The following is a 576,716-nucleotide window of genomic DNA, read 5'->3' as shown; positions in this document are numbered from 1 at the left end:
CAGCGAATGCTCAAAGCATCGACTGTAAGAAGAGTCTCTATTCTTGTACTTAAGGTGGCATTGCGCCTTTTGTATTTAATTCCGATGCGATTTCTGTGTTTCATCATCAATGTGAAGGTCCTCGGAATACATTGAACCTGCTGAGGTGTATCGGAAACTAATACTGGTCTCACAGGGAATGCTGAAAGCACCGACTGTAAGAAGAGTCTCTATTCTTGTACTTACGCGGCAGTTTATCTTTTGTATTTCATTGCGATGCGATTTCTGTGTTTCATCGTCAATGTGAAGGTCCATGGAATACATTGAACCTGGAGTGGTGTATCGGAAACTAATACTGGTCTCACATTGAATGCTCAGAGCACCGACTGTAAGAAGAGTCTCTATTCTTGTACTTAAGGCGGCATTGCGCCTTTTGTATTTAATTCCGATGCGATTTCTGTGTTTCATCGTAAATGTGAAGGTCCAAGGAATACATTGAACCGGCAGTGGTGTATCGGAAACTAATACTGGTCCCACAGGGAATGCTCAAAGCACCGACTGTAAGGAGAGTCTCTATTCTTGTACTTAAGGCGACATTGTGCTTTTTGTATTTATTTCCGATGCGATTTCTGTGTTTCATCGTCAATGTGAAGGTCCAAGGAATACATTGAACCTGCTGAGGGGTATCGGAAACTAATACTGGTTTAACAGGGAATGCTCAAAGCACCGACTGTAAGAAGAATCACTATTCTTGTGCTTAAGGCGACATTGTGCCTTTTGTATTTAATTCCGATGCGATATCTGTGTTTCATCGTCAATGTGAAGGTCCTGGGAATACATTGAACCTCCAGAGGTGTATCGGAAACTAATACTGGTCTCACAGGGAATGCTGAAAGCACCGACTGTAAGAAGCGTCTCTATTCTTGTACTTACGCGGCAGTTTGCCTTTTGTATTTCATTCCGATGCGATTTCTGTGTTTCATCGTAAATGTGAAGGTCCAAGGAATACATTGAACCTGGAGTGGTGTATCGGAAACTAATTCTGGTCTCACAGGGAATGCTCAAAGCACCGACTGTAAGAAGAGTTCCTATTCTTGTACTTAATGCGACATTGTGCTTTTTGTATTTAATTCCGATGAGATTTCTGTGTTTCATCGTCAATGTGAAGGTCCTAGGAATACATTGAACCTTCTGAGGTGTATCGGAATCTAATACTGGCCTCACAGGGAAAGCTGAAAGCACCGACTGTAAGAAGAGTCTCAATTCTTGTACTTACGCGACAGTTGTCCTTTTGTATTTCATTCCGATGCGATTTCTGTGTTTCTTCGTCAATGTGAAGGTCCAAGGAATACATTGAACCTGCAGTGGTGTATCGGAAAATAATACTGGTCTCACAGGGAATGCTCAAAACAACGACTGTAAGACGAGTCTCTATTCTTGTAGTTACGCATCAGTTGGCCATTTGTATTTCATTCCGATGCGATTTCTGTGTTTCATCGTCAATGTGAAGGTCCAAGGAATACATTGAACCTGGAGTGGTGTATCGGAAACTAATTCTGGTCTCACAGGGAATGCTCAAATCACCGACTGTAAGAAGTGTCTCTATTCTTGTACTTAAGGCGGCATTGTGCCTTTTGTATTTAATTCCGATGCGATTTCTGTGTTTCATCATCAATGTGAGGGACCAAGGAATACATTGAACCCTCAGTGGTGTATCGGAAACTAATACTGGTCTCACAGAAAAGGATAAAAACACAGACTCTAAGAAGTCTCACTCTTCTTGTACTTAAGGCAGCATTGAGTCTTTTGTATTTAATTCCGATGTAATTCCAGTGTTTCATCGTCAATGTGTATGTCTAAGGAATACATTGAACCTGCAGTTGTGTATCGGAAACTCACACTTGTCTCACAGGGAATGCTCAAAGCACCGTCTGCAAGAAGAGTCTCTATTCTTATACTTATGGTGGCATTGTGCCTTTTGTATTTAATTCCGATGCGATTTCTGTGTTTCATCGTCAATGTGAAGGCCCAAGGAATACACTGAACCTGCAGTGGTGTATCGGAAACTAATACTGGTCTCACAGGGAATGCTCAAAGCACCGACTGTAAGAAAAGTTTCTAATCTTGTACTTAAGGCGGCTTTGTGCCTTTTGTATTTAATTCCGATGTGATTTCTGTGTTTCATCCTCAATGTGAAGGTCCAAGAAATACATTAAACCTGCAGTGGTGTATCGGAAATTAATACTGGTCTCACAGGGAATGCGCAAAGCCCCGACTGTAAGAAGAGTCTGTATTTTTGTACTTAAGGCGGCATTTTGCCTTTGGTATTTAATTCCGATGCGATTTCTGTGTTTCTTCGTCAATGTGAAGGTCCTAGGAATACATTGAACCTGCAGTGGTCTATCAGAAACTAATACTGGTCTCACAGGGAATGCTCAAAGCACCGAGTGTAAGAAGAGTCTCTATTCTTGCACTTAAGGCGGCATTGTGCCTTTTGTATTTAATTCCGATATAATTTCTGTTTTTGATCAGAAATGTGTATGTCCAAGGAATACATTGAACCTGCAGTGGTGTATTGGAAACTAATACTGGTCTCACAGGGAATGCTCGAAGCACCGACTGTACGAAGAGTCTCTATTCTTGTACTTAAGGCGGCATTGTGCCTTTTGTATTTAATTCCGATGTAATTTCAGTGTTTCATCGTAAATGTGTATGTGCAGTCAATTCATTGAACCTGCAGTGGTGTAACGGAAACTAATACTGGTCTCACAGGGAATGCTCAAAGCACGGACTGTAAGAAGAGTCTATATTCTTGTACCTAAGGCGGCATTGTGCCTTTTGTATTTAATTCCGATTCGATTTCTGTATTTCATCGTCAATGGGAAGGACGAAGGAATACATTGAACTTGCAGTGGTGTATCGGAAACTAATACCGGTCTCACAGGAAAGGATAAAAGCACAGACTCTAAGAAGTCTCACTCCTCTTTTACTCAAGGTGGCATTGAGTCATTTGTATTTAAATCCGATGTAATTTCAGTGTTTCATCGTCAATGTGTATGTCCGAGGTATACATTGAACCTGCAGTGGTGTATCGGAAACTAATACTGGTCTCACAGGTAATGCTCAAAACACCGACCGCCAGAAGAGTCTCTATTCTTGTATTTAAGGCGGCATTGTGCCTTTTGTATTTAATTCCGATGCGATTTCTGTTTTTCATCGTCAATGTGAAGGTCCAAGGAATACATTGAACCGGCAGTGGTGTATCGAGAACTAATACTGGTCTTACAGGGAATGCTCAAAACACTGACTGTAAGACGAGTATCTATTCTTGTACTTACGCGGCAGTTTGCCGTTTGTATTTCATTCCGATGCGATTTGTGTGTTTCATGGTCAATGTGAAGTTGCAAGGAATAAATTGTACCTGCAGTGGTGTATCGGAAGCTAATACTGGTCTCACAGGGAATGCTCAAAGCACCGACCGTAAGAAGAGTCTCTATTCTTGTACATAAGGCGGCATTGTGCCTTTTGTACTTAATTTCGATGCGATTTCTGTGTTTCATCGTCAATGTGAAGGTCCTAGGAATACATTGAACCTGCTGAGGTGTATCGGAAACTAATACTGGTTTAACAGGGAATGCTGAAAGCACCGACTGTAAGAAGAGTCTCTATTCTTGTACTGAAGGCGGCATTGTGCCTTTTGTATTTAATTCCGATGCGATTTCTCTGTTCCATCGTCAATATGAAAGTCCGAGGAATACATTGAACCTGCTGAGGAGTATCGGAAACTAAACCTGGTCTCACAGGGAATGCTGAAAGCACCGACTGTAAGAAGAGCCTCTATTCTTGTACTTACGCGGCAGTTTGCCTTTTGTATTTCATTCCGATGCGATTTCTTTGTTTCATCGTCAATGTGAAGGTCCAAGTAATACAATGAACCTGCTGTGGTGTATTGGAAGCTAATTCTGGTCTCACAGGGAATGCTCAAATCACCGACTGTAAGAAGAGTCTCTATTCTTGTACTTAAGGCGACATTGTGCCTTTTGTATTTAATTCCGATGCGATTTCTCTGTTCCATCGTCAATATGAAAGTCCGAGGAATACATTGAACCTGCTGAGGAGTATCGGAAACTAAACCTGGTCTCACAGGGAATGCTGAAAGGACCGACTGTAAGAAGAGCCTCTATTCTTGTACTTACGCGGCAGTTTGCCTTTTGTATTTCATTCCGATGCGATTTCTTTGTTTCATCGTCAATGTGAATGTCCAAGGAATACATTGAACATGGAGTGGTGTATCGGAAACTAATTCTGGTCTCACAGCGAATGCTCAAAGCATCGACTGTAAGAAGAGTCTCTATTCTTGTACTTAAGGTGGCATTGCGCCTTTTGTATTTAATTCCGATGCGATTTCTGTGTTTCATCATCAATGTGAAGGTCCTCGGAATACATTGAACCTGCTGAGGTGTATCGGAAACTAATACTGGTCTCACAGGGAATGCTGAAAGCACCGACTGTAAGAAGAGTCTCTATTCTTGTACTTACGCGGCAGTTTATCTTTTGTATTTCATTGCGATGCGATTTCTGTGTTTCATCGTCAATGTGAAGGTCCATGGAATACATTGAACCTGGAGTGGTGTATCGGAAACTAATACTGGTCTCACATTGAATGCTCAGAGCACCGACTGTAAGAAGAGTCTCTATTCTTGTACTTAAGGCGGCATTGCGCCTTTTGTATTTAATTCCGATGCGATTTCTGTGTTTCATCGTAAATGTGAAGGTCCAAGGAATACATTGAACCCTTAGTGGTGTATCGGAAACTAATACTGGTCTCACAAGGAATGCTCATAGCAGCGACTGTAAGAAGAGTCTCTATTCTTGTACTTAAGACGGCATTGAGCCTTTTGTATTTAATTCCGATGCGATTTCTGTGTTTCGTCGTCAATGTGAAGGTCCAAGGAATACATTGAACCTGCAGTGGTGTATCGGAAACTAATACTGGTCTCACAGGGAATGCTCAAAGCACCGACTGTAAGAAGAGTCTCTATTCTTGTACTTAAGACGGCATTGTGCCTTTTGTATTTAATTCCGATGCGATTTCTGTGTTTCATCGTCAATATGAAGGTCCTAGGAATACATTGAACCTGCTGAGGAGTATCGGAAAATAATACTGGTCTCACAGGGAATGCTGAAAGCACCGACTGTAAGAAGAGTCTCTATTCTTGTACTTAAGGCGGCATTGCGCCTTTTGTATTTAATTTTGATGCGATTTCTGTGTTTCATCGTCAATGTGAAGGTGCAAGGAATACATTGTACCTGCAGTGGTGTATCGGAAAGTAATACTGGTCTCACAGGGAATGCTCAAAGCACCGACTGTAAGAAGAGTCTCTATTCTTGTACTTAAGGCGACATTGTGCCTTTTGTATTTCATTCCGATGCGAGTTCTTTGTTTCATCGTCAATGTGAAGGTCCAAGGAATACATTGAACCTGCAGTGGTGTATCGGATACTAATACTGGTCTCACAGGGAATGCTCAAAGCACCGCCTGTATGAAGAGTCTCTATTCTTGTACTTAAGGCGGCATTGCGCTTTTTGTATTTAATTCCGATGCGATTTCTGTGTTTCGTCGTCAATGTGAAGGTCCAAGGAATACATTGAACCTGCAGTGGTGTATCGGAAACTAATACTGGTCTCACAGGGAATGCTGAAAGCACCGACTGTAAGAAGAGTCTCTATTCTTGTACTTACGCGGCAGTTTGCCTTTTGTATTTCATTCCGATGCGATTTCTGTGTTTCATCGTCAATGTGAAAGTCCAAGGATTTCATTGAACCTGGAGTGGTGTATCGGAAACTAATTCTGGTCTCACAGGGAATGCTCAAAGCACCGACTGTAAGAAGAGTCTGTATGCTTGTACTTAAGGCGGCCTTGCGCCTTTTGTATTTAATTCCGATACGATTTCTGTGTTTCATCGTCAATGTGAAGGTCCTAGGAATACATTGAACCTGCTGAGGTGTATCGGAAACTAATACTGGTCTCACAGGGAATGCAGAAAGCACCGACTGTAAGAAGAGTCTCTATTCTTGTACTTACGCGGCAGTTTGCCTTTTGTATTTCATTGCGATGCGATTTCTGTGTTTCATCGTCAATGTGAATGTCCAAGGAATACATTGAACCTGCAGTGGTGAATCGGAAACTAATACTGGTCTCACACGGAATGCTCCAAGCACCGACTGTAAGAAGAGACTCTATTCTTGTACTTAAGGCGACATTGTGCCTTTTGTATTCAATTCCGATGCGATTTCTGTGTTTCATCGTCAATGTGAAGGTCCTAGGAATACATTGAACCTGCTGAGGTGTATCGGAAAGTAATACTGGTCTCACAGGGAATGCTGAAATCACCGACTGTAGGAAGAGTCTCTATTCTTGTACTTAAGACGGCATTGTGCCTTTTGTATTTAATTCCGATGCGATTTCTGTGTTTCATCGTCAATTTGAAGGTCCAAGGAATACATTGAACCTGCAGTGGTGTATCGGATACTAATACTGGTCTCACAGGGAATGCTCAAAGCACCGCCTGTATGAAGAGTCTCTATTCTTGTACTTAAGGCGGCATTGCGCTTTTTGTATTTAATTCCGATGCGATTTCTGTGTTTCATCGTCAATGTGTTGGTCCAAGGTATACATTGAACCTGCAGTGGTTTATCGGAAACTAATACTGGTCTCACAGGGAATGCTCAAAGCACCGACTGTAAGAAGAGTCTCTATTCTTGTACTTAAGACGGCAGTGAGCCTTTTGTATTTAATTCCGAAGCGAATTCTGTGCTTCATCGTCAATGTGAAGGTCTAAGGAATACATTGAACCTGTAGTGGTGTATCAGAAACAAATACTGGTCTCAAAGGGAATGCTCAAAGCACCGACTGTAAGAAGAGTCTCTATTCTTGTACTTAAGGCGGCATTGCGCCATTTGTATTTAATTCCGATGCGATTTCTGTGTTTCATCGTCAATGTGAAGGTGCAAGGAATACATTGAACCTGCAGTGGTGTATCGGAAACTAATACTGATCTCACAGGGAATGCTAAAAGCACCGACTGTAAGAAGAGTCTCTATTCTTGTACTTAAGGCGGAATTGCGCCTTTTGTATTTAATTCCGATGCGATTTCTGTGTTTCATCGTCAATGTGAAGGTCCAAGGAATACATTGAACCTGCAGTGGTGTATCGGAAACTTATACTGGTCTCACAGGGAATGCTCTAAGCACCGACTGTTAGAATGGTCTCTATTCTTGTACTTAAGGCGGCATTGTGCCTTTTGAATTTAATTCCAATGCGATATCTGTGTTTCATCGTCAATGTGAAGGTCCAAGGGATACATTTAACCTGCAGTGGTGTATCGGAAACTAATACTGGTGTCACAGGGAATGCTTTTAGCACCGACTGTAAGAAGGGTCTCTATTCTTGTACTTAAGGCGGCATTGTGTTTTTTGAATTTAATACCGATGCGATTTCTGTGTTTCATCGTCAATGTGAAGGTCCAAGGAATACATTGTGCCTGCAGTGGTGTATCGGACACTAATACTGGTCTCACAGGGATTGCTCAAAGCACCGTCTGTAAGAAGGGTCTCTATTCTTGTACTTAAGACGGCATTGTGCGTTTTGTATTTATTTCCGATGCGATATCTGTGTTTCATCGTCAATGTGAAGGTCCAAGGAATACATTGAACCTGCAGTGGTGTATCGGAAACTAATACTGGTCTCACAAGGAATGCTCATAGCACCGACTGTAAGAAGAGTCTCTATTCTTGTACTTAAGACGGCATTGAGCCTTTTGTATTTAATTCCGATGCGAATTCTGTGTTTCATAGTCAATGTGAAGGTCCAAGGAATACATTGAACCTGCAGTGGTGTATCGGAAACTAATACTGGTCTCACAAGGAATGCTCAAAGCACCGACTGTAAGAAGAGTCTCTATTCTTGTACTTAAGGCGGCATTGCGCCTTTTGTAAAAATTTCCGATGCGATTTCTGTGTTTCATCGTCAATGTGAAGGTCCTAGGAATACATTGAACCTGCTGAGGTGTATCGGAAACTAATACTGGTCTCACAGGGAATGCTGAAAGCACCGACTGTAGGAAGAGTCTGTATTCTTGTACTTAAGGCGACATCGTGCCTTTTGTATTTAATTCCGATGCGATTTCTGTGTTTCATCGTCAATGTGAAGGTCCTAGGAATACATTGAACCTGCTGAGGTGTATCGGAAACTAATACTGGTCTCACAGGGAATGCTGAAAGCACCGACTGTAGGAAGAGTCTCTATTTTTGTACTTAAGACGGCATTGTGCCTTTTGTATTTAATTCCGATGCGATTTCTGTGTTTCATCGTCAATGTGAAGGTCAAAGGAATACATTGAACCTGCAGTGGTGTATCGGAAACTAATACTGGTCTCACAGGGAATGCTCAAAGCACCGACTGTAAGAAGAGTCTCTATTCTTGTACTTAAGGCGACATTGTGCCTTTTGTATTTCATTCCGATGCGAGTTCTTTGTTTCATCGTCAATGTGAAGGTCCTAGGAATACATTGAACCTGCAGTGGTGCTGGTCTCACAGGGAATGCTCAAAGCCCCGACAGTAAGAAGAGTCTCTATTCTTGTACTTAAGACGACATTGTGCATTTTGTATTAAATTCCGATGCGATTTCTGTGTTTCATCGTCAATATGAAGGTCCTAGGAATACATTGAACCTGCTGAGGAGTATCGGAAACTAATACTGGTCTCGCAGGGAATGCTGAAAGCACCGACTGTAAGAAGAGTCTCTATTCTTGTACTTACGCGGCATTTTGCCTTTTGTATTTCATTCCGATGCGATTTCTGTGTTTCATCGTCAATGTGAAAGTCCAAGGATTACATTGAACCTGGAGTGGTGTATCGGAAACTAATTCTGGTCTCACAGGGAATGCTCAAAGCACCGACTGTAAGAAGAGTCTGTATTCTTGTACTTAAGGCGGCCTTGCGAATTTTGTATTTAATTCCGATACGATTTCTGTGTTTCATCGTCAATGTGAAGGTCCTAGGAATACATTGAACCTGCTGAGGTGTATCGGAAACTAATACTGGTCTCACAGGGAATGCAGAAAGCACCGACTGTAAGAAGAGTCTCTATTCTTGTACTTACGCGGCAGTTTGCCTTTTGTATTTCATTGCGATGCGATTTCTGTGTTTCATCGTCAATGTGAATGTCCAAGGAATACATTGAACCTGCAGTGGTGAATCGGAAACTAATACTGGTCTCACACGGAATGCTCCAAGCACCGACTGTAAGAAGAGACTCTATTCTTGTACTTAAGGCGACATTGTGCCTTTTGTATTCAATTCCGATGCGATTTCTGTGTTTCATCGTCAATGTGAAGGTCCTAGGAATACATTGAACCTGCTGAGGTGTATCGGAAAGTAATACTGGTCTCACAGGGAATGCTGAAAGCTCCGACTGTAGGAAGAGTCTCTATTCTTGTACTTAAGACGGCATTGTGCCTTTTGTATTTAATTCCGATGCGATTTCTGTGTTTCATCGTCAATTTGAAGGTCCAAGGAATACATTGAACCTGCAGTGGTGTATCGGAAACTAATACTGGTCTCACAGGGAATGCTCAAAGCACCGACTGTATGAAGAGTCTCTATTCTTGTACTTAAGGCGGCATTGCGCTTTTTGTATTTAATTCCGATGCGATTTCTGTGTTTCATCGTCAATGTGAAGGTCCAAGGAATACATTGAACCTGCAGTGGTTTATCGGAAACTAAAACTGGTCTCACAGGGAATGCTCAAAGCACCGACTGTAAGAAGAGTCTCTATTCTTGTACTTAAGACGGCAGTGAGCCTTTTGTATTTAATTCCGAAGCGAATTCTGTGCTTCATCGTCAATGTGAAGGTCTAAGGAATACATTGAACCTGTAGTGGTGTATCAGAAACAAACACTGGTCTCAAAGGGAATGCTCAAAGCACCGACTGTAAGAAGAGTCTCTATTCTTGTACTTAAGGCGGCATTGCGCCATTTGTATTTAATTCCGATGCGATTTCTGTGTTTCATCGTCAATGTGAAGGTGCAAGGAATACATTGAACCTGCAGTGGTGTATCGGAAACTAATACTGATCTCACAGGGAATGCTAAAAGCACCGACTGTAAGAAGAGTCTCTATTCTTGTACTTAAGGCGGCATTGCGCCTTTTGTATTTAATTCCGATGCGATTTCTGTGTTTCATCGTCAAATGTGAAGGTCCAAGGAATACATTGAACCTGCAGTGGTGTATCGGAAAGTAATACTGATCTCACAGGGAATGCTCAAAGCACCGACTGTAAGAAGAGTCTCTATTCTTGTACTTAAGGCGGCATTGCGCCTTTTGTATTTAATTCCGATGCGATTTCTGTGTTTCAACGTCAATTTGAAGGTCCAAGGAATACATTGAACCTGCAGTGGTGTATCGGAAAATTATACTGGTCTCACAGGGAATGCTCAAAGCACCGACTGTTAGAATGGTCTCTATTCTTGTACTTAAGGCGGCATTGTGCCTTTTGAATTTAATTCCAATGCGATATCTGTGTTTCATCGTCAATGTGAAGGTCCAAGGGATACATTTAACCTGCAGTGGTGTATCGGAAACTAATTCTGGTGTCACAGGGAATGCTCATAGCACCGACTGTAAGAAGGGTCTCTATTCTTGTACTTAAGGCGGCATTGTGTTTTTTGAATTTAATACCGATGCGATTTCTGTGTCTCATCGTCAATGTGAAGGTCCAAGGAATACATTGTGCCTGCAGTGGTGTATCGGACACTAATACTGGTCTCACAGGGAATGCTCAAAGCACCGTCTGTAAGAAGGGTCTCTATTCTTGTACTTAAGACGGCATTGTGCGTTTTGTATTTATTTCCGATGCGATATCTGTGTTTCATCGTCAATGTGAAGGTCCAAGGAATACATTGAACCTGCAGTGGTGTATCGGAAACTAATACTGGTCTCACAAGGAATGCTCATAGCACCGACTGTAAGAAGAGTCTCTATTCTTGTACTTAAGACGGCATTGAGCCTTTTGTATTTAATTCCGATGCGAATTCTGTGTTTCATAGTCAATGTGAAGGTCCAAGGAATACATTGAACCTGCAGTGGTGTATCGGAAACTAATACTGGTCTCACAAGGAATGCCCAAAGCACCGAGTGTAAGAAGAGTCTCTATTCTTGTACCTAAGGCGGCATTGCGCCTTTTGTAAATATTTCCGATGCGATTTCTGTGTTTCATCGTGAATGTGAGGGTCCTAGGAATACATTGAACCTGCTGAGGTGTATCGGAAACTAATACTGGTCTCACAGGGAATGCTGAAAGCACCGACTGTAGGAAGAGTCTGTATTCTTGTACTTAAGGCGACATTGTGCCTTTTATATTTAATTCCGATGCGATTTCTGTGTTTCATCGTCAATGTGAAGGTCCTAGGAATACATTGAACCTGCTGACGTGTATCGGAAACTAATACTGGTCTCACAGGGAATGCTGAAAGCACCGACTGTAGGAAGAGTCTCTATTCTTGTACTTAAGACGGCATTGTGCCTTTTGTATTTAATTCCGATGCGATTTCTGTGTTTCATCGTCAATGTGAAGGTCCAAGGAATACATTGAACCTGCAGTGGTGTATCGGAAACTAATACTGGTCTCACAGGGAATGCTCAAAGCACCGACTGTAAGAAGAGTCTCTAATCTTGTACTTAAGGCGGCATTGCGCCTTTTGTAAATAATTCCGATGCGATTTCTGTGTTTCATCGTCAATGTGAACGTCCTAGGAATACATTGAACCTGCTGAGGTGTATCAGAAACTAATACTGGTCTCACAGGGAATGCTCAAAGCACCGACTGTAAGAAGAGTCTCTACTCTTGTACTTAAGGCGGCATTGCGCCTTTTGTAAATAATTCCGATGCGATTTCTGTGTTTCATCGTCAATGTGAAGGTCCAAGGGATACATTGAACCTGCAGTGGTGTATCGGATACTAATACTGGTCTCACAAGGAATGCTCATAGCACCGGCTGTAAGAAGAGTCTCTATTCTTGTGCTTAAGACGGCAGTGAGCCTTTTGAATTTAATTCCGATGCGAATTCTTTGTTTCATCGTCAATGTGAAGGTCTAAGGAATACATTGAACCTGTAGTGGTGTATCAGAAACTAATACTGGTCTCAAAGGGAATGCTCAAAGCACCGACTGTAAGAAGAGTCTCTATTCTTCTACTTAAGGCGGCATTGCGCCTTTTGTATTCAATTCCGATGCGATTTCTGCGCTCCATCGCCAATGTGAAGGTGCAAGGAATACATTGAACCGGCAGTGGTGTATCGGAAACTAATACTGATCTCACATGGAATGCTCAAAGCACCGACTGTAAGAAGAGTCTCTATTCTTCTACTTAAGGCGGCATTGCGCCTTTTGTATTCAATTCCGATGCGATTTCTGTGCTTCATCGCCAATGTGAAGGTGCAAGGAATACATTGAACCTGCAGTGGTGTATCGGAAACTAATACTGGTCTCACAGGGAATGTTCATAGCACAGACTGTAGGAAGAGTCTCTATTCGTGTACTTATGACGGCATTGTGCCTTTTGTAATTAATTTCGATGCGATTTCTGTGTTTCATCGTCAATGTGAAGGTCCAAGGAATACATTGAACCTGCAGTGGTGTATCAGAAACTTATACTGGTTTCACAGGGAATGCTCAAAGCACCGACTGTAAGAAGAGTCTCTATTCTTGTACTTAAGGCGGCATTGCGCCTTTTGTATTTAATTCCGATGCGATTTCTGTGTTTCAACGTCAATTTGAAGGTCCAAGGGATACATTGAACCTGCAGTGGTGTATCGGAAACTAATACTGGTATCACAGGGAATGCTCAAAGCAATGACTGTAAGAAGAGTCTCTATTCTTGTACTTAATGCGGCATTGTGCCTATTGTATTTAATTCCGATGCGATTTCTATGTTTCATCGTCAATGTGGAGGTCCAAGGAATACATTGAACCTGCAGTGGTGTATCGGAAACTAATACTGATCTCACAGGGAATGCTCAAAGCACCGACTGTTAGAATGGTCTCTATTCTTGTACTTAAGGCGGCATTGTGCCTCTTGAATTTAATTCCAATGCGATATCTGTGTTTCATCGTCAATGTGAAGGTCCAAGGGATATATTTAACCTGCAGTGGTGTATCTTAAACTAATACTGGTCTCACAGGGAATGCTCATAGCACCGACTGTAAGATGGGTCTCTATTCTTGTACTTAAGACGGCGTTGTGCTTTTTGAATTTAATTCCGATGCGATTTCCGTGTTTCATCGTCAATGTGAAGGTCCAAGGAATACATTGTGCCTGCAGTGGTGTATCGGAAACTAATACTGGTCTCACAGGGAATGCTCAAAGCACCGACTGTCAGAAGAGTCTCTATTCTTGTACTTAAGACGGCATTGTGCGTTCTGTATTTATTTCCGATGCGATTTCTGTGTTTCATCGTCAATCTGAAGGTCCTAGGAATACATTGAACCTGCTGAGGTGTATCGGAAACTAATACTGGTCTCACAGGGAATGCTGAAAGCACCGACTGTAGGAAGAGTCTTTATTCTTGTACTTAAGGCGACATTGCGCCTTTTGTATTTAATTCCGATGCGATTTCTGTGTTTCGTCGTCAATGTGAAGGTCCAAGGAATACATTGAACCTGCAGTGGTGTATCGGAAACTAATTCTGGTCTCACAAGGAATGCACATAGCACCGACTGTAAGAAGAGCCTCTATTCTTGTACTTAAGACGGCATTGAGCCTTTTGCATTTAATTCCAATGCGATTTCTGTGTTTCATCGTCAATGTGAAGGTCCAAGGAATACATTGAACCTGCAGTGGTGTATCGGAAACTAATACTGGTCTCACAGGGAATGCTCAAAGCCCCGACTGTAAGAAGAGTCTCTATTCTTGTACTTATGACGGCATTGTGCCTTTTGTAATTAATTCCGATCCGATTTCTGTGTTTCATCGTCAATGTGAAGGTCCACGGAATACATTGAACCTGCAGTGGTGTATCAGAAACTAATACTGGTCTCACAGGGAATGCTCAAAGCACCGACTGTAAGAAGAGTCTCTGTTCTTGTACTTAAGGCAACATTGCGCCTTTTGTATTTAATTCCGATGCGATTTCTGTGTTTCTACAGCAATTTGAAGGTCCAAGGAATACACTGAACCTGCAGTGGTGTATCGGAAAATAATACTGGCCTCACACGGAATGCTCAAAGCAATGACTGTAAGAAGAGTCTCTATTCTTGTACTTAATGCGGCATTGTGCCTATTGTATTTAATTCCGATGCGATTTCTGTGTTTCATCGTCAATGTGAAGGTCCAAGGAAAACATTGAACCTGCAGTGGTGTATCGGAAACTAATACTGGTCTCTCAGGGGATGCTCAAAGCACCGACTGTAAGAATGGTCTCTATTCTTGTACTTAAGGCGGCATTGCGCCTTTTGTATTTAATTCCGATGCGATTTCTGTGTTTCATCGTCAATGTGAAGGTCCAAGGAATACATTGAACCTGCAGTGGTGTATCGGAAACTAATACTGATCTCACAGGGAATGCTCAAAGCACCGACTGTAAGAAGAGTCTCTATTCTTGTACTTAAGGCGGCATTGCGCCTTTTGTATTTAATTCCGATGCGATTTCTGTGTTTCAACGTCAATTTGAAGGTCCAAGGAATACATTGAACCTGCAGTGGTGTATCGGAAACTTATACTGGTCTCACAGGGAATGCTCAAAGCACCGACTGTTAGAATGGTCTCTATTCTTGTACTTAAGGCGGCATTGTGCCTTTTGAATTTAATTCCAATGCGATATCTGTGTTTCATCGTCAATGTGAAGGTCCAAGGGATACATTTAACCTGCAGTGGTGTATCGGAAACTAATACTGGTGTCACAGGGAATGCTCATAGCACCGACTGTAAGAAGGGTCTCTATTCTTGTACTTAAGGCGGCATTGTGTTTTTTGAATTTAATACCGATGCGATTTCTGTGTTTCATCGTCAATGTGAAGGTCCAAGGAATACATTGTGCCTGCAGTGGTGTATCGGACACTAATACTGGTCTCACAGGGAATGCTCAAAGCACCGTCTGTAAGAAGGGTCTCTATTCTTGTACTTAAGACGGCATTGTGCGTTTTGTATTTATTTCCGATGCGATATCTGTGTTTCATCGTCAATGTGAAGGTCCAAGGAATACATTGAACCTGCAGTGGTGTATCGGAAACTAATACTGGTCTCACAAGGAATGCTCATAGCACCGACTGTAAGAAGAGTCTCTATTCTTGTACTTAAGACGGCATTGAGCATTTTGTATTTAATTCCGATGCGAATTCTGTGTTTCATCGTCAATGTGAAGGTCCTAGGAATACATTGAAAATGCTGAGGTGTATCGGAAACTAATACTGGTCTCACAGGGAATGCTGAAAGCACCGACTGTAGGAAGAGTCTCTATTCTTGTACTTAAGGCGACATTGTGCCTTTTGTATTTAATCCCGATGCGATTTCTGTGTTTCATCGTCAATGTGAAGGTCCTAGGAATACATTGAACCTGCTGAGGTGTATCGGAAACTAATACTGGTCTCACAGGGAATGCTGAAAGCACCGACTGTAGGAAGAGTCTCTATTCTTGTACTTAAGACGGCATTGTGCCTTTTGTATTTAATTCCGATGCGATTTCTGTGTTTCATCGTCAATGTGAAGGTCCAAGGAATACATTGAACCTGCAGTGGTGTATCGGAAACTAATACTGGTCTCACAGGGAATGCTCAAAGCACCAACTGTAAGAAGAGTCTCTATTCTTGTACTTAAGGCGGCATTGCGCCTTTAGTAAATAATTCCGATGCGATTTCTGTGTTTCATCGTCAATGTGAAGGTCCTAGGAATACATTGAACCTGCTGAGGTGTATCAGAAACTAATACTGGTCTCACAGGGAATGCTCAAAGCACCGACTGTAAGAAGAGTCTCTATTCTTGTACTTAAGGCGGCAATGCGCCTTTTGTAAATAATTCCGATGCGATTTCTGTGTTTCATCGTCAATGTGAAGGTCCAAGGGATACATTGAACCTGCAGTGGTGTATCGGAAACTAATACTGGTCTCACAAGGAATGCTCATAGCACCGGCTGTAAGAAGAGTCTCTATTCTTGTACTTAAGACGGCAGTGAGCCTTTTGAATTTAATTCCGATGCGAATTCTTTGTTTCATCGTCAATGTGAAGGTCTAAGGAATACATTGAACCTGTAGTGGTGTATCAGAGACTAATACTGGTCTCAAAGGGAATGCTCTAAGCACCGACTGTAGGAAGAGTCTCTATTCGTGTACTTATGACGGCATTGTGCCTTTTGTAATTAATTTCGATGCGATTTCTGTGTTTCATCGTCAATGTGAAGGTCCAAGGAATACATTGAACCTGCAGTGGTGTATCAGAAACTTATACTGGTCTCACAGGGAATGCTCAAAGCACCGACTGTAAGAAGAGTCTCTATTCTTGTACTTTAGGCGGCATTGCGCCTTTTGTATTTAATTCCGATGCGATTTCTGTGTTTCAACGTCAATTTGAAGATCCAAGGAATACATTGAACCTGCAGTGGTGTATCGGAAACTAATACTGGTATCACAGGGAATGCTCAAAGCAATGACTGTAAGAAGAGTCTCTATTCTTGTACTTAATGCGGCATTGTGCCTATTGTATTTAATTCCGATGCGATTTCTGTGTTTCATCGTCAATGTGGAGGTCCAAGGAATACATTGAACCTGCAATGGTGTATCGGAAACTAATACTGATCTCACAGGGAATGCTCAAAGCACCGACTGTTAGAATGGTCTCTATTCTTGTACTTAAGGCGGCATTGTGCCTTTTGAATTTAATTCCAATGCGATATCTGTGTTTCATCGTCAATGTGAAGGTCCAAGGGATATATTTAACCTGCAGTGGTGTATCTTAAACTAATACTGGTCTCACAGGGAATGCTCATAGCACCGACTGTAAGGAGGGTCTCTATTCTTGTACTTAAGACGGCGTTGTGCTTTTTGAATTTAATTCCGATGCGATTTCCGTGTTTCATCGTCAATGTGAAGGTCCAAGGAATACATTGTGCCTGCAGTGGTGTATCGGAAACTAATACTGGGGTCACAGTGAATGCTCAAAGCACCGACTGTCAGAAGAGTCTCTATTCTTGTACTTAGGACGGCATTGTGCGTTTTGTATTTATTTCCGATGCGATTTCTGTGTTTCATCGTCAATGTGAAGGTCCTAGGAATACATTGAACCTGCTGAGGTGTATCGGAAACTAATACTGATCTCACAGGGAATGCTGAAAGCACCGACTGTAGGAAGAGTCTCTATTCTTGTACTTAAGACGGCATTGTGCCTTTTGTATTTAATTCCGATGCGATTTCTGTGTTTCATCTTCAATGTGAAGGTCCAAGGAATACATTGAACCTGCAGTGGTGTATCGGTAACTAATACTGGTCTCACAGGGAATGTTCAAAGCACCGACTGTAAGAAGAGTCTCTATTCTTGTACTTAAGGCGGCATTGCGCCTTTTGTATTTCATTCCGATGCGATTTCTGTGTTTCAACGTCAATTTGAAGGTCCAAGGAATACATTGAACCTGCAGTGGTGTATCGGAAACTTATACTGGTCTCACAGGGAATGCTCAAAGCACCGACTGTTAGAATGGTCTCTATTCTTGTACTTAAGGCGGCATTGTGCCTTTTGAATTTAATTCCAATGCGATATCTGTGTTTCATCGTCAATGTGAAGGTCCAAGGGATACATTTAACCTGCAGTGGTGTATCGGAAACTAATACTGGTGTCACAGGGAATGCTCATAGCACCGACTGTAAGAAGAGTCTCTATTCTTGTACTTAAGACGGCATTGAGCATTTTGTATTTAATTCCGATGCGAATTCTGTGTTTCATCGTCAATGTGAAGGTCCTAGGAATACATTGTGCCTGCAGTGGTGTATCGGACACTAATACTGGTCTCACAGGGAATGCTCAAAGCACCGTCTGTAAGAAGGGTCTCTATTCTTGTACTTAAGACGGCATTGTGCGTTTTGTATTTATTTCCGATGCGATATCTGTGTTTCATCGTCAATGTGAAGGTCCAAGGAATACATTGAACCTGCAGTGGTGTATCGGAAACTAATACTGGTCTCACAAGGAATGCTCATAGAACCGACTGTAAGAAGAGTCTCTATTCTTGTACTTAAGACGGCATTGAGCATTTTGTATTTAATTCCGATGCGAATTCTGTGTTTCATCGTCAATGTGAAGGTCCTAGGAATACATTGAACCTGCTGAGGTGTATCGGAAACTAATACTGGTCTCACAGGGAATGCTGAAAGCACCGACTGTAGGAAGAGTCTCTATTCTTGTACTTAAGACGGCATTGTGCCTTTTGTATTTAATTCCGATGCGATTTCTGTGTTTCATCGTCAATGTGAAGGTCCAAGGAATACATTGAACCTGCAGTGGTGTATCGGAAACTAATACTGGTCTCACAGGGAATGCTCAAAGCACCGACTGTAAGAAGAGTCTCTATTCTTGTACTTAAGGCGGCATTGCGCCTTTAGTAAATAATTCCGATGCGATTTCTGTGTTTCATCGTCAATGTGAAGGTCCTAGGAATACATTGAACCTGCTGAGGTGTATCAGAAACTAATACTGGTCTCACAGGGAATGCTCAAAGCACCGACTGTAAGAAGAGTCTCTATTCTTGTACTTAAGGCGGCAATGCGCCTTTTGTAAATAATTCCGATGCGATTTCTGTGTTTCATCGTCAATGTGAAGGTCCAAGGGATACATTGAACCTGCAGTGGTGTATCGGAAACTAATACTGGTCTCACAAGGAATGCTCATAGCACCGGCTGTAAGAAGAGTCTCTATTCTTGTACTTAAGACGGCAGTGAGCCTTTTGAATTTAATTCCGATGCGAATTCTTTGTTTCATCGTCAATGTGAAGGTCTAAGGAATACATTGAACCTGTAGTGGTGTATCAGAGACTAATCCTGGTCTCAAAGGGAATGCTCTAAGCACCGACTGTAGGAAGAGTCTCTATTCGTGTACTTATGACGGCATTGTGCCTTTTGTAATTAATTTCGATGCGATTTCTGTGTTTCATCGTCAATGTGAAGGTCCAAGGAATACATTGAACCTGCAGTGGTGTATCAGAAACTTATACTGGTCTCACAGGGAATGCTCAAAGCACCGACTGTAAGAAGAGTCTCTATTCTTGTACTTAAGGCGGCATTGCGCCTTTTGTATTTAATTCCGATGCGATTTCTGTGTTTCAACGTCAATTTGAAGGTCCAAGGAATACATTGAACCTGCAGTGGTGTATCGGAAACTAGTACTGGTATCACAGGGAATGCTCAAAGCAATGACTGTAAGAAGAGTCTCTATTCTTGTACTTAATGCGGCATTGTGCCTATTGTATTTAATTCCGAAGCGATTTCTGTGTTTCATCGTCAATGTGGAGGTCCAAGGAATACATTGAACCTGCAATGGTGTATCGGAAACTAATACTGATCTCACAGGGAATGCTCAAAGCACCGACTGTTAGAATGGTCTCTATTCTTGTACTTAAGGCGGCATTGTGCCTTTTGAATTTAATTCCAATGCGATATCTGTGTTTCATCGTCAATGTGAAGGTCCAAGAGATATATATTAACCTGCAGTGGTGTATCTTAAACTAATACTGGTCTCACAGGGAATGCTCATAGCACCGACTGTAAGGAGGGTCTCTATTCTTGTACTTAAGACGGCGTTGTGCTTTTTGAATTTAATTCCGATGCGATTTCCGTGTTTCATCGTCAATGTGAAGGTCCAAGGAATACATTGTGCCTGCAGTGGTGTATCGGAAACTAATACTGGGGTCACAGGGAATGCTCAAAGCACCGACTGTCAGAAGAGTCTCTATTCTTGTACTTAGGACGGCATTGTGCGTTTTGTATTTATTTCCGATGCGATTTCTGTGTTTCATCGTCAATGTGAAGGTCCTAGGAATACATTGAACCTGCTGAGGTGTATCGGAAACTAATACTGATCTCACAGGGAATGCTGAAAGCACCGACTGTAGGAAGAGTCTCTATTCTTGTACTTAAGACGGCATTGTGCCTTTTGTATTTAATTCCGATGCGATTTCTGTGTTTCATCTTCAATGTGAAGGTCCAAGGAATACATTGAACCTGCAGTGGTGTATCGGTAACTAATACTGGTCTCACAGGGAATGCTCAAAACACCGACTGTAAGAAGAGTCTCTATTCTTGTACTTAACGCGACATTGCGCCTTTTGTATTTAATTCCGATGCGATTTCTGTGTTTCGTCGTCAATGTGAAGATCCAAGGAATACATTGAACCTGCAGTGGTGTATCGGAAACTAATACTGGTCTCACAAGGAATGCACATAGCACCGACTGTAAGAAGAGCCTCTATTCTTGTACTTAAGACGGCATTGAGCCTTTTGTATTTAATTCCGATGCGAATTCTGTGTTTCGTCGTCAATGTGAAGGTCCAAGGAATACATTGAACCTGCAGTGGTGTATCGGAAACTAATTCTGGTCTCACAGGGAATGCACATAGCACCGACTGTAAGAAGAGCCTCAATTCTTGTACTTAAGACGGCATTGAGCCTTTTGTATTTAATTCCGATGCGAATTCTGTGTTTCATCGTCAATGTGAAGGTCTAAGGAATACATTGAACCTTTAGTGGTGTATCAGAAACTAATACTGGTCTCAAAGGGAATGCTCAAAGCACCGACTGTAAGAAGAGTCTCTATTCTTGTACTAAAGGCGGCATTGCGCCTTTTTTTTGAATTCCGATGCGATTTCTGTGTTTCATCGTCAATGTGAAGGAGCAAGGAATACATTGAACCTGCAGTGGTGTATCGGAAACTAGTACTGATCTCACAGGGAATGCTCAAAGCACCGACTGAAAGAAGAGTCTCTATTCTTGTACTTATCGCGGCATTGCACCTTTTGTATTTAATTCCAATGCGATTTCTGTGTTTCATCGTCAATGTGAAGGTCCAAGGAATACATTGAACCTGCAGTGGTGTATCGGAAACTAATACTGGTCTCACAGGGAATGCTCAAAGCCACGACTGTAAGAAGAGTCTCTATTCTTGTACTTATGACGGCATTGTGCCTTTTGTAATTAATTCCGATCCGATTTCTGTGTTTCATCGTCAATGTGAAGGTCCACGGAATACATTGAACCTGCAGTGGTGTATCAGAAACTAATACTGGTCTCACAGGGAATGCTCAAAGCACCGACTGTAAGAAGTGTCTCTATTCTTGTACTTAAGGCAACATTGCGCCTTTTGTATTTACTTCCGAAGCGATTTCTGTGTTTCAACGACAATTTGAAGGTCCAAGGAATACATTGAACCTGCAGTGGTGTATCGGAAAATAATACTGGCCTCACAGGGAATGCTCAAAGCAATGACTGTAAGAAGAGTCTCTATTCTTGTACTTAATGCGGCATTGTGCCTATTGTATTTAATTCCGATGCGATTTCTGTGTTTCATCGTCAATGTGAAGGTCCAAGGAATACATTGAACCTGCAGTGGTGTATCGGAAACTAATACTGGTCTCTCAGGGAATGCTCAAAGCACCGACTGTAAGAATGGTCTCTATTCTTGTACTTAAGGCGGCATTGCGCCTTTTGTATTTAATTCCGATGCGATTTCTGTGTTTCATCGTCAATGAGAAGGTCCAAGGAATACATTGAACCTGCAGTGGTGTATCGGAAACTAATACTGATCTCACAGGGAATGCTCAAAGCACCGACTGTAAGAAGAGTCTCTATTCTTGTACTTAAGGCGGCATTGCGCCTTTTGTATTTAATTCCGATGCGATTTCTGTGTTTCAACGTCAATTTGAAGGTCCAAGGAATACATTGAACCAGCAGTGGTGTATCGGAAACTTATACTGGTCTCACAGGGAATGCTCAAAGCACCGACTGTTAGAATGGTCTCTATTCTTGTACTTAAGGCGGCATTGTGCCTTTTGAATTTAATTCCAATGCGATATCTGTGTTTCATCGTCAATGTGAAGGTCCAAGGGATACATTTAACCTGCAGTGGTGTATCGGAAACTAATACTGGTGTCACAGGGAATGCTCATAGCACCGACTGTAAGAAGGGTCTCTATTCTTGTACTTAAGGCGGCATTGTGTTTTTTGAATTTAATACCGATGCGATTTCTGTGTTTCATCGTCAAAGTGAAGGTCCAAGGAATACATTGTGCCTGCAGTGGTGTATCGGACACTTAAACTGGTCTCACAGGGAATGCTCAAAGCTCCGTCTGTAAGAAGGGTCTCTATTCTTGTACTTAAGACGGCATTGTGCGTTCTGTATTTATTTCCGATGCGATATCTGTGTTTCATCGTCAATGTGAAGGTCCAAGGAATACATTGAACCTGCAGTGGTGTATCGGAAACTAATACTGGTCTCACAAGGAATGCTCATAGCACCGACTGTAAGAAGAGTCTCTATTCTTGTACTTAAGACGGCATTGAGCCTTTTGTATTTAATTCCGATGCGAATTCTGTGTTTCATGGTCAATGTGAAGGTCCAAGGAATACATTGAACCTGCAGTGGTGTATCGGAAATTAATACTGGTCTCACAAGGAATGCTCAAAGCACCGACTGTAAGAAGAGTCTCTATTCTTGTACTTAAGGCGGCATTGCGCCTTTTGTAAATAATTCCGATGCGATTTCTGAGTTTCATCGTCAATGTGAAGGTCCTAGGAATACATTGAACCTGCTGAGGTGTATCGGAAACTAATACTGGTCTCACAGGGATTGCTGAAAGCACCGACTGTAGGAAGAGTCTCTATTCTTGTACTTAAGGCGACATTGTGCCTTTTGTATTTAATTCCGATGCGATTTCTGTGTTTCATCGTCAATGTGAAGGTCCTAGGAATACATTGAACCTGCTGAGGTGTATCGGAAACTAATACTGGTCTCACAGGGAATGCTGAAAGCACCGACTGTAGGAAGAGTCTCTATTCTTGTACTTAAGACGGCATTGTGCCTTTTGTATTTAATTCCGATGCGATTTCTGTGTTTCATCGTCAATGTGAAGGTCCAAGGAATACATTGAACCTGCAGTGGTGTATCGGAAACTAATACTGGTCTCACAGGGAATGCTCAAAGCACCGACTGTAAGAAGAGTCTCTATTCTTGTACTTAAGGCGGCATTGCGCCTTTTGTATTTAATTCCGATGCGATTTCTGTGTTTCAACGTCAATTTGAAGGTCCAAGGAATACATTGAACCTGCAGTGGTGTATCGGAAACTAATACTGGTATCACAGGGAATGCTCAAAGCAATGACTGTAAGAAGAGTCTCTATTCTTGTACTTAATGCGGTATTGTGCCTACTGTATTTAATTCCGATGCGATTTCTGTGTTTCATCGTCAATGTGGAGGTCCAAGGAATACATTGAACCTGCAGTGGTGTATCGGAAACTAATACTGATCTCACAGGGAATGCTCAAAGCACCGACTGTTAGAATGGTCTCTATTCTTGTACTTAAGGCGGCATTGTGCCTTTTGAATTTAATTCCAATGCGATATCTGTGTTTCATCTTCAATGTGAAGGTCCAAGGGATATATTTAACCTGCAGTGGTGTATCTTAAACTAATACTGGTCTCACAGGGAATGCTCATAGCACCGACTGTAAGAAGGGTCTCTATTCTTGTACGTAAGACGGCGTTGTGCTTTTTGAATTTAATTCCGATGCGATTTCCGTGTTTCATCGTCAATGTGAACGTCCAAGGAATACATTGTGCCTGCAGTGGTGTATCGGAAACTAATACTGGTCTCACAGGGAATGCTCAAAGAACCGACTGTCAGAAGAGTCTCTATTCATGTACTTAAGACGGCATTGTGCGTTTTGTATTTATTTCCGATGCGATTTCTGTGTTTCATCGTCAATGTGAAGGTCCTAGGAATACATTGAACCTGCTGAGGTGTATCGGAAACTAATATTGGTCTCACAGGGAATGCTGAAAGCACCGACTGTAGGAAGAGTCTCTATTCTTGTACTTAAGACGGCATTGTGCCTTTTGTATTTAATTCCGATGCGATTTCTGTGTTTCATCTTCAATGTGAAGGTCCAAGGAATACATTGAACCTGCAGTGGTGTATCGGTAACTGATACTGGTCTCACAGGGAATGCTCAAAGCACCGACTGTAAGAAGAGTCTTTATTCTTGTACTTAAGGCGACATTGCGCCTTTTGTATTTAATTCCGATGCGATTTCTGTGTTTCGTCGTCAATGTGAAGGTCCAAGGAATACATTGAACCTGCAGTGGTGTATCGGAAACTAATACTGGTCTCACAAGGAATGCACATAGCACCGACTGTAAGAAGAGCCTCTATTCTTGTACTTAAGGCGGCATTGAGCCTTTTGTATTTAATTCCGATGCGAATTCTGTGTTTCATCGTCAATGTGAAGGTCTAAGGAATACATTGAACCTTTAGTGGTGTATCAGAAACTTATACTGGTCTCAAAGGGAATGCTCAAAGCACCGACTGTAAGAAGAGTCTCTATTCTTGTACTTAAGGCGGCATTGTGCCTTTTTTTTGAATTCCGATGCGATTTCTGTGTTTCATCGTCAATGTGAAGGAGCAAGGAATACATTGAACCTGCAGTGGTGTATCGGAAACTAGTACTGATCTCACAGGGAATGCTCAAAGCACCGACTGTAAGAAGAGTCTCTATTCTTGTACTTATGGCGGCATTGCACCTTTTGTATTTAATTCCAATGCGATTTCTGTGTTTCATCGTCAATGTGAAGGTCCAAGGAATACATTGAACCTGCAGTGGTGTATCGGAAACTAATACTGGTCTCACAGGAGATGCTCAAACCCCCGACTGTAAGAAGAGTCTCTATTCTCGTACTTATGACGGCATTGTGCCTTTTGTAATTAATTCCGATCCGATTTCTGTGTTACATCGTCAATGTGAAGGTCCACGGAATACATTGAACCTGCAGTGGTGTATCAGAAACTAATACTGGTCTCACAGGGAATGCTCAAAGCACCGACTGTAAGAAGATTCTCTATTCTTGTACTTAAGGCAACATTGCGCCTTTTGTATTTAATTCCGATGCGATTTCTGTGTTTCATCGTCAATGTGAAGGTCCAAGGAATACATTGAACCTGCAGTGGTGTATCGGAAACTAATACTGGTCTCTCAGGGAATGCTCAAAGCACCGACTGTAAGAATGGTCTCTATTCTTGTACTTAAGGCGGCATTGTGCCTTTTGAATTTAATTCCAATGCGATATCTGTGTTTCATCGTCAATGTGAAGGTCCAAGGGATACATTTAATCTGCAGTGGTGTATCGGAAACTAATACTGGTCTCACAGGGAATGCTCTCAGCACCGACTGTAAGAAGGGTCTCTATTCTTGTACTTAAGGCGGCATTGTGCTTTTTGAATTTAATTCCGATGCGATTTCTGTGTTTCATCGTCAATGTGAAGGTCCAAGGAATACATTGTGCCTGCAGTGGTGTATCGGATACTAATACTGGTCTCACAGGGAATGCTGAAAGCACCGACTGTAAGAAGAGTCTCTATTCTTGTACTTACGCGGCAGTTTGCCTTTTGTATTTCATTCCGATGCGATATCTGTGTTTCATCGTCAATGTGATTGTCCAAGGAATACATAGAACCTGGAGTGGTGTATCGGAAACTAATACTGGTCTCACAGGGAATGCTCAAAGCACCGATTGTAAGTAAATTCTCTATTCTTGTACTTAAGGCGACATTGTGCTTTTTGTATTTAATTCCGATGCGATTTCTGTGTTTCATCGTCAATGTTAAGGTCCTAGGAATACATTGAACCTGCTGTGGTGTATCGGAAACTAATACTGGTCTCACAGGGAATGCTGAAAGCACCTACTGTAAGAAAAGTCTCTATTCTTGTACTTAAGACGGCATTGTGCCTTTTGTATTTAATTCCGATGCGATTTCTGTGTTTCATCGTCAATGTGAAGGTCCTCGGAATACATTGAACCTGCTGAGGTGTATCGGAAACTAATACTGGTCTCACAGGGAATTCTGAAAGCACCGATTGTAAGAAGAGTCTCAATTCTTGTACTTACGCGGCAGTTTGCCTATTTATTTCATTCCGATGCGATTTCTGTGTATCATCGTCAATGTGAATGACCAAGGAATACATTGAACCTGGAGTGGTGTATCGGAAACTAATACTGGTCTCACAGGGAATGCTCAAAGCACCGACTGTAAGAAGAGTCTCTATTCTTGTACTTAAGGCGACATTGTGCCTTTTGTATTTAATTCCGATGCGATTTCTGTCTTTCATCGTCAATGTGAAGGTCCTAGGATTCCATTGAACCTGCAGTGGTGTATCGGAAACTAATACTGGTCTCACAGGGAATGCTCAAAGCACCGACCGTAAGAAGAGTCTCTATTCTTGTACTTAAGGCGATATTGTGCCTTTTGTATTTAATTCCGATGCGATTTCTGTGTTTCAACGTCAATGTGAAGGTCCTAGGAATACATTGAACCTGCTGAATTGTATCGGAAACTAATACTGGTCTCACAGGGAATGCTGAAAGCACCGACTGTAAGAAGAGTCTCTATTCTTGTACTTACGCGGCAGTTTGCCTTTTGTATTTCATTCCGATGCGAATTCTGTGTTTCATCGTCAATGTGAATGTCCAAGGAATACATTGAACCTGGGGTGGTGTATCGGAAACTAATTCTGGTCACACAGGGAATGCTCAAAGCACCGACTGTAAGAAGAGTCTCTATTCTTGTACATAAGGCGGCATTGCGCCTTTTGTATTTAATTCCGATGCGATTTGTATGTTTCATCGTCAATGTGAAGGTCCTAAGTATACATTGAACCTGCTGAGGTGTATCGGAAACTAATACTGGTCTCACAGGGAATGCTGAAAGCACCGACTGTAAGAAGAGTCTCTATTCTTGTACTTAATGCGGCATTGTGCCTTTTGTATTTAATTCCGATGCGATTTCTGTAATTCATCGTCAATGTGCTGGTCCATGGAGTACATTGAACCTGCAGTGGTGTATCGGAAACTAATACTGGTCTTACAGGGAATGCTCAAAGCACCGAGTGTAAGAAGAGTCTCTATTCTTGTACTTAAGGCGACATTGTGCCTTTTGTATTTAATTCCGATGCGATTTCTGTGTTGCATCGTCAATGTGAAGGTCCTAGGAATACATTGAACCTGCTGAGGAGTATCGGAAACTAATACTGGTCTCACAGGGAATGCTGAAAGCACCGACTGTAAGAAGAGTCTCTATTCTTGTACTTAAGGCGGCATTGTGCCTTTTTTTTGAATTCCGATGCGATTTCTGTGTTTCATCGTCAATGTGAAGGAGCAAGGAATACATTGAACCTGCAGTGGTGTATCGGAAACTAGTACTGATCTCACAGGGAATGCTCAAAGCACCGACTGTAAGAAGAGTCTCTATTCTTGTACTTATGGCGGCATTGCACCTTTTGTATTTAATTCCAATGCGATTTCTGTGTTTCATCGTCAATGTGAAGGTCCAAGGAATACATTGAACCTGCAGTGGTGTATCGGAAACTAATACTGGTCTCACAGGAGATGCTCAAACCCCCGACTGTAAGAAGAGTCTCTATTCTTGTACTTATGACGGCATTGTGCCTTTTGTAATTAATTCCGATCCGATTTCTGTGTTACATCGTCAATGTGAAGGTCCACGGAATACATTGAACCTGCAGTGGTGTATCAGAAACTAATACTGGTCTCACAGGGAATGCTCAAAGCACCGACTGTAAGAAGATTCTCTATTCTTGTACTTAAGGCAACATTGCGCCTTTTGTATTTAATTCCGATGCGATTTCTGTGTTTCAACGACAATTTGAAAGTCCAAGGAATACATTGAACCGGCAGTGGTGTATCGGAAAATAATACTGGCCTCACAGGGAATGCTCAAAGCAATGACTGTAAGAAGAGTCTCTCTTCTTGTACTTAATGCGGCATTGTGCCTATTGTATTTAATTCCGATGCGATTTCTGTGTTTCATCGTCAATGTGAAGGTCCAAGGAATACATTAAACCTGCAGTGGTGTATCGGAAACTAATACTGGTCTCTCAGGGAATGCTCAAAGCACCGACTGTAAGAATGGTCTCTATTCTTGTACTTAAGGCGGCATTGTGCCTTTTGAATTTAATTCCAATGCGATATCTGTGTTTCATCGTCAATGTGAAGGTCCAAGGGATACATTTAATCTGCAGTGGTGTATCGGAAACTAATACTGGTCTCACAGGGAATGCTCTCAGCACCGACTGTAAGAAGGGTCTCTATTCTTGTACTTAAGGCGGCATTGTGCTTTTTGAATTTAATTCCGATGCGATTTCTGTGTTTCATCGTCAATGTGAAGGTCCAAGGAATACATTGTGCCTGCAGTGGTGTATCGGATACTAATACTGGTCTCACAGGGAATGCTGAAAGCACCGACTGTAAGAAGAGTCTCTATTCTTGTACTTACGCGGCAGTTTGCCTTTTGTATTTCATTCCGATGCGATATCTGTGTTTCATCGTCAATGTGATTGTCCAAGGAATACATAGAACCTGGAGTGGTGTATCGGAAACTAATACTGGTCTCACAGGGAATGCTCAAAGCACCGATTGTAAGTAAATTCTCTATTCTTGTACTTAAGGCGACATTGTGCTTTTTGTATTTAATTCCGATGCGATTTCTGTGTTTCATCGTCAATGTTAAGGTCCTAGGAATACATTGAACCTGCTGTGGTGTATCGGAAACTAATACTGGTCTCACAGGGAATGCTGAAAGCACCTACTGTAAGAAAAGTCTCTATTCTTGTACTTAAGACGGCATTGTGCCTTTTGTATTTAATTCCGATGCGATTTCTGTGTTTCATCGTCAATGTGAAGGTCCTCGGAATACATTGAACCTGCTGAGGTGTATCGGAAACTAATACTGGTCTCACAGGGAATTCTGAAAGCACCGATTGTAAGAAGAGTCTCAATTCTTGTACTTACGCGGCAGTTTGCCTATTTATTTCATTCCGATGCGATTTCTGTGTATCATCGTCAATGTGAATGTCCAAGGAATACATTGAACCTGGAGTGGTGTATCGGAAACTAATACTGGTCTCACAGGGAATGCTCAAAGCACCGACTGTAAGAAGAGTCTCTATTCTTGTACTTAAGGCGACATTGTGCCTTTTGTATTTAATTCCGATGCGATTTCTGTCTTTCATCGTCAATGTGAAGGTCCTAGGATTCCATTGAACCTGCAGTGGTGTAGCGGAAACTAATACTGGTCTCACAGGGAATGCTCAAAGCACCGACCGTAAGAAGAGTCTCTATTCTTGTACTTAAGGCGATATTGTGCCTTTTGTATTTAATTCCGATGCGATTTCTGTGTTTCAACGTCAATGTGAAGGTCCTAGGAATACATTGAACCTGCTGAATTGTATCGGAAACTAATACTGGTCTCACAGGGAATGCTGAAAGCACCGACTGTAAGAAGAGTCTCTATTCTTGTACTTACGCGGCAGTTTGCCTTTTGTATTTCATTCCGATGCGAATTCTGTGTTTCATCGTCAATGTGAATGTCCAAGGAATACATTGAACCTGGGGTGGTGTATCGGAAACTAATTCTGGTCACACAGGGAATGCTCAAAGCACCGACTGTAAGAAGAGTCTCTATTCTTGTACATAAGGCGGCATTGCGCCTTTTGTATTTAATTCCGATGCGATTTGTATGTTTCATCGTCAATGTGAAGGTCCTAAGTATACATTGAACCTGCTGAGGTGTATCGGAAACTAATACTGGTCTCACAGGGAATGCTGAAAGCACCGACTGTAAGAAGAGTCTCTATTCTTGTACTTAATGCGGCATTGTGCCTTTTGTATTTAATTCCGATGCGATTTCTGTAATTCATCGTCAATGTGCTGGTCCATGGAGTACATTGAACCTGCAGTGGTGTATCGGAAACTAATACTGGTCTCACAGGGAATGCTGAAAGCACCGACTGTAAGAAGAGTCTCTATTCTTGTACTTAAGACGGCATTGCGCCTTTTGTATTTAATTCCGATGCGATTTCTGTGTTTCATCGTCAATGTGAAGGTCCTAGGAATACATTGAACCTGCTGAGGTGTATCGGAAGCTAATACTGGTCTCACAGGGAATGCTCAAAGCACCGACTGTAAGAAGAGTCTCTATTCTTGAACTTAAGACGGCATTGTGCCTTTTGAATTTAATTCGACGCGATTTCTGTGTTTCATCGTCAATGTGAAGGTCCTAGGAATATATTGAACCTGCTGAGGTGTATCGGAAACTAATACTGGTCTCACAGGGAATGCTGAAAGCACCGACTGTAAGAAGAGTCTCTATTCTTGTACTTACGCGGCAGTTTGCCTTTTGTATTTCATTCCGATGCGATTTCTGTGTTTCATCGGCAATGTGAATGTCCAAGGAATACATTGAACCTGTAGTGGTGTATCGGAAACTAATTCTGGTCTCACAGGGAATGCTCAAAGCACCGATTGTAACAAGAGTCTCTATTCTTGTACTTAAGGCGGCATTGCGCTTTTTGTATTTAATTCCGATGCGATTTCTGTGTTTCATCGACAATGTGAAGGTCCCAGGAATACATTGAACCTGCAGAGGTGTATCGGAAACTAATACTGGTCTCACAGGTAATGCTCAAAGCACCGACTGTAAGAAGAGTCTCTATTCTTGTACTTAAGGCGACATTGTGCCTTTTGTATTTAATTCCGATGCGATTTCTGTGTTTCATCGTCAATGTGAAGGTCCTAGGAATACATTGAACCTGCTGAGGTGTATCGCAAACTAATACTGGTCTCACAGGGAATGCTGAAAGCACCGACTGTAAGAAGTGTCTCTGTTCTTGTACTTACGCGGCAGTTTGCCTTTTGTATTCCATTCCGATGCGATTTCTGTGTTTCATCGTCAATGTGAAGGTCCAAGGAATACATAGAACCTGGAGTGGTGTATCGGAAACTAATTCTGGTCTCACAGGGAATGCCCAAATCACCGACTGTAAGAAGAGTCTCTATTCTTGTACTTAAGGCGACATTGTGCCTTTAGTATTTAATTCCGATGCGATTTCTGTGTTTCATCGTCAATGTGAAGGTCCTAGGAATACATTGAACCTGCTGAGGTGTATCGGAAACTAATACTGGTCTCACAGGGAATGCTGAAAGCACCGACTGTAAGAAGTGTCTCTGTTCTTGTACTTACGCGGCAGTTTGCCTTTTGTATTCCATTCCGATGCGATTTCTGTGTTTCATCGTCAATGTGAAGGTCCAAGGAATACATAGAACCTGGAGTGGTGTATCGGAAACTAATTCTGGTCTCACAGGGAATGCCCAAATCACCGACTGTAAGAAGAGTCTCTATTCTTGTACTTAAGGCGACATTGTGCCTTTAGTATTTAATTCCGATGCGATTTCTGTGTTTCATCGTCAATGTGAAGGTCCTAGGAATACATTGAACCTGCTGAGGTGTATCGGAAACTAATACTGGTCTCACAGGGAATGCTGAAAGCAACGACTGTAAGAAGAGTCTCTACTCTTGTACTTACGCGGCAGTTCGCCTTTTGTATTTCATTCCGATGCGATTTCTGTGTTTCATCGTCAATGTGAATGTCCAAGGATTACATTGAACCTGGAGTGGTGTATCGGAAACTAATACTGGTCTCACAGGGAATGCTCAAAGCACCGACTGTTAGAAGTGTCTCTATTCTTGTACTTAAGGCGTCATTGTGCCTTTTGTATTTAATTTCGACGCGATTTCTGTGTTTCATCGTCAATGTGAAGGTCGTAGGAATACATTGAACCTGCTGAGGTGTATCGGAAAATAATACTGGTCTCACAGGGAATGCTGAAAGCACCGACTGTAAGAAGAGTATCTATTCTTGTACTTACGCGGCAGTTTGCCTTTTGTATTTCATTCCGATGCGATTTCTGCGTTTCATCGTCAATGTGAATGTCCAAGGAATACATTGAACCTGGAGTGGTGTATTGGAAACTAATTCTGGTCTCACAGGGAATGCTCAAAGCACCGACTGAAAGAAGAGTCTCTATTCTTGTACTTAGGGCGGCATTGCGCCATTTGTATTTCATTCCGATGCGATATCTGTGTTTCATCGTCAATGTGAAGGTCCAAGGAATACATTGAACCTGCAGTGGTGTATCGGAAACTAATACTGGTCTCACAAGGAATGCTCAAAGCACCGACTGTAAGAAAAGTCTCTATTCTTGTACTTAAGGCGGCATTGCGCCTTTTGTAAATAATTCCGATGCGATTTCTGTGTTTCATCGTCAATGGGAAGGTCCTAGGAATACATTGAACCTGCTGAGGTGTATCGGAAACTAATACTGGTCTCACAGGGAATGCTGAAAGCACCGACTGTAGGAAGAGTCTCTATTCTTGTACTTAAGGCGACATTGTGCCTTTTGTATTTAATTCCGATGCGATTTCTGTGTTTCATCGTCAATGTGATGGTCCTAGGAATACATTGAACCAGCTGAGGTGTATCGGAAACAAATACTGGTCTCACAGGGAATGCTGAAAGCACCGACTGTAGGAAGAGTCTCTATTCATGTACTTAAGACGGCATTGTGCCTTTTGTATTTAATTCCGATGCGATTTCTGTGTTTCATCGTCAATGTGAAGGTCCAAGGAATACATTGAACCTGCAGTGGTGTATCGGAAACTAATACTGGTCTCACAGGGAATGCACAAAGCACCGACTGTAAGAAGAGTCTCTATTCTTGTACTTAAGGCGGCATTGCGCCTTTTGTACATAATTCCGATGCGATTTCTGTGTTTAATCGTCAATGTGAAGGTCCTAGGAATACATCGAACCTGCTGAGGTGTATCGGAAGCTAATACTGGTCTCACAGGGAATGCTGAAAGCACCGACTGTAGGAAGAGTCTCTATTCTTGTACTTAAGACGGCATTGTGCCTTTTGTATTTAATTCCGATGCGATTTTTGAGTTTCATCGTCAATTTGAAGGTCCAAGGAATACATTGAACCTGCAGTGGTGCATCGGAAACTAATACTGGTCTCACAGGGAATGCTCAAAGCACCGACTGTATGAATAGTCTCTATTCTTGTACTTAAGGCGGCATTGCGCCTTTTGTATTTAATTCCGATGCGATTTCTGTGTTTCATCGTCAATGTGAAGGTCCAAGGAATACATTGAACCTGCAGTGGTTTATCGGAAACTAATACTGGTCTCACAAGTAATGCTCGAAGCACCGACTGTAAGAAGAGTCTCTATTCTTGTACTTAAGACGGCAGTGAGCCTTTTGTATTTAGTTCCGAAGCGAATTCTGTGCTTCATCGTCAATGTGAAGGTCTAAGGAATACATTGAACCTGTAGTGGTCTATCAGAAACAAATACTGGTCTCAAAGGGAATGCTCAAAGCACCGTCTGTAAGAAGAGTCTCTATTCTTGTACTTAGGGCGGCATTGCGCCATTTGTATTTCATTCCGATGCGATATCTGTGTTTCATCGTCCATGTGAAGGTCCAAGGAATACATTGAACCTGCAGTGGTGTATCGGAAACTAATACTGGTCTCACAAGGAATGCTCATAGCACCGACTGTAAGAAGAGTCTCTATTCTTGTACTTAAGACGGCATTGAGCCTTTTGTATTTAATTCCGATGCGAATTCTGTGTTTCATAGTCAATCTGAAGGTCCAAGGAATACATTGAACCTGCAGTGGTGTATCGGAAACTAATACTGGTCTCACAAGGAATGCTCAAAGCACCGACTGTAAGAAGAGTCTCTATTCTTGTACTTAAGGCGGCATTGCGCCTTTTGTAAATAATTCCGATGCGATTTCTGTGTTTCATCGTCAATGTGAAGGTCCTAGGTATACATTGAACCTGCTGAGGTGTATCGGAAACTAATACTGGTCTCACAGGGAATGCTCAAAGCACCGACTGTAGGAAGAGTCTTTATTCTTGTACTTAAGGCGACATTGTGCCTTTTGTATTTAATTCCGATGCGATTTCTGTGTTTCATCGTCAATGTGATGGTCCTAGGAATACATTGAACCTGCTGAGGTGTATCGGAAACAAATACTGGTCTCACAGGGAATGCTGAAAGCACCGACTGTAGGAAGAGTCTCTATTCTTGTACTTAAGACGGCATTGTGCCTTTTGTATTTAATTGCGATGCGATTTCTGTGTTTCATCGTCAATGTGAAGGTCCAAGGAATACATTGAACCTGCAGTGGTGTATCGGAAACTAATACTGGTCTCACAGGGAATGCTCAAAGCACCGACTGTAAGAAGAGTCTCTATTCTTGTACTTAAGGCGGCATTGCGCCTTTTGTAAATAATTCCGATGCGATTTCTGTGTTTCATCGTCAATGTGAAGGTCCTAGGAATACATTGAACCTGCTGAGGTGTATCGGAAACTAATACTGGTCTCACAGGGAATGCTGAAAGCACCGACTGTAGGAAGAGTCTATATTATTGTACTTAAGACGGCATTGTGCCTTTTGTATTTAATTCCGATGCGATTTCTGAGTTTCATCGTCAATTTGAAGTTCCAAGGAATACATTGAAACTGCAGTGGTGTATCGGAAACTAATACTGGTCTCACAGGGAATGCTCAAAGCACCGACTGTATGAATAGTCTCTATTCTTGTACTTAAGGCGGCATTGCGCCTTTTGTATTTAATTCCGATGCGATTTCTGTGTTTCATCGTCAATGTGAAGGTCCAAGGAATACATTGAACCTGCAGTGGTTTATCGGAAACTAATACTGGTCTCACAAGGAATGCTCGAAGCACCGACTGTAAGAAGAGTCTCTATTCTTGTACTTAAGACGGCAGTGAGCCTTTTGTATTTAGTTCCGAAGCGAATTCTGTGCTTCATCGTCAATGTGAAGGTCTAAGGAATACATTGAACCTGTAGTGGTGTATCAGAAACAAATACTGGTCTCAAAGGGAATGCTCAAAGCACCGACTGTAAGATGAGTCTCTATTCTTCTACTTAAGGCGGCATTGCGCCATTTGTATTTAATTCCGATGCGATTTCTGTGTTTCATCGTCAATGTGAAGGTGCAAGGAATACATTGAACCTGCAGTGGTGTATCGGAAACTAATACTGATCTCACAGGGAATGCTCAAAGCACCGACTGTAAGAAGAGTCTCTATTCTTGTACTTAAGGCGGCATTGCACCTTTTGTATTTAATTCCGATGCGATTTCTGTGTTTCATCGTCAATGTGAAGGTCCAAGGAATACATTGAACCTGCAGTGGTGTATCAGAAACTAATACTCGTCTCACAGGGAATGCTCAAAGCACCGACTGTAAGAAGAGTCTCTATTCTTGTACTTAAGGCGGCATTGCGCCTTTTGTAAATAATTCCGATGCGATTTCTGTGTTTCATCGTCAATGTGAAGGTCCAAGGGATACATTGAACCTGCAGTGGTGTATCGGAAACTAATACTGGTCTCACAAGGAATGCTCATATCACCGGCTGTAAGAAGAGTCTCTATTCTTGTACTTAAGATGGCAGTGAGCCTTTTGAATTTAATTCCAATGCGAATTCTTTGTTTCATCGTCAATGTGAAGGTCTAAGGAATACATTGAACCTGTAGTGGTGTATCAGAAACTAATACTGGTCTCAAAGGGAATGCTCAAAGCACCGACTGTAAGAAGAGTCTCTATTCTTCTACTTAAGGCGGCATTGCGCCTTTTGTATTCAATTCCAATGCGATTTCTGTGCTTCATCGCCAATGTGAAGGTGCAAGGAATACATTGAACCTGCAGTGGTGTATCGGAAACTAATACTGATCTCACATGGAATGCTCAAAGCACCGACTCTAAGAAGAGTCTCTATTCTTGTACTTAAGGCGGCATTGCACCTTTTGTATTTAATTCCGATGCAATTTCTGTGTTTCATCGTCAATGTGAAGGTCTAAGGAATACATTGAACCTGCAGTGGTGTATCGGAACTAATACTGGTCTCACAGGGAATGCTCAAAGCACCGACTGTAGGAAGAGTCTCTATTCGTGTACTTATGACGGCATTGTGCCTTTTGTAATTAATTCCGATGCGATTTCTGTGTTTCATCGTCAATGTGAAGGTCCAAGGAATACATTGAACCTGCAGTGGTGTATCAGGAACTTCTACTGGTCTCACAGGGAATGCTCAAAGCACCGACTGTAAGAAGAGTCTCTATTCTTGTACTTAAGGCGGCATTGCGCCTTTTGTATTTAATTCCGATGCGATTTCTGTGTTTCAACGTCAATTTGAAGGTCCAAGGAATACATTGAACCTGCAGTTGTGTATCGGAAACTAATACTGGTATCACAGGGAATGCTCAAAGCAATGACTGTAAGAAGAGTCTCTATTCTTCTACTTAATGCGGCATTGTGCCTATTGTATTTAATTCCGATGCGATTTCTGTGTTTCATCGTCAATGTGGAGGTCCAAGGAATACATTGAACCTGCAGTGGTGTATCGGAAACTAATACTGATCTCACAGGGAATGCTCAAAGCACCGACTGTTAGAATGGTCTCTATTCTTGTACTCAAGGCGGCATTGTGCCTTTTGAATTTAATTCCAATGCGATATCTGTGTTTCATCGTCAATGTGAAGGCCCAAGGGATATATTTAACCCGCAGTGGTGTATCGGAAACTAATACTGGTCTCACAGGGAATGCTGAAAGCACCGACTGTAGGAAGAGGCTCTATTCTTGTACTTAAGACGGCAGTGAGCCTTTTGAATTTAATTCCGATGCGAATTCTTTGTTTCATCGTCAATGTGAAGGTCTAAGGAATACATTGAACCTGTAGTGGTGTATCAGAAACTAATACTGGTCTCAAAGGGAATGCTCAAAGCACCGACTGTAAGAAGAGTCTCTATTCTTCTACTTAAGGCGGCATTGCGCCTTTTGTATTCAATTCCGATGCGATTTCTGTGCTTCATCGCCAATGTGAAGGTGCAAGGAATACATTGAACCTGCAGTGGTGTATCGGAAACTAATATTGATCTCACATGGAATGCTCAAAGCACCGACTGTAAGAAGAGTCTCTATTCTTGTACTTAAGGCGGCATTGCACCTTTTGTATTTAATTCCGATGCGATTTCTGTGTTTCATCGTCAATGTGAAGGTCTAAGGAATACATTGAACCTGCAGTGGTGTATCGGAAACTAATACTGGTCTCACAGGGAATGCTCAAAGCACCGACTGTAGGAAGAGTCTCTATTCGTGTACTTATGACGGCATTGTGCCTTTTGTAATTAATTCCGATGCGATTTCTGTGTTTCATCGTCAATGTGAAGGTCCAAGGAATACATTGAACCTGCAGTGGTGTATCAGGAACTTCTACTCGTCTCACAGGGAATGCTCAAAGCACAGACTGTAAGAAGAGTCTCTATTCTTGTACTTAAGGCGGCATTGCGCCTTTTGTATTTAATTCCGATGCGATTTCTGTGTTTCAACGTCAATTTGAAGGTCCAAGGAATACATTGAACCTGCAGTTGTGTATCGGAAACTAATACTGGTATCACAGGGAATGCTCAAAGCAATGACTGTAAGAAGAGTCTCTATTCTTGTACTTAATGCGGCATTGTGCCTATTGTATTTAATTCCGATGCGATTTCTGTGTTTCATCGTCAATGTGAAGGCCCAAGGGATATATTTAACCCGCAGTGGTGTATCGGAAACTAATACTGGTCTCACAGGGAATGCTCAAAGCACCGACTGTAAGAAGAGTCTCTATTCTTGTACTTAGGGCGACATTGCGCCTTTTGTATTTAATTCCGATGCGATTTCTGTGTTTCATCGTCAATGTGAAGGTCCTAGCAATACACTGAACCAGCTGAGGTGTATCGGAAACTAATAGTGGTCTCACAGGGATTGCTGATAGCACCGACTGTAGGAAGAGTCTCTATTCTTGTACTTAAGACGGCATTGTGCCTTTTGTATTTAATTCCGATGCGATTTCTGTGTTTCATCTTCAATGTGAAGGTCCAAGGAATACATTGAACCTGCAGTGGTGTATCGGTAACTAATACTGGTCTCACAGGGAATGCTCAAAGCACCGACTGTAAGAAGAGTCTCTATTCTTGTACTTAAGGCGACATTGCGCCTTTTGTATTTAATTCCGATACGATTTCTGTGGTTCGTCGTCAATGTGAAGGTCCAAGGAATACATTGAACCTGCAGTGGTGTATCGGAAACTAATACTGGTCTCACAAGGAATGCTCATAGCACCGACTGTAAGAAGAGCCTCTATTCTTGTACTTAAGACGGTATTGAGCTCTTTGTATTTAATTCCGATGCGAATTCTGTGTTTCATCGTCAATGTGAAGGTCTAAGGAATACATTGAACCTTTAGTGGTGTATCAGAAACTAATACTGGTCTCAAAGGGAATGCTCAAAGCACCGACTGTAAGAAGAGTCTCTATTCTTGTACTTAAGGCGGCATTGCGCCTTTTTTTTTAATTCCGATGCGATTTCTGTGTTTCATCGTCAATGTGAAGGTGCAAGGAATACATTGAACCTGCAGTGGTGTATCGGAAACTAATACTGATCTCACAGGGAATGCTCAAAGCACCGACTGTAAGAAGAGTCTCTATTCTTGTACTTATGGCGGCATTGCACCTTTTGTATTTAATTCCAATGCGATTTCTGTGTTTCATCGTCAATGTGAAGGTCCAAGGAATACATTGAACCTGCAGTGGTGTATCGGAAACTAATTCTGGTCTCACAGGGAATGCTCAAAGCCCCGACTGTTAGAAGTGTGGTGTCACCGCCAGACACCACACTTGCTAGGTGGTAGCTTAAATCGGCCGCGGTCCATGTAGTACATGTCGGACCCGCGTGTCGCCACTGTGATCGCAGACCTAGCGCCACCACCAAGGCAGGTCTCGTGATACGAGAGTGGACTCGCCCCAGTTGTACGAGAACCTAGCTACCGCCCAGTTGTACGAGAACCGCGTTACCGACCAGATGTACGAAGCCTTTCTCTCTCATTAGCCGAGAGACAGAATAGCCATCAGCTAAGTTAATGGCTACGAACTAGCAAGGCGCCATTAGTATCAGTGCCTATAGCTTACGAGTATTCAAGAGAGATGTATTCCAAGGACTAATAAAAAGATAAGTAATAAGCATCTACATACTTTTCTTCTTATTCATTTATAAGTTCTCATGTTCCAGACTTCACGCCCGTCTGCTTTAGCCGTGCGTGCCCTATCGGCTACAGCGTTAGTGTAGCTTGCATTTTCAGCCATCTAAACTTCACGGTGTCGGCCCAGCTACCGACACAACATATATTGGCGACGAGCAAAAGAGTTTGTATTAATTCGTTTGCAATATTGGCGACGATTTAAAGTGTTCTGATTGCTTACATTTAATTGTGTCATGGCTTCGCCACATTCTCCAGATGTACTGTCCGAATTTTATCGCTTGCAGAATCAGCAGACGCAGGCGTTACTGGATGCCCTTGGACAGCTCGTCCAGGGTCAACGTACCATTCAAACCGATGCGGCCGCCGCCGCTTCTTCGCTACCGCTGCCACTAAACGCTGTTGCACCTCCCTTTCGACCATACGTGGCAGCCGATGAGACCTGGCACGAGTGGTCGCGCCAGTTCAACTTTCACCTCGCTGCCTACAGAATTCAAGGTAATGAGCGGCAGCCGTTTTTGCTTTCTTGTGTCAGTGTGTCCACATACCGTGTGATAGTGAAATTGTTTCCCCGACGAGACGTAGCAACTCTGTCCTACGAGGAAATTTTGTCTGCATTAGATGCCTATTTCAAAGAAACAGTTAATGTGGTTGCAAAACGGTATACGTTCTTTCGTACAAAACGTACGGCCGGTCAAACTAATAGGGAGTGGGTAGCAACATTGCAAGGACTTACTAGGGACTGTGCCTTTGAATGTGACTGTGGTCTTTCTTATTCAGATACAATGGTGCGTGATGCAATTGCACAGAACGTTTCTGATGTTCGCATACGGGAGCAAATTTTGAAACTAGTTAATCCCTCCCTTCAACAAGTGATAGACATATTGGATAGACAGGACACACTTGACTGTGCTCAGGAATCTTTTGAACCTTCGCCAGCCGTGTGTAACATTAACCGGCCCGCTGGACGCGCTGCGCGGCCCGGTAGCCGGGCCTTGCGCACGTCGACACAGCGACCGCCGCGTGCTAAGCCAGGTGTGCCGCGCCAGCCCACAAATGCAGTGAAATCATGCCCGCGGTGTGCTACTAGACATTCGCGTGAACATTGCCCGTCACGCCAAGCTATTTGCTTTTTCTGCAATAAGAAAGGACATGTTCAAAGTGTTTGCCAGAAAAAGCTCAGATCAGACAATCACAATCATTCCAGGCCCTTTGCTTCGCGCCGGAATCGAACCCAGGACACTCAGGCTCGTGGACCTTCGCCTATGGACATTCATGTCGTTAATTCCGCTTCGTCCAGTGACACTTTCTCTAACAGTAACTGTATTCGTCCCACAAAAACTGTGCGTCGACGTCGCCGGAAATCACGTCAATTAGCAAGTGATTCTGTACCAGTGTCTATTCGAATTGCACAAAACAGTCGCTCGTGTCGTCAGCAGAACGATAAACTTTTTGTGGACTTAGACTTTGACGGCAAAGTGATACCATTCCAGCTCGATACCGGAGCTGCAGTTTCATTGCTCAATCATGACACGTACAAACAACTGGGCAAACCTCCGTTGCGTTCCGCAAATGTTAAGCTAACTACATATTCCGGACAGACAATTCCTGTGTTAGGACAGTGCAGCCTTCTTGCAACATACAAGGGACAAACAAAACTTGTGTCATTTTACGTTCTTCGTTCTTCTTCTGCAGTGAACTTGTTTGGTCTAGACTTGTTTCAGTTGTTTAACATGTCTATTGTAAATCAGGTCCTATCAGTGAATCAGACTGTGCCTACAGACAGTATTTCTCGGCTGTGTGACGAATTTGCAGTCATTTTTGCACCGGGCTTAGGTTGCGCTAAAAACTATGAAGCACATTTGGAACTGGAAGGCAACGCGCAACCGAAATTTTTCAGAGCGCGCAATGTTCCCCACGCATTGCGTCAGGAGGTCGCAAGAACATTGCACAATGTAGATTCACAAGGTGTGAGTGAATGTGCGCACTGCCTCTTTCATTTCAGCTCCGCTTCATCGCTTACGCCGTACAGGTGTTCCGTTTCTCTGGACGACGGAATGCGAACGCGCCTTTCGCCAGTTGAAATCGGTGTTGCTTTCTAATACTTGCCTTACGCCATTCGATCCCCAGAAACCCCTTTTGTTGATGGTCGATGCATCGAATTTCGGGATCGGTGCTGTGCTTGCGCACATAGTTGGCTCGTATGATCGCCCTATTGCCTTTGCGTCCAAATTGCTCTCGTCTGCGCAAAGAAATTATTCACAGATAGAGAAAGAAGCTTTGGCTCTCGTGTTTGGTGTTACTAAGTTCCATGATTTCTTGTATGGTCGTCACTTTACCATCATCCCAGACCACAAACCTTTGACATCGCTTTTTCATCCGACCAAGCCTGTACCTCCACGTACAGCGCAGAAATTCATTCGCTGGTCTATTTTCCTCTCGCAGTACCGCTACGATATCTTGTATCGGTCCACTGCTAAGCACGGAAACGCCGATGCGTTGTCCCGTTTGCCTGTTGCTGAGGATAAAGCATTCGATTCTTCCGAACTTGCTTGCATGTCCATTGATTCGGAAACCGATGAAGTGGTCGAATCGTTTCCGATTGATTTTCGTCGTGTAGCTACAGCTACAGCTGCTGACCCTGTCCTTGCTACTGTTTTGCGTTTTGTTGCTACGCAATGGCCTTTGTCAAAGTCTCGGATCGAGGATCCGTTGGTTCGCCGATTTTTTGCTCACAAGGAGAGACTTTTTGTTCGACGTGGTGTTTTGTTGTTGCGTTCTGATAATGATCAGTCCAGAGTCGTGGTCCCACGTTCGTTACAGTCCTCTGTTTTACGGCTTCTTCACCAAGGACATTGGGGTATAGTGCGAACGAAACAACTTGCTCGTCAGCACTGTACTTGGTTCGGAATCGATGCTGCGATTACGAATATGTGTTCTTCGTGCCCGGCGTGTGCCGAACAACAGTCCGCACCGCCGCGGAAAGTCTTTGCGTGGCCAAAAGCCACTTCCCCTTGGCAACGCTTGCACATTGATTTTGCTGGTCCATTCTGGAATGCTCGATGGTTGGTTCTGGTCGACGCCTTCAGTAATTTTCCTTTTGTTGTCCGGATGTCTTCCACGACGTCCTCCGCCACCGTCCAAGCGTTGTCTGCTATCTTTTGCATTGAGGGTCTTCCGCAGACTATTGTTTCCGACAATGGCCCACAATTCATGTCCGCAGAATTTCAGTCATTCTGCCAGGCCAATGGTATTCAACATCTGACATCCGCGCCGTTTTCGCCTCAGTCCAACGGTGCCGCTGAACGATTGGTCCGGACTTTCAAGTCACAGATGTTGAAATTGAAAGAGTCGCATTCTCGGGAGGACGCATTGTTGCTCTTTTTGTCTTCGTATCGCTCTCAGCCCCGAGATGGTCGCTCGCCGGCTGAGTTGCTCCACGGTCGTCCTCATCGCACCTTGATGTCTTTGCTGCATCCGCCGCATCAGGTTCCTGTGCAGCGGCAGACTCCTGCTTTTGCTCCAGGCGACGTTGTATTTTATCGCAACTATCGAGGTTCACGGCGTTGGCTCGCAGGGCGCATTCTTCGCTGCCTCGGCCGAGCGATGTATTTGGTTTTGGGGGCCTCTGGTGAGGTGCGTCGGCATCTCAATCAGCTGCGCCTCTGTCGTCGCTCGGGTTCTGCCGCTCCCCGTCTGCTTTCAGCGACGGTGCCGTCCGGTCAGCGCCCTGGGGACCCATCTACTGGCTCGCCTCATCCCCAGGTGTTACCGACGATGCATTCCATTTTGCCCCATGGCGACGCGCCGCCGCCGCCGCCGCCGCCGCAGCAGCAGCAGCCGCCGCCGCCGCCGCCGCTTGTTCTCCCGCCGGCGCCGCCCGCATTCGACGCTTCGTTGCAGCCGCCAAGCGCCTCCCAGGGTCACGCGCCGCCGATCGCTTCCCGTGACCAGCTGTCCTCCGCCTTGGAACTCCCGCCCGCTCCGGACAACATGACGTCATCGCGCGTCGGCTACCCCGACGCAATGGAGGTTGATCCTTCGGTCACTCCTGTCTCTTTACGGGCGCATACACCGCATGTTGACGTGCACCCTGGACTAGTTTTTCAGGCGTTTCCTAGCTCCCCTCGGACCGTATGGCCGGGTGCGGGTGGCACAGCCTCGCCTGTTGTTAGGCTCCCCACCTCATCGCATACGTCAACATGTGGTCCTCCCCACGGCGGGCGGAAGCCTTATCTCACGACCGTTCGCCGATTTGCGGGGGAGGAATGTGGTGTCACCGCCAGACACCACACTTGCTAGGTGGTAGCTTAAATCGGCCGCGGTCCATGTAGTACATGTCGGACCCGCGTGTCGCCACTGTGATCGCAGACCTAGCGCCACCACCAAGGCAGGTCTCGTGATACGAGAGTGGACTCGCCCCAGTTGTACGAGAACCTAGCTACCGCCCAGTTGTACGAGAACCTAGCTACCGCCCAGTTGTACGAGAACCGCGTTACCGACCAGATGTACGAAGCCTTTCTCTCTCATTAGCCGAGAGACAGAATAGCCATCAGCTAAGTTAATGGCTACGAACTAGCAAGGCGCCATTTGTATCAGTGCCTATCGCTTACGAGTATTCAAGAGAGATGTATTCCAAGGACTAATAAAAAGATAAGTAATAAGCATCTACATACTTTTCTTCTTATTCATTTATAAGTTCTCATGTTCCAGACTTCACTCCCGTCTGCTTTAGCCGTGCGTGCCCTATCGGCTACAGCGTTAATGTAGCTTGCATTTTCAGCCATCTAAACTTCACGGTGTCGGCCCAACTACCGACACAACAAGAAGAGTCTCTATTCTTGTACTTATGACGGCATTGTGCCTTTTGTAATTAATTCCGATCCGATTTCTGTGTTTCATCGTCAATGTGAAGGTCCACGGAATACATTGAACCTGCAGTGGTGTATCAGAAACTAATACTGGTCTCACAGGGAATGCTCAAAGCACCGACTGTAAGAAGAGTCTCTATTCTTGTACTTAAGGCAGCATTGCGCCTTTTCTATTTAATTCCGATGCGATTTCTGTGTTTCAACGACAATTTGAAGGTCCAAGGAATACATTGAACCTGCAGTGGTGTATCGGAAAATAATACTGGCCTCACAGGGAATGCTCAAAGCAATGACTGTAAGAAGAGTCTCTATTCTTGTACTTAATGCGGCATTGTGCCTATTGTATTTTATTCCGATGCGATTTCTGTGTTTCATCGTCAATGTGAAGGTCCAAGGAATACATTGAAACTGCAGTGGCGTATCGGAAACTAATACTGGTCTCTCAGGGAATGCTGAAAGCACCGACTGTAAGAATGGTCTCTATTCTTGTACTTAAGGCGGCATTGTGCCTTTTGAATTTAATTCCAATGCGATATCTGTGTTTCATCGTCAATGTGAAGGTCCAAGGGATACATTTAATCTGCAGTTGTGTATCGGAAACTAATACTGGTCTCACAGGGAATGCTCACAGCACCGACTGTAAGAAGGGTCTCTATTCTTGTACTTAAGGCGGCATTGTGCTTTTTGAATTTAATTCCGATGCGATTTCTGTGTTTCATCGTCAATGTGAAGGTCCAAGGAATACATTGTGCCTGCAGTGGTGTATCGGAAACTAATACTGGTCTCACAGGGAATGCTGAAAGCACCGACTGTAAGAAGAGTCTCTATTCTTGTACTTACGCGGCAGTTTGCCTTTTGTATTTAATTCCGATGCGATTTCTGTGTTTCATCGTCAATGTGAAGGTCCAAGCACTACATTGAACTTGCAGTGGTGTATCGGAAACTAATACTGGTCTCACAGGGAATGTCAAAGCACCGACTGTAAGAAAATTCTCTATTCTTGTACTTAAGGCGGCATTGCACCTTTTGTATTTAATTCCGATGCGATTTCTGTGTTTCATCGTCAATGTGAAGGTCCAAGGAATACATTGAACCTGCAGTGGTGTATCGGAGACTAATACTGGTCTCACAGGGAATGCTCAAAGCACCGACTGTAAGAAGAGTCTCTATTCTTGTACTTATGACGGCATTGTGCTTTTGGAATTAATTCCGATGCAATTTCTGTGTTTCATCGTCAATGTGAAGGTCCAAGGAATACATTTAACCTGCAGTGGTGTATCAGAAAGTAATACTGGTCTCAAAGGGATTGCTCAAATCACCGACTGTAAGAAGAGTCTCTATTCTTGTACTTAAGGCGGCATTGCGCATTTTGTATTAAATTCCGATGCGATTTGTGTGTTTCATCGTCAATGTGAAGGTGCAAGGAATACATTGAACCTGCAGTGGTGTATCGGAAACTAATACTGGTCTCACAGGGAATGCTCAAAGCACCGACTGTAAGCAGAGTTTCTATTCTTGTACTTATGACGGCATTGTGCCTTTTGTAATTAATTCCGATGCGATATCTGTGTTTCATCGTCAATGTGAAGGTCCAAGGAAAACATTGAACCTACAGTGGTGTATCAGAAACTAATACTGGTCTCACAGGGAATGCCCAAAGCACCGACTGTAAGAAGAGTCTCTATTCTTGTACTTAAGGCGGCATTGCGCCTTTTGTTTTTTATTCCGATGCGATTTCTGTGTTTCAACGTCAATGTGAAGGTCCAAGGAATACATTGAACCTGCAGTGGTGTATCTGAAACTAATACTGGTCTCACAGGGAATGCTCAAAGCACCGACTCTAAGAAGAGTCTCTATTCTTGATCTTAATGCGGCATTGTGCCTTTTGTATTTAATTCCGATGCGATTTCTCTGTTTCATCGTCAATGTGAAGATCCAAGGAATACATTGAACCTGCAGTGGTGTATCGGAAACTAATACTGGTCTCACAGGGAATGCTCAAAGCACCGACTGTAAGAAGAGTCTCTATTCTTGTACTTAAGGCGACATTGTGCCTTTTGTATTTAATTCCGATGCGATTTTTGTGTTTCATCGTCAATGTTAAGGTCCTAGGAATACATTGAACCTGCTGTGGTGTATCGGAAACTAATACTGGTCTCACAGGGAATGCTGAAAGCGCCTACTGTAAGAAAAGTCTCTATTCTTGTACTTAAGACGGCATTGTGCCTTTTGTATTTAATTCCGATGCGATTTCTGTGTTTCATCGTCAATGTGAAGGTCCTCGGAATACATCGAACCTGCTGAGGTGTTTCGGAAACTAATACTGGTCTCACAGGGAATGCTGAAAGCACCGATTGTGAGAAGAGTCACTATTCTTGTCCTTACGCGGCAGTTTGCCTATTTATTTCATTCCGATGCGATTTCTGTGTTTCATCGTCAATGTAAATGTCCAAGGAATACATTGAACCTGGAGTGGTGTATCGGAAACTAATACTGGTCTCACAGGGAATGCTCAAAGCACCGACTGTAAGAAGAGTCTCTATTCTTGTACATAAGGCGACATTGTGCCTTTTGTATTTAATTCCGATGCGATTTCTGTCTTTCATCGTCAATGTGAAGGTCCTAGGATTCCATTGAACCTGCAGTGGTGTATCGGAAACTAATACTGGTCTCACAGGGAATGCTCAAAGCACCGACCGTAAGATGAGTCTCTATTCTTATACTTAAGGCGATATTGTGCCTTTTGTATTTAATTCCGATGCGATTTCTGTGTTTCAACGTCAATGTGAAGGTCCTAGGATTACATTGAACCTGCTGAATTGTATCGGAAACTAATACTGCTCTCACAGGGAATGCTGAAAGCACCGACTGTAAGAAGAGTCTCTATTCTTGTACTTACGCGGCAGTTTGCCTTTTGTATTTCATTCCGATGCGAATTCTGTGTTTCATCGTCAATGTGAAAGTCCAAGGAATACATTGAACCTGGGGTGGTGTATCGGAAACTAATTCTGGTCACACAGGGAATGCTCAAAGCACCGACTGTAAGAAGAGTCTCTATTCTTGTACTTAAGGCGGCATTGCGCCTTTTGTATTTAATTCCGATGCGATTTCTGTGTTTCAACGTCAATTTGAAGGTCCAAGGAATACATTGAACCTGCAGAGGTGTATCGGAAACTAATACTGGTATCACAGGGAATGCTCAAAGCAATGACTGTAAGAAGAGTCTCTATTCTTATACTTAATGCGGCATTGTGCCTATTGTATTTAATTCCGATGCGATTTCTGTGTTTCATCGTCAATGTGGAGGTCCATGGAATACATTGAACTTGCAGTGGTGTATCGGAAACTAATACTGGTCTCACAAGGAATGCTCAAAGCACCGACTGTAAGAAGAGTCTCTATTCTTGTACTTAAGACGGCAGTGAGCCTTTTGTATTTAGTTCCGAAGCGAATTCTGTGCTTCATCGTCAATGTGAAGGTCTAAGGAATACATTGAACCTGTAGTGGTGTATCAGAAACAAATACTGGTCTCAAAGGGAATGCTCAAAGCACCGACTGTAAGAAGAGTCTCTATTCTTGTACTTAAGGCGGCATTGCGCCATTTGTATTTAATTCCGATGCGATTTCTGTGTTTCATCGTCAATGTGAAGGTGCAAGGAATACATTGAACCTGCAGTGGTGTATCGGAAACTAATACGGATCTCACAGGGAATGCTCAAACACCGACTGTAAGAAGAGTCTCTATTCTTGTACTTAAGGCGGCATTGCGCCTTTTGTATTTAATTCCGATGCGATTTCTGTGTTTCATCGTCAATGTGAAGGTCCAAGGAATACATTGACCTGCAGTGGTGTATCAGAAACTAATACTGGTCTCACAGGGAGTGCTCAAAGCACCGACTGTAAGAAGAGTCTCTATTCTTGTACTTAAGGCGGCATTGCGCCTTTTGTAAATAATTCCGATGCGATTTCTGTGTTTCATCGTCAATGTGAAGGTCCAAGGGATACATTGAACCTGCAGTGGTGTATCGGAAACTAATACTGGTCTCACAAGGAATGCTCATATCACCGGCTGTAGGATGAGTCTCTATTCTTGTACTTAAGACGGCAGTGAGCCTTTTGAATTTAATTCCGATGCGAATTCTTTGTTTCATCGTCAATGTGAAGGTCTAAGGAATCCATTGAACCTGTAGTGGTGTATCAGAAACTAATACTGGTCTCAAAGGGAATGCTCAAAGCACCGACTGTAAGAAGAGTCTCTATTCTTCTACTTAAGGCGGCATTGCGCCTTTTTTATTCAATTCCGATGCGATTTCTGTGCTTCATCGCCAATGTGAAGGTGCAAGGAATACATTGAACCTGCAGTGGTGTATCGGAAACTAATACTGATCTCACATGGAATGCTCAAAGCACCGACTGTAAGAAGAGTCTCTGTTCTTGTACTTAAGGAGGCATTGCACCTTTTGTATTTAATTCCGATGCGATTTCTGTGTTTCATCGTCAATGTGAAGGTCTAAGGAATACATTGAACCTGCAGTGGTGTATCGGAAACTAGTACTGGTCTCACAGGGAATGCTCAAAGCACCGACTGTAGGAAGAGTCTCTATTCGTGTACTTATGACGGCATTGTGCCTTTTGTAATTAATTCCGATGCGAATTCTGTGTTTCATCGTCAATGTGAAGGTCCAAGGAATACATTGAACCTGCAGTGGTGTATCAGGAACTTCTACTGGTCTCACAGGGAATGCTCAAAGCACCGACTGTAAGAAGAGTCTCTATTCTTGTACTTAAGGCGGCATTGCGCCTTTTGTATTTAATTCCGATGCGATTTCTGTGTTTCAACGTCAATTTGAAGGTCCAAGGAATACATTGAACCTGCAGTGGTGTATCGGAAACTAATACTGGTATCACAGGGAATGCTCAAAGCTATGACTGTAAGAAGAGTCTCTATTCTTGTACTTAATGCGGCATTGTGCCTATTGTATTTAATTCCGATGCGATTTCTGTGTTTCATCGTCAATGTGGAGGTCCAAGGAATACATTGAACCTGCAGTGGTGTATCGGAAACTAATACTGATCTCACAGGGAATGCTCAAAGCACCGACTGTTAGAATGGTGACTATTCTTGTACTCAATGCGGCATTGTGCCTTTTGAATTTAATTCCAATGCGATATCTGTGTTTCATCGTCAATGTGAAGGTCCAAGGGATATATTTAACCCGCAGTGGTGTATCGGAAACTAATACTGGTCTCACAGGGAATGCTCATAGCACCGACTGTAAGAGGGGTCTCTATTCTTGTACTTAAGACGGCGATGTGCTTTTTGAATTTAATTCCGATGCGATTTCCGTGTTTCATCGTCAATGTGAAGGTCCAAGGAATACATTGTGCCTGCAGTGGTGTATCGGAAACTAATACTGGTCTCACAGGGAATGCTCAAAGCACCGACTGTCAGAAGAGTCTCTATTCTTGTACTTAAGACGGCATTGTGCGTTTTGTATTTATTTCCGATGCGATTTCTGTGTTTCATCGTCAATGTGAAGGTCCTAGGAATACACTGAACCTGCTGAGGTGTATCGGAAACTAATACTGGTCTCACAGGGATTGCTGAAAGCACCGACTGTAGGAAGAGTCTCTATTCTTGTACTTAAGACGGCATTGTGCCTTTTGTATTTAATTCCGATGTGATTTCTGTGTTTCATCTTCAATGTGAAGGTCCAAGGAATACATTGAACCTGCAGTGGTGTATCGGTAACTAATACTGGTCTCACAGGGAATGCTCAATGCATCGACTGTAAGAAGAGTCTCTATTCTTGTACTTAAGGCGACATTGCGCCTTTTGTATTTAATTCCGATGCGATTTCTGTGTTTCGTCGTCAATGTGAAGGTCCAAGGAATACATTGAACCTGCAGTGGTGTATCGGAAACTAATACTGGTCTCACAAGGAATGCTCATAGCACCGACTGTAAGAAGAGCCTCTATTCTTGTACTTAAGACGGTATTGAGCCTTTTGTATTTAATTCCGATGCGAATTCTGAGTTTCATCGTCAATGTGAAGGTCTAAGGAATACATTGAACCTTTAGTGGTGTATCAGAAACTAATACTGGTCTCAAAGGGAATGCTCAAAGCACCGACTGTAAGAAGAGTCTCTATTCTTGTACTTAAGGCGGCATTGCGCCTTTTTTTTTAATTCCGATTCGATTTCTGTGTTTCATCGTCAATGTGAAGGTGCAAGGAATACATTGAACCTGCAGTGGTGTATCAGAAACTAATACTGGTCTCACAGGGAATGCTCAAAGCACCGACTGTAAGAAGAGTCTCTATTCTTGTACTTACGCGGCAGTTTGCCTTTTGTATTTCATTCCGATGCGATTTCTGTGTTTCATCGTCAATGTGATTGTCCAAGGAATACATTGAACCTGGAGTGGTGTATCGGAAACTAATACTGGTCTCACAGGGAATGCTCAAAGCACCAACTGTAAGAAAATTCTCAATTCTTGTACTTAAGGCGACATTTTGCCTTTTGTATTTAATTCCGATGCGATATCTGTGTTTCATCGTCAATGTGAAGGTCCAAGGGATATATTTAACCCGCAGTGGTGTATCGGAAACTAATACTGGTCTCACAGGGAATGCTCATAGCACCGACTGTAAGAGGGGTCTCTATTCTTGTACTTAAGACGGCGATGTGCTTTTTGAATTTAATTCCGATGCGATTTCCGTGTTTCATCGTCAATGTGAAGGTCCAAGGAATACATTGTGCCTGCAGTGGTGTATCGGAAACTAATACTGGTCTCACAGGGAATGCTCAAAGCACCGACTGTCAGAAGAGTCTCTATTCTTGTACTTAAGACGGCATTGTGCGTTTTGTATTTATTTCCGATGCGATTTCTGTGTTTCATCGTCAATGTGAAGGTCCTAGGAATACACTGAACCTGCTGAGGTGTATCGGAAACTAATACTGGTCTCACAGGGATTGCTGAAAGCACCGACTGTAGGAAGAGTCTCTATTCTTGTACTTAAGACGGCATTGTGCCTTTTGTACTTAATTCCGATGTGATTTCTGTGTTTCATCTTCAATGTGAAGGTCCAAGGAATACATTGAACCTGCAGTGGTGTATCGGTAACTAATACTGGTCTCACAGGGAATGCTCAAAGCATCGACTGTAAGAAGAGTCTCTATTCTTGTACTTAAGGCGACATTGCGCCTTTTGTATTTAATTCCGATGCGATTTCTGTGTTTCGTCGTCAATGTGAAGGTCCAAGGAATACATTGAACCTGCAGTGGTGTATCGGAAACTAATACTGGTCTCACAAGGAATGCTCATATCACCGGCTGTAGGATGAGTCTCTATTCTTGTACTTAAGACGGCAGTGAGCCTTTTGAATTTAATTCCGATGCGAATTCTTTGTTTCATCGTCAATGTGAAGGTCTAAGGAATCCATTGAACCTGTAGTGGTGTATCAGAAACTAATACTGGTCTCAAAGGGAATGCTCAAAGCACCGACTGTAAGAAGAGTCTCTATTCTTCTACTTAAGGCGGCATTGCGCCTTTTTTATTCAATTCCGATGCGATTTCTGTGCTTCATCGCCAATGTGAAGGTGCAAGGAATACATTGAACCTGCAGTGGTGTATCGGAAACTAATACTGATCTCACATGGAATGCTCAAAGCACCGACTGTAAGAAGAGTCTCTGTTCTTGTACTTAAGGAGGCATTGCACCTTTTGTATTTAATTCCGATGCGATTTCTGTGTTTCATCGTCAATGTGAAGGTCTAAGGAATACATTGAACCTGCAGTGGTGTATCGGAAACTAGTACTGGTCTCACAGGGAATGCTCAAAGCACCGACTGTAGGAAGAGTCTCTATTCGTGTACTTATGACGGCATTGTGCCTTTTGTAATTAATTCCGATGCGAATTCTGTGTTTCATCGTCAATGTGAAGGTCCAAGGAATACATTGAACCTGCAGTGGTGTATCAGGAACTTCTACTGGTCTCACAGGGAATGCTCAAAGCACCGACTGTAAGAAGAGTCTCTATTCTTGTACTTAAGGCGGCATTGCGCCTTTTGTATTTAATTCCGATGCGATTTCTGTGTTTCAACGTCAATTTGAAGGTCCAAGGAATACATTGAACCTGCAGTGGTGTATCGGAAACTAATACTGGTATCACAGGGAATGCTCAAAGCTATGACTGTAAGAAGAGTCTCTATTCTTGTACTTAATGCGGCATTGTGCCTATTGTATTTAATTCCGATGCGATTTCTGTGTTTCATCGTCAATGTGGAGGTCCAAGGAATACATTGAACCTGCAGTGGTGTATCGGAAACTAATACTGATCTCACAGGGAATGCTCAAAGCACCGACTGTTAGAATGGTGACTATTCTTGTACTCAATGCGGCATTGTGCCTTTTGAATTTAATTCCAATGCGATATCTGTGTTTCATCGTCAATGTGAAGGTCCAAGGGATATATTTAACCCGCAGTGGTGTATCGGAAACTAATACTGGTCTCACAGGGAATGCTCATAGCACCGACTGTAAAAGGGGTCTCTATTCTTGTACTTAAGACGGCGATGTGCTTTTTGAATTTAATTCCGATGCGATTTCCGTGTTTCATCGTCAATGTGAAGGTCCAAGGAATACATTGTGCCTGCAGTGGTGTATCGGAAACTAATACTGGTCTCACAGGGAATGCTCAAAGCACCGACTGTCAGAAGAGTCTCTATTCTTGTACTTAAGACGGCATTGTGCGTTTTGTATTTATTTCCGATGCGATTTCTGTGTTTCATCGTCAATGTGAAGGTCCTAGGAATACACTGAACCTGCTGAGGTGTATCGGAAACTAATACTGGTCTCACAGGGATTGCTGAAAGCACCGACTGTAGGAAGAGTCTCTATTCTTGTACTTAAGACGGCATTGTGCCTTTTGTATTTAATTCCGATGTGATTTCTGTGTTTCATCTTCAATGTGAAGGTCCAAGGAATACATTGAACCTGCAGTGGTGTATCGGTAACTAATACTGGTCTCACAGGGAATGCTCAAAGCATCGACTGTAAGAAGAGTCTCTATTCTTGTACTTAAGGCGACATTGCGCCTTTTGTATTTAATTCCGATGCGATTTCTGTGTTTCGTCGTCAATGTGAAGGTCCAAGGAATACATTGAACCTGCAGTGGTGTATCGGAAACTAATACTGGTCTCACAAGGAATGCTCATAGCACCGACTGTAAGAAGAGCCTCTATTCTTGTACTTAAGACGGTATTGAGCCTTTTGTATTTAATTCCGATGCGAATTCTGAGTTTCATCGTCAATGTGAAGGTCTAAGGAATACATTGAACCTTTAGTGGTGTATCAGAAACTAATACTGGTCTCAAAGGGAATGCTCAAAGCACCGACTGTAAGAAGAGTCTCTATTCTTGTACTTAAGGCGGCATTGCGCCTTTTTTTTTAATTCCGATTCGATTTCTGTGTTTCATCGTCAATGTGAAGGTGCAAGGAATACATTGAACCTGCAGTGGTGTATCAGAAACTAATACTGGTCTCACAGGGAATGCTCAAAGCACCGACTGTAAGAAGAGTCTCTATTCTTGTACTTACGCGGCAGTTTGCCTTTTGTATTTCATTCCGATGCGATTTCTGTGTTTCATCGTCAATGTGATTGTCCAAGGAATACATTGAACCTGGAGTGGTGTATCGGAAACTAATACTGGTCTCACAGGGAATGCTCAAAGCACCAACTGTAAGAAAATTCTCAATTCTTGTACTTATGGCGACATTTTGCCTTTTGTATTTAATTCCGATGCGATTTCTGTGTTTCATCGTCAATGTGAAGGTCCACGGAATACATTGAACCTGCAGTGGTGTATCAGAAACTAATACTGGTCTCACAGGGAATGCTCAAAGCACCGACTGTAAGAAGAGTCTCTATTCTTGTACTTAAGGCAGCATTGCGCCTTTTCTATTTAATTCCGATGCGATTTCTGTGTTTCAACGACAATTAGAAGGTCCAAGGAATACATTGAACCTGCAGTGGTGTATCGGAAAATAATACTGGCCTCACAGGGAATGCTCAAAGCAATGACTGTAAGAAGAGTCTCTAATCTTGTACTTAATGCGGCATTGTGCCTATTGTATTTAATTCCGATGCGATTTCTGTGTTTCATCGTCAATGTGAAGGTCCAAGGAATACATTGAACCTGCAGTGGCGTATCGGAAACTAATACTGGTCTCTCAGGGAATGCTCAAACCACCGACTGTAAGAATGGTCTCTATTCTTGTACTTAAGGCGGCATTGTGCTTTTTGAATTTAATTCCGATGCGATTTCTGTGTTTCATCGTCAATGTGAAGGTCCAAGGAATACATTGTGCCTGCAGTGGTGTATCGGAAACTAATACTGGTCTCACAGGGAATGCTGAAAGCACCGACTGTAAGAAGAGTCTCTATTCTTGTACTTACGCGGCAGTTTGCCTTTTGTATTTCATTCCGATGCGATTTCTGTGTTTCATCGTCAATGTGATTGTCCAAGGAATACATTGAACCTGGAGTGGTGTATCGGAAACTAATACTGGTCTCACAGGGAATGCTCAAAGCACCGACTGTAAGAAAATTCTCAATTCTTGTACTTAAGGCGACTTTTTGCCTTTTGTATTTAATTCCGATGCGATTTCTGTGTTTCATCGTCAATGTGAAGGTCCTAGGAATCCATTGAACCTGCTGAGGAGTATCGGAAACTAATACTGGTCTAACAGGGAATACTGAAAGCACCGACTGTAATAAGAGTCTCTATTCTTGTACTTACGCGGCAGTTTGCCTTTTGTATTTAATTCCGATGCGATTTCTGTGTTTCATCGTCAATGTGAAGGTCCAAGCACTACATTGAACTTGCAGTGGTGTATCGGAAACTAATACTGGTCTCACATGGAATGTCAAAGCACCGACTGTAAGAGAATTCTCTATTCTTGTACTTAAGGCGGCATTGCACCTTTTGTATTTAATTCCGATGCGATTTCTGTGTTTCATCGTCAATGTGAAGGTCCAAGGAATACATTGAACCTGCAGTGGTGTATCGGAGACTAATACTGGTCTCACAGGGAATGCTCAAAGCACCGACTGTAAGAAGAGTCTCTATTCTTGTACTTATGACGGCATTGTGCTTTTGGAATTAATTCCGATGCGATTTCTGTGTTTCATCGTCAATGTGAAGGTCCAAGGAATACATTTAACCTGCAGTGGTGTATCAGAAAGTAATACTGGTCTCAAAGGGATTTCTCAAATCACCGACTGTAAGAAGAGTCTCTATTCTTGTACTTAAGGCGGCATTGCGCATTTTGTATTTAATTCCGATGCGATTTGTGTGTTTCATCGTCAATGTGAAGGTGCAAGGAATACATTGAACCTGCAGTGGTGTATCGGAAACTAATACTGGTCTCACAGGGAATGCTCAAAGCACCGACTGTAAGAAGAGTTTCTATTCTTGTACTTATGACGGCATTGTGCCTTTTGTAATTAATTCCGATGCGATATCTGTGTTTCATCGTCAATGGGAAGGTCCAAGGAAAACATTGAACCTGCAGTGGTGTATCACAAACTAATACTGGTCTCACAGGGAATGCCCAAAGTACCGACTGTAAGAAGAGTCTCTATTCTTGTACTTAAGGCGGCATATCGCCTTTTGTTTTTAATTCCGATGTGATTTCTGTGTTTCAACGTCAATATGAAGGTCCAAGGAATACATTGAACTTGCAGTGGTGTATCTGAAACTAATACTGGTCTCACAGGGAATGCTCAAAGCACCGACTCTAAGAAGAGTCTCTATTCTAGATCTTAATGCGGCATTGTGCCTTTTGTATTTAATTCCGATGCGATTTCTTTGTTTCATCGTCAATGTAAAGGTCCAAGGAATACATTGAACCTGCAGTGGTGTATCGGAAACTAATACTGGTCTCACAGGCAATGCTCAAAGCACCGACTGTAAGAAGAGTCTCTATTCTTGTACTTAAGGCGACATTGTGCCTTTTGTATTTAATTCCGATGCGATTTCTGTGTTTCATCGTCAATGTTAAGGTCCTAGGAATACATTGAACCTGCTGTGGTGTATCGGAAACTAATACTGGTCTCACAGGGAATGCTGAAAGCGCCTACTGTAAGAAAAGTCTCTATTCTTGTACTTAAGACGGCATTGTGCCTTTTGTATTTAATTCCGATGCGATTTCTGTGTTTCATCGTCAATGTGAAGGTCCTCGGAATACATTGAACCTGCTGAGGTGTATCGGAAACTAATACTGGTCTCACAGGGAATGCTGAAAGCACCGATTGTGAGAAGAGTCTCTAATCTTGTACTTACGCGGCAGTTTGCCTATTTATTTCATTCCGATGCGATTTCCGTGTTTCATCGTCAATCTAAATGTCCAAGGAATACATTGAACCTGGAGTGGTGTATCGGAAACTAATACTGGTCTCACAGGGAATGCTCAAAGCACCGACTGTAAGAAGAGTCTCTATTCTTGTACTTAAGGCGACATTGTGCCTTTTGTATTTAATTCCGATGGGATTTCTGTCTTTCATCGTCAATGTGAAGGTCCTAGGATTCCATTGAACCTGCAGTGGTGTATCGGAAACTAATACTGGTCCCACAGGGAATGCTCAAAGCACCGACCGTAAGAAGAGTCTCTATTCTTGTACTTAAGGCGATATTGTGCCTTTTGTATTTAATTCCGATGCGATTTCTGTGTTTCAACGTCAATGTGAAGGTCCTAGGAATACATTGAACCTGCTGAATTGTATCGGAAACTAATACTGGTCTCACAGGGAATGCTGAAAGCACCGACTGTAAGAAGAGTCTCTATTCTTGTACTTACGCGGCAGTTTGCCTTTTGTATTTCATTCCGATGCGAATTCTGTGTTTCATCGTCAATGTGAAAGTCCAAATAATACATTGAACCTGGGGTGGTGTATCGGAAACTAATTCTGGTCACACAGGGAATGCTCAAAGCACCGACTGTAAGAAGAGTCTCTATTCTTGTACTTACGGTGGCATTGCGGCTTTTGTATTTAATTCCGATGCGATTTCTGTGTTTCAACGTCAATTTGAAGGTCCAAGGAATACATTGATCCTGCAGTGGTGTATCGGAAACTAATACTGGTATCACAGGGAATGCTCAAAGCAATGACTGTAAGAAGAGTCTCTATTCTTATACTTAATGCGGCATTGTGCCTATTGTATTTAATTCCGATGCGATTTCTGTGTTTCATCGTCAATGTGGAGGTCCAAGGAATACATTGAACCTGCAGTGGTGTATCGGAAACTAATACTGATCTCACAGGGAATGCTCAAAGCACCGACTGTTAGAATGGTCTCTATTCTTGTACTTCAGGCGGCATTGTGCCTTTTGAATTTAATTCCAATGCGATATCTGTGTTTCATCGTCAATGTGAAGGTCCAAGGGATAAATTTAACCTGCAGTGGTGTATCGGAAACTTATACTGGTCTATCAGGGAATGCTCATAGCACCGACTGTAAGAAGAGTCTCTATTCTTGTACGTAAGGCGACATTGCGCCTTTTGTATTTAATTCCGATGCGATTTCTGTGTTTCGTCGTCAATGTGAAGGTCCAAGGAATACATTGAACCTGCAGTGGTGTATCGGAAACTAATACTGGTCTCACAAAGAATGCTCATAGCACCGACTGTAAGAAGAGCCTCTATTCTTGTACTTAAGACGGCATTGAGCCTTTTGTATTTAATTCCGATGCGAATTCTGTGTTTCATCGTCAATGTGATGGTCTAAGGAATACATTGAACCTTTAGTGGTGTATCAAAAACTAATACTGGTCTCAAAGGGAATGCTCAAAGCACCGACTGTAAGAAGAGTCTCTATTCTTGTACTTAAGGCGGCATTGCGCCTTTTTTTTGAATTCCGATGCGATTTCTGTGTTTCATCGTCAATGTGAAGGTGCAAGGAATACATTGAACCTGCAGTGGTGTATCGGAAACTAATACTGATCTCACAGGGAATGCTCAAAGCACCGACTGTAAGAAGAGTCTCTATTCTTGTACTTATGGCGGCATTGCACCTTTTGTATTTAATTGCAATGCGATTTCTGTGTTTCATCGTCAATGTGAAGGTCCAAGGAATACATTGAACCTGCAGTGGTGTATCGGAAACTAATACTGGTCTCACAGGGAATGCTCAAAGCCCCGACTGTCAGAAGAGTCTCTATTCTTGTACTTATGACGGCATTGTGCCTTTTGTAATTAATTCCGATCCGATTTCTGTGTTTCATCGTCAATGTGAAGGTCCACGGAATACATTGAACCTGCAGTGGTGTATCAGAAACTAATACTGGTCTCACAGGGAATGCTCAAAGCACCGACTGTAAGAAGAGTCTCTATTCTTGTACTTAAGGCAACATTGCGCCTTTTCTATTTAATTCCGATGCGATTTCTGTGTTTCAACGACAATTTGAAGGTCCAAGGAATACATTGAACCTGCAGTGGTGTATCGGAAAATAATACTGGCCTCACAGGGAATGCTCAAAGCAATGACTCTAAGAAGAGTCTCTATTCTTGTACTTAATGCGGCATTGTGCCTATTGTATTTAATTCCGATGCGATTTCTGTGTTTCATCGTCAATGTGAAGGTCCAAGGAATACATTGAACCTGCAGTGGTGTATCGGTAACTAATACTGGTCTCTCAGGGAATGCTCAAAGCACCGACTGTAAGAATGGTCTCTATTCTTGTACTTAAGGCGGCATTGTGCCTTTTGAATTTAATTCCAATGCGATATCTGTGTTTCATCATCAATGTGAAGGTCCAAGGGATACATTTAATCTGCAGTGGTGTATCGGAAACTAATACTGGTCTCACAGGGAATGCTCACAGCACCGACTGTAAGAAGGGTCTCTATTCTTGTACTTAAGGCGGCATTGTGCTTTTTGAATTTAATTCCGATGCGATTTCTGTGTTTCATCGTCAATGTGAAGGTCCAAGGAATACATTGTGGCTGCAGTGGTGTATCGGAAACTAATACTGGTCTCACAGGGAATGCTGAAAGCACCGACTGTAAGAAAATTCTCTATTCTTGTACTTAAGGCGACATTTTGCCTTTTGTATTTAAATCCGATGCGATTTCTGTGTTTCATCGTCAATGTGAAGGTCCTAGGAATCCATTGAACCTGCTGAGGAGTATCGGAAACTAATACTGGTCTCACAGGGAATACTGAAAGCACCGACTGTAATAAGAGTCTCTATTCTTGTACTTACGCGGCAGTTAGCCTTTTGTATTTAATTCCGATGCGATTTCTGTGTTTCATCGTCAATGGGAAGGTCCAAGCACTACATTGAACTTGCAGTGGTGTATCGGAAACTAATACTGGTCTCACAGGGAATGCTCAAAGCACCGACTGTAAGAAAATTCTCTATTCTTGTACTTAAGGCGGCATTGCACCTTTTGTATTTAATTCCGATGCGATTTCTGGGTTTCATCGTCAATGTGAAGGTCCAAGGAATACATTGAACCTGCAGTGGTGTATCGGAGACTAATACTGGTCTCACAGGGAATGCTCAAAGCACCGACTGTAAGAAGAGTCTCTATTCTTGTACTTATGACGGCATTGTGCCTTTTGTAATTAATTCCGATGCGATATCTGTGTTTCATCGTCAATGTGAAGGTCCAAGGAAAACATTGAACCTGCAGTGGTGTATCAGAAACTAATACTGGTCTCACAGGGAATGCCCAAAGCACCGACTGTAAGGAGAGTCTCTATTCTTGTACTTAAGGCGGCATTGCGCCTTTTGTTTTTAATTCCGATGCGAAATCTGTGTTTCAACGTCAATGTGAAGGTCCAAGGAATACATTGAACCTGCAGTGGTGTATCGGAAACTAATACAGGTCTCACAGGGAATGCTCAAAGCACCGACTCTAAGAAGAGTCTCTATTCTTGATCTTAATGCGGCATTGTGCCTTTTGTATTTAATTCCGATGCGATTTCATTGTTTCATCGTCAATGTGAATGTCCAAGGAATACATTGAACCTGCAGTGGTGTATCGGAAACTAATACTGGTCTCACAGGGAATGCTCATAGCACCGACTGTAAGAAGAGTCTCTATTCTTATACTTAAGGCGACATTGTGCCTTTTGTATTTAATTCCGATGCGATTTCTGTGTTTCATCGTCAATGTGAAGGTCCAAGGAAAACATTGAACCTGCAGTGGTGTATCAGAAACTAATACTGGTCTCACAGGGAATGCCCAAAGCACCGACTGTAAGGAGAGTCTCTATTCTTGTACTTAAGGCGGCATTGCGCCTTTTGTTTTTAATTCCTATGCGATTTCTGTGTTTCAACGTCAATGTGAAGGTCCAAGGAATACATTGAACCTGCAGTGGTGTATCGGAAACTAATACAGGTCTCACAGGGAATGCTCAAAGCACCGACTCTAAGAAGAGTCTCTATTCTTGATCTTAATGCGGCATTGTGCCTTTTGTATTTAATTCCGATGCGATTTCATTGTTTCATCGTCAATGTGAAGGTCCACGGAATACATTGAACCTGCAGTGGTGTATCAGAAACTAATACTGGTCTCACAGGGAATGCTCAAAGCACCGACTGTAAGAAGAGTCTCTATTCTTGTACTTAAGGCAACATTGCGCCTTTTCTATTTAATTCCGATGCGATTTCTGTGTTTCAACGACAATTTGAAGGTCCAAGGAATACATTGAACCTGCAGTGGTGTATCGGAAAATAATACTGGCCTCACAGGGAATGCTCAAAGCAATGACTCTAAGAAGAGTCTCTATTCTTGTACTTAATGCGGCATTGTGCCCATTGTATTTAATTCCGATGCGATTTCTGTGTTTCATCGTCAATGTGAAGGTCCAAGGAATACATTGAACCTGCAGTGGTGTATCGGTAACTAATACTGGTCTCTCAGGGAATGCTCAAAGCACCGACTGTAAGAATGGTCTCTATTCTTGTACTTAAGGCGGCATTGTGCCTTTTGAATTTAATTCCAATGCGATATCTGTGTTTCATCATCAATGTGAAGGTCCAAGGGATACATTTAATCTGCAGTGGTGTATCGGAAACTAATACTGGTCTCACAGGGAATGCTCACAGCACCGACTGTAAGAAGGGTCTCTATTCTTGTACTTAAGGCGGCATTGTGCTTTTTGAATTTAATTCCGATGCGATTTCTGTGTTTCATCGTCAATGTGAAGGTCCAAGGAATACATTGTGGCTGCAGTGGTGTATCGGAAACTAATACTGGTCTCACAGGGAATGCTGAAAGCACCGACTGTAAGAAAATTCTCTATTCTTGTACTTAAGGCGACATTTTGCCTTTTGTATTTAAATCCGATGCGATTTCTGTGTTTCATCGTCAATGTGAAGGTCCTAGGAATCCATTGAACCTGCTGAGGAGTATCGGAAACTAATACTGGTCTCACAGGGAATACTGAAAGCACCGACTGTAATAAGAGTCTCTATTCTTGTACTTACGCGGCAGTTAGCCTTTTGTATTTAATTCCGATGCGATTTCTGTGTTTCATCGTCAATGGGAAGGTCCAAGCACTACATTGAACTTGCAGTGGTGTATCGGAAACTAATACTGGTCTCACAGGGAATGCTCAAAGCACCGACTGTAAGAAAATTCTCTATTCTTGTACTTAAGGCGGCATTGCACCTTTTGTATTTAATTCCGATGCGATTTCTGTGTTTCATCGTCAATGTGAAGGTCCAAGGAATACATTGAACCTGCAGTGGTGTATCGGAGACTAATACTGGTCTCACAGGGAATGCTCAAAGCACCGACTGTAAGAAGAGTCTCTATTCTTGTACTTATGACGGCATTGTGCCTTTTGTAATTAATTCCGATGCGATATCTGTGTTTCATCGTCAATGTGAAGGTCCAAGGAAAACATTGAACCTGCAGTGGTGTATCAGAAACTAATACTGGTCTCACAGGGAATGCCCAAAGCACCGACTGTAAGGAGAGTCTCTATTCTTGTACTTAAGGCGGCATTGCGCCTTTTGTTTTTAATTCCGATGCGATTTCTGTGTTTCAACGTCAATGTGAAGGTCCAAGGAATACATTGAACCTGCAGTGGTGTATCGGAAACTAATACAGGTCTCACAGGGAATGCTCAAAGCACCGACTCTAAGAAGAGTCTCTATTCTTGATCTTAATGCGGCATTGTGCCTTTTGTATTTAATTCCGATGCGATTTCATTGTTTCATCGTCAATGTGAATGTCCAAGGAATACATTGAACCTGCAGTGGTGTATCGGAAACTAATACTGGTCTCACAGGGAATGCTCATAGCACCGACTGTAAGAAGAGTCTCTATTCTTGTACTTAAGGCGACATTGTGCCTTTTGTATTTAATTCCGATGCGATTTCTGTGTTTCATCGTCAATGTTAAGGTCCTAGGAATACATTGAACCTGCTGTGGTGTATCGGAAACTAATACTGGTCTCACAGGGAATGCTGAAAGCACCTACTGTAAGAAAAGTCTCTATTCTTGTACTTAAGACGGCGTTGTGCCTTTTGTATTTAATTCCGATGCGATTTCTGTGTTTCATCGTCAATGTGAAGGTCCTCGGAATACATTGAACCTGCTGAGGTGTATCGGAAACTAATACCGGTCTCACTGGGAATGCTGAAAGCACCGATTGTGAGAAGAGTCTCTATTCTTGTACTTACGCGGCAGTTTGCCTATTTATTTCATTCCGATGCGATTTCTGTGTTTCATCGTCAATGTGAATGTCCAAGGAATACATTGAACCTGGAGTGGTGTATCGGAAACTAATACTGGTCTCACAGGGAATGCTCATAGCACCGACTGTAAGAAGAGTCTCTATTCTTGTACTTAAGGCGACATTGTGCCTTTTGTATTTAATTCCGATGCGATTTCTGTCTTTCATCGTCAATGTGAAGGTCCTAGGATTCCATTGAACCTGCAGTGGTGTATCGGAAACTAATACTGGTCTCACAGGGAATGCTCAAAGCACCGACCGTAAGAAGAGTCTCTATTCTTGTACTTAAGGCGATATTGTGCCTTTTGTATTTAATTCCGATGCGATTTCTGTGTTTCAACGTCAATGTGATGGTCCTAGGAATACATTGAACCTGCTGAATTGTATCGGAAACTAATACTGGTCTCACAGGGAATGCTGAAAGCACCGACTGTAAGAAGAGTCTCTATTCTTGTACTTACGCGGCAGTTTGCCTTTTGTATTTCATTCCGATGCGAATTCTGTGTTTCATCGTCAATGTGGAAGTCCAAGGAATACATTGACCCTGGGGTGGTGTATCGGAAACTAATTCAGGTCACACAGGGAATGCTCAAAGCACCGACTGTAAGAAGAGTCTCTATTCTTGTACTTAAGGCGGCATTGCGCCTTTTGTATTTAATTCCGATGCGATTTGTATGTTTCATCGTCAATGTGAAGGTCCTAAGTATACATTGAACATGCTGAGGTGTATCGGAAACTAATACTGGTCTCACAGGGATTGCTGAAAGCACCGACTGTAAGAAGAGTCTCTATTCTTGTACTTAATGCGGCATTGTGCCTTTTGTATTTAATTCCGATGCGATTTCTGTGTTTCATCGTCAATGTGAAGGTCCATGGAATACATTGAACCTGCAGTGGTTTATCGGAAACTAATACTGGTCTCACAGGGAATGCTGAAAGCACCGACTGTAAGAAGAGTCTCTACTCTTGTACTTACGCGGCAGTTCGCCTTTTGTATTTCATTCCGATGCGATTTCTGTGTTTCATCGTCAATGTGAATGTCCAAGGATTACATTGAACCTGGAGTGGTGTATCGGAAACTAATACTGGTCTCACAGGGAATGCTCAAAGCACCGACTGTAAGAAGAGTCTCTATTCTTGTACTTAAGGCGTCATTGTGCCTTTTGTTTTTAATTCCGATGCGATTTCTGTGTTTCATCGTCAATGTGAAGGCCCTAGGAATACATTGAACCTGCTGAGGTGTATCGGAAACTAATACTGGTCTCACAGGGAATGCTGAAAGCACCGACTGTAAGAAGAGTATCTATTCTTGTACTTACGCGGCAGTTTGCCTTTTGTATTTCATTCCGATGCGATTTCTGTGTTTCATCGTCAATGTGATTGTCCAAGGAATACATTGAACCTGGAGTGGTGTATCGGAAACTAATACTGGTCTCACAGGGAATGCTCAAAGCACCGACTGTAAGAAAATTCTCTATTCTTGTACTTAAGGCGACATTTTGCCTTTTGTATTTAATTCCGATGCGATTTCTGTGTTTCATCGTCAATGTGAAGGTCCTAGGAATCCATTGAACCTGCTGAGGAGTATCGGAAACTAATACTGGTCTCACAGGGAATACTGAAAGCACCGACTGTAATAAGAGTCTCTATTCTTGTACTTACGCGGCAGTTTGCCTTTTGTATTTAATTCCGATGCGATTTCTGTGTTTCATCGTCAATGTGAAGGTCCAAGGAATACATTGAACCTGCAGTGGTGTATCGGAAACTAAACTGGTCTCACAGGGAATGCTCAAAGCACCGACTCTAAGAAGAGTCTGTTTTCTTGATCTTAATGCGGCATTGTGCCTTTTGTATTTAATTCCGATGCGATTTCTTTGTTTCATCGTCAATGTGAAGGTCCAAGGAATACATTGAACCTGCAGTGGTGTATCGGAAACTAATACTGGTCTCACAGGGAATGCTCAAAGCACCGACTGTAAGAAGAGCCTCTATTCTTGTACTTAAGGCGACATTGTGTCTTTTGTATTTAATTCCGATGCGATTTCTGTGTTTCATCGTCAATGTTAAGGTCATAGGAATACATTGAACCTGCTGTGGTGTATCGGAAACCAATACTGGTCTCACAGGGAATGCTGAAAGCACCTACTGTAAGAAAAGTCTCTATTCTTGTACTTAAGACTGCATTGTGCCTTTTGTATTTAATTCCGATGCGATTTCTGTGTTTCATCGTCAATGTGAAGGTCCTCGGAATACATTGAACCAGCTGAGGTGTATCGGAAACTAATACTGGACTCACAGGGAATGCTGAAAGCACCGATTGTGAGAAGAGTCTCTATTCTTGTACTTACGCGGCAGTTTGCCTACTTATTTCATTCCGATGCGATTTCTGTGTTTCATCGTCAATGTGAATGTCCAAGGAATACATTGAACCTGGAGTGGTGTATCGGAAACTAATACTGGTCTCACAGGGAATGCTCAAAGCACCGACTGTAAGAAGAGTCTCTATTCTTGTACTTAAGACGGCATTGTGCCTTTTGTATTTAGTTCCGATGCGATTTCAATGTTTCATCGTCAATGTGAAGGTCCTAGGAATACATTGAACCTGCTGAGGTGTATCGGAAACTAATACTGGTCTCACAGGGAATGCTCAAAGCACCGACTGTAAGAAGAGTCTCTATTCTTGAACTTAAGACGGCATTGTGCCTTTTGAATTTAATTCCGATGCGATTTCTCTGTTTCATCGTCAATGTGAAGGTCCAAGGAATACATTGAACCTGCTGAGGTGCATCGGAAACTAATACTGGTCTCACAGGGAATGCTGAAAGCACCGACTGTAAGAAGAGTCTCTATTCTTGTTCTTACGCGGCAGTTTGACTTATTTATTTCATTCCGATGCGATTTCTGTGTTTCATCGACAATGTGAAGGTCCCAGGAATACATTGAACCTGCAGTGGTGTATCGGAAACTAATACTGGTCTCACAGGGAATGCTCAAAGCACCGACTGTAAGAAGAGTCTCTATTCTTGTACTTAAGGCGACATTGTGCCTTTTGTATTTAATTCCGATGCGATTTCTGTGTTTCATCGTCAATGTGAAGGTCCTAGGAATACAATGAACCTGCTGAGGTGTATCGCAAACTAATACTGGTCTCACAGAGAATGCTGAAAGCACCGACTGTAAGAAGAGTCTCTACTCTTGTACTTACGCGGCAGTTCGCCTTTTGTATTTCATTCCGATGCGATTTCTGTGTTTCATCGTCAATGTGAATGTCCAAGGATTACATTGAACCTGGAGTGGTGTATCGGAAACTAATACTGGTCTCACAGGGAATGCTCAAAGCACCGACTGTAAGAAGAGTCTCTATTCTTGTACTTAAGGCGTCATTGTGCCTTTTGTATTTAATTCCGATGCGATTTCTGTGTTTCATCGTCAATGTGAAGGTCCTAGGAATACATTGAACCTGCTGAGGTGTATCGGAAACTAATACTGGTCTCACAGGGAATGCTGAAAGCACCGACTGTAAGAAGAGTATCTATTCTTGTACTTACGCGGCAGTTTGCCTTTTGTATTTCATTCCGATGCGATTTCTGTGTTTCAACGTCAATGTGAAGGTCCTAGGAATACATTGAACCTGCTGAATTGTATCGGAAACTAATACTGGTCTCACAGGGAATGCTGAAAGCACCGACTGTAAGAAGAGTCTCTATTCTTGTACTTACGCGGCAGTTTGCCTTTTGTATTTCATTCCGATGCGAATTCTGTGTTTCATCGTCAATGTGAAAGTCCAAGGAATACATTGAACCTGGGGTGGTGTATCGGAAACTAATTCTGGTAACACAGGGAATGCTCAAAGCACCGACTGTAAGAAGAGTCTCTATTCTTGTACTTAAGGCGGCATTGCGCCTTTTGTATTTAATTCCGATGCGATATCTGTGTTTCAACGTCAATTTGAAGGTCCAAGGAATACATTGAACCTGCAGTGGTGTATCGGAAACTAATACTGGTATCACAGGGAATGCTCAAAGCAATGACTGTAAGAAGAGTCTCTATTCTTATACTTAATGCGGCATTGTGTCTATTGTATTTAATTCCGATGCGATTTCTGTGTTTCATCGTCAATGTGGAGGTCCAAGGAATACATTGAACCTGCAGTGGTGTATCGGAAACTAATACTGATCTCACAGGGAATGCTCAAAGCACCGACTGTTAGAATGGTCTCTATTCTTGTACTTAAGGCGGCATTGTGCCTTTTGAATTTAATTCCAATGCGATATCTGTGTTTCATCGTCAATGTGAAGGTCCAAGGGATATATTTAACCTGCAGTGGTGTATCGGAAACTAATACTGGTCTCACAGGGAATGCTCATAGCACCGACTGTAAGAAGGGTCTCTATTCTTGTATTTAAGACGGCGTTGTGCTTTTTGAATTTAATTCCGATGCGATTTCCGTGTTTCATCGTCAATGTTAAGGTCATAGGAATACATTGAACCTGCTGTGGTGTATCGGAAACTAATACTGGTCTCACAGGGAATGCTGAAAGCACCTACTGTAAGAAAAGTCTCTATTCTTGTACTTAAGACTGCATTGTGCCTTTTGTATTTAATTCCGATGCGATTTCTGTGTTTCATCGTCAATGTGAAGGTCCTCGGAATACATTGAACCTGCTGAGGTGTATCGGAAACTAATACTGGACTCACAGGGAATGCTGAAAGCACCGATTGTGAGAAGAGTCTCTATTCTTGTACTTACGCGGCAGTTTGCCTACTTATTTCATTCCGATGCGATTTCTGTGTTTCATCGTCAATGTGAATGTCCAAGGAATACATTGAACCTGGAGTGGTGTATCGGAAACTAATACTTTTCTCACAGGGAATGCTCAAAGCACCGACTGTAAGAAGAGTCTCTATTCTTGTACTTAAGACGGCATTGTGCCTTTTGTATTTAATTCCGATGCGATTTCTGTGTTTCATCGTCAATGTGAAGGTCCTAGGAATACATTGAACCTGCTGAGGTGTATCGGAAACTAATACTGGTCTCACAGGGAATGCTCAAAACACCGACTGTATGAAAATTCTCTATTCTTGTACTTAAGGCGACATTTTGCCTTTTGTATTTAATTCCGATGCGATTTCTGTGTTTCATCGTCAATGTGAAGGTCCTAGGAATCCATTGAACCTGCTGAGCAGTATCGGAAACTAATACTGGTCTCACAGGGAATACTGAAAGCACCGACTGTAATAAGAGTCTCTATTCTTGTACTTACGCGGCAGTTTGCCTTTTGTATTTAATTCCGATGCGATTTCTGTGTTTCATCGTCAATTTGAAGGTCCAAGCACTACATTGAACTTGCAGTGGTGTATCGGAAACTAATACTGGTCTCACAGGGAATGCTGAAAGCACCGACTGTAAGAAGAGTCACTATTCTTGTACTTACGCGGCAGTTTGCCTTTTGTATTTCATATCGATGCGAATTCTGTGTTTCATCGTCAATGGGAAAGTCCAAGGAATACATTGAACCTGGGGTGGTGTATCGGAAACTAATTCTGGTAACACAGGGAATGCTCAAAGCACCGACTGTAAGAAGAGTCTCTATTCTTGTACTTAAGGCGGCATTGCGCCTTTTGTATTTAATTCCGATGCGATATCTGTGTTTCAACGTCAATTTGAAGGTCCAAGGAATACATTGAACCTGCAGTCGTGTATCGGAAACTAACACTGGTATCACAGGGAATGCTCAAAGCAATGACTGTAAGAAGAGTCTCTATTCTTATACTTAATGCGGCATTGTGCCTATTGTATTTAATTCCGATGCGATTTCTGTGTTTCATCGTCAATGTGGAGGTCCAAGGAATACATTGAACCTGCAGTGGTGTATCGGAAACTAATACTGATCTCACAGGGAATGCTCAAAGCACCGACTGTTAGAATGGTCTCTATTCTTGTACTTAAGGCGGCATTGTGCCTTTTGAATTTAATTCCAATGCGATATCTGTGTTTCATCGTCAATGTGAAGGTCCAAGGGATATATTTAACCTGCAGTGGTGTATCGGAAACTAATACTGGTCTCACAGGGAATGCTGAAAGCACCGACTGTCAGAAGAGTCTCTATTCTTGTACTTAAGACGGCTTTATGCGTTTTGTATTTATTTCCGATGCGATTTCTGTGTTTCATCGTCAATGTGAAGGTCCTAGGAATACATTGAAGCTGCTGAGGTGTATCGGAAACTAAAACTGGTCTCACAGGGATTGCTGAAAGCACCGACTGTAGGAAGAGTCTCTATTCTTGTACTTAAGACGGCATTGTGCCTTTTGTATTTAATTCCGATGCGATTTCTGTGTTTCATCTTCAATGTGAAGGTCCAAGGAATACATTGAACCTGCAGTGGTGTATCGGTAACTAATACTAGTCTCACAGGGAATGCTCAAAGCACCGACTGTAAGAAGAGTCTCTATTCTTGTACTTAAGGCGACATTGCGCCTTTTGTATTTAATTCCGATGCGATTTCTGTGTTTCGTCGTCAATGTGAAGGTCCAAGGAATACATTGAACCTGCAGTGGTGTATCGGAAACTAATACTGGTCTCACAAGGAATGCTCATAGCACCGACTGTAAGAAGAGCCTCTATTCTTGTACTTAAGACGGCATTGAGCCTTTTGTATTTAATTCCGATGCGAATTCTGTGTTTCATCGTCAATGTGATGGTCTAAGGAATACATTGAACCTTTAGTGGTGTATCAGAAACTAATACTGGTCTCAAAGGGAATGCTCAAAGCACCGACTGTAAGAAGAGTCTCTATTCTTGTACTTAAGGCGGCATTGCGCCTTTTTTTGGAATTCCGATGCGATTTCTGTGTTTCATCGTCAATGTGAAGGTGCAAGGAATACATTGAACCTGCAGTGGTGTATCGGAAACTAATACTGGTCTCACAGGGAATGCTCAAAGCACCGACTGTATGAAAATTCTCTATTCTTGTACTTAAGGCGACATTTTGCCTTTTGTATTTAATTCCGATGCGATTTCTGTGTTTCATCGTCAATGTGAAGGTCCTAGGAATCCATTGAACCTGCTGAGCAGTATCGGAAACTAATACTGGTCTCACAGGGAATACTGAAAGCACCGACTGTAATAAGAGTCTCTATTCTTGTACTTACGCGGCAGTTTGCCTTTTGTATTTAATTCCGATGCGATTTCTGTGTTTCATCGTCAATGTGAAGGTCCAAGCACTACATTGAACTTGCAGTGGTGTATCGGAAACTAATACTGGTCTCACAGGGAATGCTCAAAGCACCGACTCTAAGAAGAGTCTCTATTCTTCATCTTAATGCGGCATTGTGCCTTTTGTATTTAATTCCGATGCGATTTCTTTGTTTCATCGTCAATGTGAAGGTCCAAGGAATACATTGAACCTGCAGTGGTGTATCGGAAACTAATACTGGTCTCACAGGGAATGCTCAAAGCACCGACTATAAGAAGAGTCTCTATTCTTGTACTTAAGGCGACATTGTGCCTTTTGTATTTAATTCCGATGCGATTTCTGTGTTTCATCGTCAATGTTAAGGTCCTAGGAATACATTGGACCTGCTGTGGTGTATCGGAAACTAATACTGGTCTCACAGGGAGTGCTGAAAGCACCTACTGTAAGAAAAGTCTCTATTCTTGTACTTAAGACGGCATTGTGCCTTTTGTATTTAATTCCGATGCCACTTCTGTGTTTCATCGTCAATGTGAAGGTCCTCGGAATACATTGAACCTGCTGAGGTGTATCGGAAACTAATACTGGTCTCACAGGGAATGCTGAAAGCACCGATTGTGAGAAGAGTCTCTATTCTTGTACTTACGCGGCAGTTTGCCTATTTATTTCATTCCGATGCGATTTCTGTGTTTCATCGTCAATGTGAATGTCCACGGAATACATTGAACCTGGAGTGGTGTATCGGAAACTAATACTGATCTCACAGGGATTGCTCAAAGCACCGACTGTAAGAAGAGTCTCTATTCTTGTACTTAAGGCGACATTGTGCCTTTTGTATTTAATTCCGATGCGATTTCTGTCTTTCATCGTCAATGTGAAGGTCCTAGGATTCCATTGAACCTGCAGTGGTTTATCGGAAACTAATACTGGTCTCACAGGGAATGCTCAAAGCACCGACCGTAAGAAGAGTCTCTATTCTTGTACTTAAGGCGATATTGTGCCTTTTGTATTTAATTCCGATGCGATTTCTGTGTTTCAACGTCAATGTGAAGGTCCTAGGAATACATTGAACCTGCTGAATTGTATCGGAAACTAATACTGGTCTCACAGGGAATGCTGAAAGCACCGACTGTAAGAAGAGTCTCTTTTCTTGTACTTACGCGGCAGTTTGCCTTTTGTATTTCATTCCGATGCGAATTCTGTGTTTCATCGTCAATGTGAAAGTCCAAGGAATACATTGAACCTGGGGTGGTGTATCGGAAACTAATTCTGGTCACACAGGGAATGCTCAAAGCACCGACTGTAAGAAGAGCCTCTATTCTTGTACTTAAGGCGGCATTGCGCCTTTTGTATTTAATTCCGATGCGATTTGTATGTTTCATCGTCAATGTGAAGGTCCTAAGTATACATTGAACCTGCTGAGGTGTATCGGAAACTAATACTGGTCTCACAGGAATTGCTGAAAGCACCGACTGTAAGAAGAGTCTCTATTCTTGTACTTAATGCGGCATTGTGCCTTTTGTATTTAATTCCGATGCGATTTCTGTGTTTCATCGTCAATGTGAAGGTCCATGGAATACATTGAACCTGCAGTGGTGTATCGGAAACTAATACTGGTCTCACAGGGAATGCTGAAAGCACCGACTGTAAGAAGAGTCTCTATTCTTGTACTTAAGACGGCATTGTGCCTTTTGTATTTAATTCCGATGCGATTTCTGTGTTTCATCGTCAATGTGAAGGTCCTAGGAATACATTGAACCTGCTGAGGTGTATCGGAAACTAATACTGGTCTCACAGGGAATGCTCAAAGCACCGACTGTAAGAAGAGTCTCTATTCTTGAACTTAAGACGGCATTGTGCCTTTTGAATTTAATTCCGATGCGATTTCTGTGTTTCATCGTCAATGTGAAGGTCCTAGGAATATATTGAACCTGCTGAGGTGTATCGGAAACTAATACTGGTCTCACAGGGAATGCTGAAAGCACCGACTGTAAGAAGAGTCTCTATTCTTGTACTTACGCGGCAGTTTGCCTATTGTATTTCATTCCGATGCGATTTCTGTGTTTCATCGGCAATGTGAATGTCCAAGGAATACATTGAACCTGTAGTGGTGTATCGGAAACTAATTCTGGTCTCACAGGGAATGCTCAAAGCACCGATTGTAACAAGAGTCTCTGTTCTTGTACTTAAGGCGGCATTGCGCTTTTTGTATTTAATTCCGATGCGATTTCTGTGTTTCATCGTCAATGTGAAGGTCCAAGGAATACATTGAACCTGCTGAGGTGTATCGGAAACTAATACTGGTCTCACAGGGAATGCTGAAAGCACCGACTGTAAGAAGAGTCTCTATTCTTCTACTTACGCGGCAGTTTGACTCATTTATTTCATTCCGATGCGATTTCTGTGCTTCATCGACAATGTGAAGGTCCCAGGAATACATTGAACCTGCAGTGCTGTATCGGAAACTAATACTGGTCTCACAGGGAATGCTCAAAGCATCGACTGTAAGAAGAGTCTCTATTCTTGTACTTAAGGCGACATTGTGCCTTTTGTATTTAATTCCGATGCGATTTCTGTGTTTCATCGTCAATGTGAAGGTCCTAGGAATACATTGAACCTGCTGAGGTGTATCGCAAACTAATACTGGTCTCACAGGGAATGCTGAAAGCACCGACTGTAAGAAGAGTCTCTACTCTTGTACTTTCGCAGCAGTTCGCCTTTTGTATTTCATTCCGATGCGATTTCTGTGTTTCATCGTCAATGTGAATGTCCAAGGATTACAATGAACCTGGAGTGGTGTATCGGAAACTAATACTGGTCTCACAGGGAATGCTCAAAGCACCGACTGTAAGAAGAGTCTCTATTCTTGTACTTAAGGCGTCATTGTGCCTTTTGTATTTAATTCCGATGCGATTTCTGTGTTTCATCGTCAATGTGAAGGTCCTAGGAATACATTGAACCTGCTGAGGTGTATCGGAAACTAATACTGGTCTAACAGGGAATGCTGAGAGCACAGACTGTAAGAATAGTATCTATTCTTGTACTTACGCGGCAGTTTGCCTTTTGTATTTCATTCCGATGCGATTTCTGCGTTTCATCGTCAATGTGAATGTCCAAGGAATACATTGAACCTGGAGTGGTGTATCGGAAACTAATTCAGGTCTCACAGGGAATGCCCAAAGCACCGACTGTAAGAAGAGTCTCTATTCTTGTACTTAAGGCGACATTGCGCCTTTTGTATTTAATTCCGATGCGATTTCTGTGTTTCGTCGTCAAAGTTAAGGTCCAAGGAATACATTGAACCTGCAGTGGTGTATCGGAAACTAATACTGGTCTCACAAGGAATGCTCATAGCACCGACTGTAAGAAGAGCCTCTATTCTTGTACTTAAGGCGGCATTGCGCCTTTTTTTTGAATTCCGATGCGATTTCTGTGTTTCATCGTCAATGTGAAGGTGCAAGGAATACATTGAACCTACAGTGGTGTATCGGAAACTAATACTGATCTCACAGGGATTGCTCAAAGCACCGACTGTAAGAAGAGTCTCTATTCTTGTACTTATGGCGGCATTGCACCTTTTGTATTTAATTCCAATGCGATTTCTGTGTTTCATCGTCAATGTGAAGGTCCAAGGAATACATTGAACCTGCAGTGGTGTATCGGAAACTAATAGTGGTCTCACAGGGAATGCTCAAAGCCCCGACTGTAAGAAGCGTCTCTATGCTTGTACTTATGACGGAATTGTGCCTTTTGTAATTAATTCCGATGCGATTTCTGTGTTTCATCGTCAATGTGAAGGTCCACGGAATACATTGAACCTGCAGTGGTGTATCAGAAACTAATACTGGTCTCACAGGGAATGCTCAAAGCACCGACTGTAAGAAGAGTCTCTATTCTTGTACTTAAGGCAGCATTGCGCCTTTTCTATTTAATTCCGATGCGATTTCTGTGTTTCAACGACAATTTGAAGGTCCAAGGAATACATTGAACCTGCAGTGGTGTATCGGAAAATAATACTGGCCTCACAGGGAATGCTCAAAGCAATGACTGTAAGAAGAGTCTCTATTCTTGTACTTAATGCGGCATTGTGCCTATTGTATTTAATTCCGATGCGATTTCTGTGTTTCATCGTCAATGTGAATCTCCAAGGAATACATTGAACCTGCAGTGGTGTATCGGAAACTAATACTGGTCTCTCAGGGAATGCTCAAAGCACCGACTGCAAGAATGGTCTCTATTCTTGTACTTAAGGCGGCATTGTGCCTTTTGAATTTAATTCCAATGCGATATCTGTGTTTCATCATCAATGTGAAGGTCCAAGGGATACATTTAATCTGCAGTGGTGTATCGGAAACTGATACTGGTCTCACAGGGAATGCTCACAGCACCGACTGTAAGAAGGGTCCCTATTCTTGTACTTAAGGCGGCATTGTGCTTTTTGAATTTAATTCCGATGCGATTTCTGTGTTTCATCGTCAATGTGAAGGTCCAAGGAATACATTGTGCCTGCAGTGGTGTATCGGAAACTAATACTGGTCTCACAGGGAATGCTGAAAGCACCGACTGTAAGAAGAGTCCTTATTCTTGTACTTACGCGGCAGTTTGCCTTTTGTATTTAATTCCAATGCGATTTCTGTGTTTCATCGTCAATGTGAAGGTCCAAGCACTACATTGAACTTGCAGTGGTGTATCGGAAACTAATACTGGTCTCACAGGGAATGCTCAAAGCACCGACTGTAAGAAAATTCTCTATCCTTGTACTTAAGGCGGCATTGCACCTTTTGTATTTAATTCCGATGCGATTTCTGTGTTTCATCGTCAATGTGAAGGTCCAAGGAATACATTGAACCTGCAGTGGTGTATCGGAGACTAATACTGGTCTCACAGGGAATGCTCAAAGCACCGGCTGTAAGAAGAGTCTCTATTCTTGTACTGATGACGGCATTGTGCTTTTGGAATTAATTCCGATGCGATTTCTGTGTTTCATCGTCAATGTGAAGGTCCAAGGAATACATTTAACCTGCAGTGGTGTATCAGAAAGTAATACTGGTTTCAAAGGGATTGCTCAAATCACCGACTGTTAGAAGAGTCTCTATTCTTGTACTTAAGGCGGCATTGCGCTTTTTGTATTTAATTCCGATGCGATTTCTGTGTTTCATCGTCAATGTGAAGGTAAAAGGAATACATTGAACCTGCTGAGGTGTATCGGAAACTAATACTGGTCTCACAGGGAATGCTGAAAGCACCGACTGTAAGAGGAGTCTCTATTCTTGTACTTACGCGGCAGTTTGACTCATTTATTTCATTCCGATGCGATATCTGTGTTTCATCGACAATGTGAAGGTCCCAGGAATACATTGAACCTGCAGTGGTGTATCGGAAACTAATACTGGTCTCACAGGGAATGCTCAAAGCACCGACTGTAAGAAGAGTCTCTATTCTTGTACTTAAGGCGACATTGTGCCTTTTGTATTTAATTCCGATGCGATTTCTGTGTTTCATCGTCAATGTGAAGGTCCTAGGAATACATTGAACCTGCTGAGGTGTATCGCAAACTAATACTGGTCTCACAGGGAATGCTGAAAGCACCGACTGTAAGAAGAGTCTCTACTCTTGTACTTACGCGGCAGTTCGCCTTTTGTATTTCATTCCGATGCGATTCCTGTGTTTCATCGTCAATGTGAATGTCCAAGGATTACATTGAACCTGGAGTGGTGTATCGGAAACTAATACTGGTCTCACAGGGAATGCTCAAAGCACCGACTGTAATAAGAGTCTCTATTCTTGTACTTAAGGCGTCATTGTGCCTTTTGTATTTAATTCCGATGCGATTTCTGTGTTTCATCGTCAATGTGAAGGTCCTACGAATACATTGAACCTGCTGAGGTGTATCGGAAACTAATACTGGTCTCACAGGGAATGCTGAAAGCACCGACTGTAAGAAGAGTATCTATTCTTGTACTTACGCGGCAGTTTGCCTTTTGTATTTCATTCCGATGCGATTTCTGCGTTTCATCGTCAATGTGAATGTCCAAGGAATACATTGAACCTGGAGTGGTGTATCGGAAACTAATTCTGGTCTCACAGGGAATGCTCAAAGCACCGACTGTAAGAAGAGTCTCTATTCTTGTACTTAAGGCGACATTGCGCCTTTTGTATTTAATTCCGAAGCGATTTCTGTGTTTCGTCGTCAAAGTTAAGGTACAAGGAATACATTGAACCTGCAGTGGTGTATCGGAAACTAATACTGGTCTCACAAGGAATGCTCATAGCACCGACTGTAAGAAGAGCCTCTATTCTTGTACTTAAGACGGCATTGAGCCTTTTGTATTTAATTCCGATGCGAATTCTGTGTTTCATCGTCAATGTGAAGGTCTAAGGAATACATTGAACCTTTAGTGGTGTATCAGAAACTAATACTGGTCTCAAAGGGAATGCTCAAAGCACCGACTGTAAGAAGAGTCTCTATTCTTGTACTTAAGGCGGCATTGCGCCTTTTTTTTGAATTCCGATGCGATTTCTGTGTTTCATCGTCAATGTGAAGGTGCAAGGAATACATTGAACCTGCAGTGGTGTATCGGAAACTAATACTGATCTCACAGGGATTGCTCAAAGCACCGACTGTAAGAAGAGTCTCTATTCTTGTACTTATGGCGGCATTGCACCTTTTGTATTTAATTCCAATGCGATTTCTGTGTTTCATCGTCAATGTGAAGGTCCAAGGAATACATTGAACCTGCAGTGGTGTATCGGAAACTAATACTGGTCTCACAGGGAATGCTCAAAGCCCCGACTGTAAGAAGAGTCTCTATTCTTGTACTTATGACGGCATTGTGCCTTTTGTAATTAATTCCGATCCGATTTCTGTGTTTCATCGTCAATGTGAAGCTCCACGGAATACATTGAACCTGCGGTGGTGTATCAGAAACTAATACTGGTCTCACAGGGAATGCTCATAGCACCGACTGTAAGAAGGGTCTCTATTCTTGTATTTAAAACGGCGTTGTGCTTTTTGAGTTTAATTCCGATGCGATTTCCGTGTTTCATCGTCAATGTGAAGGTCCAAGGAATACATTGTGCCTGCAGTGGTGTATCGGAAACTAATACTGGTCTCACAGGGAATGCTCAAAGCACCGACTGTCAGAAGAGTCTCTATTCTTGTACTTAAGACGGCTTTATGCGTTTTGTATTTATTTCCGATGCGATTTCTGTGTTTCATCGTCAATGTGAAGGTCCTAGGAATACATTGAACCTGCTGAGGTGTATCGGAAACTAATACTGGTCTCACAGGGATTGCTGAAAGCACCGACTGTAGGAAGAGTCTCTATTCTTGTACTTAAGACGGCATTGTGCCTTTTGTATTTAATTCCGATGCGATTTCTGTGTTTCATCTTCAATGTGAAGGTCCAAGGAATACATTGAACCTGCAGTGGTGTATCGGTAACTAATACTAGTCTCACAGGGAATGCTCAAAGCACCGACTGTAAGAAGAGTCTCTATTCTTGTACTTAAGGCGGCATTGCGCCTTTTTTTGGAATTCCGATGCGATTTCGGTGTTTCATCGTCAATGTGAAGGTGCAAGGAATACATTGAACCTGCAGTGGTGTATCGGAAACTAATACTGGTCTCACAGGGAATGCTCAAAGCACCGACTGTATGAAAATTCTCTATTCTTGAACTTAAGGCGACATTTTGCCTTTTGTATTTAATTCCGATGCGATTTCTGTGTTTCATCGTCAATGTGAAGGTCCTAGGAATCCATTGAACCTGCTGAGCAGTATCGGAAACTAATACTGGTCTCACAGGGAATACTGAAAGCACCGACTGTAATAAGAGTCTCTATTCTTGTACTTACGCGGCAGTTTGCCTTTTGTATTTAATTCCGATGCGATTTCTGTGTTTCATCGTCAATGTGAAGGTCCAAGCACTACATTGAACTTGCAGTGGTGTATCGGAAACTAATACTGGTCTCACAGGGAATGCTCAAAGCACCGACTGTAAGAAAAATCTTTATTCTTTTTCTTAAGGCGGCATTGCACCTTTTGTATTTAATTCCGATGCGATTTCTGTGTTTCATCGTCAATGTGAAGGTCCAAGGAATACATTGAACCTGCAGTGGTGTATCGGAGACTAATACTGGTCTCACAGGGAATGCTCAAATCACCGACAGTAAGAAGAGTCTCTATTCTTGTACTTATGACGGCATTGTGCTTTTGGAATTAATTCCGATGCGATTTCTGTGTTTCATCGTCAATGTGAAGGTCCAAGGAATACATTTAACCTGCAGTGGTGTATCAGAAAGTAATACTGGTCTCAAAGGGATTGCTCAAATCACCGACTGTAAGAAGAGTCTCTATTCTTGTACTTAAGGCGGCATTGCGCATTTTGTATTTAATTCCGATGCGATTTGTGTGTTTCATCGTCAATGTGAAGGTGCAAGGAATACATTGAACCTGCAGTGGTGTATCGGAAACTAATACTGGTCTCACAGGGAATGCTCATAGCACCGACTGTAAGAAGAGTTTCTATTCTTGTACTTATGACGGCATTGTGCCTTTTGTAATTAATTCCGATGCGATATCTGTGTTTCATCGTCAATGTGAAGGTCCAAGGAAAACATTGAACCTGCAGTGATGTATCAGAAACTAATACTGGTCTCACAGGGAAATCCCAAAGCACCGACTGTAAGAAGAGTCTCTATTCTTGTACTTAAGGCGGCATTGCGCCTTTTGCTTTTAATTCCGATGCGATTTCTGTGTTTCAACGTCTATGTGAAGGTCCAAGGAATACATTGAACCTGCAGTGGTGTATCGGAAACTAATACTGGTCTCACAGGGAATGCTCAAAGCACCGACTCTAAGAAGAGTCTCTATTCTTCATCTTAATGCGGCATTGTGCCTTTTGTATTTAATTCCGATGCGATTTCTTTGTTTCATCGTCAATGTGAAGGTCCAAGGAATACATTGAACTTGCAGTGGTGTATCGGAAACTAATACTGGTCTCACAGGGAATGCTCAAAGCACCGACTATAAGAAGAGTCTCTATTCTTGTACTTAAGGCGACATTGTGCCTTTTGTATTTAATTCCGATGCGATTTCTGTGTTTCATCGTCAATGTTAAGGTCCTAGGAATACATTGGACCTGCTGTGGTGTATCGGAAACTAATACTGGTCTCACAGGGAGTGCTGAAAGCACCTACTGTAAGAAAAGTCTCTATTCTTGTACTTAAGACGGCATTGTGCCTTTTGTATTTAATTCCGATGCGACTTCTGTGTTTCATCGTCAATGTGAAGGTCCTCGGAATACATTGAACCTGCTGAGGTGTATCGGAAACTAATACTGGTCTCACAGGGAATGCTGAAAGCACCGATTGTGAGAAGAGTCTCTATTCTTGTACTTACGCGGCAGTTTGCCTATTTATTTCATTCCGATGCGATTTCTGTGTTTCATCGTCAATGTGAATGTCCACGGAATACATTGAACCTGGAGTGGTGTATCGGAAACTAATACTGGTCTCACAGGGAATGCTCAAAGCACCGACTGTAAGAAGAGTCTCTATTCTTGTACTTAAGGCGACATTGTGCCTTTTGTATTTAATTCCGATGCGATTTCTGTCTTTCATCGTCAATGTGAAGGTCCTAGGATTCCATTGAACCTGCAGTGGTTTATCGGAAACTAATACTGGTCTCACAGGGAATGCTCAAAGCACCGACCGTAAGAAGAGTCTCTATTCTTGTACTTAAGGCGATATTGTGCCTTTTGTATTTAATTCCGATGCGATTTCTGTGTTTCAACGTCAATGTGAAGGTCCTAGGAATACATTGAACCTGCTGAATTGTATCGGAAACTAATACTGGTCTCACAGGGAATGCTGAAAGCACCGACTGTAAGAAGAGTCTCTTTTCTTGTACTTACGCGGCAGTTTGCCTTTTGTATTTCATTCCGATGCGAATTCTGTGTTTCATCGTCAATGTGAAAGTCCAAGGAATACATTGAACCTGGGGTGGTGTATCGGAAACTAATTCTGGTCACACAGGGAATGCTCAAAGCACCGACTGTAAGAAGAGCCTCTATTCTTGTACTTAAGGCGGCATTGCGCCTTTTGTATTTAATTACGATGCGATTTGTATGTTTCATCGTCAATGTGAAGGTCCTAAGTATACATTGAACCTGCTGAGGTGTATCGGAAACTAATACTGGTCTCACAGGAATTGCTGAAAGCACCGACTGTAAGAAGAGTCTCTATTCTTGTACTTAATGCGGCATTGTGCCTTTTGTATTTAATTCCGATGCGATTTCTGTGTTTCATCGTCAATGTGAAGGTCCATGGAATACATTGAACCTGCAGTGGTGTATCGGAAACTAATACTGGTCTCACAGGGAATGCTGAAAGCACCGACTGTAAGAAGAGTCTCTATTCTTGTACTTAAGACGGCTTTGTGCCTTTTGTATTTAATTCCGATGCGATTTCTGTGTTTCATCGTCAATGTGAAGGTCCTAGGAATACATTGAACCTGCTGAGGTGTATCGGAAACTAATACTGGTCTCACAGGGAATGCTCAAAGCACCGACTGTAAGAAGAGTCTCTATTCTTGAACTTAAGACGGCATTGTGCCTTTTGAATTTAATTCCGATGCGATTTCTGTGTTTCATCGTCAATGTGAAGGTCCTAGGAATATATTGAACCTGCTGAGGTGTATCGGAAACTAATACTGGTCTCACAGGGAATGCTGAAAGCACCGACTGTAAGAAGAGTCTCTATTCTTGTACTTACGCGGCAGTTTGCCTTTTGTATTTCATTCCGATGCGATTTCTGTGTTTCATCGGCAATGTGAATGTCCAAGGAATACATTGAACCTGTAGTGGTGTATCGGAAACTAATTCTGGTCTCACAGGGAATGCTCAAAGCACCGATTGTAACAAGAGTCTCTGTTCTTGTACTTAAGGCGGCATTGCGCTTTTTGTATTTAATTCCGATGCGATTTCTGTGTTTCATCGTCAATGTGAAGGTCCAAGGAATACATTGAACCTGCTGAGGTGTATCGGAAACTAATACTGGTCTCACAGGGAATGCTGAGAGCACCGACTGTAAGAAGAGTCTCTATTCTTCTACTTACGCGGCAGTTTGACTCATTTATTTCATTCCGATGCGATTTCTGTGCTTCATCGACAATGTGAAGGTCCCAGGAATACATTGAACCTGCAGTGCTGTATCGGAAACTAATACTGGTCTCACAGGGAATGCTCAAAGCACCGACTGTAAGAAGAGTCTCTATTCTTGTACTTAAGGCGACATTGTGCCTTTTGTATTTAATTCCGATGCGATTTCTGTGTTTCATCGTCAATGTGAAGGTCCTAGGAATACATTGAACCTGCTGAGGTGTATCGCAAACTAATACTGGTCTCACAGGGAATGCTGAAAGCACCGACTGTAAGAAGAGTCTCTACTCTTGTACTTTCGCAGCAGTTCGCCTTTTGTATTTCATTCCGATGCGATTTCTGTGTTTCATCGTCAATGTGAATGTCCAAGGATTACATTGAACCTGGAGTGGTGTATCGGAAACTAATACTGGTCTCACAGGGAATGCTCAAAGCACCGACTGTAAGAAGAGTCTCTATTCTTGTACTTAAGGCGTCATTGTGCCTTTTGTATTTAATTCCGATGAGATTTCTGTGTTTCATCGTCAATGTGAAGGTCCTAGGAATACATTGAACCTGCTGAGGTGTATCGGAAACTAATACTGGTCTCACAGGGAATGCTGAAAGCACAGACTGTAAGAAGAGTATCTATTCTTGTTCTTACGCGGCAGTTTGCCTTTTGTATTTCATTCCGATGCGATTTCTGCTTTTCATCGTCAATGTGAATGTCCAAGGAATACATTGAACCTGGAGTGGTGTATCGGAAACTAATTCAGGTCTCACAGGGAATGCTCAAAGCACCGACTGTAAGAGGAGTCTCTATTCTTGTACTTAAGGCGACATTGCGCCTTTTGTATTTAATTCCGATGCGATTTCTGTGTTTCGTCGTCAAAGTTAAGGTCCAAGGAATACATTGAACCTGCAGTGGTGTATCGGAAACTAATACTGGTCTCACAAGGAATGCTCATAGCACCGACTGTAAGAAGAGCCTCTATTCTTGTACTTAAGGCGGCATTGCGCCTTTTTTTTGAATTCCGATGCGATTTCTGTGTTTCATCGTCAATGTGAAGGTCCAAGCACTACATTGAACTTGCAGTGGTGTATCGGAAACTAATACTGGTCTCACAGGGAATGCTCAAAGCACCGACTGTAAGAAAATTCTCTATCCTTGTACTTAAGGCGGCATTGCACCTTTTGTATTTAATTCCGATGCGATTTCTGTGTTTCATCGTCAATGTGAAGGTCCAAGGAATACATTGAACCTGCAGTGGTGTATCGGAGACTAATACTGGTCTCACAGGGAATGCTCAAAGCACCGGCTGTAAGAAGAGTCTCTATTCTTGTACTTATGACGGCATTGTGCTTTTGGAATTAATTCCGATGCGATTTCTGTGTTTCATCGTCAATGTGAAGGTCCAAGGAATACATTTAACCTGCAGTGGTGTATCAGAAAGTAATACTGGTTTCAAAGGGATTGCTCAAATCACCGACTGTAAGAAGAGTCTCTATTCTTGTACTTAAGGCGGCATTGCGCTTTTTGTATTTAATTCCGATGCGATTTCTGTGTTTCATCGTCAATGTGAAGGTAAAAGGAATACATTGAACCTGCTGAGGTGTATCGGAAACTAATACTGGTCTCACAGGGAATGCTGAAAGCACCGACTGTAAGAAGAGTCTCTATTCTTGTACTTACGCGGCAGTTTGACTCATTTATTTCATTCCGATGCGATTTCTGTGTTTCATCGACAATGTGAAGGTCCCAGGAATACATTGAACCTGCAGTGGTGTATCGGAAACTAATACTGGTCTCACAGGGAATGCTCAAAGCACCGACTGTAAGAAGAGTCTCTATTCTTGTACTTAAGGCGACATTGTGCCTTTTGTATTTAATTCCGATGCGATTTCTGTGTTTCATCGTCAATGTGAAGGTCCTAGGAATACATTGAACCTGCTGAGGTGTATCGCAAACTAATACTGGTCTCACAGGGAATGCTGAAAGCACCGACTGTAAGAAGAGTCTCTACTCTTGTACTTACGTGGCAGTTCGCCTTTTGTATTTCATTCCGATGCGATTTCTGTGTTTCATCGTCAATGTGAATGTCCAAGGATTACATTGAACCTGGAGTGGTGTATCGGAAACTAATACTGGTCTCACAGGGAATGCTCAAAGCACCGACTGTAATAAGAGTCTCTATTCTTGTACTTAAGGCGTCATTGTGCCTTTTGTATTTAATTCCGATGCGATTTCTGTGTTTCATCGTCAATGTGAAGGTCCTACGAATACATTGAACCTGCTGAGGTGTATCGGAAACTAATACTGGTCTCACAGGGAATGCTGAAAGCACCGACTGTAAGAAGAGTATCTATTCTTGTACTTACGCGGCAGTTTGCCTTTTGTATTTCATTCCGATGCGATTTCTGCGTTTCATCGTCAATGTGAATGTCCAAGGAATACATTGAACCTGGAGTGGTGTATCGGAAACTAATTCTGGTCTCACAGGGAATGCTCAAAGCACCGACTGTAAGAAGAGTCTCTATTCTTGTACTTAAGGCGACATTGCGCCTTTTGTATTTAATTCCGATGCGATTTCTGTGTTTCGTCGTCAAAGTTAAGGTACAAGGAATACATTGAACCTGCAGTGGTGTATCGGAAACTAATACTGGTCTCACAAGGAATGCTCATAGCACCGACTGTAAGAAGAGCCTCTATTCTTGTACTGAAGACGGCATTGAGCCTTTTGTATTTAATTCCGATGCGAATTCTGTGTTTCATCGTCAATGTGAAGGTCTAAGGAATACATTGAACCTTTAGTGGTGTATCAGAAACTAATACTGGTCCCAAAGGGAATGCTCAAAGCACCGACTGTAAGAAGAGTCTCTATTCTTGTACTTAAGGCGGCATTGCGCCTTTTTTTTGAATTCCGATGCGATTTCTGTGTTTCATCGTCAATGTGAAGGTGCAAGGAATACATTGAACCTGCAGTGGTGTATCGGAAACTAATACTGATCTCACAGGGATTGCTCAAAGCACCGACTGTAAGAAGAGTCTCTATTCTTGTACTTATGGCGGCATTGCACCTTTTGTATTTAATTCCAATGCGATTTCTGTGTTTCATCGTCAATGTGAAGGTCCAAGGAATACATTGAACATGCAGTGGTGTATCGGAAACTAATACTGGTCTCACAGGGAATGCTCAAAGCACCGACTGTAAGAAGAGTCTCTATTCTTGTACTTATGACGGCATTGTGCCTTTTGTAATTAATTCCGATCCGATTTCTGTGTTTCATCGTCAATGTGAAGGTCCACGGAATACATTGAACCTGCGGTGGTGTATCAGAAACTAATACTGGTCTCACAGGGAATGCTCAAAGCACCGACTGTAAGAAGAGTCTCTATTCTTGTACTTAAGGCAGCATTGCGCCTTTTCTATTTAATTCCGATGCGATTTCTGTGTTTCAACGACAATTTGAAGGTCCAAGGAATACATTGAACCTGCAGTGGTGTATCGGAAAATAATACTGGCCTCACAGGGAATGCTCAAAGCAATGACTGTAAGAAGAGTCTCTATTCTTGTACTTAATGCGGCATTGTGCCTATTGTATTTAATTCCGATGCGATTTCTGTGTTTCATCGTCAATGTGAATCTCCAAGGAATACATTGAACCTGCAGTGGTGTATCGGAAACTAATACTGGTCTCTCAGGGAATGCTCAAAGCACCGACTGTAAGAATGGTCTCTATTATTGTACTTAAGGCGGCATTGTGCCTTTTGAATTTAATTCCAATGCGATATCTGTGTTTCATCATCAATGTGAAGGTCCAAGGGATACATTTAATCTGCAGTGGTGTATCGGAAACTAATACTGGTCTCACAGGGAATGCTCACAGCACCGACTGTAAGAAGGGTCCCTATTCTTGTACTTAAGGCGGCATTGTGCTTTTTGAATTTAATTCCGATGCGATTTCTGTGTTTCATCGTCAATGTGAAGGTCCAAGGAATACATTGTGCCTGCAGTGGTGTATCGGAAACTAATACTGGTCTCACAGGGAATGCTGAAAGCACCGACTGTAAGAAGAGTCTCTATTCTTGTACTTAAGACGGCATTGTGCCTTTTGTATTTAATTCCGATGCGATTTCTGTGTTTCATCGTCAATGTGAAGGTCCAAGCACTACATTGAACTTGCAGTGGTGTATCGGAAACTAATACTGGTCTCACAGGGAATGCTCAAAGCACCGACTGTAAGAAAATTCTCTATCCTTGTACTTAAGGCGGCATTGCACCTTTTGTATTTAATTCCGATGCTATTTCTGTGTTTCATCGTCAATGTGAAGGTCCAAGGAATACATTGAACCTGCAGTGGTGTATCGGAGACTAATACTGGTCTCACAGGGAATGCTCAAAGCACCGACTGTAAGAAGAGTCTCTATTCTTGTACTTATGACGGCATTGTGCTTTTGGAATTAATTCCGATGCGATTTCTGTGTTTCATCGTCAATGTGAAGGTCCAAGGAATACATTTAACCTGCAGTGGTGTATCAGAAAGTAATACTGGTTTCAAAGGGATTGCTCAAATCACCGACTGTAAGATGAGTCTCTATTCTTGTACTTAAGGCGGCATTGCGCATTTTGTATTTAATTCCGATGCGATTTGTGTGTTTCATCGTCAATGTGAAGGTGCAAGGAATACATTGAACCTGCAGTGGTGTATCGGAAACTAATACTGGTCTCACAGGGAATGCTCAAAGCACCGATTGTAAGAAGAGTTTCTATTCTTGTACTTATGACGCCATTGTGCCTTTTGCAATTAATTCCGATGCGATATCTGTGTTTCATCGTCAATGTGAAGGTCCAACGAAAACATTGAACCTGCAGTGGTGTATCAGAAACTAATACTGGTCTCACAGGGAATGCCCAAAGCACCGACTGTAAGAAGAGTCTCTATTCTTGTACTTAAGGCGGCATTGCGCCTTTTGTTTTTAATTCCGATGCGATTTCTGTGTTTCAACGTCAATGTGAAGGTCCAAGGAATACATTGAACCTGCAGTGGTGTATCGGAAACTAATACTGGTCTCACAGGGAATGCTCAAAGCACCGACTCTAAGAAGAGTCTCTATTCTTGAACTTAATGCGGCATTGTGCCTTTTGTGTTTAATTCCGATGCGATTTCTTTGTTTCATCGTCAATGTGAATGTCCAAGGAATACATTGAACCTGCAGTGGTGTATCGGAAACTAATACTGGCCTCACAGGGAATGCTCAAAGCACCGACTGTAAGATGTGTCTCTATTCTTGTACTTAAGGCGACATTGTGCCTTTTGTATTTAATTCCGATGCGATTTCTGTGTTTCAGCGTCAATGTTAAGGTCCTAGGAATACAATGAACCTGCTGTGGTGTATCAGAAACTAATACTGGTCTCACAGGGAATGCTGAAAGCACCTACTGTAAGAAAAGTCTCTATTCTTGTACTTAAGACGGCATTGTGCCTTTTGTATTTAATTCCGATGCGATTTCTGTGTTTCATCGTCAATGTGAAGGTCCTCGGAATACATTGAACCTGCTGAGGTGTATCGGAAACTAATACTGGTCTCACAGGGAATGCTGAAAGCACCGATTGTGAGAAGAGTCTCTATTCTTGTACTTACGCGGCAGTTTGCCTATTTATTTCATTCCGATGCGATTTCTGTGTTTCATCGTCAATGTGAATGTCCAAGGATTACATTGAACCTGGAGTGGTGTATCGGAAACTAATACTGGTCTCACAGGGAATGCTCAAAGCACCGACTGTAATAAGAGTCTCTATTCTTGTACTTAAGGCGTCATTGTGCCTTTTGTATTTAATTCCGATGCGATTTCTGTGTTTCATCGTCAATGTGAAGGTCCTAGGAATACATTGAACCTGCTGAGGTGTATCGGAAACTAATACTGGTCTCACAGGGAATGCTGAAAGCACCGACTGTAAGAAGAGTATCTATTCTTGTACTTACGCGGCAGTTTGCCTTTTGTATTTCATTCCGATGCGATTTCTGCGTTTCATCGTCAATGTGAATGTCCAAGGAATACATTGAACCTGGAGTGGTGTATCGGAGACTAATTCTGGTCTCACAGGGAATGCTCAAAGCACCGACTGTAAGAAGAGTCTCTATTCTTGTACTTAAGGCGACATTGCGCCTTTTGTATTTAATTCCGATGCGATTTCTGTGTTTCGTCGTCAAAGTTAAGGTACAAGGAATACATTGAACCTGCAGTGGTGTATCGGAAACTATTACTGGTCTCACAAGGAATGGTCATAGCACCGACTGTAAGAAGAGCCTCTATTCTTGTACTTAAGACGGCATTGAGCCTTTTGTATTTAATTCCGATGCGAATTCTGTGTTTCATCGTCAATGTGAAGGTCTAAGGAATACATTGAACCTTTAGTGGTGTATCAGAAACTAATACTGGTCTCAAAGGGAATGCTCAAAGCACCGACTGTAAGAAGAGTCTCTATTCTTGTACTTAAGGCGGCATTGCGCCTTTTTTTTGAATTCCGATGCGATTTCTGTGTTTCATCGTCAATGTGAAGGTGCAAGGAATACATTGAACCTGCAGTGGTGTATCGGAAACTAATACTGATCCCACAGGGATTGCTCAAAGCACCGACTGTAAGAAGAGTCTCTATTCTTGTACTTATGGCGGCATTGCACCCTTTGTATTTAATTCCAATGCGATTTCTGTGTTTCATCGTCAATGTGAAGGTCCAAGGAATACATTGAACCTGCAGTGGTGTATCGGAAACTAATACTGGTCTCACAGGGAATGCTCAAAGCCCCGACTGTAAGAAGAGTCTCTATTCTTGTACTTATGACGGCATTGTGCCTTTTGTAATTAATTCCGATCCGATTTCTGTGTTTCATCGTCAATGTGAAGGTCCACGGAATACATTGAACCTGCGGTGGTGTATCAGAAACTAATACTGGTCTCACAGGGAATGCTCAAAGCACCGACTGTAAGAAGAGTCTCTATTCTTGTACTTAAGGCAGCATTGCGCCTTTTCTATTTAATTCCGATGCAATTTCTGTGTTTCAACGACAATTTGAAGGTCCAAGGAATACATTGAACCTGCAGTGGTGTATCGGAAAATAATACTGGCCTCACAGGGAATGCTCAAAGTAATGACTGTAAGAAGAGTCTCTATTCTTGTACTTAATGCGGCATTGTGCCTATTGTATTTAATTCCGATGCGATTTCTGTGTTTCATCGTCAATGTGAATCTCCAAGGAATACATTGAACCTGCAGTGGTGTATCGGAAACTAATACTGGTCTCTCAGGGAATGCTCAAAGCACCGACTGCAAGAATGGTCTCTATTCTTGTACTTAAGGCGGCATTGTGCCTTTTGAATTTAATTCCAATGCGTTATCTGTGTTTCATCATCAATGTGATGGTCCAAGGGGTACATTTAATCTGCAGTGGTGTATCGGAAACTAATACTGGTCTCACAGGGAATGCTCACAGCACCGACTGTAAGAAGGGTCCCTATTCTTGTACTTACGGCGGCATTGTGCTTTTTGAATTTAATTCCGATGCGATTTCTGTGTTTCATCGTCAATGTGAAGGTCCAAGGAATACATTGTGCCTGCAGTGGTGTATCGGAAACTAATACTGGTCTCACAGGGAACGCTGAAAGCACCGACTGTAAGAAGAGTCTCTATTCTTGTACTTACGCGGCAGTTTGCCTTTTGTATTTAATTCCGATGCGATTTCTGTGTTTCATCGTCAATGTGAAGGTCCAAGCACTACATTGAACTTGCAGTGGTGTATCGGAAACTAATACTAGTCTCACAGGGAATGCTCAAAGCACCGACTGTAAGAAAATTCTCTATCCTTGGACTTAAGGCGGCATTGCACCTTTTGTATTTAATTTCGATGCTACTTCTGTGTTTCATCGTCAATGTGAAGGTCCAAGGAATACATTGAACCTGCAGTGGTGTATCGGAGACTAATACTGGTCTCACAGGGAATGCTCAAAGCACCGACTGTAAGAAGAGTCTCTATTCTTGTACTTATGACGGCATTGTGCTTTTGGAATTAATTCCGATGCGATTTCTGTGTTTCATCGTCAATGTGAAGGTCCAAGGAATACATTTAACTTGCAGTGGTGTATCAGAAAGTAATACTGGTTTCAAAGGGATTGCTCAAATCACCGACTGTAAGATGAGTCTCTATTCTTGTACTTAAGGCGGCATTGCGCATTTTGTATTTAATTCCGATGCGATTTGTGTGTTTCATCGTCAATGTGAAGGTGCAAGGAATACATTGAACCTGCAGTGGTGTATCGGAAACTAATACTGGTCTCACAGGGAATGCTCAAAGCACCGATTGTAAGAAGAGTTTCTATTCTTGTACTTATGACGCCATTGTGCCTTTTGTAATTAATTCCGATGCGATATCTGTGTTTCATCGTCAATGTGAAGGTCCAACGAAAACATTGAACCTGCAGTGGTGTATCAGAAACTAATACTGGTCTCACAGGGAATGCCCAAAGCACCGACTGTAAGAAGAGTCTCTATTCTTGTACTTAAGGCGGCATTGCGCCTTTTGTTTTTAATTCCGATGCGATTTCTGTGTTTCAACGTCAATGTGAAGGTCCAAGGAATACATTGAGCCTGCAGTGGTGTATCGGAAACTAATACTGGTCTCACAGGGAATGCTCAAAGCACCGACTCTAAGAAGAGTCTCTATCCTTGAACTTAATGCGGCATTGTGCCTTTTGTATTTAATTCCGATGCGATTTCTTTGTTTCATCGTCAATGTGAAGGTCCAAGGAATACATTGAACCTGCAGTGGTGTATCGGAAACTAATACTGGTCTCACAGGGAATGCTCAAAGCACCGACTGTAAGAAGAGTCTCTATTCTTGTACTTAAGGCGACATTGTGCCTTTTGTATTTAATTCCGATGCGATTTCTGTGTTTCAGCGACAATGTTAATGTCCTAGGAATACATTGAACCTGCTGTGGTGTATCAGAAACTAATACTGGTCTCACAGGGAATGCTGAAAGCACCTACTGTAAGAAAAGTCTCTATTCTTGTACTTAAGACGGCATTGTGCCTTTTGTATTTAATTCCGATGCGATTTCTGTGTTTCATCGTCAATGTGAAGGTCCTCGGAATACATTCAACCTGCCGAGGTGTATCGGAAACTAATACTGGTCTCACAGGGAATGCTGAAAGCACCGATTGTGAGAAGAGTCTCTATTCTTGTACTTACGCGGCAGTTTGCCTATTTATTTCATTCCGATGCGATTTCTGTGTTTCATCGTCAATGTGAATGTCCAAGGAATACATTGAACGTGGAGTGGTGTATCGGAAACTAATACTGGTCTCACAGGGAATGCTCAAAGCACCGACTGTAAGAAGAGTCTCTATTCTTGTACTTAAGGCGACATTGTGCCTTTTGTATTTAATTCCGATGCGATTTCTGTCTTTCATCGTCAATGTGAAAGTCCTAGGATTCCATTGAACCTGCAGTAGTGTATCGGAAACTAATACTGGTCTCACAGGGAATGCTCAAAGCACCGACCGTAAGAAGAGTCTCTATTCTTGTACTTAAGGCGATATTGTGCCTTTTGTATTTAATTCCGTTGCGATTTCTGTGTTTCAACGTCAATGTGAAGGTCCTAGGAATACATTGAACCTGCTGAACTGTATCGGAAACTAATAGTGGTCTCACAGGGAATGCTGAAAGCACCGACTGTAAGAAGAGTCTCTATTCTTGTACTTACGCGGCAGTTTGCCTTTTGTATTTCATTCCGATGCGAATTCTGTGTTTCATCGTCAATGTGAAAGTCCAAGGAATACATTGAACCTGGGGTGGTGTATCGGAAACTAATTCTGGTCACACAGGGAATGCTCAAAGCACCGACTGTAAGAAGAGTCTCTATTCTTGTACTTACGCGGCAGTTTGCCTTTTGTATTTAATTCCGATGCGATTTCTGTGTTTCATCGTCAATGTGAAGGTCCAAGCACTACATTGAACTTGCACTGGTGTATCGGAAACTAATACTGGTCTCACAGGGAATGCTCAAAGCACCGACTGTAAGAAAATTCTCTATCCTTGTACTTAAGGCGGCATTGCACCTTTTGTATTTAATTCCGATGCTATTTCTGTGTTTCATCGTCAATGTGAAGGTCCAAGGAATACATTGAACCTGCAGTGGTGTATCGGAGACTAATACTGGTCTCACAGGGAATGCTCAAAGCACCGACTGTAAGAAGAGTCTCTATTCTTGAACTTATGACGGCATTGTGCTTTTGGAATTAATTCCGATGCGATTTCTGTGTTTCATCGTCAATGTGAAGGTCCAAGGAATACATTTAACCTGCAGTGGTGTATCAGAAAGTAATACTGGTTTCAAAGGGATTGCTCAAATCACCGACTGTAAGAAGAGTCTCTATTCTTGTACTTAAGGCGGCATTGCGCATTTTGTATTTAATTCCGATGCGATTTGTGTGTTTCATCGTCAATGTGAAGGTGCAAGGAATACATTGAACCTGCAGTGGTGTATCGGAAACTAATACTGGTCTCACAGGGAATGCTCAAAGCACCGATTGTAAGAAGAGTTTCTATTCTTGTACTTATGACGCCATTGTGCCTTTTGTAATTAATTCCGATGCGATATCTGTGTTTCATCGTCAATGTGAAGGTCCAACGAAAACATTGAACCTGCAGTGGTGTATCAGAAACTAATACTGGTCTCACAGGGAATGCCCAAAGCACCGACTGTAAGAAGAGTCTCTATTCTTGTACTTAAGGCGGCATTGCGCCTTTTGTTTTTAATTCCGATGCGATTTCTGTGTTTCAACGTCAATGTGAAGGTCCAAGGAATACATTGAACCTGCAGTGGTGTATCGGAAACTAATACTGGTCTCACAGGGAATGCTCAAAGCACCGACTCTAAGAAGAGTCTCTATTCTTGAACTTAATGCGGCATTGTGCCTTTTGTATTTAATTCCGATGCGATTTCTTTGTTTCATCGTCAATGTGAAGGTCCAAGGAATACATTGAACCTGCAGTGGTGTATCGGAAACTAATACTGGCCTCACAGGGAATGCTCAAAGCACCGACTGTAAGAAGTGTCTCTATTCTTGTACTTAAGGCGACATTGTGCCTTTTGTATTTAATTCCGATGCGATTTCTGTGTTTCAGCGTCAATGTTAAGGTCCTAGGAATACAATGAACCTGCTGTGGTGTATCAGAAACTAATACTGGTCTCACAGGGAATGCTGAAAGCACCTACTGTAAGAAAAGTCTCTATTCTTGTACTTAAGACGGCATTGTGCCTTTTGTATTTAATTCCGATGCGATTTCTGTGTTTCATCGTCAATGTGAAGGTCCTCGGAATACATTGAACCTGCTGAGGTGTATCGGAAACTAATACTGGTCTCACAGGGAATGCTGAAAGCACCGATTGTGAGAAGAGTCTCTATTCTTGTACTTACGCGGCAGTTTGCCTATTTATTTCATTCCGATGCGATTTCTGTGTTTCATCGTCAATGTGAATGTCCAAGGATTACATTGAACCTGGAGTGGTGTATCGGAAACTAATACTGGTCTCACAGGGAATGCTCAAAGCACCGACTGTAATAAGAGTCTCTATTCTTGTACTTAAGGCGTCATTGTGCCTTTTGTATTTAATTCCGATGCGATTTCTGTGTTTCATCGTCAATGTGAAGGTCCTAGGAATACATTGAACCTGCTGAGGTGTATCGGAAACTAATACTGGTCTCACAGGGAATGCTGAAAGCACCGACTGTAAGAAGAGTATCTATTCTTGTACTTACGCGGCAGTTTGCCTTTTGTATTTCATTCCGATGCGATTTCTGCGTTTCATCGTCAATGTGAATGTCCAAGGAATACTTTGAACCTGGAGTGGTGTATCGGAGACTAATTCTGGTCTCACAGGGAATGCTCAAAGCACCGACTGTAAGAAGAGTCTCTATTCTTGTACTTAAGGCGACATTGCGCCTTTTGTATTTAATTCCGATGCGATTTCTGTGTTTCGTCGTCAAAGATAAGGTACAAGGAATACATTGAACCTGCAGTGGTGTATCGGAAACTATTACTGGTCTCACAAGGAATGGTCATAGCACCGACTGTAAGAAGAGCCTCTATTCTTGTACTTAAGACGGCATTGAGCCTTTTGTATTTAATTCCGATGCGAATTCTGTGTTTCATCGTCAATGTGAAGGTCTAAGGAATACATTGAACCTTTAGTGGTGTATCAGAAACTAATACTGGTCTCAAAGGGAATGCTCAAAGCACCGACTGTAAGAAGAGTCTCTATTCTTGTACTTAAGGCGGCATTGCGCCTTTTTTTTGAATTCCGATGCGATTTCTGTGTTTCATCGTCAATGTGAAGGTGCAAGGAATACATTGAACCTGCAGTGGTGTATCGGAAACTAATACTGATCTCACAGGGATTGCTCAAAGCACCGACTGTAAGAAGAGTCTCTATTCTTGTACTTATGGCGGCATTGCACCTTTTGTATTTAATTCCAATGCGATTTCTGTGTTTCATCGTCGATGTGAAGGTCCAAGGAATACATTGAACCTGCAGTGGTGTATCGGAAACTAATACTGGTCTCACAGGGAATGCTCAAAGCCCCGACTGTAAGAAGAGTCTCTATTCTTGTACTTATGACGGCATTGTGCCTTTTGTAATTAATTCCGATCCGATTTCTGTGTTTCATCGTCAATGTGAAGGTCCACGGAATACATTGAACCTGCGGTGGTGTATCAGAAACTAATACTGGTCTCACAGGGAATGCTCAAAGCACCGACTGTAAGAAGAGTCTCTATTCTTGTACTTAAGGCAGCATTGCGTCTTTTCTATTTAATTCCGATGCGATTTCTGTGTTTCAACGACAATTTGAAGGTCCAAGGAATACATTGAACCTGCAGTGGTTTATCGGAAAATAATACTGGCCTCACAGGGAATGCTCAAAGTAATGACTGTAAGAAGAGTCTCTATTCTTGTACTTAATGCGGCATTGTGCCTATTGTATTTAATTCCGATGCGATTTCTGTGTTTCATCGTCAATGTGAATCTCCAAGGAATACATTGAACCTGCAGTGGTGTATCGGAAACTAATACTGGTCTCTCAGGGAATGCTCAAAGCACCGACTGCAAGAATGGTCTCTATTCTTGTACTTAAGGCGGCATTGTGCCTTTTGAATTTAATTCCAATGCGATATCTGTGTTTCATCATCAATGTGATGGTCCAAGGGGTACATTTAATCTGCAGTGGTGTATCGGAAACTAATACTGGTCTCACAGGGAATGCTCACAGCACCGACTGTAAGAAGGGTCCCTATTCTTGTACTTAAGGCGGCATTGTGCTTTTTGAATTTAATTCCGATGCGATTTCTGTGTTTCATCGTCAATGTGAAGGTCCAAGGAATACATTGTGCCTGCAGTGGTGTATCGGAAACTAATACTGGTCTCACAGGGAATGCTGAAAGCACCGACTGTAAGAAGAGTCTCTATTCTTGTACTTACGCGGCAGTTTGCCTTTTGTATTTAATTCCGATGCGATTTCTGTGTTTCATCGTCAATGTGAAGGTCCAAGCACTACATTGAACTTGCAGTGGTGTATCGGAAACTAATACTGGTCTCACAGGGAATGCTCAAAGCACCGACTGTAAGAAAATTCTCTATCCTTGTACTTAAGGCGGCATTGCACCTTTTGTATTTAATTCCGATGCTACTTCTGTGTTTCATCGTCAATGTGAAGGTCCAAGGAATACATTGAACCTGCAGTGGTGTATCGGAGACTAATACTGGTCTCACAGGGAATGCTCAAAGCACCGACTGTAAGAAGAGTCTCTATTCTTGTACTTATGACGGCATTGTGCTTTTGGAATTAATTCCGATGCGATTTCTGTGTTTCATCGTCAATGTGAAGGTCCAAGGAATACATTTAACCTGCAGTGGTGTATCTGAAAGTAATAGTGGTTTCAAAGGGATTGCTCAAATCACCGACTGTAAGATGAGTCTCTATTCTTGTACTTAAGGCGGCATTGCGCATTTTGTATTTAATTCCGATGCGCTTTGTGTGTTTCATCGTCAATGTGAAGGTGCAAGGAATACATTGAACCTGCAGTGGTGTATCGGAAACTAATACTGGTCTCACAGGGAATGCTCAAAGCACCGATTGTAAGAAGAGTTTCTATTCTTGTACTTATGACGCCATTGTGCCTTTTGTAATTAATTCCGATGCGATATCTGTGTTTCATCGTCAATGTAAAGGTCCAACGAAAACATTGAACCTGCAGTGGTGTATCAGAAACTAATACTGGTCTCACAGGGAATGCCCAAAGCACCGACTGTAAGAAGAGTCTCTATCCTTGTACTTAAGGCGGCATTGCGCCTTTTGTTTTTAATTCCGATGCGATTTCTGTGTTTCAACGTCAATGTGAAGGTCCAAGGAATACATTGAACCTGCAGTGGTGTATCGGAAACTAATACTGGTCTCACAGGGAATGCTCAAAGCACCGACTCTAAGAAGAGTCTCTATTCTTGAACATAATGCGGCATTGTGCCTTTTGTATTTAATTCCGATGCGATTTCTTTGTTTCATCGTCAATGTGAAGGTCCAAGGAATACATTGAACCTGCAGTGGTGTATCGGAAACTAATACTGGTCTCACAGGGAATGCTCAAAGCACCGACTGTAAGAAGAGTCTCTATTCTTGTACTTAAGGCGACATTGTGCCTTTTGTATTTAATTCCGATGCGATTTCTGTGTTTCAGCGTCAATGTTAAGGTCCTAGGAATACATTGAACCTGCTGTGGTGTATCAGAAACTAATACTGGTCTCACAGGGAATGCTGAAAGCACCTACTGTAAGAAAAGTCTCTATTCTTGTACATAAGACGGCATTGTGCCTTTTGTATTTAATTCCGATGCGATTTCTGTGTTTCATCGTCAATGTGAAGGTCCTCGGAATACATTGAACCTGCTGAGGTGTATCGGAAACTAATACTGGTCTCACAGGGAATGCTGAAAGCACCGATTGTGAGAAGAGTCTCTATTCTTGTACTTACGCGGCAGTTTGCCTATTTATTTCATTCCGATGCGATTTCTGTGTTTCATCGTCAATGTGAATGCCCAAGGAATACATTGAACGTGGAGTGGTGTATCGGAAACTAATACTGGTCTCACAGGGAATGCTCAAAGCACCGACTGTAAGAAGAGTCTCTATTCTTGTACTTAAGGCGACATTGTGCCTTTTGTATTTAATTCCGATGCGATTTCTGTCTTTCATCGTCAATGTGAAAGTCCTAGGATTCCATTGAACCTGCAGTGGTGTATCGGAAACTAATACTGGTCTCACAGGGAATGCTCAAAGCACCGACCGTAAGAAGAGTCTCTATTCTTGTACTTAAGGCGATATTGTGCCTTTTGTATTTAATTCCGTTGCGATTTCTGTGTTTCAACGTCAATGTGAAGGTCCTAGGAATACATTGAACCTGCTGAACTGTATCGGAAACTAATAGTGGTCTCACAGGGAATGCTGAAAGCACCGACTGTAAGAAGAGTCTCTATTCTTGTACTTACGCGGCAGTTTGCCTTTTGTATTTCATTCCGATGCGAATTCTGTGTTTCATCGTCAATGTGAAAGTCCAAGGAATACATTGAACCTGGGGTGGTGTATCGGAAACTAATTCTGGTCACACAGGGAATGCTCAAAGCACCGACTGTAAGAAGAGTCTCTATTCTTGTACTTACGCGGCAGTTTGCCTTTTGTATTTAATTCCGATGCGATTTCTGTGTTTCATCGTCAATGTGAAGGTCCAAGCACTACATTGAACTTGCACTGGTGTATCGGAAACTAATACTGGTCTCACAGGGAATGCTCAAAGCACCGACTGTAAGAAAATTCTCTATCCCTGTACTTAAGGCGGCATTGCACCTTTTGTATTTAATTCCGATGCTATTTCTGTGTTTCATCGTCAATGTGAAGGTCCAAGGAATACATTGAACCTGCAGTGGTGTATCGGAGACTAATACTGGTCTCACAGGGAATGCTCAAAGCACCGACTGTAAGAAGAGTCTCTATTCTTGTACTTATGACGGCATTGTGCTTTTGGAATTAATTCCGATGCGATTTCTGTGTTTCATCGTCAATGTGAAGGTCCAAGGAATACATTGAACCTGCAGTGGTGTATCGGAAACTAATACTGGTCTCACAGGGAATGCTCAAAGCACCGATTGTAAGAAGAGTTTCTATTCTTGTACTTATGACGCCATTGTGCCTTTTGTAATTAATTCCGATGCGATATCTGTGTTTCATCGTCAATGTGAAGGTCCAACGAAAACATTGAACCTGCAGTGGTGTATCAGAAACTAATACTGGTCTCACAGGGAATGCCCAAAGCACCGACTGTAAGAAGAGTCTCTATTCTTGTACTTAAGGCGGCATTGCGCCTTTTGTTTTTAATTCCGATGCGATTTCTGTGTTTCAACGTCAATGTGAAGGTCCAAGGAATACATTGAACCTGCAGTGGTGTATCATAAACTAATACTGGTCTCACAGGGAATGCTCAAAGCACCGACTCTAAGCAGAGTCTCTATTCTTGAACTTAATGCGGCATTGTGCCTTTTGTATTTAATTCCGATGCGATTTCTTTGTTTCATCGTCAATGTGAAGGTCCAAGGAATACATTGAACCTGCAGTGGTGTATCGGAAACTAATACTGGTCTCACAGGGAATGCTCAAAGCACCGACTGTAAGAAGAGTCTCTATTCTTGTACTTAAGGCGACATTGTGCCTTTTGTATTTAATTCCGATGCGATTTCTGTGTTTCAGCGTCAATGTTAAGGTCCTAGGAATACATTGAACCTGCTGTGGTGTATCAGAAACTATTACTGGTCTCACAGGGAATGCTGAAAGCACCTACTGTAAGAAAAGTCTCTACTCTTGTACTTAAGACGGCATTGTGCCTTTTGTATTTAATTCCGATGCGATTTCTGTGTTTCATCGTCAATGTGAAGGTCCTCGGAATACATTGAACCTGCTGAGGTGTATCGGAAACTAATACTGGTCTCACAGGGAATGCTGAAAGCACCGATTGTGAGAAGAGTCTCTATTCTTGTACTTACGCGGCAGTTTGCCTATTTATTTCATTCCGATGCGATTTCTGTGTTTCATCGTCAATGTGAATGTCCATGGAATACATTGAACGTGGAGTGGTGTATCGGAAACTAATACTGGTCTCACAGGGAATGCTCAAAGCACCGACTGTAAGAAGAGTCTCTATTCTTGTACTTAAGGCGACATTGTGCCTTTTGTATTTAATTCCGATGCGATTTCTGTCTTTCATCGTCAATGTGAAAGTCCTAGGATTCCATTGAACCTGCAGTGGTGTATCGGAAACTAATACTGGTCTCACAGGGAATGCTCAAAGCACCGACCGTAAGAAGAGTCTCTATTCTTGTACTTAAGGCGATATTGTGCCTTTTGTATTTACTTCCGTTGCGATTTCTGTGTTTCAACGTCAATGTGAAGGTCCTAGGAATACATTGAACCTGCTGAACTGTATCGGAAACTAATAGTGGTCTCACAGGGAATGCTGAAAGCACCGACTGTAAGAAGAGTCTCTATTCTTGTACTTACGCGGCAGTTTGCCTTTTGTATTTCATTCCGATGCGAATTCTGTGTTTCATCGTCAATGTGAAAGTCCAAGGAATACATTGAACCTGGGGTGGTGTATCGGAAACTAATTCTGGTCACACAGGGAATGCTCAAAGCACCGACTGTAAGAAGAGTCTCTATTCTTGTACTTACGCGGCAGTTTGCCTTTTGTATTTAATTCCGATGCGATTTCTGTGTTTCATCGTCAATGTGAAGGTCCAAGCACTACATTGAACTTGCACTGGTGTATCGGAAACTAATACTGGTCTCACGGGGAATGCTCAAAGCACCGACTGTAAGAAAATTCTCTATCCTTGTACTTAAGGCGGCATTGCACCTTTTGTATTTAATTCCGATGCTATTTTTGTGTTTCATCGTCAATGTGAAGGTCCAAGGAATACATTGAACCTGCAGTGGTGTATGGGAGACTAATACTGGTCTCACAGGGAATGCTCAAAGCACCGACTGTAAGAAGAGTCTCTATTCTTGTACTTATGACGGCATTGTGCTTTTGGAATTAATTCCGATGCGATTTCTGTGTTTCATCGTCAATGTGAAGGTCCAAGGAATACATTTAACCTGCAGTGGTGTATCAGAAAGTAATACTGGTTTCAAAGGGATTGCTCAAATCACCGACTGTAAGAAGAGTCTCTATTCTTGTACTTAAGGCGGCATTGCGCATTTTGTATTTAATTCCGATGCGATTTGTGTGTTTCATCGTCAATGTGAAGGTGCAAGGAATACATTGAACCTGCAGTGGTGTATCGGAAACTAATACTGGTCTCACAGGGAATGCTCAAAGCACCGATTGTAAGAAGAGTTTCTATTCTTGTACTTATGACGCCATTGTGCCTTTTGTAATTAATTCCGATGCGATATCTGTGTTTCATCGTCAATGTGAAGGTCCAACGAAAACATTGAACCTGCAGTGGTGTATCAGAAACTAATACTGGTCTCACAGGGAATGCCCAAAGCACCGACTGTAAGAAGAGTCTCTATTCTTGTACTTAAGGCGGCATTGCGCCTTTTGTTTTTAATTCCGAGGTGATTTCTGTGTTTCAACGTCAATGTGAAGGTCCAAGGAATACATTGAACCTGCAGTGGTGTATCGGAAACTAATACTGGTCTCACAGGGAATGCTCAAAGCACCGACTCTAAGAAGAGTCTCTAATCTTGAACTTAATGCGGCATTGTGCCTTTTGTATTTAATTCCGATGCGATTTCTTTGTTTCATCGTCAATGTGAAGGTCCAAGGAATACATTGAACCTGCAGTGGTGTATCGGAAACTAATACTGGTCTCACAGGGAATGCTCAAAGCACCGACTGTAAGAAGAGTCTCTATTCTTGTACTTAAGGCGACATGGTGCCTTTTGTATTTAATTCCGATGCGATTTCTGTGTTTCAGCGTCAATGTTAAGGTCCTAGGAATACATTGAACCTGCTGTGGTGTATCAGAAACTAATACTGGTCTCACAGGGAATGCTGAAAGCACCTACTGTAAGAAAAGTCTCTATTCTTGTACTTAAGACGGCATTGTGCCTTTTGTATTTAATTCCGATGCGATTTCTGTGTTTCATCGTCAATGTGAAGGTCCTCGGAATACATTGAACCTGCTGAGGTGTATCGGAAACTAATACTGGTCTCACAGGGAATGCTGAAAGCACCGATTGTGAGAAGAGTCTCTATTCTTGTACTTACGCGGCAGTTTGCCTATTTATTTCATTCCGATGCGATTTCTGTGTTTCATCGTCAATGTGAATGTCCAAGGAATACATTGAACGTGGAGTGGTGTATCGGAAACTAATACTGGTCTCACAGGGAATGCTCAAAGCACCGACTGTAAGAAGAGTCTCTATTCTTGTACTTAAGGCGACATTATGCCTTTTGTATTTAATTCCGATGCGATTTCTATCTTTCATCGTCAATGTGAAGGTCCTAGGATTCCATTGAACCTGCAGTGGTGTATCGGAAACTAATACTGGTCTCACAGGGATTGCTCAAAGCACCGACCGTAGGAAGAGTCTCTATTCTTGTACTTAAGGCGATATTGTGCCTTTTGTATTTAATTCCGATGCGATTTCTGTGTTTCAACGTCAATGTGAAGGTCCTAGGAATACATTGAACCTGCTGAACTGTATCGGAAACTAATAGTGGTCTCACAGGGAATGCTGAAAGCACCGACTGTAAGAAGAGTCTCTATTCTTGTACTTACGCGGCTGTTTGCCTTTTGTATTTCATTCCGATGCGAATTCTGTGTTTCATCGTCAATGTGAAAGTCCAAGGAATACATTGAACCTGGGGTGGTGTATCGGAAACTAATTCTGGTCACACAGGGAATGCTCAAAGCACCGACTGTAAGAAGAGTCTCTATTCTTGTACTTAAGGCGGCATTGCGCCTTTTGTATTTAATTCCGATGCGATTTGTATGTTTCATCGTCAATGTGAAGGTTCTAAGTATACATTGAACCTGCTGAGGTGTATCGGAAACTAATACTGGTCTCACAGGGAATGCTGAAAGCACCGACTGTAAGAAGAGTCTCTATTCATGTTCTTAATGCGGCATTGTGCCTTTTGTATTTAATTCCGATGCGATTTCTGTGTTTCATCGTCAATGTGAAGGTCCATGGAATACATTGAACCTGCAGTGGTGTATCGGAAACTAATACTGGTCTCACAGGGAATGCTGAAAGCACCGACTGTAAGAAGAGTTTCTATTCTTGTACTTAAGACGGCATTGTACCTTTTGTATTTAATTCCGATGCGATTTCTGTGTTTCATCGTCAATGTGAAGGTCCTAGGAATACATTGAACCTGCTGAGGTGTATCGGAAACTAATACTGGTCTCACAGGGAATGCTCAAAGCACCGACTGTAAGAAGAGTCTCTATTCTTGAACTTAAGACGGCATTGTGCCTTTTGAATTTAATTCCGATGCGATTTCTGTGTTTCATCGTCAATGTGAAGGTCCTAGGAATATATTGAACCTGCTGAGGTGTATCGGAAACTAATACTGGTCTCACAGGGAATGCTGAGAGCACCGACTGTAAGAAGAGTCTCTATTCTTGTACTTACGCGGCAGTTTGCCTTTTGTATTTCATTCCGATGCGATTTCTGTGTTTCATCGGCAATGTGAATGTCCAAGGAATACATTGAACCTGTAGTGGTGTATCGGAAACTAATTCAGGTCTCACAGGGAATGCTCAAAGCACCGAATGTAACAAGAGTCTCAATTCTTGTACTTAAGGCGGCATTGCGCTTTTTGTATTTAATTCCGATGCGATTTCTGTGTTTCTTCGTCAATGTGAAGGTCCAAGGGATACCTTGAACCTGCTGAGGTGTATCGGAAACTAATACTGGTCTCACAGGGAATGCTGAAAGCACCGACTGTAAGAAGCGTCTCTATTCTTGTACTTACGCGGCAGTTTGACTTATTTATTTCATTCCGATGCGATTTCTGTGTTTCATCGACAATGTGAAGGTCCCAGGAATACATTGCACCTGCAGTGGTGTATCGGAAACTAATACTGGTCTCACAGGGAATGCTCAAAGCACCGACTGTAAGAAGAGTCTCTATTCTTGTACTTAAGGCGACATTGTGCCTTTTGTATTTAATTCCGATGCGATTTCTGTGTTTCATCGTAAATGTGAGGGTCCTAGGAATACATTGAACCTGCTGAGGTGTATCGCAAACTAATACTGGTCTCACAGGGAATGCTGAAAGCACCGACTGTAAGAAGAGTCTCTACTCTTGTACTTACGCGGCAGTTCGCCTTTTGTATTTCATTCCGATGCGATTTCTGTGTTTCATCGTCAATGTGAATGTCCAAGGATTACATTGAACCTGGAGTGGTGTATCGGAAACTAATACTGGTCTCACAGGGAATGCTCAAAGCACCGACTGTAAGAAGAGTCTCAATTCTTGTACTTAAGGGGTCATTGTGCCTTTTGTATTTAATTCCGATGCGATTTCTGTGTTTCATCGTCAATGTGAAGGTCCTAGGAATACATTGAACCTGCTGAGGTGTATCGGAAACTAATACTGGTCTCACAGGGAATGCTGAAAGCACCGACTGTAAGAACAGTCTCTATTCTTGTACTTACGCGGCAGTTTGCCTTTTGAATTTCATTCCGATGCGATTTCTGTGTTTCATCGTCAATGTGAAGGGCCAAGGAATACATTGAACCTGGAGTGGTGTATCGGAAACTAATTCTGGTCTCACAGGGAAAGCTCAAAGCACCGACTGTAAGAAGAGTCTCTATTCTTGTACTTAAGGCGACATTGTGCCTTTTGTATTTAATTCCGATGCGATTTCTGTGTTTCATCGTCAATGTGAAGGTCCTAGGAATACATTGAACCTGCTGAGGTGTATCGGAAACTAATACTGGTCTCACAAGGAATGCTGAAAGCACCGACTGTAAGAAGGGTCTCTATTCTTGTACTTACGCGGCAGTTCGCCTTTTATATTTCATTCCGATGCGATTTCTGTGTTTCATCGTCAATGTGAATGTCCAAGGATTACATTGAACCTGGAGTGGTGTATCGGAAACTAATTCTGGTCTCACAGGGAATGCTCAAAGCACCGACTGTAAGAAGAGTCTCTATTCTTGTACTTAAGGCGTCATTGTGCCTTTTGTATTTAATTCAGATGCGATTTCTGTGTTTCATCGTCAATGTGAAGGTCCTAGGAATACATTGAACCTGCTGAGGTGTATCGGAAATTAATACTGGTCTCACAGGGAAGGCTGAAAGCACCGACTGTAAGTAGAGTCTCTATTCTTGTTGGTCTCACAGGGAATGCTGAAAGCACCGACTGTAAGAAGAGTCTCTATTATTGTACTTACGCGGCAGTTTGCCTTTTGTATTTCATTCCGATGCGATTTCTGTGTTTCATCGTCATTATGAATGTCCAAGGAATACTTTGAACCTGGAGTGATGTATCGGAAACTAATACTGGTCTCACAGGGAATGCTCAAAGCACCGACTGTAAGAAGAGTCTCTATTCTTGTACTTAAGGCGACATTGTGCTTTTTGTATTTAATTCCGATGCGATTTCTGTGTTTCATCGTCAATGTGAAGGTCCTAGGAATACACTGAACCTGCAGTGGTGTATCGGAAACTAATACCGGTCTCACAGGGAATGCTCAAAGCACTGACTATAAGCAGAGTCTCTATTCTTGTACTTAAGGCGACATTGTGCCTTTTGTATTTAATTCCGATGCGATTTCTGTGTTTCATCGTCAATGTGAAGGTCCTAGGAATACATTCAACCTGCAGAGGTGTATCGGAAACTAATACTGGTCTCACAGGGAATGCTGAAAGCACCGACCGTAAGAAGGGTCTCTATTCTTGTACTTAAGCGGCAGCTTGCCTTCTGTATTTCATTCCGATGCGATTTCTGTGTTTCATCGTCAATGTGAATGTCCAAGGAATACATTGAACCTGGAGTGGTGTATCGGAAACTAATTCTGGTCTCACAAGGAATGTTCAAAGCACCGACTGTAAGAAGAGTCTCTATTCTTGTACTTAAGGCGGCATTGCGCCTTTTGTATTTAATTCCGATGCGATTTCTGTGTTTCCTCGTCAATGTGAGGGTCCTATGAATACATTGAACCTGCTGATGTGTATCGGAAACTAATACTGGTCTCACAGGGAATGCTGAAAGCACCGACTGTAAAAAGAGTCTCTATTCTTGTACTTACGCAGCAGTTTGCCTTTTGTATTTCATTACGATGCGATTTCTGTGTTTCATCGTCAATGTGAAGGTCCAAGGAATACATTGAACCTGCAGTGGTGTATCGGAAACTAATACTGGTCTCACAGGGAATGCTCAAAGCACCGAGTGTAAGAAGAGTCTCTATTCTTGTACTTAAGGCGACATTGTGCCTTTTGTATTTAATTCCGATGCGATTTCTGTGTTTCATCGTCAATGTGAAGGTCCTAGGAATACATTGAACCTGCTGAGGAGTATCGGAAACTAATACTGGTCTCACAGGGAATGCTGAAAGCACCTTCTTGTACTTACGCGGCAGTTTGCCTTTTGTATTTCATTCCGATTCGATTTCTGTATTTCATCGTCAATGTGAAGGTCCAAGGAATACATTGAACCTGGAGTAGTGTATCAGAAACTAATTCTGGTCTCACAGGGAATGCTCAAAGCACCGACTGTGAGAAGAGACCCTATTCTTGTACTTAAGGCGACATTGGGCCTTTTGTATTCAATTCCGATGCGATTTCTGTGTTTCATTGTCAATGTGAAGGTCCTAGGAATACATTTAACCTGCTGAGGTGTATCGGAAACAAATACTGGTCTCACTTGGAATGCTGAAAGCACCGACTGCAAGAAGAGTCTCTATTCTTGTACTTAAGACGGCATTGTGCCTTTTGTATTTAATGCCGATGCGATTTCTGTGTTTCATCGTCAATGTGAAGGTCCTAGGAATACATTGAACCTGCTGAGGTGTATCGGAAACTAATACTGGTCTCACAGGGAATGCTCAAAGCACCGACTGTAAGAAGAGTCTCTATTCTTGAACTTAAGACGGCATTGTGCCTTTTGAATTTAATTCCGATGCGATTTCGGTGTTTCATCGTCAATGGGAAGGTCCTAGGAATATGTTGAAACTGCTGAGGTGTATCGGAAACTAATACTGGTCTCACAGAGAATGCTGAAAGCACCGACTGTAAGAAGAGTCTCTATTCTTGTACTTACACGGCAGTTTGCCTTTTGTATTTCATTCCGATGCGATTTCTGTGTTTCATCGGCAATGTGAATGTCCAAGGAATACATTGAACCTGTAGTGGTGTATCGGAAACTAATTCTGGTCTCACAGGGAATGCTCAAAGCACCGATTGTAACAAGAGTCTCTATTCTTGTACTTAAGGCGGCATTGCGCTTTTTGTATTTAATTCCGTTGCGATTTCTGTGTTTCATCGTCAATGTGAAGGGCCAAGGAATACATTGAACCTGCTGAGGTGTATCGCGAACTAATACTGGTCTCACAGGGAATGCTGAAAGCACCGACTGTAAGAAGTGTCTCTATTCTTGTACTTACGCGGCAGTTTGCCTTTTGTATTTCATTCCGATGCGATTTCTGTGTTTCATCGTCAATGTGAAGGTCCAAGGAATACATAGAACCTGGAGTGGTGTATCGGAAACTAATTCTGGTCTCACAGGGAATGCTCAAAGCACCGACTGTAAGAAGAGGCTCTATTCTTGTACTTAAGGCGACTTTGTGCCTTTAGTATTTAATTCCGATGCGATCTCTGTGTTTCATCGTCAATGTGAAGGTCCTAGGAATACATTGAACCTGCTGAGGTGTATCGCGAACTAATACTGGTCTCACAGGGAATGCTGAAAGCACCGACTGTAAGAAGTGTCTCTATTCTTGTACTTACGCGGCAGTTTGCCTTTTGTATTTCATTCCGATGCGATTTCTGTGTTTCATCGTCAATGTGAATGTCCAAGGTTTACATTGAACCTGGAGTGGTGTATCGGAAACTAATACCGGTCTCACAGGGAATGCTCAAAGCACCGACTGTAAGAAGAGTCTCTATTATTGTACTTAAGGCGTCATTGTGCCTTTTGTATTTAATTCCGATGCGATTTCTGTGTTTCATCGTCAATGTGAAGGTCCTAGGAATACATTGAACCTGCTGAGGTGTATCGGAAACTAATACTGGTCTCACAAGGAATGCTGAAAGCACCGACTGTAAGAAGAGTCTCTATTCTTGTACTTACGCGGCAGTTCGCCTTTTATATTTCATTCCAATGCGATTTCTGTGTTTCATCGTCAATGTGAATGTCCAAGGATTACATTGAACCTGGAGTGGTGTATCGGAAACTAATTCTGGTCTCACAGGGAATGCTCAAAGCACCGACTGTAAGAAGAGTCTCTACTCTTGTACTTAAGGCGTCATTGTGCCTTTTGTATTTAATTCCGATGCGATTTCTGTGTTTCATCGTCAATGTGAAGGTCCTAGGAATACATTGAACCTGCTGAGGTGTATCGGAAACTAATACTGGTCTCACAGGGAAGGCTGAAAGCACCGACTGTAAGTAGAGTCTCTATTCTTGTTGGTCTCACAGGGAATGCTGAAAGCACCGACTGTAAGAAGAGTCTCTATTATTGTACTTACGCGGCAGTTTGCCTTTTGTATTTCATTCCGATGCGATTTCTGTGTTTCATCGTCATTGTGAATGTCCAACTAATACTTTGAACCTCGAGTGGTGTATCGGAAACTAATACTGGTCTCACAAGGAATGCTCAAAGCACCGACTGTAAGAAGAGTCTCTATTCTTGTACTTAAGGCGGCATTGCGCCTTTTGTATTTAATTCCGATGCGATATCTGTGTTTCATCGTCAATGTGAAGGTCCAAGGAATACATAGAACCTGGAGTGGTGTATCGGAAACTAATTCTGGTCTCACAGGGAATGCTCAAAGCACCGACTGTAAGAAGAGTCTCTATTCTTGTACTTAAGGCGGCATTGCGCTTTTTGTATTTAATTCCGATGCGATTTCTGTGTTTCATCGTCAATGTGAAGGTCCAAGGAATACATTGAACCTGCTGAGGTGTATCAGAAACTAATACTGGTCTCACAGGGAATGCTGAAAGCACCGACTGTAAGAAGAGTCTCTATTCTTGTAATTACGCGGCAGTTTGACTTATTTATTTCATTCCGATGCGATTTCTGTGTTTCATCGACAATGTGAAGGTCCCAGGAATACATTGAACCTGCAGTGGTGTATCGGAAACTAATACTGGTCTCACAGGGAATGCTCAAAGCACCGACTATAAGAAGAGTCTCTATTCTTGTACTTAAGGCGACATTGTGCCTTTTGTATTTAATTCCGATGCGATTTCTGTGTTTCATCGTCAATGTGAAGGTCCTAGGAATACATTGAACCTGCTGAGGTGTATCGCAAACTAATACTGGTCTCACAGGGAATGCTGAAAGCACCGACTGTTAGAAGTGTCTCTATTCTTGTACTTACGCGGCAGTTTGCCTTTTGTATTTCATTCCGATGCGATTTCTGTGTTTCATCGTCAATGTGAAGGTCCAAGGAATACATAGAACCTGGAGTGGTGTATCGGAAACTAATTCTGGTCTCACAGGGAATGCTCAAAGCACCGACTGTAAGAAGAGCCTCTATTCTTGTACTTAAGGCGACATTGTGCCTTTAGTATTTAATTCCGATGCGATTTCTGTGTTTCATCGTCAATGTGAAGGTCCTAGGAATACATTGAACCTGCTGAGGCGTATCGGAAACTAATACTGGTCTCACAGGGAATGCTGAAAGCACCGACCGTAAGAAGAGTCTCTACTCTTGTACTTACGCGGCAGTTCGCCTTTTGTATTTCATTCCGATGCGATTTCTGTGTTTCATCGTCAATGTGAATGTCCAAGGATTACATTGAACCTGGAGTGGTGTATCGGAAACTAATACTGGTCTCACAGGGAATGTTCAAAGCACCGACTGTAAGAAGAGTCTCTATTATTGTACTTAAGGCGTCATTGTGCCTTTTGTATTTAATTCCGATGCGATTTCTGTGTTTCATCGTCAATGTGAAGGTCCTAGGAATACATTGAACCTGCTGAGGTGTATCGGAAACTAATACTGGTCTCACAGGGAATGCTGAAAGCAACGACTGTAAGAAGTGTATCTATTCTTGAACTTACGCGGCAGTTTGCCTTTTGTATTTCATTCCGATGCGATTTCCGCGTTTCATCGTCAATGTGAATGTCCAAGGAATACATTGAACCTGGAGTGGTGTATCGGAAACTAATTCTGGTCTCACAGGGAATGCTCAAAGCACCGACTGTAAGAAGAGTCTCTATTCTTGTACTTAGGGCGGCATTGCGTCTTTTGTAGTTAACTCCGATGCGATTTCTGTGTTTCATCGTCAATGTGAGGGTCCTATGAATACATTGAACCTGCTGAGGTGTATCGGAAACTAATACTGGTCTAACAGGGAATGCTGAAAGCACCGACTGTAAAAAGAGTCTCTAATCTTGTACTTACACGGCAGTTTGCCTTTTGTATTTCATTCCGATGCGATTTCTGTGTTTCATCGTCAATGTGAAGATCCAAGGAATACATTGAACCTGCAGTGGTGTATCGGAAACTAATACTGGTCTCACAGGGAGTGCTCAAAGCACCGAGTGTAAGAAGAGTCTCTATTCTTGTACTTAAGGCGACATTGTGCCTTTTGTATTTAATTCCGATGCGTTTTCTGTGTTTCATCGTCAATGTGAAGGTCCTAGGAATACATTGACCCTGCTGAGGTGTATCGGAAACTAATACTGGTCTCACAGGGAATGCTGAAAGCACCGACTGTAAGAAGAGATTCTATTCTTGTACTTACGCGGCAGTTTGCCTTTTGTATTTCATTCCGATGCGATTTCTTTGTTTCATCGTCAATGTGAAGGGCCAAGGAATACATTGAACCTGGAGTGGTGTATCGGAAACTGATTCTGGTCTCACAGGGAATGCTCAAAGCACCGACTGTAAGAAGAGTCTCTATTCTTGTACTTAAGGCGACATTGTGCCTTTTGTATTTAATTCCGATGCGATTTCTGTGTTTCATCGTCAATGTGAAGGTCCTAGGAATACATTGAACCTGCTGAGGTGTTTCGGAAACACTGGTCTCACAAGGATTGCTGAAAGCACCGACTGTAAGAAGAGTCTCTATTCTTGTACTTACGCGGCAGTTCGCCTTTTATATTTCATTCCGATGCGATTTCTGTGTTTCATCGTCAATGTGAATGTCCAAGGAATACATTGAACCTGGAGTAGTGTATCGGAAACTAATTCTGGTCTCACAGGGAATGCTCAAAGCACCGACTGTGAGAAGAGACCCTATTCTTGTACTTAAGGCGACATTGGGCCTTTTGTATTTAATTCCGATGCGATTTCTGTGTTTCATTGTCAATGTGAAGGTCCTAGGAATACATTTAACCTGCTGAGGCGTATCGGAAACTAATACTGGTCTCACAGGGAATGCTGAAAGCACAGACTGTAAGAAGAGTCTCTATTCTTGAACTTAAGACGGCATTGTGCCTTTTGAATTTAATTCCGATGCGATTTCTGTGTTTCATCGTCAATGTGAAGGTCCGAGGAATATATTGAACCTGCTGAGGTGTATCGGAAACTAATATTGGTCTCACAGGGAATGCTGAAAGCACCGACTGTAAGAAGAGTCTCTATTCTTGTACTTACACGTCAGTTTGCCTTTTGTATTTCATTCCGATGCGATTTCTGTGTTTCATCGGCAATGTGAATGTCCAAGGAATACATTGAACCTGTAGTGGTGTATCGGAAACTAATTCTGGTCTCACAGGGAATGCTCAAAGCACCGATTGTAACTAGAGTCTCTATTCTTGTACTTAAGGCGGCATTGCGCTTTTTGTATTTCATTCCGATGCGATTTCTGTGTTTCATCGTGAATGTGAAGGTCCAAGGAATACATTGAACCTGCTGAGGTGTATCGGAAACTAATACTGGTCTCACAGGGAATGCTGAAAGCACCGACTGTAAGAAGAGTCTCTATTCTTAAACTTACGCGGCAGTTCGCCTTTTATATTTCATTCCGATGCGATTTCTGTGTTTCAATGTCAATGTGAATGTCCAAGGATGACATTGAACCTGGAGTGGTGTATTGGAAACTAATTCTGGTCTCATAGGGAATGCTCAAGGCACCGACTGTAAGAAGAGTCTCTATTCTTGTACGTAAGGCGTCATTGTGCCTTTTGTATTTAATTCCGATGCGATTTCTGTGTTTCATCTTCAATGTGAAGGTCCTAGGAATACATTGAACCTGCTGAGGAGTATCGGAAACTAATACTGGTCTCACAGGGAATGCTGAAAGCACCTTTTTGTACTTACGCGGCAGTTTGCCTTTTGTATTTCATTCCGATTCGATTTCTGTATTTCATCGTCAATGTGAAGGTCCAAGGAATACATTGAACCTGGAGTAGTTTATCGGAAACTAATTCTGGTCTCACAGGGAATGCTCAAAGCACCGACTGTGAGAAGAGACCCTATTCTTGTACTTAAGGCGACATTGGGCCTTTTGTATTTAATTCCGATGCGATTTCTGTGTTTCATTGTCAATGTGAAGGTCCTAGGAATACATTTAACCTGCTGAGGTGTATCGGAAGCTAATACTGGTCTCACAGGGAATGCTGAAAGCACCGACTGTAAGAAGGGTCCCTATTCTTGTACTTAAGACGGCATTGTGCCTTTTGTATTTAATTCGGATGCGATTTCTGTGTTTCATCGTCAATGTGAAGGTCCTAGGAATACATTGAACCTGCTGAGGTGTATCGGAAACTAATACTGGTCTCACAGGGAATGCTCAAAGCACCGACTGAAAGAAGGGTCTCTATTCTTGAACTTAAGACGGCATTGTGCCTTTTGAATTTAATTCCGATGCGATTTCTGTGTTTCATCGTCAATGTGAAGGTCCTAGGAGTATATTGAACCTGCTGAGGTGTATCGGAAACTAATACTGGTCTCACAGGGAATGCTGAAAGCACCGACTGTAAGAAGAGTCTCTATTCTTGTACTTACGCGGCAGTTTGCCTTTTGTATTTCATTCCGTTGCGATTTCTGTGTTTCATCGTCAATGTGAAGGACCAAGGAATACATTGAACCTGGAGTGGTGTATCGGAAACTGATTCTGGTCTCACAGGGAATGCTCAAAGCACCGACTGTAAGACGAGTCTCTATTCTTGTACTTAAGGCGACATTGTGCCTTTTGTATTTAATTCCGATGCGATTTCTGTGTTTCATCGTCAATGTGAAGGTCCTAGGAATACATTGAACCTGCTGAGGTGTATCGGAATCTAATACTGGTCTCACAAGGAATGCTGAAAGCACCGACTGTAAGAAGAGTCTCTATTCTTGTACTTACGCGGCAGTTCGCCTTTTATATTTCATTCCGATGCGATTTCTGTGTTTCATCGTCAATGTGAATGTCCAAGGATTACATTGAACCTGGAGTGGAGTATCGGAAACTAATTCTGGTCTCATAGGGAATGCTCAAAGCACCGACTGTAAGAAGAGTCTCTATTCTTGTACTTAAGGCGTCATTGTGCCTTTTGTATTTAATTCCGATGCGATTTCTGTGTTTCATCGTCAATGTGAAGGTCCTAGGAATACATTGAACCTGCTGAGGTGTATCGGAAACTAATACTGGTCTCACAGGGAAGGCTGAAAGCACCGACAGTAAGTAGAGTCTCTATTCTTGTTGGTCTCACAGGGAATGCTGAAAGCACCGACTGTAAGAAGAGTCTCTATTATTGTACTTACGCGGCATTTTGCCTTTTGTATTTCATTCCGATGCGATTTTTGTGTTTCATCGTCATTGTGAATGTCCAAGGAATACTTTGAACCTGGAGTGGTGTATCGGAAACTAATACTCGTCTCACAGGGAATGCTCAAAGCAGCGACTGTAAGAAGAGTCTCTATTCTTGTTCTTAACGCGACATTGTGCTTTTTGTATTTAATTCCGATGCGATTTCTGTGTTTCATCGTCAATGTGAAGGTCCTAGGAATACATTGAACCTGCAGTGGTGTATCGGAAACTAATACTGGTCTCACAGGGAATGCTCAAAGCACTGACTATAAGCAGAGTCTCTATTCTTGTACTTAAGGCGACATTGTGCTTTTGTATTTAATTCCGATGCGATTTCTGTGTTTCATCGTCAATGTGAAGGTCCTAGGAATACATTGAACCTGCAGAGGTGTATCGGAAACTAATACTGGTCTCACAGGGAATGCTGAAAGCACCGACCGTAAGAAGGGTCTCTATTCTTGTACTTACGCGGCAGTTTGCCTTTTGTATTTCATTCCGATGCGATTTCTGTGTTTCATCGTCAATGTGAATGTCCAAGGAATACATTGAACCTGGAGTGGTGTATCGGAAACTAATTCTGGTCTCACAAGGAATGCTCAAAGCACCGACTGTAAGAAGAGTCTCTATTCTTGTACTTAACTCGGCATTGCGCCTTTTGTATTTAATTCCGATGCGATTTCTGTGTTTCATCGTCAATGTGATGGTCCTATGAATACATTGAACCTGCTGAGGTGTATCGGAAACTAATACTGGTCTCACAGGGAATGCTGAAAGCACCGACTGTAAAAAGAGTCTCTATTCTTGTACTTACGCAGCAGTTTGCCTTTTGTATTTCATTACGATGCGATTTCTGTGTTTCATCGTCAATGTGAAGGTGTAAGGAATACATTGAAACTGCAGTGGTGTATCGGAAACTAATACTGGTCTTACAGGGAATGCTCAAAGCACCGAGTGTAAGAAGAGTCTCTATTCTTGTACTTAAGGCAACATTGTGCCTTTTGTATTTAATTCCGATGCTATTTCTGTGATTCATCGTCAATGTGAAGGTCCTAGGAATACATTGCACCTGCTGAGGAGTATCGGAAACTAATACTGGTCTCACAGGGAATGCTGAAAGCACCTTCTTGTACTTACGCGGCAGTTTGCCTTTTGTATTTCATTCCGATTCGATTTCTGTATTTCATCGTCAATGTGAAGGTCCAAGGAATACATTGAACCTGGAGTAGTTTATCGGAAACTAATTCTAGTCTCACAGGGAATGCTCAAAGCACCGACTGTGAGAAGAGACCCTATTCTTGTACTTAAGGCGACATTGGGCCTTTTGTATTTAATTCCGATGCGATTTCTGTGTTTCATTGTCAATGTGAAGGTCCTAGGAATACATTAAACCTGCTGAGGTGTATCGGAAACTAATACTGGTCTCACAGGGAATGCTGAAAGCACCGACTGTAAGAAGAGTCTCTATTCTTGTACTTAAGACGGCATTGTGCCTTTTGTATTTAATTCCGATGCGATTTCTGTGTTTCATCGTCAATGTGAAGGTCCTAGGAATACATTGTACCTGCTGAGGTGTATCGGAAACTAATACTGGTCTCACAGGGAATGCTCAAAGCACCGACTGTAAGAAGGGTCTCTATTCTTGAACTTAAGACGGCATTGTGCCTTTTGAATTTAATTCCGATGCGATTTCTGTGTTTCATCGTCAATGTGAAGGTCCTAGGAATATATTGAACCTGCTGAGGTGTATCGGAAACTAATACTGGTCTCACAGGGAATGCTGAAAGCACCGACTGTAAGAAGAGTCTCTATTCTTGTACTTACACGGCAGTTTGCCTTTTGTATTTCATTCCGATGCGATTTCTGTGTTTCATCGGCAATGTGAATGTCCAAGGAATACATTGAACCTGTAGTGGTGTATCGGAAACTAATTCTGGTCTCACAGGGAATGCTCAAAGCACCGATTGTAACAAGAGTCTCTATTCTTGTACTTTAGGCGGCATTGCGCTTTTTGTATTTAATTCCGATGCGATTTCTGTGTTTCATCGTTAATGTGAAGGTCCTAGGAATACATTGAACCTGCAGAGGTGTATCGGAAACTAATACTGGTTCAAATGGCTCTGAGCACTATGGGACTTAACTAATACTGGTCTCACAGGGAATGCTGAAAGCACCGACTGTAAGAAGAGTCTCTATTCTTGTACTTACGCGGCAGTTTGCCTTTTGTATTTCATTCCGATGCGATTTCTGTGTTTCATCGTCAATGTGAAGGGCCAAGGAATACATTGAACCTGGAGTGGTGTATCGGAAACTGATTCTGGTTTCACAGGGAATGCTCAAAGCACCGACTGTAAGAAGAGTCTCTATTCTTGTACTTAAGGCGACATTGTGCCTTTTGTATTTAATTCCGATGCGATTTCTGTGTTTCATCGTCAATGTGAAGGTCCTAGGAATACATTGAACCTGCTGAGGCGTATCGGAATCTAATACTGGTCTCACAAGGAATGCTGAAAGCACCGACTGTAAGAAGAGTCTCTATTCTTGTACTTACGCGGCAGTTCGCCTTTTATATTTCATTCCGATGCGATTTCTGTGTTTCATCGTCAATGTGAATGTCCAAGGATTACATTGAACCTGGAGTGGAGTATCGGAAACTAATTCTGGTCTCATAGGGAATGCTCAAATCACCGACTGTAAGAAGAGTCTCTATTCTTGTACTTAAGGCGTCATTGTGCCTTTTGTATTTAATTCCGATGCGATTTCTGTGTTTCATCGTCAATGTGAAGGTCCTAGGAATACATTGAACCTGCTGAGGTGTATCGGAAACTAATACTGGTCTCACAGGGAAGGCTGAAAGCACCGACTGTAAGTAGAGTCTCTATTCTTGTTGGTCTCACAGGGAATGCTGAAAGCACCGACTGTAAGAAGAGTCTCTATTATTGTACTTACGCGGCAGTTTGCCTTTTGTATTTCATTCCGATGCGATTTCTGTGTTTCATCGTCATTGTTAATGTCCAAGGAATACTTTGAACCTGGAGTGGTGTATCGGAAACTAATACTCGTCTCACAGGGAATGCTCAAAGCACCGACTGTAAGAAGAGTCTCTATTCTTGTACTTAACGCGACATTGTGCTTTTTGTATTTAATTCCGATGCGATTTCTGTGTTTCATCGTCAATGTGAAGGTCCTAGGAATACATTGAACCTGCAGTGGTGTATCGGAAACTAATACTGGTCTCACAGGGAATGCTCAAAGTACTGACTATAAGCAGAGTCTCTATTCTTGTACTTAAGGCGACATTGTGCTTTTGTATTTAATTCCGATGCGATTTCTGTGTTTCATCGTCAATGTGAAGGTCCTAGGAATACATTGAACCTGCAGAGGTGTATCGGAAACTAATACTGGTCTCACAGGGAATGCTGAAAGCACCGACTGTAAAAAGAGTCTCTATTCTTGTACTTACGCAGCAGTTTGCCTTTTGTATTTCATTACGATGCGATTTCTGTGTTTCATCGTCAATGTGAAGGTCCAAGGAATACATTGAACCTGCAGTGGTGTATCGGAAACTAATACTGGTCTTACAGGGAATGCTCAAAGCACCGAGTGTAAGAAGAGTCTCTATTCTTGTACTTAAGGCGACATTGTGCCTTTTGTATTTAATTCCGATGCGATTTCTGTGTTTCATCGTCAATGTGAAGGTCCTAGGAATACATTGAACCTGCTGAGGAGTATCGGAAACTAATACTGGTCTCACAGGGAATGCTGAAAGCACCTTCTTGTACTTACGCGGCAGTTTGCCTTTTGTATTTCATTCCGATTCGATTTCTGTATTTCATCGTCAATGTGAAGGTCCAAGGAATACATTGAACCTGGAGTGGTGTATCGGAAACTGATTCTGGTCTCACAGGGAATGCTCAAAGCACCGACTGTAAGAAGAGTCTCTATTCTTGTACTTAAGGCGTCATTGTGCCTTTTGTATTTAATTCCGATGCGATTTCTGTGTTTCATCGTCAATGTGAAGGTCCTAGGAATACATTGAACCTGCTGAGGTGTATCGGAAACTAATACTGGTCTCACAGGGAAGGCTGAAAGCACCGACTGTAAGAAGAATCTCTATTCTTGTTGGTCTCACAGGGAATGCTGAAAGCACCGACTGTAAGAAGAGTCTCTATTATTGTACTTACGCGGCAGTTTGCCATTTGTATTTCATTCCGATGCGATTTCTGTGTTTCATCGTCATTGTGAATGTCCAAGGAATACTTTGAACCTGGAGTGGTGTATCGGAAACTAATACTCGTCTCACAGGGAATGCTCAAAGCACCGACTGTAAGAAGAGTCTCTATTCTTGTACTTAACGCGACATTGTGCTTTTTGTATTTAATTCCGATGCGATTTCTGTGTTTCATCGTCAATGTGAAGGTCCTAGGAATACATTGAACCTGCAGTGGTGTATCGGAAACTCATACTGGTCTCACAGGGAATGCTCAAAGCACTGACTATAAGCAGAGTCTCTATTCTTGTACTTAAGGCGACATTGTGCTTTTGTATTTAATTCCGATGCGATTTCTGTGTTTCATCGTCAATGTGAAGGTCCTAGGAAAACATTGAACCTGCAGAGGTGTATCGGAAACTAATACTGGTCTCACAGGGAATGCTGAAAGCACCGACCGTAAGAAGGGTCTCTATTCTTGTACTTACGCGGCAGTTTGCCTTTTGTATTTCATTCCGATGCGATTTCTGTGTTTCATCGTCAATGTGAATGTCCAAGGAATACATTGAACCTGGAGTGGTGTATCGGAAACTAATTCTGGTCTCACAAGGAATGCTCAAAGCACCGACTGTAAGAAGAGTCTCTATTCTTGTACTTAAGGCGGCATTGCGCCTTTTGTATTTAATTCCGATGCGATTTCTGTGTTTCATCGTCAATGTGAAGGTCCTATGAATGCATTGAACCTGCTGAGGTGTATCGGAAACTAATACTGGTCTCACAGGGAATCCTGAAAGCACCGACTGTAAAAAGAGTCTCTATTCTTGTACTTACGCAGCAGTTTGCCTTTTGTATTTCATTACGATGCGATTTCTGTGTTTCATCGTCAATGTGAAGGTCCAAGGAATACATTGAACCGGCAGTGGTGTATCGGAAACTAATACTGGTCTTACAGGGAATGCTCAAAGCACCGAGTGTAAGAAGAGTCTCTATTCTTGTACTTAAGGCGACATTGTGCCTTTTGCATTTAATTCCGATGCGATTTCTGTGTTTCATCGTCAATGTGAAGGTCCTAGGAATACATTGAACCTGCTGAGGAGTATCGGAAACTAATACTGGTCTCACAGGGAATGCTGAAAGCACCTTTTTGTACTTACGCGGCAGTTTGCCTTTTGTATTTCATTCCGATTCGATTTCTGTATTTCATCGTCAATGTGAAGGTCCAAGGAATACATTGAACCTGGAGTAGTTTATCGGAAACTAATTCTGGTCTCACAGGGAATGCTCAAAGCACCGACTGTGAGAAGAGACCCTATTCTTGTACTTAAGGCGACATTGGGCCTTTTGTATTTAATTCCGATGCGATTTCTGTGTTTCATCGTCAATGTGAAGGTCCTAGGAATACATTGAACCTGCTGAGGCGTATCGGAATCTAATACTGGTCTCACAAGGAATGCTGAAAGCACCGACTGTAAGAAGAGTCTCTATTCTTGTACTTACGCGGCAGTTCGCCTTTTATATTTCATTCCGATGCGATTTCTGTGTTTCATCGTCAATGTGAATGTCCAAGGATTACACTGAACCTGGAGTGGAGTATCGGAAACTAATTCTGGTCTCATAGGGAATGCTCAAAGCACCGACTGTAAGAAGAGTCTCTATTCTTGTACTTAAGGCGTCATTGTGCCTTTTGTATTTAATTCCGATGCGATTTCTGTGTTTCATAGTCAATGTGAAGGTCCTAGGAATACATTGAACCTGCTGAGGTGTATCGGAAACTAATACTGGTCTCACAGGGAAGGCTGAAAGCACCGACTGTAAGTAGAGTCTCTATTCTTGTTGGTCTCACAGGGAATGCTGAAAGCACCGACTGTAAGAAGAGTCTCTATTATTGTACTTACGCGGCAGTTTGCCTTTTGTATTTCATTCCGATGCGATTTCTGTGTTTCATCGTCATTGTGAATGTCCAAGGAATACTTTGAACCTGGAGTGGTGTATCGGAAACTAATACTCGTCTCACAGGGAATGCTCAAAGCACCGACTGTAAGAAGAGTCTCTATTCTTGTACTTAACGCGACATTGTGCTTTTTGTATTTAATTCCGATGCGATTTCTGTTTTTCATCGTCAATGTGAAGGTCCTAGGAATACATTGAACCTGCAGTGGTGTATCGGAAACTAATACTGGTCTCACAGGGAATGCTCAAAGCACTGACTATAAGCAGAGTCTCTATTCTTGTACTTAAGGCGACATTGTGCTTTTGTATTTAATTCCGATGCGATTTCTGTGTTTCATCGTCAATGTGAAGGTCCCAGGAATACATTGAACCTGCAGAGGTGTATCGGAAACTAATACTGGTCTCACAGGGAATGCTGAAAGCACCGACTGTAAGAAGAGTCTCTATTCTTGTACTTACACGGCAGTTTGCCTTTTGTATTTCATTCCGATGCGATTTCTGTGTTTCATCGGCAATGTGAATGTCCAAGGAATACATTGAACCTGTAGTGGTGTATCGGAAACTAATTCTAGTCTCACAGGGAATGCTCAAAGCACCGATTGTAACAAGAGTCTCTATTCTTGTACTTTAGGCGGCATTGCGCTTTTTGTATTTAATTCCGATGCGATTTCTGTGTTTCATCGTCAATGTGAAGGTCCTAGGAATACATTGAACCTGCTGAGGTGTATCGGAAACTAATACTGGTTCAAATGGCTCTGAGCACTATGGGACTTAACTAATACTGGTCTCACAGGGAATGCTGAAAGCACCGACTGTAAGACGAGTCTCTATTCTTGTACTTACGCGGCAGTTTGCATTTTGTATTTCATTCCGATGCGATTTCTGTGTTTCATCGTCAATGTGAAGGGCCAAGGAATACATTGAACCTGGAGTGGTGTATCGGAAACTGATTCTGGTCTCACAGGGAATGCTCAAAGCACCGACTGTAAGAAGAGTCTCTATTCTTGTACTTAAGGCGACATTGTGCCTTTTGTATTTAATTCCGATGCGATTTCTGTGTTTCATCGTCAATGTGAAGGTCCTAGGAATACATTGAACCTGCTGAGGCGTATCGGAATCTAATACTGGTCTCACTAGGAATGCTGAAAGCACCGACTGTAAGAAGAGTCTCTATTCTTGTACTTACGCGGCAGTTCGCCTTTTATATTTCATTCCGATGCGATTTCTGTGTTTCATCGTCAATGTGAATGTCCAAGGATTACATTGAACCTGGAGTGGAGTATCGGAAACTAATTCTGGTCTCATAGGGAATGCTCAAATCACCGACTGTAAGAAGAGTCTCTATTCTTGTACTTAAGGCGTCATTGTGCCTTTTGTATTTAATTCCGATGCGATTTCTGTGTTTCATCGTCAATGTGAAGGTCCTAGGAATACATTGAACCTGCTGAGGTGTATCGGAAACTAATACTGGTCTCACAGGGAAGGCTGAAAGCACCGACTGTAAGTAGAGTCTCTATTCTTGTTGGTCTCACAGGGAATGCTGAAAGCACCGACTGTAAGAAGAGTCTCTATTATTGTACTTACGCGGCAGTTTGCCTTTTGTATTTCATTCCGATGCGATTTCTGTGTTTCATCGTCATTGTTAATGTCCAAGGAATACTTTGAACCTGGAGTGGTGTATCGGAAACTAATACTCGTCTCACAGGGAATGCTCAAAGCACCGACTGTAAGAAGAGTCTCTATTCTTGTACTTAACGCGACATTGTGCTTTTTGTATTTAATTCCGATGCGATTTCTGTGTTTCATCGTCAATGTGAAGGTCCTAGGAATACATTGAACCTGCAGTGGTGTATCGGAAACTAATACTGGTCTCACAGGGAATGCTCAAAGTACTGACTGTAAGCAGAGTCTCTATTCTTGTACTTAAGGCGACATTGTGCTTTTGTATTTAATTCCGATGCGATTTCTGTGTTTCATCGTCAATGTGAAGGTCCTAGGAATACATTGAACCTGCAGAGGTGTATCGGAAACTAATACTGGTCTCACAGGGAATGCTGAAAGCACCGACTGTAAAAAGAGTCTCTATTCTTGTACTTACGCAGCAGTTTGCCTTTTGTATTTCATTACGATGCGATTTCTGTGTTTCATCGTCAATGTGAAGGTCCAAGGAATACATTGAACCTGCAGTGGTGTATCGGAAACTAATACTGGTCTTACAGGGAATGCTCAAAGCACCGAGTGTAAGAAGGGTCTCTATTCTTGTACTTAAGGCGACATTGTGCCTTTTGTATTTAATTCCGATGCGATTTCTGTGTTTCATCGTCAATGTGAAGGTCCTAGGAATACATTGAACCTGCTGAGGAGTATCGGAAACTAATACTGGTCTCACAGGGAATGCTGAAAGCACCTTCTTGTACTTACGCGGCAGTTTGCCTTTTGTATTTCATTCCGATTCGATTTCTGTATTTCATCGTCAATGTGAAGGTCCAAGGAATACATTGAACCTGGAATGGTGTATCGGAAACTGATTCTGGTCTCACAGGGAATGCTCAAAGCACCGACTGTAAGAAGAGTCTCTATTCTTGTACTTAAGGCGTCATTGTGCCTTTTGTATTTAATTCCGATGCGATTTCTGTGTTCCATCGTCAATGTGAAGGTCCTAGGAATACATTGAACCTGCTGAGGTGTATCGGAAACTAATACTGGTCTCACAGGGAAGGCTGAAAGCACCGACTGTAAGAAGAATCTCTATTCTTGTTGGTCTCACAGGGAATGCTGAAAGCACCGACTGTAAGAAGAGTCTCTATTATTATACTTACGCGGCAGTTTGCCATTTGTATTTCATTCCGATGCGATTTCTGTGTTTCATCGTCATTGTGAATGTCCAAGGAATACTTTGAACCTGTAGTGGTGTATCGGAAACTAATACTCGTCTCACAGGAAATGCTCAAAGCACCGACTGTAAGAAGAGTCTCTATTCTTGTACTTAACGCGACATTGTGCTTTTTGTATTTAATTCCGATGCGATTTCTGTGTTTCATCGTCAATGTGAAGGTCCTAGGAATACATTGAACCTGCAGTGGTGTATCGGAAACTAATACTGGTCTCACAGGGAATGCTCAAAGCACTGACTATAAGCAGAGTCTCTATTCTTGTACTTAAGGCGACATTGTGCTTTTGTATTTAATTCCGATGCGATTTCTGTGTTTCATCGTCAATGTGAAGGTCCTAGGAATACATTGAACCTGCAGAGGTGTATCGGAAACTAATACTGGTCTCACAGGGAATGCTGAAAGCACCGACCGTAAGAAGGGTCTCTATTCTTGTACTTACGCGGCAGTTTGCCTTTTGTATTTCATTCCGATGCGATTTCTGTGTTTCATCGTCAATGTGAATGTCCAAGGAATACATTGAACCTGGAGTGGTGTATCGGAAACTAATTCTGGTCTCACAAGGAATGCTCAAAGCACCGACTGTAAGAAGAGTCTCTATTCTTGTACTTAAGGCGGCATTGCGCCTTTTGTATTTAATTCCGATGCGATTTCTGTGTTTCATCGTCAATGTGAAGGTCCTATGAATACATTGAACCTGCTGAGGTGTATCGGAAACTAATACTGGTCTCACAGGGAATCCTGAAAGCACCGACTGTAAAAAGAGTCTCTATTCTTGTACTTACGCAGCAGTTTGCCTTTTGTATTTCATTACGATGCGATTTCTGTGTTTCATCGTCAATGTGAAGGTCCAAGGAATACATTGAACCTGCAGTGGTGTATCGGAAACTAATACTGGTCTTACAGGGAATGCTCAAAGCACCGAGTGTAAGAAGAGTCTCTATTCTTGTACTTAAGGCGACATTGTGCCTTTTGCATTTAATTCCGATGCGATTTCTGTGTTTCATCGTCAATGTGAAGGTCCTAGGAATACATTGAACCTGCTGAGGAGTATCGGAAACTAATACTGGTCTCACAGGGAATGCTGAAAGCACCTTTTTGTACTTACGCGGCAGTTTGCCTTTTGTATTTCATTCCGATTCGATTTCTGTATTTCATCGTCAATGTGAAGGTCCAAGGAATACATTGAACCTGGAGTAGATTATCGGAAACTAATTCTGGTCTCACAGGGAATGCTCAAAGCACCGACTGTGAGAAGAGACCCTATTCTTGTACTTAAGGCGACATTGGGCCTTTTGTATTTAATTCCGATGCGATTTCTGTGTTTCATCGTCAATGTGAAGGTCCTAGGAATACATTGAACCTGCTGAGGCGTATCGGAATCTAATACTGGTCTCACAAGGAATGCTGAAAGCACCGACTGTAAGAAGAGTCTCTATTCTTGTACTTACGCGGCAGTTCGCCTTTTATATTTCATTCCGATGCGATTTCTGTGTTTCATCGTCAATGTGAATGTCCAAGGATTACACTGAACCTGGAGTGGAGTATCGGAAACTAATTCTGGTCTCATAGGGAATGCTCAAAGCACCGACTGTAAGAAGAGTCTCTATTCTTGTACTTAAGGCGTCATTGTGCCTTTTGTATTTAATTCCGATGCGATTTCTGTGTTTCATAGTCAATGTGAAGGTCCTAGGAATACATTGAACCTGCTGAGGTGTATCGGAAACTAATACTGGTCTCACAGGGAAGGCTGAAAGCACCGACTGTAAGTAGAGTCTCTATTCTTGTTGGTCTCACAGGGAATGCTGAAAGCACCGACTGTAAGAAGAGTCTCTATTATTGTACTTACGCGGCAGTTTGCCTTTTGTATTTCTTTCCGATGCGATTTCTGTGTTTCATCGTCATTGTGAATGTCCAAGGAATACTTTGAACCTGGAGTGGTGTATCGGAAACTAATACTCGTCTCACAGGGAATGCTCAAAGCACCGACTGTAAGAAGAGTCTCTATTCTTGTACTTAACGCGACATTGTGCTTTTTGTATTTAATTCCGATGCGATTTCTGTGTTTCATCGTCAATGTGAAGGTCCTAGGAATACATTGAACCTGCAGTGGTGTATCGGAAACTAATACTGGTCTCACAGGGAATGCTCAAAGCACTGACTATAAGCAGAGTCTCTATACTTGTACTTAAGGCGACATTGTGCTTTTGTATTTAATTCCGATGCGATTTCTGTGTTTCATCGTCAATGTGAAGGTCCTAGGAATACATTGAACCTGCAGAGGTGTATCGGAAACTAATACTGGTCTTACAGGGAATGCTGAAAGCACCGACCGTAAGAAGGGTCTCTATTCTTGTACTTACGCGGCAGTTTGCCTTTTGTATTTCATTCCGATGCGAGTTCTGTGTTTCATCGTCAATGTGAATGTCCAAGGAATACATTGAACCTGGAGTGGTGTATCGGAAACTAATTCTGGTCTCACAAGGAATGCTCAAAGCACCGACTGTAAGAAGAGTCTCTATTCTTGTAATTAAGGCGGCATTGCGCCTTTTGTATTTAATTCCGATGCGATTTCTGTGTTTCATCGTCAATGTGAAGGTCCTATGAATACATTGAACCTGCTGAGGTGTATCGGAAACTAATACTGGTCTCACAGGGAATGCTGAAAGCACCGACTGTAAAAAGAGTCTCTATTCTTGTACTTACGCAGCGGTTTGCCTTTTGTATTTCATTACGATGCGATTTCTGTGTTTCATCGTCAATGTGAAGGTCCAAGGAATACATTGAACCTGCAGTGGTGTATCGGAAACTAATACTGGTCTTACAGGGAATGCTCAAAGCACCGAGTGTAAGAAGAGTCTCTATTCTTGTACTTAAGGCGACATTGTGCCTTTTGTATTTAATTCCGATGCGATTTCTGTGTTTCATCGTCAATGTGAAGGTCCTAGGAATACATTGAACCTGCTGAGGAGTATCGGAAACTAATACTGGTCTCACAGGGAATGCTGAAAGCACCTTCTTGTACTTACGCGGCAGTTTGCCTTTTGTATTTCATTCCGATTCGATTTCTGTATTTCATCGTCAATGTGAAGGTCCAAGGAATACATTGAACCTGGAGTGGTGTATCGGAAACTGATTCTGGTCTCACAGGGAATGCTCAAAGCACCGACTGTAAGAAGAGTCTCTATTCTTGTACTTAAGGCGTCATTGTGCCTATTGTATTTAATTCCGATGCGACTTCTGTGTTTCATCGTCAATTTGAAGGTCCTAGGAATGCATTGAACCTGCTGAGGTGTATCGGAAACTAATACTGGTCTCACAGGGAAGGCTGAAAGCACCGACTGTAAGAAGAATCTCTATTCTTGTTGGTCTCACAGGGAATGCTGAAAGCACCGACTGTAAGAAGAGTCTCTATTATTGTACTTACGCGGCAGTTTGCCATTTGTATTTCATTCCTATGCGATTTCTGTGTTTCATCGTCATTGTGAATGTCCAAGGAATACTTTGAACCTGGAGTGGTGTATCGGAAACTAATACTCGTCTCACAGGGAATGCTCAAAGCACCGACTGTAAGAAGAGTCTCTATTCTTGTACTTAACGCGACATTGTGCTTTTTGTATTTAATTCCGATGCGATTTCTGTGTTTCATTGTCAATGTGAATGTCCAAGGAATACATTGAACCTGGAGTGGTGTATCTTAAACTAATTCTGGTCTCACAAGGAATGCTCAAAGCACCGACTGTAAGAAGAGTCTCTATTCTTGTACTGAAGGCGGCATTGCGCCTTTTGTATTTAATTCCGATGCGATTTCTGTGTTTCATCGTCAATGTGAAGGTCCTATGAATACATTGAACCTGCTGAGGTGTATCGGAAACTAATACTGGTCTCACAGGGAATGCTGAAAGCACCGACTGTAAAAAGAGTCTCTATTCTTGTACTTACGCAGCAGTTTGCCTTTTGTATTTCATTACGATGCGATTTCTGTGTTTCATCGTCAATGTGAAGGTCCAAGGAATACATTGAACCTGCAGTGGTGTATCGGAAACTAATACTGGTCTTACAGGGAATGCTCAAAGCACCGAGTGTAAGAAGAGTCTCTATTCTTGTACTTAAGGCGACATTGTGCCTTTTGTATTTAATTCCGATGCGATTTCTGTGTTTCATCGTCAATGTGAAGGTCCTAGGAATACATTGAACCTGCTGAGGAGTATCGGAAACTAATACTGGTCTCACAGGGAATGCTGAAAGCACCTTCTTGTACTTACGCGGCAGTTTGCATTTTGTATTTCATTCCGATTCGATTTCTGTATTTCATCGTCAATGTGAAGGTCCAAGGAATACATTGAACCTGGAGTAGTTTATCGGAAACTAATTCTGGTCTCACAGGGAATGCTCAAAGCACCGACTGTGAGAAGAGACCCTATTCTTGTACTTAAGGCGACATTGGGCCTTTTGTATTTAATTCCGATGCGATTTCTGTGTTTCATTGTCAATGTGAAGGTCCTAGGAATACATTTAACCTGCTGAGGTGTATCGGAAACTAATACTGGTCTCACAGGGAATGCTGAAAGCACCGACTGTAAGAAGAGTCTCTATTCTTGTACTTAAGACGGCATTGTGCCTTTTGTATTTAATTCCGATGCGATTTCTGTGTTTCATCGTCCATGTGAAGGTCCTAGGAATACATTGAACCTGCTGAGGTGTATCGGAAACTAATACTGGTCTCACAGGGAATGCTCAAAGCACCGACTGTAAGAAGGGTCTCTATTCTTGAACTTAAGACGGCATTGTGCCTTTTGAATTTAATTCCGATGCGATTTCTGTGTTTCATCGTCAATGTGAAGGTCCTAGGAATATATTGAACCTGCTGAGGTGTATCGGAAACTAATACTGGTCTCACAGGGAATGCTAAAAGCACCGACTGTAAGAAGAGTCTCTATTCTTGTACTTACACGGCAGTTTGGCTTTTGTATTTCATTCCGATGCGATTTCTGTGTTTCATCGGCAATGTGAATGTCCAAGGAATACATTGAACCTGTAGTGGTGTATCGGAAACTAATTCTGGTCTCACAGGGAATGCTCAAAGCACCGATTGTAACAAGAGTCTCTATTCTTGTACTTAAGGCGACATTGTGCCTTTTGTATTTAATTCCGATGCGATTTCTGTGTTTCATCGTCAATGTGAAGGTCCTAGGAATACATTGAACCTGCTGAGGTGTATCGGAAACTAATACTGGTCTCACAGGGAATGCTGAAAGCACCGACTGTAAGAAGAGTCTCTACTCTTGTACTTACGCGGCAGTTCGCCTTTTGTATTTCATTCCGATGCGATTTCTGTGTTTCATCGTCAATGTGAATGTCCAAGGATTACATTGAACCTGGAGTGGTGTATCGGAAACTAATACTGGTCTCACAGGGAATGCTCAAAGCACCGACTGTAAGAAGAGTCTCTATTCTTGTACTTAAGGCGTCATTGTGCCTTTTGTATTTAATTCCGATGGGATTTCTGTGTTTAATCGTCAATGTGAAGGTCCTAGGAATACATTGAACCTGCTGAGGTGTATCGGAAACTAATACTGGTCTCACAGGGAATGCTGAAAGCACCGAGTGTAAGAAGAGTATCTATTCTTGTACTTACGCGGCAGTTTGGCTTTTGTATTTCATTCCGATGCGATTTCTGCGTTTCATCGTCAATGTGAATGTCAAAGGAATACATTGAACCTGGAGTGGTGTATCGGAAACTAATTCTGGTCTCACAGGGAATGCTCAAAGCACCGACTGTAAGAAGAGTCTCTATTCTTGTACTTAGGGCGGCATTGCGCCTTTAGTAGTTAATTCCGATGCGATTTCTGTTTTCATCGTCAATGTGAAGGTCCTATGAATACATTGAACCTGCTGAGGTGTATCGGAAACTAATACTGGTCTCACAGGGAATGCTGAAAGCACCGACTGTAAAAAGAGTCTCTAATCTTGTACTTACGCGGCAGTTTGCCTTTTGTATTTCATTCCGATGCGATTTCTCTGTTTCATCGTCAATGTGAAGGTCCAAGGAATACATTGAAACTGCAGTGGTGTATCGGAAACTAATACTGGTCTCACAGGGAATGCTCAAAGCACCGAGTGTAAGAAGAGTCGCTATTCTTGTACTTAAAGCGACATTGTGCCTTTTGTATTTAATTCCGATGCGTTTTCTGTGTTTCATCGTCAATGTGAAGGTCCTAGGAATACACTGAACCTGCTGAGGTGTATCGGAAACTAATACTGGTCTCACAGGGAATGCTGAAAGCACCGACTGTAAGAAGAGTCTCTATTCTTGTACTTACGCGGCAGTTTGCCTTTTGTATTTCATTCCGATGCGATTTCTGTGTTTCATCGTCAATGTGAAGGGCCAAGGAATACATTGAACCTGGAGTGGTGTATCGGAAACTAATTCTGGTCTCACAGGGAATGCTCAAAGCACCGACTGTAAGAAGAGTCTCTATTCTTGTACTTAAGGCGACATTGTGCCTTTTGTATTTAATTCCGATGCGATTTCTGTGTTTCATCGTCAATGTGAAGGTCCTAGGAATACATTGAACCGGCTGAGGTGTATCTGAAACTAATACTGGTCTCACAAGGAATGCTGAAAGCACCGACTGTAAGAAGAGTCTCTATTCTTGTACTTACGCGGCAGTTCGCCTTTTATATTTCATTCCGATGCGATTTCTGTGTTTCATCGTCAATGTGAATGTCCAAGGATTACATTGAACCTGGAGTGGTGTATCGGAAACTAATTCTGGTCTCACAGGGAATGCTCAAATCACCGACTGTAAGAAGAGTCTCTATTCTTGTACTTAAGGCGTCATTGTGCCTTTTGTATTTAATTCCGATGCGATTTCTGTGTTTCATCGTCAATGTGAAGGTCCTAGGAATACATTGAACCTGCTGAGGTGTATCGGAAACTAATACTGGTCTCACAGGGAATGCTGAAAGCACCGACTGTAAGTAGAGTCTCTATTCTTGTTGGTCTCACAGGGAATGCTGAAAGCACCGACTGTAAGAAGAGTCTCTATTCTTGTACTTACGCGGCAGTTTGCCTTTTGTATTTCATTCCGATGCGATTTCTGTGTTTCATCGTCATTGTGAAAGTCCAAGGAATACTTTGAACCTGGAGTGGTGTATCGGAAACTAATACTGGACTCACAGGGAATGCTCAAAGCACCGACTGTAAGAATAGTCTCTATTCTTGTACTTAACGCGACATTGTGCTTTTTGTATTTAATTCCGATGCGATTTCTGTGTTGCATCGTCAATGTGAAGGTCCTAGGAATACATTGAACCTGTACTGGTGTATCGGAAACTAATACTGGTCTCACAGGGAATGCTCAAAGCACTGACTATAAGCAGAGTCTCTATTCTTGTACTTAAGGCGGCATTGCGCCTTTTGTATTTAATTCCGATGCGATTTCTGTGTTTCATCGTCAATGCGAAGGTCCTATGAATACATTGAACCTGCTGAGGTGTATCGGAAACTAATACTGGACTCACAGGGAATGCTGAAAGCACCGACTGTAAGAAGAGTCTGTATTCTTGTACTTACGCGGCAGTTTGCCTTTTGTATTTCATTCCGATGCGATTTCTGTCTTCATCGTCAATTGAAGGTTAAAGGAATACATTGAACCTGGAGTGGTGTATCGGAAACTAATTCTGGTCTCACACGGAATGCTCAAAGCACCGGCTGTGAGAAGAGACTCTATTCTTGTACTTAATGCGGCATTGTGCCTTTTGTATTTAATTCCGATGCGATTTCTGTGTTTCATCATCAATGTGAAGGTCCAAGGAATACATTGAACCTGCAGTGGTGTATCGGAAACTAATACTGGTCTCACAGGGAATGCTCAAAGCACCGACTGTAAGAAGAGTGTCTATTCTTGTACTTAAGGAGACATTGTGCCTTTGGTGTTTAATTCCGATGCGATTTCTGTGTTTCATCGTCAATGTGAAGGTCCTAGGAATACATTGAACCTGCTGAGGTGTATCGGAAACTAATACTGGTCTCACAGAGAATGCTGAAACCACCGACTGTAACAAGAGTGTCTATTCTTGTACTTAAGACGGCATTGTGCCTTTTGTATTTAATTCCGATGCGATTTCTGTGTTTCATCGTCAATGTGATGGTCCAAGGAATACATTGAACCTGCAGTGGTGTATCGGAATCTAATACTGGTCTCACAGGGAATGCTCAAACACCGACTGTAAGAAGAGTCTCTATTCTTGTACTTAAGGCGGCATTGCGCATTTTGTACTTCATTCTGATGCGATTTCTGTGTTGCATCGTCAATGTGAAGGTCCAAGGAATACATTGACCCTGCAGTGGTGTATCGGAAACTAATACTGGTCTAACAGGGAATGCTCAAAGCACCGAGTGTAAGAAGAGTCTCTATTCTTGTACTTAAGGCGACATTGTGCATTTGTATTTAATTCCGATGCGATATCTGTGTTTCATCGTCAATGTGAAGGTTCTAGGAATACATTGAACCTGCTGACGAGTATCGGTACCTAATACTGGACTTACAGGGAATGCAGAAAGCACCGACTGTAAGAAGAGTCTCTATTCTTGAACTTACGCGCCAGTTTGCCTTTTGTATAGCATTCCGATGCGATTTCTGTGTTTCATCGTCAATGTGAAGGTCCAAGGAATACATTGAACCTGCAGTGGTGTATCGGAATCTAATACTGGTCTCACAGGGAATGCTCAAAGCACCGACTGTAAGAAGAGTCTCTATTCTTGTACTTAAGGCGGCATTGCGCCTTTTGTATTTAATTCCGATGCGATTTCTGTGTTTCATACTCAATGTGAAGGTCCAAGGAATACATTGAACCTGCAGTGGTGTATCGGAAACTAATACTGGTCTCACAGGGAATGCTCATAGCACCGACTGTAGGAAGAGTCTCTACTCTTGTACTTAAGACGGCATTGTGCCTTTTGTATTTAATTCCGATGCGACTTCTGTGCTTCATCGTCAATGTGAAGGTCCAAGGAATACATTGAACCTGGAGTGGTGTATCGGAATGTAATACTGGTATCACAGGGAATGCTCAAAGCACCGACTGTGAGAAGAGTCTCTATTCTTGTACTTAATGCGGCATTGTGCCTTTTGTATTTAATTCGGATGCGATTTCTGTGTTTCATCGTCAATGTGAAGGTCCAAGGAATACATTGAACCGGCAGTGGTGTATCAGAAACTAATACTGGTCTCACAGGGAATGCTCAAAGCACCGACTGTAAGAAGAATGTCTATTCTTGTACTTAAGGCGACATTGTGCGTTTAGTATTTAATTCCGATGCGAATTCTGTGTTTCATCGTCAATGTGAAGGTCCTAGGAATACATTGAACTTCCTGAGGTGTATCGGAAGCTAATACTGGTCTCACAGGGAATGCTGAAAGCACCGACTGTAACAAGAGTCTCTATTCTTGTACTTAAGACGGCATTGTGCCTTTTGTATTTAATTCCGATGCGATTTCTGTGTTTCATCGTCAATGTGAAGGTCCAAGGAATACATTGAACCTGCAGTGATGTATCGGAATCTAATACTGGTCTCACAGGGAATGCTCAAAGCACCGACTGTAAGAAGAGTCTCTATTCTTGTACTTAAGGTGGCATTGCGCATTTTGTATTTAATTCCGATGCGATTTCTGTGTTTCATCGTCAATGTGAAGGTCCAAGGAATACATTCAACCTGCAGTGGTGTTTCGGAAACTAATACTGGTCTCACAGGGAATGCTCATAGCACCGTCTGTAAGAAGAGGCTCTACTCTTGTACTTAAGACGGCATTGTGCCTTTTGTATTTAATTCCGATGCGATTTCTGTGCTTCATCGTCAATGTGAAGGTCCAAGGAATACATTGAACCAGCAGTGGTGTATCAGAAACTAATACTGGTCTCAAAGGGAATGCTCAAAGCACCGACTGTAAGAAGAGTCTCTATTCTTGTACTTAAGGCGGCATTGCGCCTTTTGTATTTAATTCCGATGCGATTTCTGTGTTTCATCGTCAATGTGAAGGTCCTAGGAATACATTGAACCTGCTGAGGAGTATCGGAAACTAATACTGGTCTCACAGGGAATGCTGAAAGCACCTTTTTGTACTTACGCGGCAGTTTGCCTTTTGTATTTCATTCCGATTCGATTTCTGTATTTCATCGTCAATGTGAAGGTCCAAGGAATACATTGAACCTGGAGTAGTTTATCGGAAACTAATTCTGGTCTCACAGGGAATGCTCAAAGCACCGACTGTGAGAAGAGACCCTATTCTTGTACTTAAGGCGACATTGGGCCTTTTGTATTTAATTCCGATGCGATTTCTGTGTTTCATCGTCAATGTGAAGGTCCTAGGAATACATTGAACCGGCTGAGGCGTATCGGAATCTAATACTGGTCTCACAAGGAATGCTGAAAGCACCGACTGTAAGAAGAGTCTCTATTCTTGTACTTACGCGGCAGTTCGCCTTTTATATTTCATTCCGATGCGATTTCTGTGTTTCATCGTCACTGTGAATGTCCAAGGATTACATTGAACCTGGAGTGGAGTATCGGAAACTAATTCTGGTCTCATAGGGATTGCTCAAAGCACCGACTGTAAGAAGAGTCTCTATTCTTGTACTTAAGGCGTCATTGTGCCTTTTGTATTTAATTCCGATGCGATTTCTGTGTTTCATCGTCAATGTGAAGGTCCTAGGAATACATTGAACCTGCTGAGGTGTATCGGAAACTAATACTGGTCTCACAGGGAAGGCTGAAAGCACCGACTGTAAGTAGAGTCTCTATTCTTGTTGGTCTCACAGGGAATGCTGAAAGCACCGACTGTAAGAAGAGTCTCTATTATTGTACTTACGCGGCAGTTTGCCTTTTGTATTTCATTCCGATGCGATTTCTGTGTTTCATCGTCATTGTGAATGTCCAAGGAATACTTTGAACCTGGAGTGGTGTATCGGAAACTAATACTCGTCTCACAGGGAATGCTCAAAGCACCGACTGTAAGAAGAGTCTCTATTCTTGTACTTAACGCGACATTGTGCTTTTTGTATTTAATTCCGATGCGATTTCTGTGTTTCATTGTCAATGTGAAGGTCCTAGGAATACATTGAACCTGCAGTGGTGTATCGGAAACTAATACTGGGCTCACAGGGAATGCTCAAAGCACTGACTATAAGCAGAGTCTCTATTTTTGTACTTAAGGCGACATTGTGCTTTTGTATTTAATTCCGATGCGATTTCTGTGTTTCATCGTCAATGTGAAGGTCCTAGGAATACATTGAACCTGCAGAGGTGTATCGGAAACTAATACTGGTCTCACAGGGAATGCTGAAAGCACCGACCGTAAGAAGGGTCTCTATTCTTGTACTTACGCGGCAGTTTGCCTTTTGTATTTCATTCCGATGCGATTTCTGTGTTTCATCGTCAATGTGAATGTCCAAGGAATACATTGAACCTGGAGTAGTGTATCGGAAACTAATTCTGGTCTCACAAGGAATGCTCAAAGCACCGACTGTAAGAAGAGTCTCTATTCTTGTATTTAAGGCGGCATTGCGCCTTTTGTATTTAATTCCGATGCGATTTCTGTGTTTCATCGTCAATGTGAAGGTCCTATGAATACATTGAACCTGCTGAGGTGTATCGGAAACTAATACTGGTCTCACAGGGAATGCTGAAAGCACCGACTGTAAAAAGAGTCTCTATTCTTGTACTTGCGCAGCAGTTTGCCTTTTGTATTTCATTACGATGCGATTTCTGTGTTTCATCGTCAATGTGAAGGTCCAAGGAATACATTGAACCTGCAGTGGTGTATCGGAAACTAATACTGGTCTTACAGGGAATGCTCAAAGCACCGAGTGTAAGAAGAGTCTCTATTCTTGTACTTAAGGCGACATTGTGCCTTTTGTATTTAATTCCGATGCGATTTCTGTGTTGCATCGTCAATGTGAAGGTCCTAGGAATACATTGAACCTGCTGAGGAGTATCGGAAACTAATACTGGTCTCACAGGGAATGCTGAAAGCACCATCTTGTACTTACGCGGCAGTTTGCCTTTTGTATTTCATTCCGATTCGATTTCTGTATTTCATCGTCAATGTGAAGGTCCAAGGAATACATTGAACCTGGAGTGGTGTATCGGAAACTGATAATGGTCTCACAGGGAATGCTCAAAGCACCGACTGTAAGAAGAGTCTCTATTCTTGTACTTAAGGCGTCATTGTGCCTATTGTATTTAATTCCGATGCGATTTCTGTGTTTCATCGTCAATGTGAAGGTCCTAGGAATACATTGAACCTGCTGAGGTGTATCGGAAACTAATACTGGTCTCACAGGGAAGGCTGAAAGCACCGACTGTAAGAAGAATCTCTATTCTTGTTGGTCTCACAGGGAATGCTGAAAGCACCGACTGTAAGAAGAGTCTCTATTATTGTACTTACGCGGCAGTTTGCCATTTGTATTTCATTCCTATGCGATTTCTGTGTTTCATCGTCATTGTGAATGTCCAAGGAATACTTTGAACCTGGAGTGGTGTATCGGAAACTAATACTCGTCTCACAGGGAATGCTCAAAGCACCGACTGTAAGAAGAGTCTCTATTCTTGTACTTAACGCGACATTGTGCTTTTTGTATTTAATTCCGATGCGATTTCTGTGTTTCATCGTCAATGTGAAGGTCCTAGGAATACATTGAACCTGCAGTGGTGTATCGGAAACTAATACTGGTCTCACAGGGAATGCTCAAAGCACTGACTATAAGCAGAGTCTCTATTCTTGTACTTAAGGCGACATTGTGCTTTTGTATTTAATTCCGATGCGATTTCTGTGTTTCATCGTCAATGTGAAGGTCCTAGGAATACATTGAACCTGCAGAGGTGTATCGGAAACTAATACTGGTCTCACAGGGAATGCTGAAAGCACCGACCGTAAGAAGGGTCTCTATTCTTGTACTTACGCGGCAGTTTGCCTTTTGTATTTCATTCCGATGCGATTTCTGTGTTTCATCGTCAATGTGAATGTCCAAGGAATACATTGAACCTGGAGTGGTGTATCGGAAACTAATTCTGGTCTCACAAGGAATGCTCAAAGCACCGACTGTAAGAAGAGTCTCTATTCTTGTACTTAAGGCGGCATTGCGCCTTTTGTATTTAATTCCGATGCGATTTCTGTGTTTCATCGTCAATGTGAAGGTCCTATGAATACATTGAACCTGCTGAGGTGTATCGGAAACTAATACTGGTTTCACAGGGAATGCTGAAAGCACCGACTGTAAAAAGAGTCTCTAATCTTGTACTTACTCAGCAGTTTGCCTTTTGTATTTCATTACGATGCGATTTCTGTGTTTCATCGTCAATGTGAAGGTCCAAGGAATACATTGAACCTGCAGTGGTGTATCGGAAACTAATACTGGTCTTACAGGGAATGCTCAAAGCACCGAGTGTAAGAAGAGTCTCTATTCTTGTACTTAAGGCGACATTGTGCCTTTTGTATTTAATTCCGATGCGATTTCTGTGTTTCATCGTCAATGTGAAGGTCCTAGGAATACATTGAACCTGCTGAGGAGTATCGGAAACTAATACTGGTCTCACAGGGAATGCTGAAAGCACCTTCTTGTACTTACGCGGCAGTTTGCCTTTTGTATTTCATTCCGATTCGATTTCTGTATTTCATCGTCAATGTGAAGGTCCAAGGAATACATTGAACCTGGAGTAGTTTATCGGAAACTAATTCTGGTCTCACAGGGAATGCTCAAAGCACCGACTGTGAGAAGAGACCGTATTCTTGTACTTAAGGCGACATTGGGCCTTTTGTATTTAATTCCGATGCGATTTCTGTGTTTCATTGTCAATGTGAAGGTCCTAGGAATACATTTAACCTGCTGAGGTGTATCGGAAACTAATACTGGTCTCACAGGGAATGCTGAAAGCACCGACTGTAAGAAGAGTCTCTATTCTTGTACTTAAGACGGCATTGTGCCTTTTGTATTTAATTCCGATGCGATTTCTGTGTTTCATCGTCAATGTGAAGGTCCTAGGAATACATTGAACCTGCTGAGGTGTATCGGAAACTAATACTGGTCTCACAGGGAATGCTCAAAGCACCGACTGTAAGAAGGGTCTCTATTCTTGAACTTAAGACGGCATTGTGCCTTTTGAATTTAATTCCGATGCGATTTCTGTGTTTCATCGTCAATGTGAAGGTCCTAGGAATATATTGAACCTGCTGAGGTGTATCGGAAACTAATACTGGTCTCACAGGGAATGCTGAAAGCACCGACTGTAAGAAGAGTCTCTATTCTTGTACTTACACGGCAGTTTGGCTTTTGTATTTCATTCCGATGCGATTTCTGTGTTTCATCGGCAATGTGAATTCCAAGGAATACATTGAACCTGTAGTGGTGTATCGGAAACTAATTCTGGTCTCACAGGGAATGCTCAAAGCACCGACTGTAAGGAGAGTCTCTATTCTTGTACTTAGGGCGGCATTGCGCCTTTAGTAGTTAATTCCGATGCGATTTCTGTGTTTCATCGTCAATGTGAAGGTCCTATGAATACATTGAACCTGCTGAGGTGTATCGGAAACTAATACTGGTCTCACAGGGAATGCTGAAAGCACCGACTGTAAAAAGAGTCTCTAATCTTGTACTTACGCGGCAGTTTGCCTTTTGTATTTCATTCCGATGCGATTTCTCTGTTTCATCGTCAATGTGAAGGTCCAAGGAATACATTGAAACTGCAGTGGTGTATCGGAAACTAATACTGGTCTCACAGGGAATGCTCAAAGCACCAAGTGTAAGAAGAGTCTCTATTCTTGTACTTAGATCGACATTGTGCCTTTTGTATTTAATTCCGATGCGTTTTCTGTGTTTCATCGTCAATGTGAAGGTCCTAGGAATACATTGAACCTGCTGAGGTGTATCGGAAACTAATACTGGTCTCACAGGGAATGCTGAAAGCACCGACTGTAAGAAGAGTCTCTATTCTTGTACTTACGCGGCAGTTTGCCTTTTGTATTTCATTCCGATGCGATTTCTGTGTTTCATCGTCAATGTGAAGGGCCAAGGAATACATTGAACCTGGAGTGGTGTATCGGAAACTAATTCTGGTCTCACAGGGAATGCTCAAAGCACCGACTGTAAGAAGAGTCTCTATTCTTGTACTTAAGGCGACATTGTGCCTTTTGTATTTAATTCCGATGCGATTTCTGTGTTTCATCGTCAATGTGAAGGTCCTAGGAATACATTGAACCGGCTGAGGTGTATCTGAAACTAATACTGGTCTCACAAGGAATGCTGAAAGCACCGACTGTAAGAAGAGTCTCTATTCTTGTACTTATGCGGCAGTTCGCCTTTTATATTTCATTCCGATGCGATTTCTGTGTTTCATCGTCAATGTGAATGTCCAAGGATTACATTGAACCTGGAGTGGTGTATCGGAAACTAATTCTGGTCTCACAGGGAATGCTCAAAGCACCGACTGTATGAAGAGTCTCTATTCTTGTACTTAAGGCGTCATTGTGCCTTTTCTATTTAATTCCGATGCGATTTCTGTGTTTCATCGTCAATGTGAAGGTCCTAGGAATACATTGAACCTGCTGAGGTGTATCGGAAACTAATACTGGTCTCACAGGGAATGCTGAAAGCACCGACTGTAAGTAGAGTCTCTATTCTTGTTGGTCTCACAGGGAATGCTGAAAGCACCGACTGTAAGAAGAGTCTCTATTCTTGTACTTACGCGGCAGTTTGCCTTTTGTATTTCATTCCGATGCGATTTCTGTGTTTCATCGTCATTGTGAAAGTCCAAGGAATACTTTGAACCTGGAGTGGTGTATCGGAAACTAATACTGGACTCACAGGGAATGCTCAAAGCACCGACTGTAAGAAGAGTCTCTATTCTTGTACTTAACGCGACATTGTGCTTTTTGTATTTAATTCCGATGCGATTTCTGTGTTTCATCGTCAATGTGAAGGTCCTAGGAATACATTGAACCTGTACTGGTGTATCGGAAACTAATACTGGTCTCACAGGGAATGCTCAAAGCACTGACTATAAGCAGAGTCTCTATTCTTACACTTAAGGCGGCATTGCGCCTTTTGTATTTAATTCCGATGCGATTTCTGTGTTTCATCGTCAATGTGAAGGTCCTATGAATACATTGAACCTGCTGAGGTGTATCGGAAACTAATACTGGACTCACAGGGAATGCTGAAAGCACCGACTGTAAGAAGAGTCTCTATTCTTGTACTTACGCGGCAGTTTGCCTTTTGTATTTCATTCCGATGCGATTTCTGTCTTCATCGTCAATTGAAGGTTAAAGGAATCCATTGAACCTGGAGTGGTGTATCGGAAACTAATTCTGGTCTCACACGGAATGCTCAAAGCACCGGCTGTGAGAAGAGACTCTATTCTTGTACTTAATGCGGCATTGTGCCTTTTGTATTTAATTCCGATGCGATTTCTGTGTTTCATCATCAATGTGAAGGTCCAAGGAATACATTGAACCTGCAGTGGTGTATCGGAAACTAATACTGGTCTCACAGGGAATGCTCAAAGCACCGACTGTAAGAAGAGTGTCTATTCTTATACTTAAGGAGACATTGTGCCTTTGGTGTTTAATTCCGATGCGATTTCTGTGTCTCATCGTCAATGTGAAGGTCCTAGGAATACATTGAACCTGCTGAGGTGTATCGGAAACTAATACTGGTCTCACAGAGAATGCTGAAACCACCGACTGTAACAAGAGTGTCTATTCTTGTACTTAAGAGGGCATTGTGCCTTTTGTATTTAATTCCGATGCGATTTCTGTGTTTCATCGTCAATGTGATGGTCCAAGGAATACATTGAACCTGCAGTGGTGTATCGGAATCTAATACTGGTCTCACAGGGAATGCTCAAACACCGACTGTAAGAAGAGTCTCTATTCTTGTACTTAAGGCGGCATTGCGCATTTTGTACTTCATTCTGATGCGATTTCTGTGTTGCATCGTCAATGTGAAGGTCCAAGGAATACATTGAACCTGCAGTGGTGTATCGGAAACTAATACTGGTCTAACAGGGAATGCTCAAAGCACCGAGTGTAAGAAGAGTCTCTATTCTTGTACTTAAGGCGACATTGTGCATTTGTATTTAATTCCGATGCGATATCTGTGTTTCATCGTCAATGTGAAGGTCCTAGGAATACATTGAACCTGCTGAGGAGTATCGGTACCTAATACTGGACTTACAGGGAATGCAGAAAGCACCGACTGTAAGAAGAGTCTCTATTCTTGTACTTACGCGGCAGTTTGCCTTTTGTATTTCATTCCGATTCGATTTCTGTGTTTCATCGTCAATGTGAAGGTCCAAGGAATACATTGAACCTGGAGTGGTGTATCGGAAACTAATTCTGGTCTCACAGGGAATGTTCAAAGCACCGACTGTGAGAAGAGACTCTATTCTTGTACTTAAGGCGACATTGTGCCTTTTGTATTTAATTCCGATGCGATTTCTGTGTTTCATCGTCAATGTGAAGGTCCTAGGAATACATTGAACCTGCTGAGGTGTATCGGAAACTAATACTGGTCTCACAGGGAATGCTGAAAGCACCGACTGTAAGAAGAGTCTCTATTCTTGAACTTACAAGCCAGTTTGCCTTTTGTATAGCATTCCGATGCGATTTCTGTGTTTCATCGTCAATGTGAAGGTCCAAGGAATACATTGAACCTGCAGTGGTGTATCGGAATCTAATACTGGTCTCACAGGGAATGCTCAAAGCACCGACTGTAAGAAGAGTCTCTATTCTTGTACTTAAGGCGGCATTGCGCCTTTTGTATTTAATTCCGATGCGATTTCTGTGTTTCATAGTCAATGTGAAGGTCCAAGGAATACATTGAACCTGCAGTGGTGTATCGGAAACTAATACTGGTCTCACAGGGAATGCTCATAGCACCGACTGTAGGAAGAGTCTCTACTCTTGTACTTAAGACGGCATTGTGCCTTTTGTATTTAATTCCGATGCGATTTCTGTGCTTCATCGTCAATTTGAAGGTCCAAGGAATACATTGAACCTGGAGTGATGTATCGGAATGTAATACTGGTATCACAGGGAATGCTCAAAGCACCGACTGTGAGAAGAGTCTCTATTCTTGTAGTTAATGCGGCATTGTGCCTTTTGTATTTAATTCGGATGCGATTTCTGTGTTTCATCGTCAATGTGAAGGTCCAAGGAATACATTGAACCTGCAGTGGTGTATCAGAAACTAATACTGGTCTCACAGGGAATGCTCAAAGCACCGACTGTAAGAAGAATGTCTATTCTTGTACTTAAGGCGACATTGTGCGTTTAGTATTTAATTCCGATGCGAATTCTGTGTTTCATCGTCAATGTGAAGGTCCTAGGAATACATTGAACTTCCTGAGGTGTATCGGAAACTAATACTGGACTCACAGGGAATGCTGAAAGCACCGACTGTAACAAGAGTCTCTATTCTTGTACTTAAGACGGCATTGTGCCTTTTGTATTTAATTCCGATGCGATTTCTGTGTTTCATCGTCAATGTGAAGGTCCAAGGAATACATTGAACCTGCAGTGATGTATCGGAATCTAATACTGGTTACACAGGGAATGCTCAAAGCACCGACTGTAAGAAGAGTCTCTATTCTTGTACTTAAGGTGGCATTGCGCATTTTGTATTTAATTCCGATGCGATTTCTGTGTTTCATCGTCAATGTGAAGGTCCAAGGAATACATTCAACCTGCAGTGGTGTTTCGGAAACTAATACTGGTCTCACAGGGAATGCTCAAAGCACAGACAGTAGGAAGAGTCTCTATTCTTGTACTTAAGGCGGCATTGTGCCTTTTGTATTTAATTCCGATGCGATTTCTGTGCTTCATCGTCAATGTGAAGGTCCAAGGAATACATTGAACCAGCAGTGGTGTATCAGAGACTAATACTGGTCTCACAGGGAATGCTCAAAGCACCGACTGTAAGAAGAGTCTCTATTCTTGTACTTAAGGCGGCATTGCGTCTTTTGTATTTAATTCCGATGAGATTTCTGTGTTTCAACGTTAATGTGAAGGTCCAAGGAATACATTGAACCTGCAGTGGTGTATCGGAAACTAATACTGGTCTCACAGTGAATGCTCAAAGCACAGACAGTAGGAAGAGTCTCTATTCTTGTACTTAAGGCGGCATTGTGCCTTTTGTATTTAACTCCGATGCGATTTCTGTGTTTCATCGTCAATGTGAAGGTCCAAGCAATACATTGAACCTGCAGTGGTGTATCAGAAACTAATACTGGTCTCACAGGGAATGCTCGAATCACCGACTGTAAGAAGAGTCTCTATACTTGTACTTAAGGCGGCATTGCCCCTTTTGTATTTAATTCCGATGCCATATCTGTGTTTCATCGTCAATGTGAAGGTCCAAGGAATACATTGAACCTGCAGTGGTGTATCAGAAACTAATACTGGTCTCACAGGGAATGCTCAAAGCAAGGAGTGTTAGAAGAGTCTCTATTCTTGTACTTAAGGCGACATTGTGATTTTGTATTTAATTCCGATGCGATTTCTGTGTTTCATCGTCAATGGGAAGGTCCAAGGAATACATTGAACCTGCTGAGGTGTATCGGAAACTAATACTGGTCTCACAGGGAATGCTGAAAGCACCGACTCTAAGAAGAGTCTCTATTCTTGTACTTACGCGGCAGTTTGCCTTTTGTATTTCATTCCGATTCGATTTCTGTGTTTCATCGTCAATCTGAAGGTCCAAAGAATACATTGAACCTGGAGTGGTGTATCGGAAACTAATTCTGGTCTCACAGGGAATGCTCAAAGCACCGACTGTGAGAAGAGTCTCTATTCTTGTACTTAAGGCGACATTGTGCCTTTTGTATTTAATTCCGATGCGATTTCTGTGTTTCATCGTCAATGTGAAGGTCCTAGGAATACATTGAACCTGCTGAGGTGTATCGGAAACTAATACTGGTCTCACAGGGAATGCTGAAAGCACCGACTGTAAGAAGAGTCTCTATTCTTGTACTTACGCGGCAGTTTGCCTTTTGTATTTCATTCCGATGCGATTTCGGTGTTTCATCGTCAATGTGAAGGTCCAAGGAATACATTGAACCAGGAGTGGTGTTTCGGACACTAATACTGGTCTCACAGTGAATGCTCAAAGCACCGACTGTAAGAAGAGTGTCTATTCTTGTACTTAAGGCGACATTGTGCCTTTTGTATTTAATACCGATGCGATTTCTGTGTTTCATCGTCAATGTGAAGATCCTAGGAATACTTTGAACCTGCTGAGGTGTATCGGAAACTAATACTGGACTTACAGGGAATGCTGAAAGCACCTACTGTAAGAAGAGTCTCTATTCTTGTACTTAAGACGGGATTGTGCCTTTTGTATTTAATTCCGATTCGATTTCTGTGTTTCATCGTCAATGTGAAGGTCCAAGGAATACATAGAACCTGCAGTGGTGTATCGGAATGTAATACTGGTCTCACAGGGAATGCTCAAAACACCGACTGTAAGAAGAGTCTCTATTCTAGTACTTAAGGCGGCATTGCGATTTTTTTGTATTTAATTCCGATGCGATTTCTGTGTTTCATCGTCAATGTGAAGGTCCAAGGAATACATTGAACCTGCAGTGGTGTATCGGAAACTAATACTGGTCTCACAGGGAATGCTCATAGCACCGACTGTAAGAAGAGTCTCTATTCTTGTACTTAAGACGGCATTGTGCCTTTTGTATTTAATTCCGATGCGCTTTCTGTGTTTCATCGTCAATGTGAATGTCCAAGGAATACATTGAACCTGCAGTGGTGTATCAGAAACTAATACTGGTCTCAAAGGGAATGCTCAAATCACCGACTGTAAGAAGAGTCTCTATTCTTGTACTTAGGGCGGCATTGCACCTTTTGTATTTAATTCCGATGCGATTTCTGTGTTGCATCGTTAATGTGATGGTCCAAGGAATACATTGAACCTGCAGCGGTGTATCGGAAACTAATACTGGTCTCACAGGGAATGCCCAAAGCACCGACTGTAAGAAGAGTCTCTATTCTTGTACTTATGACGGCATTGTGCCTTTTGTAATTAATTCCGATGCGATTTCTGTGTTTCATCGTCAATGTGAAGGTCCAAGGAATACATTGAACCTGCAGTGGTGTATCACAAACTAATACTGGTCTCACAGGGAATGCTCAAAGCACCGACTGTAAGAAGAGTCTCTATTCTTGTACTTAAGGCGGCATTGCGCCTTTTGTATTTAAGTCCGATGCGATTTCTGTGTTTGAACGTCAATGTGAAGGTCCAAGGAATGCAATGAACCTGCAGTGGTGTATCGGAAACTAATACTTGTCTCACAGGGAATGCTCAAAGCACCGACAGTAAGAAGAGTCTCTATTCTTGTACTTAAGGCGGCATTGTGCCTTTTGTATTTAACTCCGATGCGATTTCTGTGTTTCATCGTCAATGTGAAGGACCAAGCAATACATTGAACCTGCAGTGGTGTATCAGAAACTAATACTGGTCTCACAGGGAAAGCTCAAATCACCCACTGTAAGAAGAGTCACTATGCTTGTACTTAAGGCGGCATTGCGCCTTTTGTATTTAATTCCGATGCGATATCTGTGTTTCATCGTCAAAATGAAGGTCCAAGGAATACATTGATCCTGCAGTGGTGTATCGGAAACTAATACAAGTCTCACAGGGAATGCTCATAGCACCGAATGTGAGAAGAGTCTACATTCTTGTACTTAAGACGGCATTGTGCCAATTGTATTTAATTCGGATGCGATTTCTGTGTTTCATCGTCAATGTAAAGGTCCAAGGAATACATTGAACGTGCAGTAGTGTGTCAGAAACTAATACTGGCCTCACAGGGAATGCTCAAAGCACCGACTGTAAGATGAGTCTCTATTCTTGTACTTAAAGCGGCATAGCGCCTTTTATATTTAATTCCGGTGCGATTTCTGTGTTTCATCGTCAATGTGAAGGTCCAAGGAATACAGTGAACCTGCAGTGGTGTATCGGAAACTAATACTGGTCTCACAGGGAATGCTCAAAGCATCGACTGTAAGAAGAGTCTCTATTCTTGTACTAAGGTGGCATTGCGCCTTTTGTATTTAATTCCGATGCGATTTCTGGGTTTCATCGTCAATGTGAATGTCCAAGGAATACGCTGAACCTGCAGTGGTGTATCGGAAACTAATACTGGTCTCACAGGGAATGCTCAAAGCACCGACTGTAAGAAGAGTCTCTATTCTTGTACTGATGCCGGCATTGTGCCTTTTGTACTTAATTCCGATTCGATTTCTGTGTTTCATCGTCAATGTGAAGGTCCAAGGAATACATTGAACCTGCAGTGGTGTATCGGAAACTAATACTGGTGTCACATGGAATGCTCAAAGCACCGACTGTAAGAAGAGTCACTATTCTTGTACTTAAGGCGGCATTGCGCCTTTTGTATTTAATTCCGATGCGATCGATTTCTGTGTTTCATCGTCAATGTGAATGGCCAAGGAATACGTTGAACCTGCAGTGGTGTATCGGAAACTAATACTGGTCTCATAGGGAATGCTCAAGGCACCGACAGTAAGAAGAGTCTCTGTTCTTGTACTTAAGGCGGCATTGTGCCTTCTGTATTTAACTCCGATGCCATTTCTGTGTTTCATCGTCAATGTAAAGGTGCAAGGAATACATTGAACTTGCAGTGGTGTATCAGAAACTAATACTGTTCTCACAGGGAATGTTCAAAGCACCGACTGTAAGAAGAGTCTCTATTCTTGTACTTAAGGCGGCATTGCGACTTTTGTAATTAATTCCAATGCGATTTCTTCGTTTCATCGTCAATGTGAAGGTCCAAGGAATACATTGAACTTGCAGTGGTGTATCGGAAACTAATACTGGTCTCACAGGGAATGCTCAAAGCACCGACTGTAAGAAGAGTCACTATTCTTGTACGTAAGGCGGCATTGTACCGGTTGAATCTAATTCCGATGCGATTTCTGTGTTTCATCGTCAATTTCAAGGTCCAAGGAATACATTGTACCTTCAGTGGTGTATCGGAAACAAATACTGGTCTCACAGGGAATGCTCAAAGCACCGACTGTAAGAAGAGTCTCTATTCTTGTACTTAAGATTGCATAGTGCCTTTTGAATTTAATTCCGATGCGATTTCTTTGTTTCATCGTCAATGTGAAGGTCCAAGGAATACATTGAACCAGCAGTGGTGTATCGGAAACTAACACTGGCCTCATAGGGAATGCTCAAAACACCGACTGTAAGAAGAGTAACAATTTTTGTACTTAAGGCGGCATTGTGCGTTTTGTATTTAATTCCGATGCGATTTCTGTGTTTCATCGTCAATGTGAAGGTCCAAGGAATACATTGAAACTGCAGTGGTGTATACGAAACTAATACAGATCTCACAGGGAATTCTGAAAGCACCGACTGTAAGATGAGTCTCTATTCTTGTACTTAAGGCGGCATTGAGCCTTTTATATTTAATTCCGATGCGATTTCTGTGTTTCATCGTCAATGTGAAGGTCCAAGGAATACATTGCACCTGCAGTGGTGTATCGGAAACTAATACTGGTCTCACAGGGAATGCTCAAAGCATCGACTGTAAAAAGAGACTCTATTCTTGTACTTAAGGTGGCATTGCGCCTTTTATATTTAATCCCGATGCGATTTCTGGGTTTCATCGTCAATGTGAATGTCCAAGGAATACATTGAACCTGCAGTGGTGTATCGGAAACTAATACTGGTCTCACAGGGAATGCTCAAAGCACCGACTGTAAGAAGAGTCTCTATTCTTGTACTGATGACGGCATTGTGCTTTTTGTACTTAATTCCGATTCGATTTCTGTGTTTCATCGTCAATGTGAAGGTCCAAAGAATACATTGAACCTGCAGTGGTGTATCGGAAACTAATACTGGTGTCACAGGGAATGCTCAAAGCACCGACTGTAAGAAGAGTCTCTATTCTGGTACTTCAGGCGGCATTGCGCCTTTTGTATTTAATTCCGATGCGATCGATTTTTGTGTTTCATCGTCAATGTGAAGGTACAAGGAATACATTGAACCTGCAGTGGTGTATCGGAAACTAATACTGGTGTCACAGGGAATGCTCAAGGCACCGACAGTAAGAAGAGTCTCTGTTCTTGTACTTAAGGCGGCATTGTGCCTTCTGTATTTAAATCCGATGCCATTTCTGTGTTTCATCGTCAATGTAAAGGTGCAAGGAATACATTGAACCTGCAGTGGTGTATCAGAAACTAATACTGGTCTCACAGGGAATGTTCAAAGCACCGACTGTAAGAAGAGTCTCTATTCTTGTACTAAAGGCGGCATTGCGCCTTTTGTAATCAATTCCAATGCGATTTCTTCGTTTCATCGTCAATGTGAAGGTCCAAGGAATACATTGAACTTGCAGTGGTGTATCGGAAACTAATACTGGTCTCACAGGGAATGCTCAAAGCACCGACTGTAAGAAGAGTCACTATTCTTGTACGTAAGGCGGCATTGTGCCGGTTGTATTTAATTCCGATGCGATTTCTGTGTTTCATCGTCAATGTCAAGGTCCAAGGAATACATTGAACCTTCAGTGGTGTATCGGAAACAAATACTGGTCTCACAGGGAATGCTCAAAGCACCGACTGTAAGAATAGTCCCTATTCTTGTACTTAAGATGGCATAGTGCCTTTTGAATTTAATTCCGATGCGATTTCTTTGTTTCATCGTCAATGTGAAGGTCCAAAGAATACATTGAACCAGCAGTGGTGTATTGGAAACTAACACTGGTCTCATAGGGAATGCTCAAAACACCGACTGTAAGAAGAGTCACAATTTTTGTACTTAAGGCGGCATTGTGCGTTTTGTATTTAATTCCGATGCGATTTCTGTGTTTCATCGTCAATGTGAAGGTCCAAGGAATACATTGAAACTGCAGCGGTGTATCCGAAACTAATACAGATCTCACAGGGAATGCTCATAGCACCGACCATAAGAAGAGTGTCTATTCTTGTACATAAGGCGGCATTGTGCCAATTGTATTTAATTCGGATGCGATTTCTGTGTTTCATCGTCAATGTGAAGGTCCAAGGAATACATTGAACCTGCAGTGGTATATCAGAAACTAATACTGGGCTCACAGGCAATGCTCAAAGCACCGACTGTAAGAAGAGTCTCTATTCTTGTACTTAAGGCGGCATTGCGCCTTTTGTATTTAATTCTGATGCGATTTCTGTGTTTCAACGTCAATGTGAAGGTCCAAGGAATACATCGAACCTGCAGTAGTGTATCGGAAACTAATGATGGTCTCACAGGGAATGCTCATGGCACCGACTGTAAGAAGAGTCCCTATTCTTGTACTTAAGGCGGCATTGTGCCATTTGTTTTTAATTCCGATGCGATATCTGTGTTTCATCGTCAATGTGAAGGTCCAAGGAATACATTGAACCTGCAGTGGTGGATCAGAAACTATTACTGGTCTCACAGGGAATGCTCAAAGCACCGACTGTAAGCAGAGTCTCTATTCTTGTACTTAAGGTGGCATTGCATGTTTTGTATTTAATTCCGATGCGATTTGTGTGTTTCATCGTCAATGTGATGGTGCAAGGAATACATTGAACCTGCAGTGGTGTATCGGAAACTAATACTGGTCTCACAGGGAATGCTCAAAGCCTAGACTGTAAGAAGAGTCTCTATTCTTGTACTTAAGGTGGCATTGCGCCTTATGTATTTAATTCCGATGCGATTTCTGGGCTTCATCGTCAATGTGAATATCCAAGGAATACATTGAACCTGCAGTGGTGTATCGGAAACTAATACTGGTCTCACAGGGAATGCTCAAAGCACCGACAGTAAGAAGAGTCTAGATTCTTGTACTTAACGCGACATTGTGCTTTTTGTATTTAATTCCGATGCGATTTCTGTGTTTCATCGTCAATGTGAGGGTCCTAGGAATACATTGAGCCTGTAGTGGTGTATCGGAAACTAATACTGGTCTCACAGGGAATGCTCAATGGACTGACTATAAGCAGAGTCTCTATTCTTGTACTTAAGTCGGCATTGCGCCTTTTGTATTTAATTCCGATGCGATTTCTGTGTTTCATCGTCAATGTGAAGGTACTATGAATTCATTGAACCTGCTGAAGTGTATCGGTAACTAATAGTGGACTCACAGGGAATGCTGAAAGCACCGACTGTAAGAAGAGTCTCTATTCTTGTACTTACGCGGCAGTTTGCCTTTTGTATTTCATTCCGATGCGATTTCTGTGTTTCATCGTCAATGTGAAGGTTAAAGGAATACATTGAACCTGGAGTGGTGTATCGGAAACTAATTCTGGTCTCACAGGGAATGCTCAAAGCACCGGCTGTGAGAAGAGACTCTATTCTTGTACTTAATGCGGCATTGTGCCTTTTGTATTTAATTCCGATGCGATTTCTGTGTTTCATCGTCAATGTGAAGGTCCAAGGAATACATTGAACCTGCAGTGGTGTATCGGAAACTAATACTGGTCTCACAGGGAATGCTCAAAGCACCGACTGTAAGAAGAGTGTCTATTCTTGTACTTAAGGAGACATTGTGCCTTTAGTATTTAATTCCGATGCGATTTCTGTGTTTCATCGTCAATGTGAATGTCCTAGGAATACATTGAACCTGCTGAGGTGTATCGGAAACTAATACTGGTCTCACAGAGAATGCTTAAACCACCGACTGTAACAAGAGTGTCTATTCTTGTACTTAAGACGGCATTGTGCCTTTTGTATTTAGTTCCGATGCGATTTCTGTGTTTCATCGTCAATGTGATGGTCCAAGGAATACATTGAACCTGCAGTGGTGTATCGGAATCTAATACTGGTCTCACAGGGAATGCTCAAACACCGACTGTAAGAAGAGTCTCTATTCTTGTACTTAAGGCGGCATTGCGCATTTTGTACTTAATTCCGATGCGATTTCTGTGTTGCATCGTCAATGTGAAGGTCCAAGGAATACATTGAACCTGCAGTGGTGTATCAGAAAGTAATACTGGTCTCAAAGGTAATGCTCAAAGCACCGACTGTAAGAAGAGTCTCTATTCTTGTACTTAAGGCGGCATTGCGCCTTTTGTATTTAATTCCGATGCGATTTCTGTGTTTCATCGTCAATGTGAAGGTCCAAGGAATACATTGAACCTGCAGTGGTGTATCGGAAACTAATACTGGTCTCACAGGGAATGCTCAAAGCACCGACTGTAAGAAGTGTCTCTATTCTTGTATTTTGGACGGCATTGTGCCTTTTGTAATTAATTCCGATGCGATATCTGTGTTTCATAGTCAATGTGAAGGTCCAAGGAATACATTGAACCTGCAGTGGTGTATCAGAATCTAATACTGGTCTCACAGGGAATGCTCAAAGCACCGACTGTAAGAAGAGTCTGTATTCTTGTACTTACGCGGCAGTTTCCGTTTTGTATTTAATTCCGATGCGATTTCTGTGTTTCATCGTCAATGTGAAGGTCCAAAGAATACTTTGAACCTGCAGTGGTGTATCGGAAACTAATACTGGTGTCACAGGGAATGCTCAAAGCACCGACTGTAAGAAGAGTCTCTATTCTTGTACTTCAGGCGGCATTGCGCCTTTTGTATTTAATTCCGATGCGATCGATTTTTGTGTTTCATCGTCAATGTGAAGGTCCAAGGAATACATTGAACCTGCAGTGGTGTATCGGAAACTAATACTGGTGTCACAGGGAATGCTCAAGGCACCGACAGTAAGAAGAGTCTCTGTTCTTGTACTTAAGGCGGCATTGTGCCTTCTGTATTTAAATCCGATGCCATTTCTGTGTTTCATCGTCAATGTAAAGGTGCAAGGAATACTTTGAACCTGCAGTGGTGTATCAGAAACTAATACTGGTCTCACAGGGAATGTTCAAAGCACCGACTGTAAGAAGAGTCTCTATTCTTGTACTTAAGGCGGCATTGCGCCTTTTGTATTTAATTCCGATGCGATTTCTGTGTTTCATCGTCAATGTGAAGGTCCAAGGAATACATTGAACCTGCAGTGGTGTATCGGAAACTAATACTGGTCTCACAGGGAATGCTCAAAGCACCGACTGTAAGAAGTGTCTCTATTCTTGTATTTTGGACGGCATTGTGCCTTTTGTAATTAATTCCGATGCGATATCTGTGTTTCATAGTCAATGTGAAGGTCCAAGGAATACATTGAACCAGCTGTGGTGTATCAGAAACTAATACTGGTCTCACAGGGAATGCTCAAAGCACCGACTGTAAGAAGAGTCTGTATTCTTGTACTTACGCGGCAGTATCCGTTTTGTATTTCATTCCGATGCGATTTCTGTGTTTCATCGACAATGTGAAGGCCCAAGGAATACATTGAACCTGGAGTGGTGTATCGGAAATTAATTCTGGTCTCACAGGGAATGCTGAAAGCACCGACTGTAAAAAGAGTCTCCATTCTTGTACTTACGCGGCAGTTAGCCTTTTGTATTTCATTCCGATGCGATTTCTGTGTTTCATCGTCAATGTGAAGGTCCAAGGAATACATTGAACCTGCAGTGGTGTATCGGAAACTAATACTGGTCTAACAGGGAATGCTCAAAGAACGGAGTGTAAGAAGAGTCTCTATTCTTGTACTTAAGGCGACATTGTGCATTTGTATTTAATTCCGATGCGAAATCTGTGTTTCATCGTCAATGTGAAGGTCCTAGGAATATATTGAATCTGCTGACGAGTATCGGTACCTAATACTGGTCTTACAGCGAATGCAGAAAGCACCGACTGTAAGAAGAGTCTCTATTCTTGGACTTACGCGGCAGTTTGCCTTTTGTATTTCAGTCCGATTCGATTTCTGTGTTTCATCGTCAACGTGAAGGTCCAAGGAATACATTGAACCTGGAGTGGTGTATCGGAAACTAATTCTGGTCTCACAGGGAATGCTCAAAGCACCGACTGTGAGAAGAGACTCTGTTCTTGTACTTAAGGCGACATTGTGCCTTTTGTATTTAATTCCGATGCTATTTCTGTGTTTCATCGTCAATGTGAAGGTCCTAGGAATACATTGAACCTGCTGAGGTGTATCGGAAACTAATACTGGTCTCACAGGAATGCTGAAAGCACCGACTGTATGAAGAGTCTCTATTCTTGAACTTACGCGGCAGTTTGCCTTTTGTATAGCATTCCGATGCGATTTCTGTGTTTCATCGTCAATGTGGAGGTCCAAGGAATACATTGAACCTGCAGTGGTGTATCGGAATCTAATACTGGTCTCACAGGGAATGCTCAAAGCACCGACTATAAGAAGAGTCTCTATTCTTGTACTTAAGGCGGCATTGCGCCTTTTCTATTTAATTCCGATGCGATTTCTGTGTTTCATAGTCAATGTGAAGGTCCAAGGAATACATTGAACCTGCAGTGGTGTATCGGAAACTAATACTGGTCTCACAGGGAATGCTCATAGCACCGACTGTAGGAAGAGTCTCTACTCTTGTACTTAAGACGGCATTGTGCCTTTTGTATTTAATTCCGATGCGATCTCTGTGCTTCATCGTCAATGTGAAGGTCCAAGGAATACATTGAACCTGGAGTGGTGTATCGGAAACTAATTCTGGTGTCACAGGGAATGCTCAAAGCACCGACTGTGAGAAGAGTCTCTATTCTTATACTTAATGCGGCATTGTGCCTTTTGTATTTAATTCGGATGCGATTTCTGTGTTTCATCGTCAATGTGAAGGTCCAAGGAATACATTGAACCTGCAGTGGTGTATCAGAAACTAATACTGGTCTCACAGGGAATGCTCAAAGCACCGACTGTAAGAAGAGTGTCTATTCTTGTACTTAAGGCGACATTGTGCGTTTAGTATTTAATTCCGATGCGAATTCTGTGTTTCATCGTCAATGTGAAGGTCCTAGGAATACATTGAACTTCCTGAGGTGTATCGGAAACTAATACTGGTCTCACAGGGAATGCTGAAAGCACCGACTGTAACAAGAGTCTCTATTCTTGTACTTAAGACGGCATTGTGCCTTTTGTATTTAATTCCGATGCGATTTCTGTGTTTCATCGTCAATGTGAAGGTCCAAGGAATACATTGAACCTGCAGTGGTGTATCGGAATCTAATACTGGTCTCACAGGGAATGCTCAAAGCACCGACTGTAAGAAGAGTCTCTATTCTTGTACTTAAGGTGGCATTGCGCATTTTGTATTTAATTCCGATGCGATTTCTGTGTTTCATCGCCAACGTGAAGGTCCAAGGAATACATTCAACCTGCAGTGGTGTTTCGGAAACTAATACTGGTCTCACAGGGAATGCTCATAGCACCGACTGTAAGAAGAGGCTCTACTCTTGTACTTAAGACGGCATTGTGCCTTTTGTATTTAATTCCGATGCGATTTCTGTGCTTCATCGTCAATGTGAAGGTCCAAGGAATACATTGAACCAGCAGTGGTGTATCAGAAACTAATACTGGTCTCAAAGGGAATGCTCAAAGCACCGACTGTAAGAAGAGTCTCTATTCTTGTACTTAAGGCGGCATTGCGCCTTTTGTATTTAATTCCGATGCGATTTCTGTGTTTCATCGTCAATGTGAAGGTCCAAGGAATACATTGAACCTGCAGTGGTGTATCGGAAACTAATACTGGTCTCACAGGGAATGCTCAAAGCACCGACTGTAAGAAGAGTCGCTTTTCTTGTACTTAAGGCGGCATTGCACCTTTTGTATTTAATTCCTATGCGATTTCTGTGTTTCATCGTCAATGTGATGGTCCAAGGAATACATTGGACCTGCAGTGGTGTATCGGAAAATAATACTGGTCTCACAGGGAATGCTCAAAGCACCGACTGTAAGAAGAGTCTCTATTCTTGTACTTATGACGGCATTGTGCCTTTTGTAATTAATTCCGATGCGATTTCTGTGTTTCATCGTCAATGTGAAGGTCCAAGGAATACATTGAACCTGCGGTGGTGTACCAGAAACTAATACTGGCCTCACAGGGAATGCTCAAAGCACCGACTGTAAGAAGAGTCTCTATTCTTGTACTTAAGGCGGCATTGCGCCTTTTGTATTTAATTCCGATGAGATTTCTGTGTTTCAACGTCAATGTGAAGGTCCAAGGAATACATTGAACCTGCAGTGGTGTATCGGAAACTAATGCTGGTCTCACAGGGAATGCTCAAAGCCCCGACAGTAAGAAGAGTCTCTATTCTTGTACTTAAGGCGGCATTGTGCCTTTTGTATTTAACTCCGATGCGATTTCTGTGTTTCATCGTCAATGTGAAGGTCCAAGCAATACATTGAACCTGCAGTGGTGTATCAGAAACTAATACTGGTCTCACAGGGAATGCTCGAATCACCGACTGTAAGAAGAGTCTCTATACTTGTACTTAAGGCGGCATTGCGCATTTTGTATTTAATTCCGATGCCATATCTGTGTTTCATCGTCAATGTGAAGGTCCAAGGAATACATTGAACCTGCAGTAGTGTATCAGAAACTAATACTGGTCTCACAGGGGATGCTCAAAGCACCGAGTGTAAGAAGAGTCTCTATTCTTGTACTTAAGGCGACATTGTGATTTTGTATTTAATTCCGATGCGATTTCTGTGTTTCATCGTCAATGTGAAGGTCCAAGGAATACATTGAACCTGCTGAGGTGTATCGGAAACTAATACTGGTCTCACAGGCAATGCTGAAAGCACCGACTGTAAGAAGAGTCTCTATTCTTGTACTTACGCGGCAGTTTGCCTTTTGTATTTCATTCCGATTCGATTTCTGTGTTTCATCGTCAATCTGGAGGTCCAAGGAATACATTGAACCTGGAGTGGTGTATCGGAAACTAATTCTGGTCTCACAGGGAATGCTCAAAACACCGACTGTGCGAAGAGTCTCTATTCTTGTACTTAAGGCGACATTGTGCCTTTTGTATTTAATTCCGATGCGATTTCTGTGTTTCATCGTCAATGTGAAGGTCCTAGGAATACATTGAACCTGCTGAGGTGTATCGGAAACTAATACTGGTCTCACAGGGAATGCTGAAAGCACCGACTGTAAGAAGAGTCTCTATTCTTGTACTTACGCGGCAGTTTGCCTTTTGTATTTCATTCCGATGGGATTTCTGTGTTTCATCGTCAATGTGAAGGTCCAAGGAATACATTGAACCTGGAGTGGTGTTTCGGAAACTAATACTGGTCTCACAGGGAATGCTCAAATCACCGACTGTAAGAAGAGTGTCTATTCTTGTACTTAAGGCGACATTGTGCCTTTTGTATTTAATACCGATGCAATTTCTGTGTTTCATCGTCAATGTGAAGATCCTAGGAATACTTTGAACTTGCTGAGGTGTATCGGAAACTAATACTGGACTCACAGGGAATGCTGAAAGCACCTACTGTAAGAAGAGTATCTATTCTTGTACTTAAGACGGGATTGTGCCTTTTGTATTTAATTCCGATGCTATTTCTGTGTTTCATCGTCAATGTGAAGGTAAAAGGAATACATTGAACATGCAGTGGTGTATCGGAAACTAATACTGGTCTCACAGGGAATGCTCATAGCACCGACTGTAAGAAGAGGCTCTACTCTTGTACTTAAGACGGCATTGTGCCTTTTGTATTTAATTCCGATGCGATTTCTGTGCTTCATCGTCAATGTGAAGGTCCAAGGAATACATTGAACCAGCAGTGGTGTATCAGAAACTAATACTGGTCTCAAAGGGAATGCTCAAAGCACCGACTGTAAGAAGAGTCTCTATTCTTGTACTTAAGGCGGCATTGCGCCTTTTGTATTTAATTCCGATGCGATATCTGTGTTTCATCGTCAATGTGAAGGTCCAAGGAATACATTGAACCTGCAGTGGTGTATCGGAAACTAATACTGGTCTCACAGGGAATGCTCAAAGCACCGACTGTAGGAAGAGTCGCTTTTCTTGTACCTAAGGCGGCATTGCACCTTTTGTATTTAATTCCTATGCGATTTCTGTGTTTCATCGTCAATGTGATGGTCCAAGGAATACATTGGACCTGCAGTGGTGTATCGGAAAATAATACTGGTCTCACAGGGAATGCTCAAAGCACCGACTGTAAGAAGAGTCTCTATTCTTGTACTTATGACGGCATTGTGCCTTTTGTAATTAATTCCGATGCGATTTCTGTGTTTCATCGTCAATGTGAAGGTCCAAGGAATACATTGTACCTGCGGTGGTGTACCAGAAACTAATACTGGCCTCACAGGGAATGCTCAAAGCACCGACTGTAAGAAGAGTCTCTATTCTTGTACTTAAGGCGGCATTGCGCCTTTTGTATTTAATTCCGATGAGATTTCTGTGTTTCAACGTCAATGTGAAGGTCCAAGGAATACATTGAACCTGCAGTGGTGTATCGGAAACTAATGCTGGTCTCACAGGGAATGCTCAAAGCCCCGACAGTAAGAAGAGTCCCTATTCTTGTACTTAAGGCGGCATTGTGCCTTTTGTATTTAACTCCGATGCGATTTCTGTGTTTCATCGTCAATGTGAAGGTCCAAGCAATACATTGAACCTGCAGTGGTGTATCAGAAACTAATACTGGTCTCACAGGGAATGCTCGAATCACCGACTGTAAGAAGAGTCTCTATACTTGTACTTAAGGCGGCATTGCGCCTTTTGTATTTAATTCCGATGCCATATCTGTGTTTCATCGTCAATGTGAAGGTCCAAGGAATACATTGAACCTGCAGTGGTGTATCAGAAACTAATACTGGTCTCACAGGGGATGCTCAAAGCACCGAGTGTAAGAAGAGTCTCTATTCTTGTACTTAAGGCGACATTGTGATTTTGTATTTAATTCCGATGCGATTTCTGTGTTTCATCGTCAATGTGAAGGTCCAAGGAATACATTGAACCTGCTGAGGTGTTTCGGAAACTAATACTGGTCTCACAGGCAATGCTGAAAGCACCGACTGTAAGAAGAGTCTCTATTCTTGTACTTACGCGGCAGTTTGCCTTTTGTATTTCATTCCGATTCGATTTCTGTGTTTCATCGTCAATCTGGAGGTCCAAGGAATACATTGAACCTGGAGTGGTGTATCGGAAACTAATTCTGGTCTCACAGGGAATGCTCGAAACACCGACTGTGAGAAGAGTCTCTATTCTTGTACTTAAGGCGACATTGTGCCTTTTGTATTTAATTCCGATGCGATTTCTGTGTTTCTTCGTCAATGTGAAGGTCCTAGGAATACATTGAACCTGCTGAGGTGTATCGGAAACTAATACTGGTCTCACAGGGAATGCTGAAAGCACCGACTGTAAGAAGAGTCTCTATTCTTGTACTTACGCGGCAGTTTGCCTTTTGTATTTCATTCCGATGCGATTTCGGTGTTTCATCGTCAATGTGAAGGTCCAAGGAATACATTGAACCTGCAGTGGTGTTTCGGAAACTAATACTGGTCTCACAGGGAATGCTCAAATCACCGACTGTAAGAAGAGTGTCTATTCTTGTACTTAAGGCGACATTGTGCCTTTTGTATTTAATACCGATGCAATTTCTGTGTTTCATCGTCAATGTGAAGATCCTAGGAATACTTTGAACTTGCTGAGGTGTATCGGAAACTAATACTGGACTCACAGGGAATGCTGAAAGCACCTACTGTAAGAAGAGTATCTATTCTTGTACTTAAGACGGGATTGTGCCTTTTGTATTTAATTCCGATGCGATTTCTGTGTTTCATCGTCAATGTGAAGGTAAAAGGAATACATTGAACATGCAGTGGTGTATCGGAATGTAATACTGGTCTCACAGGGAATGCTCAAAACACCGACTGTAAGAAGAGTCTCTATTCTAGTACTTAAGGCGGCATTGCGATATTTTTTGTATTTCATTCCGATGCGATTTCTGTGTTTCATCGTCAATGTGAAGGTCCAAGGAATCCATTGAACCTGCTGTTGTGTATCGGAAACTAATACAGGTCTCACAGGAAAGGATCAAAGCACAGACTCTAAGAAGTCTCACTCTTCTTGCAATTAAGGCGGCATTGTGCCTTTTGTATTTAATTCCAATGTAATTTCAGTGTTTGATCGTCAATGTGAATGTCCAAGGAATACATTGAACCTGCAGCTGTGTATCGGAAACTAATACTGGTCTCACAGGGAATGCTCAAAGCAACGACTGTAACAAGAGTCTCTATTCCTGTACTTAAGTCGGCTTTGTGCCTTTTGTATTTAATTCCGATGCGATTTCTGTGTTTCATCGTCAATGTGAAGGTCCAAGGAATACATTGAACCTGCAGTGGTGTATCGGAAACTAATGCTGGTCTCACAGGAAAGGATCAAAGCACTGACTCTAAGAAGTCTCACTCTTCTTGCAATTAAGGCGGCATTGTGTGTTTTGTATTTAATTCCGATGCGATTTCAGTGTCTCATCGTCAATGTGAAGGTCCAAGGAATACATTGCACCTGCAGTGGTGTATCGGAAACTAATACTGGTCTCACAGGGAATACTCATAGCACGGAATGTAAGAACAGTCTCTATTCTTGTACTTAAGGCGGCATTGTGCCTTTTGTATTTAATTCCGATGCGATTTCTGTGTTTCATCGTCAATGTGAAGGTCCAAGGAATCCATTGAACGTGCTGTTGTGTATCGGAAACTAATACAGGTCTCACAGGAAAGGATCAAAGCACAGACTCTAAGAAGTCACACTCTTCTTGCAATTAAGGCGGCATTGTGCCTTTTGTATTTAATTCCAATGTAATTTCAGTGTTTGATTGGCAATGTGAATGTCCAAGGAATATATTGAACCTGAAGCTGTGTATTGGAAACTAATACTGGTCTCACAGGGAAAGCACATATCACAGACTGTAAGAAGCGCCTCTATTCTTCTACTTAAGGCGGCATTGTGCCTTTTGTATTTAATTCCGATGCGATTTCTGTGTTTCATCGTCAATGTGAAGGTCCAAGTAATACATTGAACCTGCAGTGGTGTATCGGAAACTAATACTGGTCTCACAGGAAACGATCAAAGCACTGACTCTAAGAAGTCTCTCTCTTCTTGCAATTAAGGCGGCATAGTGCCTTTTGTATTTAATTCCGATGCGATTTCTGTGTTTCATAGTCAATGTGAAGGTCCAAGGAATACTTTGAACCTGCAGTGGTGTATCGGACACTAATACTGGTCTCACAGGGAATGCTCAAAGCACCGACTGCAAGAAGAGTCTCTATTCTTGTACTTAAGGTGGCATTGTGCCTTTTGTATTTAATTCCGATGAGATTTCTGTGTTTCATCATCAATGTGAAGGTCCAAGGAATACATTGACACTGCAGTGGTGTATCGGAAACTAACACTGGTCTCACAGGGAATGCACAAAGCACCGACTGTAAGAAGAGTCAGTATTCTTGTAAATAAGGCTGCATTGTGCCTTTGGTATTTAGTTCCTATGCGATTTCTGTGTTTCATCGTCAATGTGTATGTCCAAGGAATACATTGAACCTGCAGTGGTGTATCGGAATCTAACAATGGTGTCACAGAGAATGCTCAAAGCATGGACTGTAAGAATAGTCTCTATTCTTGTACTTAAGGCGGCATTGTGCCCTTTGTATTTAATTCCGATGCGATTTCTGTGTTTAATCGTCAATGTGAAGGTCCAGGGAATACATTGAACCTGCGGTGGTGTATCGGAAACTAATACTGGTCTCACAGGGGATGCTCAAAGCACCGAGTGTAAGAAGAGTCTCTATTCTTGTACTTAAGGCGACATTGTGATTTTGTATTTAATTCCGATGCGATTTCTGTGTTTCATCGTCAATGTGAAGGTCCAAGGAATACATTGAACCTGCTGAGGTGTATCGGAAACTAATACTGGTCTCACAGGCAATGCTGAAAGCACCGACTGTAAGAAGAGTCTCTATTCTTGTACTTACGCGGCAGTTTGCCTTTTGTATTTCATTCCGATTCGATTTCTGTGTTTCATCGTCAATCTGGAGGTCCAAGGAATACATTGAACCTGGAGTGGTGTATCGGAAACTAATTCTGGTCTCACAGGGAATGCTCGAAACACCGACTGTGAGAAGAGTCTCTATTCTTGTACTTAAGGCGACATTGTGCCTTTTGTATTTAATTCCGATGCGATTTCTGTGTTTCATCGTCAATGTGAAGGTCCTAGGAATACATTGAACCTGCTGAGGTGTATCGGAAACTAATACTGGTCTCACAGGGAATGCTGAAAGCACCGACTGTAAGAAGAGTCTCTATTCTTGTACTTACGCGGCAGTTTGCCTTTTGTATTTCATTCCGATGCGATTTCGGTGTTTCATCGTCAATGTGAAGGTCCAAGGAATACATTGAACCTGGAGTGGTGTTTCGGAAACTAATACTGGTCTCACAGGGAATGCTCAAATCACCGACTGTAAGAAGAGTGTCTATTCTTGTACTTAAGGCGACATTGTGCCTTTTGTATTTAATACCGATGCAATTTCTGTGTTTCATCGTCAATGTGAAGATCCTAGGAATACTTTGAACTTGCTGAGGTGTATCGGAAACTAATACTGGACTCACAGGGAATGCTGAAAGCACCTACTGTAAGAAGAGTATCTATTCTTGTACTTAAGACGGGATTGTGCCTTTTGTATTTAATTCCGATGCGATTTCTGTGTTTCATCGTCAATGTGAAGGTAAAAGGAATACATTGAACATGCAGTGGTGTATCGGAATGTAATACTGGTCTCACAGGGAATGCTCAAAACACCGACTGTAAGAAGAGTCTCTATTCTAGTACTTAAGGCGGCATTGCGATATTTTTTGTATTTCATTCCGATGCGATTTCTGTGTTTCATCGTCAATGTGAAGGTCCAAGGAATCCATTGAACCTGCTGTTGTGTATCGGAAACTAATACTGGTCTCACAGGAAAGGATCAAAGCACAGACTCTAAGAAGTCTCACTCTTCTTGCAATTAAGGCGGCATTGTGCCTTTTGTATTTAATTCCAATGTAATTTCAGTGTTTGATCGTCAATGTGAATGTCCAAGGAATACATTGAACCTGCAGCTGTGTATCGGAAACTAATACTGGTCTCACAGGGAATGCTCAAAGCAACGACTGTAACAAGAGTCTCTATTCCTGTACTTAAGTCGGCTTTGTGCCTTTTGTATTTAATTCCGATGCGATTTCTGTGTTTCATCGTCAATGTGAAGGTCCAAGGAATACATTGAACCTGCAGTGGTGTATCGGAAACTAATGCTGGTCTCACAGGAAAGGATCAAAGCACTGACTCTAAGAAGTCTCACTCTTCTTGCAATTAAGGCGGCATTGTGTGTTTTGTATTTAATTCCGATGCGATTTCAGTGTCTCATCGTCAATGTGAAGGTCCAAGGAATACATTGCACCTGCAGTGGTGTATCGGAAACTAATACTGGTCTCACAGGGAATACTCATAGCACCGAATGTAAGAACAGTCTCTATTCTTGTACTTAAGGCGGCATTGTGCCTTTTGTATTTAATTCCGATGCGATTTCTGTGTTTCATCGTCAATGTGAAGGTCCAAGGAATCCATTGAACGTGCTGTTGTGTATCGGAAACTAATACAGGTCTCACAGGAAAGGATCAAAGCACAGACTCTAAGAAGTCACACTCTTCTTGCAATTAAGGCGGCATTGTGCCTTTTGTATTTAATTCCAATGTAATTTCAGTGTTTGATTGGCAATGTGAATGTCCAAGGAATATATTGAACCTGAAGCTGTGTATTGGAAACTAATACTGGTCTCACAGGGAAAGCACATATCACAGACTGTAAGAAGCGCCTCTATTCTTCTACTTAAGGCGGCATTGTGCCTTTTGTATTTAATTCCGATGCGATTTCTGTGTTTCATCGTCAATGTGAAGGTCCAAGTAATACATTGAACCTGCAGTGGTGTATCGGAAACTAATACTGGTCTCACAGGAAACGATCAAAGCACTGACTCTAAGAAGTCTCTCTCTTCTTGCAATTAAGGCGGCATAGTGCCTTTTGTATTTAATTCCGATGCGATTTCTGTGTTTCATAGTCAATGTGAAGGTCCAAGGAATACTTTGAACCTGCAGTGGTGTATCGGACACTAATACTGGTCTCACAGGGAATGCTCAAAGCACCGACTGCAAGAAGAGTCTCTATTCTTGTACTTAAGGTGGCATTGTGCCTTTTGTATTTAATTCCGATGAGATTTCTGTGTTTCATCATCAATGTGAAGGTCCAAGGAATACATTGACACTGCAGTGGTGTATCGGAAACTAACACTGGTCTCACAGGGAATGCACAAAGCACCGACTGTAAGAAGAGTCAGTATTCTTGTAAATAAGGCTGCATTGTGCCTTTGGTATTTAGTTCCTATGCGATTTCTGTGTTTCATCGTCAATGTGTATGTCCAAGGAATACATTGAACCTGCAGTGGTGTATCGGAATCTAACAATGGTGTCACAGAGAATGCTCAAAGCATGGACTGTAAGAATAGTCTCTATTCTTGTACTTAAGGCGGCATTGTGCCCTTTGTATTTAATTCCGATGCGATTTCTGTGTTTAATCGTCAATGTGAAGGTCCAGGGAATACATTGAACCTGCGGTGGTGTATCGGAAACTAATACTTGTCTCACAGGGAATGCGCAAAGCACCGACTGTAAGAAGAGTCTCTATTCTTGTACTTAATGCGGCTTTGTGCCTTTTGCATTTAATTCCGATGCGATCTCTGTGTTTCATATTCAATGTGAAGGTCCAAGGAATACTTTGAACCTGCAGTTGTGTATCGGAAACTAATACTGGTCTCACAGGGAATGCTCAAAGCACCGACTGTAAGAAGAGTCTCTATTCTTGTACCTAAGGCGGCCTTGTGCCTTTTGTATTTAATTCCGATACGATTTCTGTGTTTCATAGTCAATGTGAAAGTCCAAGGAATACCTTGAACCTGCAGTGGTGTATCGGAAACTAATACTGCTCTCAGAGGGAATGCTCAAAGCACCGACTGTAAGCAGAGACTCTATTATTGTACTTTAGGCGGCATTCTGCCTTTTGTATTTAATTCCGTTGCGATTTCTGTGGTTCATCATCAATGTGAAGGTCCAAGGAATACATTGAACCTGCAGTGGTGTATCGGAAACTAATACTGGTCTCACAGGGAATTACACAAAGCATCGCCTGTAAGAAGAATCAGTATTCTTGTAATTAAGGCGGCATTGTGATTTTGGTATTTAGTTCCGAAGCGATTTCTGTGTTTCATCGTCAATTTGAATGTCCAAGGAATACATTGATTCTGCTGTGGTGTATCGGAATTTAATACTGGTCTCACAGGGAATGCTCCAAGCACCGACTGTAAGAAGAGTCTCTATTCTGGTACTTAAGGCGCCATTGTGCCTTTTGTATTTAATTCCGATGCGATTTCTGTGATTCATCGTCAATGTGAAGGTCCAAGCAATACATTGAACCTGCAGTGGTGTTTCAGAAACTAATACTGGTCTCACAGGAAAGGATCAAAGCACAGACTCTAAGAAGTCTTACTCTTCTTGCACTTAAGGCGGCATTGTCAATTTTGTATTTAATTCCCATGCGATTTCAGTGATTCATCGTCAATGTGAAGGTCCAAGGAATACATTGAACCTGCAGTGGTGTATCGGAAACTAAAACAGGTCTCACAGGGAATGCTCAAAGCACCGACTGTAAGAAGAGTCTGTATTCTTGTACTTAAGGCGGCTTAGTGCCTTTTGAGTTTAATTCCGTTACGATTTTTGTCTTGCATATTCAATGTGATGGTCCAAGGAATACATTGAACTTGCAGTGGTGTATCGGAAACTAATACTGGTCTCACAGGAAATGATCAAAGCACAGACTCTAAGAACTCTCACTCTTCTTGCAATTAAGGCGGCATTGTGCCTTTTGTATTTAATTCCAATGTAATTTCAGTGTTTGATCGTCAATGTGAATGTCCAAGGAATACGTTGAACCTGCAGCTGTGTATCGGAAACTAATACTGGTCTCACAGGGAAAGCTCATAGCACAGACTATAAGAAGAGTCTCTATTCTTGTACTTAAGGCGGCATTGTGCCTTTTGTATTTAATTCCGATGCGATTTCTGTGTTTCATCGTCAATGTGAAGGTCCAAGGAATACATTGTACCTGCAATGGTGTATCGGAAACTAATACTGGTCTCACAGGAAAGGATCAAAGCACAGACTCTAAGAAGTCTCACTCTTCTTGCAATTAAGGCGACATTGTGCCTTTTGTATTTAATTCCGATGTAACTTCAGTGTTTGATCGTCAATGTGAATCTCCAAGGAATACATTGAACCTGCAGCTGTGTATCGGAAACTAATACTGGTCTCACAGGTAATGCTCAAAGCAACGACTGTAAGAAGAGTCTCTACTCCCTCACATAAGGCGGTTTTGTGCCTTTTGTATTAAATTCCGGTGCGTATTCTGAGTTTCATCGTCAATGTGAAGCTCCAAGGAATACATTGAATCTGCAGTGGTGTATCGGAAACTAATACTGGTCTCACAGGGAATGCTCCAAGCACCGACTGTAAGACGAGTCTCTATTCTTGTACTTAAGGCGCCATTGTGCCTTTTGTATTTCATTCCGAGGCGATTTCTGTGATTCATCGTCAATGTGAAGGTCCTAGGAATACATTGAACAGCAAGTGGTGTATCAGAAACTAATACTGGTATCACAGGAAAGGATCAAATCACAGACTCTAAGAAGTCTCACTCTTCTTGCACTTAAGGCGGCATTGTCCCTTTTTTATTTAATTCCGATGCGATTTCAGTGTTTCATCGTCAATTTGAAGGTCCACGGAATACATTGAATCTGCAGTGGTGTATCGGAATCTAATACTGGTGTCACAGGGAATGCTCCAAGCACCGACTGTAAGAAGAGTTTCTATTCTTGTTCTGAAGGCGGCATTGTGCCTTTTGTATTTAATTCCGATGCGATTTCTGTGATTCATCGTGAATGTGTTGGTCCAAGGAATACATTGAACCTGCAGTGGTGTATCGGAAACTAATACAGGTCTCACAGAGAATGCTCAAAGAACTGACTGTAAGAAGAGTCTTTATTCTTGTACTTAAGGCGGAATTGTGCCTTTTGTATTTAATTCCAGTGCGATTTCTGTCTTTCATCGTCAATATTACGGTCATAAAAATACATTGAAAGTGCAGTGGTGTATCGGAAACTAATACTGGGCTCACAGAAAAGGATCAAAGCACAGACTCTAAGAAGTCTCTCTCTTCTTGCAATTAAGGCGGCATAGTGCCTTTTGTATTTAATTCCGATGCGGTTTCTGTGCTTCATAGTCAATGTGAAGGTCGAAGGAATACCTTGAACCTGCAGTGGTGTATCGGACACTAATACTGGTCTCACAGGGAATGCTCAAAGCACCGACTGCAAGAAGGGTCTCTATTCTTGTACTTAAGGTGGCATTGTCCCTTTTTTATTTAATTCCGATGCGATTTCTTTGTTTCATCGTCAATGTGAAGGTCCAAGGAATCCATTGAACCTGCTGTTGTGTATCGGAAACTAATACAGGTCTCACAGGAAAGGATCAAAGCACAGACTCTAAGAAGTCTCACTCTTCTTGCAATTAAGGCGGCATTGTGCCTTTTGTATTTAATTCCAATGTAATTTCAGTGTTTGATTGGCAATGTGAATGTCCAAGGAATATATTGAACCTGCAGCTGTGTATTGGAAACTAATACTGGTCTCACAGGGAAAGCTCATATCACAGACTGTAAGAAGCGCCTCTATTCTTCTACTTAAGGCGGCATTGTGCCTTTTGTATTTAATTCCGATGCGATTTCTGTGTTTCATCGTCAATGTGAAGGTCCAAGTAATACATTGAACCTGCAGTGGTGTATCGGAAACTAATACTGGTCTCACAGGAAAGGATCAAAGCACTGACTCTAAGAAGTCTCTCTCTTCTTGCAATTAAGGCGGCATAGTGCCTTTTGTATTTAATTCCGATGCGATTTCTGTGTTTCATAGTCAATGTGAAGGTCCAAGGAATACTTTGAACCTGCAGTGGTGTATCGGACACTAATACTGGTCTCACAGGGAATGCTCAAAGCACCGACTGCAAGAAGAGTCTCTATTCTTGTACTTAAGGTGGCATTGTGCCTTTTGTATTTAATTCCGATGAGATTTCTGTGTTTCATCATCAATGTGAAGGTCCAAGGAATACATTGACACTGCAGTGGTGTATCGGAAACTAACACTGGTCTCACAGGGAATGCACAAAGCACCGACTGTAAGAAGAGTCAGTATTCTTGTAAATAAGGCTGCATTGTGCCTTTGGTATTTAGTTCCTATGCGATTTCTGTGTTTCATCGTCAATGTGTATGTCCAAGGAATACATTGAACCTGCAGTGGTGTATCGGAAACTAACAATGGTGTCACAGAGAATGCTCAAAGCATGGACTGTAAGAATAGTCTCTATTCTTGTACTTAAGGCGGCATTGTGCCCTTTGTATTTAATTCCGATGCGATTTCTGTGTTTAATCGACAATGTGAGGGTCCAGGGAATACATCGAACCTGCGGTGGTGTATCGGAAACTAATACTTGTCTCACAGGGAATGCGCAAAGCACCGACTGTAAGAAGAGTCTCTATTCTTGTACTTAATGCGGCTTTGTGCCTTTTGCATTTAATTCCGATGCGATCTCTGTGTTTCATATTCAATGTGAAGGTCCAAGGAATACTTTGAACCAGCAGTTGTGTATCGGAAACTAATACTGGTCTCACAGGGAATGCTCAAAGCACCGACTGATGGAAGAGTCTCTATTCTTGTACCTAAGGCGGCCTTGTGCCTTTTGTATTTAATTCCGATACGATTTCTGTGTTTCATAGTCAATGTGAAAGTCCAAGGAATACCTTGATCCTGCAGTGGTGTATCGGAAACTAATACTGCTCTCAGAGGGAATGCTCGAAGCACCGACTGTAAGGAGAGACTCTATTATTGTACTTTAGGCGGCATTCTGCCTTTTGTATTTAATTCCGTTGCGATTTCTGTGGTTCATCATCAATGTGAAGGTCCAAGGAATACATTGAACCTGCAGTGGTGTATCGGAAACTAATACTGGTCTCACAGGGAATTACACAAGGCATCGCCTGTAAGAAGAATCAGTATTCTTGTAATTAAGGCGGCATTGTGATTTTGGTATTTAGTTCCGAAGCGATTTCTGTGTTTCATCGTCAATTTGAATGTCCAAGGAATACATTGATTCTGCAGTGGTGTATCGGAATTTAATACTGGTCTCACAGGGAATGCTCCAAGCACCGACTGTAAGAAGAGTCTCTATTCTGGTACTTAAGGCGCCATTGTGCCTTTTGTATTTAATTCCGATGCGATTTCTGTGATTCATCGTCAATGTGAAGGTCCAAGCAATACATTGAACCTGCAGTGGTGTTTCAGAAACTAATACTGGTCTCACAGGAAAGGATCAAAGCACAGACTCTAAGAAGTCTTACTCTTCTTGCACTTAAAGCGGTATTGTCAATTTTGTATTTAATTCCGATGCGATTTCAGTGATTCATCGTCAATGCGAAGGTCCAAGGAATACATTGCACCTGCAGTGGTGTATCGGAAACTAATACTGGTCTCACAGGGAGTACTCATAGCACCGACTGTAAGAAGAGTCTCTATTCTTGTACTTAAGGCGGCATTGTGCCCTTTGTATTTAATTCCGATGCGATTTCTGTGTTTCATCGTCAATGTGAAGGTCCAAGGAATACATTGAACCTGCAGTGGTGTATCGGAAACTAAAACAGGTCTCACAGGGAATGCTCAAAGCACCGACTGTAAGAAGAGTCTGTATTCTTGTACTTAAGGCGGCTTAGTGCCTTTTGAGTTTAATTCCGTTACGATTTTTGTCTTGCATATTCAATGTGATGGTCCAAGGAATACATTGAACTTGCAGTGGTGTATCGGAAACTAATACTGGTCTCACAGGAAATGATCAAAGCACAGACTCTAAGAACTCTCACTCTTCTTGCAATTAAGGCGGCATTGTGCCTTTTGTATTTAATTCCAATGTAATTTCAGTGTTTGATCGTCAATGTGAATGTCCAAGGAATACGTTGAACCTGCAGCTGTGTATCGGAAACTAATACTGGTCTCACAGGGAAAGCTCATAGCACAGACTATAAGAAGAGTCTCTATTCTTGTACTTAAGGCGGCATTGTGCCTTTTGTATTTAATTCCGATGCGATTTCTGTGTTTCATCGTCAATGTGAAGGTCCAAGGAATACATTGAACCTGCAATGGTGTATCGGAAACTAATACTGGTCTCACAGGAAAGGATCAAAGCACAGACTCTAAGAAGTCTCACTCTTCTTGCAATTAAGGCGACATTGTGCCTTTTGTATTTAATTCCGATGTAACTTCAGTGTTTGATCGTCAATGTGAATCTCCAAGGAATACATTGAACCTGCAGCTGTGTATCGGAAACTAATACTGGTCTCACAGGTAATGCTCAAAGCAACGACTGTAAGAAGAGTCTCTACTCCCTCACATAAGGCGGTTTTGTGCCTTTTGTATTAAATTCCGGTGCGTATTCTGAGTTTCATCGTCAATGTGAAGCTCCAAGGAATACATTGAATCTGCAGTGGTGTATCGGAAACTAATACTGGTCTCACAGGGAATGCTCCAAGCACCGACTGTAAGAAGAGTCTCTATTCTTGTACTTAAGGCGCCATTGTGCCTTTTGTATTTCATTCCGAGGCGATTTCTGTGATTCATCGTCAATGTGAAGGTCCTAGGAATACATTGAACGGCAAGTGGTGTATCAGAAACTAATACTGGTATCACAGGAAAGGATCAAATCACAGACTCTAAGAAGTCTCACTCTTCTTGTACTTAAGGCGGCATTGTCCCTTTTTTATTTAATTCCGATGCGATTTCAGTGTTTCATCGTCAATGTGAAGGTCCACGGAATACATTGAATCTGCAGTGGTGTATCGGAATCTAATACTGGTGTCACAGGGAATGCTCCAAGCACCGACTGTAAGAAGAGTTTCTATTCTTGTTCTGAAGGCGGCATTGTGCCTTTTGTATTTATTTCCGATGCGATTTCTGTGATTCATCGTGAATGTGTTGGTCCAAGGAATACATTGAACCTGCAGTGGTGTATCGGAAACTAATACAGGTCTCACAGAGAATGCTCAAAGAACTGACTGTAAGAAGAGTCTTTATTCTTGTACTTAAGGCGGAATTGTGCCTTTTGTATTTAATTCCAGTGCGATATCTGTCTTTCATCGTCAATATTACGGTCATAGAAATACATTGAAAGTGCAGTGGTGTATCGGAAACTAATACTGGGCTCACAGAAAAGGATCAAAGCACAGACTCTAAGAAGTCTCTCTCTTCTTGCAATTAAGGCGGCATAGTGCCTTTTGTATTTAATTCCGATGCGGTTTCTGTGCTTCATAGTCAATGTGAAGGTCGAAGGAATACCTTGAACCTGCAGTGGTGTATCGGACACTAATACTGGTCTCACAGGGAATGCTCAAAGCACCGACTGCAAGAAGGGTCTCTATTCTTGTACTTAAGTTGGCATTGTCCCTTTTTTATTTAATTCCGATGCGATTTCTGTGTTTCATCGTCAATGTGAAGGTCCAAGGAATCCATTGAACCTGCTGTTGTGTATCGGAAACTAATACAGGTCTCACAGGTAAGGATCAAAGCACAGACTCTAAGAAGTCTCACTCTTCTTGCAATTAAGGCGGCATTGTGCCTTTTGTATTTAATTCCAATGTAATTTCAGTGTTTGATTGGCAATGTGAATGTCCAAGGAATATATTGAACCTGCAGCTGTGTATTGGAAACTAATACTGGTCTCACAGGGAAAGCTCATATCACAGACTGTAAGAAGCGCCTCTATTCTTCTACTTAAGGCGGCATTGTGCCTTTTGTATTTAATTCCGATGCGATTTCTGTGTTTCATCGTCAATGTGAAGGTCCAAGTAATACATTGAACCTGCAGTGGTGTATCGGAAACTAATACTGGTCTCACAGGAAAGGATCAAAGCACTGACTCTAAGAAGTCTCTCTCTTCTTGCAATTAAGGCGGCATAGTGCCTTTTGTATTTAATTCCGATGCGATTTCTGTGTTTCATAGTCAATGTGAAGGTCCAAGGAATACTTTGAACCTGCAGTGGTGTATCGGACACTAATACTGGTCTCACAGGGAATGCTCAAAGCACCGACTGCAAGAAGAGTCTCTATTCTTGTACTTAAGGTGGCATTGTGCCTTTTGTATTTAATTCCGATGAGATTTCTGTGTTTCATCATCAATGTGAAGGTCCAAGGAATACATTGACACTGCAGTGGTGTATCGGAAACTAACACTGGTCTCACAGGGAATGCACAAAGCACCGACTGTAAGAAGAGTCAGTATTCTTGTAAATAAGGCTGCATTGTGCCTTTGGTATTTAGTTCCTATGCGATTTCTGTGTTTCATCGTCAATGTGTATGTCCAAGGAATACATTGAACCTGCAGTGGTGTATCGGAAACTAACAATGGTGTCACAGAGAATGCTCAAAGCATGGACTGTAAGAATAGTCTCTATTCTTGTACTTAAGGCGGCATTGTGCCCTTTGTATTTAATTCCGATGCGATTTCTGTGTTTAATCGACAATGTGAGGGTCCAGGGAATACATCGAACCTGCGGTGGTGTATCGGAAACTAATACTTGTCTCACAGGGAATGCGCAAAGCACGACTGTAAGAAGAGTCTCTATTCTTGTACTTAATGCGGCTTTGTGCCTTTTGCATTAAATTCCGATGCGATCTCTGTGTTTCATATTCAATGTGAAGGTCCAAGGAATACTTTGAACCAGCAGTTGTGTATCGGAAACTAATACTGGTCTCACAGGGAATGCTCAAAGCACCGACTGATGGAAGAGTCTCTATTCTTGTACCTAAGGCGGCCTTGTGCCTTTTGTATTTAATTCCGATACGATTTCTGTGTTTCATAGTCAATGTGAAAGTCCAAGGAATACCTTGAACCTGCAGTGGTGTATCGGAAACTAATACTGCTCTCAGAGGGAATGCTCAAAGCACCGACTGTAAGGAGAGACTCTATTATTGTACTTTAGGCGGCATTCTGCCTTTTGTATTTAATTCCGTTGCGACTTCTGTGGTTCATCATCAATGTGAAGGTCCAAGGAATACATTGAACCTGCAGTGGTGTATCGGAAACTAATACTGGTCTCACAGGGAATTACACAAAGCATCGCCTGTAAGAAGAATCAGTATTCTTGTAATTAAGGCGGCATTGTGATTTTGGTATTTAGTTCCGAAGCGATTTCTGTGTTTCATCGTCAATTTGAATGTCCAAGGAATACATTGATTCTGCAGTGGTGTATCGGAATTTAATACTGGTCTCACAGGGAATGCTCCAAGCACCGACTGTAAGAAGAGTCTCTATTCTGGTACTTAAGGCGCCATTGTGCCTTTTGTATTTAATTCCGATGCGATTTCTGTGATTCATCGCCAATGTGAAGGTCCAAGCAATACATTGAACCTGCAGTGGTGTTTCAGAAACTAATACTGGTCTCACAGGAAAGGATCAAAGCACAGACTCTAAGAAGTCTTACTCTTCTTGCACTTAAGGCGGCATTGTCAATTTTGTATTTAATTCCGATGCGATTTCAGTGATTCATCGTCAATGTGAAGGTCCAAGGAATACATTGCACCTGCAGTGGTGTATCGGAAACTAATACTGGTCTCACAGGGAGTACTCATAGCACCGACTGTAAGAAGAGTCTCTATTCTTGTACTTAAGGCGGCATTGTGCCTTTTGTATTTAATTCCGATGCGATTTCTGTGTTTCATCGTCAATGTGAAGGTCCAAGGAATACATTGAACCTGCAGTGGTGTATCGGAAACTAAAACAGGTCTCACAGGGAATGCTCAAAGCACCGACTGTAAGAAGAGTCTGTATTCTTGTACTTAAGGCGGCTTAGTGCCTTTTGAGTTTAATTCCGTTACGATTTTTGTCTTGCATATTCAATGTGATGGTCCAAGGAATACATTGAACTTGCAGTGGTGTATCGGAAACTAATACTGGTCTCACAGGAAAGGATCAAAGCACAGACTCTAAGAACTCTCACTCTTCTTGCAATTAAGGCGGCATTGTGCCTTTTGTATTTAATTCCAATGTAATTTCAGTGTTTGATCGTCAATGTGAATGTCCAAGGAATACATTGAACCTGCAGCTGTGTATCGGAAACTAATACTGGTCTCACAGGGAAAGCTCATAGCACAGACTATAAGAAGAGTCTCTATTCTTGTACTTAAGGCGGCATTGTGCCTTTTGTATTTAATTCCGATGCGATTTCTGTGTTTCATCGTCAATGTGAAGGTCCAAGGAATACATTGAACCTGCAATGGTGTATCGGAAACTAATACTGGTCTCACAGGAAAGGATCAAAGCACAGACTCTAAGAAGTCTCACTCTTCTTGCAATTAAGGCGACATTGTGCCTTTTGTATTTAATTCCGATGTAACTTCAGTGTTTGATCGTCAATGTGAATCTCCAAGGAATACATTGAACCTGCAGCTGTGTATCGGAAACTAATACTGGTCTCACAGGTAATGCTCAAAGCAACGACTGTAAGAAGAGTCTCTACTCCCTCACATAAGGCGGTTTTGTGCCTTTTGTATTAAATTCCGGTGCGTATTCTGAGTTTCATCGTCAATGTGAAGCTCCAAGGAATACATTGAATCTGCAGTGGTGTATCGGAAACTAATACTGGTCTCACAGGGAATGCTCCAAGCACCGACTGTAAGAAGAGTCTCTATTCTTGTACTTAAGGCGCCATTGTCCCTTTTGTATTTCATTCCGAGGCGATTTCTGTGATTCATCGTCAATGTGAAGGTCCAAGGAATACATTGAACGGCAAGTGGTGTATCAGAAACTAATACTGGTATCACAGGAAAGGATCAAATCACAGACTCTAAGAAGTCTCACTCTTCTTGCACTTAAGGCGGCATTGTCCCTTTTTTATTTAATTCCGATGCGATTTCAGTGTTTCATCGTCAATGTGAAGGTCCACGGAATACATTGAATCTGCAGTGGTGTATCGGAATCTAATACTGGTGTCACAGGGAATGCTCCAAGCACCGACTGTAAGAAGAGTCTCTATTCTTGTACTTAAGGCGCCATTGTCCCTTTTGTATTTCATTCCGAGGCGATTTCTGTGATTCATCGTCAATGTGAAGGTCCAAGGAATACATTGAACGGCAAGTGGTGTATCAGAAACTAAAACCGGTCTCACAGGAAAGGATCAAACCACAGACTCTAAGAAGTCTCACTCTTCTTGCACTTAAGGTGGCATTGTCCCTTTTTTATTTAATTCCGATGCGATTTCAGTGTTTCACCGTCAAAGTGAAGGTCCAAGGAATACATTGAATCTGCAGTGGTGTATCGGAAACTAATACTGGTGTCACAGGGAATTCTCAAAACACCGTTTGTAAGAAGAGTCTCTATTCTTGTACTTAAGGTGGCATTGTGCCTTTTGTATTTAATTCCGATGCGATTTCTGTGATTCATCGTCAATGTGAAGGTGCAGGGAATATTTTGCACCTGCAGTGGTGTATAGGAAACTAATACTGGTCTCACAGGGAATGCTCATAGCACCGACTGTAAGAAGAGTCTCTATGCTTGTACATAAGGCGGCATAGTGCCTTTTGAATTTAATTCCGATGCGATTACTGTGTTTTATCGTCAATGTGAAGGTCCAAGGAATACATTGAACCTGCAGCTGTGTATCGGAAACTGATACTGGTCTCACAGGGAATGTTCAAAGCAACGACTGTAAGAAGAGTCTCTACTCCCTCACATAAGGCGGTTTTATGCCTTTTGTATTTAATTCCGGTGCGATTTGTGGGTTTCATCGTCAATGTGAAGCTCCAAGGAATACACTGAATCTGCAGTGGTGTATCGGAAACTAATACTGGTCTCACAGGGAATGCTCCAAGCACCGACTATAAGAAGAGTCTCTATTCTTGTACTTAAGGCGACATTGTGCCCTTTGTATTTAATTACGATGCGATTTCTGTGATTCATCGTCAATGTGAAGGTCCAAGGAATACATTGAACCTGCAGTGGTGCAATAGAAACTAAAACTGGTCTCACAGGAAAGGATCAAACCAAAGACTCTAAGAAGTCTCACTCTTCTTGCACTTAAGGCGGCATTGTCCCTTTTTTATTTAATTCCGATGCGATTTCAGTGTTTCATCGTCAATGTGAAGGTCCAAGGAATACATTGAATCTGCAGTGGTGTATCGGAAACTAATACTGGTGTCACAGGGAATGCTCAAAACACCGTTTGTAAGAAGAGTCTCTATTCTTGTACTTAAGGTGGCATTGTGTCTTTTGTATTTAATTCCGATGCGATTTCTGTGATTCATCGTCATTGTGAAGGTGCAAGGAATACATTGAACCTGCAGAGGTGTATCGGAAACTAATACTGGTCTCACAGGGAATGCTCATAGCACCGACTGTAAGAAGAGTCTCTATTCTTGTACATAAGGCGGCATTGTGCCTTTTGAATTTAATTCCGATGCGATTACTGTGTTTTATCGTCAATGTGAAGCTCCAAGGAATACATTGAACCTGCAGCTGTGTATCGGAAACTAATACAGGTCTCACAGGGAGTGCTCAAAGCAACGACTGTAAGAAGAGTCTCTACTCCCTCACATAAGGCGGTTTTATGCCTTTTGTATTTAATTCCGGTGCGATTTCTGTGTTTCATCGTCAATGTGAAGCTCCAAGGAATACATTGAATCTGCAGTGGTGTATCGGAAACTAATACTGTTCTCACAGGGAATGCTCCAAGCACCGGCTGTAAGAAGAGTCCCTATTCTTGTACTTAAGGCGCCATTGTGCCTTTTGTACTTAATTCCGATGCGATTTCTGCGATTCATCGTCAATGTGAAGGTCCAAGGAATACATTGAACCTGCAGTGGTGTGTTAGAAACTAAAACTGGTCCCACAGGAAAGGATCAAACCACAGACTCTAAGAAGTCTCACCATTCTTGCACTTAAGACGGCATTGTCCCTTTTTTATTTAATTCCGGTGCGATTTCAGTGTTTCATCGTCAATGTGAAGGTTCAAGGAATACATTGAATCTGCAGTGGTGTATCGGAAACTAATACTGGTGTCACAGGGAATGCTCAAAACACCGTTTGTAAGAAGAGTCTCTATTCGTGTACTTAAGGTTACATTGTGCCTTTTGTATTTAATTCCGATGCGATTTCTGTGATTCATCGTCAATGTGAAGGTGCAAGGAATACATTGAACCTGCAGTGGTGTATCGGAAACTAACACTGGTCTCACAGGGAATGCACAAAGCACCGACTGTAAGAAGAGTCAGTATTCTTGTAATTAACGGCATTGTGCCTTTTGTATTTAATTCCGATGCGATTTCTGTGTTTCATCGTCAATGTGAGTGTCCTAGAAATACATTGAACGTGCAGTGGTGTATCGGAAACTAATACTGGGCTCACAGGAAGGGATCAAAGCACAGACTCTAAGAAGTCTCTCTCTTCTTGCAATTAAGGCGGCATAGTGCCTTTTGTATTTAATTCCGATGCGATTTCTGTGTTTCATAGTCAATGTGAATGTCCAAGGAATACTTTGAACCTGCAGTGTTGTATCGGACACTAATACTGGTCTCACAGGGAATGCTCCAAGCACCGACTGTAAGAAGAGTCTCTATTCTTGTACTTAAGGCGCCATTGTGCCTTTTGTAATTAATTCCGATGCGATTTCTGTGATTCATCGTCAATGTGAAGCTCCAAGGAATACATTGAACCTGCAGTGGTGTATTAGAAACTAAAACTGGTCTCACAGGAAAGGATCAAACCACAGACTCTAAGAAGTCTCACTCTTCTTGCACTTAAGGCGGCATTGTCCCTTTTGTATTTACTTCCGATGCGATTTCTGTGATTCATCGTCAATGTGAAGGTGCAAGGAATACATTGAACCTGCAGTGGTGTATCGGAAACTAATACTGGTCTCACAGGGAATGCTCATAGCACCGACTGTAAGAAGAGACTCTATTCTTGTACATAAGGCGGCATTGTGCCTTTTGAATTTAATTCCGATGCGATTTCTGTGTTTTATCGTCAATGTGAAGGTCCAAGGAATACATTGAACCTGCAGTGGTGTATCGGAAACTAACACTGGTCTCACAGGGAATGCACAAAGCACCGACTGTAAGAAGAGTCAGTATTCTTGTAATTAAGGCGGCATTGTGCCTTTGGTATTTAGTTCCGATGCGATTTCTGTGTTTCATCGTCAATGTGAGTGTCCAAGAAATACATTGAACCTGCAGTGGTGTATCGAAAACTAATACTGCTCTCACAGGAAAGGATCAAGGCACAGACTCTAAGAAGTCTCACTCTTTTAGCACTTAAGGCGGCATTGTGCCCTTTGTATTTAATTCCGATGTAATTTCAGTATTGCATCGTCAATGTGTATGTCCAAGGAATACATTGAACCTGCAGTGGTGTATCGGAAACTAATAATAGTCTCACAGGGAATGCTCAAAGCATCGACTGTAAGAAGAGTCTCTATGCTTGTACTTAAGGCGGCATTTTGCCTTTTGAATTTAATTCCGATGCGATTTCTGTGTTTCATCGTCAATGTGAAGGTCCAAGGAATACACTGAACCTGCAGTGGTGTATCGGAAACTAATACAGGTCTCACAGAGAATGCTCAAAGAACCGACTGTAAGTAGAGTCTGTATTCTTGTACTTAAGGCGGCATTGTGCCTTTTGTACTTAATTCCAGTGCGATTTCTGTCTTTCATCGTCAATGTGACGGTCCTAGAAATACATTGAACGTGCAGTGGTGTATCGGAAACTAATACTGGGCTCACAGGAAAGGATCAAAACACAGACTCTAAGAAGACTCTCTCTTCTTGCAATTATTCGGCATAGTGCCTTTTGTATTTAATTCCGATGCGATTTCTGTGTTTCATAGTCAATGTGAAGGTCCAAGGAATACTTTGAACCTGCAGTGGTGTATCGGACACTAATACTGGCCTCACAGGGAATGCTCAAAGCACCGACTGCAAGAAGAGTCTCTATTCTTGTACTTAAGGTGGCATTGTGCCTTTTGTATTTAATTCCGATGCGATTTCTGTGTTTCATCATCAATGTGAAGGTCCAAGGAATACATTGAACCTGCAGTGGTGTATCGGAAACTAACACTGGTCTCACAGGGAATGCACAAAGTACCGACTGTAAGAAGAGTCAGTATTCTTGTAATTAAGGCGGCATTGTGCCTTTGGTATTTTGTTCCGATGCGATTTCTGTGTTTCATCGTCAATGTGGGTGTCCAAGGAATACATTGAACCTGCAGAGGTGTATCGAAAACTAATACTGCTCTCACAGGAAAGGATCAAGGCACAGACTCTAAGAAGTCTCACTCTTCTAGCACTTAAGGCGGCATTATGCCCTTTGTATTTAATTCCGATGTAATTTCAGTATTGCATCGTCAATGTGTATGTCCAAGGAATACATTGAACCTGCAGTGGTGTATCGGAAACTAATAATGGTCTCACAGGGAATGCTCAAAGCATCGACCGTAAGAAGAGTCTCAATTCTTGTACTTAAGGAGGCATTGTGCCTTTTGTATTTACTTCCGATGCGATTTCTGTGTTTCATCGTCAATGTGAAGGTCCAGGGAATACATTCAACCTGCAGTGGTGTATCGGAAACTAATACTGGTCTCACAGGGAATGCTCAAAGCACCGACTGTAAGAAAAGTCTCTATTCTTGTACTTAATGCGGCTTTGTGCCTTTTGCATTTACTTCCGATGCGATCTCTGTGTTTCATAGTCAATGTGAAGGTCCAAGGAATACATTGAACCTGCAGTGGTGTATCGGAAACTAATACTGGTCTCACAGGAAAGGATCAAAGCACTGACTCTAGGAAGTCTCACTCTTCTTGCAATTAAGGCGGCATTGTGCCTTTTGTATTTAATTCCGATGTAATTTCAGTGTTTGATCGTCAATGTGAATGTCCAAGGAATACATTGAACCTGCAGCTGTGTATCGGAAACTAATACTGGTCTCACAGGGAATGCTCAAAGCAACGACTGTAAAAAGAGGCTCTACTCCCTCACATAAGGCGGTTTTGTGCCTTTTGTAGGTAATTCCGTTGCGATTTTTGTGTTTCATCGTCAATGTGAAGGTCCAAGGAATACATTGAATCTGCAGTGGTGTATCGGAAACTAATACTGGTCTCACAGGGAATGCTCAAAACACCGTTTGTAAGAAAAGTCTCTATTCTTGTACTTAAGGTGGCATTGTGCCTTTTGTATTTAATTCAGATGCGATTTCTGTGATTCATCGTCAATGTGAAGGTCCAAGGAATACAATGAACCTGCAATGGTGTATCGGAAACTAATACTGGTCTCACAGGGAATGCTCATACCACCGACTGTAAGAAGAGTCTCTATTCTTGCACTTATGGCGGCATTGTGCATTTTGAATTTAATTCTGATGTGATTTCTGTGTTTCATCGTCAATGTGATGGTCCAAGGAATACATTGAATCTGCAGTGGTGTATCGGAAACTAATACTGGTCACACAGGGAATGCTCAAGACACCGTTTGTAAGAAGAGTCTCTATTCTTGTACTTAAGGTGGCATTGTGCCTTTTGTATTTAATTCAGATGCGATTTCTGTGATTCATCGTCAATGTGAAGGTCCAAGGAATACAATGAACCTGCAATGGTGTATCGGAAACTAATACTGGGCTCACAGGTATGGATCAAAGCACAGACTCTAAGAAGTCTCTCTCTTCTTGCAATTAAGGCGGCATAGTGCCTTTTCTATTTAATTCCGATGCGATTTCTGTGTTTCATAGTCAATGTGAAGGTCCAAGGAATACTTTGAACCTGCAGTGGTGTATCGGACACTAATACTGGTCTCACAGGGAATGCTCAAAGCAACGACTGTAAAAAGAGTCTGTATTCTTGTAATTAAGGCGGCATTGTGCCTTTTGTATTTAATTCCGATGCGATTTCTGTGTTTCATCATCAATGAGAATGTCCAAGGAATACATTGAACCTGCTGCTGTGTATGGGAAACTAATACTGGTCTCACAGGGAATGCTCAAAGCAACGACTGTAAGAAGAGTCTCTACTCCCTCACTTAAGGCGGTTTTGTGCCTTTTGTATTTAATTCCGATGCGATTTCTGTGTTTCATCGTTAATGTGAAGCTCCAAGGAATACATTGAATCTGCAGTGGTGTATCGGAATCTAATACTGGTCTCACAGGAAAGGATCGAGGCACAGACTCTAAGAAGTCTTGCTCTTCTTGCACTTAAGGCGGCATTGTCAATTTTGTATTTAATTCCAATGCGATTTCAGTGTTTCATCGTCAATGTGAAGGTCCAAGGAATACATTGCACCTGCAGTGGTGTATCGGAAACTAATACTGGTCTCACAGGGAATACTCATAGTACAGACTGTAAGAAGAGTCTCTATTCCTGTACTTAAGGCGGCATTGTGCCTTTTGTATTTAATTCCGATGCGATTTCTGTGTTTCATCGTCAATGTGAAGGTCCAAGGAATACATTGAACCTGCAGTGGTGTATCTTAAACTAATACAGGTCTCACAGGTAAATGCTCAAAGCACCGACTTTAAGAAGAGTCTGTTTTCTTGTACTTAAGGCGGCATTGTGCCTCTTGAGTTTAATGCCGATACGATTTCCGTCTTTCATATTCAATGTGATGGTCCAAGGAATACATTGAACGTGCAGTGGTGTATCGGAAAGTAATACTGGTCTCACAGGAAAGGATCAAAGCACGGACTCTAAGAAGTCTTACTCTTCTTGCACTTAAGGCGGCATTGTCAATCTTGTATTTAATTCCGATGCGATTTCAGTGTTTCATCGTCAATGTGAATGTCCAAGGAATACATTGAACCTGCAGCTGTGTATCGGAAACTAATATTGGTCTCACAGGGAATGCTCCAATCACCGACTGTAAGAAGAGTCTCTATTCTTGTACTTAAGGCGCCATTGTGCCTTTTGTATTTAATTCCGATGCCATTTCTGTGATTCATCGTCAATGTGAAGGTCCAAGAAATACATTGAACCAGCAGTGGTGTATCAGAAACTAAAACTGGTCTCACAGGAAAGGATCAAAGCACAGACTCTAAGAAGTCTCCCTCTTCTTACACTTAAGGCGGCATTGTCCCTTTTTTATTTAATTCCGATGCGATTTCAGTGTTTCATCGTCAATGTGTAGGTCCAAGGAATACATTGAATCTGCAGTGGTGTATCGGAAACTAATACTGGTCTCACAGGGAGTGCTCAAAACACCGTGTGTAAGAAGAGTCTCTATTCTTGCCCATAAGGTGGCATTGTGCCTTTTGTATTTAATTCCGATGCGATTTCTGTGATTCATCGTCAATGTGAAGGTCCAAGGAATACATTGAACCTGCAGTGGTGTATCGGAAACTAATACTGGTCTCACAGGGAATTCTCATAGCACCGACTGTAAGAAGAGTCTCTATTCTTGTACATAAGGCGGCATTGTGCCTTTTGAATTTTATTCCGATGCGATTTCTGTGTTTCATCGTCAATGTGAAGGTCCAAGGAATACATTGAACCTGCAGTGGTGTATCGGAAACTAATACAGGTCTCACAGAGAATGCTCAAAGAACCGACTGTAAGAAGAGTCTGTATTCTTGTACTTAAGGCGGTATTGTGCCTTTTGTATTTAATTCCAGTGCGATTTATGTCTTTCATCGTCAATGTGACGGTCCTAGAAATACATTGAACGTGCAGTGGTGTATCGGAAACTAATACTGGGCTCACAGGAAAGGATCAAAGCACAGACTCTAAGAAGTCTCTCTCTTCTTGCAATTAAGGCGGCATAGTGCCTTTTGTATTTAATTCCGATGCGATTTCTGTGTTTCATAGTCAATGTGAAGGTCCAAGGAATACTTTGAGCCTGCAGTGTTGTATCGGACACTAATACAGGTCTCACAGGGAATGCTCAAAGCACCGACTGCAAGAAGAGTCTCTATTCTTGTACTTAAGGTGGCATTGTGCCTTTTGTATTTAAATCCGATGCGATTTCTGTGTTTCATCATCAATGTGAAGGTCCGGGGTATACATTGAACCGGCAGTGGTGTATCGGAAACTAACACTGGTCTCACAGGGAATGCACAAAGCACCGACTGTAAGAAGAGTCAGTATTCTTGTAATTAAGGCGGCATTGTGCCTTTGGTATTTAGTTCCGATGCGATTTCTGTGTTTCATCGTCAATGTGAGTGTCCAAGGAATACACTGAACCTGCAGTGCTGTATCGAAAACTAATACTGCTCTCACAGGAAAGGATCAAGGCACAGACTCTAAGAAGTCTCACTCTTCTAGCACTTAAGGCGGCATTGTGCCCGTTGTATTTAATTCCGATGTAATTTGAGTATTGCATCATCAATGTGTATGTCCAAGGAATACATTGAACCTGCAGTGGTGTATCGGAAACTAATAATAGTCTCACAGGGAATGCTCAAAGCATCGACTGTAAGATGAGTCTCTATTCTTGTACTTCAGGTGGCATTGTGCGTTTTGAATTTAATTCCGATGCGATTTCTGTGTTTCACAGTCAATGTGAGGGTCCAAGGAATATTTTGAACCTGCAGTGGTGTACGGAAACTAATACAGGTCTCAGAGGGAATGCTCAAAGCACTGACTGTAAGAAGAGTCTCTATTCTTGTACTTAAGGCGGCATTGTGCCTTTTGTATTTAATTCAGATGCGATTTCTGTTTTTCATAGTCAATGTTAGGGTCCAAGGAATACTCTGAACCTGCAGTGGTGTACGGAAACTAATACTGCTCTCAGAGGGAATGCTCAATGCACCGACTGTAAGAAGTGTCTCTATTCTTGTACTTAAGGCGGCATTGTGCCTTTTGTAATTAATTCCGATGCGATTTCTGTGTTTCATAGTCAATGTGAAGGTCCAAGGAATACTTTGAACCTGCAGTGGTGTATCGGACACTAATACTGGACTCACATGAATGCTCAAAGCACCGACTGCCAGAAGAGTCTCTATTCTTGTACTTAAGGTGGCATTGTGCCTTTTGTATTTAATTCCGATGCGATTACTGTGTTTCATCGTCAATGTGAAGGTCCAGGGAATACATTGTACCTGCAGTTGTGTATCGGAAACTAATACTGGTCTCACAGGGAATGCTCAAAACACCGTCTGTAAGAAGAGTCTCAATTTTTGTACTTAATGCGGCTTTGTGCCTTTTGCATTTAATTCCGATGCGATCTCTGTGTTTCATAGTCAATGTGAACGTCCAAGGACTACTTTGAACCTGCAGTGGTGTATCGGAAACTAATACTGGTCTCACAGGGAATGCTCAAAGCACCGACTGTAAGAAGAGTCTCTATTCTTGTACTTAAGGCGGCCTTGTGCCTTTTGTATTTAATTCCGATTAGATTTCTGTGTTTCATCGTCAATGTGAAGGTCCAAGGAATACATTGAACCTGCAGTGGTGTATCGGAAACTATTACTGGTCTCACATGAATGCTCAAAGCAGCGACTGTAAGAAGAGTCTCTATTCTTGAAATTAATTCGATATTGTGCCATTTGTATTTAGTTCCGATGCGGATTCTGTGATTCATCGTCAATTTGAAGGTCCAAGGAATATATTGAACCTGCAGTGGTGTATCGGAAACTAATACTGGTCTCACAGGAAAGGATCAAGGCACAGACTCTAAGAAGTCTCACTCACCTAGCACTTAAGGCGGCATTGTGCCTTTTGTATTTAATTCCGTTGTAATTTCAGTATTTCATCGTGAATGTGTATGTCCAAGGAATACATTGAACCTACAGTGGTGTATCGGAATCTAATACTGGTCTCACAGGGAATGCTCAAAGCACCGACTGTAAGAAGAGTCTCTATTCTTGTACTTAAGGCGACATTGTGCCTTTTGTATTTAATTCCGATGGGATTTCTGTGTTACATCGCCAATGTGAAGGTCCAAGGAATACATTGAACCTGCAGTGGTGTATCGGAAACTAATACTGGTCTCACAGGGATTGCTCAAAACACCGACTGTAAGAAGAGTCTCTAATCTTGTACTTAAGGCGGCATTGTGCCTTTTGCATTTAATTCCGATGCGATTTCTGTGCTTCATAGTCAATGTGAAGCTCCAAGCAAAACTTTGAACCTGCAGTGGTGTATCGGAAACTAATACTGGTCTCACAGGGATTGCTGAAAGTACCGACTGTAAGAAGAGTCTCTATTCTTGTACTTAAAGCGGCCTTGTGCCTTTTGTATTTAATTCCGATGCGATTTCTGTGTTTCATAGTGAATGTGAAGGTCCAAGGAATACCTTAATCCTGCAGTGGTGTATCAGAAACTAATACTTCTCTCAGAGGCAATGCTCAAAACACCGATTGTAAGAAGTGTCTCTATTCTTGTACTTAAGGCGGCATTGTGCCTTTGGTATTTAATTCCGATGCAATTTCTGTGGTTCATCGTGAATGTGGACGTCCAAGGAATACATTGAACCTGCAGTGGTGTATCGGAAACTATTACTGGTCTCACAGGGAATGCTCAAAGCACCGACTGTAAGAAGAGGCTCTATTCTTGTAATTAAGGCGGCATTGTGCCCTTTGTATTTAATTCCGATGCGATTTCTGTGTTTCATCGTCAATGTGAAAATCCAAGGAATACATTGAACCTGCAATGGTGTATCGGAAACTAATACTGGTCTCTCAGGAAAGGATCAAGGCACAGACTCTAGGAAGTCTCACTCTTCTAGCACTTAAGGCGGCATTGTGCCTTTTGTATTTAATTACGATGTAATTTCAGTATTTCATCGTCAATGTGTGTGTCCAAGGAATACATTGAACCTGCAGTGGTGTAGCGGAAACTAATACTGGCCTCACAGGGAATGCTCAAAGCACCGACTGTAAGAAGAGCCTCTATTGTTGTACTTAAGGCGGCATTGTGCATTTTGAATTTAATTCCGATTCGATTTCTGTGTTTCATCGTCAATGTGAAGGTCCAAGGAATGCATTGAACCCGCAGTGGTGTATCGGAAACTAATACTGGTTTCACAATGAATGCTCAAAGCACCGACAGTAAGAAGAGTCTCTATTCTTGTACTTAAGGCGGCATTGTGCCTTTTGTATTTAATTCCGATGCAATTTCTGTGTTTCATAGTCAATGTGAAGGTCCAAGGAATACATTGAACCTGCAGTGGTGTATCGGAAAGTAATACTGGCTACACAGGGAGTGCTCAAAGCACCGACTGTAAGAAGAGTTTCTAATCTTGTACTTAAGGCAGCATTGTGCCTTTTGTATTTAATTCCGATGCGATTTCTGTGTTTCATCGTCAATGTGAAGGTCCAAGGAATACATTGATCCTCCAGTGGTGTATCGGAAACTAACACTGGTCTCACAGGGAATGCACAAAGCACCGTCTGTAAGAAGAGTCTCTATTCTTGTACTTAATGCGGCTTTGTGCCTTTTGCATTTAATTCAGATGCGATCTCTGTGCTTCATAGTCAATGTGAAGCTCCAAGCAATACTTTGAACCTGCAGTGGTGTATCGGAAACTAATACTGGTCTCACAGGGATTGCTGAAAGCACCGACTGTAAGAAGAGTCTCTATTCTTGTACTTAAAGCGGCCTTGTGCCTTTTGTATTTAATTCCGATGCGATTTCTGTGTCTCATAGTCAATGTGAAGGTCCAAGGAAAACCTTCAACCTGCAGTGGTGTATCGGAAACTAATACTGCTCTCAAATGGAATGCTCAAAGCACCGACTGTAAGAAGAGTCTCTATTCTTGTACTTAAGGTGGCATTGTGGCTTTTGTATTTAATTCCGAAGCGATTTCTGTGTTTCATCGGTAATGTGAAGGTCCAAGGAATACACTGAACCGGCAGTGGTGTATCGGAAACTAATACTGGTCTCACAGGGAATGCTCAAAGCACCGACTGTAAGAAGAGTCTCTATTCTTGTACTTAAGGCTTCCTTGTGCCTTTTGTATTTAATTCCGATGCGATTTCTGTGGTTCATCGTGAATGTGGACGTCCAAGGAATACATTGAACCTGCAGTGGTGTATCGGAAACTAATACTGGTCTCTCAGGAAAGGATCAAGGCACAGACTCTAGGAAGTCTCACTCTTCTAGCACTTAAGGCGGCATTGTGCCTTTTGTATTTAATTCCGATGTAATTTCAGTAATTCGTCGTCAATGTGTATGTCCAAGGAATACATTGAACCTGCAGTGGTGTATCGGAAACTAATACTGGACTCACAGGAAAGGATCAAAGAATGGACTCTAAGAAGTCTCACACTTCTTACTTTAAGGCAGCATTCTGTCTTTTGTATTTAATTCCGATGTAATTTCAGTGTTTCATCGTCATTGTGTATGTCCAAGGAATACATTGAACCTGCAGTGGTGTATCAGACAGTAATACTGGTCTCACAGGGAATGCTCAAAACACCGACTGTAAGGAGAGTCACTATTCTTGTACTTAAGGCGGCATTGTGCCTTTTGTATTGAATTCCGATGCGATTTCTGTGTTTCATCGTCAATGCGACGGTCCAAGGAATATCTTGAATTTTCAGTGGTGTATCAGAAACTAATACTGCTCTCAGAGGCAATGCTCAAAACACCGATTGTAAGAAGTGTCTCTATTCTTGTACTTAAGGCGGCATTGTGCCTTTTGTATTTAATTCCGATGCGATTTCTGTGTTTCATAGTCAATGCGAAGGTCCAAGGAATACTTTGAACCTGCAGTGGTGTATCGGAAACTAATACTGGTCTCACAGGAAAAGATCAAACCACAGACTCTAAGAAGACTCACTATTCTTGCACTTCAGTCGGCATTGTGCCTTTTGTATTTAATTCCAATGTAATTTCAGTGTGTCATCGTCAATGTGTATGTCCAAGGAATACATTGTACCTGCAGATTTTGTATCGGAAACTAATACTGGTCACACAGGGAATGCTCAAAGCACCGACTGTATGAAGAGTCTCTATTCTTGTACTTAAGGCGGCATTGTGCATTTTCTATTTAATTCCAATGCGATTTCTGTGTTTCATCGTCAATGTGAAGGTCCAAGGAATACATTGAACCTGCAGTGAAGTATCGTAAACTAATACTGGTCTCACAGGGAATGCTCAAAGCACCGACTGTAAGAAGAGTCTCCATTCTTGTACTTAAGGCGGCATTGTGACTTTTATATTTAATTCCGATGCAATATCTGTGTTTCACCGTGAATGTGGACGTCCAAGGAATACATTGAACCTGCAGAGGTGTATCGGAAACTATTACTGGTCTCACAGGGAATGCTCAAAGCTCCGACTGTAAGAAGAGGCTCTATTCTTGTAATTAAGGCAGCATTGTGCCTTTTGTATTTAATTCCGATGCGATTTCTGTGTTTCATGGTCAATGTGAAGGTCCATGGAATACATGGAACCTGCAGTGGTGTATCGGATGGCAATACTGGTCTCACAGGAATTGCTCAAAGCACAGACTGTAAGAAGAGTCTGTGTTTTTGATCTTAAGGCGGCATTGTGCCTTTTGTATTTAATTCCGATGCGATTTCTGTGTTTCATCGTCAATGTGTAGGTCCAAGGAATACATTGAACCTGCAGTGTTGTATCGGAAACTAATACTGGTCTCTTAGGAAAGGATCAAGGCACAGACTCTAAGCAGTCTCACTCTTCTTGCAATTAAGGCGGCATTGTGCCTTTTGTATTTAATTCCGATGTAATTTCAGTGCTTCATCGTCAATGTGTATGTCCATGGAATACATATAACCTGAAGTGGTGTATCGGAAACTAATACTGGTCTGACAGGGAATGCTCAAATCACCGACTGTAAGAAGAGTCTCTACTCTTGCACTTAAGGCGCCATTGTGCCTTTTGTATTAAATTCCGATGCAAGATGTGTGACTCATCGTCAATGTGAAGGTCCAAGGAATACATGGAACCTGCAGTGGTGTATCGGATGGAAATACTGGTCTCACAGGGAATGCTCAAAGCACAGACTGTAAGAAGAGTATGTGTTCTTGTACTTAAGGCGGCATTGTGCCTTTTGTATTTAATTCCGATGCGATTTCTATGTTTCATCGTCAATGTGAAGGTCCAAGGAATACATTGAACCTGCAGTGGTGTATAGGAAACTAATACTGGTCTCCCAGGAAAGGATGAAAGCACAGACTCTAAGAAGTCTGACTATTGTTGCAATTAAGGCGGCATTGTGCCCTTTGTATTAAATCCAATGTAATTTCAGTGTTTCATCGTCAATGTGAATGTCCAAGGAATACGTTGAACCTGCAGTGGTGTACTGGAAACTAATACTGGTCTTACAGGGAATGCTCAAAGAAACGACAGTAATAAGAGTCTCTACTCCCTCATTTAAGGCGGCATTGTGCCTTTGGTATTTAATTCCGATGCGATTTCTGTGTTTCATCGTCAATGTGAGGGTCCAAGGAATACATTGAACCTGCAGTGGTGTATCGGAAACTAATACTGGTCTCACAGGGAATGCTCAAAGCACCGACAGTAAGAAGAGGCTCTATTCTTGTAATTGAGGCGGCATTGTGCGTTTTGTATTTAATTCCGATGCGATTTCCTTGTTTTATCGTCAATGTGAACGTCCAAGAAATACATTGAACCTGCAGTGGTGTATCGGAAGCTAATACTGGTCTCTCAGGAAAGGATCAAGGCACAGACTCTAAGAAGTCTCACTCTTCTAGCACTTAAGTCGGCATTGTGCCTTTTGTATTTAATTCCGTTGTAATTTCAGTATTTCATCGTCAATGTGTATGTCCAAGGAATACATTGAACCTGCAGTGGTGTATCGGAAACTAATACTGGTCTCACAGGGAATGCTCAAAGCACCGACTGTAAGAAGAGCCTCTATTCTTGTACTTAACGCGGCATTGTGCCTTTTGTATTTAATTCCGATGCGATTTCTGTGTTTCATAGTCAATGTTAATGTTCCTAGGAATACTTTGAACCTGCAGTGGTGTATCGGAAACTAATACTGCTCTCAGAGGGAATGCTCAAAATACCGACTGTAAGAAGTGTCTCTATTCTTGTACTTAAGGCGGCATTGTACCTTTTGTATTTAATTCCGATGCGATTAATGTGTTTCATCGTCAATGTCAAGGTCCAAGGAATACATTGAACCTGCAGTGGTGTACCGGACACTAATACCGGTCTCACAGAGAATGCTCTAAGCACCGACTGTAAGAAGAGTCTCTATCCTTGTAATTAAGGTGGCATTGTGCCTTTTGTATTTAATTCCGACGCGATTTCTGTGTTTCATTGTCAATGTGAAGGTCCAAGGAATACATTGAACCTGTAGTGGTGTATCGCATACTAATACTGGTTTCACAATGAATGCTCAAACCACCGACAGTTAGAAGAGTCTCTATCCTTGTACTTAATTCGGCATTGTGCCTTTTGTATTTAATTCTGATGTAATTTCAGTGTTTCATCGTCATAGTGTATGTCCGAGGAATACATTGAACCTGCAGTGGTGTATCAGAAAGTAATACTGGTCTCACAGGGAATGCTCAAAGCACCGACTGTAAGAGGAGTCTCTATTCTTGTACTTAAGGCGGCTTTGTGCCTTTTGTATTTAATTCCGATGCGATTTCTGTGTTTCATCGTCAATGAGCAGGTGCAAGGAATACATTCAACCTGCAGTGGTGTATCGGAAACTAATACTGGTTTCACAAGGAATGCTCAAAGCACCGACTGTAAGAAGATCCCCTATTCATGTACTTAAGACGGCATTGTGCCTTTTGTATATAATTCCGATGCGATTTCTGTGTTTCTTCGGCAATGTGAAGGTCCAAGGAATACATTGAACCTGCAGTGGTGTATCGGAAACTAATACTGGTCTCACAGGGAATGCTCAAAGCACAGACTGTAAGAAGAGTCGGTGTTCTTGTACTTAAGGCGGCATTGTGCCTTTTGTATTTAATTCCGATGCGATTTCTGTGTTTCATCGTCAATATGAAGGTCCAAGGAATACAATGAACCTGCAGTGGTGTATCGGAAACTAATACTGGTCTCACAGGAAAGGATCAAAGCACTGACTCTGAGAAGTCTCACTCTTCTTGCAATTAAGGCGGCATTGTGCCTTTTGTATTTAATTCCAATGTAATTTCAGTGTTTGATCGTCAATGTGAATGACCAAGGAATACATTGAACCTGCAGTGGTGTATCGGAAACTAATACTGGTCTCACAGGGAATGCTCCAAGCACCGACTGTAAGAAGAGTCTCTATTCTTGTACTTAAGGCGGCATTGTGCCTATTGTATTTAATTCCGATGCGATTTCTGTGTTTCATCGTCAATGTGAAGCTCCAAGTAATACATTGAATCTGCAGTGGTGTATCGGAAACTAATACTGGTCTCACAGGGAATGCTCAAAGCACCGACTGTAAGAAGAGTCTCTATTCTTGTACTTAAGGCGCCATTGTACCTTTTGTATTTAATTCCGAAAGGATTTCTGTGATTCATCGTCAAAGTGAAGGTCCAAGGAATACATTCAACCTGCAGTGGTGTATCAGAAACTAATACTGGTCTCACAGAAAAGGATCAAAGCACAGACTATAAGAAGCCTCACTCTTCTTGCACTTAAGGCGGCATTGTCCCTTTTGTATTTAATTCCGATGCGATTTCCTTGTTTCATCGTCAATGTGAAGGTCCAAGGAATACATTGAACCTGCGGTGGTGTATCGGAAACTAATACTGGTCTCACAGGAAATGCTCATAGCACCGACTGTAAGAAGAGTCTCTATTCTTGTACGTAAGGCAGCATTGTGCCTTTTGTATTTAATTCCGATGCGATTTCTGTGTTTCATCGTCAATGTGAAGGTCCAAGGAATTCATTGAACCTGCAGTGGTGTATCGGCAACTAATACTGGTCTCACAGGAAAGGTTCAAAGCACTGACTCTTAGAAGTCTCACTCTTCTTGCAATTATGGCGGCATTGTGCCTTTTGTATTTAATTCCAATGTAATTTCAGTGTTTGATCGTCAATGTGAATGTCCAAGAAATACATTGAACCTGCAGTGGTGTATCGGAAACTAATACTGATCTCACAGGGAATGCTCAAAGCAACGACTGTAAGAAGAGTCTCTACTCAGTCACTTAAGGCGGCATTGTGCCTCTTGTATTTAATTCCGATGCGATTTCTGTGTTTCATCGTCAATGTGAAGCTCCAAGGAATACATTGAATCTGCAGTGGTGTATCGGAAACTAATACTGGTCTCACAGGGAATGCTCAAAGCACCGACTGTAAGAAGAGCCTCTATTCTTCTACTTAAGGCGCCATTGTGCCTTTTGTATTTAATTCCGATGAGATTTCTGTGATTCATCGTCAATGTGAAGGTCCGAGGAATACTTTCAACCTGCAGTGGTGTATCAGAAACTAATACTGGTCTCACAGAAGAGGATCAAAGCACAGACTCTAAGAATTCTCACTCTTCTTGCACTTAAGGCGGCATTGTAACTTTTGTATTTAATTCCGATGCTATTTCTGTGTTTCATCGTCAATGTGAAGGTCCAAGGAATACATTGAACCTGCAGTGGTGTATCGGATTACTAATACTGGTCTCTCAGGCGATGCTCAAAGCACCGACTGTAAAAAGAGTCTCTATTCTTGTACTTAAGGCGGCATTGTGCCGTTTGTATTTAATTCCGATGTGATTTCTGTGTTTCATTGTCAATGTGAAGATGCAGGGAATAAATTAAACCGGCAGTGATGTATCGGAAACTAATACTAGTCTCACAGGGAATACTTGATGCACCGACTGTGAGAAGAGTCTCTATTCTTGTACTTAAGGCTTCATTGTGCCTTTGGTATTTAATTCCAATGCGATTTCTGTCTTTCATCGTCAATGTGAAGGTCCAAGGAATACATTGAACCTGGAGTGGTGTATCGGATTACTAATACTGGTCTCTCAGGCGGTGCTCAAAGCACCGACTGTAAGAAGTGTCTCTATTCTTGTACTTAAGGCGTCATTGTGCCCTTTGCATTTAGTTGCGATGTAATTTCAGCGTTTCATCATCAATGTGTATGTCTAAGAAATACATTGAACCTGCGGTGGTGTATCGGAATCTAATACTGGTCTCACAGGGAATGCTCAACGCACCGACTGTAAGAAGAGACTCTATACTTGTACTAAAGGCGGCATTGTGCCTTTTGTATTTAATTCCGATGCGATTTCTGTGTTTCATCGTCAATGTGAAGGTCCAAGGAATACATTGAACCTCCAGTGCTGTATCGGAAACAAATACTGGTCCCACAGGCAATGTTCAAAACACCGACTGTAAGTAGTGTCTGTATTCTTGTACTTAAGGCGGCATTGTGCATTTTGTATTTAATTCCGGTGCGATTTCTGTATTTCAACGTCAATTTGAAGGTCCAAGGAATACATTCAACATGTAGTGGTGTATCGGAAACTAATACTGGTCCCACAGCGAATGCTCGAATCATCGACTGTAAGAAGAGTCTCTATTCTTGTCCTTAAGGCGGCATTGTGCCTTTTGTATTTAATTCCTTTGCGATTTCTGTGTTTTATCGTCAATGTGAAGGTCCAAGGAATACATTGGACCTGCAGTGGTGTATCGGAAACTAATACTGGTCTCACAGGGAATGCTCAAAACACCGACAGTAAGAAGAGTCTCTATTCCTGTACTTAAGGCGACATTGTTCCTTTTGTATTTAATTCCGATGCCATTTCTGTGTTTCATCGTCGATGTGTATGTCCAAGGAATACATTGAACCTGCAGTGGTGTATCGGATACTAATACTGGTGCCACAGGGAATACTCAAAGCACCGACTGTAAGAAGAGTCCTTATTCTTGTACTTAAGGTGGAATTGTGCCTTTTTGTATTTAAATCCGATGCGATTTTTGTGCTTCATCGTCAATGTGAAGGTCCAAGGAATACATTGAACCTGCAGTGGTGTATCGGAAACTAATACTGGTCTCACAGGGAATGCTCAAAGCACCGACTGTAAGTAGAGTCTGCATTCTTGTACTTAAGGCGGCATTGTGCATTTTGCATTTAATTCCGATGCGATTTCTGTGTTTCATCGTCAATGTGAAGGTCCAAGGAATACATTGAACCTGCAGTGGTGTTTCGGAAACTAATACTGGTCTCACAGGGAATGCTCAAAGCACCGACTGTAAGTAGAGTCTGTATTCTTGTGCTTAAGGCGACATTGTTCCTTTTGTATTTAATTCCGATGCGATTTCTGTGTTTCATCGTGAATGTGAAGGTCCAAGGAATACATTGAACCTGCATTGGTGTATCGGAAACTAATACTGGTCTCACAGGGAATGGTCAAAGCACCGACTGTAAGAAGAGTGTCTATTCTTGTACTTAAGGCTCATCAGTGTGGGATCCATACCAGGTCGGGTTGACGGAAGAAATTGAGAAGATCCAAAGAAGAGCGGCGCGTTTCGTTACCGGGTTATTTGGTAACCGTGATAGCGTTACGGAGATGTTTAATAAACTCAAGTGGCAGACTCTGCAAGAGCGGCGCTCTGCATCGCGGTGTAACTTGCTCGCCAGGTTTCGAGAGGGTGCGTTTCTGGATGAGGTATCGAATATATTTCTTCCCCCTACTTATACCTCCCGAGGAGATCACGAATGTAAAATTAGAGAGATTAGAGCGCGCACGGAGGCTTTCTGACAGTCGTTCTTCCCGCGACTGGAACAGGAAAGGGAGGTAATAACAGTGGCACGTAAAGTGTCCTCCGCCACACACCGTTGGGTGGCTTGCTGAGTATCAATGTAGATGTAGATGTAGAAGGCGGCATTGTGCCCTTTGTATTTAATTCCGATGCCATTTCTGTGTTTCATCGTCGATGAGAAAGTCCAAGGAATACACTGAACCTGCAGTGGTGTATCGGAAACTAATACTGGTCTCACAGGTAATGCTCCCCCCCCATGAACCATGGACCTTGCCGTTGGTGGGGAGGCTTGCGTGCCTCAGCGATACAGATAGCCGTACCGTAGGTGCAACCACAATGGAGGGGTATCTGTTGAGAGGCCAGACAAACGTGTGGTTCCTGAAGAGGGGCAGCAGCCTTTTCAGTAGTTGCAAGGGCAACAGTCTGGATGATTGACTGATCTGGCCTTGTAACAATAACCAAAACGGCCTTGCTGTGCTGGTACTGCGAACGGCTGAAAGCAAGGGGAAACTACAGCCGTAATTTTTCCCGAGGGCATGCAGCTTTACTGTATGATTACATGATGATGGCGTCCTCTTGGGTAAAATATTCCGGAGGTAAAATAGTCCCCCATTCGGATCTCCGGGCGGGGACTACTCAAGAGGATGTCGTTATCAGGAGAAAGAAAACTGGTGTTCTACGGATCGGAGCGTGGAATGTCAGATCCCTTAATCGGGCAGGTAGGTTAGAAAATTTAAAAAGGGAAATGGATAGGTTGAAGTTAGATATAGTGGGAATTAGTGAAGTTCGGTGGCAGGAGGAACAAGACTTCTGGTCAGGTGACTACAGGGTTATAAACACAAAATCAAATAGGGGTAATGCAGGAGTAGGTTTAATAATGAATAGGAAAATAGGAATGCGGGTAAGCTACTACAAACAGCATAGTGAACGCATTATTGTGGCCAAGATAGATACGAAGCCCACACCTACTACAGTAGTACAAGTTTATATGCCAACTAGCTCTGCAGATGACGAAGAAATTGAAGAAATGTATGATGAAATAAAAGAAATTATTCAGATTGTGAAGGGAGACGAAAATTTAATAGTCATGGGTGACTGGAATTCGAGTGTAGGAAAAGGGAGAGAAGGAAACATAGTAGGTGAATATGGATTGGGGGACAGAAATGAAAGAGGAAGCCGCCTGGTAGAATTTTGCACAGAGCACAATATAATCATAACTAACACTTGGTTTAAGAATCATGAAAGAAGGTTGTATACATGGAAGAACCCTGGAGATATTAGAAGGTATCAGATAGATTATATAATGGTAAGACAGAGATTTAGGAACCAGGTTTTAAATTGTAAGACATTTCCAGGGGCAGATGTGGCCTCTGACCACAATCTATTGGTTATGACCTGTAGATTAAAACTGAAGAAACTGCAAAAAGGTGGGAATTTAAGGAGATGGGACCTGGATAAACTAAAAGAACCAGAGGTTGTACAGAGATTCAGGGAGAGCATAAGGGAGCAATTGACAGGAATGGGGGAAATAAATACAGTAGAAGAAGAATGGGTAGCTTTGAGGGATGAAGTAGTGAAGGCAGCAGAGGATCAAGTAGGTAAAAAGACGAGGGCTAGTAGAAATCCTTGGGTAACAGAAGAAATATTGAATTTAATTGATGAAAGGAGAAAATATAAAAATGCAGTAAGTGAAACAGGCAAAAAGGAATACAAACGTCTCAAAAATGAGATCGACAGGAAGTGCAAAATGGCTAAGCAGAGATGGCTAGAGGACAAATGTAAGGATGTAGAGGCCTATCTCACTAGGGGTAAGATAGATACCGCCTACAGGAAAATTAAAGAGACCTTTGGAGATAAGAGAACGACTTGTATGAATATCAAGAGCTCAGATGGAAACCCAGTTCTAAGCAAAGAAGGGAAAGCAGAAAGGTGGAAGGAGTATATAGAGGGTCTATACAAGGGCGATGTACTTGAGGACAATATTATGGAAATGGAAGAGGATGTAGATGAAGATGAAATGGGAGATACGATACTGCGTGAAGAATTTGACAGAGCACTGAAAGACCTGAGTCGAAACAAGGCCCCCGGAGTAGACAATATTCCATTGGAACTACTGACGGCCGTGGGAGAGCCAGTCCTGACAAAACTCTACCATCTGGTGAGCAAGATGTATGAAACAGGCGAAATACCCTCAGACTTCAAGAAGAATATAGTAATTCCAATCCCAAAGAAAGCAGGTGTTGACAGATGTGAAAATTACCGAACTATCAGCTTAATAAGTCACAGCTGCAAAATACTAACACGAATTCTTTACAGACGAATGGAAAAACTAGTAGAAGCCAACCTCGGGGAAGATCAGTTTGGATTCCGTAGAAACACTGGAACACGTGAGGCAATACTGACCTTACGACTTATCTTAGAAGAAAGATTAAGGAAAGGCAAACCTACGTTTCTAGCATTTGTAGACTTAGAGAAAGCTTTTGACAATGTTGACTGGAATACTCTCTTTCAAATTCTAAAGGTGGCAGGGGTAAAATACAGGGAGCGAAAGGCTATTTACAATTTGTACAGAAACCAGATGGCAGTTATAAGAGTCGAGGGACATGAAAGGGAAGCAGTGGTTGGGAAGGGAGTAAGACAGGGTTGTAGCCTCTCCCCGATGTTGTTCAATCTGTATATTGAGCAAGCAGTAAAGGAAACAAAAGAAAAATTCGGAGTAGGTATTAAAATTCATGGAGAAGAAATAAAAACTTTGAGGTTCGCCGATGACATTGTAATTCTGTCAGAGACAGCAAAGGACTTGGAAGAGCAGTTGAATGGAATGGACAGTGTCTTGAAAGGAGGATATAAGATGAACATCAACAAAAGCAAAACAAGGATAATGGAGTGTAGTCTAATTAAGTCGGGTGATGCTGACGGAATTAGATTAGGAAATGAGGCACTTAAAGTAGTAAAGGAGTTTTGCTATTTGGGGAGCAAAATAACTGATGATGGTCGAAGTAGAGAGGATATAAAATGTAGGCTGGCAATGGCAAGGAAAGCGTTTCTGAAGAAGAGAAATTTGTTAACATCCAGTATAGATTTGAGTGTCAGGAAGTCATTTCTGAAAGTATTCGTATGGAGTGTGGCCATGTATGGAAGTGAAACATGGACGATAAATAGTTTGGACAAGAAGAGAATAGAAGCTTTCGAAATGTGGTGCTACAGAAGAATGCTGAAGATTAGATGGGTAGATCACATAACTAATGAGGAAGTATTGAATAGGATTGGGGAGAAGAGAAGTTTGTGGCACAACTTGACCAGAAGAAGGGATCGGTTGGTAGGACATGTTCTGAGGCATCAAGGGATCACCAATTTAGTATTGGAGGGCAGCGTGGAGGGTAAAAATCGTAGGGGGAGACCAAGAGATGAATACACTAAGCAGATTCAGAAGGATGTAGGTTGCAGTAGGTACTGGGAGATGAAAAAGCTTGCACAGGATAGAGTAGCATGGAGAGCTGCATCAAACCAGTCTCAGGACTGAAGACCACAACAACAACAACAGGTAATGCTCAAAGCACCGACTGTAAGAAGAGTCTCTATTCTTGTACTTAAGGTGGCATTGTGCCTTTTGTATTTAATTCCGATGCGATTTCTGTGTGTAATCGTCAATGTGAAGGTCCAAGGAATACATTGAACCTGCAGTGGCGTATCGGAAACTAATACGGGTCGCACTGGAAAGGATCAAAACACAGACTCTAAGAAGTCTCACTCTGCTTGTACTTAAGGCGTCATTGTGCCCTTTGTATTTAATTCCGATGTAATTTCAGTGTTTCATCGTCAATGCGTAATTCCAAGGAATACATTGAACCTGCAGTGGTGTATCGGAAACTAATACTGGTCCCACAGAGAATGCTCAAAGCACCGACAGTAAGAAGAGTCTCTATTCTCGTACTTAAGGCGGCATTGATCCTTTTGTATTTAATTCCGATGTAATTTCAGTGTTTTATCGTCAATGTGTATGTCCAAGGAATACACTGAATCTGCAGTGGGATATCGGATACTAATACTGGTCTCACAGATAATGCTCAAAGCACAGACTGCAAGAAGAATCTGTATTCTTGTACGAAAGGCGACATTGTTCCTTTTGTATTTAAATCCGATGTAATTTCAGTGTTTCGTCGTCAATGTGTATGTCCAAGGAATACATTGAACCTGCAGTGGTGTAACGGATACTAATACTGGTCTCGCAGGGAATGCTCAAAGCACCGTCTGTAAGAAGAGTCTCTATTCTTGTACTTAAGGCGCATTGTGCCATTTGTATTTAATTCCGATGCGATTTATGTGTTTCATCGACAATGTGAAGGTCCAAGGAATTCATTGAACCTGCAGTGGTGTATCGGAAACTAATACTGGTCTCACAGGGAATGCTCAAAGCACCGATTGTGAGAAGAGTCTATATTCTTGTACTTAAGGCGGAATTATGCCTTTTGTATTTAATTCCGATGCGATTTCTGTGTGTAATCGTCAATGTTACGTCCAAGGAATACATTGAACCTGCTGTACCGTAGCGGAAACTAATACGGGTCGCACAGGAAAGGATCAAAACACAGACACTAAGAGGTCTCATTCTGCTTGTACTTAAGGAGTCATTGTGCCCTTTGTATTTAATTCCGATGTAATTTCAGTGTTTCATCGTCAATGCGTATTTCCAAGGAATACATTGAACCTGCAGTGGTGTATCGGAAACTAATACTGGTCTCACAGGGAATGCTGAAAACACCGACAGTGAGAAGAGTCTTCATTCTTGTACTTAAGGCGGCATTGTTCCTTTTGTATTTAATTCCGATGTAATTTTAGTGTTTCATCGTCAATCTGTATGTCCATGGAATACATTGAATATGCAGTGGTGTATCGGATACTAATACTGGTCTCACAGGGAATGCTCAAAGCACCGACTGTAAGAGGAGTCTGTATTCTTGTACTTGAGGCGTCATTGGGCCTTTTGTACTTAATTCCGATGCGATTTCGGTCATTCATCGTCAATGTGAAGGTCCAAGAAATATATTGAACCTGCAGTGGTGTATCGGAAACTAATACTGGTCTCACAGGGAATGCTCATAGCACCGACTGTAAGAAGAGTGTCTATTCTTGTACTTAAGGCGGCATTGTGCCCTTTGTATTTAATTCCGATGCCATTTCTGTGTTTCATCGTCGATGTAAAAGTCCAAGGAATACACTGAACCTGCAGTGGTGTATCGGAAACTAATACTGGTCTCACAGGTAATGCTCAAAGCACCGACTGTAAGAAGAGTCTTTATTCTTGTACTTAAGGCGGCATTGTGCCTTTTGTATTTAATTCCGATGCGATTTCTGTGTATAATCGTCAACGTGAAGGTCCAAGGTATACATTGAAGCTGCAGTGGTGAATCGGAAACTAATACTGGTCTCACAGGGAATGCTAAAAGCACCGACTGTAAGAAGAGTCTCTATTCTTGTAGTTAAGGCGGCATTGTGCCTTTTGTATTTAATTCCGATGCGATTTCTGTGTTTCATCGTCAATGTAAAGGTCCAAGGAGTACATTGAACCAGCAGTGGTGTATCGGAAACTAATACAGGTCTCACAGGGACTGCTCAAACCACCGACTGTAAGAAGAGTCTCTATTCTTGTACTTATGGTGGCATTCTGCCCTTTGTATTTAATTCTGATGCGATTTCTGTCATTAATCGTCTATGTGAAGGGCCAAGAAATACATAGAAACTGCAGTGTTGTATTGGAAACTAATACTGGTGTCACAGGATAGGATCAAAGCACAGTCTCTAAGAAGTCTCACTCTTCTTGCACTTAAGGCGTTATTGTGCCCTTTGTATTTAATTCCGATGTAATTTCAGTGTTTCATCGTCAATGTGTATGTTCAAGGAATACATTGAACCTGCAGTGGTGTATCGGAAACTAATACTGGTCTCACAGGGAATACTCGACGCACCGGCTGTGAGAATAGTCTCTATGCTTGTACTTTAGGCGGCATTGTGCCTATGGTATTTAATTCCGATGCGATTTCTGTGTTTCATCGTCAATGTGAATGTCTAAGGAATACATTGAACCTGCAGTGGTGTTTCGGATATTAATACTGGTCTCTCAGGGAATGCTCAAAGCACCGACTGTAAGAAGAGTCTCTATTGTTGTACTTAGGGCTGCATTGTGCCTTTTGTATTTAATTCCAATGCAATTTTTGTGTTTCATCGTCAATGTGAAGGTCCAAGATATACATTGAACCTGCAGTGGTGTATCGGAAACTAATACTGGTCTCACAGGGAATGCTCAAAGCACCGACTGTAAGTAGAGTCTGTATTCTTGTACTTAAGGCGGCATTGTGCCTTTTCTATTTAATTCCGATGCGATATCTGTGTTTCATCGTCAATGTGAAGGTCCAAGTAATACTTTGAACCTGCAGTGGTGTATCGGAAACTAATACTGGTCTCACAGGGAATTCTCAAAGCACCGACTGTAAGAAGAGGCTCTATTCTTGTACTTAAGGCGGCATTGTGCCTTTTGTATTTATTTCCGATGCGATTTCTGTGTTTCGTCCTCAATGTGAAGGTCCAAGGATTACATTGGACCTGCAGTGGTGTATCGGAAACTAGTACTGGTCTCAGAGGGAATGCTCAAAATACCGACAGTAAGAAGAGTCTCTATTCTTGTACTTAAGGCGGCATGTGCTCTTTGTATTTAATTCCGATGCCATTTCTGTGTTTCATCGTCGATGTGAAAGTCCAAGGAATACATTGAACCTGCAGAGGTGTATCGGAAACAAATACTGGTATTACAGGGAATGCTCAAAGCACCGACTGTAAAAAGAGTCTCTATTCTTGTACTTAAGGCGGAATTGTGCCTTTAGTATTTAATTCCGATGCGATTTCTGTGTGTAATCGTCAATGTGAAGGTCCAAGGAATACATTGAACCTGCAGTGGCGTATCGGAAACTAATACGGATCGCGCAGGAAAGGATCAAAACACAGACTCTAAGAAGTCTCACTCTGCTTGTACTTAAGGAGTCATTGTGCACTTCGTATTTAATTCCGATGTAATTTCAGTGATTCATCGTCAATGCGTATTTCCAAGGAATACATTGATCCAGCAGTGGTGTATCGGAAACTAATACTGGTCTCACAGGGAATGCTCAAAGCACCGACAGTGAGAAGAGTCTCTATTCTTGTACTTAAGGCGACATTGTTCCTTTTGTATTTAATTCCGATGTAATTTCAGTGTTTCATCGTCAATGTGTATGTCCAAGGAATACTTTGAATCTGCAGTGGTGTATCGGACACTAATACTGGTCTCACAGGCAATGCTCAAAGCACAGACTGTAAGAAGAGTCTCTCTTCTTGTACTTAAGGCGGCATTGTGCCTTTTTGTATTTAATTCCGATGCGATTTCTGTGTTTCATCGTCAATGTGAAGGTCCAAGGAATACATTGAACCTGCAGTGGTGTATCGGAAACTAATATTGGTCTCACAGGGAATGCTCAAAGCACCGACTGTAAGTAGAGTCTGTTTTCTTGTACTTAAGGCGGCATTTGGCCTTTTGTATTTAATTCCGATGCGATTTCTGTGTTTCATCGTATTGTGAAGGTCCAAGGAATACATTGAACCTGCAGTGGTGTATCGGAAACTAATACTGGTCTCACAGGGAATGCTCAAATCACCGACTGTAAGAAGAGTCTCTATTCTTGTACTTAAGGCGGCATTGTGACATTTTGTATTTAATTCCGATGCGATTTCTGTGTTTCATCGACAATGTGAAGGTCCAAGGAATACATTGAACCTGCAGTAGTGTATCGGAAACTAATACTGGTCTCACAGGGAATGCTCAAAGCACCGACTGTAAGTAGAGTCTGTATTCTTGTACTTAAGGCGGCATTGGGCCTTTTGTATTTAATTCCGATGCCATTTCTGTGTTTCATCGTCGATGTGAAAGTCCAAGGAATACACTGAACCGCAGAGGTGTATCGGAAACTAATACTGGTCTCACAGGGAATCCTCAAAGCACCGACTGTAAGAGGAGTCTCTATTCTTGTACTTATCGCGGAATTGTGCCTTTTGTATTTAATTCCGATGCGATTTCTGTGTGTAATCGTCAATGTGAAGGTCCAAGGAATACATTGAACCTGCAGTGGCGTATCGGAAACTAATACGGGTCGCACAGGAAAGGATCAAAACACAGACTCTAAGAAGTCTCAATCTGCTTGTACTTAAGGAGCCATTGTGCCCTTAGTATTTAATTCCGATTAATTTCAGTGTTTCATCGTCAATGCGTATTTCCAAGGAATACATTGAACCTGCAGTGGTGTATCGGAAACTAATACTGGTCTCACAGGGAGTGCTCAAAGCACCGACAGTGAGAAGAATCTCTATTCTTGTACTTATGCGGCATTGTTCCTTTTGTATTTAATTCCGATGTAATTTAAGTGTTTCATCGTCAATGAGTATGTCCAAGGAATACATTGAATCTGCAGTGGTGTATCGGATACTAATTCTGGTCTCACAGGGAATGCTCAAAGCACAGACAGTAAGAAGAGTCTCTATTATTGTACTTAAGGCGGCATTGTGCCTTTTGTATTTAATTCCAATGCGATTTCTTTGTTTCATCGTCAATGTGAAGGTCCAAGGAATCCTTTGAACCTGCAGTGGTGTATCGGAAACTAATACTGGCCTCACAGGGAATGCTCAAAGCACCGACTGTAAGTAGAGTCTGTATTCTTGTACTTAAAACGGCATTGTGACTTTTGAAATTAATTCCGATGCGATTTCTGTGTTTCATCGTCAATGTGAAGGTCCAAGGAATACAATGAACCTGCAGTGGTGTATCGGAAACTAATACTGGTCTCACAGGGAATTCTCAAAGCACCGACTGTAAGAAGAGGCTCTATTCTTGTACTTAAGGCGGCATTGTGCCTTTTGTATTTATTTCCGATGCGATTTCTGTGTTTCGTCCTCAATGTGAAGGTCCAAGGATTACATTGGACCTGCAGTGGTGTATCGGAAACTAGTACTGGTCTCAGAGGGAATGCTCAAAATACCGACAGTAAGAAGAGTCTCTATTCTTGTACTTAAGGCGGCATGTGCTCTTTGTATTTAATTCCGATGCCATTTCTGTGTTTCATCGTCGATGTGAAAGTCCAAGGAATACATTGAACCTGCAGAGGTGTATCGGAAACAAATACTGGTATTACAGGGAATGCTCAAAGCACCGACTGTAAAAAGAGTCTCTATTCTTGTACTTAAGGCGGAATTGTGCCTTTAGTATTTAATTCCGATGCGATTTCTGTGTTTCATCGTCAATGTGAATGAGTAAGGAATATATTGAACCTGCAGTGGTGTATCGGATATTAATACTGATCTCTCAGGGAATGCTCAAAGCACCGACTGTAAGAAGAGTCTCTATTGTTGTACTTAGGGCTTCATTGTGCCTTTTGTATTTAATTCCGATGCGATTTCTGTGTTTCATCGTCAATGTGAAGGTCCAAGGAATACTTTGGACCTGCTGTGGTGTATCGGAAACTAATACTGGTCTCACAGGGAATGCTCAAAGCACCGACTGTAAGTAGAGTCTGTATTCTTGAACTTAAGGCGGCATTGGGCCTTTTGTATTTAATTCCGATGCGATTTCTGTGTTTCATCGTCAATGTGAAGGTCGAAGGAATACATTGAACCTGCAATGGTGTATCGCAAACCAATACTGGTCTCACAGGGAATGCTCAAAGCACCGACTGTAAGAAGAGTGTCTATTCTTGTACTTAAGGCGGCATGGTGCCCTTTGTATTTAGTTCCGATGTAATTTCAGTGTTTCATCGTCAATGCGTATATCCAAGGAATACATTGAACCTGCGGTGTTGAATCGGAAACTAATGCTGGTCTCACAGGGAATGCTCAAAGCACCGACAGTAAGAAGAGTCTCTATTCTTGTACTTAAGGTGGCATTGTTCCTTTTGTATTTAATTCCGATGTAATTTCAGTGTTTCCTCGTCAATGTGTATGTCCAAGGAATACATTGAACCTGCAGTGGTGTATCGGAAGCTAATACTGGTCTCATAGGGGATGCTCAAAGCACCGATGTAAGTAGAGTCTGTATTCTTGTACTTAAGGCTGCATTGTGTCCTTTGTATTTAATTCCGATGCAATTTCTGTGTTTCATCGTCAATGTGAAGGTCCAAGGTATACATTGAACATGCAGTGGTGTATCGGAAACTAATACTGGTCTCACAGGGAATGCTCAAAGCACCGACTGTAAGAAGAGTCGCTATTCTTGTACTTAAGGCGGCATTTTGCCTTTTGTATTTAATTCCGATGCGATGTCTGTGTATAATCGTCAATGTGAAGGTCCAAGGAATACATTAAACCTGCAGTGATGTATCGGAAACTAATACTGGTCTCACAGGGAATGCTCAAAGCACCGACTGTAAGAAGAGTCTCTATTCTTGTACTTAAGGCGGCATTTTGCCTTTTGTATTTAATTCCGATGCGATTTCTGTGTATAATCGTCAATGTGAAGGTCCAAGGAATACATAAAACCTGCAGTGATGTATCGGAAACTAATACTGGTCTCACAGGGAATGCTCAAAGCACCGACTGTAAGAAGAGTCTCTATTCTTGTACTTAAGGCGGCATTTTGCCTTTTGTATTTAATTCCGGTGCGATTTCTGTGTATAATCGTCAATGTGAAGGTCCAAGGAATACATTGAACATGCAGTGGTGTATCGGAAACTAATACTGGTCTCACAGGGAATGCTTAAAGCACCGACTGTAAGAAGAGTCTCAATTCTTGTAGCTAAGGCGGCATTGTGCCTTTTGTATTTAATTCCGATCTGATTTCTGTGTTTCATCGTCAATGTGAAGGTCCAAGGAGTACACTGAACAAGCAGTGGTGTATCGGAAACTAATACAGGTCTCACAGGGACTGCTCAAACCACCGACTGTAAGAAGAGTCTCTATTCTTGTACTTATGGCGGCATTCTGCCCTTTGTATTTAATTCCGATGCGATTTCTGTGTTTCATCGTCAATGTGAAGGTCCAAGGAATACATTGAAACTGCAGTGTTGTATCGGAAACTAATACTGGTGTCACAGGATAGGATCAAAGCACAGACTCTAAGAAGTCTCACTCTTCTTGCACTTAAGGCGTTGTTGTGCCCCTTTTATTTAATTCCGATATAATTTCAGTGTTTCATCGTCAATGTGTATGTTCAAGGTATACATTGAACCTGCAGTGGTGTATCGGAAACTAATATTGGTCTCACAGGGAATACTCGACGCACCGGCTGTGAGAATAGTCTCTATTCTAGCATTTAAGGCGGCATTGTGCTTTTGGTATTTAATTCCGATGCGATTCCTGTGTTTCATCGTCAATGTGAAGGTCCAAGGAATACATTGAACCTGCAGTGTTGTATCGGAAACTAATACTGGTCTCACAGGGAATGCTCAAAGCACCGACAGTAAGAAGAGTCTCTATTCTTGTACTTAAGGCGGCATTGTTCCTTTTGTACTTAATTCCGATGTAATTTCAGTGTTTCATCGTCAATTTGTATGTCCAAGGAATACATTGAACCTGCAGTGGTGTATCGGAAGCTAATACTGGTCTCATAGGGGATGCTCAAAGCACCGACTGTAAGTAGAGTCTGTATTCTTGTACTTTAGGCTGCATTGTGTCCTTTGTATTTAATTCCGATGCAATTTCTGTGTTTCATCGTCAATGTGAGGGTCCAAGGAATACATTGAACCTGCAGTGGTGTATCGGAATCTAATACTGGTCTCACAGGGAATGCTCAAAGCACCGACTGTAAGAAGAGTCTCTATTCTTGTACTTAAGGCGGCATTTTGCCTTTTGTGTATAATTCCGATGCGATTTCTGTGTATAATCGTCAATGTGAAGGTCCAAGGAATACATTAAACCTGCAGTGGTGTATCGGAAACTAATACTGGTCTCACAGGGAATGCTCAAAGCACCTACTGTAAGAAGAGTCTCTATTCTTGTACTTAAGGCGGCATTGGACCTTTTGTATTTAATTCCGAAGCGATTTCTGTCTTTCATCGTCAATGTGAAGGTCCAAGGAATACATTGAACCTGTAGTGGTGTATCGGAATCTAATACTGGTCTCACAGGGAATGCTTAAAGCACCGAATGTAAGAAGAGTCTCAATTCTTGTAGTTAAGGCGGCATTGTGCCTTTTGTATTTAATTCCGATGAAATTTCTGTGTTTCATCATCAATGTGAAGGTCCAAGGAATACATTGAACCTGCAGTGGTGTATCGGAAACTAATACTGGTCTCACAGGGAATGCTCAAAGCACCGACTGTAAGAAGAGTCTCTATTCTTGTGCTTAAGGCGGCATTTTGCCTTTTGTATTTAATTCCGATGCGATTTCTGTGTATAATCGTCAATGTGAAGGTCCAAGGAATACATTAAACCTGCAGTGGTGTATCGGAAACTAATACTGGTCTCACAGGGAATGCTCAAAACACCGACTGTATGATGAGTCTCTATTCTTGTACTTAAGGCGGCATTCTGCCTTTTGTATTTAATTCCGATGCGATTTCCGTGTATAATCGTAAATGTGAAGTTCCAAGACATACATTGAACCTGCAGTGGTGAATCGGAAACTAATACTGGTCACACAGGGAATGCTTAAAGCACCGACTGTAAGAAGAGTCTCTATTCTTGTAGTTAAGGCGGCATTGTGCCTTTTGTATTTAATTCCGATGTAATTTCAGTGTTTCATCGTCAATGCGTATATCCAAGGAATACATTGAACCTGCAGTGTTGTATCAGAAACTAATACTGGTCTCACAGGGAATGCTCAAAGCACCGACAGTAAGAAGAGTCTCTATTCTTGTACTTAAGGCGGCATTGTTCCTTTTGTATTTAATTCCGATGTAATTTCAGTGTTTCATCGTCAATGTGTATGTCCAAGGAATACATTGAACCTGCAGTGGTGTATCGGAAGCTAATACTGGTCTCATTGGGGATGCTCAAAGCACCGACTGTAAGTAGAGTCTGTATTCTTGTACTTTAGGCTGCATTGTGTCCTTTGTATTTAATTCCGATGCAATTTCTGTGTTTCATCGTCAATGTGAGGGTCCAAGGAATACATTGAACCTGCAGTGGTGTATCGGAAACTAATACTGGTCTCACAGGGAATGCTCAAAGCACCGACTGTAAGAATAGTCTCTATTCTTGTACTTAAGGCGGCATTTTGCCTTTTGTGTATAATTCCGATGCGATTTCTGTGTATAATCGTCAATGTGAAGGTCCAAGGACTACATTAAACCTGCAGTGGTGTATCGGAAACTAATACTGGTCTCACAGGGAATGCTCAAAGCACCGACTGTAAGAAGAGTCTCTATTCTTGTACTTAAGGCGGCATTGGGCCTTTTGTATTTAATTCCGAAGCGATTTCTGTCTTTCATCGTCAATGAGAAGGTCCAAGGAATACATTGAACCCGTAGTGGTGTATCGGAATCTAATACTGGTCTCACAGGGAATGCTTAAAGCACCGACTGTAAGAAGAGTCTCAATTCTTGTAGTTAAGGCGGCATTGTGCCTTTTGTATTTAATTCCGATCCGATTTCTGTGTTTCATCGTCAATGTGAAGGTCGAAGGAGTACACTGAACAAGCAGTGGTGTATCGGAAACTAATACAGGTCTCACAGGGACTGCTCAAACCACCGACTGTAAGAAGAGTCTCTATTCTTGTACTTATGGCGGCATTCTGCCCTTTGTATTTAATTCCGATGCGATTTCTGTGTTTCATCGTCAATGTGAAGGTCCAAGGAATACATTGAAACTGCAGTGTTGTATCGGAAACTAATTCAGGTGTCACAGGATAGGATCAAAGCACAGACTCTAAGAAGTCTCACTCTTCTTGCACTTAAGGCGTTATTGTGCCCTTTTTATTTAATTCCGATGTAATTTCAGTGTTTCATCGTCAATGTGTATGTTCAAGGAATACATTGAACATGCAGTGGTGTATCGGAAACTAATACTGGTCTCACAGGGAATACTCGACGCACCGGCTGTGAGAATAGTCTCTATTCTTCCATTTAAGGCGGCATTGTGCCTTTGGTATTTAATTCCGATGCGATTTCTGTGTTTCATCGTCAGTGTGAATGTCTAAGGAATACATTGAACCAGCAGTGGTGTATCGGATATTAATACTGGTCTCTCAGGGAATGCTCAAAGCACCGACTGTAAGAAGAGTCTCTATTGTTGTACTTAGGGCTTCATTGTGCCTTTTGTATTTAATTCCGATGCGATTTCTGTATTTCATCGTCAATGTGAAGGTCCAAGGAATACATTGGACCTGCAGTGGTTTATCGGAAACTAATACTGGTCTCAGAGGGAATGCTCAAAACACCGACAGTAAGAAGAGTCTCTATTCTTGTACTTAAGGCGGCATTGTTCCTTTTGTATTTAATTCCGATGTAATTTCAGTGTTTCATCGTCAATGTGTATGTCCAAGGAATACATTGAATCTGCAGTGGTGTATCGGATACTAATACTGTTCTCACAGGGAATGCTCAAAGCACAGACTGTAAGAAGAGTCTCTATTCTTGTACTTATGGCGGCATTGTGCCTTTTGTATTTAATTCCAATGCGATTTCTGTGTTTCATCGTCAATGTGAAGGTCCAAGGAATACATTGACCCTGCAGTGGTGTATCGGAAGCTAATACTGGTCTGATAGGGGATGCTCAAAGCGCCGACTGTAAGTAGAGTCTGTATTCTTGTACGTAAGGCTGCATTGTGTCTTTTGTATTTAATTCCGATGCAATTTCTGTGTTTCATCGTCAATGTGAAGGTCCAAGGAATACACTGAACCTGCAGTGGTGTATCGGAAACGAATACTGGTCTCACAGGGAATGCTCAAAGCACCGACTGTAAGAAGAGTCTCTATTCTTACTTAAGGCGGCATTTTGCCTTTTGTATTTAATTCCGATGCGATTTCTGTGTATAATCGTCAATATGATGGTCCAAGGAATACATTAAATCTGCAGTGGTGTATCGGAAACTAATACTGGTCTCACAGGGAATGCTCAAAGCACCGACTGTAAGAAGAGTCCCTATTCTTGTACTTAAGGCGGCATTGGGCCTTTTGTATTTAATTCCGAAGCGATTTCTGTCTTTCATCGTCAATCTGAAGGTCCAAGGAATACATTGAACCTGCAGTGGTGTATCGGAATCTAATACTGGTCTCATAGGGAATGCTCAAAGCACCGACTCTAAGAAGAGTGTCTATTCTTGTACTTAAGGCGGCATTGGGCCTTTTGTATTTAATTCCGAAGCGATTTCTGTCTTTCATCGTCAATGTGAAGGTCCAAGGAATACATTGAACCTGCAGTGGTGTATCGGAATCTAATACTGGTCTCATAGGGAATGCTCAAAGCACCGACTGTAAGAAGAGTGTCTATTCTTGTACTTAAGGTGGCATTGTGCTCTTTGTATTTAATTCCGATGCCATTTCTGTGTTTCATCGTCGATGTGAAAGTCCGAGGAATACACTGAACCTGCAGTGGTGTATCGGAAACTAATACAAGTCTCAGAGGTAATGCTCAAAACACCGACAGTAAGAAGAGTCTCTATTCTTGTACATAAGGCGACATTGTTCCTTTTGTATTTAATTCCGATGTAATTTCAGTGTTTCATCGTCAATGTGTATATCCAAGGAATACATGGAACCCTCAGTGGTGAATTGGAAACTAATACTGGTCTCACAGGGAATGCTCAAAGCACCGACAGTAAGAAGAGTCTCTATTCTTGTACTTAAGGCGGCATTGTTCCTTTTGTATTTAATTCCGATGTAATTTCAGTGTTTCATCGTCAATGTGTATGTCCAAGGAATACATTGAATCTGCAGTTGTGTATCGGATACTAATACTGGTCTCACAGGGAATGCTCAAAGCACAGACTGTGAGAAGAGTCTCTATTCTTGTACTTAAGGCGGCATTGTGCCTTTTGTATTTAATTCCATTGCGATTTCTGTGTATAACCGTCAATGTGAAGGTCCAAGGTATACATTGAACCTGCAGTGGTAAATCGGAAGCTTATACTGGTCTCACAGGGAATGCTCAAAGCACCGACTGTAAGAAGAGTCTCTATTCTTGTACTTAAGGCGGCATTGTGCCTTTGGTATTTAATTCCGATGCGATTTCTGTGTTTCATCGTCAATGTGACGGTCCAAGGAATACATTGGACCTGCAGTGGTGTATCGGAAACTAATACTGGTATCAGAGGGAATGCTCAAAACACCGACAGTAAGAAGAGTCTCTATTCTTGTACTTAAGGCGACATTGTTCCTTTTGTATTTAATTCCGATGTAATTTAAGTGTTTCATCGTCAATTTGTATGTCCAAGGAATACATTGAACCTGCAGTGGTGTATCGGATACTAATACTGGTCTCACAGGGAATGCTCAAAACACCGACTGTAAGTAGAGTCTGTATTCTAGTACTTAAGGCGGCATTGTGCCTTTTGTATTTAATTCCGATGCGATTTCTGTTTTTCATCGTCAATGTGAAGGTCCAAGGAATACATTGATCCTGCAGTGGTGTATCGGAAACCAATACTGGTCTCACAGGGAATGCTCAAAACACCGACTGTAAGAAGAGTGTCTATTCTTGTACTTAAGGCGGCACTGTGCCCATTGTATTTAATTCCGACGCCATTTCTGTGTTTCATCGACTATGTGTATGTGAAAGGAATACATTGAACCTGAAGTGGTGTACCGGATACTAATACTGGTCTCACAGGGAATGCTCAAAGCACCGACTGTAATAAGAGTCTCTATTCTTGTACTTAAGGCGGCAATGTGCCTTTTTGTATTTAATTCCGATGCGATTTCTGTCTTTTATCGTCAATGCGAAGGTCCAAGGAATACATTGAACCTGCAGTGGTGTATCGGAAACTAATACTGGTCTCACAGGGAATGCTCTAAGCACCGACTGTAAGTAGAGACCGTATTCTTGTACTTAAGGCTGCATTGTGCCTTTTGTATTTAATTCCGTTGCGATTTCTGTTTTTCATCGTCAATGTTAAGGTCCAAGGAATACATTGATCCTGCAGTGGTGTATCGGAAACCAATACTGGACTCACAGGGATTGCTCAAAGCACCGACTGTAAGAAGAGTGTCCATTCTTGTACTTAAGGCGGCATAGTGCCCTTTGTATTTAATTCCGATGTAATTTCAGTGTTTCATCGTCAATGCCTATTTCCAAGGAATACATTGAACCTTCAGTGGTGTATCGATATCTAATACTGGTCTCACAGGGAATGCTCAAAGCACCGACTGTAAGAAGAGTGTCTATTCTTGTACTTAAAGCGGCATTATGCCCTTTGCATTTAATTCCGATGCCATTTCTGTGTTTCATCGTCGATCTGAAAGTCCGAGGAATACACTGAACCTCCAGTGGTGTATCGGAAACTAATACTGGTCTCACAGGGAATGCTCAAAGCACCGACTGTAAGAAGAGTCTCTATTCTTGTACTTAAGGCGGCATTGTGCCTTTTGTATTTAATTCCGATGCGATTTCTGTGTATAATAGTCAATGTGAAGGTCCAAGGAATACATTGGACCTGCAGTGGTGTATCGGAAACTAATACAGGTCTCAGAGGTAATGCTCAAAACACCGACAGTAAGAAGAGTCTCTATTCTTGTACTTATCGCGGCATTCTGCCCTTTGTATTTAATTCCGATTTGATTTCTGTGTTTCATCGTCAATGTGAAGGTCCAAGGAATACATTGAAACAGCAGTGTTGTATCGGAAACTAATAATGGTGTCACAGGATAGGATCAAAGCACAGACTCTAAGAAGTCTCACTCTTCTTGCACTTAAGGCGTTATTGTGCCCTTTTTATTTAATTCCGATGTAATTTCAGTGTTTCATCGTCAATGTGTATGTTCAAGGAATACATTGAACATGCAGTGGTGTATCGGAAACTAATAGTGGTCTCACAGGGAATACTCGACGCACCGGCTGTGAGAATAGTCTCTATTCTTGCATTTAAGGTGGCATTGTGCCTTTGGTATTTAATTCCGATGCGATTTCTGTGTTTCATCGTCAGTGTGAATGTCTAAGGAATACATTGAACCAGCAGTGGTGTATCGGATATTAATACTGGTCTCTCAGGGAATGCTCAAAGCACCGACTGTAAGAAGAGTCTCTATTGTTGTACTTAGGGCTTCATTGTGCCTTTTGTATTTAATTCCGATGCGATTTCTGTATTTCATCGTCAATGTGAAGGTCCAAGGAATACATTGGACCTGCAGTGGTTTATCGGAAACTAATACTGGTCTCAGAGGGAATGCTCAAAACACCGACAGTAAGAAGAGTCTGTATTCTTGTACTTAAGGCGGCATTGTTCCTTTTGTATTTAATTCCGATGTAATTTCAGTGTTTCATCGTCAATGTGTATGTCCAAGGAATACATTGAATCTGCAGTGGTGTATCGGATACTAATACTGGTCTCACAGGGAATGCTCAAAGCACAGACTGTAAGAAGAGTCTCTATTCTTGTACTTAAGGCGGCATTGTGCCTTTTGTATTTAATTCCAATGCGATTTCTGTGTTTCATCGTCAATGTGAAGGTCCAAGGAATACATTGACCCTGCAGTGGTGTATCGGAAGCTAATACTGGTCTCATAGGGGATGCTCAAAGCGCCGACTGTAAGTAGAGTCTGTATTCTTGTACGTAAGGCTGCATTGTGTCTTTTGTATTTAATTCCGATGCAATTTCTGTGTTTCATCGTCAATGTGAAGGTCCAAGGTATACATTGAACCTGCAGTGGTAAATCGGAAGCTTATACTGGTCTCACAGGGAATGCTCAAAGCACCGACTGTAAGAAGAGTCTCTATTCTTGTACTTAAGGCGGCATTGTGCCCTTTGTATTTAATTCCGATGTAATTTCAGTGTTTCATCGTCAATGCGTATTTCCAAGGAATACACTGAATCTGCAGTGGTGTATCGGATACTAATACTGGTCTCACAGGGAATGCTCAAAGCACCGACTGTAAGAAGAGTGTCTATTCTTGTACTTAAGGCGGCATTGTGCCGTTTGTATTAAATTCCGATGTAATTTCAGTGTTTCATCGTCAATGTGTATGTTCAAGGAATACATTGAACCTGCAGTGGTGTATCGGAAACTAATACCGGTCTCACAGGGAATACTCGGCCCACCGGCTGTGAGAATAGTCTCTATTCTTGCACTTAAGGCGGCATTGTGCCTTTGGTATTTAATTCCGATGCGATTTCTGTGTTTCATCGTCAATGTGACGGTCCAAGGAATACATTGGACCTGCAGTGGTGTATCGGAAACTAATACTGGTATCAGAGGGAATGCTCAAAACACCGACAGTAAGAAGAGTCTCTATTCTTGTACTTAAGGCGACATTGTTCCTTTTGTATTTAATTCCGATGTAATTTAAGTGTTTCATCGTCAATTTGTATGTCCAAGGAATACATTGAACCTGCAGTGGTGTATCGGATACTAATACTGGTCTCACAGGGAATGCTCAAAACACCGACTGTAAGTAGAGTCTGTATTCTAGTACTTAAGGCGGCATTGTGCCTTTTGTATTTAATTCCGATGCGATTTCTGTTTTTCATCGTCAATGTGAAGGTCCAAGGAATACATTGATCCTGCAGTGGTGTATCGGAAACCAATACTGGTCTCACAGGGAATGCTCAAAACACCGACTGTAAGAAGAGTGTCTATTCTTGTACTTAAGGCGGCACTGTGCCCATTGTATTTAATTCCGACGCCATTTCTGTGTTTCATCGACTATGTGAATGTGAAAGGAATACATTGAACCTGAAGTGGTGTACCGGATACTAATACTGGTCTCACAGGGAATGCTCAAAGCACCGACTGTAATAAGAGTCTCTATTCTTGTACTTAAGGCGGCAATGTGCCTTTTTGTATTTAATTCCGATGCGATTTCTGTCTTTTATCGTCAATGTGAAGGTCCAAGGAATACATTGAACCTGCAGTGGTGTATCGGAAACTAATACTGGTCTCACAGGGAATGCTCTAAGCACCGACTGTAAGTAGAGTCCGTATTCTTGTACTTAAGGCTGCATTGTGCCTTTTGTATTTAATTCCGATGCGATTTCTGTTTTTCATCGTCAATGTTAAGGTCCAAGGAATACATTGATCCTGCAGTGGTGTATCGGAAACCAATACTGGACTCACAGGGATTGCTCAAAGCACCGACTGTAAGAAGAGTGTCCATTCTTGTACTTAAGGCGGCATAGTGCCCTTTGTATTTAATTCCGATGTAATTTCAGTGTTTCATCGTCAATGCCTATTTCCAAGGAATACATTGAACCTGCAGTGGTGTATCGATATCTAATACTGGTCTCACAGGGAATGCTCAAAGTACCGACTGTAAGAAGAGTGTCTATTCTTGTACTTAAAGCGGCATTATGCCCTTTGCATTTAATTCCGATGCCATTTCTGTGTTTCATCGTCGATCTGAAAGTCCGAGGAATACACTGAACCTCCAGTGGTGTATCGGAAACTAATACAGGTCTCAGAGGTAATGCTCAAAACACCGACAGTAAGAAGAGTCTCTATTCTTGTACTTATCGCGGCATTCTGCCCTTTGTATTTAATTCCGATTTGATTTCTGTGTTTCATCGTCAATGTGAAGGTCCAAGGAATACATTGAAACAGCAGTGTTGTATCGGAAACTAATAATGGTGTCACAGGATAGGATCAAAGCACAGACTCTAAGAAGTCTCACTCTTCTTGCACTTAAGGCGTCATTGTGCCCTTTGTATTTAGTTCCGATGTAATTTCAGTGTTTCATCGTCAATGTGTATGTTCAAGGAATACATTGAACCTACAGTGGTGTATCGGAAACTAATACTGGTCTCACAGGGAATACTTGACGCACCGGCTGTGAGAATAATCTCTATTCTTGTACTTAAGGCGGCATTGTGCCTTTGGTATTTAATTCCGATGCGATTTCTGTGTTTCATCGTCAATGTGAATGTCTAAGGAATACTTTGAACCTTCAGTGGTGTATCGGATATTAATACTGGTCTCTCAGGGAATGCTCAAAGCACCGACTGTAAGAAGAGTCTCTATTGTTGTACTTAGGGCGGCATTGTGCCTTTTGTATTTAATTCCGATGCGATTTCTGTGTTTCATCGTCAATGTGAAGGTCCAAGGAATACATTGGACCTGCAGTGGTGTATCGGAAACTAATACTGGTCTCAGAGGGAATGCTCAAAACACCGATAGTAAGAAGAGTCTCTATTCTTGTACTTAAGGTGACATTGTTCCTTTTGTATTTAATTCCGATGTAATTGCAGTGTTTCATAGTCAATGTGTATGTCCAAGGAATACATTGAACCTGCAGTGGTGTATCGGATACTAATACTGGTCTCACAGGGAATGCTCAAAGCACCGACTGTAAGAAGAGTCTCTATTCTTGTACTTAAAGCGGCATTGTGCCTTTTTGTATTTAATTCCGATGCGATTTCTGTGTTTCATCGTCAATGGGAAGGTCCAAGGAATACATTGAACCTGCAGTGGTGTATCGGAAACTAATACTGGTCTCACAGGGAATGCTCAAAGCACCGACTGTAAGTAGAGTCTGTATTCTTGAACTTAAGGCGGCATTGGGCCTTTTGTATTTAATTCCGATGCGATTTCTGTGTTTCATCGTCAATGTGAAGGTCCAAGGAATACATTGAACCTGCAGTGGTGTATCGGAAACTAATACTGGTCTCACAGGGAATGCTCAAAGCACCGACTGTAAGAAGAGCCTCTATTCTTACTTAAGGCGGCATTTTGCCTTTTGTATTTAATTCCGATGCGATTTCTGTGTATAATCGTCAATGTGAAGGTCCAAGGAATACATTAAACCTGCAGTGGTGTATCGGAAACTAATATTGGTCTCACAGGGAATGCTCAAAGCACCGACTGTAAGAAGAGTCCCTATTCTTGTACTTAAGGCGGCATTGGGCCTTTTGTATTTAATTCCGAAGCGATTTCTGTCTTTCATCGTCAATGTGAAGGTCCAAGGAATACATTGAACCTGCAGTGGTGTATCGGAATATAATACTGGTCTCATAGGGAATGCTCAAAGCACTGACTGTAAGAAGAGTGTCTATTCTTGTACTTAAGGCGGCATTGGGCCTTTTGTATTTAATTCCGAAGCGATTTCTGTCTTTCATCGTCAATGTGAAAGTCCGAGGAATACACTGAACCTGCAGTGGTGTACCGGATACTAATACTGGTCTCACAGGGAATGCTCAAAGCACCGACTGTAAGAAGAGTCTCTATTCTTGTAGTTAAGGCGGCATTGTGCCTTTTGTATTTAATTCCAATGCGATTTCTGTGTTTCATCGTCAATGTGAAGGTCCAAGGAGTTCACTGAACAAGCAGTGGTGTATCGGAAACTAATACAGGTCTCACAGAGACTGCTCAAACCACCGACTGTAAGAAGAGTCTCAATTCTTGTAGTTATGGCGGCATTCTGCCCTTTGTATTTAATTCCGATGCGATTTCTGTGTTTCATCGTCAATGTGAAGGTCCAAGGAATACATTGAGACTGCAGTGTTGTATCGGAAACTAATACTGGTGTCACAGGATAGGATCAAAGCACAGACTCTAAGAAGTCTCACTCTTCTTGCACTTAACGCGTTATTGTGCCCTTTTTATTTAATTCCGATGTAATTTCAGTGTTTCATCGTCAATGTGTATGTTCAAGGAATACATTGAACCTGCAGTGGTGTATCGGAAACTAATACTGGTCTCACAGGGAATACTCGACGCACCGGCTGTGAGAATAGTCTCTATACTTGCATTTAAGGCGGCATTGTGCCTTTGGTATTTAATTCCGATGCGATTTCTGTGTTTTATCGTCAATGTGAATGTCTAAGGAATACATTGAACCAGCAGTGGTGTATCGGATATTAATACTGGTCTCTCAGGGAATGCTCAAAGCACCGACTGTAAGAAGAGTCTCTATTGTTGTACTTAGGGCTTCATTGTGCCTTTTGTATTTAATTCCGATGCGATTTCTGTGTTTCATCGTCAATGTGAAGGTCCAAGGAATACATTGGACCTGCAGTGGTTTATCGGAAACTAATACTGGTCTCAGAGGGAATGCTCAAAACACCGACAGTAAGAAGAGTCTCTATTCTTGTACTTAAGGCGACATTGTTCCTTTTGTATTTAATTCCGATGTAATTTCAGTGTTTCATCGTCAATGAGTATGTCCAAGGAATACATTGAACCTGCAGTGAAGTATCGGATGCTAATACTGGTCTCACAGGGAATGCTCAAAACACCGACTGTAAGTAGAGTCTGTATTCGTGTACTTAAGGCGGCATTGTGCCTTTTGTATTTAATTCCGATGCGATTTCTGTGTTTCATCGTCAATGTGAAGGTCCAAGGAATACATTGAACCTGCAGTGGTGTATCAGAAACTAATACTGGTCTCACAGGGAATGCTCAAAGCACCGACTGTAAGAAGAGTGTCTATTCTTGTACTTAAGTCGGCATTGTGCCCTTTGTATTTAATTCCGATGCCATTTCTGTGTTTCATCGCCTATGTGTATGTCCAAGGAATACTTTGAACCTTAAGTGGTGTACCGGATACTAATACTGGTCTCACAGGGAATGCTCAAAGCAACGACTATAAGAAGAGTCTCTATTCTTGTACTTAAGGCGGCATTGTGCCTTTTGTATTTAATTCCCATGCGATTTCTGTGTTTCATCGTCAATGTGAAGGTCCAAGGAATACATTGAACCTGCAGTGGTGTATCGGAAACTAATACTGGTCTCACAGGGAAAGCTCAAAGCACCAACTGTAAGTAGAGTCTGTATTCTTGTACTTAAGTCTGCATTGTGTCTTTTGTATTTAATTCCGGTGCAATTTCTGTGTTTCATCGTCAATGTGAAGGTCCAAGGAATACATTGGACCTGCAGTGGTGTATCGGAAACTAATACTGGTCTCACAGGGAATGCTCAAAGCACCGACTGTAAGAAGAGTCTCTATTCTTGTACTTAAGGTTGCATTTTGCCTTTTGTATTAAATTCCGATGCGATATCTGTGTATAATCGTCAATTTGAAGGTCCAAGGATTACATTGAACCTGCAGTGGTGTTGTTGTTGTTGTTGTGGTCTTCAGTCCTGAGACTGGTTTGATGCAGCTCTCCATGCTACTCTATCCTGTGCAAGCTTTTTCATCTCCCAGTACCTACTGCAACCTACATCCTTCTGAATCTGCTTAGTGTATTCATCTCTTGGTCTCCCTCTACGATTTTTACCCTCCACGCTGCCCTCCAATACTAAATTGGTGATCCCTTGATGCCTCAGAACATGTCCTACCAACCGATCCCTTCTTCTGGTCAAGTTGTGCCACAAACTTCTCTACTCCCCAATCCTATTCAATACTTCCTCATTAGTTATGTGATCTACCCATCTAATCTTCAGCATTCTTCTGTAGCACCACATTTCAAAAGCTTCTATTCTCTTCTTGTCCAAACTATTTATCGTCCATGTTTCACTTCCATACATGGCTACACTCCATACGAATACTTTCAGAAATGACTTCCTGACACTTAAATCAATACTGGATGTTAACAAATTTCTCTTCTTCAGAAACGCTTTCCTTGCCATTGCCAGCCTACATTTTATATCCTCTCTACTTCGACCATCATCAGTTATTTTGCTCCCCAAATAGCAAAACTCCTTTACTACTTTAAGTGCCTCATTTCCTAATCTAATTCCCTCAGCATCACCCGACTTAATTAGACTACATTCCATTATCCTTGTTTTGCTTTTGTTGATGTTCATCTTATATCCTCCTTTCAAGACACTGTCCAATCCATTCAACTGCTCTTCCAAGTCCTTTGCTGTCTCTGACAGAATTACAATGTCATCGGCGAACCTCAAAGTTTTTATTTCTTCTCCATGAATTTTAATACCTACTCCGAATTTTTCTTTTGTTTCCTTTACTGCTTGCTCAATATACAGATTGAACAACATCGGGGAGAGGCTACAACCCTGTCTTACTCCCTTCCCAACCACTGCTTCCCTTTCATGTCCCTCGACTCTTATAACTGCCATCTGGTTTCTGTACAAATTGTAAATAGCCTTTCGCTCCCTGTATTTTACCCCTGCCACCTTTAGAATTTGAAAGAGAGTATTCCAGTCAACATTGTCAAAAGCTTTCTCTAAGTCTACAAATGCTAGAAACGTAGGTTTGCCTTTCCTTAATCTTTCTTCTAAGATAAGTCGTAAGGTCAGTATTGCCTCACGTGTTCCAGTGTTTCTACGGAATCCAAACTGATCTTCCCCGAGGTTGGCTTCTACTAGTTTTTCCATTCGTCTGTAAAGAATTCGTGTTAGTATTTTGCAGCTGTGACTTATTAAGCTGATAGTTCGGTAATTTTCACATCTGTCAACACCTGCTTTCTTTGGGATTGGAATTATTATATACTTCTTGAAGTCTGAGGGTATTTCGCCTGTTTCATACATCTTGCTCACCATATGGTAGAGTTTTGTCAGGACTGGCTCTCCCACGGCCGTCAGTAGTTCCAATGGAATATTGTCTACTCCGGGGGCCTTGTTTCGACTCAGGTCTTTCAGTGCTCTGTCAAACTCTTCACGCAGTATCATATCTCCCATTTCATCTTCATCTACATCCTCTTCCATTTCCATAATATTGTCCTCAAGTACATCGCCCTTGTATAGACCCTCTATATACTCCTTCCACCTTTCTGCTTTCCCTTCTTTGCTTAGAACTGGGTTTCCATCTGAGCTCTTGATATTCATACAAGTCGTTCTCTTATCTCCAAAGGTCTCTTTAATTTTCCTATAGGCGGTATCTATCTTACCCCTAGTGAGATAGGCCTCTACATCCTTACATTTGTCCTCTAGCCATCCCTGCTTAGCCATTTTGCACTTCCTGTCGATCTCATTTTTGAGACGTTTCTATTCCTTTTTGCCTGTTTCACTTACTGCATTTTTATATTTTCTCCATTCATCAAGTAAATTCAATATTTCTTCTGTTACTCAAGGATTTCTACTAGCCCTCGTCTTTTTACCTACTTGATCCTCTGCTGCCTTCACTACTTCATCCCTCAAAGCTACCCATTCTTCTTCTACTGTATTTATTTCCCCCATCCCTGTCAATTGCTCCCTTATGCTGTCCCTGAATCTCTGTACAACCTCTGGTTCTTTTAGTTTATCCAGGTCCCATCTTCTTAAATTCCCACCTTTTTGCAGTTTCTTCAGTTTTAATCTACAGGTCATAACCAATAGATTGTGGTCAGAGTCCACATCTGCCCTTGGAAATGTCTTACAATTTAAAACCTGGTTCCTAAATCTCTGTCTTACCATTATATAATCTATCTGATACCTTTTAGTATCTCCAGGGTTCTTCCATGTATACAACCTTCTTTCATGATTCTTAAACCAAGTGTTAGTTATGATCATGTTGTGCTCTGTGCAAAATTCGACCAGGCGGCTTCCTCTTTCATTTCTGTCCCACAATCCATATTCACCTACTATGTTTCCTTCTCTCCCATTTCCTACACTCGAATTCCAGTCACCCATGACTATTAAATTTTCGTCTCCCTTCACAATCTGAATAATTTTTTTTTATTTCATCATACATTTCTTCAATTTCTTCGTCATCTGCAGAGCTACTTGGCATATAAACTTGTACTACTGTAGTAGGCGTGGGCTTCGTATCTATCTTGGCCACAATAATGCGTTCACTATGCTGTTTGTAGTAGCTTACCCGCATTCCTATTTTCCTATTCATTATTAAACCTACTCCTGCATTACCCCTATTTGATTTTGTGTTTATAACCCTGTAGTCACCTGACCAGATGTCTTGTTCCTCCTGCCACCAAACTTCACTAATTCCCACTATATCTAACTTCAACCTATCCATTTCCCTTTTTAAATTTTCTAACCTACCTGCCCGATTAAGGGATCTGACATTCCACGCTCCGATCCGTAGAACGCCAGTTTTCTTTTTCCTGATAACGACATCCTCTTGAGTAGTCCCCGCCCGGAGATCCGAATGGGGGACTATTTTATCTCCGGAATATTTCACCCAAGAGGACGCCATCATCATGTTATCATACAGTAAAGCTGCATGCCCTCGGGAAAAATTTCGGCTGTAGTTTCCCCTTGCTTTCAGCCGTTCGCAGTACCAGCACAGCAAGGCCGTTTTGGTTATTGTTACAAGGCCAGATCAGTCAATCATCCAGACTGTTGCCCTTGCAACTACTGAAAAGGCTGCTGCCTCTCTTCAGGAACCACACGTTTGTCTGGCCTCTCAACAGATACCCCTCCGTTGTGGTTGCACCTACGGTTCGGCTATCTGTATCGCTGAGGCACGCAACCCTCCCCACCAACGGCAAGATCCATGGTTCATGGGGGGGGAGGGCAGTGGTGTATCGAAAACTAATACTGGTCTCACAGGGATTGCTCAAAGCACCGACTGTAAGAAGAGTATCTATTCTTGTATTTAAGGCGGCATTGGGCCTTTTGTATTTAATTCCGATGCGATTTCTGTCTTTCATCGTCAATGTGAAGGTCCAAGGAATACATTGAACCTGCAGTGGTGTATCGGAATCTAATACTGGTCTCACATGGAATGCTCAAAGCACCGACTGTAAGAAGAGTGTCTATTCTTGTACTTAAGGCGGCATTGTGCCCTTTGTATTTAATTACGAAGCCATTTCTGTGTTTCATCGTCGATGTGAAAGTCCGAGGAATACACTGAACCTGCAGTGGTGTATCGGAAACTAATACAGGTCTCAGAGGTAATGCTCAAAACACCGACAGTAAGAAGAGTCTCTATTCTCGTACTTAAGGCGACATTGTTCCTTTTGTATTTAATTCCGATGTAATTTCCGTGTTTCATCATCAATGTGTATATCCAAGGAATACATTGAACCTGCAGTGGTAAATCGGAAACTAATACTGGTCTCACAGGGAATGCTCAAAGCACCGACTGTAAGAAGAGTGTCTATTCTTGTACTTAAGGCGGCATTGTGCCCTTTGTATTTAATTCCGATGCGATTTCTGTGTTTCATCGTCAATGTGAGTGTCTAAGGAATACAATGAACCAGCAGTGGTGTATCGGATATTAATACTGGTCTCTCAGGGAATGCTCAAAGCACCGACTGTAAGAAGAGTCTCTATTGTTCTACTTAGGGCTTCATTGCGCCTTTTGTATTTAATTCCGACGCGATTTCTGTGTTTCATCGTCAATGTGAAGGTCCAAGGAATACATTAGACCTGTAGTGGTTTATCGGAAACTAGTACTCGTCTCAGAGGGAATGCTCAAAACACCGACAGTAAGAAGAGTCTCTATTCTTGTACTTAAGGCGACATTGTTCCTTTTGTATTTAATTCCGATGTAATTTCAGTGTTTCATCGTCAATGTGTATGTCCAAGGAATACATTGAACCTGCAGTGGTGTATCGGATACTAATACTGGTCTCACAGGGAATGCTCAAAACACCGACTGTAAGTAGAGTCTGGATTCTTGTACTTAAGGCGGCATTGTGCATTTTTGTATTTAATTCCGATGCGATTTCTGTGTTTTATCGTCAATGTGAAGGTACAAGGAATACATTGAACCTGCAGTGGTGTATCGGAAACTAATACTGGTCTCACAGGGAATGCTCAAAGCACCGACTGTAAGTAGAGTCCGTATTCTTGTACTTATGGCGGCATTGTGCCTTTTGTATTTAATTCCGATGCGATTTCTGTTTTTCATCGTCAATGTGAAGGTCCAAGGAATACATTGAACCAGCAGTGGTGTATCGGAAACCAATACTGGTCTCACAGGGAATGCTAAAAGCATTGACTGTAAGAAGAGTGTCTATTCTTGTACTTAAGGCGGCATTGTGCCCTTTGGATATAATTCCGATGTAATTTCAGTGTTTCATCGTCATTGCGTATTTCCAAGGAATACATTGAACCTGCAGTGGTGTATCGGAAACTAATACTGGTCTCACAGGGAATGCTCAAAGCACCGACTGTAAGAAGAGTGTCAATTCTTGTACTTAAGGCGGCATTGTGCCCTTTGTATTTAATTCCGATGCCATTTCTGTGTTTCATCGTCTATGTGTATGTCCAAGGAATACTTTGAAGCTGAAGTTGTGTACCGGATACTAATACTGGTCTCACAGGGAATGCTCAAAGCACCGACTATAAGAAGAATCTCTATTCTTGTACTTAAGATGGCATTGTGCCTTTTTGTATTTAATTCCGATGCGATTTCTGTGTTTTGTCGTCAATGTGAAGGTCCAAGGAATACATTGAACCTGCAGTGATGTATCGGAAACTAATACTGGTCTCACAGGGAATGCTCAAAGCACCGACTGTAAGTAGAGTCCGTATTCTTGTACTTAAGGCGGCAATGTTCCTTTTGTATTTAATTCCGATGCGATTTCTGTTTTTCATCGTCAATGTGAAGGTCCAAGGAATACATTGAACCTGCAGTGGTGTATCGGAAACCAATACTGGTCTCACAGGGAATGCACAAAGCACCGAATGTAAGAAGAGTGTCTATTCTTGTACTTAAGGCGGCATTGTGCCCTTTGTATTTAATTCCGATGTAATTTCAGTGTTTCATCGTCAATGCGTATTTCCAAGGAATACATTGAACCTGCAGTGGTGTATCGGACACTAATACTGGTCTCACAGGGAATGCTCAAAGCACCGACAGTAAGAAGATCTCTATTCTTGTACTTAAGGCGGCATTGTTCCTTTTGTATTTAATTCCGATGTAATTTCAGTGTTTCATCGTCAATGTGTATGTCCAAGGAATACATTAAATCTGCAGTGGTGTATCGGATACTAATACTGGTCTCACAGGGAATGCTCAAAGCACAGACTGTAAGAAGAGTCACTATTGTTGTACTTAGGGCGGCATTGTGCCTTTTGTATTTAATTCCAATGCGATTTCTGTGTTTCATCGTCAATGTGAAGGTCCAAGGAATACATTGAACCTGCAGTGGTGTATTGGAAACTAATACTGGTCTCACAGGGAAAGCTCAAAGCACCAACTGTAAGTAGAGTCTGTATTTTTGTACTTAAGGCTGCATTGTGTCTTTTGTATTTAATTCCGATGCAATTTCTGTGTTTCATCGTCAATGTGAAGGTCCAAGGAATACATTGGACCTGCAGTGGTGAATCGGAAACTAACACTGGTCTCACAGGGAATGCTCAAAGCACCGACCGTAAGAAGAGTCTCTATTCTTGTACTTAAGGTTGCATTTTGCATTTTTATTTAATTCCGATGCGATATCTGTGTATAATCGTCAATGTGAAGTTCCAAGGATTACATTGAACCTGCAGTGGTGTATCGGAATCTAATACTGGTCTAACAGGGAATGCTCAAAGCACCGACTGTAAGAAGAGTCTCTATTCTTGTATTTAAGGCGGCATTGGTCCTTTTGTACTTAATTCCGAAGTCATTTCTGTGTTTCATCGTCGATGTGAAAGTCCGAGGAATACACTGAACCTGCAGTGGTGTATCGGAAACTAATACAAGTCTCAGAGGTAATGCTCAAAACACCGACAGTAAGAAGAGTCTCTATTCTTGTACATAAGGCGACATTGTTCCTTTTGTATTTAATTCCGATGTAATTTCAGTGTTTCATCGTCAATGTGTATATCCAAGGAATACATTGAACCCTCAGTGGTGAATCGGAAACTAATACTGGTCTCACAGGGAATGCTCAAAGCACCGACAGTAAGAAGAGTCTCTATTCTTGTACTTAAGGCGGCATTGTTCCATTTGTATTTAATTCCGATGTACTTTCAGTGTTTCATCGTCAATGTGTATGTCCAAGGAATACATTGATTCTCCAGTGGTGTATCGGATACTAATACTGGTCTCACAGGGAATGCTCAAAGCACAGACTGTGAGAAGAGTCTCTATTCTTGTACTTAAGGCGGCATTATGCCTTTTGTATTTAATTCCATTGCGATTTCTGTGTATAACCGTCAATGTGAATGTCCAAGGTATACATTGAACCTGCAGTGGTAAATCGGAAGCTTATACTGGTCTCACAGGGATTGATCAAAGCACCGACTGTAAGAAGAGTCTCTATTCTTGTACTTAAGGCGGCATTGTGCCCTTTGTATTTAATTTCGATGTAATTTCAGTGTTTCATCGTCAATGCGTATTTCCAAGGAATACACTGAATCTGCAGTGGTGTATCGGATACTAATACTGGTCTCACAGGGAATGCTCAAAGCACCGACTGTAAGAAGAGTGTCCATTCTTGTACTTAAGGCGGCATTGTGCCCTTTGTATTTAATTCCAATGCGATTTCTGTGTTTCATCGTCAATGTGAAGGTCCAAGGAATACATTGAACATGCAGTGGTGTATCGGAAACTAATACTGGTCTCACAGGGAATGCTCAAAGCACCGGCAGTAAGAAGAGTCTCTATTCTTGTACTTAAGGCGGCATTGTTCCTTTTGTATTTAATTCCGATGTAATTTCAGTGTTTCATCGTCAATGTGTATGTCCAAGGAATACATTGAATCTGCAGTGGTGTATCGGATACTAATACTGGTCTCACAGAGAATGCTCAAAGCACCGACTGTAAGAAGAGTCTCTATTCTTGTACTTAAGGCGGCATTGGGCCTTTTGTATTTAATTTTGATGCGATTTCTGTCTTTCTTCGTCAAAGTGAAGGTCCAAGGAATACACTGAACCTGCAGTGGTGTATCGATATCTAATACTGGTCTCACAGGGAATGCTCAAAGCACCGACTGTAAGAAGAGTGTCTATTCTTGTACTTAAGGCGGCATTATGCCCTTTGCATTTAATTCCGATGCCATTTCTGTGTTTCCTCGTAGATCTGAAAGTCCGAGGAATACACTGAACCTCCAGTGGTGTATCGGAAACTAATACTGGTCTCACAGGGAATGCTCGAAGCACCGACAGTAAGAAGTGTCTCTATTCTTGTACTTAAGGCGGCATTGTTACTTTTGTATTTAATTCCGATGTAATTTCAGTGTTTCATCGTCAATGTGTATGTCCAAGGAATGCATTGAATCTGCAGTGGTGTATCGGATACTAATACTGGTCTCACAGGGAATGCTCAAAGCACCGACAGTAAGAAGAGTCTCTATTCTTGTACTTATCGCGTCATTCTGCCCTTTGTATTTAATTCCGATTTGATTTCTGTGTTTCATCGTCAATGTGAAGGTCCAAGGAATACATTGAAACAGCAGTGTTGTATCGGAAACTAATAATGGTGTCACAGGATAGGATCAAAGCACAGACTCTAAGAAGTCTCACTCTTCTTGCACTTAAGGCGTCATTTTGCCCTTTCTATTTAGTTCCGATGTAATTTCAGTGTTTCATCGTCAATGTGTATGTTCAAGGAATACATTGAACCTGCAGTGCTGTATCGGAAACTAATACTGGTCTCACAGGGAATACTCGACGCACCGGCTGTGAGAATAATCTCTATTCTTGTACTTAAGGCGGCATTGTGCATTTGGTATTTAATTCCGATGCGATTTCTGTGTTTCATCGTCAATGTGAATGTCTAAGCAATACATTGACCTTCAGTGGTGTATCGGATATTAATACTGGTCTCTCAGGGAATGCTCAAGGCACCGACTGTAAGAAGAGTCTCTATTGTTGTACTTAGGGCGGCATTGTGCCTTTTGTATTTAATTCCGATGCGATATCTGTGTTTCATCGTCAATGTAAAGGTCCAAGGAATACATTGGACCTGCAGTGGTGTATCGGAAACTAATACTGGTCTCAGAGGGAATGCTCAAAACAACGACAGTAAGAAGAGTCTCTATTCTTGTACTTAAGGCGACATTGTTCCTTTTGTATTTAATTCCAATGTAATTTCAGTGTTTCATCGTCAATGTGAATGTCCAAGGAGTACATTGAACCTGCAGTGGTGTATCGGATACTAATACTGGTCTCACAGGGAATGCTCAAGGCACCGACTGTAAGAAGAGTCTCTATTCTTGTACTTAAGGCGGCATTGTGCATTTTTGTATTTAATTCCGATGCGATTTCTATGTTTCATCGTCAATTTGAAGGTCCAAGGGATACATTGAACCAGCAGTGGTGTATCGGAAACTAATACTCGTCTCACAGCGAATGCTCAAAGCACCGACTGTAAGTAGAGTCTTTATTCTTGTACTTAAGGCGGCATTGTGCCCTTTGTATTTAATTCCGATGCCATTTCTGTGTTTCATCGTCGATGTGTATGTCCAAGGAATACATTGAACCTGAAGTGGTGTACCGGATACTTATACTGGTCTCACAGGGAATGCTCAAAGCACCGACTGTAAGAAGAGTCTCTATTCTTGTACTTAAGGCGGCATTGTGCCTTTTTGTATTTAATTCCGATGCAATTTCTGTGTTTCATCGTCAATGTGAAGGTCCAAGGAATACATTGAACCTGCAGTGGTGTATCGGAAACTAATACTGGTCTCACAGGGAATGCTCAAAGCACCGACAGTAAGAAGAGTCTCTATTCTTGTACTTAAGGCGGCATTGTGCCCTTTGTATTTAATTCCGATGCCATTTCTGTGTTTCATCGTCGATCTGAAAGTCCGAGGAATACACTGAACCTGCAGTGGTGTATCGGAAACTAATACTGGTCTCACAGGGAATGCTCTAAGCACCGACTGTAAGAAGAGTCTCTATTCTTGTACTTAAGGCGGCATTGTGCCTTTTCAATTTAATTCCGATGCGATTTCTGTGTATAATCGTCAATGTGAAGGTCCAAGGAATACATGGGACCTGCGGTGGTGTATCGGAAACTAATACAGGTCTCAGAGGTAATGCTCAAAACACCGACAGTAAGAAGAGTCTCTATTTTTGTACTTAAGGCGACATTGTTCCTTTTGTATTTAATTCCGATGTAATTTCAGTGTTTCATCGTCAATGTGTATATCCAAGGAATACATTGAACCCTCAGTGGTGTATCGCATACTAATACTGGTCTCACAGGGAATGCTCAAAGCACCGACTATAAGAAGAGAATCAATTCTTGTAGTTAAGGCGGCATTTTGCCTTTTGTATTTAATTCCGATGCAATTTCTGTGTTTCATCGTCATGGTGAAGGTCCAAGGAGTACATTAAACAAGCAGTGGTGTATCAGAAACTAATACAGGTCTCACAGGGACTGCTCAAAGCACCGACTGTAAGAAGAGTCTCTATTCTTGTACTTATCGCGTCATTCTGCCCTTTGTATTTAATTCCGATTTGATTTCTGTGTTTCTTCGTCAATGTGAAGGTCCAAGGAATACATTGAAACTGCAGTGTTGTATCGGAAACTAATAATGGTGTCACAGGATAGGATCAAAGCACAGACTCTAAGAAGTCTCACTCTTCTTGCACTTAAGGCGTCATTGTGCCCTTTGTTTTTAGTTCCGATGTAATTTCAGTGTTTCATCGTCAATGTGTATATTCAAGGAATACATTGAACCTGCAGTGGTGTATCGGAAACTAATACTGGTCTCAAAGGGAATACTCGACGCATCGGCTGTGAGAATAGTCTCTATTCTTGTACTTAAGGTGGTATTGTGCCTTTGGTATTTAATTCCGATGCCATATCTGTGTTTCATCGTCAATGTGAATGTCTAAGGAATACATTGAACCTTCAGTGGTGTATCGGATATTAATACTGGTCTCTCAGGGAATGCTCAAAGCACCGACTGTAAGAAGAGTCTCTATTGTTGTACTTAGGGCGGCATTGTGCCTTTTGTATTTAATTCCGATGCGATTTCTGTGTTTCATCGTCAATGTGAAGGTCCAAGGAGTACATTGGACCTGCTGTGGGGTTTCGGAAACTAATACTGGTCTCAGAGGGAATGCTCAAAACACCGATAGTAAGAAGAGTCTCTATTCTTGTACTTAAGGCGACATTGTTCCTTTTGTATTTAATTCCGATGTAATTTCAGTGTTTCATCGTCAATGTGTATGTCCAAGGAATACATTGAACCTGCAGTGGTGTATCGGATACTAATACTGGTCTCACAGGGAATGCTCAAAGCACCGACTGTAAGAAGAGTCTCTATTCTTGTACTTAAGGCGGCATTGTGCCTTTTTGTATTTAATTCCGATGCGATTTCTGTGTTTCATCGTCAATTTGAAGGTCCAAGGAATACATTGAACTTGCAGTGGTGTATCGGAAACTAATACTCGTCTCACAGGGAATGCTCAAAGCACCGACTGTAGGTAGAGTCTGTATTCTTGTACTTAAGGCGGCATTGTGCCTTTTGTATTTAATTCCGATGCGATTTCTGTGTTTCATCGTGAATGTGAAGGTCCCAGGAATACATTGAAACTGCAGTGTTGTATCGGAAACTAATAATGGTGTCTCAGGATAGGATCAAAGCACAGACTCTAAGAAGTCTCACTCCTCTTGCACTTAAGGCGTCACTGTGCCCTTTGTATTTAGTTCCGATGTAATTTCAGTGTTTCATCGTCAAAGTGTATGTTCAAGGAATACATTGAACCTGCAGTGGTGTATCGGAAACTAATACTGGTCTCACAGGGAATACTCGACGCACCGGCTGTGAGAATAGTCTCTATTCTTGTACTTAAGGCGGCATTGTGCCTTTGGTATTTAATTCCGATGCGATGTCTGTGTTTCATCGTCAATGTGAATGTCTAAGGAATACATTGAACCTGCAGTGGTGTATCGGAAATTAATACTGGTCTCACAGGGAATGCTCAAAGCACCGACTGTAAGAAGAGTGTCTATTCTTGTACTTAAGGCGGCATTGTGCCCTTTGTATTTAATTCCGATGCCATTTCTGTGTTTCATCGTCGATCTGAAAGTCCGAGGAATACACTGAACCTGCAGTGGTGTATCGGAAACTAATACTGGTCTCACAGGGAATGCTCAAAGCACCGACTGTAAGAAGAGTCTCTATTCTTGTACTTAAGGCGGCATTGTGCCTTTTGTATTTAAGTCCGATGCGATTTCTGTGTATAATCGTCAATGTGAAGGTCCAAGGAATACATTGGACCTGCAGTGGTGTATCGGAAACTAATACAGGTCTCAGAGGTAATGCTCAAAACACCGACAGTAAGAAGAGTCTCTATTCTTGTACTTAAGGCGGCATTGTGCCTTTGGTATTTAATTCCGATGCGATGTCTGTGTTTCATCGTCAATGTGAATGTCTAAGGAATACATTGAACCTGCAGTGGTGTATCGGAAATTAATACTGGTCTCACAGGGAATGCTCAAAGCACCGACTATAAGAAGAGAATCAATTCTTGTAGTTAAGGCGGCATTTTGCCTTTTGTATTTAATTCCGATCCAATTTCTGTGTTTCATCGTCAATGTGAAGGTCCAAGGAGTACATTGAACCAGCAGTGGTGTATCGGAAACTAATACAGGTCTCACAGGGACTGCTCAAAGCACCGACTGTAAGAAGAGTCTCTATTCTTGTACTTATCGCGGCATTCTGCCCTTTGTATTTAATTCCGATTTGATTTCTGTGTTTCTTCGTCAATGTGAAGGTCCAAGGAATACATTGAAACTGCAGTGTTGTATCAGAAACTAATAATGGTGTCACAGGATAGGATCAAAGCACAGACTCTAAGAAGTCTCACTCTTCTTGCACTTAAGGCGTCATTGTGCCCTTTGTATTTAGTTCCGATGTAATTTCAGTGTTTCATCGTCAAAGTGTATGTTCAAGGAATACATTTAACCTGCAGTGGTGTATCGGAAACTAATACTGGTCTCACAGGGAATACTCGACGCACCGGCTGTGAGAATAGTCTCTATTCTTGTACTTAAGGCGGCATTGTGCCTTTGGTATTTAATTCCGATGCGATATCTGTGTTTCATCGTCAATGTGAATGTCTAAGGAATACTTTGAACCTTCAGTGGTGTATCGGATATTAATACTGGTCTCTCAGGGAATGCTCAAAGCACCGACTGTGAGAAGAGTCTCTATTGTTGTACTTAGGGCGGCATTGTGCCTTTTGTATTTAATTCCGATGCGATTTCTGTGTTTCATCGTCAATTTGAAGGTCCAAGGAATACATTGAACCTGCAGTGGTGTATCGGAAACTAATACTCGTCTCACAGGGATTGCTCAAAGCACCGACTGTAAGAAGAGTGTTTATTCTTGTACTTAAGGCGGCATTGTGCCCTTTGTATTTAATTCCGATGCCATTTCTGTGTTTCATCGTCGATGTGTATGTCCAAGGAATACATTGAAGCTGAAGTGGTGTACCGGATACTAATACTGGTCTCACAGGGAATGCCCAAAGCACCGACTGTAAGAAGAGTCTATATTCTTGTACTTAAGGCGGCATTGTGCTTTTTTGTATTTAATTCCGATGCAATTTCTGTGTTTCATCGTCAATGTGAAGGTCCAAGGAATACATTGTACCTGCAGTGGTGTATCGGAAACTAATACTGCTCTCACAGGGAATGCTCAAAGCACCGACAGTAAGAAGTGTCTCTATTCTTGTACTTAAGACGGCATTGTGGCTTTTGTATTTAATTCCGATGCAATTTCTGTGTTTTATCGTCAATGTGAAGGTCCAAGGTATACATTGAACCTGCCGTGGTGTATCGGAAACTAATACTGGTCTCACAGGGAATGCTCAAAGCACCGACTGTAAGAGGAGTCTCTATTCTTGTACTTAAGGCAGCATTGTGGCTTTTTGTATTTAATTCCGATGCAATTTCTGTGTTTCATCGTCAATGTGAAGGTCAAGGAATACATTGAACCTGCAGTGGTGTATCGGAATCTAATACTAGTCTCGCAGGGAATGCTCAAACACCGACTGTAAGAAGAGTGTCTATTCTTGTACTTGTGGCGGCATTGTGCCCTTTGTATTTAATTCCGATGCCATTTCTGTGTTTCATCGTCGATCTGAAAGTCCGAGGAATACACTGAACCTGCAGTGGTGTATCGGAAACTAATACTGGTCTCACAGGGAATGCTCAAAGCACCGACTCTAAGAAGAGTCTCTATTCTTGTACTTAAGGCGGCATTGTGCCTTTTGTATTTAATTCCGATGCGATTTCTGTGTATAATCTTCAATGTGAAGGTCCAAGGAATACATTGGACCTGCAGTGGTGTATCGGAAACTAATACAGGTGTCAGAGGTAATGCTCAAAACACCGACAGTAAGAAGAGTCTCTATTCTTGTACTTAAGGCGACATTGTTCCTTTTGTATTTAATTCCGATGTAATTTCAGTGTTTCATCGTCAATGTGTATATCCAAGGAATACATTGAACCCTCAGTGGTGTATCGGATACTAATACTGGTCTCACGGGGAATGCTCAAAGCACCGACTATTAGAAGAGAATCAATTCTTGTAGTTAAGGCGGCATTTTGCCTTTTGTATTTAATTCCGATGCAATTTCTGTGTTTCATCTTCAATGTGAAGGTCCAAGGAGTACATTGAACCAGCAGTGGTGTATCGGAAACTAATACAGGTCTCACAGGGACTGCTCAAAGCACCGACTGTAAGAAGAGTCTCTATTCTTGTACTTATCGTGGCATTCTGCCCTTTGTATTTAATTCCGATGCCATTTCTGTGTTTCATCGTCGATGTGTATGTCCAAGGAATACATTGAAGCTGAAGTGGTGTACCCGATACTAATACTGGTCACACAGGGAATGCTCAAAGCACCGACTGTAAGAAGAGTCTCTATTCTTGTACTTAAGACGGCATTGTGCCTTTTTGTATTTAATTCCGATGCAATTTCTGTGTTTCATCGTCAATGTGAAGGTCCAAGGAACACATTGAACCTGCAGTGGTGTATCGGAAACTAATACTGGTCTCACAGGGAATGCTCAAAGCACCGACAGTAAGAAGAGTCTCTATTCTTGTACTTAAGACGGCATTGTGGCTTTTGTATTTAATTCCGATGCAATGTCTGTGTTTCATCGTCAATGTGAAGGTCCAAGGTATACAGTGAACCTGCTGTGGTGTATCGGAAACTAATACTGGTCTTACTGGGAATGCTCAAAGCACCGACTGTTAAAAGAGTCTCTATTCTTGTAAATAAGGCATCATTGTGCCTTTTGTATTTAAGTCCGATGCGATTTCTGTCTTTCATCATCAATGTGAAGGTCCAAGGAATACATTGGACCTGCAGTGGTGTATCGGAAACTAATACTGGTCTCAGAGGGAATCCTCAAAACACCGATAGTAAGAAGAGTCTCTATTCTTGTACTTAAGGCGACATTGTTCCTTTTGTATTTAATTCCGATGTAATTTCAGTGTTTCATCGTCAATGTGTATGTCCAAGGAATACATTGAACCTGCAGTGGTGTATCGGATACTAATACTGGTCTCACATGGAATGCTCAAAGCACCGACTGTAAGAAGAGTCTCTATTCTTGTACTTAAGGCGGCATTGTGCCTTTTTGTATTTAATTCCGATGCGATTTCTGTGTTTCATCGTCAATTTGAAGGTCCAAGGAATACATTGAACCTGCAGTGGTGTATCGGAAACTAATACTCGTCTCACAGGGAATGCTCAAAGCACCGACTGTAAGAAGAGTGTTTATTCTTGTACTTAAGGCGGCATTGTGCCCTTTGTATTTAATTCCGATGCCATTTCTGTGTTTCATCGTCGATGTGTATGTCCAAGGAATACATTGAAGCTGAAGTGGTGTACCGGATACTAATACTGGTCTCACAGGGAATGCTCAAAGCACCGACTGTAAGAAGAGTCTATATTCTTGTACTTAAGGCGGCATTGTGCTTTTTTGTATTTAATTCCGATGCAATTTCTGTGTTTCATCGTCAATGTGAAGGTCCAAGGAATACATTGTACCTGCAGTGGTGTATCGGAAACTAATACTGCTCTCACAGGGAATGCTCAAAGCACCGACAGTAAGAAGTGTCTCTATTCTTGTACTTAAGACGGCATTGTGGCTTTTGTATTTAATTCCGATGCAATTTCTGTGTTTCATCGCCAATGTGAAGGTCCAAGGTATACATTGAACCTGCCGTGGTGTATCGGAAACTAATACTGGTCTCACAGGGAATGCTCAAAGCACCGACTGTAAGAAGAGTCTCTATTCTTGTACTTAAGGCGGCATTGTGCCTTTTTGTATTTAATTCCGATGCAATTTCTGTGTTTCATCGTCAATGTGAAGGTCCAAGGAATACATTGAACCTGCAGTGGTGTATCGGAATCTAATACTGGTCTCGCAGGGAATGCTCAAACACCGACTGTAAGAAGAGTGTCTATTCTTGTACTTGTGGCGGCATTGTGCCCTTTGTATTTAATTCCGATGCCATTTCTGTGTTTCATCGTCGATCTGAAAGTCCGAGGAATACACTGAACCTGCAGTGGTGTATCGGAAACTAATACTGGTCTCACAGGGAATGCTCAAAGCACCGACTCTAAGAAGAGTCTCTATTCTTGTACTTAAGGCGGCATTGTGCCTTTTGTATTTAATTCCGATGCGATTTCTGTGTATAATCTTCAATGTGAAGGTCCAAGGAATACATTGGACCTGCAGTGGTGTATCGGAAACTAATACAGGTGTCAGAGGTAATGCTCAAAACACCGACAGTAAGAAGAGTCTCTATTCTTGTACTTAAGGCGACATTGTTCCTTTTGTATTTAATTCCGATGTAATTTCAGTGTTTCATCGTCAATGTGTATATCCAAGGAATACATTGAACCCTCAGTGGTGTATCGGATACTAATACTGGTCTCACGGGGAATGCTCAAAGCACCGACTATTAGAAGAGATCAATTCTTGTAGTTAAGGCGGCATTTTGCCTTTTTTATTTAATTCCGATGCAATTTCTGTGTTTCATCTTCAATGTGAAGGTCCAAGGAGTACATTGAACCAGCAGTGGTGTATCGGAAACTAATACAGGTCTCACAGGGACTGCTCAAAGCACCGACTGTAAGAAGAGTCTCTATTCTTGCACTTATCGTGGCATTCTGCCCTTTGTATTTAATTCCGATGCCATTTCTGTGTTTCATCGTCGATGTGTATGTCCAAGGAATACATTGAAGCTGAAGTGGTGTACCCGATACTAATACTGGTCACACAGGGAATGCTCAAAGCACCGACTGTAAGAACAGTCTCTATTCTTGTACTTAAGACGGCATTGTGCCTTTTTGTATTTAATTCCGATGCAATTTCTGTGTTTCATCGTCAATGTGAAGGTCCAAGGAACACATTGAACCTGCAGTGGTGTATCGGAAACTAATACTGGTCTCACAGGGAATGCTCAAAGCACCGACAGTAAGAAGAGTCTCTATTCTTGTACTTAAGACGGCATTGTGGCTTTTGTATTTAATTCCGATGCAATTTCTGTGTTTCATCGTCAATGTGAAGGTTCAAGGTATACAGTGAACCTGCTGTGGTGTATCGGAAACTAATACTGGTCTTACTGGGAATGCTCAAAGCACCGACTGTTAAAAGAGTCTCTATTCTTGTAAATAAGGCATCATTGTGCCTTTTGTATTTAAGTCCGATGCGATTTCTGTCTTTCATCATCAATGTGAAGGTCCAAGGAATACATTGAACCTGCAGTGGTGTATCGGAATCTAATACTGGTCTCACAGGGAATGCTCAAAGCACCGACTGTAAGTAGAGTCTTTATTCTTGTACTTAAGGCTGTATTGTGGCTTTCGTATTTAATTCCGATGCGATTTCTGTGTTTCATCGTCAATGTGAAGGTCCAAGGAATACATTGAACCTGCAGTGGTGTATCGGAAACTAATACTGGTCTCACAGGAAATGCTCAAAGCACCGACTGTAAGAAGAGTGTCTATTCTTGTACTCAAGGCGGCATTGTGCCCTTTGTATTTAATTCCGATGCCATTTCTGTGTTTCATCGTCAATGTGAAGGTCCAAGGAGTACATTGAACCAGCAGTGGTGTATCGGAAACTAATACAGGTCTCACAGGGACTGCTCAAAACACCGACTGTAAGAAGAGTCCCTATTCTTGTACTTATCGTGGCATTCTGCCCTTTGTATTTAATTCCGATGCCATATCTGTGTTTCATCGTCGATGTGCATGTCCAAGGAATAAATTGAAGCTGAAGTGGTGTACCGGATACTAATACTGGTCTCACAGGGAATGCTCAAAGCACCGACTGTAAGAAGAGTCTCTATTCTTGTACTTAAGACGGCATTGTGCCATTTTGTATTTAATTCCGATGCAATTTCTGTGTTTCATCGTCAATGTGAAGGTCCAAGGAATACATTGAACCTGCAGTGGTGTATCGGAAACTAATACTGGTCTCACAGGGAATGCTCAAAGCACCGACAGTAAGAAGAGTCTCTATTCTTGTACTTAAGACGGCATTGTGGCTTTTGTATTTAATTCCGATGCAATTTCTGTGTTTCATCGTCAATGTGAAGGTCCAAGTTATACATTGAACCTGCTGTGGTGTATCGGAAACTAATACTGGTCTTACTGGGAATGCTCAAAGCACCGACTGTTAAAAGAGTCTCTATTCTTGTACATAAGGCATCATTGTGCCTTTTGTATTTAATTCCGATGCGATTTCTGTCTTTCATCGTCATTGTGAAGGTCCAAGGAATACATTGAACCTGCAGTGGTGTATCGGAATCTAATACTGGTCTCACAGGGAATGCTCAAAGCACCGACTGTAAGAAGAGTGTCTATTCTTGTACTTAAGGCGGCATTGTGCCCTTTGTATTTAATTCCGATGCCATTTCTGTGTTTCATCGTCGATCTGAAAGTCCGAGGAATACACTGAACCTGCAGTGGTGATCGGAAACCAATACTGGTCTCACAGGGAATGCTCAAAGGACCGACTGTAAGAAGAGTCTCTATTCTTGTACTTAAGGTGGCATTGTGCCTTTTGTATTTAATTCCGATGCGATTTCTGTGTATAATCGTCAATGTGAACGTCCAAGGAATAAATTGGACCTGCAGTAGTGTATCGGAACCTAATACAGGTCTCAGAGGTAATGCTCAAAACACCGACAGTAAGGAGAGTCTCTATTCTTGTACTTAAGGCGACATTGTTCCTTTTGTATTTAATTCCGATGTAATTTCAGTGTTTCATCGTCAATGTGTATATCCAAAGAATACATTGAACCCTCAGTGGTGTATCGGATACTAATACTGGTCTCACAGGGAATGCTCAAAGCACCGACTATAAGAAGAGAATCAATTCTAGTAGTTAAGGCGGCATTTTGCCTTTTGTATTTAATTCCGATGCAATTTCTATGTTTCATCGTCAATGTGAAGGTCCAAGGAGTACATTGAACCAGCAGTGGTATATTGGAAACTAATACAGGTCTCACAGGGACTGCTCAAAGCATCGACTGTAAGAAGAGTCTCTATTCTTGTACTTATCGCGGCATTCTGCCCTTTGTATTTAATTCCGATTTGATTTCTGTGTTTCTTCGTCAATGTGAAGGTCCACGGAATACATTGAAACTGCAGTGTTGTATCGGAAACTAATAATGGTGTCACAGGATAGGATCCTAGCACAGACTCTAAGAAGTCTCACTCTTCTTGCACTTAAGGCGTCATTGTGCCCTTTGTATTTAGTTCCGATGTAATTTCAGTGTTTCATCGTCAATGTGTATGTTCAAGGAATACATTGAACCTGCAGTGGTGTATCGGAAACTAATACTGGTCTCACAGGGATTACTCGACGCACCGGCTGTGAGAATAGTCTCTATTCATGTACTTAAGGCGGCATTGTGCCTTTGGTATTTAATTCCGATGCGATATCTGTGTTTCTTCGGCAATGTGAATGTCTAAGGAATACATTGAACCTTCAGTGGTGTATCGGATATTAATACTGGTCTCTCAGGGAATGCTCAAAGCACCGACTGTAAGAAGAGTCTCTATTGTTGTACTTAGGGCGGCATTGTGCCTTTTGTATTCAATTGCGATGCGATTTCTGTGTTTCATCGTCAATGTGAAGGTCCAAGGAATACATTGGACCTGCAGTGGTGTATCGGAAACTAATACTGGTCTCAGAGGGAATGCTCAAAACACCGATAGTAAGAAGAGTCTCTTTTCTTGTACTTAAGGCGACATTGTTCCTTTTGTATTTAATTCCGATGTAATTTCAGTGTTCCATCGTCAATGTGTATGTCCAAGGAATACATTGAACCTGCAGTGGTGTATCGGATACTAATACTGGTCTCACAGGGAATGCTCAAAGCACCGACTGTGAGAAGAGTCTCTATTCTTGTACTTAAGGCGGCATTGTGCCTTTTTGTATTTAATTCCGATGCAATTTCTGTGTTTCATCGTCAATGTGAAGGTCCAAGGAATACATTCAACCTGCAGTGGTGTATCGGAATCTAATACTGGTCTCACAGGGAATGCTCAAACACCGACTGTAAGAAGAGTGTCTATTCTTGTACTTAAGGCGGCATTGTGCCCTTTGTATTTAATTCCGATGCCATTTCTGTGTTTCATCGTCGATCTGAAAGTCCGAGGAATACACTGAACCTGCAGTGGTGTATCGGAAACTAATACTGGTCTCACAGGGAATGCTCAAAGCACCGACTGTAAGAAGAGTCTCTATTCTTGTACTTAAGGCGGCATTGTTCCTTTTGTATTTAATTCCGATGTAATTTCAGTGTTTCATCGTCAATGTGTATATCCAAGGAATACAATGAACCCTCAGTGGTGTATCGGATACTAATACTGGTCTCACAGGGAATGCTCAAAGCACCGACTATTAGAAGAGAATCAATTCTTGTAGTTAAGGCGGCATTTTGCCTTTTGTATTTAATTCCGATGCAATTTCTGTGTTTCATCGTCAATGTGAAGGTCCAAGGAGTACATTTAACCAGCAGTGGTGTATCGGAAACTAATACAGGTCTCACAGGGACTGCTCAAAGCACCGACTGTAAGAATAGTCTCTATTCTTGTACTTATCGTGGCATTCTGCCCTTTGTATTTAATTCCGATGCCATTTCTGTGTTTCATCGTCGATGTGTATGTCCAAGGAATACATTGAAGCTGAAGTGGTGTACCGGATACTAATACTGGTCACACAGGGAATGCTCAAAGCACCGACTGTAAGAAGAGTCTCTATTCTTTTACTTAAGACGGCATTGTGCCTTTTTGTATTTAATTCCGATGCAATTTCTGTGTTTCATCGTCAATGTGAAGGTCCAAGGAACACATTGAACCTGCAGTGGTGTATCGGAAACTAATACTGGTCTCACAGGGAATGCTCAAAGCACCTACAGTAAGAAGAGTCTCTATTCTTGTACTTAAGACGGCATTGTGGCTTTTGTATTTAATTCCGATGCAATTTCTGTGTTTCATCGTCAATGTGAAGGTCCAAGGTATACAGTGAACCTGCTGTGGTGTATCGGAAACTAATACTGGTCTTACTGGGAATGCTCAAAGCACCGACTGTTAAAAGAGTCTCTATTCTTGTACATAAGGCATCATTGTGCCTTTTGTATTTAAGTCCGATGCGATTTCTGTCTTTCATCATCAATGTGAAGGTCCAAGGAATACATTGAACCTGCAGTGGTGTATCGGAATCTAATACTGGTCTCACAGGGAATGCTCAAAGCACCGACTGTAAGAAGAGTGTGTATTCTTGTACTTAAGGCGGCATTGTGCCCTTTGTATTTAATTCCGATGCCATTTCTGTGTTTCATCGTCGATCTGAAATTCCGAGGAATACACTGAACCTGCAGTGGTGTATCGGAAACTAATACTGGTCTCACAGGGAATGCTCAAAGCACCGACTGTAAGAAGAGTCTCTATTCTTGTACTTAAGGCGGCATTGTGCCTTTTGTATTTAATTCCGATGCGATTTCTGTGTATAATCGTCAATGTGAAGGTCCAAGGAATACATTGGACCTGCAGTGGTGTATCGGAAACTAATACAGGTCTCAGAGGTAATGCTCAAAACACCGACAGTAAGAAGAGTCTCTATTCTTGTACTTATGGCGACATTGTTCCTTTTGTATTTAATTCCGATGTAATTTCAGTGTTTCATCGTCAATGTGTATATCCAAGGAATACATTGAACCTGCAGTGGTGTATCGGATACTAATACTGGTCTCACAGGGAATGATCAAAGCACCGACTGTAAGAAGAGTCTCTATTCTTGTACTTAAGGCGGCATTGTGCCTTTTTGTATTTAATTCCGATGCGATTTCTGTGTTTCATCGTCAATTTGAAGGTCCAAGGAATACATTGAACCTGCAGTGGTGTATCGGAAACTAATACTCGTCTCACAGGGAATGCTCAAAGCACCGACTGTAAGTAGAGACTTTATTCTTGTACTTAAGGCTGTATTGTGGCTTTCGTATTTAATTCCGATGCGATTTCTGTGTTTCATCGTCAATGTGAAGGTCCAAGGAATACATTGAACCTGCAGTGGTGTATCGGAAACTAATACTGGTCTCACAGGAAATGCTCAAAGCACCGACTGTAAGAAGAGTGTCTATTCTTGTACTTAAGGCGGCATTGTGCCCTTTGTATCTAATTCCGATGCAATTTCTGTGTTTCATCGTCAATGTGAAGGTCCAAGGAGTACATTGAACCAGCAGTGGTGTATCGGAAACTAATACAGGTCTCACAGGGACTGCTCAAAACACCGACTGTAAGAAGAGTCTCTATTCTTGTACTTATCGTGGCATTCTGCCCTTTGTATTTAATTCCGATGGCATATCTGTGTTTCATCGTCGATGTGCATGTCCAAGGAATACATTGAAGCTGAAGTGGTGTACCGGATACTAATACTGGTCTCACAGGGAATGCTCAAAGCACCGACTGTAAGGAGAGTCTCTATTCTTGTACTTAAGACGGCATTGTGCCATTTTGTATTTAATTCCGATGCAATTTCTGTGTTTCATCGTCAATGTGAAGGTCCAAGGAATACATTGAACCTGCAGTGGTGTATCGGAAACTAATACTGGTCTCACAGGGAATGCTCAAAGCACCGACAGTAAGAAGAGTCTCTATTCTTGTACTTAAGACGGCATTGGGGCTTTTGTATTTAATTCCGATGCAATTTCTTTGTTTCATCGTCAATGTGAAGGTCCAAGGTATACATTGAACCTGCTGTGGTGTATCGGAAACTAATACTGGTCTTACTGGGAACGCTCAAAACACCGACTGTTAAAAGAGTCTCTATTCTTGTACATAAGGCATCATTGTGCCTTTTGTATTTAATTCCGATGCGATATCTGTCTTTCATCGTCAATGTGAAGGTCCAAGGAATACATTGAACCTGCAGTGGTGTATCGGAATCTAATACTGGTCTCACAGGGAATGCTCAAAGCACCGACTGTAAGAAGAGTCTCTATTCTTGTACTTAAGGTGGCATTGTGCCTTTTGTATTTAATTCCGATGCGATTTCTGTGTATAATCGTCAATGTGAACGTCCAAGGAATACATTGGACCTGCAGTGGTGTATCGGAAACTAATACAGGTCTCAGAGGTAATGCTCAAAACACCGACAGTAAGAAGAGTCTCTATTCTTGTACTTAAGGCGACATTGTTCCTTTTGTATTTAATTCCGATGTAATTTCAGTGTTTCATCGTCAATGTGTATATCCAAGGAATACATTGAACCCTCAGTGGTGTATCGGATACTAATACTGGTCTCACAGGGAATGCTCAAAGCACCGACTATAAGAAGAGAATCAATTCTTGTAGTTAAGGCGGCATTTTGCCTTTTGTATTTAATTCCGATGCAATTTCTGTGTTTCATCGTCAATGTGAAGGTCCAAGGAGTACATTGAACCAGCAGTGGTGTATTGGAAACTAATACAGGTCTCACAGGGACTGCTCAAAGCATCGACTGTAAGAAGAGTCTCTATTCTTGTACTTATCGCGGCATTCTGCCCTTTGTATTTAATTCAGATTTGATTTCTGTGTTTCTTCGTCAATGTGAAGGTCCAAGGAATACATTGAAACTGCAGTGTTGTATCGGAAACTAATAATGGTGTCACAGGATAGGATCCTAGCACAGACTCTAAGAAGTCTCACTCTTCTTGCACTTAAGGCGTCATTGTGCCCTTTGTATTTAGTTCCGATGAAATTTCAGTGTTTCATCGTCAATGTGTATGTTCAAGGAATACATTGAACCTGCAGTGGTGTATCGGAAACTAATACTGGTCTCACAGGGATTACTCGACGCACCGGCTGTGAGAATAGTCTCTATTCCTGTACTTAAGGCGGCATTGTGCCTTTGGTATTTAATTCCGATGGGATATCTGTGTTTCTTCGTCAATGTGAAAGTCTAAGGAATACATTGAACCTTCAGTGGTGTATCGGATATTAATACTGGTCTCTCAGGGAATGCTCAAAGCACCGACTGTAAGAAGAGTCTCTATTGTTGTACTTAGGGCGGCATTGTGCCTTTTGTATTCAATTGCGATGCGATTTCTGTGTTTCATCGTCAATGTGAAGGTCCAAGGAATACATTGGACCTGCAGTGGTGTATCGGAAACTAATACTGGTCTCAGAGGGAATGCTCAAAACACCGATAGTAAGAAGAGTCTCTATTCTTGTACTTAAGGCGACATTGTTCCTTTTGTATTTAATTCCGATGTAATTTCAGTGTTTCATCGTCAATGTGTATATCCAAGGAATACATTGAACCCTCAGCGGTGTATCGGATACTAATACTGGTCTCACAGGGAATGCTCAAAGCACCGACTATAAGAAGAGAATCAATTCTTGTAGTTAAGGCGGCATTTTGACTTTTGTATTTAATTCCGATGCAATTTCTGTGTTTCATCGTCAATGTGAAGGTCCAAGGAATACATTCAACCTGCAGTGGTGTATCGGATACTAATACAGGTCTCACAGGGACTGCTCAAAGCACCGACTGTAAGAAGAGTCTCTATTCTTGTACTTATCGCGGCATTCTGCCCTTTGTATTTAATTCCGATTAGATTTCTGTGTTTCTTCGTCAATGTGAAGGTCCAAGGAATACATTGAAACTGCAGTGGTGTATCGGAAACTAATAATGGTGTCACAGGATAGGATCAAAGCACAGACTCTAAGAAGTCTCACTCTTCTTGCACTTAAGGCGTCATTGTGCCCTTTGTATTTAGTTCCGATGTAATTTCAGTGTTTCATCGTCAATGTGTATGTTCAAGGGATACATTGAACCTGCAGTGGTGTATAGCAAACTAATACTGGTCTCACAGGGAATACTCGACGCACCGGCTGTGAGAATAGTCTCTATTCTTGTACTTAAGGCGGCATTGTGCCTTTGGTATTTAATTCCGATGCGATATCTGTGTTTCATTGTCAATGTGAATGTCTAAGGAATACATTGAACCTTCAGTGGTGTATCGGATATTAATACTGGTCTCTCAGGGAATGCTCAAAGCACCGACTGTAAGAAGAGTCTCTATTGTTGTACTTAGGGCGGCATTGTGCCTTTTGTATTTAATGCCGATGCGATTTCTGTGTTTCATCGTCAATGTGAAGGTCCAAGGAATACATTGGACCTGCAGTGGTGTATCGGAAACTATTACTGGTCTCAGAGGGAATGCTCAAAACACCGACAGTAAGAAGAGTCTCTATTCTTGTACTTAAGGCGACATTGTTCCCTTTGTATTTAATTCCGATGTAATTTCAGTGTTTCATTGTCAATGTGTATGTCCAAGGAATACATTGAACCTGCAGTGGTGTATCGGATACTAATACTGGTCTCACAGGAAATGCTCAAATCACCGACTGTAAGAAGAGTCTCTATTCTTGTACTTAAGGCGGCATTGTGCCTTTTTGTATTTAATTCCGATGCGATTTCTGTGTTTCATCGTCAATTTGAAGGTCCAAGGAATACATTGAACCTGCAGTGGTGTATCGGAAACTAATACTCGTCTCACAGGGAATGCTCAAAGCACCGACTGTAAGTAGAGTCTTTATTCTTGTACTTAAGGCGGCATTGTGCCTTTCGTATTTAATTCCGATGCGATTTCTGTGTTTCATCGTCAATGTGAAGGTCCAAGGAATACATTGAACCTGCAGTGGTGTATTGGAAACTAATACTGGTCTCACAGGGAATGCTCAAAGCACCGACTGTAAGAAGAGTGTCTATTCTTGTCCTTAAGGCGGCATTGTGCCCTTTGTATTTAATTCCGATGCCTTTTCTGTGTTTCATCGTCGATGTGTATGTCCAAGGAATACATTGACCTGAAGTGGTGTACCGGATACTAATACTGGTCTCACAGGGATTGCTCAAAGCACCGACTGTAAGAAGAGTGTCTATTCTTGTACTTAAGGCGGCATTGTGCCCTTTGTATTTAATTCCGATGCCATTTCTGTGTTTCATCGTCGATGTGTATGTCCAAGGAATACATTGAAGCTGAAGTGGTGTACCAGATACTAATACTGGTCTCACAGGGAATGCTCAAAGCACCGACTGTAAGAAGAGTTTCTATTCTTGTACTTAACGCGGCATTGTGCCTTTTTGTATTCAATTCCGATGCAATTTCTGTGTTTCATCGTCAATGTGAAGGTCCAAGGAATACATTGAACCTGCAGTGGTGTATCGGAAACTAATACTGGTCTCACAGGGAATGCTCAAAGCACCGACTGTAAGAAGAGTGTCTATTCTTGTACTTAAGGCGGCATTGTGCCCTTTGTATTTAATTCCGATGCCATTTCTGTGTTTCATCGTCGATCTGAAAGTCCGAGGAATACACTGAACCTGCAGTGGTGTATCGGAAACTAATACTGGTCTCACAGGGAATGCTCAAAGCACCGACTGTAAGAAGAGTGTCTATTCTTCTACTTAAGGCGGCATTGTGCCCTTTGTATTTAATTCCGATGCCATTTCTGTGTTTCATCGTCGATGTGTATGTCCAAGGAATACATTGAAGCTGAAGTGGTGTACCGGATACTAATACTGGTCTCACAGGGAATGCTCAAAGCACCGACTGTAAGAAGAGTCTCTATTCTTGTACTTAACGCGGCATTGTGCCTTTTTGTATTTAATTCCGATGCAATTTCTGTGTTTCATCGTCAATGTGAAGGTCCGAGGAATACATTGAACCTGCAGTGGTGTATCGGAAACTAATACTGGTCTCACAGGGAATGCTCAAAGCACCGACAGTAAGAGGAGTCACTATTCTTGTACTTAAGACGGCATTGTGGCTTTTGTATTTAATTCCGATGCAATTTCTGTGTTTCATCGTCAATGTGAAGGTCCAAGGTATACATTGCACCTGCTGTGGTGTATCGGAAACTGATACTGGTCTCACAGGGAATGCTCAAAGCACCGACTGTAAGAAGAGTCTCTATTCTTGTACTTAAGGCGGCATTGTGCCTTTTTGTATTTAATTCCGATGCAATTTCTGTGTTTCATCGTCAATGTGAAGGTCCAAGGAATACATTGAACCTGCAGTGGTGTATGGGAATCTCATACTGGTCTCACAGGGAATGCTCAAAGCACCGACTGTAAGAAGAGTGTCTATTCTTGTACTTAAGGCGGCATTGTGCCCTTTGTATTTAATTCAATACACTGAACCTGCAGTGGTGTATCGGAAACTAATACTGGTCTCACAGGGAATGCTCAAAGCACCGACTGTAAGAAGAGTCTCTATTCTTGTACTTAAGGCGGCATTGTGCCTTTTGTATTCAATTCCGATGCGATTTCTGTGTATAATCGTCAATGTGAAGGTCCAAGGAATACAATGGACCTGCAGTGGTGTATCGGAAACTAATACAGGTCTCAGAGGTAATGCTCAAAACACCGACAGTAAGAAGAGTCTCTATTCTTGTACTTAAATCGACATTGTTCCTTTTGTATTTAATTCCGATGTAATTTCAGTGTTTCATCGTCAATGTGTATATCCAAGGAATACATTGTACCCTCAGTGGTGTATCGGATACTAATACTGGTCTCACAGGAAATGCTCAAATCACCGACTGTAAGAAGAGTCTCTATTCTTGTACTTAAGGCGGCATTGTGCTCTTTTGTATTTAATTCCGATGCGATTTCTGTGTTTCATCGTCAATTTGAAGGTCCAAGGAATACATTGAACCTGCAGTGGTGTATCGGAAACTAATACTCGTCTCACAGGGAATGCTCAAAGCACCGACTGTAAGTAGAGTCTTTATTCCTGTACTTAAGGCGGCATTGTGCCTTTCGTATTTAATTCCGATGCGATTTCTGTGTTTCATCGTCAATGTGAAGGTCCAAGGAATACATTGAACCTGTAGTGGTGTATTGGAAACTAATACTGGTCTCACAGGGAATGCGCAAAGCACCGACTGTAAGAAGAGTGTCTATTCTTGTCCTTAAGGCGGCATTGTGCCCTTTGTATTTAATTCCGATGCCTTTTCTGTGTTTCATCGTCGATGTGTATGTCCAAGGAATACATTGACCTGAAGTGGTGTACCGGATACTAATACTGGTCTCACAGGGAATGCTCAAAGCACCGACTGTAAGAAGAGTGTCTATTCTTGTACTTAAGGCGGCATTGTGCCCTTTGTATTTAATTCCGATGCCATTTCTGTGTTTCATCGTCGATGTGTATGTCCAAGGAATACATTGAAGCTGAAGTGGTGTACCGGATACTAATACTGGTCTCACAGGGAATGCTCAAAGCACCGACTGTAAGAAGAGTCTCTATTCTTGTACTTAAGGCGGCATTGTGCCTTTTTGTATTTAATTCCGATGCAATTTCTGTGTTTCATCGTCAATGTGAAGGTCCAAGGAATACATTGAACCTGCAGTGGTGTATCGGAATCTAATACTGGTCTCACAGGGAATGCTCAAAGCACCGACTGTAAGAAGAGTGTCTATTCTTGTACTTAAGGCGGCATTGTGCCCTTTGTATTTAATTCCGATGCCATTTCTGTGTTTCATGGTCGATCTGAAAGTCCGAGGAATACACTGACCCTGCAGTGGTGTATCAGAAACTAATACTGGTCTCACAGGGAATGCTCAAAGCACCGACTGTAAGAAGAGTCTCTATTCTTGTACTTAAGGCGGCATTGTGCCTTTTGTATTTAATTCCGATACGATTTCTGTGTATAATTGTCAATGTGAAGGTCCAAGGAATACATTGGACCTGAAGTGGTGTATCGGAAACTAATACAGGTCTCAGAGGTAATGCTCAAAACACCGACAGTAAGAAGAGTCTATTCTTGTCCTTAAGGCGGCATTGTGCCCTTTGTATTTAATTCCGATGCCATTTCTGTGTTTCATCGTCGATGTGTATGTCCAAGGAATACATTGAAGCTGAAGTGGTGTACCGGATACTAATACTGGTCTCACAGGGAATGCTCAAAGCACCGACTGTAAGAAGAGTCTCTATTCTTGTACTTAAGGCGGCATTGTGCCTTTTTGTATTTAATTCCGATGCAATTTCTGTGTTTCATCGTCAATGTGAAGGTCCGAGGAATACATTGAACCTGCAGTGGTGTATCGGAAACTAATACTGGTCTCACAGGGAATGCTCAAAGCACCGACAGTAAGAGGAGTCACTATTCTTGTACTTAAGACGGCATTGTGGCTTTTGTATTTAATTCCGATGCAATTTCTGTGTTTCATCGTCAATGTGAAGGTCCAAGGTATACATTGCACCTGCTGTGGTGTATCGGAAACTGATACTGGTCTCACAGGGAATGCTCAAAGCACCGACTGTAAGAAGAGTCTCTATTCTTGTACTTAAGGCGGCATTGTGCCTTTTTGTATTTAATTCCGATGCAATTTCTGTGTTTCATCGTCAATGTGAAGGTCCAAGGAATACATTGAACCTGCAGTGGTGTATGGGAATCTCATACTGGTCTCACAGGGAATGCTCAAAGCACCGACTGTAAGAAGAGTGTCTATTCTTGTACTTAAGGCGGCATTGTGCCCTTTGTATTTAATTCAATACACTGAACCTGCAGTGGTGTATCGGAAACTAATACTGGTCTCACAGGGAATGCTCAAAGCACCGACTGTAAGAAGAGTCTCTATTCTTGTACTTAAGGCGGCATTGTGCCTTTTGTATTCAATTCCGATGCGATTTCTGTGTATAATCGTCAATGTGAAGGTCCAAGGAATACAATGGACCTGCAGTGGTGTATCGGAAACTAATACAGGTCTCAGAGGTAATGCTCAAAACACCGACAGTAAGAAGAGTCTCTATTCTTGTACTTAAATCGACATTGTTCCTTTTGTATTTAATTCCGATGTAATTTCAGTGTTTCTTCGTCAATGTGTATATCCAAGGAATACATTGAACCCTCAGTGGTGTATCGGATACTAATACTGGTCTCACAGGGAATGCTCAAAGCACCGACTATAAGAAGAGAATCAATTCTTGTAGTTAAGGCGGCATTTTGCCTTTTGTATTTAATTCCGATGCAATTTCTGTGTTTCATCGTCAATCTGAAGGTCCAAGGAGTACATTGAACCAGCAGTGGTGTATCGGAAACTAATACAGGTCTCACAGGGACTGCTCAAAGCACCGACTGTAAGAAGAGTCTCTATTCTTGTACTTATCGCGGCATTCTGCCCTTTGTATTTAATTCCGATTAGATTTCTGTGTTTCTTCGTCAATGTGAAGGTCCAAGGAATACATTGAAACTGCAGTGGTGTATCGGAAACTAATAATGGTGTCACAGGATAGGATCAAAGCACAGACTCTAAGAAGTCTCACTCTTCTTGCACTTAAGGCGTCATTGTGCCCTTTGTATTTAGTTCCGATGTAATTTCAGTGTTTCATCGTCAATGTGTATGTTCAAGGAATACATTGTACCTGCAGTGGTGTATCGCAAACTAATACTGGTCTCACAGGGAATACTCGACGCACCGGCTGTGAGAATAGTCTCTATTCTTGTACTTAAGGCGGCATTGTGCCTTTGGTATTTAATTCCGATGCCATTTCAGTGTTTCATCGTCGATGTGTATGTCCAAGGAATACATTGAACCTGAAGTGGTGTACCGGATACTAATACTGGTCTCACAGTGAATGCTCAAAGCACCGACTGTAAGAAGAGTGTCTATTCTTGTACTTAAGGCGGCATTGTGCCCTTTGTATTTAATTCCGATGCCATTTCTGTGTTTCATCGTCGATGTGTATGTCCAAGGAATACATTGAACCTGAAGTGGTGTACCGGATACTAATACTGGTCTCACAGTGAATGCTCAAAGCACCGACTGTAAGAAGAGTGTCTATTCTTGTACTTAAGGCGGCATTGTGCCCTTTGTATTTAATTCCGATGCCATTTCGGTGTCTCATCGTCGATCTGAATGTCCGAGGAATACACTGAACCTGCAGTGGTGTATCGGAAACTAATACTGGTCTCACAGGGATTGCTCAAAGCACCGACTGTAAGAAGAGTCTCTATTCTTGTACTTAAGGCGGCATTGTGCCTTTTGTATTCAATTCCGATGCGATTTCTGTGTATAATCGTCAATGTGAAGGTCCAAGGAATACAATGGACCTGCAGTGGTGTATCGGAAACTAATACAGGTCTCAGAGGTAATGCTCAAAACACCGACAGTAAGAAGAGTCTCTATTCTTGTACTTAAATCGACATTGTTCCTTTTGTATTTAATTCCGATGTAATTTCAGTGTTTCATCGTCAATGTGTATATCCAAGGAATACATTGAACCCTCAGTGGTGTATCGGATACTAATACTGGTCTCACAGGGAATGCTCAAAGCACCGACTATAAGAAGAGAATCAATTCTTGTAGTTAAGGCGGCATTTTGCCTTTTGTATTTAATTCCGATGCAATTTCTGTGTTTCATCGTCAATGTGAAGGTGCAAGGAGTACATTGAACCAGCAGTGGTGTATCGGAAGCTAATACAGGTCTCACAGGGACTGCTCAAAGCACCGACTGTAAGAAGAGTCTCTATTCTTGTACTTATCGCGGCATTCTGCCCTTTGTATTTAATTCCGATTAGATTTCTGTGTTTCTTCGTCAATGTGAAGGTCCAAGGAATACATTGAAACTGCAGTGGTGTATCGGAAACTAATAATGGTGTCACAGGATAGGATCAAAGCACAGACTCTAAGATGTCTCACTCTTCTTGCACTTAAGGCGTCATTGTGCCCTTTGTATTTAGTTCCGATGTAATTTCAGTGTTTCATCGTCAATGTGTATGTTCAAGGAATACATTGAACCTGCAGTGGTGTATCGCAAACTAATACTGGTCTCACAGGGAATACTCGACGCACCGGCTGTGAGAATAGTCTCTATTCTTGTACTTAAGGCGGCATTGTGCCTTTGGTATTTAATTCCGATGCGATATCTGTGTTTCATTGTCAATGTGAATGTCTAAGGAATACATTGAACCTTCAGTGGTGTATCGGATATTAATACTGGTCTCTCAGGGAATGCTCAAAGCACCGACTGTAAGAAGAGTCTCTATTGTTGTACTTAGGGCGGCATTGTGCCTTTTGTATTTAATTCCGATGCGATTTCTGTGTTTCATCGTCAATGTGAAGGTCCAAGGAATACATTGAACCTGCAGTGGTATATCGGAAACTAATACTGGTCTCAGAGGGAATGCTCAAAACACCGACAGTAAGAAGAGTCTCTATTCTTGTACTTAAGGCGGCATTGTGCCTTTTTGTATTTAATTCCGATGCAATTTCTGTGTTTCATCGTCAATGTGAAGGTCCAAGGAATACATTGAACCTGCAGTGGTGTATCGGATACTAATACTGGTCTCACAGGAAATGCTCAAATCACCGACTGTAAGAAGAGTCTCTATTCTTGTACTTAAGGCGGCATTGTGCTCTTTTGTATTTAATTCCGATGCGATTTCTGTGTTTAATCGTCAATTTGAAGGTCCAAGGAATACATTGAACCTGCAGTGGTGTATCGGAAACTAATACTCGTCTCACAGGGAATGCTCAAAGCACCGACTGTAAGTAGAGTCTTTATTCCTGTACTTAAGGCGGCATTGTGCCTTTCGTATTTAATTCCGATGCCTTTTCTGTGTTTCATCGTCGATGTGTATGTCCAAGGAATACATTGACCTGAAGTGGTGTACCGGATACTAATACTGGTCTCACAGGGAATGCTCAAAGCACCGACTGTAAGAAGAGTGTCTATTCTTGTACTTAAGGCGGCATTGTGCCCTTTGTATTTAATTCCGATGCCATTTCTGTGTTTCATCGTCGATGTGTATGTCCAAGGAATACATTGAAGCTGAAGTGGTGTACCGGATACTAATACTGGTCTCACAGGGAATGCTCAAAGCACCGACTGTAAGAAGAGTCTCTATTCTTGTACTTAAGGCGGCATTGTGCCTTTTTGTATTTAATTCCGATGCAATTTCTGTGTTTCATCGTCAATGTGAAGGTCCAAGGAATACATTGAACCTGCAGTGGTGTATCGGAATCTAATACTGGTCTCACAGGGAATGCTCAAAGCACCGACTGTAAGAAGAGTGTCTATTCTTGTACTTAAGGCGGCATTGTGCCCTTTGTATTTAATTCCGATGCCATTTCTGTGTTTCATCGTCGATCTGAAAGTCCGAGGAATACACTGACCCTGCAGTGGTGTATCAGAAACTAATACTGGTCTCACAGGGAATGCTCAAAGCACCGACTGTAAGAAGAGTCTCTATTCTTGTACTTAAGGCGGCATTGTGCCTTTTGTATTTAATTCCGATGCGATTTCTGTGTATAATTGTCAATGTGAAGGTCCAAGGAATACATTGGACCTGAAGTGGTGTATCGGAAACTAATACAGGTCTCAGAGGTAATGCTCAAAACACCGACAGTAAGAAGAGTCTATTCTTGTCCTTAAGGCGGCATTGTGCCCTTTGTATTTAATTCCGATGCCATTTCTGTGTTTCATCGTCGATGTGTATGTCCAAGGAATACATTGAAGCTGAAGTGGTGTACCGGATACTAATACTGGTCTCACAGGGAATGCTCAAAGCACCGACTGTAAGAAGAGTCTCTATTTTTGTACTTAAGGCGGCATTGTGCCTTTTTGTATTTAATTCCGATGCAATTTCTGTGTTTCATCGTCAATGTGAAGGTCCGAGGAATACATTGAATCTGCAGTGGTGTATCGGAAACTAATACTGGTCTCACAGGGAATGCTCAAAGCACCGACTGTAAGAAGAGTCTCTATTCTTGTACTTAAGGCGGCATTGTGCCTTTTGTATTCAATTCCGATGCGATTTCTGTGTATAATCGTCAATGTGAAGGTCCAAGGAATACAATGGACCTGCAGTGGTGTATCGGAAACTAATACAGGTCTCAGAGGTAATGCTCAAAACACCGACAGTAAGAAGAGTCTCTATTCTTGTACTTAAATCGACATTGTTCCTTTTGTATTTAATTCCGATGTAATTTCAGTGTTTCATCGTCAATGTGTATATCCAAGGAATACATTGAACCCTCAGTGGTGTATCGGATACTAATACTGGTCTCACAGGGAATGCTCAAAGCACCGACTATAAGAAGAGAATCAATTCTTGTAGTTAAGGCGGCATTTTGCCTTTTGTATTTAATTCCGATGCAATTTCTGTGTTTCATCGTCAATGTGAAGGTGCAAGGAGTACATTGAACCAGCAGTGGTGTATCGGAAGCTAATACAGGTCTCACAGGGACTGCTCAAAGCACCGACTGTAAGAAGAGTCTCTATTCTTGTACTTATCGCGGCATTCTGCCCTTTGTATTTAATTCCGATTAGATTTCTGTGTTTCTTCGTCAATGTGAAGGTCCAAGGAATACATTGAAACTGCAGTGGTGTATCGGAAACTAATAATGGTGTCACAGGATAGGATCAAAGCACAGACTCTAAGATGTCTCACTCTTCTTGCACTTAAGGCGTCATTGTGCCCTTTGTATTTAGTTCCGATGTAATTTCAGTGTTTCATCGTCAATGTGTATGTTCAAGGAATACATTGAACCTGCAGTGGTGTATCGCAAACTAATACTGGTCTCACAGGGAATACTCGACGCACCGGCTGTGAGAATAGTCTCTATTCTTGTACTTAAGGCGGCATTGTGCCTTTGGTATTTAATTCCGATGCGATATCTGTGTTTCATTGTCAATGTGAATGTCTAAGGAATACATTGAACCTTCAGTGGTGTATCGGATATTAATACTGGTCTCTCAGGGAATGCTCAAAGCACCGACTGTAAGAAGAGTCTCTATTGTTGTACTTAGGGCGGCATTGTGCCTTTTGTATTTAATTCCGATGCGATTTCTGTGTTTCATCGTCAATGTGAAGGTCCAAGGAATACATTGAACCTGCAGTGGTATATCGGAAACTAATACTGGTCTCAGAGGGAATGCTCAAAACACCGACAGTAAGAAGAGTCTCTATTCTTGTACTTAAGGCGGCATTGTGCCTTTTTGTATTTAATTCCGATGCAATTTCTGTGTTTCATCGTCAATGTGAAGGTCCAAGGAATACATTGAACCTGCAGTGGTGTATCGGATACTAATACTGGTCTCACAGGAAATGCTCAAATCACCGACTGTAAGAAGAGTCTCTATTCTTGTACTTAAGGCGGCATTGTGCTCTTTTGTATTTAATTCCGATGCGATTTCTGTGTTTCATCGTCAATTTGAAGGTCCAAGGAATACATTGAACCTGCAGTGGTGTATCGGAAACTAATACTCGTCTCACAGGGAATGCTCAAAGCACCGACTGTAAGTAGAGTCTTTATTCCTGTACTTAAGGCGGCATTGTGCCTTTCGTATTTAATTCCGATGCCTTTTCTGTGTTTCATCGTCGATGTGTATGTCCAAGGAATACATTGACCTGAAGTGGTGTACCGGATACTAATACTGGTCTCACAGGGAATGCTCAAAGCACCGACTGTAAGAAGAGTGTCTATTCTTGTACTTAAGGCGGCATTGTGCCCTTTGTATTTAATTCCGATGCCATTTCTGTGTTTCATCGTCGATGTGTATGTCCAAGGAATACATTGAAGCTGAAGTGGTGTACCGGATACTAATACTGGTCTCACAGGGAATGCTCAAAGCACCGACTGTAAGAAGAGTCTCTATTCTTGTACTTAAGGCGGCATTGTGCCTTTTTGTATTTAATTCCGATGCAATTTCTGTGTTTCATCGTCAATGTGAAGGTCCAAGGAATACATTGAACCTGCAGTGGTGTATCGGAATCTAATACTGGTCTCACAGGGAATGCTCAAAGCACCGACTGTAAGAAGAGTGTCTATTCTTGTACTTAAGGCGGCATTGTGCCCTTTGTATTTAATTCCGATGCCATTTCTGTGTTTCATCGTCGATCTGAAAGTCCGAGGAATACACTGACCCTGCAGTGGTGTATCAGAAACTAATACTGGTCTCACAGGGAATGCTCAAAGCACCGACTGTAAGAAAAGTCTCTATTCTTGTACTTAAGGCGGCATTGTGCCTTTTGTATTTAATTCCGATGCGATTTCTGTGTATAATTGTCAATGTGAAGGTCCAAGGAATACATTGGACCTGAAGTGGTGTATCGGAAACTAATACAGGTCTCAGAGGTAATGCTCAAAACACCGACAGTAAGAAGAGTCTATTCTTGTCCTTAAGGCGGCATTGTGCCCTTTGTATTTAATTCCGATGCCATTTCTGTGTTTCATCGTCGATGTGTATGTCCAAGGAATACATTGAAGCTGAAGTGGTGTACCGGATACTAATACTGGTCTCACAGGGAATGCTCAAAGCACCGACTGTAAGAAGAGTCTCTATTCTTGTACTTAAGGCGGCATTGTGCCTTTTTGTATTTAATTCCGATGCAATTTCTGTGTTTCATCGTCAATGTGAAGGTCCGAGGAATACATTGAACCTGCAGTGGTGTATCGGAAACTAATACTGGTCTCACAGGGAATGCTCAAAGCACCGACAGTAAGAGGAGTCACTATTCTTGTACTTAAGACGGCATTGTGGCTTTTGTATTTAATTCCGATGCAATTTCTGTGTTTCATCGTCAATGTGAAGGTCCAAGGTATACATTGCACCTGCTGTGGTGTATCGGAAACTGATACTGGTCTCACAGGGAATGCTCAAAGCACCGACTGTAAGAAGAGTCTCTATTCTTGTACTTAAGGCGGCATTGTGCTTTTTGTATTTAATTCCGATGCAATTTCTGTGTTTCATCGTCAATGTGAAGGTCCAAGGAATACATTGAACCTGCAGTGGTGTATGGGAATCTCATACTGGTCTCACAGGGAATGCTCAAAGCACCGACTGTAAGATGAGTGTCTATTCTTGTACTTAAGGCGGCATTGTGCCCTTTGTATTTAATTCAATACACTGAACCTGCAGTGGTGTATCGGAAACTAATACTGGTCTCACAGGGAATGCTCAAAGCACCGACTGTAAGAAGAGTCTCTATTCTTGTACTTAAGGCGGCATTGTGCCTTTTGTATTCAATTCCGATGCGATTTCTGTGTATAATCGTCAATGTGAAGGTCCAAGGAATACAATGGACCTGCAGTGGTGTATCGGAAACTAATACAGGTCTCAGAGGTAATGCTCAAAACACCGACAGTAAGAAGAGTCTCTATTCTTGTACTTAAATCGACATTGTTCCTTTTGTATTTAATTCCGATGTAATTTCAGTGTTTCTTCGTCAATGTGTATATCCAAGGAATACATTGAACCCTCAGTGGTGTATCGGATACTAATACTGGTCTCACAGGGAATGCTCAAAGCACCGACTATAAGAAGAGAATCAATTCTTGTAGTTAAGGCGGCATTTTGCCTTTTGTATTTAATTCCGATGCAATTTCTGTGTTTCATCGTCAATCTGAAGGTCCAAGGAGTACATTGAACCAGCAGTGGTGTATCGGAAACTAATACAGGTCTCAGAGGGACTGCTCAAAGCACCGACTGTAAGAAGAGTCTCTATTCTTGTACTTATCGCGGCATTCTGCCCTTTGTATTTAATTCCGATTAGATTTCTGTGTTTCTTCGTCAATGTGAAGGTCCAAGGAATACATTGAAACTGCAGTGGTGTATCGGAAACTTATAATGGTGTCACAGGATAGGATCAAAGCACAGACTCTAAGAAGTCTCACTCTTCTTGCACTTAAGGCGTCATTGTGCCCTTTGTATTTAGTTCCGATGTAATTTCAGTGTTTCATCGTCAATGTGTATGTTCAAGGAATACATTGAACCTGCAGTGGTGTATCGCAAACTAATACTGGTCTCACAGGGAATACTCGACGCACCGGCTGTGAGAATAGTCTCTATTCTTGTACTTAAGGCGGCATTGTGCCTTTGGTATTTAATTCCGATGCGATATCTGTGTTTCATTGTCAAGGTGAAGGTCCAAGGAATACATTGGACCTGAAGTGGTGTATCGGAAACTAATACAGGTCTCAGAGGTAATGCTCAAAACACCGACAGTAAGAAGAGTCTATTCTTGTCCTTAAGGCGGCATTGTGCCCTTTGTATTTAATTCCGATGCCATTTCAGTGTTTCATCGTCGATGTGTATGTCCAAGGAATACATTGAACCTGAAGTGGTGTACCGGATACTAATACTGGTCTCACAGTGAATGCTCAAAGCACCGACTGTAAGAAGAGTGTCTATTCTTGTACTTAAGGCGGCATTGTGCCCTTTGTATTTAATTCCGATGCCATTTCTGTGTTTCATCGTCGATGTGTATGTCCAAGGAATACATTGAAGCTGAAGTGGTGTACCGGATACTAATACTGGTCTCACAGGGAATGCTCAAAGCACCGACTGTAAGAAGAGTTTCTATTCTTGTACTTAACGCGGCATTGTGCCTTTTTGTATTCAATTCCGATGCAATTTCTGTGTTTCATCGTCAATGTGAAGGTCCAAGGAATACATTGAACCTGCAGTGGTGTATCGGAAACTAATACTGGTCTCACAGGGAATGCTCAAAGCACCGACAGTAAGAAGAGTCTCTATTCTTGTACTTAAGGCGACATTGTTCCTTTTGTATTTAATTCCGATGTAATTTCAGTGTTTCATCGTCAATGTGTATATCCAAGGAATACATTGAACCCTCAGTGGTGTATCGGATACTAATACTGGTCTCACAGGGAATGCTCAAAGCACCGACTATAAGAAGAAAATCAATTCTTGTAGTTAAGGCGGCATTTTGTCTTTTGTATTTAATTCCGATGCATTTTCTGTGTTTCATCGTCAATGTGAAGGTCCAAGGAGTAGATTGAACCAGCAGTGGTGTATCGGAAACTAATACAGGTCTCACAGGGACTGCTCAAAGCACCGACTGTAAGAAGAGTCTCTATTCTTGTACCTAACGTGGTATTCTGCCCTTTGTATTTAATTCCGATGCCATTTCTGTGTTTCATCGTCGATGTGTATGTCCAAGGAATACATTGAAGCTGAAGTGGTGTACCGGATACTACTACTGGTCTCACAGGGAATGCTCAAAGCACCGACTGTAAGAAGAGTCTCTATTCTTGTACTTAAGACGGCATTGTGCCTTTTTGTATTTAATTCCGATGCAATTTCTGTGTTTCATCGTCAATGTGAAGGTCCAAGGAATACATTGAACCTGCAGTGGTGTATCGGAAACTAATACTGGTCTCACAGGGAATGCTCAAAGCACCGACAGTAAGAAGAGTCTCTATTCTTGTACTTAAGACGGCATTGTGGCTTTTGTATTTAATTCCGATGCAATTTCTGTGTTTCATCGTCAATGTGAAGGTCCAAGGTATACATTGAACCTGCTGTGGTGTATCGGAAACTAATACTGGTCTTACTGGGAATTCTCAAAGCACCGACTGTTAAAAGAGTCTCTATTCTTGTACATAAGGCATCATTGTGCCTTTTGTATTTAATTCCGATGCGATTTCTGTCTTTCATCGTCAATGTGAAGGTCCAAGGAATACATTGGACCTGCAGTGGTGTATCGGAATCTAATACTGGTCTCACAGGGAATGCTCAAAGCACCGACTGTAAGAAGAGTGTCTATTCTTGTACTTAAGGCGGCATTGTGCCCTTTGTATTTAATTCCGATGCCATTTCGGTGTCTCATCGTCGATCTGAATGTCCGAGGAATACACTGAACCTGCAGTGGTGTATCGGAAACTAATACTGGTCTCACAGGGAATGCTCAAAGCACCGACTGTAAGAAGAGTCTCTATTCTTGTACTTAAGGCGGCATTGTACCTTTTGTATTTAATTCCGATGCGATTTCTGTGTATAATCGTCAATGTGAAGGTCCAAGGAATACATTGAAACAGCAGTGTTGTATCGGAAACTAATAATGGTGTCACAGGATAGGATCAAAACACAGACTCTAAGAAGTCTCACTCTTCTTGCACTTAAGGCGTCATTGTGCCCTTTGTATTTAGTTCCGATGTAATTTCAGTGTTTCATCGTCAATGTGTATGTTCAAGGAATACATTGAACCTGCAGTGGTGTATCGCAAACTAATACTGGTCTCACAGGGAATGCTCAAAGCACCGACTGTAAGAAGAGTGTCTATTCTTGTCCTTAAGGCGGCATTGTGCCCTTTGTATTTAATTCCGATGCCATTTCTGTGTTTCATCGTCGATGTGTATGTCCAAGGAATACATTCACCTGAAGTGGTGTACCGGATACTAATACTGGTCTCACAGGGAATGCTCAAAGCACCGACTGTAAGAAGAGTGTCTATTCTTGTACTTAAGGCGGCATTGTGCCCTTTGTATTTAATTCCGATGCCATTTCTGTGTTTCATCGTCGATGTGTATGTCCAAGGAATACATTGAAGCTGAAGTGGTGTACCGGATACTAATACTGGTCTCACAGGGAATGCTCAAAGCACCGACTGTAAGAAGAGTCTCTATTCATGTACTTAAGGCGGCATTGTGCCTTTTTGTATTTAATTCCGATGCAATTTCTGTGTTTCATCGTCAATGTGAAGGTTCAAGGAATACATTGAACCTGCAGTGGTGTATCGGAATCTAATACTGGTCTCACAGGGAATGCTCAAAGCACCGACTGTAAGAAGAGTGTCTATTCTTGTACTTAAGGCGGCATTGTGCCCTTTGTATTTAATTCCGATGCCATTTCTGTGTTTCATCGTCGATCTGAAAGTCCGAGGAATGCACTTAACCTGCAGTGGTGTATCAGAAACTAATACTGGTCTCACAGGGAATGCTCAAAGCACCGACTGTAAGAAGAGTCTCTATTCTTGTACTTAAGGCGGCATTGTGCCTTTTGTATTTAATTCCGATGCGATTTCTGTGTATAATTGTCAATGTGAAGGTCCAAGGAATACATTGGACCTCAAGTGGTGTATCGGAAACTAATTCAGGTCTCAGAGGTAATGATCAAAACACCGACAGTAAGAAGAGTCTATTCTTGTCCTTAAGGCGGCATTGTGCCCTTTGTATTTAATTCCGATGCCATTTCTGTGTTTCATCGTCGATGTGTATGTCCAAGGAATACATTGAACCTGAAGTGGTGTACCGGATACTAATACTGGTCTCACAGTGAATGCTCAAAGCACCGACTGTAAGAAGAGTGTCTATTCTTGTACTTAAGGCGGCATTGTGCCCTTTGTATTTAATTCCGATGCCATTTCTGTGTTTCATCGTCGATGTGTATGTCCAAGGAATACATTGAAGCTGAAGTGGTGTACCGGATGCTACTACTGGTCTCACAGGGAATGCTCAAAGCACCGATTGTAAGAAGAGTCTCTATTCTTGTACTTAAGACGGCATTGTGCCTTTTTGTATTTAATTCCGATGCAATATCTGTGTTTCATCGTCAATGTGAAGGTCCAAGGAATAAATTGAACCTGCAGTGGTGTATCGGAAACTAATACTGGTCTCACAGGGAATGCTCAAAGCACCGACAGTAAGAAGAGTGTCTATTCTTGTCTTTAAGGCGGCATTGTGCCCTTTGTATTTAATTCCGATGCCATTTCTGTGTTTCATCGTCGATGTGTATGTCCAAGGAATACATTGACCTGAAGTGGTGTACCGGATACTAATACTGGTCTCACAGGGAATGCTCAATGCACCGACTGTAAGAAGAGTGTCTATTCTTGTACTTAAGGCGGCATTGTGCCCTTTGTATTTAATTCCGATGCCATTTCTGTGTTTCATCGTCGATGTGAATGTCCAAGGAATACATTGAAGCTGAAGTGGTGTACCGGATACTAATACTGGTCTCACAGGGAATGCTCAAAGCACCGACTGTAAGAAGAGTCTCTATTCTTGTACTTAAGGCGGCATTGTGCCTTTTTGTATTTAATTCCGATGCAATTTCTGTGTTTCATCGTCAATGTGAAGGTCCAAGGAATACATTGAACATGCAGTGGTGTATCGGAATCTAATACTGGTCTCACAGGGAATGCTCAAAGCACCGACTGTAAGAAGAGTGTCTATTCTTGAACTTAAGGCGGCATTGTGCCCTTTGTATTTAATTCCGATGCCATTTCTGTGTTTCATCGTCGATCTGAAAGTCCGAGGAATACACTTAACCTGCAGAGGTGTATCAGAAACTAATACTGGTCTCACAGGGAATGCTCAAAGCACCGACTGTAAGAAGAGTCTCTATTCTTGTACTTAAGGCGGCATTGTGCCTTTTGTATTTAATTCCGATGCGATTTCTGTGTATAATTGTCAATGTGAAGGTCCAAGGAATACATTGGACCTGAAGTGGTGTATCGGAAACTAATACAGGTCTCAGAGGTAATGCTCCAAACACCGACAGTAAGAAGAGTCTATTCTTGTCCTTAAGGCGGCATTGTGCCCTTTGTATTTAATTCCGATGCCATTTCTGTGTTTCATCGTCGATGTGTATGTCCAAGGAATACATTGAACCTGAAGTGGTGTACCGGATACTAATACTGGTCTCACAGTGAATGCTCAAAGCACCGACTGTAAGAAGAGTGTCTATTCTTGTACTTAAGGCGGCATTGTGCCCTTTGTATTTAATTCCGATGCCATTTCTGTGTTTCATCGTCGATGTGTATGTCCAAGGAATACATTGAAGCTGAAGTGGTGTACCGGATACTAATATTGGTCTCACAGGGAATGCTCAAAGCACCGACTGTAAGAAGAGTCTCTATTCTTGTACTTAACGCGGCATTGTGCCTTTTTGTATTTGATTCCGATGCAATTTCTGTGTTTCATCGTCAATGTGAAGGTCCAAGGAATACATTGAACCTGCAGTGGTGTATCGGAAACTAATACTGGTCTCACAGGGAAAGCTCAAAGCACCGACAGTAAGAAGAGTCTCTATTCTTGTACTTAAGGCGACATTGTTCCTTTTGTATTTAATTCCGATGTAATTTCAGTGTTTCATCGTCAATGTGTATATCCAAGGAATACATTGAACCCTCAGTGGTGTATCGGATACTAATACTGGTCTCACAGGGAATGCTCAAAGCACCGACTATAAGAAGAAAATCAATTCTTGTAGTTAAGGCGGCATTTTGCCTTTTGTATTTAATTCCGATGCAATTTCTGTGTTTCATCGTCAATGTGAAGGTCCAAGGAGTACATTGAACCAGCAGTGGTGTATCGGAAACTAATACAGGTCTCACAGGGACTGCTCAAAGCACCGACTGTAAGAAGAGTCTCTATTCTTGTACTTATCGTGGCATTCTGCCCTTTGTATTTAATTCCGATGCCATTTCTGTGTTTCATCGTCGATGTGTATGTCCAAGGAATACATTGAAGCTGAAGTGGTGTACCGGATACTACTACTGGTCTCACAGGGAAAGCTCAAAGCACCGATTGTAAGAAGAGTCTCTATTCTTGTACTTAGGACGGCATTGTGCTTTTTGTATTTAATTCCGATGCAATTTCTGTGTTTCATCGTCAATGTGAAGGTCCAAGGAATACATTGAACCTGCAGTGGTGTATCGGAAACTAATACTGGTCTCACAGGGAATACTCGACGCACGGGCTGTGGGAATAGTCTCTATTCTTGTACTTAAGGCGGCATTGTGCCTTTGGTATTTAATTCCGATGCGATATCTGGTTTCATCGTCAATGTGAATGTCTAAGGAATACATTGAACCTTCAGTGGTGTATCAGATATTAATACTGGTCTCTCAGGGAATGCTCAAAGCACCGACTGTAAGAAGAGTCTCTATTGTTGTACTTAGGGCGGCATTGTGCCTTTTGTATTTAATTGCGATGCGATTTCTGTGTTTCATCGTCAATGTGAAGGTCAAAGGAATACATTGGACCTGCGGTGGTGTATCGAGAACTAATACTGGTCTCAGATGGAATGCTCAAAACACCGATAGTAAGAAGAGTCTCTATTCTTGTACTTAAGGCGATATTGTTCCTTTTGTATTTAATTCCGATGTAATTTCAGTGTTTCATCGTCAATGTGTATGTCCAAGAAATACATTGAACCTGCAGTGGTGTATCGGATACTAATACTGGTCTCACAGGGAATGCTCAAAGCACCGACTGTAAGAAGAGTTTCTATTCTTGTACTTAAGGCGACATTGTGCCTTTTTGTATTTAATTCCGATGCGATTTCTGTATGTCATCGTCAATTTGAAGGTCCAAGGAATACATTGAACCTGCAGTGGTGTATCGGAAACAAATACTTGTCTCACAGGGAATGCTCAAAGCACCGACTGTAAGTAGAGTCTTTATTCTTGTACTTAAGGCTGTATTGTGATTTTCGTATTTAATTCCGATGCGATTTCTGTGTTTCATCGTCGATGTGTTTGTCCAAGGAATACATTGAAGCTGAAGTGGTGTACCAGACACTAATACTGGTCTCACAGGGAATGCTCAAAGCACCGACTGTAAGAAGAGTCTCTATTCTTGTACTTAACGCGGCATTGTGCCTTTTTGTATATAATTCCGATGCAATTTCAGTGTTTCGTCGTCAATGTGAAGGTCCAAGGAATACATTGTACCTGCAGTGGTGTATCAGAAACTAATATTGGTCTCACAGGGAATGCTCAAAGCACCGACAGTAAGAAGAGTCTGTATTCTTGTACTTAAGACGGCATTGTGGCTTTTGTATCTAATTCCGATGCAATTTCAGTGTTTCATCGTGAATGTGAAGGTCCAAGGTATACATTGAATCTGCTGTGGTGTATCGGTAACTAATACTGGTCTCACAGGGAATGCTCAAATCACCGACTGTAAGAAGAGTCTCTATGCTTGTACTTAAGGCGGCATTGTGCCTTTTTGTATTTAATTCCGATGCAATTTCTGTGTTTCATCGTCAATGTGAAGGTCCAAGGAATACATTGAACCTGCAGTGGTGTATCGGAATCTAATACTGGTCTCACAAGGAATGCTCAAAGCACCGACAGTAAGAAGAGTCTCTATTCTTGTACTTAAGACGGCATGTGGCTTTTGTATTTAATTCCGATGCAATTTCTGTGTTTCATCGTCAATGTGAAGGTCCAAGGTATACATTGAACCTGCTGTGGTGTATCGGAAACTAATACTGGTCTTACTGGGAATGCTCAAAGCACCGACTGTTAAAAGAGTCTCTATTCTTGTACATAAGGCATCATTGTGCCTTTTGTATTTAATTCCGATGCGATTTCTGCCTTTCATCGTCAATGTGAAGGTCCAAGGAATACATTGGACCTGCAGTGGTGTATCGGAATCTAATACTGGTCTCACAGGGAATGCTCAAAGCACCGACTGTAAGAAGAGTGTCTATTCTTGTACTTAAGGCGGCATTGTGCCCTTTGTATTTAATTCCGATGCCATTTCGGTGTCTCATCGTCGATCTGAAAGTCCGAGGAATACACTGAACCTGCAGTGGTGTATCGGAAACTAATACTGGTCTCACAGGGGATGCTCAAAGCACCGACTGTAAGAAGAGTCTCTATTCTTGTACTTAAGGCGGCATTGTACCTTTTGTATTTAATTCCGATGCGATTTCTGTGTATAATCGTCAATGTGAAGGTCCAAGGAATACATTGGACCTGCAGTGGGGTATCGGAAACTAATACAGGTCTCAGAGGTAATGCTCAAATCACCGACAGTAAGAAGAGTCTCTATTCTTGTACTTAAGGCGACATTGTTCCTTTTGTATTTAATTCCGATGTAATTATAGTGTTTCATCGTCAATGTGTATATCCAAGGAATACATTGAACCCTCAGTGGTGTATCGGATACTAATACTGGTCTCACAGGGAATGCTCAAAGCACCGACTATAAGAAGAGAATCAATTCTTGTAGTTAAGGCGGCATTTTGCCTTTTGTATTTAATTCCGATGCAATTTCTGTGTTTCATCGTCAATGTGAAGGTCCAAGGAGTACATTGAACCAGCAGTGGTGTATCGGAAACTAATACAGGTCTCACAGGGACTGCTCAAAACATCGACTGTAAGAAGAGTCTCTATTCTTGTACTTATCGCGGCATTCTGCCCTTTGTATTTAATTCCGATTTGATTTCTGTGTTTCTTCGTCAATGTGAAGGTCCAAGGAATACATTGAAACTGCAGTGTTGTATCGGAAACTAATAATGGTGTCACAGGATAGGATCAAAGCACAGACTCTAAGAAGTCTCACTCTTCTTGCACATAAGGCGTCATTGTGCCCTTTGTATTTAGTTCCGATGTAATTTCAGTGTTTCATCATCAGTGTGTATGTTCAAGGAATACATTGAACCTGCAGTGGTGTATCGGAAACTAGTACTGGTCCCACAGGGAATACTCGACGCACGGGCTGTGGGAATAGTCTCTATTCTTGTACTTAAGGTGGCATTGTGCCTTTGGTATTTAATTCCGATGCGATATCAGGTTTCATCGTCAATGTGAATGTCTAAGGAATACATTGAACCTTCAGTGGTGAATCGGATATTAATACTGGTCTCTCAGGGAATGCTCAAAGCACCGACTGTAAGAAGAGTCTCTATTGTTGTACTTAGGGCGGCATTGTGCCTTTTGTATTTAATTGCGATGCGATTTCTGTGTTTCATCGTCAATGTGAAGGTCCAAGGAATACATTGGACCTGCGGTGGTGTATCGGGAACTAATACTGGTCTCAGATGGAATGCTCAAAACACTGATAGTAAGAAGAGTCTCTATTCTTGTACTTAAGGCGATATTGTTCCTTTTGTATTTAATTCCGATGTAATTTCAGTGTTTCATCGTCAATGTGTATGTCCAAGAAATACATTGAACCTGCAGTGGTGTATCGGATACTAATACTGGTCTCACAGGGAATGCTCAAAGCACCGACTGTAAGAAGAGTTTCTATTCTTGTACTTAAGGCGACATTGTGCCTTTTTGTATTTAATTCCGATGCGATTTCTGTATTTCATCGTCAATTTGAAGGTCCAAGGAATACATTGAACCTGCAGTGGTGTATCGGAAACTAATACTTGTCTCACAGGGAATGCTCAAAGCACCGACTGTAAGTAGAGTCTTTATTCTTGTACTTAAGGCTGTATTGTGATTTTCGTATTTAATTCCGATGCGATTTCTGTGTTTCATCGTTAATGTGTAGGTCCAAGGAATACATTGAACCTGCAGTGGTGTATCGGAAACTAATACTGGTCTCACAGGGAATGCTCAAAGCACCGACTGTAAGAAGAGTGTCTATTCTTGTACTTGAGGCGGCATTGTGCCCTTTGTATTTAATTCCGATGCCATTTCTGTGTTTCATCGTCGATGTGTTTGTCCAAGGAATACATTGAAGCTGAAGTGGTGTACCAGACACTAATACTGGTCTCACAGGGAATGCTCAAAGCACCGACTGTAAGAAGAGTCTCTATTCTTGTACTTAACGCGGCATTGTGCCTTTTTGTATATAATTCCGATGCAATTTCAGTGTTTCGTCGTCAATGTGAAGGTCCAAGGAATACATTGAACCTGCAGTGGTGTATCAGAAACTAATATTGGTCTCACAGGGAATGCTCAAAGCACCGACAGTAAGAAGAGTCTGTATTCTTGTACTTAAGACGGCATATGGCTTTTGTATCTAATTCCGATGCAATTTCAGTATTTCATCGTGAATGTGAAGGTCCAAGGTATACATTGAATATGCTGTGGTGCATCGGTAACTAATACTGGTCTCACAGGGAATGCTCAAATCACCGACTGTAAGAAGAGTCTCTATGCTTGTACTTAAGGCGGCATTGTGCCTTTTTGTATTTAATTCCGATGCAATTTCTGTGTTTCATCGTCAATGTGAAGGTCCAAAGAATACATTGAACCTGCAGTGGTGTATCGGAATCTAATACTGGTCTCACAGGGAATGCTCAAAGCACCGACAGTAAGAAGAGTCTCTATTCTTGTACTTAAGACGGCATGTGGCTTTTGTATTTAATTCCGATGCAATTTCTGTGTTTCATCGTCAATGTGAAGGTCCAAGGTATACATTGAACCTGCTGTGGTGTATCGGAAACTAATACTGGTCTTACTGGGAATGCTCAAAGCACCGACTGTTAAAAGAGTCTCTATTCTTGTACATAAGGCATCATTGTGCCTTTTGTATTTAATTCCGATGCGATTTCTGCCTTTCTTCGTCAATGTGAAGGTCCAAGGAATACATTGGACCTGCAGTGGTGTATCGGAATCTAATACTGGTCTCACAGGGAGTGCTCAAAGCACCGACTGTAAGAAGAGTGTCTATGCTTGTACTTAAGGCGGCATTGTGCCCTTTGTATTTAATTCCGATGCCATTTCGGTGTCTCATCGTCGATCTGAAAGTCCGAGGAATACACTGAACCTGCAGTGGTGTATCGGAATCTAATACTGGTCTCACAGGGAATGCTCAAAGCACCGACTGTAAGAAGAGTCTCTATTCTTGTACTTAAGGCGGCATTGTACCTTTTGTATTTAATTCCGATGCGATTTCTGTGTATAATCGTCAATGTGAAGGTCCAAGGAATACATTGGACCTGCAGTGGGGTATCGGAAACTAATACAGGTCTCAGAGGTAATGCTCAAAACACCGACAGTAAGAAGAGTCTCTATTCTTGTACTTAAGGCGACATTGTTCCTTTTGTATTTAATTCCGATGTAATTATAGTGTTTCATCGTCAATGTGTATATCCAAGGAATACACTGAACCCTCAGTGGTGTATCGGATACTAATACTGGTCTCACAGGGAATGCTCAAAGCACCGACTATAAGAAGAGAATCAATTCTTGTAGTTAAGGCGGCATTTTGCCTTTTGTATTTAATTCCGATGCAATTTCTGTGTTTCATCGTCAATGTGAAGGTCCAAGGAGTACATTGAACCAGCAGTGGTGTATCGGAAACTAATACAGGTCTCACAGGGACTGCTCAAAACATCGACTGTTAGAAGAGTCTCTATTCTTGTACTTATCGCGGCATTCTGCCCTTTGTATTTAATTCCGATTTGATTTCTGTGTTTCTTCGTCAATGTGAAGGTCCAAGGAATACATTGAAACTGCAGTGTTGTATCGGAAACTAATAATGGTGTCACAGGATAGGATCAAAGCACAGACTCTAAGAAGTCTCACTCTTCTTGCACATAAGGCGTCATTGTGCCCTTTGTATTTAGTTCCGATGTAATTTCAGTGTTTCATCATCAGTGTGTATGTTCAAGGAATACATTGAACCTGCAGTGGTGTATCGGAAACTAGTACTGGTCTCACAGGGAATACTCGACGCACGGGCTGTGGGAATAGTCTCTATTCTTGTACTTAAGGTGGCATTGTGCCTTTGGTATTTAATTCCGATGCGATATCAGGTTTCATCGTCAATGTGAATGTCTAAGGAATACATTGAACCTTCAGTGGTGAATCGGATATTAATACTGGTCTCTCAGGGAATGCTCAAAGCACCGACTGTAAGAAGAGTCTCTATTGTTGTACTTAGGGCGGCATTGTGCCTTTTGTATTTAATTGCGATGCGATTTCTGTGTTTCATCGTCAATGTGAAGGTCCAAGGAATACATTGGACCTGCGGTGGTGTATCGGGAACTAATACTGGTCTCAGATGGAATGCTCAAATCACTGATAGTAAGAAGAGTCTCTATTCTTGTTCCTAAGGCGATATTGTTCCTTTTGTATTTAATTCCGATGTAATTTCAGTGTTTCATCGTCAATGTGTATGTCCAAGGAATACATTGAACCTGCAGTGGTGTATCGGATACTAATACTGGTCTCACAGGGAATGCTCAAAGCACCGACTGTAAGAAGAGTTGCTATTCTTGTACTTAAGGCGACATTGTGCCTTTTTGTATTTAATTCCGATGCGATTTCTGTAATTCATCGTCAATTTGAAGGTCCAAGGAATACATTGAACCTGCAGTGGTGTATCGGAAACTAATACTCGTCTCACAGGGAATGCTCAAAGCACCGACTGTAAGTAGAGTCTTTATTCTTGTACTTAAGGCTGTATTGTGCCTTTCGTATTTAATTCCGATGCGATTTCTGTGTTTCATCGTCAATGTGAAGGTCCAAGGAATACATTGAACCTGCAGTGGTGTATCGGAAACTAATACTGGTCTCACAGGGAATGCTCAAAGCACCGACTGTAAGGAGAGTGTCTCTTCTTGTACTTAAGGCGGCATTGTGCCCTTTGTATTTAATTCCGATGCCTTTTCTGTGTTTCATCGTCGATGTGTTTGTCCAAGGAATACATTGAAGCTGAAGTGGTGTACCAGATACTAATACTGGTCTCACAGGGAATGCTCAAAGCACCGACTGTAAGAAGAGTCTCTATTCTTGTACTTAACGCGGCATTGTGCCTTTTTGTATATAATTCCGATGCAATTTCAGTGTTTCGTCGTCAATGTGAAGGTCCAAGGAATACATTGAACCTGCAGTGGTGTATCAGAAACTAATATTGGTCTCACAGGGAATGCTCAAAGCACCGACAGTAAGAAGAGTGTCTATTCTTGTACTTAAGGCGGCATTGTGCCCATTGTATTTAATTCCGATTCCATTTCTATGTTTCATCGTCGATCTGAAAGTCCGAGGAATACACTGAACCTGCAGTGGTGTATCGGAAGCTAATACTGGGCTCACAGGGAATGCTCAAAGCACCGACTGTAAGAAGAGTCTCTATTCTTGTACTTAAGGCGGCATTGTGCCTTTTCTATTTAATTCCGATGCGATTTCTGTGTATAATCGTCAATGTGAAGGTCCAAGGAATACATTGGACCTGCAGTGGTGTATCGGAAACTAATACAGGTCTCAGAGGTAATGCTCAAAACACCGACAGTAAGAAGAGTCTCTATTCTTGTACTTAAGACGGCATTGTGCCTTTTTGTATTTAATTCCGATGCAATTTCTGTGTTTCATCGTCAATGTGAAGGTCCAAGGAATACATTAAACCTGCAGTGGTGTATCGGAAACTAATACTGGTCTCACAGGGAATGCTCAAAGCACCGACAGTAAGAAGAGTCTCTATTCTTGTACTTAAGACGGCATTGTGGCTTTTGTATTTAATTCCGATGCAATTTCTGTGTTTCATCGTCAATGTGAAGGTCCAAGGTATACATTGAACCTGCTGTGGTGTATCGGAAACTTATACTGGTCTTACTGGGAATGCTCAAAGCACCGACTGTTAAAAGAGTCTCTATTCTTGTACATAAGGCATCATTGTGCCTTTTGTATTTAATTCCGATGCGATTTCTGTCTTTCATCGTCAATGTGAAGGTCCAAGGAATACATTGGACCTGCAGTGGTGTATCGGAATCTAATACTGGTCTCACAGGGAATGCTCAAAGCACCGACTGTATGAAGAGTGTCTATTCTTGTACTTAAGGCGGCATTGTGCCCTTTGTATTTAATTCCGATGCCATTTCGGTGTCTCATCGTCGATCTGAAAGTCCGAGGAATACACTGAACCTGCAGTGGTGTATCGGAAACATATACTGGTCTCACAGGGAATGTTCAAAGCATCGACTGTAAGAAGAGTCTCTATTCTTGTACTTAAGGCGGCATTGTGCCTTTTGTATTTAATTCCGATGTAGTTTTAGTGTTTCATCGTCAATGTGTATATCCAAGGAATACATTGAACCCACAGTGGTGTATCGGATACTAATACTGGTCTCACAGGGAATGCTCAAAGCACCGACTATAAGAAGAGAATCAATTCTTGTAGTTAAGGCGGCATTTTGCCTTTTGTATTTAATTCCGATGCAATTTCTGTGTTTCATCGTCAATGTGAAGGTCCAAGAAGTACATTGAACCAGCAGTGGTGTATCGGAAACTAATACAGGTCTCACAGGGACTGCTCAAAGCATCGACTGTAAGAAGAGTCTCTATTCTTGTACTTATCGCGGCATTCTGCCCTTTGTATTTAATTCCGATTTGATTTCTGTGTTTCTTCGTCAATGTGAAGGTCCAAGGAATACATTGAAACTGCAGTGTTGTATCGGAAACTAATAATGGTGTCACAGGATAGGATCAAAGCACAGTCTCTAAGAAGTCTCACTCTTCTTGCACATAAGGCGTCATTGTGCCCTTTGTATTTAGTTCCGATGTAATTTCAGTGTTTCATCGTCAGTGTGTATGTTCAAGGAATACATTGAAACATGCAGTGGTGTATCGGAAACTAATACTGGTCTCACAGGGAATACTCGACGCACGGGCTGTGGGAATGGTCTCTATTCTTGTACTTAAGGCGGCATTGTGCCTTTGGTATTTAATTCCGATGCGATATCTGGTTTCATCGTCAATGTGAATGTCAAAGGAATACATTGAACCCTCAGTGGTGTATCGGATATTAATACTGGTCTCTCAGGGAATGCTCAAAGCACCGACTGTAAGAAGAGTCTCTATTGTTGTACTTAGGGCGGCATTGTGCCTTTTGTATTTAATTGCGATGCGATTTCTGTTTTTCATCGTCAATGTGAAGGTCCAAGGAATACATTGGACCTGCGGTGGTGTATCGGGAACTAATACTGGTCTCAGATGGAATGCTCAAAACACCGATAGTAAGAAGAGTCTCTATTCTTGTACTTAAGGCGATATTGTTCCTTTGTATTTAATTCCGATGTAATTTCAGTGTTTCATCGTCAATGTGTATGTCCAAGGAATACATTGAACCTGCAGTGGTGTATCGGATACTAATACTGGTCTCACAGGGAATGCTCAAAGCACTGACTGTAAGAAGAGTCTCCATTCTTGTACTTAAGGCGACATTGTTCCTTTTTGTATTTAATTCCGATGCGATTTCTGTGCTTCATTGTCAATTTGAAGGTCCAAGGAATACATTGAACCTGCAGTGGTGTATCGGAAACTACTACTCGTCTCACAGGGAATGCTCAAAGCACCGACTGTAAGTAGAGTCTTTATTCTTGTACTTAAGCCTGTATTGTGCCTTTCGTATTTAATTCCGATGCGATTTCTGTGTTTCATCGTCAATGTGAAGGTCCAAGGAATACATTGAACCTGCAGTGGTGTATCGGAAACTAATACTGGTCTCACAGGGAATGCTCAAAGCACCGACTGTAAGAAGAGTGTCTATTCTTGTACTTAAGGCGACATTGTGCCTTTTTGTATTTAATTCCGATGCGATTTCTGTGTTTCATCGTCAATTTGAAGGTCCAAGGAATACATTGAACCTGCAGTGGCGTATCGGAAAGTAATACTCGTCTCACAGGGAATGCTCAAAGCACCGACTGTAAGTAGAGTCTTTATTCTTGTACTTAAGGCTGTATTGTGCCTTTCGTATTTAATTCCGATGCGATTTCTGTGTTTCATCGTCAATGTGAAGGTCAAAGGAATACATTGAACCTGCAGTGGTGTATCGGAAAGTAATACTGGTCTCACAGGGAATGCTCAAAGCACCGACTGTAAGAAGAGTCTCTATTCTTGTACTTAAGGCGGCATTGTACCTTTTGTATTTAATTCCGATGCGATTTCTGTGTATAATCGTCAATGTGAAGGTCCAAGGAATACATTGGACCTGCAGTGGGGTATCGGAAACTAATACAGGTCTCAGAGGTAATGCTCAAAACACCGACAGTAAGAAGAGTCTCTATTCTTGTACTTAAGGCGACATTGTTCCTTTTGTATTTAATTCCGATGTAATTATAGTGTTTCATCGTCAATGTGTATATCCAAGGAATACATTGAACCCTCAGTGGTGTATCGGATACTAATACTGGTCTCACAGGGAATGCTCAAAGCACCGACTATAAGAAGAGAATCAATTCTTGTAGTTAAGGCGGCATTTTGCCTTTTGTATTTAATTCCGATGCAATTTCTGTGTTTCATCGTCAATGTGAAGGTCCAAGGAGTACATTGAACCAGCAGTGGTGTATCGGAAACTAATACAGGTCTCACAGGGACTGCTCAAAACATCGACTGTAAGAAGAGTCTCTATTCTTGTACTTATCGCGCCATTCTGCCCTTTGTATTTAATTCCGATTTGATTTCTGTGTTTCTTCGTCAATGTGAAGGTCCAAGGAATACATTGAAACTGCAGTGTTGTATCGGAAACTAATAATGGTGTCACAGGATAGGATCAAAGCACAGACTCTAAGAAGTCTCACTCTTCTTGCACATAAGGCGTCATTGTGCCCTTTGTATTTAGTTCCGATGTAATTTCAGTGTTTCATCATCAGTGTGTATGTTCAAGGAATACATTGAACCTGCAGTGGTGTATCGGAAACTAGTACTGGTCTCACAGGGAATACTCGACGCACGGGCTGTGGGAATAGTCTCTATTCTTGTACTTAAGGTGGCATTGTGCCTTTGGTATTTAATTCCGATGCGATATCAGGTTTCATCGTCAATGTGAATGTCTAAGGAATACATTGAACCTTCAGTGGTGAATCGGATATTAATACTGGTCTCTCAGGGAATGCTCAAAGCACCGACTGTAAGAAGAGTCTCTATTGTTGTACTTAGGGCGGCATTGTGCCTTTTGTATTTAATTGCGATGCGATTTCTGTGTTTCATCGTCAATGTGAAGGTCCAAGGAATACATTGGACCTGCGGTGGTGTATCGGGAACTAATACTGGTCTCAGATGGAATGCTCAAAACACTGATAGTAAGAAGAGTCTCTATTCTTGTTCCTAAGGCGATATTGTTCCTTTTGTATTTAATTCCGATGTAATTTCAGTGTTTCATCGTCAATGTGTATGTCCAAGGAATACATTGAACCTGCAGTGGTGTATCGGATACTAATACTGGTCTCACAGGGAATGCTCAAAGCACCGACTGTAAGAAGAGTTGCTATTCTTGTACTTAAGGCGACATTGTGCCTTTTTGTATTTAATTCCGATGCGATTTCTGTAATTCATCGTCAATTTGAAGGTCCAAGGAATACATTGAACCTGCAGTGGTGTATCGGAAACTAATACTCGTCTCACAGGGAATGCTCAAAGCACCGACTGTAAGTAGAGTCTTTATTCTTGTACTTAAGGCTGTATTGTGCCTTTCGTATTTAATTCCGATGCGATTTCTGTGTTTCATCGTCAATGTGAAGGTCCAAGGAATACATTGAACCTGCAGTGGTGTATCGGAAACTAATACTGGTCTCACAGGGAATGCTCAAAGCACCGACTGTAAGAAGAGTGTCTATTCTTGTACTTAAGGCGGCATTGTGCCCTTTGTATTTAATTCCGATGCCTTTTCTGTGTTTCATCGTCGATGTGTTTGTCCAAGGAATACATTGAAGCTGAAGTGGTGTACCAGATACTAATACTGGTCTCACAGGGAATGCTCAAAGCACCGACTGTAAGAAGAGTCTCTATTCTTGTACTTAACGCGGCATTGTGCATTTTTGTATATAATTCCGATGCAATTTCAGTGTTTCGTCGTCAATGTGAAGGTCCAAGGAATACATTGAACCTGCTGTGGTGTATCGGAAACTAATACTGGTCTCACAGGGAATGCTCAAATCACCGACTGTAAGAAGAGTCTCTATTCTTGTACTTAAGGCGGCATTGTGCCTTTTTGTATTTAATTCCGATGCAATTTCTGTGTTTCATCGTCAATGTGAAGGTCCAAGGAATACATTGAACCTGCAGTGGTGTATCGGAATCTAATACTGGTCTCACAGGGAATGCTCAAAGCACCGACTGTAAGAAGAGTGTCTATTCTTGTACTTAAGGCGGCATTGTGCCCATTGTATTTAATTCCGATTCCATTTCTGTGTTTCATCGTCGATCTGAAAGTCCGAGGAATACACTGAACCTGCAGTGGTGTATCGGAAGCTAATACTGGGCTCACAGGGAATGTTCAAAGCACCGACTGTAAGAAGAGTCTCTATTCTTGTACTTAAGGCGGCATTGTGCCTTTTCTATTTAATTCCGATGCGATTTCTGTGTATAATCGTCAACGTGAAGGTCCAAGGAATACATTGGACCTGCAGTGGTGTATCGGAAACTAATACAGGTCTCAGAGGTAATGCTCAAAACACCGACAGTAAGAAGAGTCTCTATTCTTGTACTTAAGACGGCATTGTGCCTTTTTGTATTTAATTCCGATGCAATTTCTGTGTTTCATCGTCAATGTGAAGGTCCAAGGAATACATTGAACCTGCAGTGGTGTATCGGAAACTAATACTGGTCTCACAGGGAATGCTCAAAGCACCGACAGTAAGAAGAGTCTCTATTCTTGTACTTAAGACGGCATTGTGGCTTTTGTATTTAATTCCGATGCAATTTCTGTGTTTCATCGTCAATGTGAAGGTCCAAGGTATACATTGAACCTGCTGTGGTGTATCGGAAACTTATACTGGTCTTACTGGGAATGCTCAAAGCACCGACTGTTAAAAGAGTCTCTATTCTTAAACATAAGGCATCATTGTGCCTTTTGTATTTAATTCCGATGCGATTTCTGTCTTTCATCGTCAATGTGAAGGTCCAAGGAATACATTGGACCTGCAGTGGTGTATCGGAATCTAATACTGGTCTCACAGGGAATGCTCAAAGCACCGACTGTAAGAAGAGTGTCTATTCTTGTACTTAAGGCGGCATTGTGCCCTTTGTATTTAATTCCGATGCCATTTCGGTGTCTCATCGTCGATCTGAAAGTCCGAGGAATACACTGAACCTGCAGTGGTGTATCGGAAACATATACTGGTCTCACAGGGAATGCTCAAAGCACCGACTGTAAGAAGAGTCTCTATTCTTGTACTTAAGGCGGCATTGTGCCTTTTGTATTTAATTCCGATGCGATTTCTGTGTATAATCGTCAATGTGAAGGTCCAAGGAATACATTGGACCTGCAGTGGGGTATCGGAAACTAATACAGGTCTCCGAGGTAATGCTCAAAACACCGACAGTAAGAAGAGTCTCTATTCTTGTACTTAAGGCGACATTGTTCCTTTTGTATTTAATTCCGATGTAGTTTTAGTGTTTCATCGTCAATGTGTATATCCAAGGAATACATTGAACCCACAGTGGTGTATCGGATACTAATACTGGTCTCACAGGGAATGCTCAAAGCACCGACTATAAGAAGAGAATCAATTCTTGTAGTTAAGGCGGCATTTTGCCTTTTGTATTTAGTTCCGATGTAATTTCAGAGTTTCATCGTCAATGTGTATGTTCAGGGAATACATTGAACCTGCAGTGGTGTATCGGAAACTAATACTGGTCTCACAGGGAATACTCGACGCACCGGCTGTGAGAATAGTCTCTATTCTTGTACTTAAGGCGGCATTGTGCCTTTGGTATTTAATTCCGATGCGATATCTGTGTTTCATCGTCAATGTGAATGTCTAAGGAATACATTGAACCTTCAGTGGTGTATCGGATATTAATACTGGTCTCTCAGGGAATGCTCTAAGCACAGACTGTAAGAAGAGTCTCTATTGTTGTACTTAGGCGGCATTGTGCCTTTTGTATTTAATTCCGATGCGATATCTGTGTTTCATCGTCAATGTGAAGGTCCAAGGAATACATTGGACCTGCAGTGGTGTATCGGAAACTAATACTGGTCTCAGAGGGAATGCTCAAAACACCGACAGTAAGAAGAGTCTCTATTCTTGTACTTAAAGCGACATTGTTCCTTTTGTATTTAATTCCGATGTAATTTCAGTGTTTCATCGTCAATGTGTATGTCCAAGGAATACATTGAACCTGCAGTGGTGTATCGGATACTAATACTGGTCTCACAGGAAATGCTCAAAGCACCGACTGTAAGTAGAGTCTTTATTCTTGTACTTAAGGCGGCATTGTGCCTTTCGTATTTAATTCCGATGCGATTTCTGTGTTTCATCGTCAATGTGAAGGTCCAAGGAATACATTGAACCTGCAGTGGTGTATCGGAAACTAATACTGGTCTCACAGGGAATGCTCAAAGCACCGACTGTAAAAAGAGTGTCTATTCTTGTCCTTAATGCGGCATTGTGCCCTTTGTATTTAATTCCGATGCCATTTCTGTGTTTCATCGTCGATGTGTATGTCCAAGGTATACATTGAACCTGAAGTGGTGTACCGGATACTAATACTGGTCTCACAGGGAATGCTCAAAGCACCGAATGTAAGAAGAGTCTCTATTCTTGTACTTAAGGCGGCATTGTGCCTTTTTGTATTTAATTCCGATGCAATTTCTGTGTTTCATCGTCAATGTGGAGGTCCAAGGAATACATTGAACCTGCAGTGGTGTATCGGAAACTAATACTGGTCTCACAGGGAATGCTCAAAGCACCGAGTGTAAGTAGAGTCTGTATTCTTGTACTTAAGGCGGCATTGTGCCTTTTGTATTTAATTTCGATGCGATTTCTGTGTTTCATCGTCAATGTGAAGGTCCTAAGAATACATTGAAACTGCAGTGTTGAATCGGAAACTAATAATGGTGTCTCAGGATAGGATCAAAGCACAGACTCTAAGAAGTCTCACACTTCTTGCACTTAAGGCGTCAATGTGCCCTTTGAATTTAGTTCCGATGTAATTTCAGTGTTTCATCGTCAATGTGTATGTTCAAGGAATACATTGAACCTGCAGTGGTGTATCGGAATCTAATACTGGTCTCACAGGGAATACTCGACGCACCGGCTGTGAGAATAGTCTCTATTCTTGTACTTAAGGCGGCATTGCGCCTTTGCTATTTAATTCCGATGCGATGTCTGTGTTTCATCGTCAATGTGAATGTCTAAGGAATACATTGAACCTGCAGTGGTGTATCGGATAATAATACTGATCACTCAGGGAATGCTCAAAGCACCGACTGTAAGAAGAGTCTCTATTGTTGTACTTAGGGCGGCATTGTGCCTTTTGTATTTAATTCCGATGCGATTTCTGTGTTTCATCGTCAATGTGAAGGTCCAAGGAATACATTGGACCTGCAGTGGTGTATCGGAAACTAATACTGGTCTCAGAGGGAATGCTCAAAACACCGATAGTAAGAAGAGTCTCTATTCCTGTACTTAAGGCGACATTGTTCCTTTTGTATTTACTTCCGATGTAATTTCAGTCTTTCATCGTCAATGTGAAGGTCCAAGGAATACATTGAACCTGCAGTGGTGTATGGGATTCTAATACTGGTCCCACAGGGAATGCTCAAAGCACCGACTGTAAGAAGAGTGTCTATTCTTGTCCTTAATGCGGCATTGTGCCCTTTGTATTTAATTCCGATGCCATTTCTGTGTTTCATCGTCGATGTGTATGTCCAAGGAATACATTGAACCTGAAGTGGTGTACCGGATACTAATACTGGTCTCACAGGGAATGCTCAAAGCACCGACTGTAAGAAGAGTCTCTATTCTTGTACTTAAGGCGGCATTGTGCCTTTTTGTATTTAATTCCGATGCAATTTCTGTGTTTCATCGTCAATGTGAAGGTCCAAGGAATACATTGAACCTGCAGTGGTGTATCGGAAACTAATACTGGTCTCACAGGGAATGCTCAAAGCACCGAGTGTAAGTAGAGTCTGTATTCTTGTACTTAAGGCGGCATTGTGCCTTTTGTATTTAATTTCGATGCGATTTCTGTGTTTCATCGTCAATGTGAAGGTCCAAAGAATACATGGAAACTGCAGTGTTGTATCGGAAACTAATAATGGTGTTTCAGGATAGGATCAAAGCACAGACTCTAAGAAGTCTCACACTTCTTGCACTTAAGGCGTCATTGTGCCCTTTGTATTTAGTTCCGATGTAATTTCAGTGTTTCATCGTCAATGTGTATGTTCAAGGAATACATTGAACCTGCAGTGGTGTATCGGAAACTAATACTGGTCTCACAGGGAATACTCGACGCACCGGCTGTAGAATAGTCTCTATTCTTGTACTTAAGGCGGCATTGCGCCTTTGGTATTTAATTCCGATGCGATGTCTGTGTTTCATCGTCAATGTGAATGTCTAAGGAATACATTGAACCTGCAGTGGTGTATCGGATATTAATACTGGTCTCTCAGGGAATGCTCAAAGCACCGACTGTAAGAAGAGTCTCTATTGTTGTACTTAGGGCGGCATTGTGCCTTTTGTGTTTAATTCCGATGCGATTTCTGTGTTTGATCGGCAATGTGAAGGTCCAAGGAATACATTGGACCTGCAGTGGTGTATCGGAAACTAATACTGGTCTTAGAGGGAATGCTCAAAACACCGATAGTAAGACGAGTCTCCATTCTTGTACTTAAGGCGACATTGTTCCTTTTGTATTTAATTCCGATGTAATTTCAGTGTTTCATCGTCAATGTGTATGTCCAAGGAATACATTGAACCTGCAGTGGTGTATCGGAAAGTAATACTGGTCTCAGAGGGAATGCTCAAAACACCTATAGTAAGAAGAGTCTCTATTCTTGTACTTAAGGCGACATTGTTCCTTTTGTGTTTAATTCCGATGTAATTTCAGTGTTTCATCGTCAATGTGTATGTCGAAGGAATACATTGAACCTGCAGTGGTGTATCGGATACTAATACTGGTCTCACAGGGAATGCTCAAAGCACCGACTGTAAGAAGAGTCTCTATTCTTGTACTTGAGGCGGCATTGTGCCCTTTTGTATTTATTTCCGATGCGATTTCTGTGTTTCATCGTCAATTTGAAGGTCCAAGGAATACATTGAACCTGCAGTTGTGTATCGGAAACTAATACTCGTCTCACAGGGAATGCTCAAAGCACCGACTGTAAGTAGAGTCTTTATTCTTGTACTTAAGGCGGCATTGCGCCTTTGGTATTTAATTCCGATGCGATGTCTGTGTTTCATCGTCGATGTGTATGTCCAAGGAATACATTGAAGCTGAAGTGGTGTACCGGATACTAATACTGGTCTCACAGGGAATGCTCAAAGCACCGACTGTAAGAAGTGTCTCTATTCTTGTACTTAAGGCGGCATTGTGCCTTTTTGTATTTAATTCCGATGCAATTTCTGTGTTTCATCGTCAATGTGAAGGTCCAAGGAATACATTGAACCTGCAGTGGTGTATCGGAAACTAATACTGGTCTCACAGGGCATGCTCAAATCACCGACAGTAAGAAGAGTCTCTATTCTTGTACTTAAGACGGCATTGTGGCTTTTGTATTTCATTCCGATGCAATTTCTGTGTTTCATCGCCAATGTGAAGGTCCAAGGTATACATTGAAACTGCTGTGGTGTATCGGAAACTAATACTGGTCTTACTGGGAATGCTCAAAGCACCGACTGTTAAAAGAGTCTCTATACTTGTACATAAGGCATCATTGTGCCTTTTGTATTTAATTCCAATGCGATTTCTGTCTTTCATCGTCAATGTGAAGGTCCAAGGAATACATTGAACCTGCAGTGGTGTATCGGAATCTAATACAGGTCCCACAGGGAATACTCAAAGCACCGACTGTAAGAAGAGTGTCTATTCTTGTACTTAAGGCGGCATTGTGCCCTTTGTATTTAATTCCGATGCCATTTCTGTGTTTCATCGTCGATCTGAAAGTCCGAGGAATACACTGAAACTGCAGTGGTGTATCGGAAACTAATACTGGTCTCACAGGGAATGCTCAAAGCACCGACTATAAGAAGAGTCTCTATTCTTGTACTTAAGGCGGCATTGTGCCTTTTGTATTTAATTCCGATGCGATTTCTGTGTATAATCGTCAATGTGAAGAAGGTCCAAGGAATACATTGGACCTGCAGTGGTGTATCGGAAACTAATACAGGTCTCAGAGGTAATGCTCAAAACACCGACAGTAAGAAGAGTCTCTATTCTTGTACTTAAGGCGACATTGTTTCTTTTGTATTTAATTCCGATGTAATTTCAGTGTTTCATCGTCAATGTGTATATCCAAGGAATACATTGAACCCTCAGTGGTGTATCGGATACTAATACAAGTCTCACAGGGAATACTCAAAGCACCGACTATAAGAAGAGAATCAATTCCTGTAGTTTAGGCGGCCTTTTGCCTTTTGTATTTAATTCCGATGCAATTTCTGTGTTTCATCGTCAATGTGAAGGTCCAAGGAGTACATTGAACCAGCAGTGGTGTATCGGAAACTAATACAGGTCTCACAGGGACTGCTCAAAGCACCGACTGTAAGAAGAGTCTCTATTCTTGTACTTATCGCGGCATTCTGCCCTTTGTATTTAATTCCGATTTGATTTCTGTGTTTCTTCGTCAATGTGAAGGTCCAAGTAATACATTGAAAGTGCAGTGTTGTATCGGAAACTAATAATAGTGTCACAGGATAGGATCAAAGCACAGACTCTACGAAGTCTCACTCTTCTTGCACTTAAGGCGTCATTGTGCCCTTTGTATTTAGTTCCGATGTAATTTCAGTGTTTCATCGTCAATGTGTATGTTCAAGGAATACATTGAACCTGCAGTGGTGTATCGGAAACTAATACTGGTCTCACAGGGACTACTCGACGCACCGGCTGTGAGAATAGTCTCTATTCTTGTACTTATGGCGGCATTGTGCCTTTGGTATTTAATTCCGATGCGATATCTGTGTTTCATCGTCAATGTGAATGTCTAAGGAATACATTGAACCTTCAGTGGTGTATCGGATATTAATACTGGTCTCTCAGGAAATGCTCAAAGAACCGACTGCAAGAAGAGTCTCTATTGTTGTACTTAGGGCGGCATTGTGCCTTTTGTATTTAATTCCGATGCGATTTCTGTGTTTCAACGTCAATGTGAAGGTCCAAGGAATACATTGGACCTGCAGTGGTGTATCGGAAACTAATACTGGCCTCAGAGGGAATGCTCAAAACACCGACAGTAAGAAGAGTCTCTATTCTTGTACTTAAGGCGGCATTGTTCCTTTTGTATTTAATTCCGATGTAATTTCAGTGTTTCATCGTCAATGTGTATGTCCAAGGAATACATTGAACCTGCAGTGGTGTATCGGATACTAATACTGGTCTCACAGGGAATGCTCAAAGCACCGACTGTAAGAAGAGTCTCTATTCTTGTACTTAAGGCGGCATTGTGCCTTTTTGTATTTAATTCCGACGCGATTTCTGTGTTTCATCGTCAATTTGAAGGTCCAAGGAATACATTGAACCTGCAGTGGTGTATCGGAAACTAATACTCGTCTCACAGGGAATGATCAAAGCACCGACTGTAAGTAGAGTCTTTATTCTTGTACTTAAGGCGGCATTGTGCCTTTCGTATTTAATTCCGATGCGATTTCTGTGTTTCATCGTCAATGTGAAGGTCCAAGGAATACATTGGACCTGCAGTGGTGTATCGGAAACTAATACTGGTCTCAGAGGGATTGCTCAAAACACCGACTGTAAGAAGAGTCTCTATTGTTGTACTTAGGGCGGCATTCGTGCCTTTTGTATTTAATTCCGATGCGATTTCTGTGTTTCATCGTCAATGTGAAGGTCCAAGGAATACATTGGACCTGCAGTGGTGTATCGGAAACTAATACTGGTCTCAGAGGGAATGCTCAAAACACCGATAGTAAGAAGAGTCTCTATTCTTGTACTTAAGGCGACATTGTTCCTTTTGTATTTACTTCCGATGTAATTTCAGTCTTTCATCGTCAATGTGAAGGTCCAAGGAATACATTGAACCTGCAGTGGTGTATGGGAATCTAATACTGGTCCCACAGGGAATGCTCAAAGCACCGACTGTAAGAAGAGTGTCTATTCTTGTCCTTAATGCGGCATTGTGCCCTTTGTATTTAATTCCGATGCCATTTCTGTGTTTCATCGTCGATGTGTATGTCCAAGGAATACATTGAACCTGAAGTGGTGTACCGGATACTAATACTGGTCTCACAGGGAATGCTCAAAGCACCGACTGTAAGAAGAGTCTCTATTCTTGTACTTAAGGCGGCATTGTGCCTTTTTGTATTTAATTCCGATGCAATTTCTGTGTTTCATCGTCAATGTGAAGGTCCAAGGAATACATTGAACCTGCAGTGGTGTATCGGAAACTAATACTGGTCTCACAGGGAATGCTCAAAGCACCGAGTGTAAGTAGAGTCTGTATTCTTGTACTTAAGGCGGCATTGTGCCTTTTGTATTTAATTTCGATGCGATTTCTGTGTTTCATCGTCAATGTGAAGGTCCAAAGAATACATGGAAACTGGAGTGTTGTATCGGAAACTAATAATGGTGTTTCAGGATAGGATCAAAGCACAGACTCTAAGAAGTCTCACACTTCTTGCACTTAAGGCGTCATTGTGCCCTTTGTATTTAGTTCCGATGTAATTTCAGTGTTTCATCGTCAATGTGTATGTTCAAGGAATACATTGAACCTGCAGTGGTGTATCGGAAACTAATACTGGTCTCACAGGGAATACTCGACGCACCGGCTGTAGAATAGTCTCTATTCTTGTACTTAAGGCGGCATTGCGCCTTAGGTATTTAATTCCGATGCGATGTCAGTGTTTCATCGTCAATGTGAATGTCTAAGGAATACATTGAACCTGCAGTGGTGTATCGGATATTAATACTGGTCTCTCAGGGAATGCTCAAAGCACCGACTGTAAGAAGAGTCTCTATTGTTGTACTTAGGGCGGCATTGTGCCTTTTGTGTTTAATTCTGATGCGATTTCTGTGTTTGATCGGCAATGTGAAGGTCCAAGGAATACATTGGACCTGCAGTGGTGTATCAGAAACTAATACTGGTCTTAGAGGGAATGCTCAAAACACCGATAGTAAGACGAGTCTCTATTCTTGTACTTAAGGCGACATTGTTCCTTTTGTATTTAATTCCGATGTAATTTCAGTGTTTCATCGTCAATGTGTATGTCCAAGGAATACATTGAACCTGCAGTGGTGTATCGGAAAGTAATACTGGTCTCAGAGGGAATGCTCAAAACACCTATAGTAAGAAGAGTCTCTATTCTTGTACTTAAGGCGACATTGTTCCTTTTGTGTTTAATTCCGATGTAATTTCAGTGATTCATCGTCAATGTGTATGTCCAAGGAATACATTGAACCTGCAGTGGTGTATCGGATACTAATACTGGTCTCACAGGGAATGCTCAAAGCACCGACTGTAAGAAGAGTCTCTATTCTTGTACTTGAGGCGGCATTGTGCCCTTTTGTATTTATTTCCGATGCGATTTCTGTGTTTCATCGTCAATTTGAAGGTCCAAGGAATACATTGAACCTGCAGTTGTGTATCGAAAACTAATACTCGTCTCACAGGGAATGCTCAAAGCACCGACTGTAAGTAGAGTCTTTATTCTTGTACTTAAGGCGGCATTGCGCCTTTGGTATTTAATTCCGATGCGATGTCTGTGTTTCATCGTCGATGTGTATGTCCAAGGAATACATTGAAGCTGAAGTGGTGTACCGGATACTAATACTGGTCTCACAGGGAATGCTCAAAGCACCGACTGTAAGAAGTGTCTCTATTCTTGTACTTAAAGCGGCATTGTGCCTTTTTGTATTTAATTCCGATGCAATTTCTGTGTTTCATCGTCAATGTGAAGGTCCAAGGAATACATTGAACCTGCAGTGGTGTATCGGAAACTAATACTGGTCTCACAGGGCATGCTCAAATCACCGACAGTAAGAAGAGTCTCTATTCTTGTACTTAAGACGGCATTGTGGCTTTTGTATTTCATTCCGATGCAATTTCTGTGTTTCATCGCCAATGTGAAGGTCCAAGGTATACATTGAAACTGCTGTGGTGTATCGGAAACTAATACTGGTCTTACTGGGAATGCTCAAAGCACCGACTCTTAAAAGAGTCTCTATTCTTGTACATAAGGCATCATTGTGCCTTTTGTATTTAATTCCAATGCGATTTCTGTCTTTCATCGTCTATGTGAAGGTCCAAGGAATACATTGAACCTGCAGTGGTGTATCGGAATCTAATACAGTTCCCACAGGGAATGCTCAAAGCACCGACTGTAAGAAGAGTGTCTATTCTTGTACTTAAGGCGGCATTGTGCCTTTTGTATTTAATTCCGATGCGATTTCTGTGTATAATCGTCAATGTGAAGGTCCAAGGAATACATTGGACCTGCAGTGGTGTATCGGAAACTAATACAGGTCTCAGAGGTAATGCTCAAAACACCGACAGCAAGAAGAGTCTCTATTCTTGTACTTAAGGCGACATTGTTTCTTTTGTATTTAATTCCGATGTAATTTCAGTGTTTCATCGTCAATGTGTATATCCAAGGAATACATTGAACCCTCAGTGGTGTATCGGATACTAATACAAGTCTCACAGGGAATACTCAAAGCACCGACTATAAGAAGAGAATCAATTCCTGTAGTTTAGGCGGCATTTTGCCTTTTGTATTTAATTCCGATGCAATTTCTGTGTTTCATCGTCAATGTGAAGGTCCAAGGAGTACATTGAACCAGCAGTGGTGTATCGGAAACTAATACAGGTCTCACAGGGACTGCTCAAAGCACCGACTGTAAGAAGAGTCTCTATTCTTGTACTTATCGCGGCATTCTGCCCTTTGTATTTAATTCCGATTTGATTTCTGTGTTTCTTCGTCAATGTGAAGGTCCAAGTAATACATTGAAAGTGCAGTGTTGTATCGGAAACTAATAATAGTGTCACAGGATAGGATCAAAGCACAGACTCTACGAAGTCTCACTCTTCTTGCACTTAAGGCGTCATTGTGCCCTTTGTATTTAGTTCCGATGTAATTTCAGTGTTTCATCGTCAATGTGTATGTTCAAGGAATACATTGAACCTGCAGTGGTGTATCGGAAACTAATACTGGTCTCACAGGGACTACTCGACGCACCGGCTGTGAGAATAGTCTCTATTCTTGTACTTAAGGCGGCATTGTGCCTTTGGTATTTAATTCCGATGCGATATCTGTGTTTCATCGTCAATGTGAATGTCTAAGCAATACATTGAACCTTCAGTGGTGTATCGGATATTAATACTGGTCTCTCAGGAAATGCTCAAAGAACCGACTGCAAGAAGAGTCTCTATTGTTGTACTTAGGGCGGCATTGTGCCTTTTGTATTTAATTCCGATTAGATTTCTGTGTTTCAACGTCAATGTGAAGGTCCAAGGAATACATTGGACCTGCAGTGGTGTATCGGAAACTAATACTGGTCTCAGAGGGAATGCTCAAAACACCGACAGTAAGAAGAGTCTCTATTCTTGTACTTAAGGCGGCATTGTTCCTTTTGTATTTAATTCCGATGTAATTTCAGTGTTTCATCGTCAATGTGTATGTCCAAGGAATACATTGAACCTGCAGTGGTGTATCGGATACTAATACTGGTCTCACAGGGAATGCTCAAAGCACCGACTGTAAGAAGAGTCTCTATTCTTGTACTTAAGGCGGCATTGTGCCTTTTTGTATTTAATTCCGACGCGATTTCTGTGTTTCATCGTCAATTTGAAGGTCCAAGGAATACATTGAACCTGCAGTGGTGCATCGGAAACTAATACTCGTCTCACAGGGAATGCTCAAAGCACCGACTGTAAGTAGAGTCTTTATTCTTGTACTTAAGGCGGCATTGTGCCTTTCGTATTTAATTCCGATGCGATTTCTGTGTTTCATCGTCAATGTGAAGGTCGAAGGAATACATTGAACCTGCAGTGGTGTATCGGAAACTAATACTGGTCTCACAGGGAATGCTCAAAGCACCGACTGTAAAAAGAGTGTCTATTCTTGTCCTTAATGCGGCATTGTGCCCTTTGTATTTAATTCCGATGCCATTTCTGTGTTTCATCGTCGATGTGTATGTCCAAGGTATACATTGAACCTGAAGTGGTGTACCGGATACTAATACTGGTCTCACAGGGAATGCTCAAAGCACCGACTGTAAGAAGAGTCTCTATTCTTGTACTTAAGGCGGCATTGTGCCTTTTTGTATTTAATTCCGATGCAATTTCTGTGTTTCATCGTCAATGTGAAGGTCCAAGGAATACATTGAACCTGCAGTGGTGTATCGGAAACTAATACTGGTCTCACAGGGAATGCTCAAAGCACCGAGTGTAAGTAGAGTCTGTATTCTTGTACTTAAGGCGGCATTGTGCCTTTTGTATTTAATTGCGATGCGATTTCTGTGTTTCATCGTCAATGTGAAGGTCCAAGGAATACATTGAAACTGCAGTGTTGTATCGGAAACTAATAATGGTGTCTCAAGATAGGATCAAAGCACAGACTCTAAGAAGTCTCACTCTTCTTGCACTTAAGGCATCATTGTGCCCTTTGTATTTAGTTCCGATGTAATTTCAGTGTTTCATCGTCAATGTGTATATTCAAGGAATACATTGAACCTGCAGTGGTGTATCGGAAACTAATACTGGTCTCACAGGGAATACTCGACGCACCGGCTGGAGAATAGTCTCTATTCTTGTACTTAAGGCGGCATTGTGCCTTTGGTATTTAATTCCGATGCGATGTCTGTGTTTCATCGTCAATGTGAATGTCTAAGGAATACATTGAACCTGCAGTGGTGTATCAGAAACTAATACTGGTCTCAGAGGGAATGCCAACACACCGATAGTAAGAAGAGTTTCTATTCTTGTACTTAAGGCGACATTGTTCCTTTTGTATTTAATTCCGATGTAATTTCAGTGTTTCATCGTCAATGTGTATGTCCAAGGAATACATTGAACCTGCAGTGGTGTATCGGATACTAATACTGGTCTCACAGGGAATGCTCAAAGCACCGACTGTAAGAAGAGTCTCTATTCTTGTACTTAAGGCGGCATTGTGCCTTTTTGTATTTAATTCCAATGCGATATCTGTGTTTCATCGTCAATTTGAAGGTCCAAGGAATACATTGAACCTGCAGTGGTGTATCGGACACTAATACTCGTCTCACAGGGAATGCTCAAAGCACCGACTATAAGAAGAGAATCAATTCTTGTAGTTAAGGCGGCATTTTGCCTTTTGTATTTAGTTCCGATGTAATTTCAGAGTTTCATCGTCAATGTGTATGTTCAGGGAATACATTGAACCTGCAGTGGTGTATCGGAAACTAATACTGGTCTCACAGGGAATACTCGACGCACCGGCTGTGAGAATAGTCTCTATTCTTGTACTTAAGGCGGCATTGTGCCTTTGGTATTTAATTCCGATGCGATATCTGTGTTTCATCGTAAATGTGAATGTCTAAGGAATACATTGAACCTTCAGTGGTGTATCGGATATTAATACTGGTCTCTCAGGGAATGCTCTAAGCACAGACTGTAAGAAGAGTCTCTATTGTTGTACTTAGGCGGCATTGTGCCTTTTGTATTTAATTCCGATGCGATATCTGTGTTTCATCGTCAATGTGAAGGTCCAAGGAATACATTGGACCTGCAGTGGTGTATCGGAAACTAATACTGGTCTCAGAGGGAATGCTCAAAACACCGACAGTAAGAAGAGTCTCTATTCTTGTACTTAAGGCGGCATTGTGCCTTTCATATTTAATTCCGATGCGATTTCTGTGTTTCATCGTCAATGTGAAGGTCCAAGGAATACATTGAACCTGCAGTGGTGTATCGGAAACTAATACTGGTCTCACAGGGAATGCTCAAAGCACCGACTGTAAAAAGAGTGTCTATTCTTGTCCTTAATGCGGCATTGTGCCCTTTGTATTTAATTCCGATGCCATTTCTGTGTTTCATCGTCGATGTGTATGTCCAAGGAATACATTGAACCTGAAGTGGTGTACCGGATACTAATACTGGTCTCACAGGGAATGCTCAAAGCACCGACTGTAAGAAGAGTCTCTATTCTTGTACTTAAGGCGGCATTGTGCCTTTTTGTATTTAATTCCGATGCAATTTCTGTGTTTCATCGTCAATGTGAAGGTCCAAGGAATACATTGAACCTGCAGTGGTGTATCGGAAACTAATACTGGTCTCACAGGGAATGCTCAAAGCACCGAGTGTAAGTAGAGTCTGTATTCTTGTACTTAAGGCGGCATTGTGCGTTTTGTATTTAATTTCGATGCGATTTCTGTGTTTCATCGTCAATGTGAAGGTCCAAAGAATACATTGAAACTGCAGTGTTGTATCGGAAACTAATAATGGTGTCTCAGGATAGGATCAAAGCACAGACTCTAAGAAGTCTCACACTTCTTGCACTTAAGGCGTCAATGTGCCCTTTGAATTTAGTTCCGATGTAATTTCAGTGTTTCATCGTCAATGTGTATGTTCAAGGAATACATTGAACCTGCAGTGGTGTATCGGAAACTAATACTGGTCTCACAGGGAATACTCGACGCACCGGCTGTGAGAATAGTCTCTATGTTTGTACTTAAGGCGGCATTGCGCCTTTGCTATTTAATTCCGATGCGATGTCTGTGTTTCATCGTCAATGTGAATGTCTAAGGAATACATTGAACCTGCAGTGGTGTATCGGATATTAATACTGATCTCTCAGGGAATGCTCAAAGCACCGACCGTAAGAAGAGTCTCTATTGTTGTACTTAGGGCGGCATTGTGCCTTTTGTATTTAATTCCGATGCGATTTCTGTGTTTCATCGTCAATGTGAAGGTCCAAGGAATACATTGGACCTGCAGTGGTGTATCGGAAACTAATACTGGTCTCAGAGGGAATGCTCAAAACACCGATAGTAAGAAGAGTCTCTATTCTTGTACTTAAGGCGACATTGTTCATTTTGTATTTAATTCCGATGTTATTTCAGTCTTTCATCGTCAATGTGAAGGTCCAAGGAATACATTGAACCTGCAGTGGTGTATCGGAATCTAATACTGGTCCCACAGGGAATGCTCAAAGCACCGACTGTAAGAAGAGTGTCTATTCTTGTCCTTAATGCGGCATTGTGCCCTTTGTACTTAATTCCGATCCCATTTCTGTGTTTCATCGTCGATGAGTATGTCCAAGGAATACATTGAACCTGAAGTGGTGTACCGGATACTAATACTGGTCTCACAGGGAATGCTCAAAGCACCGACTGTAAGAAGAGTCTCTATTCTTGTACTTAAGGCGGCATTGTGCCTTTTTGTATTTAATTCCGATGCAATTTCTGTGTTTCATCGTCAATGTGAAGGTCCAAGGAATACATTGAACCTGCAGTGGTGTATCGGATATTAATACTGGTCTCTCAGGGAATGCTCAAAGCACCGACTGTAAGAAGAGTCTCTATTGTTGTACTTAGGGCGGCATTGTGCCTTTTGTGTTTAATTCCGATGCGATTTCTGTGTTTGATCGGCAATGTGAAGGTCCAAGGAATACATTGGACCTGCAGTGGTCTATCGGAAACTAATACTGGTCTTAGAGGGAATGCTCAAAACACCGATAGTAAGACGAGTCTCTATTCTTGTACTTAAGGCGACATTGTTCCTTTTGTATTTAATTCCGATGTAATTTCAGTGTTTCATCGTCAATGTGTATGTCCAAGGAATACATTGAACCTGCAGTGGTGTATCGGAAAGTAATACTGGTCTCAGATGGAGTGCTCAAAACACCGATAGTAAGAAGAGTCTCTATTCTTGTACTTAAAGCGACATTGTTCCTTTTGTGTTTAATTCCGATGTAATTTCAGTGTTTCATCGTCAATGTGTATGTCCAAGGAATACATTGAACCTGCAGTGGTGTATCGGATACTAATACTGGTCTCACAGGGAATGCTCAAAGCACCGACTGTAAGAAGAGTCTCTATTCTTGTACTTGAGGCGGCATTGTGCCCTTTTGTATTTAATTCCGATGCGATTTCTGTGTTTCATCGTCAATTTGAAGGTCCAAGGAATACATTGAACCTGCAGTAGTGTATCGGAAACTAATACTCGTCTCACAGGGAATGCTCAAAGCACCGACTGTAAGTAGAGTCTTTATTCTTGTACTTAAGGCGGCATTGCGCCTTTGGTATTTAATTCCGATGCGATGTCTGTGTTTCATCGTCGATGTGTATGTCCAAGGAATACATTGAAGCTGAAGTGGTGTACCGGATACTAATACTGGTCTCACAGGGAATGCTCAAAGCACCGACTGTAAGAAGTGTCTCTATTCTTGTACTTAAGGCGGCATTGTGCCTTTTTGTATTTAATTCCGATGCAATTCCTGTGTTTCATCGTCAATGTGAAGGTCCAAGGAATACATTGAACCTGCAGTGGTGTATCGGAAACTAATACTGGTCTCACAGGGCATGCTCAAAGCACCGACAGTAAGAAGAGTCTCTATTCTTGTACTTAAGACGGCATTGTGGCTTTTGTATTTCATTCCGATGCAATTTCTGTGTTTCATCGCCAATGTGAAGGTCCAAGGTATACATTGAACCTGCTGTGGTGTATCGGAAACTAATACTGGTCTTACTGGGAATGCTCAAAGCACCGACTGTTAAAAGAGTCTCTATTCTTGTACATAAGGCATCATTGTGCCTTTTGTATTTAATTCCAATGCGATTTCTGTCTTTCATCGTCAATGTGAAGGTCCAAGGAATACATTGAACCTGCAGTGGTGTATCGGAATCTAATACAGGTCCCACAGGGAATGCTCAAAGCACCGACTGTAAGAAGAGTGTCTATTCTTGTACTTAAGGCGCCATTGTGCCCTTTGTATTTAATTCCGATGCCATTTCTGTGTTTCATCGTCGATCTGAAAGTCCGAGGAATACACTGAAACTGCAGTGGTGTATCGGAAACTAATACTGGTCTCACAGGGAATGCTCAAAGCACCGACTATAAGAAGAGTCTCTATTCTTGTACTTAAGGCGGCATTGTGCCTTTTGTATTTAATTCCGATGCGATTTCTGTGTATAATCGTCAATGTGAAGGTCCAAGGAATACATCGGACCTGCAGTGGTGTATCGGAAATTAATACAGGTCTCAGAGGTAATGCTCAAAACACCGACAGTAAGAAGAGTCTCTATTCTTGTACTTAAGGCGACATTGTTTCTTTTGTATTTAATTCCGATGTAATTTCAGTGGTTCATCGTCAATGTGTATATCCAAGGAATACATTGAACCCTCAGTGGTGTATCGGATACTAATACAAGTCTCACAGGGAATACTCAAAGCACCGACTATAAGAAGAGAATCAATTCCTGTAGTTTAGGCGGCATTTTGCCTTTTGTATTTAATTCCGATGCAATTTCTGTGTTTCATCGTCAATGTGAAGATCCAAGGAGTACATTGAACCAGCAGTGGTGTATCGGAAACTAATACAGATCTCACAGGGACTGCTCAAAGCACCGACTGTAAGAAGAGTCTCTATTCTTGTACTTATCGCGGCATTCTGCCCTTTGTATTTAATTCCGATTTGATTTCTGTGTTTCTTCGTCAATGTGAAGGTCCAAGGAATACATTGAAAGTGCAGAGTTGTATCGGAAACTAATAATAGTGTCACAGGATAGGATCAAAGCACAGACTCTACGAAGTCTCACTCTTCTTGCACTTAAGGCGTCATTGTGCCCTTTGTATTTAGTTCCGATGTAATTTCAGTGTTTCATCGTCAATGTGTATGTTCAAGGAATACATTGAACCTGCAGTGGTGTATCGGAAACTAATACTGGTCTCACAGGGACCACTCGACGCACCGGCTGTGAGAATAGTCTCTATTCTTGTACTAAAGGCGGCATTGTGCCTTTGGTATTTAATTCCGATGCGATATCTGTGTTTCATCGTCAATGTGAATGTCTAAGGAATACATTGAACCTTCAGTGGTGTATCGGATATTAATACTGGTCTCTCAGGAAATGCTCAAAGAACCGACTGTAAGAAGAGTCTCTATTGTTGTACTTAGGGCGGCATTGTGCCTTTTGTATTTAATTCCGATGCGATTTCTGTGTTTCAACGTCAATGTGAAGGTCCAAGGAATACATTGGACCTGCAGTGGTGTATCGGAAACTAATACTGGTCTCAGAGGGAATGCTCAAAACACCGACAGTAAGAAGAGTCTCTATTCTTGTACTTAAGGCGGCATTGTTCCTTTTGTATTTAATTCCGATGTAATTTCAGTGTTTCATCGTCAATGTGTATGTCCAAGGAATACATTGAACCTGCAGTGGTGTATCGGATACTAATACTGGTCTCACAGGGAATGCTCAAAGCACCGACTGTAAGAAGAGTCTCTATTCTTGTACTTAAGGCGGCATTGTGCCTTTTTGTATTTAATTCCGATGCAATTTCTGTGTTTCATCGTCAATGTGAAGGTCCAAGGAATACATTGAACCTGCAGTGGTGTATCGGAAACTAATACTGGTCTCACAGGGAATGCTCAAAGCACCGAGTGTAAGTAGAGTCTGTATTCTTGTACTTAAGGCGGCATTGTGCCTTTTGTATTTAATTGCGATGCGATTTCTGTGTTTCATCGTCAATGTGAAGGTCCAAGGAATACATTGAAACTGCAGTGTTGTATCGGAAACTAATAATGGTGTCTCAAGATAGGATCAAAGCACAGACTCTAAGAAGTCTCACTCTTCTTGCACTTAAGGCATCATTGTGCCCTTTGTATTTAGTTCCGATGTAATTTCAGTGTTTCATCGTCAATGTGTATGTTCAAGGAATACATTGAACCTGCAGTGGTGTATCGGAAACTAATACTGATCTCACAGGGAATACTCGACGCACCGGCTGGAGAATAGTCTCTATTCTTGTACTTAAAGCGGCATTGTGCCTTTGGTATTTAATTCCGATGCGATGTCTGTGTTTCATCGTCAATGTGAATGTCTAAGGAATACATTGAACCTGCAGTGGTGTATCGGATATTAATACTGGTCTCTCAGGGAATGCTCAAAGCACCGACTGTATGAAGAGTCTCTATTGTTGTACTTAGGGCGGCATTGTGCCTTTTGTATTTAATTCCGATGCGATTTCTGTGTTTCATCGTCAATGTGAAGGTCCAAGGAATACATTGGACCTGCAGTGGTGTATCAGAAACTAATACTGGTCTCAGAGGGAATGCCAACACACCGATAGTAAGAAGAGTTTCTATTCTTGTACTTAAGGCGACATTGTTCCTTTTGTATTTAATTCCGATGTAATTTCAGTGTTTCATCGTCAATGTGTATGTCCAAGGTATACATTGAACCTGCAGTGGTGTATCGGATACTAATACTGGTCTCACAGGGAATGCTCAAAGCACCGACTGTAAGAAGAGTATCTATTCTTGTACTTAAGGCGGCATTGTGCCTTTTTGTATTTAATTCCAATGCGATTTCTGTGTTTCATCGTCAATTTGAAGGTCCAAGGAATACATTGAACCTGCAGTGGTGTATCGGACACTAATACTCGTCTCACAGGGAATGCTCAAAGCACCGACTGTAAGTAGAGTCATTATTCTTGTACTTAAGGCAGTATTGTGCCTTTCGTATTTAATTCCGATGCGAATTCTGTGTTTCATCGTCAATGTGAAGGTCCAAGGAATACATTGAACCTGCAGTGGTGTATCGGAAACTAATACTTGTCTCACAGAGAATTCTCAAAGCACCGACTGTAAGAAGAGTGTCTATTCTTGTACTTAAGGCGGCATTGTGCCCTTTGTATTTAATTCCGATGCCATTTCTGTGTTTCATCGTCGATGTGTATGTCCAAGGAATACATGGAACCTGAAGTGGTGTACCGGATACTAATACTGGTCTCACAGGGAATGCTCAAATCACCGACTGTAAGAAGAGTCTCTATTCTTGTACTTATGGCGGCATTGTGCCTTTTTGTATTTAATTCCGATGCAATTTCTGTGTTTCATCGTCAATGTGAAGGTCCAAGGAATACATTGAACCTGCAGTGGTGTATCGGAAACTAATACTGGTCTCACAGGGAATGCTCAAAGCACCGACAGTAAGAAGAGTCTCTATTCTTGTACTTAAGACGGCATTGTGGCTTTTGTATTTAATTCCGATGCAATTTCTGTGTTTCATCGTCAATGTGAAGGTCCAAGGTATACATTGAACCTGCTGTGGTGTATCGGAAACTAATACTGGTCTTACAGGGAATGCTCAAAGCACCGACTGTTAAAAGAGTCTCTATTCTTGTACATAAGGCATCATTGTGCCTTTTTTATTTAATTCCAATGCGATTTCTGTCTTTCATCGTCAATGTGAAGGTCCAAGGAATACATTGAACCTGCAGTGGTGTATCGGAAACTAATACTGGTCTCACAGGGCATGCTCAAAGCACCGACAGTAAGAAGAGTCTCTATTCTTGTACTTAAGACGGCATTGTGGCTTTTGTATTTCATTCCGATGCAATTTCTGTGTTTCATCGCCAATGTGAAGGTCCAAGGTATACATTGAACCTGCTGTGGTGTATCGGAAACTAATACTGGTCTTACTGGGAATGCTCAAAGCACCGACTGTTAAAAGAGTCTCTATTCTTGTACATAAGGCATCATTGTGCCTTTTGTATTTAATTCCAATGCGATTTCTGTCTTTCATCGTCAATGTGAAGGTCCAAGGAATACATTGAACCTGCAGTGGTGTATCGGAATCTAATACAGGTCCCACAGGGAATGCTCAAAGCACCGACTGTAAGAAGAGTGTCTATTCTTGTACTTAAGGCGGCATTGTGGCCTTTGTATTTAATTCCGATGCCATTTCTGTGTTTCATCGTCGATCTGAAAGTCCGAGGAATACACTGAAACTGCAGTGGTGTATCGGAAACTAATACTGGTCTCACAGGGAATGCTCAAAGCACCGACTATAAGAAGAGTCTCTATTCTTGTACTTAAGGCGGCATTGTGCCTTTTGTATTTAATTCCGATGCGATTTCTGTGTATAATCGTCAATGTGAAGGTGCAAGGAATACATTGGACCTGCAGTGGTGTATCGGAAACTAATACAGGTCTCAGAGGTAATGCTCAAAACACCGACAGTAAGAAGAGTCTCTATTCTTCTACTTAAGGCGACATTGTTTCTTTTGTATTTAATTCCGATGTAATTTCAGTGTTTCATCGTCAATGTGTATATCCAAGGAATACATTGAACCCTCAGTGGTGTATCGGATACTAATACAAGTCTCACAGGGAATACTCAAAGCACCGACTATAAGAAGAGAATCAATTCCTGTAGTTTAGGCGGCATTTTGCCTTTTGTATTTAATTCCGATGCAATTTCTGTGTTTCATCGTCAATGTGAAGGTCCATGGAGTACATTGAACCAGCAGTGGTGTATAGGAAACTAATACAGGTCTCACAGGGACTGCTCAAAGCACCGACTGTAAGAAGAGTCTCTATTCTTGTACTTATCGCGGCATTCTGCCCTTTGTATTTAATTCCGATTTGATTTCTGTGTTTCTTCGTCAATGTGAAGGTCTAAGGAATACATTGAAAGTGCAGTGTTGTATCGGAAACTAATAATAGTGTCACAGGATAGGATCAAAGCACAGACTCTACGAAGTCTCACTCTTCTTGCACTTAAGGCGTCATTGTGCCCTTTGTATTTAGTTCCGATGTAATTTCAGTGTTTCATCGTCAATGTGTATGTTCAAGGAATACATTGAACCTGCAGTGGTGTATCGGAAACTAATACTGGTCTCACAGGGACTACTCGACGTACCGGCTGTGAGAATAGTCTCTATTCTTGTACTTAAGGCGGCATTGTGCCTTTGGTATATAATTCCGATGCGATATCTGTGTTTCATCGTCAATGTGAATGTCTAAGGAATACATTGAACCTTCAGTGGTGTATCGGATATTAATACTGGTCTCTCAGGAAATGCTCAAAGAACCGACTGTAAGAAGAGTCTCTATTGTTGTACTTAGGGCGGCATTGTGCCTTTTGTATTTAATTCCGATGCGATTTCTGTGTTTCAACGTCAATGTGAAGGTCCAAGGAATACATTGGACCTGCAGTGGTGTATCGGAAACTAATACTGGTCTCAGAGGGAATGCTCAAAACACCGACAGTAAGAAGAGTCTCTATTCTTGCACTTAAGGCGGCATTGTTCCTTTTGTATTTAATTCCGATGTAATTTCAGTGTTTCATCGTCAATGTGTATGTCCAAGGAATACATTGAACCTGCAGTGGTGTATCGGATACTAATACTGGTCTCACAGGGAATGCTCAAAGCACCGACTGTAAGAAGAGTCTCTATTCTTGTACTTAAGGCGGCATTGTGCCTTTTTGTATTTAATTCCGACGCGATTTCTGTGTTTCATCGTCAATTTGAAGGTCCAAGGAATACATTGAACCTGCAGTGGTGTATCGGAAACTAATACTCGTCTCACAGGGAATGCTCAAAGCACCGACTGTAAGTAGAGTCTTTATTCTTGTACTTAAGGCGGCATTGTGCCTTTCGTATTTAATTCCGATGCAATTTCTGTGTTTCATCGCCAATGTGAAGGTCCAAGGTATACATTGAACCTGCTGTGGTGTATCGGAAACTAATACTGGTCTTACTGGGAATGCTCAAAGCACCGACTGTTAAAAGAGTCTCTATTCTTGTACATAAGGCATCATTGTGCCTTTTGTATTTAATTCCAATGCGATTTCTGTCTTTCATCGTCAATGTGAAGGTCCAAGGAATACATTGAACCTGCAGTGGTGTATCGGAATCTAATACAGGTCCCACAGGGAATGCTCAAAGCACCGACTGTAAGAAGAGTGTCTATTCTTGTACTTAAGGCGGCATTGTGGCCTTTGTATTTAATTCCGATGCCATTTCTGTGTATCATCGTCGATCTGAAAGTCCGAGGAATACACTGAAACTGCAGTGGTGTATCGGAAACTAATACTGGTCTCACAGGGAATGCTCAAAGCACCGACTATAAGAAGAGTCTCTATTCTTGTACTTAAGGCGGCATTGTGCCTTTTGTATTTAATTCCGATGCGATTTCTGTGTATAATCGTCAATGTGAAGGTGCAAGGAATACATTGGACCTGCAGTGGTGTATCGGAAACTAATACAGGTCTCAGAGGTAATGCTCAAAACACCGACAGTAAGAAGAGTCTCTATTCTTCTACTTAAGGCGACATTGTTTCTTTTGTATTTAATTCCGATGTAATTTCAGTGTTTCATCGTCAATGTGTATATCCAAGGAATACATTGAACCCTCAGTGGTGTATCGGATACTAATACAAGTCTCACAGGGAATACTCAAAGCACCGACTATAAGAAGAGAATCAATTCCTGTAGTTTAGGCGGCATTTTGCCTTTTGTATTTAATTCCGATGCAATTTCTGTGTTTCATCGTCAATGTGAAGGTCCATGGAGTACATTGAACCAGCAGTGGTGTATCGGAAACTAATACAGGTCTCACAGGGACTGCTCAAAGCACCGACTGTAAGAAGAGTCTCTATTCTTGTACTTATCGCAGCATTCTGCCCTTTGTATTTAATTCCGATTTGATTTCTGTGTTTCTTCGTCAATGTGAAGGTCCAAGGAATACATTGAAAGTGCAGTGTTGTATCGGAAACTAATAATAGTGTCACAGGATAGGATCAAAGCACAGACTCTACGAAGTCTCACTCTTCTTGCACTTAAGGCGTCATTGTGCCCTTTGTATTTAGTTCCGATGTAATTTCAGTGTTTCATCGTCAATGTGTATGTTCAAGGAATACATTGAACCTGCAGTGGTGTATCGGAAACTAATACTGGTCTCACAGGGACTACTCGACGTACCGGCTGTGAGAATAGTCTCTATTCTTGTACTTAAGGCGGCATTGTGCCTTTGGTATATAATTCCGATGCGATATCTGTGTTTCATCGTCAATGTGAATGTCTAAGGAATACATTGAACCTTCAGTGGTGTATCGGATATTAATACTGGTCTCTCAGGAAATGCTCAAAGAACCGACTGTAAGAAGAGTCTCTATTGTTGTACTTAGGGCGGCATTGTGCCTTTTGTATTTAATTCCGATGCGATTTCTGTGTTTCAACGTCAATGTGAAGGTCCAAGGAATACATTGGACCTGCAGTGGTGTATCGGAAACTAATACTGGTCTCAGAGGGAATGCTCAAAACACCGACAGTAAGAAGAGTCTCTATTCTTGCACTTAAGGCGGCATTGTTCCTTTTGTATTTAATTCCGATGTAATTTCAGTGTTTCATCGTCAATGTGTATGTCCAAGGAATACATTGAACCTGCAGTGGTGTATCGGATACTAATACTGGTCTCACAGGGAATGCTCAAAGCACCGACTGTAAGAAGAGTCTCTATTCTTGTACTTAAGGCGGCATTGTGCCTTTTTGTATTTAATTCCGACGCGATTTCTGTGTTTCATCGTCAATTTGACGGTCCAAGGAATACATTGAACCTGCAGTGGTGTATCGGAAACTAATACTCGTCTCACAGGGAATGCTCAAAGCACCGACTGTAAGTAGAGTCTTTATTCTTGTACTTAAGGCGGCATTGTGCCTTTCGTATTTAATTCCGATGCGATTTCTGTGTTTCATCGTCAATGTGAAGGTCCAAGGAATACATTGAACCTGCAGTGGTGTATCGGAAACTAATACTGGTCTCACAGGGAATGCTCAAAGCACCGACTGTAAGAAGAGTGTCTATTCTTGTACTTAAGGCGGCATTGTGCCCTTTGGATTTAATTCCGATGCCATTTCTGTGTTTCATCGTCGATGTGTATGTCCAAGGAATACATTGAACCGGAAGTGGTGTACCAGATACTAATACTGGTCTCACAGGGTATGCTCAAAGCACCGACTGTAACAAGAGTCTCTATTCTTGTACTTAAGGCGGCATTGTGCCTTTTTGTATTTAATTCCGATGCAATTTCTGTGTTTCATCGTCAATGTGAAGGTCCAAGGAATACATTGAACCTGCAGTGGTGTATCGGAAACTAATACTGGTCTCACAGGGAATGCTCAAAGCACCGAGTGTAAGTAGAGTCTGTATTCTTGTACTTAAGGCGGCATTGTGCCTTTTGTATTTAATTGCGATGCGATTTCTGTGTTTCATCGTCAATGTGAAGGTCCAAGGAATACATTGAAACTGCAGTGTTGTATCGGAAACTAATAATGGTGTCTCAAGATAGGATCAAAGCACAGACTCTAAGAAGTCTCACTCTTCTTGCACTTAAGGCATCATTGTGCCCTTTGTATTTAGTTCCGATGTAATTTCAGTGTTTCATCGTCAATGTGTATGTTCAAGGAATACATTGAACCTGCAGTGGTGTATCGGAAACTAATACTGGTCTCACAGGGAATACTCGACGCACCGGCTGGAGAATAGTCTCTATTCTTGTGCTTAAGGCGGCATTGTGCCTTTGGTATTTAATTCCGATGCGATGTCTGTGTTTCATCGTCAATGTGAATGTCTAAGGAATACATTGAACCTGCAGTGGTGTATCGGATATTAATACTGGTCTCTCAGGGAATGCTCAAAGCACCGACTGTAAGAAGAGTCTCTATTCTTGTACTTATGGCGGCATTGCACCTTTTGTATTTAATTGCAATGCGATTTCTGTGTTTCATCGTCAAATTGAAGGTCCAAGGAATACATTGAACCTGCAGTGGTGTATCGGACACTAATACTCGTCTCACAGGGAATGCTCAAAGCACCGACTGTAAGTAGAGTCTTTATTCTTGTACTTAAGGCAGTATTGTGCCTTTCGTATTTAATTCCGATGCGATGTCTGTGTTTCATCGTCAATGTGAATGTCTAAGGAATACATTGAACCTGCAGTGGTGTATCGGATATTAATACTGGTCTCTCAGGGAATGCTCAAAGCACCGACTGTAAGAAGAGTCTCTATTCTTGTACTTATGGCGGCATTGCACCTTTTGTATTTAATTGCAATGCGATTTCTGTGTTTCATCGTCAAATTGAAGGTCCAAGGAATACATTGAACCTGCTGTGGTGTATCGGAAACTAATACTGGTCTTACTGGGAATGCTCAAATCACCGACTGTTAAAAGAGTCTCTATTCTTGTACATAAGGCATCATTGTGCCTTTTGTATTTAATTCCAATGCGATTTCTGTCTTTCATCGTCAATGTGAAGGTCCAAGGAATACATTGAACCTGCAGTGGTGTATCGGAATCTAATACAGGTCCCACAGGGAATGCTCAAAGCACCGACTGTAAGAAGAGTGTCTATTCTTGTACTTAAGGCGGCATTGTGGCCTTTGTATTTAATTCCGATGCCATTTCTGTGTTTCATCGTCGATCTGAAAGTCCGAGGAATACACTGAAACTGCAGTGGTGTATCGGAAACTAATACTGGTCTCACAGGGAATGCTCAAAGCACCGACTATAAGAAGAGTCTCTATTCTTGTACTTAAGGCGGCATTGTGCCTTTTGTATTTAATTCCGATGCGATTTCTGTGTATAATCGTCAATGTGAAGGTGCAAGGAATACATTGGACCTGCAGTGGTGTATCGGAAACTAATACAGGTCTCAGAGGTAATGCTCAAAACACCGACAGTAAGAAGAGTCTCTATTCTTCTACTTAAGGCGACATTGTTTCTTTTGTATTTAATTCCGATGTAATTTCAGTGTTTCATCGTCAATGTGTATATCCAAGGAATACATTGAACCCTCAGTGGTGTATCGGATACTAATACAAGTCTCACAGGGAATACTCAAAGCACCGACTATAAGAAGAGAATCAATTCCTGTAGTTTAGGCGGCATTTTGCCTTTTGTATTTAATTCCGATGCAATTTCTGTGTTTCATCGTCAATGTGAAGGTCCATGGAGTACATTGAACCAGCAGTGGTGTATCGGAAACTAATACAGGTCTCACAGGGACTGCTCAAAGCACCGACTGTAAGAAGAGTCTCTATTCTTGTACTTATCGCGGCATTCTGCCCTTTGTATTTAATTCCGATTTGATTTCTGTGTTTCTTCGTCAATGTGAAGGTCCAAGGAATACATTGAAAGTGCAGTGTTGTATCGGAAACTAATAATAGTGTCACAGGATAGGATCAAAGCACAGACTCTACGAAGTCTCACTCTTCTTGCACTTAAGGCGTCATTGTGCCCTTTGTATTTAGTTCCGATGTAATTTCAGTGTTTCATCGTCAATGTGTATGTTCAAGGAATACATTGAACCTGCAGTGGTGTATCGGAAACTAATACTGGTCTCACAGGGACTACTCGACGTACCGGCTGTGAGAATAGTCTCTATTCTTGTACTTAAGGCGGCATTGTGCCTTTGGTATATAATTCCGATGCGATATCTGTGTTTCATCGTCAATGTGAATGTCTAAGGAATACATTGAACCTTCAGTGGTGTATCGGATATTAATACTGGTCTCTCAGGAAATGCTCAAAGAACCGACTGTAAGAAGAGTCTCTATTGTTGTACTTAGGGCGGCATTGTGCCTTTTGTATTTAATTCCGATGCGATTTCTGTGTTTCAACGTCAATGTGAAGGTCCAAGGAATACATTGGACCTGCAGTGGTGTATCGGAAACTAATACTGGTCTCAGAGGGAATGCTCAAAACACCGACAGTAAGAAGAGTCTCTATTCTTGCACTTAAGGCGGCATTGTTCCTTTTGTATTTAATTCCGATGTAATTTCAGTGTTTCATCGTCAATGTGTATGTCCAAGGAATACATTGAACCTGCAGTGGTGTATCGGATACTAATACTGGTCTCACAGGGAATGCTCAAAGCACCGACTGTAAGAAGAGTCTCTATTCTTGTACTTAAGGCGGCATTGTGCCTTTTTGTATTTAATTCCGACGCGATTTCTGTGTTTCATCGTCAATTTGAAGGTCCAAGGAATACATTGAACCTGCAGTGGTGTATCGGAAACTAATCCTCGTCTCACAGGGAATGCTCAAAGCACCGACTGTAAGTAGAGTCTTTATTCTTGTACTTAAGGCGGCATTGTGCCTTTCGTATTTAATTCCGATGCGATTTCTGTGTTTCATCGTCAATGTGAAGGTCCAAGGAATACATTGAACCTGCAGTGGTGTATCGGAAACTAATACTGGTCTCACAGGGAATGCTCAAAGCACCGACTGTAAGAAGAGTGTCTATTCTTGTACTTAAGGCGGCATTATGCCCTTTGGATTTAATTCCGATGCCATTTCTGTGTTTCATCGTCGATGTGTATGTCCAAGGAATACATTGAACCGGAAGTGGTGTACCAGATACTAATACTGGTCTCACAGGGTATGCTCAAAGCACCGACTGTAACAAGAGTCTCTATTCTTGTACTTAAGGCGGCATTGTGCCTTTTTGTATTTAATTCCGATGCAATTTCTGTGTTTCATCGTCAATGTGAAGGTCCAAGGAATACATTGAACCTGCAGTGGTGTATCGGAAACTAATACTGGTCTCACAGGGAATGCTCAAAGCACCGAGTGTAAGTAGAGTCTGTATTCTTGTACTTAAGGCGGCATTGTGCCTTTTGTATTTAATTGCGATGCGATTTCTGTGTTTCATCGTCAATGTGAAGGTCCAAGGATTACATTGAAACTGCAGTGTTGTATCGGAAACTAATAATGGTGTCTCAAGATAGGATCAAAGCACAGACTCTAAGAAGTCTCACTCTTCTTGCACTTAAGGCATCATTGTGCCCTTTGTATTTAGTTCCGATGTAATTTCAGTGTTTCATCGTCAATGTGTATGTTCAAGGAATACATTGAACCTGCAGTGGTGTATCGGAAACTAATACTGGTCTCACAGGGAATACTCGACGCACCGGCTGGAGAATAGTCTCTATTCTTGTGCTTAAGGCGGCATTGTGCCTTTGGTATTTAATTCCGATGCGATGTCTGTGTTTCATCGTCAATGTGAATGTCTAAGGAATACATTGAACCTGCAGTGGTGTATCGGATATTAATACTGGTCTCTCAGGGAATGCTCAAAGCACCGACTGTAAGAAGAGTCTCTATTCTTGTACTTATGGCGGCATTGCACCTTTTGTATTTAATTGCAATGCGATTTCTGTGTTTCATCGTCAAATTGAAGGTCCAAGGAATACATTGAACCTGCAGTGGTGTATCGGACACTAATACTCGTCTCACAGGGAATGCTCAAAGCACCGACTGTAAGTAGAGTCTTTATTCTTGTACTTAAGGCAGTATTGTGCCTTTCGTATTTAATTCCGATGCGAATTCTGTGTTTCATCGTCAATGTGAAGGTCCAAGGAATACATTGAACCTGCAGTGGTGTATCGGAAACTAATACTGGTCTCACGGGGAATTCTCAAAGCACCGACTGTAAGAAGAGTGTCTATTCTAGTACTTAAGGCGGCATTGTGCCCTTTGTATTTAATTCCGATGCCATTTCTGTGTTTCATCGTCGATGTGTATGTCCAAGGAATACATGGAACCTGAAGTGGTGTACCGGATACTAATACTGGTCTCACAGGGAATGCTCAAAGCACCGACTGTAAGAAGAGTCTCTATTCTTGTACTTATGGCGGCATTGTGCCCTTTGTATTTAATTCCGATGCCATTTCTGTGTTTCATCGTCGATGTGTATGTCCAAGGAATACATGGAACCTGAAGTGGTGTACCGGATACTAATACTGGTCTCACAGGGAATGCTCAAAGCACCGACTGTAAGAAGAGTCTCTATTCTTGTACTTATGGCGGCATTGTGCCTTTTTGTATTTAATTCCGATGCAATTCCCGTGTTTCATCGTCAATGTGAAGGTCCAAGGAATACATTGAACCTGCAGTGGTGTATCGGAAACTAATACTGGTCTCACAGGGAATGCTCAAAGCACCGACAGTAAGAAGAGTCTCTATTCTTGTACTTAAGACGGCATTGTGGCTTTTGTATTTAATTCCGATGCAATTTCTGTGTTTCATCGTCAATGTGAAGGTCCAAGGTATACATTGAACCTGCTGTGGTGTATCGGAAACTAATACTGGTCTTACTGGGAATGCTCAAAGCACCGACTGTTGAAAGAGTCTCTATTCTTGTACATAAGGCATCATTGTGCCTTTTTTATTTAATTCCAATGCCATTTCTGTCTTTCATCGTCAATGTGAAGGTCCAAGGAATACATTGAACCTGCAGTGGTGTATCGGAATCTAATACTGGTCTCACAGGGAATGCTCAAAGCACCATCTGTAAGAAGAGTGTCTATTCTTGTACTTAAGGCGGCATTGTGCCCTTTGTATTTAATTTCGATGCCATTTCTGTGTTTCATCGTCGATCTGAAAGTCCGAGGAATACACTGAAACTGCAGTGGTGTATCGGAAACTAATACTGGTCTCACAGGGAATGCTCAAAGCACCGAGTGTAAGTAGTGTCTGTATTCTTGTACTTAAGGCCGCATTGTGCCTTTTGTATTTAATTGCGATGCGATTAATGTGTTTCATCGTCAATGTGAAGGTCCAAGGAATACATTGAAACTGCAGTGTTGTATCTGAAACTAATAATGGTGTCTCAAGATAGGATCAAAGCACAGACTCTAAGAAGTCTCACTCATCTTGCACTTAAGGCATCATTGTGCCCTTTGTATTTAGTTCCGATGTAATTTCAGTGTTTCATCGTCAATGTGTATGTTCAAGGAATACATTGAACCTGCAGTGGTGTATCGGAAACTAATACTGGTCTCACAGGGAATACTCGACGCACCGGCTGGAGAATAGTCTCTATTCTTGTACTTAAGGCGGCATTGTGCCTTTGGTATTTAATTCCGATGCGATGTCTGTGTTTCATCGTCAATGTGAATGTCTAAGGAATACACTGAACCTGCAGTGGTGTATCGGATATTAATACTGATCTCTCAGGGAATGCTCAAAGCACCGACTGTAAGAAGAGTCTCTATTGTTGTACTTAGGGCGGCATTGTGCCTTTTGTATTTAATTCCGATGCGATTTCTGTGTTTCATCGTCAATGTGAAGGTCCAAGGAATACATTGGACCTGCAGTGGTGTATCAGAAACTAATACTGGTCTCAGAGGGAATGCCAACACACCGATAGTAAGAAGAGTTTCTATTCTTGTACTTAAGGCGACATTGTTCCTTTTGTATTTAATTCCGATGTAATTTCAGTGTTTCATCGTCAATGTGTATGTCCAAGGAATACATTGAACCTGCAGTGGTGTATCGGATACTAATACTGGTCTCACAGGGAATGCTCAAAGCACCGACTGTAAGAAGAGTCTCTATTCTTGTACTTAAGGCGGCATTGTGCCTTTTTGTATTTAATTCCAATGCAATTTCTGTGTTTCATCGTCAATTTGAAGGTCCAAGGAATACATTGAACCTGCAGTGGTGTATGGGACACTAATACTCGTCTCACTGGGAATGCTCAAAGCACCGACTGTAAGTAGAGTCTTTATTCTTGTACTTATGGCAGTATTGTGCCTTTCGTATTTAATTCCGATGCGAATTCTGTGTTTCATCGTCAATGTGAAGGTCCAAGGAATACATTGGACCTGCAGTGGTGTATCGGAAACTAATACTGGTCTCACAGGGAATGCTCAAAGCCCCGACTGTAAGAAGAGTGTCTATTCTTGTACTTAAGGCGGCATTGTGCCCTTTGTATTTAATTCCGATGCCATTTCTGTGTTTCATCGTCGATGTGTATGTCCAAGGAATACATTGAACCTGAAGTGGTGTACCGGATACTAATACTGGTCTCACAGGGAATGCTCAAAGCACCGACTGTATGAAGAGTCTCTATTCTTGTACTTAAGGCGGCATTGTGACTTTTTGTATTTAATTCCGATGCAATTTCTGTGTTTCATCGTCAATGTGAAGGTCCAAGGAATACATTGAACCTGCAGTGGTGTATCGGAAACTAATACTGGTCTCACAGGGAATGCTCAAAGCACCGACAGTAAGAAGAGTCTCTATTCTTGTACTTAAGACGGCATTGTGGCTTTTGTATTTAATTCCGATGCAATTTCTGTGTTTCATCGTCAATGTGAAGGTCCAAGGAGTACATTGAACCAGCAGTGGTGTATCGGAAACTAATACAGGTCTCACAGGAACTGCTGAAAGCACCGACTGTAAGAAGAGTCTCTATTCTTGTACTTATCGCGGCATTCTTCCCTTTGTATTTAATTCCGATTAGATTTCTGTGTTTCTTCGTCAATGTGAATGTCCAAGGAATACATTGAAACTTCAGTGTTGTATCGGAAACTAATAATGGTGTCACAGGATAGCATCAAAGCACAGACTCTATGAAGTCTCACTCTTCTTGCACTTAAGGCGTCATTGTGCCCTTTGTATTTAGTTCCGATGTAATTTCAGTGTTTCAACGTCAATGTGTATGTTCAAGGAATACATTGAACCTGCAGTGGTGTATCGGAAACTAATACTGGTCTCACAGGGAATACTCGACGCACCGGCTGTGAGAATAGTCTCTATTCTTGTACTTAAGGCTGCATTGTGCCTTTGGTATTTAATTCCGATGCGATATCTGTGTTTCATCGTCAATGTGAATGTCTAAGGAATACATTGAACCTTCAGTGGTGTATCGGATATTAATACTGGTCTCTCAGGGAATGCTCAAAGCACCGACTGTAAGAAGAGTCTCTATTGTTGTACTTAGGGCGGCATTGTGCCCTTTGTATTTAATTCCGATGCGATTTCTGTGTTTCATCGTCAATGTGAAGGTCCATGGAATACATTGGACCTGCAGTGGTGTATCGGAAACCAACACTGGTCTCAGAGGGAATGCTCAAAACACCGACAGTAAGAAGAGTCTCTATTCTTGTACTTTAGGCGACATTGTTCCTTTTGTATTTAATTCCGATGTAATTTCAGTGTTTCATCGTCAATGTGTATGTCCAAGGAATACATTGAACCTGCAGTGGTGTATCGGATACTAATACTGGTCTCACAGGGAATGCTCAAAGCACCGACTGTAAGAAGAGTCTCTATTCTTGTACTTAAGGCGGCATTGTGCCTTTTTGTATTTAATTCCGATGCGATTTCTGTGTTTCATCGTCAATTTGAAGGTCCAAGGAATACATTGAACCTGCAGTGGTGTATCGAAAACTAATACTCGTCTCACAGGGAATGCTCAAAGCACCGACTGTAAGTAGAGTCTTTATTCTTGTACTTAAGGCGGCATTGTGCCTTTCGTATTTAATTCCGATGCGATTTCTGTGTTTCATCGTCAATGTGAAGGTCCAAGGAATACATTGAACCTGCAGTGGTGTATCGGAAACTAATACTGGTCTCACAGGGAATGCTCAAAGCACCGACTGTAAGAAGAGTGTCTCTTCTTGTACTTAAGGCGGTATTGTGCCCTTTGTATTTAATTCCGATGCCATTTCTGTGTTTCATCGTCGATGTGTATGTCCAAGGAATACATTGAACCTGAAGTGGTGTACCGGATACTAATACTGGTCTCACAGGGAATGCTCAAAGCACCGACTGTAAGAAGAGTCTCTATTCTTGTACTTAAGGCGGCATTGTGCCTTTTTGTATTTAATTCCGATGCGATTTCTGTGTTTCATCGGCAATGTGAAGGTCCAAGGAATACATTGAACCTGCAGTGGTGTATCGGATACCAATACTGATCTCACAGGGAATGCTCAAAGCACCGACTGTAAGAAGAGTCTCTATTTTTGTACATAAGGCGGCATTGTGCCTTTTTGTATTTAATTCCGATGCGATTTCTGTGTTTCATCGTCAATTTGAAGGTCCAAGGAATACATTGAACCTGCAGTGGTGTATCGGAAACTAATACTGGTCCCACAGGGAATGCTCAAAGCACCGACTGTAAGTAGAGTCCGTATTCTTGTACTTAAGGCGGCATTGTGCCTTTTGTATTTAATTCCGATGCGATTTCTTTTTTTCATCGTCAATGTGAAGGTCATAGGAATACATTGAAACTGCAGTGTTGTATCGGAAACTAATAATGGTGTCTCAGGTTAGGATCAAAGCACAGACTCTAAGAAGTGTCACTCTTCTTACACTTAAGGCGTCATTGTGCCCTTTGTATTTAGATCCGATGTACTTTCAGTGTTTCATCGTCAATGTGTATGTTCAAGGAAATATTGAACCTGCAGTGGTGTATCGGAAACTAATACTGGTCTCACAGGGAATACTCGATGCACCGGCTGTGAGAATAGTCTCTAGTCTTGTACTTAAGGCGGCATTGTGCCTTTGGTATTTAATTCCGATGCGATGTCTGTGTTTCATCGTCAATGTGAATGTCTAAGGAATACATTGAACCTGCAGTGGTGTATCGGATATTAATACTGGTCTCTCAGGGAATGCTCAAAGCACCGACTGTAAGAAGAGTCTGTATTGTTGTACTTAGGGCGGCATTGTGCCTTTTGTATTTAATTCCGATGCGATTTCTGTGTTTCATCGTCAATGTGAAGGTCCAAGGAATACATTGGATCTGCAGTGGTGTATCGGAAACTAATACTGGTCTCAGAGGGAATGCTCAAAACACCGACAGTAAGAAGAGTCTCAATTCTTGTACTTAAGGCGAAATTGTTCCTTTTGTATTTAATTCCGATGTAATTTCAGTGTTTCATCGTCAATGTGTATGTCATAGGAATACATTGAACCTGCAGTGGTGTATCGGATATTAATACTGGTCTCACAGGGAATGCTCAAAGCACCGACTGTAAGAAGAGTCTTTATTCTTGATCTTAAGGCGGCATTGTGCCTTTTTGTATTTAATTCCGATGTGATTTCTGTGTTTCATCGTCAATTTGAAGGTCCAAGGAATACATTGAACCTGCAGTGGTGTATCGGAAACTAATACTCGTGTCACAGGGAATGCTCAAAGCACCGACTGTAAGTAGAGTCTTTATTCTTGTACTTAAGGCGGCATTGTGCCTTTCGTATTTAATTCCGATGCGATTTCTGTGTTTCATCGTCAATGTGAAGGTCCAAGGAATACATTGAACCTGCAGTGGTGTATCGGAAACTAATACTGGTCTCACAGGGAATGCTCAAAGCACCGACTGTAAGAAGAGTGTCTATTCTTGTACTTAAGGCGGCATTGTGGCCTTTGTATTTAATTCCGATGCCATTTCTGTGTTTCATCGTCGATGTGTATGTCCAAGGAATACATTGAACCTGAAGTGGTGTATCGGATACTAATACTGGTCTCACAGGGAATGCTCAAAACACCGACTGTAAGAAGAGTCTCTAATCTTGTACTTAATGCGGCATTGTGCATTTTGTATTTAATTCCGATGCAATTTCTGAGTTTCATCGTCAATGTGAAGGTCCAAGGAATACATTGAACCTGCAGTGGTGTATCGGAAACTAATACTAGTCTCACAGGGAATGCTCAATGCACCGAGTGTAAGTAGAGTCTGTATTCTTGTACTTAAGGCGGCATTGTGCCTTTTGTATTTAATTCCGATGCGATTTCTGTGTTTCATCGTCAATGTGAAGGTCCAAGGCATACATTGAAACTGCAGTGTTGTATCGGAAACTAATAATGGTGTCTCAGGATAGGATCAAAGCACAGACTCTAAGAAGTCTCACTCTTCTTGCACTTAAGGCATCATTGTGCCCTTTGTATTTAGTTCCGATGTAATTTCAGTGTTTCATCGTCAATGTGTATGTTCAAGGAATACATTGAACCTGCAGTGGTGTATCGGAAACTAATACTGGTCTCACAGGGAATACTCGACGCACCGGCTGTGAGAATAGTCTCTATTCTTGTACTTAAGGCGGCTTTTTGCCTTTGGTATTTAATTCCGATGCGATGTCTGTGTTTCATCGTCAATGTGAATGACTAAGGAATACATTGAACCTGCAGTGGTGTATCGGATATTAATACTGATCTCTCAGGGAATGCTCAAAGCACCGACTGTAAGAAGAGTCTCTATTGTTGTACTTAGGGCGGCATTGTGCCTTTTGTATTTAATTCCGATGCGATTTCTGTGTTTCATCGTCAATGTGAAGGTCCAAGGAATACATTGGACCTGCAGTGGTGTATCAGAAACTAATACTGGTCTCAGAGGGAATGCCAACACACCGATAGTAAGAAGAGTTTCTATTCTTGTACTTAAGGCGACATTGTTCCTTTTGTATTTAATTCCGATGTAATTTCAGTGTTTCATCGTCAATGTGTATGTCCAAGGAATACATTGAACCTGCAGTGGTGTATCGGATACTAATACTGGTCTCACAGGGAATGCTCAAAGCACCGACTGTAAGAAGAGTCTCTATTCTTGTACTTAAGGCGGCATTGTGCCTTTTTGTATTTAATTCCAATGCGATTTCTGTGTTTCATCGTCAATTTGAAGGTCCAAGGAATACATTGAACCTGCAGTGGTGTATGGGACACTAATACTCGTCTCACTGGGAATGCTCAAAGCACCGACTGTAAGTAGAGTCTTTATTCTTGTACTTATGGCAGTATTGTGCCTTTCGTATTTAATTCCGATGCGAATTCTGTGTTTCATCGTCAATGTGAAGGTCCAAGGAATACATTGGACCTGCAGTGGTGTATCGGAAACTAATACTGGTCTCACAGGGAATGCTCAAAGCCCCGACTGTAAGAAGAGTGTCTATTCTTGTACTTAAGGCGGCATTGTGCCCTTTGTATTTAATTCCGATGCCATTTCTGTGTTTCATCGTCGATGTGTATGTCCAAGGAATACATTGAACCTGAAGTGGTGTACCGGATACTAATACTGGTCTCACAGGGAATGCTCAAAGCACCGACTGTATGAAGAGTCTCTATTCTTGTACTTAAGGCGGCATTGTGACTTTTTGTATTTAATTCCGATGCAATTTCTGTGTTTCATCGTCAATGTGAAGGTCCAAGGAATACATTGAACCTGCAGTGGTGTATCGGAAACTAATACTGGTCTCACAGGGAATGCTCAAAGCACCGACAGTAAGAAGAGTCTCTATTCTTGTACTTAAGACGGCATTGTGGCTTTTGTATTTAATTCCGATGCAATTTCTGTGTTTCATCGTCAATGTGAAGGTCCAAGGAGTACATTGAACCAGCAGTGGTGTATCGGAAACTAATACAGGTCTCACAGGAACTGCTGAAAGCACCGACTGTAAGAAGAGTCTCTATTCTTGTACTTATCGCGGCATTCTTCCCTTTGTATTTAATTCCGATTAGATTTCTGTGTTTCTTCGTCAATGTGAATGTCCAAGGAATACATTGAAACTTCAGTGTTGTATCGGAAACTAATAATGGTGTCACAGGATAGCATCAAAGCACAGACTCTATGAAGTCTCACTCTTCTTGCACTTAAGGCGTCATTGTGCCCTTTGTATTTAGTTCCGATGTAATTTCAGTGTTTCAACGTCAATGTGTATGTTCAAGGAATACATTGAACCTGCAGTGGTGTATCGGAAACTAATACTGGTCTCACAGGGAATACTCGACGCACCGGCTGTGAGAATAGTCTCTATTCTTGTACTTAAGGCTGCATTGTGCCTTTGGTATTTAATTCCGATGCGATATCTGTGTTTCATCGTCAATGTGAATGTCTAAGGAATACATTGAACCTTCAGTGGTGTATCGGATATTAATACTGGTCTCTCAGGGAATGCTCAAAGCACCGACTGTAAGAAGAGTCTCTATTGTTGTACTTAGGGCGGCATTGTGCCCTTTGTATTTAATTCCGATGCGATTTCTGTGTTTCATCGTCAATGTGAAGGTCCAAGGCATACATTGAAACTGCAGTGTTGTATCGGAAACTAATAATGGTGTCTCAGGATAGGATCAAAGCACAGACTCTAAGAAGTCTCACTCTTCTTGCACTTAAGGCATCATTGTGCCCTTTGTATTTAGTTCCGATGTAATTTCAGTGTTTCATCGTCAATGTGTATGTTCAAGGAATACATTGAACCTGCAGTGGTGTATCGGAAACTAATACTGGTCTCACAGGGAATACTCGACGCACCGGCTGTGAGAATAGTCTCTATTCTTGTACTTAAGGCGGCTTTTTGCCTTTGGTATTTAATTCCGATGCGATGTCTGTGTTTCATCGTCAATGTGAATGACTAAGGAATACATTGAACCTGCAGTGGTGTATCGGATATTAATACTGGTCTCTCAGGGAATGCTCACGGCACCGACTGTTAGAAGAGTCTCTATTGTTGTACTTAGGGCGGCATTGTGCCTTTTGCATTTAATTCCGATGCGATTTCTGTGTTTCATCGTCAATGTGAAGGTACAAGGAATACATTGGACCTGCAGTGGTGTATCAGAAACTAATACTGGTCTCAGAGGGAATGCTCAAAACACCGACAGTAAGAAGAGTCTCTATTCTTGTACTTAAGGCGACATTGTTCCTTTTGTATTTAATTCCGATGTAATTTCAGTGTTTCATCGTCAATGTGTATGTCCAAGGAATACATTGAACCTGCAGTGGTGTATCGGATACTAATACTGGTCTCACAGGGAATGCTCAAAGCACCGACTGTAAGAAGAGTCTCTATTCTTGTACTTAAGGCGGCATTGTGCCTTTTTGTATTTAATTCCGATGCGATTTCTGTGTTTCATCGTCAATTTGAAGGTCCAAGGAATACATTGAACCTGCAGTGGTGTATCGAAAACTAATACTCGTCTCACAGGGAATGCTCAAAGCACCGACTGTAAGTAGAGTCTTTATTCTTGTACTTAAGGCGGCATTGTGCCTTTCGTATTTAATTCCGATGCGATTTCTGTGTTTCATCGTCAATGTGAAGGTCCAAGGAATACATTGAACCTGCAGTGGTGTATCGGAAACTAATACTGGTCTCACAGGGAATGCTCAAAGCACCGACTGTAAGAAGAGTGTCTCTTCTTGTACTTAAGGCGGCATTGTGCCCTTTTTATTTAATTCCGATGCCATTTCTGTGTTTCATCGTCGATGTGTATGTCCAAGGAATACATTGAACCTGAAGTGGTGTACCGGATACTAATACTGGTCTCACAGGGAATGCTCAAAGCACCGACTGTAAGAAGAGTCTCTATTCTTGTACTTAAGGCGGCATTGTGCCTTTTTGTATTTAATTCCGATGCGATTTCTGTGTTTCATCGGAAATTTGAAGGTCCAAGGAATACATTGAACCTGCAGTGGTGTATCGGATACCAATACTGATCTCACAGGGAATGCTCAAAGCACCGACTGTAAGAAGAGTCTCTATTTTTGTACTTAAGGCGGCATTGTGCCTTTTTGTATTTAATTCCGATGCGATTTCTGTGTTTCATCGTCAATTTGAAGGTCCAAGGAATACATTGAACCTGCAGTGGTGTATCGGAAACTAATACTGGTCCCACAGGGAATGCTCAAAGCACCGACTGTAAGTAGAGTCCGTATTCTTGTACTTAAGGCGGCATTGTGCCTTTTGTATTTAATTCCGATGCGATTTCTTTTTTTCATCGTCAATGTGAAGGTCATAGGAATACATTGAAACTGCAGTGTTGTATCGGAAACTAATAATGGTGTCTCAGGTTAGGATCAAAGCACAGACTCTAAGAAGTGTCACTCTTCTTACACTTAAGGCGTCATTGTGCCCTTTGTATTTAGATCCGATGTACTTTCAGTGTTTCATCGTCAATGTGTATGTTCAAGGAATACATTGAACCTGCAGTGGTGTATCGGAAACTAATACTTGTCTCACAGGGAATGCTCAAAGCACCGACTGTAAGAAGAGTCTTTATTCTTGATCTTAAGGCGGCATTGTGCCTTTTTGTATTTAATTCCGATGTGATTTCTGTGTTTCATCGTCAATTTGAAGGTCCAAGGAATACATTGAACCTGCAGTGGTGTATCGGAAACTAATACTCGTGTCACAGGGAATGCTCAAAGCACCGACTGTAAGTAGAGTCTTTATTCTTGTACTAAAGGCGGCATTGTGCCTTTCGTATTTCATTCCGATGCGATTTCTGTGTTTCATCGCCAATGTGAAGGTCCAAGGAATACATTGAACCTGCTGTGGTGTATCGGAAACTAATACTGGTCTCACAGGGAATGCTCAAAGCACCGACTGTAAGAAGAGTGTCTATTCTTGTACTTAAGGCGGCATTGTGGCCTTTCTATTTAATTCCGATGCCATTTCTGAGTTTCATCGTCGATGTGTATGTCCAAGGAATACATTGAACCTGAAGTGGTGTATCGGATACTAATACTGGTCTCACAGGGAATGCTCAAAACACCGACTGTAAGAAGAGTCTCTATTCTTGTACTTAATGCGGCATTGTGCATTTTGTATTTAATTCCGATGCAATTTCTGAGTTTCATCGTCAATGTGAAGGTCCAAGGAATACATTGAACCTGCAGTGGTGTATCGGAAACTAATACTGGTCTCACAGGGAATACTCGACGCACCGGCTGTGAGAATAGTCTCTATTCTTGTACTTAAGGCGGCATTTTGCCTTTGGTATTTAATTCCGATGCGATGTCTGTGTTTCATCGTCAATGTGAATGACTAAGGAATACATTGAACCTGCAGTGGTGTATCGGATATTAATACTGGTCTCTCAGGGAATGCTCAAAGCACCGACTGTAACGAGAGTCTCTATTGTTGTACTTAGGGCGGCATTGTGCCTTTTGTATTTAATTCCGATGCGATTTCTGTGTTTCATCGTCAATGTGAAGGTCCAAGGAATACATTGGACCTGCAGTGGTGTATCAGAAACTAATACTGGTCTCAGAGGGAATGCTCAAAACACCGACAGTAAGAAGAGTCTCTATTCTTGTACTTAAGGCGACATTGTTCCTTTTGTATTTAATTCCGATGTAATTTCAGTGTTTCATCGTCAATGTGTATGTCCAAGGAATACATTGAACCTGCAGTGGTGTATCGGATACTAATACTGGTCTCACAGGGAATGCTCAAAGCACCGACTGTAAGAAGAGTCTCTATTCTTGTACTTAAGGCGGCATTGTGCCTTTTTGTATTTAATTCCGATGCGATTTTTGTGTTTCATCTTCAATTTGAAGGTCCAAGGAATACATTGAACCTGCAGTGGTGTATCGGAAACTAATACTGGTCTCACAGGGAATACTCGACCCACCCGCTGTGAGAATAGTCTCTATTCTTGTACTTAAGGCGGCATTTTGCCTTTGGTATTTAATTCCGATGCGATGTCTGTGTTTCATCGTCAATGTGAATGACTAAGGAATACATTGAACCTGCAGTGGTGTATCGGATATTAATACTGGTCTCTCAGGGAATGCTCAAAACACCGATAGTAAGAAGAGTTTCTATTCTTGTACTTAAGGCGACATTGTTCCTTTTGTATTTAATTCCGATGTAATTTCTGTGTTTCATCGTCAATGTGTATGTCCAAGGAATACATTGAACCTGCAGTGGTGTATCGGATACTAATACTGGTCTCACAGGAAATGCTCAAAGCACCGACTGTAAGAAGAGTCTCTATTCTTGTACTTAAGGCGGCATTGTGCCTTTTTATATTTAATTCCGTTGCGATTTCTGTGTTTCATCGTCAATTTGAAGGTCCAAGGAATACATTGAACCTGCAGTGGTGTATCGGACACTAATACTCGTCTCACAGGGAATGCTCAAAGCACCGACTGTAAGTAGAGTCTTGATTCTTGTACTTAAGGCGGTATTGTGCCTTTCGTATTTAATTCCGATGCGATTTCTGTGTTTCATCGTCAATGTGAAGGTCTAAGGAATACATTGAACCTGCAGTGGTGTATTGGAAACTAATACTGGTCTCACAGGGAATGCTCAAAGCACCGACTGTAAGAAGAGTGTCTATTCTTTTACTTAAGGCGGCATTGTGCCCTTTGTATTTAATTCCGATGTAAATTCAGTGTTTCATCGTCAATGCGTATTTCCAAGGAATTCATTTAAACTGCAGTGGTGTATCAGAAACTAATACTGGTCTCACAGGGAATGCTCAAAGCACCGACTGTAAGAAGAGTCTCTATTTTTGGACTTAAGCCGGCATTGTGCCTTTTTGTATTTAATTCCGATGCGATTTCTGTGTTTCATCGTCAATTTGAAGGTCCAAGTAATACATTGAACCTGCAGTGGTGTATCGGAAACTAATACTGGTCCCACAGGGAATGCTCAAAGCACCGACTGTAAGAGGAGTCTCTATTTTTGTACTTAAGGCGGCATTGTGCCTTTTTGTATTTAATTCCGATGCGATTTCTGTGTTTCATCGGAAATTTGAAGGTCCAAGGAATACATTAAACCTGCAGTGGTGTATCGGATACCAATACTGATCTCACAGGGAATGCTCAAAGCACCGACTGTAAGAAGAGTCTCTATTTTTGTACTTAAGGCGGCATTGTGCCTTTTTGTATTTAATTCCGATGCGATTTCTGTGTTTCATCGTCAATTTGAAGGTCCAAGGAATACATTGAACCTGCAGTGGTGTATCGGAAACTAATACTGGTCCCACAGGGAATGCTCAAAGCACCGACTGTAAGTAGAGTCCGTATTCTTGTACTTAAGGCGGCATTGTGCCTTTTGTATTTAATTCCGATGCGATTTCTTTTTTTCATCGTCAATGTGAAGGTCATAGGAATACATTGAAACTGCAGTGTTGTATCGGAAACTAATAATGGTGTCTCAGGTTAGGATCAAAGCACAGACTCTAAGAAGTGTCACTCTTCTTACACTTAAGGCGTCATTGTGCCCTTTGTATTTAGATCCGATGTACTTTCAGTGTTTCATCGTCAATGTGTATGTTCAAGGAATACATTGAACCTGCAGTGGTGTATCGGAAACTAATACTTGTCTCACAGGGAATGCTCAAAGCACCGACTGTAAGAAAAGTCTTTATTCTTGATCTTAAGGCGGCATTGTGCCTTTTTGTATTTAATTCCGATGTGATTTCTGTGTTTCATCGTCAATTTGAAGGTCCAAGGAATACATTGAACCTGCAGTGGTGTATCGGAAACTAATACTGGTCTCACAGGGAATGCTCAAAGCACCGACTGTAAGAAGAGTGTCTATTCTTGTACTTAAGGCGGCATTGTGGCCTTTGTATTTAATTCCGATGCCATTTCTGAGTTTCATCGTCGATGTGTATGTCCAAGGAATGCATTGAACCTGAAGTGGTGTATCGGATACTAATACTGGTCTCACAGGGAATGCTCAAAACACCGACTGTAAGAAGAGTCTCTATTCTTGTACTTAATGCGGCTTTGTGCATTTTGTATTTAATTCCGATGCAATTTCTGAGTTTCATCGTCAATGTGAAGGTCCAAGGAATACATTGAACCTGCAGTGGTGTATCGGAAACTAATACTGGTCTCACATGGAATACTCGACGCACCGGCTGTGAGAATAGTCTCTATTCTTGTACTTAATGCGGCATTGTGCATTTTGTATTTAATTCCGATGCAATTTCTGAGTTTCATCGTCAATGTGAAGGTCCAAGGAATACATTGAACCTGCAGTGGTGTATCGGAAACTAATACTGGTCTCACAGGGAATACTCGACGCACCGGCTGTGAGAATAGTCTCTATTCTTGTACTTAAGGCGGCATTTTGCCTTTGGTATTTAATTCCGATGCGATGTCTGTGTTTCATCGTCAATGTGAATGACTAAGGAATACATTGAACCTGCAGTGGTGTATCGGATATTAATACTGGTCTCTCAGGGAATGCTCAAAGCACCGACTGTAACAAGAGTCTCTATTGTTGTACTTAGGGCGGCATTGTGCCTTTTGTATTTAATTCCGATGCGATTTCTGTGTTTCATCGTCAATGTGAAGGTCCACGGAATACATTGGACCTGCAGTGGTGTATCAGAAACTAATACTGGTCTCAGAGGGAATGCTCAAAACACCGACAGTAAGAAGAGTCTCTATTCTTGTACTTAAGGCGACATTGTTCCTTTTGTATTTAATTCCGATGTAATTTCAGTGTTTCATCGTCAATGTGTATGTCCAAGGAATACATTGAACCTGCAGTGGTGTATCGGATACTAATACTGGTCTCACAGGGAATGCTCAAAGCACCGACTGTAAGAAGAGTCTCTATTCTTGTACTTAAGGCGGCATTGTGCCTTTTTGTATTTAATTCCGATGCGATTTTTGTGTTTCATCGTCAATTTGAAGGTCCAAGGAATACATTGAACCTGCAGTGGTGTATCGGAAACTAATACTGGTCTCACAGGGAATACTCGACGCACCCGCTGTGAGAATAGTCTCTATTCTTGTACTTAAGGCGGCATTTTGCCTTTGGTATTTAATTCCGATGCGATGTCTGTGTTTCATCGTCAATGTGAATGACTAAGGAATACATTGAACCTGCAGTGGTGTATCGGATATTAATACTGGTCTCTCAGGGAATGCTCAAAACACCGATAGTAAGAAGAGTTTCTATTCTTGTACTTAAGGCGACATTGTTCCTTTTGTATTTAATTCCGATGTAATTTCTGTGTTTCATCGTCAATGTGTATGTCCAAGGAATACATTGAACCTGCAGTGGTGTATCGGATACTAATACTGGTCTCACAGGAAATGCTCAAAGCACCGACTGTAAGAAGAGTCTCTATTCTTGTACTTAAGGCGGCATTGTGCCTTTTTATATTTAATTCCGTTGCGATTTCTGTGTTTCATCGTCAATTTGAAGGTCCAAGGAATACATTGAACCTGCAGTGGTGTATCGGACACTAATACTCGTCTCACAGGGAATGCTCAAAGCACCGACTGTAAGTAGAGTCTTGATTCTTGTACTTAAGGCGGTATTGTGCCTTTCGTATTTAATTCCGATGCGATTTCTGTGTTTCATCGTCAATGTGAAGGTCTAAGGAATACATTGAACCTGCAGTGGTGTATTGGAAACTAATACTGGTCTCACAGGGAATGCTCAAAGCACCGACTGTAAGAAGAGTGTCTATTCTTTTACTTAAGGCGGCATTGTGCCCTTTGTATTTAATTCCGATGTAAATTCAGTGTTTCATCGTCAATGCGTATTTCCAAGGAATTCATTTAACCTGCAGTGGTGTATCAGAAACTAATACTGGTCTCACAGGGAATGCTCAAAGCACCGACAGTAAGAAGAGTCTCTATTCTTGTACTTTAGGCGGCATTGATCCTTTTGTATTTAATTCCAATGTAATTTCAATGTTTCATCGTCAATGTGTATGTCCAAGGAATACATTGAATCTGCAGTGGTGTATCGGATACCAATACTGGTCTCACAGGGAATGCTCAATGCACCGACAGTAAGAAGAGTCTCTATTCTTGTACTTAAGGCGGCATTGTGCCCTTTGTATTTAATTCCGATTCCATTTCTGTGTTTCATAGTCGATGTGTATGTCCAAGGAATACATTGAACCTGAAGTGGTGTACCGGATACTAATACTGATCTCACAGGGAATGCTCAAAGCACCGACTGTATGAAGAGTCTCTATTCTTGTACTTAAGGCAGCATTGTGCCTTTTTGTATTTAATTCCGATGCGATTTCTGTGTTTCATCGTCAATGTGAAGGTCCAAGGAATACATTGAACCTGCAGTGGTGTATCGGAAACTAATACTGGTCTCACTGGGAATGCTCAAATCACCGACTGTAAGTAGAGTCTCTATTCTTGAACTTAAGGCGGCATTGCGCCTTTTGTATTTAATTCCGATGCGATTTCTGTGTTTCATCGTCAATGTGTATGTCCAAGGAATACATTGAAGCAGCAGTTGTGTATCGGAAACTAATACTGGTCTCACAGGGAATGCTCGAAGCACCGACAGTAAGAAGAGTCTCTATTCTTGTACTTAAGGCGGCATTGTTCCTTTTGTATTTAATTCCGATTTAATTTCAGTGTTTCATAGTCAATGTGTATGTCCAAGGAATGCATTGAATCTGCAGTGGAGTATCGGATACTAATACTGGTCTTACAGGGAATGCTCAAAGCACAGACTGTAAGTAGAGTCTGTATTCTTGTACTTGAGGCGGCATTGTGCCTTTTGTATTTAATTCCGATGCGATTTCTGTGTTTCATCGTCAATGTGAAGGTCCAAGGAATACATTGAACCTGCAGTGGTGTATCGGAAACTAATACTGGTCTCACAGGGAATGCTCAAAGCACCGACTGTAAGAAGAGTGTCTATTCTTGTACCTAAGGCGGCATTGCGCCCTTTGTATTTAATTCCGATGCCATTTCTGTGTTTCATCGTCGATGGGAAAGTCCAAGGAATACACTGAACCTGGAGTGGTGTATCGGAAACTAATACTGGTCTCACAGGGAATGCTCAAAGCACCGACTGTAAGAAGAGTCTCTATTGTTGTACTTAGGGCGGCATTGTGCCTTTTGTATTTAATTCCGATGCGATTTCTGTGTTTAATCGTCAATGTGAAGGTCCAAGGAATACATTGGGCCTGCAGTGGTGTATCGGAAACTAATACTGGTCTCACAGGTAATGCTCAAACCACCGACTGTAAGAAGGGTGTCTATTCTTGTACTTAAGGCGGCATTGTGCCCTTTGTTTTTATTTCCGATGCCATTTCTGTGTTTCATCGTCGATGTGAAAGTCCAAGAAATACACTGAACCTGCAGTGGTGTATCGGAAACTAATACTGGTCTCACAGGGAATGCTCAAAGCACCGACTGTAAGAAGAGTCTCTATTCTTGTACTTAAGGCGGCATTGTGCCTTTTGTATTTGATTCCGATGCGATTTCTGTTTGTAATCGTCAATGTGAAGGTCCAAGGAATACATTGAACCTGCAGTGGCGTATCGGAAACTAATACGGGTCACACAGGAAAGGATCAAAACACAGACGCTAAGAAGTCTCACTCTGCTTGTACTTAAGGCGTCATTGTGCTCTTTGTATTTAATTCCGATGTAGTTTCGGTGTTTCATCGTCAATGTGTACTTCCAAGGAATACATTGAACCTGCAGTGGTGTATCGGAAACTAATACTGGTCTCACAGGGAATGCTCAAAGCACCGACAGTAAGAAGAGTCCCTATTCTTGTACTTAAGGCGGCATTGTTCCTTTTGTATTTAATTCCGATGTAATTTCAGTGTTTCTTCGTCAATGTGTATGTCCAAGGAATACATTGAAACTGCAGTGGTGTATCGGATACTAATACTGGTCTCACAGGGAATGGACAAAGCACCGACTGTAAGAAGAGTGTCTATTCTTGTACCTAAGGCGGCATTGCGCCCTTTGTATTTAATTCCGATGCCATTTCTGTGTTTCATCGTCGATGGGAAAGTCCAAGGAATACACTGAACCTGGAGTGGTGTATCGGAAACTAATACTGGTCTCACTGGGAATGCTCAAATCACCGACTGTAAGTAGAGTCTCTATTCTTGAACTTAAGGCGGCATTGCGCCTTTTGTATTTAATTCCGATGCGATTTCTGTGTTTCATCGTCAATGTGTATGTCCAAGGAATACATTGAAGCAGCAGTTGTGTATCGGAAACTAATACTGGTCTCACAGGGAATGCTCGAAGCACCGACAGTAAGAAGAGTCTCTATTCTTGTACTTAAGGCGGCATTGTTCCTTTTGTATTTAATTCCGATTTAATTTCAGTGTTTCATAGTCAATGTGTATGTCCAAGGAATGCATTGAATCTGCAGTGGAGTATCGGATACTAACACTGGTCTTACAGGGAATGCTCAAAGCACAGACTGTAAGTAGAGTCTGTATTCTTGTACTTGAGGCGGCATTGTGCCTTTTGTATTTAATTCCGATGCGATTTCTGTGTTTCATCGTCAATGTGAAGGTCCAAGGAATACATTGAACCTGCAGTGGTGTATCGGAAACTAATACTGGTCTCACAGGGAATGCTCAAAGCACCGACTGTAAGAAGAGTGTCTATTCTTGTACCTAAGGCGGCATTGCGCCCTTTGTATTTAATTCCGATGCCATTTCTGTGTTTCATCGTCGATGGGAAAGTCCAAGGAATACACTGAACCTGGAGTGGTGTATCGGAAACTAATACTGGTCTCACAGGGAATGCTCAAAGCACCGACTGTAAGAAGAGTCTCTATTGTTGTACTTAGGGCGGCATTGTGCCTTTTGTATTTAATTCCGATGCGATTTCTGTGTTTAATCGTCAATGTGAAGGTCCAAGGAATACATTGGGCCTGCAGTGGTGTATCGGAAACTAATACTGGTCTCACAGGTAATGCTCAAACCACCGACTGTAAGAAGGGTGTCTATTCTTGTACTTAAGGCGGCATTGTGCCCTTTGTATTTATTTCCGATGCCATTTCTGTGTTTCATCGTCGATGTGAAAGTCCAAGAAATACACTGAACCTGCAGTGGTGTATCGGAAACTAATACTGGTCTCACAGGGAATGCTCAAAGCACCGACTGTAAGAAGAGTCTCTATTCTTGTACTTAAGGCGGCATTGTGCCTTTTGTATTTGATTCCGATGCGATTTCTGTTTGTAATCGTCAATGTGAAGGTCCAAGGAATACATTGAACCTGCAGTGGCGTATCGGAAACTAATACGGGTCACACAGGAAAGGATCAAAACACAGACGCTAAGAAGTCTCACTCTGCTTGTACTTAAGGCGTCATTGTGCTCTTTGTATTTAATTCCGATGTAGTTTCGGTGTTTCATCGTCAATGTGTACTTCCAAGGAATACATTGAACCTGCAGTGGTGTATCGGAAACTAATACTGGTCTCACAGGGAATGCTCAAAGCACCGACAGTAAGAAGAGTCCCTATTCTTGTACTTAAGGCGGCATTGTTCCTTTTGTATTTAATTCCGATGTAATTTCAGTGTTTCTTCGTCAATGTGTATGTCCAAGGAATACATTGAAACTGCAGTGGTGTATCGGATACTAATACTGGTCTCACAGGGAATGGACAAAGCACAGACTGTAAGAAGAGTCTCTATTCTTGTACTTAAGGCGGCATTGTTCTTTTTGTATTTAATTCCGATGTGATTTCTGTGTTTCATCGTCAATGTGAAGGTCCAAGGAATACTTTGGACCTGCACTGGTGTATCAGAAACTAATACTGGTCTCACAGGGAATCCTCAAAACACCGACAGTATGAAGAGTCTCTATTCTTGTACTTAATGCGACATTGTTCCTTTTGTATTTAATTCCGATGTAATTTCTGTGTTTCATCGTCAATGTGAAGGTCCAAGGAATACATTTAACCTGCAGTGGTGTATCGGAAACTAATACGGGTCGCACAGGAAAGGATCAAAACACAGACTCTAAGAAGTCTCACTCTTCTTGCGCTTATGGCGGCATTGGGCCTTTTGTATTTAATTCCGATGTAATTTCAGTTTTTCATCGTCAATGTGTATGTCCAAGGAATACATTGAATCTGCTGTGGTGTATCGGATACTAATACTGGTCTCACAGGGAATGCTGAAAGCACAGACTGTAAGAAGAGTCTCTATTCTTGTACTTAAGGCGGCATTGTGCCTTTTGTGTTTAATTCCGATGCGATTTCTGTGTGTAATCGACAATGTGTAAGTCCAAAGAATACATTGAACCTGAAGTGGTGTACCGGATACTAATACTGATCTCACAGGGAATTCTCAAAGCACCGACTGTATGAAGAGTCTCTATTCTTGTACTTAAGGCAGCATTGTGCCTTTTTGTATTTAATTCCGATGCGATTTCTGTGTTTCATCGTCAATGTGAAGGTCCAGGGAATACATTGAACCTGCAGTTGTGTATCGGAAACTAATACTGGTGTCACAGGGAATGCTCAAAGCACCGACTGTAAGTCAAGTCTGTATTCTTGAACTTAAGGCGGCATTGTGCCTTTTGTATTTAATTCCGATGCGATTTCTGTGTTTCATCGTCAATGTGAAAGTCCAAGGAATACGTTGAACCTGCAGTGGTGTTTCGGAAACTAATACTGGTCTCACAGGGAATGCTTAAAGCACCGACTGTATGAAGAGTGTCTGTTCTTGTACTTAAGGCGGCATTGAGCCCTTTGTATTTAATTCCGATGCGAATTATGTGTGTAATCGTCAATGTGATGGTCCAAGGAATACATTGAACCTGCAGTGGTGTATCGGAAACTAATACTGGTCTCACAGGGAATGCTCAAAGCACCGAGTGTAAGTAGAGTCTGTATTCTTGTACTTAAGGCGGCATTGTGCCTTTTGTATTTAATTGCGATGCGATTTCTGTGTTTCATCGTCAATGTGAAGGTCCAAGGAATACATTGAAACTGCAGTGTTGTATCGGAAACTAATAATGGTGTCTCAAGATAGGATCAAAGCACAGACTCTAAGAAGTCTCACTCTTCTTGCACTTAAGGCATCATTGTGCCCTTTGTATTTAGTTCCGATGTAATTTCAGTGTTTCATCGTCAATGTGTATGTTGAAGGAATACATTGAACCTGCAGTGGTGTATCGGAAACTAATACTGGTCTCACAGGGAATACTCGACGCACCGGCTGGAGAATAGTCTCTATTCTTGTACTTAAAGCGGCATTGTGCCTTTGGTATTTAATTCCGATGCGATGTCTGTGTTTCATCGTCAATGTGAACGTCTAAGGAATACATTGAACTTGCAGTGGTGTATCGGATATTAATACTGGTCTCTCAGGGAATGCTCAAAGCACCGACTGTAAGAAGAGTCTCTATTGTTGTACTTAGGGCGGCATTGTGCCTTTTGTATTTAATTCCGATGCGATTTCTGTGTTTCATCGTCAATGTGAAGGTCCAAGGAATACATTGGACCTGCAGTGGTGTATCAGAAACTAATACTGGTCTCAGAGGGAATGCCAACACACCGATAGTAAGAAGAGTTTCTATTCTTGTACTTAAGGCGACATTGTTCCTTTTGTATTTAATTCCGATGTAATTTCAGTGTTTCATCGTCAATGTGTATGTCCAAGGTATACATTGAACCTGCAGTGGTGTATCGGATACTAATACTGGTCTCACAGGGAATGCTCAAAGCACCGACTGTAAGAAGAGTCTCTATTCTTGTACTTAAGGCGGCATTGTGCCTTTTTGTATTTAATTCCGATGCGAATTCTGTGTTTCATCGTCAATGTGAAGGTCCAAGGAATACATTGAACCTGCAGTGGTGTATCGGAAACTAATACTGGTCTCACAGAGAATTCTCAAAGCACCGACTGTAAGAAGAGTGTCTATTCTTGTACTTAAGGCGGCATTGTGCCCTTTGTATTTAATTCCGATGCCATTTCTGTGTTTCATCGTCGATGTGTATGTCCAAGGAATACATGGAACCTGAAGTGGTGTACCGGATACTAATACTGGTCTCACAGGGAATGCTCAAAGCACCGACTGTAAGAAGAGTCTCTATTCTTGTACTTATGGCGGCATTGTGCCTTTTTGTATTTAATTCCGATGCAATTTCTGTGTTTCATCGTCAATGTGAAGGTCCAAGGAATACATTGAACCTGCAGTGGTGTATCGGAAACTAATACTGGTCTCACAGGGAATGCTCAAAGCACCGACAGTAAGAAGAGTCTCTATTCTTGTACTTAAGACGGCATTGTGGCTTTTGTATTTAATTCCGATGCAATTTCTGTGTTTCATCGTCAATGTGAAGGTCCAAGGTATACATTGAACCTGCTGTGGTGTATCGGAAACTAATACTGGTCTTACTGGGAATGCTCAAAGCACCGACTGTTAAAAGAGTCTCTATTCTTGTACATAAGGCATCATTGTGACTTTTTTAATTAATTCCAATGCGATTTCTGTCTTTCATCGTCAATGTGAAGGTCCAAGGAATACATTGAACCTGCAGTGGTGTATCGGAAACTAATACTGGTCTCACAGGGCATGCTCAAAGCACCGACAGTAAGAAGAGTCTCTATTCTTGTACTTAAGACGGCATTGTGGCTTTTGTATTTCATTCCGATGCAATTTCTGTGTTTCATCGCCAATGTGAAGGTCCAAGGTATACATTGAACCTGCTGTGGTGTATCGGAAACTAATACTGGTCTTACTGGGAATGCTCAAAGCACCGACTGTTAAAAGAGTCTCTATTCTTGTACATAAGGCATCATTGTGCCTTTTGTATTTAATTCCAATGCGATTTCTGTCTTTCATCGTCAATGTGAAGGTCCAAGGAATACATTGAACCTGCAGTGGTGTATCGGAATCTAATACAGGTCCCACAGGGAATGCTCAAAGCACCGACTGTAAGAAGAGTGTCTATTCTTGTACTTAAGGCGGCATTGTGCCCTTTGTATTTAATTCCGATGCCATTTCTGTGTTTCATCGTCGATCTGAAAGTCCGAGGAATACACTGAAACTGCAGTGGTGTATCGGAAACTAATACTGGTCTCACAGGGAATGCTCAAAGCACCGACTATAAGAAGAGTCTCTATTCTTGTACTTAAGGCGGCATTGTGCCTTTTGTATTTAATTCCGATGCGATTTCTGTGTATAATCGTCAATGTGAAGGTGCAAGGAATACATTGGACCTGCAGTGGTGTATCGGAAACTAATACAGGTCTCAGAGGTAATGCTCAAAACACCGACAGTAAGAAGAGTCTCTATTCTTCTACTTAAGGCGACATTGTTTCTTTTGTATTTAATTCCGATGTAATTTCAGTGTTTCATCGTCAATGTGTATATCCAAGGAATACATTGAACCCTCAGTGGTGTATCGGATACTAATACAAGTCTCACAGGGAATACTCAAAGCACCGACTATAAGAAGAGAATCAATTCCTGTAGTTTAGGCGGCATTTTGCCTTTTGTATTTAATTCCGATGCAATTTCTGTGTTTCATCGTCAATGTGAAGGTCCATGGAGTACATTGAACCAGCAGTGGTGTATCGGAAACTAATACAGGTCTCACAGGGACTGCTCAAAGCACCGACTGTAAGAAGAGTCTCTATTCTTGTACTTATCGCGGCATTCTGCCCTTTGTATTTAATTCCGATTTGATTTCTGTGTTTCTTCGTCAATGTGAAGGTCCAAGGAATACATTGAAATTGCAGTGTTGTATCGGAAACTAATAATAGTGTCACAGGATAGGATCAAAGCACAGACTCTACGAAGTCTCACTCTTCTTGCACTTAAGGCGTCATTGTGCCCTTTGTATTTAGTTCCGATGTAATTTCAGTGTTTCATCGTCAATGTGTATGTTCAAGGAATACATTGAACCTGCAGTGGTGTATCGAAAACTAATACTGGTCTCACAGGGACTACTCGACGTACCGGCTGTGAGAATAGTCTCTATTCTTGTACTTAAGGCGGCATTGTGCCTTTGGTATATAATTCCGATGCGATATCTGTGTTTCATCGTCAATGTGAATGTCTAAGGAATACATTGAACCTTCAGTGGTGTATCGGATATTAATACTGGTCTCTCAGGAAATGCTCAAAGAACCGACTGTAAGAAGAGTCTCTATTGTTGTACTTAGGGCGGCATTGTGCCTTTTGTATTTAATTCCGATGCGATTTCTGTGTTTCAACGTCAATGTGAAGGTCCAAGGAATACATTGGACCTGCAGTGGTGTATCGGAAACTAATACTGGTCTCAGAGGGAATGCTCAAAACACCGACAGTAAGAAGAGTCTCTATTCTTGCACTTAAGGCGGCATTGTTCCTTTTGTATTTAATTCCGATGTAATTTCAGTGTTTCATCGTCAATGTGTATGTCCAAGGAATACATTGAACCTGCAGTGGTGTATCGGATACTAATACTGGTCTCACAGGGAATGCTCAAAGCACCGACTGTAAGAAGAGTCTCTATTCTTGTACTTAAGGCGGCATTGTGCCTTTTTGTATTTAATTCCGACGCCATTTCTGTGTTTCATCGTCAATTTGAAGGTCCAAGGAATACATTGAACCTGCAGTGGTGTATCGGAAACTAATACTCGTCTCACAGGGAATGCTCAAAGCACCGACTGTAAGTAGAGTCTTTATTCTTGTACTTATGGCGGCATTGTGCCTTTCGTATTTAATTCCGATGCGATTTCTGTGTTTCATCGTCAATGTGAAGGTCCAAGGAATACATTGAACCTGCAGTGGTGTATCGGAAACTAATACTGGTCTCACAGGGAATGCTCAAAGCACCGACTGTAAGAAGAGTGTCTATTCTTGTACTTAACGCGGCATTGTGCCCTTTGGATTTAATTCCGATGCCATTTCTGTGTTTCATCGTCGATGTGTATGTCCAAGGAATACATTGAACCGGAAGTGGTGTACCAGATACTAATACTGGTCTCACAGGGAATGCTCAAAGCACCGACTGTAACAAGAGTCTCTATTCTTGTACTTAAGGCGGCATTGTGCCTTTTTGTATTTAATTCCGATGCAATTTCTGTGTTTCATCGTCAATGTGAAGGTCCAAGGAATACATTGAACCTGCAGTGGTGTATCGGAAACTAATACTGGTCTCACAGGGAATGCTCAAAGCACCGAGTGTAAGTAGAGTCTGTATTCTTGTACTTAAGGCGGCATTGTGCCTTTTGTATTTAATTGCGATGCGATTTCTGTGTTTCATCGTCAATGTGAAGGTCCAAGGAATACATTGAAACTGCAGTGTTGTATCGGAAACTAATAATGGTGTCTCAAGATAGGATCAAAGCACAGACTCTAAGAAGTCTCACTCTTCTTGCACTTAAGGCATCATTGTGCCCTTTGTATTTAGTTCCGATGTAATTTCAGTGTTTCATCGTCAATGTGTATGTTCAAGGAATACATTGAACCTGCAGTGGTGTATCGGAAACTAATACTGGTCTCACAGGGAATACTCGACGCACCGGCTGGAGAATAGTCTCTATTCTTGTATTAAGGCGGCATTGTGCCTTTGGTATTTAATTCCGATGCGATGTCTGTGTTTCATCGTCAATGTGAATGTCTAAGGAATACATTGAACCTGCAGTGGTGTATCGGATATTATTACTGGTCTCTCAGGGAATGCTCAAAGCACCGACTGTAAGAAGAGTCTCTATTGTTGTACTTAAGGCGGCATTGTGCCTTTTGTAATTAATTGCGATGCGATTTCTGTGTTTCATCGTCAATGTGAAGGTCCAAGGAATACATTGGACCTGCAGTGGTGTATCAGAATCTAATACTGGTCTCAGAGGGAATGCCAACACACCGATAGTAAGAAGAGTTTCTATTCTTGTACTTAAGGCGACATTGTTCATTTTGTATTTAATTCCGATGTAATTTCAGTGTTTCATCGTCAATGTGTATGTCCAAGGAATACATTGAACCTGCAGTGGTGTATCGGATACTAATACTGGTCTCACAGGGAATGCTCAAAGCACCGACTGTAAGAAGAGTCTCTATTCTTGTACTTAAGGCGGCATTGTGCCTTTTTGTATTTAATTCCAATGCGATTTCTGTGTTTCATCGTCAAATTGAAGGTCCAAGGAATACATTGAACCTGCAGTGGTGTATCGGACACTAATACTCGTCTCACAGGGAATGCTCAAAGCACCGACTGTAAGTAGAGTCTTTATTCTTGTACTTAAGGCAGTATTGTGCCTTTCGTATTTAATTCCGATGCGAATTCTGTGTTTCATCGTCAATGTGAAGGTCCAAGGAATACATTGAACCTGCAGTGGTGTATCGGAAACTAATACTGGTCTCACGGGGAATTCTCAAAGCACCGACTGTAAGAAGAGTGTCTATTCTAGTACTTAAGGCGGCATTGTGCCCTTTGTATTTAATTCCGATGCCATTTCTGTGTTTCATCGTCGATGTGTATGTCCAAGGAATACATGGAACCTGAAGTGGTGTACCGGATACTAATACTGGTCTCACAGGGAATGCTCAAAGCACCGACTGTAAGAAGAGTCTCTATTCTTGTACTTATGGCGGCATTGTGCCTTTTTGTATTTAATTCCGATGCAATTTCCGTGTTTCATCGTCAATGTGAAGGTCCAAGGAATACATTGAACCTGCAGTGGTGTATCGGAAACTTATACTGGTCTCACAGGGAATGCTCAAAGCACCGACAGTAAGAAGAGTCTCTATTCTTGTACTTAAGACGGCATTGTGGCTTTTGTATTTAATTCCGATGCAATTTCTGTGTTTCATCGTCAATGTGAAGGTCCAAGGTATACATTGAACCTGCTGTGGTGTATCGGAAACTAATACTGGTCTTACTGGGAATGCTCAAAGCACCGACTGTTAAAAGAGTCTCTATTCTTGTACATAAGGCATCATTGTGCCTTTTTTATTTAATTCCAATGCCATTTCTGTCTTTCATCGTCAATGTGAAGGTCCAAGGAATACATTGAACCTGCAGTGGTGTATCGGAATCTAATACTGGTCTCACAGGGAATGCTCAAAGCACCATCTGTAAGAAGAGTGTCTATTCTTGTACTTAAGGCGGCATTGTGCCCTTTGTATTTAATTTCGATGCCATTTCTGTGTTTCATCGTCGATCTGAAAGTCCGAGGAATACACTGAAACTGCAGTGGTGTATCGGAAACTAATACTGGTCTCACAGGGAATGCTCAAAGCACCGAGTGTAAGTAGAGTCTGTATTCTTGTACTTAAGGCCGCATTGTGCCTTTTGTATTTAATTGCGACGCGATTTCTGTGTTTCATCGTCAATGTGAAGGTCCAAGGAATACATTGAAACTGCAGTGTTGTATCTGAAACTAATAATGGTGTCTCAAGATAGGATCAAAGCACAGACTCTAATAAGTCTCACTCTTCTTGCACTTAAGGCATCATTGTGCCCTTTGTATTTAGTTCCGATGTAATTTCAGTGTTTCATCGTCAATGTGTATGTTCAAGGAATACATTGAACCTGCAGTGGTGTATCGGAAACTAATACTGGTCTCACAGGGAATACTCGACGCACCGGCTGGAGAATAGTCTCTATTCTTGTACTTAAGGCGGCATTGTGCCTTTGGTATTTAATTCCGATGCGATGTCTGTGTTTCATCGTCAATGTGAATGTCTAAGGAATACATTGAACCTGCAGTGGTGTATCGGATATTAATACTGATCTCTCAGGGAATGCTCAAAGCACCGACTGTAAGAAGAGTCTCTATTGTTGTACTTAGGGCGGCATTGTGCCTTTTGTATTTAATTCCGATGCGATTTCTGTGTTTCATCGTCAATGTGAAGGTCCAAGGAATACATTGGACCTGCAGTGGTGTATCAGAAACTAATACTGGTCTCAGAGGGAATGCCAACACACCGATAGTAAGAAGAGTTTCTATTCTTGTACTTAAGGCGACATTGTTCCTTTTGTATTTAATTCCGATGTAATTTCAGTGTTTCATCGTCAATGTGTATGTCCAAGGAATACATTGAACCTGCAGTGGTGTATCGGATACTAATACTGGTCTCACAGGGAATGCTCAAAGCACCGACTGTAAGAAGAGTCTCTATTCTTGTACTTAAGGCGGCATTGTGCCTTTTTGTATTTAATTCCGATGCGATTTCTGTGTTTCATCGTCAATTTGAAGGTCCAAGGAATTCATTGAACCTGCAGTGGTGTATGGGACACTAATACTCGTCTCACAGGGAATGCTCAAAGCACCGACTGTAAGTAGAGTCTTTATTCTTGTACTTAAGGCAGTATTGTGCCTTTCGTATTTAATTCCGATGCGAATTCTGTGTTTCATCGTCGATGTGAAGGTCCAAGGAATACATTGAACCTGCAGTGGTGTATCGGAAACTAATACTGGTCTCACAGGGAATGCTCAAAGCACCGACTGTAAGAAGAGTGTCTATTCTTGTACTTAAGGCGGCATTGTGCCCTTTGTATTTAATTCCGATGCCAATTCTGTGTTTCATCGTCGATGTGTATGTCCAAGGAATACATTGAACCTGAAGTGGTGTACCGGATACTAATACTGGTCTCACAGGGAATGCTCAAAGCACCGACTGTATGAAGAGTCTCTATTCTTGTACTTATGGCGGCATTGTGACTTTTTGTATTTAATTCCGATGCAATTTCTGTGTTTCATCGTCAATGTGAAGGTCCAAGGAATACATTGAACCTGCAGTGGTGTATCGGAAACTAATACTGGTCTCACAGGGAATGCTCAAAGCACCGACAGTAAGAAGTGTCTCTATTCTTGTACTTAAGACGGCATTGTGGCTTTTGTATTTAATTCCGATGCAATTTCTGTGTTACATCGTCAATGTGAAGGTCCAAGGTAAACATTGAACCTGCTGTGGTGTATCGGAAACTAGTACTGGTCTTACTGGGAATGCTCAAAGCACCGACTGTTAAAAGAGTCTCTATTCTTGTACATAAGGCATCATTGTGCCTTTTTTATTTAATTCCAATGCGATTTCTGTCTTTCATCGTCAATGTGAAGGTCCAAGGAGTACATTGAACCAGCAGTGGTGTATGGGAAACTAATACAGGTCTCACAGGAACTGCTGAAAGCACCGACTGTAAGAAGAGTCTCTATTCTTGTACTTATCGCGGCATTCTTCCCTTTGTATTTAATTCCGATTGGATTTCTGTGTTTCTTCGTCAATGTGAATGTCCAAGGAATACATTGAAACTTCAGTGTTGTATCGGAAACTAATAATGGTGTCACAGGATAGCATCAAAGCACAGACTCTATGAAGTCTCACTCTTCTTGCACTTAAGGCGTCATTGTGCCCTTTGTATTTAATTCCGATGCGATTTCTGTGTTTCATCGTCAATGTGAAGGTCCATGGAATACATTGGACCTGCAGTGGTGTATCGGAAACTAACACTGGTCTCAGAGGGAATGCTCAAAACACCGACAGTAAGAAGAGTCTCTATTCTTGTACTTTAGGCGACATTGTTCCTTTTGTATTTAATTCCGATGTAATTTCAGTGTTTCATCGTCAATGTGTATGTCCAAGGAATACATTGAACCTGCAGTGGTGTATCGGATACTAATACTGGTCTCACAGGGAATGCTCAAAGCACCGACTGTAAGAAGAGTCTCTATTCTTGTACTTAAGGCGGCATTGTGCCTTTTTGTATTTAATTCCGATGCGATTTCTGTGTTTCATCGTCAATTTGAAGGTCCAAGGAATACATTGAACCTGCAGTGGTGTATCGAAAACTAATACTCGTCTCACAGGGAATGCTCAAAGCACCGACTGTAAGTAGAGTCTTTATTCTTGTACTTAAGGCGGCATTGTGCCTTTCGTATTTAATTCCGATGCGATTTCTGTGTTTCATCGTCGATGTGAAGGTCCAAGGAATACATTGAACCTGCAGTGGTGTATCGGAAACTAATACTGGTCTCACAGGGAATGCTCAAAGCACCGACTGTAAGAAGAGTGTCTCTTCTTGTACTTAAGGCGGTATTGTGCCCTTTGTATTTAATTCCGATGCCATTTCTGTGTTTCATCGTCGATGTGTATGTCCAAGGAATACATTGAACCTGAAGTGGTGTACCGGATACTAATACTGGTCTCACAGGGAATGCTCAAAGCACCGACTGTAAGAAGAGTCTCTATTCTTGTACTTAAGGCGGCATTGTGCCTTTTTGTATTTAATTCCGATGCGATTTCTGTGTTTCATCGGCAATGTGAAGGTCCAAGGAATACATTGAACATGCAGTGGTGTATCGGATACCAATACTGATCTCACAGGGAATGCTCAAAGCACTGACTGTAAGAAGAGTCTCTATTTTTGTACTTAAGGCGGCATTGTGCCTTTTTGTATTTAATTCCGATGCGATTTCTGTGTTTCATCGTCAATTTGAAGGTCCAAGGAATACATTGAACCTGCAGTGGTGTATCGGAAACTAATACTGGTCCCACAGGGAATGCTCAAAGCACCGACTGTAAGTAGAGTCCGTATTCTTGTACTTAAGGCGGCATTGTGCCTTTTGTATTTAATTCCGATGCGATTTCTTTTTTTCATCGTCAATGTGAAGGTCATAGGAATACATTGAAACTGCAGTGTTGTATCGGAAACTAATAATGGTGTCTCAGGTTAGGATCAAAGCACAGACTCTAAGAAGTGTCACTCTTCTTACACTTAAGTCGTCATTGTGCCCTTTGTATTTAGATCCGATGTACTTTCAGTGTTTCATCGTCAATGTGTATGTTCAAGGAATACATTGAACCTGCAGTGGTGTATCGGAAACTAATACTGGTCTCACAGGGAATACTCGATGCACCGGCTGTGAGAATAGTCTCTAGTCTTGTACTTAAGGCGGCATTGTGCCTTTGGTATTTAATTCCGATGCGATGTCTGTGTTTCATCGTCAATGTGAATGTCTAAGGAATACATTGAACCTGCAGTGGTGTATCGGATATTAATACTGGTCTCTCAGGGAATGCTCAAAGCACCGACTGTAAGAAGAGTCTGTATTGTTGTACTTAGGGCGGCATTGTGCCTTTTGTATTTAATTCCGATGCGATTTCTGTGTTTCATCGTCAATGTGAACGTCCAAGGAATACATTGGATCTGCAGTGGTGTATCGGAAACTAATACTGGTCTCAGAGGGAATGCTCAAAACACCGACAGTAAGAAGAGTCTCAATTCTTGTACTTAAGGCGAAATTGTTCCTTTTGTATTTAATTCCGATGTAATTTCAGTGTTTCATCGTCAATGTGTATGTCATAGGAATACATTGAACCTGCAGTGGTGTATCGGATATTAATACTGGTCTCACAGGGAATGCTCAAAGCACCGACTGTAAGAAGAGTCTTTATTCTTGATCTTAAGGCGGCATTGTGCCTTTTTGTATTTAATTCCGATGTGATTTCTGTGTTTCATCGTCAATTTGAAGGTCCAAGGAATACATTGAACCTGCAGTGGTGTATCGGAAACTAATACTCGTGTCACAGGGAATGCTCAAAGCACCGACTGTAAGTAGAGTCTTTATTCTTGTACTTAAGGCGGCATTGTGCCTTTCGTATTTAATTCCGATGCGATTTCTGTGTTTCATCGTCAATGTGAAGGTCCAAGGAATACATTGAACCTGCAGTGGTGTATCGGAAACTAATACTGGTCTCACAGGGAATGCTCAAAGCACCGACTGTAAGAAGAGTGTCTATTCTTGTACTTAAGGCGGCATTGTGGCCTTTGTATTTAATTCCGATGCCATTTCTGTGTTTCATCGTCGATGTGTATGTCCAAGGAATACATTGAACCTGAAGTGGTGTATCGGATACTAATACTGGTCTCACAGGGAATGCTCAAAACACCGACTGTAAGAAGAGTCTCTATTCTTGTACTTAATGCGGCATTGTGCATTTTGTATTTAATTCCGATGCAATTTCTGAGTTTCATCGTCAATGTGAAGGTCCAAGGAATACATTGAACCTGCAGTGGTGTATCGGAAACTAATACTAGTCTCACAGGGAATGCTCAAAGCACCGAGTGTAAGTAGAGTCTGTATTCTTGTACTTAAGGCGGCATTGTGCCTTTTGTATTTAATTCCGATGCGATTTCTGTGTTTCATCGTCAATGTGAAGGTCCAAGGCATACATTGAAACTGCAGTGTTGTATCGGAAACTAATAATGGTGTCTCAGGATAGGATCAAAGCACAGACTCTAAGAAGTCTCACTCTTCTTGCACTTAAGGCATCATTGTGCCCTTTGTATTTAGTTCCGATGTAATTTCAGTGTTTCATCGTCAATGTGTATGTTCAAGGAATACATTGAACCTGCAGTGGTGTATCGGAAACTAATACTGGTCTCACAGGGAATACTCGACGCACCGGCTGTGAGAATAGTCTCTATTCTTGTACTTAAGGCGGCTTTTTGCCTTTGGTATTTAATTCCGATGCGATGTCTGTGTTTCATCGTCAATGTGAATGACTAAGGAATACATTGAACCTGCAGTGGTGTATCGGATATTAATACTGGTCTCTCAGGGAATGCTCAAAGCACCGACTGTTAGAAGAGTCTCTATTGTTGTACTTAGGGCGGCATTGTGCCTTTTGCATTTAATTCCGATGCGATTTCTGTGTTTCATCGTCAATGTGAAGGTCCAAGGAATACATTGGACCTGCAGTGGTGTATCAGAAACTAATACTGGTCTCAGAGGGAATGCTCAAAACACCGACAGTAAGAAGAGTCTCTATTCTTGTACTTAAGGCGACATTGTTCCATTTGTATTTAATTCCGATGTAATTTCAGTGTTTCATCGTCAATGTGTATGTCCAAGGAATACATTGAACCTGCAGTGGTGTATCGGATACTAATACTGGTCTCACAGGGAATGCTCAAAGCACCGACTGTAAGAAGAGTCTCTATTCTTGTACTTAAGGCGGCATTGTACCTTTTTTTATTTAATTCCGATGCGATTTCTGTGTTTCATCGTCAATTTGAAGGTCCAAGGAATACATTGAACCTGCAGTGGTGTATCGAAAACTAATACTCGTCTCACAGGGAATGCTCAAAGCACCGACTGTAAGTAGAGTCTTTATTCTTGTACTTAAGGCGGCATTGTGCCTTTCGTATTTAATTCCGATGCGATTTCTGTGTTTCATCGTCAATGTGAAGGTCCAAGGAATACATTGAACCTGCAGTGGTGTATCGGAAACTAATACTGGTCTCACAGGGAATGCTCAAAGCACCGACTGTAAGAAGAGTGTCTCTTCTTGTACTTAAGGCGGCATTGTGCCCTTTTTATTTAATTCCGATGCCATTTCTGTGTTTCATCGTCGATGTGTATGTCCAAGGAATACATTGAACCTGAAGTGGTGTACCGGATACTAATACTGGTCTCACAGGGAATGCTCAAAGCACCGACTGTAAGAAGAGTCTCTATTCTTGTACTTAAGGCGGCTTTGTGCCTTTTTGTATTTAATTCCGATGCGATTTCTGTGTTTCATCGGAAATTTGAAGGTCCAAGGAATACATTGAACCTGCAGTGGTGTTTCGGATACCAATACTGATCTCACAGGGAATGCTCAAAGAACCGACTGTAAGAAGAGTCTCTATTTTTGTACTTAAGGCGGCATTGTGCCTTTTTGTATTTAATTCCGATGCGATTTCTGTGTTTCATCGTCAATTTGATGGTCCAAGGAATACATTGAACCTGCAGTGGTGTATCGGAAACTAATACTGGTCCCACAGGGAATGCTCAAAGCACCGACTGTAAGTAGAGTCCGTATTCTTGTACTTAAGGCGGCATTGTGCCTTTTGTATTTAATTCCGATGCGATTTCTTTTTTTCATCGTCAATGTGAAGGTCATAGGAATACATTGAAACTGCAGTGTTGTATCGGAAACTAATAATGGTGTCTCAGGTTAGGATCAAAGCACAGACTCTAAGAAGTGTCACCCTTCTTACACTTAAGGCGTCATTGTGCCCTTTGTATTTAGATCCGATGTACTTTCAGTGTTTCATCGTCAATGTGTATGTTCAAGGAATACATTGAACCTGCAGTGGTGTATCGGAAACTAATACTTGTCTCACAGGGAATGCTCAAAGCACCGACTGTAAGAAGAGTCTTTATTCTTGATCTTAAGGCGGCATTGTGCCTTTTTGTATTTAATTCCGATGTGATTTCTGTGTTTCATCGTCAATTTGAAGGTCCAAGGAATACATTGAACCTGCAGTGGTGTATCGGAAACTAATACTCGTGTCACAGGGAATGCTCAAAGCACCGACTGTAAGTAGAGTCTTTATTCTTGTACTTAAGGCGGCATTGTGCCTTTCGTATTTAATTCCGATGCGATTTCTGTGTTTCATCGCCAATGTGAAGGTCCAAGGAATACATTGAACCTGCAGTGGTGTATCGGAAACTAATACTGGTCTCACAGGGAATGCTCAAAGCACCGACTGTAAGAAGAGTGTCTATTCTTGTACTTAAGGCGGCATTGTGGCCTTTGTATTTAATTCCGATGCCATTTCTGAGTTTCATCGTCGATGTGTATGTCCAAGGAATACATTGAACCTGAAGTGGTGTATCGGATACTAATACTGGTCTCACAGGGAATGCTCAAAACACCGACTGTAAGAAGAGTCTCTATTCTTGTACTTAATGCGGCATTGTGCATTTTGTATTTAATTCCGATGCAATTTCTGAGTTTCATCGTCAATGTGAAGGTCCAAGGAATACATTGAACCTGCAGTGGTGTATCGGAAACTAATACTGGTCTCACAGGGAATACTCGACGCACCGGCTGTGAGAATAGTCTCTATTCTTGTACTTAAGGCGGCATTTTGCCTTTGGTATTTAATTCCGATGCGATGTCTGTGTTTCATCGTCAATGTGAATGACTAAGGAATACATTGAACCTGCAGTGGTGTATCGGATATTAATACTGGTCTCTCAGGGAATGCTCAAAGCACCGACTGTAACAAGAGTCTCTATTGTTGTACTTAGGGCGGCATTGTGCCTTTTGTATTTAATTCCGATGCGATTTCTGTGTTTCATCGTCAATGTGAAGGTCCAAGGAATACATTGGACCTGCAGTGGTGTATCAGATACTAATACTGGTCTCAGAGGGAATGCTCAAAACACCGACAGTAAGAAGAGTCTCTATTCTTGTACTTAAGGCGACATTGTTCCTTTTGTATTTAATTCCGATGTAATTTCAGTCTTTCATCGTCAATGTGTATGTCCAAGGAATACATTGAACCTGCAGTGGTGTATCGGATACTAATACTGGTCTCACAGGGAATGCTCAAAGCACCGACTGTAAGAAGAGTCTCTATTCTTGTACTTAAGGCGGCATTGTGCCTTTTTGTATTTAATTCCGATGCGATTTTTGTGTTTCATCGTCAATTTGAAGGTCCAAGGAATACATTGAACCTGCAGTGGTGTATCGGAAACTAATACTGGTCTCACAGGGAATACTCGACGCACCCGCTGTGAGAATAGTCTCTATTCTTGTACTTAAGGCGGCATTTTGCCTTTGGTATTTAATTCCGATGCGATGTCTGTGTTTCATCGTCAATGTGAATGACTAAGGAATACATTGAACCTGCAGTGGTGTATCGGATATTAATACTGGTCTCTCAGGGAATGCTCAAAACACCGATAGTAAGAAGAGTTTCTATTCTTGTACTTAAGGCGACATTGTTCCTTTTGTATTTAATTCCGATGTAATTTCTGTGTTTCATCGTCAATGTGTATGTCCAAGGAATACATTGAACCTGCAGTGGTGTATCGGATACTAATAGTGGTCTCACAGGAAATGCTCAAAGCACCGACTGTAAGAAGAGTCTCTATTCTTGTACTTAAGGCGGCATTGTGCCTTTTTATATTTAATTCCGTTTCGATTTCTGTGTTTCATCGTCAATTTGAAGGTCCAAGGAATACATTGAACCTGCAGTGGTGTATCGGACACTAATACTCGTCTCACAGGGAATGCTCAAAGCACCGACTGTAAGTAGAGTCTTGATTCTTGTACTTAAGGCGGTATTGTGCCTTTCGTATTTAATTCCGATGCGATTTCTGTGTTTCATCGTCAATGTGAAGGTCTAAGGAATACATTGAACCTGCAGTGGTGTATTGGAAACTAATACTGGTCTCACAGGGAATGTTCAAAGCACCGACTGTAAGAAGAGTGTCTATTCTTTTACTTAAGGCGGCATTGTGCCCTTTGTATTTAATTCCGATGTAAATTCAGTGTTTCATCGTCAATGCGTATTTCCAAGGAATTCATTTAACCTGCAGTGGTGTATCAGAAACTAATACTGGTCTCACAGGGAATGCTCAAAGCACCGACAGTAAGAAGAGTCTCTATTCTTGTACTTTAGGCGGCATTGATCCTTTTGTATTTAATTCCAATGTAATTTCAATGTTTCATCGTCAATGTGTATGTCCAAGGAATACATTGAATCTGCAGTGGTGTATCGGATACCAATACTGGTCTCACAGGGAATGCTCAATGCACCGACAGTAAGAAGAGTCTCTATTCTTGTACTTAAGGCGGCATTGTGCCCTTTGTATTTAATTCCGATTCCATTTCTGTGTTTCATAGTCGATGTGTATGTCCAAGGAATACATTGAACCTGAAGTGGTGTACCGGATACTAATACTGATCTCACAGGGAATGCTCAAAGCACCGACTGTATGAAGAGTCTCTATTCTTGTACTTAAGGCAGCATTGTGCCTTTTTGTATTTAATTCCGATGCGATTTCTGTGTTTCATCGTCAATGTGAAGGTCCAAGGAATACATTGAACCTGCAGTGGTGTATCGGAAACTAATACTGGTCTCACTGGGAATGCTCAAATCACCGACTGTAAGTAGAGTCTCTATTCTTGAACTTAAGGCGGCATTGCGCCTTTTGTATTTAATTCCGATGCGATTTCTGTGTTTCATCGTCAATGTGTATGTCCAAGGAATACATTGAAGCAGCAGTTGTGTATCGGAAACTAATACTGGTCTCACAGGGAATGCTCGAAGCACCGACAGTAAGAAGAGTCTCTATTCTTGTACTTAAGGCGGCATTGTTCCTTTTGTATTTAATTCCGATTTAATTTCAGTGTTTCATAGTCAATGTGTATGTCCAAGGAATGCATTGAATCTGCAGTGGAGTATCGGATACTAATACTGGTCTTACAGGGAAAGCTCAAAGCACAGACTGTAAGTAGAGTCTGTATTCTTGTACTTAAGGCGGCATTGTGCCTTTTGTATTTAATTCCGATGCGATTTCTGTGTTTCATCGTCAATGTGAAGGTCCAAGGAATACATTGAACCTGCAGTGGTGTATCGGAAACTAATACTGGTCTCACAGGGAATGCTCAAAGCACCGACTGTAAGAAGAGTGTCTATTCTTGTACATAAGGCGGCATTGCGCCCTTTGTATTTAATTCCGATGCCATTTCTGTGTTTCATCGTCGATGGGAAAGTCCAAGGAATACACTGAACCTGGAGTGGTGTATCGGAAACTAATACTGGTCTCACAGGGAATGCTCAAAGCACCGACTGTAAGAAGAGTCTCTATTGTTGTACTTAGGGCGGCATTGTGCCTTTTGTATTTAATTCCGAATCGATTTCTGTGTTTCATCGTCAATGTGAAGGTCCAAGGAATACATTGGGCCTGCAGTGGTGTATCGGAAACTAATACTGGTCTCACAGGTAATGCTCAAACCACCGACTGTAAGAAGGGTGTCTATTCTTGTACTTAAGGCGGCATTGTGCCCTTTGTATTTATTTCCGATGCCATTTCTGTGTTTCATCGTCGATGTGAAAGTCCAAGAAATACACTGAACCTGCAGTGGTGTATCGGAAACTAATACTGGTCTCACAGGGAATGCTCAAAGCACCGACTGTAAGAAGAGTCTCTATTCTTGTACTTAAGGCGGCATTGTGCCTTTTGTATTTGATTCCGATGCGATTTCTGTTTGTAATCGTCAGTGTGAAGGTCCAAGGAATACATTGAACCTGCAGTGGCGTATCGGAAACTAATACGGGTCACACAGGAAAGGATCAAAACACAGACGCTAAGAAGTCTCACTCTGCTTGTACTTAAGGCGTCATTGTGCTCTTTGTATTTAATTCCGATGTAGTTTCAGTGTTTCATCGTCAATGTGTACTTCCAAGGAATACATTGAACCTGCAGTGGTGTATCGGAAACTAATACTGGTCTCACAGGGAATGCTCAAAGCACCGACAGTAAGAAGAGTCCCTATTCTTGTACTTAAGGCGGTATTGTTCCTTTTGTATTTAATTCCGATGTAATTTCAGTGTTTCATCGTCAATGTGTATGTCCAAGAAATACATTGAATCTGCAGTGGTGTATCGGATACTAATACTGGTCTCACAGGGAATGGACAAAGCACAGACTGTAAGAAGAGTCTCTATTCTTGTACTTAAGGCGGCATTGTTCTTTTTGTATTCAATTCCGATGTGATTTCTGTGTTTCATCGTCAATGTGAAGGTCCAAGGAATACTTTGGACCTGCACTGGTGTATCAGAAACTAATACTGGTCTCACAGGGAATCCTCAAAACACCGACAGTATGAAGAGTCTCTATTCTTGTACTTAATGCGACATTGTTCCTTTTGTATTTAATTCCGATGTAATTTCTGTGTTTCATCGTCAATGTGAAGGTCCAAGGAATACATTTAACCTGCAGTGGTGTATCGGAAACTAATACGGGTCGCACAGGAAAGGATCAAAACACAGACTCTAAGAAGTCTCACTCTTCTTGCGCTTATGGCGGCATTGGGCCTTTTGTATTTAATTCCGATGTAATTTCAGTTTTTCATCGTCAATGTGTATGTCCAAGGAATACATTGAATCTGCTGTGGTGTATCGGATACTAATACTGGTCTCACAGGGAATGCTGAAAGCACAGACTGTAAGAAGAGTCTCTATTCTTGTACTTAAGGCGGCATTGTGGCTTTTGTGTTTAATTCCGATGCGATTTCTGTGTGTAATCGACAATGTGTAAGTCCAAAGAATACATTGAACCTGAAGTGGTGTACCGGATACTAATACTGATCTCACAGGGAATGCTCAAAGCACCGACTGTATGAAGAGTCTCTATTCTTGTACTTAAGGCAGCATTGTGCCTTTTTGTATTTAATTCCGATGCGATTTCTGTGTTTCATCGTCAATGTGAAGGTCCAGGGAATACATTGAACCTGCAGTTGTGTATCGGAAACTAATACTGGTCTCACAGGGAATGCTCAAAGCACCGACTGTAAGTCAAGTCTGTATTCTTGAACTTAAGGCGGCATTGTGCCTTTTGTATTTAATTCCGATGCGATTTCTGTGTTTCATCGTCAATGTGAAAGTCCAAGGAATACGTTGAACCTGCAGTGGTGTTTCGGAAACTAATACTGGTCTCACAGGGAATGCTTAAAGCACCGACTGTATGAAGAGTGTCTGTTCTTGTACTTAAGGCGGCATTGAGCCCTTTGTATTTAATTCCGATGCGAATTATGTGTGTAATCGTCAATGTGATGGTCCAAGGAATACATTGAACCTGCAGTGGCGTATCGGAAACTAATACGGATCGCACAGGAAAGGATCATTACACAGACCCTAAGAAGTCTCACTCTGCTTGTACTTAAGGCGTCATTGTGCCCTTTGTATTTAATTCCGATGTAATTTCAGTGTTTCATCGTCAATGCGTATTTCCAAGGAATACATTGAACCTGCAGTGGTGTATCGGAAACTAATACTCGTCTCACAGGGAATGCTCAAAGCACCGACTGTATGAAGAGTCTCTATTCTTGTACCTAAGGTGGCATTGTGCCTTTTGTATTTAATTCCGATGCGATTTCTGTGTATAATCGTCAATGTGAAGGTCCAAGGAATACATTGAACCTGCAGTGGTGTATCGGAAACTAATACTGGTCTCACAGGGAATGCTCAAAACACCGACTGTAAGAAGAGTCTCTATTCTTGTACTTAAGGCGGCATTGGGCAGTTTGCATTTAATTCCGATGCGATTTCTGTCTTTCATCGTCAATGTGAAGGTCCAAGGAATTCATTGAACCGGCAGTGGTGTATCGGAAACTAATACTAGTCTCACAGGGAATGCTCAAAGCACCGACTGTAAGAAGAGTGTCTATTCTTTTCCTTAAGGCGGCATTGCGCCCTTTGTATTTAATTCCGATGCCATTTCTGTGTTTCATCGTCGATGTGAAAGTCCAAGGAATACACTGAACCTGCAGTGGTGTATCGGAAACTAATATTGGTCTCACAGGGAATGCTCAAAGCACCGACTGTAAGTAGAGTCTGTATTCTTGTACTTATGGCGGCATTGTGCCTTTTGTATTTAATTCCGATGCGATTTCTGTGTTTCATCGTCAATGTGAAGGTCCAAGGATTTCATTTAACCTGCAGTGGTGTATCGGAAACTAATACTGGTCTCATAGGGAATGCTCAAAGCACCGACTGTAAGAAGAGTCTCTATTCTTGTACTTAAGGCGGCATTGTGCCTTTTGTGTTTAATTCCGATGCGATTTCTGTGTGTAATCGACAATGTGTAAGTCCAAAGAATACATTGAACCTGAAGTGGTGTACCGGATACTAATACTGATCTCACAGGGAATGCTCAAAGCACCGACTGTATGAAGAGTCTCTATTCTTGTACTTAAGGCGGCATTGTTCCTTTTGTATTTAATTACGATGTAATTTCAGTGTTTCTTCGTCAATGTGTATGTCCAAGGAATACATTGAATCTGCAGTGGTGTATCGGATACTAATACTGGTCTCACAGGGAATGGACAAAGCACAGACTGTAAGAAGAGTCTCTATTCTTGTACTTAAGGCGGCATTGTTCTTTTTGTATTTAATTCCGATGTGATTTCTGTGTTTCATCGTCAATGTGAAGGTCCAAGGAATACTTTGGAACTGCAGTGGTGTATCAGAAACTAATACTGGTCTCACAGGGAATCCTCAAAACACCGACAGTAAGAAGAGTCTCTATTCTTGTACGTAATGCGACATTGTTCCTTTTGTATTTAATTCCGATGTAATTTCAGTGTTTCATCGTCAATGTGTATGTCCAAGGAATAAATTGAACCTGCAGTGGTGTATCGGATACTAATACTGGTCTCACAGGGAATGCTAAAAGCACCGACTGTAAGAAGAGTCTCTATTCTTGTACTTAAGGCGGCATTGTGCCTTTGGTGTTTAATTCCGATGCGATTTCAATGTTTCATCGTCAATGTGAATGTCTAAGGAATAGATAGAACCTGCAGTGGTGTATCGGAAATTAATACTGGTGTCTCAGGGAATGCTCAAAGCACCATCTGTAAGAAGAGTCTCTATTGTTGTACTTCGGGCGGCATTGTGCCTTTTGTATTTAATTTCGATGTAATTTCAGTGTTTCATCGTCAATGTGTATGTCCAAGGAATACAATGAACCTGCAGTGGTGTATCGGAAACTAATACTGGTCTCACAGGGAATGCTCAAAGCACCGACTGTAAGTAGAGTCTGTATTCTTGTACTTAAGGCGGCATTGTGACTTTTGTGTTTAATTCCGATGCGATTTCTGTGTTTCATCGTCAATGTGAAGGTCCAAGGAATACTTCGAACCTGCAGTGGCGTATCGGAAACTAATCCGGGTCGCACAGGAAAGGATCAAAACACAGACTCTAAGAAGTCTCACTCTTCTTGCGCTTATGGCGGCATTGGGCCTTTTGTATTTAATTCCGATGTAATTTGAGTTTTTCATCGTCAATGTGTATTTCCAAGGAATACATTGTACCTGCAGTATTGTATCGGAAAATAATACTGGTCTCACAGGGAATGCTCAAAACACCGACAGTAAGAAGGGTCTCTATTCTTGTACTTATGGCGATATTGTTCCTTTTGTATTTAATTCCGATGTAATTTCAGTGTTTCATCGTCAATGTGTATGTCCAAGGAATACATTGAATCTGCAGTGGTGTATCGGATACTAATACTGGTCTCACAGGGAATGCTCAAAGCACCGACTGTAAGAAAAGTGTCTATTCTTGTGCTTAAGGCGGCATTGTGCCCTTTGTATTTAATTCCGATGCCATTTCTGTGTTTCATCGTCGATGTGAAAATCAAAGGAATACACTGAACCTGCAGTGGCGTATCGGAAACTAATACTAATCTCACAGGAAAGGATCAAAGCACAGACTCTAAGAAGTCTCACTCTGCTTGTACTTAAGGCGTCATTGTGCCCTTTGTATATAATTCCAATGTAATTTCAGTGTTTCATCGTCAATGTGTATGTCCAAGGAATACATTGAACCTGCAGTATTGTATCGGAAAATAATACTGGTCTCACAGGGAATGCTCAAAACACCGACAGTAAGAAGAGTCTCTAATCTTGTACTTAAGGCGATATTGTTCCTTTTGTATTTAATTCCGATGTAATTTCAGTGTTTCATCGTCAATGTGTATGTCCAAGGAATACATTGAACCTGCAGTGGTGTATCGGATACTAATATTGGTCTCACAGGGAATGCTCATAGCACCGACTCTAAGAAGAGTCTCTATTCTTGTACTTAAGGCGGCATTGTGCCTTTTGTATTTAATTCCGATGCGATTTCTGTGTTTCATCGTCAATGTGAAGGTCCAAGGAATACATTGAACCTGCAGTGGCGTATCGGAAACTAATACGGGTCGCACAGGAAAGGATCGAAACACAGACTTTGAGAAGTCTCACTCTTCTTGCACTTATGGCGGCATTGTGCCTTTTGTATTTAATTCCGATGTAATTTCAGTGTTTCATCGTCAATGTGTATGTCCAAGGAATACATTGAATCTGCAGTGGTGAATCGGATACTAATACTGCTCTCACAGGAAATGCTCAAAGCACAGGCTGTAAGAAGAGTCTCTATTCTTGTACTTAAGGCGGCATTGAGCCTTTTGTATTTAATTCCAATGCGATTTCTGTGTTTCTCGTCAATGTGAAAGTCCAAGGAATACATTGAACATGCAGTGGTGTATCGGAAACCAATACTGGTCTCACAGGGAATGCTCAAAGCACCGACAATAAGAGGAGTCTCTATTCTTGTACTTAAGGCGGCATTGTTCCTTTTGTATTTAATTCCGATGTAATTGCAGTGTTTCATCGTCAATGTGTATGTCCAAGGAATACATTGAATCTGCAGTGGTGTATCGGATAGTAATACTGGTCTCTCAGGGAACGCTCAAAGCACAGACTGTAAGAATAGTCTCTATTCTTGTACCTAATGCGGCATTGTGCCTTATGTATTTAATTCCAATGCGATTTCTGTGTTTCATCGTCAATTTCAACGTCCAAGAAACACATTGAACCTGCAGTGGTGTATCGGAAACTAATACTGGTCTCACAGGGAATGCGCAAAGCACCGACTGTAAGTAGAGTCTGTATTCTTGTACTTAAGGCGGCATTGTGCCTTTTGTATTTAATTCCGATGCGATTTCTGTGTTTCATGGTCAATGTGAAGGTCAAAGGAATACATTGAACGTGCAGTGGTGTATCGGAAACTAATACTAGTCTCACAGGGAATGCTCAAACACCGTCTGTAAGAAGAGTGTCTATTCCTGTACTTAAGGCGGCATTGTGCCTTTTGTATTTAATTCCGTTGCCATTTCTGTGTTTCATCGTCAATGTGAAGGTCCAAGGAATGCACTGAACCTGCAGTGGTGTATCGGAAACTAATACTGGTCTCACAGGGAATGCTCAAAGCACCGACTGTAAGAAGAGTCTCTATTCTTGTACTTAAGGCGGCATTGTTCTTTTTGTATTTAATTCCGATGTGATATCTGTGTTTAATCGTCATTGTGTAGGTCCAAGGAATACATTGAACCTGCAGTGGTGTATCGGAAACTAATACTGGTCTCACAGGGAATGCTCAAAGAACCGACTAAAAGAAGAGTCTCTGTTCTTGAACTTAAGGCGGCATTGTACTTTTGTATTTAATTCCGATATAATTTCAGTGTTTCATCGTCAATGTGTATGTCCAAGGAAAACATTGAACCTGCAGTGGTGTATCGGAATCAAATACTGGTCTCACATTGAATGCTCAAAGCACCGACCGTAAGAAGAGTCTCTATTCTTGTACCTAAGGCATCATTGTGTCTTTTGTATTTAATTCCGATGTAATTTCAGTGTTTCATCGTCAATGTGAATGTCCAAGGAATACATTGAACCTCCAGTGGTGTATCGGAAACTAATACTGGTCTCACAGGGAATGCTCAAAGCACCGATCGTAAGAAGAGTCTCTATTCTTGTACTTAAGGCGGCATTGTGCCTTTTGTATTTAATTCCGATGCGATTTCTGTGCTTCATCGTCAATGCGAAGGTCAAAAGAATACTTTGAACCAGCAGTGGTGTATCGGAAACTAATACTGGTCTCACAGGGAATGCTCAAAGCTCCGACTGTAAGAAAAGTGTCTATTCTTGTGCTTGAGGCGGCATTGTGCCCTTTGTATTTAATTCCGATTCGATATCTGTGTTTCATCGTCAATGTGAAGGTCCAAGGAATACATTGAACCTGCAGTGGCGTATCGGAAGCTAATACGGGTCGCACAGGAAAGGATCAAACACAGGCTTTGAGAAGTCTCACTCTTCTTGCACTTAAGGCGGCATTGTGCCTTTTGTATTTAATTCCGATGTAATTTAGGTGTTTCATCGTCAATGTGTATGTCCAAGGAATACATTGAATCTGCAGTGGTGAATCGGATACTAATACTGGTCTCACAGGGATTGCTCAAAGCACAGACTGTAAGAAGAGTCTCTATTCTTGCACTTTAGGCGGCATTGAGCCTTTTGTATTTAATTCCAATGCGATTTTTGTGTTTCATCGTCAATGTAAAAGTCCAAGGAATACATTGAACATGCAGTGGTGTATCGGAAACTAATACTGGTCTCACAGGGAATGCTCAAAGCACCGACAATAAGAGGAGTCTCTATTCTTGTACTTAAGGCGGCATTGTTCCTTTTGTATTTAATTCCGATGTAATTGCAGTGTTTTATCGTCAATGTGTATGTCCAAGGAATACATTGAATCTGCAGTGGTGTATCGGATACTAATACTGGTCTCTCAGGGAACGCTCAAAGCACAGACTGTAAGAATAGTCTCTATTCTTGTACCTAATGCGGCATTGTGCCTTATGTATTTAATTCCAATGCGATTTCTGTGTTTCATCGTCAATTTCAACGTCCAAGAAACACATTGAACCTGCAGTGGTGTATCGGAAGCTAATACTGGTCTCACAGGGAATGCGCAAAGCACCGACTGTAAGTAGAGTCTCTATTCTTGTACTTAAGGCGGCATTGTGCCTTTTGTATTTAATTCCGATGCGATTTCTGTGTTTCATCGTCAATGTGAAGGTCCAACGAATACATTGAACGTGCAGTGGTGTATCGGAAACTAATACTAGTCTCACAGGGAATGCTCAAACACCGTCTGTAAGAAGAGTGTCTTTTCTTGTACTTAAGGCGGCATTGTGCCTTTTGTATTTAATTCCGTTGCCATTTCTGTGTTTCATCGTCAATGTGAAGCTCCAAGGAATGCACAGAACCTGCAGTGGTGTATCGGAAACTAATACTGGTCTCACACGAAATGCTCAAAGCACCGACTGAAAGAAGAGTCTCTGTTCTTGTACTTAAGGCGGCATTGTGCCTTTTGCATTTATTTCCGATGCAATTTCAGTGTTTCATCGTCAATTTGAAAGTCCAAGGAATACATTTAACCTGCAGTGGCGTATCGAAAACTAATACAGGTCGCACAGGAAAGGATCAAAACACAGACACTAAGAAGTCTCACTGTTCTTGCACTTATGGCGGCATTGTGCCTTTTGTATTTAATTCCGATGTAATTTAAGTGGTTCAATGTCAATGTGTATGTCCAAGGAATACATTGAACCTGCAGTGGTATATCGGAAACTAATACTGGTCTCACAGGGAATGCTCAAAGCACCGACTGTAAGAAGAGTCTCTATTCTTGTACTTAAGGCGGCATTGTTCTTTTTGTATTTAATTCCGATGTGATTTCTGTGTTTAATCGTCATTGTGAAGGTCAGGAATACATTGAACTTGCAGTGGTGTATCAGAAACTAATACTGGTCTCACAGGGAATGCTCAAAGCACCGACCGTAAGAAGAGTCTCTATTCTTGTACTTAAGGCGGCATTGTGCCTTTTGTATTTAATTCCGATGCGATTTCTTTGCTTCATCGTCAATGTGAAGGTCCAAGGAATACATTGAACCAGCAGTGGTGTATCGGAAACTAATACTGGTCTCACAGGGAATGCTCAAAGCACCGACTGTAAGAAAAGTGTCTATTCTTGTGCTTAAGGCGGCATTGTGCCCTTTGTATTTCATTCCGATGCCATTTCTGTGTTTCATCGTCGATGTGAAAATCAAAGGAATACACTGAACCTGCAGTGGCGTATCGGAAACTAATACTAATCTCACAGGAGAGGATCAAAGCACAGACTCTAAGAAGTCTCACTCTGCTTGTACTTAAGGCGTCATTGTGCCCTTTGTATTTAATTCCAATGTAATTTCAGTGTTTCATCGTCAATGTGTATGTCCAAGGAATACATTGAACCTGCAGTATTGTATCGGAAAATAATACTGGTCTCACAGGGAATGCTCAAAACACCGACAGTAAGAAGAGTCTCTAATCTTGTACTTAAGGCGATATTGTTCCTTTAGCATTTAATTCCGATGTAATTTCAGTGTTTCATCGTCAATGTGTATGTCCAAGGAATACATTGAACCTGCAGTGGTGTATCGGATACTAATATTGGTCTCACAGGGAATGCTCATAGCACCGACTCTAAGAAGAGTCTCTATTCTTGTAATTAAGGCGGCATTGTGCCTTTTGTATTTAATTCCGATGCGATTTCTGTGTATCATCGTCAATGTGAAGGTCCAAGGTATACATTGAACCTGCAGTGGCGTATCGGAAACTAATACGGGTCGCACAGGAAAGGATCAAAACACAGACTTTGAGAAGTCTCACTCTTCTTGCACTTATGGCGGCATTGTGCCTTTTGTATTTAATTCCGATGTAATTTCAGTGTTTCATCGTCAATGTGTATGTCCAAGGAATACATTGAATCTGCAGTGGTGAATCGGATACTAATACTGCTCTCACAGGAAATGCTCAAAGCACAGGCTGTAAGAAGAGTCTCTATACTTGTACTTAAGGCGGCATTGAGCCTTTTGTATTTAATTCCAATGCGATTTCTGTGTTTCTCGTCAATGTGAAAGTCCAAGGAATACATTGAACATGCAGTGGTGTATCGGAAACTAATACTGGTCTCACAGGGAATGCTCAAAGCACCGACAATAAGAGGAGTCTCTATTCTTGTACTTAAGGCGGCATTGTTCCTTTTGTATTTAATTCGGATGTAATTGCAGTGTTTCATCGTTAATGTGTATGTCCAAGGAATACATTGAATCTGCAGTGGTGTATCGGATACTAATACTGGTCTCTCAGGGAACGCTCAAAGCACAGACTGTAAGAATAGTCTCTATTCTTGTACCTAATGCGGCATTGTGCCTTATGTATTTAATTCCAATGCGATTTCTGTGTTTCATCGTCAATTTCAACGTCCAAGAAACACATTGAACCGGCAGTGGTGTATCGGAAACTAATACTGGTATCACAGGGAATGCGCAAAGCACCGACTGTAAGTAGAGTCTGTATTCTTGTACTTAAGGCGGCATTGTGCCTATTGTATTTAATTCCGATGCGATTTCTGTGTTTCATCGTCAATGTGAAGGTCCAAGGAATACATTGAACGTGCAGTGGTGTATCGGAAACTAATACTAGTCTCACAGGGAATGCTCAAACACCGTCTGTAAGAAGAGTGTCCATTCTTGTACTTAAGGCGGCATTGTGCCTTTTCTATTTAATTCCGTTCCCATTTCTGTGTTTCATCGTCAATGTGAAGCTCCAAGGAATGCACTGAACCTGCAGTGGTGTATCGGAAACTAATACTGGTCTCACAGGGAATGCTCAAAGCACCAAATGAAAGAAGAGACTCTATTCTTGTACTTAAGGCGGCATTGTGGCTTTTCTATATAATTACGATGCAAACTCTGTGTGTCATCGTCAATGTGAAGGTCCAAGGAATACATTGAACCTGCAGTGGTGTATCGGAAACTAATACTAGTCTCACAGGGAATGCTCAAACACCGTCTGTAAGAAGAGTGTCTATTCTTGTACTTAAGGCAGCATTGTGCATTTTGTATTTAATTCCGTTGCCATTTCTGTGTTTCATCGTCAATGTGAAGGTCCAAGGAATGTACTGAACCTGCAGTGGTGTATCGGAAACTAATACTGGTCTCACAGGGAATGCCCAAAACACCGACAGTAAGAAGAGTCTCTAATCTTGTACTTAAGGCGATATTTTTCCTTTTGTATTTAATTACGATGTAATTTCAGTGTTTCATCGTCAATGTGTATGTCCAAGGAATACATTGAACCTGCAGTGGTGTATCGGATACTAATATTGGTCTCACAGGGAATGCTCATAGCACCGACTCTAAGAAGAGTCTCTATTCTTGTACTTAATGCGGCATTGTGCCTTTTGTATTTAATTCCGATGCGATTTCTGTGCCTCATCGTCAATGTGAAGGTCCAAAGAATACTTTGAACCAGCAGTGGTGTATCGGAAACTAATACTGGTCTCACAGGGAATGCTCAAAGCACCGACTGTAAGAAAAGTGTCTATTCTTGAGCTTATGGCGGCATTGTGCCCTTTGTATTTAATTCCGATGTAATTTCAGTGTTTCATCGACAATGTGTATGTCCAAGGAATACATTGAAGTTGCAGTATTGTATCGGAAAATAATACTGTTCTCACAGGGAATGCTCAAAACACCGACAGTAAGAAGAGTCTCTAATCTTGTACTTAAAGCGATATTTTTCCTTTTGTATTTAATTACGATGTAATTTCAGTGTTTCATCGTCAATGTGTATGTCCAAGGAATACATTGAACCTGCAGTGGTGTATCGGATACTAATATTGGTCTCACAGGGAATGCTCATAGCACCGACTCTAAGAAGAGTCTCTATTCTTGTACTTAAGGCGGCATTGTGCCTTTTGTATTTAATTCCGATGCGATTTCTGTGTTTCATCGTCAATCTGAAGGTCCAAGGAATACATTGAACCTGCAGTGGTGTATTGGAAACTAATGCTGGTCTCACAGAAAATGCTCAAAGCACCGACTGTAAGTAGAGTCTGTATTCTTGTACTTAAGGCGGCATTGTGCCTTTTGTGTTTAATTCCGATTCGATTTCAGTCTTTCATCGACAATGTGAACTTCCAAGGAATACATTGAGATTGCAGTGGTGTATCGGAAACTAATACTGGTCTCACAGGGAATGCTCAAAGCACTGACTTTAAGAAGAGTGTCTATTCCTGTACGTAATGCGGCATTGTGATTTTTGTATTTAATTCCGATGCCATTTCTGTGTTTCATCGTCAATGTGAAGGTCCAAGGAATACACTGAACCTGCAGTGGTGTATCGGAAACTAATACTGGTCACACAGGGAATGCTCAAAGCACCGAGTGTTTATTCTTGTACTTAAGACGGCATTGTGACCTTTGTATTTAATTCCGATGCCATTTCTGTGTTTTATCGTCAATGTGAAAGTCCAAGGAATACACTGAACCTGCAGTGGTGTATCGGAAACTAATACTGGTCCCACATGGAATGCTCAAAGCACCGACAGTAAGAAGAGTCTTTATTCTTCTACTTCAGGCTGTATTGTGCCTTTTGTATTTAACTCCGATGCGATTTCTGTGTTTAATCGTCCATGTGAAGGTCCAAGGAATACATTGAACCTCCAGAGGCGTATCGGAAACTAATACTGGTCTCTCAGGGAAAGCTCAAAGCACCGACTGTAAGAAAAGTCTCTATTCTTGTACTTAAGGCGGCGTTGTGCCTTTTGTATTTAATTCCGTTGCGAATTCTGTGTATCATCGTCAATTTGAAGGTCCAAGGAATACATTGAACCTGCAGTATTGTATCGGAAAATAATACTGGTCTCACAGGGAATGCTCAAAACACCGACAGTAAGAAGAGTCTCTAATCTTGTACTTAAGGCGTTATTGTTCCTTTTGTATTTAATTCTGATGTAATTTCAGTGTTTCATCGTCAATGTGTATGTCCAAGGAATACATTGAACCTGGAGTTGTGTATCGGAAACTAATACTGGTCTCACAGCGAATGCTCAAAGCACCGACTGTAAGAAGAGTCTCTATTCTTGTTCTTAAGGCGGCATTGTGCCTTTTGTATTTAATTCCGATGCGATTTCTGTGTTTCATCGTCAATGTGAAGGTCCAAGGAATACATTGAACCTGCAGTGGCGTATCGGAAACTAATACGGGTCGCACAGGAAAGGATCAAAACACAGACTTTGAGAAGTCTCACTCTTCTTGCACTTATGGCGGCATTGTGCCTTTTGTATTTAATTCCGATGTAATTTCAGTGTTTCATCGTCAATGTGTATGTCCAAGGAATACATTGAATCTGCAGTGGTGAATCGGATACTAATACTGCTCTCACAGGAAATGCTCAAAGCACAGGCTGTAAGAAGAGTCTCTATTCTTGTACTTAAGGCGGCATTGAGCCTTTTGTATTTAATTCCAATGCGATTTCTGAGTTTCATCGTCAACGTGAAAGTCCAAGGAATACATTGAACATGCAGTGGTGTATCGGAAACTAATACTGGTCTCACAGGGAATGCTCAAAGCACCGACAATAAAAGGGGCCTCTATTCTTGTACTTAAGGCGGCATTGTTCCTTTTGTATTTAATTCCGATGTAATTGCAGTGTTTCATCGTCAATGTGTATGTCCAAGGAATACATTGAATCTGCAGTGGTGTATCGGATACTAATACTGGTCTCTCAGGGAACGCTAAAAGCACAGACTGTAAGAATAGTCTCTATTCTTGTACCTAATGCGGCATTGTGCCTTATGTATTTAATTCCAATGGGATTTCTGTGTTTCATCGTCAATTTCAACGTCCAAGAAACACATTGAACCTGCAGTGGTGTATCGGAAACTAATACTGGTCTCACAGGGAATGCGCAAAGCACCGACTGTAAGTAGAGTCTGTATTATTGTACTTAAGGCGGCATTGTGCCTTTTGTATTTAATTCCGATGCGATTTCTGTGTTTCATCGTCAATGTTAAGGTCCAAGGAATACATTGAACGTGCAGTGGTGTATCGGAAGCCAATACTTGTCTCACAGGGAATGCTCAAACACCGTCTGTAAGAAGAGTGTCTATTCTTGTACTTAAGGCGGCATTGTGCCTTTTGTATTTAATTCCGTTGCCATTTCTGTGTTTCATCGTCAATGTGAAGCTCCAAGGAATGCACTGAACCTGCAGTGGTGTATCGGAAACTAATACTGGTCTCACAGGGAATGCTCAAAGCACCGACAGTAAGAAGAGTCTCTATTCTTGTACTTAAGGCATCATTGTGTCTTTTGTATTTAATTCCGATGTAATTTCAGTGTTTCATCGTCAATGTGAAAGTCCAAGGAATACATTGATCCTCCAGTGGTGTATCGGAAACTAATACTGGTCTCACAGGGAATTCTCAAAGCACTGATCGTAAGAAGAGTCTCTATTCTTGTACTTAAGGCGGCATTGTGCCTTTTGTATTTAATTCCGATGCGATTTCTGTGCTTCATCGTCAATGTGAAGGTCCAAAGAATACTTTGAACCAGCAGTGGTGTATCGGAAACTAATACTGGTCTCACAGGGAATGCTCAAAGCACCAACTGTAAGAAAAGTGTCTATTCTTGTGCTTAAGGCGGCATTGTGCCCTTTGTATTTAATTCCGATGCCATTTCTGTGTTTCAACGTCGATGTGAAAGTCCAAGGAATACACTGAACCTGCAGTGGCATATCGGAAACTAATACTAGTCGCACAGGAAAGGATCCAAGCACAGACTCTAAGAAGTCTCACTCAGCTTGTACTTAAGGCGTCATTGTGCCCTTTGTATTTAATTCCGATGTAATTTCAGTGTTTCATCGACAATGTGTATGTCCAAGGAATACATTGAACCTGCAGTATTGTATCGGAAAATAATACTGGTCTCACAGGGAATGCTCAAAACACCGACAGTAAGAAGAGTCTCTAATCTTGTACTTAAGGCGATATTTTTCCTTTTGTATTTAATTACGATGTAATTTCAGTGTTTCATCGTCAATGTGTATGTCCAAGGAATACATTGAACCTGCAGTGGCGTATCGGAAACTAATACGGGTCGCACAGGAAAGGATCAAACACAGACTTTGAGAAGTCTCACTCTTCTTGCACTTATGGCGGCATTGTGCCTTTTGTATTTAATTCCGATGTAATTTAGGTGTTTCATCGTCAATGTGTATGTCCAAGGAATACATTGAATCTGCAGTGGTGAATCGGATACTAATACTGGTCTCACAGGGAATGCTCAAAGCACAGACTGTAAGAAGAGTCTCTATTCTTGTACTTAAGGCGGCATTGAGCCTCTTGTATTTAATTCCAATGCGATTTTTGTGTTTCATCGTCAATGTAAAAGTCCAAGGAATACATTGAACATGCAGTAGTGTATCGGAAACTAATACTGGTCTCACAGGGAATGCTCAAAGCACCGACTGTAAGAAGAGTCTCTCTTCTTGTACTTAAGACGGCATTGTGCCTTTTGTATTTATTTCCGATGCGATTTCTGTGTTTCATCGTCAATCTGAAGGTCCAAGGAATTCATTGAACCTGCAGTGGTGTATTGGAAACTAATACTGGTCTGACAGAAAATGCTCAAAGCACCGACTGTAAGTAGAGTCTGTATTCTTGTACTTGAGGCGGCATTGTGATTTCTGTATTTAATTCCGATGCCATTTCTGTGTTTCATCGTCAATGTGAAGGTCCAAGGAATACACTGAACCTGCAGTGGTGTATCGGAAACTAATACTGGTCACACAGGGAATGCTCAAAGCACCGAGTGTTTATTCTTGTACTTAAGGCGGCATTGTAACCTTTGTATTTAATTCCGATGCCATATCTGTGTTTTATCGTCAAAGTGAAAGTCCAAGGAATACACTGAACCTGCAGTGGTGTATCGGAAACTAATACTGGTCCCACATGGAATGCTCAGAGCACCGACAGTAAGAAGAGTCTTTATTCTTGTACTTCAGGCGGCATTGTGCCTTTTGTATTTAATTCCGATGCGATTTCTGTGTTTAATCGTCCATGTGAAGGTCCAAGGAATACATTGAACCTGCAGAGGCGTATCGGAAACTAATACTGGTCTCACAGGGAAAGCTCAAAGCACCGACCGTAAAAAAAGTCTCTATTCTTGTACTTAAGGCGGCATTGTGCCTTTTGTATTTAATTCCGTTGCGAATTCAGTGTATCATCGTCAATTTGAACGTCCAAGGAATACATTGAACCTGCAGTGGCGTATCGAAAACTAATACGGGTCGCACAGGAATGGATCAAAACACAGACTTTAAGAAGTCTCACTCTTCTTGCACTTATGGCGGCATTGTGCGTTTTGTATATAATTCCGATGTAATTTCAGTGTTTCATCGTCAATGTGTATGTCCAAGGAAAACATTGAACCTGAAGAGGTGTATCGGAAACTAATACTGGTCTCACAGGGAATGCTCAAAGCACCGACGGTAAGAAGAGCCTCTATTCTTGTACATAAGGCGGCATTCAGCCTTTGGTATTTAATTCCGATGCCATTTCTGTGTTTCATCGTCAATGTGAAGGTCCAAGGAATACATTGAACCTGCAGTGGCGTATCGGAAACTAATACGGTTCGCACAGGAAAGGATCAAACACAGACTTTGAGAAGTCTCACTCTTCTTGCACTTATGGCGGCGTTGTGCCTTTTGTATTTAATTCCGATGTAATTTAGGTGTTTCATCGTCAATGTGTATGTCCAAGGAATACATTGAATCTGCAGTGGTGAATCGGATACTAATACTGGTCTCACAGGGAATGCTCAAAGCACAGACTGTAAGAAGAGTCTCTATTCTTGTACTTAAGGCGGCATTGAGCCTCTTGTATTTAATTCCAATGCGATTTTTGTGTTTCATCGTCAATGTAAAAGTCCAAGGAATACATTGAACATGCAGTGGTGTATCGGAAACTAATACTGGTATCACATTGAATGCTCAAAGCACCGACTGTAAGAAGACTCTCTCTTCTTGTACTTAAGACGGCATTGTGCCTTTTGTATTTATTTCCGATGCGAGTTCTGTGTTTCATCGTCAATCTGAAGGTCCAAGGAATACATTGAACTTGCAGTGGTGTATTGGAAACTAATACTGGTCTGACAGAAAATGCTCAAAGCACCGACTGTAAGTAGAGTCTGTACTCTTGTACTTAAGGCGGCATTGTGATTTTTGTATTTAATTCCGATGCCATTTCTGTGTTTCATCGTCAATGTGAAGGTCCAATGAATACACTGAACCTGCAGTGGTGTATCGGAAACTAATACTGGTCACACAGGGAATGCTCAAAGCACCGAGTGTTTATTCTTGTACTTAAGGCGGCATTGTAACCTTTGTATTTAATTCCGATGCCATTTCTGTGATTTATCGTCAAAGTGAAAGTCCAAGGAATACAGTGATCCTGCAGTGGTGTATCGGAAACTAATACTGGTCCCACATGGAATGCTCAAAGCACCGACAGTAAGAAGAGTCTTTATTCTTCTACTTCAGGCGGCATTGTGCCTTTTGTATTTAATTCCGATGCGATTTCTGTGTTTAATCGTCCATGTGAAGGTCCAAGGAATACATTGAACCTGCAGAGGCGTATCGGAAACTAATACTGGTCTCACAGGGAAAGCTCAAAGCACCGACTGTAAGAAAAGTCTCAGTTCTTGTACTTAACGCGGCATTGTGCCTTTTGTATTTAATTCCGTTGCGAATTCAGTGTATCATCGTCAATTTGAACGTCCAAGGAATACATTGAACCTGCAGTGGCGTATCGAAAACTAATACGGGTCGCACAGGAAAGGATCAAAACACAGACTTTAAGAAGTCTCACTCTTCTTGCACTTATGGCGGCATTGTGCGTTTTGTATATAATTCCGATGTAATTTCAGTGTTTCATCGTCAATGTGTATGTCCAAGGAATACATTGAACCTGAAGATGTGTATCGGAAACTAATACTGGTCTCACAGGGAATGCTCAAAGCACCGACGGTAAGAAGAGCCTCTATTCTTGTACATAAGGCGGCATTGTGCCTTTGGTATTTAATTCCGATGCGATTTCGGTGTTTCATCGTCAATGTGAAGGTCCAAGGAATACATTGAACCTGCAGTGGTGTATCGGAATTTAATCTCTGAGGGAATGCTCGAAGCACCGATTGCAAGATGAGTCTCCATTCTTGTACTTAGGGCGGCATTGTGCCTTTTGTATTTAATTCCGATGCAATTGCAGTGTTTCGTCGTCAATGTGTATGTCCAAGGAATACATTGAATCTGCAGTGGTGTATCGGATACTAATACTGGTCTCACAGGGAACGCTCAAAGCACAGACTGTAAGAATAGTCTCTACTCCTGTACTTAAAGCCGCATTGTGCCTTATGTATTTAATTCCAATGCGATTTCTGTGTTTCACCGTCAATTTGAAGGTCCAAGGAATACATTGAACCTGCAGTGGTGTATCGGAAACTAATAATGGTCTCACAGGGAATGCTCAAAGCACCGACTGTAAGAAGAGTCTTTATTCTTGTACTTATGGCGGCATTGTGGCTTTTGTATATAATTACGATGCAATTTCTGGGTGTCATCGTCAATGTGAAGGTCTAAGGAATACATTCAACCTCCAGTGATGTATCGGAAACTAATACTGGTCTCACAGGGAATGCTCAAAGCACCGACTGTAAGAAGAGTCTCTATTCTTGTACTTAAGGCGGCATTGTGCCTTTTGTATTTAATTCCGATGCGATTTCTGTGTTTAATCGTCAATGTGAAGGTCCAAGGAATACATTGAACCTGCAGTGGTGTATCGGAAACTAATACTGGTCTCACAGGGTATGCTCAAAGCACCGACTGTAAGTAGAGTCTCTATTCTTGTACTTAAGGCGGCATTGTGCCCTTTGTGTTTAATTCCGATGCGATTTCTGTCTTTCATCGTCAATGTGAACGTCCAAGGAATACATTGAACTTGCAGTGGTGTATCGGAAACTAATACTGGTCTCACAGGGAATGCTCAAAGCACTGACTGTAAAAAGAGTGTCTATTCCTGTACTTAATGCGGCATTGTGCCTTTTGTATTTAATTCCGATGCCATTTCTGTGTTTCATCATCAATGTGAAGGTCCAAGGAATATATTGAACCTGCAGTGGCGTATCGAAAACTAATACGGGTCGCACAGGAGAGGATCAAAGCACAGACTCTAAGAAGTCTCACTCTTCTTGCACTTATGGCGGCATTGTGCCTTTTGTATATAATTCCGATGTAATTTCAGTGTTTCATCGTCAATGTGTATGTCCAAGGAATACATTGAACTTGCAGTGGTGTATCGGAAACTAATACTGGTCTCACAGGGAATGCTCAAAGCACTGACTGTAAGAAGAGTGTCTATTCCTGTACTTAATGCGGCATTGTGCCTTTTGTATTTAATTCCGATGCCATTTCTGTATTTCATCGTCAATGTGAAGGTCCAAGGAATACATTGAACCTGCAGTGGTGTATCGGAAACTAATACTGGTCTCACAGGGAATGCTCAAAGCACTGACTGTAAGAAGAGTGTCTATTCCTGTACTTAATGCGGTATTGTGCCTTTTGTATTTGATTCCGATGTAATATCAGTGTTTCATCGTCAATGTGAATATCCAAGGAGTACATTGAACCTGCAGTGGTGTATCGGAAACTAATACTGGTCACACAGGGAATGCTCAAAGCACCAGTGTTTATTCTTGTACTTAAGGCGGCATTCTGCCCTTTGTATTTAATTCCGATGCCATTTCTGTGTTTCATCGTCAATGTGAAAGTCCAAGGAATACACTGAACCTGCAGTGGTGTATCGGAAACTAGTACTGGTCCCACAGGAAAGAATAAAAGCACAGACTCTAAGAAGTCTCATCCTTCTTGTAGTTAAGGCGTCATTGTGACCTTTGTATTTAATTCCGATGTAATTTCAGTGTTTCATCGTCAATGTGAAGGTCCAAGGAATACATTGAACCAAAAGTGCTGTATCGGAAACTAATACTGGTCTCACAGGGAATGCTCAAATCAGCGACTGTAAGAAGAGTTTTTATTCATGTAGTTAAGGAGGCATTGTTGCTTTTGTATTTAATTCCGATGTAATTTCAGTGTTTCATCGTCAATGTGTATGTCCAAGGAATACATTGAACCTGCAGTGGTGTATCGGAAACTAATATTGGTCTCACAGGGAATGCTCAAAACACCGACTGTAAGAAGAGTCTCTATTCTTGTACTTAAGGCGGCATTGTGCCTTTTGTATTTGATTCCGATGCGATTTCTGTGTTTCATCGTCAATGTGAAGGTCCAAGGAATACATTGAACCAAATGTGCTGTATCGGAAACTAATACTGGTCTCACAGGGAATGCTCAAATCACCGACTGTAAGAAGAGATTTTATTCATGTAGTTAAGGAGGCATTGTTGCTTTTGTATTTAATTCCGATGTAATTTCAGTGTTTCATCGTCAATGTGTATGTCCAAGGAATACATTGAACCTGCAGTGGTGTATCGGAAACTAATACTGGTCTCACAGGGAATGCTCAAAACACCGACTGTAAGAAGAGTCGCTATTCTTGTACTTAAGGCGGCATTGTGCCTTTTGTATTTAATTCCGATGCGATTTCTGTGTATCATCGTCAATTTGAAGGTCCAAGGAATACATTGAACCTGCAGTGGCGTATCGAAAACTAATACAGGACGCACAGGAAAGGATCAAAACGCAGACTCTAAGAAGTCTCACTCTTCTTGCACTTATGGCGGCATTGTGCCTTTTGTATTTAGTTCCGATGTGATTTCAGTGTTTCATCGTCAATGTGTATGTCCGAGGAATACATTGAACCTGCAGTGGTGTATCGGAAACTAATACTGGTCTCACAGGGAATGCTCAAAGCACCGACTGTAAGAAAAGTCTCTATTCTTGTACTTCAGGTGGCATTGTGCCATTTGTATTTAATTCCGATGCCATTTCTGTGTTTCATCGTCAATGAGAAGGTCCAAGGAATAAACTGAACCTGCAGAGCTGTAGCGGAAAGTAATACTGGTCTCACAGGGAATGCTGAAAGCACCGACTGTAAGAAGAGAATCTATTCTTGTTCTTAAGGCGGCATTGTGCCTTTTGTATTTAATTCCGATGCGATTTCAGTGTTTAATCGTCAATGTGAAGGTCCAAGGAATACATTGAACCTGCAGTGGTGTATCGGAAACTAATACTGGTCTCACAGGGAATGCTCAAAGCACCGACTGTAAGTAGAGTCTCTATTCTTGTACTTAAGGCGGCATTGTGCCTTTTGTATTTAATTCCGATGCGATTTCTGTGTTTCATCGTCAATGTGAAGGTCCAAGGAATACATTGAACCTGCAGTGGTGTATCGGAAACTAATACTGGTCTCACAGGGTATGCTCAAAGCACCGACTGTAAGTAGAGTCTCTATTCTTGTACTTAAGGCGGCATTGTGCCCTTTGTGTTTAATTCCGATGCGATTTCTGTCTTTCATCGTCAATGTGAACGTCCAAGGAATACATTGAACTTGCAGTGGTGTATCGGAAACTAATACTGGTCTTACAGGGAATGCTCGAAGCACTGACTGTAAGAAGAGTGTCTATTCCTGTACTTAATGCGGCATTGTGCCTTTTGTATATAATTCCGATGCCATTTCTGTGTTTCATCGTCAATGTGAAGGTCCAAGGAATACATTGAACCTGCAGTGACGTATCGAAAACTAATACGGGTCGCACAGGAAAGGATCAAAGCACAGACTCTAAGAAGTCTCACTCTTCTTGCACTTATGGCGGCATTGTGCCTTTTGTATATAATTCCGATGTAATTTCAGTGTTTCATCGTCAATGTGTATGTCCAAGGAATACATTGAACCTGCAGTGGTGTATCGGAAACTAATACTGCCCTCACAGGGAATGCTCAAAGCACCGACTGTAAGTAGAGTCTCTATTCTTGTACTTAAGGCGGCATTGTGCCCTTTGTGTTTAATTCCGATGCGATTTCTGTCTTTCATCGTCAATGTGAACGTCCAAGGAATACATTGAACTTGCAGTGGTGTATCGGAAACTAATACTGGTCTCACAGGGAATGCTCAAAGCACTGACTGTAAGAAGAGTGTCTATTCCTGTACTTAATGCGGTATTGTGCCTTTTGTACTTAATTCCGATGTAATATCAGTGTTTCATCGTCAATGTGAATATCCAAGGAATACATTGAACCTGCAGTGGTGTATCGGAAACTAATACTGGTCACACAGGGAATGCTCAAAGCACCAGTGTTTATTCTTGTACTTAAGGCGGCATTCTGCCCTTTGTATTTAATTCCGATGCCATTTCTGTGTTTCATCGTCAATGTGAAAGTCCAAGGAATACACTGAACCTGCAGTGGTGTATTGGAAACTAATACTGGTCCCACAGGGAATGCTCGAATCACCGACAGTAAGAAGAGTCTCTATTCTTCTACTTAATGCGGCATTGTGCCTTTTGTATTTAATTCCGATGCGATTTCTGTGTTTAATCGTCAATGTGAAGGTCCAAGGAATACATTGAACCTGCAGAGGTGTATTGGAAACTAATACTGGTGTCACAGGGAAAGCTCAAAGCACCGACTGTAAGAAGAGTCCCTATTCTTGTACTTAAGGTGGCATTGTGCCTTTTGTATTTAATTCCGTTGCGAATTCTGTGTATCATCGTCAATTTGAACGTCCAAGGAATACATTGAACCAGCAGTGGCGTATCGAAAACTAATACGGGTCGCACAGGAAAGGATCAAAGCACAGACTCTAAGAAGTCTCACTCTTCTTGCACTTATGACGGCATTGTGCCGTTTGTATATAATTCCGATGTAATTTCAGTGTTTCATCGTCAATGTGTATGTCCAAGGAATACATTGAACTTGCAGTGGTGTATCGGAAACTAATACTGGTCTCACAGGGAATGCTCAAAGCACCGACGGTAAGAAGAGCCTCTATTCTTGTACATAAGGCGGCATTGTGACTTCGGTATTTAATTCCGATGCAATTTCTGTGTTTCGTCGTCAATGTGAAGGTCCAAGGAACACATTGAACCTGCAATGGTGTATCGGAAATTAATACTGGTCTCTCAGGGAATGCTCGAAGCACCGATTGTAAGATGAGTCTCCATTCTTGTACTTAGGGCGGCATTGTGCCTTTTGTATGTAATTCCGATGCGATTTCTGTGTTTCATCGTCAATGTGAAGGACCATGGAATACATTAAACCTGCAGTGGTATATCGGAAACTAATACTGGTCCCACAGGAAAGAATAAAAGCACAGACTCTAAGAAGTCTCATCCTTCTTTTAGTTAAGGCGTCATTGTGACCTTTGTATTTAATTCCGATGTAATTTCAGTGTTTCATCGTCAATGTGAAGGTCCAAGGAATACATTGAACCAAAAGTGCTGTATCGGAAACTAATACTGGTCTCACAGGAAATGCTCAAATCAGCGACTGTAAGAAGAGTTTTTATTCATGTAGTTAAGGAGGCATTGTTGCTTTTGTATTTAATTCCGATGTAATTTCAGTGTTTCATCGTCAATGTGTATGTCCAAGGAATACATTGAACCTGCAGTGGTGTATCGGAAACTAATACTGGTCTCACAGGGAATGCTCAAAACACCGACTGTAAGAAGAGTCTCTATTCTTGTACTTAAGGCGGCATTGTGCCTTTTGTATTTGATTCCGATGCGATTTCTGTGTTTCATCGTCAATGTGAAGGTCCAAGGAATACATTGAACCAAATGTGCTGTATCGGAAACTAATACTGGTCTCACAGGGAATGCTCAAATCACCGACTGTAAGAAGAGATTTTATTCATGTAGTTAAGGAGGCATTGTTGCTTTTGTATTTAATTCCGATGTAATTTCAGTGTTTCATCGTCAATGTGTATGTCCAAGGAATACATTGAACCTGCAGTGGTGTATCGGAAACTAATACTGGTCTCACAGGGAATGCTCAAAACACCGACTGTAAGAAGAGTCGCTATTCTTGTACTTAAGGCGGCATTGTGCCTTTTGTATTTAATTCCGATGCGATTTCTGTGTATCATCGTCAATTTGAAGGTCCAAGGAATACATTGAACCTGCAGTGGCGTATCGAAAACTAATACAGGACGCACAGGAAAGGATCAAAACGCAGACTCTAAGAAGTCTCACTCTTCTTGCACTTATGGCGGCATTGTGCCTTTTGTATTTAGTTCCGATGTGATTTCAGTGTTTCATCGTCAATGTGTATGTCCGAGGAATACATTGAACCTCCAGTGGTGTATCGGAAACTAATACTGGTCTCACAGGGAATGCTCAAAGCACCGACTGTAAGAAAAGTCTCTATTCTTGTACTTCAGGTGGCATTGTGCCATTTGTATTTAATTCCGATGCCATTTCTGTGTTTCATCGTCAATGAGAAGGTCCAAGGAATAAACTGAACCTGCAGAGCTGTAGCGGAAAGTAATACTGGTCTCACAGGGAATGCTGAAAGCACCGACTGTAAGAAGAGAATCTATTCTTGTTCTTAAGGCGGCATTGTGCCTTTTGTATTTAATTCCGATGCGATTTCAGTGTTTAATCGTCAATGTGAAGGTCCAAGGAATACATTGAACCTGCAGTGGTGTATCGGAAACTAATACTGGTCTCACAGGGAATGCTCAAAGCACCGACTGTAAGTAGAGTCTCTATTCTTGTACTTAAGGCGGCATTGTGCCTTTTGTATTTAATTCCGATGCGATTTCTGTGTTTCATCGTCAATGTGAAGGTCCAAGGAATACATTGAACCTGCAGTGGTGTATCGGAAACTAATACTGGTCTCACAGGGTATGCTCAAAGCACCGACTGTAAGTAGAGTCTCTATTCTTGTACTTAAGGCGGCATTGTGCCCTTTGTGTTTAATTCCGATGCGATTTCTGTCTTTCATCGTCAATGTGAACGTCCAAGGAATACATTGAACTTGCAGTGGTGTATCGGAAACTAATACTGGTCTCACAGGGAATGCTCGAAGCACTGACTGTAAGAAGAGTGTCTATTCCTGTACTTAATGCGGCATTGTGCCTTTTGTATATAATTCCGATGCCATTTCTGTGTTTCATCGTCAATGTGAAGGTCCAAGGAATACATTGAACCTGCAGTGACGTATCGAAAACTAATACGGGTCGCACAGGAAAGGATCAAAGCACAGACTCTAAGAAGTCTCACTCTTCTTGCACTTATGGCGGCATTGTGCCTTTTGTATATAATTCCGATGTAATTTCAGTGTTTCATCGTCAATGTGTATGTCCAAGGAATACATTGAACCTGCAGTGGTGTATCGGAAACTAATACTGCCCTCACAGGGAATGCTCAAAGCACCGACTGTAAGTAGAGTCTCTATTCTTGTACTTAAGGCGGCATTGTGCCCTTTGTGTTTAATTCCGATGCGATTTCTGTCTTTCATCGTCAATGTGAACGTCCAAGGAATACATTGAACTTGCAGTGGTGTATCGGAAACTAATACTGGTCTCACAGGGAATGCTCAAAGCACTGACTGTAAGAAGAGTGTCTATTCCTGTACTTAATGCGGTATTGTGCCTTTTGTACTTAATTCCGATGTAATATCAGTGTTTCATCGTCAATGTGAATATCCAAGGAATACATTGAACCTGCAGTGGTGTATCGGAAACTAATACTGGTCACACAGGGAATGCTCAAAGCACCAGTGTTTATTCTTGTACTTAAGGCGGCATTCTGCCCTTTGTATTTAATTCCGATGCCATTTCTGTGTTTCATCGTCAATGTGAAAGTCCAAGGAATACACTGAACCTGCAGTGGTGTATCGGAAACTAATACTGGTCCCACAGGGAATGCTCGAATCACCGACAGTAAGAAGAGTCTCTATTCTTCTACTTAATGCGGCATTGTGCTTTTTGTATTTAATTCCGATGCGATTTCTGTGTTTAATCGTCAATGTGAAGGTCCAAGGAATACATTGAACCTGCAGAGGTGTATTGGAAACTAATACTGGTGTCACAGGGAAAGCTCAAAGCACCGACTGTAAGAAGAGTCCCTATTCTTGTACTTAAGGCGCCATTGTGCCTTTTGTATTTAATTCCGTTGCGAATTCTGTGTATCATCGTCAATTTGAACGTCCAAGGAATACATTGAACCGGCAGTGGCGTATCGAAAACTAATACGGGTCGCACAGGAAAGGATCAAAGCACAGACTCTAAGAAGACTCACTCTTCTTGCACTTATGGCGGCATTGTGCCTTTTGTATATAATTCCGATGTAATTTCAGTGTTTCATCGTCAATGTGTATGTCCAAGGAATACATTGAACTTGCAGTGGTGTATCGGAAACTAATACTGGTCTCACAGGGAATGCTCAAAGCACCGATGGTAAGAAGAGCCTCTATTCTTGTACATAAGGCGGCATTGTGAGTTTGGTATTTAATTCCGATGCAATTTCTGTGTTTCGTCGTCAATGTGAAGGTCCAAGGAACACATTGAACCTGCAATGGTGTATCGTAAATTAATACTGGTCTCTCAGGGAATGCTCGAAGCACCGATTGTAAGATGAGTCTCCATTCTTGTACTTAGGGCGGCATTGTGCCTTTTGTATGTAATTCCGATGCGATTTCTGTGTTTCATCGTCAATGTGAAGGACCATGGAATACATTAAACCTGCAGTGGTATATCGGAAACTAATACTAGTCTCACAGGAAAGGATCAAAGCACAGACTCTAAGAAGTCTCATTCTTCTTGTAGTTAAGGCGTCATTGTGACCTTTGTATTTAATTCCGATGTAATTTCAGTGTTTCATCGTCAATGTGTATGTCCAAGGAATAGATTGAACCTTGCAGTGGTGTATCGGATACTATTACTGGTCTCAAAGGGAATGCCCAAAGCACCGACTGTAAGAAAAGTCTCTATTCTTGTACTTAAGGCGGCATTGTGCCTTTTGTATTTGATTCCGATGCGATTTCTGTGTTTCATCGTCAATGTGAAGGTCCAAGGAATACATTGAACCAAAAGTGCTGTATCGGAAACTAATACTGGTCTCACAGGGAATGCTCAAATCACCGTCTGTAAGAAGAGTTTTTATTCATGTAGTTAAGGAGGCATTGTTGCTTTTGTATTTAATTCCGATGTAATTTCAGTGTTTCATCGTCAATGTGTATGTCCAAGGAATACATTGAACCTGCAGTGGTGTATAGGAAACTAATACTGGTCTCACAGGGAATGCTCAAAACACCGACTGTAAGAAGAGTCTCTATTCTTGTACTTAAGGCGGCATTGTGCCTTTTGTATATAATTCCGATGCGATTTCTGTGTATCATCGTCAATTTGAAGGTCCAAGGAATACATTGAACCTGCAGTGGCGTATCGAAAACTAATACGGGTCGCACAGGAAAGGATCAAAGCACAGACTCTAAGAAGTCTCACTCCTCTTGCACTTATGGCGGCATTGTGCCTTTTGTATATAATTCCGATGTAATTTCAGTGTTTCATCGTCAATTTGAAGGTCCAAGGAATACAATGAACCTGCAGTGGTGTATCGGAAACTAATACTGGTCTCACAGGGTATGCTCAAAGCACCGACTGTAAGAAGAGTCTCTAATCTTGTACTTAAGGCGGCATTGTGGCTTTTGTATATAATTACGATGCAATTTCTGTGTGTCATCGTCAATGTGAGGGACCAAGGAATACATTGAACTTGCAGTGGTGTATCGCAAACTAATACTGGTCTCACAGGGAATGCTCAAAGCACCGACTGTAAGTAGAGTCTGTATTCTTGTACTTATGGCGGCATTGTGCCTTTTGTACTTAATTCCGATGCCATTTCTGTGTTTCATCGTCAATGTGAAGGTCCAAGGAATACACTGAACCTGCAGTGGTGTATCGGAAACTAATACTGGTCTCACAGGGAATGCTCAAAGCACCGACTGTAAGAAGAGTCTCTATTCTTGTACTTGAGGCGGCATTGTGCCTTTTGTATTTAATTCCGATGTGATTTCTGCGTTTAATCGTCAATGTGAAGGTCCAAGGAATACATTGAACCTGCAGTGGTGTATCGAAAACTAATACTGCTCTCACAGGGAATGCTCAAAGCACCGACTGTAGGAAGAGCCTCTATTCTTGTACTTAAGGCGGTATTGTGCCTTTTGTATTTAATTATGATGCGATTTCTGTGTTTCATCGTCAATTCGAAGGTCCAAGGAATACATTGAAGCTGCAGTGGTGTATCGAAAACTAATACGGGTCGCACAGGAAAGGATCAAAACACAGACTCTAAGAAATCTCATTCTTCTTGCACTTATGGCGGCATTGTGCCTTTTGTATTTAATTCCGATGTAATTTAGTGTTTCATCGTCAATGTGAATGTCCAAGGAATACATTGAACCTCCAGTGGTGTATCGGAAACTAATACTGGTCTCACAGGGAATGCTCAAACACCGACTGTAAGAAGAGTCTGTATTCTTGTACTTAAGGCAGCATTGTGCCTTTTGTATTTAATTCCGATGAGATTTCTGTGTTTAATCGTCAATGTGAAGGTCCAAGGAATACATTGAACCTGCAGTGGCGTATCGGAAACTAATACGGGTCGCACAGGAATGGATCAAATCACAGACTCTAAGAAATCTCATTCTTCTTGCACTTATGGCGGCATTGTGCCTTTTGTATTTAATTCCGATGTAATTTAGTGTTTCATAGTCAATGTGTATGTCCAAGGAATACATTGAACTTGCAGTGGTGTATCGGAAACTAATACTGGTCTCACAGGGAATACTCGAAACACCGACTGAGAGAAGAGACTATATTCTTGTACTTAGGGTGGCATTGTGCCTTTTGTATTTAATTCCGATGCGATTTCTGTGTTTCATCGTCAATGTGAAGGTCCAAGGAGTGCATTGAACCTGCAGTGGCGTATCGGAAAGTGATACGGGTCGCACAGGAGAGGATCAAAACACATCCTCTAAGAAGTCTCACTCATCTTGCACTTATGGCGGCATTGAGCCTTTTGTATTTAATTCCGATGTAATTTTAGTGTTTCATAGTCAATGTGTATGTCCAAGGACTACATTGAACCTGCAGTGGTGCATCGGAAACTAATACTGGTCTCACAGGGAATGCTCAAAGCACCGACAGTAAGAAGAGTCTCTATTCTTGTACTTAAGGCGGCATTGTGGCTTTTGTATTTAATTCCGATGCAATTTCTGTGTTTCATCGTCAATGTGAAGGTCCAAGGAATACATTGAACCTGCAGTGGTGTATCGGAAACTAATACTGGTCCCACAGGGAATGCACAAAGCACCGACAGTAGAAGGGACTCTATTCTTCCACTTAAGGCAGCATTGTGCCTTTTGTATTTAATTCCGATGCGATTTCTGTGTTTAATCGTCAATGTGATGGTCCATCTAATACATTGAACCTGCAGAGGTGTATCGGAAACTAATACTGGTCTCACAGGGAAAGCTCAAAGCACCGACTGTAAGAAGAGTCTCAATTCTTGTACTTAAGGCAGCATTGTGCCTTTTGTATTTAATTCCGATGCGATTCCTGTGTCTCGTCGTCAATTTGAAAGTCCAAGGAATACATTTAACCGGCAGTGGCGTATCGAAAACTAATACGTGTCGCACAGGAAAGGATCAAATCACAGACTCTAAGAAATCTCACTCTTCTTCCACTTATGGCGGCATTGTGCCTTTTGTATTTAATTCCGATGTAATTTTAGTGTTTCATAGTCAATGTGTATGTCCAAGGAATACATTGAACATGCAGTGGTGTATCGGAAACTAATACTGGTCTCACAGGGAATACTCGAAACCCCGACTGTGAGAAGAGACTATATTCTTGTACTTAGGGCGGCATTGTGCCTTTAGTATTTAATTCCGATGCGATTTCTGTGTTTCATCGTCAATGTGAAGGTCCAAGGAATGCATTGAACCTGCAGTGGCGTATCGGAAACTAATACAGGTCGCACAGGAAAGGATCAAAACACAGACTCTAAGAAGTCTCACTCTTCTTGCACTTATGGCGGCATTGTGCATTTTGTATTTAATTCCGATGTAATTTCAGTTTTTCATCGTCAATGTGAATGTCCAAGGAATACATTGAACCTGCAGTGGTGTATCGGAAACTAATACTGGTCTCACAGGGAATACTCGAAACACCGACTGTGAGAAGAGACTATATTCTTGTACTTAGGGCGGCATTGTGCCTTTTGTATTTAATTCCGATGCGATTTCTGTGTTTCGTCGTCAATGTGAAGGTCCAAGGAATGCATTGAACCTGCAGTGGCGTATCGGAAACTGATACGGGTCGCACAGGAGGGATCATAACACAGACTCTAAGAAGTCTCACTCTTCTTGCACTTATGGCGGCATTGTGCCTTTTGTATTTAATTCCGATGTAATTTTAGTGTTTCATAGTCAATGTGTATGTCCAAGGAATACATTGAACCTGCAGTGGTGTATCGGAATCTAAAACTGGTCTCACAGGGAATGCTCAAAGCACCGACTGTAAGTAGAGTGTCTATTCTTGTACTTAAGGCGGCATTGTGCCTTTTGTATTTAATTCCGATGCGATTTCTGTGTTTCATCGACAATGTGAAGGTCCAAGGAATACACTGAACCTCCACTAATGTATTGGAAACTAATACTGGTCTCACAGGGAATGCTCAAATCACCGACTGTAAGAAGAGTCTCTATATTTGTACTTAAGGCGGCATTGTGGCTTTTGTATTTAATTCCGATGCGATTTCTGTGTTAAATCGTCAATGTGAAGGTCCAAGGAATACATTGAACCTCCAGTCGTGTATCGGAAACTAATACTGGTCTCACAGGGAATGCTCAAAGCATCGACTGTACTTATGGCGACATTGTGGCTATTGTACTTAATTCCGAAGCAATTTCTGTGTTTCATCGTCAATGTGAAGGTCCAAGGAAAACATTGATACTGCAGTGGTGTATCGGAAACTAATACTGGTCTCACAGGGAATACTTAAAGCACCGACTCTAAGAAGAGTCTCTATTCTTGTACTTAATTCGGCATTGTGCATTTTGTGTTTAATTCCGATGTAATATCAGTGTTTCATCGTCAATGTGAATGTCAAAGGATTAAATTGAACCTCCAGTGGTGTATCGGAAACTAACACTGGTGTCACAGGGAATGCTCAAAGCACCGACAGTAAGAAGAGTCTCTATTCTTGTACTTAAGGTGGCATTGTGCCTTTTGTATTTAATTACGATGTGATTTCTGCGTTTCGTTGTCAATGTGAAGGTATAAGGAATTCACTGAACCTGCAGTGGTGTTTCGGAAACTAATACTGGTCTCACAGGCAATGCTTAAAGCACCGACTGTAAGAACAGTCTCTATTCTTGTAATTAAGGTGGCATTGTGCCGTTTGTATTTAATTCCGATGCGATTTCTGTGTTTCTTCGTCAATGTGAAGGTGCAAGGAACACATTGAACCTGCAGTGGTGTATCAGAAACTAATACTGGTCTCACAGGAAAGGATCAAAGCACAGAGTCTAAGAAGTCTCACGCTCCTTTCACTTAAGGCGGCATTGTGCCTTTTGTATTTAATGCTGGTGTAATTTCTGTGTTTCATCGTCAATGTGTATGTCCAAGGAATACATTGAACCTGCAGTGGTGTATCGGAAACTAATACTGGTCTCACAGGGAATGCTCAAAGCACTGACTGTAAGAAGTGTCTCTATTCTTGCACTTTAGGCGGCATTGTGCCTTTTGTATTTAATTCCGATGCCATTTCTGTATTTCATCGTCAATGTGAAGGTCCAAGGAATACATTGTACCTGCAGTGGTGTATCGGAAACTAATACTGGTCTTGCAGGGGATGCTCAACGCACCGACTGGAAGAAGAGTCTCTATTCTTGCACTTATGGCGGCATTGTGCCTTTTGTATTTTATTCCGATGCGATTTCTGTGTTTCATCGTCAATGTGAAGGGCCAAGGAATACATTGTACCAGCAGTGGTGTATAGGAAACTAATACTGGTCTCACAGGGAATGCGCAAAGCACCGACTGTAATAACAGTCTCTATTCTTGTACTTAAGGCGGCATTGTGCCTTTTGTATTTAATTCCAATGCGATTTCTGTTTTTCATCGTCAATGTGAAGGTCCAAGGAATACATTTAAGCTTCAGTGGTGTATCGGAAACTAATACTGGTCTCACAGGGAATGCTCAAAGCATCGACTGTACTTATGGCGGCATTGTGGCTTTTGTACTTAATTCCTATGCAATTTCTGTGTTTCATCGTCAATGTGAAGGTCCAAGGAAAACATTGAAACTGTAATGGTGTATCGGAAACTAATACTGGTCTCACAGGGAATGCTCAAAGCACCGACTGTAAGAAGAGCCTCTATATTTGTACTTAAGGCGGCATTTTGGCTTTTGTATTTAATTCCGATGCGATTTCTGTGTTAAAACGTCAATGTGAAGGTCCAAGGAATACATTGAACCTCCAGTCGTGTATCGGAAACTAATACTGGCCTCACAGGGAATGCTCAAAGCATCGACTGTACTTATGGTGGCCTTGTGGCTTTTGTACTTAATTCCGATGCAATTTCTGTGTTTCATCGTCAATGTGAAGGTCCAAGGAAAACATTGAAACTGCAGTGGTGTATCGGAAACTAATACTAGTCTCACAGGGAACACTCAAAGCACCGACTATAAGAAGAGTCTCTATTCTTGTACTTAAGGCGGCATTGTGCCTTTTGTGTTTAATTCCGATCTAATATCAGTGTTTCATCGTCAATGTGAATGTCAAAGGAATACATTGAACCTCCAGTGGTGTATCGGAAACTAACACTGGCCTCACAGGGAATGCTCAAAGCACCGACTGTAAGGAGAGTCTCTATTCTTGTACTTAAGTCGGCATTGTGCCTTTTGTATTTAATTACGATGCGATTTCTGCGTTTCATAGTCAATGTGAATGTATAAGGAATACATTGAACCTGCAGTGGCGTATCGGAAACTAATACGGGTCGCACAGGAATGGATCAAATCACAGACTCTAAGAAATCTCACTCTTCTTGCACTTATGGCGGCATTATGCCTTTTGTATTTAATTCCGATGTAATTTTAGTGTTTCATAGTCAATGTGTATGTCCAAGGAATACATTGAACCTTCAGTGGTGTATCGGAAACTAATACTGGTCTCACAGGGAATACTCGAAACACCGACTGTGAGAAGTGACTATATTCTTGTACTTAGGGCGGCATTGTGCCTTTTGTATTTAATTCCGATGCGAATTCTGTGTTTCATCGTCAATGTGAAGGTCCAAGGAATGCATTGAACCTGCAGTGGCATATCGGAAAGTGATACGGGTCGCACAGGAGAGGATCAAAACACAGACTCTAAGAAGTCTCACTCTTCTTGCACTTATGGCGGCATTGTGCCTTTTGTATTTAATTCCGATGTAATATCAGTGTTTCATCGTCAATGTGAATGTCCAAGGAATGCATTGAACCTCCAGTGGCGTATCGGAAAGTAATACTGGTCTCACAGGGAATGCTCAATGCACCGACCGTAAGAAGAGTCTCTATTCTTGTACTTAAGGCGGCTTTGTGCCTTTTGTATTTAATTCCGATGCGATTTCTGTGTTTAATCGTCAATGTGAAGGTCCAAGGAATACATTGATCCTGCAGTGGCGTATCGGAAACTAGTATGGGTCGCACAGGAAAATATCAAAGCACAGTCTCTAAGAAGTCTCACTCTTCTTGCACTTATGGCGGCATTGTGCCTTTTCTATTTAATTCCGATGTAATTTCAGTGTTTCATCGTCAATGTGAAGGTCCAAGGAATACATTGAACCTGCAGTGGTGTATCGGAAACTAATACTGGTCCAACAGGGAATGATCAAAGCACCGACAGTAGAAGAGTCTCTATTCTTCTACTTATGGCAGCATTGTGCCTTTTGTATTTAATTCCGATGCGATTTCTGTGTTTCATCGTCAATGTGAAGGTCCAAGGAATACATTGAAACTGCAGAGGTGTATCGGAAACTAATACTGGTCTCACAGGGAAAGCTCAAAGCACCGACTGTAAGAAGAGTCTCTATTCTTGTACTTAAGGCGGCATTGCTCCTTTTGTATTTAATTCGGATGCGATTTCTGTGTTTCATCGTCAATGTGTATGACCAAGCAATACATTGAACCTGCAGTGGTGTATCGGAAACTAATACTCGTCTCACAGGAAATGCTCAAAGCACCGACTGTAAGAAGAGTCTCTATTCTTGTACTGAAGCGGCATTTTGCCTTTTGTACTTAATTCCGATGCGATTTCTGTGTTTCATCGTCAATGTGAAGGTTCAAGGAATACATTGTACCTGCAGTGGTGTATCGGAAACTAATACTAGTCTCACAGGGAATGCTCAAAGCACCGTCTGTAAGAGGAGTCTCTATTCTTGCACTTATGATGGAATTGTGCCTTTTGTATTTAATTCCAGTGTAATTTCAGTGTTTCTTCGTCAAGGTGTATGTCTAAGGAATACATTGAACCTGCAGTGGTGTATCGGAAACTAATACTGGTCTCCCAGGGAATGCTCAAAGCACCGACTGTAAGAAGAGTATCTATTCTTGTACTTATTGCGGCATTGTGCCTTTTGTATTTAGTTCCGATGCGATTACTGTGTTTCTTCGTCAATGCGAAGGTCCAAGGAATACTTTGAACCTGCAGTGGTGTATCGGAAACTAATACTGGTCTCACAGGAGAGGATCAAAGCACAGACTCTAAGAAGTCTCAGTCATCTTGCAGTTAAGGCGGCATTATTCCTTTTGTATTTAATAGCGATGTAATTTCAGTGTTTCGTCGTCAATGAGTATGTCCAAGGAATACATTGAACCTGGAGTGGTGTATCGGAATCTAATACTGGTCTCACAGGGAATGCTCAAAACACCGACTGGAAGAAGAGTCTCTATTCTAGCACTTATGGCGGCATTTTGCATTTTGTATTTAATACCGATGTAATTGCAGTGTTTCATCGTCAATGTGTATGTCTAAGGAATACATTGAACCTGCAGTGGTGTATCGGAAACTAATACTGGTCCCACAGGGAATGCTAAAAGCACCAACTGTAAGAAGAGTCTCTATTCTTGTACTTATTGCGGCATTGTGCTTTTGTATTTAGTTCCGATGCGATTTCTGTGTTTCACCGTCAATGCGAAGATCCAAGGAATACATTGAACCTGCAGTGGTGTATCGGAAACTAATACTGGCCTCACAGGAATGGATCAAAGCACAGACTCTAAGAAGTCTCACTCATCTTGCAGTTATGGCGGCATTGTTCCTTTTTTGGTGTCACCGCCAGACACCACACTTGCTAGGTGGTAGTTTAAATCCGCCGCGGACCATTTAGTACATGTCGGACCCGCGTGTCGCCACTGAGTGATCACAGACCTAGCTAAACCACAAGGCAGGTCTCGTGATACGAACAAGCACTCGCCCCAGTTGGACGGACGACCTCTCTAGCGACTAGATGTACGAAGCCTTTCACTCTCATTAGCCGAGAGACAGAATAGCATTCAGCTAAGTTAATGGCTACGAACTAGCAAGGCGCCATTAGCCTTACAGTGATTGTAATTAAAGTCTCCTGTGTATCGTCAACAGCGATGTACCTCAATGAATGATTAAAGGTAAGTATTAATCCAGCCACGTACTTTTCTTCATAGCATTAATTACGTAGCCTGTTCCAGAACTTGACGCCCGTCGGCTTGTGTGTGTACGCGTGCCTTTCTTTCGGCTACCCGTCACTGTGGACTGGCTGCCTTGTCAGTCCACTTCACCTTTCGTATTTAATTCCGATGTAATTTCAGTGTTTCATCGTCAATGAGTATGTCCTAGGAATACATTGAACCTGGAGAGGTGTATCGGAAACTAATACTGGTCTCACAGGTAATGCTCAAAGCACCGACTGTAAGAAGAGTCTCTATTCTTGTACGTAAGACGGCATTGTGCCTTTTGTATTTAATTCCGATGTGATTTCTGTTTTTCATCGTCAATGTGTATGTCCAAGGAATACATTGAACCTGCAGTGGTGTATCGGAAACTAATACTGGTCTCACAGGGAATGCTCAAACACCGACTGTAAGAAGAATCTCTATTCTTGTACTTAAGGGGGCATTGTGCCTTTTGTATTTGATTCCGATATGATTTCTGTGTTTCATCGTCAATGCGAAGGTCCAAGGAATACATTGAACCTGCAGTGGTGTATCGGAAACTAATACTGGTCTCACATGAAAGGATCAGAGAACAGACTCTGAGAAGTCTCACTCACCTTGCAGTTATATCGGCATTGTTCCTTCTGTATTTAATTCCGATGTAATTTCAGTGTTTCATCGTCAATGAGTATGTCCGCGGAATACATTGAACCTGGAGTGGTGTATCGGAAACTAATACTGGTCTCACAGGGAATGCTCAAAGCACCGACTGTAAGAAGAGTCTCTATTCTTGTACTTAAGGCGGCATTGTGCCTTTTGTATTTAATTCCGATGCGATTTCTGTGTTTCATCGTCAATGTGAAGGTACAAGGAATACATTGTACCTGCAGTGGTGTATCGGAAACTAATACTGGTCTCACAGGGAATGCTCAAAGCACCGACTGTAAGAGGAGTCTCTACTCTTGCACTTATGGCGGCATTGTGCCATTTGTATTTAATTCCGATGTAATTTCAGTGTTTCAACGTCAATGTGTATGTCTAAGTAATACATTGAAACTGCAGTGGTGTATCGGAAACTAATACTGGTCTCACAGGGAATGCTCAAAGCACCGACTGTCAGAAGAGTCTCTATTCTTGCACTTATGGCGCCATTGTGCCTTTTGTATTTAATTCCGATGTAATTTCAGTGTTTCATCGTCAATGTTTATGTCTAAGGAATTCATTGAACCTGCAGTGGTCTATCGGAAACTAATACTGGTCTCACAGGGAATGCTCAAAGCACCGACTGTAAGAAGAGTCTCTATTCTTGTACTTATTGCGGCATTGTGCATTTTGTATTTAGTTCCGATGCGATTTCTGTGTTTCATCGTCAATGCGTATGTCCAAGGAATACCTTGAACCTGCAGTGGTGTATCAGAAACTAATACTGGTCTCACAGGGAATGCTCAAAGCACCGACTGTAAGATTAGTCTCTATACTTGTACGTAAAGCGGCATTGTGCCTTTTGTATTTAATTCCGATGCGATTTCTGTGTTTCATCGTCAATGTTTACGTCCAAGGAATACATTGATCCTGCAGTGGTGTATCAGAAACTAATACTGGTCTCACAGGGAATGCTCAAAGCACAGACTGTAAGAAGAGTCTCTATTCTTGTACTTAAGGCGGCATTGTGCTCTTTGTATTTAATTCCGATGCGATTTCTGTATTTCATCGTCAATGTGAAGGTGCAAGGAATACATTGTACCTGCAGTGGTGTATCGGAAACTAATACTGGTCTCACAGGGAATGCTCAAACCACCGACTGTAAGAGGAGTCTCTATTCTTGCACTTATGGCAGCATTGTGCCATTTGTATTTAATTCCGATGTAATTTCACTGTTTCATCGTCAATGTGTATGTCTAAGGAATACATTGAACCTGCAGTGGTGTATCGGAAACTAATACTGGTCTCACAGGGAATGCTCAAAGCACCGACTGTAAGAAGAGTCTCTATTCTTGCACTTATTGCGGCATTGTGCCTTTTGTATTTAGTTCCGATTCGATTTCTGTGTTTCATCGGCAAGGCGAAGGTCCAAGGAATACATTGAACCTGCAGTGGTGTATCGGAAACTAATACTAGTCTCACAGGAAAGGATCAAAGCACAGACTGTACCAAGACTCACTCATCTTGCAGTTAAGGCGGCATTGTTCCTTTTGTATTTAATTCCGATGTAATTTCAGTGTTTCATCGTCAAGGAGTATGTCCAAGGAATACATTGAACCTGGAGTGGTGTATCGGAAACTAATACTGGTCTCACTGGGAATGCTCAAAGCACCGACTGTAAGAAGAGCCTCTATTCTTGTACGTAAAGCGGAATTGTGCCTTTTGTATTTAATTCCGATGAGATTTCTGTGTTTCATCGTCAATGTTTATGTCCAAGGAATACATTGAACCTGCAGTGGTATATCAGAAACAAATACTGGTCTCACAGGTAATGCTCAAAGCACCGACTGTAAGAAGAGCCTCTATTCTTGTACGTAAAGCGGAATTGTGCCTTTTGTATTTAATTCCGATGCGATTTCTGTAATTCATCGTCAATGTGTAGGTACAAGGAATACATTGTACCTGCAGTGGTGTATTGGGAACAAATACTGGTCTCACAGGGAATGCTCAAAGCACCGACTGTAAGAGGGGTCTCTATTCTTGCACTTATGGCGGCATTGTGCCATTTGTATTTAATTCCGATGTAATTTCAGTGTTCCATCGTCAATGTGTATGTCTAAGGAATACATTGAACCTGCAGTGGTTTATCGGAAACTAATACTGGTCTCACAGGTAGAGCTCAAAGCGCCGACTGTAAGAAAAGTCTCTATTCTTGCACTTATGGCGCCATTGTGCTTTTGTATTTAGTTCCGATGCGATTTCTGTGTTTCACCGTCAATGCGAAGATCCAAGGAATACATTGAACCTGCAGTGGTGTATCGGAAACTAATACTGGCCTCACAGGAATGGATCAAAGCACAGACTCTAAGAAGTCTCACTCATCTTGCAGTTAAGGCGGCATTGTTCCTTTTTTGGTGTCACCGCCAGACACCACACTTGCTAGGTGGTAGTTTAAATCCGCCGCGGACCATTTAGTACATGTCGGACCCGCGTGTCGCCACTGAGTGATCACAGACCTAGCTAAACCACAAGGCAGGTCTCGTGATACGAACAAGCACTCGCCCAAGTTGGACGGACGACCTCTCTAGCGACTAGATGTACGAAGCCTTTCACTTCCATTAGCCGAGAGACAGAATAGCATTCAGCTAAGTTAATGGCTACGAACTAGCAAGGCGCCATTAGCCTTACAGTGATTGTAATTAAAGTCTCCTGTGTATCGACAAGAGCGATGTACCTCAATGAATGATTAAAGGTAAGTATTAATCCAGCCACGTACTTTTCTTCATAGCATTAATTACGTAGCCTGTTCCAGTACTTGACGCCCGTCGGCTTGTGTGTGTACGCGTGCCTTTCTTTCGGCTACCCGTCACTGTGGACTGGCTGCCTTGTCAGTCCACTTCACCTTTCGTATTTTATTCCGATGTAATTTCAGTGTTTCATCGTCAATGAGTATGTCCTAGGAATACATTGAACCTGGAGTGGTGTATCGGAAACTAATACTGGTCTCACAGGTAATGCTCAAAGCACCGACTGTAAGAAGAGTCTCTATTCTTGTACGTAAGACGGCATTGTGCCTTTTGTATTTAATTCCGATGTGATTTCTGTTTTTCATCGTCAATGTGTATGTCCAAGGAATACATTGAACCTGCAGTGGTGTATCGGAAACTAATACTGGTCTCACAGGGAATGCTCAAACACTGACTGTAAGAAGAATCTCTATTCTTGTACTTAAGGGGGCATTGTGCCTTTTGTATTTCATTCCGATATGATTTCTGTGTTTCATCGTCAATGTGAATGTCCAAGGAATGCATTGAACCTCCAGTGGCGTATCGGAAAGTAATACTGGTCTCACAGGGAATGCTCAATGCACCGACTGTAAGAAGAGTCTCTATTCTTGTACTTAAGGCGGCTTTGTGCCTTTTGTATTTAATTCCGATGCGATTTCTGTGTTTAATCGTCAATGTGAAGGTCCAAGGAATACATTGATCCTGCAGTGGCGTATCGGAAACTAGTATGGGTCGCACAGGAGAATATCAAAGCACAGTCTCTAAGAAGTCTGACTCTTCTTGCACTTATGGCGGCATTGTGCCTTTTCTATTTAATTCCGATATAATTTCAGTGTTTCATCGTCAATGTGAAGGTCCAAGGAATACATTGAACCTGCAGTGGTGTATCGGAAACTAATACTGGTCCAACAGGGAATGATCAAAGCACCGACAGTAGAAGAGTCTCTATTCTTCTACTTATGGCAGCATTGTGCCTTTTGTATTTAATTCCGATGCGATTTCTGTGTTTAATCGTCAATGTGAAGGTCCAAGGAATACATTGAAACTGCAGAGGTGTATCGGAAACTAATACTGGTCTCACAGGGAAAGCTCAAAGCACCGACTGTAAGAAGAGTCTCTATTCTTGTACTTAAGGCGGCATTGCTCCTTTTGTATTTAATTCGGATGCGATTTCTGTGTGTCATCGTCAATGTGTATGAATAAGCAATACATTGAACCTGCAGTGGTGTATCGGAAACTAATACTCGTCTCACAGGAAATGCTCAAAGCACCGACTGTAAGAAGAGTCTCTATTCTTGTACTGAAGCGGCATTTTGCCTTTTGTACTTAATTCCGATGCGATTTCTGTGTTTCATCGTCAATGTGAAGGTTCAAGGAGTACATTGTACCTGCAGTGGTGTATCGGAAACTAATACTGGTCTCACAGGGAATGCTCAAAGCACCGTCTGTAAGAAGAGTCTCTATTCTTGCACTTATGATGGAATTTTGCCTTTTGTATTTAATTCCAGTGTAATTTCAGTGTTTCTTTGTCAAGGTGTATGTCTAAGGAATACATTGAATCTGCAGTGGTGTATCGGAAACTAATACTGGTCTCCCAGGGAATGCTCAAAGCACCGACTGTAAGAAGAGTCTCTATTCTTGTACTTATTGCGGCATTGTGCCTTTTGTATTTAGTTCCGATGCGATTACTGTGTTTCTTCGTCAATGCGAAGGTCCAAGGAATACTTTGAACCTGCAGTGGTGTATCGGAAACTAATACTGGTCTCACAGGAGAGGATCAAAGCACAGACTCTAAGAAGTCTCAGTCATCTTGCAGTTAAGGCGGCATTATTCCTTTTGTATTTAATAGCGATGTAATTTCAGTGTTTCGTCGTCAATGAGTATGTCCAAGGAATACATTGAACCTGGAGTGGTGTATCGGAAACTAATACTGGTCTCACAGGGAATGCTCAAAACACCGACTGGAAGAAGAGTCTCTATTCTTGCACTTATGGCGGCATTTTGCCATTTGTATTTAATACCGATGTAATTGCAGTGTTTCATCGTCAATGTGTATGTCTAAGGAATACATTGAACCTGCAGTGGTGTATCGGAAACTAATACTGGTCCCACAGGGAATGCTAAAAGCACCAACTGTAAGAAGAGTCTCTATTCTTGTACTTATTGCGGCATTGTGCTTTTGTATTTAGTTCCGATGCGATTTCTGTGTTTCACCGTCAATGCGAATATCCAAGGAATACATTGAACCTGCAGTGGTGTATCGGAAACTAATACTGGCCTCACAGGAATGGATCAAAGCACAGACTCTAAGAAGTCTCACTCATCTTGCAGTTAAGGCGGCATTGTTCCTTTTTTGGTGTCACCGCCAGACACCACACTTGCTAGGTGGTAGTTTAAATCCGCCGCGGACCATTTAGTACATGTCGGACCCGCGTGTCGCCACTGAGTGATCACAGACCTAGCTAAACCACAAGTCAGGTCTCGTGATACGAACAAGCACTCGCCCCAGTTGGACGGACGACCTCTCTAGCGACTAGATGTACGAAGCCTTTCACTCTCATTAGCCGAGAGACAGAATAGCATTCAGCTAAGTTAATGGCTACGAACTAGCAAGGCGCCATTAGCCTTACAGTGATTGTAATTAAAGTCTCCTGTGTATCGTCAAGAGCGATGTACCTCAATGAATGATTAAAGGTAAGTATTAATCCAGCCACGTACTTTTCTTCATAGCATTAATTACGTAGCCTGTTCCAGTACTTGACGCCCGTCGGCTTGTGTGTGTACGCGTGCCTTTCTTTCGGCTACCCGTCACTGTGGACTGGCTGCCTTGTCAGTCCACTTCACCTTTCGTATTTAATTCCGATGTAATTTCAGTGTTTCATCGTCAATGAGTATGTCCTAGGAATACATTGAACCGGGAGAGGTGTATCGGAAACTAATACTGGTCTCACAGGTAATGCTCAAAGCACCGACTGTAAGAAGAGTCTCTATTCTTGTACGTAAGACGCCATTGTGCCTTTTGTATTTAATTCCGATGTAATTTCAGTGTTTCATCGTCAATGTTTATGTCTAAGGAATTCATTGAACCTGCAGTGGTCTATCGGAAACTAATACTGGTCTCACAGGGAATGCTCAAAGCACCGACTGTAAGAAGAGTCTCTATTCTTGTACTTATTGCGGCATTGTGCATTTTGTATTTAGTTCCGATGCGATTTCTTTGTTTCATCGTCAATGCGTACGTCCAAGGAATACCTTGAACCTGCAGTGGTGTATCAGAAACTAATACTGGTCTCACAGGGAATGCTCAAAGCACCGACTGTAAGATTAGTCTCTATACTTGTACGTAAAGCGGCATTGTGCCTTTTGTATTTAATTCCGATGCGATTTCTGTGTTTCATCGTCAATGTTTACGTCCAAGGAATACATTGAACCTGCAGTGGTGTATCAGAAACTAATACTGGTCTCACAGGGAATGCTCAAAGCACAGACTGTAAGAAGAGTCTCTATTCTTGTACTTAAGGCGGCATTGTGCTCTTTGTATTTAATTCCGAAGCGATTTCTGTATTTCATCGTCAATGTGAAGGTGCAAGGAATACATTGTACCTGCAGTGGTGTATCGGAAACTAATACTGGTCTCACAGGGAATGCTCAAACCACCGACTGTAAGAGGAGTCTCTATTCTTGCACTTATGGCAGCATTGTGCCATTTGTATTTAATTCCGATGTAATTTCAGTGTTTCATCGTCAATGTGTATGTCTAAGGAATACATTGAACCTGCAGTGGTGTATCGGAAACTAATACTGGTCTCACAGGGAATGCTCAAAGCACCGACTGTAAGAAGAGTCTCTATTCTTGCACTTATTGCGGCATTGTGCCTTTTGTATTTAGTTCCGATTCGATTTCTGTGTTTCATCGGCAAGGCGAAGGTCCAAGGAATACATTGAACCTGCAGTGGTGTATCGGAAACTAATACTAGTCTCACAGGAAAGGATCAAAGCACAGACTGTACCAAGACTCACTCATCTTGCAGTTAAGGCGGCATTGTTCCTTTTGTATTTAATTCCGATGTAATTTCAGTGTTTCATCGTCAAGGAGTATGTCCAAGGAATACATTGAACCTGGAGTGGTGTATCGGAAACTAATACTGGTCTCACTGGGAATGCTCAAAGCACCGACTGTAAGAAGAGCCTCTATTCTTGTACGTAAAGCGGAATTGTGCCTTTTGTATTTAATTCCGATGAGATTTCTGTGTTTCATCGTCAATGTTTATGTCCAAGGAATACATTGAACCTGCAGTGGTATATCAGAAACAAATACTGGTCTCACAGGTAATGCTCAAAGCACCGACTGTAAAAAGAGCCTCTATTCTTGTACGTAAAGCGGAATTGTGCCTTTTGTATTTAATTCCGATGCGATTTCTGTAATTCATCGTCAATGTGTAGGTACAAGGAATACATTGTACCTGCAGTGGTGTATCGGGAACAAATACTGGTCTCACAGGGAATGCTCAAAGCACCGACTGTAAGAGGGGTCTCTATTCTTGCACTTATGGCGGCATTGTGCCATTTGTATTTAATTCCGATGTAATTTCAGTGTTCCATCGTCAATGTGTATGTCTAAGGAATACATTGAACCTGCAGTGGTTTATCGGAAACTAATACTGGTCTCACAGGTAGAGCTCAAAGCGCCGACTGTAAGAAAAGTCTCTATTCTTGCACTTATGGCGCCATTGTGCTTTTGTATTTAGTTCCGATGCGATTTCTGTGTTTCACCGTCAATGCGAAGATCCAAGGAATACATTGAACCTGCAGTGGTGTATCGGAAACTAATACTGGCCTCACAGGAATGGATCAAAGCACAGACTCTAAGAAGTCTCACTCATCTTGCAGTTAAGGCGGCATTGTTCCTTTTTTGGTGTCACCGCCAGACACCACACTTGCTAGGTGGTAGTTTAAATCCGCCGCGGACCATTTAGTACACGTCAGACCCGCGTGTCGCCACTGAGTGATCACAGACCTAGCTAAACCACAAGGCAGGTCTCGTGATACGAACAAGCACTCGCCCAAGTTGGACGGACGATCTCTCTAGCGACTAGATGTACGAAGCCTTTCACTTCCATTAGCCGAGAGACAGAATAGCATTCAGCTAAGTTAATGGCTACGAACTAGCAAGGCGCCATTAGCCTTACAGTGATTGTAATTAAAGTCTCCTGTGTATCGTCAAGAGCGATGTACCTCAATGAATGATTAAAGGTAAGTAGTAATCCAGCCACGTACTTTTCTTCTTAGCATTAATTACGTAGCCTGTTCCAGTACTTGACGCCCGTCGGCTTGTGTGTGTACGCGTGCCTTTCTTTCGGCTACCCGTCACTGTGGACTGGCTGCCTTGTCAGTCCACTTCACCTTTCGTATTTAATTCCGATGTAATTTCAGTGTTTCATCGTCAATGAGTATGTCCTAGGAATACATTGAACCTGGAGTGGTGTATCGGAAACTAATACTGGTCTCACAGGTAATGCTCAAAGCACCGACTGTAAGAAGAGTCTCTATTCTTGTACGTAAGACGGCATTGTGCCTTTTGTATTTAATTCCGATGTGATTTCTGTTTTTCATCGTCAATGTGTATGTCCAAGGAATACATTGAACCTGCAGTGGTGTATCGGAAACTAATACTGGTCTCACAGGGAATGCTCAAACACCGACTGTAAGAAGAATCTCTATTCTTGTACTTAAGGGGGCATTGTGCCCTTTGTATTTCATTCCGATATGATTTCTGTGTTTCATCGTCAATGCGAAGGTCCAAGGAATACATTGAACCTGCAGTGGTGTATCGGAAACTAATACTGGTCTCACATGAAAGGATCAAAGAACAGACTCTGAGAAATCTCACTCACCTTGCAGTTATATCGGCATTGTTCCTTCTGTATTTAATTCCGATGTAATTTCAGTGTTTCATCGTCAATGAGTATGTCCGCGGAATACATTGAACCTGGAGTGGTGTATCGGAAACTAATACTGGTCTCACAGGGAATGCTCAAAGCACCGACTGTAAGAAGAGTCTCTATTCTTGTACTTAAGGCGGCATTGTGCCTTTTGTATTTAATTCCGATGCGATTTCTGTGTTTCATCGTCAATGTGAAGGTACAAGGAATACATTGTACCTGCAGTGGTGTATAGGAAACTAATACTGGTCTCACAGGGAATGCTCAAAGCACCGACTGTAAGAGGAGTCTCTACTCTTGCACTTATGGCGGCATTGTGCCATTTGTATTTAATTCCGATGTAATTTCAGTGTTTCAACGTCAATGTGTATGTCTAAGTAATACATTGAAACTGCAGTGGTGTATCGGAAACTAATACTGGTCTCACAGGGAATGCTCAAAGCACCGACTGTCAGAAGAGTCTCTATTCTTGCACTTATGGCGAAATTGTGCCTTTTGTATTTAATTCCGATGTAATTTCAGTGTTTCATCGTCAATGTTTATGTCTAAGGAATTCATTGAACCTGCAGTGGTCTATCGGAAACTAATACTGGTCTCACAGGGAATGCTCAAAGCACCGACTGTAAGAAGAGTCTCTATTCTTGTACTTATTGCGGCATTGTGCATTTTGTATTTAGTTCCGATGCGATTTCTGTGTTTCATCGTCAATGCGTATGTCCAAGGAATACCTTGAACCTGCAGTGGTGTATCAGAAACTAATACTGGTCTCACAGGGAATGCTCAAAGCACCGACTGTAAGATTAGTCTCTATACTTGTACGTAAAGCGGCATTGTGCCTTTTGTATTTAATTCCGATGCGATTTCTGTGTTTCATCGTCAATGTTTACGTCCAAGGAATACATTGAACCTGCAGTGGTGTATCAGAAACTAATACTGGTCTCACAGGGAATGCTCAAAGCACAGACTGTAAGAAGAGTCTCTATTCTTGTACTTAAGGCGGCATTGTGCTCTTTGTATTTAATTCCGATGCGATTTCTGTATTTCATCGTGAATGTGAAGGTGCAAGGAATACATTGTACCTGCAGTGGTGTATCGGAAACTAATACTGGTCTCACAGGGAATGCTCAAACCACCGACTGTAAGAGGAGTCTCTATTCTTGCACTTATGGCAGCATTGTGCCATTTGTATTTAATTCCGATGTAATTTCAGTGTTTCATCGTCAATGTGTATGTCTAAGGAATACATTGAACCTGCAGTGGTGTATCGGAAACTAATACTGGTCTCACAGGGAATGCTCAAAGCACCGACTGTAAGAAGAGTCTCTATTCTTGCACTTATTGCGGCATTGTGCCTTTTGTATTTAGTTCCGATTCGATTTCTGTGTTTCATCGGCAAGGCGAAGGTCCAAGGAATACATTGAACCTGCAGTGGTGTATCGGAAACTAATACTAGTCTCACAGGAAAGGATCAAAGCACAGACTGTACCAAGACTCACTCATCTTGCAGTTAAGGCGGCATTGTTCCTTTTGTATTTAATTCCGATGTAATTTCAGTGTTTCATCGTCAAGGAGTATGTCCAAGGAATACATTGAACCTGGAGTGGTGTATCGGAAACTAATACTGGTCTCACAGGGAATGCTCAAAGCACCGACTGTAAGAAGAGCCTCTATTCTTGTACGTAAAGCGGAATTGTGCCTTTTGTATTTAATTCCGATGAGATTTCTGTGTTTCATCGTCAATGTTTATGTCCAAGGAATACATTGACCCTGCAGTGGTATATCAGAAACAAATACTGGTCTCACAGGTAATGCTCAAAGCACCGACTGTAAGAAGAGCCTCTATTCTTGTACGTAAAGCGGAATTGTGCCTTTTGTATTTAATTCCGATGCGATTTCTGTAATTCATCGTCAATGTGTAGGTACAAGGAATACATTGTACCTGCAGTGGTGTATCGGGAACAAATACTGGTCTCCCAGGGAATGCTCAAAGCACCGACTGTAAGAGGGGTCTCTATTCTTGCACTTATGGTGGCATTGTACCATTTGTATTTAATTCCGATGTAATTTCAGTGTTCCATCGTCAATGTGTATGTCTAAGGAATACATTGAACCTGCAGTGGTTTATCGGAAACTAATACTGGTCTCACAGGTAGAGCTCAAAGCGCCGACTGTAAGAAAAGTCTCTATTCTTGCACTTATGGCGCCATTGTGCCTTTTGTATTTAATTCTGATGTAATTTCAGTGTTTCATCGTCAATGTGTATGTCTAAGGAATTCATTGAACCTGCAGTGGTGTATCGGAAACTAATACTGGTCTCACAGGGAATTCTCAAAGCACCGACTGTAAGAAGAGTCTCTATTCTTGTACTTATTGCGGCATTGTACATTTTGTATTTAGTTCCGATGCGATTTCTGTGTTTCATCGTCAATGCGAAGGTCCAAGGAAATCATTGAACCTGCAGTGGTGTATCGGAAACTAATTCCGGTCTCACAGGAAAGGATCAAAGCACAGACTCTAAGAAGTCTCACTCATCTTGCAGTTAAGGCGGCATTGTTCCTTTTGTATTTAATTCCGATGTAACTTCAGTGTTTCGTCGCCATTGAGTATGTCCAAGGAATACATTAAACCAGGAGTGGTGTATCGGAAACTAATACTGGTCTCACAGGGAATGCTCAAAGCACCGACTGTAAGAAGAGTCTCTATTCTTGTACGTAAGGCGGCATTGTGCCTTTTGAATTTAATTCCGATGCGATTTCTGTGTTTCATCGTCAATGCGTATGTCCAAGGAATACATTGAACCTGCAGTGGTGTATCAGAAACTAATACTGGTCTCACAGGGAATGCTCAAAGCACCGACTGTAAGAAGAGTCTCTATTCTTGTACTTAAGGCGGCATTGTGCCTTTTGTATTTAATTCCGATGCGATTTCTGTGTTTCATCGTCAATGTGAAGGTACAAGGAATACATTGTACCTGCAGTGGTGTATCGGAAACTAATACTGGTCTCACAGGGAATGCTCAAAGCACCGACTGTAAGAGGAGTCTCTAATCTTGTGCCACTGGTATTTAATTCCGATGTAATTTCAGTGTTTCATCGTCAATGTGTATGTCTAAGGAATACATTGAACCTGCAGTGGTGTATCGGAAACTAATACTGGTCTCACAGGGAATGCTCAAAGCACCGACTGTAAGAAGAGTCTCTATTCTTGGACTTATTGCGGCATTGTGCCTTTTGTATTTAATTCCGATGTAATTTCAGTGTTTCATCGTCAATGTGTATGTCTAAGGTATTCATTGAACCTGCAGTGGTCTTTCGGAAACTAATACTGGTCTCACAGGGAATGCTCAAAGCACCGACTGTAAGAAGAGTCTCTATTCTTGTACGTAAAGCGGCATTGTGCCTTTTGTATTTAATTCCGATGCGATTTCTGTGTTTCATCGTCAATGTTTATGTCCAAGGAATACATTGAACCTGTAGTGGTGTATCAGAAACTAATACTGGTCTCACAGGGAATGCTCAAAACATCGACTGTAAGAAGAGTCTCTATTCTTGTACTTAAGGCGGCATTGTGCCTTTTGTATTCAATTCCGATGCGATTTCTGTATTTCATCGTCAATGTGAAGGTAGAAGGAATACATTGTACCTGCAGTGGTGTATCGGAAACTAATACTGGTCTCACAGGGAATGCTCAAAGCACCGACTGTAAGAAGAGTCTCTATTCTTGCACTTATTGCGGCATTGTGCCTTTTGTATTTAGTTCCGATTCGATTTCTGTGTCTCATCGACAATGCGAAGATCCAAGGAACACATTGAACCTGCAGTGGTGTATCGGAAACTAATACTGGTCTCACAGGAAAGGATCAAAGCACAGACTCTAGAAAGTCTTACTCATCTTGCCGTTAAGGCGGCATTGTTCCGCTTGTATTTAATTCCGATGTTATTTCAGTGTTTCATCGGCAATGAGTATGTCCAAGGAATACATTGAAACTGGAGTGGTGTATCGGAAACTAATACTGGTCTCACAGGGAAATACAAAGCACCGACTGTAAGAATAGTCTCTATTCTTGCACTTATGGCGGCATTGTGCCTTTTGTATTTAATTCCGATTTAATTTCAGTGTTTCATCCTCAATGTGTATGTCTAAGGAATTCTTTGAACCTGCAGTGGTATATCTGAAACTAATACTGGTCTCACAGGGAATCCTCAAAGCACTGACTGTAAGAAGAGTCTCTACTCTTGTATTTATTGCGGCATTGTGCATTTTGTATTTAGTTCCGATGCGATTTCTGTGTTTCTTCGTCAATGCGAAGGTCCAAGGAATACATTGAACCTGCAGTGGTGTATCGGAAACTAATACCGGTCTCACAGGAAAGGATCAAAGCACAGACTCTAGAAAGTCTTACTCATCTTGCCGTTAAGGCGGCATTGTTCCGCTTGTATTTAATTCCGATGTTATTTCAGTGTTTCATCGGCAATGAGTATGGCCAAGGAATACATTGAACCTGGAGTGGTGTATCGGAAACTAATACTGGTCTCACAGGGAAATACAAGGCACCGACTGTAAGAAGAGTCTCTATTCTTGCACTTATGGCGGCATTGTTCCTTTTGTATTTAATTCCGATGTAATTTCAGAGTTTCATCCTCAATGTGTATGTCTAAGGAATTCATTGAACCTGCAGTGGTGTATCGGAAACTAATACTGGTCTCACAGGGAATTCTCAAAGCACCGACTGTAAGAAGAGTCTCTACTGTTGTGTTTATTCCGGCATTGTGCATTTTGTATTTAGTTCCGATGCGATTTCTGTGTTTCATCGTCAATGCGAAGGTCCAAGGAATACAATGAACCTGCAGTGGTGTATCGGAAACTAATACCGGTCTCACAGGAAATGATCAAATGCACAGACTCTAAGAAGTCTCACTCATCTTACAGTTAAGGCGGCATTGTTCCTTTTGTATTTAATTCCGATGTAATTTCTGTGTTTCATCGTCATTGAGTACGTCCAAGGAATACATTAAACCTGGAGTGGTGTATCGGAAACTAATACTGGTCTCACAGCGAATGCTCAAAGCACCGACTGTAAGAAGAGTCTTTATTCTTGTCCGTAAGGCGGCATTGTGCCTTTTGTATTTAATTCCGATGCGATTTCTGTGTTTCATCGTCAATGCGTATGTCCAAGGAATACATTGAACCTGCAGTGGTGTATCAGAAACTAATACTGGTCTCACAGGGAATGCTCAAAGCACCGACTGTAAGAAGTTTCTCTATTCTTGTACTTAAGGCGGCATTGTGCCTTTTGTATTTAATTCCGATTAGATTTCTGTGTTTCATCGTCAATGTGAAGGTACAAGGAATACATTGTACCTGCAGTGGTGTATCGGAAACTAATACTGGTCTCACAGGGAATGCTCAAAGCACCGACTGTAAGAGGAGTCTCTGCTCTTGCATTTATGGCGGCATTGTGCCATTTGTATTTAATTCCGATGTAATTTCAGTGTTTCATCGTCAATGTGTATGTCTAAGGAATACATTGAACCTGCAGTGGTGTATCGGAAACTAATACTGGTCTCACAGGGAATGTTCAAAGCACCGACTGTAAGAAGGATCTCTATTCTTGTAGTTATTGCGGCATTGTGCCTTTTGTATTTAGTTCCGATTCGATCTCTGTGTTTCATCGTCAATGCAAAGGTCCAAGGACTACATTGAACCTGCAGTGGTGTATCGACTGTAAGAATAGTCTCTATTCTTGCACTTATGGCGGCATTGTGCCTTTTGTATTTAATTCCGATTTAATTTCAGTGTTTCATCCTCAATGTGTATGTCTAAGGAATTCTTTGAACCTGCAGTGGTATATCTGAAACTAATACTGGTCTCACAGGGAATCCTCAAAGCACTGACTGTAAGAAGAGTCTCTACTCTTGTATTTATTGCGGCATTGTGCATTTTGTATTTAGTTCCGATGCGATTTCTGTGTTTCTTCGTCAATGCGAAGGTCCAAGGAATACATTGAACCTGCAGTGGTGTATCGGAAACTAATACCGGTCTCACAGGAAAGGATCAAAGCACAGACTCTAGAAAGTCTTACTCATCTTGCCGTTAAGGCGGCATTGTTCCGCTTGTATTTAATTCCGATGTTATTTCAGTGTTTCATCGGCAATGAGTATGGCCAAGGAATACATTGAACCTGGAGTGGTGTATCGGAAACTAATACTGGTCTCACAGGGAAATACAAGGCACCGACTGTAAGAAGAGTCTCTATTCTTGCACTTATGGCGGCATTGTTCCTTTTGTATTTAATTCCGATGTAATTTCAGAGTTTCATCCTCAATGTGTATGTCTAAGGAATTCATTGAACCTGCAGTGGTGTATCGGAAACTAATACTGGTCTCACAGGGAATTCTCAAAGCACCGACTGTAAGAAGAGTCTCTACTGTTGTGTTTATTCCGGCATTGTGCATTTTGTATTTAGTTCCGATGCGATTTCTGTGTTTCATCGTCAATGCGAAGGTCCAAGGAATACAATGAACCTGCAGTGGTGTATCGGAAACTAATACCGGTCTCACAGGAAATGATCAAATGCACAGACTCTAAGAAGTCTCACTCATCTTACAGTTAAGGCGGCATTGTTCCTTTTGTATTTAATTCCGATGTAATTTCTGTGTTTCATCGTCATTGAGTACGTCCAAGGAATACATTAAACCTGGAGTGGTGTATCGGAAACTAATACTGGTCTCACAGCGAATGCTCAAAGCACCGACTGTAAGAAGAGTCTTTATTCTTGTCCGTAAGGCGGCATTGTGCCTTTTGTATTTAATTCCGATGCGATTTCTGTGTTTCATCGTCAATGCGTATGTCCAAGGAATACATTGAACCTGCAGTGGTGTATCAGAAACTAATACTGGTCTCACAGGGAATGCTCAAAGCACCGACTGTAAGAAGTTTCTCTATTCTTGTACTTAAGGCGGCATTGTGCCTTTTGTATTTAATTCCGATTAGATTTCTGTGTTTCATCGTCAATGTGAAGGTACAAGGAATACATTGTACCTGCAGTGGTGTATCGGAAACTAATACTGGTCTCACAGGGAATGCTCAAAGCACCGACTGTAAGAGGAGTCTCTGCTCTTGCATTTATGGCGGCATTGTGCCATTTGTATTTAATTCCGATGTAATTTCAGTGTTTCATCGTCAATGTGTATGTCTAAGGAATACATTGAACCTGCAGTGGTGTATCGGAAACTAATACTGGTCTCACAGGGAATGTTCAAAGCACCGACTGTAAGAAGGATCTCTATTCTTGTAGTTATTGCGGCATTGTGCCTTTTGTATTTAGTTCCGATTCGATCTCTGTGTTTCATCGTCAATGCAAAGGTCCAAGGACTACATTGAACCTGCAGTGGTGTATCGGAAACTAATACTGGTCTCACAGGGAATGCTCAAAGCACCGACTGTAAGAAGAGTCTCTATTCTTGTACTTATGGGGGCATTGTGCATTTTTTTTTAAATCCCGATACAATATATGTGTTTCATCGTCAATGTCTACGTCCAAGGAATACATTGAACCTGCAGTGGTGTATCGGAAATTAATACTGGGCTCACAAGGAAAGCTCAAAGCACCGACTGTAAGAAGAGTCTCTATTCTTGTACTTAAGGCGGCATTGTGTCTTTTGTATTTAATTCCAATGCGATTTCTGTGTTTCATCGGCAAGGCGAAGGTCCAAGGAATTCATTGAACCTGCAGTGGTGTATCGGAAACTAATACTAGTCTCACAGGAAAGGATCAAAGCACAGACTCTACCAAGACTCACTCATCTTGCAGTTAAGGCGGCATTTTTCCTTTTGTATTCAATTCCGATGTAATTTCAGTGTTTCATCGTCAATGTGTATGTCTAAGGAATTCATTGAACCTGCAGTGGTGTATCAGAAACTAATACTGGTCTCACAGGGAATTCTCAAAGCACCGACTGTAAGAAGAGTCTCTATTCTTGTACTTATTGCGGCATTGTGCATTTTGTATTTAGTTCCGATGCGATTTCTGTGTTTCATCGTCAATACGAAGGTCCAAGGAAATCATTGAACCTGCAGTGGTGTATCGGAAACTAATACCGGTCTCACAGGAAAGGATCTAAGCACAGACTCTAAGAAGTCTCACTCATCTTGCAGTTAAGGCGGCATTGTTCCTTTTGTATTTAATTCCGATGTAATTTCAGTGTTTCGTCGCCATTGAGTATGTCCAAGGAATACATTAAACCAGGAGTGGTGTATCGGAAACTAATACTGGTCTCACAGGGAATGCTCAAAGCACCGACTGTAAGAAGAGTCTCTATTCTTGTACGTAAGGCGGCATTGTGCCTTTTGAATTTAATTCCGATGCGATTTCTGTGTTTCATCGTCAATGCGTATGTCAAAGGAATACATTGAACCTGCAGTGGTGTATCAGAAACTAATACTGGTCTCACAGGGAATGCTCAAAGCACCGACTGTAAGAAGAGTCTCTATTCTTGTACTTAAGGCGGCATTGTGCCTTTTGTATTTAATTCCGATGCGATTTCTGTGTTTCATCGTCAATGTGAAGGTACAAGGAATACATTGTACCTGCAGTGGTGTATCGGAAACTAATACTGGTCTCACACGGAATGCTCAAAGCACCGACTGTAAGAGGAGTCTCTAATCTTGCACTTATGGCGGCATTGTGCCACTTGTATTTAATTCCGATGTAATTTCAGTGTTTCATCGTCAATGTGTATGTCTAAGGAATACATTGAACCTGCAGTGGTGTATCGGAAACTAATACTGGTCTCACAGGGAATGCTCAAAGCACCGACTGTAAGAAGAGTCTCTATTCTTGCACTTATTGCGGCATTGTGCCTTTTGTATTTAATTCCGATGTAAGTTCAGTGTTTCATCGTCAAGGAGTATGTCCAAGGAATACATTGAACCTGGAGTGGTGTATCGGAAACTAATAATGGTCTCACAGGGAATGCTCAAAGCACCGACTGTAAGAAGAGTCTCTATTCTTGTACGTAAAGCGGCATTGTGCCTTTTGTATTTAATTCCGATGCGATTTCTGTGTTTCATCGTCAATGTTTATGTCCAAGGAATACATTGAACCTGCAGTGGTGTATCAGAAACTAATACTGGTCTCACAGGGAATGCTCAAAGCATCGACTGTTAGATGAGTCTCTATACTTGTACTTAAGGCGGCATTGTGCCTTTTGTATTTAATTCCGATGCCATTACTGTATTTCATCGTCAATGTGAAGGTACAAGGAATAAATTGTACCTGCAGTGGTGTATCGGAAACTAATACTGGTCTCACAGGGAATGCTCAAAGCACCGACTGTAAGAGGAGTCCCTATTCTTGCACTTGTGGCGGCATTGAGCCATTTGTATTTAATTCCGATGTAATTTCAGTGTTTCATCGTCAATGTGTATGTCTAAGGAATACATTGAACCTGCAGTGGTGTATCGGAAACTAATATTGGTCTCACAGGGAATGCTCAAAGCACCGACATGTAAGAAGAGTCTCTATTCTTGCACTTATTGCGGCATTGTGCCTTTTGTATTTAGTTCCGATTCGATTTCTGTGTTTCATCGTCAATGCGAAGGTCCAAGGAATACGTTGAACCTGCAGTGGTGTATCGGAAACTAATACTGGTCTCACAGGAAAGGATCAAATCACAGACTCTAAGATGTCTTACTCACCTTGCCGTTAAGGCGGCATTGTTCCTTTTGTATTTAATTCCGATGTTATTTCAGTGTTTCACCGGCAATGAGTATGTCCAAGGAATACATTTAACCTGGAGTGGTGTATCGGAAAGTAATACTGGTCTCACAGGGAAAGCTCAAAGCACCGACTGTAAGAAGAGTCTCTTTTCTTGCACTTATGGCGGCATGTGCCTTTTGTATATAATTCCGATGTAATTTCAGTGTTTCATCGTCAATGTGTATGTCTAAGGAATTCATTGAACCTGCAGTGGTGTATCGGAAACTAATACTGGTCTCACAGGGAATGCTCAAAGCACCGACTGTAAGAAGAATCTCTATGCTTGTACTTAAGGCGGCATTGTGCCTTTTGTATTTAATTCCGATGCGATTTCTGTATTTTATCGTCAATGTGAAGGTACAAGGAATACATTGTACCTACAGTGGTGTATCGGAAACTAATACTGGTCTCACAGGGAATGCTCAGAGCACCAACTGTAAGAGGAGTCTCTATTCTTGCACTTAAGGCGGCATTGTGCCACTTGTATTTCATTCCGATGTAATTTCAGTGTTTCATCGTCAATGTGTATGTCTAAGGAATACATTGAACCTGCAGTGGTGTATCGGAAACTAATACTGGTCTCACAGGGAATGCTCAAAGCACCGACTGTAAGAAGAGTCTCTATTCTTGCACTTATTGCGGCATTGTGCCTTTTGTATTTAGTTCCGATTCGATTTCTGTGTTTCATCGTCAATGCGAACGTCCAAGGAATACATTGAACCTGCAGTGGTGTATCGGAAACTAATACTGGTCTCACAGGGAAATACAAGGCACCGACTGTAAGAGGAGTCTCTATTCTTGCATTTATGGCGGCATTGTGCCATTTGTATTTCATTCCGATGTAATTTCAGTGTTTCATCGTCAATGTGTATGTCTAAGGAATACATTGAACCTGCAGTGGTGTATCGGAAACTAATACTGGTCTCACAGGGAATGCTCAGAGCACCGACTGTAAGAGGAGTCTCTATTCTTGCACTTAAGGCGGCATTGTGCCATTTGTATTTCATTCCGATGTAATTTCAGTGTTTCATCGTCAATGTGTATGTCTAAGGAATTCATTGAACCTGCAGTGGTGTATCGGAAACTAATACTGGTCTCACAGGGAATTCTCAAAGCACCGACTGTAAGAAGAGTCTCTACTCTTGTGTTTATTGCGGCATTGTGCATTTTGTATTTAGTTCCGATGCGATTTCTGTGTTTCATCGTCAATGTGAAGGTCCAAGGATTACAATGAACCTGCAGTGGTGTATCGGAAACTAATGCCGGTCTCACAGGAAAAGATCAAAGCACAGACTCTAAGAAGTCTCACTCATCTTTCAGTTAAGGCGGCATTGTTCCTTTTGTATTTAATTCCGATGTAATTTCTGTGTTTCATCGTCATTGAGTGTGTCCAAGGAATACATTAAACCTTGAGTGGTGTATCAGGAACTAATACTGGTCTCACAGCGAATGCTCAAAGCACCGACTGTAAGAAGAGTCTTTATTCTTGTACGTAAGGCGGCATTGTGCCTTTTGTATTTAATTCCGATGCGATTTCTGTGTTTCATCGTCAATGCGTATGTCCAAGGAATACATTGAACCTGCAGTGGTGTATCAGAAACTAATACTGGTCTCACAGGGAATGCTCAAAGCACCGACTGTAAGAAGAGTCTCTATTCTTGTACTTATGGCGGCATTGTGCCATTTGTATTTAATTCCGATGTAATTCCAGTGTTTCATCGTCAATGTGTATGTCTGAGGAATACATTGAAACTGCAGTGGTGTATCGGAAACTAATAGTGGACTCACAGGGAACGCTCAAAGCACCTACTGTAAGAAGAGTCTCTATTCTTGCACTTATGGCGGCATTGTGCCTTTTGTATTTAGTTCCGATGCGATTTCTGCGTTTCATCGTTAATGCGAAGGTCCAAGGAATACATTGAACATGCAGTGGTGTATCGGAAACTAATATTAGTCTCACAGGAAAGAATCAAAGCACAGACTCTAACAAGTCTCACTCATCTTGCAGTTAAGGCGGCATTGTTCCTTTTGTATTTAATAGTGATGTAATTTCAGTGTTTCATCATCAAGGAGTATGTCCAAGGAATACATTGAACCTGGAGTGGTGTATCGGAAACTAATACTGGTCTCTCAGGGAATGCTCAAAGCACCGACTGTAAAAATAGTCTCTATTCTTGTACGCAAAGTGGCATTGTGCCTTTTGTATTTAATTCCGATGCGGTTTCTGTGTTTCATCGTCAATGTTTATGTCCAAGGGATACATTGAACCTGCAGTCGTGTATCAGAAACTAATACTCGTCTCACAGGGAATGCTCAAAGCACCGACTGTAAGAAGAGTCTCTATTCTTGTACTTAAGGCGGCATTGTGCCTTTTGTATTTAATTCCGATGCGATTTCTGTATTTCATCGTCAATGTGAAAGTACAAAGAATACATTGTACCTGCAGTGGTGTATGGGAAACTAATACTGGTCTCACAGGGAATGCTCAAAGCACCGACTGTAAGAGTAGTCTCTATTCTTGCACTTATGGCGGCATTGTGCCATTTGTATTTAATTCCGATGTAATTTCAGTGTTTCATCGTCAATGTGTATGTCTAAGGAATACATTGAACCTGCAGTGGTGTATCGGAAACTAATACTGGTCTCACAGGAAAGGATCAATGCACAGACTCTAAGAAGTCTTACTCATCTTGCCGGTAAGGCGGCATTGCTCCTTTTGTATTTAATTCCGATGTAATTTCAGTGTATCATCGTCATTGAGTATGTCCAAGGAATACATTAAACCTGGTGTGGTGTATCGGAAACTAATACTGGTCTCACAGGGAATGCTCAAAGCACCGACTGTAAGAAGGGTCTCTATTCTTGTACGTAAGGCGGCATTGTGCCTTTTGTATTTAATTCCGATGCGATTTCTGTGTTTCATAGTCAATGCGTATGTCCTAGGAATACATTGAACCTGCAGTGGTGTATCAGAAACAAATACTGGTCTCACAGGGAATGCTCAAAGCACCGACTGTAAGAAGAGTCTCTATTCTTGTACTTAACGCGGCATTGTGCCTTTTGTATTTAATTCCGATGCGATTTCTGTGTTTCATCGTCAATGTGAAGGTACAAGGAGTACATTGTACCTGCATTGGTGTATCGGAAACTAATACTGGTCTCACAGGGAATGCTCAAAGCACCGACTGTAAGAGGAGTCTCTGCTCTTGCACTTATGGCGGCAATGTGCCATTTGTATTTAATTCCGATGTAATTTCAGTGTTTCATCGTCAATGTGTATGTCTAAGGAATACATTGAACCTGCAGTGGTGTATCGGAAACTAATACTGGTCTCACAGGGAATGCTTAAAGTACCGACTGTAAGAAGAGTCTCTATTCTTGTACTTATTGCGGCATTGTGCCTTTTGTATTTAGTTCCGATTCGATCTCTGTGTTTCATCGTCAATGCGAAGGTCCAAGGTATACATTGAACCTGCAGTGGTGTATCGGAAACTAATACTGGTCTCACAGGGAATGCTCAAAGCACCGACTGTAAGAAGAGTCTCTATTCTTGTACTTATGGCGGCATTGTGCCTTTTTTTTTTTAAATTCCGATACAATATATGTGTTTCATCGTCAATGTCTATGTCCAAGGAATACATTGAACCTGCAGTGGTGTATCGGAAATTAATACTGGTCTCACAGGGAAAGCTCAAAGCACCGACTGTAAGATGAGTCTCTATTCTTGTACTTAAGGCGGCATTGTGTCTTTTGTATTTTTATTCCAATGCGATTTCTGTGTTTCATCGTCAATGTGAAGGTCCAAGGAATACGTTGCACTTGCAGTGGTGTATCGGAAACTAATACTGGTCTCACAGGAAAGGATCAAAGCACAGACTCTAAGAAGTCTCTTTCTTCTTGCACTTAAGGCGGCATTGTGCCTTTTGTATTTAATTCCGATGTAATTGCAGTGTTTCATCGTCAATGTGTATGTCCTAGGAATACATGGAATCTGCAGTGGTGTATCGGAAGCTAACACTGGTCTCACAGGGAATGCTCAAAGCACCGACTGTAAGAAGAGTCTCTATTCTTGTACTTAAGGCGTCATTGTGCCTTTTGTATTTAATTCCGATGCGATTTCTGTGTTTCATCGTCAATGTGAAGGTCCATGGAATACATAGGCCCTGCAGTGGTCTATGGGAAACTATTACTGGTCTCACAGGGAATGCTCAAAGTATCGACTGTAAGAAGATTCTCTATTCTTGTACTTAAGGCGGCATTGTGCCATTTGTATTTATTTCCGATGCCATTTCTGTGTTCCATCGTCAATGTAAAGGTCCAAGGAATACATTGTACCTGCAGTGGTGTATCGGAAACTAGTACTGGTCTCGCAGGGAATGCTCAAAGCATCGACTGTAAGAAGAGTCTCTATTCTTGTACTTAAGGCGGCATTGTGCATTTTGTATTTAATTCCGATGCGATTTCTGTGTTTCATCGTCAATTTGAAGGTCCAAGGAATACATTGTACCTGCAGTGGTGTATCGGAAACTAATACTGGCCTCACAGGGAATGCTCAAAGCACCGACTGTAAGAGGAATCTCTATTCTTGCACTTATGGTGGCATTGTGCCTTTTGTATTTAATTCCAATGTAATTTCAGTGTTACATTGTCAATGTGTATGTCTAAGGAATACATTGAACCTGCAGTGGTGTATCAGAAACTAATACTGGTCTCACAGGGAATGCTCAAAGCACCGACTGTAAGAAAAGTCTCTATACTTGTACGTAAGGCGGCATTGTGCATTTTGTATTTAATTCCGATGCGATTTCTGTGTTTCATCGTTAGTGTGAAGGTACAACGAATACATTGTACTTGAAGTGGTGCATCGGCAACTAATACTGGTCTCACAGGGAATGCTCAAAGCACCGACTGTAAGAGGAGTCTCTATTCTTGCACTTATGGTGGCATTGTGCCTTTAAATTTAATTCCAATGTAATTTCAATGTTTCATCGTCAATGTCTATGTCTAAGGAATACATTGAACCTGCAGTGGTGTATCGGAAACTAATACCGGTCTGACAGGGAATGCTCAAAGCACCGACTGTAAGAAGAGTCTCTATTCTTGTCCTTAAGGCGGCATTGTGCATTTTGTATTTAATTCCGATGCGATTTCTGTGTTTCATCGTCAATTTGAAGGTCCAAGGAATACATTGTACCTGCAGTGGTGTATCGGAAACTAATACTGGCCTCACAGGGAATGCTCAAAGCACCGACTGATAGAAGAGTCTCTATTCTTGTACGTAAGGCGGCATTGTGCCTTTTGTAATTAATTCCGATGCGATTTCTGTGTTTCATCGTCAATGCGTATGTCCAAGGCATACATTGAACCTGCAGTGGTATATCGGAAACTAATACCGGTCTCACAGGGAATGCTCAAAGCACCGACTGTAAGAAGAGTTTCTATTCTTGTACTTATGGCGGCATTGTGCCTTTTGTATTTAATTCCGATGTAATTTCAGTGTTTCATCGTCAATGTGTATGTCCAAGGAATACATTGAACCTGCATTCATGTATCGGAAACTAATACTGGTCTCACAGGGAATGCTCAAAACACCGACTGTAAGAAGAGTATCTATTCCTGTACTTAAGGCGGCATTCTGCCTTTTGTATTTAATTCCAATGCGATTTCTGTGTATCATCGTCAATGTGAGGATCCAAGGAACAAATTTAACCTGCAGTGAAGTATCGGAAACTAATACTGGTCTCACAGGGAATGCTCAAACACCGATTATAAGAAGAGTCTCCATACTTGTACTAATTTCATGGTCTCACAGGGAATGCTCAAAACACCGACTGTCAGAAGAGTCTCTATTCTTGTACTTAAGGCGACATTGTGCCTTTTGTATTTAATTCCGATGCGATTTCTGTGTTTCATCGTCAATGTGTATGTCCAAGGAATACATTGAACCTGCAGTGGAATGCTCAAAGCACCGACTGTAAGAAGAGTCTCTATTCTTGCACTAATGGCCGCATTGTGCCTTTTGTATTTAATTCCGATGTAATTTCAGTGTTTCATCGTCAATGTCTATGTCTGCGGAATACATTGAACCTGCAGTGGTGTATCGGAAACTAATACTGGTCTCACAGGGAATGCTCAAAGCACCGACTGTAAGAAGAGTCTCTACTCTTGTACGTAAGGCGGCATTGTGCCTTTTGTATTTCATTCCGATGCGATTTCTGTGTTTCATCGTCAATGGGTATGTCCAAGGAATACATTGAACCTGCAGTGGAATTCACAAAGCACCGACTGTAAGAAGAGTCTCTATTCATGCACTTATGGCGGCATTGTGCCTTTTGTATTTATTTCCGATGTAATTTCAGTGTTTCATCGTCAATGTGTATGTCTAAGGAATACATTGAACCTGCAGTGGTGTATCGGAAACTAATACTGGTCTCTCAGGGAATGCTCAAAGCAACGACTGTAAGAAGAGTCTCTATTCTTGTACGTAAGGCGGCATTGTGCCTTTTGTATTTAATTCCGATGCGATTTCTGTGTTTCATCGTCAATGGGTATGTCCAAGGAATACATTGAACCTGCAGTGGAATGCTCAAGGCACCGACTGTAAGAAGAGTCTCTATTCTTGCACTTATGGCGGCATTGTGCCTTTTGTATTTAATTACGATGTAATTTCAGTGTTTCATCGTCAATGTGTATGTCTAAGGAATACATTGAACCTGCAGTGGTGTATCGGAAACTAATACTGGTCTCACAGGGAATGCTCAAAGCACCGACTGTAAGAAGAGTCTCTATTCTTGCACGTAAGGCGGCATTGTGCGTTTTGTATTTAATTCCGATTCGATTTCTGTGTTTCATCGTCAATGGGTATGTCCAAGGAATACATTGTACCTGCAGTGGAATGCTCAAAGCACCGACTGTAAGAAGAGTCTCCATTCTTGCACGTATGGCGGCATTGTGCCTTATGTATTTAATTCCGATGTAATTTCAGTGTTTCATCGTCAATGTGTATGTCTAAGGAATACATTGAACCTGCAGTGGTGTATCGGAAACTAATACTGGTCTCACAGGGAATGCTCAAAGCACCGCCTGTAAGAAGAGTCTCTATTCTTGTACGTAAGGCGGCATTGTGCCTTTTGTATTTAATTCTGATGCGATTTCTGTGTATCATCGTCAATGTGTATGTCCAAGGAATACATTGAACCTGCAGTGGAATGCTCAAAGTACCGACTGTAAGAAGAGTCTCTATTCTTGCACTTATGGCGGCATTGTGCCTTTTGTATTTAATTCCGATGTAATTTCAGTGTTTCATCGTCAATGTGTATGTCCAAGGAATACATTGAACCTGCAGTCTTGTATCGGAAACTAATACTGGTCTCACAGGGAATGCTCAAAACACCGACTGTAAGAAGAGTCTCTAATCTTGTACTTAAGGCGGCATTCTGCCTTTTGTATTTAATTCCAATGCGATTTCTGTGTATCATCGTCAATGTGAGGATCCAAGGAACACATTTAACCTGCAGTGATGTATCGGAAACTAATACTGGTCTCACAGGAAAGGATCAAAGCACGGACTCTAAGAAGTCTCACACATCTTACACTTAAGGCGGCATTGTCCCTTTTGTATTTAATTCCGATGTAATTTTCTGTGTTTCATCGTCAATGTGTATGTCCAAGGAATACATTGAACCTGGAGTGGTGTGTCGGAAACTAATACTGGTCTCACAGGGAATGCTCAAACACCGATTGTAAGAAGAGTTTCCATACTTGTACTAATTTCATGGTCTCACAGGGAATGCTCAAAACACCGACTGTAAGAAGAGCCTCTATTCTTGTACTTAAGGCGACTTTGTGCCTTTTGTATTTAATTCCGATGCGATTTCTGTGTTTCATCGTCAATGTGTATGTCCAAGGAATACATTGAATCCGCAGTGGAATGCTCAAAGCACCGACTGTAAGAAGAGTCTCTATTCTTGCACTTATGGCGGCATTGTTCCTTTTGTAATTAATTCCGATGTAATTTCAGTGTTTCATCGTCAATGTGTATGTCTGCGGAATACATTGAACCTGCAGTGGTGTATCGGAAACTAATACTGGTCTCACAGGGAATGCTCAAAGCACCGACTGTAAGAAGAGTCTCTATTCTTGTACGTAAGGCGGCATTGTGCCTTTTTTATTTAATTCCGATGCGATTTCTGTGTTTCATCGCCAATGGGTATGTCCAAGAATTCATTGAACCTGCAGTGGAATGCTCAAAGCACCGACTGTAAGAAGAGTCTCTATTCTTGCACTTATGTCGGCATTGTGCCTTTTGTATTTCATTCCGATGTAATTTCAGTGTTTCATCGTCAATGTGTATGTCTAATGAATACATTGAAGCTTCAGTGGTGTATCGGAAACTAATACCGGTCTCACAGGGAATGCTCAAAGCACCGACTGTAAGAAGAGTCCCTATTCTTGTACGTAAGGCGGCATTGGGCCTTTTGTATTTAATTCCGATGCGATTTCTGTGTTTCATCGTCAATGGGTATGTCCAAGGAATACATTGAACCTGCAGTGGAATGCTCAAAGCACCGACTGTAAGAAGAGTCTCTATTCTTGCACTTACGGCGGCATTGTGCCTTTTGTATTTAATTCCGATGTAATTTCAGTGTTTCATCGTCAATGTGTATGTCTAAGGAATACATTGAGCCTGCAGTGGTGTATCGGAATCTAATACTGGTCTCACAGGGAATGCTCAAAGCACCGATTCTAAGAAGAGTCTCTATTCTTGTACATAAGGCGGCATTGTGCCTTTTGTATTTAATTCTGATGCGATTTCTGTGTATCATCGTCAATGTGTATGTCCAAGGAATACATTGGACCTGCAGTGGAATGCTCAAAGCACCGACTGTAAGAAGAGTCTCTATTCTTGTACTTAAGGCGGCATTTTGCCTTTTGTATTTAATTCCGATGCGATTTCTGTGTATAATCGTCAATGTGAAGGTCCAAGGAATACATTAAACCTGCAGTGGTGTATCGGAAACCAATACTGGTCTCACAGGTAATGCTCAAAGCACCGACTGTAAGAAGAGTCTCTATTCTTGTACGTCAGGCTTCATTGTGCCTTTTGTATTTAATTCCGATGCGATTTCTGTGTTTCATCGTCAATGGGTATGTCCAAGGAATACATTGAACCTGCAGTGGAATGCTCGAAGCACCGACTGTAAGAATAGTCTCTATTCTTACACTTATGGCGGCATTGGGCTTTTTGTATTTAATTCCGATGTAACTTCAGTGTTTCATAGTCAATGTGTATGTCTAAGGAATACATTGAACCGGCAGTGGTGTATCGGAAACTAATACTGGTCTCACAGGGAATGCTCAAAGCACCGACTGTAAGAAGAGTCTCTATTCTTGTACGTAAGGCGGCATTGTGCCCTTTGTATTTAATTCCGATGCGATTTCTATGATTCATCGTCAATAGGTATGTCCAAGGAATACATTGAACCTGCAGTGGAATGCTCAAAGCACCGACTGTAAGAAGAGTCTCTATTCTTGCACTTATGGCGGCATTGTGCCTTTTGTATTTAATTCCGATGTAATTTCAGTGTTTCATCGTCAATGTGTATGTCTAAGGAATACATTGAACCTGCAGTGGTGTATCGGAAACTAATACTGGTCTCACAGGGAATGCTCAAAACACCGACTGTAAGAAGAGTCTCTATTCTTGTACGTAAGGCGGCATTGTGCCTTTTGTATTTAACTCCGATGCGATTTCTGTGTTTCATCGTCAATTGGTATGTCCAAGGAATACATTGAACCTGCAGTGGAATGCTCAAAGCACCGACTGTAAGAAGCGTCTCTATTCTTGCACTTATGGCGGCATTGTGCCTTTTGTATTTAATACCGATGTAATTTCGCTGTATCATCGTCAATGTGTATGTCTAAGGAATACATTGAACCTGCAGTGATGTATTGGAAACTAATACTGGTCTCACAGGGAATGCTCAAAGCACCGACTGTAAGAAGAGTCTATTCTTGTACGTAAGGCAGCATTGTGCCTTTTGTATTTAATTCCGATGCGATTTCTGTGTTTCATCGTCAATGTGTATGTCCAAGGAATACATTGAACATGCAGTCAAATGCTCAAAGCACCGACTGTAAGAAGAGTCTCTATTCTTGCACTTATGGCGGCATTGTACCTTTTGTATTTAATTCCGATGTAATTTCAGTGTTTCATCGTCAATGTGTATGTCTAAAGAATACATTGAACCTGCAGTGGTGTATCGGAAACTAATACTGGTCTCACAGGGAATGCTCAAAGCACCGACTGTAAGAAGAGTCTCTATTCTTGTACAGAAGGCAGCATTGTGTTTTTTGTATTTAATTCCGATGCGATTTCTGTGTTTCATCGTCAATGGGTATGTCCAAGGAATACATTGATCCTGCAGTGGTGTATCGGATACTAATACTGGTCTCACAGGGAATGCTCAAAGCACCGACTGTAAGAAGAGTCTCTATTCTTGTACGTAAGGCGGTATTGTGCCTTTTGTATTTAATTCCGATGCGATTTCTGTGTTTCATCGTCAATGGGTATATCCTAGTAATACATTGAACCTGCAGTGGAATGCTCAAAGCACCGACTGTAAGAAGAGTCTCTATTCTTGCACTTATGGCGGCATTGTGCCTTTTGTATTTACTTCCGATGTAATTTCAGTGTTTTATCGTCAATGTGTATGTCTAAGGAATACATTGAACCTGCAGTGGTGTATCGCAAATTAATACTGGACTCACAGGGAATGCTCAAAACACAGACTGTAAGAAAAGTGTCTATTCTTGTACGTAAGGCGGCATTGTGCCTTTTGTATTTAATTCCGATGCTATTTGTGTGTTTCATCGTCTATGGGTATGTCCAAGGAATACATTGAATCTGCAGTGGTGTATCGGAAACTAATACTGGTCTCACAGGGAATGCTCAAAGCACCGACTGTAAGAAGAGTCTCTATTCTTGCACGTACGGCGGCATTGTGCCTTTTGTATTTAATTCCGATGCGATTTCTGTGTTTCGTCGTCAATGGGTGTGTCCAAGGAATACATTGAAGCTGCAGTGGTGTATCGGAAACTAATACTGGTCTCACAGGGAATGCTCAAATCACCGACTGCAAGAAGAGTCTCTATTCTTGTACGTAAGGCGGCATTGTGCCTTTTGTATTTCTCTCCGATGCGATTTCTGTGATTCATCGTCAATGGATATGTCCAAGGAATACATTGAACCTGCAGTGGAATGCTCAAAGCACCGACTGTAAGAAGAGTCTCTATTCTTGAACTTATGGCGACATTGTGCCTTTTGTATTTAATTCCGATGTAATTTCAGTGTTTCATCGTCAATGTGTATGTCTAACTAATACATTGAACCTGCAGTGGTGTATCGGAAACTAATACTGGTCTCACAGGGAATGCTCAAAGCACCGACTGTAAGTAGAGTCTATTCTTGTACGTAAGGCGGCATTGTGCCTTTTGTATTTAATTCCGATGCGATTTCTGTGTTTCATCGTCAATCGGTATGTCCAAGGAATACATTGAACCTGCAGTGGTGTATCGCAAATTAATACTGGTCTCACAGGGAATGCTCAAAGCACCGACTGTAAAAGAGTCTCTATACTTGTACGTAAGGCGGCATTGTGCCTTTGGTATTTAATTCCGATGTAATATCAGTGTTTCATCGTCAATGTGTATGTCTAAGGAATACATTCAACCTGCAGTGGTGTATCGGAAACTAATACTGGTCTCACAGGGAATGCTCAAAGCACCGACTGTAAGAAGAGTCTCTATTCTTGTACGTAAAGCGGCATTGTGCCTTTTGTATTTAATTCCGATGCGATTTCTGTGTTTCATCGTCAATGGGAATGTCCAAGGAATACATTGAACCTGCAGTGGTGTATCGGAAACTAATACTGGTCTCACAGGGAATGCTCAAGGCACCGACTGTAAGAAGAGTCTCTATTCTTGTACGTAAGGCGGCATTGTGCCTTTTGTATTTAATTCCGATGCGATTTCTGTGTTTCATCGTCAATGTGTATGTCCAAGGAATACATTGAACCTGCAGTGGAATGCTCAAAGCACCGATTGTAAGATGAGTCTCTATTCTTGCATTTATGGCGGCATTGTGCCTTTTGTATTTAATTCCGATGTAATTTCAGTGTTTCATCGTCAATGTGTATGTCTAAGGAATACATTGAACCTGCAGTGGTGTATCGGAAACTAATACTGGTCTCACAGGGAATGCTCAAAGCACCGACTGTAAGAAGAGTCTCTATTCTTATACATAAGGCGGCATTATGGCTTTTGTATTTAATTCCGATGCGATTTCTGTGTTTCATCGTCAATGGGTATGTCCAAGGAATACATTGAACCTGCAGTGGAATGCTCAAAGCACCGACTGTAAGAAGCGTCTCTATTCTTGCACTTATGGCGGCATTGTGCCTTTTGTATTTAATACCGATGTAATTTCGCTGTATCATCGTCAATGTGTATGTCTAAGGAATACATTGAACCTGCAGTGATGTATTGGAAACTAATACTGGTCTCACAGGGAATGCTCAAAGCACCGACTGTAAGAAGAGTCTATTCTTGTACGTAAGGCAGCATTGTGCCTTTTGTATTTAATTCCGATGCGATTTCTGTGTTTCATCGTCAATGTGTATGTCCAAGGAATACATTGAACATGCAGTCAAATGCTCAAAGCACCGACTGTAAGAAGAGTCTCTATTCTTGCACTTATGGCGGCATTGTGCCTTTTGTATTTAATTCCGATGTAATTTCAGTGTTTCATCGTCAATGTGTATGTCTAAAGAATACATTGAACCTGCAGTGGTGTATCGGAAACTAATACTGGTCTCACAGGGAATGCTCAAAGCACCGACTGTAAGAAGAGTCTCTATTCTTGTACAGAAGGCAGCATTGTGTTTTTTGTATTTAATTCCGATGCGATTTCTGTGTTTCATCGTCAATGGGTATGTCCAAGGAATACATTGATCCTGCAGTGGTGTATCGGATACTAATACTGGTCTCACAGGGAATGCTCAAAGCACCGACTGTAAGAAGAGTCTCTATTCTTGTACGTAAGGCGGTATTGTGCCTTTTGTATTTAATTCCGATGCGATTTCTGTGTTTCATCGTCAATGGGTATATCCTAGTAATACATTGAACCTGCAGTGGAATGCTCAAAGCACCGACTGTAAGAAGAGTCTCTATTCTTGCACTTATGGCGGCATTGTGCCTTTTGTATTTACTTCCAATGTAATTTCAGTGTTTTATCGTCAATGTGTATGTCTAAGGAATACATTGAACCTGCAGTGGTGTATCGCAAATTAATACTGGACTCACAGGGAATGCTCAAAACACAGACTGTAAGAAAAGTGTCTATTCTTGTACGTAAGGCGGCATTGTGCCTTTTGTATTTAATTCCGATGCTATTTGTGTGTTTCATCGTCTATGGGTATGTCCAAGGAATACATTGAATCTGCAGTGGTGTATCGGAAACTAATACTGGTCTCACAGGGAATGCTCAAAGCACCGACTGTAAGAAGAGTCTCTATTCTTGCACGTACGGCGGCATTGTGCCTTTTGTATTTAATTCCGATGCGATTTCTGTGTTTCGTCGTCAATGGGTGTGTCCAAGGAATACATTGAAGCTGCAGTGGTGTATCGGAAACTAATACTGGTCTCACAGGGAATGCTCAAATCACCGACTGCAAGAAGAGTCTCTATTCTTGTACGTAAGGCGGCATTGTGCCTTTTGTATTTCTCTCCGATGCGATTTCTGTGATTCATCGTCAATGGATATGTCCAAGGAATACATTGAACCTGCAGTGAAATGCTCAAAGCACCGACTGTAAGAAGAGTCTCTATTCTTGAACTTATGGCGACATTGTGCCTTTTGTATTTAATTCCGATGTAATTTCAGTGTTTCATCGTCAATGTGTATGTCTAACTAATACATTGAACCTGCAGTGGTGTATCGGAAACTAATACTGGTCTCACAGGGAATGCTCAAAGCACCGACTGTAAGAAGAGTCTATTCTTGTACGTAAGGCGGCATTGTGACTTTTGTATTTAATTCCGATGCGATTTCTGTGTTTCATCGTCAATCGGTATGTCCAAGGAATACATTGAACCTGCAGTGGTGTATCGCAAATTAATACTGGTCTCACAGGGAATGCTCAAAGCACCGACTGTAAAAGAGTCTCTATACTTGTACGTAAGGCGGCATTGTGCCTTTGGTATTTAATTCCGATGTAATATCAGTGTTTCATCGTCAATGTGTATGTCTAAGGAATACATTCAACCTGCAGTGGTGTATCGGAAACTAATACTGGTCTCACAGGGAATGCTCAAAGCACCGACTGTAAGAAGAGTCTCTATTCTTGTACGTAAAGCGGCATTGTGCCTTTTGTATTTAATTCCGATGCGATTTCTGTGTTTCATCGTCAATGGGAATGTCCAAGGAATACATTGAACCTGCAGTGGTGTATCGGAAACTAATACTGGTCTCACAGGGAATGCTCAAGGCACCGACTGTAAGAAGAGTCTCTATTCTTGTACGTAAGGCGGCATTGTGCCTTTTGTATTTAATTCCGATGCGATTTCTGTGTTTCATCGTCAATGTGTATGTCCAAGGAATACATTGAACCTGCAGTGGAATGCTCAAAGCACCGATTGTAAGATGAGTCTCTATTCTTGCATTTATGGCGGCATTGTGCCTTTTGTATTTAATTCCGATGTAATTTCAGTGTTTCATCGTCAATGTGTATGTCTAAGGAATACATTGAACCTGCAGTGGTGTATCGGAAACTAATACTGGTCTCACAGGGAATGCTCAAAGCACCGACTGTAAGAAGAGTCTCTATTCTTGTACGTAAGGCGGCATTGTGCCTTTTCTATTTAACTCCGATGCGATTTCTGTGTTTCATCGTCAATTGGTATGTCCAAGGAATACATTGAACCTGCAGTGGAATGCTCAAAGCACCGACTGTATGAAGAGTCTCTATTCTTGCACTTATGGCGGCATTGTGCCTTTTGTATTTAATTCCGATGTAATTTCAGTGTTTCATCGTCAATGTGTATGTCTATGGAATACCTTGAACCTGCAGTGGTGTATCGGAAACAAATATTGGTCCCACAGGGAATGCTCAAAGCACCGACTGTAAGAAGAGTCCCTATTCTTGTACGTAAGGCGGCATTATGGCTTTTGTATTTAATTCCGATGCGATTTCTGTGTTTCATCGTCAATGGGTATGTCCAAGGAATACATTGAACCTGCAGTGGAATGCTCAAAGCACCGACTGTAAGAAGAGTCTCTATTCTTGCACTTATGGCGGCATTGTGCCTTTTGTATTTAATACCGATGTAATTTCACTGTTTCATCGTCAATGTGTATGTCTAAGGAATACATTGAACCTGCAGTGGTGTATCGGAAACTAATACTGGTCTCACAGGGAATGCTCAAATCACCGACTGTAAGAAGAGTCTCTATTCTTGTACGTTAGGCGGCATTGTGCCTTTTGTATTTAATTCCGATGCGATTTCTGTGATTCATCGTCAATGGGTATGTCCAAGGAATACATTGAACCTGCAGTGGAATGCTCAAAGCACTGACTGTAAGAAGAGTCTCTATTCTTTAACTTAAGGCGGCATTGTGCCTTTTGTATTTAATACCGATGTAATTTCACTGTTTCATCGTCAATGTGTATGTCTAAGGAATACATTGAACCTGCACTGGTGTATCGGAAACTAATACTGGTCTCACAGGGAATGCTCAAATCACCGACTGTAAGAAGAGTCTCTATTCTTGTACGTAAGGCGGCATTGTGCCTTTTGTATTTAATTCCGATGCGATTTCTGTGATTCATCGTCAATGGGTATGTCCAAGGAATACATTGAACCTGCAGTGGAATGCTCAAAGCACCGACTGTAAGAAGAGTCTCTATTCTTGAACTTATGGCGACATTGTGCCTTTTGTATTTAATTCCGATGTAATTTCAGTGTTTCATCGTCAATGTGTATGTCTAAGGAATACATTGAACATGCAGTGGTGTATCGGAAATTAATACTGGTCTCACAGGGAATGCTCAAAGCACCGACTGTAAGAAGAGTCTATTCTTGTACGTAAGGCGGCATTGTGCCTTTTGTATTTAATTCCGATGCGATTTCAGTGTTTCATCGTCAATGGGTATGTCCAAGGAATACATTGAACCTGCAGTGGTGTATCGCAAATTAATACTGGTCTCACAGGGAATGCTCAAAGCACCGACTGTAAAAGAGTCTCTATTCTTGTACGTAAGGCGGCATTGTGCCTTTGGTATTTAATTCCGATGTAATTTCAGTGTTTCATCGTCAATGTGTATGTCTAAGGAATACATTGAACCTGCAGTGGTGTATCGGAAACTAATACTGGTCTCACAGGGAATGCTCAAAGCACCGACTGTAAGAAGAGTCTCTATTCTTGTACGTAAAGCGGCATTGTGCCTTTTGTATTTAATTCCGATGCGATTTCTGTGTATCATCGTCAATGGGAATGTCCAAGGAATACATTGAACCTGCAGTGGTGTATCGGAAACTAATACTGGTCTCACAGGGAATGCTCAAGGCACCGACTGTAAGAAGAGTCTCTATTCTTGTACGTAAGGCGGCATTGTGCCTTTTGTATTTAATTCCGATGCGATTTCTGTGTTTCATCGTCAATGTGTATGTCCAAGGAATACATTGAACCTGCAGTGGAATGCTCAAAGCACCGACTGTAAGAAGAGTATCTATTCTTGCATTTATGGCGGCATTGTGCCTTTTGTATTTAATTCCGATGTATTTTCAGTGTTTCATGGTCAATGTGTATGTCTAAGGAATACATTGAACCTGCAGTGTTGTATCGGAAACTAATACTGGTCGCACAGGGAATGCTCAAAGCACCGACTGTAAGAAGAGTCTCTATTCTTGTACGTAAGGCGGCATTGTGCCTTTTGTATTTAATTCCGATGCGATTTCTGTGTTTCATCGTCAATGTGTATGTCCAAGGAATACATTGAAACTGCAGTGGAATGCTCAAAGCACCGACTGTAAGAAGAGTCTCTAATCTTGCACTTATGACGGCATTGTGCAATTTGTATTTAATTCCGATGCGAATTTCTGTGTTTCATCGTCAATGTGTATGTCCAAGGAATACATTGAACCTGCAGTGGTGTATCGGAAACTAATACTGGTCTCACAGGGAATGCTCAAATCACCGACTGTAAGAAGAGTCTCTATTCTTGTACGTAAGGCGGCATTGTGCCTTTTGTATTTAACTCCGATGCGATTTCTGTGTTTCATCGTCAATTGGTATATCCAAGGAATACATTGAACCTGCAGTGGAATGCTCAAAGCACCGACTGTAAGAAGAGTCTCTATTCTTGCACTTATGGCGGCATTGTGCCTTTTGTATTTAATTCCGATGTAATTTCAGTGTTTCATCGTCAATGTGTATGTCTAAGGAATACATTGAACATGCAGTGGTGTATCGGAAACTAATATTGGTCCCACAGGGAATGCTCAAAGCACCGACTGTAAGAAGAGTCCCTATTCTTGTACGTAAGGCGGCATTATGGCTTTTGTATTTAATTCCAATGCGATTTCTGTACTTCATCGTCAATGGGTATGTCCAAGGAATACATTGAACCTGCAGTGGAATGCTCAAAGCACCGACTGTAAGAAGAGTCTCTATTCTTGCACTTATGGCGGCATTGTGTCTTTTGTATTTAATACCGATGTAATTTCACTGTTTCATCGTCAATGTGTATGTCTAAGGAATACATTGAACCTGCAGTGGTGTATCGGAAACTAATACTGGTCTCACAGGGAATGCTCAAAGCACCGACTGTAAGAAGAGTCTCTATTCTTGTACGTAAGGCGGCATTGTGCCTTTTGTATTTAATTCCGATGCGATTTCTATGTTTCATCGTCAATAGGTATGTCCAAGGAATACATTGAACCTGCAGTGGAATGCTCAAAGCACCGACTGTAAGAAGAGTCTCTATTCTTGCACTTATGGCGGCATTGTGCCTTTTGTATTTAATTCCGATGTAATTTAGGTGTTTCATCGTCAATGTGTATGTCTAAGGAATACATTGAACCTGCAGTGGTGTATCGGAATCTAATACTGGTCTCACAGGGAATGCTCAAAGCACCGACTGTAAGAAGAGTCTCTATTCTTGTACGTAAGGCGGCAATGTGCCTTTTTTATTTAACTCCGATGCGATTTCAGTGTTTCATCGTCAATGGGTATGTCCAAGGAATACATTGAACCTGCAGTGGTGTATCGCAAATTAATACTGGTCTCACAGGGAATGCTCAAAGCACCGACTGTAAGAAGAGTCTCTATTCTTGAACTTAAGGCGACATTGTGCCTTTGGTATTTAATTCCGATGTAATTTCAGTGTTTCATCGTCAATGTGTATGTCTAAGGAATACATTGAACCTGCAGTGGTGTATCGGAAACTAATACTGGTCTCACAGGGAATGCTCAAAGCACCGACTGTAAGAAGAGTCTCTATTCTTGTACGTAAAGCGGCATTGTGCCTTTTGTATTTAATTCCGATGCGATTTCTGTGTATCATCGTCAATGGGAATGTCCAAGGAATACATTGAACCTGCAGTGGTGTATCGGAAACTAATACTGGTCTCACAGGGAATGCTCAAGGCACCGACTGTAAGAAGAGTCTCTATTCTTGTACGTAAGGCGGCATTGTGCCTTTTGTATTTAATTCCGATGCGATTTCTGTGTTTCATCGTCAATGTGTATGTCCAAGGAATACATTGAACCTGCAGTGGAATGCTCAAAGCACCGACTGTAAGAAGAGTCTCTATTCTTGCATTTATGGCGGCATTGTGCCTTTTGTATTTAATTCCGATGTAATTTCAGTGTTTCATGGTCAATGTGTATGTCTAAGGAATACATTGAACCTGCAGTGTTGTATCGGAATCTAATACTGGTCTCACAGGGAATGCTCAAAGCACCGACTGTAAGAAGAGTCTCTATTCTTGTACGTAAGGCGGCATTGTGCCTTTTGTATTTAATTCCGATGCGATTTCTGTGTTTCATCGTCAATGTGTATGTCCAAGGAATACATTGAAACTGCAGTGGAATGCTCAAAGCACCGACTGTAAGAAGAGTCTCTATTCTTGCACTTATGACGGCATTGTGCATTTTGTATTTAATTCCGATGCGATTTCTGTGTTTCATCGTCAATGTGTATGTCCAAGGAATACATTGAACCTGCAGTGGTGTATCGGAAACTAATACTGGTCTCACAGGGAATGCTCAAATCACCGACTGTAAGAAGAGTCCCTATTCTTGTACGTAAGGCGGCATTGGGCCTTTTGTATTTAACTCCGATGCGATTTCTGTGTTTCATCGTCAATGGGTATGTCCAAGGAATACATTGAACCTGCAGTGGAATGCTCAAAGCACCGACTGTAAGAAGAGTCTCTATTCTTGCACTTATGGCGGCATTGTGCCTTTTGTATTTAATTATGATGTAATTTCAGTGTTTATCGTCAATGTGTATGTCTAAGGAATACATTGAACCTGCAGTGGTGTATCGGAAACTAATATTGGTCCCACAGGGAATGCTCAAAGCACCGACTGTAAGAAGAGTCTCTATTCTTGTACGTAAGGCGGCATTATGGCTTTTGTATTTAATTCCGATGCGATTTCTGTGTTTCATCGTCAATGGGTATGTCCAAGGAATACATTGAACCTGCAGTGGAATGCTCAAAGCACCGACTGTAAGAAGAGTCTCTATTCTTGCACTTATGGCGGCATTGTGCCTTTTGTATTTAATACCGATGTAATTTCACTGTTTCATCGTCAATGTGTATGTCTAAGGATTACATTGAACCTGCAGTGGTGTATCGGAAACTAATACTGGTCTAACAGGGAATGCTCAAAGCACCGACTGTAAGAAGAGTCTCTATTCTTGTACGTAAGGCGGCATTGTGCCTTTTGTATTTAATTCCGATTCGATTTCTGTGTTTCATCGTCAATGTGTATGTCCAAGGAATACATTGAACATGCAGTGGAATGCTCAAAGCACCGACTGTAAGAAGAGTCTCTATTCTTGCACTTATGGCGGCATTGTGCCTTTTGTATTTAATTCCGATGTAATTTCAGTGTTTCATCGCCAATGTGTATGTCTAAGGAATACATTGAACCTGCAGTGGTGTATCGGAAACTAATACTGGTCTCACAGGCAATGCTCAAAGCACCGACTGTAAGAAGAGTCTCTATTCCTGTACGTAAGGCGGTATTGTGCCTTTTGTATTTAATTCCGATGCGATTTCTGTGTTTCATCGTCAATGGGTATATCCTAGTAATACATTGAACCTGCAGTGGAATGCTCAAAGCACCGACTGTAAGAAGAGTCTCTATTCTTGCACTTATGGCGGCATTGTGCCTTTTGTATTTAATTCCGATGTAATTTCAGTGTTTTATCGTAAATGTGAATGTCTAAGGAATACATTGAACCTGCAGTGGTGTATCGCAAACTAATACTGGACTCACAGGGAATGCTCAAAGCACAGACTGTAAGAAAAGTGTCTATCCTTGTACGTAAGTCGGCATTGTGCCTTTTGTATTTAATTCCGATGCTATTTGTGTGTTTCATCGTCTATGGGTATGTCCAAGGAATACATTGAATCTGCAGTGGTGTATCGGAAACTAATACTGGTCTCACAGGGAATGCTCAAAGCACCGACTGTAAGAAGAGTCTCTATTCTTGCACGTACGGCGGCATTGTGCCTTTTGTATTTAATTCCGATGAGATTTCTGTGTTTCATCGTTAATGGGTGTGTCCAAGGAATACATTGAAGTTGCAGTGGTGTATCGGAAACTAATACTGGTCTCACAGGGAATGCTCAAATCACCGACTGTAAGAAGAGTCTCTATTCTTGTACGTAAGGCGGCATTGTGCCTTTTGTATTTAATTCCGATGCGATATCTGTGATTCATCGTCAATGGGTATGTCCAAGGAATACATTGAACCTGCAGTGGAATGCTCAAAGCACCGACTGTAAGAAGAGTCTCTATTCTTGAACTTATGGCGACATTGTGCCTTTTGTATTTAATTCCGATGTAATTTCAGTGTTTCATCGTCAATGTGTATGTCTAAGGAATACATTGAACCTGCAGTGGTGAATCGGAAACTAATACTGGTCTCACAGGGAATGCTCAAAACACCGACTGTAAGAAGAGTCTATTCTTGTACGTAAGGCGGCATTGTGCCTTTTGTATTTAATTCCGATGCGATTTAAGTGTTTCATCGTCAATGGGAATGTCCAAGGAATACATTGAACTTGCAGTGGTGTATCGGAAACTAATACTGGTCTCACAGGGAATGCTCAAGGCACCAACTGTAAGAAGAGTCTCTATTCTTGTACGTAAAGCGGCATTGTGCCTTTTGTATTTAATTCCGATACGATTTCTGTGTTTCATCGTCAATGTGTATGTCCAAGGAATACACTGAACCTGCAGTGGAATGCTCAAAGCACCGACTGTAAGAAGAGTCTCTATTCTTGCATTTATTGCGGCATTGTTCCTTTTGTATTTAGTTCCGATGTAATTTCAGTGTTTCATCGTCAATGTGTATGTCTAAGGAATACATTGAACCTGCAGTGGTGTATCGGAAACTAATACTGGTCTCACAGGGAATGCTCAAAGCACCGACTGTAAGAAGAGTCTCTATTCTTGTACGTAAGGCGGCATTGTGCCTTTTGTATTTAATTCCGATGCGATTTCTGTGTTTCATCATCAACGTGTATGTCCAAGGAATACATTGAAACTGCAGTGGAATGCTCAAAGCACCGACTGTAAGAAGAGTCTCTATTCTTGCTTTTATGACGGCATTGTGCCTTTTGTATTTAATTCCGATGCGATTGCTGTGTTTCATCGTCAATGTGTATGTCCAAGGAATACATTGAACCTGCAGTGGAATGCTCAAAGCACCGACTGTAAGAAGAGTCTCTATTCTTGCACTTATGGCGCCATTGTGCCTTTTGTAATTAATTCCGATGTAATTTCAGTGTTTCATCGTCAATGTGTATGTCTAAGGAATACATTGAACCTGCAGTGGTGTATCGGAAACTAATACTGGTCTCACAGGGAATGCTCAAAGCACCGACTGTAAGAAGAGTCTCTATTCTTGTACGTAAGGCGGCATTGTGCCTTTTGTATTTAATTCCGATGAGATTTCTGTGTTTCATCGTCAATGGGTATGTCCAAGGAATACATTGAACCTGCAGTGGAATGCTCAAAGCACCGACTGTAAGAAGAGTCTCTATTCTTGCACTTATGGCGGCATTGTGCCTTTTGTATTTAATTCCGATGCGATTTCTGTGTTTCATCGTCAATGTGAAGGTCCAAGGAATACATTGAACCTGCAGTGGTGTATCGGAAATTAATACTGGTCTCACAGGGAATGCTCAAAGCACCGACTGTAAGAAGAGTCTATATTCTTGTACTTAAGGCGGCATTTTGCCTTTTGTATTTAATTCCGATGCGATTTCTGTGTATAATCGTCAATGTGAAGGTTCAAGGAATACATTAAACCTGCAGTGGTGTATCGGAAACCAATACTGGTCTCACAGGGAATGCTCAAAGCACCGACTGTAAGAAGAGTCTCTATTCTTGTACGTCAGGCGGCATTGTGCCTTTTGTATTTAATTCCGATGCGATTTCTATGTTTCATCGTCAATAGGTATGTCCAAGGAATACATTGAACCTGCAGTGGAATGCTCAAAGCACCGACTGTAAGAAGAGTCTCTATTCTTGCACTTATGGCGGCATTGTGCCTTTTGTATTTAATTCCGATGTAATTTCAGTGTTTCATTGTCAATGTGTACGTCTAAGGAATACATTGAACCTGCAGTGGTGTATCGGAAACTAATACTGATCTCACAGGGAATGCTCAAAGCACCGACTGTAAGAAGAGTCTCTATTCTTGTACGTAAGGCGGCATTGTGCCTTTTGTATTTAATTCCGATGCGATTTCTATGTTTCATCGTCAATAGGTATGTCCAAGGAATACATTGAACCTGCAGTGGAATGCTCAAAGCACCGACTGTAAGAAGAGTCTCTATTCTTGCACTTATGTCGGCATTGTGCCTTTTGTATTTAATTCCGATGTAATTTCAGTGTTTCATCGTCAATGTGTATGTCTAAGGAATACATTGAACCTGCAGTGGTGTATCGGAAACTAATACTGGTCTCACAGGGAATGCTCAAAGCACCGTCTGTAAGAAGAGTCTCAATTCTTGTACGTAAGGCGGCATTGTGCCTTTTGTATTTAACTCCGATGCGATTTCTGTGTTTCATCGTCAATGGGTATGTCCAAGGAATACATTGAACCTGCAGTGGAATGCTCAAAGCATCGACTGTAAGAAGAGTATCTATTCTTGCACTTATGGCGGCATTGTGCCTTTTGTATTTAATTCCGATATAATTTCAGTGTTTCATCGTCAATGTGTATGTCTAAGGAATACATTGAACCTGCTGTGGTGTATCGGAAACTAATACTGGTCTCACAGGGTAAGCTCAAAGCACCGACTGTAAGAAGAGTCTCAATTCTTGTACGTAAGGCGGCATTGTGCCTTTTGTATTTAAATCCGATGCGATTTGTGTGTTTCATCGTCTATGGGTATGTCCAAGGAATACATTGAATCTGCAGTGGTGTATCGGAAACTAATACTGGTCTCACAGGGAATGCTCAAAGCACCGACTGTAAGAAGAGTCTCTATTCTTGCACGTACGGCGGCATTGTGCCTTTTGTATTTAATTCCGATGCGATTTCTGGGTTTCATCGTCAATGGGTATGTCCAAGGAATACATTGAACCTGCAGTGGTGTATCGGAAACTAATACTGGTCTCACAGGGAATGCTAAAATCACCGACTGTAAGTAGAGTCTCTATTCTTGTACGTAAGGCGGCATTGTGCCTTTTGTATTTAATTCCGATGCGATTTCTGTGATTCATCGTCAATGGGTATGTCCAAGGAATACATTGAACCTGCAGTGGAATGCTCAAAGTACCGACTGTAAGAAGAGTCACTATTCTTGAACTTATGGCGACATTGTGCCTTTTGTATTTAATTCCGATGTAATTTCAGTGTTTCATAGTCAATGTGTATGTCTAAGGAATACATTGAACCTGCAGTGGTGTATCGCAAATTAATACTGGTCTCACAGGGAATGCTCAAAGCACCGACTGTAAAAGAGTCTCTATTCTTGTACGTAAGGCGGCATTGTGCCTTTGGTATTTAATTCCGATGTAATTTCAGTGTTTCATCGTCAATGTGTATGTCTAAGGAATACATTGAACCTGCAGTGGTGTATCGGAAACTAATACTGGTCTCACAGGGAATGCTCAAGGCACCGACTGTAAGAAGAGTCTCTATTCTTGTACGTAAGGCGGCATTGTGCCTTTTGTATTTAATTCCGATGCGATTTCTGTGTTTCATCATCAACGTGTATGTCCAAGGAATACATTGAAACTGCAGTGGAATGCTCAAAGCACCGACTGTAAGAAGAGTCTCTATTCTTGCACTTATGTCGGCATTGTGCCTTTTGTATTTAATTCCGATGTAATTTCAGTGTTTCATCGTCAATGTGTATGTCTAAGGAATACATTGAACCTGCAGTGGTGTATCGGAAACTAATACTGGTCTCACAGGGAATGCTCAAAGCACCGTCTGTAAGAAGAGTCTCAATTCTTGTACGTAAGGCGGCATTGTGCCTTTTGTATTTAACTCCGATGCGATTTCTGTGTTTCATCGTCAATGGGTATGTCCAAGGAATACATTGAACCTGCAGTGGAATGCTCAAAGCATCGACTGTAAGAAGAGTATCTATTCTTGCACTTATGGCGGCATTGTGCCTTTTGTATTTAATTCCGATATAATTTCAGTGTTTCATCGTCAATGTGTATGTCTAAGGAATACATTGAACCTGCTGTGGTGTATCGGAAACTAATACTGGTCTCACAGGGTAAGCTCAAAGCACCGACTGTAAGAAGAGTCTCAATTCTTGTACGTAAGGCGGCATTGTGCCTTTTGTATTTAAATCCGATGCGATTTGTGTGTTTCATCGTCTATGGGTATGTCCAAGGAATACATTGAATCTGCAGTGGTGTATCGGAAACTAATACTGGTCTCACAGGGAATGCTCAAAGCACCGACTGTAAGAAGAGTCTCTATTCTTGCACGTACGGCGGCATTGTGCCTTTTGTATTTAATTCCGATGCGATTTCTGGGTTTCATCGTCAATGGGTATGTCCAAGGAATACATTGAACCTGCAGTGGTGTATCGGAAACTAATACTGGTCTCACAGGGAATGCTAAAATCACCGACTGTAAGTAGAGTCTCTATTCTTGTACGTAAGGCGGCATTGTGCCTTTTGTATTTAATTCCGATGCGATTTCTGTGATTCATCGTCAATGGGTATGTCCAAGGAATACATTGAACCTGCAGTGGAATGCTCAAAGTACCGACTGTAAGAAGAGTCACTATTCTTGAACTTATGGCGACATTGTGCCTTTTGTATTTAATTCCGATGTAATTTCAGTGTTTCATAGTCAATGTGTATGTCTAAGGAATACATTGAACCTGCAGTGGTGTATCGCAAATTAATACTGGTCTCACAGGGAATGCTCAAAGCACCGACTGTAAAAGAGTCTCTATTCTTGTACGTAAGGCGGCATTGTGCCTTTGGTATTTAATTCCGATGTAATTTCAGTGTTTCATCGTCAATGTGTATGTCTAAGGAATACATTGAACCTGCAGTGGTGTATCGGAAACTAATACTGGTCTCACAGGGAATGCTCAAGGCACCGACTGTAAGAAGAGTCTCTATTCTTGTACGTAAGGCGGCATTGTGCCTTTTGTATTTAATTCCGATGCGATTTCTGTGTTTCATCATCAACGTGTATGTCCAAGGAATACATTGAAACTGCAGTGGAATGCTCAAAGCACCGACTGTAAGAAGAGTCTCTATTCTTGCACTTATGACGGCATTGTGCCTTTTGTATTTAATTCCGATGCGATTGCTGTGTTTCATCGTCAATGTGTATGTCCAAGGAATACATTGAACCTGCAGTGGAATGCTCAAAGCACCGACTGTAAGAAGAGTCTCTATTCTTGCACTTATGGCGCCATTGTGCCTTTTGTAATTAATTCCGATGTAATTTCAGTGTTTCATCGTCAATGTGTATGTCTAAGGAATACATTGAACCTGCAGTGGTGTATCGGAAACTAATACTGGTCTCACAGGGAATGCTCAAAGCACCGACTGTAAGAAGAGTCTCTATTCTTGTACGTAAGGCGGCATTGTGCCTTTTGTATTTAATTCCGATGAGATTTCTGTGTTTCATCGTCAATGGGTATGTCCAAGGAATACATTGAACCTGCAGTGGAATGCTCAAAGCACCGACTGTAAGAAGAGTCTCTATTCTTGCACTTACGGCGGCATTGTGCCTTTTGTAATTAATTCCGATGTAATTTCAGTGTTTCATCTTCAATGTGTATGTCTAAGGAATACATTGAACCTGCAGTGGTGTATCGGAAACTAATACTGGTCTCACAGGGAATGCTCAAAGCACCGACTGTAAGAAGAGTCTCTATTCTTGTACGTAAGGCGGCATTGTGCCTTTTGTATTTAATTCTGATGCGATTTCTGTGTATCATCGTCAATGTGTATGTCCAAGGAATACATTGGACCTGCAGTGGAATGCTCAAAGCACCGACTGTAAGAAGAGTCATTATTCTTGCACTTATGGCGGCATTGTGCCTTTTGTATTTAATTCCGATGCGATTTCTGTGTTTCATCGTCAATGTGAAGGTCCAAGGAATACATTGAACCTGCAGTGGTGTATCGGAAACTAATACTGGTCTCACAGGGAATGCTCAAAGCACCGACTGTAAGAAGAGTCTCTATTCTTGTACTTAAGGCGGCATTTTGCCATTTGTATTTAATTCCGATGCGATTTCTGTGTATAATCGTCAATGTGAAGGTCCAAGGAATACATTAAACCTGCAGTGGTGTATCGGAAACCAATACTGGTCTCACAGGGAATGCTCAAAGCACCGACTGTAAGAAGAGTCTCTATTCTTGTACGTCAGGCGGCATTGTGCCTTTTGTATTTAATTCCGATGCGATTTCTATGTTTCATCGTCAATAGGTATGTCCAAGGAATACATTGAACCTGCAGTGGAATGCTCAAAGCACCGACTGTAAGAAGAGTCTCTATTCTTGCACTTATGTCGGCATTGTGCCTTTTGTATTTAATTCCGATGTAATTTCAGTGTTTCATCGTCAATGTGTATGTCTAAGGAATACATTGAACCTGCAGTGGTGTATCGGAAACTAATACTGGTCTCACAGGGAATGCTCAAAGCACCGTCTGTAAGAAGAGTCTCAATTCTTGTACGTAAGGCGGCATTGTGCCTTTTGTATTTAACTCCGATGCGATTTCTGTGTTTCATCGTCAATGGGTATGTCCAAGGAATACATTGAACCTGCAGTGGAATGCTCAAAGCACCGACTGTAAGAAGAGTATCTATTCTTGCACTTATGCCGGCATTGTGCCTTTTGTATTTAATTCCGATATAATTTCAGTGTTTCATCGTCAATGTGTATGTCTAAGGAATACATTGAACCTGCTGTGGTGTATCGGAAACTAATACTGGTCTCACAGGGTATGCTCAAAGCACCGACTGTAAGAAGAGTCTCAATTCTTGTACGTAAGGCGGCATTGTGCCTTTTGTATTTAAATCCGATGCGATTTGTGTGTTTCATCGTCTATGGGTATGTCCAAGGAATACATTGAATTTGCAGTGGTGTATCGGAAACTAATACTGGTCTCACAGGGAATGCTCAAAGCACCGACTGTAAGAAGAGTCTCTATTCTTGCACGTACGGCGGCATTGTGCCTTTTGTATTTAATTCCGATGCGATTTCTGGGTTTCATCGTCAATGGGTATGTCCAAGGAATACATTGAACCTGCAGTGGTGTATCGGAAACTAATACTGGTCTCACAGGGAATGCTAAAATCACCGACTGTAAGAAGAGTCTCTATTCTGGTACGTAAGGCGGCATTGTGCCTTTTGTATTTAATTCCGATGCGATTTCTGTGATTCATCGTCAATGGGTATGTCCAAGGAATACATTGAACCTGCAGTGGAATGCTCAAAGTACCGACTGTAAGAAGAGTCACTATTCTTGAACTTATGGCGACATTGTGCCTTTTGTATTTAATTCCGATGTAATTTCAGTGTTTCATAGTCAATGTGTATGTCTAAGGAATACATTGAACCTGCAGTGGTGTATCGCAAATTAATACTGGTCTCACAGGGAATGCTCAAAGCACCGACTGTAAAAGAGTCTCTATTCTTGTACGTAAGGCGGCATTGTGCCTTTGGTATTTAATTCCGATGTAATTTCAGTGTTTCATCGTCAATGTGTATGTCTAAGGAATACATTGAACCTGCAGTGGTGTATCGGAAACAAATACTGGTCTCACAGGGAATGCTCAAGGCACCGACTGTAAGAAGGGTCTCTATTCTTGTACGTAAGGCGGCATTGTGCCTTTTGTATTTAATTCCGATGCGATTTCTGTGTTTCATCGTCAATGTGTATGTCCAAGGAATACATTGAACCTGCAGTGGAATGCTCAAAGCACCGACTGTAAGAAGAGTCTCTATTCTTGCATTTATGGCGGCATTGTGCCTTTTGTATTTAATTCCGATGTAATTTCAGTGTTTCATGGTCAATGTGTATGTCTAAGGAATACATTGAACCTGCAGTGTTGTATCGGAAACTAATACTGGTCTCACAGGGAATGCTCAAAGCACCGACTGTAAGAAGAGTCTCTATTCTTGTACGTAAGGCGGCATTGTGCCTTTTGTATTTAATTCCGATGCGATTTCTGTGTTTCATCGTCAATGTGTATGTCCAAGGAATACATTGAAACTGCAGTGGAATGCTCAAAGCACCGACTGTAAGAAGAGTCTCTATTCTTGCACTTATGACGGCATTGTGCCTTTTGTATTTAATTCCGATGCGATTTCTGTGTTTCATCGTCAATGTGTATGTCCAAGGAATAGATTGAACCTGCAGTGGTGTATCGGAAACTAATACTGGTCTCACAGGGAATGCTCAAATCACCGACTGTAAGAAGAGTCTCTATTCTTGTACATAAGGCGGCATTGTGCCTTTTGTATATAACTCCGATGCGATTTCTGTGTTTCATCGTCAATTGGTATATCCAAGGAATACATTGATCCTGCAGTGGAATGCTCAAAGCACCGACTGTAAGAAGAGTCTCTATTCTTGCACTTATGGCGGCATTGTGCCTTTTGTATTTAATTCCGATGTAATTTCAGTGTTTCATCGTCAATGTGTATGTCTAAGGAATACATTGAACCTGCAGTGGTGTATCGGAAACTAATATTGGTCCCACAGGGAATGCTCAAAGCACCGACTGTAAGAAGAGTCCCTATTCTTGTACGTAAGGCGGCATTATGGCTTTTGTATTTAATTCCAATGCGATTTCTGTACTTCATCGTCAATGGGTATGTCCAAGGAATACATTGAACCTGCAGTGGAATGCTCAAAGCACCGACTGTAAGAAGAGTCTCTATTCTTGCACTTATGGCGGCATTGTGCCTTTTGTATTTAATTCCGATGTAATTTCAGTGTTTCATCGTCAATGTGTATGTCTAAGGAATACATTGAACCTGCAGTGGTGTATCGGAATCTAATACTGGTCTCACAGGGAATGCTCAAAGCACCGACTGTAAGAAGAGTCTCTATTCTTGTACGTAAGGCGGCAATGAGCCTTTTGTATTTAACTCCGATGCGATTTCTGTGTTTCATCGTCAATTGGTATGTCCAAGGAATACATTGAACCTGCAGTGGAATGCTCAAAGCACCGACTGTAAGAAGAGTCTCTATTCTTGCACTTATGGCGGCATTGTGCCTTTTGTATTTAATTATGATGTAATTTCAGTGTTTCATCGTCAATGTGTATGTCTAAGGAATACATTGAACCTGCAGTGGTGTATCGGAAACTAATATTGGTCCCACAGGGAATGCTCAAAGCACCGACTGTAAGAAGAGTCTCTATTCTTGTACGTAAGGAGGCATTGTGCCTTTTGTATTTAATTCCGATGCGATTTCTGTGTTTCATCGTCAATGTGTATGTCCAAGGAATACATTGAACATGCAGTGGAATGCTCAAAGCACCGACTGTAAGAAGAGTCTCTATTCTTGCACTTATGGCGGCATTGTGCCTTTTGTATTTAATTCCGATGTAATTTCAGTGTTTCATCGTCAATGTGTATGTCTAAGGAATACATTGAACCTGCAGTGGTGTATCGGAAACTAATACTGGTCTCACAGGCAATGCTCATAGCACCGACTGTAAGAAGAGTCTCTATTCTTGTACAGAAGGCAGCATTGTGTTTTTTGTATTTAATTCCGATGCGATTTCTGTGTTTCATCGTCAATGGGTATGTCCAAGGATAACATTGATCCTGCAGTGGTGCATCGGATACTAATACTGGTCTCACAGGGAATGATCAAAGAACCGACTGTAAGAAGAGTCTCTATTCCTGTACGTAAGGCGGTATTGTACCTTTTGTATTTAATTCCGATGCGATTTCTGTGTTTCATCGTCAATGGGTATATCCTAGTAATACATTGAACCTGCAGTGGAATGCTCAAAGCACCGACTGTAAGAAGAGTCTCTATTCTTGCACTTATGGCGGCATTGTGCCTTTTGTATTTAATTCCGATGTAATTTCAGTGTTTTATCGTCAATGTGAATGTCTAAGGAATACATTGAACCTGCAGTGGTGTATCGCAAACTAATACTGGACTCACAGGGAATGCTCAAAGCACAGACTGTAAGAAAAGTGTCTATTCTTGTACGTAAGGCGGCATTGTGCCTTTTGTATTTAATTCCGATGCTATTTGTGTGTTTCATCGTCTATGGGTATTTCCAAGGAATACATTGAATCTGCAGTGGTGTATCGGAAACTAATACTGGTCTCACAGGGAATGCTCAAAGCACCGACTGTAAGAAGAGTCTCTATTCTTGCACGTACGGCGGCATTGTGCCTTTTGTATTTAATTCCGATGCGATTTCTGGGTTTCATCGTCAATGGGTATGTCCAAGGAATACATTGAACCTGCAGTGGTGTATCGGAAACTAATACTGGTCTCACAGGGAATGCTAAAATCACCGACTGTAAGAAGAGTCTCTATTCTGGTACGTAAGGCGGCATTGTGCCTTTTGTATTTAATTCCGATGCGATTTCTGTGATTCATCGTCAATGGGTATGTCCAAGGAATACATTGAACCTGCAGTGGAATGCTCAAAGTACCGACTGTAAGAAGAGTCACTATTCTTGAACTTATGGCGACATTGTGCCTTTTGTATTTAATTCCGATGTAATTTCAGTGTTTCATAGTCAATGTGTATGTCTAAGGAATACATTGAACCTGCAGTGGTGTATCGCAAATTAATACTGGTCTCACAGGGAATGCTCAAAGCACCGACTGTAAAAGAGTCTCTATTCTTGTACGTAAGGCGGCATTGTGCCTTTGGTATTTAATTCCGATGTAATTTCAGTGTTTCATCGTCAATGTGTATGTCTAAGGAATACATTGAACCTGCAGTGGTGTATCGGAAACAAATACTGGTCTCACAGGGAATGCTCAAGGCACCGACTGTAAGAAGGGTCTCTATTCTTGTACGTAAGGCGGCATTGTGCCTTTTGTATTTAATTCCGATGCGATTTCTGTGTTTCATCGTCAATGTGTATGTCCAAGGAATACATTGAACCTGCAGTGGAATGCTCAAAGCACCGACTGTAAGAAGAGTCTCTATTCTTGCATTTATGGCGGCATTGTGCCTTTTGTATTTAATTCCGATGTAATTTCAGTGTTTCATGGTCAATGTGTATGTCTAAGGAATACATTGAACCTGCAGTGTTGTATCGGAAACTAATACTGGTCTCACAGGGAATGCTCAAAGCACCGACTGTAAGAAGAGTCTCTATTCTTGTACGTAAGGCGGCATTGTGCCTTTTGTATTTAATTCCGATGCGATTTCTGTGTTTCATCGTCAATGTGTATGTCCAAGGAATACATTGAAACTGCAGTGGAATGCTCAAAGCACCGACTGTAAGAAGAGTCTCTATTCTTGCACTTATGACGGCATTGTGCCTTTTGTATTTAATTCCGATGCGATTTCTGTGTTTCATCGTCAATGTGTATGTCCAAGGAATAGATTGAACCTGCAGTGGTGTATCGGAAACTAATACTGGTCTCACAGGGAATGCTCAAATCACCGACTGTAAGAAGAGTCTCTATTCTTGTACATAAGGCGGCATTGTGCCTTTTGTATATAACTCCGATGCGATTTCTGTGTTTCATCGTCAATTGGTATATCCAAGGAATACATTGATCCTGCAGTGGAATGCTCAAAGCACCGACTGTAAGAAGAGTCTCTATTCTTGCACTTATGGCGGCATTGTGCCTTTTGTATTTAATTCCGATGTAATTTCAGTGTTTCATCGTCAATGTGTATGTCTAAGGAATACATTGAACCTGCAGTGGTGTATCGGAAACTAATATTGGTCCCACAGGGAATGCTCAAAGCACCGACTGTAAGAAGAGTCCCTATTCTTGTACGTAAGGCGGCATTATGGCTTTTGTATTTAATTCCAATGCGATTTCTGTACTTCATCGTCAATGGGTATGTCCAAGGAATACATTGAACCTGCAGTGGAATGCTCAAAGCACCGACTGTAAGAAGAGTCTCTATTCTTGCACTTATGGCGGCATTGTGCCTTTTGTATTTAATTCCGATGTAATTTCAGTGTTTCATCGTCAATGTGTATGTCTAAGGAATACATTGAACCTGCAGTGGTGTATCGGAATCTAATACTGGTCTCACAGGGAATGCTCAAAGCACCGACTGTAAGAAGAGTCTCTATTCTTGTACGTAAGGCGGCAATGAGCCTTTTGTATTTAACTCCGATGCGATTTCTGTGTTTCATCGTCAATTGGTATGTCCAAGGAATACATTGAACCTGCAGTGGAATGCTCAAAGCACCGACTGTAAGAAGAGTCTCTATTCTTGCACTTATGGCGGCATTGTGCCTTTTGTATTTAATTATGATGTAATTTCAGTGTTTCATCGTCAATGTGTATGTCTAAGGAATACATTGAACCTGCAGTGGTGTATCGGAAACTAATATTGGTCCCACAGGGAATGCTCAAAGCACCGACTGTAAGAAGAGTCTCTATTCTTGTACGTAAGGAGGCATTGTGCCTTTTGTATTTAATTCCGATGCGATTTCTGTGTTTCATCGTCAATGTGTATGTCCAAGGAATACATTGAACATGCAGTGGAATGCTCAAAGCACCGACTGTAAGAAGAGTCTCTATTCTTGCACTTATGGCGGCATTGTGCCTTTTGTATTTAATTCCGATGTAATTTCAGTGTTTCATCGTCAATGTGTATGTCTAAGGAATACATTGAACCTGCAGTGGTGTATCGGAAACTAATACTGGTCTCACAGGCAATGCTCATAGCACCGACTGTAAGAAGAGTCTCTATTCTTGTACAGAAGGCAGCATTGTGTTTTTTGTATTTAATTCCGATGCGATTTCTGTGTTTCATCGTCAATGGGTATGTCCAAGGATAACATTGATCCTGCAGTGGTGCATCGGATACTAATACTGGTCTCACAGGGAATGATCAAAGAACCGACTGTAAGAAGAGTCTCTATTCCTGTACGTAAGGCGGTATTGTACCTTTTGTATTTAATTCCGATGCGATTTCTGTGTTTCATCGTCAATGGGTATATCCTAGTAATACATTGAACCTGCAGTGGAATGCTCAAAGCACCGACTGTAAGAAGAGTCTCTATTCTTGCACTTATGGCGGCATTGTGCCTTTTGTATTTAATTCCGATGTAATTTCAGTGTTTTATCGTCAATGTGAATGTCTAAGGAATACATTGAACCTGCAGTGGTGTATCGCAAACTAATACTGGACTCACAGGGAATGCTCAAAGCACAGACTGTAAGAAAAGTGTCTATTCTTGTACGTAAGGCGGCATTGTGCCTTTTGTATTTAATTCCGATGCTATTTGTGTGTTTCATCGTCTATGGGTATTTCCAAGGAATACATTGAATCTGCAGTGGTGTATCGGAAACTAATACTGGTCTCACAGGGAATGCTCAAAGCACCGACTGTAAGAAGAGTCTCTATTCTTGCACGTACGGCGGCATTGTGCCTTTTGTATTTAATTCCGATGAGATTTCTGTGTTTCATCGTTAATGGGTGTGTCCAAGGAATACATTGAAGCTGCAGTGGTGTATCAGAAACTAATACTGGTCTCACAGGGAATGCTCAAATCACCGACTGTAAGAAGAGTCTCTATTCTTGTACGTAAGGCGGCATTGTGCCTTTTGTATTTAATTCCGATGCGATTTCTGTGATTCATCGTCAATGGGTATGTCCAAGGAATACATTGAACCTGCAGTGGAATGCTCAAAGCACCGACTGTAAGAAGAGTCTCTATTCTTGAACTTATGGCGACATTGTGCCTTTTGTATTTAATTCCGATGTAATTTCAGTGTTTCATCGTCAATGTGTATGTCTAAGTAATACATTGAACCTGCAGTGGTGTATCGGAAACTTATACTGGTCTCACAGGGAATGCTCAAAACACCGACTGTAAGAAGAGTCTATTCTTGTACGTAAGGCGGCATTGTGCCTTTTGTATATAATTCCGATGCGATTTCTGCGTTTCATCGTCAATGGGTATGTCCAAGGAATACATTGAACCTGCAGTGGTGTATCGCAAATTAATACTGGTCTCACAGGGAATGCTCAAAGCACCGACTGTAAAAGAGTCTCTATTCTTGTACGTAAGGCGGCATTGTGCCTTTGGTATTTAATTCCGATGTAGTTTCAGTGTTTCATCGTCAATGTGTATGTCTAAGGAATACATTGAACCTGCAGTGGTGTATCGGAAACTAATACTGGTCTCACAGGGAATGCTCAAAGCACCGACTGTAAGAAGAGTCTCTATTCTTGTACGTAAGGCGGCTTTGTGCCTTTTGTATTTAATTCCGATGCGATTTCTGTGTTTCCTCGTCAATGGGAATGTCCAAGGAATACATTGAACTTGCAGTGGTGTATCGGAAACTAATACTGGTCTCACAGGGAATGCTCAAGGCACCAACTGTAAGAAGAGTCTCTATTCTTGTACGTAATGCGGCATTGTGCCTTTTGTATTTAATTCCGATGCGATTTCTGTGTTTCATCGTCAATGTGTATGTCCAAGGAATACACTGAACCTGCAGTGGAATGCTCAAAGCACCGACTGTAAGAAGAGTCTCTATTCTTGCATTTATGGCGGCATTGAACATTTTGTATTTAGTTCCGATGTAATTTCAGTGTTTCATCGTCAATGTGTATGTCTAAGGAATACATTGAACCTGCAGTGGTGTATCGGAAACTAATACTGGTCTCACAGGGAATGCTCAAAGCACCGACTGTAAGAAGAGTCTCTATTCTTGTACATAAGGCGGCATTGTGCCTTTTGTATTTAATTCCGATGCGATTTCTGTGTTTCATCGTCAATGTGTATGTCCAAGGAATACATTGAACCTGAAGTGGAATGCTCAAACCACCGACTGTAAGAAGAGTCTCTATTCTTGCACTTATGGCGGCATTGTGCCTTTTGTATTTAATACCGATGTAATTTCACTGTTTCATCGTCAATGTGTATGTCTAAGGAATACATTGAACCTGCAGTGGTGTATCGGAAACTAATACTGGTCTCACAGGGAATGCTCAAAGCACCGACTGTAAGAAGAGTCTCTATTCTTGTACGTAAGGCGGCATTGTGCCTTTTGTATTTAATTCCGATGCGATTACTATGTTTCATCGTCAATAGGTATGTCCAAGGAATACATTGAACCTGCAGTGGAATGCTCAAAGCACCGACTGTAAGAAGAGTCTCTATTCTTGCACTTATGGCGGCATTGTGCCTTTTGTATTTAATTCCGATGTAATTTCAGTGTTTCATCGTCAATGTGTATGTCTAAGGAATACATTGAACCTGCAGTGGTGTATCGGAATCTAATACTGGTCTCACAGGGAATGCTCAAAGCACCGACTGTAAGAAGAGTCTCTATTCTTGTACGTAAGGCGGCAATGTGCCTTTTGTATTTAACTCCGATGCGATTTCTGTGTTTCATCGTCAATTGGTATGTCTAAGGAATACATTGAACCTGCAGTGGAATGCTCAAAGCACCGACTGTAAGAAGAGTCTCTATTCTTGCACTTGTGGCGGCATTGTGCCTTTTGTATTTAATTATGATGTAATTTCAGTGTTTCATCGTCAATGTGTATGTCTAAGGAATACATTGAACCTGCAGTGGTGTATCGGAAACTAATATTGGTCCCACAGGGAATGCTCAAAGCACCGACTGTAAGAAGAGTCTCTATTCTTGTACGTAAGGAGGCATTGTGCCTTTTGTATTTAATTCCGATGCGATTTCTGTGTTTCATCGTCAATGTGTATGTCCAAGGAATACATTGAACATGCAGTGGAATGCTCGAAGCACCGACTGTAAGAAGAGTCTCTATTCTTGCACTTATGGCGGCATTGTGCCTTTTGTATTTAATTCCGATGTAATTTCAGTGTTTCATCGTCAATGTGTATGTCTAAGGAATACATTGAACCTGCAGTGGTGTATCGGAAACTAATACTGGTCTCACGGGCAATGCTCAAAGCACCGACTGTAAGAAGAGTCTCTATTCTTGTACAGAAGGCAGCATTGTGTTTTTTGTATTTAATTCCGATGCGATTTCTGTGTTTCATCGTCAATGGGTATGTCCAAGGAATACATTGATCCTGCAGTGGTGCATCGGATACTAATACTGGTCTCACAGGGAATGCTCAAAGCACTGACTGTAAGAAGAGTCTCTATTCCTGTACGTAAGGCGGTATTGTGCCTTTTGTATTTAATTCCGATGCGATTTCTGTGTTTCATCGTCAATGGGTATATCCTAATAATACATTGAACCTGCAGTGGAATGCTCAAAGCACCGACTGTAAGAAGAGTCTCTATTCTTGCACTTATGGCGGCATTGTGCCTTTTGTATTTAATTCCGATGTAATTTCAGTGTTTTATCGTCAATGTGAATGTCTAAGGAATACATTGAACCTGCAGTGGTGTATCGCAAACTAATACTGGACTCACAGGGAATGCTCAAAGCACAGACTGTAAGAAAAGTGTCTATTCTTGTACGTAAGGCGGCATTGTGCCTTTTGTATTTAATTCCGATGCTATTTGTGTGTTTCATCGTCTATGGGTATTTCCAAGGAATACATTGAATCTGCAGTGGTGTATCGGAAACTAATACTGGTCTCACAGGGAATGCTCAAAGCACCGACTGTAAGAAGAGTCTCTATTCTTGCACGTACGGCGGCATTGTGCCTTTTGTATTTAATTCCGATGAGATTTCTGTGTTTCATCGTTAATGGGTGTGTCCAAGGAATACATTGAAGCTGCAGTGGTGTATCAGAAACTAATACTGGTCTCACAGGGAATGCTCAAATCACCGACTGTAAGAAGAGTCTCTATTCTTGTACGTAAGGCGGCATTGTGCCTTTTGTATTTAATTCCGATGCGATTTCTGTGATTCATCGTCAATGGGTATGTCCAAGGAATACATTGAACCTGCAGTGGAAGGCTCAAAGCACCGACTGTAAGAAGAGTCTCTATTCTTGAACTTATGGCGACATTGTGCCTTTTGTATTTAATTCCGATGTAATTTCAGTGTTTCATCGTCAATGTGTATGTCTAAGTAATACATTGAACCTGCAGTGGTGTATCGGAAACTAATACTGGTCTCACAGGGAATGCTCAAAACACCGACTGTAAGAAGAGTCTATTCTTGTACGTAAGGCGGCATTGTGCCTTTTGTATTTAATTCCGATGCGATTTCTGCGTTTCATCGTCAATGGGTATGTCCAAGGAATACATTGAACCTGCAGTGGTGTATCGCAAATTAATACTGGTCTCACAGGGAATGCTCAAAGCACCGACTGTAAAAGAGTCTCTATTCTTGTACGTAAGGCGGCATTGTGCCTTTGGTATTTAATTCCGATGTAATTTCAGTGTTTCACCGTCAATGTGTATGTCTAAGGAATACATTGAACCTGCAGTGGTGTATCGGAAACTAATACTGGTCTCACAGGGAATGCTCAAAGCACCGACTGTAAGAAGAGTCTCTATTCTTGTACGGAAAGCGGCTTTGTGCCTTTTGTATTTAATTCCGATGCGATTTCTGTGTTTCCTCGTCAATGGGAATGTCCAAGGAATACATTGAACTTGCAGTGGTGTATCGGAAACTAATACTGGTCTCACAGGGAATGCTCAAGGCACCAACTGTAAGAAGAGTCTCTATTCTTGTACGTAATGCGGCATTGTGCCTTTTGTATTTAATTCCGATGCGATTTCTGTGTTTCATCGTCAATGTGTATGTCCAAGGAATACACTGAACCTGCAGTGGAATGCTCAAAGCACCGACTGTAAGAAGAGTCTCTAATCTTGCATTTATGGCGGCATTGTGCCTTTTGTATTTAGTTCCGATGTAATTTCAGTGTTTCATCGTCAATGTGTATGTCTAAGGAATACATTGAACCTGCAGTGGTGTATCGGAAACTAATACTGGTCTCACAGGGAATGCTCAAAGCACCGACTGTAAGAAGAGTCTCTATTCTTGTACGTAAGGCGGAATTGTGCCTTTTGTATATAATTCCGATGCGATTTCTGTGTTTCATCGTCAATGTGTATGTCCAAGGAATACATTGAAACTGCAGTGTAATGCTCAAAGCACCGACTGTAAGAAGAGTCGCTATTCTTGGACTTATGACGGCATTGTGCCTTTTGTATTTAATTCCGATGCGATTTCTGTGTTTCATCGTCAATGTGTATGTCCAAGGAATACATTGAACCTGCAGTGGAATGCTCAAAGCACCGACTGTAAGAAGAGTCTCTATTCTTGCACTTATGGCGCCATTGTGCCTTTTGTAATTAATTCCGATGTAATTTCAGTGTTTCATCGTCAATGTGTATGTCTAAGGAATACATTGAACCTGCAGTGGTGTATCGGAAACTAATACTGGTCTCACAGGGAATGCTCAAAGCACCGACTGTAAGAAGAGTCTCTATTCTTGTACGTAAGGCGGCATTGTGCCTTTTGTATTTAATTCCGATGAGATTTCTGTGTTTCATCGTCAATGGGTATGTCCAAGGAATACATTGAACCTGCAGTGGAATGCTCAAATCACCGACTGTAAGAAGAGTCTCTATTCTTGCACTTACGGCGGCATTGTGCCTTCTGTATTTAATTCCGATGTAATTTCAGTGTTTTATCGTCAATGTGAATGTCTAAGGAATACATTGAACCTGCAGTGGTGTATCGCAAACTAATACTGGACTCACAGGGAATGCTCAAAGCACAGACTGTAAGAAAAGTGTCTATTCTTGTACGTAAGGCGGCATTGTGCCTTTTGTATTTAATTCCGAAGCTATTTGTGTGTTTCTCGTCTATGGGTATGTCCAAGGAATACATGGAATCTGCAGTGGTGTATCGGAAACTAATACTGGTCTCACAGGGAATGCTCAAAGCACCGACTGTAAGAAGAGTCTCTATTCTTGCACGTACGGCGGCATTGTGCCTTTTGTATTTAATTCCGATGAGATTTCTGTGTTTCATCATTAATGGGTGTGTCCAAGGAATACATTGAAGCTGCAGTGGTGTATCGGAAACTAATACTGGTCTCACAGGGAATGCTCAAATCACCGACTGTAAGAAGAGTCTCTATTCTTGTACGTTAGGCGGCATTGTGCCTTTTGTATTTAATTCCGATGCGATTTCTGTGATTCATCGTCAATGGGTATGTCCAAGGAATACATTGAACCTGCAGTGGAATGCTCAAAGCACCGACTGTAAGAAGAGTCTCTATTCTTGAACTTAGGGCGACATTGTGCCTTTTGTATTTAATTCCGATGTAATTTCAGTGTTTCATCGTCAATGTGTATGTCTAAGGAATACATTGAACCTGCAGTGGTGTATCGGAAACTAATACTGGTCTCACAGGGAATGCTCAAAACACCGACTGTAAGAAGAGTCTATTCTTGTACGTAAGGCGGCATTGTGAATTTTGTATTTAATTCCGATGCGATTTCTGTGTTTCATCGTCAATGGGTATGTCCAAGGAATACATTGAACCTGCAGTGGTGTATCGCAAATTAATACTGGTCTCACAGGGAATGCTCAAAGCACCGACTGTAAAAGAGTCTCTATTCTTGTACGTAAGGCGGCATTGTGCCTTTGGTATTTAATTCCGATGTAATTTCAGTGTTTCATCGTCAATGTGTATGTCTAAGGAATACATTGAACCTGCAGTGGTGTATCGGAAACTAATACTGGTCTCACAGGGAATGCTCAAAGCACCGACTGTAAGAAGAGTCTCTATTCTTGTACGTAAGGCGGCTTTGTGCCTTTTGTATTTAATTCCGATGCGATTTCTGTGTTTCCTCGTCAATGGGAATGTCCAAGGAATACATTGAACTTGCAGTGGTGTATCGGAAACTAATACTGGTCTCACAGGGAATGCTCAAGGCACCAACTGTAAGAAGAGTGTCTATTCTTGTACGTAAAGCGGCATTGTGCCTTTTGTATTTAATTCCGATGCGATTTCTGTGTTTCATCGTCAATGTGTATGTCCAAGGAATACACTGAACCTGCAGTGGAATGCTCAAAGCACCGACTGTAAGAAGAGTCTCTATTCTTGCATTTATGGCGGCATTGTGCCTTTTGTATTTAGTTCCGATGTAATTTCAGTGTTTCATCGTCAATGTGCATGTCTAAGGAATACATTGAACCTCCAGTGGTGTATCGGAAACTAATACTGGTCTCACAGGGAATGCTCAAAGCACCGACTGTAAGAAGAGTCTCTATTCTTGTACGTAAGGCGGTATTGTGCCTTTTGTATTTAATTCCGATGCGATTTCTGTGTTTCATCGTCAATGTGTTTGTCCAAGGAATACATTGGAACTGCAGTGGAATGCTCAAAGCACCGACTGTAAGAAGAGTCTCAATTCTTGCACTTATGACGGCATTGTGCCTTTTGTATTTAATTCCGATGCGATTTCTGTGTTTCATCGTCAATGTGTATGTCCAAGGAATACATTGAACCTGCAGTGGAATGCTCAAAGCACCGACTGTAAGAAGAGTCTCTATTCTTGCACTTATGGCGCCAATGTGCCTTTTGTAATTAATTCCGATGTAATTTCAGTGTTTCATCGTCAATGTGTATGTCTAAGGAATACATTGAACCTGCAGTGGTGTATCGGAAACTAATACTGGTCTCACAGGGAATGCTCAAAGCACCGACTGTAAGAAGAGTCTCTACCCTTGTACGTAAGGCGGCATTGTGCCTTTTGTATTTAATTCCGATGAGATTTCTGTGTTTCATCGTCAATGGGTATGTCCAAGGAATACATTGAACCTGCAGTGGAATGCTCAAAGCACCGACTGTAAGAAGAGTCTCTATTCTTGCACTTACGGCGGCATTGTGCCTTTTGTATTTAATTCCGATGTAATTTCAGTGTTTCATCGTCAATGTGTATGTCTAAGGAATACATTGAACCGGCAGTGGTGTATCGGAAACTAATACTGGTCTCACAGGGAATGCTCAAAGCACCGACTGTAAGAAGAGTCTCTATTCTTGTACGTAAGGCGGCATTGTGCCTTTTGTATTTAAGTCTGATGCGATTTCTGTGTATCATCGTCAATGTGTATGTCCAAGGAATACATTGGACCTGCAGTGGAATGCTCAAAGCACCGACTGTAAGAAGAGTCATTATTCTTGCACTTATGGCGGCATTGTGCCTTTTGTATTTAATTCCGATGCGATTTCTGTGTGTCATCGTCAATGTGAAGGTCCAAGGAATACATTGAACCTGCAGTGGTGTATCGGAAACTAATACTGGTCTCACAGGGAATGCTCAAAGCACCGACTGTAAGAAGCGTCTCTATTCTTGTACTTAAGGCGGCATTTTGCCTTTTGTATTTAATTCCGATGCGATTTCTGTGTATAATCGTCAATTCGAAGGTCCAAGGAATACATTAAACCTGCAGTGGTGTATCGGAAACCAATACTGGTCTCACAGGGAATGCTCAAAGCACCGATTGTAAGAAGAGTCTCTATTCTTGTACGTCAGGCGGCATTGTGCCTTTTGTATTTAATTCCGATGCGTTTTCTATGTTTCATCGTCAATAGGTATGTCCAAGGAATACATTGAACCTGCAGTGGAATGCTCAAAGCACCGACTGTAAGAAGAGTCTCTATTCTTGCACTTATGGCGGCATTGTGCCTTTTGTAATTAATTCCGATGTAATTTCAGTGTTTCATTGTCAATGTGTACGTCTAAGGAATACATTGAACCTGCAGTGGTGTATCGGAAACTAATACTGGTCTCACAGGGAATGCTCAAAGCACCGACTGTAAGAAGAGTCTCTATTCTTGTACGTAAGGCGGCATTGTGCCTTTTGTATTTAATTCCGATGCGATTTCTATGTTTCATCGTCAATAGGTATGTCCAAGGAATACATTGAACCTGCAGTGGAATGCTCAAAGCACCGACTGTAAGAAGAGTCTCTATTCTTGCACTTATGGCGGCATTGTGCCTTTTGTATTTAATTCCGATGTAATTTCAGTGTTTCATCGTCAATGTGTATGTCTAAGGAATACATTAAACCTGCAGTGGTGTATCGGAAACTAATACTGGTCTCACAGGGAATGCCCAAAGCACCGACTGTAAGAAGAGTCTCAATTCTTGTACGTAAGGCGGCATTGTGCCTTTTGTATTTAACTCCGATGCGATTTCTGTGTTTCATCGTCAATGGGTATGTCCAAGGAATACATTGAACCTGCAGTGGAATGCTCAAAGCACCGACTGTAAGAAGAGTCTCTATTCTTGCACTTATGGCGCCATTGTGCCTTTTGTATTTAATTCCGATGTAATTTCAGTGTTTCATTGTCAATGTGTATGTCTAAGGAATACATTGAACCTGCTGTGGTGTATCGGAAACTAATACTGGTCTCACAGGGTATGCTCAAAGCACCGACTGTAAGAAGAGTCTAAATTCTTGTACGTAAGGCGGCAATGTGCCTTTTGTATTTAATTCCGATGCGATTTGTGTGTTTCATCGTCTATGGGTATGTCCAAGGAATACATTGAATCTGCAGTGGTGTATCGGAAACTAATACTGGTCTCACAGGGAATGCTCAAAGCACCGACTGTAAGAAGAGTCTCTATTCTTGCACGTACGGCGGTATTGTGCCTTTTGTATTTAATTCCGATGCGATTTCTGGGTTTCATCGTCAATGGGTATGTCCAAGGAATACATTGAACCTGCAGTGGTGTATCGGAAACTAATACTGGTCTCACAGGGAATGCTCAAATCACCGACTGTAAGAAGAGTCTCTATTCTTGTACGTAAGGCGGCATTGTGCCTTATGTATTTAATTCCGATGCGATTTCTGTGATTCATCGTCAATGGGTATGTCCAAGGAATACAATGAACCTGCAGTGGAATGCTCAAAGTACCGACTGTAAGAAGAGTCTCTATTCTTGAACTTATGGCGACATTGTGCCTTTTGTATTTAATTCCGATGTAATTTCAGTGTTTCATAGTCAATGTGAATGTCTAAGGAATACATTGAACCTGCAGTGGTGTGTCGGAAACTAATACTGGTCTCACAGGGAATGCTCAAAGCACCGACTGTAAGAAGAGTCTATTCTTGTACGTAAGGCGGCATTGTGCCTTTTGTATTTAATTCCGATGCGATTTCTGTGTTTCATCGTCAATGTGTATGTCCAAGGAAAACATTGAACATGCAGTGGAATGTCAAAGCACCGACTGTAAGAAGCGTCTCTATTCTTGCACTTATGGCGGCATTGTGCCCTTTGTATTTAATTCCGATGTAATTTCAGTGTTTCATGGTCAATGTGTATGTCTAAGGAATACATTGAACCTGCAGTGGTGTATCGGAAACTAATACTGGTCTCACAGGGAATGCTCAAAGCACCGACTGTAAGAAGAGTCGCTATTCGTGTACGTAAAGCGGCATTGTGCATTTTGTATTTCATTCCGATGCGATTTCTGTGTTTCATCGTCAATAGGTATGTCCAAGGAATACATTGAACCTGCAGTGGAATGCTCAAAGCACCGACTGTAAGAAGAGTCTCTATTCATGCACTTATGGCGGCATTGTGCCTTTTGTATTTAATTCCGATGTAATTTCAGTGTTTCATCGTCAATGTGGATGTCTAAGGAAAACATTGAACCTGCAGTGGTGTATCGGAAACTAATACTGGTCTCACAGGGAATGCTCAAAGCACAGACTGTAAGAAGAGTCTCTATTCTTGTACAGAAGGCAGCATTGTGCCTTTTGTATTTAATTCCTTTGCGATTTCTGTGTTTGATCGTCAATGGGTATGTCCAAGGAATACATTGATCCTGCAGTGGTGTATCGGATACTAATACTGGTCTCACAGGGAATGCTCAAAGCACCGACTGTAAGAAGAGTCTCTATTCTTGTACGTAAGGCGGTATTGTGCCTTATGTATTTAATTCCGATGCGATATCTCTGTTTCATCGTCAATGGGTATATCCTAGTAATACATTGAACCTGCAGTGGAATGCTCAAAGCACCGACTGTAAGAAGAGTCTCTATTCTTGCACTTATGGCGGCATTGTGCCTTTTGTATTTAATTCCGATGTAATATCAGTGTTTTATCGTCAATGTGTATGTCTAAGAAATACATTGAACCTGCAGTGGTGTATCGCAAACTAATACTGGACTCACAGGGAATGCTCAAAGCACTGACTGTAAGAAGAGTCTCTATTCTTGTAAGTAAGGCGGCATTGTGCCTTTTGTATTTAATTCCGATGCGATTTGTGTGTTTCATCGTCTATGGGTTTGTCCAAGGAATACATTGAATCTGCAGTGGTGTATCGGAAACTAATACTGGTCTCACAGGGAATGCTCAAAGCACCGACTGTAAGAAGAGTCTCTATTCTTGCACGTACGGCGGCATTGTGCCTTTTGTATTTAATTCCGATGCGATTTATGTGTTTCATCGTCAATGGGTATGTCCAAGGAATACATTGAACCTGCAGTGGTGTATCGGAAACTAATACTGGTCTCACAGGGAATGCTCAAATCACCGACTGTAAGAAGAGTCTCTATTCTTGTACGTAAGGCGGCATTGTGCCTTTTGTATTTAATTCCAATGCGATTTCTGTGATTCATCGTCAATGGGTATGTCCAAGGAATACATTGAACCTGCAGTGGAATGCTCAAAGCACCGACTGTAAGAAGAGTCTCTATTCTTGAACTTATGGCGACATTGTGCCTTTTGTATTTAATTCCGATGTAATTTCAGTGTTTCATAGTCAATGTGTATGTCTAAGGAATACATTGAACCTGCAGTGGTGTATCGGAAACTAATACTGGTCTCACAGGGAATGCTCAAAGTACCGACTGTAAGAAGAGTCTCTATTCTTGCACTTAATGCGGCATTGTGCCTTTTGTATTTAATTCCGATGTAATTTCAGTGTTTCATCGTCAATGTGTATGTCTAAGGAATACATTGAACCTGCAGTGGTGTATCGGAAACTAATACTGGTCTCACAGGGAATGCTTAAAGCACCGACTGTAAGAAGAGTCTCTATTCTTGTACGTAAGGCGGCATTGTGCCTTTTGTATTTAATTCCGATGTGATTTCTGTGTTTCATCGTCAATGTGTATGTCCAAGGAATACATTGAAACTGCAGTGGAATGCTCAAAGCACCGACTGTAAGAAGAGTCTCTATTCTTGCACTTATGACGGCATTGTGCCTTTTGTATTTAATTCCGATGCGATTTCTGTGTTTCATCGTCAATATGTATGTCCAAGGAATACATTGAACCTGCAGTGGAATGCTCAAAGCACCGACTGTAAGAAGAGTCTCTATTCTTGCACTTATGGCGGCATTGTGCCTTTTGTATTTAATTCCGATGCAATTTCAGTGTTTCATCGTCAATGTGTATGACTAAGGAATACATTGAACCTGCAGTGGAATGCTCAAAGTACCGACTGTAAGAAGAGTCTCTATTCTTGCACTTATGGCGGCATTGAGCCTTTTGTATTTAATTCCGATGTAATTTCTGTGTTTCTTCGTCAATGTGTATGTCTAAGGAATACATTGAACCTGCAGTGGTGTATCGGAAACTAATACTGGTCTCACAGGGAATGCTCAAATCACCGACTGTAAGAAGAGTCTCTATTCTTGTACGTAAGGCGGCATTGTGCCTTTTGTATTTAATTCCGATGCGATTTCTGTGTTTCATCGTCAATGGGTATGTCCAAGGAATACATTGAACCTGCAGTGGAATGCTCAAAGCACCGACTGTAAGAATAGTCTCTATTCTTGCACTTATGACGGCATTGTGCCTTTTGTATTTAATTCCGATGTAATTTCAGTGTCTCATCGTCAATGTGTATGTCTAAGGAATACATTGAACCTGCAGTGGTGTATCGGAAACTAATACTGGTCTCACAGGGAATGCTCAAAGCACCGACTGTAAGAAGAGTCTCTATTCTTGTACGTAAGGCGGCATTGTGACTTTTGTATTTAATTCCGATGTAATTTCTGTGTTTCATGGTCAATAGGTATGTCCAAAAATACATTGAACCTGCAGTGGATGCTCAAAGCACCGACTGTAAGAAGAGTCTCTAATCTTGCACTTATGGCGGCATTGTGCCTTTTGTATTTAATTCCGATGTAATTTCAGTGTTTCATCGTCAATGTGTATGTCTACGGAATACATTGAACCTGCAGTGGTGTATCGGAAACTAATACTGGTCTCAAAGGGAATGCTCAAAGCAACGACTGTAAGAAGAGTCTCTATTATTGTACGTAAGGCGGCGTTGTGCCTTTTGTATTTAATACCGATGCGATTTCTGTGTTTCATCGTCAATGGGTATGTCCAAGGAATACATTGAACCTGCAGTGGAATGCTCAAAGCACCGACTGTAAGAAGAGTCTCTATTCTTGTACGTAAGGCGGCAATGTGCCTTTTGTATTTAATTCCGATGTGATTTCTGTGTTTCATGTTCAATAGGTATGTCCAAGGAATACATTGAACCTGCAGTGGATGCTCGAAGCACCGACAGTAAGAAGAGTCTCTAATCTTGCACATATGGCGGCATTGTGCCTTTTGTATTTAATTCCGATGTAATTTCAGTGTTTCATCGTCAATGGGTATGTCCAAGGAATACATTGATCCTGCAGTGGTGTATCGCAAATTAATACTGGTCCCACAGGGAATGCTCAAAGCACCGACTGTAAAAGAGTCTCTATTCTTGTATGTAAGGCGGCATTGTGTCTTTGGAATTTAATTTCGATGTAATTTCAGTGTTTCATCGTCAATGTGTATGTCTAAGGAATACATTGAACCTGCAGTGGTGTATCGGAAACTAATACTGGTCTCACAGGGAATGCTCAAAGTACCGACTGTAAGAAGAGTCTCTATTCTTGTACGTAAGGCGGCATTGTGCCTTTTGTATTTAATTCCGATGCGATTTCTGTGTTTCATCGTCAATGGGAATGTCCAAGGAATACATTGAACCTGCAGTGGTGTATGGGAAACTAATACTGGTCTCACAGGGAATGCTCAAGGCACCGACTGTAAGAAGAGTCTCTATTCTTGTACGTAAGGCGGCATTGTGTTTTTTGTATTTAATTCCGATGCGATTTCTGTGTTTCATCGTCAATGTGTATGTCCAAGGAATACATTGAACCTGCAGTGGAATGCTCAAAGTACCGACTGTAAGAAGAGTCTCTATTCTTGCACTTATGGCGGCATTGTTCCTTTTGTATTTATTTCCGACGTAATTTCAGTGTTTCATCGTCAATGTGTATGGCTAAGGAATACATTGAACCTGCAGTGGAATGCTCAAAGAACCGACTATAAGAAGAGTCTCTATTCTTGCACTTATGGCAGCATTGAGCCTTTTGTATTTAATTCCGATGTAATTTCTGTGTTTCTTCGTCAATGTGTATGTCTAAGGAATACATTGAACCTGCAGTGGTGTATCGGAAACTAATACTGGTCTCACAGGGAATGCTCAAAGCACCGACTGTAAGAAGAGTCTCTATTCTTGTACGTAAGGCGGCATTGTGCCTTTTGTATTTAATTCCGATGCGATTTCTGTGTTTCATCGTCAATGGGTATGTCCAAGGAATACATTGAACCTGCAGTGGAATGCTCAAAGCACTGACTGTAAGAAGAGTCTCTATTCTTGCACTTATGACGGCATTGTGCCTTTTGTATTTAATTCCGATGTAATTTCAGTGACTCATCGTCAATGTGTATGTCTAAGGAATACATTGAACCGGCAGTGGTGTATTGGAAACTAATACTGGTCTCACAGGGAATGCTCAAAGCACCGACTGTAAGAAGAGTCTCTATTCTTGTACGTAAGGCGGCATTGTGCCTTTTGTATTTAATTCCGATGTGATTTCTGTGTTTCATGGTCAATAGGTATGTCCAAGGAATACATTGAACCTGCAGTGGATGCTCAAAGCACCGACTGTAAGATGAGTCTCTAATACTGCACTTATGGCGGCATTGTGCCTTTTGTATTTAATTCCGATGTAATTTCAGTGTTTCATCGTCAATGTGTATGTCTACAGTATACATTGAACCTTCAGTGGTGTATCGGAAACTAATACTGGTCTCACAGGGAATGCTCAAAGCAACGACTGTAAGAAGAGTCTCTATTCTTGTACGTAAGGCGGCGTTGTGCCTTTTGTATTTAATACCGATGCGATTTCTGTGTTTTATCGTCAATGGGTATGTCCAAGGAATACATTGAACCTGCAGTTGAATGCTCAAAGCACCGACTGTAAGAAGAGTCTCTATTCTTGCACTTTTGGCGGCATTGTGACTTTTGTATTTAATTCCGATGTAATTTCAGTGTTTCATCGTCAATGTGTATGTCTAAGGAATACATTGAACCGGCAGTGGTGTATCGGAAACTAATACTGGTCTCACAGGGAATGCTCAAAGCACAGACTGTAAGAAGAGGCTCTATTCTTCCACGTAAGGCGGCATTGTGCCTTTTGTATTTAATTCCGATTCGATTACTGTGTTTCATAGTCAATGGGTATGTCCAAGGAATACATTGAACCTGCACTGGAATGCTCAAAACACCGACTGTAAGAAGAGTCTCTATTCTTGCACGTAAGGCGCCATTGTGCCTTTTGTATTTAATTCCGATGTAATATCAGTCTTACATCGTCAATGTGTATGTCTAAGGAATACATTGAACCTGCAGTGGTGTATCGGAAACTAATACTGGTCTCACAGGGAATGCTCAAAGCACCGACTGTAAGAAGGGTCTCTATTCTTGTACGTAAGGCGGCATTGTGCCTTTTTTATTTAATTCCGATTCGATTTCTTTGTTTCATCGTCAATGGGTATGTCCAAGGAATACATTGAATCTGCAGTGGAATGCTCAAAGCACCGACCATAAGAAGAGTCTCTATTCTTGCACATATGGCGGCATTGTGCCTTTTGTATTTAATTCCGATGTAATTTCAGTGTTTCATCGACAATGTGTATGGCTAAGGAATACATTGAACCTTCAGTGGTGTATCGGAAACTAATACTGGTCTCACAGGGAATGCTCAAAGCACCGACTGTAAGAAGAGTCTCTATTCTTGTACGTAAGGCGGCATTGTGCCTTTTGTATTTAATTCCGATGCGATTTCTGTGTTTCATCGTCAATGTGTATGTCCAAGGAATACATTGAACCTGCAGTGGAATGCTCAAAGCACCGACTGTAAGAAGAGTCTCTATTCTTGCACTTATCGCGGCATTGTGCCTTTTGTATTTAATTCCGATGTAATTTCAGTGTTTCATCGTCAATGTGTATGTCTAAGGAATACATTGAACCTGCAGTGGTGTATCGGAAACTAATACTGGTCTCACAGGGAATGCTCAAAGCACCGACTGTAAGAAGAGTCTCTATTCTTGTACGTAATTCGGCATTGTGCCTTTTGTATTTAATTCCGATGCGATTTCTGTGTTTCATCGTCTATGTGTATGTCCAAGGAAAACATTGAAACTGCAGTTGAATGCTCAAAGCACCGACTGTAAGGAGAGTCTCTATTCTTGCACTTATGACGGCATTGTGCCTTTTGTATTTAATTCCGATGCGATTTCTGTGTTTCATCGTCAATGTGTATGTCCAAGGAATACATTGAACCTGCAGTGGAATGCTCAAAGCACCGACTGTAAGAAGTGTCTCTATTCTTGCACTTATGGCGGCATTGTGCCTTATGTATTTAATTCCGATGTAATTTCAGTGTTTCTTCGTCAATGTGTATGGCTAAGGAATACATTGAACCTGCAGTGGAATGCTCAAAGCACCGACTGTAAGAAGAGTCTCTATTCTTGCACTTATGGCGGCATTGAGCCTTTTGTATTTAATTCCGATGTAATTTCTGTGTTTCTTCGACAATGAGTATGCCTAAGGAATACATTGAACCTGCAGTGGTGTATCGGAAACTAATACTGGTCTCACAGGGAATGCTCAAAGCACCGACTGTAAGAAGAGTCTCTATTCTTGTACGTAAGGCGGCATTGTGCCTTTTGTATTTAATTCCGATGTGATTTCTGTGTTTCATGGTCAATAGGTATGTCCAAGGAATACATTGAACCTGCAGTGGATGCTCAAAGCAACGACTGTAAGAAGAGTCTCTAATCTTGCACTTATGGCGGCATTGTGCCTTTTGTATTTAATTCCGATGTAATTTCAGTGTTTCATCGTCAATGTGTATGTCTACGGAATACATTGAACCTGCAGTTGTGTATCGGAAACTAATACTGGTCTCACAGGGAATGCTCAAAGCAACGACTTGAGAAGAGTCTCTTTTCTTGTACGTAAGGCGGCGTTGTGCCTTTTGTACTTAATACCGATGCAATTTCTGTGTTTCATCGTCAATGGGTATGTCCAAGGAATACATTGAACCTGCAGTGGAATGCTCAAAGCACCGACTGTAAGAAGAGTCTCTATTCTTGCACTTTTGGCGGCATTGTGCCTTTTGTATTTAATTCCGATGTAATTTCAGTGTTTCATCGTCAATGGGTATGTCCAAGGAATACATTGAACCTGCACTGTAGTGCTCAAAGCACCGACTGTAAGAAGAGTCTCTATTCTTGCACCTAAGGCGGCATTGTGCCTTTTGTATTTAATTCCGATGTAATATCAGTCTTTCATCGTCAATGTGTATGTCTAAGGAATACATTGAACCTGCAGTGGTGTATCGGAAACTAATACTGGTCTCACGGGGAATGCTCAAAGCACAGACTGTAAGAAGAGTCTCTATTCTTGTACGTAAGGCGGCATTGTGCCTTTTTTATTTAATTCCGATTCGATTTCTGTGTTTCATCGTCAATGGGTATGTCCAAGGAATACATTGAACCTGCAGTGGAATGCTCAAAGCACCGACTGTAAGAAGAGTCTCTATTCTTGCACTTATGGCGGCATTGTGCCTTTTGTATTTAATTCCGATGTAATTTCAGTGTTTCATCGTCAATGTGTATGTCTAAGGAATACATTGAACCTGCAGTGGTGTATCGGAAACTAATACTGGTCTCACAGGGAATGCTCAAAGCACCGACTGTAAGAAGAGTCTCTATTCTTGTACGTAAGGCGGCATTGTGCCTTTTGTATTTAATTCCGATGCGATTTCTGTGTTTCATCGTCAATGTGTATGTCCAAGGAATACATTGAAACTGCAGGGGAATGCTCAAAGCACAGACTGTAAGAAGAGTCTCTATTCTTGCACTTATGACGGCATTGTGCCTTTTGTATTTAATTCCGATGCGATTTCTGTGTTTCATCGTCAATGTGTATGTCCAAGGAATACATTGAACCTGCAGTGGAATGCTCAAAGCACCGACTGTAAGAAGAGTCTCTATTCTTGCACTTAGAGCGGCATTGTGCCTTTTGTATTTAATTCCGATGTAATTTCAGTGTTTCATCGACAATGTGTATGGCTAAGGAATACATTGAACCGGCAGTGGTGTATCGGAAACTAATACTGGTCTCACAGGGAATGCTCAAAGCACCGACTGTAAGAAGAGTCTCTATTCTTGTACGTAATTCGGCATTGTGCCTTTTGTATTTAATTCCGATGCGATTTCTGTGTTTCATCGTCAATGTGTATGTCCAAGGAAAACATTGAAACTGCAGTGGAATGCTCAAAGCACCGACTGTAAGGAGAGTCTCTATTCTTGCACTTATGACGGCATTGTGCCTTTTGTATTTAATTCCGATGCGATTTCTGTGTTTCATCGTCAATGTGTATGTCCAAGGAATACATTGAACCCGCAGTGGAATCCTCAAAGCACCGACTGTAAGAAGTGTCTCTATTCTTGCACTTATGGCGGCATTGTGCCTTATGCATTTAATTCCGATGTAGTTTCAGTGTTTCATCGTCAATGTGTATGGCTAAGGAATACATTGAACCTGCAGTGGAATGCTCAAAGCACCGACTGTAAGAAGAGTCTCTATTCTTGCACTTATGGCGGCATTGAGCCTTTTGTATTTAATTCCGATGTAATTTCTGTGTTTCTTCGACAATGTGTATGCCTAAGGAATACATTGAACCTGCAGTGGTGTATCGGAAACTAATACTGGTCTCACAGGGAATGCTCAAAGCACCGACTGTAAGAAGAGTCTCTATTCTTGTACGTAAGGCGGCATTGTGCCTTTTGTATTTAATTCCGATGCGATTTCTGTGTTTCATCGTCAATGTGTATGTCCAAGGAATACATTGAACCTGCAGTGGAATGCTCAAAGCACCGACTGTAAGAAGAGTCACTATTCTTGCACTTATGACGGCATTGTGCCTTTTGTATTTAATTCCGATGTAATTTCAGTGACTCATCGTCAATGTGTATGTCTAAGGAATACATTGAACCTGCAGTGGTGTATCGGAAACTAATACTGGTCTCACAGGGAATGCTCAAAGCACCGACTGTAAGAAGAGTCTCTATTCTTTTACGTAAGGCGGCATTGTGCCTTTTGTATTTAATTCCGATGTGATTTCTGTGTTTCATGGTCAATAGGTATGTCCAAGGAATACATTGAACCTGCAGTGGATGCTCAAAGCAACGACTGTAAGAAGAGTCTCTAATCTTGCACTTATGGCGGCATTGTGCCTTTTGTATTTAATTCCGATGTAATTTCAGTGTTTCATCGTCAATGTGTATGTCTACGGAATACATTGAACCTGCAGTTGTGTATCGGAAACTAATACTGGTCTCACAGGGAATGCTCAAAGCAACGACTTGAGAAGAGTCTCTTTTCTTGTACGTAAGGCGGCGTTGTGCCTTTTGTACTTAATACCGATGCAATTTCTGTGTTTCATCGTCAATGGGTATGTCCAAGGAATACATTGAACCTGCAGTGGAATGCTCAAAGCACCGACTGTAAGAAGAGTCTCTATTCTTGCACTTTTGGCGGCATTGTGCCTTTTGTATTTAATTCCGATGTAATTTCAGTGTTTCATCGTCAATGTGTATGTCTAAGGAATACATTGAACCTGCAGTGGTGTATCGGAAACTAATACTGGTCTCACAGGGAATGCTCAAAGCACCGACTGTAAGAAGAGTCTCTATTCTTCCACGTATGGCGGCATTGTGCCTTTTGTATTTAATTCCGATTCGATTTCTGTGTTTCATCGTCAATGGGTATGTCCAAGGAATACATTGAACCTGCACTGTAGTGCTCAAAGCACCGACTGTAAGAAGAGTCTCTATTCTTGCACGTAAGGCGGCATTGTGCCTTTTGTATTTAATTCCGATGTAATATCGGTCTTTCATCGTCAATGTGTATGTCTAAGGAATACATTGAACCTGCAGTGGTGTATCGGAGACTAATACTGGTCTCACGGGGAATGCTCAAAGCACAGACTGTAAGAAGAGTCTCTATTCTTGTACGTAAGGCGGCATTGTGCCTTTTTTATTTAATTCCGATTCGATTTCTGTGTTTCATCGTCAATGGGTATGTCCAAGGAATACATTGAACCTGCAGTGGAATGCTCAAAGCACCGACTGTAAGAAGAGTCTCTATTCTTGCACTTATGGCGGCATTGTGCCTTTTGTATTTAATTCCGATGTAATTTCAGTGTTTCATCGTCAATGTGTATGTCTAAGGAATACATTGAACCTGCAGTGGTGTATCGGAAACTAATACTGGTCTCACAGGGAATGCTCAAAGCACCGACTGTAAGAAGAGTCTCTATTCTTGTACGTAAGGCGGCATTGTGCCTTTTGTATTTAATTCCGATGCGATTTCTGTGTTTCATCGTCAATGTGTATGTCCAAGGAATACATTGAAACTGCAGTGGAATGCTCAAAGCACAGACTGTAAGAAGAGTCTCTATTCTTGCACTTATGACGGCATTGTGCCTTTTGTATTTAATTCCGATGCGATTTCTGTGTTTCATCGTCAATGTGTATGTCCGAGGAATACATTGAACCTGCAGTGGAATGCTCAAAGCACCGACTGTAAGAAGAGTCTCTATTCTTGCACTTATAGCGGCATTGTGCCTTTTGTATTTAATTCCGATGTAATTTCAGTGTTTCATCGACAATGTGTATGGCTAAGGAATACATTGAACCGGCAGTGGAATGCTCAAAGCACCGACTGTAAGAGGAGTCTCTATTCTTGCACTTATGGCGGCATTGAGCCTTTTGTATTTAATTCCGATGTAATTTCTGTGTTTCTTCGTCAATGTGTATGTCTAAGGAATACATTGAACCTGCAGTGGTGTATCGGAAACTAATACTGGTCTCACAGGGAATGCTCAAAGCACCGACTGTAAGAAGAGTCTCTATTCTTGTACGTAAGGCGGCATTGTGCCTTTTGTATTTAATTCCGATGCGATTTCTGTGTTTCATCATCAATGGGAATGTCCAAGGAATACATTGAACCTGCAGTGGTGTATGGGAAACTAATACTGGTCTCACAGGGAATGCTCAAGGCACCGACTGTAAGAAGAGTCTCTATTCTTGTACGTAAGGCGGCATTGTGGTTTTTGTATTTAATTCCGATGCGATTTCTGTGTTTCATCGTCAATGTGTATGTCCAAGGAATACATTGAACCTGCAGTGGAATGCTCAAAGTACCGACTGTAAGAAGAGTCTCTATTCTTGCACTTATGGCGGCATTGTGCCTTTTGTATTTAATTCCGACGTAATTTCAGTGTTTCATCGTCAATGTGTATGGCTAAGGAATACATTGAACCTGCAGTGGAATGCTCAAAGCACCGACTGTAAGAAGAGTCTCTATTATTGCACTTATGGCAGCATTGAGCCTTTTGTATTTAATTCCGATGTAATTTCTGTGTTTCTTCGTCAATGTGTATGTCTAAGGAATACATTGAACCTGCAGTGGTGTATCGGAAACTAATACTGGTCTCACAGGGAATGCTCAAAGCACCGACTGTAAGAAGAGTCTCTATTCTTGTACGTAAGGCGGCATTGTGCCTTTTGTATTTAATTCCGATGCGATTTCTGTGTTTCATCGTCAATGGGTATGTCCAAGGAATACATTGAACCTGCAGTGGAATGCTCAAAGCACTGACTGTAAGAAGAGTCTCTATTCTTGCACTTATGACGGCATTGTGCCTTATGTATTTAATTCCGATGTAATTTCAGTGACTCATCGTCAATGTGTATGTCTAAGGAATACATTGACCGGCAGTGGTGTATTGGAAACTAATACTGGTCTCACAGGGAATGCTCAAAGCACCGACTGTAAGAAGAGTCTCTATTCTTGTACGTAAGGCGGCATTGTGCCTTTTGTATTTAATTCCGATGTGATTTCTGTGTTTCATGGTCAATAGGTATGTCCAAGGAATACTTTGAACCTGCAGTGGATGCTCAAAGCACCGACTGTAAGAAGAGTCTCTAATACTGCACTTATGGCGGCATTGTGCCTTTTGTATTTAATTCCGATGTAATTTCAGTGTTTCATCGTCAATGTGTATGTCTACGGTATACATTGAACCTGCAGTGGTGTATCGAAAACTAATACTGGTCTCACAGGGAATGCTCAAAGCAACGACTGTAAGAAGAGTCTCTATTCTTGTACGTAAGGCGGCGTTGTGCCTTTTGTATTTAATACCGATGCGATTTCTGTGTTTTATCGTCAATGGGTATGTCCAAGGAATACATTGAACCTGCAGTTGTATGCTCAAAGCACCGACTGTAAGAAGAGTCTCTATTCTTGCACTTTTGGCGGCATTGTGACTTTTGTATTTAATTCCGATGTAATTTCAGTGTTTCATCGTCAATGTGTATGTCTAAGGAATACATTGAACCGGCAGTGGTGTATCGGAAACTAATACTGGTCTCACAGGGAATGCTCAAAGCACCGACTGTAAGAAGAGGCTCTATTCTTCCACGTAAGGCGGCATTGTGCCTTTTGTATTTAATTCCGATTCGATTACTGTGTTTCATAGTCAATGGGTATGTCCAAGGAATACATTGAACCTGCACTGGAATGCTCAAAGCACCGACTGTAAGAAGAGTCTCTATTCTTGCATGTAAGGCGCCATTGTGCCTTTTGTATTTAATTCCGATGTAATATCAGTCTTACATCGTCAATGTGTATGTCTAAGGAATACATTGAACCTGCAGTGGTGTATCGGAAACTAATACTGGTCTCACAGGGAATGCTCAAAGCACCGACTGTAAGAAGAGTCTCTATTCTTGTACGTAAGGCGGCATTGTGCCTTTTTTTTTTAAATCCGATTCGATTTCTATGTTTCATCGTCAATGGGTATGTCCAAGGAATACATTGAATCTGCAGTGGAATGCTCAAAGCACCGACCATAAGAAGAGTCTCTATTCTTGCACATATGGCGGCATTGTGCCTTTTGTATTTAATTCCGATGTAATTTCAGTGTTTCATCGTCAATGTGTATGTCTAATGAATACATTGAACCTTCAGTGGTGTATCGGAAACTAATACTGGTCTCACAGGGAATGCTCAAAGCACCGACTGTAAGAAGAGTCTCTATTCTTGTACGTAAGGCGGCATTGTGCCTTTTGTATTTATTTCCGATGCGATTTCTGTGTTTCATCGTCAATGTGTATGTCCAAGGAATACTTTGAACCCGCAGTGGAATGCTCAAAGCACCGACTGTAAGAAGAGTCTCTATTCTTGCACTTATGGCGGCATTGTGCCTTTTGTATTTAATTCCGATGTAATTTCAGTGTTTCATCGTCAATGTGTATGTCTAAGGAATACATTGAACCTGCAGTGGTGTATCGGAAACTAATACTGGTCTCACAGGGAATGCTCAAAGCACCGACTGTAAGAAGAGTCTCTATTCTTGTACGTAATTCGGCATTGTGCCTTTTGTATTTAATTCCGATGCGATTTCTGTGTTTCATCGTCAATGTGTATGTCCAAGGAATACATTGAAACTGCAGTGGAATGCTCAAAGCACCGACTGTAAGAAGAGTCTCTATTCTTGCACTTATGACGGCATTGTGCCTTTTGTATTTAATTCCGATGCGATTTCTGTGTTTCATCGTCAATGTGTATGTCCAAGGAATACATTGAACCCGCAGTGGAATGCTCAAAGCACCGACTGTAAGAAGTGTCTCTATTCTTGCACTTATGGCGGCATTGTGCCTTATGTATTTAATTCCGATGTAATTTCAGTGTTTCATCGTCAATGTGTATGGCTAAGGAATACATTGAACCTGCAGTGGAATGCTCAAAGCACCGACTGTAAGAAGAGTCTCTATTCTTGCACTTATGGCGGCATTGAGCCTTTTGTATTTAATTCCGATGTAATTTCTGTGTTTCTTCGACAATGTGTATGCCTAAGGAATACATTGAACCTGCAGTGGTGTATCGGAAACTAATACTGGTCTCACAGGGAATGCTCAAAGCACCGACTGTAAGAAGAGTCTCTATTCTTGTACGTAAGGCGGCATTGTGCCTTTTGTATTTAATTCCGATGCGATTTCTGTGCTTCATCGTCAATGTGTATGTCCAAGGAATACATTGAACCTGCAGTGGAATGCTCAAAGCACCGACTGTAAGAAGAGTCACTATTCTTGCACTTATGACGGCATTTTGCCTTTTGTATTTAATTCCGATGTAATTTCAGTGACTCATCGTCAATGTCTATGTCTAAGGAATACATTGAACCTGCAGTGGTGTATCGGAAACTAATACTGGTCTCACAGGGAATGCTCAAAGCACCGACTGTAAGAAGAGTCTCTATTCTTGTACGTAAGGCGGCATTGTGCCTTTTGTATTTAATTCCGATGTGATTTCTGTGTTTCATGGTCAATAGGTATGTCCAAGGAATACATTGAACCTGCAGTGGATGCTCAAAGCAACGACTGTAAGAAGAGTCTCTAATCTTGCACTTATGGCGGCATTGTGCCTTTTGTATTTAATTCCGATGTAATTTCAGTGTTTCATCGTCAATGTGTATGTCTACGGAATACATTGAACCTGCAGTTGTGTATCGGAAACTAATACTGGTCTCACAGGGAATGCTCAAAGCAACGACTTGAGAAGAGTCTCTATTCTTGTACGTAAGGCGGCGTTGTGCCTTTTGTACTTAATACCGATGCAATTTCTGTGTTTCATCGTCAATGGGTATGTCCAAGGAATACATTGAACCTGCAGTGGAATGCTCAAAGCACCGACTGTAAGAAGAGTCTCTATTCTTGCACTTTTGGCGGCATTGTGCCTTTTGTACTTAATTCCGATGTAATTTCAGTGTTTCATCGTCAATTTGTATGTCTAAGGAATACATTGAACCTGCAGTGGTGTATCGAAAACTAATACTGGTCTCACAGGGAATGCTCAAAGCACCGACTGTAAGAAGAGTCTCTATTCTTCCACGTATGGCGGCATTGTGCCTTTTGTATTTAATTCCGATTCGATTTCTGTGTTTCATCGTCAATGGGTATGTCCAAGGAATACATTGAACCTGCACTGTAATGCTCAAAGCACCGACTGTAAGAAGAGTCTCTATTCTTGCACGTAAGGCGGCATTGTGCCTTTTGTATTTAATTCCGATGTAATTTCAGTGTTTCATCGTCAATGTGTATGTCTACGGAATACATTGAACCTGCAGTTGTGTATCGGAAACTAATACTGGTCTCACAGGGAATGCTCAAAGCAACGACTTGAGAAGAGTCTCTATTCTTGTACGTAAGGCGGCGTTGTGCCTTTTGTACCTAATACCGATGCAATTTCTGTGTTTCATCGTCAATGGGTATGTCCAAGGAATACATTGAACCTGCAGTGGAATGCTCAAAGCACCGACTGTAAGAAGAGTCTCTATTCTTGCACTTTTGGCGGCATTGTGCCTTTTGTACTTAATTCCGATGTAATTTCAGTGTTTCATCGTCAATGTGTATGTCTAAGGAATACATTGAACCTGCAGTGGTATATCGGAAACTAATACTGGTCTCACGGGGAATGCTCAAAGCACAGACTGTAAGAAGAGTCTCTATTCTTGTACGTAAGGCGGCATTGTGCCTTTTTTATTTAATTCCGATTCGATTTCTGTGTTTCATCGTCAATGGGTATGTCCAAGGAATACATTGAACCTGCAGTGGAATGCTCAAAGCACCGACCGTAAGAAGAGTCTCTATTCTTGCACATATGGCGGCATTGTGCCTTTTGTATTTAATTCCGATGTAATTTCAGTGTTTCATCGTCAATGTGTATGTCTAATGAATACATTGAACCTTCAGTGGTGTATCGGAAACTAATACTGGTCTCACAGGGAATGCTCAAAGCACCGACTGTAAGAAGAGTCTCTATTCTTGTACGTAAGGCGGCATTGTGCCTTTTGTATTTAATTCCGATGCGATTTCTGTGTTTCATCGTCAATGTGTATGTCCGAGGAATACATTGAACCTGCAGTGGAATGCTCAAAGCACCGACTGTAAGAAGAGTCTCTATTCTTGCACTTATAGCGGCATTGTGCCTTTTGTATTTAATTCCGATGTAATTTCAGTGTTTCATCGACAATGTGTATGGCTAAGGAATACATTGAACCGGCAGTGGAATGCTCAAAGCACCGACTGTAAGAGGAGTCTCTATTCTTGCACTTATGGCGGCATTGAGCCTTTTGTATTTAATTCCGATGTAATTTCTGTGTTTCTTCGTCAATGTGTATGTCTAAGGAATACATTGAACCTGCAGTGGTGTATCGGAAACTAATACTGGTCTCACAGGGAATGCTCAAAGCACCGACTGTAAGAAGAGTCTCTATTCTTGTACGTAAGGCGGCATTGTGCCTTTTGTATTTAATTCCGATGCGATTTCTGTGTTTCATCATCAATGGGAATGTCCAAGGAATACATTGAACCTGCAGTGGTGTATGGGAAACTAATACTGGTCTCACAGGGAATGCTCAAGGCACCGACTGTAAGAAGAGTCTCTATTCTTGTACGTAAGGCGGCATTGTGGTTTTTGTATTTAATTCCGATGCGATTTCTGTGTTTCATCGTCAATGTGTATGTCCAAGGAATACATTGAACCTGCAGTGGAATGCTCAAAGTACCGACTGTAAGAAGAGTCTCTATTCTTGCACTTATGGCGGCATTGTGCCTTTTGTCTTTAATTCCGACGTAATTTCAGTGTTTCATCGTCAATGTGTATGGCTAAGGAATACATTGAACCTGCAGTGGAATGCTCAAAGCACCGACTGTAAGAAGAGTCTCTATTATTGCACTTATGGCAGCATTGAGCCTTTTGTATTTAATTCCGATGTAATTTCTGTGTTTCTTCGTCAATGTGTATGTCTAAGGAATACATTGAACCTGCAGTGGTGTATCGGAAACTAATACTGGTCTCACAGGGAATGCTCAAAGCACCGACTGTAAGAAGAGTCTCTATTCTTGTACGTAAGGCGGCATTGTGCCTTTTGTATTTAATTCCGATGCGATTTCTGTGTTTCATCGTCAATGGGTATGTCCAAGGAATACATTGAACCTGCAGTGGAATGCTCAAAGCACTGACTGTAAGAAGAGTCTCTATTCTTGCACTTATGACGGCATTGTGCCTTATGTATTTAATTCCGATGTAATTTCAGTGACTCATCGTCAATGTGTATGTCTAAGGAATACATTGACCGGCAGTGGTGTATTGGAAACTAATACTGGTCTCACAGGGAATGCTCAAAGCACCGACTGTAAGAAGAGTCTCTATTCTTGTACGTAAGGCGGCATTGTGCCTTTTGTATTTAATTCCGATGTGATTTCTGTGTTTCATGGTCAATAGGTATGTCCAAGGAATACTTTGAACCTGCAGTGGATGCTCAAAGCACCGACTGTAAGAAGAGTCTCTAATACTGCACTTATGGCGGCATTGTGCCTTTTGTATTTAATTCCGATGTAATTTCAGTGTTTCATCGTCAATGTGTTTGTCTACGGTATACATTGAACCTGCAGTGGTGTATCGAAAACTAATACTGGTCTCACAGGGAATGCTCAAAGCAACGACTGTAAGAAGAGTCTCTATTCTTGTACGTAAGGCGGCGTTGTGCCTTTTGTATTTAATACCGATGCGATTTCTGTGTTTTATCGTCAATGGGTATGTCCAAGGAATACATTGAACCTGCAGTTGTATGCTCAAAGCACCGACTGTAAGAAGAGTCTCTATTCTTGCACTTTTGGCGGCATTGTGACTTTTGTATTTAATTCCGATGTAATTTCAGTGTTTCATCGTCAATGTGTATGTCTAAGGAATACATTGAACCGGCAGTGGTGTATCGGAAACTAATACTGGTCTCACAGGGAATGCTCAAAGCACCGACTGTAAGAAGAGGCTCTATTCTTCCACGTAAGGCGGCATTGTGCCTTTTGTATTTAATTCCGATTCGATTACTGTGTTTCATAGTCAATGGGTATGTCCAAGGAATACATTGAACCTGCACTGGAATGCTCAAAGCACCGACTGTAAGAAGAGTCTCTATTCTTGCATGTAAGGCGCCATTGTGCCTTTTGTATTTAATTCCGATGTAATATCAGTCTTACATCGTCAATGTGTATGTCTAAGGAATACATTGAACCTGCAGTGGTGTATCGGAAACTAATACTGGTCTCACAGGGAATGCTCAAAGCACCGACTGTAAGAAGAGTCTCTATTCTTGTACGTAAGGCGTCATTGTGCCTTTTTTATTTAATTCCGATTCGATTTCTATGTTTCATCGTCAATGGGTATGTCCAAGGAATACATTGAATCTGCAGTGGAATGCTCAAAGCACCGACCATAAGAAGAGTCTCTATTCTTGCACATATGGCGGTATTGTGCCTTTTGTATTTAATTCCGATGTAATTTCAGTGTTTCATCGTCAATGTGTATGTCTAATGAATACATTGAACCTTCAGTGGTGTATCGGAAACTAATACTGGTCTCACAGGGAATGCTCAAAGCACCGACTGTAAGAAGAGTCTCTATTCTTGTACGTAAGGCGGCATTGTGCCTTTTGTATTTAATTCCGATGCGATTTCTGTGTTTCATCGTCAATGTGTATGTCCAAGGAATACTTTGAACCTGCAGTGGAATGCTCAAAGCACCGACTGTAAGAAGAGTCTCTATTCTTGCACTTATGGCGGCATTGTGCCTTTTGTATTTAATTCCGATGTAATTTCAGTGTTTCATCGTCAATGTGTATGTCTAAGGAATACATTGAACCTGCAGTGGTGTATCGGAAACTAATACTGGTCTCACAGGGAATGCTCAAAGCACCGACTGTAAGAAGAGTCTCTATTCTTGTACGTAATTCGGCATTGTGCCTTTTGTATTTAATTCCGATGCGATTTCTGTGTTTCATCGTCAATGTGTATGTCCAAGGAATACATTGAAACTGCAGTGGAATGCTCAAAGCACCGACTGTAAGAAGAGTCTCTATTCTTGCACTTATGACGGCATTGTGCCTTTTGTATTTAATTCCGATGCGATTTCTGTGTTTCATCGTCAATGTGTATGTCCAAGGAATACATTGAACCCGCAGTGGAATGCTCAAAGCACCGACTGTAAGAAGTGTCTCTATTCTTGCACTTATGGCGGCATTGTGCCTTATGTATTTAACTCCGATGTAATTTCAGTGTTTCATCGTCAATGTGTATGGCTAAGGAATACATTGAACCTGCAGTGGAATGCTCAAAGCACCGACTGTAAGAAGAGTCTCTATTCTTGCACTTATGGCGGCATTGAGCCTTTTGTATTTAATTCCGATGTAATTTCTGTGTTTCTTCGACAATGTGTATGCCTAAGGAATACATTGAACCTGCAGTGGTGTATCGGAAACTAATACTGGTCTCACAGGGAATGCTCAAAGCACCGACTGTAAGAAGAGTCTCTATTCTTGTACGTAAGGCGGCATTGTGCCTTTTGTATTTAATTCCGATGCGATTTCTGTGCTTCATCGTCAATGTGTATGTCCAAGGAATACATTGAACCTGCAGTGGAATGCTCAAAGCACCGACTGTAAGAAGAGTCACTATTCTTGCACTTATGACGGCATTTTGCCTTTTGTATTTAATTCCGATGTAATTTCAGTGACTCATCGTCAATGTCTATGTCTAAGGAATACATTGAACCTGCAGTGGTGTATCGGAAACTAATACTGGTCTCACAGGGAATGCTCAAAGCACCGACTGTAAGAAGAGTCTCTATTCTTGTACGTAAGGCGGCATTGTGCCTTTTGTATTTAATTCCGATGTGATTTCTGTGTTTCATGGTCAATAGGTATGTCCAAGGAATACATTGAACCTGCAGTGGATGCTCAAAGCAACGACTGTAAGAAGAGTCTCTAATCTTGCACTTATGGCGGCATTGTGCCTTTTGTATTTAATTCCGATGTAATTTCAATGTTTCATCGTCAATGTGTATGTCTACGGAATACATTGAACCTGCAGTTGTGTATCGGAAACTAATACTGGTCTCACAGGGAATGCTCAAAGCAACGACTTGAGAAGAGTCTCTATTCTTGTACGTAAGGCGGCGTTGTGCCTTTTGTACTTAATACCGATGCAATTTCTGTGTTTCATCGTCAATGGGTATGTCCAAGGAATACATTGAACCTGCAGTGGAATGCTCAAAGCACCGACTGTAAGAAGAGTCTCTATTCTTGCACTTTTGGCGGCATTGTGCCTTTTGTACTTAATTCCGATGTAATTTCAGTGTTTCATCGTCAATTTGTATGTCTAAGGAATACATTGAACCTGCAGTGGTGTATCGAAAACTAATACTGGTCTCACAGGGAATGCTCAAAGCACCGACTGTAAGAAGAGTCTCTATTCTTCCACGTATGGCGGCATTGTGCCTTTTGTATTTAATTCCGATTCGATTTCTGTGTTTCATCGTCAATGGGTATGTCCAAGGAATACATTGAACCTGCACTGTAATGCTCAAAGCACCGACTGTAAGAAGAGTCTCTATTCTTGCACGTAAGGCGGCATTGTGCCTTTTGTATTTAATTCCGATGTAATTTCAGTGTTTCATCGTCAATGTGTATGTCTACGGAATACATTGAACCTGCAGTTGTGTATCGGAAACTAATACTGGTCTCACAGGGAATGCTCAAAGCAACGACTTGAGAAGAGTCTCTATTCTTGTACGTAAGGCGGCGTTGTGCCTTTTGTACCTAATACCGATGCAATTTCTGTGTTTCATCGTCAATGGGTATGTCCAAGGAATTCATTGAACCTGCAGTGGAATGCTCAAAGCACCGACTGTAAGAAGAGTCTCTATTCTTGCACTTTTGGCGGCATTGTGCCTTTTGTACTTAATTCCGATGTAATTTCAGTGTTTCATCGTCAATGTGTATGTCTAAGGAATACAATGAACCTGCAGTGGTATATCGGAAACTAATACTGGTCTCACGGGGAATGCTCAAAGCACAGACTGTAAGAAGAGTCTCTATTCTTGTACGTAAGGCGGCATTGTGCCTTTTTTATTTAATTCCGTTCGATTTCTGTGTTTCATCGTCAATGGGTATGTCCAAGGAATACATTGAACCTGCAGTGGAATGCTCAAAGCACCGACCGTAAGAAGAGTCTCTATTCTTGCACATATGGCGGCATTGTGCCTTTTGTATTTAATTCCGATGTAATTTCAGTGTTTCATCGTCAATGTGTATGTCTAATGAATACATTGAACCTTCAGTGGTGTATCGGAAACTAATACTGGTCTCACAGGGAATGCTCAAAGCACCGACTGTAAGAAGAGTCTCTATTCTTGTACGTAAGGCGGCATTGTGCCTTTTGTATTTAATTCCGATGCGATTTCTGTGTTTCATCGTCAATGTGTATGTCCAAGGAATACATTGAACCTGCAGTGGAATGCTCAAAGCACCGACTGTAAGAAGAGTCTCTATTCTTGCACTTATGGCGGCATTGTGCCTTTTGTATTTAATTCCGATGTAATTTCAGTGTTTCATCGTCAATGTGTATGTCTAAGGAATACATTGAACCTGCAGTGGTGTATCGGAAACTAATACTGGTCTCACAGGGAATGCTCAAAGCACCGACTGTTAGAAGAGTCTCTATTCTTGTACGTAAGGCGGCATTGTGCCTTTTGTATTTAATTCCGATGCGATTTCTGTGTTTCATCGTCAATGTGTATGTCCAAGGAATACATTGAACCTGCAGTGGAATGCTCAAAGCACCGACTGTAAGAAGAGTCTCTATTCTTGCACTTATGACGGCATTGTGCCTTTTGTATTTAATTCCGATATGATTTCTGTGTTTCATCGTCAATGTGTATGTCCAAGGAATACATTGAACCTGCAGTGGAATGCTCAAAGCACCGACTGTAAGAAGAGTCTCTATTCTTGCACTTATGGTGGCATTGTGCCTTTTGTATTTAATTCCGATGTAATTTCAGTGTTTCATCGTCAATGTGTATGTCCAAGGAATACATTGAACCTGCAGTGGAATGCTCAAAGCACCGACTGTAAGAAGAGTCACTATTCTTGCACTTATGACGGCATTTTGCCTTTTGTATTTAATTCCGATGTAATTTCAGTGACTCATCGTCAATGTCTATGTCTAAGGAATACATTGAACCTGCAGTGGTGTATCGGAAACTAATACTGGTCTCACAGGGAATGCTCAAAGCACCGACTGTTAGAAGAGTCTCTATTCTTGTACGTAATGCGGCATTGTGCCTTTTGTATTTAATTCCGATGCGATTTCTGTGTTTCATCGTCAATGTGTATGTCCAAGGAATACATTGAACCTGCAGTGGAATGCTCAAAGCACCGACTGTAAGAAGAGTCACTATTCTTGCACTTATGACGGCATTGTTCCTTTTGTATTTAATTCCGATGTAATTTCAGTGACTCATCGTCAATGTGTATGTCTAAGGAATACATTGAACCTGCAGTGGTGTATCGGAAACTAATACTGGTCTCACAGGGAATGCTCAAAGCACCGACTGTAAGAAGAGTCTCTATTCTTGTACGTAAGGCGGTATTGTGCCTTTTGTATTTAATTCCGATGTGATTTCTGTGTTTCATGGTCAATAGGTATGTCCAAGGAATACATTGAACCTGCAGTGGATGCTCAAAGCACCGACTGTAAAAAGAGTCTCTAATCTTGCACTTATGGCGGCATTGTGCCTTTTGTATTTAATTCCGATGTAATTTCAGTATTTCATCGCAATGTGTATGTCTACGGAATACATTGAACCTGCAGTGGTGTATCGGAAACTAATTCTGGTCTCACAGGGAATGCTCAAAGCAACGACTGTAAGAAGAGTCTCTATTCTTGTACGTAAGGCGGCGTTGTGCCTTTTGTAATTAATACCGATGCGATTTCTGTGTTTCATCGTCAATGGGTATGTCCAAGGAATACATTGAACCTGCAGTGGAATGCTCAAAGCACCGACTGTAAGAAGAGTCTCTATTCTTGCACTTTTGGCGGCATTGTGCCTTTTGTATTTAATTCCGATGTAATTTCAGTGTTTCATCGTCAATGTGTATGTCTAAGGAATACATTGAACCTGCAGTGGTGTATCGGAAACTAATACTGGTCTCACAGGGAATGCTCAAAGCACCGACTGTAAGAAGAGTCTCTATTCTTCCATGTAAGGCGGCATTGTGCTTTTGTATTTAATTCCGATTCGATTTCTGTGTTTCATCGTCAATGTGTATGTCCAAGGAATACATTGAACCTGCATTGGAATGCTCAAAGCACCGACTGTAAGAAGAGTCACTATTCTTGCACTTATGACGGCATTGTGCCTTTTGTATTTAATTCCGATGTAATTTCAGTGACTCATCGTCAATGTGTATGTCCAAGGAATACATTGAACCTGCAGTGGTGTATCGGAAACTAATACTGGTCTCACAGGGAATGCTCAAAGCACCGACTGTAAGAAGAGTCTCTATTCTTGTACGTAAGGCGGCATTGTGCCTTTTGTATTTAATTCCGATGTGATTTCTGTGTTTCATGGTCAATAGGTATGTCCAAGGAATACATTGAACCTGCAGTGGATGCTCAAAGCACCGACTGTAAAAAGAGTCTCTAATCTTGCACTTATGGCGGCATTGTGCCTTTTGTATTTAATTCCGATGTAATTTCAGTATTTCATCGCAATGTGTATGTCTACGGAATACATTGAACCTGCAGTGGTGTATCGGAAACTAATACTGGTCTCACAGGGAATGCTCAAAGCAACGACCGTAAGAAGAGTCTCTATTCTTGTACGTAAGGCGGCGTTGTGCCTTTTGTATTTAATACCGATGCGATTTCTGTGTTTCATCGTCAATGGGTATGTCCAAGGAATACATTGAACCTGCAGTGGAATGCTCAAAGCATTGACTGTAAGAAGAGTCTCTATTCTTGCACTTTTGGCGGCATTGTGCCTTTTGTATTTAATTCCGATGTAATTTCAGTGTTTCATCGTCAATGTGTATGTCTAAGGAATACATTGAACCTGCAGTGGTGTATCGGAAACTAATACTGGTCTCACAGGGAATGCTCAAAGCACCGACTGTAAGAAGAGTCTCTATTCTTCCATGTAAGGCGGCATTGTGCTTTTGTATTTAATTCCGATTCGATTTCTGTGTTTCATCGTCAATGGGTATGTCCAAGGAATACATTGAACCTGCACTGGAATGCTCAAAGCACCGACTGTAAGAAGAGTCTCTATTCTTGCACGTAAGGCGGCATTGTGCCTTTTGTATTTAATTCCGATGTAATATCAGTCTTTCATCGTCAATGTGTATGTCTAAGGAATCCATTGAACCTGCAGTGGTGTATCGGAAACTAATACTGGTCTCACAGGGAATGCTCAAAGCACCGACTGTAAGAAGCGTCTCTATTCTTGTACGTAAGGCGGCATTGTGCCTTTTTTATTTAATTCCGATTCGATTTCTGTGTTTCATCGTCAATGGGTATGTCCAAGGAATACATTGAACCTGCAGTGGAATGCTCAAAGCACCGACCGTAAGAAGAGTCTCTATTCTTGCACATATGGCGGCATTGTGCCTTTTGTATTTAATTCCGATGTAATTTCAGTGTTTCATCGTCAATGTGTATGTCTAATGAATACATTGAACCTTCAGTGGTGTATCGGAAACTAATACTGGTCTCACAGGGAATGCTCAAAGCACCGACTGTAAGAAGAGTCTCTATTCTTGTACGTAAGGCGGCATTGTGCCTTTTGTATTTAATTCCGATGCGATTTCTGTGTTTCATCGTCAATGGGTATGTCCAAGGAATACATTGAACCTGCAGTGGAATGCTCAAAGCACCGACTGTAAGAAGAGTTTTTATTCTTGCACTTATGGGGGCATTGTGCCTTTTGTATTTAATTCCGATGTAATTCCAGTGTTTCATCGTCGATGTGTTTGTCTATGGAATACATTGAACCTGCAGTGGTGTATCGGAAACTAATACTGGTCTCACAAGGAATGCTCAAAGCACCGACTGTAAGAAGATTCTGTACTCTTGTACGTAAGGCGGCATTGTGCCTTTTGTATTTAATTCTGATGCGATTTTTGTGTTTCATCGTCAATTTGTATGTCCAAGGAATACATTGGACCTGCAGTGGAATGCTCAAAGCACCGACTGTAAGTAGAGTCTCTATTCTTGCACTTATGGCGGCATTGTGCCATTTGTATTTAATTCCGATGTAATTTCAGTGTTTCATCCTCAATGTGTATGTCTAAGGAATACACTGAACCTGCAGTGGTATATCGGAAACTAATACTGGTCTCACAGGGAATGCTCAAAGCAACGACTGTAAGAATAGTCTCTATTCTTGTACGTACGGCAGCATTATGCCTTTTGTATTTAATTCCGATGCGATTTCTGTGTTTCATCGTCAATGGGTATGTCCAAGGAATACTTTGAACCTGCAGTGGTGTATCGGAAACTAATACTGGTCTCACAGGGAATGCTCAAAGCACCGACTGTAAGAAGAGTCTCTATTCTTGTACGTAAGGCGGCATTGTGCCTTTTGTATTTAATTCCGATGCGATTTCTGTGTTTCATCGTCAATGGGTATGTCCAAGGAATACATTGAACCTGCAGTGGAATGCTCAAAGCACCGACTGTAAGAAGAGTTTTTATTCTTGCACTTATGGCGGCATTGTGCCTTTTGTATTTAATTCCGATGTAATTCCAGTGTTTCATCGTCGATGTGTTTGTCTATGGAATACATTGAACCTGCAGTGGTGTATCGGAAACTAATACTGGTCTCACAAGGAATGCTCAAAGCACCGACTGTAAGAAGATTCTGTACTCTTGTACGTAAGGTGGCATTGTGCCTTTTGTATTTAATTCTGATGCGATTTTTGTGTTTCATCGTCAATTTGTATGTCCAAGGAATACATTGGACCTGCAGTGGAATGCTCAAAGCACCGACTGTAAGTAGAGTCTCTATTCTTGCACTTATGGCGGCATTGTGCCATTTGTATTTAATTCCGATGTAATTTCAGTGTTTCATCCTCAATGTGTATGTCTAAGGAATACACTGAACCTGCAGTGGTATATCGGAAACTAATACTGGTCTCACAGGGAATGCTCAAAGCAACGACTGTAAGAATAGTCTCTATTCTTGTACGTACGGCAGCATTATGCCTTTTGTATTTAATTCCGATGCGATTTCTGTGTTTCATCGTCAATGGGAACGTGTCCAAGGAATACATTGAACCTGCAGTGGAATGCTCAAAGCGCCGACTGTAAGAAGAGTCCTTATTTTTGCACTTATAGCGGCATTGTGCCCTTTGTATTTAATTCCGATGTAATTTCAGTGTTTCATCGTCAATGTGTATGTCTAAGGAATACATTGAACCTGCAGTGGTGCAACGGAAACTAATACTGGTCTCACAGGGAATGCTCAAAGCACCGACTGTAAGAAGAGACTTTATTCTTATACTGAAGGCGGCATTGAGCCTTTTGTATTTAATTCCGATGCGATTTTTGTGTTTCATCGTCAATGGGTATGTCCAAGGAATACATTGAACCTGCAGTGGAATGCTCTAAGCACCGACTGTAAGAAGAGTCTCTATTCTTGCACTTGTGGCGGCATTGTGCCTCTTGTATTTAATTCCGATTTAATTTCAGTGTTTCATCGTCAATGTGTATGTCTAAGGAATACATTGAACCCGCAGTGGTGTATCAGAGACCAATACTGGTCTCACAGGGAATGCTCAAAGCACCGACTGTAAGAAGAGTCTCTATTCTTGTACGTCAGGCGGCATTGTGCCTTTTGTATTTAATTCTGATGCGATTTCTGTGTTTCATCGTCAATGGGTGTGTCCAAGGAATACATTGAACCTGCAGTGGAATGCTCGAAGCACCGACTGTAAGAATAGTCTCTATTCTTACACTTATGGCGTCATTGGGCGTTTTGTATTTAATTCCGATGGAATATCAGTGTTTCATCGTCAATGTGTATGTCTAAGGAATACATTGAACCGGCAGTGGTGTATCGGAAACTAATACTGGTCTCACAGGGAATGCTCAAAGCACCGACTGTAAGAAGAGTCTCTATTCTTGTACGTAAGGCGGCATTGTGCCTTTTGTATTTAATTCCCATGCGATTTCAGTGTTTCGTCGTCAATGTGTATGTCCAAGGAATACATTGAACATGCAGTGGAATGCTCAAAGCACCGACTGTAAGAAGAGTCTCTATTCTTGCACTTATATTGGCATTGTGCCTTTTGTATTTAATTCCGATGTAATTTCAGTGTTTCATCGTCAATGTGTATGTCTAAGGAATACATTGAACCTGCAGCGGTGTATCGGAAACTAATACTGGTCTCACAGGGAATGCTCAAAGCATCGACTGTAAGAAGAGTCTCTATTCGTGTACGTAAGCCGGCATTGTGCTTTTTGTATTGAATTCCGATGCGATTTCTGTGTTTCATCGTCAATGGGTATGTCCAAGGAATACATTGAACCTGCAGTGGAATGCTCAAAGCACCGACTGTAAGAAGAGTCTCTATTCTCGCACTTATGGCGGCATTGTGCCTTTTGTATTTAATTCCGATGTAATTTCAGTGTTTCAGCGTCAACGTGTATGTCTAAGGAATACATTGAACCTGCAGTGGTGTATCGCAAACTAATACTGGTCTCACAGGGAATGCTCAAAGCACAGACTGTAAGAAGAGTCTCTATTCTTGTACGTAAGGCGGCATTGTGCCTTTTGTATTTAAGTCCGATGCAATTTCTGTGTTTCATCGTCAATGGGTATGTCCAAGGAATACATTGAACCTGCAGTGGTGTATCGCAAACTAATACTGGTCTCACAGGGAAAGCTCAAAGCACCGACTGTAAGAAGAGTCTCTATTCTTGCACGTAAGGCGGCATTGTGCCTTTTGTATTTAATTCCGATGCGATTTCTGTATTTCATCGTCAATGTGTATGTCCAAGGAATACATTGAACATGCAGTGGAATGCTCAAAGCACTGACTGTAAGAAGAGTCTCTATTCTTGAACTTATGGCGGCATTGTGCCTTTTGTATTTAATACCGATGTAATTTCAGTGTTTCATCGTCAATGTGTATCTCTAAGGAATACATTGATCCTGCAGTGGTGTATCGGAAACTAATACTGGTCTCACAGGGAATACTCAAAGCACCGACTGTAAGAAGAGTCTCTATTCTTGTACGTAAGGCGGTATTGTGCCTCTAGTATTTAATTACGATGCGATTTCTGTGTTTCATCGTCAATGGGTATATCCAAGGAATACATTGAACCTGCAGTGGAATGCTCAAATCACCGACTGTAAGAAGAGTCTCTATTCTTGCACTTATGGCGGCATTGTGCCTTTTGTATTTAATTCCGATGTAATTTCAGTGTTTCATCGTCAATGTGTATGTCTAAGGAATACATTGAACCTGCAGAGGTGTATCGGAAACTAATACTGATCTCACAGGGAATGCTCAAAGCACCGACTGTAAGAAGAGTCTCTATTCTTGCACTTATGGCGGCATTGTGCCTTTTGTATTTAATTCCGATGTAATTTCAGTGTTTCATCGTCAATGTGTATGTCTAAGGAATACATTGAACCTGCAGAGGTGTATCGGAAACTAATACTGATCTCACAGGGAATGCTCAAAGCACCGACTGTAAGAAGAGTCTCTATTCTTGTACGTAAGGCGGCATTGTGCGTTTTGTATTTAATTCCGATGCGATTTCTGTGTTTCATCGTCAATGGGTATGTCCAAGGAATACATTGATCCTGCAGTGGTGTATCGTAAACTAATACTGGTCTCACAGGGAATGCTCAAAGCACCGACTGTAAGAAGAGTCTCTATTCTGGTACGTAAGGCGGCATTGTGCCTTTTTTATTTAATTCCGATGCGATTTCAGTGTTTCATTGTCAATGGGTATGTCCAAGGAATACATTGAACCTGCAGTGGAATGCTCAAAGCACCGACTGTAAGAAGAGTCTCCATTCTTGCACTTATGGCGGCATTGTGCCTTTTGTATTTAATTCCGATGTATTTTCAGTGTTTCATCGTCAATGTGTATGTCTAAGGAATACATTGAACCTGCAGTGGTGTATCGGAAACTAATACTGGTCTCACAGGGAATGCTCAAAGCACCGAATGTAAGAAGAGTCTCTATTCTTGTACGTAAGGCGGCATTGTGCCTTTTGTATTTAATTCCGATGCGATTTCTGTGTTTCATCGTCAATGGGAATGTCCAAGGAATACATTGAACCTGCAGTGGTGTATCGGAAACTAATACTGGTCTCACAGGGAATGCTCAAGGCACCGACTGTAAGAAGAGTCTCTATTCTTGTACGTAAGGCGGCATTGTGCCTTTTGTATTTAATTCCGATGCGATTTCTGTGTTTCATCGTCAATGTGTATGTCCATGGAATACATTGAACCTGCAGTGGAATGCTCAAAGCACCGACTGTAAGAAGAGTCTCTATTCTTGCACTTATGGCTGCATTGTGCCTTTTGTATTTAATTCCGATGTAATTTCAGCGTTTCATCGTCAATGTGTATGTCTAAGGAATACATTGAACCTGCAGGGGTGTATCGGAAACTAATACTGGTCTCACAGGGAATGCTCAAAGCACCGACTGTAAGAAGAGTCTCTATTCTTGTACGTAAGGCGGCATTGTGCCTTTTGTATTTAATTCCGATGCGATTTCTGTGTTTCATCGTCAATGGGTATGTCCAAGGAATACATTGAACCTGCAGTGGAATGCTCAAAGCACCGACTGTAAGAAGAGTCTCTATTCTTGCACTTACGACGGCATTGTGCCTTTTGTATTTAATTCCTATGCGATTTCTGTGTTTCATCGTCAATGTGTATGTCCAAGGAATACATTGAACCTGCAGTGGAATGCTCAAAGCACCGACTGTAAGAAGAGTCTCTATTCTTGCACTTATGGCGGCATTGAGCCTTTTGTATTTAATTCCGATGTAATTTCAGTGTTTCATCGTCAATGTGTATGTCTAAGGAATACATTGAACCTGCAGTGGTGTATCGGAAACTAATACTGGTCTCACAGGGAATGCTCAAAGCACCGACTGTAAGAAGAGTCTCTATTCTTGTACGTACGGCGGCATTGTGCCTTTTGTATTCAATTCCGATGCGATTTCTGTGTTTCATCGTCAATGGGTATCTCCAAGGAATACATTGAACCTGCAGTGGAATGCTCAAAGCACCGACTGTAAGAAGAGTATTCTTGTACGTAAGGCGGCATTGTGCCTTTTGTATTTAATTCCGATGTGATTTCTGTGTTTCATGGTCAATGGGTATGTCTAAGGAATACATTGAACCTGCAGTGGTGTATCGCCTTTCCAATGCACTATTCCTTCTTTACTGCATCCCTCGCTCCCTCACACTGACGAATTAACACAGAAATTGCGTCGCTATGAAATACTATGGGTTCTATGACATCTCCTTCTAAATCGAGGAACGTTTCAATGGAAACTACAGGATTTTCCTTTGGAATACAACTATTTCCTTTCCGATGCACTATTTCATATTAACTGCATCCCTCGCTCCCTCACCATGTCGAATTAACACAGAAATTGCGTCGCGATGAAATACTATGGGTTCTATGACATCTCCTTCTAAATCGAGTAACGTTTCTATGGAAACGAGAGGATTTTCTTTTGGGATGCAACTCTCTCCTTTCCGATGCACTATTCCTTCTTTACTGCATTCCTCGCTCCCTCACATTGTCGAATTAACACAGAAATTGCGTGGCTATGATTTACTATGGGTTCTATGACCTCTCCTTCTAAATCGAGTAACGTTCCTATGGAAACGAGAGGATTTTCTTTTGGGATACGAGTATCTGCTTTCCGATTCACTAGTCCTCCTTTGCTGCATCCCTCGCTCCCTTATATTGTCGAATTAACACAGTAATTGCGTCGCTATGAAATACTATGTGTTGTATGACTTCTCCTTCTAAACCGAGGAACGTTTCTATGGAAACGACAGGATTTTCTTTTGGGATACGAGTATCTCCTTTCCGATGCACTATTCCTTCTTTACTGCATCCCTCGCTCCCTCACACTGACGAATTAACACAGAAATTGCGTCGCTATGAAATACTATGGGTTCTATGACATCTCCTTCTAAATCGAGGAACGTTTCTATGGAAACGACAGGATTTTCTTTTGGGATACGAGTATCTCCTTTCCGATGCTCTATTCCTTCTTTACTGCATCCCTCGCGTCCTCACACTGACGAATTAACACAGAAATTGCGTCGCATTGAAATACTATTGGTTCTATGACATCTGCTTCTAAATCAAGTAACGTTTCAATGGAAACGACAGGATTTTCCTTTGGAATACAACTATTTCCTATCCGATGCACTATTTCATATTAACTGTATCCCTCGCTCCCTCACCCTGTCGAATTAACACAGAAATTGCGTCGCGATAAAATACTATGGGTACTATGACCTCTCCTTCTAAATCGAGTAACGTTTCTATGGAAGCGACAGGATTTTCTTTTCGGATACGACTAACTCCTTTCCGATGCACTATTCCTTCTTTATTGCATCCCTCGCTCCCTCACATTGACGAATTAACACAGAAATTCCGTCGCTATGAAATACTAAGTGTTCTATGACTTCTCCTTCTAAATCGAGTAACGTTCCTATGGAAACGAGAGGATTTTCTTTTGGGATACGAGTATCTCCTTTCCGATTCACTAGTCCTCCTTTGCTGCATCCCTCGCTCCCTTATATTGACGAATTAACACAGTAATTGCGTCGCTATGAAATACTATGTGTTGTATGACTTCTCCTTCTAAACCGAGGAACGTTTCTATGGAAAGGAAAGGATTTTCTTTTGGGATACGAGTATCTCCTTTCCGATGCACTATTCCGTCTTTACTGCATCCCACGCTCCTTCTAATTGATGAATTAACACAGAAATTGCGTCGCTAGCAAATGCTATGGGTTCTATGACTTCTCCTTCTAAATCGAGTACCGTATCTATGGAAACGAGAGGATTTCCTTTTGGGATACGAGTATTTCCTTTCCGATACGCTATTCGTTCTTTACTGCATCCCTCGCTACTTCACATTGTCGATTTAACACAGAAAGTGCGTCGCTATGAAAAACTATGGCTTCTATGACATCTCATTCTAAATCGAGTAACGTTTCTATGGATAGTACAGGATTTCCTTTTGGGTTGCGACTATCTCCCTTCCGATGCATTATTCCTTCTTTATTGCATCCCTCGCTCCCTCACATTGACGAATTAACACAGAAATTGCGTCGCTATGAAATACTATGGGTTCTATGACTTCTCCTTCTAAATCGAGTACCGTTTCTATGGAAACGAAAGGATTTTCTTTTGGGATATTAGTATTTCCTTTCCGATACACTATTCCTTGTAACTGAATCTCTCGCTCCCTCACATTGTCGATTTAACACAGAAATTGCGTTGTTATGAAATAGTATGGGTTCTATGCTATCTGATTCCAACTCGAGTAACGTTTCTATGGAAACAACGAAGTTTTCTTTTGGGATAAGACTATCTCCTTTCCGATGCACTATTCCTTCTTTACTGCAATTCTCGCTCCCTCACATTGACGAATTATCACAGACACGGCGTCGCCATGACATACTATGGGTTCTATGACTTCTCCTTCTAAATCGAGTAACGTTTATATGGAAATGACAGGATTTTCTTTTGAGATACGAGTATCTCCTTTCCGATGCTCTATTCCTTCCTTACTGCATCCCTCGCTCCCTCACATTGAAGAATTAACACAGAAATTCCGTCGCTATGAAATACTAAGTGTTCTATGACTTCTCTTTTTAAATCGAGTAACGTTTCTATGGGAACGAAAGGATTTTCTTTTGGGATACGAGTATCTCCTTTCCGATGCACTATTCCGTCTTTCCTGCATGCCTCGCTCCCTCACATTGAGAAATTAACACAGAAATACCGTCGCTATGAAATTCTATGGGTTCTATGATTCTCCTTCTAAATCGAGTAACGATTCTAAGGAAACTACAGGATTTTCTTTTGGGATACGACTATCTCTTTTCCGATGCATTTTTCCTTCTTTACTGCATCCCTCGCTACCTCACATTGTCGAATTAACACAGAAATTGCGTCGCTATGGAATACTATCGGTTCTATGATTTCTCCTTCTTAATCTAGGTACGATTCTATGGAAACGATAGGATTTTCTTTTGGGATACGAATATCTCCTTTCCGATGCACTATTCCTTCTTTAATGCATCGCTCGCTACCTAACATTGACGTATTAACACAGATATAGCGTCCCTATGAAATACTATGGGTTCTATGACATCTCCTTCAAAATAGAGTAACATTTCTTTGGAAACGGCAGGATATTCTTTTGGGATACGAGTATCTCCTTTCTGATGCACGATTCCTTCTTTACTGCATCCCTCGCTCCCTCACATTGACGAATTAACACAGAAAGAGCGTCCCTATGCAATATCATTTGTTCTATGACATATAGTTCAAAATCGAGTAATGTTTCTATGGAAACGACAGGATTTTCTTTTGGGATACGAATATCTCCTTTCCGATGCACTATTCCTTCTTTACTGCATCCCTCGCTACCTAACATTGACGTATTAACACAGAAATGGCGTCCCTATGAAATACTATGGGCTCTATGACATCTGTTTCTAAATCGAGTAACGTTTCTGTGGAAACGACAGGATTTTCTTTTGGGATACGCCTACCTCCTTTCCGATGCACTATTCTGTCTTTACTGCATCCCTCGCTCCCTCACATTGACGAATTGACACAGACATTGCGTCGCTGTGGAATACTATGGGTTGTATGACTTCTCCTTCTAAATCGAGTAACGTTTCTATTGAAACGACAGGATTTTCTTTTAGATACGAATATCTCCTTTCCGATGTACTATTCCTTCTTTACTGCATCCCTCGCTCCCTCACATTGACGAATTAACACAGAAATTCCGTCGCTATGAAATACTAAGTGTTCTATGACTTCTCTTTTTAAATCGAGTAACGTTTCTATGGAAACGACTGGAATTTCTTTTGGGATACGAGTATCTCCTTTCCCGATGCACTATTCAGTCTTTACTGCTTCCCACGCTCCCTCTAATTGACGAATTAACACAGAAATTGCGTCGCTAGCAAATGCTATGTGTTCTATGACTTCTCCTTCTAAATCGAGTACCGTATCTATGGAAACGAGAGGATTTCCTTTTGGGATACGAGTATTTCCTTTCCGATACACTATTCGTTCTTTACTGCAACCCTCGCTACCTCACATTGTCGATTTAACACAGAAATTACGTCGCTATGAAAAACTATGGCTTCTATGACTTCTCATTCTAAATCGACTAACGTTTCTATGGATAGTACAGGATTTCTTTTTGGCTTACGACTATCTCCCTTCCGATGCATTATTCCTTCATTACTGCATCCCTCGCTCCCTCACATTGACGAATTAACATAGAAATTGCGTCGCTATGGAATACTATGGGTTCTATGATTTCTACTTCTAAATCGAGTAACGTTTCTATGGACACGACTGGATTTACTTTTGGGATACGAGTATCTCCTTTCCCGATGCACTATTCCCTCTTTACTGCATCCCTCGCTTCCTGACATTGACGAATTAACACAGAAGGTGCGTTGCTATGAAACACAATGGGTTCTATGACATTTCTTTCCATCTCGAGTAACGTTTCGTGGGAAACGACAGGATTTTCGTTTGGGTAACGACTATCTGCTTTCCGGTGCACCAGTCCTCCTTTACTGCATCCCTTGCTCCCTCACATTGATGAATTAACATAGATTTTCCGTCGCTATGATAAACTATGGGTTCTATGACTTGCCATTCTAAATCGAGTAACGTTTCTATGGAAACGAGAGGATTTTCTTTTGGGATAGTAGTATCTCCTTTCCGATGCACTATTCCTTCTTTACTGCATCCCTCGCTTCCTCACATTGACGAATTAACACAGAAATTGCGTCGCTATGAAAAACTATGGGTTCTATGGCTTCTCCTTCTAAATTGAGTGACGTTTCTATGGAAACGATAGGATATTCTTTTGGGATACGAGTATCTCCTTTTCGATGCACTATTCCTAATTTACTGCTTCACTCACTCCCTCAAATTGACGAATTACCACAGAAGTTGCGTAGCTATGAAATTCCTTTTGTTCTATGACTTCTCCTTCTAAATCGAGTAACGTTTCTATGGAAACTACAGGTATTCCTTTTGGGATACGACTATCTCCCATCCGATGCATTATTAGTTATTTACTGCATCCCTAGCTCCCTCACATTGAAAAATTAACACAGAAATTGCGTCGCTATGGAATACTATGGCTTGTATGACTTCTCCTTCTAAATCGAGTAACGTTTCTATGGAATCCACAGGATTACCTTTTGGATACGAAAATCTCCTTTCCGATGCACTAATCCGTTTTTACTGCATCCCTCGCTACCTTACATTGACGAATTAACACAGAAATTGCGACGTTATGAAATACTATTGGTTCTATGACTTCTCCTTCTAAATCGAGTAACGTGTCTATGGAAAGGACAGTATTTTCTTTTGGGATACGACTCTGTCCTTTCGGATGCACTATTCCTTGTTTACTGCATCCCTCGCTACCTAACATTGACGTATTAACACATTAATTGCGTCCCTATGAAATACTATGTGTTCTATGACATCTCCTTCTAAATCGAGTAACGTTTCTATAGAAACGACAGGATTTTCTTTTGGGGTACGAGTACCTCTTTTCCGATGCACGATTCCCTCTTTACTGCATCCCTCGCTCCCTCACATTGACGGATTAACACAGAAATTGCGTCGCTATTAAATACTATGGGTTCTATGACTTCTCCTTCTAAATCGAGTAACGTTTCCATGGAAAGGACAGGATTTTCTTTTGGGATACGAGTATTCCCTTTCCGATGCACTATTCCCTCTCTACTGCATCCCTCGCTCTCTCAAATTGACGAATTAACACAGAAATTGCGTCGCTATGAAATACTATGGGTTGTATGACATCTCCTTCTAAATCGAGTAACGTTTGTATGGAAACGACAGGATTTTCTTGTGGGATACGACTATCTCCTTACCGTTGCTCTACTCCATCATTACTGCGTCCCTAGCTCCCTCACATTGACAAATTAACATAGAAATTGCGTCGCTATGAAATACTATGGGATCTGTGACTTTTCATTCTAAATCGAGTAACGTTTCTATGGAAAGGACAGGATTTTTCTTTTGGGATACGCCTATCTCTTTTCCGATGCACTATTCCGTCATTACTGCATCCCTCGCTCCCTCACATTGTCGAATTAACACCGAAATTAAGTCGCTATGAAATACTATGGGTTCTATGACTTCTACTTCTAAATCGAGTAAGGTTTCTATGGAAATGACTGGATTTTCTTTTGGGATACATCTCCCTTCCCGATGCATTATTCCCTCTTTACTGCATCCCAGGCTCCCTCTTATTGACGAATTAACACAGAAATTGTGTCGCTACGAAATACTACGGGTTCTATGACTTTTCGTTCTAAACCGAGTAACGTGTATATTTAAAGGACAGGATTTTTCTTTTGGCAATAGCCTATCTCCTTTCCGATGCAGTATTCCGTCTTTACTGCATACCTCGCTCCCTCACACTGTCGAATTAACACAGAAATTGCGTCGCTATGGAGTACTATCAGTTCTATGACTTCTCCTTCTTAATCGAGTAACGTTTCTATGGAAACGACCGGATTTTCTTTTGGGATACGAATATCTCCTTTCCGATGCACTATATCTTCTTTACTGCATCCCTCGCAACGTAACATTGACGTATTATCACAGAAATAGCGTCCCTGTGAAATACTATGTGTTCTATGACATCTCTTTCTAAATCGAGTAACATTTCTATCTAAACGACTGGATTTTTTTTTGGGATACGATTATCTCCTTTCCGATGCACGATTCCTTCTTTACTGCTTCCCTCCCTACCTAACATTGACGAATTAACACAGAAATTGCGTCGGTATGAAATACTATGGGTTCTATGACTTCTCCTTCTAAATCGAGTAACGTTTCAATGGAAAGGACAGGATTTTTTTTTTGGGATACGAGTATCTCCTTTCCGATGCACTATTCCTTCTCTACTGCATCCCTCGCTACCTCACATTGACGAATTAACACAGAAATTGCGTCGCTATGAAATACTATGGGTTCTATGACTACTCCTTCTAAAACGAGTAATGTTTCAATGGAAAGTCAGGATTTTCTAATTGGATACGATTATCTCCTTTCCCATGCACTATTCCTTCTCTACAGCATCCCTCGCTAACTGACATTGACGAATTAACACAGAAACTGCATCGCTATGGAGTACTATCAGTTCTATGACTTCTCCTTCTTAATCGAGTAACGTTTCTATGGAAACGAAAGGATTTTCTTGTGGATACGAATATCGCCTTTCTGATGCACTATTTCTTCTTTACTGCATCCCTCGCCAGCTAACATTGTCGAATTAACACAGAGATTGCGTCGCTATGATATTATATGGGTTCTATGACTTCTACTTCTAAATCGAATAACGTTCCTATGGAAATGACTGGATTTTCTTTTGGGATACGAGTATCTCCTTTCCCGATGCACTATTCCCTCTATACTGCATTCCTGGCTCAATCTTATTGACAAATTAAGACAGAAATGGTTTCGCTATGAATTACTATGAGTTCTATGACTTTTCATTCTAAATCGAGTAACGTGACTATGGAAAGGTCAGGATTTTTCTTTTGGGTTACGCCTACCTCCTTTCCGATGCACTATTCCGTCTTTACTGCATCCCTCGCTCCCTCACGTTGTCGAATTGACACAGAAATTGCGTCACTATGGAGTACTATCAGTTCTATGACTTCTCCTTCTTAATCAAGTAACGTCTCTACGGAAACGAAAGGATTTTCTTTTGGATACGAATATCGCCTTTCTGATGCACTATTTCTTCTCTACTGCATCCCTCGCTACCTAACATTGTCGAATTAACACTGAGATTGCGTCGCTATGATATACTATGGGATCTATGACTTCTACTTCTAAATCGAGTAACGTTACTATGGAAATGACTGGAATTTCTTTTGGGATACGAGTATCTCCCTTCCCGATGCATTATTCCTTCTTAACAGCATCTCACGCTCCCTCACACTGACGAATTAACACAGAAATTGCGGCGCTATGAAATACTATGTGTTCTATGACATCTGCTTCTAAATCGCGTAACGTTTCCATGGAAGCGACGGGATTTTCTTTTCGGATACGACTATCTCCTTACCGTTCCCCTATTCCTTCTTTACTGCATTCCTCGCTCCATCACAATGACAAATTAACACAGTAATTGCGTCGCTATGATATACTATGGGGTCTGTGACTTCTCCTTGTAAATCGAGTAACGTTTCTATGCAAAACGACAGTAATTTCTTTTGGTATACAAGTATCTCCTTTCCGATGCACAATTCCTTCTTTACTGCATCCCTGGCTCCCTTACACTGACGAATTAGCACAGAAATTGCGGCACTATGAAATACTATGTGTTCTGTGACATTTCCTTCTAAATCGAGTAACGTTTCTATGGATCCGACAGGATTTTCTTTTGGGATACGACATTCTCCTTACCGTTGCACTATTCCTTCTTTACTGCATCCCTCGCTACCTCACATTGACAAATTAACACAGTAATTGCGTCGCTACGAAATACTATGTGAATTGTCACTTCTCCTTCTAATTCGAGTTCCGTTTTTATGGAAACGACAGGATTTTATTTTGGGATACGAGTATTTCCTTTCCGATGCAGTATTCCTTCTTTACTGCATCCCTCGCTCCCTCATCTTGAAGAATTAACATAGATATTGCGTCGCTGTGAAATGCTATGGTACTATGACTTCTGCTTCGAATTCGAGTAACGTGCCTATGGAAAGGACAGGATTTTTCTTTTGGGATACGCCTATCTCGTTTCCGATGCACTATTCCGTCTTTACTGCATCCCTCGCTCCCTCACATTGTGGAATTAACACCGAAATTAAGTCGCTATGGAGTACTATCAGGTCTATGACTTCTCCTTCTTAATCGTGTAACGTTTCTATGGAAACGACAGGATTTTCTTTTGGGATACAAATATCTCCTTTCCGATACACTATACCCTCTTTACTGCATCCCTCGCTACCTAACATTGTCGTATTAACAAAGAAATTGCGTCCCTATGAAATACTATGGGTTCTATGACATCTCCTTCTATATCGAGTAACGTTTCTATGGAAACGACAGGATTTTCTTTTGGGATACGAGTATCTCCTTTCCGATGCACGATTCCTTCTTTACTGCATCCCTCTCTACCTAACATACACGAATTAACACAGAAATTGCGTCGCTATGAAATACTATGGGTTCCATGACTTCTCCCTCTAAATCGAGTAACGTTGCTATGGATAGGACAGGATTTTCTTTTGGGATACGAGTATGTCCTATCCGATGCACTTTTCCTTCCCTACTGCATCCCTCGCTCCGTCACATTGACGAATTAACACAGAAATTGCGTCGGTATGAAATACTATGCGTTTTATGACTTCTACTTCTAAATCGAGTAACGTTTATATGGAAACGACAGGATTTTCCTTTGGGATACGAGTATCTTCTTTCCGATGCACTATTCCTTCTTTACTGCTTCCCTCCATTCCACACATTGACGAATTAACACAGAAATTGCGTTGCTATGAAATACTATGGGTTCAATTACTTCTCCTTCTAAATCGAGTACCGTTTCTATGGAAAGGACAGGATTTTCTTTAGGGTTACGAGTATGTCCTTTCCGATCCACGGTTCCTTCTTTACTGCATCCCTTGCTCCCTCACATTGACTAATTAACACAGATATTGCGTCGCTATGAAATACTATGGGTTCTATGACTTCTACTTCTAATCGAGTAACGTTAGTATGGGAACGACAGGGTTTTTCTTTTGGGATACGAGTATCTCCCTTCCCGATGCACTATTCCTTCTTAACTGCATCCCAGGCTCCCTCACACTGACGAATTAACACAGAAATTGCGGCGCTATGAAATACTATGTGTTCTATGACATCTGCTTCCAAATCGCGTAACGTTTCCATGGAAGCGACGGGATTTTCTTTTCGGATACGACCATGTCCTTACCGTTGCCCTATTCCTTCTTTACTGCATCCCTCGCTCCCTCACATTGACGAATTAACACAGAAATTGCGTTGCTATGAAATACAATGGGTTCCATGACATCTCCTTCTTAATCGAGTAACGTTTATATGGAATCGACTGGATTTTCTTTTGGGATACGAGTATCCCCTTTCCGATGCACTATTCCTTCTTTATTGCATCGCTGGCTCCCTCACACTGACGAATTAACACAGAGATTGCGGCGCTATGAAATACTGTGAGTTCTATGACATTTCCTTCTAAATCGAGTAACGTTTCTATGGAAGCGACAGGACTTTCTTTTGGGATACGACTATCTCCTTATCGTTGCACAATTCCTTCTTTACTGCATCCCTCGCTCCCTCACATTGACAAATTAACGCAGTAATTGCGTCGCTACGAAATACTATGGGGTCCGTGGCTTCTGCTTCTAAATCGAGTAACGATTCTATGGAAACGACAGGTATTTCTTTTGGTATACGAGTATCTCCTTTCCGATGCATTATTCCTTTTTCACTGCATCACTCGCTCCCTCACATTGAAGAATTAACACAGAAGTTGCGTCGCTATGAAATTCCATGGGTTCTATGACTTCTCCTTCAAAATCGAGTAACGTTTCTATGGAAACGACTAGATTTTCTTTTGGGCTACGAGTATTTCGTTTCCCGATGCACTATTCCCTCTTTACTGCATCCCTCGCTCCCTCTTATTGACGATATGACACAGATATTGCGTCGCTATGAAATACTATGGGTTCTATGACTTCTCCTTCTAAATCGAGTAACGTGTCTATGTAAAGGACAGGATTTTTCTTTTGGGATACGCGTATCTCCTTTCCGATGCACTATTCCGTCTTTACTGCATCCCTCGCTCCCTCACATTGTCGAATTAACACAGAAATTAAGTCGCTTTGAAATACTATGGGTTCTATGACTCCTACTTCTAAATCGAGTAAAGTTTCTATGGAAATGACTGGATTTTCTTTTGGGATACAAGTATCTCCTTTCCCGATGCACTATTCCCTCTTTACTGCATCCCTGGCTCCCTCTTATTGACGAATTAACACAGAAATGGATTCACTTTGAAATACTATGGGTTCTATGACTTTTCATTCTAAACCGAGTAACGTGCATATTTAAAGGACAGGATTTTTCTTTTGGGATACGCCTATCTCCTTTTCGATGAAGTATTCCGTCTTTACTGCATTCCTCGGTCCCTCACATTGTCGAATTAACACAGAAATTGCGTCGCTATGGAGTACTATCAGTTCTATGACTTCTCCTTCTTAATCGCGTAACGTTTCTATGGAATCGACATTATTTTCTTTTGGGATACGAATATCTCCTTTCCGATGCACTATACCTTCTTTACTGCATCCCTCGCAACCTAACATTGGCGTATTATCACAGAAATTGCGTCGCTATGAAATTCCATGGGTTCTATGACTCCTCCTTCTAAATAGAGTAACGTTTCTATGGAAAGTACAGGATTTACTTTTGCGATACGACTATCTCCCTTCCGAAGCATTACTCCTTCTTTACTGCATCCCTCGCTCCCTCAAATTGACGATTTAACACAGATATTTCGTCGCTATGGAATACTATGTGTTGTATGACTTCTCCTTCTAAGTCGAGTAACGTTTCTACGGAAACGAAAGGATTTTCTATTGGATACGAATATCGCCTTTCCGATGCACTATTTCTTCTTTACTGCATCCCTCGCTACCTAACATTGTCGAATTAACACAGAAATTGCGTCGCTATGAAATACTATGGGTTCTATGACTTCTACTTCGAAATCGCGTAACGTTTGTATGGAAACGACAGGATTTTCTTTTGGGATACTAGAATCTCCTTTCCCGATGCACTATTCCTTCTTTACTGCATCCCTGGCTCCCTCACACTGACGAATTTACAGAGAAATTGCGGCGCTATGAAATATTATGTGTTCTATGACATCTGCTTCTAAATCGCGTAACGTTTCCATGGAAGCGACAGGATTTTCTTTTCGGATACGACTACCTCCTTACCATTGAACTATTCCTCCTTTACTGCATCCCTAGCTCCATCACATTGACAAATTAACACAGTAATTGCGTCGCTGTGATTTACTATGGGATCTGTGACTTCTCCTTGTAAATCGAGTAACGTTTCTATGCAAAACGACAGAATTTTCTTTTGGTATACAAGTATCTCCTTTCCGATGCACTATTCCTTCTTTACTGCATCCCTGGCTCCCTCACACTGATGAATTAACACAGAAATTGCGTCGCTATGAAATACTATGGGTTCCATGACTTCTCCTTCTAAATGGAGTAACGTTGCTATGGAAAGGACAGGATTTTCTTTTGGGATACGAGTATGTCCTATCTGATGCACTATTCCTTCTCTACTGCATCCCTCGCTTCCTCACATTGACGAATTATCACAGAAATCGCGTCGCTATGAAATACTATGGGTTCTATGACTTCTCCTTCTAAATCGAGTAACGTTTATATGGAAACGACAGGATTTTCCTTTGGGACACGAGTATCTCGTTTCCCGATGCACTATTCCTTCTTTACTGCATCCCTTGATCCGCCACATTGACGAATTAAAAAGAAATTGCGTTGCTATGAAATAAAATGGATTCTATGACCTCTCCTTCTTAATCGAGTAACGTTTATATGGAATCGACTGGATTTTCTTTTGGGATACGACTATCTCCTTACCGTTGCACTATTCCTTCTTTACTGCATCCCTCGCTCCCTCACATTGACAAATTAACGCAGTAATTGCGTCGCTACGAAACACTATGTGGTTTGCGACTTCTGTTTCTAAATCGAGTGACGATTCTATGGAAACGACAGGTATTTCTTTTGGTATACGAGTATCTCCTTCCCGATGCACTATTCCTTCTTTACAGCATTAGTCGCTCCCTCACAATGACGAATTAACACAGAAGTTGCGTCGCTATGAAATTCCATGGGTTCTATGACTTCTCCTTCTAAATCGAGTAACGTTTCGATGGAAACTACAGAATTTTCTTTTGGGACACGACTATCCCCCTTCCGATGCATTATTCCTTCTTTACTGCATCCCTCGCTCCCTCACATTGACGAATTAACACAGAAATTGCGTCGCTATGGAATACTATGGATTGTATTACTTCTCCTTCTAAATCGAGTAACGTTTCTATGGAAACGACAGGATTTTCTTTTGCTATACGAATATCTCCTTTCCGATTCACTATTCCTTCTTTACTGCATCCCTCGCTTCCTCACATTGACGAATTAACATAGAAATTGCGTCGTTATGAAAACCTATGTGTTCTTTGACTTCTCCTTATAAATCGAGTAACGTATCTATGGAAACTACAGGAATTTCTTTTGCTATACGAATATCTCCTTTCCGATTCACTATTCCTTCCTTACTGCATCCCTCGCTCCCTCACACTGACGAATTAACACGGAAGTTGCGTCGCTATGAAGTTCCATGTGTTCTATGGCTTCTCCTTCTAAATCGAGTAACGATTCTATGGAAACTACAGGATTTTGTTTTGGGATACGACTATCTCTCTTCCGATGCAATATTCCTTCTTTACCGCATCCCTCCCTCCCTCACATTGACGAATTAACACTGAAATAGCGTCGCTATGGAATACTATGGGTTGTATGACTTCTCCTTCAAAATCGAGTAACGTTTCCATGAGAACGACTGGATTTTCTATTGGGATTCGAGTACCTCCTTTCCCGATGCACTATTCCCTCTTTACTGCATCCCTCGCTCCCTCTTATTGACGAATTAACACAAAAATTGCGTCTCTATGAAATACTACTTGTTCAATGACTTCTCCTTCAATATCCAGTAACGTTTCTATTGAAACGACTGGATTTTCTATTGGGATACGAGTATCTCCTTTCCCGATGCACTATACACTGATTAATGCATACCTCGCTCTCTCACATTGATGAATTAACACAGAAATTGATCGCTATGAAATACTAAGGGTTCTATGACTTCCCCTTCTAATTCGAGTAACGTTACTATGGAAAGGAAAGGATATTCTTTTGGGATACGAGTACCTCCTTTCCAATGCACTATTCGTTCTCTACTGCATCCCTCGGTGCCTCACATTGTCGAATTAACACAGAAATTACATCGCTATGGAGTTCTATCGGTTCTATGGCTTCTCCTTCTTAATCGAGTAATGTTTCTATGGAAACGACAGGATTTCCTTTTGGGATACGAATATCTCCTTTCCGATGCAGTATTCATTCTTTACTGCATCCCTCGCTACCTAACGTTGACGTATTAACACAGAAATAGCGTCCCTATGAAATTCTATGGGTTATATGACATCTCCTTCTAAATCGAGTAACGTTTCTATGGAAAGGACAGGATTTTCTTTTGGGATACGAGTATCTCCTTTCCGATGCACTATTCCTACTTTACTGCATCCCTGGCTCCCTCACACTGACTTTTTAACACAGAAATTGCGGCGCTATGAAATACCATGTGTAAAATGACATCTGCTTCTAAATCTAGTAGCGTTTAAATTGGAAGCGACAGGATTTTCTTTTGGGATACGTCTATCTAATTACCGTTGCACTATTCCTTCTTTACTGCATCCCTCGTTCCCTCACTTTGACAAAATAACACAGTAATTGCGTCGCTATGAAATACTATGTGATCTGTGTCTTCTCCTTCTAAATTGAGTAACGTTTCTATGGAGACGACAGTATTTTCATTTGGTATACGAATATCTCCTTTCCGATTCACTATTCCTTCTTTACTGCATCCCTCGCTTCCTCACATTGACGAAATAACACAGCAATTGCATCGCTATTAAATTCTATGTGTTCTTTGACTACTCCTTATAAATCGGGTAACGTTTCCAAGGAAAAGACAAGATTTTCTTTTGGGATAAGATTATCTCCTTTCCGATGCACTATTCCTTCTTTACTGCATACCTCGCTCCCTGACATTGACGAATTAACACAGAAATTGCGTCACTATGAAATACTATCGGTTCTATGACTCCTCCTTCTAAATCGAGTAACGTTTCTATGGAAACGAGAGGATTTTCTTCTGGGATACGAGTATCTCCTTTCCGATGCACTATTCCTTTTTTACTGCATCACTCTCTAATTCACATTAACGCATTAACACAGAAGTTGCGTCGCTATGAAATTCTGTGGGTTCTATGACATCTCCTTCCAAATCGAGTAACGTCTCTATGAAACAACAGGATTTTCTTTTGGGATACGACTATCTCCCTTACGATGCATTATTCCTTCTTTACTGCATCCCTCGCTTCCTCACGTTGACGAATTAACACAGAAATTGCATCGATATGGAATACTATGGGTTGCATGGCTTCTCCTTCTAAATCGAGTAACGTTTCTATGGAAACGAAAGGATTTTCTTTTGGATACGAATATCTCCTTTCCGATGCACTATTCCTTCTTTACTGCATCCCTCGCTTCCTAACATTGTCGAATTAACACAGAAATTGCGTCGCTATGTAATGCTATGGGGTTCTATGACTTCTACTTCTAAATCGAGTATCGTTTCTACGGAAACGACTGGATTTTCTATTGGAATACGAGTATCTCCTTCCCAATGCACTATTCCTACACTACTGCATCCCTCGCTGCCTCACATTGTTCAATTAACACAGAATTAGCGTCGCCATGGAATTCTATCCGTTCTATGACATCTGCTTCTAAATCGAGTAACGTTTCCATGGAAGTGACAGGATTTTCTTTTGGGATACGACTGTCTCCTTACCGTTGCAGTATTCCTTCTTTACTGCATCCCTCGCTCCCTCACTTTGACAAATTAACACAGTAATTGCGTCGCTATGAAATACTATGGGATCTGTGACTTCTCCTTCTAAATCGAGTAACGTTTCTATGGAAACGACAGGATTTGCTTTTGGTATACGAGTATCTCCTTTCCGAAGCACTATTCCTTCTTTACTGCATCCCTCGCTTCCTCACATTGACGAATTAACACCGAAATTGCGCCGCTATGAAAAACTATGTGTTCTATGACTTCTCCTTCTAAATCGAGTAACGTTTCGATGGAAACGACAAGATTTTCTTTTGGGATACGACTATCTCCTTTCCGATGCACTATTCCTTCTATACTACATCACTCGCTCCCTCACATTGACGATTTAACACAGAAATTGCGTCACTACGAAATACTATGGGTTCTATGACTCCTCCTTCTAAATCGAGTAACGTTTCTATGGAAGCTACAGGATTTTCTTATGGGATACTAGTATCTCCTTTCCGATGCACTATTCCTTTTCTACTGCATCACTCGCTCCCTCACATTGACGAATTGACACAGAAGTTGCGTCGCTATGAAATTCTATGGGTTCTATGTCTTCTCCTTCTAAATCGAGTAACGTTTCTATGGAAACTACAGGATTATCTTTTGGGATACGACTATCTCCCTTACGATGCATTATTACTTCTTTACTGCATCCCTCGCTCCCTGACATTGACGAATTAACACAGAAATTGCATCGCTATGGAATACCATGTGTTGTATGACTTCTCCTTCTAAATCGAATAACGTTTCAATAGAAACGAAAGGATTTTCTTTTGGATACGAATATCTCCTTTCCGACGCACTATTTCTTCTTTACTGCATCCCTCGCTACCTAACATTGACGAATTAACACAGAAATAGCGTCGCTATGAAATACTATGAGTTCTATGACCTCTCCTTCTAAATTGAGTAACGTTTCTATGGAAACTACAGGACATTCTCTTGGGATACGAGTAACTCCTTTCCGATGCATTATTCCCTCTTTAATGCATCCCTCACTCCTTCATATTGTCGAATTATCACAGATATTGCGTCACTATGAAAAACGGCCTTGCTGTGCTCGTACTGCGAACGGCTGAAAGCAAGGGGAAACTACAGCCGTAATTTTTCCCGAGGGCATGCAGCTTTACTGTATGATTACATGATGATGGCGTCCTCTTGGGTAAAATATTGCGGAGGTAAAATAGTCCCCAATTCGGATCTCCGGGCGAGGACTACTCAAGAGGATGTCGTTATCAGGAGAAAGAAAACTGGCGTTCTACGAATCGGTGCGTGGAATGTCAGATCCCTTAATCGGGCAGGTAGGTTAGAAAATTTAAAAAGGGAAATGGATAGGTTGAAGTTAGATATTGTGGGAATTAGTGAAGTTCGGTGGCAGGAGGAACAAGACTTCTGGTCAGGTGACTACAGGGTTATAAACACAAAATCAAATAGGGGTAATGCAGGAGTAGGTTTAATAATGAATAGGAAAATAGGAATGCGGGTAAGCTACTACAAACAGCATAGTGAACGCATTATTGTGGCCAAGATTGATACGAAGCCCACACCTACTACAGTAGTTCAAGTTTATATGCCAACTAGCTCTGCAGATGACAAAGAAATTGAAGAAATGTATGATGAAATAAAAGAAATTATTCAGATTGTGAAGGGAGACGAAAATGTAATAGTCATGGGTGACTGGAATTTGAGTGTAGGAAAAGGGAGATAAGGAAACATAGTAGGTTAATATGGATTGGGGGACAGAAATGAAAGAGGAAGCCGCCTGGTAGAACTTTGCACAGAGCACAACATAATCATAACTAACACTTGGTTTAAGAATCATGAAAGAAGGTTTTATACATGGAAGAACACTGGAGATACTAAAAGGTATCAGATAGATTATATAATGGTAAGACAGAGATTTAGGAACCCGGTTTTAAATTGTAAGACATTTCCAGGGGCAGATGTGGACTCTGACCACAATCTATTGGTTATGACCTGTAGATTAAAACTGAAGAAACTGCAAAAAGGTGGGAATTTAAGGAGATGGGACCTGGATAAACTAAAAGAACCAGAGGTTGTACAGAGATTCAGGGAGAGCATAAGGGAGCAATTGACAGGAATGGGGGAAATAAATACGGTAGAAGAAGAATGGGTAGCTTTGAGGGATGAAGTAGTGAAGGCAGCAGAGGATCAGGTAGGTAAAAAGACGAGGGCTAGTAGAAATCCTTGGGTAACAGAAGAAATATTTAATTTAATTGATGAAAGGAGAAAATATAAAAATGCAGTAAGTGAAATAGGCAAAAAGGAATACAAACGTCTCAAAAATGAGATCGACAGGAAGTGCAAAATGGCTAAGCAGGGATGGCTAGAGGACAAATGTAAGGATGTAGAGGCCTATCTCACTAGGGGTAAGATAGATACCGCCTACAGGAAAATTAAAGAGACCTTTGGAGATAAGAGAACGACTTGTATGAATATCAAGAGCTCAGATGGAAACCCAGTTCTAAGCAAAGAAGGGAAAGCAGAAAGGTGGAAGGAGTATATAGAGGGTCTATACAAGGGCGATGTACTTGAGGAAAATATGGAAATGGAAGAGGATGTAGATGAAGATGAAATGGGAGATACGGTACTGCGTGAAGAGTTTGACAGAGCACTGAAAGACCTGAGTCGAAACAAGGCCCCCAGAGTAGACAATATTCCAGTGGAACTACTGACGGCCTTGGGAGAACCAGTCCTCACAAAACTCTACCATCTGGTGAGCAAGGTGTATGAAACAGGTGAAATACCCTCCGACTTCAAGAAGAATATAATAATTCCAATCCCAAAGAAAGCAGGTGTTGACAGATGTGAAAATTACCGAACTATCAGCTTAATAAGTCACAGCTGCAAAATACTAACACGAATTCTTTACAGACGAATGGAAAAACTAGTAGAAGCCAACCTCGGGGAAGATCAGTTTGGATTCCGTAGAAACACTGGAACACGTGAGGCAATACTGCCCTTACAACTTATCTTAGAAGAAAGATTAAGGAAAGGCAAATCTACGTTTCTAGCATTTGTAGACTTAGAGAAAGCTTTTGACAATGTTGACTGGAATACTCTCTTTCAAATTCTAAAGGTGGCCGGGTAAAATACAGGGAGTGAAAGGCTATTTACAATTTGTACAGAAACCAGATGGCAGTTATAAGAGTCGAGGGACATCAAAGGGAAGCAGTGGTTGGGAAGGGAGTAAGACAGGGTTGTAGCCTGTCCCCGATGTTGTTCAATCTGTATATTGAGCAAGCAGTAAAGGAAACAAAAGAAAAATTCGGAGTAGGTATCAAAATTCATGGAGAAGAAATAAAAACTTTGAGGTTCGCCGATGACATTGTAATTCTGTCAGAGACAGCAAAGGACTTGGAAGAGCAGTTGAATGGAATGGACAGTGTCTTGAAAGGAGGATATAAGATGAACATCAACAAAAGCAAAACAAGGATAATGGAATGTAGTCTAATTAAGTCGGGTGAAGCTGAGGGAATTAGATTAGGAAAAGAGGCACTTAAAGTAGTAAAGGAGTTTTGCTGTTTGGGGAGCAAAATAACTGATGATGGTCGAAGTAGAGAGGATATAAAATGTAGCCTGGCAATGGCAAGGAAAGCGTTTCTGAAGAAGAGAAATTTGTTAACATCCAGTATTGATTTAAGTGTCAGGAAGTCATTTCTGAAAGTATTCGAATGGAGTGTAGCCATGTATGGAAGTGAAACATGGACGTTAAATAGTTTGGACAAGAAGAGAATAGAAGCTTTCGAAATGTGGTGCTACACAAGAATGCTGAAGATTAGATGGGTAGATCACATAACTAATGAGGAAGTATTGAATAGGATTGGGGAGAAGAGAAGTTTGTGGCACAACTTGACCCGAAGAAGGGATCGGTTGGTAGGACATGTTCTGAGGCATCAAGGGATCACCAATTTAGTATTGGAGGCCAGCGTGGAGGGTAAAAATCATAGGGGGAGACCAAGAGATGAATACACTAAGCAGATTCAGAAGGATGTAGGTAGCAGTAGGTACTGGGAGATGAAAAAGCTTGCACATGATAGAGTAGCATGGAGAGCTGCATCAAATCAGTCTCAGGACTGAAGACCACAACAAGAACAACATGAAATACTATGGGTTCTATGACTTCTACCTCTAAATCGAGTAACGTTTGTATGGGAACGACAGGATTTTCTATTGGGATACGAGTATCTCCCTTCCCAAAGCACTATTCCTTCTTTACTGTATCCCTCGCTCCGTCACATTGACGAATTAACACAGAGATTGCGTTGCTATGAAATACTATGGGTTGTATGACATCCCCTTCTAAATCGAGTAACGTGTCCATGAAAAGGACAGGATTTTCTTTTGAGATACGCCTATCTCCTTTCCGATGCACTATTCCATCTTTCCTGCATCCTTCGCTCCCTCACATTGACGAATTAACACAGAAATAGTGTCGCTATGAAGTACTATGGGTTCTATGACTTCTCCTTCTAAATCGAGTAACGTTTCTATGGAAAGGAAAGGATTTTCCTTTGGGATACGAGCATCTCCTTTCCAATAAACTATTCCTTCTCTACTGCATCATTCGCTCCCTCACATTGTCGAATTAACACAGAAATTGCGTCGCTATGGAATACTATCGGTTCTATGACTTCTCCTTCTTAATCGAGTAACGTTTCTATGGAATCAACAGGATTTTCTTTTGGGATACGAATATCTCCTTTCCGATGCACGATTCCTTCTTTACTGCATCCCCCGCTCCCTCACATTGAAGAATTAACACAGAAATTGCGTCGCTATGAAATACTATGGGTATCACGACTACTTCTTCTAAGTCGAGTAACGTGTCTATGGAAACGAAAGATTTTCTTTTGGGATACGACTATCTCCTTTCCGATGCACTATTGCTTCTTTACTGCATCCCTCCCTCTTTCTCATTGACGAATTAACACAGAAATTGAGTCGCCATGCAATACTATGGGTTCTATGACTTCTACTTCTAAATCGAGTAACGTGCCTATGGAAAGGACAGGATTTTCTTTTGGGATACGACTATCTCTTTTCCGATGCACTATTCCATCTTTACTGCATCCCTCGCTCATACACATAGAAGAATTAACACAGAAATAGCGTCGCTATGAAATACTATGGGTTCTATGACTTCTCTTTCTAAATCGAGTATCATTTCTATGGAAAGGACAGGATCTTCTTTTGGGATACGACTCTCTCCTTTCCGTTGCACTATTCCTTCTTTACTGCATGCCTTGCTCCCTCACATTGACGAATGAACACAGATATTGCGTCGCTATGAAATACTATGGGTTCTATGAGTTCTCTTTCTAAATCGAGTAACATTTCTATGGAAAGGACAGAATTTACTTTTGGGTTACGAGAATCTGATTTCCGATGCACTAATCCTTCTCAACTGCTTCCCTCGCTCCCTCACATTGACGAATTAACACAGAAATTGCGTCGCTATGAAATAGTATGGGTTCTATGTTTTCTCCTTCTAAATCGAGTAACGTGTCTATGGAAAGGACAGTATTTTCTTTTGGGATGCGACTCTCTCCTTTCCGATGCACTATTCCTTCTTTACTGCATCCCTTGCTCCCTCACATTGACGAATGAACACAGATATTGTGTCACTATGAAATACTATGTTTACCAAGACTTTTTATTCTAAGTCGAGTAACATTTCTATGGAAACGACAGGATTTTCTTTTAGGATACGACTATCTCCTTTCCGATGCAGTATTCCTACTTTACTGCAACCCTCCCTCCCTCTTATTGACGAATTAACACAGATATTGATCGCTATGAAGTACTATGGTTGCTATGACTTTTCCTTCTAAATCGAGTAGCGTTCCTATGAAAAGGACATGATTTTCTTTTGGGATACGAGTATCTCCTTTCCGATGCACTATTCCTTCTTTACTGCATACCTCGCTTCCTCACATTGACGAATTAACACAGAAATTGCGTCGCTATGAAATACTATGTGTTCTATGACTTTTCCTTCTAAATCGAATAACGTTTCTATGGAAACGACAGGATTTTCCTTTGGGATACGAGTATCTCCTTTCCCGATGCACTATTCCTTCTTTACCGCATCCATCGCTCCCCCTTGTTGACGAATTAACACAGAAATTGGGTCGCTATAATATACTATGGTTACTATGACTTCTCCTTCTAAATCGAGCAACGTGTCTATGGAAAGGACTGGATTTACTTTTGGGATACGACTATCTCCTTTCCGATGCTCAATTCCACCTTTATTGCATCCCACGCTCCCTCACATTGACGAATTAACACAGAGATTGCGTCGCTATGAAATACTATGAGTTCTATGACTTCTCCATCTAAATCAAATAACTTAACTATGGAAACTACAGGATTTTCTTTTGGGATACGACTTTCTCCTTTCCGATGCATTATTCCTTCCTTACTCCATCCCTCGCTCCTTCACACTGACGAATTGACACAGACATTGCGTCGCTATGAAATACTATGGATTATATGACTTCTCCTTCTAAATCGACTAACGTTTCTATGGAAGGGACTGGATTTTCTTTTGGGATACGTGTATCTCCTTTCCCGATGTACTATTCCTTCTTTACTGCATTCCTTGCTACCTCACATTGACCAATTAACACAGAAATTGCATCGCTATGAAATACTATGGGTTCTATGACTTCTCGTTTTAAATCGAGTAACGTGTCTACGAATGCTACAGGATTTTATTTTGGGATATGAGTATCTCCTTTCCGATGCACTATTCCTTCTTTACTGCATCCCTCGCTCCCTCACATTGACGAATTAATACAGAAATTGCGTTGTTATGATATACTATGTTTTGTGGCGGCGTTCGTAGCGACAAACACTTCGCTGTAGAAATGGCTTACGAAGTCACCGCCACACTTTTAATAGCGGGCCGACCGGTCCGCTGGAACAGTGAACAGAAAGATGAAAACCCGAACACTCTGATTAAAATAAAGTCGGTACTTATCTTTATTGACGTAGATACGGAAACACAGTAGTGAACTCCGTGTCCACAGAATTCTGTCTAGTTCGAGTCGGAGCGGCTAGGTCAGCGTCGGCTGACGATAAACAACAACTCTGCTGCGATGAACACACAACTGACTAGCAAGTACACAATTCGGTGGCGAGTATACGACTGAGAGGCGAATACAGAACTGTCCTAGCGCTCGCGACTCCAGCGCTTAAGAACCCAGAAGCCAGCGGTGGCGCGCGCAGACTTGCGGCGATTTGCTGTCTCGCTGGCGCTGCTTATGCGGACGGCGTCCGGACTTTTGCTGCCAACGTTTTGGCAGCGGGCCCGGGTGGCATTACTGGCTAGGATATAACACTATGATTTCTATGACTTCTCCTTCCAAATCGAGTAACGTTTATATGGAACCGACAGGATTTTCTTTTGCAATACGAGTATCTCCTTTCCCGATGCACTATCCCTTCTTCACTACATCCCTCGCTCCCTCACATTGACGAATTAACACAGAAATTGCGTCGCTATGATATCCTATGGGTTCTATGACTTCTCCTTCTAAATCGAGTAATGTGTCAATGGAAAGGACAGGATTTTCTTTTGGGATACGACAATCTCCTTTCCGATGCATTATTCCTTCTTTACTGCATCCCTCGCTCCGTCACATTGACGAATTAACACGCACATTGCGCCGCTATGAAATACTATGACTTCTATGACTTCTCCTTCCAAATCGAGTAACGTTTCCATGGAAACGACAGGATGTTGTTTAGGGATACGACTATCTCCTTTCCGATGCACTATTCCGTCTTTACTGCAACCCTCGGTCCTTCACATTGAAGAATTAACTCAGAAATTGATCGCTGTGAAATACTTTGTGTTCTATGACTTCTCCTTCTAAATCGAATACCGTTTCTATGGAATCGACAGGATTTTTCTTTGGGATACGAGTATTTCATTTCCGATGCGCTATTCTTTCTTTACTGAATCCCTCGCTCCCTCAGATTGACGAAGTAACCCAGAATTTGCGTCGCTATGAAATACCGTGGGTTCAATGACTTCTGCTTCGAAAACGAGTAACGTTTCTATGGAAAGGACAGGATTTTCTTTTGGGATACGAGAATCTCCTTTCCGATGCACTATTCCTTCTTTACTGCATCCCTCGCTCCCTCACATCGTTGAATTAATACAGAATTTGCGTCGTTATGAGATACTATGATATCTATGACTTCTACTTCTAAATCGAGTAAGGTTTCTATGGAAACGACAGATTTTCTTTTGGGATACGAGTATGTCTTTTCCGATGCACTATTGCTTCTTTACTGCATCCCTCCCTCTTTCTCATTGACGAATTAACACAGAAATTGAGTCGCCATGCAATTCTATGGGTTCTATGACTTCTACTTCTAAATCGAGTAACGTTCCTATGGAAACGACTGGATTTTCATTTGGGATACGAGTATCTCCTTTCCCGATGCACTAGACCCTCTTTACTGCATCCCTCGCTCCCTCCTATTGACGAATTAACACTGAAATTTCGTCGCTATGAAATACCATGGGTTCTATGACTTCTCCTTCTAAATCGAGTAACGTGCCTATGGAACGGACAGGATTTTCTTTTGGGATACGCCTATCTCCTTTCCGATGCACTATTCCATCTTTACTGCATCCCTCGCTCATTCACATAGACGAATTAACACAGAAATAGCGTCGCTATGAAATACTATGGGTTCTATGACTTCTCTTTCTAAATCGAGTAACATTTCTATGGAAAGGACAGGATTTCCTTTGGGGATACGACTGTCTCCTTTCCGAAGCACTATTCCTTCTTTACTGCATCCCTTGCTCCCTCACATTGACGAATGAACACAGATATTGCGTCGCTATGAAATACTATGTGTTCTATGACTTCTCTTTCTAAATCGAGTAACATTTCTATGGAAAGGACAGAATTTTCTTTTGGGTTACGAGAATCTCCTTTCCGATGCACTATTCCTTCTCAACTGCATCCCTCGCTCCCTCACATTGACGAATGAACACAGAAATTGCGTCGCTATGAAATAGTATGGGTTCTATTTCTTCTCCTTCTAAATCGCGTAACGTGCCTATGGAAAGGACAGTATTTTCATTTGGGATACGACTCTCTCCTTTCCGATGGACTATTCCTTCTTTAGTGCATCCCTCGCTACCTAACATTGACGAATTAATACAGATATTAAGTCGCTATGCAATACTATGTGTTCTATGACTTCTACTTCTAAATCGAGTACCGTTTCTATGGAAACGACTGGATTTTCTTTTGGGATACGAGTTTCTCCTTTCCCGATGCACTAACCCCTCTTTACTGCATCCCTCGCTCCCTCCTATTGACGAATTAACACAGAAATTGGGTCGCTATGAAATACTATGGGTTCTATGACTTCTCGTTTTAAATCGAGTAACGTGTCTACGAATGCTACAGGATTTTATTTTGGGATATGAGTATCTCCTTTCCGATGCACTATTCCTTCTTTACTGCATCCCTCGCTCCCTCAAATTGACGAATTAATACAGAAATTGCGTTGTTATGATATACTATGTTTTGTCTCGGCGTTCGTAGCGACAAACACTTCGCTGTAGAAATGGCTTACGAAGTCACCGCCACACTTTTAATAGCGGGCCGACCGGTCCGCTGGAACAGTGAACAGAAAGATGAAAACCCGAACACTCTGATTAAAATAAAGTCGGTACTTATCTTTATTAACGTAGATACGGAAACACAGTAGTGAACTCCGTGTCCACAGAATTCTGTCTAGTTCGAGTCGGAGCGGCTAGGTCAGCGTCGGCTGACGATAAACAACAACTCTGCTGCGATGAACACACAACTGACTAGCAAGTACACAATTCGGTGGCGAGTATACGACTGAGCGGCGAATACAGAACTGTCCTAGCGCTCGCGACTCCAGCGCTTAAGAACCCAGAAGCCAGCGGTGGCGCGCGCAGACTTGCGGCGATTTGCTGTCTCGCTGGCGCTGCTTATGCGGACGGCGTCCGGACTTTTGCTGCCAACGTTTTGGCAGCGGGCCCGGGTGGCATTACTGGCTAGGATATAACACTATGATTTCTATGACTTCTCCTTCCAAATCGAGTAACGTTTATATGGAACCGACAGGATTTTCTTTTGCAATACGAGTATCTCCTTTCCCGATGCACTATCCCTTCTTCACTACATCCCTCGCTCCCTCACATTGACGAATTAACACAGAAATTGCGTCGCTATGACATCCTATGGGTTCTATGACTTCTCCTTCTAAATCGAGTAATGTGTCAATGGAAAGGACAGGATTTTCTTTTGGGATACGACAATCTCCTTTCCGATGCATTATTCCTTCTTTACTTCATCCCTCGCTCAGTCACATTGACGAATTAACACGCACACTGCGCCGCTATGAAATACTATGAGTTCTATGACTTCTCCTTCTAAATCGAGTAACGTTTCCATGGAAACGACAGGATTTTGTTTAGGGATACGACTATCTCCTTTCCGATGCTCTATTCCGTCTTTACTACAACCCTCGGTCCCTCACATTGAAGAATTAACTCAGAAATTGATCGCTGTGAAATACTTTGTGTTCTATGACTTCTCCTTCTAAATCGAGTACCGTTTCTATGGAATCGACCGGATTTTTCTTTGGGATACGAGTATTTCCTTTCCGATGCGCTATTCTTTCTTTACTGAATCCCTCACTCCCTCACATTGACGAATTAACACAGAATTTGCGTCGCTATGAAATACTGTGGGATCAATGACTTCTGCTTCGAAAACGAGTAACGTTTCTATGGAAAGGAAAGAATTTTCTTTTGGGATACGAGTATCTCCTTTCCGATGCACTATTCCTTCTTTACTGCATTCCTCGCTCCCTCACATCGAAGAATTAATACAGAAATTGCGTCGTTATGAGATACTATGATATCTATGACTTCTCCTTCTAAATCGAGTAAGGTTTCTATGGAAACGACAGGATTTTCTTTTGGGATACGAGTATGTCCTTTCCGATGCACTGTTCCTTCTTTACTGCATCCCTCGCTACCTAACATTGACGAATTAACACAGATATTGCGTCCCTATGAAATACCATGTGTTCTATGACATCTCCTCCTAAATCGAGTAACGTTTCTATGGAAACGACAGGATTTTCCTTTGGGATACGAGTATCTCCTTTCCGAAGAACTATTCCTTCCTTACTGCATCCCTCGCTCACTCACATTGACGAATTAATACAAAAATTGCGTTGTTATGATATGCTATGATTTCTATGACTTCTCCCTCTAAATCGAGTAACGTTTCAATGGAAAGGACAGGATTTTCTTTTGCGATACGGATATCTCCTTTCCCGATGCATTATTCCTTCTTTACTGCATCCCTCGCTCCCTCACACTGACGAATTAACACTGCAATTGATCGCTATGAAATACTACGGGATCTATGACTTCTCCTTCTAAATCGAGTAACGTCCCTATGGATAGGACCTGATTTTCTATTGAAACGAGAATCTCCTTTCCGATGCACTATTCCTTCTTTACTGCATAACTCGCTCACTCACATTGACGAATTAACACAGAAATTGCGTCGCTATGAAATACTATGAGTTCTATGACTTCTCCTTCTAAATCGGCTAACGTTTCTATGGAAAGGACAGGATTTTCTTTCGGGATACGAGTAACTCCTTTCAAATGCACTATTCCTTCTTTACTGCATTCCTCGCTCCCTCACATTGAAGAATTAACGCAGAAATTGCGTCGCTATGAAATACTATGTGTTCTAAGACTTCAACTTCTAAATTGGGTAACGTTTCTATGGAAAGGACAGGATTTTCTTTTGGGATAGGAGTAACTCCTTTCAAATGCACTATTCCTTCTTTATTGCATTCCTCGCTCCCTCACATTGACGAATTAACAGGAGAAATTGCGTCAGTATGAAATACTATGAATTCTGTGACTTCTCCTTCTAAATCGAGTAACGTTTCTATGGAAAAGACAGGATTTTCTTTTGGGATACGAGTATCTCCTTTCCGATGCACTATTCCTTGTATATTGTATCCCCCGCTTAATCCCCTTGACGAGTTAACAAAGAAATTGCGTCGCTATGAAATACTATGGGTTCTATGACTTCTCCTTCAAAATCGAGTTACGTTTCTATGGAAACGACAAGATTTTCTTTTGGGATACGACAATCTCATTTCCAATGAACTATTCCTTTTTTACTGCATCCCACGCTCCCTCACATTGAGGAATTAACACAGAAATTGCGTCGCTATGAGATACTATGGGTTCTATGACTTCTTCTTCTCAATCGAGTAACGTTTCTACGGAAACGACAGGATTTTCTTTTTGGATACGAATATTTCCTTTCCGATGCACTATTCCTTCTTTACTTCATCCTTCCCTCCCTCACATTGACGAATAAACACAAGATTGGGTCGCTATGTAATTTTATGGGTTTTATTACTTTTCATTCTAAATCGAGTAACGTTTCTATGGAAACGAAAGGATTTTCTTTTGGGATATGGGTATCTCCTTTCCGATGCTCTATTCCTTCTTTACTGCATCCTTCGCTCCCTCACATTGACGAATTAACAAAGAAATTGGGTCTCCATGAAATACTATGGGTTCAATGACATCTCCTTCTAAATCCAGTAACGTTTCTATGGAAACGAAAGGATTCTCTTTTGGGATACGAGTATCTCCTTTCCGATGCACTATTCCATCTTTACTGCATCCCTCGCTCCCTCACATTGACGAATGAACACAGAGATTGCGTCGCTATGAAATACTATCAGTTCTATGACTTCTCCTTCTAAATCGAGAAACGTGTCAATGGAAACGAAAGGATTTTCTTCTGGTATACGACTATCTCCTTTCGGATGAACTATTCCTTCCTAACTGCATCCCTCGCACCCTAACATTGACGAATTAACAAAGAATTTGCGTCGCTATGAAATACTTAGGGGTCTACGACTTCTTCTTCTAAATCGAGTAACGTTTCTATGGAGACGACAGGATTCTCTTTTGGGACACGAGTATCTCCTTTCCGATGCACTATTCCTTCTTTACTACATCCCTCGCTCCCTCACATTGTGGAATTAACACAGATATTGCGTCGCTATGAAATACCATGGGTTCTATGACTTCTCCTTCTAAATCGAGTAACGTGTCCAAGGAAAGGACAGGATTTTATTTTGGGATACGTCTATCTCCTTTCCCATGCACTATTCCTTCTTTACTGCATCCCTCGCTCCCTCATGTCGACGAATTAACACAGAAATTGCGTCGCTATGGAATTCTATATGTTCTGTGACTTCTCCTGCAAAATCAAGTAACGTTTCTATGGAAACGACAGGATTTTCATTTGGGACACGAATATTTCGTTTCCCGATGCACTATTCCTTCTTTACTGCATCCCTCGCTCTATCACATTGACGCATTAACCGTGAAATTGAGTCGCTATGAAATATTATGTGTACTATGACCTTTCCTTCCAAATCGAGTAAGGTGTCTATGTAAAGGACAGAATTTTCTCTTGGGATACGGCTATCTCCTTTCAAATGCACTATTTCTTCTTTACTGCATCCCTCGCTACCTCACATTGACGAATTAACACAGAAATTGCGTCGTTATCAAATACTATGGTTTCCAAGACTTCATCTTCTAAGTCGACTAACGTTTCTATGGAAACAACAGGATTTTCTTTTGGGATACGACTATCTCCTTTCCGATGCACTACTGCTACTTTACTGCATCCCTCGCTCCCTCACATAGACGAATTAACACAGAAATTGCGTCGCTATGGAATACTATGGGTTCTATGACTTCTCCTTCTAAATCGAGTAACGTTTCTATGGAAACTACAGGATTTTCTTTTGGGACGCGACTATCTCCTTTCCGATGCATTATTCCTTGTTTACTGCATTCCTCGCTCCTTCACATTGACGAAATAACACAGAAATTGCGTCGCTATGTAATACCATGGGTTTTATGACTTCTCCCTCTAAATCGGGTAACGTTTCTATGGAAACGGCGGGATTTTCTTTTGGGATACGACTATCTACTATCCGATGCACTATTCCGTCTTTACTGCATTCCTCGCTCCTTCACATTGACGAAATAACACTGAAATTGCGTCGCTATGTAATACCATGGGTTTTATGACTTCTCCTTCTAAATCGGGTAACGTTTCTATGGAAAAGACGGGATTTTCTTTTCGGATACGACTATCTACTATCCGATGCACTATTCCGTCTTTACTGCATCCCTCGCTCCCTCACATTGACGAATTAACACAGAAATTGCGTCGCTATGAAATACTATGGGTTCTATGACTTCTTCTTCTAACTCGAGTAACGTTTCTACGGAAGCGACAGGATTATCTTTTTCGATACGAGTATCTCCTTTCCGATGCACTATTGCTTCTTTACTGCATCCCTCGCTCCCTCACATTGACGAATTAAGCCAGAAATTGCGTCGCTATGAAATACTATGGGTTCTATGACTTCTCCTTCTAAAACGAGTAACGTTTCAATGTAGACGACAGGATTTTCTTTTGGGATACGACTATCTCCTTTCCGATGCATTATTCCTCCTTTACTGCATCCCTCGTGCCCTCACATTGACGAAATAACACAGAAATTACGTCGCTATGGAATACTATGGGTTCTATGACTTCTCCTTCTAAATCGGGTAACGTTTCTATGGAAACGACGGGAATTTCTTTTGGGATACGACTATCTCCTATCCGATGCACTATTCCATCTTTACTGCATCCCTCGCACCCTCACATTGACGAATTAACACAGAAATTGATCTCTATGCAATACTATGGGTTCTATGACTTCACCTTCTAAATCGAGTAACGTTTCTATGGAAAGGACATGATTTTCTTTTGGCATTCGAGTATCTCCTTTCCGATGCACTACTCCATCTTTACTGCATCCCTCGCTCCCTCACATTGACGAACTAACACAGAAATTGCGTCATTATGAAATACTATCAGTTCTATGACTTCTCCTTCTATATCGAGTAACGTTTCCATTGAAACTACAGGATTTTCTTATGGGATACGACCATCTCCTTTCCGATACACAATTCCTTCTTTACTGCATCCCTCGCTTCCTCACATTCAATAATTAACACAGAAATTGCGTCGCTATAAATTGCAAGGAGTTCTATGACTACTCCTTCTATTTCAAGTAACCTTTCTATGAAAACGACAGGATTTTCTTATGGGATATGACTATCTCCTTTCCGATGCACTATTGCTTCTTTACTGCATCCCTCGCTCCCTCGCATTGACGAATTAACACAGAAATTGCGTCGCTATGAAATGCTATGGGTTCTATGACATCTCCTTCTAAAACGAGTAACGTTTCTATGGAAACGACAGGATTTTCTTTTGGGATACGACTATCTCCTTTCTGATGCATTATTCCTCCTTTACTGCATCCCTCGTGCCCTCACATTGACGAAATAACACAGAAATTGATCTCTATGCAATACTATGGGTTCTATGACATCTCCTTCTAAAACGAGTAACGTTTCTATGGAAACGACAGGATTTTCTTTTGGGATACGACTATCTCCTTTCTGATGCATTATTCCTCCTTTACTGCATCCCTCATGCCCTCACATTGACGAAATAACACAGAAATTGCGTCGCTATGGAATACTATGGGTTCTATGACTTCTCCTTCTAAATCGGGTAACGTTTCTATGGAAACGACGGGATTTCCTTTTCGGATGCGACTATCTACTATCCGATGCACTATTCCGTCTTTGCTGCATCCCTCGCTCCCTCACATTGACGACTTAACACAGAAATTGCGTCGCTATGAAATACTATCAGTTCTATGATTTCTCCTTCTAAATCGAGTAACGTTTCTACGGAAACTATAGGATTTTCTTTTGGGATACGACTATCTCCTTTCCGATGCATTATTCCTTCTTTACTGCATCCCTCGCTCCCTCACATTGCCGAATTAACACAGATATTTCGTCGCCATGAAATACTATGGGTTCTATGACATCTTCTTCTAAATCGAGTAACGTTTCTATGGAAACGATAGGATTTTCTTTTGGGATACGACCATCTCCTTTCCGATGCACAATTCCTTCTTTACTGCATCCCTCGCTCCCTCACATTGACGAATCAACACAGAAATTGCGTCGCTATGAAATACTATCAGTTCTATGACTTCTCCTTCTAAATCGAGTAACGTGCCTATGGAAACGAGAGGATTTTCTTCTGGTATACGACTATCTCTTTTCCGTGCACTATTCCTTTTTTACTGCATCCCGCGCTCCCTCACATTGACGAATTAACACAGAAATTGCGTCGCTATGAAATACTATGGGTTCTATGACTTCTTCTTCTAACTCGAGTAACGTTTCCACGGAAGCGACAGGATTTTCTTTTTGGATACGAATATCTCCTTTCCGATGCACTATTGCTTCTTTACTGCATCCCTCGCTCCCTCACATTGACGAAATAAGCCAGAAATTGCGTCGCTATGAAATACTATGGGTTCTATGACTTCTCCTTCTAAAACGAGTAACGTTTCAATGTACACGACAGGATTTTCTTTTGGGATACGACTATCTCCTTTCCGATGCATTATTCCTCCTTTACTGCATCCTTCGTGCCCTCACATTGACGAAATAACACTGAAATTGCGTCGCTATGGAATACTATGGGTTCTATGACTTCTCCTTCTAAATCGGGTAACGTATCTATGGAAACGACGGGATTTTCTTTTGGGAAACGACTATCTCCTATCCGATGCACTACTCCATCTTTACTGCATCCCTCGCACCCTCACATTGACGAATTAACACAGAAATTGATCGCTATGCAATACTATGAGTTCTATGACTTCTCCTTCTAAATCGAGTAACGTTTCTATTGAAACTACAGGATTTTCTTATGGGATACGACCATCTCCTTTCCGATGCACAATTCCTTCTTTACTGCATCCCTCGCTTCCTCACATTCACTAATTAACACAGAAATTGCGTCGCTATAAATTGTAAGGTGTTCTATGACTACTCCATCTATTTCAAGTAACCTTTCTATGGAAACGACAGGATTTTCTTTTGGGATACGACTATCTTCTTTCCGATGCACTATTGCTTCTTTACTGCATCCCTCGCTCCCTCACATTGACGAATTAACACAGAAATTGCGTCGCTATGAAATACTATGGGTTCTATGACATATCCTTCTAAAACGAGTAACGTTTCTATGGAAACGACAGGATTTTCTTTTGGGATACGACCATCTCCTTTCCGATGCACAATTCCTTCTTTACTGCATCCCTCGCTCCCTCACATTGACGAATCAACACAGAACTTGCGTCGCTATGAAATACTATCAGTTCTATGACTTCTCCTTCTAAATCGAGTAACGTGCCTATGGAAACGAAAAGATTTTCTTCTGGTATAAGACTATCTATTTTCCGTGCACTATTCCTTTTTTACTGCATCCCGCGATCCCTCACACTGACGAATTAACACAGAAATTGCGTCGCTATGAAATACTATGGGTTCTATGACTTCTTCTTCTAACTCGAGTAACGTTTCTACGGAAGCGACAGGATTTTCTTTTTGGATACGAGTATCTCCTTTCCGATGCACTATTGCTTCTTTACTGCATCCCTCGCTCCCTCACATTGACGAATTAAGCCAGAAATTGCGTCGCTATGAAATACTATGGGTTCTATGTCTTCTCCTTCTAAAACGAGTAACGTTTCAATGTAGACGACAGGATTTTCTTTTGGGATACGACTATCTCCTTTCCGATGCATTATTCCTCCTTTACAGCATCCCTCGTGCCCTCACATTGACGAAACAACACAGAAATTGCGTCGCTATGGAATACTATGGGTTCTATGACTTCTCCTTCTAAATCGGGTAACCTTTCTATGGAAACGACGGGATTTTCTTTTGGGATACGACTATCTCCTATCCGATGCACTATTCCATCTTTACTGCATCTCTCGCACCCTCACATTGACGAATTAACACAGAAATTGATCGCTATGCAATACTATGGGTTCTATGACTTCTCCTTCTAAATCGAGTAACGTTTCTATGGAAAGGACATGATTTTCTTTTGGGATACGACTATCTCCTATCCGATGCACTATTCCATCTTTACTGCATCCCTCGCACCCTCACATTGACGAATTAAGCCAGAAATTGCGTCGCTATGAAATACTATGGGTTCTATGTCTTCTCCTTCTAAAACGAGTAACGTTTCAATGTAGACGACAGGATTTTCTTTTGGGATACGACTATCTCCTTTCCGATGCATTATTCCTCCTTTACTGCATCCCTCGTGCCCTCACATTGACGAAATAACACAGAAATTGCGTCGCTATGGAATACTATGGGTTCTATGACTTCTCCTTCTAAATCAAGTAACGTTTCTATGGAAACGACAGGATTTTCCTTTGGGACACGAATATTTCGTTTCCCGATGCACTATTCCTTCTTTACTGCATCCCTCGCTCTATCACATTGACGCATTAACCCAGAAATTGCGTCGCTATGGAATACTATGTGTTCTATGACTTCTCCTTCTAAATCGAGTAACGTTTCTATGGAAACTACAGGATTTTCCTTTGGGACGCGACTATCTCCTTTCCGATGCATTTTTCCTTGTTTACTGCATTCCTCGCTCCTTCACATTGACGAAATAACACAGAAATTGCGTCGCTATGTAATACCATGGGTTTTATGACTTCTCCCTCTAAATCGGGTAACGTTTCTATGGAAACGGCGGGATTTTCTTTTCGGATACGACTATCTACTATCCGATGCACTATTACGTCTTTACTGCATTCCTCGCTCCTTCACATTGACGAAATAACACAGAAATTGCGTCGCTATGTAATACCATGGGTTTTATGACTTCTCCTTCTAAATCGGGTAACGTTTCTGTGGAAACGACGGGATTTTCTTTTCGGATACGACTATCTACTATCCGATGCACTATTCCGTCTTTACTGCATCCCTCGCTCCCTCACATTGACGAATTAACACAGAAATTGCGTCGCTATGAAATACTATCAGTTCTATGATTTCTCCTTCTAAATCGAGTAACGTTTCTACGGAAACTACAGGATTTTCATTTATGATACGACTATCTCCTTTCCGATGCATTATTCCTTCTTTACTGCATCCCGCGCTCCCTCACACTGACAAATTAACACAGAAATTGCGTCGCTATGAAATACTATGGGTTCTATGACTTCTTCTTCTAACTCGAGTAACGTTTCTACGGAAGCGACAGGATTTTCTTTTTGGATACGAGTATCTCCTTTCCGATGCACTATTGCTTCTTTACTGCATCCCTCGCTCCCTCACATTGACGAATTAAGCCAGAAATTGCGTCGCTATGAAATACTATGGGTTCTATGACTTCTCCTTCTAAAACGAGTAACGTTTCAATGTAGACGACAGGATTTTCTTTTGGGATACGACTATCTCCTTTCCGATGCATTATTCCTCCTTTACTGCATCCCTCGTGCCCTCACATTGACGAAATAACACAGAAATTGCGTCGCTATGGAATACTATGGGTTCTATGACTTCTCCTTCTAAATCGGGTAACGTTTCTACGGAAACTACAGGATTTTCTTTTGGGATACAACTATCTCCTTTCCGATGCATTATTCCTTCTTTACTGCATCCCTCGCTCCCTCACATTGCCGCATTAACACAGATATTTCGTCGCCATGAAATACTATGGGTTCTATGACATCTTCTTGTAAATCGAGTAACGTTTCTATGGAAACGACAGGATTTTCTTTTGGGGTACGACCATCTCCTTTCCGATGCACAATTCCTTCTTTACTGCATCCCTCGCTCCATCACATTGGCAAATCAACACAGAACTTGCGTCGCTATGAAATACTATCAGTTCTATGACTTCTCCTTCTAAATCGAGTAACGTGCCTATGGAAACGAAAGGATTTTCTTCTGGTATAAGACTATCTATTTTCCGTGCACTATTCCTTTTTTACTGCATCCCGCGCTCCCTCACACTGACGAATTAACACAGAAATTGCGTCGCTATGATATACTATGGGTTCTATGACTTCTTCTTCTAACTCGAGTAACGTTTCTACGGAAGCGACAGGATTTTCTTTTTGGATACGAGTATCTCCTTTCCGATGCACTATTGACTCTTTACTGCATCCCTCGTTCCCTCACATTGACGAATTAAGCCAGAAATTGCGTCGCTATGAAATACTATGGGTTCTATGACTTCTTCTTCTCAATCGAGTAACGTTTCTACGGAAACGACAGGATTTTCTTTTTGGATACGAATATTTCCTTTCCGATGCACTATTCCTTCTTTACTTCATCCTTCCCTCCCTCACATTGACGAATAAACACAAGATGGGGTCGCTATGAAATTTTATGGGTTTTATTACTTCTAATTCTAAATCGAGTAACGTTTCTATGGAAACGAAAGGATTTTCTTTTGGGATATGGGTATCTCCTTTCCGATGCTCTATTCCTTCTTTACTGCATCCTTCGCTCCCTCACATTGACGAATTAACAAAGAAATTGGGTCGCCATGAAATACTATGGGTTCTATGACATCTCCTTCTAAATCCAGTAACGTTTCTATGGAAACGAAAGGATTGTCTTTTGGGATACGAGTATCTCCTTTCCGATGCACTATTCCATCTTTACTGCATCCCTCGCTCCCTCACATTGACGAATGAACACAGAGATTGCGTCGCTATGAAATACTATCAGTTCTATGACTTCTCCTTCTAAATCGAGAAACGTGTCCATGGAAACGAAAGGATTTTCTTCTGGTATACGACTATCTCCTTTCCCATGCACTATTCCTTGTTTACTGCATCCCTCGCTCCCTCATGTCGACGAATTAACACAGAAATTGCGTCGCTATGGAATTCTATATGTTCTGTGACTTCTCCTGCAAAATCAAGTAACGTTTCTATGGAAACGACAGGATTTTCCTTTGGGACATGAATATTTCGTTTCCCGATGCACTATTCCTTCTTAACTGCATCCCTCGCTCTATCACATTGACGCATTAACCCAGAAATTGAGTCGCTATGAAATATTATGTGTGCTATGACCTCTCCTTCCAAATCGAGTAACGTGTCTATGTAAAGGACAGAATTTTCTCTTGGGATACGGCTATCTCCTTTCAAATGCACTATTTCTTCTTTACTGCATTCCTCGCTACCTCACATTGACGAATTAACACAGAGATTGCGTCGTTATCAAATACTATGGTTGCCAAGACTTCATCTTCTAAGTCGACTAACGATTCTATGGAAACAACAGGATTTTCTTTTGGGATACGACTATCTCCTTTCCGATGCACTACTGCTACTTTACTGCATCCCTCGCTCCCTCACATAGACGAATTAACACAGAAATTGCGTCGCTATGAAATACTATGGGTTCTATGACATCTCCTTCTAAAACGAGTAACGTTTCTATGGAAACGACAGGATTTTCTTTTGGGATACGACTATCTCCTTTCCGAATCATTATTCCTCCTTTACTGCATCCCTCGCTCCCTCACATTGACGAATCAACACAGAACTTGCGTCGCTATGAAATACTATCAGTTCTATGACTTCTCCTTCTAAATCGTGTAACGTGCCTATGGAAACGAAAAGATTTTCTTCTGGTATAAGACTATCTATTTTCCGTGCACTATTCCTTTTTTACTGCATCCCGCGCTCCCTCACACTGACGAATTAACACAGAAATTGCGTCGCTATGAAATACTATGGGTTCTATGACTTCTTCTTCTAACTCGAGTAACGTTTCTACGGAAGCGACAGGATTTTCTTTTTGGATACGAGTATCTCCTTTCCGATGCACTATTGCTTCTTTACTGCATCCCTCGCTCCCTCACATTGACGAATTAAGCCAGAAATTGCGTCGCTATGAAATACTATGGGTTCTATGACTTCTCCTTCTAAAACGAGTAACGTTTCAATGTAGACGACAGGATTTTCTTTTGGGATACGACTATCTCCTTTCCGATGCATTATTCCTCCTTTACTGCATCCCTCGTGCCCTCACACTGACGAAACAACACAGAAATTGCGTCGCTATGGAATACTATGGGTTCTATGACTTCTCCTTCTAAATCGGGTAACGTTTCTATGGAAACGACGGGATTTTCTTTTGGGATACGACTATCTCCCATCCGATGCGCTATTCCATCTTTACTGCATCCCTCGCACCCTCACATTGACGAATTAACACAGAAATTGATCGCTATGCAATACTATGGGTTCTATGACTTCTCCTTCTAAATCGAGTAACGTTTCTATGGAAAGGACAGGATTTTCTTTTGGGATACGAGTATCTCCTTTCCGATGCACTACTCCATCTTTAATGCATCCCTCGCTCCCTCACACTGACGAACTAACACAGAAATTGCGTCGCTATGAAATACTATCAGTTCTATGACTTCTCCTTCTAAATCGAGTAACGTTTCTATTGAAACTACAGGATTTTCTTTTGGGTTACGACCATCTCCTTTCCGATGCACAATTCCTTCTTTACTGCATCCCTCGCTTCCTCACATTCACTAATTAACACAGAAATTGCGTCGCTATAAATTGTAAGGAGTTCTATGACTACTCCTTCTATTTCAAGTAACCTTTCTATGGAAACGACAGGATTTTCTTTTGGGATACGACTATCTCCTTTCCGATGCACTATTGCTTATTTACTGCATCCCTCGCTCCCTCACATTGACGAATTAACACAGAAATTGCGTCGCTATGAAATACTATGGGTTCTATGACATCTCCTTCTAAAACGAGTAACGTTTCTATGGAAACGACAGGATTTTCTTTTGGGATACGACCATCTCCTTTCCGATGCACAATTCCTTCTTTACTGCATCCCTTGCTCCCTCACATTGACGAATCAACACAGAACTTGCGTCGCAATGAAATACTATCAGTTCTATGACTTCTCCTTCTAAATCGAGTAACGTGCCTATGGAAACGAGAGGATTTTCTTCTGGTATACGACTATCTCTTTTCCGTGCACTATTCCTTTTTTACTGCATCCCGCGCTCCCTCACATTGACGAATTAACACAGAAATTGCGTCGCTATGAAATACTATGGGTTCTATGACTTCTTCTTCTAACTCGAGTAACGTTTCTACGGAAGCGACAGGATTTTCTTTTTGGATACGAGTATCTCCTTTCCGATGCACTATTGCTTCTTTACTGCATCCCTCGCTCCCTCACATTGACGAATTAAGCCAGAAATTGCGTCGCTATGAAATACTATGGGTTCTATGACTTCTCCTTCTAAAACGAGTAACGTTTCAATGTAGACGACAGGATTTTCTTTTGGAATACGACTATCTCCTTTCCGAATCATTATTCCTCCTTTACTGCATCCCTCGCTCCCTCACATTGACGAATCAACACAGAACTGGCGTCGCTATGAAATACTATCAGTTCTATGACTTCTCCTTCTAAATCGTGTAACGTGCCTATGGAAACGAAAAGATTTTCTTCTGGTATAAGACTATCTATTTTCCGTGCACTATTCCTTTTTTACTGCATCCCGCGCTCCCTCACACTGACGAATTAACACAGAAATTGCGTCGCTATGAAATACTATGGGTTCTATGACTTCTTCTTCTAACTCGAGTAACGTTTCTACGGAAGCGACAGGATTTTCTTTTTGGATACGAGTATCTCCTTTCCGATGCACTATTGCTTCTTTACTGCATCCCTCGCTCCCTCACATTGACGAATTAAGCCAGAAATTGCGTCGCTATGAAATACTATGGGTTCTATGACTTCTCCTTCTAAAACGAGTAACGTTTCAATGTAGACGACAGGATTTTCTTTTGGGATACGACTATCTCCTCTCCGATGCATTATTCCTCCTTTACTGCATCCCTCGTGCCCTCACATTGACGAAACAACACAGAAATTGCGTCGCTATGGAATACTATGGGTTCTATGACTTCTCCTTCTAAATCGGGTAACGTTTCTATGGAAACGACGGGATTTTCTTTTGGGATACGACTATCTCCCATCCGATGCGCTATTCCATCTTTACTGCATCCCTCGCACCCTCACATTGACGAATTAACACAGAAATTGATCGCTATGCAATACTATGGGTTCTATGACTTCTCCTTCTAAATCGAGTAACGTTTCTATGGAAAGGACAGGATTTTCTTTTGGGATACGAGTATCTCCTTTCCGATGCACTACTCCATCTTTAATGCATCCCTCGCTCCCTCACACTGACGAACTAACACAGAAATTGCGTCGCTATGAAATACTATCAGTTCTATGACTTCTCCTTCTAAATCGAGTAACGTTTCTATTGAAACTACAGGATTTTCTTATGGGATACGACCATCTCCTTTCCGATGCACAATTCCTTCTTTACTGCATCCCTCGCTTCCACACATTCACTAATTAACACAGAAATTGCGTCGCTATAAATTGTAAGGAGTTCTATGACTACTCCTTCTATTTCAAGTAACCTTTCTATGGAAACGACAGGATTTTCTTTTGGGATACGACTATCTCCTTTCCGATGCACTATTGCTTATTTACTGCATCCCTCGCTCCCTCACATTGACGAATTAACACAGAAATTGCGTCGCTATGAAATACTATGGGTTCTATGACATCTCCTTCTAAAACGAGTAACGTTTCTATGGAAACGACAGGATTTTCTTTTGGGATACGACCATCTCCTTTCCGATGCACAATTCCTTCTTTACTGCATCCCTCGCTCCCTCGCATTGACGAATCAACACAGAACTTGCGTCGCTATGAAATACTATCAGTTCTATGACTTCTCCTTCTAAATCGAGTAACGTGCCTATGGAAACGAAAGGATTTTCTTCTGGTATAAGACTATCTATTTACCGTGCACTATTCCTTTTTTACTGCATCCCGGGCTCCCTTACACTGACGAATTAACACAGAAATTGCGTCGCTATGAAATACTATGGGTTCTATGACTTCTTCTTCTAACTCGAGTAACGTTTCTACGGAAGCGACAGGATTTTCTTTTTGGATACGAGTATCTCCTCTCCGATGCACTATTGCTTCTTTACTGCATCCCTCGCTCCCTCACATTGACGAATTAAGCCAGAAATTGCATCGCTATGAAATACTATGGGTTCTATGTCTTCTCCTTCTAAAACGAGTAACGTTTCAATGTAGACGACAGGATTTTCTTTTGGGATACGACTATCTCCTTTCCGATGCATTATTCCTCCTTTACTGCATCCCTCGTGCCTTCACATTGACGAAACAACAAAGAAATTGCGTCGCTATGGAATACTATGGGTTCTATGACTTCTCCTTCTAAATCGGGTAACGTTTCTATGGAAACGACGGGATTTTCTTTTGGGATACGACTATCTCCTATCCGATGCACTATTCCATCTTTACTGCATCCCTCGCACCCTCACATTGACGAATTAACACAGAAATTGATCGCTATGCAATACTATGGGTTCTATGACTTCTCCTTCTAAATCGAGTAACGTTTCTATGGAAAGGACATGATTTTCTTTTGGGATACGAGTATCTCCTTTCCGATGCACTGCTCCATCTTTACTGCATCCCTCGCTCCCTCACATTGACGAACTAACACAGAAATTGCGTCGCTATGAAATACTACCAGTTCTATGACTTCTCCTTCTATATGGAGTAACGTTTCTATTGAAACTACAGGATTTTCTTATGGGATACGACCATCTCCTTTCCGATGCACAATTCCTTCTTTACTGCATCCCTCGCTTCCTCACATTCACTAATTAACACAGAAATTGCGTCGCTATAAATTGCAAGGAGTTCTATGACTACTCCTTCTATTTCAAGTAACCTTTCTATGGAAACGACAGGATTTTCTTTTGGGATACGACTATCTCCTTTCCGATGCACTATTGCTTCTTTACTGCATCCCTCGCTCCCTCACATTACCGAATTAACACAGAAATTGCGTCGCTATGAAATACTATGGGTTCTATGACATCTCCTTCTAAAACGAGTAACGTTTCTATGGGAGCGACAGGATTTTCTTTTGGGATACGACTATCTCCTTTCTGATGCATTATTCCTCCTTTACTGCATCCCTCGTGCCCTCACATTGACGATATAACACAGAAATTGCGTCGCTATGGAATACTATGGGTTCTATGACTTCTCCTTCTAAATCGAGTAACGTTCCTATCGAAACTACAGGATTTTCTTTTGGGACGCGACTATCTCCTTTCCGATGCATTATTCCTTGTTTACTGCATCCCTCGCTCCTTCACATTGATGAAATAACACAGAAATTGCGTCGCTATGTAATACTATGGGTTTTATGACTTCTCCTTCTAAATCGGGTAACGTTTCTATGGAAACGACGGGATTTTCTTTTCGGATGCGACTATCTACTATCCGATGCACTATTCCGTCTTTACTGCATCCCTCGCTCCCTCACATTGACGAATTAACACAGAAATTGCGTCGCTATAAAATACTATGGGTTCTATGACTTCTTCTTCTAACTCGAGTAACGTTTCTACGGAAGCGACAGGATTTTCTTTTTGGATACGAGTATCTCCTTTCCGATGCACTATTGCTTCTTTACTGCATCCCTCGCTCCCTCACATTGACGAATTAAGCCAGAAATTGCGTCGCTATGAAATACTATGGGTTCTATGACTTCTCCTTCTAAAACGAGTAACGTTTCAATGTAGACGACAGGATTTTCTTTTGGGATACGACTATCTCCTTTCCGAATCATTATTCCTCCTTTACTGCATCCCTCGCTCCCTCACATTGACGAATCAACACAGAACTTGCGTCGCTATGAAATACTATCAGTTCTATGACTTCTCCTTCTAAATCGTGTAACGTGCCTATGGAAACGAAAAGATTTTCTTCTGGTATAAGACTATCTATATTCCGTGCACTATTCCTTTTTTACTGCATCCCGCGCTCCCTCACACTGACGAATTAACACAGAAATTGCGTCGCTATGAAATACTATGGGTTCTATGACTTCTTCTTCTAACTCGAGTAACGTTTCTACGGAAGCGACAGGATTTTCTTTTTGGATACGAGTATCTCCTTTCCGATGCACTATTGCTTCTTTACTGCATCCCTCGCTCCCTCACATTGACGAATTAAGCCAGAAATTGCGTCGCTATGAAATACTATGGGTTCTATGACTTCTCCTTCTAAAACGAGTAACGTTTCAATGTAGACGACAGGATTTTCTTTTGGGATACGACTATCTCCTTTCCGATGCATTATTCCTCCTATACTGCATCCCTCGTGCCCTCACATTGACGAAACAACACAGAAATTGCGTCGCTATGGAATACTATGGGTTCTATGACTTATCCTTCTAAATCGGGTAACGTTTCTATGGAAACGACGGGATTTTCTTTTGGGATACGACTATCTCCCATCCGATGCGCTATTCCATCTTTACTGCATCCCTCGCACCCTCACATTGACGAATTAACACAGAAATTGATCGCTATGCAATACTATGGGTTCTATGACTTCTCCTTCTAAATCGAGTAACGTTTCTATGGAAAGGACAGGATTTTCTTTTGGGATACGAGTATATCCTTTCCGATGCACTACTCCATCTTTAATGCATCCCTCGCTCCCTCACACTGACGAACTAACACAGAAATTGCGTCGCTATGAAATACTATCAGTTCTATGACTTCTCCTTCTAAATCGAGTAACGTTTCTATTGAAACTACAGGATTTTCTTATGGGATACGACCATCTCCTTTCCGATGCACAATTCCTTCTTTACTGCATCCCTCGCTTCCTCACATTCACTAATTAACACAGAAATTGCGTCGCTATAAATTGTAAGGAGTTCTATGACTACTCCTTCTATTTCAAGTAACCTTTCTATGGAAACGACAGGATTTTCTTTTGGGATACGACTATCTCCTTTCCGATGCACTATTGCTTATTTACTGCATCCCTCGCTCCCTCACATTGACGAATTAACACAGAAATTGCGTCGCTATGAAATACTATGGGTTCTATGACATCTCCTTCTAAAACGAGTAACGTTTCTATGGAAACGACAGGATTTTCTTTTGGGATACGACCATCTCCTTTCCGATGCACAATTCCTTCTTTACTGCATCCCTCGCTCCCTCACATTGACGAATCAACACAGAACTTGCGTCGCTATGAAATACTATCAGTTCTATGACTTCTCCTTCTAAATCGAGTAACGTGCCTATGGAAACGAAAGGATTTTCTTCTGGTATAAGACTATCTATTTACCGTGCACTATTCCTTTTTTACTGCATCCCGGGCTCCCTCACACTGACGAATTAACACAGAAATTGCGTCGCTATGAAATACTATGGGTTCTATGACTTCTTCTTCTAACTCGAGTAACGTTTCTACTGAAGCGACAGGATTTTCTTTTTGGATACGAGTATCTCCTTTCCGATGCACTATTGCTTCTTTTCTGCATCCCTCGCTCCCTCACATTGACGAATTAAGCCAGAAATTGCGTCGCTATAAAATACTATGGGTTATATGACTTCTCCTTCTAGAACGAGTAACGTTTCAATGTAGACGACAGGATTTTCTTTTGGGATACGACTATCTCCTATCCGATGCACTACTCCATCTTTACTGCATCCCTCGCACCCTCACATTGACGAATTAACACAGAAATTGATCGCTATGCAATACTATGGGTTCTATGACTTCTCCTTCTAAATCGAGTAACGTTTCTATGGAAAGGACAGGATTTCTTTTGGGATACGAGTATCTCCTTTCCGATGCACTACTCCATCTTTACTGCATCCCTCGCTCCCTCACATTGACGAACTAACACAGAAATTGCGTCGCTATGAAATACTTTGGGTTCTATGACATCTCCTTCTAAAACGGGTAACGTTTCTGTGGAAACGACTGGATTTTCTTTTGGGATACGACTATCTCCTTTCTGATGCATTATTCCTCCTTTACTGCATCCCTCGTGCCCTCACATTGTCGAAATAACACAGAAATTGCGTCTCTATGGAATACTATGGGTTCTATGTCTTCTCCTTCTAAATCGAGTAACGTTTCTATGGAAACTACAGGATTTTCTTTTGGGACGCGACTATCTCCTTTCCGATGCATTATTCCTTGTTTACTGCATCCCTCGCTCCTTCACATTGACGAAATAACATAGAAATTGCGGCGCTATGTAATACTATGGGTTTTATGACTTCTCCTTCTAAATCGCGTAACGTTTCTATGGAAACGACGGGATTTTCTTTTCGGATACGACTATCTACTATCCGATGCACTATTCCGTCTTTACTGCATCCCTCGCTCCCTCACATTGACGAATTAACACAGAAATAGCGTCGCTATGAAATACTGTCAGTTCTATGATTTCTCCTTCTAAATCGAGTAACGTTTCTACGGAAACTACAGGATTTTCTTTTGGGATACGACTATCTCCTTTCCGATGCATTATTCCTTCATTACTGCATCCCTCGCCCCTCATATTGCCGAATTAGCACAGAAATTTCGTCGCCATGAAATACTATGGGTTCTATGACATCTTCTTCTAAATCGAGTAACGTTTCTATGAAAACGACAGGATTTTCTTTTGGGATACGACCATCTCCTTTCCGATGCACAATTCCTTCTTTACTGCATCCCTCGCTGCCTCACATTGACGAATCAACACAGAACTTGCGTCGCTATGTAATACTATAAGTTATATGACTTCTCCTTCTAAATCGAGTAACGTGCCTATGGAAACGAAAGGATTTTCTTCTGGTATAAGACTATCTATTTTCCGTGCACTATTCCTTTTTTACTGCATCCCGCGCTCCCTCACACTGACGAATTAACACAGAAATTGCGTCGCTATGAAATACTATGGGTTCTATGACTTCTTCTTCTAACTCGAGTAACGTTTCTACGGAAGCGACAGGATTTTCTTTTTGTATACGATTATCTCCTTTCCGATGCACTATTGCTTCTTTACTGCATCCCTCGCTCCCTCACATTGACGAATTAAGCCAGAAATTGAGTCGCTATGAAATACTATGGGTTCTATGACTTCTCTTTCTAAAACGAGTAACGTTTCATTGTAGACGACAGGATTTTCTTTTGGGATACGACTATCTCCTTTCCGATTCATTATTCCTCCTTTACTGCATCCCTCGTGCCCTCACATTGACGAAATAACACAGAAATTGAGTCGCTATGGAATACTATTGGTTCTATGACTTCTCCTTCTAAATCGGGTAACGTTTCTATGGAAACGACGGGATTTTCTTTTGGGATACGACTATCTCCTATGCGATGCACTATTCCGTCTTTACTGCATCCCTCGCAACCTCACTTTGACGAATTAACACAGAAATTGATCGCTATGCAATACTATGGGTTCTATGACTTCTCCTTCTAAATCGAGTAACATTTCTATGGATAGGACAGGATTTTCTTTTGGGATACGAGTATCTCCTTTCCGATGCACCACTCCAGCTTTACTGTATCCCTCGCTCCCTCACATTGACGAACTAACACAGAAATTGCGTCGCTATGAAATGCTATGGGTTCTATGACATCTCCTTCTAAAACGCGTAACGTTTCTATGGAAACGACAGGACTTTCTTTTGGAATACGACTATCTCCTTTCTGATGCATTATTCCTCCTTTACTGCATCCATCGTGCCCTCACATTGACGAAATAACACAGAAATTGATCTCTATGCAATACTATGAGTTCTATGACATCTCCTTCTAAAACGAGTAACGTTTCTATGGAAACGACAGGATTTTCTTTTGGGATACGACTATCTCCTTTCTGATGCATTATTCCTCCTTTACTGCATCCCTCGTGCCCTCACATTGACGAAATAACACAGAAATTGCGTCGCTATGGAATACTATGGGTTCTATGACTTCTCCTTCTATATCGGGTAACGTTTCTATGGAAACGACGGGATTTCCTTTTCGGATGCGACTATCTACTATCCGATGCACTATTCCGTCTTTGCTGCATCCCTCGCTCCCTCACATTGACGAATTAACACAGAAATTGCGTCGCCATGAAATACTATCAGTTCTATGATTTCTCCTTCTAAATCGAGTAACGTTTCTACGGAAACTACAGGATTTTCTTTTGGGATACGACTATCTCCTTTCCGATGCATTATTCCTTCTTTACTGCATCCCTCGCTCCCTCACATTGCCGAATTAACACAGATATTTCGTCGCCATGAAATACTATGGGTTCTATGACATCTTCTTCTAAATCGAGTAACGTTTCTATGGAAACGATAGGATTTTCTTTTGGGATACGACCATCTCCTTTCCGATGCACAATTCCTTCTTTACTGCATCCCTCGCTCCCTCACATTGACGAATCAACACAGAAATTGCGTCGCTATGAAATACTATCAGTTCTATGACTTCTCCTTCTAAATCGAGTAACGTGCCTATGGAAACGAGAGGATTTTCTTATGGTATACGACTATCTCTTTTCCGTGCACTATTCCTTTTTTACTGCATCCCGCGCTCCCTCACATTGACGAATTAACACAGAAATTGCGTCGCTATGAAATACTATGGGTTCTATGACTTCTTCTTCTAACTCGAGTAACGTTTCTACGGAAGCGACAGGATTTTCTTTTTGTATACGATTATCTCCTTTCCGATGCACTATTGCTTCTTTACTGCATCCCTCGCTCCCTCACATTGACGAATTAAGCCAGAAATTGAGTCGCTATGAAATACTATGGGTTCTATGACTTCTCCTTCTAAAACGAGTAACGTTTCATTGTAGACGACAGGATTTTCTTTTGGGATACGACTATCTCCTTTCCGATTCATTATTCCTCCTTTACTGCATCCCTCGTGCCCTCACATTGACGAAATAACACAGAAATTGAGTCGCTATGGAATACTATGGGTTCTATGACTTCTCCTTCTAAATCGGGTAACGTTTCTATGGAAACGACGGGATTTTCTTTTCGGATACGACTATCTCCTATGCGATGCACTATTCCGTCTTTACTGCATCCCTCGCTCCCTCACATTGACGAATTAACACAGAAATTGCGTCGCCATGAAATACTATCAGTTCTATGATTTCTCCTTCTAAATCGAGTAACGTTTCTACGGAAACTACAGGATTTTCTTTTGGGATACGATTATCTCCTTTCCGATGCATTATTCCTTCTTTACTGCATCCCTCGCTCCCTCACATTGCCGAATTAACACAGATATTTCGTCGCCATGAAATACTATGGGTTCTATGACATCTTCTTCTAAATCGAGTAACGTTTCTATGGAAACGATAGGATTGTCTTTTGGGATACGACCATCTCCTTTCCGATGCACAATTCCTTCTTTACTGCATCCCTCGCTCCCTCACATTGACGAATCAACACAGAAATTGCGTCGCTATGAAATACTATCAGTTCTATGACTTCTCCTTCTAAATCGAGTAACGTGCCTATGGAAACGAGAGGATTTTCTTCTGGTATACGACTATCTCTTTTCCGTGCACTATTCCTTTTTTACTGCATCCCGCGCTCCCTCACATTGACGAATTAACACAGAAATTGCGTCGCTATGAAATACTATGGGTTCTATGACTTCTTCTTCTAACTCGAGTAACGTTTCTACGGAAGCGACAGGATTTTCTTTTTGGATACGAGTATCTCCTTTCCGATGCACTATTGCTTCTTTACTGCATCCCTAGCTCCCTCACATTGACGAATTAAGCCAGAAATTGCGTCGCTATGAAATACTATGGGTTCTATGACTTCTCCTTCTAAAACGAGTAACGTTTCAATGTAGACGACAGGATTTTCTTTTGGGATACGACTCTCTCCTTTCCGAATCATTATTCCTCCTTTACTGCATCCTTCGTGCCCTCACATTGACGAAATAACACAGAAATTGCGTCGCTATGGAATACTATGGGTTCTATGACTTCTCCTTCTAAATCGGGTAACGTTTCTATGGAAACGACGGGATTTTCTTTTGGGATACGACTATCTCCTATCCGATGCACTACTCCATCTTTACTGCATCCCTCGCACCCTCACATTGACGAATTAACACAGAAATTGATCGCTATGCAATACTATGGGTTCTATGACTTCTCCTTCGAAATCGAGTAACGTTTCTATGGAAAGGACAGGATTTCTTTTGGGATACGAGTATCTCCTTTCCGATGCACTACTCCATCTTTACTGCATCCCTCGCTCCCTCACATTGACGAACTAACACAGAAATTGCGTCGCTATGAAATACTATCAGTTCTATGACTTCTCCTTCTAAATCGAGTAACGTTTCTATTGAAACTACAGGATTTTCTTATGGGATACGACCATCTCCTTTCCGATGCACAATTCCTTCTTTACTGCATCCCTCGCTTCCTCACATTGACGAATTAACACGGAAATTGCGTCGCTATGAAATACTTTGGGTTCTATGACATCTCCTTCTAAAACGGGTAACGTTTCTGTGGGAACGACTGGATTTTCTTTTGGGATACGACTATCTCCTTTCTGATGCATTATTCCTCCTTTACTGCATCCCTCGTGCCCTCACATTGTCGAAATAACACAGAAATTGCGTCGCTATGGAATACTATGGGTTCTATGTCTTCTCCTTCTAAATCGAGTAACGTTTCTATGGAAACTACAGGATTTTCTTTTGGGACGCGACTATCTCCTTTCCGATGCATTATTCCTTGTTTACTGCATCCCTCGCTCCTTCACATTGACGAAATAACATAGAAATTGCGGCGCTATGTAATACTATGGGTTTTATGACTTCTCCTATTAAATCGCGTAACGTTTCTATGGAAACGACGGGATTTTCTTTTCGGATACGACTATCTACTATCCGATGCACTATTCCGTCTTTACTGCATCCCTCGCTCCCTCACATTGACGAATTAACACAGAAATAGCGTCGCTATGAAATACTATCAGTTCTATGATTTCTCCTTCTAAATCGAGTAACGTTTCTACGGAAACTACAGGATTTTCTTTTGGGATACGACTATCTCCTTTCCGATGCATTATTCCTTCATTACTGCATCCCTCGCCCCTCATATTGCCGAATTAACACAGAAATTTCGTCGCCATGAAATACTATGGGTTCTATGACATCTTCTTCTAAATCGAGTAACGTTTCTATGAAAACGACAGGATTTTCTTTTGGGATACGACCATCTCCTTTCCGATGCACAATTCCTTCTTTACTGCATCCCTCGCTGCCTCACATTGACGAATCAACACAGAACTTGCGTCGCTATGTAATACTATCAGTTATATGACTTCTCCTTCTAAATCGAGTAACGTGCCTATGGAAACGAAAGGATTTTCTTCTGGTATAAGACTATCTATTTTCCGTGCACTATTCCTTTTTTACTGCATCCCGCGCTCCCTCACACTGACGAATTAACACAGAAATTGCGTCGCTATGAAATACTATGGGTTCTATGACTTCTTCTTCTAACTCGAGTAACGTTTCTACGGAAGCGACAGGATTTTCTTTTTGTATACGATTATCTCCTTTCCGATGCACTATTGCTTCTTTACTGCATCCCTCGCTCCCTCACATTGACGAATTAAGCCAGAAATTGAGTCGCTATGAAATACTATGGGTTCTATGACTTCTCCTTCTAAAACGAGTAACGTTTCATTGTAGACGACAGGATTTTCTTTTGGGATACGACTATCTCCTTTCCGATTCATTATTCCTCCTTTACTGCATCCCTCGTGCTCTCACATTGACGAAATAACACAGAAATTGAGTCGCTATGGAATACTATGGGTTCTATGACTTCTCCTTCTAAATCGGGTAACGTTTCTATGGAAACGACGGGATTTTCTTTTGGGATACGACTATCTCCTATGCGATGCACTATTCCGTCTTTACTGCATCCCTCGCACCCTCACTTTGACGAATTAACACAGAAATTGATCGCTATGCAATACTATGGGTTCTATGACTTCTCCTTCTAAATCGAGTAACATTTCTATGGATAGGACAGGATTTTCTTTTGGGATACGAGTATCTCCTTTCCGATGCACTACTCCATCTTTACTGCATCCCTCGCTCCCTCACATTGACGAACTAACACAGAAATTGCGTCGCTATGAAGTACTATCAGTTCTATGACTTCTCCTTCTAAATCGAATAACGTTTCTATTGAAACTACAGGATTTTCTTATGGGATACGACCATCTCCTTTCCGATGCACAATTCCTTCTTTACTGCATCCCTCGCTTCCTCGCATTCACTAATTAACACAGAAATACGTCGCTATAAATTGCAAGGAGTTCTATGACTACTCCTTCTATTTCAAGTAACCTTTCTATGGAAACGACAGGATTTTCTTATGGGATACGACTATCTCCTTTCCGATGTACTATTGCTTCTTTACTGCATCCCTCGCTCCCTCACATTGACGAATTAACACAGAAATTGCGTCGCTATGAAATGCTATGGGTTCTATGACATCTCCTTCTAAAACGAGTAACGTTTCTATGGAAACGACAGGATTTTGTTTTGGGATACGACTATCTCCTTTCTGATGCATTATTCCTCCTTTACTGCATCCCTCGTGCCCTCACATTGACGAAATAACACAGAAATTGATCTCTATGCAATACTATGAGTTCTATGACATCTCCTTCTAAAACGAGTAACGTTTCTATGGAAACGACAGGATTTTCTTTTGGGATACGACTATCTCCTTTCTGATGCATTATTCCTCCTTTACTGCATCCCTCGTGCCCTCACAATGACGAAATACCACAGAAATTGCGTCGGTATGGAATACTATGTGTTCTATGACTTCTCCTTCTATATCGGGTAACGTTTCTATGGAAACGACGGGATTTCCTTTTCGGATGCGACTATCTACCATCCGATGCACTATTCCGTCTTTGCTGCATCCCTCGCTCCCTCACATTGACGAATTAACACTGAAATTGCGTCGCCATGAAATACTATCAGTTCTATGATTTCTCCTTCTAAATCGAGTAACGTTTCTACGGAAACTACAGGATTTTCTTTTGGGATACGATTATCTCCTTTCCGATGCATTATTCCTTCTTTACTGCATCCCTCGCTCCCTCACATTGCCGAATTAACACAGATATTTCGTCGCCATGAAATACTATGGGTTCTATGACATCTTCTTCTAAATCGAGTAACGTTTCTATGGAAACGATAGGATTGTCTTTTGGGATACGACCATCTCCTTTCCGATGCACAATTCCTTCTTTACTGCATCCCTCGCTCCCTCACATTGACGAATCAACACAGAAATTGCGTCGCTATGAAATACTATCAGTTCTATGACTTCTCCTTCTGAATCGAGTAACGTGCCTATGGAAACGAGAGGATTTTCTTCTGGTATACGACTATCTCTTTTCCGTGCACTATTCCTTTTTTACTGCATCCCGCGCTCCCTCACATTGACGAATTAACACAGAAATTGCGTCGCTATGAAATACTATGGGTTCTATGACTTCTTCTTCTAACTCGAGTAACGTTTCTACGGAAGCGACAGGATTTTCTTTTTGTATACGATTATCTCCTTTCCGATGCACTATTGCTTCTTTACTGCATCCCTCGCTCCCTCACATTGACGAATTAAGCCAGAAATTGAGTCGCTATGAAATACTATGGGTTCTATGACTTCTCCTTCTAAAACGAGTAACGTTTCATTGTAGACGACAGGATTTTCTTTTGGGATACGACTATCTCCTTTCCGATTCATTATTCCTCCTTTACTGCATTCCTCGTGCCCTCACATTGACGAAATAACACAGAAATTGGGTCGCTATGGAATACTATGGGTTCTATGACTTCTCCTTCTAAATCGGGTAACGTTTCTATGGAAACGACGGGATTTTCTTTTGGGATACGACTATCTCCTATGCGATGCACTATTCCGTCTTTACTGCATCCCTCGCTCCCTCACATTGACGAATTAACACTGAAATTGCGTCGCCATGAAATACTATCAGTTCTATGATTTCTCCTTCTAAATCGAGTAACGTTTCTACGGAAACTACAGGATTTTCTTTTGGGATACGATTATCTCCTTTCCGATGCATTATTCCTTCTTTACTGCATCCCTCGCTCCCTCACATTGCCGAATTAACACAGATATTTCGTCGCCATGAAATACTATGGGTTCTATGACATCTTCTTCTAAATCGAGTAACGTTTCTATGGAAACGATAGGATTGTCTTTTGGGATACGACCATCTCCTTTCCGATGCACAATTCCTTCTTTACTGCATCCCTCGCTCCCTCACATTGACGAATCAACACAGAAATTGCGTCGCTATGAAATACTATCAGTTCTATGACTTCTCCTTCTAAATCGAGTAACGTGCCTATGGAAACGAGAGGATTTTCTTCTGGTATACGACTATCTCTTTTCCGTGCACTATTCCTTTTTTACTGCATCCCGCGCTCCCTCACATTGACGAATTAACACAGAAATTGCGTCGCTATGAAATACTATGGGTTCTATGACTTCTTCTTCTAACTCGAGTAACGTTTCTACGGAAGCGACAGGATTTTCTTTTTGGATACGAGTATCTCCTTTCCGATGCACTATTGCTTCTTTACTGCATCCCTCGCTCCCTCACATTGACGAATTAAGCCAGAAATTGCGTCGCTATGAAATACTATGGGTTCTATGACTTCTCCTTCTAAAACGAGTAACGTTTCAATGTAGACGCCAGGATTTTCTTTTGGGATACGACTCTCTCCTTTCCGAATCATTATTCCTCCTTTACTGCATCCTTCGTGCCCTCACATTGACGAAATAACACAGAAATTGCATCGCTATGGAATACTATGTGTTCTATGACTTCTCCTTCTAAATCGGGTAACGTTTCTATGGAAACGACGGGATTTTCTTTTGGGATACGACTATCTCCTATCCGATGCACTACTCCATCTTTACTGCATCCCTCGCACCCTCACATTGACGAATTAACACAGAAATTGATCGCTATGCAATACTATGGGTTCTATGACTTCTCCTTCTAAATCGAGTAACGTTTCTATGGAAAGGACAGGATTTCTTTTGGGATACGAGTATCTCCTTTCCGATGCACTACTCCATCTTTACTGCATCCCTCGCTCCCTCACATTGACGAACTAACACAGAAATTGCGTCGCTATGAAATACTATCAGTTCTATGACTTCTCCTTCTAAATCGAGTAACGTTTCTATTGAAACTACAGGATTTTCTTATGGGATACGACCATCTCCTTTCCGATGCACAATTCCTTCTTTACTGCATCCCTCGCTTCCTCACATTGACGAATTAACACGGAAATTGCGTCGCTATGAAATACTTTGGGTTCTATGACATCTCCTTCTAAAACGGGTAACGTTTCTGTGGGAACGACTGGATTTTCTTTTGGGATACGACTATCTCCTTTCTGATGCATTATTCCTCCTTTACTGCATCCCTCGTGCCCTCACATTGTCGAAATAACACAGAAATTGCGTCGCTATGGAATTCTATGGGTTCTATGTCTTCTCCTTCTAAATCGAGTAACGTTTCTATGGAAACTACAGGATTTTCTTTTGGGACGCGACTATCTCCTTTCCGATGCATTATTCCTTGTTTACTGCATCCCTCGCTCCTTCACATTGACGAAATAACATAGAAATTGCGGCGCTATGTAATACTATGGGTTTTATGACTTCTCCTTCTAAATCGCGTAACGTTTCTATGGAAACGACGGGATTTTCTTTTCGGATACGACTATCTACTATCCGATGCACTATTCCGTCTTTACTGCATCCCTCGCTCCCTCACATTGACGAATTAACACAGAAATAGCGTCGCTATGAAATACTATCAGTTCTATGATTTCTCCTTCTAAATCGAGTAACGTTTCTACGGAAACTACAGGATTTTCTTTTGGGATACGACTATCTCCTTTCCGATGCATTATTCCTTCATTACTGCATCCCTCGCCCCTCATATTGCCGAATTAACACAGAAATTTCGTCGCCATGAAATACTATGGGTTCTATGACATCTTCTTCTAAATCGAGTAACGTTTCTATGAAAACGACAGGATTTTCTTTTGGGATACGACCATCTCCTTTCCGATGCACAATTCCTTCTTTACTGCATCCCTCGCTGCCTCACATTGACGAATCAACACAGAACTTGCGTCGCTATGTAATACTATCAGTTATATGACTTCTCCTTCTAAATCGATTAACGTGCCTATGGAAACGAAAGGATTTTCTTCTGGTATAAGACTATCTATTTTCCGTGCACTATTCCTTTTTTACTGCATCCCGCGCTCCCTCACACTGACGAATTAACACAGAAATTGCGTCGCTATGAAATACTATGGGTTCTATGACTTCTTCTTCTAACTCGAGTAACGTTTCTACGGAAGCGACAGGATTTTCTTTTTGTATACGATTATCTCCTTTCCGATGCACTATTGCTTCTTTACTGCATCCCTCGCTCCCTCACATTGACGAATTAAGCCAGAAATTGAGTCGCTATGAAATACTATGGGTTCTATGACTTCTCCTTCTAAAACGAGTAACGTTTCATTGTAGACGACAGGATTTTCTTTTGGAATACGACTATCTCCTTTCCGATTCATTATTCCTCCTTTACTGCATCCCTCGTGCCCTCACATTGACGAAATAACACAGAAATTGAGTCGCTATGGAATACTATGGGTTCTATGACTTCTCCTTCTAAATCGGGTAACGTTTCTATGGAAACGACGGGATTTTCTTTTGGGATACGACTATCTCCTATGCGATGCACTATTCCGTCTTTACTGCATCCCTCGCACCCTCACTTTGACGAATTAACACAGAAATTGATCGCTATGCAATACTATGGGTTCTATGACTTCTCCTTCTAAATCGAGTAACATTTCTATGGATAGGACAGGATTTTCTTTTGGGATACGAGTATCTCCTTTCCGATGCACTACTCCATCTTTACTGCATCCCTCGCTCCCTCACATTGACGAACTAACACAGAAATTGCGTCGCTATGAAGTACTATCAGTTCTATGACTTCTCCTTCTAAATCGAATAACGTTTCTATTGAAACTACAGGATTTTCTTATGGGATACGACCATCTCCTTTCCGATGCACAATTCCTTCTTTACTGCATCCCTCGCTTCCTCGCATTCACTAATTAACACAGAAATACGTCGCTATAAATTGCAAGGAGTTCTATGACTACTCATTCTATTTCAAGTAACCTTTCTATGGAAACGACAGGATTTTCTTATGGGATACGACTATCTCCTTTCCGATGTACTATTGCTTCTTTACTGCATCCCTCGCTCCCTCACATTGACGAATTAACACAGAAATTGCGTCGCTATGAAATGCTATGGATTCTATGACATCTCCTTCTAAAACGAGTAACGTTTCTATGGAAACGACAGGATTTTGTTTTGGGATACGACTATCTCCTTTCTGATGCATTATTCCTCCTTTACTGCATCCCTCGTGCCCTCACATTGACGAAATAACACAGAAATTGATCTCTATGCAATACTATGAGTTCTATGACATCTCCTTCTAAAACGAGTAACGTTTCTATGGAAACGACAGGATTTTCTTTTGGGATACGACTATCTCCTTTCTGATGCATTATTCCTCCTTTACTGCATCCCTCGTGCCCTCACAATGACGAAATAACACAGAAATTGCGTCGCTATGGAATACTATGTGTTCTATGACTTCTCCTTCTATATCGGGTAACGTTTCTATGGAAACGACGGGATTTCCTTTTCGGATGCGACTATCTACTATCCGATGCACTATTCCGTCTTTGCTGCATCCCTCGCTCCCTCACATTGACGAATTAACACAGAAATTGCATCGCCATGAAATACTATCAGTTCTATGATTTCTCCTTCTAAATCGAGTAACGTTTCTACGGAAACTACAGGATTTTCTTTTGGGATACGACTGTCTCCTTTCCGATGCATTATTCCTTCTTTACTGCATCCCTCGCCCCTCACATTGCCGAATTAACACAGATATTTCGTCGCCATGAAATACTATGGGTTCTATGACATCTTCTTCTAAATCGAGTAACGTTTCTATGGAAACGATAGGATTTTCTTTTGGGATACGACCATCTCCTTTCCGATGCACAATTCCTTCTTTACTGCATCCCTCGCTCCCTCACATTGACGAATCAACACAGAAATTGCGTCGCTATGAAATACTATCAGTTCTATGACTTCTCCTTCTAAATCGAGTAACGTGCCTATGGAAACGAGAGGATTTTCTTCTGGTATACGACTATCTCTTTTCCGTGCACTATTCCTTTTTTACTGCATCCCGCGCTCCCTCACATTGACGAATTAACACAGAAATTGCGTCGCTATGAAATACTATGGGTTCTATGACTTCTTCTTCTAACTCGAGTAACGTTTCTACGGAAGCGACAGGATTTTCTTTTTGGATACGAGTATCTCCTTTCCGATGCACTATTGCTTCTTTACTGCATCCCTCGCTCCCTCACATTGACGAATTAAGCCAGAAATTGCGTCGCTATGAAATACTATGGGTTCTATGACTTCTCCTTCTAAAACGAGTAACGTTTCAATGTAGACGACAGGATTTTCTTTTGGGATACGACTATCTCCTTTCCGAATCATTATTCCTCCTTTACTGCATCCTTCGTGCCCTCACATTGACGAAATAACACAGAAATTGCGTCGCTATGGAATACTATGGGTTCTATGACTTCTCCTTCTAAATCGGGTAACGTTTCTATGGAAACGACGGGATTTTCTTTTGGGATACGACTATCTCCTATCCGATGCACTACTCCATCTTTACTGCATCCCTCGCACCCTCACATTGACGAATTAACACAGAAATTGATCGCTATGCAATACTATGGGTTCTATGACTTCTCCTTCTAAATCGAGTAACGTTTCTATGGAAAGGACAGGATTTTCTTTTGGGTTACGAGTATCTCCTTTCCGATGCACTACTCCATCTTTAATGCATCCCTCGCTCCCTCACATTGACGAACTAACACAGAAATTGCGTCGCTATGAAATACTATCAGTTCTATGACTTTTCCTTCTAAATCGAGTAACGTTTCTATTGAAACTACAGGATTTTCTTATGGGATACGACCATCTCCTTTCCGATGCACAATTCCTTCTTTACTGCATCTCTCGCTTCCTCACATTCACTAATTAACACAGAAATTGCGTCGCTATAAATTGTAAGGAGTTCTATGACTACTCCATCTATTTCAAGTAACCTTTCTATGGAAACGACAGGATTTTCTTTTGGGATACGACTATCTTCTTTCCGATGCACTATTGCTTCTTTACTGCATCCCTCGCTCCCTCACATTGACGAATTAACACAGAAATTGCGTCGCTATGAAATACTATGGGTTCAATGACATCTCCTTCTAAAACGAGTAACGTTTCTATGGAAACGACAGGATTTTCTTTTGGGATACGACCATCTCCTTTCCGATGCACAATTCCTTCTTTACTGCATCCCTCGCTCCCTCACATTGACGAATCAACACAGAACTTGCGTCGCTATGAAATACTATCAGTTCTATGACTTCTCCTTCTAAATCGAGTAACGTGCCTATGGAAACGAAAGGATTTTCTTCTGGTATAAGACTATCTATTTTCCGTGCACTATTCCTTTTTTACTGCATCCCGGGCTCCCTCACACTGACGAATTAACACAGAAATTGCGTCGCTATGAAATACTATGGGTTCTATGACTTCTCCTTCTAAATCGAGTAACGTTCCTATGGAAACTACAGGATTTTCTTTTGGGACGCGACTATCTCCTTTCCGATGCATTATTCCTTGTTTACTGCATCCCTCGCTCCTTCACATTGACGAAATAACACAGAAATTGCGTCGCTATGTAATACTATGGGTTTTATGACTTCTCCTTCTAAATCGGGTAACGTTTCTATGGAAACGACGGGATTTTCTTTTCGGATGCGACTATCTACTATCCAATGCACTATTCCGTCTTTACTGCATCCCTCGCTCCCTCACATTGACGAATTAACACAGAAATTGCGTCGCTATGAAATACTATCAGTTCTATGATTTCTCCTTCTAAATCGAGTAACGTTTCTACGGAAACTACAGGATTTTCTTTTGGGATACGACTATCTCCTTTCCGATGCATTATTCCTTCTTTACTGCATCCCTCGCTCTCTCACATTGCCGAATTAACACAGAAATTTCGTCGCCATGAAATACTATGGGTTCTATGACATCTTCTTCTAAATCGAGTAACGTTTCTATGGAAACGACAGGATTTTCTTTTGGGATACGACCATCTCCTTTCCGATGCACAATTCCTTCTTTACTGCATCCCTCGCTCCCTCACATTGACGAATCAACACGGAAATTGCGTCGCTATGAAATACTATCAGTTCTATGACTTCTCCTTCTAAATCGAGTAACGTGCCTATGGAAACGAGAGGATTTTCTACTGGTATACGACTATCTCTTTTCCGTGCACTATTCCTTTTTTACTGCATCCCGCGCTCCCTCACATTGACGAATTAACACAGAAATTGCGTCGCTATGAAATACTATAGGTTCTATGACTTCTTCTTCTAACTTGAGTAACGTTTCTACTGAAGCGACAGGATTTTCTTTTTGATACGAGTATCTCCTTTCCGATACACTATTGCTTCTTTTCTGCATCCCTCGCTCCCTCACATTGCCGAATTAACACAGAAATTTCGTCGCTATGAAATACTATGGGTTATATGACTTCTCCTTCTATAACGAGTAACGTTTCAATGTAGACGACAGGATTTTCTTTTGGGATACGACTATCTCCTTTCCGATGCATTATTCCTCCTTTACTGCACCCCTCGTGCCCTCACATTGACGAAATAACACAGAAATTGCGTCGCTATGGAATACTATGGGTTCTATGACTTCTCCTTCTAAATCGGGTAACGTTTCTATGGAAACGACGGGATTTTCTTTTGAGATACGACTATCTCCTATCCGATGCACTACTCCATCTTTACTGCATCCCTCGCACCCTCACATTGACGAATTAACACAGAAATTGATCGCTATGCAATACTATGGGTTCTATGACTTCTCCTTCTAAATCGAGTATCGTTTCTATGGAAAGGACAGGATTTCTTTTGGGATACGAGTATCTCCCTTCCGATGCACTACTCCATCTTTACTGCATCCCTCGCTCCCTCACATTGACGAACTAACACAGAAATTGCGTCGCTATGAAATACTATCAGTTCTATGACTTCTCCTTCTAAATCGAGTAACGTTTCTATTGAAACTACAGGATTTTCTTTTGGGATACGACCATCTCCTTTCCGATGCACAATTCCTTCTTTACTGCATCCCTCGCTTCCTCACATTGACGAATTAACACAGAAATTGCGTCGCTATGAAATACTTGGGGTTCTATGACATCTCCTTCTAAAACGGGTAACGTTTCTGTGGAAACGACTGGATTTTCTTTTGGGATACGACTATCTCCTTTCTGATGCATTATTCCTCCTTTACTGCATCCCTCGTGCCCTCACATTGTCGAAATAACACAGAAATTGCGTCGCTATGGAATACTATGGGTTCTATGACTTCTCCTTCTAAATCGAGTAACGTTTCTATGGAAACTACAGGATTTTCTTTTGGGACGCGACTATCTCCTTTCCGATGCATTATTCCTTGTTTACTGCACCCCTCGCTCCTTCACATTGACGAAATAACATAGAAATTGCGGCGCTATGTAATACTATGGGTTTTATGACTTCTCCTTCTAAATCGAGTAACGTTCCCATAAAGGACAGGATTTTCTTTTGGAATACGAGTATCAATTATCAAAAGCACTATTCATTGTTTACTGCATTCCTCTCTCCCTCGCATTGACGAATTAACACAGAAATTGCGTCGCTATGAAATACTATAAGTTCTATGAAATTTCCATCTAAAACAAGTAAAGTTTCTGTGGAAACGACCGGATTTTCTTTTGGGATAAGAGTATCTCTTTTCCCGATGCTCTATTCCTTCTTTACTGCCTCCCTCCTTCCTTCACTTTGACTAATTAACACAGAAATTGCGTCGCTATGAAATACTATGGGTTCTATGACATCTCCTTCTGAATCGAGTAACGTTTGTATGAAGGCGACAGGATTTTCATTTGGGATACGAGTATCTCCTTTCCAATGCACTGCTCCATCTTTACTGCATCCCTCGCTCCCTCACATTGACGAATGAATTCAGAATGTGCGTCGTTATGAAATACTATTGGTTCTATGACTTCACCATCTAAATCGAGTAACGTTTCTTTGGAAACGATAGGATATTCTTTTGGGATACATGTATCTCCTTCCCGATGCACTATTCCTTCTTTACTGCATCCCTCGCTCCCAAACAGTGATGAATTAACACGGAAATTGCGTCGCTGTGAAATTCAATGGGTTCTATGACATCTTTTTCTATATCGAGTAACGTTTGTATGGAAACGACAGGATTTTCTACTTGGATACGAGTATCTCCTTTCCGATGAACTATTCCCTCTTTACTGCATCCCTCGATCCCTCACACTGACGAATTAACACAGAAATTGCGCCGCTATGAAATACTATGGGTTCTGTGACTTCTCCTTCTAAATCGAGTAACATTTCTATGGGAAGGACATGTTTTTCTTTGGGATGAGAGTATCTCCTTTCCGATGCACTATTCCTGCCTTACTGCATACCTCGCTCCTTCACATTGACGAATAAAGACAGAAATTGCGTCGCTACGAAATACTATGGGTTCTATGACTGCTCCTTCTAAATCGAGTAACGTGTCTATGGAAAGGACCGGATTTTCTTTTGGGATACGACTATCTCCTTTCCGATGCACTATTCCTTCTTTACTGCGTCCCTCGCTCCCTCACATTGACGAATTAAAAGAGAAATTGATCGCTATGATATACTATGGGTTCTAGGACTTCTCCTTCTAAATCGAGTAACGTTTCTATGAAAAGGACAGGATTTTCTTTTGGGATACGACTATCTCCTTTCAGATGGATTATTCATTCCTTACTGCATCCCTCGCTCCTTCACATTGACGAATTAACACGGAAATTGCATCGCTATGAAATACTATGTGTTCTATGACTTCTCCTTCTAAATCGAGTAACGTATCTATGGAAACGACATGATTTTCTTTTCGGATACGACTATCTCCTTTCCGATGCACTGTTCCGTCTTTACTGCATCCCTCACTCCCAAACATTGATGAATTAACACGGAAATTGCGTCGCTTTGAAATTCAATGGGTTCTATGTCTTCTTTTTCTATATCGAGTAACGTTTGTATGGAAACGACAGGATTTTCTATTTGAATACGAGTATCTCCTTTCCGATGAACTATTCCCTCTTTACTGCATCCCTCGTTCCCTCACACTGACGAATTAACACAGAAATTGCGCTGCTATGAAATACTATGAGTTCTATGATTGCTCCTTCTTAATCGAGTAACGTTTCTATGGTAACGACAGGATTTTCTTTTGGGATACGAGTATCTCCTCTCCCGATGCACTATTGCTTCTTCACTGCATTCCTCGCTCCCTCTTATTGACGAATTAACACAGAAATTGCGTCGCTATGAAATTCAAAGGGTTCAATGACTTCTTCTAAATCGAATAACGTTTCTATGGAAAGGACAGGATTTTCTTTTATGATACGAGTATCTCCTTTCCGACGCACTATCCCTTCTTTACTAAATCCCTCGCTCCCTCACATTGACGAATTAATACAGAGATTGCGTCGCTGTGAAATAGTTTGAGTTCTATGATTTCTCCTTCTAAATCGAGTAACGTTTCTATGGTAACGACAAGATTTTCGTTTGGGATACGAGTATCTCCTCTCTTGATGCACTATTGCTTCTTTACTGCATTCCTCGCTCCCTCAGATTGAGAATTAACACAGAAATTGCGTCGCTATCAAATACTATGGGTTCTATGACTTCTCCTTCTAAATCGAGTCACGTTTCTATTAAAACGACAGAATTTTCTTTTGGGATACGAGTATCTCCTTTCCGATGCACTGTTTTTTGTAATCCTCCGCTCCCTCATATTGACGAATTATCACAGAAATTGCGTCGCTATGAAATACTATGGGTTCTTTGACATTTCCATGTAAAACAAGTAAAGTTTCTATGGAAGCGACAGGATTTTCTTTTGCGATAAGAGTATCTCCTTTCCCGATGCACTATTCCTTCTTTACTGCATCCCTCGCTCTCTCCCATTGACTAATTAACACAGAAATTGCGTGACTATGAAATACTATGGGTTCTATGACTTCTCCTTCTATATCGAGTAACGTGTCTATGGAAAGGACAGGATTTTCTTTTGGGGATAGGACTATCTCCATTCCGTTTCACTATTCCTTCTTTACTGCAACCCTCGCTCCCTCATATTGACGAATTAACACAGAAGTTGCGTCTCTATGAAATACTATGGTTTCCATGACATCTTCTTCAAAATCGAGTAACGTTTCTATGGAAACGCCTGGATTTTTTTTTTGGGGATACGAGTATCTCCTTTCCGACGCACTATTCCTTGTATATTGCATACCCCGCTCCCTCCCATTGACGAATTAACACAGAAATTGCGTCGCTGTGAAATATTATGGGTTCTATCACTTCTCCTTCCAAATCGAGTAACGTTTCTATGTAAAGGACAGGATTTTCTTTTGGGATACGACTAACTTTTTTCCGATGCACTGTTCCTTCTTTACTTCATCCCTCACTCCCTCACATTAACCAATTAACACAGAAATAGCGTCGCTGTGAAATACTATGGGTTCCTTGTCTTCTTCTTCTAAATCGAGTAACGTTTCTATGGATACGACAGGATTTTCTTTTGGGATACGAGTATCTCCTTTCCGACGCACTCTTCCTTGTATATTGCATCCCCCGCTCCCTCCCATTGACGAATTAACACAGAAATTGCGTCGTTATCAAATACTATGGGTTCTATGACTTCTCCTTCTAAATCGAGTAACGTTTCTATGTAATGGACAGTATTTTCTCTTGGGATACGACTATCTCTTTTCCGATGCACTATGGCTTCTTTACTGCATCCCTCGCTCCGTTACATTAACGAATTAACACAGAAATTGCGTCGCTAAGAAATACTATGGGTTCTATGACTTCTCCTTCTAAATCGAGTAACGTTTCTATGTAAAGGACAGGATTTTGTTTTGGGATACGACTATCTCTTTTCCGATGCTCTATTGCTTCTTTACTGCATCCCTCGCTCCCTCACATTAACGAATTAACTCAGAAATAGCGTCGCTATGTAATACTATGGGTTCTATGACTTCTTCTTCTAAATCGAGTAATGTTTCTTGGGAAACGGCAGAATTTCTTTTGGGATACGAGTATCTCCATTCCGATGCACAATTCCTTCTTTACTGCATTCCTCGCTCCGTCACATTGACGAATTAACACAGAAATTGAGTCGCTATGAAATACTATGGGTTCTATGTCTTCTTCTTCTAAATCAAATAACGTTTCTATGGAATTGACCGGATTTTCTTTTGGAATACGCGTATCTCCTTTCCGGTTCACTATTCCTTGTATATTGCATCCCCTGCTCCGTCCCATTGACTTATTAACACAGAAATTGCGTCGCTATGAAATACTATCGGTTCTATGAATCCTCCTTCTAAATCGACTTACGTTTCTATGTAATGGACAAGATTTTCTTTTGCGATACGACTATCTCTTTTCCGATGCACTATTCCTTCTCTACTGCATCCCTCTCTCCCTCACATAAACGAATTAACACAGAAATTGCGTCGCTATGAAATACTATGGGTTCTATGTGTTCTTCATCTAAATCGAGTAACGTTTCTATGGAAACAACAGGATTTTCTTTTGGGATACGAGTATCTCCTTTCCGTTCCACTGTTCCTTGTATATTGCATCCCACGCTCCCTCCCACTGACGAATTAACACAGAAATTGCGTCGTTATCAAATACTATGGGTTCTATGACTTCTCCTTCTAAATCGAGTAACGTTTCAATGGAAAGGACAGGATTTTCTTAAGGGATACGACTATTTCCATTCCGATGCACTATTCATTCTTCACAGCATTTCTCGCTCCGTCACATTGACGAATTAACACAGAATTTGCGTCGCTATGAAATACTATGGGTAGTATGACTTCTCCTTCTAAATCGAGTAACGTTTCTGTGGAAACGAAAGGATTTTCTTTTGGGATACGGGTATCTTCTTTCCGATGCTATAGTCCTTCTTTACTGCATTCTTCGCTCCCTCACATTGACGAATTAACACAGAAAATGCGTCGCTATGAAATACTATGAGTTCTATGACATTTCGTTCTAAATCGAGTAACATTTCAATGGAAACGGCAGGATTTTCTTTTGAAACACGAGTATCTCCTTTCTCAATCCACTATTCCTTCATTACTACATCGCTCGCTCCCTCACATTGACGAATTAACACAGAAATTGCGTTGCTATGAATTACTATGGGTTCTATGACATCTTCTTCTAGATCAAGTATCGTTTCTATGGAAACGACAGTATTTTCTTTTGGAATACGAGTATCTCCTTTCCGATGCACTATTTCTTGTGTATTGCATCCCATCCCCCCTCCCATTGACGAATTAACACAGAAATTGCGTCGCTATGAAATGGTATGGGTCCTATGACTTCTTCTTTTATATCGAGTAACGTTTCTATGGAATCGACAGTATTTTCTTTTGGAATACGAGTATCTCCTTTCCGATGCACTATTCCTTGTATATTGCATCCCCCGCTCCCTCCCATTGACGAATTAACACAGAAATTGCGTCGCTGTGAAATTCTATGGGTTCTATCACTTCTCCTTCTAAATCGAGTAACGTTTCTATGTAAAGGACAGGATTTTCTTTTGGGATACGACTAACTCTCTTCCGATGCACTATTCCTTCCTTACTGCATCCCTCGCTCCTCACATTAATGAATTTACACAGAAATTGCGTCGCTATGAAATACTATGGGTTGTATGACATCTTCTTCTAAATCGGGTAACGTTTATTTGGAAACGACAAAATTTTCTTTTGGGATACGAGTATCTCCATGCCGAAGCACTATTCCTTCATTGCTGCATCCCTCGGTCCCTCACATTGAATAATTAACACAGAAATCGCGTAGCTATGAAACACTATGGGTCTATGACTTCTTCTTCTAAATCGAGTAGCGTTTCTATGGAATCGACAGGATTCTCTTTTGGAATACGAGTATCTCCGTTCCGATGCACTATTCCTTGTATATTGCATCCCCCGCTCCCTCCCATTGACGAATTAACACAGAAATTGCGTCGCTGTGAAATACTATGGGTTCTATCACTTCTCCTTCTAAATCGAGTAACGTTTCTATGTAAAGCACAGGATTTCCTTTTGGGATACGACTAACTCTTTTCCGATGCACTGTTCCTTCTTTACTGCATCCCTCGCTCCCTCACATTAACCAATTAACACAGAAATTGCGTCGCTATGAAATACTATGGGTTCCTTGTCTTCTTCTTCTAAATCGAGTAACGTTTCTATGGATACGACAGGATTTACTTTTGGGATACGAGTATCTCCTTTCTGTTGCACTGTTCCTTGTATATTGCATCCCCCGCTCCCTCCCATTGACGAATTAACACAGAAATTGCGTCGCTAAGAAATACTATGAGTTCTATGACTTCTCCTTCTAAATCGAGTAACATTTCAATGGAAACGGCAGGATTTTCTTTTGGGACACGAGTATCTCCTTTCTCAATGTACTATTCCTTTTTTACTACATCCCTCGCTCCCTCACATTGAGGAATTAACACAGAATTTGCGTCGCTATGAAATACTATGGGTTCTATGATTTCTTCTACTAAATCGGGTAACGTTTATTTGGAAACGACAAAATTTTCGTTTGGGATACGAGTATCTCCTTCCCGACGCACTATTCCTTCTTTACTGCATCCCACGGTCCCTCACATTGAATAATTAACACAGAAATTGCGTCGCTATTAAATACTATGGGTTCTATAACTTCCTCCTCTAAATCGAGTAACGTTTCTATGGAATCGACAGGTTTTTCTTTTGGAATACGAGTATCTCCTTTCCAATGCACTATTACTTGTATATTGCATCCCCCGCTCCCTCATATTGACGAATTAACACAAAAATTGCGTCGCTATGATATACTATGGGTTCTATGACTTCTCCTTCTAAATCGAGTAACGTTTCTATGTAAAGGAAAGGATTTTCTTTTGGGATACGACTATCTCTTCGCCGATGCACTATTCCTTCTTTACTGCATCCCTCACTCCCTCACATTAACGAGTTAACACAGAAATTGCGTCGTTATCAAATACTATGGATTCTATGACTTCTCCTTCTAAATCGAGTTACGTTTCTATGGAAAGGACAGCATTTCCTTTTGGGATACGACTGTCTCTTTTCCGTTGCACTATTCCTTCTTTACTGCATCCCTAGCTCCGTCACATTGACGAATTAACACATAAATTTCGTCGCTATGAAATACTATGGGTTCTATGACTTCTTCTCCTGAATCGAGTAACGTTTCTATGGAAACGACATGATTGTCTTTTGGGACAAGAGTATCTCCTTTCCCGATGCACTATTCCTTCTTTACTACATCCCTCGCTCCCCCACATTGAGGAATTAACACAGAAATTTTGTCGCTATGAAATACTATGGGTTCTATGTCTTCTTCTTCCAAATCAAATAACGTTTCAATGGAATCGACAGGATTTTCTTTTGGAATACGAGTATCTCCTATCCGATTCACTATTCTTTGTATATTGCATCCCCCGCTCCCTCCCATTGACTAATAAACACAGAAATTGCGTCGCTATGAAATACTATGGGTTCTATGAATCCTCGTTCTTAATCGAGTTACGTTTCTATGTAATGGACAAGATTTTCTTTTGCGATACGACTATCTCTTTTCCGATGCACTATTCGTTCTCTACTGCATCCCTCTCTCCCTCACATTAACGAATTAACACAGAAATTGCATCGCTATGAAATACTATGGGTTCTATGTGTTCTTCTTCTAATTCGAGTAACGTTTCTATGGAAACAACAGGATTTTCTTTTGGGATACGAGTATCTCCTTTCCGATGCTCTGTTTTTTGTATATTGCATCCCCCGCTCAATCCCATTGACGAATTAACACAGAAATTGCGTCGTTATCAAATACTATGGGTTTTATGACTTCTCCTTCTAAATCGAGTAACGTTTCAATGGAAAGGACAGGATTATCTTAAGGGATACGACTATTTCCTTTCCGATGCACTATTCCTTCTTTACTGCATCCTTCGCTCCGTCACATTGACGAATTAACACAGAAATTGCGTCGCTATGAAATACTATGGTTTCTATGACATCTCCTTCTAAATCGAGTAACGTTTATATGGAAAGGACAGGATATACTTTTGGGATACGAGTATCTCTTTTCCGATGCACTATTCCTTCTTTACTGCATCCCTCGCTCGCTCTCATTCACTAATTAACACAGAAATTGCGTCGCTATGAAATACTATGAGTTCTATGACTTCTCCTTCTAAATCGAGTAACATTTCTATGGAAAGGACAGAATTTACTTTTGGGTTACGAGAATCTGATTTCCGATACACTATTCCTTCTCAACTGCATCCCTCGCTCCCTCACATTGACGAATTAACACAGAAATTGCGTCGCTATGAAATAGTATGGGTTCTATGATTTCTCCTTCTAAATCGAGTAACGTGTCTATGGAAAGGACAGGATTTTCTTTTGGGATACGAATATCTCCTTTCCGATGCACAATTTCTTCTTTACTGCGCCCTCACTCCCTCACATTGACGAATTAACACAGAAATTGTGTTGCTATGAATTACTATGGGTTCTATGACATCTTCTTCTAGATCAAGTAACGTTTCTATAGAAACGACAGGATTTTCTTTTGGGATACGAGTATCTCCTTTCTGATGCACTATTTCTTGTATATTGCATCCTATCCCCCCTCCCATTGACGAATTAACACAGAAAATGCGTCGCTATGAAATAGTATGGGTCCTATGACTTCTTCTTCTAAATCGAGTAACGTTTCTATGGAATCGAAAGGATTTTCTTCTGGAATACGAGTATCGCCTTTCCGATGCACAATTCCTTGTATATTGTATCCCCCGCTCCCTCCCGTTGACGAATTAACAGTGAAATTGCGTCGCTGTGAAATACTATGAGTTCTATCACTTCTCCTTCTAAATCGAGTAACGTTTCTATGTAAAGGACAGGATTTTCTTTTGGGATACGACTAACTCTCTTCCGATGCACTATTCCTTCTTTACTGCATCCCTCGCTGCCTCACATAAATCAATTTACACAGAAATTGCGTCGCTATGAAATACTATGGGTTGTATGACTTTTTCTTCAAAATTGGGTAACGTTTATTTGGAAACGACAAAATTTCCTTTTGGGATACGAGTATCTCCATTCCGAAGCGCTATTCCTTCATTGCTGCATCCCCTCGGTCCCTCACATTGAATAATTACCACAGGAATCGCGTCGCTATGAAATACTATGGGTTCTAAGACTTCTTCTTCTAAATCGAGTAGCGTTTCTATGGAATCGACAGGATTTTCTTTTGGAATACGAGTATCTCCATTCCGATGCACTATTCCTTGTATAGTGCATCTTCCGCTCCCTCCCATTGACGAATTAACACAGAAATTGCGTCGCTGTGAAATACTATCGGTTCTATGACTTCTCCTTCTAAATCGAGTAACGTTTCTATGGAAACGAAAGGATTTTCTTTTGGGATACGGGTATCTCCTTTGCGATGCTCTATTCCTTCTTTACTGCATCCTTCGCTCCGTCACATTGACGAATTAACACAGAAATTGCGTCGCTATGAAATACTATGTTTCCTATGACATCTCCTTCTAAATCGAGTAACGATTCTATGGAAAGGACAGGATTTACTTTTGGGATACGAGTATCTCTTTTCCGATGCACTATTCCTTCTTTACGGCATCCCTCGCTAGCTCTCATTCACTAATTAACACAGAAATTGCGTCGCTATGAAATACTATGAGTTCTATGACTTCTCCTTCTAAATCGAGTAACATTTCAATGGAAACGGCAGGATTTTCTTTTGGGACACGTGTATCACCTTTCTCAATGCACTATTCCTTTTTTACTACATCCCTCGCTCCCTCACATTGCGGAATTAACACAGAAATTGCGTCGCTATGATATACTACGGGTTCTATGACTTCTCCTTCCAAATCGAGTGATGTGTCTATGGAAAGGACAGGATTTTCATTTGGGATACGACAATCTCCTTTCCGATGCACTATTCCTCCTTTACTGCATCCTCGCTCCCTCACATTGACGAATTAACACAGAAATCGCGTCGATATGAAATACTACGGGTTCTATGATTTCTTCTTCTAAATCGGGTATCGTTTATTTGGAAACGACAAAATTTTCTTTTGGGATACGAGTAGCTCCTTTCCGACGCACTCATCCTTCTTTACTGAATCCCACGGTCCCTCACATTGAATAATTAACACAAAAATTGCTTCGTTATGAAATACTATGGGTTCTATAACTTCTTCTTCTAAATCGAGTAACGTGTCTATGGAATCGACAGGTTTTTCTTTTGGAATACGAGTATCTCCTTGCCAATGCACTATTACTTGTATATTGCATCCCCCGCTCCCTCATATTGACGAATTAACACAAAAATTGCGTCGCTATGATATACTATGGGTTCTATGACTTCTCCTTCTAAATCGTGTAACGTTTCTATGTAAAGGAAAGGATTTTCTTTTGGGATACGACTATCTCTTTTCCGATGCACTATTCCTTCTTTACTGCATCCCTCACTCCCTCACTTTAACGAATTAACACAGAAATTGCTTCGTTATCAAATACTATGGATTCTATGACTTCTCCTTCTAAATAGAGTTACGTTTCTATGGAAAGGACAGCATTTCCTTTTGGGATACGACTATCTCTTTTCCGTTGCACTATTCCTTCTTTACTGCATCCCTCGCTCCGTCACATTGACGAATTAACACATAAATTGCGTCACTATGAAATACTATGGGTTCTATGACTTCTTCTTCTGAATCGAGTAACGTTTCTATGGAAACGACAGCATTTTCTGTTGGGACACGAGTATCTCCTTTCCCAATGCACTATTCCTTCTTTACTACATCCCTCGCTCACCCACATTGAGGAATTAACACAGAAATTTCGTCGCTATGAAATACTATGGGTTCTATGACTTCTCCTTCTAAATCGAGTAACTTGTCTATGGAAAGGAACGAATTTTCTTTTGGGATACGACTAACTCTTTTCCGATGCACTGTTCCTTCTTTACTGCATCCCTCGCTCCCTCACATTAACCAATTAACACAGAAATTGCGTCGCTATGAAATACTATGGGTTCCTTGTCTTCTTCTTCTAAATCGAGTAACGTTTCTATGGCTACGACAGGATTTACTTTTGGGATACGAGTATCTCCTTTCTGTTGCACTGTTCCTTGTATATTGCATCCCCCGCTCCCTCCCATTGACGAATTAACACAGAAATTGCGTCGCTAAGAAATACTATGAGTTCTATGACTTCTCCTTCTAAATCGAGTAACATTTCAATGGAAACGGCAGGATTTTCTTTTGGGACACGAGTATCTCCTTTCTCAATGTACTATTCCTTTTTTACTACATCCCTCGCTCCCTCACATTGAGGAATTAACACAGAAATTGCGTCGCTATGAAATACTATGGGTTCTATGATTTCTTCTACTACATCGGGTAACGTTTATTTGGAAACGACAAAATTTTCGTTTGGGATACGAGTATCTCCTTTCCGACGCACTATTCCTTCTTTACTGCATCCCACGGTCCCTCACATTGAATAATTAACACAGAAATTGCGTCGCTATTAAATACTATGGGTTCTATAACTTCCTCCTCTAAATCGAGTAACGTTTCTATGGAATCGACAGGTATTTCTTTTGGAATACGAGTATCTCCTTTCCAATGCACTATTACTTGTATATTGCTTCCCCCGCTCCCTCATATTGACGAATTAACACAGAAATTGCGTCGCTATGAAATACTATGGGTTCTATGTGTTCTTCTTCTAAATCGAGTAACGTTTCTATGGAAACAACAGGATTTTCTTTTGGGATACGAGTATCTCCTTTCCGATGCTCTGCTTTTGTATATTGCATCCCCCGCTCAATCCCATTGACGAATTAACACAGAAATTGCGTCGTTATCAAATACTATGGGTTTTATGACTTCTCCTTCTAAATCGAGTAACGTTTCAATGGAAAGGACAGGATTATCTTAAGGGATACGACTATTTCCTTTCCGATGCACTATTCCTTCTTTACTGCATCCTTCGCTCCGTCACATTGACGAATTAACACAGAAATTGCGTCGCTATGAAATACTATGGTGTCTATGACATCTCCTTCTAAATCGAGTAACGTTTATATGGAAAGGACAGGATTTACTTTTGGGATACGAGTATCTCTTTTCCGATGCACTATTCCTTCTTTACTGCATCCCTCGCTCGCTCTCATTCACTAATTAACACAGAAATTGCGTCGCTATGAAATACTATGAGTTCTATGACTTCTCGTTCTAAATCGAGTAACATTTCTATGGAAAGGACAGAATTTACTTTTGGGTTACTAGAATCTGATTTCCGATGCACTATTCCTTCTCAACTGCATCCCTCGCTCCCTCACATTGACTAATTAACACAGAAATTGCGTCGCTATGAAATAGTATGGGTTCTATGTTTTCTCCTTCTAAATCGAGTAACGTGTCTATGGAAAGGACAGGATTTTCTTTTGGGATACGAGTATCTCCATTCCGAAGCGCTAATCCTTCATTGCTGCATCCCCTCGGTCCCTCACATTGAATAATTACCACAGAAATCGCGTCGCTATGAAATACTATGGGTTCTATGACTTCTTCTTCTAAATCGAGTAGCGTTTCTATGGAATCGACAGGATTTTCTTTTGGAATACGAGTATCTCCATTCCGATGCACTATTCCTTGTATAATGCATCTTCCGCTCCCTCCCATTGACGAATTAACACAGAAATTGCGTCGCTGTGAAATAGTATGGGTTCTATGACTTCTCCTTCTAAATCGAGTAACGTTTCTATGGAAGCGAAAGGATTTTCTTTTGGGATACGGGTATCTCCTTTGCGATGCTCTATTCCTTCTTTACTGCATCCTTCGCTCCGTCACATTGACGAATTAACACAGAAATTGCGTCGGTATGAAATACTATGTTTCCTATGACATCTCCTTCTAAATCGAGTAACGTTTCTATGGAAAGGACAGGGTTTACTTTTGGGATACGAGTATCTCTTTTCCGATGCACTATTCCTTCTTTACGGCATCCCTCGCTAGCTCTCATTCACTAATTAACACAGAAATTGCGTCGCTATGAAATACTATGAGTTCTATGACTTCTCCTTCTAAATCGAGTAACATTTCAATGGAAACGGCAGGATTTTCTTTTGGGACACGTGTATCACCTTTCTCAATGCACTATTCCTTTTTTACTACATCCCTCGCTCCCTCACATTGCGGAATTAACACAGAAATTGCGTCGCTATGATATACTACGGGTTCCACGACTTCTCCTTCCAAATCGAGTGATGTGTCTATGGAAAGGACAGGATTTTCATTTGGGATACGACTATCTCCTTTCCGATGCACTATTCCTCCTTTACTGCATCCTCGCTCCCTCACATTGACGAATTAACACAGAAATTGCGTCGATATGAAATACTATGGGTTCTATGATTTCTTCTTCTAAATCGGGTAACGTTTATTTGGAAACGACAAAATTTTCTTTTGGGATACGAGTAGCTCCTTTCCGACGCACTCATCCTTCTTTACTGCATCCCACGGTCCCTCACATTGAATAATTAACACAAAAATTGCGTCGTTATGAAATACTATGGGTTCTATAACTTCTTCTTCTAAATCGAGTAACGTGTCTATGGAATTGACAGGTTTTTCTTTTGGAATACGAGTATCTCCTTTCCAATGCACTATTACTTGTATATTGCATCCCCCGCTCCCTCATATTGACGAATTAACACAAAAATTGCGTCGCTATGATATACTATGGGTTCTATGACTTCTCCTTCTAAATCGTGTAACGTTTCTATGTAAAGGAAAGGATTTTCTTTTGGGATACGACTATCTCTTTTCCGATGCACTATTCCTTCTTTACTGCATCCCTCACTCCCTCACTTTAACGAATTAACACAGAAATTGCTTCGTTATCAAATACTATGGATTCTATGACTTCTCCTTCTAAATAGAGTTACGTTTCTATGGAAAGGACAGCATTTCCTTTTGGGATACGACTATCTCTTTTCCGTTGCACTATTCCTTCTTTACTGCATCCCTCGCTCCGTCACATTGACGAATTAACACATAAATTGCGTCACTATGAAATACTATGGGTTCTATGACTTCTTCTTCTGAATCGAGTAACGTTTCTATGGAAACGACAGCATTTTCTGTTGGGACACGAGTATCTCCTTTCCCAATGCACTATTCCTTCTTTACTACATCCCTCGCTCACCCACATTGAGGAATTAACGCAGAAATTTCGTCGCTATGAAATACTATGGGTTCTATGACTTCTCCTTCTAAATCGAGTAACTTGTCTATGGAAAGGACAGAATTTTCTTTTGGGATACGACTATCTCCATTCCGATGCACTATTCCTTCTTTACTGCATCCCTCGCTCCATCACATTAACGAAATAACACAAAAATTGCGTCGCTACGAAATACTATGAGTTCTATGACTCCTTCTTCTAAATCGAGTAACGTTTCTATGGAAATGACAGGATTTTCTTTTGGGATACGAGTATCTTCTTTCTGATGCACTATTCCTTCTTTACGGCATCCCTCGATCGCTCTCATTCACTAATTAACACAGAAATTGCGTCGCTATGAAATAAAATGAGTTCTATGAGTTCTCCTTCTAAATCGAGTAACATTTCAATGGAAACGGCAGGATTTTGTTTTGGGACACGTGTATCACCTTTCTCAATGCACTATTCCTTTTTTACTACATCCCTCGCTCCCTCACATTGAGGAATTAACACAGAAATTGCGTCGCTATGATATACTACGGGTTCTATGACTTCTCCTTCTAAATCGAGTGATCTGTCTATAGAAAGGACAGGATTTTCTTTTGGGATAAGACTATCTCCTTTCCGATGCACTATTCCTCCTTTACTGCATCCTCGCTCCCTCACATTGACGAATTAACAAAGAAATTGCGTCGCTATGAAATACTATGGGTTCTATGATTTCTTCTTCTAAATCGGGTAACGTTTATTTGGAAACGACAAAATTTTTTTTGGGATACGAGTATCACCTTTCCGACGCACTCATCCTTCTTTACTGCATCCCACGGTCCCTCACATTGAATAATTAACACAAAAATTGCGTCGTTATGAAATACTATGGGTTCTATAACTTCTTCTTCTAAATCGAGTAACGTTTCTATGTAATCGACAGGTTTTTCTTTTGAAATACGAGTATCTCCTTTCCAATGCACTATTACTTGTATATTGCATCACCCGCTCCCTCATATTGACGAATTAACACAAAAATTGCGTCGCTATGATATACTATGGGTTCTATGACTTCTCCTTCTAAATCGTGTAACGTTTCTATGTAAAGGAAAGGATTTTCTTTTGGGATACGACTGTCTCTTTTCCGATGCACTATTCCTTCTTTACTGCATCCCTCACTCCTTCACATTAACGAATTAACACAGAAATTGCGTCGTTATCAAATACTATGGGTTCTATGACTTCTCCTTCTAAATCGAGTAACGTATCTATGGAAAGGACAGCATTTCCTTTTGGGATACGACTATCTCTTTTCCGTTGCACTATTCCTTCTTTACTGCATCCCTCGCTCCGTCACATTGACGAATTAACACATAAATTGCGTCGCTATGAAATACTATGGGTTCCATGACATCTTCTTCTGAATCGAGTAACGTTTCTATGGAAACGACAAGATTTTCTTTTGGGACACGAGTATCTCCTTTCCCGATGCACTATTCCTTCTTTACTACATCCCTCGCTCCCCCACATTGAGGAATTAACACAGAAATTTCGTCGCTATGAAATAGTATGGGTTCTATGACTTCTCCTTCTAAATCGAGTAACGTTTCTATGTAAAGGACAGGATTTTCTTTTCGGATACGACTATCTCTTTTCCGATGCACTATTCCTTCTTTACTGCATCCCTCGCTACCTCACATTAACGAAATAACACAGAAATTGCGTCGCTATGAAATACTATGGGTTCTATGTTTTCTCCTTCTAAATCGAGTAACGTGTCTATGGAAAGGACAGGATTTTCTTTTGGGATACGACTATCTCCTTTCCGATGCACTATTTCTTCTTTACTGCGCCCTCACTCCCTCACATTGACGAATTAACACAGAAATTGCGTTGCTATGAATTACTATGGGTTCTATGACATCTTCTTCTAGATCAAGTAACGTTTCTATGGAAACGACAGGATTTTCTTTTGGGATAGGAGTATCTCCTTTCTGATGCACTATTTCTTGTATATTGCATCCTATCCCCCCTCCCATTGACGAATTAACACAGAAATTGCGTCGCAATGAAATAGTATGGGTCCTATGACTTCTTCTTCTAAATCGAGTAACGTTTCTATGGAATCGACAGGATTTTCTTTTGGAATACGAGTATCGCCTTTCCGATGCACTATTCCTTGTATATTGTATCCCCCGCTCCCTCCCGTTGACGAATTAACAGTGAAATTGCGTCGCTGTGAAATACTATGTGTTCTATCACTTCTCCTTCTAAATCGAGTAACGTTTCTATGGAAAGGACAGGATTTTCTTTTGGGATACGACTAACTCTCTTCCGATGCACTATTCCTTCTTTACTGCATCCCTCGCTGCCTCACATAAATCAATTTACACAGAAATTGCGTCGCTATGAAATACTATGGGTTGTATGACTTTTTCTTCTAAATTGGGTAACGTTTATTTGGAAACGACAAAATTTTCTTTTGGGATACGAGTATCTCCATTCCGAAGCGCTATTCCTTCATTGCTGCATCCCCTCGGTCCCTCACATTGAATAATTACCACAGAAATTGCGTCGCTATGAAATACTATGGGTTCTATGACTTCTTCTTCTAAATCGAGTAGCGTTTCTATGGAATCGACAGGATTTTCTTTTGGAATACGAGTATCTCCATTCCGATGCACTATTCCTTGTATAATGCATCTTCCGCTCCCTCCCATTGACGAATTAACACAGAAATTGCGTCGCTGTGAAATACTATGGGTTCTATGACTTCTCCTTCTAAATCGAGTAACGTTTCTATAGAGACGAAAGGATTTTCTTTTGGGATACGGGTTTCTCCTTTGCGATGCTCTATTCCTTCTTTACTGCATCCTTCGCTCCGTCACATTGACGAATTAACACAGAAATTGCGACGCTATGACATTCTATGTTTTCTATGACATCTCCTTCTAAATCGAGTAACGTTTCTATGGAAAGGACAGGATTTACTTTTGGGATACGAGTATCTCTTTTCCGATGCACTATTCCTTCTTTACGGCATCCCTCGCTAGCTCTCATTCACTGATTAACACAGAAATTGCGTCGTTATGAAATACTATGAGTTCTATGACTTTTCCTTCTAAATCGAGTAACATTTCAATGGAAACGGCAGGATTTTCTTTTGGGACACGTGTATCACCTTTCTCAATGCACTATTCCTTTTTTACTACATCCCTCGCTCCCTCACTTTGCGGAATTAACACAGAAATTGCGTCGCTATGATATACTACGGGTTCCACGACTTCTCCATACAAATCGAGTGATGTGTCTATGGAAAGGACAGGATTTTCATTTGGGATACGACAATCTCCTTTCCGATGCACTATTCCTCCTTTACTGCATCCTCGCTCCCACACATTGACGAATTAACACAGAAATTGCGTCGCTATGAAATACTATGGGTTCTATGATTTCTTCTTCTAAATCGGGTAACGTTTATTTGGAAACGACAAAATTTTCTTTTGGGATACGAGTAGCTCCTTTCCGACGCACTCATCCTTCTTTACTGCATCCCACGGTCCCTCACATTGAATAATTAACACAAAAATTGCGTCGTTATGAAATACTATGGATTCTATAACTTCTTCTTATAACTCGAGTAACGTGTCTATGGAATCGACAGGTTTTTCTTTTGGAATACGAGTATCTCCTTTCCAATGCACTATTACTTGTATATTGCATCCCCCGCTCCCTCATATTGACGAATTAACACAAAAATTGCGTCGCTATGATATACTATGGGTTCCATGACTTCTCCTTCTAAATCGTGTAACGTTTCTATGTAAAGGAAAGGATTTTCTTTTGGGATACGACTATCTCTTTTCCGATGCACTATTCCTTCTTTACTGCATCCCTTACTCCCTCACATTAACGAATTAACACAGAAATTGCTTCGTTATCAAATACTATGGATTCAATGACTTCTCCTTCTAAATAGAGATATGTTTCTATGGAAAGGACAGCATTTCCTTTTGGGATACGACTATCTCTTTTCCGTTGCACTATTCCTTCTTTACTGCATCCCTCGCTCCGTCACATTGACGAATTAACACATAAATTGCGTCACTATGAAATACTATGGGTTCTATGACTTCTTCTTCTGAATCGAGTAACGTTTCTATGGAAACGACAGGATTTTCTGTTGGGAAATGAGTATCTCCTTTCCCAATGCACTATTCCTTCTTTACTACTTCCCTCGCTCACCCACATTGAGGAATTAACACAGAAATTTCGTCGCTATGAAATACTATGGGTTCTATGACTTCTCCTTCTAAATCGAGTAACTTGTCTATGGAAAGGACAGAATTTTCTTTTGGGATACGACTATCTCCATTCCGATGCACTATTCCTTCTTTACTGCATCCCTCGCTCCCTCACATTAACGAAATAAGACAAAAATTGCGTCGCTACGAAATACTATGAGTTCTATGACTCCTTCTTCTAAATCGAGTAACGTGTCTATGGAAATGACAGGATTTTCTTTTGGGATACGAGTATCTTCTTTCTGATGCACTATTCCCTGTATATTGTATCCCCCGCCCCCTCCCATTGACGAATTAACACTCCAATTGCGTCGCTATGAAATACTATGGGTTTTATCACTTCTCCTTCTAAATCGAGTAACGTTTCTATGTAAAGGACTGGATTTTCTTTTGGGATACGACTAACTCTCTTCCGATGCACTATTCCTTCTTTACTGCATCCCTCGCTGCCTCACATTAATGAATTTACACAGAAATTGCGTCGCTATGATATACTACGGGTTGTATGACTTCTTCTTCTAAATCGGGTAACGTTTATTTGGAAACGACAAAATTTTCTTTTGGGACACATCTCCTTTCCGAAGCACTATTCCTTCATTTCTGAATCCCCTCGGTCCTTCACATTGAATAATTAACACAGAAATCGCGTCGCTATGAAATACTATGGGTTCTATGACTTCTTCTTCTAAATCGAGTAGCGTTTCTATGGAATCGACAGGATTTTCATTTGGAATACGAGAATCTCCATTCCGATGCACTATTCCTTGTATAATGCATCTCCCGCTCCCTCCCATAGACGAATTAACACAGAAATTGCGTCGCTGTGAAATACTATGGGTTCTATGACTTCTCCTTCTAAATCGAGTAACGTTTCTATGGAAACGAAAGGATTTTCTTTTGGGATACGGGTATCTCCTTTGCGATAATCTATTCCTTCTTTACTGCATCCTTCGCTCCGTCACATTGACGAATTAACACAGAAATTGCATCGCTATGAAATACTATGGTTTCAATGACATCTCCTTCTAAATCGAGTAACGTTTCTATGGAAAGGACAGGAATTACTTTTGGGATACGAGTATCTCTTTTCCGATGCACTATACCTTATTTACGGCATCCCTCGCTCGCTCTCATTCACTAATTAACACAGAAATTGCGTCGCTATGAAATAAAATGAGTTCTATGACTTCTCCTTCTAAATCGAGTAACATTTCAATGGAAACGGCAGGATTTTGTTTTGGGACACGTGTATCACCTTTCTCAATGCACTATTCCTTTTTTACTACATCCCTTGCTCCCTCACATTGAGGAATTAACACAGAAATTGCGTCGCTATGATATACTACGGGTTCTATGACTTCTCCTTCTAAATCGAGTAATGTGTCTCTGGAAAGGACAGGATTTTCTTTTGGGATAAGACTATCTCCTTTCCGATGCACTATTCCTCCTTTACTGCATCCTCGCTCCCTCACATTGACGAATTAACACAGAAATTGCGTCGCTATGAAATACTATGGGTTCTATGATATCTTCTTCTAAATCGGGTAACGTTTATTTGGAAACGACAAAATTTTTTTTGGGATACGAGTAACTCCTTTCCGACGCACTCATCCTTCTTTACTGCATCCCACGGTCCCTCACATTGAATAATTAACACAAAAATTGCGTCGTTATGAAATACTATGGGTTCTATAACTTCTTCTTCTAAATCGAGTAACGTTTCTATGTAATCGATAGGTTTCTCTTTTGAAATACGAGTATCTCCTTTCCAATGCACTATTACTTGTATATTGCATCCCCCGCTCCCTCATATTGACGAATTAACACAAAAATTGCGTCGCTATGATATACTATGGGTTCTATGACTTCTCCTTCAAAATCGTGTAACGTTTCTATGTAAAGGAAAGGATTTTCTTTTGGGATACGACTATCTCTTTTCCGATGCACTATTCCTTCTTTACTGCATCCCTCACTCCCTCACATTAACGAATTAACACAGAAATTGCGTCGTTATCAAATACTATGGGTTCTATGACTTCTCCTTCTAAATCGAGTAACGTTTCTATGGAAAGGACAGCATTTCCTTTTGGAATACGACTATCTCTTTTCCGTTGCACTATTCCTTCTTTACTGCATCCCTCGCTCCGTCACATTGACGAATTAACACATAAATTGCGTCGCTATGAAATACTATGGGTTCCATGACATCTTCTTCTGAATCTAGTAACGTTTCTATGGAAACGACAGGATTTTCTTTTGGGACACGAGTATCTCCTTTCCCGATGCACTATTCCTTCTTTACTACATCCCTCGCTCCCCCACATTGAGGAATTAACACAGAAATTTCGTCGCTATGAAATAGTATGGGTTCTATGACTTCTCCTTCTAAATCGAGTAACGTTTCTATGTAAAGGACAGGATTTTCTTTTCGGATACGACTATCTCTTTACCGATGCACTATTCCTTCTTTACTGCATCCCTCGCTCCCTCACATTAACGAAATAACACAGAAATTGCGTCGCTATGAAACACTATGGGTTCTATGATTTCTTCTTCTAAATCGGGTAACGTTTATTTGGAAACGACAGAATTTCTTTTGGGATACGAGTATCTCCTTTCCGATGCACAATTCCTTCTTTACTGCATCCCTCGCAACCTCCCATAGACGAATTAGCATAGAAATTGCGTCGCAATGAAATACTATGGGTTCTATGTCTTCTTCTTCTAAATCAAATAACGTTTCAATGGAATCGACAGGATTTTCTTTTGGAAAACGAGTATCTCCTTTCCGATTCACTATTCCTTGTATATTGCATCACCCGCTCCCTCCCATTGACTAATTAACACAGAAATTGCGTCGCTATGAAATACTATGGGTTCTATGACACCTCCTTCTAAATCGAGTTACGTTTCTATGTAATGGACAAGATTTTCTTTTGCGATACGACTATCTCTTTTCCGATGCACTATTCGTTCTCTACTGCATCCCTCTCTCCCTCACATTAACGAATTAACACAGAAATTGCGTCGCTATGAAATACTATGGGTTCTTTGTGTTCTTCTTCTAAATCGACTAACGTTTCTATGGAAACAACAGGATTTTCTATTGGGATACGTGTATCTCCTTTGCGTTGCACTGTTCCTTGTATATTGCATCCCCCGCTCCCTCCCATTGACGAATTAACACAGAAATTGTGTCCTTATCAAATACTATGGGTTCTATGACTACTCCTTCTAAATCGAGTAACGTTTCAATGGAAAGGACAGGATTTTCTTAAGGGATACGACTATTTCCTTTCCGATGCACTATTCCTTCTTTACTGCATTCCTCGCTCCGTCACATTGACGAATTAACACAGAAATTGCGTCGCTATGAAATACTATGGGTTCTATGACTACACCTTCTAAATCGAGTAACGTTTCTATGGAAAGGACAGCATTTCCTTTTGGGATACGACTATCTCTTTTCCGTTGCACTATTCCTTCTTTACTGCATCCCTCGCTCCGTCACATTGACGAATTAACACAGAAATTGCGTCACTATGAAATACTATGAGTTCTATGACATCTCGTTCTAAATCGAGTAACATTTTAATGGAAACGGCAGGATTTTCTTTTGGGACACGAGTATCTCCTTTCTCAATGCACTATTCCTTCATTACTACATCCCTCGCTCCCTCACATTGAGGTATTAACACAGAAATTGCGTCGCTATGAAATACTATGGGTTCTATGACATCTCCTTCTAAATCGAGTGATGTGTCTATGGAAAGGACAGGATTTTCTTTTGGGTTACGACTATCTCCTTTCCGATGCACTATTTCTTCTTTACTGCACCCTCACTCCCTCACATTGACGAATTAACACAGAAATTGCGTTGCTATGAATTACTATGGGTTCTATGACATCTTCTTCTAGATCAAGTAACGTTTCTATGGAAACGACAGGATTTTCTTTTGGGATACGAGTATCTCCTTTCTGATGCACTATTTCTTGTATATTGCATCCCATCCCCCATCCCATTGACGAATTAACACAGAAATTGCGTCGCTATGAAATAGTATGGGTCCTATGACTTCTTCTTCTAAATCGAGTAACGTTTCTATGGAATCGACAGGATTTTCTTTTGGAATAAGAGTATCGAATTTCCGATGCACTATTCCTTGTATATTGCATCGCCCGCTCCTTCCCATTGACGAATTAACAGTGAAATTGCGTCGCTGTAAAATACTATGGTTTCTATCACTTCTCCTTCTAAATCGAGTAACGTTTCTATGTAAAGGACAGCATTTTCTTTTGGGATACGACTAACTCTCTTCCGATGCACTATTCCTTCTTTACTGCATCCCTCGATGCCTCACATTACTGAATTTACACAGAAATTGCGTCGCTATGAAATACTATGGGTTGTATGACTTCTTCTTCTAAATCGGGTAACGTTTATTTGGAAACGACAAAATTTTCTTTTGGGATACGAGTATCTCCTTTCCGAAGCACTATTCCTTCATTGCTGCATCCCCTCGGTCCCTCACATTGTATAATAAACACAGCAATCGCGTCGCTATGAAATATTATGGGTTCTATGACTTCTTCTTCTAAATCGAGTAGCGTTTCTATGGAATCGACAGGATTTTCTCCTGGAATACGAGTATCTCCATTCCGATGCACTATTCCTTGTATAATGTATCTCCCGCTCCCTCCCATTGACGAATTAACACAGAAATTGCGTCGCTGTGAAATACTATGGGTTCTATGACTTCTCCTTCTAAATCGAGTAACGTTTCTATGGAAACGAAAGGATTTTCTTTTGGGATACGGGTATCTCCTTTGCGATGCTCTATTCCTTCTTTACTGCATCCTTCGATCCGTCACATTGACGAATTAACACAGAAATTGCATCGCTATGAAATACTATGGTTTCCATGACATCTCCTTCTAAATCGAGTAACGTTTCTATGGAAAGAGTAGGATTTACTTTTGGGTTACGAGTATGTCTTTTCCGATGCACTATTCCTTCTTTACGGCATCGCTCGCTCGCTCTCATTCACTAATTAACAAAGAAATTGCGTCAGTATGAAATACTATGAGTTCTATGACTTCTCCTTCTAAATCGAGTAACATTTCAATGGAAACGGCAGGATTTTCTTTTGGGACACGTGTATCACCTTTCTCAATGCACTATTCCTTTTTTACTACATCCCTCGCTCCTTCACATTGAGGAATTAACACAGAAATTGCGTCGCTATGATATACTACGGGTTCTATGACTTCTCCTTCTAAATCGAGTAATGTGTCTATGGAAAGGACAGGATTTTCTTTTGGGATACGACTATCTCCTTTCCGATGCACTTCTCCTCCTTTACTGCATCCTCGCTCCCTCACATTGAATAATTAACACAAAAATTGCGTCGCTATGAAATACTATGGGTTCTATAACTTCTTCTTCTAAATCGAGTAACGTTTCTATGGAGTCGACAGGTTTTTCTTTTGGAATACGAGTATCTCCTTTCCAATGCACTATTACTTGTATATTGCATCCCCCGCTCCCTCATATTGACGAATTGACACAAAAATTGCGTCGCTATGATATACTATGGGTTCTATGACTTCTCCTTCTAAATCGAGTAATGTTTCTATGTAAAGGAAAGGATTTTCTTTTGGGATACGACTATCTCTTTTCCGATGCACTATTCCTTCTTTACTGCATCCCTCACTCCCTCACATTAACGAATTAACACAGAAATGGCGTCGTTATCAAATACTATGGGTTCTATGACTTCTCGTTCTAAATCGAGTAACGTTTCTATGGAAAACACAGCATTTCCTTTTTAGATACGACTATCTCTTTTCCGTTGCACTATTCCTTCTTTACTGCATCCCTCGCTCCCCCACATTGAGGAATTAACACAGAAATTTCGTCGCTATGAAATACTATGGGTTCTATGACTTCTCCTTCTAAATCGAGTAACTTGTCTATGGAAAGGACAGAATTTTCTTTTGGGATACGACTATCTCCATTCCGATGCACTATTCCTTCTTTATTGCATCCCTCGCTCCCTCACATTAACGAAATAACACAAAAATTGCGTCGCTATGAAATACTATGGGTTCTATGAGTCCTTCTTCTAAATCGAGTAACGTTTCTATGGAAATGACAGGATTTTCTTTTGGGATACGAGTATCTTCTTTCTGATGCACTATTCCTTTGTATATTGTATCCCCCGCCTCCTCCCATTGATGAATTAACACTCCAATTGCGTCGCTATGAAATAGTATGGGTTCTATGACTTCTCCTTCTAAATCGAGTAACGTTTCTATGTAAAGGACAGGATTTTCTTTTCGGATACGACTATCTCTTTTCCGATGCACTATTCCTTCTTTACTGCATCCCTCGCTCCCTCACATTAACGAAATAACACAGAAATTGCGTCGCTATTAAATACTATGTGTTCTATGACTTCTTTTTCTAAATCCAATAACGTTTCTTTGGAAACGACAGGATTTTCTTTTGTAATACGAGTATCTTCATTCCGATGCACTACTCCTTTTTTATTGCATCCCCCGCTCCCTCACATTGACCAATTAACGCAGAAATTTCGTCGCTACGAAAAACTGTGGGTTCTATGACATCTCCTTCTAAATCGAGTAACGTCTCTATGGATGCGACAGGATTTTCCTTTTGGGATACGAGTAATCCCTTTCTGATGCACTATTCCTTTTTTACTGCATCCCTCACTCCTTCACATTGTTGAATTATCACGGAAATTGCTTCGCTATGAAATACTATGGGTTCTATGACTTCTTCTTCTAAATCGAGTAACGTTTCTATGGAAACGACAGTATTTTCTCTTTGTATACGAGTATCTCCTTACCGATGAACTATTCCCTCTTTACTGCATCCCTCGGTCCCTCACACTCACGAATTAACACAGTAATTTTGTAGCTATGAAATACTATGGATTCTATGACTTCTCGTTCTATATCGAGTAACGTGCCTATGGAAAGGACAGGATTTTCTTTTGGGATACGACTGTCTGCTTTCCGATGCACTATTCCTTCTTTACTGAATCTTCTTTTATGATACATTATTCAGTGGTGTCACCGCCAGACACCACACTTGCTAGGTGCTAGCTTTAAATCGGCCACGGTCCATTAGTACATGTCGGACCCGCTTGTCGCCACTGTGTGATCGCAGACCGATCGCCACCACAAGGCAGGTCTCGAGATACAGACTAGCACTCGCCCCAGTTGTACGGACGAATTTGCTAGTGACTACACAGACGAAGCATTGCTCATTTGCCGAGCAGATAGTTAGAATAGCCTTCAGCTAAGTCCATGGCTACGACCTAGCAAGGCGCCATTAGTAAAATTGCATGTATCTATTTAGTCTCACTTATATCGTCAATAGCGATGTACCAAGAATGGAATAAAGTTAAGTATTACAGAAGCTACGTACTTTTCTTTATTACATTCATTACGTATCCAGTTACAGACCTATAACTGGCCTGCTAAACGCGTGTCTTTCGGCTACTTCCTTGGTGTGGCTGTCTTGCTATGCCACAACAGTTGGCGACGAGTCAATGGAAATGGGTCTTGTTCTTTCTAATTGCTTACATTTACTTGTCATGGCTTCGCCAGATGTACTGTCCGCATTTTATCGCTTGAAGAGTCAGCAGACGCAGGCGTTATTGGATGCCCTTGGACAGCTCGTCCAGAGTCAACGTGCACTGCAAAACGATGCGGCCACCGCCGCTTCACCGCTACCGCAGCCACAACACGCAGTTGCACCCCAGTTTTGGCCTTTTGATTCAGCCCAGGAATCATGGACGGAGTGGTCACACCGATTTGGATTCCATGTCGGCGCCTACAGAATTCAAGGTAATGAGCGGCAGCCGTTTTTGCTTTCGTGTGTAGGTGTGTCCACCTACCGTGTGATAGTGAAATTGTTTCCCCGACGCGACGTAGCGACTCTGTCCTATGAATAAATTTTGTCTGCATTGGATGCCTATTTCAAGGAAACAGTCAATGTCGTTGCAAAAAGGTATACTTTCTTTCGCACAAAACGTACGGCCGGTCAAACTAATAGGGAGTGGGTTGCAACATTGCAAGGCCTTACAAGGGATTGTGCTTTTGAGTGAGAATGTGGACTCCCTTATTCAGATACAATGGTACGTGATGCAGTTGCACAGAACGTTTCTGATGTTCGTATACGGGAACAGATTTTGTAACTAGTTAATCCATCCCTTCAGCAAGTGATAGACATATTAGATAGACAAGAGACAGTTGACTTTGCTCAGGAATCATTTGCAACTTCGCCAGCCGTGTGTACCATCAACCGGCCCGTCGGGCGCGCTGCGCGGTCCGATAAACTGCCCTCGCGCACGTCCACGCAGCTGCCGCCACGCTCTAAATCAGGTGTGCCGCGCAAGCATACAAATGCAGTGAAATCATGCCCACGGTGTGCAACTAGACATTCGCGTGACACTTGCCCGTCACGCCAAGCTATTTGTTTTTACTGTAATGAAAAAGGACATGTTCAAAGTGTTTGCCAGAAAAAGCTCAGATCAGACAATCATAATCGTTCCCGGCCCTTTGCTTCGCGCCGGTATCGAACCAAGGACACTCAGGCTCGTGGACTTTCGCCCATGGACATTCATGTAGTTAATTCCGCTTCGTCCAGTGCCACTTTCTCTAACAGTGACTGTGTTCGTCCCACAAAACGTGTGCGTCGACGTCGCCGGAAATCTCGTCAATTAGCAAGTGATGCTGTACCTGTATCAGTTCAAATTGCACGAGACAGTCGCTCTTGTCGTCAGCAGGACAATTAACTTTTTGTAGAATTGGACTTTAATGGCAAGGTCATACCATTCCAGCTCGATACCGCAGCTGCTGTTTCATTGATCAATAACGACACGTACAAACAACTGGACAAACCTCCGTTGCATGCCGCAAATGTTAAGTTACATAGTTATTCAGGTCAGAATATCCCTGTGTTAGGACAGTGCAGCCTTCTTGCTACATACAAGGGACAAACAAAACTTGTGTCATTTTACGTTCTTCGTTCTTCTTCTGCAGTGAACTTATTTGGTTTCGATTTATTTCAATAGTTTAACTTGTCTATTGTAAATCAGGTCCTATCAGTGAATCAGACTGTGCCTTCAGACAGTGTTTCTCGTCTGTGTGAAGAATTTGCAGACATTTTTGCACCGGGTCTTGGTTGCGCTAAGAACTATGAAGCACATTTGGAACTGAAAGTCAACGCGCAACCGAAATTTTTCAGAGCGCGCAATGTTCCTCACACATTGCGTGATGAGGTCGCATGAACATTACACGATTTAGAATCACAAGGTGTCATTGAACATGTGCAAGCTTCTCTCTGGGCCTCACCCTTAGTAATTTTGCCGAAAACTTCCGAAAAATTGAGACTTTGTGTGGACTTCAAGGCAACAGTGAATCCACAATTAGTGATTGCAACCTATACTTTACCCCGCCCGGAAGATCTTTTTGATAAACTGTGCCCGGGTAAATATTTTTCGAAGTTGGACCTAGCAGATGCGTACTTGCAGATACCAGTGGACGAGGATTCCCAGCGCGTCTTGGTGGTTAACACGCATCTTGGTTTGTACCGATTCAAAAGACTGCCATTCGCGTGTGCCTCCGCCCCTGCATTGTTTCAGCAATATCTGCAAACTGTTTCTGCATCGGTCCCTACTGCTGTGAACTATCTGGACGATATTGTGATCTCCGGAAGGACAGCCGACGAACATTTAGCAAATCTAAGAAAATTATTTCAGGTATTGCGACAAAATGGTCTTCACTTGCGGGAGGACAAATGTGTGTTTTTTGCTCTTGACTTGCCATATCTGGGACATGTAAGCAATGCCCAAGGCATCCATCCCAGTCCAGAACACCTCCGTGCCATACACGCCTTCGCTGCAGACTTTGCAGCAGCTACAGAGTGTGTTGGGTAAAATTAACTATTATCATCGCTTTCTGCGCAATGCCTCTTCCATTTCAGCACCGCTTCATCGCTTACGCCGTAAAGGTGTTCCGTTCGTCTGGACGACGGACTGCGAACGCGCCTTTCGCCAGTTGAAATCGGCGTTGCTTTCAAATACTTGCCTTACGCCATTCGATCCCCAGAAACCCCTTTTGTTGATGGTAGATGCATCGGATTTCGGGATCGGTGCTGTGCTTGCGCACTGAGATGGGTCGCATGATCGCCCTATGGTCTTTGAGCCCAAATTGCTCTCGTCTGCGCAAAGAAATTACTCGCAGATAGAGAAAGAAGCTTTGGCTCTCGTCTTTGGTGTTACAAAGTTACATGATTTCTTGTATGGTCGTCACCTTACCATCATCACAGACCACAAACCTTTGACGTCGCTTTTTCATCCAAACAAGCCTGTACCTCCACGTACAGCGCAGAAATTCATTCGCTGGTCTATTTTCCTCTCACAGTACCGCTACGATATCTTGTATCGGTCCACTGCTAAGCACGGAAACGCCAATGCGTTGTCCCGTTTGCCTGTTGCTGAGGATAGATCATTCGATTCTTCCGAACTTGTGTGCATGTTCATTGATTCGGAAACCGATGAAGTGGTCGAATCGTTTCTGATTGATTTTCGTCATGTAGCTACAGCCACAGCTGCTGACCCGGTCCTTGCTGCCGTTTTGCGTTTTGTTGGTACGCAATGGCCTTTGTCAAAGTCTCGGATCGAGGATCCGTTGGTTCGCCGATTTTTTGCTCACAAGGAGAGACTTTTTGTTCGACGTGGTGTTTTGTTGTTGCGTTCTGATAATGATCAGTCCAGAGTCGTGGTCCCACGTTCGTTACAGTCCTCTGTTTTACTGCTTCTTCACCAAGGACATTGGGGTATAGTGCGAACGAAACAACTTGCTCGTCAGCACTGTACTTGGTTCGGAATCGATGCTGCGATTACGAATATGTGTTCTTCTTGCATGGCGTGTGCCGAACAATAATCCGCACCGCCGCAGAAAGTCTTTGCATGGCCAAAAGCCACTTCCCCTTGGCAACGCTTGCACATCGATTTTGCTGGTCCATTCTGGAATGCTCGATGGTTGGTTCTGGTAGATGCCTTCAATAATTTTCCTTTTGTTGTTTGGATGTCTTCCACGACGTCATCTGCCACCATCCAAGCGTTGTCTACTATCTTTTGCATTGAAGGTCTTCCGCAGACTATTGTTTCCGACAATGGCCCATAGATCATGTCCGCAGAATGACAGTCATTCTGCCTGGCTAATGGTATTCAACATCTGACATCCGCGCCGTTTTCGCCTCAGTCAAACGTTGCCGCTGAACGATTGGTCCGGACATTGAAGTCACAGATGTTGAAGTTGAAAGAGTCGCATTCTAGGGAGGACGCGTTGTTGCTCTTTTTGTCATCGTATCGCTCTCAGCCCCGAGATGGTCGCTCGCCGGCTGAGTTGCTCCACGGTCGTCCTCATCGAACCTTGATGTCTTTGCTGCATCCGCCGCATCAGGTTCCTGTGCAGCGGCAGACACCTGCTTTTGCTCCAGGCGACGTTGTATTCTATCGCAACTATCGAGGTTCACGGCGTTGGCTCGCGGGGCGCATTCTTTGCTGCATCGGCCGCGCGATGTATTGGGTTTTGGGGGCCTCTGGTAAGGTGCGTCGGCCTCTCAATCAGCTGCGCCTCTGTCGTCGCACGGGTTCTGGCGCTCCCCGTCTTTCAGCGACGGTGCCGTCCGGTCAGCGCCCTGGGGACCCATCTACTGACTCGCCTCATCCCCACGTGTTACCGACGATGCCTTCCATTTTGACCCATGGCGACGTGCCGCCGCAGCCGCCGCCGCCGCCGCCACCTGCTCTCCCGCCGGCGCCGCCCGCAGTGGACGCTTCGCTGCTGCCGCCGGGAGCCTCCCTGGGTCACGCGCCGCAGATCGCTTCCCGTGACCAGCTGTCCTCCGCCATGGAACTCTTGCCCGCTCCGGACCTCATGGCGTCTTCGCGCATCGGGTACTCCGAGTCAATGGAGGTCGACCCTTCGGCCCCTCCGGTCTCTCTACGGGCGCATACACCGCATGTTGACGTGCACCCTCGACTAGGTTTTCAGGCGTTTCCTAGCTCCCCTCGGACCGAATGGCCGGGTCCGGGTGGCACAGCCTCGCCTGTTGTTAGGCTCCCCACCTCATCGCATACGTCAACATGGGGTCCTCCCCACGGCGGGCGGAAGCCTTATAACACGACCGTTCGCTGATTTGCGGGGGAGGAATGTGGTGTCACCGCCAGACACCACTCTTGCTAGGTGGTAGCTTTAAATCGGCCGCGGTCCATTAGTACATGTCGAACCCGCTTGTCGCCACTGTGTGATCGCAGACCGAGCGCCAACACAAGGCAGGTCTCGAGATACGGACTAGCCCTCGCCCCAGTTGTACGGACGACTTTGCTAGCGACTACACGGACTAAGCATTGCTCATTTGCCGAGCAGATAGTTAGAATAGCCTTCAGCTAAGTCCATGGCAACGACCTAGCAAGGCGACATTAGTAAAATTGCATGTATCTATGGAGTCTCACTTATATCGTCAATAGCGATGTACCAAGGATGGAATAAAGTTAAGTATTACAGAAGCTACGTACTTTTCTTTATAACATTCATTACGTATCCTGTTACAGACCTATAACTGGCCTGCTAAACGCGTGCTTTTCGGCTTCTTCCGTGGCGTGGCTATCTTGCTACGCCACAACATATTCCAGCTTTACTCCATCCGTTGCTCCCTCACATTGACGAATTAACACAGAAATTACGTCGCTATGAGATACTAAGGGTTCTATGACTTTTCCGTCTAAATCAAGTAACGTTTCTATGGAAACGACAGGATCTTCTTTTGGGATACGAGTATCTCCTTTCCGATGCACTATTCCTTCTTTACTGCATCCTTCGCTCCATCACATTGACGAATTAACACAGAAATTGCGTCGCTACGAACTTCTATGGGTTCTATGACTTCTTCTTCTAAATCGAGTAACGTTACTATGTAAACGACTGGATTTTCTTTTGGGATACGAGTATCTCCTTACCGATGCCCTATTCCTTCTTTACTGCATACCTCGCTCTATCACACTGACGAATTAACACAGAAATTGCGTCGTTGTGGCATAGTAAGTGTTCTATGACATCTCCTTCTAAACCGAGTAAAGTTTCTATGGTAACGACAGGATTTTCTTTAGGGATGCGAGTATCTCCTTTCCGATGCACTATTCCTTCTTCACTGCATCCCTCGCTCCCTCACATTGACGAATTAACACAGAAATTGCGTCGCTATGAAATACTATGGGTTCTATGACTTCTCCTTCGAAATTGACTAACGTGTCTATGGAGTCGAAAGGATTTTCTTTTGGGATACGAGTATCTTCTTTCCGATGCACTATTCCTTCTTTACTGCATCCCTCGATCCCTCACATTGACGAATTAACACAGAAATTGCGTCGCTATAAAATACTATGGGTTCTATGACTTCTCTTTCTAAATCGAGTAACGTTCCTATGGAAACGACAGGATTTCCTTTTGGGATACAAGTATCTCCTTTCCGATGCACTATTCCTTCTTTACTGCACACTTCGCTCCCTCACATTGACGAATTAACACAGATATGTCGTCGCCATGTTATTCTATGGCTTCTGTGACATCTCCTTCTAAATCTAGTAACGTTTCTATGGAAGCTACAGGATTTTCTTTTGGGATACGACTATCAGCTTTCCGATGCACTATTCCATCTTTACTGCATCCCTCGCTACCTCACATTGACGAATTTACACAGAAATTGATCGCTATGTAATAGTATGAGTTCTAAGACTTCTCCTTCTAAATGGAGTAACGTTCCTATCGAAAGGACATGATTTTCTTTAGGGATACGAGTATCTCTTTGTCGATGCACTACTGCATCTTTATCTCATCCCTCGCTCCCTCACATTGACGAATTAACACAGAAATTGCGTCGCTATGAAATACTATGTGTTCTATGACATCTATTTCTAAATCGAGAAACGCTTCTATGGAAACGACAGGATTTTCTTTTGGTATACGAGTATCTCATTTCCGATCCACTATTCCGTCTTTACTGCATGCCTCGCTCCTTCACATTGACCAATGAACACAGAAATGGCGTCGCTATGAAATACAATGGGTTCTATGACTTCTTCTTCAAAATCGAGTAACGTATCTATGGAATCGACAGGATTTTCTTTTGGGATACGAGAATCTCCTTTCCCGATGCACTATTCCTTCTTTATTGCATCCCTCGCTGCCTCTTATTGAGGAATTAAGACAGTAATTGCGTCGCTATGAAATACTATTGCTTCTATGACTTCTCCTAATTCGATTAACGTGTCTATGGAAAGGACTGGATTTTCTTTGGGATACAACTAACTCATTTCCGATGCACTATTTCAACTTCACTGCATCCCTCGCTCCTTCACATTGAAGAATTAACACCGAAATTGCGTCGCTACGCAATACCATCAGTTCTATGACTTCTCCCTCTAAATTGAGTAACGATTCTATGGAAACGAACGGTATTTCTTGTGGGATACTAGTATCACCTTTCCGATGCACTACTCCCTCTTTACTACATCCATCGCACATTCACATTGGCGGATTAAACCCAGAAATTGCGTCGCTATGAAATACTATGGGTTCTATGACTTCTCCTTCGAAATCGAGTAACGTTTCTATGTTAACGACAGGATTCTCTTTTGGGATTCGAGTATCTCCTTTCCGATGCACTATTCCTTCTTTACTGCACCCCTCGCTCTCTCACATTGACGAATTAACACAGAAATTGCGTCGCTAACAAAATACTATGTTTTCTATGTCTTCTTCTAAATCGAGTAACGTTTTTATGGAAACGACAGGATATTCTTTTGGGATACGAGTATCTCCTTCCGATGCACTATTCCTTCTTTACTGCATCCCTCGCTCGCTCTTAGTGACGAATTAACACAGAAATTGCGTCGCTATGACATACTATTGGTTCTATTACTTCTCCTTCTAAATCTGTAACGTTTCTATGGTAAAGAATGAGTTTTATTTTGGGATACAAGTATCTCCTTTCCCGATGCACTATTCCTTCTTTACTGCATCTCTCGCTTCCGCCAATTGACGATTTAACACAGAAATTGCGTCGCTATGACATACTATGGTTTCTATGACTTCTCCTTCTAAATCGAGTAACGTTTCTATGGAAGCGACTGGATTTTCGTTTGAGATACGAGTATCTCCTTTCCGATGCACTATACCGTCTTTGCTGCATCCCTCGCTCCTTCACATTGACAAATTAACACAGATATTGCGTCGCTATGAATTACTATGGGTTCAATGACTTCTCCTTCTAAAACGAGTAACGTTTCTATAGAAAGGACTGGATTTTCTTCGGGTTACGACTATCTCCTTTCCGATGCACTACTCCTTCTTTACTGCATTCCTCGCTCCTTCACATTGGCGAACAAACAGAAATTGCGTCGCTATGAAATACTATGGGTTCTATGACTTCTTCTTCTAAATCGAGTAACGTCTCTATGGAAACAACAGGTTTTTGTATTGGGATACGGGTATCTCCTTTCCGATGCACTATTCCCTCTTTACTGCATCCCTTGCTCCCTCATATTGACGAATTAACACAGAAATTACGTCGCTTTGAAATACTATGTGTTCTATGACTTCTCCTTCTAAATCGAGTAACGTTTCTATGGAAAGGACTGGATTTTCCTTGGGATACGACTATCTCCTTTCTGATGCACTACTCCTTCTTCACTGCATCCCTCGCTCCTTCACATTGGCGAATTAACACAGAATTTGCGTCGCTATGAGATACTATGGGTTCTATGACATTTTCTAAAACGAGAAACGTTTCTATGGAAACGACAGGTTTTTGTTTTGGGATACGAGTATCTTCTTTCCGATGCACTATTCATTCTTTACTGCAACCCTTGCTCCCTCACATTGACGAATTAACACAGGAATTGCGTCGCTATGAAATACTATGGGTTCCATGACTTCTCAATCTAAATCGAGTAACGTTCCTATGGAAAGAACATGATTTTCTTTTGGGATAGAGTATCTCCTTTCCGATTCTCTACTCCTTCTTTACTGCATACTTCGCTCCCTCATATTGACGAATTAACACAGAAATTGCGTCGCTATGAAATACTATGCGTTCTATGACTTTTCCTTTTAAATCGAGTAACGTTTCTACGGAGACGACAGGAATTTCTTTTGGGATACGAGTATCTCCTTTCCCGAAGCTCTATTCCTTCTTTACTGCATCCCTCGCCCCCTCATATTGATGAATTAACACAGAAATTGCGTCGCTATGAAATACTATGTGTTCTATGACTATTCTTTCTAAATGGAGTAACGTTTCTATGGAAACGGCAGGATTTTCTTTTGGGATACGAATATCTAATTTCCGATGCACTACTCCTTCTTTACTGCATCCCTCGCTACGTAACATTGACGAATAAACACAGAAATAGCGTCCCTATGAAATACTATGGATTCTATGACATCTCCTTCTAAATCGAGTAATGTTTCAATGAAAACGAAAAAATTTTCTTTTTGGATACGATTATCTCCTTTCCGATGCACTATTCCTTCATTACTGCATCCCTCGCTCCCTCACATTGACGATTTAACACAGAAATTGCGTCGCTATGAAATACTATGTGATCTATGACTTCTCCTTCGAAATCGAGTAACATTTCTATGGAAAGGACTGGATTTTCTTTGGGTTACGACTATCTCGTTTCCGATGCACTATTCCTTCTCTACTGCATCCCTCGCCCCTTCACATTGAGGAATTAATACAGAAATTGCGTCGCTATGAAATACTATGGGTTCTATGACTTCTTCTTCTAAATCGATTAACGTTTCTATGGAAACGACATGATTTTCGGTTGGGATACGAGTATCTCTTTTCCGATGCACTATTCTCTCTTTACTGCATCCCTCGCTACCTCACATGGACGAATTAACACAGAAATGGCGTCGCTATGAAATACTATGGGTTCTATGACTTCTGCTTCTAAATGAGTAACGTTTCTATGGAAACGACAGGATTTCCGCTTGGGATACGAGTATCTCCTTTCCGATGCACTATTCTTCCTTTACCGCATCCCTCGCTCCCTCTTATTTACGAATTAACACAGAAATTGCGTCGCTATGAAATACTATGTTTTCTATGTCTTCTTCTGAATCGAGAAACGTTTATATGGAAACGACAGGATTTTCTTTGGGATACGAGTATCTCCATTCCGATGCACTATTCATCCTTTACCGCATCCCTCGCTCCCTCTTATTTACAAATTAACACAGAAATTGCGTCGCTATGAAATACTATGTGTTCTATGACTTCTCCTTCTAAATCGAGTAACATTTCTATGGAAAGGACTGGATTTTCATTTTTGTTACGACTATCTCCTTTCCGATGCACTATTCCTTCTTTACTGCATCCCTCGCTCCCTCACATTGACGAATTAACACAGAAATGGCGTCGCTATGAAATACTATGTGTTCTATGACTTCTCCTTCTAAATCGAGAAACGTGTCTATGGAAAGGACTGGCTTTTCTTTTGGGATACAACTATCTCCTTTCCGATGAACTATTCCATGTTTACTGCATCCCTCGCTCCCTAACATTGACGATTTAACACAGAAATTGCGTCGCTATGAAATACTATGTGTTCTATGTCTTCTCCTTCTAAATCGAGTATTGTTGCTATGAAAACGACAGGATTTTCTTTTGGGATACGAGTATCTCCTTTCCGATGCACTATTCCGTCTTTACTGCATCCCTCGCTCCCTCACATTGACGATTTAACACAGAAACTGCTTCGCTATGATATACTATGGGTTCTATGTCTTCTCCTTCCAAATCGAGTAACGTTTCTATGGAAAGGACCGGTTTTTATTTTGGGATATGAGTATCTCCTTTCCCGATGACCTATTCCTTCTTTTCTGCATCCCTCGCTCCCTCTTATTTACGAATTAACACAGAAATTGCGTCGCTATGAAATACTATGTGTTCTATGACTTCTCCTTCTAAATCGAGTAACATTTCTATGGAAAGGACTGGATTTTCATTTTTGTTACGACTATCTCCTTTCCGATGCACTATTCCTTCTTTACTGCATCCCTCGCTCCCTCACATTGACGATTTAACACAGAAATGGCGTCGCTATGAAATACTATGGGTTCTATGACTTCTGCTTCTAAATCGAGTAACGTTTCTATGGAAACGACAGAATTTTCGTTTGGGATACGAGTATCTCCTTTCCGATGCATTATTCCCTCATTACTACATCCCTCGCTCCCTCACATTGACGAATTAACACAGAAATTGCGTCGCTATTAAATACTATGGGATCTATGGCTTCTCCTCCTAAATCGAGTAACGTTTCTATTGAAACTACAGGATTTTCTTTTGGGATACGACCATCTCCTTTCCGATACACTATTCCTTCTTTACAGCATACCTCGCTCCCACACAATGACGAATTAACACAGAAATTGTATCCCTATGATATTCTATGGGTTCTATGACTTCTCCTTCTAAATCGGGTAACTTTTCTATGGAAGCGACAGGATTTTCGTTTTTGATGCGATTATCTCCTTTCCGATGCACTACCCCATCTTAATTGCATCCCTCGCTCCCTCACATTTACGAATTAATACAGATTTTGCGTCGATATGAAATACTATGAGTTTAATGACTTCTCCATCTAAATCGAGTAACGTTTCTATGGAACGGACTGCATTTTCTTTTGGGATACGAGTATCTCCTTTCCGATGCACTATTCCTTTTTTACTGCATCCCTCGCTCCCTCTCATTGACGAATTAACACAGAAATTGCGTCGCTATGAAATACTATGTTCTCTATGTCTTCTTCTAAATCGAGTAACGTTTCTATAGAAACGACAAGATTTTCGTTTGGGATACGAATATCTCCTTTCCGATGCACTATTCCCTCTTTACTGCTTCCCTCGCTCCCTCACATTGACGAATTAACACAGATATTGCGTCGCTGTTAAATACTATGTGTGCTATGACTTCTCCTTCTAAATCGAGTAACGTGTCTATGGAAAGGACTGGATTTAATTTGGGATACGTTTATTCCTTTCTGATGCACTACTCCTTTTTCACTGCATCCCTCGCTCCTTCACATTGGCGAATTAACACAGAGTTTGCGTCGCTATGAAATACTATGGGTTCTATAACTTTTTCCAAAACGAGAAACGTTTCTATGGAAACGACAGGTTCATGTTTTGGGATACGAGTATCTCCTTTCCGATGCACTATTCATTCTTTACTGCACCCCTTGCTCCCTCACATTGACGAATTAACCCAGGAATTGCGTCGCTATGATATGCTATGGGTTCCATGACTTCTCAATCAAAATCGAGTAACGTTTCTATGGAAAGGACATGATTTTCTTTTGGGATAGAGTATCTCCTTTCCGATGCTCTATTCCTTCTTTAATGCATGCTTCGCTCCCTCATATTGACAAATTAACACAGAAATTGCGTCGCTATGAAATACTATGGGTTCTATGACTTTTCCTTTTAAATCGAGTAACGTTTCTATGGAGACGACAGGAATTTCTTTTGGGATACAAGTATCTCCTTTCCCGAAGCTCTATTCCTTCTTTACTGCATCCCTCGCTCCCTCATATTGATGAATTAACACAGAAATTGCGTCGCTATGAAATACTATGTGTTCTATGACTATTCTTTCTAAATGGAGTAACGTTTCTATAGAAACGGCAGGATTTTCTTTTGGGATACGAATATCTAATTTCCGATGCACTACTCCTTCATTACTGCAACCCTCGCTACCTAACATTGACGAATTAACACAGAAATAGCGTCCCTACGAAATACTATGGATTCTATGACATCTCCTTCTAAATCGGGTAACGTTTCTATGAAAACGATAAAATTTTCTTTTTGGATATTATTATCTCCTTTCTGATGCACTATTCCTTCTTTACTGTATCCCTCGCTCCCTCACACTGACGATTTAACACAGAAATTGCGTCGCTATGAAATACTATGTGATCTATGACTTTTCCTTCTAAATCGAGTAACATTTCTATAGAAAGGACTGGATTTTCTTTGGGTTATGACTATCTCGTCTCCGATGCACTATTCCTTCTCTACTGCATCCCTCGCCCCTTCACATTGAGGAAATAACACAGAAATTGCGTCGCTATGAAATACCATGGGTTCTACGACTTCTTCTTCTAAATCGAGTAACGTTTCTATGGAAACCACAGGATATTCGTTTGGGATACGAGTATCTCTTTTCCGATGAACTATTCAATCCTTACCGCATCCCTCTCTCCCTCATATTGAAGAATTTACACAGAAATTGCGTCGCTATTAAATACTATAGGATCTATGGCTTCTGCTCCTAAATCGAGTAATGTTTCAATTGACACGACAGGATTCTCTTTTGGGATACGAGTATTTCCTTTCCGATACACTATTCCTTCTTTACTGCATATTCGCTCCCTCACATTGACGAATTAACACAGAAATTGCGTCGCTATGAAATTCTATGGGTTCTATGACTTCTCCTTTTAAATCGAGTAACGTTTCTGTGGAATTGACAGGATTTTCACTATTCCTTCTTTACTGCATACCTCGCTCCCTCACATTGACGAATTAACACAGAAATTGCGTCGCTATGAAATACTACGTTTTCTATGTCTTCTTCTAAATCGAGTGACATTTCAATGGAAACGAAAGCATTTTCTTTTGGGATACGAGTATCTCCTTTCCGATGCTCTATTCCCTCTTTACCGCATCCCTCGCTCCCTCTTATTTACGAATTAACAAGGAAGTTGCGTCGCTATGAAATACTATGGGTTCTATGACCTCTCCTTCCAAATCGAGTAACGTTTCTATTGAAAGGACTGCATTTTCTTTTATATTACTACTATCTCCTTTCCGATGCACTACTCCTTCTTTACTGCATCCCTCGCCCCTTCCCATTGACGAATAACCACAGAAATTGCGTCGCTATGAAGTACTATGGGTTCTATGAGTTCTTCTTCTAAATCAAGTAACGTTTCTATGGAAACTACAGGTTTTTGTTTTGCGATACGGGTATCTCCTTTCCGATGCACTCTTCCATCTTTACTGCATCCCTCGCTCCCTCACATTGACGATTTAACACAGAAATTGCGTCGCTATGAAATACTATGTGTTCTATGACTTCTCCTTCTAAATCGAGTATTGTTGCTATCAAAACGACAGGATTTTCGTTTGGGATACGAGTATCTCCTTTCCAATGCACTATTCCTTCTTTACTGCATCCCTCGTTCCCTCACATTGACGATTTAACACAGAAATTGCGTCGCTATTAAATAGTATGGGATCTATGGCTTCTCCTCCTAAATCGAGTAATGTTTCTATTGAAGCGACAGGATTTTCTTTTGGGATACGAGTATCTCCTTTCCGATACACTATTCCTTCTTTACTGCATACCTCGCTCACACACATTGACGAATTCACACAGAAATTGCATCGCTATGAAATTCAATGGGTTCTATGACTTCTCCTTCTAAATCGAGTAACGTTTCTATGGAAGCGACAGGATTTTCGTTTTTGGTACGATTATCTCCATTCCGATGCACTACTCCATCTTAATTGCATCCCTCGCTCCCTCTCATTGACGAATTAACACAGAAATTACGTCGCTATGAAATACTATGTTTCCTAAGTCTCCTTTTAAATCGAGTAACGTTTCTATGGAGACGACAGGAATTTCTTTTGGGATACAAGTATCTCCTTTCCCGAAGCTCTATTCCTTCTTTACTGCATCCCTCGCTCCCTCATATTGATGAATTAACACAGAAATTGCGTCGCTATGAAATACTATGTGTTCTATGACTATTCTTTCTAAATGGAGTAACGTTTCTATAGAAACGGCAGGATTTTCTTTTGGGATACGAATATCTAATTTCCGATGCACTACTCCTTCATTACTGCAACCCTCGCTACCTAACATTGACGAATTAACACAGCAATAGCGTCCCTACGAAATACTATGGATTCTATGACATCTCCTTCTAAATCGGGTAACGTTTCTATGAAAACGATAAAATTTTCTTTTTGGATATTATTATCTCCTTTCTGATGCACTATTCCTTCTTTACTGCATCCCTCGCTCCCTCACACTGACGATTTAACACAGAAATTGCGTCGCTATGAAATACTATGTGATCTATGACTTCTCCTTCTAAATCGAGTAACATTTCTATAGAAAGGACTGGATTTTCTTTGGGTTACGACTATCTCGTCTCCGATGCACTATTCCTTCTCTACTGCATCCCTCGCCCCTTCACATTGAGGAAATAACACAGAAATTGCGTCGCTATGAAATACCATGGGTTCTACGACTTCTTCTTCTAAATCGAGTAACGTTTCTATGGAAACCACAGGATATTCGTTTGGGATACGAGTATCTCTTTTCCGATGAACTATTCAATCCTTACCGCATCCCTCTCTCCCTCATATTGAAGAATTTACACAGAAATTGCGTCGCTATTAAATACTATAGGATCTATGGCTTCTGCTCCTAAATCGAGTAATGTTTCAATTGACACGACAGGATTCTCTTTTGGGATACGAGTATTTCCTTTCCGATACACTATTCCTTCTTTACTGCATACCTCGCTCCCTCACATTGACGAATTAACACAGAAATAGCGTCGCTATGAAATTCTATGGGTTCTATGACTTCTCCTTTTAAATCGGGTAACGTTTCTGTGGAATTGACAGGATTTTCGTTTTTAATACGATTATCTCCTTTCCGATGCGATGCTCCATCTTAACTGCATCCCTCGCTCACTCACATTTACGAATATTTACAGAAATTGCAACGCTATGAAATAATATGAGTTTAATGACTTCTCCATCTAAATCGAGTAACGCTTCTATGGAAAGGACTGGATTTTCTTTTGGTTTACGTGTATCTCCTTTCCGATGCACTATTCCTTCTTTACTGCATCCCTCGCTCCCTAACATTGACGAATTAACACAGAAATTGCGTCGCTATGAACTACAACGATTTCTATGTCTTCTTCTAAATCGAGTGACATTTCAATGGAAACGACAGCATTTTCTTTTGGGAAACGAGTATCTCCTTTCCGATGCTCTATTCCCTCTTTACCGCATCCCTCCCTCCCTCTTATTTACGAATTAACACAGAAGTTGCGTCGCTATGAAATACTATGGGTTCTATGACTTCTCCTTCCAAATCGAGTAACGTTTCTATGGAAAGGACTGGATTTTCTTTTATGTTACGACTATCTCCTTTCCGATGCACTACTCCTTCTTTACTGCATCCCTCGCCCCTTCACATTGGAGGATTAACACAGATATTATGTCGCTATTAAGTACTATGGGTTCTATGAGTTCTTCTTCTAAATCGAGTAACGTTTCTTTGGAAACGACAGGTTTTCTGTTTTGGGATACGGGTATCTCCTTTCCGATGCACTATACCCACTTTACTGCATCCCTTGCTCCCTCACATTGACGAATTAACAAAGAAATGGCGTCGCTATGATATACTATGTGTTCTATGACTTCTCCTTCTAAATCGAGAAACGTGTCTATGGAAAGGACTGGATTCTCTTTTGGGATACAACTGTCTCCTTTCCGATGCACTCTTTCATCTTTACTGCATCCCTCGCTCCCTCACATTGACGATTGAACACAGAAATTGCGTCGCTATGAAATACTATGTGTTCTATGACTTCTCCTTCTAAATCGAGTATTGTTGCTATGAAAACGACAGGATTTTCGTTTGGGATACGAGTATCTCCTTTCCGATGCACTATTCCTTCTTTACTGCATCCCTCCCTACCTCACATTGACGATTTAACACAGAAATTGCGTCGCTATTAAATACTATGGGATCTATGGCTTCTCCTCCTAAATCGAGTAATGTTTCTATTGAAGCGACAGGATTTTCTTTTGGGATACGAGTATCTCCTTTCCGATACACTATTCCTTCTTTACTGCATACCTCGCTCCCACACATTGACGAATTAACACAGAAATTGCATCGCTATGAAAATCTATGGGTTCTTTGACTTCTCCTTCTAAATTGAGTAACGTTTCTATGGAAGCGACAGGATTTTCGTTTTTGATACGATTATCTCCTTTCCGATGCACTACTCCATCTTAATTGCATCCTTCGCTCCCTCACATTTACGAATTAATACAGATTTAGCGTCGCTATGAAATACTATGAGTTTAATGAATTCTCCATCTAAATCGAGTAACGTTTCTATGGAAAGGACTGCATTTTCTTTTGGGATACGAGTATCTCCAGTCCGATGCACTATTCCTTCTTTACTGCATCCCTCGCTCCCTCTCATTGACGAATTAACACAGAAATTACGTCGCTATGAAATACTATGTTTCCTTAGTCTCCTTCTAAATCGTGTAACTTTTCGACGGAAACGACAGCATTTTCTTTTGGGATACGAGTATCTCCTTTCCGATGTACTATTCCTTCTTTACTGCATCCCTCGCACTCTCTTATTGACGAATTAACACAGAAATGGCGTTGCTATGAGATACTATGGGTTCTATGATTCTTCTACCTAAATCTGTAACGTTTCTATGAAAAGGACTGAATTTTATTTTGGGATACGAGTATCTCCTTTCTCGATGCACTATTCCTTCTTTACTGCATCCCTCGCTCCCTCACATTGACGATTTAACACAGAAATTGCGTCGCTATGAAATACTTTGGGTTCTATGACTTCTTCTTCTAAAACGAGTAACATTTCTATGGACACGATAGGTATTTCTTTTCGGATACTAGTATCTCCTTTCCGATGCACTATTCCCTCTTTACTGCATCCCTCGCCCCTTCCCATTGACGAATAACCACAGAAATTGCGTCGCTATGAAATACTATGGGTTCTATGATTTCTTTTTTTAAATCGTGTAATGTTTCGATAGAAACGACAGGATTATCGTTTGGGATACGAGTATCTCCTTTCCGATGCTCTATTTCTCCTTCACTGCATCCCTCCCTCCCTCAAATTGACGAATTAACACAAAAATTGTGTCGCTATGAAATACTATGGGATCTATGGCTTCTCCTCCTAAATCGAGTATTGTTTCTATTGAAACGACAGGATTTTCTTTTGGGATACGAGTATCTCCTTTCCGATACACTATTCCTTCATTACTGCATACCTCGCTCCCTCACATTGACGAATTAACACAGAAATTGCGTCGCTATGAAATACTATGGGTTATATGACTTCTCCTTCTAAATCGAGTAACGTTTCCATGGCAAGCACATGATTTTCTTTTGGGATACGAGTATCTCCTTTCCGATGCACTTTTCCTTCTTTACTGCATACCTCGTTCCCTCACATTTACGAATTAACACAGAAATTGTGTCGCTATGAAATACTTTGAGTTCTATGACTTCCCCTTCTAAATCGAGTAACGTTTCTATGGATCGACAGGAGTTTCTTTTGGGATACGAGTATCTACTTTCCGATGCACTATTCATTCTTTACTGCACCCCTTGCTCCCTCACATTGACGAATTAACACAGAAATTGCGTCGCTATGAAATACTATGGGTTCTATGACTTTTCCTTTTAAATCGAGTAACGTTTCTGTGGAGACGACAGGAATTTCTTTTGGGATATAAGTATCTCCTTTCCCGAAGCTCTATTCCTTCTTTACTGCATCCCTCGCTCCCTCATATTGATGAATTAACACAGAAATTGCGTCGCTATGAAATACTATGTGTTCTATGACTATTCTTTCTAAATGGAGTAACGTTTCTATGGAAACGGCAGGATTTTCTTTTGGGATACGAATATCTAATTTCCGATGCACTACACCTTCTTTACTGCAACCCTCGCTACCTAACATTGACGAATTAACACAGAAATAGCGTCCCTATGAAATACTATGGATTCTATGACATCTCCTTCTAAATCGGGTAACGTTTCTATGAAAACGATAAAATTTTCTTTTTGGATACGATTATCTACTTTCCGATGCACTATTCCTTCTTTACTGCATCCCTCGCTCCCTCACACTGACGATTTAACACAGAAATTGCGTAGCTATGAAATACTATGTGATCTATGACTTCTCCTTCTAAATCGAGTAACATTTCTATGGAAAGGACTGGATTTTCTTTGGGTTACGACTATCTCGTCTCCGATGCACTATTCCTTCTCTACTGCATCCCTCGCCCCTTCACATTGAGGAATTAACACAGAAATTACGTCGCTATGAAATACCATGGGTTCTACGACTTCTTCTTCTAAATCGAGTAACGTTTCTATGGAAACGAAAGGATATTCGTTTGGGTTACGAGTATCTCTTTTCCGATGAACTATTCCCTCTTTACCGCATCCCTCGCTCCCTCACATTGACGAATTAACACAGAAATTTCGTCGCTATTAAATACTATGGGATCTATGGCTTCTGCTCTTAAATCGAGTAATGTTTCAATTGACACGACAGGATTTTCTTTTGGGATACGAGTGTCTCCTATCCGATACACTATTCCTTCTTTACTGCATACCTCGCTCCCTCACATTGACGAATTAACACAGAAATTGCGTCGCTATGAAATACTACGTTTTCTATGTCTTCTTCTAAATCGAGTGACATTTCAATGGAAACGAAAGCATTTTCTTTTGGGATACGAGTATCTCCTTTCCGATGCTCTATTCCCTCTTTACCGCATCCCTCGCTCCCTCTTATTTACGAATTAACACAGAAGTTGCGTCGCTATGAAATACTATGGGTTCTATGACTTCTCCTTCCAAATCGAGTAACGTTTCTATTGAAAGGACTGCATTTTCTTTTATATTACTACTATCTCCTTTCCGATGCACTACTCCTTCTTTACTGCATCCCTCGCCCCTTCCCATTCACGAATAACCACAGAAATTGCGTCGCTATGAAGTACTATGGGTTCTATGAGTTCTTCTTCTAAATCGAGTAACGTTTCTATGGAAACTACAGGTTTTTGTTTTGGGATACGGGTATCTCCTTTCCGATGCACTCTTCCATCTTTACTGCATCCCTCGCTCCCTCACATTGACGATTTAACACAGAAATTGCGTCGCTATGAAATACTATGTGTTCTATGACTTCTCCTTCTAAATCGAGTATTGTTGCTATCAAAACGACAGGATTTTCGTTTGGGATACGAGTATCTCCTTTCCAATGCACTATTCCTTCTTTACTGCATCCCTCGTTCCCTCACATTGACGATTTAACACAGAAATTGCGTCGCTATTAAATAGTATGGGATCTATGGCTACTCCTCCTAAATCGAGTAATGTTTCTATTGAAGCGACAGGATTTTCTTTTGGGATACGAGTATCTCCTTTCCGATACACTATTCCTTCTTTACTGCATACCTCGCTCCCACACATTGACGAATTAACACAGAAATTGCATCGCTATGAAATTCAATGGGTTCTATGACTTCTCCTTCTAAATCGAGTAACGTTTCTATGGAAGCGACAGGATTTTCGTTTTTGATACGATTATCTCCATTCCGATGCACTACTCCATCTTAATTCCATCCCTCGCTCCCTCTCATTGACGAATTAACACAGAAATTACGTCGCTATGAAATACTATGTTTCCTAAGTCTCCTTCTAAATCGTGTAACTTTTCGACGGAAAAGACAGCATTTTCTTTTGGGATACGAGTATCTCCTTTCCGATGTACTATTCCTTCTTTACTGCATCCCTCGCACTCTCTTATTGACGAATTAACACAGAAATTGCGTTGCAATGAGATAATATGGGTTCTATGACTCCTCCTTCTAAATCTGTAACGTTTCTATGAAAAGGACTGAATTTTATTTTGGGATACGAGTATCTCCTTTCTCGATGCACTATTCCTTCTTTACTGCATCCCTCGCTAGCTCACATTGACGATTTAATACAGAAATTGCGTGGGTATGAAATACTTTGGGTTCTATGACTTCTTCTTCTAAATCGAGTAACATTTCTATGGACACGATAGGTATTTCTTTTGGGATACTAGTATCTCCTTTCCGATGCACTATTCCCTCTTTACTGCATCCCTCGCCCCTTCCCATTGACGAATAACCACCGAAATTGCGTCGCTATGAAATACTATGGGTTATATGACTTCTCCTTTTAAATCGAGTAACGTTTCTATGGCAAGCACATGATTTTCTTTTTTGGATACGTGTATCTCCTCTCCGAAGCACTTTTCCTTCTTTACTGCATACCTCGTTCCCTCACATTTACGAATTAACACAGAAATTGTGTCGCTATGAAATACTTTGGGTTCTATGACTTCTCCTTCTAAATCGAGTAACGTTTCTATGGATCGACAGGAGTTTCTTTTGGGATACGAGTATCTCCTTTCCCGAAGCACAATTCCTTCTTTACTGCATCCCTCGCTGCCTCTTAATGACGAATTAACACAGAAATGGCGTCGCTATGAAATACTATGTGTTTCATGACTTCTCCTTCTAAATCGAGTGACGTTTCTATGGTAGCGACAGGATTTTGTTTTGTGATACGAGTATCCCCTTTCCGATGCACTACTCCATCTTTACTGCATCTCTCGCTCTTTCACAGTGACGAATTAACACAGAAATGGCGTCGCTATGAAATACTATGGGTTTTATGACTTCTCCTTCTAAATCGTGTAACGTTTCAATGGAAACGACAGGAGTTTCTTTTGAGATACGAGTATCTCCTTTCCGATCCACTATACCTTCTATACTGCATCCCTCGCTCCCTGACATTGACGAATTAAAACAGAATTTTCGTCGCTATGAAATACAATGGGTTCTATGACATCTCCTTCTAAATCGAGTAACGTTTCTATGGAAACGAGAGGATTTTCTTTTGGGATACGAGTATCTTCTTTTCGATGCAATATTCTTTTTTTTACTGCATCCCTCGCTCCATCACATTGACGAATTAACACAGAAATTGCGTCGTTATGAAATACTATGCGTTCTATTATTTCTCCTTCAAAATCGAGTAACGTTTCTATGGAAACAACCCGATTTTCTTTTGGGATACGAGTATCTGCTTTCCGGTGCACTATTCCTTATTTACTGCCTCCCTGGCTTCCTCACATTGACGAGTTAACACAGAAATTGCGTCACTATGAAATACTATGGGTTCTATGACTTCTCTTTCTAAATCGAGTAACGTTTCTATGGAAACGACAGGATTTTGTTTTGGAATCGAGTATTTCCTTTCCGATGCACTATTCCAGTCTTTACTGCATCCCTCGCTCCCTCAGCTTCACGAATTAACACAGAAATTGCATCGCTATGAAATACTATGGGTTCTACGACATCTCCTTCTAAATCGAGTAACGTTTCTATGGAAACAACCCTATAATCTTTTGGGATACGAGTATCTCCTTTCCGATGCACTATTCCCTCTTTTCTGCATCCCTCACTCCCTCACATTGACGAATTAACACAGAAATGGCGTCGCTATGAAATACAATGTGTTCTATGACTTCTTCTTCTAAATCGAGTAACGTTTCTATGAACAACGACAGGATTTTCTTTTGGGATACGAGTATCTCCTTTCCGATGCACTATTCCCTCTTTACTGCATCCCTCACTCCCTCACATTGACGAATTAACACAGAAATTGCGTCGCTATGAAATACTATGGCTTCTACGACTTCTCCTAAATCGAGTAACGTGTCGATGGAAAGGTCATGATTTTCTTTTTGGATACGAGTATCTCCTTTCCGATGCACAATTCCTTCTTTACTGCATACCTCGCTCCCTCACATTGACGAATTAACACAGAAATTGCGTCGCTATGAAATACTATGTTTTCTATGTCTTCTTCTAAATCGAGTAACGGTTCTGTGTAAAGGACTGGATTTTCTTTTGGGAACCGAAAATCTCCTTTCCGATGCACTATTCCTTCTATACTGCATCCCTCGCTCCCTCACATTGACGAATTAACTCAGAAATTACGTCTCTATGAAATACTATGTTTTCTATGTCTTCTTCTAAATCGAGTAACGTTTCTATGGAAACGACAAGATTTTCTTTTGGGATACGAGTATCTCTTTTCCGATGCTCTATTCCCTCTTTACTGCTTCCCTCACTCCTTCACATTGACGAATTAACACAGATATTGCGACGCTATGAAATACTATGGGTTCTATGACTATTCTTTCTAAATGGAGTAACGTTCCTATGGAAACGGCAGGATTTTCTTTTCGGTTACGAATATCTAATTTCCGATGCACTACTCCTTCTTTACTGCATCCCTCGCTACCTAACATTGACGAATTAACACAGACATTGCGTCGCTGTGAAATACTATGTGTTCTATGACTTCACCTTCTAAATCGAGTAACGTTTCTATGGAAACGACAGGATTTTCTTTTCGGATACGAGTATATTCTTTGCGATGCACTATTCCTCCTTTACTGCGACCCTCGCACCCTCACATTGACTAGTTAACATAGAAATTGCATCGCTAAGAAATACTTTGGGGTGTACGACTTCTCCTTCTAAATCGAGTGACGTTTCTATGGAAACGACAGGATTTTCCCTGGGAATACGAGTATCTTCTTTCCGATGCACTATTCGTTATTTACTGCATCCCTCGCTCCCTCACATTGACGAATTACACAGATATTGCGTAGTTGTGAAATACTATGGGTTCTATAACTTCTTCTTCTAAATCGAGTAACGTTTCTATGGAGAGGACAGGATTTTCTTTTGGGATACGAATATCTCCTTTCCCGTGCATTATTCGTTCTTTACTGCATCCCTCGCTCCCTCACATTGACGAATTAACACAGAATTTGCGTCGCTATGGAATACTACGAGTTCTATGACTTCTCCTTCCAAATCGAGTAATGTTTCTATGGGAACGAATGGATTTTCTTTTCGGATACGAGTATCTCCTTTCCGATGCACTATTACTTCATTACTGCATCCCTCGCTCCCTCACATTGACGATTTAACACAAAAAGTGCGTAGATATGGGATACTATGGGTTCTATGACTTCTCCTTCTAAATCGAGTAACGTTTCTATGGAGACGAAAGGATTTTTGTTTGGGATACGAGTGTCTCCTTTCCGATGCACAATTCCTCTTTTTACTGGAACCCTCCCTCCCTCACATTGTCGAATTAACACAGAAATTACGTCACTATGAAATGCTATGCGTTCTTTGACGTCTCCTTCTAAATCGAGTAACGTTTCTATGGAAATGACAGGATTTTCCTTGGGAATACGAGTATCTTCTTTCCGATGCACTATTCCTTTTATACAGCATCCTCGCTCCCTCACATTGACGAATTAAC

This window comes from Schistocerca serialis, chromosome 4 (genome assembly GCF_023864345.2).
Source record: "Schistocerca serialis cubense isolate TAMUIC-IGC-003099 chromosome 4, iqSchSeri2.2, whole genome shotgun sequence".
Classification (NCBI taxonomy): Eukaryota; Metazoa; Arthropoda; class Insecta; order Orthoptera; family Acrididae; genus Schistocerca; species Schistocerca serialis.
The sequence above is the reverse complement of the archived record's forward strand: the minus strand, read 5'-3'. Positions refer to the sequence as shown.